The following is a 576,716-nucleotide window of genomic DNA, read 5'->3' as shown; positions in this document are numbered from 1 at the left end:
TGTAACACTGGTATTCAGGGTCCCTGCTGTGGGCCTTGCTTCGGAATTTCTCGCTCCACCTGATTAAAATCGTCAAGGTTTGGCCCTGAGTTAGAAAAATGGCTCTCAGCAGTGCTGTCAAAGTCAACAGGATAAAAACGGACCCTTTTCCCTCTAGCCTCCTCCATAGCTGCCATTAGCACGACTACCCCGCTCCTGAGGTCAGGCCACAGCTGGCTATTAAGAACAAGCCAAAAGAAGGAGCGGGGAGGAGGATGGTTATAAAAAAATCGAATCGGACTAGAAATGTTTTCTTGCTTTAAAAAAAAAAAAAAAAAAAAAGAGAGAAATCAATGCAAACAGTTTTAGTTGAGATCAACATTATACTGCAGCAGTGGGAATGTTGAACCAATATCCTCAGGTGAGTGAGTGAGAGCCAGCAAGTGAAATGTACTAGTAACAGAAAATGAAATGGACTGGTAAAAGAAAATGAAACTGACCGGTCTTGATTAAGTATTTACTCTCTGAACTTCACTCATCTTGGATAAGCTTCATAAATGGTGTAAAGTAAACCAGATTTCCTTAAGCTCTTTCATTTTTAATAATGGAAGGGATTTGCTATGCATGGCATTTTGCGTGTGTGTTAATATTTAATAGACGAGCTCCGTCTTGACAGCATCGTTTTAAGTACAGAAAGGATTCAGAGTTACGAGCCATGTAAGTGAAGGCAGAATAGGACCCTTAATAACCTATTCCCAGAAATTGCTTTTCCCATCACGGTGAGCTTTGAGCTACTGAAACATCTCTACTCATTATTGGGAACTGATATAAAAGCTGGTAAACTTTTATTGCAGACCTATTACAGCTTTACTTTAAAACACTCTCTTCTCCCTCCCCTTCCTAACACACAGCACCAAGGGATAGATTTAATATGCAGTTTGAGGCTTCTGTGGAAACTCGCACCTCCACAGCACAGCGGCCTGGTCTGATAACTTCAGGAATCCAGACTTCATCAATTCTCATTTGTCTGCTCTCTCCCCGCTCCTGCTGCTGACATTATTTTTGACTTTCCATGAGAACGGAGCCAGTGAGTCTCTCATTCCCAGTGAGGCCATATTTGCATGTTTGACAGGTCTCATGTTAAGGCAGGTGCCATAGTGGGGTTAAAGAGCAGAAGTTTGCTGTGTGTGTGGAAGTGGAAAGAAGGAGACCAAGGGAGAAAAAATGATTTATATAACAACACGCATTACAGGTCCTCAGTACGGTTTGAACTGCAGCTGATCAGAGAGAACTTAATGGAACCATATTCCGACAAGTCTGGTTCTGTTGAAATTGAAATGATTTTCAAAATTGGGTTGATTTGCAAAAATTTTGTTCTGAAGAAAAACCAAAAACAATCAAATGTTCTGACACTGTCAGAGTCCCATTTTGACATTTTTGAACAAAATGGGCAGATTTTATTTTTTCATTTTGGAACAACTTTTCAGTTTGAAATTTTTAAAATGTTGTTGTAATATAATATAGAAAATAAAGTCAAAATCAAAATGAAACCCTTTGATATGAAACAAATGTTGAATGTTAAAATTTTCCGTTTTCATTCTGATTTGGAATGAAACAGAACTTCTGTCCTTCACACAGCTCTGTTTTGCACCCTGGTGTTAAAAGCCGTTGTAAATAGCTGAACCAAGAAGCAATTTCTCAATATTTGTTCCTGCCAGTAAACCCCACCAGTAGACGGTGAAATTAAGTGCAAGGATTATGCATCCATTTATTTCCCTTTGACATCCAGTGGGATGCAAGTGGTGCATCGGCCTTCTTATAGTCCTTGACGCACTGGGGTGAATTTCACCCAGGAAGTCAATGCACAAGAACTGTGCACACGCTCAAAGCAAACTGATTTAAATTTAAATATTTAACATTTAGGAAAATAGTCTGTAGTATTTGGCCAGCTCTTGTTACTAGAAAGCCCTGTATTGTCATGGCTACAGATGCCTGCCCTCTGTGTTAAACAAGATAACAACCAATAATCCAATGCTATTTAACCTCTAGAGATGATGGCATGCTGGCCTAAACAATGAGCCCTCATGTTAAAGCAGAGGGATCAGAAGAGGCCAGTATAATTACTAGTCATGGGGAAAAAAAAGAAGTGATCCTACTTCTTCAAATGCCAAGTCACATGTATAATTAGCTGATAAACTAAAAATGAATAATTACCCAGCACATGAAAGACTCAGTGGAAGGGGAGATGTTAGTTTTGCTCAGTGTTTCCTCTCCTCTTTGGGAAGAGTATTATGTAAATGGTGCATCTGATTGAGATTCCGGTTGTTCTGTTTTGGATGCTGTGATGAGTGTCTGAGTTTCACCTCTGGCCTTGGGGTTCCCTGCTTTACACACCAGCCGATGAGCTTCGTGTCTCTGAGCAGATCGACATCTGTTGTAAATTTTTGTTATTTCGCATTGCCTGGGTCATATTCCCACACTTGGGTTCCGAGGCGTATGAATGAAAAGTCAGGCATTTTCCACCACTCTGGAGACATGGCACACACGTGATTTGATAAAGGGGAAACTGGCACTAGTGGCGTATGAATATCCACAAAATTAGAGTTCAGTTAGGTGACCTAAAGATTGGATGTTGATCCTCAGCTGGTGTAAACTGATCTGCTCTATTGAGTTCAGTGAAGTGATGCAATTCAGCAGTTCTTGAACTAGAGGAATGAAACAAAATAGAAAAGATCCCAAGCCTCCAGATTCAGATCTGGCTCCAAATAACCCTGAAGTTCAGGAGTGTTTAGGTCAGGCACCAACAGTAGAAAAGTATTAATGTACCTGAATATTTCAGATCCTTAATAAACTATTTGGTGTAAGTTTGGTGCTGCAAATGTTTAGAGGTCCTCTTCTGGTAGGTGGTTAATGTAATGATCTATTTGCTTGCGGTATATTCTTTAGTCACTGCCTGGTAAACAAGGAAGCTAGAACTCAAGCTTTGCAGAAGCCTCTTTGTATGCTCTGTAGCTGGTGGTTTTAAATGATTTTTTTAAGAAGTTCTATGATTCCATATATCATGACAGTTAATGAGGAGGCGGTGGTAATAAGAGGAGATGCTTAGATTTTCCAAACCAGTTCACCCATTCCTCACTGACTCTGGTTAATTTTTGAAACTTATAATTAAAATCTAAAAATAACACCTCAAGTTAAGTAATGTATGTTTTAAAAGTTGGAATATACACTCTGTGATTCATGAACACAGAACAGCACTGATCGTTCATACCATTAGGCTAACTTATAACTTATCTGTAGGAGATAGCATTGAGATGTGCTGCCAGTGAGTTTAGAATTTGCCTCTCTAGTAGGTATGTGCATAATTATTTACTTCATAGCCACAGTGCTTATTTCAAAGAATCCCACAGCATTGTACAAATTGAAATGTACAAACTAGAGCTGGTCTAAAAATGCCAATTATTTCCCCTAGAATTTTTTTTTAAAAATCCAGAACTTTGAACAACAAAAAAACATTAGCACAGCGAGAACTGAGAAATAGTCCGTTTTTGAAAACCGTTTTCAGTAAAAATTTTCAGTTTTCAAAAACATGAGAAACTTCACTAAAACCAGTTTTAGAAAATGAAATATTTGGCACTTTTCCGTTTCGTTTTATTTGTCTAAAAAACAAACTTTCAACCAAAATGAGAAACTTTCTGTGAAAACTTTGATTTGGATTGAAAAGCCACTCTTTGTCAAAATATCTTTTGGGGGAAAAATTTCAACCAGTTCTAGTACAAACATGGTTGTGTGGAAGACGGCAGTTTTTGTACAGCAGTGTTACACATTGGGTTAGGACAGGAAATGAAGAATACTTTATACAATTGAAACTGCAGGGGAATTTGTAGTTACTTAGACTCAATATTCTGGCCGAATTCCAATCAAACACTCCTACTCTTGCAAAAAATACTATGAGGTCTTTGATGACCGTCAGTGACCATGATTTTAGGTTTACATATTATTTGATGGACAGAACCTTCAGTGGAATTAATGCTCCCTACCAAAATGCTGGGGCATTGGTTCAGAGACAAAGGTCTCATCCTGAATCACTGGCACCACTGGATATAGTTCTGATCCTGCTTGTAAGATGTGACCGGATCACAGCACAAGCCAACATTGCTGTGAATATAATACGCTCCCTGGCAGGCACACTTTAAAGCCTATAAAATACAGTAAAATGAAATTCAATGTCTTCTCTGTGTGCTGCCTGGAATATTTTCATATGTAAAACATCACATGGTTCATAACTAGCCTTTATCCTCAGGGTGCCATCTCTCGACTGGCATTTGAGGCTCTTGCAGTACTTGGGCACAACATTCTTTGCATAAAGAACCCGCTGCCCCCAAACTTTCTATCCAGGCTCTATCTTGCTTCACGTATCATTACCGCAGGGGAAAAAAAGGGGGGAAATCTGAATTCACTGTTATGGGAGATGAGTTACAGCAGAAATCTCTAGTGCAAAACCATCTGCAATTTTTGGAGTGTGCCCAATTAAGACAGAGAAAATGCTCTGTTTTATTCACATGTAACTAAAGCACTAGTACTCAGTGTGGGAGAAGAAACGGTTGGGCTCCCTAAGGCTATGGATGTGGAAAGAAGGTTATAGTCCATTGCAGAGATGGCCAATCTGGGGATCAGATCCACAGATGGTATAAATTGCCTGAACTCCCTCTGCTTCAATGGAGCTACACCAATGAACGCCAGGTTCGGTTCCAGTTCTCCAAAGCCCATTTTAGTGCATTTCCTCACACCCATCGCCTTCTCTCTATGTCTCACTCTTGGAGGATTCACATCAACCAGGGTTAAGAGATCACTGGGCAAAAGTGATTATTCAGAGTGGCACAGAGCACCATAGAAGTGTTACTACAGTAAAGGCTTGTACTGGAGCTGTGCAAGAACTGGAATTTCCATTCAGTGAAAAACTTTGAGATTTCTAAATTTGTTTTCTTTCCAAATCAGAACCAAAAAGTTTTTTTCCCTGTGAAATAGATTTTTTGGGGGGAGGGTGAGGGGAGTTTCAGAATGTTCTGTTTTGATTAAAATCAAAATGTTTATCCATTTTGACTTTAAAGAAAACAATTCAAAAGGACAAGGAGTTTCAGAACAGAAAATTGAAATGTTCAATTCGGCTAACATTTGAAAAGGAAAATTCTGACTTTTTTCTGAAATGAAATTGTCAAAAATGACCTGTTCCACGGAAAGCTTTAAACAATTGTTGGGAATTTTCAACCAGCTCTAGTTTGCATGTTAGTCAATAGCTTTATTTTGTGCGACCTTGTGTCTCTCAACCAGGGGAGTCCAAATACTCAATGCTGCATTGGCCACTTGGTGGTAATCGGAAAGTCCCCAGACTAGGATATAAATGCACAACTTGTATCAACAAGAACAGACTTCAATAGTAAATATTTGTACAGATGAACCTAGATTTATGGGGCTGAAGCCTACGCCCATACCCAGCCATCCCTGGACTTTTGGGAAAGGTTGTTGCATGTACATCTGGGTCCAAACTTTGTGGCTGCTATAACTCGTTGTGAGGCCAAATGAAAACTCTGGGATCTGAATACGCCTCAAACCTTAAGGATGTTTTGGATCTGTATCTGCATTTTGCAGCACTGGTCCCATTTTGAGTTGTATCTCCACTTTGTAGATGACCACTGATTTGCAGAGGAGCAGATTCTTGAATCCGGCAGCCTAACCTAGTGCCCGAACCACTGTACCATCCTTCCCCCAGTGGTTCTTCCACCAATGGTGCACCAAGGATCTGATAGGGCTGATGTTTGTTAAACATCTGAAAGGAGGAGAATCAAAATGAGATGGCAAATTCTGGAGATGATGCAGGCACCCTGGCTTCTCCGCAGTACGCACTGAGTGATTAGTTTTAAATTGCTTCTACAATCCCAATATTTTCCATTTGGGAAGATCATGCCTCCCTGGACTTGCACAGGATGGGCAGTTGTGGCCAGGGCAGCGGAGAGGAGCAAAGGAAAAGGGTTGGGAAAGCTGCACAATCCTGGATCCGTTCTGACTCCACACTTCTGCTGTGAGTCAGGCACTGGGCAGCTTCTGGAAAACTATCAGCCCTGCAATGGTCTCTAGCACAGTCATACGGAGCTACGAACTCGGGGAGTAGGTCAACATGTGTCTCTGCGTTGCCAATGCACAGCTCGGTTACCACCACGGCATGTGTCCCAGCTCCACGGACATCTACGGATGCCATAGAAAGAAGTGTGAACCACAGTGCTAAGCACGTAGTGCAACTACGATGCCATTTGCTGAGCGAAAGCAGAGAGAGGAAGCTTTGCCATTAGGAGAGCCTGAGAGGGCTCTGTGCAGTGCATCACCCAGCAAGTTGGATGCGCAGATTGGATGAATCATTCTTCAGCAGCTGGTGTAAAAATATTTGACAGGGTTTACTGGTGTTCCAGTGAAAAAACAAGACAGGAACAATATGTAGAAGCCCAAAGACACAGAGCATCTCAAAGACTTGGAGCCTCTGACAGCGGCTGCTCCTGCAAATTCAGCTTCTCGATATCCCGTAAAGAAACGACAGAGTCCTTCCCTGGCTATGAATTACTCAGGCTTGGCGGTGTTGCTCACGTTGTCTTCTACCGTTTCCCGCTGCTTTACCCCACTACCTGGGTCCTGTTGTAAGAATCCAACGCCACCTCTTTCATCAGAACCCTGCCTGATTGCTTGCTTCAGCAAATGGTAGACCGTATGCTATAAAAGCACCATTGTGTGTGCAGTGATCTCACCTTCCACGGAAAAACCTCATGGGTGGGGCAGGGGAGGAGCAGCTAGTTTCCATATAGAATCCCTCCTGGAACACCTCTCCCCTTGTTGATTCGGGAGGTGAATGTCTACCAGGTGGAAGAAGCTGCGAGGACATTATCTCTGAAGCTGGAAGATCCACAGAGGTCTGTGAGAGGCCAGGAGAATCCATATGGAAGCTCTGTGCCTCTAATTGGCACCTTGGTCCTGGTAGCATAGGGTGACCTGATGTCCTGATATTATTGGGACCGTCCCAATATTAGGGGCTTTGTCTCATATAGGCAAAAATGTCCCGATTTTTCACACTTGCTATCTGGTCACCCTATGGTATCATGGCTCCAATAGAGCTGTGCTACCAGGGACTTCTCTTGCCACAACTGACCTCAGGGTGGGGGAGTGGAAAAGGCAACAGAGCTCTTGAGGGTATTATCTCTTCTGGGAAAGCCTTGCAGGGCAGGTGAGCTCTGTTCATCTGGGTAAGAAGAGCATGGGGTAGTAGAGATGGCTTAAAAAAAGGTACCAGCATGGGCCTCACTGAAGAAACAAGGAGAAATGCACCGGGATAATGGAGTTAGTAATAATTTGCTCTTATATCCTTTCATATGAGGTTTGCAAAGCGCTTGACAAACATCAATCAGCGCTCCCAAAAATCTCTGAGCTATAGGGCTTATTTTACAGATTGGGTGAAAAAAAAGAAAGTGCAGCATCAGGAAGGTTACTTGCTCAAGGTCACAGAGCAAGTAAGTGGCCAAGCTGGGAACAGAACTCAGGAACGCTGGTTCCTGGTTACGATGGAGGTTGTTAGTTCAAGACGCTTGACTCCTTTGGAAGTGTGATGAGCTAGGACTCTCCCCAGACAGCCAGCACTCCTGGGGTTCCAGCTTGGCAGCTCCAAGAGCTGTGGGGGAGGACCTAACCTTTTGGGGTTCATCTGAACTGAACCATTCCAAGTTTGCTTATCATGAAAGGCCTGATTCTACCACCCTTACTCACTGAGACATTTTGGGGTTCACTCAGGCCAGTAAGAGGTTAGATCACTGTCTGTCTTGTAATCCTGGGTGTCTTGTGGCCGTGCTGATTTGCTCCAGCGCTCTGACTGAAGCAATCCCCAAGCCTCATCTTGATTACTCCTTGTAGGCTAACCTTGGTACTATTCCAACCCTAACTTTTCCCAAAATTGTCCTGCTGCAGGAACCAGTCCCTCTCCCTGGATCCTCTCAGAGAAAGTGTTAGGTTGGCTGACTTTACAGAGGCAGTCAAACACTCCACTGTCATCTGTCTTGAAGCACACTTTGACTAAACTTACACAGCACTGGAGATCTCGAATGAAAGTAAAACAGGTTTATTAACAAAAGAGCAGGGATTAAGTGATACCAAGTAAAAGGATAAAGGCAGAGATGTTTACAAGTAAAGAAAAATGAAAACACGCATCTGAGAGTCTAAAACTTAATCTAGCAAGATACAGTCTTTGTTCAAGATGGTTTCTCTCACCCACAGCCTCCTTTCCAGACTTTACCAGGACCCATCACAGAGATCAGATCGTTTGTTTTCTTTGTCTGCTAAGACGAATGTAGTCTCTCTCCATTCCTTATATCCCCAAAGGGATGTCTTTGTCTGACAAGGATTCAGTCCCCTGTCTCTCTCTCTGGAGTGCAGAAACCATGCTAATTCTCCGTCTCTCGAGTTCAGATCAGGATAGCCCCCACGGGCTTAACGCAATAGGTTTGTTTACTGATAAGATGTAAATGGAAGTAAACCTATATTACTTTGTCCAGGACAGACCTATTTGTCACCTTTACCTAGGCTAGCCTGTCTGGTCTTAAACACGTTCTAATAACATCTTACAGAGGGTATCAGGGGGTAGCCGTGTTAGTCTGAATCTGTCAAAAGCAACAGAGGGTCCTGTGGCACCTTTGAGACTAACAGAAGTATTGGGAGCATAAGCTTTCGTGGGTAAGAACCTCACTTCTTCAGATGATTGATTACCAGTGTGTTATTAGCTTTCATCTGATACCTCACAAGGCATATTTTGTACAAATATTATTGCAGTAGTGTGTATAGACTGTGAATACGGGGTCCCACTCACATTGAGTAGTAACTTGCTCCATCAGTAGTCTCACTGATTTTTAGTGGGATTGTTTATAGAGTAATGAACCTTTCCAGTGTTGTAGCTATGTACTTATTGCATTGCTGCTCCTGTCCTATCATGGCACAAAGAAGTGAACCCTGTCAGTGGCATCTCCTTAGTCCAATCTCATCCAGATCCAGGCACAGTGGAGGCTGAGCCCTGATACAGGAAATGAAATCAGGGCTTGGTCTCGCACCATTGCACTGTCAATGTCTTGGAGTTTGCATCAACATTTGGCAGCCCTCTAAATAACACCTACGCGACCCCCTCCCCACACTGTTCATAGAGAAGCCCTGCTAAAATAGGACCCTGCGAAAGTGATGCTCATCACAGAAGCTGTGTCTGGATTAGTATTTAAAGGTATGCTGTTGGAAGATGTTGCCTAACTAGATCTAAAAGTCTAGTGCAGACCAAGTGCTAACATGCATGACACTGGTTGAGTTGAATCCTAAGCTTTAAATTGACCCACTTAGAATATGTTAAAATATATGGTGATCTAAAGAGACACGGGATGGCACCTCTAGGCTACTTGATCATGGCTGAGAATGTATGCATGTGTTAGCACATTTAAGAATAGCTAAGAGCTCAATGCACTTCTAACTTTGACTCCCATTTGCAACTAGGTTTCTTTCCTTCCAACCATTTTGATTACAGCATCTCTAACCCACTAGCAGTCTATTCTGGATTCACTTATGGAGTCTTCTACCACCAGGGAACCAATTCTGACTCCTGGGGAGAAGACCCATTAACATGGGACTATTTTAATATGGAGAAAATTAAGCAATTACTTCTATTTCTGTCATGGGATAAGAGGGAAGGTCCTCTCATGGATTGGTAACTGGTTAAAAGGTAGGAAACAGAGGGTAGGAATAAATGGTCAGTTTTCAGAATGGAGAGAGGTAAATAGTGGTGTTCCCCAGGGGTCTTGCGTTAAATAAAACTATGGACCTTCAAGGACTTCATTCTGGGACTATGATGTCAAGTCAAACCATAAGCAATGTAACAGTGAAGGAAATGAAGACTGGTAAAAAGCTGCTTAAGAAGACACTCAAAAGTCTGGATATTATGCATCTCAGTGAGTCAGTGTGGGTCAAGCCCTCGTGTAGATGAAAATGAGTTTAAGTGACTTTGCTAGGTAGTGACTTTCCCTACGTGAAGTTTGTCACATCACTTAACCTCTCTGTCTGTTTTTCCCCATTTGGAAAATGGAGGTCATCAATGTTGGCAAATTTCAGAGTAGCAGCCGTGTTAGTCTGTATCCGCAAAAAGAACAGGAGTGCCACAAGTACTCCTGTTCTTAATGTTGGCAAAGTGCTTTGATCCTTGAGGTGGAAAGTGCTATCCAGCTGTTTGTGCTCCTGATTCACTCATGTCATTCCCCTTCAGTCAGAGTTAGGCTGATGTGAGAGGAGAATCAGGACCACAGAGTTTCTTACCCTACTTTCTATTTGTGAATAGCACAAAACCACAGAGTAACTTATCTCGGTCAACAAAGGCCTTGTAAGAACGCTGATCACATTTGAGTTGGTAACAAAACTCCACTTGTCTTCAAACGTGAAGGATCAAACCTTGATGGAGTAGATGAGTGTATTGTTATAAGTCATTCATAGATTTCAAGGCCAGAGGGGACTGCTGTGATCATATGGTCTGACCTCCTGTATAACACAGGACATAGAACTTCCCCAGAATAATTCCTAGAGCAGAGCTTTTAGAAGAACGTCCAGTCTTGATTTAAAATTGCTGGTACTGGAGAATCCTGGGTAAGTCATTCCAATGGTTAATTAGGCTCACCATTAAAAATGTACACCTTATTTCCAGTCTGAATTTGTCCTGATTGTGAAGGCATGGGCAGAGCGATGGGGTGGAGGAGAGATGAAAGAGGAAGCCTCCCAGGGCCGGCGCTTCCACTAGGCGACCCTAGGCGGTCGCCTGGGGCAGCAGGATTTGGGGGGCAGCATTTTGCCATCCTCGGTGGAAATTCAGCGGCAGGGGTCCTTCTGCTCTGCGTCTTCGGGGCGCTTCGGTGGCGGGTCCTTCACTCGCTCTGGGACCCGCTGCCGAAGCGCTCCGAAGAAGCGGAGTGGAAGGACCCCCGCCGCCGAATGCTCTGAGGAGGAGCGCTGCCACCTAGGGTGGCAAAAACCCTGGCGCAGCTCCTGAAGCCTCCAATTTTATCTCCCTGGATCAAATACTAGATTCACTCCATTCTTTATTGTTAAGAGAAAACCTTAAGAGTTTGATTGGAAAAAAGTGGCTTCTCAGCGCACGTGGAGAGGATGAGGCTGTGTGTCCTGAAAAGGGTCAGGAGCGTGTGGGAGCCGATGGCACTGTAGGAGGAATCTGGATGGAAATATAAACTGCCTGGAGAGAAATGTCAGGGTACTGAAGAGTGCAGCATGTCTGAAGTAGCTAGGACAGGCCTGGCTGAGTATTCTGATCAGGGGCTGATTCCGGTCTCTATTATGCTGGTGTAACTCCATTGATTTGAGTGGAGTAACTACTTATTTATGAGACCAAAATTGGGTCCCAAAGGCCTGGCCTTTTGCAGACTGCTGCAGCTGTCTGTGCAGACTGAGAGAGAGGGAGGATTTCTTCCCATTCTTGCCTCTGCTTAGCTGGTTTCTACAGCATGTGTTTGAGTGTACTTCATAGGCTCTGTGCCGCTGCAGCTCATTTTCTTACTGGAAGAAAATCCAGTTGCGCTTCTTTGTTTCCCACTCCCTTCTCTGTCTGGATATAGTCATGCAGGGAAACTTTATCTGAGCTTGGTCTGCAGTTGCCATAATTAATTCCCCTTATAACTCCTTCCCCAGCTCTGGGATCTCGGTGCCAGCAGTAAGTGAAAGATCACCTGTGAGGATTAAAGTCCTCATAAAACCAGAATGATTTCCTGTCAGCCCAAACTAGGCTGTCTTTTAAAATGAGGCCCCCCGAGGAGAGCAAGCTGAGAGCTCTGAGGTGTTTGATTAATCTAATCCAATGCCTCGGTCACGGAATATGAATCTTTGTACACGTTCCTATGGAGGAACTAGCAACAGATCATGCAATGCATCATGTCTGTAGGCTCTGCTGTTTGCTAACCCAGCATTTTACTGATAAGGGTCTTCACTGCCTGACCTCCTGAGAGGCACAAACTGGGCATGTATGCACGGCATCAAGAGCTACGCAACAGAAGATTCAAGCTGAAGTAGGAACTTTCTCATTTCGGCATTGCAACAGAATGGCATTTGCACTACAAGAAAAGCCCTGGGAAAGAGCTGAGCTAAGTTGCCTCAAGACTGGCAGCTTGCAAAAATAATTAAATTTAAACTTTTTTATATACTTCCCTGCAAGGTTTTAGCAGTTTCTTCCCAGGTTATTTCCTACCTATGTATTGGCACCGAGAAAGATCGTTGTGAGCCAGTTCGGCCTGAAATCCTGCACTTGCCAGTCATTTGACTGCAGAAGCGGGACGGGGGCCATCTTGGAAATGTTTCCTTTGTGGGGCGGAGATACAGCTTTAAAAATGACTGGGAACATTTTTTGTTGTAGTTGCACACACACATTATTGGGCCATAGAATTACATAACAGAGCTAGTCAGAAATGGGTTGAAAAAACAGTGTTTGTTGACAATGAAAAATGTTTGAAAAAGGAAAAAAATTTTGGCTGAAATCTGAAAAAGTCATTTTTTTCTGTAACAAAAAACAATGTTTTTTTTGTGTGGAGAAAATCACTTGTTTGCTGTGAAACTTTTCATTTAGTCAAAAACCCAGTTTTTTATGTAGCCCCCTCCTGGGGCACCCCAATCCCAAGAGTGGATGAAGTCATAGAATCATAGAATATCAGGGTTGGAAGGGACCTCAGGAGGTATCTAGTCCAACCCCCTGCTCAAAGCAGGCCCAATCCCCAACTAAATCAAATCAAATCAAATCAAATCAAATCAAACAAAGTCCCTTGTTCTTCCCCCCTGAGGGACTCTCCAATAGGATTGCCAACTTTCTGATTGCAGAAAACCAAACATCCTTGCCCTGCCCCATCCCTTCCCCGAGGCCCTACCCCACACTACCCTGAGGCCCCACCCCTCGCTCACTCCATCCCTCCTCCCTCCATCACTCACTCATTTTCAACAGGCTGGGGCAGGGGGTTGGGGTGTGGGAGGGGGTGAGGGCTCTGGCTGGGGGTGCAGGCTGTGGGGTGGGGCTGGGGATGAGGGATTTGGGGTGCGGGAGGGGGTGAGGGCTCTGGCTGGGGTTGCGGGCTCTGGGTTGGGGCTCGGGATGAGGGATTTGGAGTGCAGGAGGGGGTGCGGGGTGTGGGCTCTGGGTGGGAGTTTGGGTGCAGGAGGTAGCTGAGGGCTCAGGTAAAGGGTTGGGGTGTGAGAGGGGGTGTGGGCACTGGGGTGGGGCTGGGGATGAGGGATTTGGAGTGCAGGGGGGGGTGCAGGCTCTGGGAGGGAGTTTGGGTGCAGGAGGTAGCTGAGGGCTGGGGTAGAGGGTTGGGGTGTGGGAGGGGGTGTGGGCACGGGGGTGGGTCTGGGGATGAGGGATTTGGAGTGCAGGAGGGGGTGCAGGATGCAGAGTCTGGGAGGGAGTTTGGGTGCAGGAGGGGGTGCGGGCTCTAGGCAGTGCTTACCTCAGGCGACTCCCGGAAGCAGCGACATTTCCCTGTGAACCCTAGGGACAGGGGCAGCCAAGGAGGCTCCACGCACTGCCCGTGCCTGCCGGCACTGTCCCTGCAGCTCCCACTGGCTGCCATTCCCAGCCAATGGGAGCTGCAGAGCCAGCGCATGAGGCAGGGACAGCGCATGGGGCATCCCTGGCTGCTCCTGTGCCTCTGGGCCGCAGGGAGGTGCCAGCCACTTACAGGAACCACGCGGAACCAGGGCAGGCGGGGAGCCTGCCCTAGCCCCGTTGCACCGCCAACCTGACTTTTAACGGCCTGGTCAGCACCAGGGTCCCTTTTCGACTGGGCATTCCGGTCGAAAACCGGACGCCTGGCAACCCTGTTCTTCAACCTCCCTTAGAACTAGTGGGGCCTAGGTCAGTCTCAGGCCCTATAGTCTGGAGAGCCAAAGATGGCTCCTTTTGCTGCTGAGGAGAGCAACCCCTCAACCTCCTTCCCCTCAGGCGCTGTCTCCCTGGCCCAGTGGTTCCACTGATGGAGCCCCTCTGGAGCCAGCCCAGCATGTCAGTCAAGTTCCTGGGTATGTCCCTCAAGAACAGGCAGGAAGGCAGTCTTGGGGGCAGTTACCATCTTTGCTTGAGTGATGCTTCCTGGGGGAGCTGCATCTCTGGTGCCTCAAGCTGGTAAGGGCTACCCCCCCCCATCCAAAAAGCTTTGACTGAAAATCTTCAAGCAGCTTCATTACGCAACTTTGCTGTGACCCTTGTCAGTGGGTGGTGAGACTTTGACCTATGAAATAGCCAGTGAGCAGAATAGTGGGGGAGTGGAAAATTGGTGGTAAAGGTCTTTGCCCTGGGTCTTTGGGGTTGTCTGAATTAAAGCATAAAAGACAGGCAGGTTTTTTTCTAGTGACTTGGAACCAGCCGTTTCTACATTTAAAAGAAAATTTAATATCCCCATGGCCTGCTCTGTGTATTGATTCACTCAATTAATAATGGTCCATGTGGTATGTTTCTATTTTAATAGTGCGGCCTGTTTATTTTGACATTTAAAGGGCTGGACGATGCTCACAAAACACAGACCAGACCAGTCTAAAGTCAGTTATTCATACACAGAACTTTTGTTTTTCTTCCAGTTACTTACTGCTTCCACCGAGCATCCTTTAAAACTCCCTTTCCTTCCCCTCCTCTTTCAGAGTATCTTAGCCAGTGAACTATGTCTAGACTTTCTTAGCTGATGAGACCCGCACAAAACTGGCACTAGCTGCTGGGGGAGAAGAGACATTTTTCAAAGCACTGACATCAAATCCCAGACTTCAAATGAAGCAAAACAAAACAAAAATCGCTTGGTTTTGACACTTTGCAGATGTCCCTCTTGCCAACAGGTGGCTTATTCTCAGTCACCTTCAGTGATGTGGTTCCTCCCCTGTGGCTATGGTGAAGGCTGTTGGGGGGGAAGATGGGCCCCTGAATTTTCTCTGCATCTAAGGAGTTTGGAGTTTGAACTAAAAATTTAGAAGGGAATAATCAAGTGTTTGGTGCTTTGTGTTGCTGCTGACAGAGAGAGCCTGGTTAAAGCCCAGGACTCAGAGTCTAGGCTGCCAGGTGTTGCTGTCTTGCCAGGTGATCTTGGCCCAGCCACATTGTGCCTCAGTTTACTTAACTGTAAAATGGAGCTAATGCCTGCCAACCAAAGAGTCAGATTATGAACCCCTAACTCCCATTGGTGAGCAGTTACTCACATGAATAGTCCCTGTGAATTGCCTGGCACTTCATGAACTAGTCAGTTCATTACAATACTACAGAGAACAGTCCTGAATTATCAGAGGTAACGACTAGATGACCTAATAGGTTGTTTCTAGCTGGAATCTTCAAAATAGTCCAAAACTGCCCAACTCCCATGATTTTTGGCACCTAAATACCTTAGGCTCCTTTGAAAATCCCAGCCTACATGACCTAATAGGCCATTTTTATCATTCTCTAATGTGTTCCCCCTTCTTTTAAATAAACCAGACTCCATCAGATAGAAATGAAATGTGTGTGTAACTTGCACACAAAGGAGACTTGACCACCAGTGACTTAATTAAATATCTTCCTTGAGTGATAGAACCTCATTTATAAAATTACTTTGTTTCTTTTATTACTCTTGGCATGAAAATGCAGATATATGGGGAGACCCAGACAGAATATTTTGTATGTGAGGAGGGATATTTTATGCTTATTTTTTAGTTGTTTGTATGTTTCGTATTGGCCTACATATAGTGTTACCTCTTCTTGGCCTTAGCAGTCAGCCAATGAATGTTTGCAGTCTTGTGGATTGTTTCTGTTAGGAGAAATTGATGATAGTCAGTTGTTTCTTTGATACAATCCTGTTTATGTACGAAGAATTCACACTAAGTCCTGCTTCCTTGAATGCAATAGAAATCAAAAGACAGGAGGCAGTTTCTTTACTCACAATTCCAAGCCTCTTTCCAGCCACCATTCTGCCCAAAAAGTGCTCTCTTGGCCGTCTATCAGAGCCACGTCACCGGTGTTTCTCTTGCTGTCTCCTTGGCTTTTTGCTTCTTTCACTGTCTGCTCTTTAGCTGGCTTAGGCATTGTCTCTCTCTCACACACTAAAATAAAAAATTAATGCCCAATCTATAGTCTTTGGGCTGTGGCTTCCATTGTTTCAGCTATCACTAAAGACAGGCACTTAATTGTTCCCTCATTTAGCCTGAATGGAAGATGGCTAGCATACCCAACAGCTTCAACGAAGTGGTATGATTGCCCACAGATCACAGACAAGCTTTCTTGGGCCACCCAACCAATGAGTAATTATATATATTTGGGCCCTGGCATATAGAAAGTGTAGCTTTTTCTGAAAGTTTTATTTAGGTACTAAATCAAAAGTACTTCTTCTCCCCCACCCCCAACTAAGAATATAGTTCGTCTCTTCCATTTTCACTGTATTCCTCTCTCTTATAGAAATGCACTGAATAATACATGGTCCCCAGCGGAATGCAAGAAAGGCAGAGCTTTGTTGTCATACGAACTGCCAAGGATTCCTGAGAGTAAATTATACAGTGAGGGCCAGAGACATAGGGAACTGTTTGGCTGATTTCTGGCAGTTTGCTCAGGAAAGCAATAAACTTTGGACATATTAAAACTCTTCTCACCTCCCTTCCCCTCTTCTTTAAATGGATAATCTTCCTACAGCTGGTGGAAGACAGCCTTCTAAAAAGGAAGGGGCTTGCAGTTTTAACATAAGGAACAGGCTAGTGTGTGTTTACCACTGCCCTCTACTCGATAGTTTTAGAACTGCGTGACTGTGTCTCATATAAAGGAGATTCCCTCATACCTCAAATGCTAGGGATTAGTGCTTTTGGAAAGGGAGGATCTGAATTCTGTCCTTACTGCTGTTGGGAAGTTCATAGCAGCATTGTAGCGTGGTGAAGAATATGGAGGCCTTAACTGCTCACAGACGTCTTTGAACTGTGTCCTCAGCTGGTGTAGCTCCATGGAAGTCAATGGAGCTATGGTGATCTACACCAGCTGAGGATCTAGCCCAAATATGTCTGCAGGGACAGTAGTGCCCAGGAAGCATTTATAACATGGGAACTCCCCACAAAAGCCCCAAAGCTGCTTTACTAGTGATCTCCAGGTTACATAACGCAATTAAGAAGAAACCCTGCACGTCTTATGATGACGGCGCCAATATAAGGAACCACCTTTCTGCTCTCAGGACGTTCCATTCAGCCCCTCTCCAAAGGAGACAACTCTCTGCAGCATAATTGGCCTATTTCAAGGCTTGCATGACCTTCCCTTGAGGAAGGTTTCACCTTTTCTCATCTGAGCATGTGCGAGAGCAACCCTCTAGGCCACAAGGAGGAGATCTTAGGGCAGCAAATTCCCTGCCACCTTCAGAAGACAGTAAATCAAGTAGCTCTGGAGCAATGAGAGAGTATCATATTGGAAATCCTTCAATTATTAACAGGCTTGCTGTTGTTAGGAGTTAAAGTGGACTTTTTTCCTCTAATACGACATTCTTCACATGGGGATTTTTTTTTTAATGGCAGTGATAGAAAGGCTTCAAAGAGAAGATGGAAGTTTGATGAATATTCTATGCGTCAGCAATGAAATATTTGGTCTAATTGAGAAGATCTGTGATAAATAAGTAAGTGGCAAGGGCACAGGGAAATCCAGGGCAGTGTTGTTTCCACTCAGCTGGTATTGCTAAGAAAGAAAGGCCAACCTGTCTCAAGTGACTGAAATCAGCCGTGATACTGACTGAGGTTAATGAAAGGATATTGGACACTGGACAGGTGTCGGTATCTGTCACATCCCCAACAGCGTAGGGCCTAATCCTGGGAGAAAATAAACACCTCTTGCATTATAAATGAGTGCCTTCACTTGCCATTGACTTCAGTGGGAAGTGATTATAGAATGTCAGGGACCTCAGGAGGTCATCTTGTCCAACCCCCTGCTCAAAGCAGGACCAATCCCCAGACAGTTTTTTGCCCCAAATGGCCCCCTTAAGGATTGAACTCACAACCCTGGGTTTAGCAGGCTAATGCTCAAACCACTGAGCTATCCCCCAGGTGCTTGCTAGTTAATAGCTCATTTTCCATTACAGAGAAGGGGGAGTGTGGTCTTTTAGTTGCGGATCCTGCTCAGCGTAGAAGGAATAGAGTCTAGAACAGAGCATCTCCTGGACGCTATTCTTATGTAGCTTCTGCTTCTCACTTGCTTTGTGGCTAAGTAGCTAAGCGATGGAACTGTTTTCATTCATGACTTACTGGATTTAATTGATTTAACTTTCCAGGGATCTCAATGCACTTTACACCCATTAATTGCCTCTCCCAGCCCTGCGAGGTACATAAATGTTGTCGTGTACAGGACAAAAATCCTGAATTGTCTGAAAACTATCATGCCTATATAGTCATCTGGTTTTGATCGTTGACCTCATCAGAGGCCAGGAACCAATTAAATGACATTAACCAATGAAATGGCATTTTACAAACCAGTGCATCCTAGGAATGCTCCCAGAAGACTACAGAAATAGTTTTTTGTAATTTTAGTCCAACTCCTTAATCAAAAAGTTCGAACAAATCCTAATAGGGATTAAAACAATAGGGTGGCATAGAAATAATCAATTCTAAATACCCATGGGATTTAATAGAGAATGAAATTATCCCTATTGTGTTTTTAATTTTTTTTTTGCTATCCTGTAGAATTTACTGTAACACTGTATCTCTGCTCCAGAATTCGAGAGAGAGGATTTCATTCTCTGTTACATTCAGTCACACTTTGTGTTGAGATTCTACTGATAAACAGTTTATAAATCATATATGTTTTAGTAAAATGGTTATCAAATTGTTAGCGTCTGTCAGATCAATAGTCTATAACCATGTTTATAGCCATGTTTCATACCTTCTACTGATGTGTTTATATGGTACCCATCTATAACACCTACCACACATGTCTGTAATGTGCTGATAACATCCATTAATCATTTATTAACCCTTTATAGATTACTTATACATGGAGCCTTGATATTTAATCATTTAAGGTTCTTTAGAGTAAATTCTGTACAACATTATTGCCTTTAATCCTAGTTCAAAGGGATACTAACAGTTGTGAAATTGCTGGCCACAAAGGAGAGATTCTGAGGTTTTCCTAATGAAGAATTTTTGGTGTGCATGCAGCAATACATGAAACGATTTCAGTGACCACAACATTATGCCTTTATGTACATGTTCCTTTTTCAATATTTATTTCATGGGCCTAACTTATGTATATGTGCCCCCCCCCCACTTACTGCAGTAATACATTTATGCTCACAATAGCCCTGCGAGGCAGGGTATTATCCCCACTGCACAGATGGGGAGCTGAGGCACACAGAAACTAAGTGACATGCTTAGGAACACTGTGACAGAGCAGGGACCAGATCTCCCAAGTCCTATGGTAGTGCCCTAATCACTGGATCTTCCCTCCTCTCTAATGCCCTTTGGTACTTGTGCAAACAATTAATATTGGCTTCTTATCGCCATTTTGCAGCTAGGAGAAACTGAGCACACAGCGGCAAAGTGATTTGCCCAAGATCACACAGAAAGTCGGTGGCAGAGCTGATATGACACCCTACAAGCACTGAGACTAGTCAGTGGAAACTTCTCAGCGTAGGTATTACCTTTCCTGGTTAGTTGCATGTAGTAGGATGCGTGAATAGCTGCTTGTTGTGAGCATATTACATGTCTACCTATCTGTCTGCATTACACCCAGCCCTCTCCTTTAACCACTGTCAAGAGACACTACAAATTGTTCGTCTGATCTACCCTGACAGCTGCCCTATTTTGAGGGCAACATTTTGAAAACCAGGCTGTAAATTCATGCCTGCAATTCTGCAAACACTATCAGAAACAATAAGAGTGTGATGTCTGTCTGTCTGTTTTTTTCGACTCACTAATCAGGCAGCTTGACATTAACATTCAGGTTGTGCACATTATGGTGCATGTCAAATTGGAGCTGGAAATCCAGGTCCCGATCAGGAGCTCAGAGACCAACTTGAGGCATCTTTGAACACTTCCCTGCCCCAAGCATTCTTACCTTTACAAAACACATTCCTTGCATTTTTTAAATGAACTAGCTAGTGGGCATGTATAGATACCACTGCCCTCTACTGGATGGAATGAGAACTGCTCAACTGTGTCATAGTCCCTATACTACTAAAAACAAGAAAAGATTCTCCTTTAGCTTGAGTGGTAGAGGCCTGCACTTGTACAGCAAGGCTGTCAGAGTCTACTCTCTGTGGTCACTGTGAAGGCATAAGTGGCTGCAATGTGCATGCTACAGATGTGTTACAGTATTTTTTTTTTAACTGAAACCCCATACGCACACGTATGATGTGATGACATGAAAGTCAGCACTGGTTGTGGTACAGGTAGGTGAGTATGCAGGTGGGTTTCTCTGGGTGGTGAGTTGATTTTGAATTCAGCACTGAAGAATAGCTCCGTTTAGCAAAACAAAACTCATGGTGGTGGCGCTTTAAGGTAAGAGCTAAAAAATGCGACAGCTATCAAAGCAGGTTAATGGTAGGGCCCACCAGCCTTGACAGAACCATTTTTTACATTGTGCTCTCCAGCAACCAGACTCCCGGGGGTTCCTCATTATTGTACCATGATGATCCTTTTTATCCCAGCAGCAATCGCACCAGACGGCAACTGGTTCTGTTCTGAAAACAAAGTCGCAGGTAAAGGAGGGTGGGGAACGTGAGGCAATGTGTTTGATATGCTCGAGAGCTAGTCTCAGAATCTTCCCTTTGGATGTGAGAAGGTTTATTGATGATTTGCGAGTGGGGAAGCAACGCTCCAACAGTGTGGGCTGTGACACTGAACCCTTCTCACGCTGTATTTTCTCCTGAAGGCCAATGCTTCGCCTCATTCTTGCTTTTAGTTTAATGTTCTCATGGACCCTGGGTTTGTTGCTGGTTCCACCAGCTGCGATGCTCCTGCCGTCCCATTGCACTAAGAAATCTCTCCTTAGTGAAACGCAATATATTGATCCCTTGTTGATTTCCCAACTAGTTGCAAAGCTTGTTTTCTTTGCCCTTATGATGACATTTCACTTTTCCCAACATTCATTAACTGGACAGATACGGGCTGGGCTTTTGCATTCTCTGCTCCCTTCATCTGCAAAGCTTCTGTGTAGGAAATGCCATTCGCTTGTCCAAGGTCTGGGGGAGTCTGCAGAGGGTATCAATGCAGCTCCTTCACCTGTCAGATAGGACACTGCCATTCCTCACTCAGGAGCTAAACAGCTCTGCTGGCTATGTCAGTGGGATGAAGTTTCACATCTGGGCAGCACAGAACATGACCAATGGGCTGATACAACTGAGTTCAAGTGTGTATAGAAGAACGGGACTTTAAGTGAGATCTGAAGAATATCTGCATTGCTTTCTGAGTGCGGTGATACTTGTCCAGGTAAGTATTCTTGCTTGAACCTTTGGGAGGTGCTCATGTTATAGTGATGGGCAGCATTGTAAAAACCTTCTCCTTCACCACATGCAACCATACCACTACCACCAAGATGGCTCCGTGCTTGGACAAGATCCACTCATGGGGTTTCATTGTTCTGTGTAGTGCTTATGGCTGATAGCTCATCAGCCTAGCCTTGTATTGATACAGTGCTTAATGAAAGGTTTAGTTGGAGGAGCGGGGAGAAATGAACCAGTTTGCCTATGATATCCTGGATCATGAGTTTGGTGAGGTAAAATTCATTTATCTGGGATTCCTCCCAGCCAGCAGGATTTCCACTCATCCAACTTCTGTTGCTTTTTTTACCTACATGTGCAATTGCTCTTTTCTTTTAGGTTCTATTATTAGCTGCTCTGAGGATTAGGGATGGTATTTGTGTTTAAAAAAAAAGAAAGAAATCCAAGCAGCGGAATGGCAACACGATCCTCCTTGTAGAGCAGAGAGAGTTGGCAAGCTGGTTTTGCTTTCCTGGCACATATGGTTCTCCTGCCTGCCACAGGCCCGTGCTCTGCCTAGAAACAACAATACCACTCCTGCTAAGCACTCTGATGTGACCCAGGGGTCCAATTGGAAGTGATACACTAGCATATCTGATGCCACTCTTGAGCTGGTGACATAACTTTTCTGCATGATATGGCCCTTATTTCTGGACCTTGCCATGGCTGCTTTGTGCTGCCATGCTCCCGATCTGCCTGCTGCATCTTAACAGCCAGATCTGTTTATATACTAGACTCCCTCCTTATTATTCTGCATACAAATATCTGCTGTGCTATTGTTTTGTTTTTCCTTCTTTGGTTCATTTTACGAACCGCATACTGCAAAGCGTTCAGTGGAAAAGCTCCTTTAATCTTGCCTTGGTGGAAAATAAAATGGATTTAATCCCAGTGAGGAGCAGCTCCAACCACATCTGATTAGTCCTGGACCTTTATATTGTGGCCCAACATGGACACAACAGAGAATTAACAATCCCTCTCGGTGGCAAACCATTACGGTTGTGTCCTGGGGCTGCAATACTCAATGGCTCCATGTATGAGTGGGCATGGTGGTCACCGGCCAGCTTCTTGCTCTTTCAGAAATACCGGCCTCTAAGGGTATGGCTACACTCACTGTGACGTGTAGCACGCCTAGCTAGCCCAGTGTACATGGTGAGGCTCGGCTTAGGTGGATAGAGTACAGTAGAGTACCCTTACACGCCTACAGCCCAAGGATATATACGCTACACAGCTCTCTACACGCCCAAGCAGTGCTTCCCGTGTCTACACTGCTGTTTTTAGCAGGGTAGTGTCTCATTGCCTCCCGGCTGCTGGAGCTCTTCCCTGCCATGTGTAGCTACACACCGCAGTGTGGCTGCAGCCCGCTCTTCACCACAGCCTGTAGCTACGTGTATCCTACACACAGCCCCAAGTGAAGACGAGGCCTAAAAGGTATCTCAGCAGCTTTGCTAGTCCAGCCAACAGAGGGAACCTACAGCTACTGAAGCAGCTAGTCTGACACAGTTTGTAGTAGAGATCGGTGGGGGTGCAGGCAGACCCAAACAGCTCCCAATATGGACAGAAGCGCAAGCAGGCAGCAGCCAAGGCAAGGCTCTTCGTCAAGAATTGCTACAGCTCCTCCATCAAAGTACCCTTCAGCCCAATGGTTGCTGATCCAATGCAGTGAAGTCAATGGGAGTCTTTCGACTGACTTTACTGGAGCCGGATAGATTGAGTCCCATTGATAGTTCTGGATGCTGCATAGCTAAAACCCGACACTTTGAGATTTGGGTATGCTGGCCCTTTAAGGCAGGCTACTGCAGTCAGATCAAGCCCAGACTGTTGCATTCTGGGAGTTGTAGTTCCAAGCAGGATTGAACTGTAGTCTGAAAGCAATAGCTCTGGAAAACTTCCAATGAGCTCGACACTTATAAGGCCTTCATCAATAGAGCTGGTTGTGAAAAATTCCAACAACTCAACTGAGTCCCAGACCAGTATCTGATCCACTAGACCCTCCTTCCTACTCCTAATAGTAATAGTCTCACTCCTATACTGGGACTTGCAGTATACTGGGTAGGCTGCCATCCTTCAGAGATGTTAAGCAAGATCTCCTTTTGTGCATCTCTATAAGCTTTCTCAGTGGATGCAGAAGCTTCCCAGGGATGTCTGGAAATAAGCATCTGACTTAGTTTCTGGTGTTTGTGTTGGATGTATCATGGCTGTTATTAATCCGCTGTACACACTCACTGCAAGCATCTAATACATTGCGCTACAAGATACGTTGAGTATGAAATGTGCTAAATATACCCAAATTATCTTAGGGTCATCATGGTCCCATGTCTGGCTACCCCATAGGAATGGGTAAACCATTTGGGGGTAAAATAACAAGCTGGAACTTAGCTCAAATGAAACTTCTGACAAGTGCTCAGTAACTTTTATTCTGCTGTAATTCACTGTCCCCTATGCCTCTCTTCTTCTAGGTCCTATTCAGAACAGAATTTGTAAGTGCTTAAATACCTACAAGCGGCTCTTGTAGGATGATATTTCTCCACTTGTTCTCAGTAAAGCATTTTCTTGTGATTCTTCCAACACAGTTTTGCAGACACAAGATGTTTGAATAAACACTCAAATGTTCTGTTGCCTGCTCAAACCAGTCCTTCAAACCGCAGTTCTGATCTTGCTCCAGTTGAAAGCCGTGGGATTCTTGCTACAAAGGTTCACTCAGTGCTACTAATGAGCTCACGTCTGATCACTGCTTTCCCTCTTTTCCCCACCCTTGTCTTCACTTGAACCTTTTTGGCTCTACTTAATATTAGAATAAATCCTAACATTTTTGCTTGCCTTTGGGGAAGTACTGAGAAATCTTGAACCAGATCAGCAAACATCTGCCTTCCTCTACCCTCTTACCAGCCCTATTTCCTCTACAGTGGATGGAGATCAACAAGATGTGGAGAGTGTGTGTGTGGAGGGGGGAGAGGCGCACATATGAGACTTGGACATAAAGCTGTTGTCAAAAGTAGAATGGGAAAGTCACTGGAAACCTTCATAGATGGATCTGACGAGAAGGCTGCTAAGCAGGTCACTTTCACCAATACAGCATTTAAGAAATCAATGCAACATTGACACGCCCATGGCCCAGTCAACCAGTATTGATCCACTAATGACGTGCTGTTCAATAATCCTTTCGCATTACAACATGATGGTTTCTAGATGTGATCGATTGCAGCTTTTGCAGGGATGCGCAAAACAACACCAACAAAAAATCATCGAAATTGCCCTGCGCAAACTTGGTTTTCTAAGGCAGCAGTGATTTCGGCAGCAGTGGTCGAGTTTTGCAGCAAGCTAATGTCTTGGTGTGTCTGTGAAAATGGATGCACAATGCCTACAGAAAATGCCTCCCTGATCTTGATGCTGACTCGCGCATCGGATCCTCTCTGGTAAGGAGTTAGGGGAAGAAGCTAAGAGTGAAGCTAGGAAAGACCTAGGGGCCTGTCATTAGTGGGAGTCTGTTCATTTACTTCAAAGGGCTTTAGGAGCAATTCTGGTTCATACAGAAGGAGAAACCTGCAGCTTCATCCAATTTCTAGAGTTTATTCCTCATCCCCAATCTAGCGTTTCATTTGTCATTAACTGGTACGTGCATATTAGGAAAACTAATACTCCAATAGCTGCATGTTGGGAAATCTCATTCTCCGGGATCTGAGGTCTAATGAGAAGAGAGCCTTCCACACATGGCTTCCTTGCAAGACATCCTGTTAACACACACATTGCCTGGCCCTCTCAGGTGGTTCAGATCTGAGGTAGAAACAAGTCTGTGAAACCAGCTAGTAAAGTATCAGTGTAATGACCAACTGTTTTCAATCGAGTGATTTTGCTGTAGTCAGAATCTCTTGACCAAAGGTATCCAGTTGTGGATCCCCCTGTGTCTAGTGGAATTAAAGAGCCAAATTTAGGATTTTTTTTATATATAAAATTCTTCAAAACAAACAGAAATGGAAATGTTTCATTTTGAGTTAAAAATTCATTGTCAACAGGGTTTGTTTTGTTTAAATATTTAAACATTTGCCTACAGTACCGGAATTACAAACAGCATTGTGCTAGTGCATCAAGTCCAAAGCGAAACAGACTGGAAATCGAAATCTAGATTAGCTACAATTTATTAACCTGCCCACGGGTAAGTGGGTGTAAATCGCCCACCAACATGTAGGGAAGGAGGGGTTGTAATGGGAAATGCAGCCAACATGAGGATTTAAGATGAAGGGGTTTTGTGGTCTTGCTTTATTATTACTGCTGGCCACTCTGTGTGTAACTTGCACCCTCCTAATGATGTCTAGAGCTAGCGCTCTCCAGTGCAACGCCTCTGATCTTGGACAGGAAACCCATCCAGTTCCACTCTCCAAGTGTGACAGCCGCCATTTTGAATGACACACCAGAGACTGAACTGGGGACTTGCAGAGCTTAACTCATGAGCTGCCACCACTGGAGCCAAAATTCTTTAGCTGCTGTGGTGACACATTCATATTCTCTGTGGCTCGGGCATGAAATGGAACCTGTAACACATGCTCATCCATGGGCTACACAAACTAAGTGAAGAGCAACAGGAAAGTGACCAGCACAAATGGGGGGCAAAGACCATTCCATTTTTACAAACACGATTTTTTGTTTTAAATAAGCCACGGAGGAAAAGAAAATATTTTTTTCAACTGTCCCCCTTTACAGAACCGTATGCTGGAGGAAAACGAAGATTGCCTTGGCCCAGGAAATCAAATGGAATGAGGAAAAATAACCTGGAGTGGATTTCTGTACCCATCAGCAGCGGACCTTAGCTCTGCTTCTGGTGGAGCCTCTTCTCACCCTTCCCTTGTTCCACCGTTCATTCTTCTCCTTCCCAGATCTTTTTGCTGCTACCTCGGAGTGTGATGTGTGTGCCTTTATGTGACGCCCTCCTGAAAACCACTTGCAGTAGCTTCTCATGAGGTGACTGGCTCTTTCTCACTTCTTTTCCTCTCCTTCCCAGCGTGCTAACTAAACACGAACACAAGGGAGCACCAAAGAGTTTCCTATTACTTTGAAGAGAAAAAAAAATACGTAAAGTTGATCAGTGACTGGTGAGCCTGAAGCAGCAACAAGAGCAAACCAAACGCCAGTCCAAAAGCAGCCCTTGTGTCTGAGTGGAGAATAGAAGTGCTGAGTTTGATCATCTAAGTCCATTTTTTCATTTCCACACAACTCCTGCTCTTGGAAGCCCCGGCCTGACTCTGACCTCACTCCCACCTGCCGTGAAAGCCTGATTCAAAGCCCATTGCTATCAATAGGTGTCTCTGCTTTGGTTCAGGCCCAAAGTCAGGAGTGACTCTGTTTGTGTGAGTGAGAGAACTGGGCCTCTAAAATGGACAGGGAGGAAAGGAGAGAGCAAGGTGTCCGGTGCTACTGGAACACTGGAGGAAGCAAGCTGTGTGGCGTTCGTCATGCTCTTAAATGTGGCCTGCAGATAATTTGTAACACTCCACCATGGAAACTAAACCTTTAAAAGTGTCGGTGAAAACTTCTCCTGCCACTAGCCAGCTGAACTGATCTAGGGACAGGCATATGAAGCAATCACCTCGCTTGTTTCCAAGTCTTTGTGCTTTACAAGTGGCTTCTAAAAACTGGGCATGTACCCTTCTTTAGGTTGGATAAAGAGGGTCTGAAATATGTCAGGTGGAGCAGAAGGGGAAGGGTTCTCTTTCTTTAGTAAAAGCGGGTGGTTGGCTCTTTTTGCTTCACTTTTACCTTAGAAATATCAGGAATATCAAGTCTGGATGTCCCGGTTTTGCTGAAGAGACCATTTGGGTGTATTGGAGAAAGTGCATTGGGAATGCTCACCCACTACTTGAAGGGAGAGGGGGTTAAAATTTTTAGCAAAGACTTCATTTATCCAAAATGTCAATTAGTCATTGGAGCAAAATAGGGGAGTATAAGTTCTTTAATGAGTATAAGTTCATTAATTGTTATGAAGGGCTCAGCTGATAATGGGCCATATAAGTACCTAGCTAACACTGACCAAAACAAATAGTTGTATGCAATGTGAACATAAGAACGGCCATATTGGGTCAGACCAAAGGTCCATCCAGCCCAGTATCCTGTCTTCCGACAGTGACCAATGCCAGGTGCCCCAGAGGGAATGAACAGAACGGAATCATCAAGTGATCCATCCCTGCCACTGGTATATAAGGGCAGTCAGCAGCGAACCAGCTGAGCGGCGAACAGCAGAGGCTAACAGCGGGAGTTTGCCTGGGAGCTGTCCGAGAGGAGGTACGCTAAGTGCTGCATTAGGGGGGCTGTGTTGGTGAGTATCTGAGTGTCTGCTGCTGGGACAGTTGGTCAGTTTGACCGTGTGCTTGATTGCTTGCTTGTTTGTTTGAAAAATGTGAATTGGGAGTGCTTTGTTCCAGCTGGGCCTTGAGTGGGCCTGACTGGTATATAAGGGCAGTCAGCAGCGAACCAGCTGAGCGGCGAACAGCAGAGGCTAACAGCGGGAGTTTGCCTGGGAGCTGTCCGAGAGGAGGTACGCTAAGTGCTGCATTAGGGGGGCTGTGTTGGTGAGTATCTGAGTGTCTGCTGCTGGGACAGTTGGTCAGTTTGACCGTGTGCTTGATTGCTTGCTTGTTTGTTTGAAAAGTGTGAATTGGGAGTGCTTTGTTCCAGCTGGGCCTTGAGTGGGCCTGACTGGTATATAAGGGCAGTCAGCAGCGAACCAGCTGAGCGGCGAACAGCAGAGGCTAACAGCGGGAGTTTGCCTGGGAGTTCGCCTAGGGAGAGCGCACTGAGGCTTTCATCTGCAGGTTTCTCCGAGTCGTTCCTGCAACAGTTGAGGAAGTTCTTAAGAGGACGGTGATATGGAAGGTGAGCGATCAGCTGTTGTAACCTGCACAGGTTGTGCCATGTTTGTCTTTCTTCCGCAGGACAGAAGCGACTTTGTCTGCACAAAGTGCAAGCTGGTCTCCATATTGGAGGAGAAGGTTCGAGGGCTGGAGAAACAAGTATCAACTCTGCGTTGCATAAGGGAAAATGAAGATTTCCTGGACAGACGTCAGGAGATGCTTCTACGGCCACAATGTTCTGAAGATTCAGAGCAGGCGCAGCAGGGACAGAAGGATTGTGAGGAGGTTTGGCAGCATGTGACCTCCAGAAGAAGAAAGAGGAGCGTCCATGCACCAGCAATGGAGATACAGGTGAGGAATCGTTTCCATGTTCTCTCTACAGGTGCTAATGCGGAGAGTGGACTAGATGGCCCATCTGAGGGAAGGGAGCAGAAGGAGACTCCACCGATTGGAAGGCAAAAGATGCACTGTCCTAGGGATGGGGGTTCCACGACCACCACTCCCAAGAGGAGGAGGAGGGTGGTGGTGGTCGGGGACTCCCTCCTCAGGGGGACTGAGTCATCTATCTGCCGCCCTGACCGGGAAAACCGAGAGGTCTGCTGCTTGCCAGGAGCTAGGATACACGATGTGACGGAGAGACTGCCGAGACTCATCAAGCCCTCGGATCGCTACCCCTTCCTGCTTCTCCACGTGGGCACCAATGATACTGCCAAGAATGACCTTGAGCGGATCACTGCAGACTACGTGGCTCTGGGAAGAAGGATAAAGGAGTTTGAGGCGCAAGTGGTGTTCTCGTCCATCCTCCCTGTGCAAGGAAAAGGCCGGGGTAGAGACCGTCGAATCGTGGAAGTCAACGAATGGCTACGCAGGTGGTGTCGGAGAGAAGGCTTTGGATTCTTCGACCATGGGATGGTGTTCCAAGAAGAAGGAGTGCTAGGCAGAGACGGGCTCCACCTAACGAAGAGAGGGAAGAGCATCTTCGCCAGCAGGCTGGCTAACCTAGTGAGGAGGGCTTTAAACTAGGTTCACCGGGGGAAGGAGACCAAAGCCCTGAGGTAAGTGGGGAAATGGGATCCTGGGAGGAAGCACAAGCAGGAGAGCGCAAGAGGGGAGGACTCCTGTCTCATGCTGAGAAAGAGGGACGATCGTTGAGTTATCTTAAGTGCCTATACACAAATGCAAGAAGCCTGGGAAACAAGCAGGGAGAACTGGAAGTCCTGGCACAGTCAGGGAACTATGATGTGATTGGAATAACAGAGACTTGGTGGGATAACTCACATGACTGGAGTACGGTCATGGATGGATATAAACTGTTCAGGAAGGACAGGCAGGGCAGAAAAGGTGGGGGAGTTGCGTTGTATGTAAGAAAGGAGTATGACTGCTCAGAGCTCCGGTATGATACTGCAGAAAAACCTGAGAGTCTCTGGATAAAGTTGAGAAGTGTGAGCAACAAGGGTGATGTCGTGGTTGGAGTCTGCTATAGACCACCAGACCAGGGGGATGAGGTGGACGAGGCTTTCTTCTGGCAACTAGCAGAAGTTGCTAGATCACAGGCCCTGGTTCTCATGGGAGACTTTAATCACCCTGATATCTGCTGGGAGAGCAATACAGCGGTGCACAGGCAATCCAGGAAATTTTTGGAAAGTGTAGGGGACAATTTCCTGGTGCAAGTGCTGGAGGAACCAACTAGGGGCAAAGCTTTTCTTGACCTGCTGCTCACAAACAGGGAAGAACTAGTAGGGGAAGCAAAAGTGGATGGGAACCTGGGAGGCAGTGACCATGAGATGGTCGAGTTCAGGATCCTGACACAAGGAAGAAAGGAGAGCAGCAGAATACGGACCCTGGACTTCAGAAAAGCAGACTTTGACTCCCTCAGGGAACAGATGGGCAGGATCCCCTGGGAGAATAACATGAAGGGCAAAGGGGTCCAGGAGAGCTGGCTGTATTTTAAAGAATCCTTATTGAGGTTGCAGGAACAAACCATCCCGATGTGTAGAAAGAATAGTAAATATGGCAGGCGACCAGCTTGGCTAAACAGTGAAATCCTTGCTGATCTTAAACGCAAAAAAGAGGCTTATAAGGAGTGGAAGATTGGACAAATGACCAGGGAGGAGTATAAAAATATTGCTCAGGCGTGCAGGAGTGAAATCAGGAAGGCCAAATCACACTTGGAGTTGCAGTTAGCAAGAGATGTTAAGAGTAACAAGAAGGGTTTCTTCAGGTATGTTAGCAACAAGAAGAAAATCAAGGAAAGTGTGGGCCCCTTACTGAATGAAGGAGGCAACCTAGTGACCGAGGATGTGGAAAAAGCTAATGTACTCAATGATTTTTTTGCCTCTGTCTTCACGCACAAGGTCAGCTCCCAGATTGCTGCACTGGGCAGTACAGCATGGGGAGAAGGTGACCAACCCTCTGTGGAGAAAGAAGTGGTTCGGGACTATTTAGAAAAACTGGACGTGCACAAGTCCATGGGGCCGGATGCGCTGCATCCGAGGGTGCTAAAGGAGTTGGCGGGTGAGATTGCAGAGCCATTAGCCATTATTTTTGAAAACTCATGGCGATCGGGGGAGGTCCCAGATGACTGGAAAAAGGCTAATGTAGTGCCCATCTTTAAAAAAGGGAAGAAGGAGGATCCGGGGAACTACAGGCCAGTCAGCCTCACCTCAGTCCCTGGAAAAATCATGGAGCAGGTCCTCAAGGAATCAATTATGAAACATTTAGAGGAGAGGAAAGTGATCAGGAACAGTCAGCATGGATTCACGAAGGGGAAGTCGTGCCTGACTAACCTAATTGCCTTCTATGATGAGATAACTGGCTCTGTGGATGAGGGGAAAGCAGTGGATGTGTTATTTCTTGACTTTAGCAAAGCTTTTGATACTGTCTCCCACAGTATTCTTGCCACCAAGTTAAAGAAGTATGGGCTGGATGAATGGACTGTAAGGTGGATAGAAAGCTGGCTAGATCGTCGGGCTCAACGGGTAGTGATCAATGGCTCCATGTCTAGTTGGCAGCCGGTTTCAAGTGGAGTGCCCCAAGGGTCGGTCCTGGGGCCGGTTTTGTTTAATATCTTTATTAATGATCTGGAGGATGGTGTGGACTGCACTCTCAGCAAGTTTGCAGATGACACTAAACTAGGAGGCGTGGTAGATACACTAGAGGGTAGGGATCGGATACAGAGGGACCTAGACAAATTAGAGGATTGGGCAGAAAAAAACCTGATGAGGTTCAACAAGGACAAGTGCAGAGTCCTGCACTTAGGACGGAAGAATCCCATGCACTGCTACAGACTAGGGACCGAATGGCTAGGTAGCAGTTCTGCTGAAAAGGACCTAGGGGTCACAGTGGACGAGAAGCTGGATATGAGTCAACAGTGTGCTCTTGTTGCCAAGAAGGCTAACGGCATTTTGGGCTGTATAAGTAGGGGCATTGCCAGCAGATCGAGGAACGTGATCGTTCCCCTTTATTCGACATTGGTGAGGCCTCATCTGGAATACTGTGTCCAGTTTTGGTCCCCACACTACAAGAAGGATGTGGAAAAATTGGAAAGAGTCCAGCGGAGGGCAACAAAAATGATTAGGGGTCTGGAGCACATGACTTATGAGGAGAGGCTGAGAGAACTGGGATTGTTTAGTCTCCAGAAGAGAAGAATGAGGGGGGATTTGATAGCAGCCTTCAACTACCTGAAGGGGGGTTCCAAAGAGGATGGAGCTCGGCTGTTCTCAGTGGTGGCAGATGACAGAACAAGGAGCAATGGTCTCAAGTTGCAGTGGGGGAGGTCCAGGTTGGATATCAGGAAAAACTATTTCACTAGGAGGGTGGTGAAACACTGGAATGCGTTACCTAGGGAGGTGGTGGAGTCTCCTTCCTTGGAGGTTTTTAAGGCCCGGCTTGACAAAGCCCTGGCTGGGATGATTTAGCTGGGAATTGGTCCTGCTTTGAGCAGGGGGTTGGACTAGATGACCTCTTGAGGTCCCTTCCAACTCTGATATTCTATGATTCTATGATTCTATGATTCTATGCCACCCATTCCCAGCTTCTGGCAAACAGAGGGTAGGGACACCATCCTTGCCCATCCTGGCTAATAGCCATTGATGGACATATCCTCCATGAATTTATCTACTTCTTTTTTGAACCCTGCTATAGTCTTGACCTTCACAACATCCTCTGGCAAGGAGTTCCACAGGTTAACTGTGCGTTGTGTGAAAAAATACTTCCTTTATTTGTTTTAAACCTGCTGCCTATTAATTTCATTTGGTGGCCCCTAGTTCTTGTGTTATGAGAAGGAGTAAATAACTCTGCCTTATTTACTTTCTCCGCACCAGTCATGATTTTATAGACCTCTATCTTATCCCCACTTAGTCGTCTCTGTTCCTAGCTGAAAAGTCCCAGTCGTATCTAATCTCTCCGCAGCCGTTCCATACCCCAATCATTTTTGTTGCCCTTTTCTGAAACTTTTCCAATTCTAATGTATCTTTTTTGAGATGAGGCGACCACATCTGTATGCAGTATTCAAGATGTGGGCGTACCACGGATTTATATAGAGGCAATATGTTATTTTCTGTCTTATTATCTATCCCGTTCTTAATGATTCCCAACATTCTGTTCGCTTTTTTGAGTGCCGCTGCACATTGAGTGGATGTTTTCAGAGAACTAACCACAATGACTCCAAGGTCTTTCTTGAGTGGTAACAGCTAATTTAGATCCCATCATTTTATATGTATAGTTGGGATTATGTTTTCCAATGTGCATTACTTTGCATTTATCAACATTGAATTTCATCTGTCATTTTGTTGCTGTCACCCAGTTTTGAGAAATCCTCTTGTAGCCAGGGCCGACTCCAGGCCCCAGGCAACCAAGCACGTGCTTGGGGCGGCACCTGGTAAGGGGCGGCCAATCTTGGGGTGGCGGGGGGCAGCGCAGCACGGGGGAGTTCCGGCGGCGCAGTGCTCAGCGGAGGGTGTTCGGTGGCGCGGTGCTCAGCGGGGGGTGTTTGGCGGTGCTCACACAAGGGGCTTCAGCAGTGCAGCGCTCGGCGGGGGGGCGGAGGTGTTCCATGGCGCTCGGCGGGGGTTTTGGCGGCGCGGCGCTCCGCGGGGGGCGGGGGGTGTTCGGCAGTGTGGCGCAGGGGCGGGGGCTGTTCGGCGGCGCGGCGCTCGGTGGGGTGCGAGGGGTGTTCAGCAGTGCAACAGGGGCTGTTCAGCAGTGCGGCAGGGGGCGGGGGCTGTTCGGCAGCGCTCCGCTCGGCGGGGGATGTTCGGCGGCGCACCGCGTGGGGGGGTTCAGCAGCGTGGCGGGGGGTGTTCGGCAGCGTGGCGGGGGGCGGTGGTTGTTCAGTGGCGCGGCGCTCGGTGGGGGGTGGGTCCAGCGGTGCGGCACTCGGTTAGGGGGGGTGTTACGGCGGGGCGGCGCTTTTTTTTGCTGCTTGGGGCGGCAAAAAAAGCCCTGCTTGTAGCTCTTCGCAGTCTGCCTGGGTCTTAACTATCTTTAGTAATTTTGTATCATCTGCACATTTTCCCACCTAACTGTTTACCCCTTTTTCCAGATCATTTATGAATATGTTGAATGGTACTGGTCCCAGTACAGACCCCTGGGGAACACCACTATTTACCTCTCTCCATTCTGAAAACTGACCATTTATTCCCACCCTTTGTTTCCTGTCTTTTAACCAGTTACCAATCCATGAGAGAACCTTCCCTCTTATCCCATGACTGCTTACCTTGCTTAAGAGCCTTTGATGAGGGACCTTGTCAAAGGCTTTCTGAAAATCTAAATACACTATATCCACTGGATCACCCTTGTTCACATGCTTGTTGACCCCCTCAAAGAATTCTAGTAGATTGGGTGAGGCATGATTTCCCTTTACAAAAACCATGCTGACTATTCCCCAACAAATTATAGTCATCTATGTGTCTGACAATTTTGTTCTTTACTATAGTTTCAACCAGTTTCCCCGGTACTGAAGTCAGGCTTACCGGCCTGTAATTGCCGGGGTCACCTCTGGAGCCCATTTTAAAAATTGTGACTTGAAAACAAATCTGCCCCGTCTCAGTTGCTCAGCTTTCACTCTTGTGATGTCATTTCCTTAGATCTTTAGTGATCATAGAATCATCCAGGGTAGACAAGACCTAACTTCTAACGTATTTTTTTTTTAAAGCAGAGGAAAATGTTACTTTTTTCTACATAGGTTGTTATACTGCCCTCATCAGCATAGTATCGGGAGAGCATTAAGTGATATGACTAGTATCTGCCAGTTCATAGGCTTTGTTTATCCATCATAAATAAGAAGAAAAGGGCTCCAGACCATTTCCTCCTCCCTGCTCCCCATTTCCGATCAGCTTTAAGACTCTTTTCAGAGTAACAGCCGTGTTAGTCTGTATCCGCAAAAAGAAGAACAGGAGTACTTGTGGCACCTTAGAGACTAACAAATTTATTAGAGCATAAGCTTTCGTGGACTACAGCCCACTTCTTCGGATGCATATAGAATGGAACATATAATGAGGAGATATATATACACACATACAGAGAGCATAAACAGGTGGGAGTTGTCTTACCAACTCTGAGAGGCCAATTAATTAAGAAAAAAAAAAAAAAAAAAAAACTTTTGAAGTGATAATCAAGCTAGCCGAGTACAGACAGTGTGATAAGAAGTGTGAGAGTACTTACAAGGGGAGATAGTCAACGTTTGTAATGGCTCAGCCATTCCCAGTCCTTATTCAAACCGGAGTTGATTGTGTCTAGTTTGCATATCAATTCTAGCTCTGCAGTCTCTCTTTGGAGTCTGTTTTTGAAGTTTTTCTGTTGTAATATAGCCACCCGCAGGTCTGTCACTGAATGACCAGACAGGTTAAAGTGTTCTCCCACTGGTTTTTGAGTATTTTGATTCCTGATGTCAGATTTGTGTCCATTAATTCTTTTGCGTAGAGACTGTCCGGTTTGGCCAATGTACATGGCAGAGGGGCATTGCTGGCACATGATGGCATAGATCACATTGGTAGATGTGCAGGTGAACGAGCCCCTGATGGTATGGCTGATGTGATTAGGTCCTATGATGATGTCACTTGAATAGATATGTGGACAGAGTTGGCATCGGGGTTTGTTACAAGGATAGGTTCCTGGGTTAGTGGTTTTGTTCAGTGATGTGTGGTTGCTGGTGAGTATTTGCTTTAGGTTGGGGGGTTGTCTGTAAGCGAGGACAGGTCTGTCTCCCAAGATCTGTGAGAGTAAAGGATCATCTTTCAGGATAGGTTGTAGATCTCTGATGATGCGCTGGAGAGGTTTTAGTTGGGGGCTGAAGGTGACAGCTAGTGGTGTTCTGTTATTTTCTTTGTTGGGCCTGTCTTGTAGGAGGTGACTTCTGGGTACTCGTCTGGCTCTGTCAATCTGTTTTTTCACTTCAGCAGGTGGGTATTGTAGTTTTAAGAATGCTTGATAGAGATCTTGTAGGTGCTTGTCTCTATCCGAGGGATTGGAGCAAATGCGGTTATATCTTAGAGCTTGGCTGTAGACAATGGATCGTGTGGTGTGTCCTGGATGGAAGCTGGAGGCATGTAGGTAAGTGTAGCGGTCAGTAGGTTTCCGGTATAGGGTGGTATTGATGTGACCATCGCTTATTAGCACAGTAGTGTCCAGGAAATGGACCGCTTGTGTGGATTGATCTAGGCTGAGGTTGATGGTGGGATGGAAATTATTGAAATCATGGTGAAATTCCTCAAGGGCTTCTTTTCCATGGGTCCAGATGATGAAGATGTCATCAATGTAGCGCAAGTAGAGTAGGGGCGTTAGGGGACGAGAGCTAAGGAAGCGTTGTTCTAAGTCAGCCATAAAAATGTTGGCATATTGTGGGGCCATGCGGGTACCCATAGCAGTGCCGCTGACTTGAAGGTATATATTGTCCCCAAATGTGAAATAGTTGTGGGTGAGGACAAAATCACAAAGTTCAGCCACCAGGTTAGCTGTGACATTATCAGGGATACTGTTCCTGATAGCTTGTAGTCCATCTTTGTGTGGAATATTGGTGTAGAGGGCTTCTACGTCCATAGTGGCCAGGATGGTGTTTTCTGGAAGATCACCGATGGATTGTAGTTTCCTCAGGAAGTCAGTGGTGTCTCGAAGATAGCTGGGAGTGCTGGTAGCGTAGGGTCTTAGGACAGAGTCTACATAACCAGACAAGCCTGATGTTAGGGTGCCAATGCCTGAGATGATGGGGCGTCCAGGATATCCAGGTTTATGGATCTTGGGTAGCAAATAGAATACCCCTGGTCGGGGTTCTAGGCATGTGTCTGTACGGATTTGTTCCTGTGCTTTGTCAGGGAGTTTTTTTAGCAGATGGTGTAGTTTCTTTAGGTAATCCTCAGTGGGATCAGAGGATAATGGCCTGTAGAATGTGGTGTTAGAGAGCTGTCTAGCAGCCTCCTGGTCATATTCCAATTTATTCATGATGACGACAGCACCTCCTTTGTCAGCCTTTTTGATTATGATGTCAGGGTTGTTTCTGAGGCTGTAGATGGCGTTGTGTTCAGCATGGCTGAGGTTATGTGGCAAGTGATGTTGCTTTTCCACAATTTCAGCCTTTGCATGTCGACGGAAGCAATCTATGTAGAAATCCAGTCTGTTGTTTCGACCGTCCGGAGGAGTCCATGCAGAATCCTTTTTTTTGTAGTGCTGGTAGGGAGGATTCTGTGGGTTAGTATGCTGTTCAGAGGTATGTTGGAAATATTCTTTGAGTCGGAGACGTCGAAAGTAGGATTCTAGGTCACCGCAGAACTGTATCATATTCATGGGTCTGGAGGGACAAAAGGAGAGGCCCCGAGATAGGACAGACTCTTCTGCTGGGCTAAGAGTATAGCTGGAAAGATTAACAATATTGCTGGGTGGGTTAAGGGAACTACTGTTGTGGCTGCTTGTGGCATGTAGCAGTTTAGATAGTTTAGTGTCCTTTTTCCTTTGTAGAGAGGCAAAGTTTGTCTTGTAAATGGCTTGTCTAGTTTTTGTAAAGTCTATCCATGAGGAAGTTTGTGTGGAAGGTTGGTTTCTTATGAGAGTATCCAGTTCTGAGAGCTCATTCTTAATCTTTCCCTGTTTGCTGTGTGTCATGTTTGGTAAATGGAGCCTTGGTATCTGGTTGTTTTCGTACAGACATCTGAGGGCTTTGGAGTGGTGCACCTATATTAATATTGTTCTTTGTTACTACACTGCCCCTTATGTCAACATGGCTTTTTTTTAACTAGCAAGTCCTTTGTGACCAAGCCCTTGTTGCAGATGGTTACACCTGCAAGGCTGATGTAATGTCAGTAGCAAATCTGTAGCCATGTTAAATGTCATGCTTATCATTCACGCTGCACACCAAGGCCTCTTAAAACATCCTAGCAACAATAGAGTAGGAAATCAGTTCTCTCTGCTCCGAAGGCCCCAGCCTGCTCTCACTTGAACACAAGGAGAACCAGCAGAAAGCCTAGAGCCATGATCATCATTCCATCCAATAGAGGGCGGTAGTGCACATACACACTAATAACATGTTCAGCACAACACATCGCTGTGTCCGTACACATTCCAGTTTATGAAAGCAGCACGCTTGGGTATGCTAGAACGGTTTATGTTTCAAACTCAGGTTAGTGAATAGGCTCCCTGGACTTCGTTTTCCACTGCCTGATTTATAACAGCTAGGACCTGGCCTTCAAAATGTAATTCTTTACTGCTTTGCCCCTTCTGTAGGCATTTACCCCTCAGCAAAAGGTATGTCAATCACTGCCATGCTACACCTCCTTTTCTCAGGGGTAACCGCCTACAGAAGGGGCAAAGCCCTGGAAAACCGCACCGGGTCCTCAGCTGGTATAAATGGGGATCGTTCCACTGATTTAATCGCTTTACAGCAATAGAGGATCTGGTCCAGACTCTATGAAGAGTATAATGCTAATACTGCCTCGATACTAGATTTCCACATGTAATGTCTGTGCAAGAAACAGGGACAGGGATTAAAGAATGGAAACAGGACTAATGTTTTAATCCCTCCCCTAACCGCACGGTCTGTTTCCACAATGGCACAGACGGAAGCCTAGGCAGCTATGGAACTCTGCAGAGTGAAAGAGCTGCCCCAAACCACAAGTATTTACATATTTCTGGTGCTTCATCACACAGCCAAGTGTAGCCCTCGTGTGCCAAAACTACTTATCAGTTGCTTAGGACTGTGACTGTTTCATCTTTTCTGTGAGATTAGCCAGGGAACTTTCTCGGGGCCTGATCCCGTTTCCCGTAGTGTCAGTAGCAAAAATCCCATTGAGTGCAATGGCAGAGGGTCAGATCTATAGAGAGGAAAACTTTGTCTTTCAAAAATTCAGCATTGGGGGGGGGGGGGGGGAGGAGGGGAGGGAAACCCCTGTGTGGGCCGTAAAAGCCTCACAAAAAAGTCAAGAGGGTTGTAATAATCAGAGTCCTGCTATAAAAGAAGATCGGGAAACCTACCAAAACCAAACCCTTAAAGACAAATGAATGAAAATCCTGAACTCCATCTCTTTTATCTCTGGGAGCAGGGCTACCTACATTGCAATGACTCCAGGCCCACAGTCAGTCTGGCGGCTGGTGTGGTGGAGGTTGGTGACTCTCTTCCGTGACATCGGTCAGTGCAAGGACCTTGCAGGGCTCAGCCTCTGCCTCTTAAAGTACACGTCCGGATGCTAAGGCCTGGATGGTATACTGTACTCCACTACCTACTGCATTGCATTGTGGGGGGAGTGCAACAATCCACAGTTCCTGCAGGTGGTGCTGCGTGGTCGTGCAGTGCACTGGGTGTACCCCAAAAGGCTAACTCGTGTGGATGTGCTGCAACGGTGCGATTCTCTAGTGCACCTGCTAGCTTGATATTCTTTACCTGGGATTTAAAGGCTGGCTTCAAATGTCTGCTCCATGTAGCAGCACCCAGCGGCTGGCCACATTCCTGTGGTCAGATCCCATTCTGGAGGAGCATCAAGGCAGGTGTGAGCTTCAAGAGCCCTTAATTTGCAGAGACATGTGAGTACGGCATTATAGCACACATGGCAATGCTGTAGGCACTTACGGGTTTGAGTTGGACCCCTGCTCTGGACTAAGATGAATCCACCTCTTCAGCTCCTGCCACAGTCAGCACATGTGACATGGGTGTGTCACATAGGTTGACGTCACTGTGGCTGCTACATCTGATTATGGTGATTTGGTGATGGCAGTGGTCACGGTGAGGCTTCGTTGGTGTTAGCGTGTAACTCATGAGTATTCATTGGGGCACGCTGTTGCATATTTTGTTATGCATCGCTGGACTAATTTGTCTAAGCAACACATACGGTGCAGCAACACCCGGGCAAGACTCCAGTACTGCGAAACTGCCTTCATGGGAACGTGGCTGCTAGAACTGCAGCTCCCCCAAAGCATCCCAGCCCATCCTGTCCTGAGGGAGGCCACATACACTGATCCATGCAAAAGAAAGCGGCTGTTTTAGGCAGTGCAGACTGGTGGACCTGATAACCAGGCTGGGACAAAAAGATGGACACACCCAGTTCAGTTTGTAGCCCTTTCCTCAGTGGGCTCTGTTTATTCTTACACACATGCTGAGGCCCTCCTTGATATCCCCCTATCTGGGAGTTTTCAGGCCCAGTCACTAGTTCAGGGGTGGCCAACCTGTGGCTCCGGAGCCACCTGCGGCTCTTCCGACGTTAATATGCGGCTCCTTGTACAGGCACCGACTCTGGGGCTGGAGCTACAGGCACCAACTTTCCAATGTGCCGGGGGGTGCTCACTGCTCAACCCCTGGCTCTGCCACAGGCCCTGCCCCCACTCCACCCCTCCCCGCCCCCTCCCCTGAGCCTGCAGTGCCTCACTCCTTCCCCCCCAGAGCCTCCTGCATGCCACAAAACAGCTTATCAGGAGGTGTGGGGAGGGAGGGGGAGGCGCTGATCGGTGGGGTTGCTGGTGGGTGGGAGGCGCTGGGGGAGGGGGGGAAGTGGTACATTGGTAAATTCTGCCTCCTTCTCAGGCTCAGATTGGCCACCCCTGTCCTAGGTGCTATCCAGCTGTGATTCCCAGTACCGGCCACTGGGCTCTGCTCCAGAACAGGGCTGGCTGCTGCCTGGCTCCCTGGCCCTTAAAGGGGCAGACCCCTATTAAAGCCAGCTTAGAGCAGTACAAACTGTGTAGGCAGCCGGGTGGCTGGCAGTGAGCTTCAGAGAGGCAATTACCTTGGCATAGATTTTTTTTTCTCACTTACCTGGCATTGTATCACTGTACTTAGTGTCCTGCCAATCCGTCTTCCTGGTTCTGTTGTTCAAGGGCCCTCCAGCTATCACTCTGCCGCTATCTGTATTGACCCATTCTTAAAATTTATCGAGGCTTAGGAGACATTTTAATATGAATACAGTGTAACTTTTAGCCTTGTAGGAATACTCGTCTAGCGCTTCAGGCTTTATATTTCTCACTGAGCACTTCCTCATGCCATCAGCCAGAGGTGTGGAAGGCAATGTGTTGTATGAATGATGATACATCAGTTCTTCTTATGCCACTGGAAGGTAGACTGGCCTGGAAATGGGATCTCTTTCAAGGATGACTTACCTTGTATGCAGTCACGGCACTTCTAGATGGAGGCATTGAAGCCTAAACACTCTCTATCCTGTTCATTTTTCACCTAATGCGTGAGGTAGAAGAGAGAGGGTGCATATGGGCCAGGTAGGTCATGCATACATTAGAATAGGCTGTGGAGTAAGATTTGTCTACCAGAAGTACAAAGCAACTGCTCTAATCTCCAGAGCAACAATTTGATCCACATGGAGAATTTATCTCTTGAAGCGTGCAGAACTGATTCCTAGCTAACTGGCACCATGGTGAAGAAGACTGAAATAATCATGCGTTTAGTTTCTCATGGTGAGTGATTTTTCTGACCATCATGGCATGGTAAATTACTTGTAATTAAATAGTAAATGCTAAAGAACTTCTAGGCTTTTTGTGTCATGTCTCTTTGAGCAGCACTAGACTTGCTAGTGGTCCCTCTGTCCATTAGGCAGTTGTTGCTATGAGATTCAAAAACGTGCAGGTCACTCGGTGAGTGCAGCACTGGGGTCGGGGGTGGGGAAGAAATACATCTTTCAATGCACAGGCTAAGCCCTAGTCTGCACTAGAGAATTACTGTGGTAGAACTACATCACTCAGAGGTGGGAATAATCCACATCCCCGAGTGACATAGTTATATTGATCTCTGTGCAGGTGTAGACAGTGCTATGGCAGAAGGAGATCTTCTCCCACTGATGTAGCTACTGCCTCTTGCAGAGATGGATTAACTACACTGATGGGAGAACTCTTGTGCGTTGGCATAGAGCATCTTTATTAACGCCCTACATCAGCACCACTCGCTGGTGCAGCTGTGCCGATGCAGGGTTTTAAGTGTACACCTGCCCTAAGAAAACCCAGCAGTGTTCAGAGCACAGATATCTTGGGACTGGTCATGATACTATCTATATAGGAGTAATTGTTCTCCCTAAGTGCATCCTTATTTAAAGGAAAAAAGCTACAACTATATGCACAAACAGGTTTCCACACAGTTTGAGTTCCAGCTGTGTCTTCTTTGTTAACCAGTCTGGAAAACAGAGCCATCTAGTGGCTGAATAATATACTCCATGTAAACCATTAAAATCACCAGGAAGCCTAGCTGCTAGAATTCTAAATATTGCAAAATGGTAATTATGGAATTAAGAAGGAGGAGGGAGTAATAACTGGTTGCACTTTGTGCTTAGGCCAACTCTTGAAAATGATCTAGCTGAATGTTTCTGTTCATGGTGTTAGGACAGAAGTTGGACATGCTAATTCCCTTGGTTATTAACAGAATAGGTTAATAGGTTTCATATGTAAGGGAACAATGGGGCAAATCTATCGGTGTATTTCTAACATGCCCATAGCTGTGATATCTGAAAGTCAGGTATGATGTGGTGCGTACACTGAATCCAAACATCATAGAAACACAACAGCTCTTTGTTAAATGAGCTTCCTGCAGTGTAATGCCATCGCATGGGTTGAGAGCAGCAGGGATTAAACTTCGGGCCTCAACACGAGCCGATATTGCCTGAGCCAGAAGGCCCAGGTCTGTTACGTAAGGCGGAGCAGGCCCACGAACCTCTATATGTGACCCAACCACCCCTAGAGGTGCTGTGTGGAGTAGGTGTGGGGGTTATACTAGCCCAGTGGCTCCTCACTAAATGAGCGGCCTGCAAGTTACATGCACAGGGTTGTTTTCCGTCCCCTTTACACAGGGTGCAAATGCAATGACGCATCGAGCCCAGGGGTTATTGCAACGGAGGGGATAAAAGCAATCCTATGCTTTGCTGCATATGCCTTGAAATTGCATCAGTCCTCGCAGGCCCAGGTATGTGAAAGCACCAGCGAAGTGGCTGGGTAGCAGATTTAATCCTCGCCTCACCTGCTCCGACGAGAGGCTTGTCACTGAGCTTCTCAATCAGAGTTGATCAATGAGGTAATTGGCAGCCTCTCAAGCAAAAGAAGGAGCTAATGAGTAAACAGCCATGCGGCGGGGCCTTTCCTATTCCAGGCCTGCGGGAATGTCACGCAGGAGCAGCAGCGCAGGATATTAGCGCAGGTAATAGACACTCAGCAGCAAAGCTCGCACCAGCAGGTCTGATGGCATTTGCTGCTTGAGGCTGTTTGGGGAGAGACAGGGCTCGGAAGTGTCAGCACTGCAATCGGGATGTGTGATTGCAGGTGAGTGGCCAGCCTGTGTAACTACCTAGATCAAAGGCAGCTTGGATTTGGCTCCCTGTGCTGCAGTGATGCCTCCCAAATGCAGTGTAGACGTACCTGTTTCGTGTGAGACCGCTCTTGGCCGGGAGACCTTCAGATGAATACTCAAGCTTCTGGTGTAAGCTCTTCTGGCAGCTTCCTCCATCGCTTTGCTATTTGTTTGTGTGCTTAGGCAGCAACATTTCCAGCAAAAATACAGGCTACGGCCCATCGCCTTGAGCCATTCCAGTTTGTGAACTGAATGATAGCTGTATTCATTCTGAGGCTGGGGACAGGGAAGTCTCCCCTGTGTGTGGAAACCTCCCACAGGAGGCAGGAAATGGAGCGTCTGGGCACAGGTGTGAGGTTCTGCAGGGCCAAGACTCGAACGCCGATCTGTGGGATGGCTGACGCCTCCATGCTGCTCCCCGAGATAAACATCCCAGGAAGTATTACCTCAGAAGGCTGGACAGACAACTGCCGTTGATTGGTCCAGGCACCCTATTGAAGCGCAGGAGCTGGTCTAGGAAGTGTCTGTCCAATGAGGTGGCCTCCCCTGATAGCTGTAGTGATAGACCTGTGTCTTGGCTGGCTTTTGGACTCCCGACCCTGGCTTGGACCCTCGTTTTCCATCGTTGAACTTGGACTCCCGGTTCCAACCCCCGGCTTCATCTCTGGCATCGGCTTTGACCCCTGACTTTGATATTGGGACTCTGTCTCTGGCTGGGGACCCTGGCTTGGCCCCTGACCCCTGGCTCCATTCCTGCGCCCTGGCATCAGTACCAGGACTCTGACCCTGGTCCTGAATTCAGGCTACTGCTTATAGGCTCCAGCCCCAGTTCTGACTCCCGACCGAGGCCCCTCAACTCTGGCAGTGGTCCCGACCACTGGGACTGACCATCCAAGCATGACAATGGGGTTCCCTTTGGAAAGGAGGTGAGGTTTGCCCTCCCCTGCCCCTGGTACAGCGGGGCGAGTCATCTCTCTAGGACACTGGATATCCCCTAAGATCCATGGAGGTGAAATGTCCCCACCCTCTCCTTCCCTGTGGCAGCATTGCTACTGTGCACCCCAGGGGGAAGCTGTTGGGTATCTGTGCAGTCTGGAGGGGAGGGCTGTGCAGAGAGTGACTGCTCCTCAGATTCGTGCCATTTACCAATTACCAACCCTGGACCCTTGGCATGGTAGCAGAGGAACTTCTGCGGTCCCCAAAGGAAGGGGAGAGGGAGGCCTAGGGTGGGAATGACATTCCCCCAGTGCAGATGCACCTATTTTGAGTCCCCACAGACGTGAAAGGGGCTGGAGTGCAGTGGGACCCGGAAGCGTATGTTTATGATCAAAGCAATTTCTTGCAAAGAGACTTAATAGAGATGGGTGAAGCGGATGTGTTGGAGGTTTGTTTCAGATAAGCACCCAAAGTTCAAAAGTGCTTGTGTCTGCAAAAAAGCAGAAGGGGGGGTGGGGATGGAAACAGTAGGCATGGACAAACCAGTTTGGGTAAGATGAACATTCCTCCACCTTCCACCCAGTCTCGGAGTCTGGCTTAATACAGAGAGCCTGATTCCACGGTCCTGATACTCAGTAATCCCTTAGCTGAGGGTGGAAATCTTGGATGCAGTGGGACTTCCAGTTACGCCCACACTGTTTGGGAGGGTTAGAAAATTCCAGGTAACTGCTTCATTTTGCATTGTCTTTCTTTGAAAAGCCTCTGAACTTCTGGGTCACAGCTTGGGCTGGAAGAAGAAGGGTGACGATTCCATCAGAGGCCGCTGTCGTGCTCAGAAAAGAAGTAGGACATACTAGGAAGCTGATGGGCCAGCCTTATCTTGTGATATTTCCCTCCCTGTTTTGCAGGCACAAGAGCTTGTGAATTTTGGGTGCTTATCCCAAATGAACCTTCACCACATGAACTTCGCCCATCGCTAGCTGGTCTCTGGGAGAAATAGCTTTGATCATAAATACCATTGTACTCTGTCCCCAATATCATAGGTTCCATTGGACTCTATGGGTATATGTACATGTGCTGCAGTCACATACCTTAGCTCTCCTTCCACGGTACATGGCCTCAACTGCACTGATACTAGAATTGTAGAATCATAGAACTGGAAGGGACCTCGAGAGGTCATCTAGTCCAGTCCCCTGCACTCATGGCAGGACTAAGTATTATCTAGACCATTCCTGACAGGTGTTTGTCTAACCTGCTCTTAAAAATCTCCGGTGATGGAGATTCCACAACCTCCCTAGGCAACTTATTCGAGTGACAGATAGGAAGTTTTTCCTAATGTCCAACCTAAACCTCCCTTGCTGCAATTTAAGCCCATTGCTTCCTGTCCTATCCTCAGAGGTTAACTAGAACAATTTTTCTCCCTCCTCCTTGTAACAACCATTTATGTACTTGAAAACTGATACCATGTCCCCTCTCAGCCTTCTCTTCTCCAGATTAAACAAACCCAAATTTTTCAATCTTCCCTCACAGGTCATGTCTTCCAGACCTTTAATTATTTTTGTTGCTCTTCTCTGGACTTCCTCCAATTTGTCCAGATCTTTCCTGAAATGTGGTGCCCAGAACAAGACACAATACTCCAGTTGAGGCTTAATCAGCGCGGAGTAGAGAGGAAAAATTACTTCTCGTGTCTTGCTTACCACATTTACTACAACTATTCAGTGCTTATGGGTCTGTCTGCGTGATTGCGCCACAGGGTAGATTCAACAGTAGTGCCTGATTTTACCTTCTTCTCAAGAAGCAAGAGGGTCGGTACCTGTGGGGAACTACCGGGCCAGATCTTCAGCTGGAATAATTCAGCAGAGCTCCACTGGCTTCAACTGATTTACAGCAAGTGAGGATCTGTCTCATCGTGTCCCTTGTCTCCCCCTCAAGCTGCATTTATGGCTCTCCAGGTATCCTTGAGTGCTTGACAGCATTTTCAGATGTAATTTAGTCTCTGAGGCCACCTGCGTTCCCTGTCAATCTCTTCAGTGTTCACCACCCTCCTTCCACCCTGCCCCTTCCCTCCCACCCCTGCCTTTCTATAGAACACAGATAACATGCTGCTGTGGCCAAAAAAAGGAGCTTGCAGTTCTTAGGTGCCTGTCACCATAGCACCTCACACATAGCTGCGAGATGACTCAGATGCCATAACTCAGGCTGGGATGTGTCACCCATGAATTATGACATTTTTGAGTGCAAAGCCGTGGGGTTTTGAAGACAAGACGGGAATGGGGGGCAGGAGAGGAGAGGGGGAGGATATAGGGGAAAGAGAGAGAGAAAAGGAGGGGGTGGAGTGAATTTTCCAGCACTGAATCCTTCCTTAAAGTTAAAGAAATGAATTAGGGAAACGCAGTGGTGATGCCATATTGGGCCATACATTGCAATGTATTCCAGCACCAATCTTTTTGTCATAAAAGGAAGCATGGTCCAGTGGTTAGGGTGCTAGTCTGTGACTTGAGAGACCCAAGTTCAATTGTCTGCTTTGCTGTAGATGCCCTATGTGAGTCTGGGCAGTCATAATCTCATGATGGTATTAGTAAGAGGGTTAGTACTGTTGGCCTGGTCAAATTTCACTCCCTGGAGTAGCGTAAAGTTCCCCTCCACAATTTCAGTAGGGGGTATGTTCTAAACAGTTGTTGCATTCTACCCCAGAGGCAGCTGAATGTCTGACTTTTTTGGTATGGTTAAGTGCGATGGGCTCCTTTTAGATGAAGGAGGCTTATATAAAAGAATAAAGGGCTTTCTATTTAGATAGAACAAAGGATGGTCTTCCTTCGGTACACCACTAAGCGTATATTTGGTGCTTAATGAATAGATAACAATGCTGAACATTTCCTGAACATGCATGTCAGACTAGTGCAGAGACACGGGAAACGAGTTTGAATTATGCAGTCGCTTAGGGGAAAGGCACCTCCTTTTGATACTTCCTGGACTGGAGTTGCATGAAATGGGCACAGCTTCGACACATATTTATACTGGGGTTTTAGCCAGGGTTTAGCTATATCATTGGGTGTGCACCAGTGCAAAGCCCGGCTGAAGATACTTTGCAGAGGCATAAAAAGTTTCCCCTTGTCTGAGGAGGAGTTTGCACAGACCTAGCTAGATCAGTAGGCAAAAATGAATGGGAAGCTGGGAGATTCTGCACCAGAACAGAGCAGTCTGTTCTGTGACGGTGATGCTTCAAGGGCAGAGCCTTGCAGCCCCTACCGCCTCCTGCTAATGCCAGCTCCAGCATAACAATGGCGGGAGACATTTTTCAGAAGAATGTCAACTCCATTACAGCCAGAGAGGGCCTTTATGGGCCAAGAAAGGTCGAGGTGGAGATAAATATTTGAGGAGAGAGATGAGCTGTCTAAATTCATGAACGTAAGGAAAAATGTATTGAGTTTCCCTGCGGCAATGTACCAGGATCACTGTAGAGTCTTGATTTCTCGTAAACTTCCCCTGACTTCCCGCTTGTTGTGAGAAGTTCTTTCTGGTTCATTTTGCTCTAGGAAAGAAAGGGTGGGGCTCCCCCCCCTCAACACACTCCGTTTGCCATGGGTGCAGGCCAGGGACAGGAAATGGGGAACCTCAGTCCTTCCCAATTTCTGTGTTAAAGGGTTATACTCTGTTAATAATAATATATGGCAATATATCTATCTCCTAGAACTGGAAGGGACCTTGAAAGGTCATTGAGTCCAGCCCCCTGCCTTCACTAGGCAGACCAAGTACCAATTTTGCCCCAGATCCCTAAATGGCCCCCTCAAGGATTGAGTTCATAACGCTGGGTATAGCAGGCCAATGCTCAAACCACTGAGCTATCTCTCCCCTGTTAATTCAGCATTAGACCAGGGGGAACCTGGAAGTCAGCAGACTAGGGGCCTGATTCTTCACTGAGAATCATCTCTATTTGGTCTAACAGTCTGGGTCCAAACTCATTTGAATTCTCAATGGGTATTTGGTTTCATCATGTTTGTGTGATGGCTACCATCTTGGTTAACACACCAAGGATTGAACCAGGAACCTTCAGAGCAAAAAGCATGAGTTGCTAGCGCTGGCGCTAAAGAGCAAGTGCTGGAGCTAAGGGCTGTAACAGTCTCTTTGGGTCAAAGTAGACATAAAGGAAGATCCATCCACCCGAAAGTGACTTAGATGGCCAGTCATGCCCCATAGATCACAAATAGTCTAAGCAAACAATTCATGAACAACCCAGAGGGTGAAATTGTCTCTGCATGAACTCCTTGAAAAGCTACAAATAGTGAAGACATTAGCAAATATCAGTCCACTCATGACTGAGGGGAAGAAAGGTGTTCTACTCAACCGGTTTTAGTGTTGGCTGTGTAAAGTTTTTTTTATTTATAGGAACTTTCAAAATAATTACAGTAGTGCCTAGAGACCAGTTGGGATTGAGCTCCCAGTGTGCAAGGCACTGTACTGAAAGGCCAATAGACAGGCCCTGCCTTGAAGAGCTTACCATCTAAATAGCTAGGACAAACCGGGGGAAAAGGAATAGAACATAAAAGCAGAATTCTGTCTTGATGTTACCTTAATGGATCTGTAACTTGTCCTGTGTCTCCAGGTGATGGGGAGGAATTTACTTCATAAATAAAACCACTGTTTGGAAAATGATCTTCAAAATGGCCTTACCTGTGTTACTAATAACACCTGAGTTCATTTCAAAATGAACCTTAAAAGAACCCCTTCCTTTGTGCCACTGATGCTGGTTCCCTTCTGGGTTTCTCAGCTTAGATCCAGACATGTCAAACCCGTGGGGAAAAAAAATGCAGAAATTGGGCTTGTTTTTTGCTTAATTGGCTTGTGAGTTGCTTGTTGGCTAATTTTTGGCTTGTAGCGTTGCTTCTTTTTTTTCATCGACTCCCAGCAAGCAGGGATAAGGGGGGCAAGGGAGGGGGAGAGTCAGGGGTGCACTGCGGGCCCACCACAGTCCTAGACTGCATGCTGGGGGGATCTAGTCATATAGAGCGTTGGGGTTCTTAGGGATTGGATTGTTATGGCCTTGTTTTGAAATGGGATTCGCTTGATTTTTGGCTTATTGTGAAAGTCGGGGTGCTCATTTACCGCGTGAAAGTTGGCAACTGTGCTTAGATCAGCTTGTCTTAAAGTGTGGGGTTTGACCCCTTAGTGGGAGGATGCCTGGACAGACCTCCCAATCATTCTTCAGAGTTTCAGCTTTCATTTTAAAAAATAAAAATGGTAAGGCTTTGTCTGCACCCAAAAATTGTACTGCTTTTAACAATAGCAGTATAGTTAAAGAGGTACAGCCCTGCAGTGTGGATGCAGTTATGCTGGTAAAAAAGGTGGTTTAGATACCAGTAGGGAAGGCGAATAAACTGTACTGGTGTAAGTCAGTCTAGATAACTTGCATCCAAGTGTTGTGAAGGAGCTTGCTAAAGACCTCTCTGGACTGTTAATATTGACTTCCAGGAAGTCAGGGAAAACTGGGGAAGTTCCAGAGGACTGGAAGAAAGTTAATGTTGTGTCAACATTTTAAAAGGGTAAACAAGATGACCTGGGTAATTATAGGCCTGTCAGCCTGACATCAATCCTTGGCACAGTGGAATGGCTGACATGGGACTTGATTAATAAAGAATTAAAGGAGGGAAATATAATTAATGCCAATCAGTGTGGGTTTATGGAAAATAGATCTTATCTTTTTTTGACGAGATTACAAGTTTGGTTGATAAAGGTTATTGATGTAATACACTTCTGTAAGGCATTTGACTGCATGCCGTTTTGATTAAGAAACTAGAATGATACAAAATCAACATGGCATCCATTAAATGGATTAAAAAACTGCTGATAGGTCTCAAAATGTAATTGTAAACTGAGAATCATCACTGCGTGAGTGTTTCTAGTGGGATCCCACAGGGACCAGTTCTTGGCCCTACATGATTTAACATTTGTATCAATTACCTGGAAGACATCATAAAATTATTACGTATGAAGTTGGCAGATGATACAAAGATTGGGGGAGTGGTAAGTAATGAAGAGGACAGGTCACTTATAGATAGGGATCTGGATCTCTTGGCAAGTTGTGCACAAGCAAACATGCGTTTTTAAATGGCCAAATGTAAAGTCATACATCTAGAAGCAAAGACTGCAGGCCATACTTACAGGACAGGGAACTCTATCCTGGGAAGCAGTGACTCTGAAAGGGACATGGGGGTTGAGGTCGATAATCAGCTGAACATGACCTCCAGTGTAATGCTGTGGTCAAAAGGGTTAATGTGATCCTTGGAGAATCTTGAGTAAGTAGAAAGCAACAGAGGGTCCTGTGGCACCTTTAAGACTAGCAGAAGTATTGGGAGCATAAGCTTTCGTGGGTAAGAACCTCACTTCTTCAGATGCTGGAATACTGTGTCCTGGTCTTGTGTCCACAATTCAAGAAGGATGTTCATAGATTCATAGACTCTAGGATTGGAAGGGACCTCGAGAGGTCATCAAGTCCAGTCCCCTGACCTCATGGCAGGACCAGATACTGTCTAGACATGGAGATAACATGGAGAGAAGACAGGAGAATGATTAAAGGATTGGAAAACATGCATTACAATGAAAGACTAAAAGAGCTCATGCGGCCTAATTTAACAAAGACCAGGTTAAGGGGTGACTTGATCACAGATAATAATGGGGAACCAATATTTAACAATGGGCTCTTCAATCTAGCAGACAAAGGTATAAAAAGATCAAATATCTGGAAATTGAAGCTGGACAAATTCAGAAATAAGGCACACATTTTTAACAGAAAGGGTAATTAACCATTGAACAATTGTACCAGGAGTTGTGGTGGCGTCTTCATCCCTGGGATTTTTAAAGAAGATTGGATGTTTTTCTAAAAGATACACTCTTGTTCAAACAGGAATTAATTCAAGTAAGCCCTATAGCCCATCACAGACTCCAAGGCCAGAAGGGACCATTGTGATCATCTAGTCTGACGTCCTGTATAACACAGGCCATAGAACTTCTCCAAAACAATTCCTAGAAGTCAGAGTAGGCGGTCAGACTGGGTGATCGCAATGGTCCCTTCTGGCCTTATAATCTATGGCCTTGGCTACACTTGCAGCTGTACAGCGCTGTGAGGTAAACCTGTCTTTGTATAGCTGAGTAGGGAAAAGCGCTGCAGTCTGTCCACACCGACAGCTGCCAGCGCAGTGGTGTGGCCACACTTGTAACATTTGCAGCTGTGTTGGGAGCGGTGCATTATGGACAGCTATCCCAGCATTCATGTGGCTGCAACGTGCTTTTCAAAACGGGGGGGTGGGGTGGCTTGTGACAAGGAGTGTCGGGAGAGAGAGAGTGCTCTTTGGAGCATGTCAGCTCTCTATTTTGCAAGTTCCAAACTCCCGGCCCCTTGCTCATTCATTTACTCACTCAAAGCAAGCTGCAAACTGTTTGCTTTTCTCTGCGGTTTGAGCTTTGAAACCGGCACTTCCGCATTCCTGCAGCCGGTCACAACAATGGAGAGGATTGGCCACTTGACAAGGTGCTTAGTACAGCGCTGCAAGCGTTTACACTCACACCTGTGAGTCGTAGCCACTCCGCTGCAGCTGTTATTCCTCTCGGAGATGTGGAGTACCTGCAGCGGTGTACCCAGGGAGATACAGCGCTGCAAGTGCCCTGCCAGTGTGGACGGGGAGTGAGTTACAGCGCTGGGGGAGGCTTTATAGCGCTGTAACTTGCAAGTGTAGCCAAGACTTGAGTCTCTAGTTGTTGTGGTTGCAAAGAAAAACTTAAAAATGTGATTAAAGTGCCGCTGATGCAGTGTTGTGTGTCTGAGTTTGCAGAGAGCCTGAAACAATAGCACTGAGGTGTGAACTGACTTGACTCATTCCTTTCAGTGCATGCCATAAAAATACCAATGGTGATACTTTAAATTGCAACGTGGTTAACTCTTGCATTGCTCATCCAAGCATGTAACAAAGGAGAGGACATATCATGAAGATCTGCACAATGGATTCTGAGTGACTAATCATTCTGGGTAGGCCTTTAACAACACATGGTGGATGTTGCTGGAGTATGGGGTTGGTTTCTTCTTCCAGGTTGGGGGCATGGGGGCGGGGGGGGGACGACCCTCAACTTTCAACATTAGGAAAACACTGGCTTAGCTGTTCAAAGGATGGCCGTGACTCAGCAAACGCTTACTCACAAGGAGTTCCACAGGACTACACGGATGGGTAAAGTTACTCACTTGTGGGAGTGTTTGCAGATTCAGGGCCTCGACTGGTCAATCTCACGTCCGTTGATTACCTCTGTCTGTCTGACTCCCCTGCACTAAAGCAGGTTTAAATTATTTTTAATTCATTCTCATTAACATTTACGTATGGTATTAAACCATGGTAGTGGTGGGTTTTGTTTTAAAAAGAGAATGGATTGAGACTGCAACTCTGGCTTGTTTTCTGCCTGGCGGGGCTTGGCGAAAGAGAGACTCAGACTGTATCCCCTCTGATTCCCCTGCCGCCAGTGGATTCAAAAAATAAGGAGCTCTAATTTTCTAAGTACCCAGCAGTTGAATTTCACAGAATCAGTCGCAGACACCTGGAAGAAAATGTTAGACGCTGCCAGCATCACTAATTTGGCTCCTTACATTTGCAGACGGCTCATCCTCCTAATTTATCCGTGTGTGTGTCACCCACTAGGAATGGCTTGCCTGTGGAAGATTGCCCATCTGGCTCCATTTGTCACACCACACAGTAGCTTGACAAATGCCAACCAGATGGAAGATTCTGCCCGGAGGTTCACACTTCACTGGTGAATCATGCAGCTGAAAGCTGTGATGCTCTTGCAACATCCATGGGCGGAAGTGGTGCGAGCCCCAGAGGAGCCCATGTATAGGGCACCCGCTAGTTCAGCTGTTGGCTTCCTTTAAGGGAAATTGCAGGGTTGTTTTGATACATTCCCTCGACCACCATTCAAGTCCTTTTCCCAGGGGCGAGGGATGAGGATGGCCCCTCAAGTCAGAGAATGATACTAGGAGGTCACACGTCACTGCTCGGAGATGAGTGCAGAACTCTGCCTGCAGGGCCAACAGCACCATTAGCCGATTGTAGAACCTGGAACAGTAAATGAGCTATGAGTTCCTCCCTCTGTCCACTGCAGGATTGTCCCTTGCATGATCGACCAAATGTTTTGTGGCATCTACTCTGGAAGTGGCAGAGCCACGTCTCCTGGATGATTTATCTGGAAGGCTATTCTAGATTTGCAACCTCCAGGTTAGGCATTTCCTTTTTGCATCCCATCACTCCTCACTTTGCCTTCTGAAGCCACGGGCCACTGCCTTCCCCTCTTCCCTTGATGTTTCTTACAGTGGTTTGGCTCGTCTAGCCTGAACCCCAAAGTGCAGAAGTCAAATCTCAAAGGGGAAATAGTTTTTCTAAGAACAGAAGGGATTGGTATGATCAACTACTCAGACCTCCTGAATAGACTTTCACTAGGGGAAGGAATTATTCTCCTCCACTATGTAAGTAAAACAGTCCACCCTACAGCTGGGGAGGCAGCTAGGCCTAGTGGATAACACACTGGTCTTAGCCACAGAAGTCCTAGGTTCTGTTCTTGGCTCTGTTGCTGGGTGAGCTTGAGCAAGTCACTGTTCTGCGCCTCAGTTTCCCCATGTGTAAAATGGGGATAAATTACTTCTGTCCTTGGTAAAGGGATTTGTGGTCTAGCAATAACAAATGCTATGTAAGAGCTAGGTATTCTACATGGATGCTCACTGGAGTGGCTGTTTATTTACTTGATACAGCTTACCGGAGTTACCTTAGCAAAGCCATAGATCTGTTCTTCCTTCACGCCTGTCCCTACTGCTGGAAGAAATGGATGGACCTTTTTTTTCTTAAGAATGGTTGTTCTCAGCTCATGATAAAATTCACACCATGCAGGTGGAAGGCTCCAACACACACAAATGGTCAGGACTCTTGAAATGTCCTGAACAGGAATGAGTTAACATACTGAATAACCACAACTGGGCCCATGATTTACTGATTACCTCTTGCCACGTGTTTAAGCCCTCGGCTAATCCTGCATTATCTGTGGGATGCTGTAAGTGCACACAGTGCTTTCCAAACACACACACAGGGTCTCTGGTTGCAGGAGCTTATGGTCTATCTGGGTGGGCAAATGGAATATGCAGATAAACAAGTCACGCACACGCTGGTGGCTAAATAATGCTAGGCTTTATCAAAGGAGTGGATTCTTAGGAGGAGGGCAGAGCAGCGTGTGTGATGGATCAGCTTTGAGAGGCTGTTTATGGAGAGAGGACAGCATGAAGCAAAAAGAGGAAGGGATGGCTGCGGGGAGATGTAGACAGGAGTGAAACGGTGGAGTTTGTTGGAAGGCAATGGCAGAGAGCTTGAACTTGGTGTGGAAGGAGACAAGCTACTACCAAAGGGATTTGGGGAGGGATGCGATGTGGGGTCTGACCTGCACCAGAGGAAGATTTTGTGCTAGTCTACACTAGAAGCACTGCAGCAGCGCTGCTGCACCGACACACCTTTGTTGCAGTAGCACAACTGGTGAAGACACGCTCTGGTTGAGTGCTGTCCCGTCGGCATAATAACACCACGTCTGTGAGAGGCCATAGCTGTGTCGGCGGGAGAAACTCTCCCGCCAACGCAGCGCTGTCCACCCTGGTGCTTACGTCACTGTAACTTAAATCACTCCGGGGGGGTGGCTTGTTCACACCCGTGGGTGACGTAAGTTATACTGACCTAACCTGTAGTGTAGACAAGCCCTTAGAGAACCAAACAATATACACAGTCTGATAGTTGAAAAGCACCCAGGAAATCTGGCCCTTCGTTTGCAAGTCATCTCTCACTTCCCCTTCTAGGAGTACCACAGAGTTATAAACCTTGCTCCCCACTGAATTAAAAAATCTGTCAGGACTCAGGGGTTAATTTAAATATAGCCTTCCTCTTCCCTTGGCTCATGCCATAGTGACACTGCAAAGAACTGGTTGATGCAGACAGGCCTTTATTACAAGGAAACGGATAGCCAGTCAATGGGCTTTTCTTGTAGTGCAAATTAAAAAAAAAAAAATGTCTTGCAGCAGTTGCTGGAGAAAATTGACACTGCCGGGTAATTTTTCCCCATATTGTGTCTTGTAAATGCAATAAAAACTTTTAAGAATAAGTCATATTTATAGCCAAGTTACCTTACATGCAGCTCTCCGTTCCTGTGCAGTGATCTGAGTCTAGCCCAGCCGCGAAGACAATAACTAGTCTTGTGAAGAGTTCACATACTTTTAAACATAAGAAGCCGCCCGTATGCAAAAAGCATCTTGACTGTTGTACTAGCGCTGATTGAAATTGTTTTGCTGAAAAGTGTTTTTGACCAAAATAAACGAGCTTTTTTGACTAAAAGGAGAAAAGTTGTGGAAGTTTTGTGTTGGTCAACAGTTTTTAGCTTTTCAACAAAAGTTCGAGTCAAGTTTTTGTTTCATTTTGAAAAACTTTGTTTCGGTCTTTTGGTTTTTACTTGTAAGGTTTGGGGAGTTGCATTTTCCCAGTTTCAATTATTTTTCTTACTGGAATAAGTGGAAATAAGCGAGAGAAAGTGTGTGTGTGTGGGGGGGGGGGGGAAACAATCTTCACAAAATTAGAAAAATAGATAGATACATTTTCAAACAAACAAAAATATCTGAAACATTTTATTTTCAAAAGTTTGGGTTTAATTTTGAGTTTTTATGAAATACACAAACAAAACCATGACACATTTTGAAGAAAAATAAAAAATGTTTCATTTGAAATGTTTTTTGTTGAAAATGGAATTATGTTTTTCAACCAACCCTAGTTATTGTTAAAAATAATATAAAAAGCGGGGAAAAAAGGGCACAGCTTCTCAAACTGTACAGTATATTGGTACAACCATGCCAGCAAAGTGCTCGTACAGGGCTGCATACAAAGTTTTGCCGGCCTAGCTGTGTTGGTTGGGGTATGAAAAATATCACACCCTTGTCTGACATAGCTAAGCCGGCAAGCCCTGCCCTGCCATGTAGATACACCTATACCAGCAGAGCCCTCAAGTGGAGAGACAGTTTATACAGGCATAAAAACTCTTGCTGGTGCAATTTGTTGTTCAGGGGGGTGATTTAATTATACTGACAAAAGTCTCCTCATGCTGGTATAAGATGCATCTCCACTGGGGCCTCTACCAGTAGAGCTGTATCCTCAAAGCCTTTCTGGTGTAGACTAGCCCCTAGTGTAGACATGGCCCTAGTATGGATGTAGTTAGGTTGGATTAAAGGTGCTTTATGTTGGTGTATCTTATTCCCCAGGCTTTCTGGGAATAAGCTGTACTGCTGTAAGTTCCTTTATGTCCACAGATGGAGGGGAGGGGGTGTTAAACTGCTTTCGCTATGCCAGTAGCATTAAAACCGAGCAATTGTGTGCAGACAAGGCCTAAGGAGCTGAAATTCCATTGACTTTCAATGAGACTTAGGGCCCTGCTCCACGAAGGGATTTGGCATCTAAGTCCCAATTTTAGGCACTACTGTGATCCACAAAGCACCACTCAGCTGCTGTCTAACCCTGTAGGTGCCTAAATTCACTCGGGGCCTACATTTTCCTTGTAAAAGTCCCCCAGCTGTTTGAGTTTCTGCCTCTGGTCATGTGCACTGCTGCCCCAGGCAGGCACCCCAGTGCCAATCTCTTCCCTAAGCTCCAGCAGAACCCTCCATCTGGGGGAAGATGGGGGGGCCTGATCCTGCAGATGTGGTCTGAGCATGCCTAACTCCCTACAAAATGGCTGGGGGCAGTGGCAGCCTCCCTTATACTCTTTGGTGCAGTGATTAGGATTTTCATTTGGGGGTGGGAAGACCCCAGTTCAATTTCCCATTGGGCCTGCTGAGGAGAAGGGATCTGAACAGGGGTCTCCTATCTCTCGGGAATGTGCCCTAACCATCGGACCGCGCTGTATTCTGACAGGTCGCTTTCTCAATCTCCCTTGTTGAAGCCGTTCCACTTTAATGAACTATTAATTGGGTCGGTGGTAGTGTGGGACTAACTCTATTGCCCTGTGGTGAGGGCATTCACCTGAGTTTTTTATTTTTATTTATTGGGGTTAGTTCCAAAGAAGTATATCCATAGCTCTACACGCCGGCAGAGTCTGTTTCCCAGTGTTCCCTTCCCGGCTCTGACACCGCAGAGCCTGTACCCCGCGTCCCCCTTCCCGGCGCCTCGCCTGTGTCCCTGTTCCCTGTTCCCTATTCCCCATTCTCCCTATTCCCACCTCCTCCTCCTTAGCAGGCCCAAATATACTGCAATGCCCACCCACAGTACCAGCCCTTACAACTTAGGGTCATGTTCCATTTTGGGTCTGGGGTCTTCATCCCACCCCTTTTGTACTCCATGGGAGGTGTAAGGAGTGAGGTTGTGCTGCGGTCAGGGATGGGCATTTCCTTGGTCTTTGTGTTTTATACCTCCACCCCCAAACCCCTTTGCCCCTCCCGACTGGTTGCTTGACTTTGGGATTGAGGCAATCTTAGTGTGTGCTCTCGAGTAACACTTTATCTGCTCTTATCTTTTCCCATTGTACTAACAAATCCAGCTGACTAGTCAGTAGCAACATCACAGTGTCGTTGTCCCTTGTTTACACATTTACACATAAGAGTATCAAAAAGTCAACCCCAAAATTCTATCCTGGGCTAACAAACAGACCTATATACTAACACAGAGCACCTGGGTTCTGTTCCTTGGCTTACCACTGACCTGCTGTGTAACCTTGGGCAAGTCATTCCACCTTTGTTTTGCCTCTTACCCTTTGTCATCTCTGTTTCATTTGTAAGCTTTTCGGGGCAGGACTGTCTCTCACTATGTGTTTGCACAGCACCTGGCCCAGTGGGGCCCCCGTTGTGATTTCCAGATGCTACTGAAATACTAACAGTAATAATTATTTGCCTAACGGCGCGGTGACTATATCTGTACTGGAAGGAGTCTCTCTCTCTCTCTCTTTTTAATTTGACTTCTTCTTTCCCACAGCCAATAAGAAAATCCAGCATGTAACCCCCGCAATTTGAGGAAGGGGCCCAATTTTCTAAATCAAATGATCTCCTCTCCTCCCCACCTTCAAAGAGCAGAGTCCCATGATTTAGCCTGAAGGATAGGAGCCAGATGAACTCAGCCAGCACTAAAGAGGGACAGCAGTGAATGAAGGTCTTTTGTAGAAGGGAGAGGCACCAGGATGTGGTCACAACTTGGCTTTTTTTTTTTTTTAAACAGAAATAAAAATCCGGCTGGAGCCTGGTTTGATTTCATGGGGGTTGGCTTTTTGGGAGGCTGTGGTTCTGCTCAGAGAGGATGATCTCTTCGTTTTTTCTCCTGCTGACTTTGGCCCAGAATAGAATAAGTATCATCCAATGAGACTATAGGCAAATCGCTTCTCCTTCCGACCATGGCCTAATTCTCCTCTTCTATCCACGTGGGGAATGGTTCACCGGTTGTGCAGTCATTTATACCACTGAGTGGAAAACGCTACTCGATCAGAAGAGTGGCATGTCACACTTACTTTGCACTGGGGTCAATGAATACACAAGGTGCAGAGCAAGAGAGAATCAGTCCCTGAGTTCTACACCAGTGTAACTCCCTTGATTTCACAGATCTTCCCTGATCTTCACCACTGTCTGTGAGATGAGAGGGTGTCTTCTCAGCTTGCAGAATTCACTGGGGTGGGACATTGGGGGTGGGGGTAACACTGCGGCTGGACATCAAATGGTTGCACCCTTCTACAACCCAGGGTATTTATAATCAGGCAGGCTAACACAGGGGGAATCTGGTGTTAGCTGATTGTCACGGAGACATGAAGAAATATTCTCTTCCATATACAACATTGCACAACTGATTTGCTGCATTACGAGAGGGGGCTCATCATCTTCTAACGCATCTAGCATTGGCCATTACTAGGGGCAAGGTAGTGACGTTGATGGCCCAACTCTCTGATTGCACATGGCAAATCCCATGCTCCTGTGATGCCAATGAGGAGAGACCCTGACCCTGGTAGCATCCGAAGTTCTTTCTGTCTCTGCCCAGCTCGTCAATCCATCGAGCGATGTCTCTCACGCCCGAAGGGCCTTCACTGAGCTACTGCTGTGGTACAGTACCCATGTGTTTCATCTACTGCTCGTAATAGCTGCCTGCTTCTGCAAGATCTCTTCGTCTGGGATGTGCTGGCCAGGCTGGTAGCTGGGCCTCAGGCTGTTCTGGTATTCAGCTCTAGTGAAGGGAGAGAAGAGTAGATATTCCATCATGTTCCCTCCATCCCTGAGCTGTCTTAAAGTGGCACTACTTTCCTGAAAGCCTACACGTATTTTAGCTTTGCAGCAAATTGGACTCTCCAGACAAGCTCCCTAGCAGTCAGCCTCTATTCTATACCTTTACAAGGAGAGCACCCCGAGGAATTTGAAGCACTGAAGGGCCTGCAAGCCCCATGAAAAGAAATGCTGGTTTCACATGTTGGTTTTGTGAAATGCGTTGCACAGCAGTGGTGGCGCATGAGATCGCTGTTGGATGGAAGCTGGTATAACAGAGGATGGACATGGAAAGTGGCGTCACTTTCAGCTGGTGTGCAAAAGGAGCTTAACGTGCCCATCACTGAGGCGGGAGGGGTCAGATAAGCTTTATCTTGAACCCTCCAGTTGATGACTTTTCCTTATTTACCTTCCCCTCCGCTAAGCTCACTCCTTCCTAGCCTACCATACAAGCTAGCCTTGTCTTGCTGGATCCAGATTCTGAACTCACGCTGGTGTACATCTTGGATAATTGCCAGTGGGGAGACTTTTTGCAGGGGTAACTCCATTGATGCCCCCCCAGGGAGTTACCTGTTACACTGGCGTGGGTGAGTCATAAACTGGAATGGAATATCATTAGCTTTAGAACTTCCACGGGCAGAGGCTGGGCCAAATTCTCCTTTGTTACGTGGGTGTAAATGTGGAGTAATTCCATTGGATTTACACCTGTATAACTGAGATCGGAATCTGACCTGGTGTGCTATGTCTCTTACAGACACATGCTGAGGTCCTAACTTGGAAGGGAGAGTACCGCCTATGAAAAAAACAGCACCACTTTGTGCAGCTTCAGGATTTTCCTTACTGGTTTCCTATCTGTGTTTCCCATCTGAGCTCTGAGGAGATCAGACAGGGGGTGGTTCTCCGGGTGCCTGATGTGTGCATATATCTAACACACACTGACGATAGTCCAGAAATGGCTGATTTCCATATTAGATTCCAGCAATAGCAATCAAGGAAGAGAAGGGAGCTTCTGTAGGGATAAATGACCAACAGGGAGAGGATGATGGAGCGCGACACAGAAAAAGACAGTTAAGTTTCAGGCTCGTCATTAATTTGCACCTAATGCCTTCCACCTCAATCCTGATTACTTATATACACTTGAAAGAGCTTTGTGGCACTGTGTGGTTTGACATTATCCATCCCCGTGTGGACCCGACGTTCAAAGCGAATCATTCCCCCTTCCCATGCGCCAGTGGATCTGTGCTGTTTAATTCATGATTGGAATACCTCTTGCCGCTTATATCTTTGCAAGATCATGAAAAGTGGCCCCTTTGTAAATTGCAAATGCCTTTGTCACATCTATTTTAAAATATGCACCATAAATTTTATGAAGCGTGTAAATATATATATATAGGCAAATCAGTCTTATTCTGCTCTGAAACAGGCTTTATGAGGCTGCACGGATTACAATCTATGCTGTATTTAGCAGTCGGTGCTATATTTAAGGCTTATCTTTTAATTTTTTTTATAGAAACAGGAACGTGTGTGTGTGTGTGTATACACACTCACATAAAAGTCAGTGCTTTCAGCTATTATTCATAAGGCTGGAATTTCAATGGACTATGCCAATCTAATATGTCCGGGCTGCTTGACAGCCCATTTCATATTAAATATGGTACATTTAAAAATGTCATCGTTTTACACAACTGAGGATCTGTTTGATGAATGTGTTTTCTAGGGAGTGTTTAAATACTTGAATTGGTTGAGAAAAGTCCACTAATACTTAATGGGGCGTGACAGTGCCCTTTGTGCCTCGGCATGGCTCTGATGTGGAATGTCATCTGATCTGGGAGACATAAAGGGGTATATTTTTAACATTACAGGGGAATAAAATGTAAACGAATTAGTTGAACAGATTCCCTTCACACTACTGTAAATGCAGTGTTTTCTTTTCAGGTCAGCAAACTTTATGAGAACCTTGTCATCTCTCTGTCTCCAACGAAACATGCGCCTTTTCCCCAAACGCTGAGAAACAGTTTTTCCTCACTGATCTTGTTTAAAAAAAAAAAATCCAAATCCCCTTGAGAAACAATTTTGTGTGTGGTTGAGGGATGGAGGAAGGAAATAGGGGGCAGATTTAGAAGAATGTGACTTAAAAGGACAGGAGTTAATCAGAGTTCATGTGCAAGCCATAGCTAGTCAAAAAAGCATCACTGTTCTTTCTAGGTGAATTAATGTCTTCCATATAATTCAACTGCCTTGGTTTTTTCAAAGGGGTTTTTGGAACTCATGCCTTGCTATGACTAATAATCTGCGTAGCATCTTTTCTGCCAATAGCATTGAGAAAAGCAATGCAGGGTGAAATAATGCAATTAAAGACTCAGACTGGGATATTCTAAAGCCCTTTGGTCTTAATCTAACTCAGTTCTCACTGATGTCTATGTGTGGGTGGTCAAGGTGGGTGACGTAATATATTTTATTGGACCAACTTCTACTTTGACAGTTGTTTTGGGTTTCTTGCATGATTTCCAGGTAGGTTTTTTTTTCTTCCAGTGTGCGGGAACATTGTCAATTTCTTGATGAGATGGTCCCTTCTGGAATACCTGGAGTACCAAGACTATAACAGGGTTCAAAAAAGATAAATTCATGGAGGATAGGTCCATCAGTGGCTATTAGCCACGATGGGCAGGAGTGGTGTCCCTAGCCTCTGTTTGCCAGAAGCTGGGAATGAGCGACAGGGGATGGATCACTTGATGATTCCCTGTTCTGTTCATTCCCTCTGGGGCACCTGGCATTGACCACTGTCGGTAGACAGGATACTGGGCTAGATGGATCTTTGGTCTGACCCAGTATGCTCCTTAACATCGAGGGCACGAGCCAAGATTTCCTCCACCCCAGCATGGGTTTGAAATGCGTTACTGCTGTGTATTTTGTTCTTTTATAAATACAAATCTCCAAGGGGCTGGTTCTTTTATCTCCTCCCTTATCAATTAAAGTTATTTCAGACCACACTATTCTCATTAGATTCAGAGAATCAATATCTCGATCTATCATAAACAGTTTAAGATTAATACAGGGGAGGCGAACTTTCTTGGTTCTGACTTTAGTACCCTGCAATTTGATTTAGCGTGGATATTATTTCCCAATGGAGAAGGAAGTTGTTTACCTTGGAAATATCATAAGTGATGGAATATTGAGAATCGATCAATCATTGCCGGGGTGTGTTTGCATGGACACATCACTGAGATGCAGGGATTACAAAATGCAACATTCAGATGGAGTTGGTTCAAGAAGCATTCTGTTTAAGCCCCAGCAGCTAATGAAGAGATATCCCAGCCATATCAATTGCCCTCATGAGAAGGTGGGTGAAGGAGTGGAGGGGCTATCCTGCTTTTGTCTTTAAAATATACCTCTACCTCGATATAACGCTGTCCTCAGAAGCCAAAAAATCTTACCGTGTTATAGGTGAAACGGCGTTATATCAAACTTGCTTTGATCCACCGGAGTGCGCAGCCCCGCCCCCCCGGAGCACTGCTTTACCGCGTTATATCCGAATTTGTGTTCTATCGGGTCGCGTTATATTGGGGGAGAGGTGTATGATATTACAGTCAGAGAAATTGGTGTGTAAAAATGGCACCTTCTTACTGATTGTTTTCTCAGTGACTGGTGTAACTTAGATGCAGCTCCTTTGATTCCTGGAGAATTACTTTGACTGTACCCTGTTGTCTCTGAGAGCGGAACTTGGCTTAATATGTCTTCTGGATTGATTTGCTTACATTGATGACTAGTACAAACCTATGAACGATTTAAATTTATTTGGCCTTTAATGGAGACCATTATTTGGCCTGCTCATGTTAAGGGCTTTAGGATTAGCTCTTAAATTTGTACCCTTTAAGTCTCTGATGCAGTTACAAACTTAGTGTGCTGGCTTGCCATGAAGGCCTTTCACCTGTGTCGCAAACAGCTGGTCAGAAAACGTCGCTCCTCCCTCCACCAATGGAAAATCTCGACTTTTGTGGAAAACTTTTTCTTTTTGTCCAAAACTTGAAAAATGCTCATTATTTTGACTACATTTTTCAGTTTTAAGATGTTTTAGTTTTCCAACCAAAAAAAAAGGGAAAATTGAGGAAAGCAGATACCTTCTGTGCACATTTTTATTTGGTCCAAAACCTGACTTTCTGTTGGGGAGGCGTCACCTTATTACCCTAGTGTGGAGGGTCTGATTGCAGGGATGCATTTGGTCACAGGAGGTACAAGTTTTGATGGCTCACTTTTGGACCAGGCCTAGTTACCAATGTGATGAAGGTGCAACTGGCCTGCATAACCAAATGGAAAATGACAAGACAAAGCAAGCTGTAAAACTTCTCTTTCTACCCACCATAACCCTGGAGCCCCTTCACATCACCCGTACCCCACAAGCAGAAGCCAGTCAAGCCCAAGGCAGGAGATAAGCTGTGATTAGCTGTAAAGATGAGATGACAGCCACTGTGATCCGGTTAAGCTTTGAAGGTGATATGCAAACACCTAATAATGTATAAACAAATGCAGGGACCTCACTGAACTTACACTGGGGAAATGAATTGTGTCTGTCTCTGCTCGGGTTATAATGGGTGGGGAAGAGGATGCAAGGACAATTCACTTCCTTGTGGGGCAGTCACAACCTGGGGCATCAGAGCTGCTGTCCCATGTTTAGCGCCAGCAGCAGCACAAGTCCCCAAGAAAGCTGGTCTGGTCAGCCAGAATTCCTCCTTACTGTCGGCCATAACGGTTTCTTTCCTGTCCGAGAGCTCGGTGCTTCCTAGATATGAAGCTGTTTGATTTTCCTTTCTCTTCCTAGGGTGAAGGTGTCTGGGGCAAAGCTTTTCTAGCTGAATTTGCATTTGAATCTACTCTTGGCAAAGCGTTCTGTGGGAAGGCTCCTTTCCTCTGGACAGCTCTAACGCCACATCCCCGAGGTCTGAAACGGCCTGAATTTCTTGTCCCTTTTATGCATGCTGCAAAGTCAGTCTGGGAGTGAGCCTTGGCAAAGGGCTGAGGCAGATGAGGGCAGGGTTGGTTTGGTGTAATGTCCGTGTGATAAATGCGGGGTGGTAAGATGGCAGGAAGAGGTGCTGCTGCTTTGCTCGATTTTCACTCTGTGTCTCCTGTGTGCTTGTGTCTCTAAATGTGTGTCCAGGGGACCTGGAGCTGTGAATGGGAGCCTGTTGCGGTGGAGTTTGTGTGAAATTGAATCTGAAATACATAATCTTTCCTCCTGGTACTCACGCTGAGACTGAGTGTATTGATGTTCATGCATCAAATCCACTCCCCTAGGAGGTGGACGCGGGAGGAAGCCAATGGCAGTTTTGCCGGAGCAAGTACTCTTGGATCAGGGCATAACTGCTTGATGGAGGTTCCTCTGCAGCATCGTGAATGGGCTGCTACTGGTGTCAGGACATTAGATTAGAGGGAGCCTGCCCTATTATGGCAATTCTCCCACCGGTCGCTCTTTCTGTCTGTAATTCCACACTCCCGAGGAAGGTAGGAGGCCTGATTCTTTGTTGCCCTGCTCCTTGTGCAGTCATTTATGCCACAGCCCAGTGAGTGGGAAATGCTCCCCAGCCAGAATGGTGGCATTTTGTATCCACTTTGCAGGGGCATAACTAAATTGACAATGAGCAGGTTCAATGGGGAATCAGGAACTCTGGCCCTTTGATTTCAATGGGAGTTGATGGTGCCAAGCCCTTTAAAGGAGGGCCCCAGTAGCTTGCAGGGTCAGGCCCTCTTATTAGCAAGCACGCTAGTAAAACAGCAGCCGTTTCCACGGCTGCTTTAAGGAGATGTTGATGAGGAGGTTATTGATTATGTATCCTCCTGAGCAGCCCCTGTCATGGGTTGATATTCAGAACTACATTAATGCTAGTCCTGGAGAACTTTGTGTCCTGCAGTTCTGGCAAGAAAGAGCTCAATGCACCAGGCAAGATGAGACAGGTTGTGGAAGACTAAGAACATAAGAATGGCCATACTAGGTCAGAGCCATGGTTCATCTAGCCCAGTTTCCTGTCTTCCGACAGTGGCTGGTGCCAGATGCTTCCGAGGGAGTGAACAGAACAGCGCACTTTATCAAGTGATCCACTTTGTCGTCCAGACCCAGCTTCCAGCAGTCAGAGGTTTAGGGACACCCAGAGAATAGGGTTGCATCCCTGACCATCTTGGCTAATAGCCACTGATGGACCTATCCTCCATGATCTTACCTCATTTATTTTTTAACCCAGTTATACTTTTGGCCTTCACATCTCCTGGCAATGAGTTCCAGGGGTTGACTGTGCATTATGTGAAGATGTATTTTCTAGTGTTTGCTTTAAACCTGCTGCCTATTAATTTCACTGGGTGAATTCAAAGGAATGAAGATGCAGGACCAAGAATGAACGAGTGGCCTTTGCCCACCTTTGGAAGCTTGCAGGTGCCTCTTCTGAAGTGGGGAGTAGAATAGGTTGATAAGGAGCCACTCGCTCTTGAATACCTAGTTCAAATGCAGTCCTGGATGGCGGTGGATGAAAAGTCCTGAACATCTGATAGCTGTTTGGTGTAATGAATGGAAGGAGTTGGTGGGTCTTAGTGTGGTGGATGGGTGTCAGCATCACAAAAAATAATCACACAGACGCATGGGAGTGTCTTCAGTAGCTGGAGCTTTGAGGGTCAGGACTCTTGGTTTATATTCTTGGCTCTGCCACTGACTAACTGCCCTTCTCCAAAATCACCATTTGGAGTGATGGGTTTTCATTCATTCATGCTTGTGAAGCACTTTGAGATCCCCTGGAAGGCATGAGATAAGTGCAATGGAGGGCAACTAGCTCCCGTGTCGACTGCTTCAGCTGAGAAACCAGGGACTGAATGATCATGGAGACTGACCTACCCTCTGTTGGGGATCAGGAATAAAGTAAAGTAGTGGGCTTCCTGTGTGAGAAATCTGCACTCCGGAGGCATACGCTTTGTCTGTTTTGTGGGTAATTATTTAAAAAAAGTCAGTCTCCAAGGCTGTAACTCGGGCAACTAAATTTGATGAGTGACGGCTACTGGTAGAAATGATCTCAATAAATAAATACAAAACTGATTAAAGAACCAGATTTTAAACTCTCAAGTAAAGGTTACATTCACTAGCCTCAATGCAAATGATATTCAGTTTGCAAGATATTGCACCAGTCTGAGGTTCCTCTATGGACTTCATAGGAAAAAGGACATCCAGGCATCTTGGTGCTGCTCTGCAAGATGGCCACTAATAAATGCATTCATATGCCAGTCGTGTGCACTGGAAATTAGAACAGGAAAGAGGAGACTTGACAGACTGAAATCTTCATCGTGTTTAATTAAGTCTTCCTGTGGGACACAAGCTTCTGCTGAAAATTCAAAGCACACCCCGAGCTGTCTTGTTATTTAGTATTTAAGTTGGAATAGTGCTGAAAGGTCACAAGCAGGTTGGGCCCCGTTGTGCTAGGGGCTGTACAAACATAACAAATGACTGTCCCTGCCCCTAAGAGTTCTTGCCAACCATTCCAGTAAAATCCCTTTTGTTTCATCCATCCAAGTTTAATGAACAGCATTGGGAAAAAAAACCCTGACCTTGTGGATCAGATTACAAGCCTCCCTCAGTTTTACTTACTGTATCTTTATGAGTACAGGGAGCTGCTCTCTCTGGCCCCAGTTCAGCAAAGCACTTATGAAAATGCTTAACTTACATGTGTGCTTAAGGTTTACTGGTTTCAGTACTTAAAGGTAAGCACTTGCTTGAACGCTGTTCTGAATAACGTTGATTCTAAGAATTGGCGCCTCTATTTTCCATGGGATATTGAGGCATTACTGAGGAGAAACCTCTTCCAACATATGATCAGAATTTAATTCTAAACTGTATCCCATTCCACGTCATGTTCCTAAGAATCATTACTGCACCTTGATGGTCTGTGAATAGAGCATTGGTCTGCATTAGTCTTAACAATCATAGTAAACTTGGATGAATTTATGGGGTTCAGATGTGACCCCCTTTGAGAGGTCCTCAAAGCATGTCGCTCCAAAACTGCAGCCAAGACCTGGTGTTATGACTCTCAAATAGTTCCTCGGGAGTTCAGGAGGTTGGCATGGGCTCTGCATGAGGCAATGTTCAGGTGTTTGCCTACCCTCTCCACATCCACATCTCCAACTTCCACTTGGTCATACTGTCACCAGTCTTTGCTACCCCCGCTCTCACTCGACTTACAATATCCCTGTGTTTTCATTTGAGGTCAGTGACCGGAGGGAGTTATTCTCAAGGAACCAGGTTCTCCAAGGTCATCGGCATTTCCCACCATTTTGTTATTCTGTAGCCTGGCATTGATATTGTGAGGTAAGGGATTTTCAGAGGCAAAACTCTTTATGGACTTCAGCCTCTTAGGTGGTGGAATGAGTCTATGCAGTGGATGTCTTAGATCATGCACCTGTTTTTGTCTCTCCTTTTTATGGAAGGCATCCAGCCTCACAGATAGTGCTGCAGTCCCCTGAGACACTACAGTGACAGCGGGGGAGTCAGTTTCAAAGTCCCTGTGATGATCCTACAAGACTGATTGAGTTCGATATCAATTTTGTGTACCTGGTTTAAGCATGCCCATACTGGGGCACAGTACTCTGCAGTTGAGTAACACAGGGCGAGACTTGTTTTTTGGGGGCCAGCTCCCCATTTTGTGTAGACCAACTTCTGGAGTACACATTTCCTGGAGTTCCGTTCCTTTTTCATCTTCTTGATGTGCTCTTTGAATGTCAGCGTTTGTTCTAATGTGACCCAAGGTGCACCGGATGTTTAGAGTGCTCAAGAAGTGTGCCATCCCACGATACGTGGAGTTTTTGCTTGGCCTGATGGTGTTTGAGGTGGAAGGTGCACACTTGTGTCTTCCTAGAATTGGCATTCAGGAACCATGTGTGATAGTATTTTCCAAGTACACGCGGGAGCCAGTTAAAACGCACTCAGTGTCCTCAAATCTTTCTGACTGAGTGGCAATGTAAAGATCATCTGCATAAATGAATCTGCACATTGGGAAATCCTGGATGATCATTCATGCAGATATTAAACAGCAAGAGCGATAGCACTGACCCTTGGGGCAATCCATTCTGTTGGATGTGCCAGTGCCTTTTCTGACCATCCATCTCAACAAAGAAATGTTGATTCTCGAGCAGGGAGGAGATAACCCGGGCCATCTTTCTATTTCTCAAAATTCTTGCCAATTTCAGTAGAAGTGCATTATGGTTCACCGCGATGTAAGCAACCAACAGATCAACAAATGCAGCCCTTGTCATTTTGCAGGTTTCAAAGCCATCTTTAAGGGGTGAAAGTGGCGGGAGAAGTTACTGCTTGCGAAAAGTCCTAGCCTATTGGATTGGGATTGGTGTGGAGAGATAGGCAGGGGCGGCTCCAGGCACCAGCGCAGCAAGCATGTGCCTGGGGCGGCAAGCCGTGGGGGGCGGCCTCCGGTCGCTGTGAGGGCGGCAGGCAGGCGGCTTTCGGCGGCATGCCTGCGGGAGGTCCACTGGTCCCGCGGCTTCAGCGGCAATTTGGCGGCGGGGACGCTGATGGCGCGGCACGGCGGACCTCCCACAGGCATGCTGCCGAATCCGCATGACCAGCGGATCGCCCGCATGCACGCCGCTGAAAGCCGCCTGCCTGCCGTGCTTGGAGCGGCAAAAAACATAGAGCCGCCCCTGAGTATAGGGTCGTATGGAGAGAACCAGAGAGGGATAGGAAACTAGAGAACCCGGGATAATTCCTACTGCTTTGAGTAGGAGTCCCAGGAGTCAGTGGGTGCCGCCTAGAGAGACTCTGTGCCACATACATGACTGGACAAAGGAACAGAAAAAAGTCACAAAGTTTCAGAGAATCCCTTCTCGCTGCCCATCCATCCAGCTTCCTCCTTCTGGACTGGTGGGTGGCCATCTTGACTATCTCCACTCCGGCCTCACCAAGGCCCCCAGCTGCCGCTCCGGCTCCAGCCTCAGCCACTTGCTCTCGGCCCGGCTCCTGGCCACAGCTCCACTGCCTGCCACAGCCCCTGGCGCCCAGCTCTGACCGTTGCCCCACGCCCAGCGGCAGCCCCAGCTGCACCACTGGTCCTAACCCCGACCACGGACTTTGGCCCCAACCGTGGCCTTGCTCACAGCCCCGGCTCCCGATTATGGCTCCCGGGGACGCTCGGACCCAGTAAGGGGGAACATGAACAAAAACGTTTGGGGACCACCGCTCTATCCAGAGTGGCAGTGTCCTGTTTTCCTTCCATTATTTGTATTCTGTTCAGAGTGTTTTCTGCTGCCTGCCACACACTTACTGCTTTATCCAAAGTGAAATCCACGTCTTCCAATCATTTGTTTCGCAGCTTTGGATCTCTGACTCCAGTTACAATTTGATTGCTTAGAACTGAATATGTTAACTGCCCTTAGCTGCAGGTTTGGCTCATCAGCGTCAGCTATGTTAGGAATTCTTCAAAGGACTCGCCTTCCTTTTGTCTTCTAAGGTGAAAATTATACCTCTCAAACGTTTCACTCTTCTTAGGTGTGCAGTACCCTCCAAATTTCTGCAAAATTGTATCATAACTTGCTCTTTCTACCTGATTTAGCTGCATGCTATTACAGACATCCACTGCCTCAAGTCCTGCAAGGTTTAAGAAGATTGCTATTTTCTGCTGGTCTTTCTCACCAAAGCCAGCTGCTTGCATATCTATCTAATCTATCAAAACTCTGTGTGAAACTCTTCCAGGAGTTTGCTGGAGGAGTGACGAAGCTTCCTAAAAGTGTGTGTGGGGGGAGCCATGAGCACCTGAATCATGGCCCTGCCCTGTCCCTTCCCCCCGAGGCCCTGCCCTCGTGCCTCCTCTTCCCCTGAGGTCCCGCTCCCATGCTGCCTCTTCCTCCCCAAAACCCCACCTCCCGTTCGCTCCTTTCCATCCCCAATACCCCCTTGTTGCTTACCCTTACGGCCAGTAAAAGGCTGCAGGGCATAGCCTTCCCACTTTCAAGAGTGATGGGGCCATGGCCTCCTGCCCTCCCCCCCCCCCCCCCCGTGTTTTGGTGCCTCTGGTCTGCTGCATTACCTGAGAGTTTCGACTGTTTGGGGGCTTTTAGTTGCTCCATCTCCAAGATGACTCCTCTACTCCTTCACCACAGTCCTCTTTGCTCTGTCCTCACTTCTACCTCACTCTGGTACCATGTGTTGTCTTGTGGATTGATAAGGAGGAGGCACAGTCAAGACTCTTAGCAGTAAGGCTGTAGTAGAACTAAAAGAGAGTAACGTAAGACAAAGGCGAGCCATGGAGGATCGGTCCATCAATGGCTGTTAGCCAGGATGGGCAGGGATGGTGTCCCTAGCCTCTGTTTGCCAGAAGCTGGGAATAGGCAACAGGTGATGGTTCACTTAATGATTCCCTGTTCTGTTCATTCCCTCTGGGGCACCTGGCATTGGCCACTGTCAGAAGTCAGGATACTGGGCTAGATGGACCTTTGGTCTGACCCGGTATAGCCATTCTTATGTTCTTATGTGCTCCTGGCAGTGCAACTGGCTTCTGGACTGCTTCCAGCTGGCTCTTCCTAGACCAATCCCCTTCTCTTTAATATGTTCTCTGCTCTTAAAGGCACAGTACATACTCCTAACAAGGAGGACTGGCTCCTTACACACCTACATGTAATGAGGAAAAAAATCTGCCATGATCATGTGGGACTTCAGTTAGAGTGACTTATGCTGGTGGTCTCATGCTGTGATCTCATAATAAAACATCCTTAGAATTTCTAAATATTATAGATGACAGTTTGCTAACTCAAAAAGTGTAGCAACCAACCAGGGGAATTCTATATCAGACCTTGCCTTGACAGATAGAGAGAAACTGATCACAGAACGAAAAATTAATGGTAACGTAGGCACAAGTGATCATGACGTGATCACATTTATAATGTGCAAAAGAACAAAGCCCAAACCACTACTACATATAGTTGATGTTTTAAAAGGGTCAATTTCACAAAGCTGAAAACAATTATGAGCCAGATCAGCTGGGAGGAAAAATGTAATAGAAAAATGTGAATGATAATTGGGTTTAGTTTAAGAACATTTTACTAGATGCCAGTGCCGTAACTAGGCATTTTAGTCTTTGGGGTGAGCAAGTATATTTGTGCCCTTTACTAGAGCCCTGCGTGGGAATACTTTTAAAATGTGTTTAATCCCATTCCTATCCCACCCCGTAATACCCACTCTCACCTGCTCCCACATTGTTTGTAGAATATTTATTCCACTTCTTCTATTATGGCAGCAGGTGCTTGGGACCCACAGGAGCTGCAGGACTCTATCCCCTGCCGGTTCTTTTCATCTAGTTCGGGTGTCCCCGATTCAAGAAGGATGTTGATAAATGCAGAGGGTTCAGAGAAGAGCCACGAGACTGATTGCAGGATTAGAAAGTCTGCCTCCTAGTGATACTCAAAGAGCTCAATCGATTTAGCTCAACAAAGAGACAGTTACAGCGTGATTTGATTACAGGCTGTAAGTACCTACATGGGGAACAACTATTCAATAATCGGCTCTTCAATCTAGCAGAGAAAGATACAACATAGTCCGATGGCTGGAAATTGAAGCTAGACAAATTCAGACTGGAAATAAAATGTACATTTTTAATAGAGTAATTAATGACTGGAACAACTTGCAGAGTAACAGCCGTGTTAGTCTGTATCCACAAAAAGAAGAACAGGAGTACTTGTGGCACCTTAGAGACTAACAAATTTATTAGAGCATAAGCTTTCGTGGACTACAGCCCACTTCTTCGAATATGCATATGCATCCGAAGAAGTGGGCTGTAGTCCACGAAAGCTTATGCTCTAATAAATTTGTTAGTCTCTAAGGTGCCACAAGTACTCCTGTTCTTCTTTTTGTGGAACAACTTGGAGTCTCCATCATTGACCATTTTTAAATCAAGATTGGATTTTTTCTAAAAGATCTGCTCTAGAAGTTATTTTGGGGAAGTTCTATGGTCTGCGTTACACAGCAAGTTGGAAGATGATCACAATTGTCTCTTCTGCCTTGGAATCTGTCGAATAGAAGGAGTTAGTTCTCCACGGCTCATTCAGGCTAGAGCTGGTCAACATTTTTAGCTTGACATTTTTTTCTGATGAAATTTTTTAAAATTAAGAAAAAATTGTGCAAGGAGAGATTGTTGTGACAAAGCGCCCGTTTTTTGGAATTTTCCAGTTTTTCACCCAACCTAGAGATTTTAGTTTTTCAGAATACCAAACTTCTGTTTTTAAGCCCTTTCTCACTATTTATTTTCTTTAATCTTTCTGCAACTGCTACAGTAGAATGACTGAGAGCCTCATTTCTGCCCTCCCTCCAGCCCTTTTTCATTGTCACTTTTGCTGTGGCTTCCCATTGCAAAAGATGGGGAAGTTTTAAATAGGCTTGGTGTAGCAAAACCCTGGGCAGCATTCAGATGAATGGCAAAAATGATAGAAAATGTGTGAGGGAGTGGGGTGGGGGGTGAGAGAGAAGAGGAAGGAGAAGGGGAACAACAAACACCCCTCCCCCTCCAACATTAAAATGTTCAATTTTGTTCAGTTGGAAATTTTTCAAGAAAAGTTTTTTTGAAAAATTTCAGAAAATCAAAAATGGTTGCATTTCAGAGCAAAAAGGGCTTCCATGGTTTTCCCCCCCCAAAACTGTTCCCCCACAGGCACCGACTTTCCAAAGTGCCGGGGGGTGCTCGACTCCCAGCTCTGCCCCAGGCCGTGCCCCCACTCCACCCCTTCCTCCAAGGCCCCACCCCTGTCCTGCCTCTTCCTCCCCCACTCCACCCCCGCCCTGCCTCTTCCCACCCAGTTCTGCCCCATCTCCTGAGCGTGCTGCATCCTCGCTCTGCCCCCCTGCCCCCAGAACCTCCTGCCTGCGTGCTGCAAAACAGCTGATCACAGCAGGCAGGAGGCACTGGGAGGGAGGGGGAGACGCTGATCTGCAGGGCCCGCCGGTGGGTGGGAGGCCTTGGCGGGATGGGGGGAGAGCTGATAGGAGGGCTGATGGAGGGCTCAGCACCCACCATTTTCCCCTCGTGGGTGCTCCAGCCCCAGAGCATCCCAGGAATCGGCCCCTATGTGTTCCTCGCCCCCCTGCATGCTTGGCACCTCTGCTGGGCGTGCCATGCACAATGCAAGTTAGGGCTGTTTGTTTGTGGGCCTGGTCACTTGACCACTATGAACTGGGCTGGGATCAGGCACAATAACACTGAGCACTTCCCTACAAAGGAAAAATGAGAGCGCATTTCATAGTAATAGTCGAGCTATGATTGCTGTAAGGAGTAGTGGATTGGACTTTTACTGTGAAGTACATGATCATACAAAGGGGGCTTATAAAATGGGAACAGCTAACGTTCTTTACAAACATTGCACAATACACCTGTGAGGTAGTTAAGTAGCATTGTCCCCATTTTACAGATGAGGAACTGAGTCTTAGAGTGGCTCAGTGACTTGCCCCACTTCACATGGGAAGTCTGTGGCAGCGCCGAGGAAGATGTGAAGTGGTTTGCTCAAAGTTATAGCAGGAATTGTCAGAGCTGGGATCAGACCTGTGGAGTTGTTGCATCCCAGTGCTACGTTCAGACCACAGCCAGTCATCACCTGGTCATACTAACCTCCTTTGGCTATTATCAACCTGATCTGGATTTGACCCACTGATCTGAGAGGGAAAGGCCCTGTCTTCCAGTACTGATCCCCTGAGCCATATGCTCCCCTTTACCTTGTTTGTCTGATTTTATCTTTTTTTCCTTTCCTACATGCTGTGTTTTGGCAGCCATCAGTTTATTGCTCTAGATCGGGGTGGACAAACTTTTTGGCCCGAGGGCCACATCGGGGTTGTGAAACAGTATGGAAGGCCGGGCAGGGAAGGCTGTGCCTCCCCAAACAGCCTGCCCCCACCACCACCTCCCACTTCCCACCCCCTGAGTGCCCCCCTCAGAACCCCTGATCCATCCTGCTCCTTGTCCCCTGACCGCTTCTTCCCGGGACCCAACCGCCCCCCAGGATCCCATCCCCTATCCAAGCCCCCTCCCTGTACCCTAATCACTCCCTCCCGGGACCCCCTGCCCCTAATGGCCCCCCTGGGATCCTACCCCCTATTTCCCCCCCCCGGCCCCTTTCGGAATGCGGCCCTGCGAACATGGGTGAAGGACGCAAGAGGAGCAGGGGCAGCCGCGCAGCCGGAGAGAAGCGGCAGTTTCCCCTTCAAAGCGCCGCTTCTCTCCGGCCGGCTGCGCAGCCGCCCGATGCTCCTCCTGAGTCCACAGGTGCGAGCTGAGGCGGTGGGGGAGGAGGGACAGCAGGGGAGGGGCCGGAGCCGGCCGGGAGCTATGGGGCCGGGCAGGACGGCCCCGCGGGCCGTAGTTTGCCCACCCCTGTTCTAGATCTCCATTTACTCTGCAGTGACGCCGACGTTTTGTTCTGTTTGACTCCGCACGGAACTGCAGCCCCTTTGAAGAGCTGCCGTCTATTTACAGAGGCTGAGTGGTTTCCCTTTGTTTTCTCCTGCAGCAGGCATGTCCCGGCCAAATCATTTATTAATGGTGAGGGTAGCTGCGGGTGCCGTAGAACATCAGCGCCTCTAAGCCCTGCTGCAAGGAGTCAGGGTAATTAATAACAACCAAGTGGGGGAACCTGCTTTGCATTAATGTAATGTAGCCCAGGAATGATGGTCTGTTTGAACTATGGAAATAGGTGGGTCAGCCCTGTCCCCTCTACACACTGGTAAACGTGTGTGGCAGTTTCCTTAGACAATTAAGCAATTGTGGCCTTTCAAAGAGAGATCCTCCTTCATTTTCCCTCTTAGCTTGCGGATGTAGTACATGTACCTTGTGGTTAATCAATGCAAACTGTATTACGATGCATTATTGCAGTAACCGAGTACAGTACAGGAAGAATGTTCAGCCATTGCTGAATGCTTTAAAAGCTCAAGGATTTTTACATAGCAGGCATATTATGTGTTTTAGATTTCACTTTCCCTTATTTTAACCCTTTGGGACAGTCATCAGGCCACCTACTAGAAGTAAAATGACGATGAGCCTGATTGATCTATAAAAGAAAATGAAAAGAGCTTAGAAAAGAAATGACAAATCATGAATGGCGTGGAGAAAGCGAATAGGAAAATGTTATTTGCCCCTTTACAATACACAAGAACGGGGGGTCACCCAATGAAATTAATAGGCAGCAGGTTTAAAAAAACGTAAGGAAGTACTTCTTCACACAACGCACAGTCAAACTGTGGAACTCGTTGCCAGAGGATGTTGTGAAGGCCGAAAGTATAACTGGGTTCAAAAAAAATTTAGCTAAGTTCATGGGGGATCGGTATAGCAATGGCTGTTAGCCCAAGATGGTCAGGGACACAACTCCATACACAATGTGGCCCTAAACCATCAACTGCCAGAAGTTGGGACTGGACGACAGAGGATGTACCCCTTGAAATTGCCCTGTTCTGTTCATTCCCTCTGAAGCATCTGGCTGCTGTCAGAAAACAGGATAATGGGTTAGATGGACCATTTTGGTCTGAGCCAATATGGCCGTTCTTATTGCTAGTACCTGTTAGGAAATATTAATCCTTTCAATTTTCTTGTATATTAAACTTATTTACATATGAACTGTTCTCCCCAAATCTTCATGGTATTAGCAAAGGGTGTGTTTGAATTCTAAGGCCCAGAGTGTTGGGTTTTAACCTGTGAGTGACCTGTGTTCAGAAACTTTATGTAATTCAAATATTGAACTTACTTCATTATGACTGGTGCCTTCAAGTCTGTGGGAGTGTTGCTGTCCAGGGAAAAGAACCTTCAACCTAGTAAAAGTATAAACAAAGCTGGGTGATTGATAAGGAATATGTGCTATGACAGATGTTTTCTGTAATGGACTGGGTGGTCAATAAGGGGTAATTGTTAGTGCAGATGATTCTGTAAGGAATGAAACAAATAATAATGACCGGATTAAAATTCCCTTTAGTTTATTGATCATGTAAACTAAAGATGCCATAAAAGAAATTCCATCAGTAATGAGGTAAAAGGAAAATATCAAAACAGGATATACAGTGAAATTAATCGTGCAGAAGTATTTTTCTTTCCAAGAAGTGGTTTTCTTGGTCTCATACCCCATAAAAAGACAGAGGTTTTGGGACTTAGATCGGGAGTGCAAACTGCTGGCGTCTCACAGGCTACAGAAAAGAGAGAGACAGCAGCCAGCTCTTTACCTTACACCAAGGATGGTAATGCATTTATTCTTTTTGTATTCCATGTAGTGCTGTACTAATCTCTGATTGATAGTCTTTGATTCAATAATTCTATTTGACAATCTCAAATAGTTATTAAATTCAAACACACAATATTATGTTCCTACATACACAGCACTGAGCTGGAATCTAGGTAGCTGGAATAAAGCAGGAAGAGAGATTTAGAAACACAAAAATTTAACAAAATACAACTAAGGGCCAATCTACACTACAAAATGAAGTCGATTTAAGTTACATCAGCCTACAGCCACTGCAGTAATTACATCGGTTTTGTGTGTCCACGCTATGCTTGTGTTGGTGGTGCGCATCCTTGCACCGATTAAACTGTTAGTGTGGGGCGCTGATAGCTTCTCTTAGAATAGGTGGGAGTTTGCTCATTCTTGGCCACATTAAACATATTCGGTAATCTAGTATTAAAGTTTCAGAGAACTATTTTTAAAATTCAGTTGGGAATCCATCTGCGCCAGGCATCTTGCCAACCTTCATATCTTTTATAGCCCGAGTCAGTTCTGCGATTTCTAAAGGGGCATCTAAAAGTGCCTTCTGAGAGTCAGAGATCTATGGTAGAGACAATCCACGAAAAAAGTTATCTAGGCCATCTTTACTGATTCCTTCTTCAGCTAAAGATAGATTTGGAATAAAGCTGTTGCAATTGTTTATTAATATCCAACTGTGTTGTATATACTTTATTGCTTCTATGACACACAGCAGCAATCTTATTTCTGTTAGCCTTTTGCTTAAGTCTCTGTGCCAATAGCTTGCCAACTCTCTCGCCAGATTCCCAGTCATTGTACTTTATTCTGTTTGAAGCACACTCAGCCTTTTGGGACAGAAGTTTGTTGATTTCATATCTGAGATTGATGAGAGTTCTGAGTTCCTCTGGGGAGGGGACAGAAGCATAGTCTACCTCCAAGGTCTTAAATTCTTTCACAAGGGTATCAATTCTAGGTTCTCTCTATTTCTTTGTAAAGCTGGCATAAGAGATGATACGGCCTCTGATGAAGGCTTTAAAGGATTCTCAAAGTGTGGCAGCTGATGAAGCAGTGGGGGCATTTGTTCTTTAACAAAATCCTAACTCCTGCTGGATAGAGTTAATAATGATGTACCAAACAGCAGAGAAGTATTTAATCTCCACATTTTAGTTGGGGGAGCATACTCTGTGGGCCTAAAAATATATGTATAGGTGCATGGTCAGAGATAACAATAGTATCAATATTACAATCACTGACAGAACTGATCAAGTGTTGTGACACTAAGAAATAGTCCGATCTAGGGGTGCTGGAGGTGCTTCCGCACCCCCTGGCTTGAAGTGGATTCCATTATATACTGGGTTTATAGTTTGGTACAATAGCTCTCAGCACCTCTGCTCTACAAATTGTTTCAGCACCGCTGGTCAAATCTTAAATATATTGAATGAGCTGCAGAAAAAAACCCTATAGTCTCTGGGCGTAGGATTACCCAGTCTTCACGCATCTTGTAAATCTAGATCAGCTGTGTGTGTGTGGAGGAGACGCTTTCTCAAGGACAGGGTCTAGAGATTTCTTAAAGTCTCCAGACATAGGGTGGTGTCCCATGTCATTTACACTCATTACAAATTTGGGATCATTCTGATTTGGCCTGTAGAGGTTGGCAAAGATGATTATAGAATTGCCAGTTTCAGCCTGGAAGACAATAAATCTGCCCTGTCAGACCTTGTGCTCAGAATATTCACATTCAACTTTTTATGTATTAGTATGGTACCGCCCCTCCCTTTAGAATTAAAGCTGCTAGAAATTGAAAAGCCTTCTCAATCTCTATTCACTTTACAAGCTTCAAGGTCTATCAGATGTGTTTCCTGGAAAATCGCAATGTCAATGTTCTTTCTTTTAAGCATGGAGTATCTATTTTTTTCTTTTAATAGGGTTATTAAGACTCTTTCAATTCCAGGAGACACATTTAATTATCGGAGCCATCATTGTTAAACAACACCGGATAAAATATAAAGTTGCTTTGTGAATAAATGAGAAATAGCTAATTTTCCTGAGCAGCATGCAGTTCTTGCATATCTAAGCAGCAAAAGTTGTATAAGCCAGCGATAGTGTGTTGCTTCCCAGTGTGTATCCTACAGGAGTGAGAAGGAAATTCTCATCACGGGACGGTACGAGGAGAGGGGCAGAAAGAGGAATTAAATAAGTGATAAAACAGGGGAAGGAGCCCCCTCCTGCACCCAAACTTCCTCCCAGAGCTTTCACCCCACATCCCCTCCTGGACCCCAACCCCCTGCCTCAGGCTCAGCTCAGAGCCCCCTCCCACACCCCTCGACCCCAGCTCAGAGCCCCCACCCCCTCCTGTACTCCAACCCCCAGGCTCAGCTCAGAGCCCCCTCCCACACCCCTCGACCCCAGCTCAGAGCCCCCACCCCCTCCTGTACTCCAACCCCCAGGCTCAGCCCAGAGCCCCCTCCCACACCCTAAAACACTTGACCCCAACCCAGAGCCTGCACCCCCTCCCGCACCCCAACCTCCTGCCCCAGCCCGGTGAAAGGGGCGAGGCAAGGGTGTTTGAGTTTGTGTGATTAGACAGTTGGCAACCTGAGTCCATAAGGAAGCATCATCGAATAAAGCAATGAGATAAACATTACTACTTGAAAGAGTTTACGTTGATGCTCCTTTACCATGAATTCAATCGGAAATAAATGGATGATAATCTTTTAACCTTTCAATCCCAATGAGAGAGAGAGAGAGAGAGAGGGAAACAAACAAAAACAAAAGGAACTAACATATCCTGATCAGCTAGCACCCATCAACTTGTTTAGAGCAGCCATGTCAGATCTTAGAGAGCATTACATAAAAGCCATATGGTTGGATCATTCCATAAGTGTGTCCTCTTGCAAGGGAGGAGTTTACAGATTTTTGAGGTATGTTTCTGACTCCGGCAGGGAACTGAATGATAATATCTTCTGACCATTCTTAATATGAAGCATTTGCTGGGTATTTAATAAAATACTCCAAGTCTATCTTCCTGGCCAATTGCTTTGCTTGGTTGCAACCTCATTGCAACCACATGACAGGCATAATCTTAAAAGCAGTATTTTAATAGCTGGGTCTCCCCATAACTGCTCCTTCTTTCTCTCTGGACTTCTGCAGAATAAGCTCCTTAGGTGGTAAACTTCACAATCAAGGCTCTCTAGGCTGAACTCCTGCGGCTGGGTGTGGGGGCAAGGGCCTGGGGTGCCCGTTCTATATCAAAACAAAAATCTACTGGCAGATCCAACAATGTAGCAGTTTAGGGACAAATTCAGAGGGTTTCCCATTCTCTGTTCCCTCAGGGATATCCACAATCCCAATGTTACATTGTCAAGGTGGCCACCTTTCTAATTGCTAGTAACTGGACCCCAAACCTACACCCCTGCCCCATCTCTTCCCTCAAGGCCCCACCCCCTGACCTGCCTCTTCCCCCCTCAAGGCCCTGCCCTTGCTCTACCTCTTCCCTTGAGGCCCCGCCCCTTCTCCATATCTTTCCCCCAAGGCCCCGCCCCATCACTCACTCCTCTCCCCTTCTCCCTCTGTCACTTGCCGCATTGTCTCAAGGAGCCTGCCTGCAGGTAGGAGGTGGCCCCGGCTGAATTGGTGCTGGCACAGGTTAATGACCTGATGCCTCGTCTCACCCAGTGGTAACTGGACTTTTGGTTTGGGTATCATTTAGGGTTGCCAGGTCCCCTTTTCAACCAGACTTTCCGGTCAAAAACCAGGCACCTGGCAAGCCTAAATGGCACCCGGTCACAGAAGCCAAAAAACCAGACTGTCTGGGTCCTTATCATCATGAGTGGCTTTCTAGATCAATTAGCTTGGTCTTAATAGTCTTGCTATTAAGGGGGGGAGGGATCGCTCAGTGGTTTGAGCGTTGGTCTGCTAAACCCAGGGTTGTGAGTTCAATCCTTGAGGGGGCCACTTAGGGATCTGAGGCAAAATCAGTACTTGGTCCTGCTAGCGAAGGCAGGGGGCTGGACTCGATGACCTTTCAAGGTCCCTTCCAGTTCTAGGAGATAGGATATCTCCATTTATTTAATTTATATCATTACAGTTTTTCATAACCTGTACTTTGTTTTCTTTGAAATCATCTTCCGACTCAGAAATTCTGTGTTCTGCTTCACCCGGCCATCAGGGTAGAGCTTGTAGTGAGCTCTGAATCTCAATCATGGTGGTCTGTAGGATGGGAACTGTAGATTTAATGTCAACAGTATCTATGACCACCTGATGTAGTACAGCCATCAGCTGTGTTCCATCAGGCTCAAGCACCATTTTGTTGTAGGTGGGGGAGGCAGATCTTCTCTGTTTTATTGATGGTTTCAGATTTGGAGAATAAGTTGTGAGCTAGAGGGCAACGGGGGGCAGAGGGGGTTCAGTAATCAGCTGCAATATTTCTTGGTGTTGGATGGTGGGGTTTATGGGACAATGTTTGAGGTTTCCCCATGGGCCTCTCCAGAGCTCAAGCAATCTGCATCCATCTTAGTAGCAGCGCTCTCCGGTGTCCGTGTTGCCACAAAAAAGCTGTGTCAAAAAATTCCCGACCCGCTCTACTAGGTAGTTGGTGTGGGAAGAGTTTCCTCTAGAATTGTTTGAAAACCATTTGTGTTTCGGCTTTAATTAAACCAGACCTCAGTGAGGAGCCTGTCTGAGACTTTATTGGTTTTGTTGCCATCGAATCTGACCCCAGGAGCAACGGGGATTATCAGGGTTGAGCAGGGCACGTGTCTCCTGCCTCTGGTCAGCAGCCAGTTGGTAGGTTTTTTTAATTAATTCTTTTTCTTTTCTTTCTCCCCAGTAAACATGCTCCCCTCTGCTCTAACTGACAGCTACAAAGTCCTGACCTGCTGGAGTGCAACGTGTCTTTTCTGTGGGGCTATTCCTAACATCCAGAAGAGAAATAACTTGAGGTGAAAGTCTTAAAAGGCTGTGTTTACTGTAGGAGACAAAACAGCCCAGAGCAGAGGCAAGCTGAGTGCGGTCTCTTGGCAAACTCCACCGTCACAGGCAGGGGTCCCAGCTGGATGTGTTTCTTTCTAATTTACTAAGAAATTCTGCTTTCACAGAGAAACGTTGCTTTGAGTTTAGCTACACCGGAGACTAGGAAACAAAACATGTTGCTGTTTCCCTTTTACACCCACCTTAGGTTGTGTGGGGGCAAGGGAAAGACTTTCTTTGGTGGGGATAATGAGGTGGAGAAAGTGGATAAGGATTTGGAGCCGCGTAAATCCTTTACTCGCTTGTATTGAGGTGTTTCAGTGGCCACAGCAGCTCCATCCTCTCAAAACCACCTCTCTGGTTGTGCCCGGGGGCTGTGGGCTGGAAAACTGCAGCTCATGGTTTTTTTTTCTTCCTTTCCTGTCTTTGGCTCCTTTTCTCTCTTTCTACGGTGGTGTCTTGTTGCCTTGCAGGTGGATCAGAGGAGAGGTTCTCTGCGATCTGTGGGTCACCAGCGTTCCACTTTAAGGTCAGAAGGGACTATCATGATCATCTAGTCTGACCTCCTGCACATCATAGGCAACAGAGTCTCACCCACCCACCTCTGGCTGAGTTACTGAGGTCCTCAGATCATGGTTTAAAGACTGCAAGTTACAGAGAATTCACATTTATACTAGTTTAAACCTGCAAGTGACCCCTGCCCCAGGCTGCAGAGAAGGTGAACCCCGCCCAGGGTCTCTGCCCATCTGACCTGGGGGGAAATTCCTTCCTGAGCCCAAACATGGCGATGAGTTAGACCAGGGCTGGCCCTAGGGAAAATGGAACCCTGAGTGAATTTGTATTTTGGTACCTCTGGCCCCCATGAGGACGGCACTCTCCCCATTGACCCGGGCTCCCCGGGCTCCCCAGGCTCCCCACCCCACTTTGCTCCAACCTCTGCACTGTGCCCCTTGTGCCTCTAATCCCTAAAACCCAACCCCTGCACTCCCTCCTGCACCTCTAACCCCTGCACTCCAACCCCACACCCCCTCCTGCACCTCTAACCCCCAGGTCCCTCTCCTGCACCCCAACCCTGCACCCCTAGCCCCTGCACCTCCCTCCTGTGCCCACCTGGGGAAACTGACCTGGATGCATGGAGCAGCTGGCAATGCTGCTCGCTCCCCCCTTCGAACGCTGCTCCTCCCCCCTCAGGGGGCCGTGAGAGGAGAAGCAAGGAGCGACATCCGGGCTCCCTGCATCTGGGTCACTTTCCCCACCTGGGCTGCATAAGGGGAGTGCAGCAGAGCAGAGCTCCTGCTGCTCGCCTCACAGCACAGCCCAGGGGAAAGTGACCTGGATGCAGGGAGCACTTGGTGCTGCTCCTTGCTCCCCCCTAGGGGGCCTGGAGGAATGTTGGGGTGTGTGTGAGCAGTATCTGAGTCACCACTTGTCCTCCCACCCCATTTTCCTCCACCCAGAGAAATCTGGGCGCTCCCCCGTGCAGTGCTCTCTGGCCAGCCGGGAGTAGTTTCTCACTCTACACTGGCAGTGCGCCCCTCGGCGTTCCTGCACAGCGCCCCCCTTGACCATAGTGCCCCAAGGCGGTCGCCCGGGTGGTCTACCCCTAAGGCTGGTCCTGAATTAAACCCTGAGCATGTGGGCAAGACCCACTAGGCAGATACCTGGGAAAGAATTCTTTGTAGTAACTCAGAGTCCCATCTAGTGTCCCATCACCGGTCATTGGGGAATTTTGCTACTGGCAGTCACCGATGGGCCACGTACCGTCATAGGCAGTCCCATCATACCATCCCCTCCATAAATGTATTAAGCTCATCTTGAAGCCAGTTAAGTTTTTTGCCCCCACTGATCCCCTTGGAAGGCTATTCCAGAGCTTCACTCCTTGGATGGCTAGAAACCTTTGCCTAATTTCAAGCCTAAACTTGTTGATGGCCAGTTTATATCCATTTATTTTTGTGTCCACATAGGCGCTTAACTTAAATAACTCCTCTCCCTCCCGGGTATTTATCCCTCTGATATATTTATAGAGAGCAATCATATCTCCACTCAGCCTTCTTTTGATTAGGCTAAACAAGCCAAGCTCTTTGATTCTCCTCTCATAAGACAGGTTTTCCATTCCTCACATCATCCTAGTAGCCCTTCTCTGCATCTGTTCCAGTTTGAATTCATCCTTCTTAAACATGGGAGAGCAGAACTGCACACAGTATTCCAGCTGAGGTCTCACCAGTGCCCTGCATAATGGTACTAACACTTCCCTGTCTCTACTGGAAATAATTGGTCTGATGCATCCTAGGATTGCATTAGCCTTTTTTCACGGCTGCATCACATTGATGGCTCATAATCATTCTGTGATCAACCAATACAGTGAGGGCTTTCTCCTCCTCTGTCACTCCAACAGATAAATCCCCAGCTTATAGCAAAAATTCTTGTTGTTAGTCCCTTAATGCATGACCATGCACTTTGCACTATTAAATTCCATCCAATTTCTAATACTCCAGTTTACAAGGTCACCCAGATCTTCTCGTATGATATTCCTGTCTTCCTCCATATTGGCAATACTTCCCAACTTTGTGTCATCCACAGATTTTATTAGCACACTCCTACTTTTTGTGCCAAGATCAGTAATAAAAATGTTAAATAAGATTGACCCCAAGACCGATCCCTGAGGAACTCCACTAGTAGCCTCCCTCTAGCCTGACAGTTCACCTCTCAGTGTGACCTGTTGTAGTCTCCCCTTTAACCAGTTCCCTATCCACCTTTCAATTCTCTTATCAATCCCCACCTTCTCCAATTTAACTAATACTTTCCCATGTGGAACTGTATAAAATACCTTACTGAAGTTCAGGTAGATTAGATCTACTGCATTGCCTTTGTCTAAAAAATCAGTTACCTTCTCAAAGAAGGAGATCAGATTGGTCTGGCATGATCTACCTTTTGTAAAACCATGTTGTATCTTATCCCAGTTACCATTCACCTCTATGTCCTTAACTACTTTCTCTTTCAAAATTTGTTCCAAGAGCTTGCATAAAATTGAGGTCAAACTAACAGGCCTGTAGTTTCCCAAATCATGTTTTCTCTCTTTTTTTAAAAATAGGAACTATTTTAGCAATTCTCCAATCATAGGGTACGACCCCTGAGTTTACAGCTTCATTCAAAATCCTTGCTATTTGGATATGCTATTTCCTTTAATATTCTTGGATGGAGATTATCTGGGCCGCCCGATTTAGTCCTATTAAGATATTTGAGTTTGACTTCCAAGTCAACTGTGGTACCACATCCGACTTCCAAATCAGATATGGTAATTTCTGTCTCCATATCCTTGTTTCCATTAGCCACCCTGCCACTACTCCTAAGTTCTTCATTAGCCTCATTTAAAACTGAGGCAAAGTATTTGTTTAGGTACTGGGCCATGCCTAGATAATCTTTAATCTCCACCCCATCCTCAGTGTTTAGGAGTCCCACTTCTTCTTTCTTTGTTTTCTCCATATTTGTATGGCTAGAGAACCTTTTACTATTGGTTGTAATTCCCTTTGCAAGGTCCAACTCGGCTTGGCTTTTGGCCTTTCTCACTTTATCCCTTGTAGGCTTTCTGCTTTCTATTAATCACCTGTTTGAGATGTCAAGCTTGGTCTGCAACCCTTCCCTATGAATTTTTTCCCCCTTGCTTGGGATTGCAACTTCGACTTTAAGTAACTCCAAGCCTCCTCCACATTCAAATTCTTGAGTTCTTCAGTCCAGTCCACGTCCCTAACTAATTCCCTTCATTTTTTTAAGTTCGCGCTTTTGAAATCAAGGATCCTGGTTGCAGATCTAGTTTTGTTTATCCTTCCATTTAGTTTAAACTGAAATAGCTCATGATCACGCGAACCAAGGTTGTCCTCTACAACCAGTTCTTTTATGAGGTCCTCACTACTCACTGATACCAAATCTAAAATGGCATCACCTCTTGTTGCTTCAGCAACTATTTTGGTGAAGAAATCTGTCAACTATTCCATCCAGGAAAATCTGGGCACTACTGTTATTAGTAGCACTTGTCCTCCAGTCCATTTCTGGGAGGTTAAAGTCTCCCATAATTACACAATTCCCAGTAGTATTTATTTCTTTTAAAATATGAAAGAGATCTCTATCCATATCCAAATTGGATCCTGGTAGTCTGTCGCACACTCCATGCACTATCCCGGGAGAACCTCTAGTAGCTTTTTTCCCCAAAGTGATTTTGGCCCAAAAAGACTGTCTTATCCATTCCGTCACTTCTAATTTCTTTACAGTCTACCTCATTATTGATATACAGAGCTACTCCACCACCTTTGTCTTTATTTCTGTCTTTCCTGAACCGTACATACCCTTCAATACTGTACTCCAGTCATGACTACTATTCCACCGTGTTTCTGTTATTGTTATAATATCTTGTCGGTAGCTGTGAAGTTGCATTAAAAGACAGCTAAAATGACATTACCTTCCTCCTAGGACTTTGCCATATAAGCACTGACTGTGCTTGCCACAGAGCTGTTGTGTGATGGTGAATGGGAGGGGAGGTGGACCTCTGAGACTATCCATGAAAATGTGGTCCACATTATGAATACATTTAAGGCCATGCCGGATACATAGATTTTTCAAGCCAGAAGGAGCTAATATGATCATCTACTCTGATCTTCTGCATAACACAGGCCATTAAACCTCACCTAGTTAATTCTGTATCAAGCCCATAACTTCTGGTTGAGTTAGAGTATCTTTTTTAGACAGAGACATCCAGTCTTGATATAAGGACTTCAAGTGATGAAGTGAACACAGAGCGCTGCCTATGGGTGAGAATCGATATTGTTTGCTAGAGCTGCTGAGAGAAGGTGAGTTTGGAGAGGCAGGTTCTTCATTTCACTCTGAAGGTACAGGGCTTCCTGGCCATTCAGATGTCAAATGAAAATCTCTCCCATCTCCCTTTTGTTTTCCATTCTCCATTAAAGTTATCTTAGATGGGCATAGCAAAATATTGCCCTTGTGCCAATCACGTATGCTAACTGTTCCTCAGAGACTGATGTGTTTAGTGACTGCCACGGTCTGGTACGTACTTAAGACCTGATTCTGCCGTGCTGAGCAATCTTCTATTCAGACTCTTTAATTGGGTGGGTCTATCACCATTGCATCTGAGCACATTCTTGGCATATGTCACATGTGGTTCTCTCTTTCTCCCCAGAGGAATAAATCGTGAGGTTTGTTCCTTTTAAAAATATTTAAGATTGTCTGGGTTCTTTTATGACAGGCAGGTTGAAGAAGTGCACTTAGCATTGAAGGTGCTGAGGTTTTGGATGGTCCTCAGCTCCTAGGGGAGTTCGTTCCACAGTCTGGGACCGGCTCCCGAGAAAGTTCTAGCTCCTGCCCCGATGAATTTTACCCTGGAGATGGGCTGTGCCACAATCCTTTTCCTGAGGGTCGAGTGATCTTTTAGGTACACTTTGGCTCTACCATTGAGCACCTTGAAGATGAGGACTGAAACCTTGAATGTGACTCTCTGTTCTATGGGGAAGCAGTGTAATGAGCGGAGCACTGGTTTCACGAGCTCGGATTCACTAGAACTTCCTGCATAGTACGGAACTGCTGCCCTATGTCAGAGTAGCAGAATCTGGCTTTAAGTGATCAGAAACATGAAGGTGATTTAACAGAACATGATGCATTTACTAAACCACTCAGTCTCATTCCCACAGTCAGCTACGAGCGGATCCCTTGAATGTCCCGCTTTTAACGTTAAATTATCCATAAAATGATACAGTCAACCTAAATACTACAGAAGTGCTTCACTCCCAGCGTTAAATGAAAATCCATACTAGATATGCACAGTTCAAAAGTACGAGCTTTACACACTTTCAGCTCTGTGGAGAGGGCAGTCCAAACCCGAAGACTGCAGTAGCACCTTGGGGGAATTAGAGTCATTTACTACTTTGAATGAATGACCCTGCCCGTATGAGTCAGACTTTCCTGTTTATGCAATCTGATTTTTCTCCAGAGGGAGCATTTCATTACTTGTCATGTTCCTGGATATTATAAATTTTAAGCCATGATTACGTCTCTCTCCATTATACCTGGCACAGTTGGTGCCAACTTTTCAAAGGAGCTCTGCTCCCGTTTAGGAACCTAAATACGGCTTGGATCTTCGAACACTCAGAACCCAACTGGTGACCCTCAAGGCTAAGTTTACAAAAACATGGTGAGCGCTTGAAAATTTGACCCCTTGCTTTGGGTTCCTAACTAGGAGCTGAGTTTTCTTTCTAATAAACAAAAACAAAGAAACAAATAATCTGGCCCCAATTGTTGGGGCTGAATATTTGAAAATATCTGGCCTTTGAGCATGGGCTGTGCTCTGTGAAGCAGAGGGGCAGATATAATCCTTTCTCCAGACATCTTACAGTCCAAATATATGCGGCTGCTTCTATTGAAGAAATGGCAAAACTTTTAATGGCCTTATTGGAGTAGAATCTGACCCTACTTCAGACACAAGCAATACAGGGCAGTCACGGAATATGCTTGATTAGGGCTAGGTCATGAAGCAGCGTAGGTGTCTCTTTATTTATTACTTACTTTAAACCGGGGAGGCATCATTCGAACCTTCCTTTCCTCTCCTGAAATTCCCCTCCCCAGAAAACAAAAACCTGCAACTTTTTTCAGGATTTCCTTAATGGAACTCAGATGCCACTTGTGTATAGGCATGTTCCACTGTCATGAATTGCCTTCCGGAACACACACACACTTAGAAATCTGTGTCGGTGCCTGTTGCCACAGCATCTGGGAGCCTTACAACACTAAGCGATCAATTAAAAATCAACGTGGTCTAACAGAATCTTAACACCAGCTCCTGCTTCTTTGAATGGATATTTGCAGCCGGTTAGGGATTAAACCATGTTATAATGGATTAGTCCAGAGATTAAATCAGATTGGAATGGATATTGGGTAGGTTTATTCAGTTTCTATTCTTGGAAATATATTAGGACAAATCTATGGCTGTCTAAGCACTTCATAGTTTCAACGCTATGCACTATGGCCACTCGGAACTTCAAACAGCAGCAGGGTTAGAATCCAGATACTCTTGCTTCTAAAGCAAAGGTCTGCCACTTGCGCTAACAGAGACTCTTTCATAGCACTAAGTAGTACGGAAGTACAAAATTAAGCAGTTCTCAATCAATCCAGTAGAGGGCAATGTCACACACATACACTCATAGAATCATAGAATATCAGGGTTGGAAGGGACCTCAGGAGGTCATCTAGTCCAACCCTCTGCTCAAAGCAGGACCAATCCCCAACTAAATCATCCCAGCCAGGGCTTTGTCAAGCCTGACCTTAAAAACCTCTAAGGAAGGAGATTCTACCACCTCCCTAGGTAACCCATACCAATGCTTCACCACCCTCCTAGTGAAAAAGTTTTTCCTAATATCCAACCTAAACCTCCCCCACTGCAACTTGAGACCATTACTCCTTGTTCTGTCATCAGGTACCACTGAGAACAGTCTAGATCCATCCTCTTTGGAACCCCCTTTCAGGTAGTTGAAAGCAGCTATCAAATCCTCCCTTGTTCATGCGCTACTTTTTCTTTCACTCTCACGATGGAGTTGTTATTATTATGCTCTTCTTCAGAGTTAAGGGATTAGGGAGTTGACAAAGAGGTTCTGTATAGTCACAAGGTCCTCAATAGAGCATCCCTGTGTCAGTGTGTGTGATTTAACAATGGCAGAAGAGACACTAGAGACCAGATTTTCTTTTGAAAGTCTTATCTGGGTGCCTAAATGGGACTTGAGCTCTCTTGAAACTCTACCCTGGTGAGAGCTAACCACTTGAAAAATCAGGCTCTGAGCTCTGAAAATCTAGTCTTATGTGAGCTCTGGCTTCTATTTAATGAACCTAACTGGGGCTTGAGCGGTAACTGAGAATGGTTACCAGAGCTGGGAGAATATAAAAAAAAAAAAAAAAAAAAAAAAAGGATTTGAGCATTTATTTGAATGAAAACCACAGATTCACCTTGACAGTGTTCACATCCCATTTAATTCATGTCTCACAACATTTGTACAAGGAACATTTTAATCTGCAAGGATGCTCCTAGACGGTGAAGATCTCTTGGATACTTGAGAAAATGCCTTTTCACAAGGTTTTGTGTCAGAATCATCTACCTGTCTCAGGTTCTGAACACCTTTCCCTCCTGTTTATGAACGCTTGTCATCAAGCAGCTGGGCCCAGATCTTCAAAGGTATTTAGGCACCCAACGCCCATTCATTTCGATGGGAATTAGGTGCCTAAATACCTTTGAACATCTGGGCCTATGTGACTAAGTCATGGGCCCATGTCAGACCAGTCACGACATGAATAAGGAATAGATTTCATGACTATTTTATTTAACAATTTGAAATGATGAGCAAGTGTGTAATAAATTAAATCAGAATCCGTTCCTGGATAATTCTCGAACGGGGTAAAAGGGATGATCTCTGTGCTGTAAGTAGCTAACCAAGCTCTAATGGTGGCTTCTGAAAGTTCTGTTCATAGTCTCTGAGAGGAAGACGTTTATGTTGACAGAGGTACTTAATTTAGTGCAGAATGCTTAGGAAGCAGAGAGGAAGAAGCAACCATTGGCCCAAAGGAATTTGCAAAATGCCTGATCTGTGTCCCTATTTCAGGGTGTTAGCCCCATTTCCCTTTGCGGTGGTGATGGTTCCCTGCATTCTTCCTTTTCTGTTTGGAGCTAATATGAGTGACACAGTTAATTTCTACCAGAAACGGGAGGAATGGTACTGTGGAGAACAGGAAAATTCACACAACTGTGTGTACCACAAGGAATAGGCTGCTAATATACTACTCACCCACTGCATCTGGAAATGATCGATTGATTTTTTTTTAAGAGCTCCTTCTCCTGCTGTAGCATCTTTTGAGATATCACATTTCTCTGTGTGTAGAGAGTGTATAGATATGTGATCCCACAATTACAATGTCCTGTGTGCTTATATATAAATTCCATCTAAGGCACCTATCGCTTTGGTATCTCTCTGCTCCCCCTCACATAAAATGTCAGCCCCTAAACATTTTGGCACTGAGCTTTCAAACCTAATAGAACCCAAACCAAAAATAACATGGTTGATATATATATATATATATGTTATTTTTGGTTTGGGTTCTATTATCATATATATATGAAGGGTTAAAATCCATGTGTATTGTATATAACAACCTGGTATATGGATTGTGCCAGCTCTTTTCCAGACCCGAAGTCCAGAGTTGGTCAAGAGACCAGAGGCCTAGCAGATAGTGATTAGCTAAGTTATTAGCAGAATAAACAAGATAACATCGCCTTTGCTAAGATATGCTTGGTCAGTAGAAATGCCAGATGTTGAAGCAATAACTGAATAATTATGTTTCATCCAATGTTTCAAATTGAACAAAGAATCCCTGTTCCTATTGTAACAACAAGGAGTCTGGTGGCACCTATGCATCTGAAGAAGTGAGGTTTTTACCCACGAAAGCTTATGCCCAAATAAATCTGTTAATCTTTAAGGTGCCACCAGACTCCTTGTTGTTTTTGTAGATACAGACTAACACGGCTACCCCGTGATACTTGTTCCTATTGTGTTTCTCCTGTAGGGAAACAGTCTTCCCACATATCCAACCTTGAGTTATGAAAAAATGGCACATGTCAGTATAAGATACGGCATCCTTCCACCTCCCTTCCCAGGGACCAATACCCTGCCTTGAGACACACAGAAGACAATCTGTATTATCATATCCTTTCATTGTTTCTTTGCTTTAACCCCTAGGAATGTACCTGTTGGACAATCAAAGGAGTTGCTCCATTCCTATGGACCCCAAATCAGAATTCAACACATATATATTTTATGCTAATAACATTTTATCAAAGTATTAATTAAATGTGAACTTGCTAACTTGAGACCATGGGCGGAGACATTATGTAACCTTTTAACCATTGACTAATGCGCTATCTTGTCTTGCCGCAAAACTTATCCAGGGGTGTGGAACTGCCTACCCCGTCACCTTCCCCCGCCCATGGAAAATCTATATATTCTATTGTAATCAATTGACTGACAGTGTTTCTGAGCCTAATAAGCCAGGTGACACTCCGCCAGCGCTGTGTGTAATAAACTCCTGTGCTTGACCTCTACGCGGTGTGGATTTATGTCCTTCAATATATACATGTTTGGAGAGTTGTTGTTTCCAAGTGCTCTGGCTGACAGCAGGGAGTCTTAATAGGTAGTGGATACAACTGTCAATTTCACCCATCCCTCGTGAGTTTCTCTCTTCACCCCGGTGGCCAGTTCCAGAGGCTAGAGAGTGGCAACAGTGAAATAATCTCATTAGAGTTGCCAGGTTTCCTCTTCGTCCACAAGTTACACGGCTCCGGCAGAGAAGTATTGTATTCAGAGAGACGAGGTGGCTCCAACAACACTGCAAACAGGGAAATCCTCAGTCACGGAGCCTTTCCTTCCTTGCTCCCAGTAGAGGTATTTTGCTACCCTGTCCAAGAGGAGTCGCTGTGTTACACAACTGCTAGGAGAATTAGGGAATCGTGTCGTGTGATTGTAACCAGCAGAGGCACTGGGCAGATTCTCATGGTGTGTGTGTAGGTCTGTGGGTGTGTGGGGAGGTCTGGGGGCAGGGTGTGTCTCTCTCTGTGGTGAACTCTCTATTAATGCACCACGCTTGGTTTCCTTGGCAGGGAGGCTATACCATTATATATAATATTTTAACATGACTTGCACTGCAGTTCAGCAAACCCCTCTCACGTCCCTTTCCCCTTCCTTGCCCGCGGATGGCACAGTCCTACAGCCCCATGGGCAGGAGCCAGACCTTAATGTGTCTCTTTTTCTATTGCAAAAGTTGATGGTTCTCTCCCTCCACCATCCCCCCGCAGGCCGGAGTAGTTCTCCTGGAAATTGCAAAGCAAGGGGGGAAAGCGACCCCCGCCACCCACAGCTTCAAAGCCTGAGGGTTTGTCTACACTGCAGTTAGACACCGGTGGCTAGGCACCGCAGCGTCCAGACCAGTTGCTTGGCTTCCATCCATGTCCCTTTCCTGGAGACCCCCAAATCCACCTCACCAGATCCTTCTTCCTCCCCAGATTCACCCTCCCCCCATTCCCTCCTTTCCTCTCAGCCCCTTCCACGCTCCTGTTTGACTCCAGATGTCAGATCATCAGAAGAAAACTGTTGAATTCTCCTCCATGCGGCGGGACAGCGGCTGCCGGCCGGGCGCGCCCCTGCCCGGTGTACGTAGGCAGACAGCGGCGGAATGAGGAATAATCTAGCCCAGGATGAAAAGAGAAGAGGGGTGGCCACATGAAGGCTCCGAGCTGCAGCGGGATGCAGTGATTGCTTACCCCAAAACGGATTGACACCGTCCTTGTAAATAAAGAGAAAAGGGGGGATCCGGGAAGAAATCCGGATGGAAAGTGTCCACCTGTCTTTGGAGTCCATCGTTTTCTTAATTGCTCCAAGCGGACCTGGCTTCCGTCCTGGAGACATGTGAATGTGACAATAGTGACCCTCAAATGCGTGTGGCCAGCTGAGAAATCCCTCCCTCGGCTTCCCTTCCCACCACACTCACGCAGCAGACCAGCCGGTCCCACCCACCCCTGCAACCTGAGCTAACTTGGAGATGGGGGAAACGAAAACCTACCCCTCCAACAGACCCCAAAGACTCACCCGTTGCCCAGTTTGCGAGGTTGCTGCCGCAAACGATCGCTTTGCATTTCAGGAGGGAGACACAGAAAGTGGGGGTGTCCTGGCTACGGGGAGATTTTGTCCCCCCTACCCCCTCTCCGACACAAGCCTAGGGAAATGCGACTATGGGCTTTCTGTGGGTCTTTTCCTCTCTGAACAAAACAATTCCCTTCCCTGCTACACCGGCCGCCCCAGTATTTCAGCCGTAACGCTGGTTTCTCTTCCCAAAGCTATTTCTGATTTACACAGACACGTCCGTACGTTTGTTTCTCAAGAAATACCGGCTCGCTCTCCCACTGACACCTCAGAAGAGCTACTGGGAGGCTGATCTTCGTGTCCACACACAGGTGGTTTGGTACGCACACCTGGGCACACGCAGACACAGATATTTTGTTTCACACTCGATTGTATGGCAGGAGAAATACTTGGGTTGATCTTCCTGTGGCTTTTTCTTACACACACACAGAGGTTTGGAGAAATACTAAACTGGGGTGATTCTCCGGCAGATGTGTTGCGTTGTGCCCCCAAGGTATTCTGTTGTATAGTTCTCCATAGGTAGACTGACAGACTCTCTCTGTGTGTGTGTGTGTGTGTCTGTCGGTCTATCTATGGAAAAAATACTGGGTGATCTTTCTGTAACTATTTTGTGTGTATCGATGGTATAGAGATTGACATGCGTCAGGAGCCATATGGATTGATCGTTCTATAGCTATGTTGTGTTGTGCTGGTACATAGATCCGCTCGCTCTCTGTCTGCCCCTGTGTCCCTATGGCTGTCTGCGGAGAGGTATTGGGTGATCCTTCTATAACATTGTTGTGTGTATATCTGTGTGTACACACAAAATAGCCAAGGAAGGAAATCCCAGCATTTCTCCTGACCTGTGAGTGTCTCTCTCTCTCTCTCTCTCTCTCTCTCTCTCTCTCTCTCTCTCACACACACACACACACACACACACGTCAGGAGAACGGGTAGGCGATCCTTCTCTAGCTATTTTATTCCAGGCGTCCCACCACTATTCTGGGTCGTCCCCCCTCATTCCAGTGGAAACGCAGCGGCGTGGTTGGTGAATTGCTAGTATATTTCAGCCGCGGCACTTGGCTAGGTCGCCTCGGCTCCTCCCCCGTGTGGTGTAACCCTCTCACTTGATCAAATCCTTGAACGTGAACAGTTTCACTGAAAAGCACTTTTCAAAAAAAAAAAAAAAAAAAAAATCCCACCAACAGTAAAGAACAGATCCAACTACCGGGGAGAGAGTTGGGTTTTTTTTTTTCCTTCTTCCTCCTGGTCACCGTCTCCGAGGCTGAGAAGGGGAAAGAGAGGAGCCTTTACAAATACTACTGCTGCTAACCCGGCCCCCCTCCCCTTAAGAAACCCCCCCAAACTCCCCAACTCCGTCGGCCAGGCATGGAGAGGGGGACTGGCTGGTCCCCAGCCTGCTACATCGCTCTGCTCGCCTGGACATGGCTTTTGCTCTCCCCTTGGTGTTTCACCGGCGCTGAAATAACTTGCAGACCCTGCTCATCTTCCTCGCCGGCGTCTTCTTCGCCCTCCTCGCGGGCCAAACAGCAGCAGGAGCCGCCGCCGCCGCCGCCGCCTCGGGGACCGTTCCGCTGGCCGGGAAGCAGGGACGTGGGGTTCGCCAGGGAAGAAGCCCTCCAGGAGGAGCAGCCCGGCGGAGGATGGGGGGTCGGGGACGAGGACGAAGAGGAGGAGGCGCTGGTTGTGGTGCTGGAAGAGGACCGGGGCTGGGGAAGGGTCCGGCCGGCTGCGGGAGCGGTGGAGGGGACGTGGGGCGCTGGGGAAGCTCGCAGGAGCGGGGCGAAGGGGGATGGCTGGGCTGGGGAGGCGCACGGGAAATCTCCGTCTAGACAGCGCTTGGGGATGGCGAAGGGGAGCGGAGCAGCAGCCGCCCATGGCCTGGAGGAGATGCTGCTGCCGCCCGGAGATGCCCAGGAGGCAGGCGGCTTGCTGGGCAAAGTGACTAGCTCCCACCCCCTGCTGCCCAGGGCGAGGAGGAGCAGCGGGGCCCCTGGCCACGGCCAGGCAGGAGGGGGCAGCCCTTGGACGGACGGACAGAAAGTGACCCGGACTCAAGCCAAAGGCTCCAAAGAGGAAGGGAAAGTGACCAAGATGCGCGGAGGCGAGGAGCTGAAACTGACCAGCACCACTTTCGCCCTGACCGGGGACTCGGCCCACAACCAAGCCATGGTACACTGGTCGGGGCACAACAGCAGCGTGAGTACTGGTGGCCTCGGGAGCGATGCGGTGCTGGGGCGGGGACGGCGCTCGGATAATCCGGCTTTGCTCCGGTTACCGGGGTTCGGGCGCGTTCCGGGGCTGCTGCCTCTTTCGCACCAGGGGGTGGGGAGAAAAGAGAGAAACCCAGTGTTCGTCCTGTATAGACAGCACCGAATCTGAGCTCTGGGAAGTTACACCGGAGGGTTTGTTTGAACCCAATTTCCCTCCCCTCTCCATAGGGAGGAGAGAGAGACGCCTCCTTGCTTGGCTTCCCCTGCATCTGTCCAATTGATTCTGCTTCTGCTGTTTCTCTTTATATATATAATATGTACCTGGGAATGCTTCAGTGGGTCTGGGCTGGAAAACGAATGATGGGCAGGGGTGCTCTGCCTGTGAGAGGCAAAGCCGCTCATATTCATTCATTCAGCAGTAAAAACCCACACTGCTTAATGGGTTTGAAAGAGGGGCAAAGAAGGTGAAGCACAATAAAAAAAATCAATTGCATATAATGCCTTTCCCCCTAAGTCAATAAACGACCAATTTAAAAATTAGTTGAGGCACCACACCAGGGAAAGTTTGTGCTGGAGACTTGCTGGGCCCGGTTTGTGTCAAAAGGGGGCGCTCTTGAAAAGCATTTGTGTCCAGCGTCTGCCTGCTGGAGAGAGCGGTGAAAGGAACATTGTTATGTTAGCAACTGCTACCCTATCTAGCTCCATGCTTTATAATACTCCCAGGACAGCCATAAGGGAATTTCAATTTTATTTTAACCTGATATAAGACATACTATTTCCACTGCGCCATAAAGCCTGAAAGCAGGCATAATTTAAAGGGGTCAAGAAACCCTTATATAGGGTGACAATGTGCCCATTATTCTGATTATTACAGCTAGTCACTGCCTTGAAAATACCTCTTTTACTGTTTTGCCTATATTGGAAATGTGCACAAGGCAATTAGAAGTATAAAGTGGAATGTCCAGATCTGAAAATGATATTACACCTGGGGTTGAATGATCATATGGGGCCTGCCTATCCAGCCAGCATACAATTCAGCCATCTCGCTATGCTTTTCTGAATGGAAGTTTTATCTCGTTGTTATTTATTTTTACTGACCTAATCATGCTGACAGCTATTTAGATGTTACCTAGATTTATTCAGTTTTTAAAGGTAGCTGTGTTTGCTAGACATGAATGCCACAAGCACTTAAGATGAAAATGAACGTTCATTGAAAGCTGCAGATGGTATCTTTTAGCATTACGTTGCCTGTAGGTTTCTTTAAAAATGTATGGAGGAACGTAGTGAAAAAAATCAGCCTATAAGCCCCGTTTCTCGATTTCATTTCAGTGCTGAATTGAAGGAGGATCAGCAAAAGGAGCTAGCGTATGGATTCCATAGTTATTTGTAATTCGGATTAAACTAGCAAAGGGAACTCAGTCTCCAGGCATTGTGGAAATAAAGGTTTTTTCAAGGTGGATTTCAGACAGGGATTTTAAAAATCTCCTTTGCGTAGATCTTTCTTTTGTAGAAATGTGTCATTTAAATAAGCAGCTTTATTTATGTTTTAACTTCAGGTCACCGACAAGGCTAATAAATTAAAGACTGTCAGATGGTTCAGGGCTTTTCACTAAGGTTTTGCCTCTGTCATGACACTGCACATGGAAACCTTTTGGCTACTTTTGTGGCTGTATTTACTGAAGGGAGTAACTGAGTGGTATTTGTGGGAGTGACAAGCAAACATGCTAATAAATAATGGTGTTCTCGCTCCATGGTTTGTCAAATGAGAGGTTTGGTACTTAGAGAGTCAGTTTTCTTTACTGTCCCTTTTGGAGAATACACACTGTAGTTTGTCATTCATTATTATTTGTTTTTTAAGGCAGTGTATTGTGCGAGTCTACGGGGAAAGTTAAATGCTTGAACTTGACGTTGTATGGAGGTACTTTCATGTATTATCAGGGAGAGGCAGATGCAGTCCTGCGTTTACCCAATTTTCCAGTTGGTCTGAATCTGGTACAAAGAGGTCGAGCAATTTGCCCACGGTCACACAATGAACCAGTGGTTTGGCTGAGATTAGGGCTAAGGGTTATGATATCTCTGACCACCAAGACTACAATGCAGCCTAACCTAAAACCGTGAATCACGTATTTTCTTAACTGGCAGTAGAAGTAGAGCTGCAGGAAAGGAAATTAGAAATACATGGAGGATATTAACTCATGTCCCGGCATTATACTGGAAGTCTTGGGGCAGTGAGGAGGGCATATGTATATGATTCAGTTCTCAGTCTACCAAAGCAATGAGTAGGGAAGTGGGATATACTTTCCCCATCTTGTTCTCCTTTGCATTGATTGAAAGTCTGCTCTCTCTTGCCTAGGATAGTGGGCTTTTTTTAAACTATCAGTAAAGATTTGTTTAGTGAAACAGCAAGTTTCCAAGCAAACACTTGTGGTGGGAGGTTCTTAAAACCCTGATTGATTTTCAGAGAAAAAAAGAAAAGACTGTAATAAAAAAGATCAGGATCTTGGTTGGGAATATAAATGAATCTCAATCCCCTTCTCAAAAGAGAGACCTGCCCATTCAATGCATTGTGTTACTCAGGATTTTGATAATCCACTTCATATTAAAAAAAAAAAAAAAAAAAAGGGAGAGAATTTCAGTTTCACTGAAAAAAATCAAACTCCCAAGAGTCAAACTTTTGCTGTCTGTATTTTTGCATAGGAAGAGTGGCCTTGAGATAGAAGCAAAGGGCTGGGAGTCAGGAGAGCTGGGTTTTGTTCTTGCCCCTGCCTCGTGTGACCTTAGACGGGATTATTAACCTTTCTCTGACTCATCTTCCCGGGTCACGCTACTTACCCCCCCACAAAAGGGTGTTGTGGAGCAGAATTCATTTCTGTTTATAAAACACAGAGATCCTCGGATGGCAATTGCTGTGGAAATGCAAAATATTATTGATGCAAGGGGCGGTTGCAGACTCTCTATGCACATCCATTAAGAGTGGCTTGGCGTGACATAAGCGACTGAACTTGAAAAAGAGAGGATTTTGGACATGAGGCAGACATTTCTATCGGTAAATTGGGTTACCCTAGAGAACAATTTATTGAGAGAGGTTACTGAGGCTGCCTCACGGTAGGGATGAATAATGCGGCTGTAGACCAGAAGAAAAGGCTCATTGGAAAGGCTTTTGGAAACTCAGGAGAAATGTTGCTAAAATCTGTTGGGATCGTTTTTGGAAAATCCACAGGCTTTTTATTTTAAAGCGAATCCGCTGGGAACATACACCGGACACAAATATGCTGTTAGTTGAGTATTTGTATCCTTTAAACTTGTTATGTCACCCAATCTTTTCTCTCTCTTTTTTTTTTAACTATTTCCCATCTGCCTGAGAGTTTTCATTGCTCCAGACAGTTTCCACTGCCCACAAACTTCCTCCTACCTGTGGAAATCACTTTATCTGCTGGATTTTTCTAACTCTCCTTGCCCCACCCAAAGTTCTATCCTGGGGAGCTAAACTATTCCATAGAAAGTTTGATGATTTGAGTCTTTAAACCTTGCCACCTTGGTTCTATAGAAGAGCCTTTCAGATTAATCCAACCAGCCATGCTGGATAAAATAAACCTCAATGGATGTCTCTCCTTAAATTATCACAATTGAAATAGTTGCTGGGACTTCCCCCACTAGGTTTCAGAGTTAACACCTACTTTTAGATGAATGTGGCAGTTTACACCTCCTTTAGAGTTACTCTTTCATTCTGTTTGCAGACTGACAAAGACTGCATTGCAGTGGTTCATGTTCAGAAGGGGTTTTCTTCACAAACAGAAGAATTGGAAACTTAATATTTTAAAGTATTTTTTTTCCAGAAAACATTACAAATAGCAATTATCCATAGAGAGACCCAGACTTCATGCTATAGCACAAAATATAGCTGTGCTTACTGGTAGCAGGCCCTGTTTCAGGGGTTAGTGTAGCGGAAACTACTGCAAGGGGTTGGAGTAAATGGTCCAGAAGTCCTTTTAATTCTTTATTTTCTCTGGCTCATGTAGAGGCAAGTCCCACACAAAGATCTGGAGGCAGGGGGAGAACAGACCCCTTTGGATGATGTGGATACACAGAAGCACCAGAATTCTTTCCCTCTCCTTGTGCAAATGAGGCCTCCTGATCAGTGGGCTGACAAATGACCCCAGCGAATGGAAAGTGGTGTAAGAACTTGCACTGCTGTCAGCTCGTAGTCGGGAGTGACTCAAACAAATGCCTTTGGCAATAATCTGATGAGATCGCCGAGCTGCTAACATACAAATTGTTTGTCATCGAGATATTGCTCACCTTCACAATGGTGAATTACAAGCGGGGGAGCTGTAATATGTGCCAGGTGGCTTTTAATTAAGGTGCCTAACAATGCATTATGTGGTGGGGAGAACATGAGAGGGAATTATTTATAATTCCAAATGGATAGCTCTGTTGAGAAAGGATTTTTAGTCAGGAAACGCAGGCGTTGGCTAGCAAGCATGCATGACTGCTGGAGTGCTCCATTCTCAAATATTGACTTCTAACATGCAAGATAGTGACGGAGTGACCAGATTAATTGTATTGCACTTGGGAGATATTTTAATGGCTGTGCTAACCAGACTGGTTTTCCAAATAGTTTTTGGCTATAGATGGTAGTCTCATCACCGCTGGATTCAGCTTCTGTGTCACAATATCTTAATGCATTTCCCTTCTCTACCATGCCTAATCATGACGTCTGGCACTAAAACCATTCTCTGGGACGTTGCCAGAAAAAAAATAAGTTTTTAATTAATATTTCAAGGGGGGGGGGAGGGTGGAAAAATAAAAATGGAAAGCTGACACAGGGAGGTTTTTGAGGTTTGTGTTGTGTTGCCAGGGCATGAGAAAAGATCCTGAGGATACTTCCTTCCAATTACTTATCTCCAGGCTGGTTTCATTGAAAAATTGGATTGATATCTCATGGAAAGAAACGTTAAGGGGTTTGCTGCTGCATGCCTTATGTGCTGCCTCCAAACCTGCTCAAGACTGCAGATACTCTTGCCCCACAACCCTGCTTAAAGTCACAGGCCACAGCTGCTATCACAGCCCGTGATTGAAGAATGAACCGGTCATTTTCAGTTTTCTGGTTGCAGTCAGTTTCAGGGTATAGCCCAAAAGTTTTGGGTGCCCAAGGAATGTAGGATGGAGACTATGGTTTGTACCCAAGATTTTGCAGTGATTTAAATGGAAACCAAACCAACTGTGTGTTTAAGGAGAAGAGTCATCTACTTGCAAGAAAAGATGCCGTGAAAGTTGGTTTAAATTGGGTAGAGAATGGATGATAGGCAGGGGAGTTCTCTCCAGCCAGTGAGGTGGAGATAGGTATGTCCCGTATTCTAGGCAACAGGAAAATAAACCAGATCAAGTGACCAGGATTATAAATGGATTAGTAGGTAGAGATTTTGGGTAATAATACAGCAGTAACATCTGGGAAGTGTTGAAGTCTAATGATTAGAATGCAGCACTGGGAGCAAAGCATCCTGAGTTCTAATCCTGACTCTACCCAGTTACTTATTGTGTGACTTTGAGTAAATTACATGGGACCCAATCTGCCAGTCAGTGGGCGATTTGCAGGATCAGGCTATGTAAGCCCTTTGTGCCTCAGTTGACTCATCTGTAAAATGGGGGATAGAAGTGTCTGTTGTAAAGGGAGGTAGATCTGGATTAGGTTTGGGTTTGAGGCCAAGCTAGAGTTTGGATTCTGGTATGGGGATGGTAAGATGACAAGAAAGTGTGTAAGGATCTTAAACCGATACCAGGCCAGTTCTGGTTTTAGATCTAAGCCCAAGTTGTAGAGGCAGGTTGGGCTCTGGTCAGGTTTAAAATGAATCGGGTTTGGGTTTAAGGATGCAGGTTAGGCCTGCCCTGAGTTGTCAGGATTAGTTAACGCGCAGTGATTTGTGAGTTGGAAAGCAGTACGGGTCAAATCCCTAGAAGATCCACAGTGTGGCAGATGCAGCTCCGTTGAAGTCGTTGGAGCTAGGTCAATTTACACCGTCTGAGGATCTGGCCTGGGATATTTCATAGCAGTGGAGCTGAAGGTGAGGGAGGGAACCTGAGGATCATTGAAGGCTATGGAGCCGAGTTCTGCAGCGGCTTTCTCCGCAGGGGTTCCTGGGTGGGCAGGGGAAGGGGACACATGGCCAGTGGGTTTGTGAACTTTCCAGATCTACTGGATTGCAACTCCACAGATGGGTTGAATGCAAGAGGATGTATCAGTAGTAGTAGCTGCAGTCAAATTGTACCGGTGTCCTGTGCCCTATATTGGGGGTAGGGAATGATTCTATTCCCTTCCAAGCACAGCACATGCCTTTAACTTTAGCTTTGTTTGAGAGATGAGAATTTGGCCCTACGTTATTAATTCCTTAGAGCCCCGATCCTGCGAGTGCTGAGTGTGCTCAACTCCCATGTCAGGTAACCAGCTGACGTACAGCACCGGGAGGGTGTATGGCCTTCTCCCGTTTTACTCCTCTTCCCTGCCCAGGATCTCTCTTCCAATATGCCCCCATCCCACCAGAGCTGACTCTGACTTTCACAAAGTCCAAATCGCCACTCGAGGTCCAAAACTGACAGCTGGTTTAGCATCATCTGGCATAGCTTCCCTGTCGCTGACACAGATCAACCAAATAACAATTGGATGCCTCCGAGAGATGATTTTAATAAAAAGAAAATCCCCTCACAGTAGTTTGATTTTGTTTTGCTTTATGGCTTTAGTCTTGTAAAACCAAACAGCGCAATTGAGAAGAAAAACACATACAAAGAACCTGTACAAAGAGGATATGATTATATAAATGTGATTTTAAAATAATTCTTGTCCATGTTATAACAGTACCCTATACTATTTTACTTGTCATGATTTTATCTGATTGTTTACTTTTTCAGCTTGGATGTTAAAACTAGCCCAAACTAGTCAGTCTCACTTTTAGTTTATAGTCCCTTTCACTTTCTGGTTCTCCTGCAGTGTCACAATGGGGTCGTGTGTGGGATCATAGCATGTCAGGGCCCTGTTTTAACATTTGAGTTTAAAGGTTTGATAGCATCCCTTTAATAAAATACTGAACCACACTTTACCTTAACGCACTAGTCTACTAGGGAATAATGAAATTATAGTGGCTTGATCAGCGAACTGGGAACCAGGTCTAACTGGGATCCAATGCAGGCACTGACTTTGAATCTGGGATTTTCTAAACTATTCCAGGGATATAAGTACCCAAATCCTAACTCCCTTAGGGTCTTTTGAAAATCCCAGCCTGTTTTTCTGCTTCAGTTTCCCCATCTAGAAAAAGGGGATATTAATATTACATTCAGGGATAATGTGAGGATTAATTAATTGGCTAATGTTTGTAACACAGGTCCAAAGGGCGCTGTGGGTGCTAAATATCATTATGATGAATAGTTCACACTACAGTTAGGGGCAATTCCCAGTTTAATAGGCCGACAAACTGCCAGAATACAAAGGAAATAAAAAAAGGCGGAAGTTAAATAATTGCAGCATTGTAATTGTTTATTCTAAAACGGCTGAGGACATGATACTTCTCCCATTGAAATCAATTGGAGCATGATCCTGGTAGTGTGACCAGATGTCCTGATTTTATAGGGACAGTCCCGATTTTTGGGTCTTTTTCTTATATAGGCTCCTATTACCCCCAACCCCCTGTCCTGATTTTTCACACTTGATGTCTGGCCACCCTAGATTCTGGTCAGTAACATCCAAAGATTGTTGTGGGTGTTTTCTTCTTTATCCCTTGATATGAAACAGAAACACCAGCCGGACAGATCTGAAAAGCATCACGGGACCTCGTTGCCCAAAATAGCAGTGTTCTTAATTAGCTCTAACATGACCCCATATAACCTCGGGGCAAAAGCTTTGGAAATGAGAGCTCTCGGGTTCTGCAGATTGCAAACACATCCAGTGCAGAGTCTAACACTAGAGGGAGTGTGGACGTTTAATAAAATACAGTGAAATGCTGCACAAATGGGGAGGGGGACGTAGGGGGCTGTAAAATACATTATGGAAGATGGATGTTGCTAAAATATTAATACTGGAAATTCACTTGGCATCGTTGACTCAGTGCAACTCCAGCTGTAAGAGGTTTCCTTTACACAGGGAGGTGAATAGTCTTAGCACACGCCATAATCAAGTGCTTTGTGCTCCCATCTCGGACCCATTCTGCGGTTGCGTCTGCTCTCTTTTCCCCTTTGGTTTCTCTTTAATTACTGCCAGTGCCTGAAGATAGGATCTTGGTTGCTTGGGAGGCTCATCTGCTACTGCTGACCACAACCCTCACCTCCAGCCTGAACCCTCTGCCTGCAAAATCCTTAGCATCTCCACAGCAGCCTGTGATTGGATTGGAAAAGGGATGCGGTTAACTCTTGGAGCACTGGAGGCAAATCTCCCAGGCCTAGACTGGGGCAGTGAAGTCAGCTCATCGTCACGCCTTAGTCCTTTCATGCCAGCCTGTAACCCTCCTCCCCCTGCTATCAATCAAGTGAGGACCCTCTGACCCCCATACTCTCCTGGCTCCCTGAAATTTACTCCTTTGTCTCTTCCCGCAGGCAGAAAGATTCTTAACCTTCACCCTCGCTTCTTTGCAGAGTGTCACTGCTGGCCACCTCCTCTTCACTTCCCATCATCACTCCTGGTCTAGCCCCTCTTCTGTGCAAGTGTGACCCACTGGTGAGTGTGTGTTATAGGTCTGCCTCTGGGCCTGGTCCACACAGCCTAGGAGTCAGGGGACTTCAGCTCACACTGTTGCTCCTCGTGCGTTTAGCTCTGGAGGACTCTGGTTCAATCCCCAGTGTGCTGGCCAAGATGGGGTTGTCACACAAGCCTCTCTCATGTCTGTAGCATCTGCTCCCCCTTCCCTCTGAGGCAGGTCAATGCTGGCAGCAGCATGTCAAGTACGGATTCTGCCCACCCCCCCCAGCACAGGTATAAATAGCAGCGTAGATGGTGAGGCACTGCGTAGGTCCATAGGATATGCACCTTACACGGCTCTCTACGCACCCAAGCGGCGCATCTCCCAGCCACACCGCTATTTTTAGCGGTGTAGTGTCCCGCTGCTTCCCTGCTGCCGGAGCCTTTCACCACCATTGGGAGAGACCCCAGCTGCTCCTGCTGCCAGAGCCTTTCCCTGCCACGTGCAATTACCCTCAGCAGTGTGGACACAGCTGGCCTTTCGCTGTGGCATGTAGCTACACATCCCCTACCTGCCATTGCCAGTGTAGACCAGGCCAGGGTGGGCGTTGGGATGGGATCAAGGACTAAGACAGGAGTTAATCACATCCACTTAAAACTGCAGAGGGAATCCAGGTAGGCAGAAGCTCATTACCCCATTGTAGTTCAACCAGGGGAATAATGCCACTAACTCAGGCTGGCCTTGTGGTTAAGACACTGGTGGGGGCATTGGGAGATCTGGCTTCAATTCTAGTCTCTTGGTGGTTCAGCTCCCCCTCTGTAAAATGATGAAAATTCCCTCCCTTACAGGGCTGTTACCAGGCTGAAATGAATTCGTTTCATATTGTTTGTAAAGCAACGTGAGCGTGTCAGCTGGAAGGGGCTGTATGAATATAAAGCATTTTTGTGTTACTCTTGGAAACAGTGCGGCACGATCGCTAATGCTCCTAAACGGTGGAGCCCTTGGAACATCTCTTGGCCTAAGGGAAAAGAAAGCGATGGGTGGAACTGACCACTTGACATGAGCTGTGTCTGAAGGCAGGATAGAGCAGGGCTTTAAGCAAGAGCGAAAGCACTGAGGAGCCATCGTCATTTGCACCCATCCTTGCCACATGCACCAAAGGGGTTTTTGTGGGGCTCCTTGAACGCAAAGATAAATACTTAAAGGCACCCTTCACAACCTCTATTGCAGGGGTGAGGTCCCTTTGAACCAGTGCCTGGTTGGTCTTGGCTGCCAGTCCAGCACTTTAGAGGTGATGGAAAATACTGTAGTAATAAAATTTAGCTCTTGTATGGCCCTTTTCATCCTCAGATCTCAAAACTCTTTACAAACGAAAGTCAGTAGCATTTCCCCCATTTTACAGGTGGGGAAACTGAGGCACACAATGGCAAAGTGACTTGCCCAAGCCTCACCTAGCGGGCCAATGGCAGAGCCAGCAACAGAACCCAGGTCTCTCACACCAGTTCCTTACCCACTGGCCCTCACTACTTCCTAAAAATATATAGTTTATTCTAATACAGTTTCAAACTCACTCAAGTGTTGAGCTTGTGTTCCACTTAACAAGAGATTGCGTGAAAAAGGGAGAAGGAAGGAGGGGAAAACTAGGATGAAAAGTGGAACCAAGAGTGGGCAGAATAAGACTGTACTAGAAAGTTGCACTGCTTCAGCTAAAATAATTTTAAAATTGATCTACTTAAATTGGTGCAAACCCCTGACTTAAAACTGATTTAAGTGCATCCGCGACAGAGGCTGGCATCCTTTCAACTAAATCACTTTTCAAATTAAGTTTGTTAAATGGGTGCAATTTTCTGCAATGGATTGTGCACCCCACCCAAGGCCTGAAGGGGTTAAGGTGGCCAGGTGGGCCAATTAGCTCGCCTGGACTGCACCTGGAGGATGAGCCAGGGAGCAAGGACTAATTAGAGATGAGGCTTAGGTGGACAGGAACAGGAGAGGTTTGTATGAAGGTCAGTAGCTGAGAGTAGCTAAGGGCTTCAGAGAATGAGGCTGCAGTTATACTCAGGATGAGAGAAGACAAAAGAGCCCAGGGATACAGCAATAAGGTTTAGGATGGTTTAGATCTTGGCTCCTGATTAGAGGGTTCCCGAGCTGGAACCTGGAGTAGAGGTCCCACCTGGGTTCCCCTACCAGCTGCTGGTGAAGTTGCACCATTGTGGCAGTGAATGAGAAGACTGCCTGAGACCACTGGTAAAGAAAAACTTTGATACCCCAGAAGGGGAGGAATACAGGACCTGACTGGAGGGCCAAGGAGCGGTTGAGTTCGGAGAGAATGATGGAGGTCAACCACAGGAAGAGCTCCAGGCTACCGGCCCAAGCTGAGCCTCTGCTGGTTTCGGGGGAGAAGGGGGTGGAGTGTGGATGGGGCCACGGTCCAGGTTTGGGGAGGCTTAACCTCCCCTGCCCTGTTATACTCACCACCCATGCCGGTGACACTCTTATTCTGATTAACTTAAGTCACTTCTGAAGGGATTTAAGCCAACCCAAAGAAGCCACTTTGGTTCTGAAATAAGAGTGTTCACACATGGAGTTATACCAGTATAACTAGAACAGTTTAACGATACCAGTCTAATAATACCAGTCTAACTGGGAAAACTTTCCTGGGTAGATAAGTCCATAGTTTCAGAAGAGCTCAGATGCTGGGTGTTGAACTCTTGTAAAAGTGTGGCCAGAAGTGTCACGGTAGGAGCTGCTGAGCTGTTCTGAAACTCTCTCCCCCCATAACGTTCACCCAGCCTCCGAAGGATTAAAATAAATAAAAAATTAAAAGACCAGCATGGAGCAGGACCCAGTTGACTTGATTGTTTTCAATGCTGTATTTTCATCAGCCTTCAGTGGCAACTCTGCTGCATTAATCAAGTCACTATAGCTGCCAATGTCACACTTTCAATTTTCATGGACCATGGATCTCTTTGTTCCGGGCCCCAGATTTACTCTGGTCCATCTTAATTAATTGAAGATTGTCCTTGTTGTTCGTTCTTGTGTTGACACAAGTGGAGAAACCGGCCTTTTCAGGTGGTGCGGAGGGTGATGTTTTGGTGACTCTTCCCTCTGTACTTGATTTAACTTAATGTTTCCTGAAGGCCAGAGGGAAAAATACAAAAATCAGGTGCGAGGAACAGCATATTAATTAAACTTCACAGGAAAGGGGGGGATGGGAGGATGAATAAAGCCTTGAGAAATACTACCTCACATCCTAGACCATGGTTGAAATCTTTTGCCAATGGATGGCTATTTGGGCCTCTTGTAAGATGAGTTGGGAGATCTTAGTTATTTTCCTCAGTGATAAGGGTTGATGTGGAAGTAGCCACCACTGCACATGGTGGCTAATTGGCACTGTTGTTGGCAGTCTCCGCAGAGAGGCGGGAGCCTGCGTGAGTTGTGGAGACTTACCTACGCTCCTATTGGCAGCGGTAGTTACTCTGTGGCAGGGTTGAGGAGGTAGAGGTGAGGTGAAGTGTGTGTGTGTGAAGCTTGCACGGCTTGTTGCCTCTGCTGTACCTGCTCCATGGATTAACTGACACCCGCCATCTCCAAGGCTGCATGTTCCCCCCTGTTTTAAGGTTTTCTGTAGCACACGTTGCCATTAGAAGTTAAGCAGCTTATCAGCAATAAAGTCACTGTGTGTGTGTGTGTGTGTGTGTGTATTTTAAAAATGTGTAGAAATCCATTATAAAATATATGGCTGGATCTAGGCTATATAATAGCGATGGATAGTGGGCTAAATTTTACCCCTAGTTATACCCATGCAGCTGAGAAGAGTCTGGTCCTTATGTCTCTCTGGTTCTTCTAGCTCCTTGGCTAACTCACTTAAATTTCAGCCAATGGGAATACAATATGCAGGTGAACCAAGGAAGATGACAGAAATGAGGGGAGGAGAGGGAGCAAAGAGGGTAGAGAAGTGCAAAATAATTGGTGGTTAGCTGGGGTCTGATGCCACAGCCCTTGCTCATGTAAGCCAAAGGCATTGCCTGGGGATGGCCAGTGGGATCAGGTCTCTGGACAGCATTGGTATTTAGGGCTATAAGTAGAAGGAAATAAAGAACTGTAAGCTCTTTGGGGCAGGGATTGTCATTTTCTTTATATGGGGAAATCTTAAATGCTACTGAATTACAAAAAATCTGAGGCAGTGCTAGCCCCATTGCGGGCCCCAAGAGGAATATTCCCCGCACACATAATAAAAAGTGAAGAGGGGGCCCCCTTGAGCTGCTTGGAGCCCTAAGCAATGGTTTAGTGTGCGTACACCTAGCACCGGCTCTGCAAATATTAATCCCATGTAACCGTGGAGATTCTTGTTCACATGCATTGAGTATGGAAGCAGCAAATTACCAGCGACACTGTGCAGTTCCCCCCCCCACTCTCTCACGGACCAAAGATCAGAGAGATCTGTTAGGATCAGATAGCTGGGATCCTTCCTGTGATGGGTTACCCCCCACTCTGGGGTGCCACCTGATATAGGGGGTACCACTGAGCCCGCCTGTTCCATGAGCCTGGACTCCCCAGTGCTGTCCTGCTGAGCCAGGCCCTCAAACCTCCTCAAGCACACACAGGTAAGGACACACCCAACTGCAGAAACACACAGACACTGAAATCAGCTCTTCATGGGAAGACTCAGCTAAGGAAATACCCAGTACTCGAGTGCACCTCCCCCCCTCCCCTGAAGTGCAACCCCCAAATTGTTTTGTCTTGTGCTGCACAGAGAACTGTGCAGCGTAAGCTCATGAAATTCGCTCCCTCCCTCAATGTGGAGGAAGATACGCACAGCTTTTTGCCCCCCAGTTATGAATTCAAGAAACTGGTTTTAGAGAGAACCAAGTTTATTAGCTACAAGGGACAGATTTTAAGTGAATATAAGGGATAGCAAACAGATTACCTAGCAAATGAAACAAACTCGTAAGCTAAGCTTAATATACTAAAGAGGTGGTCATCATAACTAGAAATTTCTTACTCTAAATGTTGTTTTAGGCAGATTGCAGAGGTTCTTGAAGGCAAGCTGCTCTTGCTTGCAGCTGAAAACTCCAGGTATTTCTTTCACAGGCCAGACCCCTTCCCAGCCTGGGTTCAGTCCTCCCCCCGCCCGCCCCACTTTGTCTTTGTTTGCTAGGTGTTCCTAGCAGTCAGCCTGGGTGGGGATTCAGTGAAGAACGACTGCTCATTATGCCACTTCCCTGCCTTAAATAGGTTTTACATATGGTGGGAATCCTTTGTTTTCCAGTGTGGTTCCTCCCCCCCCAGTGGAAAAATACTGGTTTTCTATCACATGATCCTGCAGTCTCAAAGCAGCCATGAGTCAAAGGCCATTTGTAGCATCCCAGGAAAGTGGGACATTAGCATCTTCAAAGACCTATTGTTCTCCCTGATGGTCTTGACTTGTCCCCAGCTAGCCAGCCAGACTGATTGCGTTCTGTCTGGTGGGTGTTCCCCATGTGCAAACACATTTTGTAATACAGATGTATAGTCAATATTCCTAACTTTACATACTAAAAGATACATGCATACAAATAGGATAATCATATTCAGCAAATCAGTACTTTTCCAGGGATATCTCACATGCCTCATCTTGCACAAAACCTATCCTAGTCATGCTATAATCCCCTATTATAACAATATTTGTATGAAGAATATGGGGTGTAGCGTCACACTTCCCCTCTGGTATTTTCTGTTTCTCTGATATCGGGGTGTGCCTGAGTCTCCGCTGGGCAGGATGCCAGTCAAGTTTGCTCATTTTCTCCTTGGTGGGCACCGGACCTGGGCAGTTTCCCTCCCGCAAGCTCTCGGTGGATTGGGAATTCTCACGGACAGGCAGTGGTGGCTGTGAGGAAGCCCATGGAGATTTCAGGTTAATTATTTATTTAAACAGTCTCCCTCCGGGGTGATGCTTGAGCTTGACTTGTGCTGGTTCATTTTCCTTGAGCACTTGGGCTTTGCCAGCTCCTGCCGGGGGTGAGGAAGGGACTAGGTAGGAAATGATGAATGTATCTAATCAGAGAAATTCGAAATCAAACCAATCCCAACCCCAAATCAAGGTGGCGACAACCACCAGGAAATCCGATGTCCGTGTTCCTAGGTAACATTTCACATTGGTTGCTTGAGCACCTGGAGTCGAATCCCAGCCAGGAGCCGAGGGGGAGGGATGTGACTGTGGGGTGAGCAGTGCTGGAGTCTGGGGCATGCTCCGTTCAGGAGAGCTCTCACATGGTGGTATTGTTCGGAGAATTCTATCCTACTTATTTAGATCAATGGAGTTGAACGAGTCACCTGTACCTGCCAGGCCGCATAAATTCCTGCCGGATTAACTAAAGCTTTAGACCGCTGGTTAAGTAATCGATCCTGCCATGAACTGAAGAGAGAGGGGAAATGGATGCCAGCACATCTGCATTTCCCTTTAAAGGGATGCTGTCAGGCTGAGACTCACGGGCCAGAATCCAGTGTCACTTGTAATGATTTTGACCTGGTGTTGCTCCACTCGGTCCCGATTCACACTGGTGTAAGTGGTATCCTAATGACTCACCATATGTCATCCAAATAATTTCCCCTCCTTGCCACTAATAGCACATTAGGTTTGCAAGAGTGATCATATTTTAAAAGCCCTTTTTACTTTGCACTGTTCATACTATTTAGGGTTGGTTTTTTTTTTTTTTTTGCATTTCACTAATAATGAGCCTTGGACACTGCAACTAGACCGGTCCATTTCACTGCCACATTGCATCCACTAGCAGAATGCTACTGTGGTTGGGTTCAACTTAAAACCAGAGAAGGAAGGTTTCTATTCTGCTCTCCTCTTCCGTTCAGCCCCATTCCTCAAAAATGTCTAATAAACATTTTTTTTAAAAGTGTTGTCACAGGTCAATTTGCACCTTAGGTCTCTCACCAAAGACCACGCATGAAGTCAATGCTGTAATAAACTAAGTAAAGGCTTATTAACCAGGAAAAAGATGAGTTATTTACAAGGTTAAAACAGATAAACATACACTCCCAAATGAGTTGCAGTCTTGTGTTTCAGATGGTGATAAAGCTTCTGAAATGTACCAGCTCTATTCTCCTGCTTCTGTTTAGGAATGTTTGCCTCAGAGTCCAAACAGCATAAAAAGACCCCAAATCCTTCTCATCAGGGATTTTTATCCTCACCTCCCTAGAGTCCAAGCCGATGGGGCAAGCCTTCTGCATGTAACTTCTTTGTGGGTGGGTGTGGGGAGCAACTGACAAAGTCTGTGTTTCACATTTGAATTCAATAGCCCTTCCTGATGGGCAGGAGATAATACCTTCTGTAGCATCCAGCATCTTGCATTTGCTGAAGTTTTGGGTTTTTTTCCTCCTGTTTGAGTCAAATAGATTCAGAACAAACATTTTACAGCTACAGAGCAAACACTTATGTATTACCTTTCTAGCATGGGATACAGATAGTATAAGTAGGATTAATACATAGAATCTCAGGACTGGAAGGGACCTCAAGAGGTCATCTAGTCTAGTCCCCAGCACTCTGCAGCATGTGTGCGCCATTCCTACAAGCATTCCATAGGGGAAAGGCCCTATTTGGACACAGACTGGCTAACCTAGTAAGGAGGGCTTTAAACTAGGTTCGACGGGGACAGGTAAGCAAAGCCCACAGGTAAGTGGGGAACATGGAGACCTGGGAGATGGGTCGGAAACAAGAGGGAGTGTGGGCTATATTAGCAGAGAGAAAGGAGGGTCAGGACAAAACTGGGAGGCAAGATCAAACCAGTATCTTAGATGCCTATATACAAATGCGAGAAGTATGGGTAATAAGCAGGAAGAACTGGAAGTGCTAATAAATAAATACAACTATGACATTGTTGGCATCACTGAAACTTGGTGGTGGGATAATACACATGATTGGAATGTTGGTGTGGATGGGTACAGCTTGCTCAGGAAGGATAAACAGGGAAAAAGGGAGGAGGTGTTGCCTTATATATTAAAAATGTACACACTTGGACTGAGGTGGAGATGGACATAGGCAACGGAAGTGTTGAGAGTCTCTGGGTTAGGCTAAAAGGGGTAAAAAACAAGGGTGATGTCATGCTAGGAGTCTACTACAGGCCACCTAACCAGGTGGAAGAGGTGGATGAGGCTTTTTTAAACAACTAACAAAATCATCCCAAACTCAAGATTTGGTGGTGATGGGGGACTTCAACTATCCGGATATATGTTGGGAAAATAACACAGCGGGGCACAGACTATCCAACAAGTTCTTGGACTGCATTGCAGACAACTTTTTATTTCAGAAGGGTGAAAAAGCTACTAGGGGGGAAGCTGTTCTAGACTTGATTTTAACAAATAGGGAGGAACTCGTTGAGAATTTGAAAGTAGAAGGCAGCTTGGGTGAAAGTGATCATGAAATCATAGTTTGCAATTCTAAGGAAGGGTAGAAGGGTGAACAGCAAAATAGAGACAATGGATTTCAGGAAGGTGGATTTTGGTAAGCTCAGAGAGCTGATAGGTTAGATCCCATGGGAATCAAGACTGAGCGGAAAAACAACTGAGGAGAGTTGGCAGTTTTTCAAAGGGACACTATTAAGGGCCCAAAAGCAAGCTATTCTGCTGGTTAGGAAAGATAGAAAATGTGGCAAAAGACCACCTTGGCTTAACCATGAGATCTTGCATGATCTAAAAAATGAAAAGGAGTCATATAAAAAATGGAAACTAGGACAGATTACAAAGATGAATATAGGCAAACAACACAGGAATGCAGGGGCAAGATTAGAAAGGCAAAGGCACAAAATGAGCTCAAACTAGCTACAGGAATAAAGGGAAACAAGAAGACTTTTTTTATCAATACATTAGAAGCAAGGGGAAGACTAAAGACAGGGTAGGCCCACTGCTCAGTGAAGAGGGAGAAACAGTAACAGGAAACTTGGAAATGGCAGAGATGCTTAATGACTTCTTTGTTTCGGTCTTCACCGAGAAGTCTGAAGGAATGCCTAACATAGTGAATGCTAATGGGAAGGGAGTAGGTTTAGCAGATAAAATAAAAAAAGAACAAGTTAAAAACTACTTAGAAAAGTTATATGCCTGCAAGTCACCAGGGCCTGATGAAATGCATCCTAGAATACTCAAGGAGCTAATAGAGGAGGTATCTGAGCCTCTAGCTATTATCTTTGGAAAATCATGGGAGACGGGAGAGATTCCAGAAGACTGGAAAAGGGCAAATATAGTGCCCATCTATAAAAAGGGAAATAAAAACAACCCAGGAAACTACAGACCAGTTAGTTTAACTTCTGTACCAGGGAAGATAATGGAGCAAGTAATTAAGGAAATCATCTGCAAACACTTGGAAGGTGGTAAGGTGATAGAGAACAGCCAGCATGGATTTGTGAAGAACAAATCATGTCAAACCAATCTGATAGCTTTCTTTGATAGGATAACGAGTCTTGTGGATAAGGGAGAAGCTGTGGATGTGGTATACCTAGACTTTAGTAAGGCATTTGATATGGTCTCGCATGATATTCTTATCGATAAACTAGGCAAATACAATTTAGATGGGGCTACTATAAGGTGGGTGCATAACTGGCTGGATAACCGTACTCAGAGAGTTGTTGTTAATGGTTCCCAATCCTGCTGGAAAGGCATAACAAGTGAGGTTCTGCAGGGGTTTGTTTTGGGACCGACTCTGTTCAATATCTTCATTAACGACTTAGATATTGGCATAGAAAGTACGCTTATTAAGTTTGCAGATGATACCAAACTGGGAGGGATTGCAACTGCTTTGGAGGACAGGGTCATAATTCAAAACGATCTGGACAAATTGGAGAAATGGTCTGAGGTAAACAGGATGAAGTTTAACAAAGACAAATGCAAAGTGCTCCACTTAGGAAGAAAAAAATCAGTTTCACACATACAGAATGGGAAGAGACTCTCTAGGAAGGAATACGGCAGAAAGGGATCTAGGGGTTATAGTGGACCACAAGCTAAATATGAGTCAACGGTGTGATGCTGTTGCAAAAAAAGCAAACATGATTCTGGGATGTATTAACAGGTGTGTTGTGAGCGAGACATGAAGTCATTCTTCCGCTCTACTCTGCTCTGGTTAGGCCTCAGCTGGAGTACTGTGTCCAGTTCTGGGCACCGCATTTCAAGAAAGATGTGGAGAAATTGGAGAGGGTCCAGAGAAGAGCAACAAGAATGATTAAAGATCTTGAGAACATGACCTATGAAGGAAGGCTGAAAGAACTGGGTTTGTTTAGTTTGGAAAAGAGAAGACTGAGAGGGGACATGATAGCAGTTTTCAGGTATCTAAAAGGGTGTCATAAGGAGGAGGGAGAAAACTTGTTCACCTTAGCCTCTAAGGATAGAACCAGAAACAATGGGCTTAAACTGCAGCAAGGGAGGTCTAGGTTGGACATTAGGAAAAAGTTCCTAACTGTCAGGGTGGTTAAACACTGGAATAAATTGCCTAGGGAGGTTGTGGAATCTCCATCTCTGGAGATATTTAAGAGTAGGTTAGATAAATGTCTATCAGGGATGGTCTAGACAGTATTTGGTCCTGCCATGCAGGCAGGGGACTGGACTCGATGACCTCTCGAGGTCCCTTCCAGTCCTAGAATCTATGAATACCGGATGGAGTGCCGCCCCTTTCTATTGGCCACCCCAGGCACCTGCTTCCTTCTCCGGCCCTGCTCCAGACACTCCTAGGTTCACAGGGAGGTGTTCTTGAGGATGCCTTCTTTGCTCACCAGATGCCTAATAGGAAATCAGAGTATTATTCCCGGAGTTCTAAAAAAAGTAGGCAGTTTACTGTAGCAAATCATTCATGTTGGCCTTGAGCTGAGGCTGTTAACTAACACAGATATACTATTGCTAATGGTGGATTTCTTAGAGCAGAGGATGGGGAAAGCGCTGTCTCAGAATTTCTGTTTAGCACCCTCACTGTTCTATACATTGGGATAATTGTTCTGAAGCACTAAAGGTGCTGATGGGCCAGGGCTTGCCTTGCAAATTATTTGGAGTTCGTTCTTCGTTGTGAAACTGCAGCACCTGTGCTATCTCCTCAGTGTTGTCCTAGAAAATTTGCCTAGACAGAGCCATAATTTGATGAAGCCAAGATCCAGGAGCTTGGTTGTGATCTGGCTGACTCCAGGGTAAACCCGGAATAATTCCTCCAGTCAGTGACAATGAAAAGCTGGTGAGATCAAACTCAGACCCTAGAGTCTTTTTCAAGCATGCTACATGGCTCAGGCAGGCTGGGGATGAATGAGGTGCTCCCCAAGGATAGGTTGCTGGTTGAATCTGTGTTTCATAGTAGGTAGAGCTGATTAGAAAACCATTTTTCATCCCACAAAAAATTGAGATTTAAAAAAAAAATCAACCTAAAATTGAGCCAAAATATCTAAATTTTGAAAGGTTTCCTTTGTGAGATGAAATTCCAAAACAAAACTAATGCAGAACATTTCATTCTGATTTTTTTAACCCTTTCTTTGTTAAACTTTGTATATAACAAATTGAAATGAAAAGTTGTTTCGAAATGGAAAATCAAAAGCCTCTTTCCAGATGTCTTTCAAACAGAATGTAGTCAAAATTGATATGGTTTTGTGGGAAAAAAATTTCATTTTGTCAGAACGGCATTTTCATATGAAACTGTTTTGACAGATTTTTTTCAAACCGCTCTAAAAGTAGGCAAGAGTCAGAAAAAATACATTGGTAATTAACCTAGGGTGACCAGATAGCAAGTGTGAACAATCGGGACTGGCAGGGGGTAATAGTTGCCTATATAAGACAAAGTCACTAATATCAGGACATCTGGTCACTTTAAATTAACCATAATAAACATCACAGACTACTGAGGTGCCTGGTACACCAGCAAACTGTCTCCTGAAAGGGACTTGGCAACCCAAGGAGACAGCAATTATTTAAACAGCATTCAGAGTTCTGAGAACTGTCCAGACAGCGTGGAAGGCAAAAATGGCTCTTGGGCCTCCCTTTATGCTGTCATCAAAACCTGACCTATGAGGAAAGCTTAAAAAACTGGGCATGTTTAGTCTTGAGAAAAGAAACCTGAGTGGGGTGGGGGTAGGGGTGGGTGTGGGGGAAACAAATCTTCAAACATGTTAAGGGCTGTTATAAAGAGCCATGTCCACTGAAGGTAGGACAAGAAGTAATCGGCTTAATCTGCAGCAAGGGAGAGCGAGGTTAGGTATTACAAAAAAAAACTTTCTAACTATAAGGATAGTTAAAGGTGGGATCAGGTTACCTAGGGAGGTGGTGGAATCTCTGTCACTGAAGTTTTTAAAGAACAGGTTAGACAAACGCCTGTCAGGGATGGTTTAGGTTTATTTGGTCCTGCCTCACCGCAGGGGGATGGAGTAGATGACCTCTTGAGGTCCCTTGCAGCCCTGCATCTCTATGATGGTCTGAGTCTATGATGCTGACTGGTGCTGTCCAGTGGCTTCCTTGGCTCTGAACAACATCTTGTTTGCTGGGGTTTGACTGCAGCACTGTCTGGCTCTGGCCATAGCTCGGCTGGTAGGACACTCCTTTCCCAACCCCAGCCCAACTACCCATCTACTTGCTTCCCTGAGCAGCAAATCCCGCTCCTGCTGCGCCTCTGAATGCTGACCAAAGCCCATGGAATTCAATGGGAGTTTCTCCATTGAGTTCAATGGGCTTTGATCCTGACTGGATTTAGGATCCTTGGCTACTGAGTGGGACTGAGTTGGGGTGAGTGCAGTACACGGAGATCCCTGGCTAGAGGGTGCTGTTAAGGTAGGTGTATTATTGTGAATCCCAGTTAATTCTTCTCTTTCCTGTTTAAGTAGCCCTACTTTTTGCTACTGCTCGTCATAGAGGGCCTGATCCAAAGTCCAGTTAAATCTGTGGGAGTCTTTACATTGACTTCAGTGAGTTTTGGATCCAGGCCCATATAGTTTCATTATAATTTATTCTATTACAGGTATATATGTTAATATAGGAAGTACACATGCAAATGCAGCCTGCACAATAAAACACACAATAGAGTACATCACTACATGGTGATGGCCTTGCTCCCAAATGAGTCCGTTATCAAGTCTCGTGCTTCAGAGTCTACGCTGATCAGTGGGTGGTGGTGGTGGGGGGTGGGGGGTGGGGGTGTCAGGAAATATAATTTTTCTACTGTTGATGGTGGTGGTGGGGCACTTGAAATGCATATTTGGCTAGGTACTCAAGAGCTGGGGGAATGGACAGGGAATCTATTCCTTATCCCTACCATAGACTTCCCTGTGTGACAGCGAATGAGTCCATTCATCACTCTGTGCCTCAGTTTCCTTGTCTGTATAATGGGGATGAAAATGTTTACATACTCTTATTTCAGGGCACTGAGATCTGTGGGAAGAAAGCAATATATAGGGCCTGATGCAGGCCACAAATTAGCAATATCATGCATGCTTAGCATTAAGTACATGAGTTCTCATTGACATCAATGGATCTGTTTATACACTTAAAATTAGGCATGTACTTAAGTACTAGACCTGGGCAAAAATTGCCAAATTATTTTTTTTTTGCAAGAAATGTTGAAAATGTTTCAGTTTTTATGAAAAGCCAAAACTAACCATTGAAAAGTACTTGGGTTTTCAAAAATGGTTTTCAGTTTAATTTTTTTTTTCTGTAAAAATGTTCAGGGTTTGAAAAGTGAAATTTTAAAACACGTAAACAGACTATTTTTTTAGCAAAATTCAGTTTTTCCCTTTGAAATTGGAAAATTTTGATTAAAACAAATTCTGTTATATTTTGCTCAAAGCCATTTTCACCCCAAAATAAAGTTTCAGTGAAAAACTGTCAACCAGTTGTGTTAAATAACCTCGCTAAAATGGGGCTGGACAGTCCTTTGAAATCTGGGGGAGTCCTACCATTGTCTTCAACGGGCATTGGATCACTGTGCTTGGCCTGGTACGTACAGAGGAGGCAGTGTGGCATAGTGGATAGCACACTGGCCTGGGCTACAGGAGATCTGGGTTCTATTTCTGCCTTGGTGAGTGACTTGCTGGGTGACCTAGGGCAAGTCACTTGACCTCCTTATGCCTTAGTTTCCCTATCTGTAAAATGGGGTGTCATGGTGCAGTTGGCCCACCTGTAAGGTGAGTCAGGGCCCCATCTACACATGATGGGCTTCTTTAAGGAGAATGAACCCATCTTGGCCCACCTGTAAGTAATTAACTGCCTAGGTGGCTGTTTGGCAGTTAACTAATTAAAGAGCACCTGGGTCCAATAAAAGGTTCCCAGAGCTCAGCGGAGAATGCTCCTAGAGAGAGGAGGTTTCTCAGGGAAAGAGCCCATGAGAAACACAGCAGGAGAATTTCTATGAAGGACCTTGCTGGGATAGTATGCACATCTTTATCTGGGGATAATGCTGGTTACCTCCTGATGGGAAAACACTCTATAAGAAGTAGGTGTTGATGTTACATGTTGTACTAAGATGCTTTTTCTTTGTCATCCTTCTGTGGCGAATCAGGAGTTGTCCCCTGTTGGAGGCAGGCAATGCTGTGATCTGTTCTTTGATCCTACATTCCTAATCTTTCCCCAGGTCTTGTCTACGCAGCATAACAAAATTCTGAATGTCCCCAGCCAGCCAGTGGCTACTCAGTCAGTCCACAGGGATTTGTGGTCCAATAGCTGCTACATAAACATTACAGTGAGAACTCAATTTCTGATACAATATTTAAAGTGTAATTTAATCTCAAACATGGGCAAAGTGCAGGACTGGGGAATTTTTTTGGAGGGGGGGTCCTCTCTGGTTATTTAAAATGAATTAGTTCTGATGAAATATTTAGCTTTTAAACAACAAATTGAATATATGGTGAATTGCATTTTATTTATTAATGGCTTTGCAAGGAGATTTGCAGGGAGTTCTGCAGAAGTGTGTTGTGTTGTGCTATTGCAGAATGTAGTAACGATTGTAATATTGTGATGAATTATTAATAGGCGCTGTGCCTGCAGGAGTACATAGGTGACAGATTTCAAAATTGCTTTTTGTTTTGGGAGGGGAATGTGGTGTTCTTTCAGGATTTGGGGTTTCTTGTGTTTTTTTGGGGGCGGGGGTTAAAGCAAGGACAAAATAAGTGCAGGCAACCTGACATTTTTTTCCATTTGCCTTCTCTCCCCCCCCCCCCCCCCCCAAAATATGTCTAAAACAATTAAAAGGGGCTGCTTGCCTCAATACTATTCCTCTTCCTCTACTGCAGCTAAATCTGATTGCAAAACAAGAGTAGTTAATACTCTGATGGAGCAGTTCCCCTCTCCCCCATGCTAGGGTTGCCAACCCTCCTGGATTGTTCTGGAGTCTAAAAAGTGTCATGTGATGCAACATCCAGACAAAATTGGCAACCCTCCTCCTGCCTCCACAATCCTCTATCTTCCTTGCTCAGTGGTGAGGCTGCTATGATGTTATAAAGAGGTTGTGTGTATTTTCTGTGCTGCTGTGTGTGCACTCCGTTCTGTGATGTAGTAGCATAGTGGTACAGTATAGGTGAGCAGAGACTACAGCTAATTAAACAAAACAATGCTTGTTTTGTTATTACCTTGTGCTCCTGCAGCTGACCTCCCCTGTGGCTTCCTGTCATCAAAATAGATTTGGGGCTTCCTGGGAGAAGGACTGTCTTTTTACTACTATTTTTTTTGACCCGTGTGAAACCTAATGGGACCCAGACCCCACATTGGGAACCCTTGGTTGCTACTGGGAGCAGAAGTCCGATCACTCAGGTCATTTAGAGATAGACACCAGCTATATTGTAGGAACAATTCTGAACTCTTTGTGGGAAAGGGCAAGGTTGCCTTAATTCTATGAGCTGGAACTTGGATGTTAGTAAACTGGAGTGGGCTCAGAGAAGAGCCACAAGAATGATTCAAGGATTAGACAACCTGCCTTAGAGTGATAGACTCGGGAAGCTCAATCTATTGACAAAGAGGTCAAGGGATGACTTAGTTACAGTCTACTAATATCTACATTGAGGAATGCATTATTAAATATTTATCCTCCATCTAGCAGAGATAGGTATAACACTGGCCAATGGCTAGACTAATTCAGTCTGGAAATAATGCATGAGCTTTTAACAGCGAAAGTAATTAACCAGTGGAACAATTTATCGAGGTTTGTGATGGATTGTCCATCGCTGACAACTTCTAAACCTAGACTGGTTGTTTACAAGATCTTCTCTAGGAATTATTTGGGGGAAGTCCTTTGGCCTGTGTTATACAGGAGGTCAGACCAGATGATCACAACAGTGCCTTCTGGCCTGGAAATCTCAGAATCTGTGATTCTGATGCTATTACTCACCATGAAAGTACCTTACTCTGAAAGGTCTGACTGAATTTGATGGGACCACTTGTGGAGTAAGGTGCTATTCACCATGAGTAAAAGGTATCCGAATCTGGTCCTGTGATTCCAGTATTAAAACTTAGTCACATCCTCAGGAGGAACATTATTATGATTGATTTGATTGATTTTTGTATTCCTGGCCACCTACAGGCCCAGTGGTGGACCAGGACCCAATTGTGCTCGGTGCTGTATAAACACAGAACAAAAAGTCCCTGCCCCAGGGGGCTTACAACAGCACTGCCTCCGCCTCCCCCATTCACGGCTGTATGACGCAGGTGTGTAAGTTTCGGGGAAAGGCAGGTGTGGTGACATGCCTCCCTTTTAGCAGGAAAGAAGTAATAAGAGGGATGCAGTGGCCTCAAAAGGCATCTGAGACCTCAAAACACTGTGAAGCACTTGGGAAGGGCGGGGGGATCAAGATGGGCCAACTCTTGCTCTGATTTGCACTGGTGAAAATTTGGAATGACTCCATTGATCTTAGCAGGATTTCAGAGGGGCAGCTGGGAGATTTTTTGGCCCTACATCCCATCTTTGCTGGTGGCAACTCTTGTTTCTAGGTTTTTCCCTAGTCCAGACTCCCCCAGCACAGGAGGGAAGGACTAGATGACTTCTTGTGGTCCCTTCCCTATATTCTACCATTTGTTTCTTAGGATTTAACCTGCTCGCTCTGTGCTAGGTCACCCGAATCCACTAGGGGCCCAACATTGTCAGCCTGAGTGGGGAAAGATGCTCGGACGTAACCAAGACTGGTGCCAGAGCAAAACCGTAAGGTGGGGCGAGGCCTCATGGTACGATGGCACCTCAATGAATTGCCCTGTGGTGTGCAGAGCAGTGGGTGGATGACCTTGCAGGGAGTATGAGCTAGGGCAGAGTGTGTCCTATGGGGTGGAATTTTCTCCTTTGGTCTGTCCCTAAAGGCAGTGGGAGTTGTAGTGAGTTTCTCATCGTCTCTCAGGATCAGGCCCTTAGTTCCCAATTATGCCTCCTCCCCCCGTTGCCTTCCACGACTGTGGTTGGTCCCAACCCACAGGAACCAGCAGGGTTCTGCTGTATACTGGGGGGGGGGGGAGATCCCTTGTGCCTGGTAAAACTCTGCTCTTGGTGGAGCAGTGGGGTGCAGCTCTATGGAAGGTGGTAAGGTGGTACAGACAGGGGGCGGGGCTGGAGCCTCCCCCACTACACGTACCTGGGTGCAGGTACTTGGGCCATAAGGTTTACTCCAGGCCTAAGGGTTAGATGCCGTGATGAAGGTTGCCAGGGGAAACCCAGACAGGCTGGAGCAGCAGCTGTAGAGAAGCTTACTCCAGCTCTGTGGACCAGGAGGGAGGGCAACTCACTGCTTTGCTTTTGCTCCGCCCCCCAGAGCCTTGCTGAGTTAGTGTGGCTGGGCTCAGTGAAGAACAGAGCCACCCACCTACTCTGTGGTGGTTCCCTCCTGGAGCCTGTTGCACCTGTGTACTGCAGCCTGCACTAGGTTCGTCCCTAGGTTCAATCCCAGGGGTTGGATTTGAGGGGCATTAGCTCCTGGTAACCTCAGAGGCTGCCAGTCTCCTGTGCCCCATCCTGGTGGCTGAGATCAGCTAGGGTTTTGGGAGGGTGATGTGTCTGGTTTTGCTTTCTATTCATTCATTATTGTACCTGAATACACTCTATAATTGTACCGAAACACCACCCACCTAAATAATAAATGCAGCAGGTAGAGATTGTCAGCCAAATTCTGACAGGTGCATCCTGTTCTTGTCCCCTTGAAACCCAGGCTACAAGCCCTATGTGAGAGAGGTGCTGCCAGGGGGGAAATCTAGAGATGAGGGTGGGGTTGTGTCCGAGCTCTGAGCCAGACCCGCAATGCAGATTTTCTGCTTCTGGCTGGGGGCTGTGTGCCTGTGGGGGAGGATGCCAGCACAGAGAAATGCTACTTTCACAACCAGTGAGTGTGCCCATCAGGAGGTGGCTCTGACACTTTCCCTACACAGGAGTAAGGAAAATAACAATATTTAAAAAACAATTAAAACATGACCCCCAAAATTGCATGCTACAGTCTCTTATGGACTCAGTCAAGACCCTGTGATCTTTGTTCATTCTAAATAATTCTATAGAGCTGTCCACGGAGCCTCACCACACTGCTCAGAGCTAGGCTGGTGCTAGTCTCCCTCCCATTTTAAAGAAAGGGAAACTGAGGCATGAGAGACTCTGCAGCTACGTTTTCCAAAGTAGCCAGTGATTTGGGCAGCTACAACTTTTGGGTGCTCAACTTGAACTGAGCCCCTGTGACTCTCATTGCCTGGAGCTGGAGTTGTGGGACCCTAAGTGTCTCAAATTGGGCACCTTAATAATAATAATTAATAATAAAAAAGGTCACCCAAAGTCAGTGACCAATTGTGGCCTACGTAGCTTGTCCAGGAAGCTTGGGGCAGAGTGGGAGCTAGAACCTGCAATCTCCTGGGGACATCATCTCGGTCACCAGACCAGGGTTTTGGAATGCCCAAAGGGCCTGTCCCTAGAGAATCCATCTCCAATTTTACACGGAGCCCCATGCATACTGGGATGGGACTTTAGGCGCTTAGGCGGGACTAGGCAAATGTTCATGCAATGCATATGTGAGATCAGTAAAGGTCAGCTACTTCTCTTGCTGTCGCATCTCAGAGCCTTGATCTAAGGTGTTCCCTAGGGCGCATGAGAACCAGCTCTTCTGATGCCCAGGTCTGCACCCTCCCAACAAGACCACCCATGTGAATGGCTAATGCAGAGGTAAAGCAATACTAAGGGGAAAAAGTATCTTTTGATTCCAGTGATTCCTTTCCCCCCAACCCTTTCAAATGAAGTAGTAAGCTTACGAGAAACCCCCTTATTCTTGATTTGTCGTCTCCGTACAGGATGGTGGCAGTGGGTGAGCTATTGACTCTCCCCTCAGTCATCTAATAGGGTGACCAGTTAGAAAATGTGAAAAATCAGGACGGGGGTGGGGGGCAATAGGAGCCTATATAAGAAAAATTCCCAAATATCGGGGCTGTCCCTATAAAATCGGGACATCTGGTCACTCTAGTCATCTAATGACCTTGCTCTGAAGCCCACAATTAATTCACTTGTCCAATTACCCTCTTGCTTTCTAGTAGGCCTTCTCTGGGTTGCCAGGCAACTGGGAAAGGATTGCTAGGTGTGCATATTTGTTATTAGCAACCAGTGTGTTTTTGTTTTCTTCTGCCTGCTCCTTTCCTACTTTGGGTTGATAGTCTCAATTTTAAAATTAACTAAAGTCCAAAGAGTCTCTTCTGATTCCCCCTCTCCCCCCCCCCCCCCCCCCCCGGTGTTTGAGATGGGCACTAGGATGCAGGAAATGTTTGGATGCACACCCATGCTGCCTGATAAATTAAGATCCCTATAAGGATGACTCAGTAGGAAGGAAAAAGCATCATCAGAGTGTCTTGGGCAAGGGCTAAAAATCTCGAAACAGGCTTCTAGTGGAGGATCTCGGAATGGGAAGGATTTAACTGGGGGCGAATGCAATTGATCTTTTGGGGGGGGGGTGAAGTCCCTAATGCAATCACAAAACCATCTAGATAACAGGGTGAGTGGGCCTTATTCTGATCCCCTGTACTCTAGATGTAAATCAGGAGTAACTGTTGAAAGCAATGGAGTTACACTGGGGTGACCCTAGGGTAGGAGAGGACAGAATTGGATCTTCGCAGTGTGTGAATAAATCTTGGGAAAGGATAATGATCACTAATTCCTTTCCCTTCATTTCAGGTTTGAAAAAGGAAAGCAAGAACATCCCTTCTCCTGACCTTTGGGCATATAGATCCTAAACTGGTAGGGAGCGGGTTTTAGACTAGCTTTGGAACTGGCCCTGTATCTGTACCCAGCTATAGCAATAATTATAGTAAAGCTACAGTTGAAACCTGTTCAGGTTGGAGTGACTCCTCAGTCGTCCGCCTCCTTCCCCTGCAGATAACCTTATTCCATGTAATCTGGATGAAAATAAATCCTTGGCCCAATCCTCCTGATTAAACCCAAACTACCTTGTCCCCTGTCCAAAATTCAGCAGGAAATAGAGCTAATCTACAGAGAGCTAACATTTGATAGTCTGGAAAAAGAGGCTTAAAAGGGTATAGTTTCCTGTGCCAGCCCCAAGACGTGCCTTGCTATATGTATGTCCCATACATTGTGCTGGAAAGATGACATTGCATACTCGGAGCACTATACAAGCATTCATTTATTCAGCTCCTCTGGGAGGGCATTATATTGACCCTGTCATGGTCTGTGGAATCACAGGTCTTCTGAAACAGGAGGCACTTGTAAAGAAACACAGCTACAGACACAAACAATGAGGCTTCCACATAGCTTGAGTTCCAGCTCACTCTACTTTGTTTACCAAGGGCCATGCTCTGGAACTGTGGACAGCATACAGAGACCTCTAGTGGCTAAATAACACATTGCAATTAAGCACATTATTACAGTCCCCCATTTGCAGGCAGGGAAGCTGTGACAAAGGTTAAGCCCAACATTTTCAAATCTGGGTGCCTAAGGTTAGCTTAACTAGGCGCTGCAGCTCCTAATTACTGTAGTGGGAGTTTTGCCTGAGCAAAGCCTGTGGTCCTATGTTAGATTTACGTATGCAGGAGCCTTCCCCTTCCTGATGAGCCCGCACCTGAGTTATCTTAGTCAAGCAGTGACCGCTTCATCCAATTCTGGTGATGCCACAGCTTATTGCATTGGTGATGCTGGTGAGACTAAATTGTGGTGTCACTGGGAGACTGAGCAGGACCGAGAAGGGCCTGTGATGTTGAGCCCTGAATCAGGACTTTTCCAAAGGTTTTCCACTCTACAGCTTTCAAGAGACCGAGTTTCCAGAGTTGAACCTGCAACCTCTTGTGCTTAACAATGAGAATCCAGGTAAGTGTTTTCCCCAGCCAGCAAATGGCCCTCTGCTTGCTCTTTCGTATGGGCTGTGTGTTGCATACAATTTCATCCCAAATGGATACGTTTTCTGAGACCATTGGGCTCCCAGAAGCTCTTACATTTCTGAGCCACAGGCCCAGTGGGAAATTGAGACCGTGCTTGCGGGTCTGACACGTGAACTGCACGCAGTCCCCAGGAGCGTTAGCTGGCTTCCTTAGCTTGGGAAACATACAGAATTCAGGAGCACTCTGGGGCAACTCCAGAGCCTGTTGGGGATGGCAGGATTGGTCAGAGAGCAATTGGGTGTTGCAGGCTTGCTACTTTGTGACCCTTTCCAGATGAATTCGGAGACTGAGGTTATTCCAGATCTGACTTCCTCACTAGTTCATTAGTTAGCACCTTCCACCTGGGACAGATTTCTCAGTTACAGGCAAATCCCAGTGTAGTGGTTCCTAGCAGGCCCCCAGAGAATGCAGTTGGAGTTACTTGCACTTCGTGGGAATGAAGCACCTTAATATCTCTTCCCCCCCCCCCCCTCCTCCCCCCCCAGCAGCTTGAAAGAAACGTGCTAATAATAAATGAAGCCTGCAAGAATGGAACCTGAATCCCAAATGCATAGAGATTAAAGTTTGCCCTCTTGTTCATTGCGGTGTGTGTATCGTATCCTGGTGGCTACTACACGCAGACCACAGCTGTTGATAGGGTTTGAACTGGCAGCCTTCAGCTCCTTACTCAACAGAGCAGCTCCACTAGCTGTTAATTAGCAGTAGGCTGTTGTAGTCGCTGGGATCAACCCTCAGGGGGCGACATGATCACAAGTGCCATTTCAAGGTACTACTTTAGCAGCCTTGCTACCATGAAATGAAATGAACAACTAGGGCTGTGCAGAAATAGGGAATGTTTTCCATGAAATTTCATGAAGAAAAATTTCCAGCTTCCTTCAGAGCTCTCTGGTTTCTCCAGAATTGTGCTTTTCACAGACAGGCGAGGGACAGTTTGGAACGTTCCATTTCATGGTGCAAAGTGATCTGTGCCACCGGAGAATTTCGAGTTTCAATAAAGCCCGGGAGTCCCCTGAGACAAGGCCAAGCTTTGAATGGAACGGCTGTGTTTTCAATCCCAAATGGGTCGTGGTTTTGAGTGAACCTGCGCCAGTCTGAGGAAATTAAAATGAAATGCAGAAATCTCCATTTTTTTGAGGCTTTGGGATTTCATTACACATTTCATGGCCCTGTTGGCTGTGCTCCTACACCACAGTGATGGGCACAGGATAAGAACCTAGACCCTCTACCACTGCCATTGCCCAAGTCTGAGTCATGCTTTTCTCTGGCTATTGGAAAGTAAAGGATTATGAAACAACATGGTATTTCTTTTCTAAGTGAGTGATTCCACAGCTTCCGGTTGTAGCTGCTTCTGTGCAAATGGCCCCGCACTATCAGGAACTATAAACTTTTTTTTTTTGTCGGTGATGAAAATCCCACCTGTTTTACTTGCCTCCTGGGAAAAAGTGTAATGTTAGCTATGCTGCTGGAAATCTGGAGTAAACCCCCTGATATCAACTGTGTTGCTCCTGATTTACGTGGTGTCCCTGAGAACTGTGGGTCTGCGGGACAGCAGGGTGCTCGGCCTCGCCAAAGAAATGGGAACTGGCTGGAAATTCTTGCTTTACATTTTGAGCTGTGCCTGTCTCCACTCCCAGATGGAGCAAGGGGGAGGGGAGAACAGTAGGGAATGAGACCTGTTCCATTGAAGAAAATCGCTTGAAGAAAATCGAATCTTTTATTTAACCTTTAGGTCTTGGCTTAGACAGCCCCGCTCTTGTAGTGAAAGCACAAAGGGAAAACAGCTTTATCTCCTCTTGGATGAGCCGCTGAGGGGAATCTTGAATTGTTCGGAAATGCAGTTTGTGTCCGTTCACTGTCCACTTCTCTTCCTCTGCCTGCCGGGTTCCAGTCAAGGGGAACGAGGCTGTCTGGAAGCTGCAGCTGGAGGTGAGGGGAGTAGGTAGCAAAGGATCCAAGTGCAGGTTTACTTAAAGAGCTGATGGGAATAAACCCCAGCTATCATCCCGCCTGCTAGATACTGTGTAGTCATTTCTTGGGCTGGTGCAGCTGCTGTCACCTGGGGACTCATGCGGTGGCTTGTCAGTCTGTTTGGAAGGAGGATTTCTGAGGGATGGTGGGATTAGTCCTTTAGAATCCTAGAATATCAGGGTTGGAAGGGACCTCAGGAGGTCATCTAGTCCAACCCCCTGCTCAAAGCAGGACCAATCCCCAACTAAATCATCCCAGCCAGGGCTTTGTCAAGCCAGGCCTTAAAAACCTCTAGGTTGCTGGTTCAAATCCAGCTGCAGGGGCGACATAGTTCCCTTAGGTTTATTATTCCTTCTTAGAGGCTCTGAGGCTCACTACCTGGGTCTCTAAAGCCCTTTATACAATTAATCTGCTGCCCTCTCACCCCCATGACCAAGTATCCGCTGCCCCCAGTGCTTGGCAGGAGAGTGTGTCCAAACTGGAAGGATGGTATAGTGGTTACGGAGTTAGCTTGGACGTTAGGAGAAATGGGTTTAACTCCTGGCTCTGCCACATACACCTTCTGTGAACTTGGGCTAGTCACTTAGCTTCTCTGTGCCTCAGTTCCTCATGGGAATAATTCTTCCATGCCTCACAGGTTGATGAAAGATATTGAGGCATTCACATATAAGAGTAACTGGGGTGCATGGAGAAATACACAGGAAAATGGGAAGATGGAGGGGAAAAAGTGCAACTTGCCATCCAACCTAGATGCAGAGGTAAGAGCTCTTGGAAAGACCATGTTAGACCTGGGCAAAGTTTTGTTCCCCCCACTCCCCTCCTGGATCTTTTTAAAGTGAAAAATGTGGATTTGCATTTTGTGAATTCGTATCTGTTCTGCCAAATTGTTTTGGCTGAAAAAAAATTTAAAAACATTCTGACACTTTCAAAATGAAATGCTTTGATTTCTTTTTTTCGGGTTAAGGCAGCTTTTTGTTTTCAAATGTCGAACTTCATTTAAAAGAAGAAGAAAAAAGTGGTCAAAACTGAAATGAAAAGTTTTGATTTTTGTCAAAACAACGTTTTGTTTGACCCAAAAAGATTTCATTTAACTTTTTGATTTGCCAAAAAGTTTCATTTTTGGTTCAATCTGAGATGCCTTTTTTCCATTTTTTTTCCGAAACGGACGGTGAACTGAAATATCCATTATTGGCGCAGCTGTAGGACATTACCTACTCCTTAGCAATGGCTACTAGGGGCTTATGGGAAGTGGAGCCTGGCTCCTTTTTGGAGGCTGGCTTTCAGAAGGGGGCTATCTGTTGCATGATACCTGAGTTCTGGCACAGCCCCTGTGCTTTTGACCATTTGCAAAGGAGCAATAGATTCATAGATTATAGGACTGGAAGGGACCTTGAGAGGTCATCGAGTCCAGTCCCCTGCCCGCATGACAGGACCAAATACTGTCTAGACCATCTCTGATAGACATTTATCTAACCTACTCTTAAATATCTCCAGAGATGGAGATTCCACAACCTCCCTAGGCAATTTATTCCAGTGTTTAACCACCCTGACAGTTAAGAACTTTTTCCTAATGTCCAACCTAGACCTCCCTTGCTGCAGTTTAAGCCCATTGCTTCTGGTTCTATCCTTAGAGGCTAAGGTGAACAAGTTTTCTCCCTCCTCCTTATGACACCCTTTTAGATACCTGAAAACTGCTATCATGTCCCCTCTGTCTTCTCTTTTCCAAACTAAACAAACCCATTTCCTTCAGCCTTCCTTCATAGGTCATGGTCTCAAGACCTTTAATCATTCTTGTTGCTCTTCTCTGGACCCTTTCCAATTTCTCCACATCTTTCTTGAAATGCGGTGCCCAGAACTGGACACAATACTCCAGCTGAGGCCTAACCAGAGCAGAGTAGAGCGGAAGAATGACTTCTCGTGTCTTGCTCACAACACACCTGTTAATACATCCCAGAATCATGTTTGCTTTTTTTGCAACAGCATCACACTGTTGACTCATATTTAGCTTGTGGTCCACTATAATCCCTAGATCCCTTTCTGCCGTACTCCTTCCTAGACAGTCTCTTCCCATTCTGTATGTGTGAAACTGATTTTTTTCTTCCTAAGTGGAGCACTTTGCATTTGTCTTTGTTAAACTTCATCCTGTTTAACTCAGACCATTTCTCCAATTTGTCCAGATCATTTTGAATTATGACCCTGTCCTCCAAAGCAGTTGCAATCCCTCCCAGTTTGGAGGGATAATTGCAAGGTTGCTTTGAAAAACTGAAATTGAAGGAGTAGGTGGCGTTTGCTCACTGGCTACCCAGCTGCACTCAAGTTGTGGAGAGGATGCCAGGCTCTCTGTGCTGGGAGAAATGGCTTTCATAGCCAACTGGAGAATACAGCAATGGGGTGTGTGTGTGTGTGTGTGTGTGTGTGTGTGTGTGTGGGGTGGGGGGGTTCCCAGCAGAGTGCAAGGAGCAGCATTGCAGAATGGGCCGTTTGAATCCTTTTATAGAGGACTTTATCTGTCTCTAGCCAACAGAGTATCAGGATGAATGGGCAGCATGCCGTGCTCCTAGGGTTGGAAAAGATGCATCAAGGAACATGATGCAGCAGCAGCTGAATGGTTGTGACCCTGTATGTTTGTACAGCACCTGACACAATGGGACACAACCTTGGTTTTGGGGCCTCTAGGCGCTACCGCAATATAAACGATGATGAGAGTATTTCTTTCCCCTCTCCCCTTTGTGAGTTGGAGCCACTCATTTGCTGAAGGGGCTGGTGTTTTCACGGTGCTTTTATCTATCTCTGACCTGTCTAATAGACATCTCTAAGCGAGCATTACCACAGAGCCTGGGAGCTTGCTTTGCTTGACTATCAATAACGAACGAATCCTGCAATTCATACTCTAGTTCCTACTCAAAGATACCCCTGTCAGCTTGGAGTTGGCTAGAGGGAGCACCTAAGAAAGGACACTTGAATTTGACCCATTAACTCTACATGGGTGGAGGCACTGAGATGAAAATGATTTGCCCAAGGTCACGCAGCAAGTCGGTGGCGGAGTGGAATTCTCCTGATTGCCAGTCCTATGCTCTAACCTGTGATTATGTTGTAGGAGGTCCCATGCTGGGGCTGAGGGGAGGGCTTTATAAATACAGTGATCATCATATTAACTATATTAAAAGCAAGATGGCCTTGCTATTCGGGTACGTGCAGTGCTCAGGGTCTGAAAGCTACCCTTCCCCACCCGCTCTGGCTTCAGGCACAGGCATCCTTGCCTTGCTATCTGGGAACTCTTGGGAAGGTGGTGTATTAAGGTTGAGAAGATTCATAGATTCATAGATACACTGACAGGAGCTGAGGGACTGGCTGGATCCCGTGTCCTCTGTGCAGCTCCTGCTTGGCGTGAGGCCTTTCTGTAGCATTCAAACGGCGCCCTCTCTTGGCTGAAACAAACCCAGCCCAAGTCTTCACGGCAAATCCATCCCAAAGCTGAACTGCTGCACATGGAGAAGTTGGGTTGTAAGTTTTCCTCTCTAACTAGTCGGTCCGCCTCTGCAGTTCTGCTCATGGGCAGGGTAGGTCATGCTCTCAATTCCCTGGAAGTTGGATCTACAGGACCTCTATTGTTGGCAAGGGGCGGGGTGGAATTGTCAGAGGCATCAGTTCTATGGCAAAGAATCGCAACTGAGTTTTCAGCAAAATATTGGAATATTTTAACTTTGAAATGCTGCCCCAGGGGCTTGTGAGCATCGTAGTTTAGTTACCTTATGCTCCCATTCTTCTCTATAGCCCGGGCTTCCTAGTCGGGTTACATCTCCCACAATGCACCACAGTCTCCCCTTTCAGGTACGGGAAGCAGTGCCTCATGACTGTCCCCAGGCTGTAGTGCATCCTGGGAGAAGTCCAGCTGATGAGTCTGGCCCATAGAGGAGAGTGGGAGTACGAGGCAGCTGAACTACAACTCCCATGGGACACTGCAGTGACGTTTCTGAACAGGATACTTGTATTGTCCAAAACCCAGAAACGTTTCAAATATTCAGATTTTTGATAGAGAAGTGTCTGCACTCTGCATAAAACTTCAACTGATCACAAAAAAACTTTGTTTAGTGGAGAAGCCAGAAAACCTGTGAACAGCCCTCTGTACCAGTTTCATTCCACTAACAAAGTGATGCCCTCTTCTAACTTGAAAGCAGATGAAAGAGATGGAGTAACAGTAGCCCTGATTGTCGCCAATGTGCACCTGCTACTGGGACTTGATGCGTCCTACCTGGTCCTAATTCCATGTCCAAGATAGCAGCTTGCCTGGAAAGACAGCTCTATGCCATGAAGACCAGTGACCGTGGCACTGAGTTCGAGAATTTCCACCCAGCCAACAGTACGGAAGTGCTGATTAATCCTTGGGGAATGGCGTCTTTGTCCATCTCTGAAACACGCCGTGGCTGGGAATCCCATCCAGCAGCCTTCATCTGTAAACTCATCTGGGTGGTTAATCTTATCCTTGCTGCCAAGAGACCCCACCATTTTAATCACCAAATGGAAACATGCAATTACAATGAAACACACTAATGCAAAACTGTGCGGATGCATGCAGATGGATTGGGGCACACTTTTTGAGAGAGGGGCACTGTATCTAGATCAACTTCACCCTTTTTACTATCACAATATAGCATATTTGTACTGCTTTGTACTGTGAAGTTTTTCTTCCTATACATAGGAAGAAAATCTTAATACAAAGCAGCACAACATAGTTTTTAACGTGATAACAATAACTGTGGGAGTGCACCTGTATTGCCATGGGGAGGGTGTGTATATGTGTGTTTGAGAATGGGAAGCAATAAATAGGCTTATTTAAAATATCTAAATTTAAATCCAATTAACAAATCTGGTCTAAAATCAAAGGCTCCTGTTTGGACCATCTTCTCTGGTCACTTCTAATTGCCCCTCCTCTGAAGCTGGGTGATGGTTTTGTGATGCTTATCTGGTACTTGTTCGTGGTTTTTTTACACTGTCAGATCCGGACACCTTTTCCATTTGCTGGGAAATGGATTGTTCTTATCCGTGCAAGAGGCTCTAAATCCCTAAATCCCTAAATCCCTGTTTATTAAAAATATAAATAAGGGTGACAGGTCGGTGTCTCTCCCCCCGCACCCCGCCTGCATTCTCATAGTAGACTTAGGAGCTGTGCATTTACCAGCTGATTGATAGAGGCATCGCTGAGTTCATTTGCAGTTTCTAAAGAACAGCTCATTTGTGTGTGCTTGTGTGTACATTTAATATATATATTTAAAAATACACATGGGGCACGAATGGATTAATGAACAAATGGTACTCGTTAGTCAGTGTTTAGGAACCTCGGCTCCAAATGTGTAAACACAGAGGTTGGAGAAGGGTTCAATGTGAACAGTAAATCTGAAAATATGACCAAGGATCAGGGAGTGACACCCCACATCTGATCTAATGTGCTAGGGAAATGAAGTATCCCGTTTCAGTGATGTCAACCTGCTATGAGTTATGTTGAAGGTAATTTAATAGAATTGCAAAGGGATCTCTAAATACATGCGCACTTCGGTGCAGGAAAACGTGAGCTCATGCAGAAAAGTCACTTGTATAAAGCCAGGGCTCCTTTGACTAAAGCCAACGTTCAATCTCTGAGCTGGGCGAATCCTGCACAATGACTCTTATGAGTATTTACTGAAATGAGTTTGCCTGGGCTGTGCTTATGCCCCCTTTGTGTTCCATTTTTAAGATTGTCACTGGCTTAATCATTCATAGAGAACACATTTCAATCAGGAGTGCAAATATTTCTTTGGGAAATCAATTTTTAAATCCATGCCCACAAGTATTTTCACCCAGGTTGCTTCATTAGAGTTGGTGGGGAAAGAAGAAAAATAAGTCCTTTTTTTATGGAAATATTTTCTTTTTAATCCTTTCCAAAATAGACGTTTGAAAATGAATTTTTGGGTCTACTTATTTACATGGTGTTTTTAATACAAATCAAAATATGTTGAAATTATACATTTTGATAAAAACGTCATGGAAACTTTGGGGGAGGGGGAAATGATGTGGGAAAATGGGCATCTTTGGACAAAAAAATTATGTCAAATTTTGACCAACTGTAATGCTTCTCCAGTTAAGGAATAGAAAGAATGTCATGTGACTTATATGTACAGCTGGTTGGGGGAAAAAAATTTCAAACTTTTTTGGTATAAAATCACCTTTTCAACAAAATGGAAACCCTGGTGGAAAAATTCAAATTTTGTCAAATGACTTAAGTTTCAAACCAATTTTTTTGAAAAACAAAAACTAATTGCTTTGATTTCGGGTTGCTGAAAACCAAAGAAAATTTTGTGTGTGTCATTTCAGTGAACCTTCCCCCAAAAAATTCAACCAAAAATGTTGATGCAAATGGAAAAAGGAAATATTAGTGGAAATTTTTCATGGAGGGGAAATAATAATTTCCGAACCAACTCCACTTGTAAATAAATACGGCCATTCACAGCTAAGGAAGAATTTTAATTTCAAGTACCAGGTGTTGAATGTTTGCAGTGAATCATTTGCAATGCAGTTAATTTTTAGTGTCATTTTCAAATCATAAATGTAATAGAGGAAGCTGAGACCTGCTCAGAAGCATTTCCCAGACAGAGGCCACACTTATCCAATACATTATTTGTTGCAAATTTACTCCGTTCTAGTTAGCAGCGTCTCCTACAGTGGTGGTGGTGGTGGAGATTGCCATTCAATAGATATTTTAAAAATATTAATGTTGCTGGGCCTGTCATCTCACATGGGCTTTAGGCCAGTAAGTGTGGTTTGAAGTCTTTTGACTTCAGTGGAATCCCTCCTGACTTATACCAGTGAGAGAGGAAAATGCTTTTTAAGCAAAGCAAGTAGTTTTAAGTGTAACTAAACCTCTCGTTTCAAGGTACGAGGTGGTCGCCTCTGAGGATCAGGAAAGAATTTCCACACTTTCAGTCACCCCAACATCTGATGCCTGTGTAATACTACAGAATTGGCTAGAGACAACATGGAAGGATTTTGCCCTAGTCAATGGGGCATGTCTACACTGCACATTAAGCCCTGGTTTGTGGAGTTGGTGTTTCTCAACACATCCTTGAGTGTCCACACTGAATTGTAAATCTGGGTTTTTAATTTCAGGATCTGAGTTGCAGCAGGATTCAGGTTCTGACCCACCCCCAAATAGGGATCCTCGGACCCATGCCCTTAGTGCTTGCTGACCTGAGTCTGACTGACTGTGTGAATGGAAGGGGTGCTTGAGCTCAAACCTGACTCAGAGCCCAGGCTTAATATGCAGTGTAGACATACGGTGACTGCTGTAGGAGGGAAAGGAAGGTGAATGGTTTTACAGTTAAGGCTCTAGACTGGGACCTGGGTGTTTTTGGGTTTGATACTCAGCTCTGCCATGGACTCCCTGTGGTGGCCTTGTGCAAGTCACTTGATCTTTTTGTGCCTCAATTTCACATCTGTAAAGTGGAAATAATCTTTTTTTTCTCCCCACATTTGTGTCTGGGGCCCCCAAACAGATGGCGCACAAGAGAACAGTGAGATGGTTATGAACAGTCTCATGCCCTTGTCTGGTCTGTTTACACTGTGAGCTCTTTGGGTCAGCAACCATCTCTTGCTATGTGTAGCTCCAGTGCCTAGGACAATGGAGCCTCTCGGCACTCCCAGAAGCATTCATACCAGCCTAGAGAGAGCTGCAGTCTGACTCTGCTTGATAACTGCTGTGTCCTTAGCACTGCTTTCAAGTCTTCCGTTGGCGCACTTCCTTTTGAGAGCCATTAAAATGCTTTGAACATCAGTTTCCTGAGAGAATGTGTCTGAAAATCTGACCTTTAACCAAAACTGCATGATAAAAATATTACTGAAGGCAGGGGGGAAACAATGGTAAATGCAGGGAACGGCGACCCCAGTGGTGCATATCTCAGAGTCTCTAATCTGAAAGATAAAAGCAAACTGTTCAGGGCCATGTGGGGTTCCATGTGACCAGCTCAATCTAACGTAGCACGCTGGGCTTGCAATGAGAAACTTTCCCAAGGCAAAGCATATGGGCTCTGACTGATCCGGCTGATACCGATGACACAGCCAGACTGGAGCAGAGCTAATGTCCATCTTGTCTAGGCTCTAGGAATGGCCAGCACCAGAGTCTTCAGAGGAAGGTGTAACAACCCCACCATGGGATAATATGCCCCCCTACCCCCCAATCAGGTCTCCTCCTGATCTCTCATAGAGATTGTCTTAAGACCTGAAGCATGCGGTTTAATAGTCCTGGCAAAACACACATCAGAACTACAATTTTGTCAGACACTTTTATTAAAAAAGCTCCTGGCAGAGGTGCAGGGGGCGGGGGGAAGAAGTGACTGAAAGGGGAGAAGGGGGGGGGGGGGCTCAAAGGAGGATGGGTTGGAGAGCAATCCACCTGCCCGGTAACGGCAGCTGTTCTGCAGGGCTGGGCCTGGCTTCTACTCCAGGCGTTGTGACCTGGCCCACGTGGTTGCAGTGCCACTCGGGTTTGGCACATCCACCGCTCCACAGATAGAGAGTTGGCCCTCCATCTCCAGTGGGGTGGATGTGCCAGACCTGAGTGGCACTGCAACCACGTGGGCCAGGTCACAACGCCTGGAGTAGAAGCCAGGCCCAGCCCTGCAGGGCAAGAGCTGCTGCAGTCATAGAATGTCAGGGTTGGAAGGGACCTCAGGAGGTCATCTAGTCCAACCCCCTGCTCAAAGCAGGACTAATCCGAAGACAGATTTTTTTTGCCCCAGATCCCTAAATGGCCTCCTCAAGGATTGAGCTCACAACCCTGGATTTAGCAGGCCAATGCTCAAACCACTGAGCTATCCCTCCCGCAGAGTCTGTGGACATCATTCAAATTCACAATTACCCCGACCTCTTTACCAAAATCGTAGCCTTATTTATTAATTATAGCTCTGCATCTACTTTCAGACTAGTGTAGGATATTCTTTATTAATGGCCAACTTACTGTTTTCCTCCCAAAGGACTGTCCTGTTCTGCATCCTGTGGGCCATGTGGAACCCCATTGATGAATTTGGCCCAGTGTCTGTGTTTTTCTTGTGTTCTATCATCTTACATTGTTTTTTGAAGGGACCATTGTGCTCATCTCATCTGAGCTCCTACATAGCACAGGCCAGAGAATCTCCTCCAGTGGATTCTGTAGTGGCGGGAATTAACCTTCTATGTGGAAAAAGAGAACACTATCCATCTTGGTAACTCATGGTTGAACTAGGGCATATCTTGGAAGTGTTATTGTGGGATGCAGAACTTTATTTGGAATATATCCCCCAGTTAATACCTTGCAATTGCAGAGGTCTTTGGTACTGGTGGTGTGTTGATCTCCCACTGGTCTCTACCCAAAGCATTCAACTGTTTAGTTTCCTGGGGACTGAAAAGTTTCAGTCCAACTCAAGTCATTGGGGCCCAAGTAGGGGTGGGGTGAAATTAATGGCATGTGTTCTAGAAAAGGTCAGACTAATGGTCCCTTCTGGCTTTAAAAATCTGACATAATGGATACAAAGGCGTAGGACACACAGACATTGGTTCCAACAGATTATGGCATTTCAAAATGGTGGCACCAGTATAAATAATGATTGGACAGTTGATTTGGGTGCACAGGTGAACTGAAAGGATTGTGGCTGTGAGAAGAATCCCATAGAAGTCAATGAGAGTTTGTCCGCTAACTGTACTTGGAGCAGGATTTAACATCCTCTCACTGTAAAATCTAATCCCTTCACAAGATCTAGAGCAGGGGTCTCAAACTCAATTTACCTTAAGGCCAGTGCCAGTCCTCAAATCCTCCTAGCAGGCCAATGTCACTCATGCCCCCCAACCCCCCCCCCACCTGCCTGCCTGAAGCTCTGGGAGGGAGTTTGGGGGCAGGAGGGGCTGTGTGAGGAAGGGGTGGGGTGCAGGCTATGGGGGGGTGAGGTGCTTACCTGGGGCTCCAAGGCGTGGCAGGCCTCCACGCCCTGCTGCCCCCAACCACCGCCCCTACAGCTTCCCATTGCCCGCAGGGGCACTTGGGGCGGGAGCAGCGTGCGGAGGCACAGCCTCGCCCCGGGGCCACAGGGAGGGGCCGGCCAACGCATGGAGCAAGCAGGCAGATGCCGCTCAGCTCCGTTGCGCTGTCAGGGCCCCGGGCCATTGTAAATCACCTGGCGGGGAGGGGAGTGCCCAGGGGCAGCAGGTGGGGCCAAGGGAGAGACCCGGCCCCAAAACTGCTGGAGCCCCACGGGCCACATTAGGGGAGGTTCACAAGTCACAGGTGGCCCACAGGCCAGGAGTTTGAGACCCTTGATCTAGAGCCTTTTCCAGCTCATGGAAGCTTTCTTTTGAGGTAGCGATATTCTACTTCTATTGCTATAACTCTTTAAATTCAAGTTCAGGATGCTGAGGCATTTTCGCCAGATTTATAATCCTGAAATCAGCTGTGTTTGACAGTCGGGGCACTTGAGTGACTTTATTGCATGACTATCCTGTAAAGATTCAGGTGTGACTTTAAGTATTGTGTAACTATTATGGAGCACCCTGACATTCAAATCCGGACTGGTGTGCTACTGGGACAGGTGCTGGATATGCTCATAGTGGGAGGCAGCCTTGTGGCTTTGCAAGTTATGGAAAGTAAATGCGAATTCCAGCTCTTTAGCCATTTGGAGGTTTTTAATATTTTTTTTGGGGGGGGGGAGCAGGGGGGAGTGTTGTCAACACAGACTTTTTTGCTGCTCTTGTCAACACAAATTTCCAACAGACTCCTACGCACGTGCATGGTTGAAATCTCTAGGGCCTGTTTTGCAGGGAATCCAGTCTGTGGGAAGAACAGCACAGAGCAGGCAGGCAGTCGTTTGGACCTCAGTCACCCTCTTAAATACAACAAAAATGTACTCAGAGTAAAACCTTGAATCTATTAATGTCAAACCCAGGTTGCAGAATCCTGACCACTGATTGTGCCCGTACTTGAGGGCTCTTTTCTCTGGCTCTACACTAGGGATGAGCTGGAATTGGACACGCTGATTCTGTACACTCCAATCCTGGAACGGGGAGAGGAAGATGCTAGAGGAAGAGAAGGATGATTTTGTACTGAAGTAGTCGGATTGGTGCCACAAACTGCATGTATGAATTGGGGCAAGTCACTTAGGCAGAGAGATTGTTTTCCATTTGTAAAATGGAACTAATAATGCTGCTGGTCTCCTCCCTTTGGCTGTTTTGTCTGATTGGATCATAAACTCTTCGGGACAGGGAACATCTCTTACTATGTGTATGTACAATGCCTAGCACCATGGGGCCCTGGTCTCAATTGCAGTGCGACCTTAATACAAGTAGATGGAAATGAAGATCCTGGTTCAGAACCAGCTTTGTGCCCTGAGATGCAGAGAGAGTAAACAAGAGCAATGGCATTTGAGCACTGGTGACTGGATGGGCATTCAAAGGAAGCTGTAGATTACTTAGGGGGGGTCATGTTTTTCATTCCCATGGGGGAAGAAGCTCGGTGAAAGCAATTACACTTATGTTCTCATCAACAGTTTTCTTCCAAAGGTTTTTATCAAATAAACTGTCCCCCTCCTCCCCCCCGCCAGTTTTCAGCAACTTTTTTTTCTTTTAACACAAACCCAAAACATTGAAATTGGACATTTCCCATGGAAATTGGTTTTGACAAAATGGCGCTTTTCATCAGGGAAAACAATTTTTTTTTTTAATGGAAAAACATTGGCCAACTCTGCCAGTTCCCCAGTGGTTGCTGCACTCTTTATATTAATAATCTTGTGGTAGCACATCAGAGCCCTAGTCATGGACCCAGGATTCTGTTGCGCTAGGCTCTGTACAAACACACAATGAACAGCTGGTCTTTGCCCCAAAGAGCTGACAGTTGAATTCTATACCACATGAGCAATAAGACACCCTGCAAATATCCCCTGGAGCAGAGAGCCCTCTGGAGCCATTCCCACCGCAGTCAGAGGTCACAGTGTGCCAAGGTGGATGCATGGGGAGAGCTGCCGTGAAGACGTTAGACAGCATAGTTTATTCCTGCCGTAGTGGGCCATGTTCACAAGCAATTGAACCCTTCGTCTCTGAGCCGCTGGGTGTTGGAGAACATGTTGATTAGTAGCAGGCAAAAATAGCTGTGTAGGAGGTTGAAGTTGAGATGCTGTCTTACGCAGGCAGAGAGAAAATAGTAACTTTGATTTATCCACATGCTCACAGGCAATGCTGGGGAATTCCTTGGGGACTTGGGAGCTCAGCAGGAGGCCTTGGGTGTTTTTTGCTTATTTCTTGGAAGAGGCTTTGGGATAATCCATGAAACCTATTTTCAGAGCTAAGTCACTGGCTCTGGTGCACCGCCCTATGGTTCTCTCCTCTAGTCTCACCATGGTGCCAGGGGCTCGCCTACCTTTTGCTGGCCCTAGAACTCTTGCTAACTGGGATTTCTGCCTCCCAGAGATGCACTGATTTATGTTTTTTTTTCTAGTGGATTCCCCACTTTGTTCAGATTGTGTATAGCACACGCAGTGCTACCTGCTGCCCCCACTCTGTCCTTATATGGATCCCTGGCCCTGCAGGATAAGTCAGCAAAGATGAACCATCCCTTTCTGAAGGGGTAAGGACAGTGCCATGAGCAGAGGGTTCCCTTCTCCATGGGGATCTGAGTGGCAAAACGGGGGCCCAAGGAGCCTGGGTGTTTCTAACCAAATGCTTACAGCCCTCATTCAGAAAGGTGTGTAGGTACATGCCTGGTGTTAAGCACGGGAGAAATCCTATTGACTTCCCTGGGGCTATTGATGTGCTTAAGTACCTGGATGAACTGGTGCCTAAACCACTAAATGACCCCTTCCAGCATTGCTCTTATTTCTGCGCTTCCAGCAGAGCGGTTCATTCTAGCACCAGGACACTGGCCCCCTGGCACGCTGCAAAGCCATAGCCTCACCCCTTGTCCGAGGCCAGGCTCCCAGAGCTCCTGGGTCCGGTCTTCTCCAGTCCCCACTGCTTGTTTATACCCAGGAGCTTCATTTCATTTTTTTTATACCTGTCACTCATCACTTTGGAAACAGCCAAACCTTGTCCTTAGCAGATACGGTCATTCTTGCCTTTTGATCCGGGTCACGGTGCAGTCAGTCACTAGGCTTCCAGGAGCCTGAACCCCCAATTGCTTTTACTGGAATGCATTGATTCTGCCCTAGAAATCAACTGAGCTTGGAAGTGTTGTGGGCCAGATTCTGAAGGCAGTGACACCGGGGTAAATCCGGAGTCACTCCACTGGAGGTTCCAATGTCACACAGCTCAGAATCTGGCCACGGAACATGGAACCTCTTTCCCCCCCAACCCCAAAACTCACCAGGGGCAGGAGGGGAGTGATTTGATAGTACAGCTCAGACCGTCAGCTGTGGTCCAGGGTCAGTGATTGCTAATTCCATCTGAATTCTGACTTTTCCCTTGTACATCTTGGTAGGAGATGACAAATGAAGACAGATCTGCCTTCACCCCTGTGTTTGCCTAACTAAGGCATTTGGGTACAGAACCAGGAGAGAGAAGTGGGATTTTATCAAAGCAACGTTATGCAGTCCATGTATATTTCAACACCCTCTTTTATTTATTTTATTTTTTCTTTCTTCCCTTTTGTTGGTGAAATTAACTACCTCTCGGCAATTTAGTGGCTCAGCAGGGTTAGTGCTTTCTAGCCTTCCACCTCTGCGGAGACTAACTCGGCTGAAATTCCAGTGCAACGGTTGTAAGTAAAGCTGAGTTTGGTGGTGGTTCATCCTACTGCCGTTATGGAGAGAAGTTTGTCCAGAGGGACAAAGCCATTAAACAATCTGATCGAGATTTCCTTGTCAGGAAGAGCAAGGGCCAGTAATCAAATGTAATGGTGAATCCAAAGTACCAGGGGATGAAGAGAAGCATGTTGTGGTCATGACTGTATTCATGGGTCATTGCTGGGGATAGAGCCTGGGACCTCCCGTGCTAAAATGTGATTCTCTCTGGCACATGAGCTGAAGGGATAATTCATCTTGCTGCTAGTAGTAGTAGTCCGTTATCTTTTGTGGACCTGCCACTAGCGAGGGGACCTGCAGCACACGCTGAACAGTATTCAGGTGGAGTGAAGGGTGTTGGTTTGGGACAGGAGACTGCCAGGTTGTGAGGTAGGGTCTGTCGGGGGATGGAAGGGCAGAATGTTGGTGGATCTGGGGCTCCGTTTGCCTTAAATGGACAGGGAATAGTGCACATTAGGTTTAAGAGCTCTGTCTTGTGGGTGCTGAGCGCCTCCAATTCCCACTGACTGCAATGGGCTTTGAGGGCACTCGGCGCTTTGGAGGAGCGTTCAGTACCTTGTGGGGGGAGTCCCACATGTCCTGGAAGAACATGACCGTGAGTGGAAGAAGGATGTCTTGGTGGTTGGGGCACTAGCCTAGGACTTGGGTCCAAGTCCTTGCTTTCCTTTGGGAGCTTGGGCAAGTCACATAGCCTCTCTGTGCCTCAGTTCCCCATCTGTGCAATGGGGCTAATAGCTCTGCCCTGCCACACAGGGCTGTTGTGAGGACAAATCCCTTAAAGACGGTGAAGTGCTCAGAGAATGCAGTGATGAGAGGCCACAGGCACCTTAACTCAGGACTTGTCTGCAGCAGGGGCCTGATTCTGAAAGGTGCTGAACCCCTGGCAAGTCAATCAGTTGAGCAGCATTCAGGATCGGGGCATAAGCCTGTGTCCAAATAGAGTTTATCAATCCCTTGCTGCTATTCGCACTGAAATAACGTGCCCCCTCCCACCATAATCTGACTATTAGAGCAGAGGATGAACAGCTGCAGTGCACAGACCGCGGGTCTGAAAACATTCAGTGACTTCCTGGGGAAATGCCCACTGAGCATTAAACAAAATCCTGGAAATGTCTCTGTCTGTAGCATATCTGATGGCCTGTCACCTTGTGGTCTAGACTGCACAGAAGCAGCACTTGCGCATATATATATTTTATTGTGGCATGACTTTAACTCTTCAGCTGTTGTCCTGCAGTAAAAGTTCAGAGCTGACTTCAGTTGGGTTGCATTGGCGTAAGTCAGGGCAGAATTTGGCTCTCTAAAGCCGCACCCCTGAAGGTATGTCTCCATAGCAATTAAACACCTGTGGCTGGCCCAGGTCAGCTGACTCCGGTTTGGGCTGCAGGGCTGTAAAATTGCTGGTGGGGCTCCAGCCCGAGTCTGAATGTCTACACAGCAATTTTTAGCCCCATAAGCCTGAGTCAGCTGACCTGGGCCATCCCCGGGTCTGTTGTTCCAGTGTAGACATACCCTTATAGGTCAGAGATCAAAGACATTAACTGATGTCACTTGTCTGCTGCTGCTCTATTTGTTTAAATAGCTTTTAACACCCTGGACTATGCATGAAGCTGGAACAGGAAGTGTGCAGGGGAAGGCGCTTTAAGAGTTAATCCTCTAGGTCTCCCTGTATCCAGCAGTAGTGCAGACTAACTGTATCACCTTCAAGAATTTAAGTCTGTGTTCCCACCACGTGTGCTTCTCTGCTCTTCCTTCTCCAGCCTGCATCACAACCGGACTGGAGCAGGTCAATGGATGAAGGTCACTTGGTGATAGAATCCCATATAGAATCCCATATCACACTTGATGCATTTCCCCCGTTGGGATTAACAGTCCAAGGTGTGCTGAAATTCCATGATTTCCTGCTAGGTTTCAGCATGCGCCCTTCTAGTTACTCGAGTCTTGAAACCATGCATTGTGCTGTTATGTTCATTTCCCCCACATTATGAAATCCTTTTGAGGTAGTTTGCTGGAACCAGTATAGGCTGAAAGTCTCATCTGACATCAAGCTTGGAAGAGCCATACATTTACTCTGAGAAAAATGCACTTTCAAGCTTTCTCCAGGTTTGATCACCAGGGGAAGGAATAATTACGGGTATCTCTGTATCCTTTTTTGTTGTTGTTTCTGCAGCAGATAAGGAAAACTGTCTTCTTTAAGCAAATAGCAAAATTCCACTTTCTAGTGAGCATCAAGTTGGTTCTGTTTCTGAAGGCTGGGTGTTCTCTGAACCAGTGATGGGTGAACCTCTGCACATTCACAGGATCCAGTAGGATTTGGCAGAGCTAGATCCAAAAGTTTGGATGCTGCTTTAAGCAGCTGTGGTCCCAGAAATCCAGCTGGATGTTAAATGGTAAACGGCATCCTAACACGCTCGGAGAACTCTTGCCCTGATGGGAAAACATAAGGCCAGATTCTCAGTTGGGGTAAATCTGCATCGCTTCATTGAAGTCGGTGGAGATAGGCTAACATAAATCAGCTTTAAAAAATGGGGGGAGGGATAGCTCAGTGGTTTGAGCATTGGCCTGCTAAACCCAGGGTTGTGAGTTCAATCCTTGACAAGGCTGCTTAGGGATCTGGGGCAAAAACCATACTTGGTCCTGCTAGTGAAGGCAGGGGGCTGGACTCAACTCAGTGACATTTCAGGGTCCCTTCCAGTTCTATGAGGAAAGGTATATCTCCATACATTATTATTTATTATAGCAGAGGACTGGCACCTGTGCACAGAGTTGGAGAATCTCATGGTATATCTGATCCCAGCTGCAAATAGAGACTTGCAAAGTTTAACTGACTTGTTCTCATTCTCAAAAAACCAAACCTCTTTTGGTTATGATTAGTTCCTAGTGTTATATGAATTGCTTCTCTCAGCCCTACTCTGAGTGCAGGATCCTTGGGTTCTGGGCTTGGCCAGCAGATGGGTCTGTTTGGAGTAGTGAGTCAAAGGCACGCTGCAGCAAAAGTGCTGATTGCTGTGGGATAGCTGCCTGCTGGGTGGGTGGGGCTGCTGCCATTGGGAGAAGGATGGTGGAGCAGAAGGCCAGGAACTAATGGGCCTGAGAGCTGGACTGTGAGGAAGACGCTAGAATTGGAGAGCGCACCTGAAACATTGATGGGTTTAGGCCCCCTTCATCTTAATTTCTTTACTTGAGACCCAAAGAAGAGCTCGGTGTCGCTCAAAAGCTTCTCTCTTTCACCAGCAGAAGTTGGTTCAATACAAGATATTACCTCACTCAACGTGCCTCATTACTTGAGAAGCATCTTTCTCTGGCCGGCTTAAGGGATCGAAAATGGGAGCCAAAGTCTTTCATCTTGGAGTCGCTAGTTCAAATCTAGCCTAAATCTCTAGCGACTGAAAATAGTCCCTAACATGGGATCCATTGACTGCCTCATATCTAGTGTTCCACGTTGTCAGCTTTTACCAATTTCACCAATAAACTACCAGTTGTGTTTTGTTTGTTTTTTTTAATCAAAGGGGTTTGGTTTTTACTAATTTACACCCATTTATCAATTGACTCAATATTTTTTCGGGTACTTATTTTTGTTCAACACTAACGCGTACGTGATTGTGTCCTGAAGCTCTGAGATTGAAGCAGTTGTATAGTGTAAAACACAGAACTCACAAATACGGTGGAGGTCGGAAAACCGAACAACATTAATATCGCCCTATGATTGGCTCACAAGGAGATGCTGCCCACCTATTTCGCGTCTATCTAGTGTGGTGCTGAATTTAAACAATGCGTCCTCGACAGATGAAGGTCGACAAGGCAAACATGGGGCGAAAACACAAATTTATGCCTGAATACCAACAAGAAAACCGGTGCTTAGAAATTTTGAAGAAAAGACAGGAGTGAAGAGGATGCATTGTGCTGCACGTACTGCAGCATTGAGGTCAGCGCTCGCGCTGACAGAATAAAGGAGCATGTCGAAAGCAAATGACACAAGGAGCTTAAAGAAGGAAGTGAGGATAAACAGTCAATATCGGGAGCTTTCACCAGGGCTTTAACCACAGTGATGACACAGCACAATTGTGTCAATGAATTTGTGTATGCTCTTTGTTTCGCTGGACAACCGCTGTTAATTGCAGAGGGGCCTACTCGTGACTTGTGCAACAATCCCGTCCAGCAGCAAAACCCCTTCCTAATTCAGTCAGCCTCACTCGTAAGTATCTGAAAGAAAATGACAATGCTTTAGTATCTATACTGATGGAACAAATTGCTGGAAATGTGGTGTCTAGTTTTTTTTTTGATGAGTTTCCTGATGCTTTGGACCGTCTGATTCTTGGCCTTTTGTTTTTTGATTTCAAGCTAATAAACCCGCTTTGTTTTGTGCTGATGTGACATTCATCCCCTCTGCTGACAGCCCTTTCGTCGACGCAGCAATAACCAACATGTTTGAAATGTACGAACTCGCTTGGAAAGATGTGGCCACAACTAACACCGATTCTGCTTCCTATGTGGCTAAGTTTGCACATGAGAATCAGAAACTGGAGCTGCTACGTATTGCCTGTCCTGCTCATCTTAAAGACGTGAAATCTTGCTTCATTGGATTCGGAGCTGTTTTCAAGCCTGCAAACAAGTTGAAGTCTTTGTTTTGCACAGTGCCAGACAAGTGCGGAGCTGACTGCTGATTACCTAGCCCTGTTGTGCCACATCGGTGGATGAGCTTGTACTTCGCTTCCTGTCACATAAATAACACGTGGAGTGTGCTAATGCGCCTCCTAGATCATCCTGAGTTCACTGGTTCTAAAGCAGAAAGTCTGAAGAGACTGTCAAATAACCCAAATGACCGCCTGATTCTACACACCAAGGTAATGTTCATTATTGAAAACTTAGAGTCACTGTGTGACACAGAAAACACTGGAGTCTTCTCCAGCTGCTGCCAACACATTTGTCAATAGAGATGTTTACTGGGTCCTGACACCCAAAATCCCAGCTGAATTGAACACACAAGCCGCAGTAGAAACATACGGCAAGAAAACCCAGCTGTTTCCGGAAATCTTTCCGACCCCAGAACACGAGAGGAACCCCCCCCCAAAAATTCAAAATCCTTAACACCATGCGAGAAATAGGAGACTACTGTGGCCCATAATCTGAACCCCAAAGTGTTTGGTGCCGAAGATTCTTTTTGGCATCTCCTCCAGGTGTTGCACTCTTTCCTCGAGGTGCATTTTGCAGCAGACTCCGACCGTTATGCCAGAGTGTTTCAACCATTTACCACTAAAAATGAAATTCCAAATCTGAATGAAAGGGGAATTTACTATTTACATGAACATTCCTAACCCTGACAATGTGAAACTGAATGTGCCGGCTTTTTGGAACAGTCCTCAAGACACCTCCAAACTTGAGCACAGCGGCACGGTGAGCTTTTGAGTGTATCCCCTGGATCTATTGATGCAGAACGCTTATTTTCAAAGTTGGACTAGCTCCAAGATAGCAAGAGGCTCAATATGAGTGAGGATACTTTGAAGAAAATTATGCGAGTGTCTGCAAAGCAGGATTTCGGGAAAAATTACTCTCAGAGAGACGAAAAATCTTTTTGTACATAAAAGTTATAATTATACTGTAATACAATGTGTATATTATGAAACTGTGTTTTCCCCAATTTTTTTAACCTGATTTTTTTTTTTTTTTCATTCTGGTTTTAATGTATGGAAAATAAACACCGATTTAAAAAAAAAAAAAAAAAAAACACAAATAAAAATTGAAAATGTGGACTACTACCATATCAAATGGTCTCGTTCCACTTTCTAGTGCGCACCACCAAACATACCTCTTGATGGTGGGCAGAGAATTGAAGGACTGATTGGACTGTGAGGGGCTGAACTGCCTACCCCATCAGACCTGCTCTGCTCACCACTGGTGAGACACATGGGGTGATGCTCTGCAGGGAGGATGGGGGGGAGGAGGAAGACGCAGCTTGTCTTGCCGCTCTGTGCATAGAGGCCTTCGTTCTCCGGGGCTGTAGATCCCAGTATTAAAGCAGCATGGCTAGTTTGATCAAATGCTTTTTTTTCCTGAAGGAAAAAACCCAATGCCTTCCCCTTCTCCAAGCTGTTTGTGAAATTTACCCACCTCTTCCCACTCCGAGTTCTCCTGCTGGCAGCATCTGCTTTGTTTCCCAGCTCCAGCGGAGCTGCAGGTAGAACGTAGTCCAACAAGCATCTTAATTTCCCCTGTGATGAACAAATTAATTTTGTTGCAACTCTTTAGTGTTTTTATGGAGAGATGAAATGTGGCTGAACCTGTTTGACAGGCAGGATCAAGTCCAAGCCATAAATGTGGCACAGAACTGGGTCTGGGATGGCTCTGCCTCCTGGGTAACTTGCCAGGCTAAAGCACTGTGTGAATGGTGTGGCCTAGGAAATGGCTTTCTTGGGATATGAGCATCCCATCCACGTTATGAACCGTGTACAAAGTGAAGGTGTGCAAAAGAATAGGCTATAATGTGGTTAGCATGGCAAAGTGGGACAAACCTAGGACTTGTCCTTCCGGGATAGGGGAGGTGGATTCTGGGTGCTATAAGCTAGTGCGCTGGCTTTCTAGGAAAGAGAGTTTTGTGATTCTCTCCATAGTTGTATTCCCAGCCTGTTTTGTGCTGGTCACTGAAAGCGGTCAGTGGTGCACACTGCATTTGCTACCCAGGGGTTATTTTTATGCACAGTGGCTAGGACAGGAATTATTTTTACCTGCCTTTCCTCGTAAGGCACCCCATTGCCCCTGTGACAAACTGAGAGGTGGGAACAGAATAAGGCTGTTCAATCCCACTCCCGGCCCTTGGAGAAATGCTCTCCCATTGTAGAATAACTACACTACTGTAGCTCTGGCCTGATCCAGTTTATATCTAGGTGCCCTGTATCTTGTTATAAAGGCCCACTGCCCTGTGTTGGCACTGAAAGGAAGAGACAGCTGTCCAAAAGTCAGATATTATGGGGACGGGCACCATTATAATGTCATAGATAGGGTCCGTTTTTGTGCGCTGGACTGCAGAGCTGGTCATGCAAGGGTTGTTTCAGCAGAGCCCAGCGTCCATCCTTCCTATCCAACCCCCACCCCCATCTAAATATTTGTATAGCCCACATCACCGTAGCATTGGCCTGCTTCTCTGAGATGAAAGAAAATGTGCTAAATGCTGAGGGGCCTCACCCAGGGCTCAGATGTCCATTCCAGGGGGAGAGTTTGGTAGGTCCTCTTCTTCTACGCCAGCCCGTTCCATGGCTCTTGCTGGGGTGGCCCCTCCCCTCCCCCAGCCGTGTGTGTGTGTGTGTGTGTGTGTGTGTGAGAATGATCTAAACCCTTGTCTGCCTGTGCGATTTAGTCCCTGTGCCAGGATGCCTTTGATATACAGGGCTGTGATGTCAGTTCATTATTCTGATGCATCTGTCTCGCTGCAGTTTGAAGATTGATTCTCCGAGGCACTAATCTTATTTTCCTGGTTTTTCAAAATGTTCCTTAATTGCTCTATTTAAGGCGTTGCTGTCCAGCCAGGTTCTATCACTCTCCTAAAGGCTAGTGGCAGCCTGACCATGTGACCCTGTTGCTGCTGCAATTAAAAATAGCAAAATTTGCAGAATGCAGCTGTATTTTTTTTTTTTTTTTTTCATCTTGCAGGTAACGAGTCGTACATGTTGTTAACGCTGTAACAAATCGGTGGCCATCTATGATTGTCATTACATCATGCACCGCTGTGACTCCATTGCAACCACAGGGATCAAATGGCTGTAAAAAGGAGAGGTGCCTGCTGCTTGAACTAATGAAAGATCGCCGGAGTCCATGTAACAGCTAGGATTGCCAACCCTCAGGATTGTCCTGGAGTCTCCAGGAATTAAAGATTATGTCATGTGATGAAACCTTCAGGAATACATCCAATCAAAATTGGCAACCCTAGTAACAACCCTGTCTCCCCACCGGAGTGGTTCTGATTCCATCTAGTGGAGGGCAGTGACACACATACATCCTAGCCAGATTATTCTAATAGTTTCCCAGGGATGAGATAATTTGCTTAGGGTATGTCTACACTACCCGCCAGATCGGTGGGTAGTGATCAAACTATTGGGGATTGATGTATCACGTCTCATCTAGATGCAATACGTCGATCCCCGAATGCGCTCCCGTCGACTCCGCTTCCGCCTCTCGCCCTGGTGGAGTTCCGGAGTCGATGGGGGAGCGGCGGCCATCGATCCCACTCCGCGAGGACCCAAAGTAAGTCGATCTAAGATACGTCGACTTCAGCTACGCTATTCTCATAGCTGAAGTTGCATATCTTAGATTGATTTCCCACCCCCAGTGTAGACCATGCCTTAGTTCCAGATAGGCAAAGAATTTGTCTAAATCGGGGAGATTGAGGTTTTATTTTCATTAGGAAAAGAGATGTGTTCCTAATTCGAGTTAGCTAACTCAGGGTAGTCAAGATAAAGCGGAGAGCTGGGAAGACTTTAGCTGAGATCAGACATTAACTGGCTGAGTAGGCATGGGAAGAAGCTGTCCTTAGCAAAACTGTGATTCCTCTTCGCCTTTGGGATGTGATAGACCTGCAGTCTGCTGAAACTTCTCCTAGAGGCTATGGAACCAAACAGGTTCACAATTAAAGCTACAGAAAATCTCTCCCAGAGAGCCTTTTGGCCTGGAATTCCAAAAGCCGGATTATATATCTACATGTCTTACTGTTAAACTAACTGCCTGGAGGGGGTGAAGAATGCTGGAAGAACTTCATTTTAGGAACAATGCTTCTGCTGTCTCAAAAATGCTCTGTGTTTCTCTTAAGGAGAGAGACAAAGTGGCTGAGGGAGCACCTTTTATTGGATCAATTTCTGTTGGCGAAAGACACTTTCTTTTAATATCTTCTTACTTTAGTTACTGAGGACATGTGCATGAGAATGGGCTCTCTTGTTACTTAGGAGATTCAGCTCTTCCTTACTCCCCAGAGGACCAACAGCATCCCTGGTGTAACCATGCTGAAGACAGCTGAGTCTCCAAGGCTCTCAGTTGTGAGACATTTCACAAGCATGACGATCATTCCTTTAGTAAAAAAAAAAACGGTTGGGAGGGCAAAAATGAGGGGGATTTTTTTTTCCTGGGAAGTGTTATGAAATCCCTTATGAAGTTGCTGTTTATCCCAGTTGCACAAAGAGCTGGAAGATCAATGTAATAATAATAATTAGTCCTTATTGAGAACTTTCTGTTTATCTGAGGTACTTGTAATATGGCCTCCGTCACTGGAGTATCTGAACACTTTGGTCTTTAATGTATTCATCTGTGAAGAAGGGCACTGGTGGTGTTCCCATTTTACAGATGGGGAGCTGAAGCACATAGAGGCAAGTGACTTGTCCAGGTCACACATGGAGTCTGGGGTGACAGGAGGGGACAGGGAGTTGAGAGAACCTGCTCTTGATAGTTTCAAAGTGCTATAGAAATGTTAGACTCAGGACTGCCCATTAACTTCAGCAGGCTTTCAGCCAGGTCCACACCCCTCAGACTAGGGTGATCAGATGTCCCGATTTTATAAGGACAGTCCTGATATTTGGGGCTCTTTTTTTATATGGGCTCCTATTGCTCCCCCACCCCCGTCCTGACTTTTCACACTTGCTATCTGGTTACCCTACCTCCAACATCCAGGTGAGGTTGGGAGATCAGATCCCCACTTTGCAGCTGGTGAAACTGAGTCACGGAAGGAGTATGGGACTTGCCCAGCGTGTGAGTGGCAGACCTGGAATTAGAATGCATGAGTTCTGGCTGCACGTCCCAGGAGCAGCTCATTCGGTCACTCTGTCTGAGCTGCTGAGAAGCATTTAATTTAAAATAGGGGGTGGAAGAATCTGCAACAAATGGTCTCTCGTGCAGGGTCTGATCCAAAGCTGCCTGAAGTCAATGGAAATCTTTCCATTCGTGTCAATGGGCTGCGGATTGGGACTGTAGCACCCCGCCCCCCCCCAAGTGATGTAGTTAAAATGTATTGTAATACCTTCTGCGCTAGGGCTACCCAGGGGAAGGGACAGGAAAGCAGGCAGGCATTCCAACAGGAGCACAGGTTTTCCCAAGCATGTTTTGAGATTGCTGGTCTTGGTAAATTTGCTATGACCATTGAGCTCCTGTTTGCCAAACGACTGGTATTGACAGGAGCTTTGTTAACCGTGTCTTTCAATGGGATTAGTGATTTCTTAAAACCATAATGAGATGCTTATTCTTTGTGACTCATGTAGATTGCCTGGGATTTTGCAAATTCTACCCTCGCTCCTGCTCCACATACCCAAAGTCCCCCTCTCCTCCAACCTTTGCATTTGCTTTGCTTGGGTGCACAAGCTGCAGGGCAATCGAGAACCAGGCTTCAGACTTTTGGACCTGTATGATTCCAGGACTGAAGACCAAGTGGTCTTCAGGCAGTATAGACTTCCTGGTTCCGAACGTTGTACCAGGAGGAGGAGACAGCGTGGGACAGTGCAAGCTGAGCTTGGGTTTTCAAACTCTTGCAGTCTCTGCCAAGTGACTGCAATGGTGGTGAAAAGACTTTCGCCTAAGCTTCTCGGAGCTGAATGTTCTGGGCTTCTGTGATTCTCTCTCATTTTGGTTTCGCTGGGAAAAAGAACATGATGTTTTACTCAGATCCCTTCTCTTCTCCTCTCCTCTGATTTTTTTTTTATTTTTTGATCTCCCTTTATTCTCCACATACACACTTTAGTCAGGTCCATGCAGTGTTGGGAGGTCTCTCTCTCTCTTCTCCCCCCCCCCCAGGGCAAATTTGATGTTCCTTAGAATGAGAGGTTGAAAGTGCAGGTTTGAGCTGGGTATACTGCAATGACCCCTTTTGCCATTCCTGGACTAGCTCTCCCATAAGCAGAGACTCCCTGATCGGCGGGGGGGACTCTGATTCAGACAGATCTGAACACTGGGGACTAGAATGAGGTCACCACACTCCTTTCTCCTGTGCTCTAAGCAGCCTTTGAACCTAGATCTCTTGAGACGGACGTCGCTTTCAGCTAGGTAGGTGGTTAAATAGGGACTTAGGTGTCTAACTTTAGTTGTCTGCATTTGAAAATGCTGGCTTTCATGTACCAAATCACACCGCTTTCCTCTAGAAGATACCACTTGGGGTCATACCACCATCTCTCTTTCAAATATAGTCCATACTCCTTAATGGGATGAATAACCCCCACACCTTAATGGCACCGTATGATTTACAGCTTCCCTCCCACTATACTAAGCATGGGTTTAAAGAGAGGCTGGAGTCTCTGTTTTGGGTCTCCATACTAGATAGTTGTTGAGAATACCAATGACCTTCTCAGTGTATTCTTGGGCACATGCCAGTTCGGGACTAGAATTGATCACTCTTCATTACCCTGGCTCTTCATTTACACAACTGAGTTATATCCTTTATCAGGGAGGTAAGGCTGCGGGGCTAAATCATCCCTGTGCCATGGAGTGATGGCAGAAGAATGAGATCACTGAGATTGCACTCCACGACTTAATGGTTGTCTATTAGAGGACACGACGATCCCAGCTTCTCAGTGCATAGCGGGGAGGGGAGAGTCTTGAGGAAAATGAAAAACCTGAAGGGAAGTGACTCCATTATCTATGAGATGGGGGTGGAGATGGGAATGCTGATCTCTTGCTGGAACTAGTAGGCTAGAAAAGGGGCTCTCAACCATGGGTATTATCACCTGCAGATTGGTTTGGTCCCAGCTCAAATATCACATTTTGAACAAACCATGTGCAGTCAGAGCGATAAGGCTGTTGTACAAATTTGTACTATTCCGTATGGAGCAGAGAAGCCGGCTGTGTAGCATGCCCCAGATACTGATTTGAGGAGCCAATCATGTGAACTCTACTTGATGGCAGGAGGACGCTGTGTACGAAGCTCCTGGGGAACGGATGTTTACATAGCTACACTCTGCATAGTCTCAACAGCATGCACTGACCTGGAATGGCAGCAGCTAGGGACCTGAGCTAGTTCTTTAATGCTTGGGAAGATTCATTTGTTTTGCATATCACCGTTGCACGGCTGGGAAACCTTGGTCTTCAGTGCACACATTGCAACAAAGAGCCGGTCTTCTCCTTCCACCCAGCTTCCCCTTTGCAAAGGAAGAAATAAAAAGGATCATGTCAGCCGGCTGATAGGAAGAACTGTGTGTTTGAACAGCATCCATGTACAATCAACCAGGAGTGATCCTGGCATATCATTTCAAGAGGCACAAAGTCCTCTATGGGGAAACTTTGATTGTATCATGTTACACTTGTGATGCTATAGCCTCTGATTCGTCACTGTTTGTCCTGTCCTGCAGCCGATTTTCTGCCTTGCTGGGTGAATTCCACTGAGTTCCTGGTCTTAAAAATGTATGGGAGAAAAAAATGCTTATCCTGCAGAACAGGAGGAAATTTAAAGGGCTGGATGAAAATCTTTTGAGGAGCTCTAATATTTAAGCACCTTGGTAGTTCTAAGTGCCTCCTGCTATATGACTCTTCACTGTTGTGGATTGCTTGTGCTTTATCCAAGTTGATCACTTCTGTGTATCTTGCAATGTAAATCCACTGCGTGAAGGACATGACAACAGAATAAATTGTTTTGCATCATCACACCCCATTGCATTTGGAGATGAACTCAAGCCACAAAGTTCTTACCCAATCCTGAGCTTTCAACAAAACTTGGGGACATTGAGAATCCTGAGTTTTGGTCTGGGATCATCTCTACTCCTACTCGGTTGCATGTGGCTAATAATACTGCAGTCTTAGTGATGCATTCTGTGATGTTCTTGGCAAACCATGCAGTGATACAAGATTCCATAAGGGGAAAGAATTTTTTAAAAAGGAAAGTCAAGTTTATTTTCACACGGATCATCCCATCAAACTGCTTAGCTGGTGCATTCTGTAATTTTTCCATAATTCCCAGCAACTGGGGATATGCCGAGATTCGACTTCTTCTCGGCACCACAGTTGCCTGTTATAAAACATCAATTGAAGGAGAAAACTTTTTTTGTTTTCTTTTGAAGTCTAACTGTTTGAATTTGCCTGTTGCTGACTCAGAACTGGCCAAGAGCTGCTAGGATCTAAAGCACTAAACAAAAAGGGGGTTTTCCCACTGCTTTCAACTCATGCAGTTCTGGAGGGTGGCTGGTAGGAGCTGGGTTCTCCATCAGAAGCCATGCTGTTGTATGGTCACAGGCATTTACGCCAAGTGTTTGGTACTAGTGAAAATTGGTTTACAAAGAGTCTAGAAGTTATTCCTTGGGATTCAGGGCACCGTAGGTGGCATTTGTGAATGGCTGTTAAGCGAGCCTCAAAATTCTAATCGTCTGTTCCATTGTAGGACTGGCTTTCCCTAGGGCCTACGTTTACTTACAGTAGGAGTTGTTCTAAGCTTGCAGTCTATGGGCCAGATTCCAACGTCCATTACAAATGTGGCGTAGCTCCCTTGACTCCAATAGTTAGCCTGCATTGACACTAGGGTAATTTGTTTGAGTCTGCTCTTTTGTCTCCTTTGATGGAGGGGGAGTGAGCGGCTTTTTCCCCTGCCTTAGCTCCCATTGGTTCCTGGTGACCCAGGGATTTTGTTTTCACAGCAATGCACCACATGCCCCCTCATGACCCACTTCAGACTGCTGTCCAGCTGGCTGACTACCACAGTACTGGCTGGCTCAGAATGATGTGTCATGGGCCTTTGCACTGCCAACAGCTAAAATTGCCCACTCTGTTAAGTGGTCTCCTACAACATGAGAACTCCTTATGCTTAAAATTTGTCCCACATAGCACACCTACCTAGACTCTCTGGTTACCTTCTCCAGACTTGAGGAAGAGCTCTGTGAAGTTCGAAAGCTTGTCCCTCTCACCAACAGAAGTTGGTCCAGTGAAAGAAATTACCTCACCCACCTTGTCTCTCTCATGCTGGGACTGACACACCCACAACAACATGGCAACCAACAGCCTAAAGAGTCTGCTTTACTTCAAATGGTAGGGGACCTGGGCAGCTGGCTCAGGAACAATCAAGTTCTTTTCCTGCTGGCCATAAGAAGTTCCTTGGGGCTGGGGTATGCAGCATAGGCCTGACTGTAGTTAAATGCTTGCATTAAAATAGCCCCATGAAATTGGATCCATTTTGCATAACCTATTATTATGCTTGTTCGTAGATGTAGTATATTTGGCTGCAGACTACATTTTGTACTTGTGAATTATGGGAACCTTTAGCTATTTGGCTGGGGATTCACCTGGGATTTAAAAGCTTGCTATAAATATTGTGCCCAATAACGGGCGGTGTAGATGAATTATACAGGAAACGTAGGTCACTGCTGCCGTGTGTGAAGGTGTTAGCGTGAGTGGTTTTATTTCTCTTTCATTTCCTGGACAGGAGATTTTTTTTTTCTTTGCTTTTGCTTTGAGATCTGCAGTAATCCATGAAATATTCATTTTCCTCTGACAGGATTTATATTGGGGAGTAACAGGGATGTTTAAAGACTGTGTGCATCTACACTGCAATGAAAGCGCGGGGTTAGTGGAACTCGAGTTATACCCCGGGTTTGTTAACCTAGGGATTGAGCATCTATGCTCATTTGTAACCCCAGGTTAGGAATGGTTGAACCCTGGATCCGAACCTGGGGCATCAGTGTCTGTGGCCTGAGTCTAACCACCTGTATCCCAGACTTCTTAGCATCTTCCCAGGAGGAGATAATTTACAGATATGTGCTGATTGTTAAAATATACCTTATTTTGTTGTGAACTGGTGTGAGTGTGTGCTTATACAACAGGATGCCAGTGGGATGCTATTAGTTGATTCCCCTCTATGTATTTACAAACTTCTGTTCGAGGCATGTCAGGGTGTTTGCTACCTAAGGCGGGATGAGCTGTGACATTAGTCTTGGGGCATTCTGGGAAATCTCCTTCAGGATTCAAGTGGCAGACTTGTTCCTTTGTGATGTGATTTAAGAATCATTTGTTGCATTACAAGATGGCAGTGGCTGGTTGAGTCACATGACCGTTAATTAGGGGTTTCTTAAAAATGCAGAGGGAGACTTTAGCTCTGGCAGGTGGAGGGGAATTGTGGGTAATCTTTGTATAAAGAGGGTGGAGCTGAACAGCCAGGGTAGTTCAGTAGCACTCTGGCACTGCTGAAGGTAAGATAGAAATAGGCTGGAACCTGGATTCCATTGTGGTTTTAAGGTACAAGTTTCCCTGGTCTTTTATCTATTTAACCTTTTTTTTTTAAGATAAAGATCAGTTTTCATATACACCCTCCTTGGTTCTTCCTAGGCTCTCATAGTCATCTGCCCAGAAAACCTCTTCTGTTCCTTTACTGGAGCTAGCGTAGAGCCTTCGAGGACAGTGTAATTTATGGTCTTTCTAAAAGGCTTTCCCTTCTTGCTGAAGTAGAAATCATAATGAAGGGGAAAATACCATTAATAGACCCCCCCCCCCACCATGACTGAATGGGAGCAGCCAGTCTTAGCACTAATGACCTCAGGTCAGCCAAGGCTGATGGTAGCAGTGACAGTTCAGTTCTCTCCTCCACACACGGAGTCTGGGTTTGATGGCACGTTATGCCGGCTTTGTGGGATTATTACAATGCCTAGTGCATCTTCTGGGTGTTGATGAGTACAAAGCGATGCTCCCAGAGGATACTGGTGGCTTGAATGCAGCAGCTGCATTATCGCAGCCACCACTCTACCATCAATTTTTTTTCTCTTTCACACATACACTGCGCGTGAATGAAAATATATAGGTATATAAAATCAAATCTCTAGGAGTTCCCTGCTGGGAAATACAGAGAATATCTTTATCTGGTTTGTATATAAGTCACATCACCCAATTAAATTTCAAAAGACATCCAGTATTATGCAGGCCAGTATGTAGGAGTGGTCCTGCTAGATGGAAGCGAACGGAACAGAGAGGCATATCTCAAGCTGGAACTTGTATGGAACTTGCTGGCTATCGGTTCTCATGAGCTCCTGCAGTTTGCAAGTCAACTGGATGTGCACCTTTCTCAGAGGAACATATCCCAAACCTCTGTGAATCTGATTCCCAGTTTCACCTGGTTTTTGTGTTTGTGTAATGGGGTCAGCACCTGCCTCTCATGAGCACTCCCCCCAGCTGATGGTTTCTTCAGCGGGTCTTAAGTGACTCAGACCTCTGGGCAAGTCTCAGACACTGTCTGTAGGTAGAACAGAACTAACCCCTCCCGGGGGTATACAGTCTTTCCTTCACCCAGCCCTGGTATGGGACCATATCCCCAGGGCTTCCTCCCTACAGACAGTCTTCCTAGAGCCCTCCCCGGGCTCAATCCTTATTCAGTCCCAGCAGCCAGCCAGGATCTCTTCCTTAGCTCCCCCAGTCCCTGCCAACATTCAGCTGTCTGTGGTCCTGCTGCTCTTTCAGCCATCCAGGAACACAGTTCTCTCTTCTAGCTTCAGAAAGCAACTGACTGACTTTATCACTGTGGCTCCTTTTTATATGGCCCTCCTAGCCCCTGACTGGCTGCTCCCGCAGCCCTTCTGATTGGCTGTTTTTCCCTGAAGCCACTCTAGGTCGCTTGGAGGACTTCTCTTCTGCTCCTTTCTGGAATGGGGTCTAGCAGCACCTTGAAGCCTCCAACAGGGAGCCTCTGGGCCTAGTCCACCCCATCACCTGTTGAAAGCAGAAATGGGAAGGAGCAGCAAAATTTGAATCTGGATCAGAATTTCCCAGAGATGTTAGGATCTGAGGGTTTCTAATTAAGCCCATCTGATGGAGGAACTGAGACTGTCTTACCTACACGGTAGTGGCCCTGTTGCTCTTAGTCTCTTCCTGTGGTCAAAGAGTTGGTGGTTAGAGAGGAGAATCTGGGAAGCAGGACTCATTGGTCCTGTTTTAGGCTCTGCTGTTGATTTTGTTTGGCTGTGGCAAGTTGCTCGGGATGAAATGATCTTTTGTACAGAAGAGTCTGATGTAGCATAACCTGCGTAGCTTCATCTTTGATGCTATGGGCTCTATCTCCTGGGGTTCTGCTGTGTGTAAGCAGCTTTATTGCTACAAATTGCCTGCACAGATCACTAAGGACAAAAGAACCTTTAGGCTCTCTGACTCAGTTTGCCCATCTGTAAAATGGGTATCCTAACCACTACCTACCACACATAAGGTGTTTGTGGATAGAGCTGAACAACTAGTTCATAGCAATAAATTTACTCCACAAATTTAGCCTGCCTTTCAACTCGCATCTTGTTCATTAGCAGCTTGGGATTTTCTCAGATTCACTCGTTCTTTAAAATTATTCTCAGAATAATGTCTAAGGACAATTCTTGGTCTGCAAATGATTTTTGAGCCATTCAATATTGGAGCCATGCTGGTTAATTTTGATTGGATGCATAAATCACAAGGCTTTTTGTTCCTTGTTCCCTGATTGGATGATTATAGTTCTTTAGAACCCAGCTCCTCAAATTAAATTCAAATGACCTTTTTTCATGAATATTCTCTAATACTCTCTTGAAATGTGCTGTTTGTTAACTTCCTGCCACTAAACTGGTTTGCTGGAATATTTGCAGAAAGGGAACTCAAAGGTGAACAAATACACCAAGCAAATTCAGGGCCATATTTTCAGCTGGTGAAATATACACTAGCAGAGGGACCCTGGTCTTCAGATTATTTTTAACAGCCCTTCACAAAATTAGTTGAGATTTGTTCAGATCTAATTGTGAAGCTTAACGCATTCCTGTCTACACTTCTACGGCATTTTTCCATTTGAGGCTCTCAAATCAGTTTGCACAGTATTATTATGCTAAGCACTTGTGATGAATACTATAGAAACCGGAATATAGATGGGATGCCCTGTCTTTCATCACTAGAACATGCTCCAGTCTCTGATAGTGCTTTCATCTTCCAACCCTGGGTGGTGATTGTTTGCTTGCTTTTCCTCCATAACTGTCTCCATCTAGCTAATCTCTCCACCCTTCAGTGGGAACAGCCTTGCCCGCAAAGGTGGGTAAGCCATGTAGGTGCATTTTATTATTGGAAACACGTTCAGTCTGTGGACATTAATCAGTGGTAAATTAGAATGGAATTGATATATGCATATGACATGCACATTAATTTCAAACGTGTTTATTGTAATTAGTGCTATTACAATGAATGCCAAAGGAATCAGGAAATGATTAACCTCAATTAGGCTCTGTTACAGTTTGTTTAAAAAGTTCAGCTCAAAATTTAAAAAATCAAAATGTTAGGGGGTGATGGAGGTTTGAGGTGCTTGGCATTAGCAGCTCACTGAATATTGCCTCCAGAGCAGGGGTTCCTCAACTTTTTCATAGCTCGGACCGCAGCTGAATAGTGAGATTGTCTCCCATTGGGGATCGGATAACCGCTCTCACTACCACAGTGATTGCTGATATAGAAGGGGCTTGCTATTTATGTAAATAGGATATCTTTATTTATCTCCTAGAATTGGAAGGTCATTGAGTCCAGACCCTGCCTTCACTAGCAGGACCAAGTACTGATTTTGCCCCAGATCCCTAAGTGGCCTGCTCAAGGATTGAACTCACAACCCTGCATTTAGCAGTCCAATGCTCAAACCACTGAGCTATCCCTCCCCTCCATGTAGCCTCCGGACACTCAATATAGCACTCTGTCCCCCTCTGATGGTGGCTGGGCCACCTGTAGAGGTACATGAGCCTGCTGCAGCAATGGCTAGTGGCGGAGGTTCGTCTTAGCTCAGGCAGTAGAGGCTCGTGCTTTGATTCAGAGGTTTGCTTCCCCACGGCAGATATTTGTATCGCAGTAGCACCTACAGGCCTGAAGTAGGTTGAGGGCCTCCCGTGTGCTAGATGCTGCACGAACACATAGTGAGAGGAGATCCCAGCCTCTTGATAGGCCAGACAGACCAACGCGGCTGCCTCAGCGGCTCTGCCGCTACATCCTCTCTGCTGGGACTAATCTGTAATGTAATGAAAAAAGTCATTGCTCTCTATTGGGTAGGTAGAGGAAACTGAGCCTTCGGCTTGCCTCTGCCAGCAAACTGTACGGCTTTAACTGGGCCAGTAGAGTTAATAGAACCCTCCAAGGGTCGAGGCACTTATAATCGCCTTTATACTAGTGTAACTGCTTCTGCACTAGGTGTGTAACTACACAGGGGGGAAAACCCAGCCCTTGACCAACAGGATTGTAATAGCCAGGCATGAGACAAGGTGGGTGAGGTAATATCCTGGGACTGACTCCGCTACAAATACACTGGACAGACCATGGAAGAGACCAGCTTTTGAGCTTGCACAGAGCTCAAAAGAAGTTGGTGCAATAAAAGAGATTGCTTCACTCACCTTGTCTCACTAACATCCTGGGCCCAACACTGCTACAACACCACATAGCTCTTTTCATCAGTAAGTCTCAAAGCACTACACAAAGGAGGTTAGTACCATTATCCCTATTTTACAGATGGGGAAACTGGGCAAGTCACTTTACTATACTGGGCCTCAAAGTTGCACAGAAGGCCCGTGGCTGAGCCAGTAATAGAACCCAGGTCCCCTGAGTCCCCGGCTAGTGTGCTAGCTGCTAGGTACAATTGTGTGCATAGACCAAGCCTTGCTCAAGGGACAAGGAGAAGCAGTGAGGCTGTAGAGGAAAGATTTGCACTGGCGTGCACGCGTGTGCATGTTTCACCATGTGCATGGAGAGTTCTCCAGATAGCAGCTGGTCCCTGTTATTTAGCAAGGCAGCTGTCCGTTTTCCACTCTGTCCTTCCAAAGACCTCTCCCGGTGCATTTCCAAAAACGGTCGCCAATACATCCCCAAGTGCCCCTGTTCATGGATTTCCTAGCTGGTAGTGAGGAGGAGGAGGAGGAGGAGAAGGGTTTTATTTAGCAGACAGGATGAAAAAATAGAGTACTGAATAACTTATTCATAGATTCATAGATTCTAGGACTGGAAGGGACCTCGAGAGGTCATAGAGTCCAGTCCCCTGCCCGCATGGCAGGACCAAATACTGCCTAGACCATCCCTAATAGACATTTATCTAACCTACTCTTAAATATCTCCAGAGACGGAGATTCCACAACCTCCCTAGGCAATTTGTTCCAGTGTTTAACCACCCTGACAGTTAGGAACTTTTTCCTAATGTCCAACCTAGACCTCCCTTGCTGCAGTTTAAACCCATTGTTTCTGGTTCTATCCTTAGAGGCTAAGGTGAACAAGTTCTCTCCCTCCTCCTTATGACACCCTTTTATATACCTGAAAACTGCTATCATGTCCCCTCTCAGTCTTCTCTTTTCCAAACTAAACAAACCCAGTTCTTTCAGCCTTCCTTCATAGGTCATGTTCTCAAGACCTTTAATCATTCTTGTTGCTCTTCTTTGGACCCTTTCCAGTTTCTCCACATCTTTTTTAAAATGCGGTGCCCAGAACTGGACACAATACTTCTTGAGTGAGGCTTGTGAAATCCGTAATAACTGTACCCTGGGCTAATCAGCTCCTGATGATTTCCAAGCCCGCAGTTCATTTAGCCCAGGATGATGATGATCACGTGTAAGAAGGAAAGCCCCCTGAAGTTGTCATTTCAGCCGGCGCTCATATTAGGTGTGCTTACGCCATGCTCTCCTTTTCTCTGCTGTCCATTGAAAACAGTGGGGGGAGGGAGGGAAATGGACAAAAATACCCTGGATCTACAGTAGGTTGATTTCAAACCCTGGTGATTGTCTCTTGTGATCTCCTGCACACGCAAGCCATAGAATCTCACCCAGCAATTCCTGCATGCATCCCACCCAGTAGTGTTGGGCTAGTTAGTTAAAAACGCAGTAATTTTGCAGTGGCTTCAAGAGAGGTTGGTGTTTTCCTGATCTCGCAGTAGTGTGTCTCTGTCCCTGGGATACACCTTGGATCTTGCTGCGAGCTCGCGTGTTGCAAATATGCGTTGCGAACAGAGCAAAGTACACATCTGGCTTGGTGGTGAACACGACGGACTTGCTGAACGGGGTGGGTTTTCTAATGATGGAAGGTACTTGCACATAATGGGAGATCGATTACGAATAGCTTGTTAAATGTGCTGGGACTCCAAGCGTGAATGACCATATTCTGCTGTGGCAAAACAGTGAATATTCGAAATCCCCGTTCTCACATTAATCCTCCTCCATTTTTCATATCTTGCATATCAAGACATTTTTCTTCCCCAGTGAAGGGCTGTTCTCCCAGCTCAGCACTGAGACGCATGGTATCCTTTAACTGTTGGCTTTCTGGGTGGAACTGAGACCCACTCAACCCACCATCCAGGGGTCCCACTGTTTAGTCCTAATCCATCAGTGCAAAACAGCATTAAAGCTGCCCCAACTAAACTAGGGATTCCCTGAGTTTAGGAGGCAGTGGTACTTAGTGGGCATAGCTGTCTTTCTACCACCACCTCCCAGGGAATGCTGGGAAAGCAGGGGGCGTGGCTGGAGCATGCTGCCTCTGGGTGATTTCTAGCCCGGAGGAGAGTGCTTGAATGGCTGATAGGCGCTAACAGCCAGCTACCACAGGCTTCTGTATGAGGAAAGATTAATAAAACTGGGACTTTTCAGCTTGGAAAAGAAATGGCTAAGGGGAGATACGATTGAGGTCTATAAAATCATGACTGGTGTAGAGAAAGTAGATACGGAAGTGTTTACTACTTCTCCTAACACAAGAACTAGGGGTCACCAAATGAAATTAATAGGCAGCAGGTTTAAAACTAACAAAAGGAAGTATTTTTTCACACAATGCACAGTCACCCTGTGGAATTCCTTGCCAGAGGATGTTGTGATGGCCAAGACCATAACAGGTTCAAAAAAGAACTAGATAAATTCATGGAGGATAGGTCCATCAATGGCTATTAGCCAGGATGGACAGGATTGGTGTCCCTAGCCTCTGTTTCTCAGAAGCTGGGAATGAGCAACAGGGGGTGGCTCACTTGATGATTACCTGTTCTGTTCATTCCCTCTGGGGCATGTGGTACGGTCTACTGTCGGAAGACAGGATACTGGGCTAGATGGACCTTTGGTCTGACTCAGTAGGGCCATTCTTATGGTCAAGACACTCTATCTTGCTGGAGGAAGTGTGTAACACAGAGACTCTCAGTCCTGGGTACCCTGAGAACTGTCACAGCAACTACACCCGGATTGCACTCGTGACTCCTATTGTGATTGCAAAAATGGAGGTGCAACAGAGGAGCCCAGGCCTCAGCCCTTACGGCTGAGAGATGAGAAGAGGCCAGCAATACTGCTGCTGTCGCCCCTTTCATCTATAGATCTCAAAGTGCTTACAAAGGAAGGGATCCCCATTTTACAGAGGGACACTGAGGCATGGGGCATTGACTAGCTCAGTGTCACACAACTGGTCAGCGGCTGAGTCAGGAACAGAACCCATGTCGTCATGGTGGGAGGATGTGGCAAAGCTCACCCTCTGTTTTAGATGGTGGGGCTTGCATTGGAGAGGGGAGCACACAGGGCTGTCTGCAGCTTGCAACAGGCTCCCATTGCTGTGCTGTGTAAAATCTAAATAAAAAGAACATAGCTGCTTAATGCAAGATCTCTGTCTCTCCCAACTCCCAGTCCTGGGCCCAATCACTGGGTGGCAAGGGCTCCCAGCAAAAATTGCTTTGTGGCTTATAGTTTCCATCTTGGAAATAATAATGGCATCTTGCATGGTTCATAATTTTGCAGGCGGGAACCTGAAATTGTGTCTGATCTGCTTCTGCCAGACTTTTGTTAATGCCCTGGTGGGTAACCTCAGCTCTGTAACAGCTTTTTGTCATAAGGCTAATAAAGCGTGATAGGCAGGCTCACTGGGGCCAGTTGTTTTATAGCAGCCCAGATAATGCAGCCGTAGTTAATGTTCACGTTGGATATATGAAACCTGCTTTTTAAGGTTTAAATGGACATTGTCAACTACTTATTTATTGCTTTTAATTTCTTTCTTGCTCTCTGTAATAGGCTGGCGAGGGCTTGAAGAACATTTCTTTCCCTACTAAGTTTTGCTGTATTCTATATGGAAAAAGTTCTTTTTTTTTTTCCCTTTTCTTCACCTTTTTCCATTGTTTGTGTATTGTTGCTGTGTGTGGTTAAACAGCTTCCTTGTTCTATCCCAGAAGTAGCTGCACACCCACATTTTACTTGCTAACTTCAGGATCGAAGGAAAAAAATGGAATATTATTTTTTTCAGTTCACAAAGGAAATGTGCCAGACATTTCTGGATCCTAGAACTTTTAATGTATCCAGTACTCCTAGAACTTTAATAGGTTGGACTGTAAGTGGGATCAAAACCGCGTATAATGTGAACTGAAACTTTGTATTTAATGATCAGTGCCCTATATGATCTACATATGCTAGTTCTACATGCTGAAGAGAGATTTAAAATGCAGAAAATTATTTGGCTTCACTTTGATTTTTTTTTTTTTCTTTTTTGTCAGTTGCCAAAAGCATCAGTCTGGATTGTGAACTAACTGCCTAGTTCTCTTTATAATGGGAACGGAGTCTGAGTTATAGAAATGTAAATGAATGCATCAGAACCTAAGCTGATGGGACTGAACTGATTTAAATCAACTTTAAAAAAAAAACCACCTTTTCATTGCTGGGCTGAAAGCTTGTGAAACCAAGTTTCTGCCAAAGCAAATTATTTGACTCCAGTATAAAATCTTGGGGGTGGGGAGGAATAGGGCCTTACAATGGAAACGCTATGACTGGATTCTTCTCTCTGAGGAGGCTATGGGGAGCTGCTATAATTACATGAGTGTGGCTTCCGGTGTGCGTTTGTGTGGGTGAAAGACAGATTATGCATTGATTTGAATATTTCATCTCCGTGGAAAAGGAAGTGGGCGGGAAAGGAGTCTGAGTCAAACGCAAACCTCCTCAGAGGTGGGGGTGGGAGGATGCTCAATGTATTCAGCAACCCTCTTACCCTTAACGATCGTCCCTCTAGGTCTGGCTTGAGTCACGTTGACAGGGTCCGATGCTGCTGCTAATGCTATAGTTAGGGCCCTACCAAATTCATGGTCCATTTTGGTCGCTTTCATGGTCGTAGGATTTTAAAAATCCATTAATTTCATGATTTCCGAGATTTACATCCCAAATTTCACAGGCTTGTCACTGTATGGGTCTGGAGAGCAGCGGCCGCTGGCCGGAAGCCCAGCTCCGAAGGCGGAGCCGCTGCCAGCAGCAGCACAGAAGTAAGAATGGCATGGCATGGTATTGCCACCCTTGCTTCTACGCTGCTGCCTCCAGAACTGGACACTCATCCAGCAGCCACCACTCTTCGGGCACCCAGCTCGGAAGGCAGCACGGAAGTAAGGGTGGCAATACCACCCCCTCCCGCCCCACAATAACCTTGTGACCCCTCTGCGACCCCCTTTGGGTCAGGACCCCCAGTTTGAGAGGGGCTGGCTCTGCCCCGTAAAATCTGGATAGTTCGGGGTAAAAGTACGCAAAAGACCAGATTTCATGAGAGAGACCTGGTTTCACTGGTCAGTGGGTTGAGGACAGAGATTGACCGCTCTAGAAACCAGTCTCCGTCCACCAGCCCTAAATTCATTTAAACTTGTTCTTTAAAAGGAAAGAAAGCGATACAACATAGAACATGAGCTTTCCCGTCTAAAACCATACCGCAGCAATCTACAGATCTGTGCCCAGATGATACAGCAGTAATAGTGCTGTGGCAGCATTTGGGACTAATACAACACTTTCTTATTAATAGCTGAAGGTCATTTTATGTCTAAGATGCAAATAGCCTGGGTTGTTCCTCAGTGAATTAAGGTGCCACAAAAAATAGCGGTGTCAGCAGTTCCCCTAATTGAATAACGTGAGCATGTAACAGACCTGTCTCCTAATTAATAGGAACAAGGGGTTAGGCCTTTTGAAACTTCATTAAACTCTCTGCAGTAATTAGACAATTGTACCAAAGTGTATCTGCTGCTTTCATCGACTGGGCTGTTTCTAATTAGGTGCAGCACCTGGACAGATCTTGTTTACTAATCAGGCATGGGCTCAGGTCACTCCAGAGAAATCACTCCAGATGTGTTTGGCTTTTTTTCCCTCTTGAGATTGTTTCTGGCTCTTTCTTTTTAGAGACATGATTGATCTGGCTGTGGGCATCCGTGTCGACTCTGTTCATCTGACCTCTTCTTATATTGCAAAGTATTCAGAGGACCCTGTTTCAAGTTATTTGTACAATGGTGGTATTTGCACTACCAGATTAGGGCCCCATTGTTCTAGCTACACTGTATTACTGCATAGTAAGAGACCATCCCTGCCCTGGAGAGTTTACAATCTAGACAGATGAGACAAAGGGTGGGAAAGGAAATAGCAGCAGAGAAAGGTGAAGTGACTTGTCTGAGTTTACACAGCACATCCATGTCGGAGCTGGGAATTAAACCCAAGTCTCCTGATTCCCTACCCAATGCCCATTCCATGGGCATTCTAGCTTTCTCATATAGTTTAGTTTGGCTCTAGCCTGCTAACTGACTGTGCAAACTGCGCCTTCTTATTCAACACCGATGCTCCCCATATGTGACCTCTAGCCCTTTTCCTTTGCTGAGGAAATAGTTTTCACTCCTGTAAGAAAGCCCTGGCTAGGATGATTTTAGTTGGGGTTGGTCCTGCTTTGAGCAGGGGGATGGATTAGATGACTTCCTGAGGTCTCTTCCAACCCTAATCCTCTAGGCTTCTAAACCGCGCAGTGCTAATACGTGAGAAATTTTTCTCCCCTCAGAATTCAGAATGGCTTATTCTTGCCTACCTCCAGAAAACCAATGGCAAAATGATTCCTCTTAGGGTATGTCTACACTACACTGTAAATCCAGATTGGTGGGACCTGGACTTGTGGACTCCAAGGGGGTGCTTGAGCATTGTAATGTAAACCTGGGTTTTACAATTGCTGGACCCTGGTCTTACAGCCATGCTAACATGTCCATACTGCACTATGCAGACTTTCTGACTTGGCTTGAGCTGCGTTTATACTGCAAGATGACAGGGCTTGCACCCGAGTCACAGTGGGAGTCAGGCTTTAACCCCCACCTCCCGACCCCAGCTGGGTTGTAGGACCTGAGTGCTTGCTGAGCCAAGTCTGTCTGATTTGTACGTGGACAGAAGTGGGGCGTGGGCTCAAAGCTGAGTCGGAGCCGGGCTTAGTGTGCAGTCTAGTGCTACACTATGGGAACAGTTCAGTCTTGATTTGGATTGTAAACTCTTTGGGGGGGCAGGTACTGTTTGTTCTGTTTTTTGTACAGAGCCTGGTAGCATGGGCAGGGCCGCCCAGAGGATTCAGGGGGCCCGGGGTCTTTGGCGGCGGGGGGGCCCCCATCGCCAAATTGCCGCTGAAGACCCGGCGCTTCGGCGGGTCCCAGGGTGGAAGGACCCCCCGCCGCCAAATTTGCCGCCGAAGAACTGGAGCGGAAGAAGCTTCGGGGGCCCAGGCCCCACGAGAGTTTTCCGGGGCCCCCGGAGCAAGTGAAGGACCCCGCTCCAGGGCCCCCGAAAAACTCTCGTGGGGGCCCCTCTGGGATCTGGGGCAAATTGCCTCACTTGCCCCCCCCCCTCCCCTGGCAGCCCTGGCTCCTGGACCTTACGACGACCCAGTAACAACCCCATGAGCAGTGTTGCCTGAGGGTTAGAAGGCATAGCTCCTCTGCTGACCATTCATGGAGGGCCCTGGGAAACTGCCCTTGCCCAGCCCTGTCTGAGCTGCTAGACCTGGTCAGGAAATGGGATTTTTTTTTCCTCCCTGCCCCTCTGAAAAATATCTTGTTGACATTTTTCAAGTTTTTAGTTCAAAAGCTGAAAACCCAAACCCTAAATACCTCTGACTGTCACTTGCCAAAGTCTGATGAATCCGTTTTTGTTTCTCACTTTTGATGTAAACTGATGATTTTCAGAAACATTTCCCTTTAGGCCAAAAGCCATTTTCCATTGAAGCAAACGTTTCTGTGGGTAATTGCTAATCGGTTCCATTTTTGATCTGCGGAGGAGTAGGTGGAGCTGTGGCCCCTATGATCTTGCCCGCCCGTCAAGCAATGCTGGCCAGAACCCATTCCTTGATGCCAAATCATGTCTGTTCGTTATGCCCTACCTACTCTCTGGTGCACTATGCGGGGGGCAGCCATAACTGGGGCATAGCCTTGCCCCTTTGGAGATAGCCCTCTAACCTTGTCCAGGGCTGTGGCATCTCTTCCTCCCCTTCTATATCAGTGGATGGAAATTTCCTTGTGAAATTGCATTGGGCATTGGACCTGATTCTAGAAATCCTTCTCCCTTTGCTCACCCTGCCACAGCAGCACAAAGTAACTTGATCCGCAAGCGTTAGCATTGTGTTTATTAACATTAATGAAGATTTATTCCTTCCCTTTTAAATGAGGTGAATTCAGACCTGGCATTTCTCTCCAGCCTTGCCAACTGTGGTCTTAATGTTTCTTTCCCACACGCTGACATAATCCAGGTGGAGAACAGGAGCAGTGTGTGTGTGTGTGTGGTGGGGGCGGTGTGGGGAAGTGCAGAACAACTGTTAAATTACAGAAGGTGTGCTGGGACGCTGTAGCAGTCTTGTGGATGAGATCAGTGCTTAATGCTCACCCAGTTTAATTTACTGCTGTCGTCTGGAAAGGGACGAGAGATGAGAATAAAGGCACACGTGTGTGTCTGTGTCTCTATCCATCTAGAACAGCTGGAAAACAAATAGAGGCTTTGTAAGACTTGCATTGCCATAGATCATTATGTAGATACCCCAGTTACGTAAAATGAGGGACGCTGCTTACAGAGGCAGCTTGGTCTGGTGTGTGGGCTGTTTATCTGGGACTCGGGAGACGTGGATTCTAGCCCCATCTCTCTTACTGGTCTTCAGTGGCCTTAGGCAGATTGTTTCCCTTTCCTGTTTTATCAGATTGTAAATTCATGGAAGAGGCGGTGTATGTCCGCTCCCTAGCCCAATGGGGCCTTGGTCCCAACTGGGAACAGAAGGGTGCTTCTAACCCTGTAATAGTTAGAGCAGGAGACAGGATTCCTGGTGTTGCTACTGCCTTGATGTGAAACTTTTTGGATGTCTTATTTACCCGTTCCGGGCCTTTATTTACCGGCTTGTGCAATGGATATAACAGCGCGTAACTACTGGGCAGGGCTGATGTGGGCCTGACTTAATGTTTGGGATTGTGTGAAGGTGCGTAGAAGTGCAAAGTATTAAATAATTTTATTGACATGCGTAAACACCAAGGAGGGCGAGAAATAGCGTCTGCAGGGCTCGCCTCCCTGTTAAGAGAAAGGATGGTCCAGGGTTCCGTTCCCCCATTTGTGTGACCTTGGGCAAGTCATTTAGGTGCCTAACTCCCTTTAAAAATCTAGCCCTTTGGCTCTCTGTTGCCCATCTGTAAAACAGGAGGCTAATAGCATTCCTCTACCTCCCTGTAGTATTGAGATGCTCAGACACCTCCATAATGAGGCCATATCGGTGACTCAGGGCTCGTCTATATGACGACTTAGTGCACAGAAGCTGGGGTAGAAGTCTTCACCGCACTAGCCTACGACAATTGCTGTGTGGAGCCTGTTGCCCTGTGCTAAAGCGCACAACACAACTTTTATCACATGGCCGCAGGGTCTACGTACCAAGTTAGTGAACTGCACGTTCCCACAGTGGCTTGCAACACACTAGGTCTCTGTGCCGACAATCCCTCCACTAAATTAGCGTTTGCAGACTGGTTGTGATCATCGCTCACCTGGAAGAGTTGAATTCACTCGTGCTGCAAGAATGTTCGTTTTCCCCCTCTCTAATAAGAACTACTCTCCCTCTTCCCAATCAGCTGGGTGAAGTAACTCCAACAGCCATAGCTGCAGGAACTAGGAGTGCGGGGGGTGCTGCAGCACCCCCAGATTTTACGCAGGGCTCTGGTCTTGGCCCTGCATTTGGGCCCCGGGGCTCAGCTCCTTGTCCCGCACCCACCCCCAGCTGTGGCCCCGGCCACGGTCCTCTTTCTCTTGTCTGGTCCTCCTCTCCTGGAGACACGGCCCTGCTCCTGGCCTCAGCTCTGGGGGTGAGGTGCGGACAGGGGTAAGGGAGTGGCTTTCAGCACCCCCACTATTAAGTGTTCCAGCACCACTGCCAATAGCCACCTCCTTTGCAAGTAGCCAGCAAGTCAGTATCGGCGGAGACTAAGAAAAGGGTTTGATCATGGGCCCAGCACAGTTTGACTCTGTCTCTTAAGACTCCTCATGGCCCTTGTCAAACAAATACTAGTTTGAGTCTGAGATAAAATCCCTTGGGTTTTGTTGTTGTTGTTTATACTGAACTTCTCTGATGTGGACTTGAAGCTTTATTGTCAGCGGAATCTATTTCTTTTTCTTTTTAATCCTGATTCTCGGTTGGCTCTTTTCTTCTTTCTTTCTTTAATTTTCTTTCCTTCCTGTTTTGGGGACCTAGGGTTGGGAGTGTATTTTATTTTCAGTCTCTCTGATTTCTAAGGAGGTTTCTCAGTCTTAAATTATGTTGGTGTGAAGTCAGTGTAATAATTTGCTGCGAGAGAAGTCTGACTCTTGAATCAAATCTCTGTTGTGTGTCTGATTCCTCCATCTCTTGAATTCTTCTTGTTGAATATTGATGTTGGTGTCCGCACTATCGAGATGGATTGAACTTACAGGTTATATTAGCTCTTTATTTCAGATGCTTGGCTGTGGCTGTCTCATTTATTCCTGCAGCAATTGGAGCATCTGAAGTTTGAATTGTTGTATGACGGTATAGTTTGGAGAAACAGTTTCTCTGTATCACCAGCGACTGCTTCTTGGGAAAACTGGCTCTGGGGGCATACTAGAGGGCAGGCTAACCTGGATTGATCCTGTAAAGTGCAAAACACCTCCTGCGTTGCTGTACCCTCTTGCTGCCATGGAGTTAGAGGTGCTCAGCCCCTTGAAAAGATCCGAGGTTTAATTGTAAGTAATGCAGGGAGTAAATGTGGTTGAGCCACTTTAAGTAGCAGTCATCAAGTATGATCCTGTTGAAATCAAGGGGAGCTGGGCTATTGACTTCAGTCTGGGCCCAGTGCAACCCCCATTGAAGTCACTGGAGTCTCTCTCCAGATCAGAAATTCTATCCTAGGTGGGACGTGGTGTATAGACCCCCTTACTGGTGAAGGAGCAGCTCTGAGCTGAGGAGGCCCTGCCTTTCCACCCATGCCGAACAATGTTTGTTGGTGGCACAAAACTCTCTCTTCTGCAGTAGGCTGTGAGGAGCAGAAAAACTCCTTGGAAACGAAGAATGAAATCTGGGGAGAAAGTCTGTCCGGACACTGATAAAATAAATGCCCACCTCTGGTGCAACATCTCTCAATTTCTTTCTTAAAACAATGGACAGAGGGTTTCTTCCAACTGTGGGAGTGGAGCCTAGATAGTCTTTTTCCTTCTCTTCCCAGCCAGCCAGGTGGAAGATGACAAGTGAACAATGACAATATTATGCTTGCACTTTAATAGTCTCCAAGAAACTTGCAAGTAAGCTCAGGCAACACATGAAATATTCATGAATTCTCTCTCTCACTCTCTCTCTCATACAAATGGTTGAAAGCTTCCGTAGCTGGTCCTCAGGCTACATGAAGCATATGGCACCTACAGCTTTGCTGGTGGGGTTAACTTTGACTTTTTTTTTTTTTTTTTTTTTTTTAAGTCTTGTTTTCCTGGTCAGCGTTCGATCCTGTGTCTGCAGTGGCTGTTGCCTAGGTCTCAAACAGTAACCGTGCGCAGCGCATCCTCCTCATCTGAATGCAGAGTGAGTCTTTGATGTAAAGTCTCTTCCTTCCACCCTCCCAAAGTTGCAGGAAAGGCTGAGGTTTGCTGTGCTTCCCCCTAAGCGCCCAGGAGACCATAGGTAGAAATGAGTATTGCAACACTGGAGTCCTTGGAACTGAATATATCAAAGACCAGATTCTAAATTTCTTTGCAGCCCCATTGACTTCTAAACAGGAAGGGCTTCCATCCTTCTTGGAAAACAATATAGACTCATTGTCCATAACCCACGCTTACTTCCTTCTGGGGGATTGATAACTCAAAACAACACAAAGCCCATATATCTCTGCCTAATTTTTCTTCCTGTTGTATGCGGTGGTATTGTAGCCATGCTAATCCAAGATATTAGAGAGGTGGGTGAGGTAATCTTTTTTTTTTTTTTTTTTTTTTTTTTTTTTATGCACCCATTTCTGTTGGCACGCAAGACAAGCTTTCGAGCTTACACAGAGCCCTAGAAGTCATCCTGATCTCAGGTGTTTGATCTTCTAGAGCTCTGTATAAGCTTGAAAGCTTGTCTCTCCTGCCAATAGAAGTTGGTCCATTAAAAGAGATTACCTCATCCATCTTGTGTCCCTAACTTTTCTTCTCAGTTTTTCCTGCAGGACCTCCTCTGTCCCAGCCCCTGGCTGTTATTAACAAGATGCACCTGCTGCTGCAAGCCAGCAGTATTTGGCCATCCATATGTTAAGTTCAAACATATCCGAACAGATCAGGATGTTTTCATCAGAGGAAGCCTGCATCTCCCTGCAGGGTGTGGAAGAAGGGATGGCTAGACAAAGAGATCTACCGCTTGGAGGACAGAAAGTATAGGGGGAAAAGTGAGAACTGCCAAAAGCCAAGAACAGTTGGACCTTGCACAAGGAATTAAAACCAATCGTAATAGGTTCTTTAGCCATATAAATAAGAAAGGGGGGGGGAACAAGGAAAGAAGAGGTGGATCCATTAAACACTGATGATGGGGTGGAGATTAAACATAATCTAAATCTGGCCCAACACCTAAAGGATTACTTTGCCCAGTTATTAATAAGGGCAATGAGGAGTTTGGGTCGGGGTGGCTAATGGGAACAAGGATATGGAAGTAGAAATTACCACATCCGAGGTTGAAGCCAAACTCAAACAGCTTAGTGGAACCAAAACAGGGGGCCCAGGTAATCTCCATCCAAGAATATTAAAGGAAATTGCAAGAACAGCAAGGACTTTTTATGAATCCATAAACTTGGAGGTGGTATTCTGACTGGAGGATTTAAAATATGGTACCTCTATTTAAGAAAGGGGCAGGGTGGGGGGAATGATCCAGGAAACTACAGGCCAGTTAATTTGACCTTATTTGTATGCAAGGTCCTAAAACATATTTAGAAAGAGAGTAATTAAAGACATAATGCTAGACAGTAATTGGGATGAAATACAATATGGTTTTACAAAAGGGAGATCGTGGCAGACCAACCTGATCTAGTTCTTTGAGAAAATAACAGATTTTTTTTTTTTTTTTTTAGACAAAGGAAATATAGTAGATCTAATCTACCTGGATTTCAGTAAAACATTTGATACTGTTCCACATGGGAAATTATTAGTTAAATTGGAGACTATGGGGATTATTGTGAGAATTGAAAAGTGGATAAGAAACTAGTTAAAGGGGAGACTACAGTGGGTTATGCTGAAAGCTGAACTGCCAGGCTGGAGGGAAGTTACTACTGGAGTTCCCCAAGGCTCAGAGTCTTGGGACAAATCTTATTTAACACTTTCATTAATGAGCTTGGCACAAAAAGTGGGAGTATGCTAATCAAATTTGCAGATGACACACAATTGGGAGGTACTGCCAATAGGGAGGAGGACTGAAATATCATATAAGATGATTTGGATGACCTTGAATACTGGACTAATATAAATGGGATGACAATTAATAGTGCAAAGACATATGCTTAGTGACTAACAACAGTTTTTGCTGTAAGATGGGGACATCAGTTGGAAGCAACAGAAGATGAGAGGTCTGGGTGTACTGGTCAATGACAGGACAACTATGAGCTGCCAATGTGATAGGGCTGTGAAAAAGGCTAATGCAATCCTAGGATGTCTCAGGCCGGTTATTTCCAATAGAGAGAGAAGGAAGTGTTACCATTATACAAGGCACTGGTGGGACCTCAGCTGGAATACTGTGTGAAACTCTGGTCTCCCGTATTTAAGAAGGATGAATTCAAATGGAAACAGGTGCAGAGAAGGGCTAATAGGATGATCAGAGGAAAGAGAAGAGTCTCAAAGGGCTTGGCTTGTTTAGCTAAAGCAAATGAAGGCTGAAGGAAGACACAATTGCTCTCTCTAAGTACATCAGAAGGATAAATAGTTCCTCCATTTAAATTAAGAGCCAATAGTCACACAAGGACAAATGGCTATAAACTGGCCATCAATAAGTTTAGGCTTGAAATTAGAAAAACGTTCCTAACCATTAGAGAAGTGACGTTCTGGAACAGCCTTCCAAGGGGAGCTGTGGGGGCAAAAAGCCTAATTTGTTTTAAACTGAGCTTGTAAATTTATGGAGGGGATGGTATGAGGAGATTGTGTATAATGGCATGTGGCCCATCTGTGACCGCTCTTAGCAAATATCTCCAACGGCTGGTGGTGGGACACAAGCGGGGGAGGGCTCTGAGTTACTACAGAGAATTCTTTCTCCGGTGTCTGGCTGGTGGGTGTCACCCACATGCTCAGGGTCTAAGTGATCACCGTATTTGGAGTCGTGAAGGTTATTTTCTGCTAGTCAGATAGACAGAGACCCTGGAGGGGTTTCGCCTTCCTCTGCAGCCTGGGGTATAGGTCACATGCTAGTCTGAACGTGAATAAATGGTGGATTCTCTGTAACTTGCCGTCTTTAATTCAAGATTTGAGGACTTCAGTAACTCAGCTATAGGTTATGGCTCTATTACAGGAATGGATGAGGTTCTGTGGCCTGTGATGTGCAGGGGGTCAGACTAGATGATCATGATGCTCCCTTCTGAGTCGATGACCGGTGACTATTCAGTATGCACCTATTAGCCCTGCAGGGCTGACCCAGCTCAGGGAATGAACTGGGATTCTGGACCTTCCTATGTATCATCATCATCAGAATAGTTTATTAAATTCCAGTCAGCTTCACCTGTGGAAGCCCCCTGAACACCAGGGCTGCATGGTTTCCCCTGAGGGTATGTGTGGACAATGGGGTTACACAGATGCAAGCAAGGGCAGAATTTGGCCTTCATACCCCTCATTAATGATGATACGTGAGAAGGAAAGAAACCAGTTTGACTCTCCAATCCCAGGTGCAATTTGCAGACCTGGCAACTGGAAAACTTCCCACCCTTTTATTGTGAGCTGAACTGAGCAGATCAGAGACTCGCTGGGAGTCAATAAACATGGGACCTTAAAATCCTGTTTTAACAGTCACTTTTCAGGGTAGGACTTACTCCGGTTGCCCAAGAGTAACTGAGAGCAGAATTTGGCCAGACATGTTTAGCTTGCATAAATGGGGAATGAAGACTGCACAGGATGCTAAATTAGCATCTTGGTATTGCAATGTGAGCTGGTTACTGTATGTCTAATATTTGCTCCACTGTTCTCTACTGGATGGGATGTCAAATGTTCAAGTTTCCCTCTACTGGCTGTGTTTAACTAGCTCACTGGAACTAAGTAGAGCCTTTTGTCTTTGGAACCAGAGAGCCCGAGTGTTCTGTGTCCTGCATGTTGTGGGCTACTCTCGAGCTCCGGCGGTTGTCTGTTTGTAGGCCATCTTGTGTGTTTTGCTCTTTACACAACAAACATAGTATGAATAATGAGGGCCACCAGAGGGCGCACAAGCTGTTCATAGGGATACCACACAATTCCTCTAAACTACAAGCCTCAAATGGGGATGCTTTGTGCTGTGTGGTATGATATGTAGGTACAAGGATGTGCCATTCCATAAGTAAGTCAATAGGGGATGTGGCATTGTTGGTGGCACCACATGTCCTAGATGTTAAGCAAGGCACCTCCATGATATAACTGATTGTCCCCTACCTGGGAGTGAGAGGCCAAAGGTGGTTTATTATGCTGGATCTCCTGCAGGATAATGAGATGCATTAGCAGCTATTGCATGTACAAAGCCACTAATGCTGGTGAAACCTACCAGCCTGATGGCCCTGGAGGCTGAAGTCCCTGCTCTGACCATTAAGTGGATGCAGCACTTGGCAATGTGGCCATTGTGAATCCAATAGGTGATGGCTCCAGGTCAGCATGGGGTGAGATGGGAATTTAGCCCCCGGGGCCTATTCACTTCTTGGCTTTTCTGCTGGCCCTGCTAAGGCAGGGACCAGTTTTGGTGGACTCCCAGTGATGTGTTCATCTGTCCAGTAAAAAACAGACTGATCCCCACTGCTTCATTCCACTCTGGCCACCAAATGGCCTCCAGAGGGTGAGAGCTTTTGGTCACTGCCAACTAGGAGGTGAAAAGCTCCATATTCCCTTACCTGTCCTTTGAGCCATCGCTCTACCAACTTTGATTTTTCTACATCTCATTTTTTTCCATCATGTCCTTCCACCTCCACCCTTGTTTTCTCCTTGCATGCTTTTTTTGCCTCTAGATTTCATCATAAGAACCTTAAGAAATGGGGAAAGTCTAGGGATCCCTTTTTTAGTGCCTTTCTTGCAATGGCAACATTCTCAGAAAGGCGCCGGCTCAGTCTCCCACCCTGCCCTATCCGGGGTCAAGTAAAGGCTAGTAAACCTGAACTACCTGAAGAGAAACAAAGAATCGAGCAAAGTGTGGGGGAGGAAGGGAATGAGCATCCGATGGAATCCAACCAGTGCCGTGTTCCTGAGTGTGGAAGGCCAATGCAGCTAATTAATTGTAATGCATCTAATAAAGAGTTACACCTTTGGTCTCATTGCTGACATTTTTCGTGGGTGAGGGAACAGAGGAGCGGCTGCTGCTTATGAATATTCTAGGGGGGAAATCTCACTTGCAGTGGTTTGCAAATTCTCCTTAGGATTCACACTCTCAGCAGTTCTGGTGCTATATAGTCCCACATCTCTTATTAATCTCTGTCACTGTGATTGATCTCGGTGCGTGTGCCCACTCTCTACTACCATCCCACCTCTGGCATTTGCAGAGTGTTGGCAGTACAGCAGCTTGGAAGGAGCCGGTCTGTACTGGCAAGAGAGGATCACAGTGCAGAAGAAATATCCCTCTGTCCTGCATATGAAACCCAGTCTCCAGCTGGTCTGTGTCTCTCCACGCATTGGAAGAAGCGCCGTTAATAAGGGGGTGAAACTGTTTAGGATGCCCCAGGAGGCGCATAACTCAGAGCAGTGGGTGGAGATTTAAACAAAGGGATATTGAGGCTGAGTATTGGGAATGGTGAGAATCCTATTGGACAGTGCGATAGCTTCCGAAAGGAGCCATACAGAGCTCAGATGCCACGGTGATTGGAGCATTAATGCCTGTAGATGCCTCATCACTGGAGTCATTAAAATGGAACAGGAAAAAAGCACTTGACAATACAGTGTGATTCCTATATTGTCTATTAGTAGGGCCCTACCAAATTCACGGCCATGAAAAACGCATCAAGGACTGTGAAATCTGGTCTCCCCCTGTGAAATTTGGTCTTGTGTGTGCTTTTACCCTATACTATACTAACTAATACTATACAGATTTCACAGGGAGTTGTGGGGGGGAGGGAGGTCACAAGGTTATTTTAGGGGGGTTGTGGGATTGCCACCCTTACTTCTGCGCTGCCTTCAGGTCTGGGCAGCTGGAAAGCGGCATCTGTTAGAGCTGGGTGCCTGGCTGAAGGCAGCGCCCCGCCAGCAGCAGCACAGAAGTAAGGATGGCAATACCATACCATGCCACCCTTACTTCTGAGCTGCTGCTGCCAGCTCTGCTTTCAGAGCTGGGTTCCTGGCCAGCAGCCACCACTCTCCAGCTGCCCAGCTCTGAAGGCACCACGGGCGCTAGCAGTAGCGCAGAAGTAAGAGTAGCAATATCACAACCCCTGTTACAATAACCTTGCAACCATGACACAACTCCTTTATGACTCAGGACCCCTACAGTTACAAGACCGTGAAATTTCAGATTTAAATAGCTGAAATCATGACATTTACAATGTTTAAAAAATCCTATGACCGTGAAATTGACCAAAATGGACCGTGAATATAGGGCGCTATCTACGGTATTCGGTGTCTTCCATCCCAGACTTCTACCAGATGAGCTGGTTGAAATTGTTCATCTGAAATTCTTTTAGTAGAAAAATGCAGTTTCAGCAAACATTAAATGTTTCTCAAAGACAGCTTGATTTTGATTTTTTTTTTTTCCAATGAAAAATATTTTCGAAACACAAATTTCCATTTGAAATGTAAAGAGAGGTTTTTTTGTGTTTTGGTTTTCAAATGAAAACTTATTTAATCAACTTCTGTTTGGTGGAAGAGACAAGTTTTTGAGCTACACAGCTCTTTTTCAGGCTTTTCTCCAGACCCGAAGAAGTGCTCTGTATAGCTAGATAACTTCTCTTCCACTAAGTGAAGTTGGTCCAATAAAAGATACTATTTCACCCACCTTATGTGTCTCAGAGCCTGGGGCCGACATGGCTACAACTCTGCAAAACAATTTTTATTTAGAAACTTTAATAATTTTTTCTGTGAAATTTCAAACGAAATTCTTTTAATCAAATATTTTTTTGCAGCAATAACATTGGATTTTTTTTTTAACCAGGTCTTTTGTTTAGTGACCTAGTCAATGACTCCATAATTCATCTTCTAAGCCATCTGGTCACCCTAGGACTTGAACTCCCAACAGACACAGTTCTCTGTGTTTGAACCCACCTGACCAAATTCTGCTGTGAGGACCACTGGTATTTAAACCAGAGTAATTTGACTGAAGTGGATAGTAAATCCATTGCAAATCTTGAATAGTTCTAACAGAATTTGACATACTATAGAGTGACAGGGTGGGGGGATGAATTGTAACTTTCAAGGAATGCATTCCTCACACTCTCTCTCTGTCAATTTCTGGTGGTTTCTTTAATTTCATGCATGGTTCCGCTCCAGGAAAAAGCAAAGGAACTGAATGCAGCGATTGACTAGTAGTGGCTATTTTGCTTGTGTTGAAGACTCCGGTGCTTTATTGTTACAGAATCTGATTATCCAGACATGAGTCATTAATCCTCTGACAAGATTGCCATCCCTCGGAATATGTGTTTTTGCACTCAGCGTGCTGTTACTCATGTTTCAAAGTAAACCATTGCCTGTTAGTGATTTTCATAGTAGTGTGAAGGAGGCACGGGGGAGGGAACTCACTATTCATTAGCTTAAATAGTATTCCTTTGTGATGAGCACAGTTCATTAGGGTTGTTCTTGACAGGTCTTAAGTTTGGTTAAGTGTGTGTAATTACAGGGATCACTTTCCTTGTTGGTGGGCAATCGTGGGGGTGGGTGATGGGGCGCAGACAAGCACATTGTACAAAGGAAAGCAGGGCAGTACATCACACCAGGCTAACTCTAGGTCCAACAATAAAGCAGCGATCGAGATGCCGAGCAGATCGTGTCAGAAGTCGCTGAGTGGAGTCAGTGTCCTTTATTTTTTTAGAAGGGATCTGGTTCTGTTTTAAGACATAAGCTGCAAGAGGATGCATTCAAAGTTGCACTTCTGTGGTTCAGAACATTAACATTACTCTGGGTGGGTGGGTGACGTGGATGAGCCGTCTGCAGCAGTGACTGGAGGAAGAATTCACTCCTGCCACCAGAGCTTGCCTCTGGCATGCCGTGCGTCATCTCCGCCACAAAGCATCGACTCCAGTGGTGGGAGAAGTGGCTTGTAGCGTTCCCGCAGTCCATTGTGAGTGCCCAGGGGAAAACCTGTGATGGGATTAGAGCAGTCCTCTCCCACCGCCTTGGCGCCAAGCTTGACGAGAGGCCAAGAGGGTGAATGAATCTGATGATCTCATCCCTCCAGATGGCCATCTTCCTATATTGCACATCGCCAACTGGTGCAGCAGGAGCTGCAGCAGGCCAAGACTAATGGACGTTGGCAGAACCGAGAGTTGGGGAAACTTGCGTACACCGTAAGGAGCGTGTGCAGATTTAAAACAAAAGTCTTGTTCTGTAGCCCCCATCTTCCAAGCGTTGGCTCTAGTGGGATCTCCTGGGTGCTCGGCACTTCTGAAAAATCAGGCAAAGGCGTATAAATATGGGTCCAAGAGCCTAGCACCAGGCTCTCACTTTTAAATTTTTTTGGCCAAGATCCCATAGGAAGCCAGTGGCCAGGAATAGAAGCTAGGGAGCCCTAGCTGACGATCTCTCCTTCTCTAGAGGAGAACTAGATTTCCCAGCACAGATCTGAGAAAGTGTTGCAATCTTTAACTGCCTCCCAATTTCGTGGACCCCCCCCTCCCCCGCACATGTACCCTTCACTAGGGGTCCGGTTCCAGCCCATCCACATAGGTTCTAGCAGCCTGACTTGGAGAGCTTCTGTAAAGCCCTAAGAACCTTCTTCCTGTGGCTGGTGAGTTAAATTCTAATGGAGAGGGTAAGAAGCTAGTTGTTCCTCCATCCCCTTCTTATCCATTCAAGTACATTCAAGTACAGGTGAAAGGAATTTGCCATTCATAAGAAATGTTGGAGTCGACCATAATTCAAGTATGTGCCTCGGCCTCTTCCAAGAGGAATTGGAGTGCAAAAGGGGGTCTGTTGTCTAACTGGAAGCACTCAGCGTTATAATTGGCTCTCTAGCCGATCCAACCTGGGAAGGCGGACACAGTTTGTGGGAGGGTGGGTGCGTGCTGCTCGGGGAAGGTCATGCCACGTAATGTGGGTAGGTGATGGTTTTAGCGACTGTGCACACAGAATCCGGAGTGATTTAATAAGGTGAGAGCAATCTTGCTGTGCCATCTTTCAGGGTAAATCATGACAGCTAGTTTGAGTTCTTCATTCTCCTCCCCTCCCTAACATTTTTTTATCACTGCCTACACCCTTAGCAGGGAGTGAGAGCCGGCATTCAGCAAGAGATCCTGACCTGGCTGTCTTGGTGGAGGTGGGTAGTAGTTGCAATTGGAGCTCAGTCTGAGTTAATGGTGTATGAAACCAGAGGTTAGGCAGCTTGCTGGCTTGGATCCTCCTTTAGATAGGGCTGGGGAATGCTCCACGGTCAGGTTCTTAGCTTGGCATGTTTGGCTGCAGCCTCATGAGCTCTCTATGGACTTGAATTTCCATCTTGTTCGGTCTCTAGATGGCGCCCACATCACCACAGTCCATCTTGAATGGGTTTTACCCTCACAACACCTCTGAGGCCAGCATGTACTATCCCCATTTTATAGGTGGGGGCCCTAGGGACAGGGTAAGGTAAGCGACTTGCTCCAGGTCACACGGAATCTGAGCTGCAACTGAACACAGGTCTCTCAGGACTCACAAGGCCAGTGTCCTATCCCCTACCAACCTTCCTCCTGCCTCTGGCCCGGCCAGGGAAAACTGCAGCCGCTCAGAGTATTCCCATAGTAGCAATTGTCTCTCATCTAGCGCCTTCCATCCGTAGATCTCAAAGCTCTTGACAAGAGCTGGCCTATGTCGTTCTGCCCATATTACAGCTGGGAAAGCTGTGGAGCAGACAGGGGCGGTCCGCTGGTCCCGCGGATTCGGCGGCATGCCTGTGGGAGGTCCGCCAGTGCCCCGCCGCCGAAGCCGCGGGACCGGTGGACCTCCCGCAGGCATGCCGCTGAAAGCCGCCTGTCTGCCGCCCTCATAGCGACCAGCAGGCCACCCCGCAGGGCTTGTCGCCCCAGGCACACGCTTGCTGCCCTGGTACCTGGAGCTGCCCCTGGGAGCAGAGCACTTAACAGATGCCCAGTGGGTCAGTGGCAGAATGGAAGCAGACCCCAGGTCACTCAGCCTGGTCTATTGGTCTGGGCAGAGCAAGCTGCCCTGCAATAGCACAGCGGAGCTGATATTGTAGCAATGTTCAGCATTGGTTTAATGTGTTCAAATGGGGCGGAGCGTTCTACCTCTGCCATTCTAAGGCCCGGGAGAGTCTTGGAGATGCTAGGGGCCATCCAGCTGGTTGAGTTGACCCCTGTACTCTGACACCTCTGTGGCTGGAAGGAGACTTTATGCTCTGCCGTTACTGGCTAACCTGACACCAGGACTTCACTGACTCTGTATTCAAAGGGAAAATGTAGTTACTATTTGGCATCTGCCCAATACAGAGTGGGATTATCACATCCCTGACTTCTGGATATGAAGTGGGGCAGAGTTTATATCTCTTAGGTCCTTTATATAGACCCCATTGTATCCTAGCACTGCGTCATCTTTAATGTATTTATCACCACAATGCCCCTATGAGGCAGGGCAGTGCTCTTAGCTCCATTGTACAGATGGGGGAACTGAGGCACAGAGATTGTCTACGTGGCGAAACACCCCCCCCCCCCAGCAGCAAGTCTCAGAGCCTGGGTTTACAGACTTGGGCCCATGCTATGGAGCTAAAAATTGCTATGTAGATGCTCGGGCACTGAAGCCTGGGAAGGGGAATTGGTTTCAAAGCCCCAGCTCCAGCCCAAATGGGAAGTTCTACATAGCTATTTTCAGTGCCAAAGCATGAGCCCTGCAAGCTCGAGTCTATAGACCTGGCTCTGAGCCTCACTGACGTGAGGTATTCTGCAGCGTAGACGTACCTGGAGAGGCTGGATGACTTGTCCATATTCACAGAGAGCCTGTGACAGAGCAGGGAATTAAGGGTATAAGAACATACAACGGGATGGGATCACCTAGGTCATTAAGACTGGTCACTTGCTCTCAGCTCAGGTCTCCTGAGTCCTAAGCTAGCATCCTAACCAGGGGCCCATCCTTCCTCCTTTGGGCATTAATTTCAGAGGAAACATCTTATGTCAGGAGCTCAAACCTGGCTAAGTTCCCCCATGTCCAAGAGTTTGGTGTTTTTTTTTCTTTTTGAGCACATAATGCAAACCTGACAAATACTGGCCAGTTTCAGCGAGACTGGTAATCCGGTGCCCCCGATGGGGGAGTTGATGTCAAGAGTCAGGACTGCGCTACTATGGAAGAGCAATGTGTGTGTGTGTGTGTGTGGGGGGGGGCCCTCTGGACTAAAACAGGATGGGGACAGAAATCTGAAGTGGTATGGGCAGCCCTGGAGTGGAACAGCAGGGAGCGCTAGAGAGCTGCATGAAGAAGCAGACACCACGTACCCTCTGCTGGTCTCTAGTTGGGGTGATTAATTTGCACATGGATTAAATAATTTACTCACAATTTTATTTTTTAAAAAGAGCCAATTAATTGCTTAATTTCCCCTTGCCTGGCTCCACTGTTGCTTCAGGGCACAGCAGGGAGGTTGGGTTTAAAGGAAATTTCTGCTTTCCTTGCTATTCCTAGGGAATTAAGGGCCTGTATAGCAGTTAAATCAACATTTTAGCTGTAGCTTTCAATAGTCTCTCAGTATTAGCATTGATAATAGATAGCCAGGCTAATTAAAAGCAAAATTATCAAAGTGTGTTTGAAGTGCCCTTAGGTAATTCAGTGCAACTTTGTTGGATTACAGCTAAGAAAACAAAACTTGATCTTCTGAGGAGCAAAATCAGGCTATAAGGAAGTGGGGGAGAAAGAAATAATGGAAATACATGCAAAAAAAAATGGCTAGGGACAGAGCATTAACTGTACTAGTTCATTGTACTGGTCCTTGAAATCCAGTATCCTGCCTGTGGCACTAATCAACAGAGACGGTGTAACTTCAACCCAGTAATCCCCTTTACTGGTTGTGTAGTGCTGTTCGTGGTGGGAAGGGATAGAGACTTTTCTGACTCTTGTGGAAATTAGCTCACACCCTGAAGCATGAGATTTGATTACCCTTATCTTAGCAACTGCAAATATTTATTGGCAATAAAATTACCCAGCTCTTTTTAAAGCCTCCTCTTGTTATAAATTTACCAGCCATTAATTTCATGGGGGTCATTTTGTTCCATGACCTCATCAAAAGGAGGGACTGTTCTATTGCCATTAGAATATTCAGGAGCAAATCTATGCTTCTGATAGCAAGCTAGGTTTGAATTTCAAAACTTTGCACTACTGAGCACCTAAGCTGCATGAGCAGTTGCCGTGATTGTGTGTGCAAAAGTGAGCACTTGTATACACAAAGGACCAGTTAGATGCCTACCTAGCCATTTGCACATGCAATTGCCTTGCTTGTGCATGAAGCCATAGTCATGGCATGCACAAATTAAGCACACACATGTGCACTCAGCTTTGAAAATCAGGCCCTTCAAATCTCTCACCAGTTGGAGCAACAGCCTTCTGGAAATCAGTTCCCAGTGGATTCCACCAATTAAGGAGGGTCAGGCTAATTCTTGCATGGGAGGATACTGAGGAAATCCCAAGGTGTGAGAGGAAGAGGTGCTGGTGTTTTAGTAGGTGGGACTGTCATAGTTCAGGGCAGCTGCATCCATATTCCCCTCAGACCTGTGCTGAGTGGATTATTTCCAGGCTGCACTGGTCCCTGCCTTTCCCAGCACAGCCAGGTTGCCCAAAGACTCCTGCTAGTTTTCTCTTCAGAGACTGAGAAGAGTGATTGTCAATGGTTATAAGGTACCCTGGTGCACTTCCTGTGCAAGCTTAGTTTGTTCCTAAGATAAAAAGCATGAGAGAGAGAGAGAGAGATACTATTAAAAACAATAAAAGAACCTACACACACACTAAGAAGCTTGCTAGAATTAACCCCTCTCCCTCATGGGCACTGGCAGGAGCAGTCCTTCAAATCCTCACCCAAGTGGGGTTCCTTGTGGTCACACATTCATCACAGCTTCAGTTCACAACAAGCACCATGTTTTAATCCATCCTTTATACAGTTCAGGGGTCTTTGATCTTGAGTTTCCAGGAGCAAGTAATTGGTAGACAATAGGTTTTCTTCCCCAGAGCATAGCTTTGAACAGGGAGGGATAGCTCAGTGGTTTGAGCATTGGCCTGCTAAACCCAGGGTTGTGAGTTCCCTCCTTGAGGGGGCCACTTAGGGATCTTGGGCAATATCAGTACTTGGTCCTGCTAGTGAAGGCAGGGGGCTGGACTCGATGACCTTTCAGGGTCCCTTCCAGTTCTAGGAGATGGGATATCTCCATTCCAAGTGGGTCATTTGCATTCCCCGGGTATTATCTAGGTCATCCATTTCACAGGTATTGCTCCAAAAAGTTAATTGACCATCCCAAAATTGCAGGTCAGTCAGTCTCCTAGAGAAGGTACATGCAAACACTTCCACAAAACCCATCCAGTTACATTTTTAATACAATGGACCCCGAAGACCCAAATGGTAATGCCACAATGTTCATCTTAATCCCAAAAGCCCTGTATAGGACATTGTTGGTCCGTCACACAGATACCTTTCTGAGTCAGCAGTGAAGGGTGCTGCTGGCCTGCATCTTTTGGGTTTGACTTTAAACTGAGGCCCTGACCACTTGTGTAAAATCCATTCTTCAGTCACGCCTTCCCATCACAGAAAAACTGGAGGAACTAAGAAATAAACAAGGTCCAGACCCTGCTGACTCTAGGGAAGAGAAAGCTGAATAAATCTTTGTGTGTGTTCCTTAGGGGCACCCAGGTGCAAATGTGAAGAGTGCTGCATGAAAACCTAGCTAGACAGGTGATCATTAAAGAGATGCTGGCATTGACTAGTGGGGCTCTTAGCGCTGGTGTTCTGGCCAGGTTCCAACATGGGCCTGTCTAAATTGCCTCTACAGTCTCAATTGGGTGTAGTATTTTTCACTCCCTGTTTTGTAGGAATGCTGGGCTCTGTTATACAGCTGCCACAGGTCACCCTAGAGATGGCTGCGTTTCAGTGGTGGATGAATTGAACCCCCGTGTATTGTTTGCGCATCAATTTGAGTTTATAAAATGCTCAGGATGAAAGATATGTCGATATCACATTGTTTCCAAAAGTTAATTCACTTTCTTTTCAGTCAAGGGTTGCTTTGCACATCTATGGGGGATGCAAACTGTCCAGGCCTGGAACCAGTGTAAAGATTTAGCTAGGAAATGCAAATGCAAGCCACAGAGAAGAAGGGTCTTTTGGTTAAGGCATTGGACTGGGTTATAAGAGATCTGAGTTCAATTTCTGGCCCTGCTACAGACTTCCTGTGTAACTGTGGGCTAGTCCCTTAGGGCATGTCTACATGGGGAAGTTACTCTGGAATAAGGTAGGGTGTGGATTCTGGGTACATCTACACTACAGTGGGGAGTCGATTTAAGATATGCAAATTCAGCTACGTGAATAGCGTAGCTGAATTCGACATATTGCAGCTGACTTACCCCGTTGTGAGGACGGCGGCAAAATCGACTTCTGCCGCTTTTTGTCGGCGGCGCTTACTACCACCTCTGCTGGTGGAGTTAGAGCGCCGATTCGGGGATCGATTGTCGCGTCCCGACGGGACGCGATAAATCGATCCCCGAGAGGTCGATTTCTACCCGCCGATTCAGGCGGGTAGTATAGACCAGACCTTAAAGTGCTAGAGCTATCGCAGAATACAAGTGTCCACAGAGGGAGTTATTCCAGAATAGCTATGCTGGTCAATTTCTCCTCAGTCTCTTTCTGTGCCTTAAAATCCCACCTCCCAAATGGGAATAACGAAGCTCCCGTTGTCTTCTCTTTTCTGTTTACATTGTAAGCTCTTCAGGGCAGGGTCTTGCTATGTGTGTCTATAGGACCTAGCCCAGGGAGGTCTTGATCTTGGTTGAGGCCTTGAGCTGCTATTGCAACAAGGCAAATAACAATAAGCTCCAGCGTCCCTGCTCTCACTGCTGGGCTGTCGCGATAGGGGTCAGCCCGAGCCACTGAAGGGGCAATAACAAGAACATGCTCCGGTCCTTCCCGGTGTATAGCAGAGCGACCCTACACGGACTTTCTCTAGTTAAGGCCGGTGTTTGTTTACAAAAAGAATTGAGCAAATAAAAAGGCCCAGAAACCACATAAACGTCATATCCAAAAGGGAGCAGGAAGAAAATTAAAGTTTCTGAGAATCCCTCCCAGCTACCGATCTATTGCTCCTCTGCAAAAATTGTGCAATTGATCTGCCAGTACTGGCAACGTGTTTTTCCTCGCATTGTGCTCTCTGAGGGGATGGCTTACCGGACTCCATTAAAGCCAGCACTGGAGACCAAATAGCAACTGAGGCGCACCGTCTTCAACTCTGGGGCTTTCTTTGCTAGCAGGAAGCAAGAGCTGCATTTGCAATGCTGTGCAAGGAGCTGCAAGCTGCCGACTCTTACGGAGTAAGGGTCCTGGGAATGCAGCACATGAAGCAACATGGATTCGGTTGGCGGTTCGGGGCTCAGTCCTTCCTGCAGCTGAGTATTCCCCAACTTCCATCTACTGCCTGGGCATCTTGCAGGCTTGGACCCTCCACAGAGCGGGAGATTGAACGAGGTCTGACCTAAAACGTTTCTCTTGCCTTGCTCACAAGGGCCTGACGTTCTGCACTGCTACGGGCGCCGGGCCCAGTGATGTCTGTTGTTCAGTGCGGCATAATGAGGCGAGATCCGTCAGGTGATGGTTCCGCGAAATGTCCGGACTGGAAATGGACTGATATACCTGGCTGTCTAACTAATTCCAGAAAGGAGCACCTGAGTTAGGGCTGCCATGTTTAAAAAAGCATTTACCAACCATTACCGCTCAATGGGACCTGGGCTTAAAGGCCTCCCTGCTCTGCCGCTGACTTCCTGGGTCTCCTTGGAAAATTCACTTGGCCAGGATGTTCAAAGGGGCCTAAGGGAGCTAGGCACTCAAATGCAATCAACATTCAGAAGGAGTTGGGCACCTAAACCCCATAGGCTCCTTTGATAATGCCAGTGGTGGGAAACTAAGCACAGAAGGACTATCTGTAAAACAGGGACTCTAATACTTTCATACCTCTCAGGGCTCTTGTGAGTATAAGTGCATACAAACGTGGCAGGGGTCAGAGGTGATGGTGAATGGGGATGGTACATGTGCCTCGATACATACTATCTGAGAGATCACACCGTCATCCTATACTTGGAAATAGCTGCACTTTCTCAGCCATTAGTGTGTGGTAACCAGTCACCCGTGAAGCATGTTCATGCACAAACGGAATTGCACGCATGCGTGCGAACAAAGTACGAGCTTGCCCAGTTACTTTTTTGCACATCCATGTGTAGTATGGACGCCAGGGTAGGTGCCAATTTTTGACATCATGGCCCATAGTGTCAATAAAGATTTCAGCATCACAAGCCTGAAAATCACGTGATATCCCCCCCCCTGGGGTTTTGCTTGACATTCTTGCCATATAATTCACAGTAGTCAGTTTCATGTGACATTAAACTGGCGCTTGGTGCTTCCTGCATTTGTCATCAGCTCAGTTTACTTGCTTGCCAAGTTACTAAGAATTGCTTTTAAAAGCCCACATGAACAGGCACTTTTGCCTACACGACCCCCTCACTGTCCTTATGCTGGCAAAGTGGGGGAGGGCTGAATCACCTGCAAGGTCATCTCTCAAAACTTGTAGTGTAGGAGGTGATCTCAATATCATCATGACTCAAGGCTGGAGAAACCTTTCTGGATGAGCCTTGAAATGAAGGCAGTGGTTCTTTTTTTATCTTCTTTATTCAGCACCCAACCCTTCTCCTGTTCCTTCCTTGTAAGGTTATGTGAAAAAGCAACTCTTACGTAGCTCACTGCACATGAGGGCCCGGCTGGGTATCACACAAACATGCCAGTCGCTTGGCTGCTGCTGCCCCTGATTTGGGAGGGTGGAGTTTGCCAGGGGAGCTTGGGGAGATGCTCCCTTTAAAATAAATAAATAATAGATCTTTGTCTTTGCTCTGAACCAAATCATTTAGTATTCCGACTGGAGTAGTAAATTTAGAACTAAATCCTGCTCGCGCTCAGCTGCAGGGCCGGCTCCAGGCACCAGCGCAGCAAGCAGGTGCTTGGGGCGGCCACGGAAAGGGGCGGCACGTCTGGCTGTTCGGCGGCAGGTCCCTCAGTCCCTCTTGGGGGGAAGGACTTGCCGCCGAATTGCCGCCGAAGAATGAAGCGGTGGCGGTAGAGCCGAGGTGCCTCCAATCGCGTTTTTTTTTTTTTTTTTTAATTATTTTTTTTTTCCCGCCGCTTGGGGCGGCAAAAATGCTGGAGCCATCCCTGCTCAGCAGGTTACATAGAGTAGAAGTTACGCAGCTTCAGCTACGTGAATAACGTAGCTGATGTCGGCGTACTTAGATTGACTTACTGTGGTCTCTTCACTGCGGTGAGTCGACTGCTGTCGCTCCCCCCGTCGACTCCGCCTGCACCTCTCGTGGCGCTGGAGTACAGGAGTCGACGGGAGAGTGCTCGGGGGTCGACTTATCGCATCTAAACTAGACATCATAAATCGATCCCCGCTGGATCGATTGTTGCCCGCCAATCTGGCGGGTAGTGTAGACATACCCTTAGTGGCACTCCTCTGTGTGCTTGATTCCTAGGGGATAGGACTTGTTGCAGCGTTCTCCTAGAGGTTTAGCTCATGCTGTAGCAGCTAATGCCATTGGCTCTGGAGGTCCCTGGCTCCATCTCTGAGGCATCCGCTAAGATGGTGGCCATTGCAATTACTCCTGCAAGGTGGTCTACTGAAATCAGTTCAACTACTCCATGGGTGAAAGTCCTCAGAGTGCAGATGGCTAGCCCCAAGGCCTGACACGCGGCTTAAGCCCTATCTTAAGGACTTAAGTGGGACTGAGACCTTGTACTGGCTCTCTGCACAGGGCTGAGTGAGGGTGGGAGGATGATCCTTCCAGCTGGATCTGAAAGAATGCTTTACCGACTTCATGCAGAGAAAGCAGTGCTAGCAACCAGTTCTGATCCAGCTCCCCTGTGCAAAGCAAGGACTTTAACGGATGCAGGGCCGGCTCCAGGCACCAGCTTGGCAAGCAGGTGCTTGGGGCGGCTGCTCGGGAGAGGGGCAGCACGTCCAGCTATTTGGCGGCAATTCGGCGGACTGTCCCTCACTCCCGCTCGGAGCGAAGGACCTTCCGCCGAATTGCCATCGTGATCGTGGCTCTTTTTTTTTTTTTTTTTTATTTTTTGGCTGCTTGAGGCAGCCAAAACCCTAGAGCCGGCCCTGAACGGATGCCTCTCACTTCCACTGCAATGTGACTCTTATCATTATGAATTAGTAATGAAGTTATTATTACTTTACTTTGACCTTTGGAGACCATCTCTGCTAGGGTCTGAGTTTGATTCGTCCCTTGGGAGGGGGGTTGCTGCATTAGCACAACTTTTTAAAATGCAGCGGTCTCTAGGGTGGAATGTGGCAGCTGTTACGTGGCAGCATTAAACAGCAGGCTTCAAACTCTAGGGCAAAATGTGTCTATGGGTGGGAATGCTCGGGATGTAGAGAACAGGTGGCTGAACCTCTCATGTTCCTAGGCATCCATCACACCCAAATCATCAGCACCATGTCATGCAATTGGCACCCTTGATGCCACTCTCAACAGAACGCAGGGACTGTGGAAACTGAACTACCATCTATGAACGGATAAGGGATCTAGGTCTAGATCTGTTGCCTCCAGGTCAGGGTTGAGATACATGGAGACAGAAGGACAAGTTGCATTGATGCTGCATATTCTCTGGCTAGAGGACCAGGATGGTGTATTTAGCAGCTATGGGCTAAGTGGTCAATAATGGTTAATGTCTAAAAACTGTTGACTCTCTGCTGAGAGGATTCATTGCACCAATGAATGGAACAAAGCTAACTTTATTTGTTTCAGAATGAGGCAGATCCTAGAACGTACTGCAGGATATGGCAGTATAAAATAGGATTGTGAAGGGCCATGATAACAGAATAGCTTTGAAAGGCCCCTGTTTCTGTCTGTCAGATCTGCCTATCGACTGTTGCCACACTGAATCAATAATGCCATTCTCCGAGCACTTACATGCATTGCTGTTGTTCCATTTGCCGCAATCCCTGTAAGGCAGCAATGTAAACCTTCTGAAACTCGCCGCCGTAATAACTCATGTCATAAATCCATGGTGAAAACCGTTTTACGGTCTTTGCGACACCGCGAAATCAAGACCCGAGAGCTCCCTTGCAATGGGAGCAAACAACTTCAGAGCTCACAAGCACTGTGCCCTTTGGCCTGATAGGCTTGCTTTGATTGCAGCAGAGAAACGTGACCGTTCTGAAGGATAACTTTTCATCCGTGTCCTGATACAACTGAAGGCTAGTCATTATGGTGGGGTCCAAGTAGGAGTAAACCCAGACTTCTTCCTAAGTAGCAATGGATAATGAGGGCATTCCTGATCTGCATCTCAATGTTAAAGGAGCCAACGATGGTTTAGAAGAGCCTGAAAAAAAAAATATATATTTTTTTTCCCATCCTGCCAACACTACCCCAGCGGGTTCCATTTGGAAGCCCCCAATGAACTTATGAGTTTCCTTTGGTCAAGTGAGGCCAATCATCTTTATCATTGTCAAGGCGAATCCCAAAGGGACGTAGTCTCCTTGCAGATTGAGTGAGTGACTGATATCTAGCTGGGGCCTTAAGGTGGTCTGGCTGGATGTTTAGCCTGTGTCCGTCACTGGCAGTCTTATTGTGCCACTGAAGTTTTTGGTGGCATTCCTTGGTAGACGTGCTTCCTAGTTCCTTGGTCTTCCATCATAATATGTTCCACCCAAGAAGGACCTATGCTGATCTTCCAAAAAACATCCTCCGGCTGGGGGACAGGTGCTCAGACGCCAATGTGAAGCTTCATTAGAAGTACCTGGATGGATCAGCTTCATGACCTGCCTGAGTTTTAGTTGGCATCCGCAGATGCCTCCCTCACTCCTGCCCCAAGGGGAAGGCTTTTTAGCAGCCTTGTGCAGTACGTAGTGGTTGCTAGAGATTGAGGTGAGTTGGGTGAAGACTGGTGGGAAAATGAGTTCAGAGGGAATTGCATTGAATTCTGTATCAAATCTGGTTGAACTGGGTGAAACTCCTGTCCGTGACCTTTCATGTCATTGAGGTTTTGCTCACGTGGATGTTCGGGGTGGAGGGAAGCTCCTGTTTACACTGAGACCTGTTTTAGTGCTAAAAGAAGTGCTTCTGCAGTTATGTTAGACAAGTCCTCTCCTTGAGTGGTTAGGACAAAGCTTGTGACCTCGGAGATGTGGGTTCCATTCCCTGTTCTGCCACAGACTTCCTATGTAACCCTAGGCAAGTCACATAGCCCTTCTGTGCCATAGTTCCCCATCTTTACAATGGGGATAACAGCACTGCCCTGCCTCACAGGGGTGTTGTGAGGATGAATACACTAAAGATTGTGAGGTGCTCAGGTATGATGGCAATGGGGTCCATGCACGTGTAACCCCTTTGGGGTTTAGAGAGCATGGCCCCTTTAAATCTCTTCCCTAAGCGGGGCGGGGGAGCGGTGAGAAAGGAGGGTGTGGCTCTGGAGAACCAGGGAGAAGGGCTGCAGCCCGCAGGCCCTCGCAAAGTGAAGCAGCAGAGAACTTGCCTGAAGCCTGGGAAGGACAGGGCCGATCGGGGACACCCCAGGACAGGCGCCAGGAGGAGCACTGTGCCAGGGAGGAATCGCCCCAGAAGGACAGGCCGGAGCTGGACCCAGTATCACGGCTGCCCAGAGCTGCATGGGGCTGTGAGTACTGGGGCTTGGGACTCTGCATTGGGGACAAGGAGGGAGGCTGTAGCTAGTTAAGTGGGGAGGTGCTCGCTCTGTGTGGCTTTGCAGGGAGCAGCAGAAGAGGGCCCCAGAGGGGTTTGTTGGGGAAAGTTCACTGGTGCCAAAGATGACCAGGAGCACCCAAGACTCGCCACTGGACTGGAACTTTGCTCAGGACTCCTGAACTCTGTGTGCAGACACATTGCTCAGTATCTGCCCTTCCAGACTGTGCTACCACCAGGCCCGTGGGGCATCGGTTTGGATGTAACCCTGTTCTACTGCTCCCCCTATATTACCCCTTGTTGTTTTTCTCCTCTCATTCCTCTGTAAATAAATATTTGCCTTTCTTATATCCATTGTACTTTTCTGTTGTGTGTGTGTTCACTCTGGGGGGTTTGGAACAGGTGCCCCTGGGATGGAAGGGATTTTTCCTGCTGCATTCCTGCGCGCGCCTTCTCTTGGCCAGAACTGCCTGCAGAGCAGACTCCATCTTTGCCACGAGGGCACTAAAGTTACACATGTAACTTAGAGAGAGAGGAATATATAAGTGACTGTGGTAGGAGGCCGTAGGAGTCCACGCATGGAGCCAGAATATAATGCCCTTGTGGAAAGATAAGGTATAAAATTCCCAGCACATACTGATCTCCTAGAGCAAATCTAAGCTCAGTGACTTGTCTAGGCCATCACCCGGTTTATAACATTCGCAGTCATCCAGTCAGGAAATAGAAACACCACCATATGGCTTGAGGAGACCCTGCATGTTGTTCGAATATTCACAACCAGCAGTTCGTGAGCAGCACGGAGGCTGAAATTGGGTGGCACGAAACAGCCATCAAATAAATTCAAATGACTGCCACAGCTGTGGGGGAAGCAGCCATCTCCACAGAGGTGCTTCTCCCGGAGCTGAGCACGCTATGGGTCTGAGGGAGAAGCAGCTAGTTGGGTCCCCACCCAGAAGTGAAGAATATTTAGACCTTCCGGGATGTGGGAAGCTAGCTTGCTCCTTCGTGCCGAATGTCTTTGGAACTGTAGTAGGAACTGGTCTACAGTGGGCGTAACTCAGTGCGTCTCCTTTGGAGTCAGTGGAGGAGCTGTGCTGATTCATGCCGGCTGACTTTTTGGCCCAACATTTGATGTGATGCCTATCAGACTGAGGTCTCGTTTTCACACGTGCGGGAGATCCCAGTAACGTGACTCACTGATCTCTCTTGAGGAACAACAGCCTCAGTACACCTCGTCTGATCGCAGCCCAAGCGTGGAAAGAGCCAGAGCTCAGCCATCTTTACTTTCTTAGCACTGTATGGGTCTAAGCTCTTCTTCTCTATTGGCATCTGATTAGAGCGAGTGTGACCTATACAAGAGTGACTCCAGGAATGTCGAGTTCTCTCCGTGCTGGCTAATGCAGTTAGGGCAAGCGCTGAGGCACATCACTATTAGAATTATGAATGATTTAAAAAGACAGGCACATCATTAACATGTCATTCATCACGGTCGAGTTTGACGGGAGTGTTAACCTCAGTCGTGCTGCTGTTTGCTGCCGGGTGGAGGAAGGTTTGGGGACAGAGGCAAGTGATCGGGGAATTGGCGGGCTTCGCTTAGGGAAAACAGGCTTGGAACTGAACAAAGCTAGGAGCAGCACAGGAGAACTTGGCACTGGAGTAATTGTAGGATGAGTGGCACGCATGCTGAACCAAGAAGGCAGAGGAAGGGCATCCGGAGAATTTGTGAGCAAGCCTGTTTATTGTTACATATGTTACTGAAACAGTCTCAGTTTTCAGAGGGTGTCCTGAGATCTACAGAAGCAGAAAGAGGAAGGAAGGAAGGAGAAGCAAGGTAGGATGATGATCAAGGCTGGCTCCAGGCACCAGCCTACCAAGCATGTGCTTGGGGCGGCACCTGGAGGGGGGCGGCGCTCACCTGGGGAGAGCGGGGCCGCGGCTGGGCTCGCCGCCCTCCCCCTGGTGTTCCCGCCGCCCTCCCCCTGGTGTTCCCGCCGGTCGGGGAGAGTGGGGCCCTGGCCGGGCTTTCCGCCCGGGCTCGCCGCCCTCCTCCCGGCGCTCCAGCCAGTCGGGGAAAGCGGGGCCCCGGCCGGGCTCTCCACCCTCCTCCCGGCTCTCCGGCCGGCCGGGGAGAGCGGAGCCGCAGCTGGGCTCGGCGCCCTCCCCTGCCGCACTCCCCGCCGGGGGGCAGGGGGCGGCGGGAGTCTTTTTTTGCCTGGGGCGGCAAAAAAGCCAGAGCCGGCCCTGAGGATGATAAACTAGATACCTCTCTCCCCACCCTGCCCTTTACTTCACTAGAACTACATTTTCTTCTCCAAACAAACCAGGTTATGACTGTCGTAAATGCAGAGCTCCAACCATGGAGTGTTTTTGGTCTTTGTCTAATTATTAGACATCTGCCTCCGATGTGCAGTTTGGCTGTGGGGTGGTTCTTATGATAGATACCAAGGTCTGATTTCTAGAGGAGCTGAGCAGCCATCAACCTGAGCTTGAAGTGGACAGGAGCTGCATGGCTCAGCATAGCTGAACAACCCAGGCTCTTATTACTTCGTGCGTGCAACATCGTTGAGGAGTCCTGCTAAATGGACGTAAGATGTGCTATGAATCCACCGTCCCTATCCCCACCATGAGGATAAAGGCTTTGGAACAAGGTGCCTTTTCATAAGCACTGCAGGCCACCAATGGGGACGGTCAGCACTGGGGTTTACCCTGGTCTCACTGTGTCACGTAAATGCTTTTCTTTTCTAGACATCTCTTTATATGGCCCCCATCACCATAGTGTCTGGGTACCTCCCGGTCCTTAATGGATTTATCTGCAGCACCGCTGTGAGGCAGGCCAGTGCTATCATCCCCATTGTACAGATGGGGAACTAAGGCACAGAGAGGACGAAAGCCCAGATTTTTAAAGGTATTTAGGTGCCTACAGGCATCTAGGCCCAGAGCCTCAAAGGTATTTAGAAAGTTAGGTGCCTAAATACCTTTGGGGATCTGGGCCCTAGGGGGTTTGGAAACCAGTCTCTGTGGGTTAGGTACCTAGCTCCAATTGAAATCAGTGGGTATTAGGTGATTTTGAACCAAATCCCACTAGACATCTTGAGGCTTCTGAATACCTTGTGAACATCTGGTCCGAGTGACTTGCCCAAGGTCACAAGTGGCGGAGCTGGGTATTGACCTACCCCTACTGCCTTACTCACTGGACCATCCTTCCTCTTGTCTGTAGAGCGGGTGAGCGTGGATGTTCAATACAAAAATCTGTAGGATATGGAAACTAGAACATGTGGCTGAAGAGTAAAACAAATGTAATGTGCAATCAAAATAAATATCACATGGGCTTCTACTGCATGGATTGTATTGCTCAGTTACATATATAATTAAATCACAACTCATTTAAATTATGTAAATGAAGCTGTCACAGAATCCATGGGCCTCGCCATAGAATTTGGTCTATCTTGTTTCAGAATATATGGGGGTTCTTGCTTGCAAAGTGTGCTGTTGTTTTAAATAATCTGCATGTCTGATCTCTCCTGGATCTAATATTGCCAACCCGGAGCATTCAAAAATAATGAGATTGGTTTAAGTAATGAGATTTTAAAAATACTTATAAATATGGGGTTCTCTTTATTTACTTGCTGGATTTTTAACCTCCTGGGTTCTTCTTTGCAGCCATGAAGTCTGGAAACCTCCTTTTAATAAAAAATAAAACAAAAAAACAAACACCCCCCCCCCCAATTCTTACATGATCACATGAGTCCAGGAGCTGGGGCTTTGCTACCCCCTCCCCAGATATTACAAGACCCCTGATAAAATTGCAAGAGTTGGCAGCACTGTAAATCCATGTTCCTGTACCAACGACAGTTAAGCCTAAAGCTTTTCCAAAGATGGATTATTTTAACTGCTAGAAGGAATGTTGAGTTGCCAGGATGCTGAGTGTGTGAGGAATACGGAAAGGGAAAGAGACGTTTAACAAATGGAAGGACTCTAATACAGATCACTAATGCTAGAAACAAATGGGAGCTCTAGAGTCTGAGTAGGACTCGCCAGGAAAATCTTTCCTCATTCTGGGCAAATTTTAAACTGCTGACCCAAGACAATCCGATGTCTTGAGTATGGCTGAACATTTCAGTCAAGGAAACTAATGCTCTCCAAATCCCTGAAACGTATTAAGGTGGAATATATATTTATCCTTTACAGAGGAATGGAGGGGAGTTAGTCTAGTAGAGGCAGGCATCTGGAAGAAAAGGGCTTTATTTTTCCTTTCTGCTTTAAGAAGGACAGTGAGATGAAGACTGACACACCTGTTAATCAGGAGCCCCCACTTTATCTAGGGGGGAAAACAAACCAACCCAGAAGTGCCTTCAGAATCCAGCTAATTGTGAAGACCGTGGCAGAGTCCTCAGCATTCAGTCCCTGCACCTCCACTCTCAGTGCAACTCCAGTCAGGAGCCTGTAGGACAGCTGGGGCCAGTTGCCCTCTGAATCATGGGCATTTCTCCATTTCATAATCTGGATCTGAAGATTCCGATGCTGGTTAAATTCCATAATAGGCAGAGAATCTGCCTTTGTTTCCTTAATCTACTGCATGGTATTCTTCACGAGCAGGCATTGCCACCGTTCTGCTTGTTACCTTGCTAGCCCTGGAGTTGCACAAACTCTCTTGCTGTGAAAAGCCAGGAGCTTTCCTGGGCCACCTAGTTCTTAAACATTATTATTCTTTCTCTCTCTCTCCATAAAGTGAAGCATGCACAGATGCTCATAAATCAGGAAGGTTTCAGATGAGCTCATTTTCTGTTACGATCCTTTGTCATCACAGTCCTGACAGCTCAGGAGTGTCACACGCAGGGTACTAATTGTACACACTCCTGGTGAAATCCTGGCCCCATTTAAGTCCGTGGGAGATTTGTCGTGGACTCCAACAGAACTAAGAGTTAAAACAGTGTTGTTGAAAAGGTCTGGATGGCTTGCTTTTGTCTATGCAATGGCACCCTGGCCATATTACTGTGCTGTGGACTGGGAAGAAGTTGGCCCCAACATTTCCTGTAGAAGGGGAATCTGCCATTGCTTGTATTGCTAGATTAATGGTCGCTTTGCACTGGTAGACCTGCCTAAAGTAGCTTCAAAGTGGTGGTGAGGACTCTGTGAGCTTGAACAGGTTACTTCACCTCCCTGTGCCTCCATTTCCTCACCTGTGAAATGGGGATGATGCTGAGTTCCTTTACAAGGCACTTTTTGATGTATGGACAGAAAGCGCTATGTGAGAGGTGGTACGATTGTCATGGGCCGATGGTTCTAAAGTTCCCTAAGTTTCTGATTTAGTTGGGGATTGGTCCTGCTTTGAGCAGAGGGTTGATGACCTCCTGAGGTTCCTTCCAATCGTGATATTCTATGATTCTAAGTGAAGGTGCAGCATATAAGCCACTCAGAGGCAACAGGCATACAGAGAAGCCACCTTGATTTATTTCTTTAACCTACTGCCTGGTATTCCTGCTGCACAGGCATTGTTGTATACTCTGCCAGCCATGGCTCTGCTCCAAAAACTGCTCTCGCTGTCAAAAGCCAGGCGCTTTCCCAGGGACGCTGGTTCTTAAACTCATTGTGATTTCTCCCTTTCCATAAAGTGAAGCAAGAACTTAAAAACGGCCATACTGGGTTAGACCAATGGCCCGTCTAGCCCAGTATCTGTCTTCCAACAGTGACCAGTGCCAGATACTTCAGAGGGAATGAACAGAACAGGGCAATTATCAAGTGATCCATCCCCTGTCATCCAATCCTAGCTTCTGGCAGTCAGAGGATTAGGGTATGTCTACACTGCAGTTAGACATCTGTGGTTGGCTTGTGTTTGCTTGAGCTGTGGGGCTGTTTAATTGTGGTGTAGATCAGTGGTCCTTAATCTTTTTTTCATGTATGGACCTTTTAAAGAATTTTGAATGGAGGTGTGGCCCTTTTGGAAGTCTTCCCCTAGGGGTCCACCAACCACTCTACTATGGGAACAACAACCTTTCGCGGGTCCCTTAGACACAGTCTGCAGGCCCCCAGGGGTCTACAGACCACAGGTTGAGAATCGCTGGTGTAAATGTTCTGGCTCAGGCTTTAGCCCAACCTCTGGGACCCTCCCACTTTGCAGCCTAGAGCCCAGGCTTGGGCCTGAGCCTGGCCACCAACATTGTAGCTAAACAGCCCCGCAGTCCGAGCCCTGTGAGCCCAAGTCAGCTGGCACAGGCCAGCTGTGGATTTTTAATTGCAGTGTAGACATACTCTGTGGGGTCACCCAGAGCATGGGGTTGCATCCCTGACCATCTTTGTTTATAGCCATTGATGGACCCATCCGCCATGAATGTACCTAATTCTTTTTTGAACCCAGTTATTCTTTTGGCCTTCACGGCATCCTGTGGCGATGAGTTCCACGGGTTGACTGTGCGTTGTGTGAAGAAGTACTGCCTTTTGTTTGTTTTAAACCTGCTGTCTATTAAGCAAAGATTTTTATAAACCAGGAAAGATTCAGAGGAGCTCCTTTTCTGTTACAAGCTTTTTCCAATCAGCCAGGACAGCAAAGCAGTGTCACACACACTGAATTTAGCATATTCATGTGATACCAAAATATTGGAGTCTTGGGGTCTGTATTTACTAATACAGTCTAATGCACCCTCAGTCCCCACCTGGGCTGAGACTTGATTACTGTCATTTAGACTAAGTACAAATTCAAGTGGCTACCGACACACCATGCATTACATATTAGATTTGTAGTGGTTACTAAAACTGGGCAAAATTTTTTGACTGAAACTTTTCCTGGCAAAAAATGCAGATTCTGCATATAGAAGCATTTTATGGCTACCTGTCAATTTTTGCCATTTTGTTTTGCTTGCAGGAAAAAAAAATCTGAAAAAATTGAAATGGTTTTTATTTCAACATTTTCATAATGAAACATTTTGTTTTTCCAATTCGAAACAACTTTTCCTTTTGAAATGTCCATCAATTTTTTTTAAGATTAAAAGCACTCAAAATCAAACCAGCGTGTTTGTGTTCAACCCGAAACAAAAGTTTAGGTCAACCCCAAATTATTTTTTTCTTTTTGATTTGCCAAAACATGTGTTTTGGTTTGACCTGAAACAATTTTATTTATTGTTTTTCCAGAATTGGCAGCGAAGCGAAAAAATCCATTATTTGTTCAGCACTAGTTACAGTTATTTGTGTTTATTGTTGCTCTGGGCCCCAGTACTAGGAGCTGCACAGACATAGTGAAAGACCATCCTTGCTTTGAAGAGCTTACAGTCTAAATAGAAAAGACAGACAATATATCATCATCTCAGTTTTACAGAGCATAGAAAGTGATTTGCCCAAGGTCACGTAGTGGGTCAGTGGCACAACTGGGCAAATAACCCCAGGTCTCTGACTCCCAGGCTACTGGCCAATCCACTAGTCTACACTTCACCATGGACTCTTGCAGTAAATGAAATTGGAGAATGTCAGGTCTTTTGTTACATGCGAAAGATTCAGCTGTGCTTTTTCTGTCAAACTATCCAGCAAGGGAGGAAAATGTGGCAGCCTCGCCTATTCTCACTCAGTCGGTGTGTCTGTTATAAAGAGTGGCTGCATTCTCGTTTGTGACTGTAAAAATCTCATCCTGCTTGTCATCTCTCTACCAGACACCCATCTCTCTGGACCCACCATCAACTTAAGTTAGTGTACTTCTTATTTTCCCTCCCCAGCCTTCCCCCATTTCCCTATTGCAGCTGACAATGCTGTCATCCTTCCTCACTCTGGACTGTGATCTGGGGTTAACCTAGACTCCTTCCTTGCCCTTGACCCATGCACTCAAACCATGTCCAAGGTTTGCCATTTCTTCCTGCACAACATCTAGGAGCTGTCTGTTTTCTTTCCATCCCTCATTGGTGCCTGGCTCAGCTGCTAAAACTTCCTCTTCCTGGCCTCACATCATCTCCCTCCATCCTGCTCCAGTCTGTACGAACATTATTCTCCTTGCCTATCACTCCAATCATCTCGCCATCGCTCTGAAATGATCCACTGGCTCTCCTATGGCATCACATTCATGCTGCTTTTCACTACTTTCAATGCCCTACATAGCTCTGCATCGCCATACTTGTCTTGTCCTGGTCTTGCCTGCCACCTCACTGACTCCATTAATACTACCAGCCACATCCATCCAGTGGTCAGCTTCTCCCATGATTGTCTCCATGGTTCTGTGCTATCCCCGCAGCATGCTATGACCTCCCTGAGCTCATCCACAAAACCTGTACCCTTTCCCTAAGACCCTCTTTTGCTGTAGTGACTTTGTGAATGTAGATGATCTTATCTGGTCAGTGTATGGCCAAGTACCGCCTTGTATGTTCTACATCTCTCCCAACCTCCACCCGTCCTTAGATTGCAATCTCCCTAGTACAAGGATTGTCCCTTCTTGTGTGCTGGGTGTTTCACATACAGACAAGGAGCACTACCACAAACTACAAGCTAAACAAGCGGTGACCTTAGTGACATCCATTAAATTTGACACATCCAATCTGATGCACTAAACCAAACATTTTCTCCCTAGTAGTCGGGACTACAAAATCAATCTTTGATCTGATCAGAAAGTTGTGTTCTTCCTGCTCATTACTTTACATCATCCCCAGGAATAAAGATTCTGCAACGAAACAAATTCTGTTGATGATGCACAAAGGAGAATAGAATCCAGTTTGCTTTTCTATGGCTATCTTGGTTCTGCAAGGTCTAATGGGAGTAAAGATTTAAGTCTCCATTCTTGGAAAGACTTAAATGAAAGCAGTGGAGTTCCTTCAGATTTACACTGATGTATCAGAGAGCAGATTGTAGCCCTTTATCTATGAAGGAAAAGGAAGAGTCGACAAGTAAAGAGTCTATCGTAAATGTTTGTAGTGGTGTAGACGTGTTTTGTTCCAGGATATGAGAGAGACCGGTTAGATAAGGTAATAACTTTTATTGGACCAACTTCTTTTGGTGTCCCTTCCACCAACAGAAGTTGGTGTAATAAAAGAGATTACTTCACTTACCTTATCGTCTTAAATGACCCACTTAACTGACCCATCCACATCTTCTATTTCTTGCCTTCTCTCCTGTCCCCGTTCACCTTTATATAACATGGATGAGATCTTCAGCTGGTATAAATACATGTGGTCCACGGAGCCCAATGGAAAATGTGTGGTTTTAATGAAATGGGCATTGGACTGGGAATCAGGAGATGTGGGTTCTCTTCTGAGCTCTGACCACCAATATAAACTTGGGCAAATTGTTTATCTTCTCAGCTTTTATCAGTCTCATCTATTTAGATGGGAGGCACCGACTGTCTTTCACTGCTTGTGCATACAGCCCCTAACACAATGGGCTCTCCGTCTCAATTGGGTCCTTTAGATGTAATACAAGTGATAGATAACAGTGCGTTTGATTTGTGCCAGCTGAGGATCTTGCCTGTGTTTTCAGCTCTGATAAGGTCAGTCTTTAACTTTAAAAAGGACTCTGTACAAGGTAAAAACAAGCTGGCTGATCAGAGGCAGAAGTGGTTGCTAGACCATCTCTTCCTCCATCCTTTGCCTCTGGGGAAGATACAACACAAGGAAGAAAAAGAGAGAAATCACAGAATTACTCTTGCATATGTAATAACAGGTTGCATTTTTTTCAGGCTTGTCACAATTATGGATTTATATGATGCCATTTCCTAGGTTCATTATAACCTTTTTCGTGAAAAGTAGGTACCTTTTGTCAAGACTTTAATGCCACCCGTATCCCGGAAAAAGATAACTGCAAACTACTCCTTTTAACGTCTTAATTTTTTTCCTGCCCCCTTCTCCCAGATTCTGTAATTCCATCAGCATGACTTTCCTCTCCATGGCCAGGGCTTGCCAGCCCAGGGGCGTGTGTGAATGGATAGCTAGTCCAGAAAATAAAACACAATGCAACTGTTGTGGTGCCGCTTCTTCCATACAGATGAATCCTAAAGTGCCTGATTACACTGGATTGTCTTCCCCAAAGGCAGATACTTAGAATCCAAGGGTCTGATTCCGTGCCCACTGGAGTCCAGGGAAAGACACTCCATTGAATAAAATCCTGGCCCCACTGACGTCAATGACAAGGCACCCGTTGGCTTCGGTGGGGTTAGGATGTCCCCTTATGGCTTTGGTGGGCATGGAATCAGGCCCTTTGGAAGTCAGAGGGAGTTTTGATTATTTAGGGACTGCAGAGACAACAAGGGGACATGGCACACAGGGAAGCAAAGTTGAAGGGAGGCTAATCCATATGTCTGCACGGGAACAAAACCTGGTTTTCTTGTTCGTTTTATTTGAATTTATTTGCTAAGCCACCTGCGTTTTGATAATGCCAAAGCATTTTCTCGGGTAACTTCATTATGAATAAGGTACTTGAGGGAGGAGGTTTGGCAGGTGGGAGTTGAGAAGAGATGCCCCAGACATAGGGGGAGCAATAGAAATTGGACAGGGCAGGAAGGATCAAGTTTTCATTCAAGTCACTGCGTGCATTTCTTCCAACCTCCGCGGGAGCTGGACCATGCCAAAGAGGCATCCAGAATTCCAAGATCAGTAGGTTGGGTTTTCCAAATGAGCCTAAGGGAGCTAGATGTCCAAATGTCATTGAAATAAAATAGGAGTTGGGTGCCTCACTCCCTTGTGTGCCTTGGATTATCCCAACCATTGGGCCTAAGGTGTGACAGAGAGCCCCCACGCAGGAGGAGCAAATGCCAGTTCTACAGGAGAGTTTTTGTGGAAAACCAAATTTGAGGCAACCTTAGAGCAGCTGAGTTGGATGGTCTTAGATCATTTCCCAGAGGATAGGTATACATATGGCAGAACACATCCCCATAGTTGACACGAGTGAATTATGCTCTATCCCCTGGTGATTGGTCCCTCTAGGCTGGGATGATGCATATTGGCAGGGCTGGATGTTGAGGTAAGTTGCCCACGCGTTGCGTGCGTGTGTTCTGATGGCAACCAGACGGTTCAGTCTCTATGGTTGTCAGCCGTTTACTTTTCATGTGCTCCACGTACAAACACAGAAAAATGAAGAATAGCAGCAATAAAAATAGAAGTGGTTGGAGATGTGTCATTTCTGGATCACCAAGGAGACTTTTGCATTGTGGTGTGCATCTGACTAGCCTAAGCTACCCAGAAATGAAAAGTCATGTACAGGAACTTGTGCTATATCATGGAATTTATCGTGGCAAATGACAGTAAGAACCAGAACCTGTCTGGTGAGTTACTGTGTCGCCTTCATTTATGGGGATAAATTGACTACATTATGATCCCCATAAATTGCATTTATTCCCCACCAATTTGTTAGGTGCCGTATATCAGAAAGCCCTGACTTCTCTGCTAATGACAGAATTGCCTCAACCCAATCCTAGATGTGAAGCGGACATGGCTCATTGGACCAGTTTCACCTTTTTCTCTGCTTATTGCCTTGCTCACCCTCTCATGGGCCCCAGCCCCGTTCTTACAGGGGTGGTTTTTGGCCAACTTTCAACCTTTTGTTTCCTGCTGCTGGTCCCCTTGCGTTGTCCTCTCTTCTGCTCTGGAAGAGCATCCGACACTGGAAGCTGTGATTCCCGCCCTCCACCCCACACTATCAGAATGCCCAGTTCAGGTCACCCACAAACCTATTTACTGCTCACTAAGATCTAGCTAATTACTGTCTTGAGGACAAGAATATGCTCCGGGGCAGAGGCGAGGGGAGAAATGTGGGGCTCAGCTCTGCTCTCAGCCACCCCAATGCAACCCCAGTAGTAACAGCCCTACATTGAGTGGTGTTGCTCTGGATTTAAAAAAAATGAGAACAGACTTTGGCTCATTTCTTTGGATTAAACTCAGGACCGGCATCAGTCCAGCCTCTTTGTATTAGGGATGGGTCAGAAGCAGAACCTCAGATCCTAATAGCCCTGAGCACTGTTACGTATGGCTTGGCCCCTCTGTATTATAGTCTCAGTGGGCTTAATTTCCCCCTTCCTTATAGCAGCTTCATATGGGATGCAGCTAGTGGAGTTATTCCTGATTGACACCTGTGTAACTTACAGCAGAATCGGGCCCAGTTCAGTGGCTCTCACTTCCCTTTTGAGGTGGATTTTTCTTTTTCTGCCCCTGACTCCAGTGGTGTATTCTTTTGTCTTAACTCAGAGGTTCTCTGCACCCCCTCCCCACACATTCACTCTAGGAACCACATTGTAAGAGATCCTTTCAGGGAACCACCTTGTTTCCCAGCACCCCAAAACCCCTATGTTGTGTTGTGCAGACCTCCAGGAAGAGCTCTGTGCACTAACTCTTAATGAATCTCTGCTCCAAACCTTTCCTCTTTCACTCCCATTGTGCTGTCCTTCAGCACGTCCCTGCTCTTTCTTAATAACCTCCCTTGTGCACTGGGGACAACGGGTTTTGTAGGTGCAAAGGGCTTCAGAGAAGCAAATCCCCAGATGCCTATTACAAACCAAGATGAACCTCCAAACCTGTTGATGTTCACCCATTGCTGGTTGCACTAATCATGGAGTTTTTTTTCCAATGCCAGGTGCATTTGCTCAAATATGCCAGTGGCATCCCGATTTGCGGCACTGTGCATGTGGGTGTCAGCTCTTGATTCCTTCAATCCTTCCCTTCACGCTTGATCAAGTAACAAGAGTCTGCGTGGTCATTTGTGACTTATTTCTGACACACAGGCATGTAGGCTTTAGAGACAGACGTGCCGTATAGTTCTGGCAGATAAGCGCTGGTCTCCATTTCACGGCTTTTCTTTAAGTAACAACCCCGCCGCTTTCACAGAGCCATACGTATTTATAGGTGTGTGTCCTCAGCCTTTCCCCGGAATACACAAATCTCTTTCACGACTGGGCACCTCTAAATCAGTGTCGCTAACACTGATGATTGTATTTTTACACTTCATTCCATGACAAAGTTAATTTCTAGAGGGTAACACTGAGACGACAGTGATTACATCTGTACTTCAAACTCTGGGAAGAATGAGGAGGAAAACAGGCTCAGGTGGGCTGAGCAGGGAGAGCTGCAGTGCAAATTGGAACAAGGGTCCCTTTTCCAAAGGCATGGGGAGCCAGGAATCACTATTGTGTGAGGCTGCAGGGTAAGGCTACATCAGCGTGCAGAAATGGGAGAGCTCCCTTTATTTCTGAGGGGCAGGGCTGAGCTGTGGAGCAGAGCCCAAGCGGAAGCCGGTTGTTCAGTGACAATAAACGGACCCCAACACTCACTCTGAGCAGAGATCTGAGGGATGAGACCAGATGGGATTGTGATATCTGACACAGCAACCTCACTGTACTGGTGGTTAGTTCCTTTTGGAGCAGGATAATTCCTATAACCCCAAAGGTGAGCAGCTGGGGTTCCCACCCTGCTCTCGCCACAATATGCTCCGTCAGCGTACAGTCCAAATTTAGGCCCAGATCCTCAAAGGTATCTAGGCACCTGCCGTCTATTGAAATCAGTGGGAGTCAGGTGCCTAATACTGTCCGGGATCTGGGCCGGAGCTCTTTCCTGGGGTTTAGTTTTAGCGGAAGTTGAAATAACAATAACACAATCTAATAGCCTCAACGCTCTGCCCAGACTGGTGTTCCCAAGGTTTCCCTGAAAAGCCCTCTTTATTCTAGACCCTAGCTCCCATCTCCCTTATATCCTGGTGAGGTTCATAGATTCCAAGGCCAGAAGGGGCCATTGTGATCATCTGGTCTGACCTCCTGTATAATGCAGGCCAGAGAACTTTCCTAGAATATAACTTTTAGAAAAACATCCAATCTTGATTTAAAAATTATCCATGATGGAGAATCTACCATGACCCTTGGTAAATTGTTCCAATGGCTAATTACTCTTACTGTGAAAAATGTACGCCTTATTTCCAGTTTGAATTTGTCTAGCGTCAACTTCCAACCATTTATACCTTTCTTTGCTAGATTGAAGAGCTCTCTATTATCAAATATTTGTTTCCCATGTAGGTACTTGTAGACAGTGCTCAAGTCACCCCTTTACCGTCTTTGTTAAACTGAAGGAGCTCAATTTATTTAGCTTATCACTATAAGGCACATTTTCTAATCCTTTAATCCTTCTCTTGGCTCTTCTCTGAACCCTCTCCAACGTATCAGCATCTTTCTTGAATTGGAGACACCAGAACTGGACATGGTATTCCAGCATCAGTTGCATCAATGCCAAATACAGAGGTAAAATGACCTCACTACTCCTACTCAAGATACCCCTATTTATGTCTACAAGGATTGCATTCACCCTTTTGGCCACAGCATTGCCATATTCAGCTGATTATCCACCACGATCCCCAAATCTTTTTCAGAGTCACTGCTTCTCAGGGTAGATCCCCCATCCTATAAGGATGGCCTGCATTCTTTGTTCCTAGATGTATATGTTTACCTTTAGCTATATTAAAACACATATTGTTTGCTCGTGCCCAGTTTACCAAGCAATCCACATGGCTATGAATCAGTGACCTGTCTTAATTATTTACCACTTCCCCAATTTTTGTGTAATATGAAAACAATCAGTGATAATTATATGTTTTCTTCCAGGTCATTGAGAAAAATGTTAAATAGCGTGGAATCAATCCCTGTGGGACCCACTAGAAACATCTGTTTGATGATTCCCCATTTACAATTAGATTGAGACCTATCAGCCTTTTAATTCATTTTATGTGGGCCATGTTAATTTTGTACTGTTGTAAATTTCTAATCAAAATGTCATGCGGTACCAATTCAATGCCTTACAGAAATCTCCATATATTACATCAACCCTATAACCTTTACTAACCAAACCTGTAATCTCATGAAAAAAGATGTCAAGTTAGTATGATGGTGTGACGTTATCTGATTAAAATATGACCATATAGATCATTGTTGCAACCACTGTTATATATTTGCAACAAATCTTGTACAAAATGTGGCATGTAGGATGTCTATGAAAAGGTTATGATTGGTTATGATTATGCTATCTGTATGCATTTATCATATTTGGTATTTGAAGTTGTGAATAATGGCTCTGTACCTGGCTTTCAAATGTTTGCTCCTGGGGTAATGCCCACAAGGAAACAGTTTTTATGACTTTTTTGTTAGGCAGTGTGGTGAAACAGAAGATTACTTTTGTTGCTGGTTTAGTATATCTTATGGAAGAATAACCACCAGTTTTGGGTTGTGTTTTCCCTGTTTCTCAGCAGTTTGTCCTGAGTTTGGCATTCTCAGTAGTGGCCCATGGAGGCACGGTTAGAGATGGTATCCATTTTCCATAAACCCATGTTGATTGACATTAATAATAGTACCCTCCTTTATTAATAAAGTTCCATATCAGCCACTCCATTATCTTGCCTGGGATTGATGTTAGACTGACAGGCCTATAATTACTTGGGTCATTACATTTGCCCTTTTACATTATTGGCACAATATTAGCTTTCTTCCAGTCTTCTGGAACTTCCCCAGCGTTCCAAGACTTCCTGAAAATCAACATTAATGGTCAGCCTGCTCTTTTAAAACTCTTGGATACAAGTTATCCAGACCTGCAGATTTAACAATACCTACCTTTCGTGGCTGCTTTTTAACATCCTCCTGAAATATGAATAGAATGGAAACCGTGTTAACAAGCCGCACCTGACACAAGTCAACCAAATGTATTCAGCAGCTTTGTTCAGGATTCTTGCATCTACTAACCGTGTGAGTTAACAGAAGAGCCCGTCTTTCCACTTCAAAGGCGATCCCGCATGGCATGCCCATCGTATTAAGAGCTCGGGTTGGGTCTTGTGGCACAGCTGACTTTGTGCCCCCACTTGTAATGTTGGAGCTGTGTGAGCTACATGAATGGCCACCCTCTATTCCATTCCCTTCTTTTTATGCAAACATTTGAAAACGGCAAGCTCTTCGGTGCCAGATGTTGCATTCCCAAAGAGACAGCACCAGAGCAAGAGGGGCAGTGAAGCACTGTGCAGCTCTGATTATTTACATACAGACTGATGGAATGGGCTTGATTTGACTCTCGAAAGCTAAGTAATTTAGTTTATTCCACCGTGATGAAGATCCTGTTCCCCATGCATTATTCAGTCAGGTTAATCTGTCCATGTCCTCTGCAAAAACAACACGCACACAAATCAGTGTGTTCTGTTTCTAGAGACCGAGTCAGTTCCCTGGTCTGTGGTAGAGGGGGTGTAATTGCACTGAGGTGTCGAGCCTGTGTGCCAGTTAATGTGTGTGTTTTGGTAGGGAAGCACAATCTTGGCCCCTCTCTGATCCTGACAAAGGAAGCCCCTCAGATTTAATTGGGAACATGGGCTGCTGCGTCAGACCGGCCGTCTATCATCGATTCATTCTACCAAGGTGGTGGGGCTTTGGGAACAAAGAGGAACTGCAGGATCTGCACTGCCTGCCCATTGGTCTCCAGGTGGAGTTTAAAGTGTTGGCCAGTTGTGTGATCAATTGTTCTCCATGTCCACTGATGGTAGAACAAGAAAAGAGGGCTAAATCTTCAGCAAGGGAGACTTAGGTTAGGTATTAGGAGAAACTTTCTCTCTCTTAGGCTAGGTCTACACTACCCGCCTGAATCGGCGGGTAGAAATCGACCTCTCGGGGATCGATTTATCGCGTCCCGTGGGGACGCGACAATCGATCCCTGAATTGGCGCTCTTACTCCACCAGCGGAGGTGGGAGTAAGCGCCGTTGACAGAAAGCCGCAGAAGTCTATTTTGCCGCCGTCCTCACAGCGGGGTAAGTCGGCTGCGATACGTCGAATTCAGCTACACTATTCACGTAGCTGAATTTGCATATCTTAAATCGACTCCCCCCTGTAGTGTAGATGTAGCCTTAGGGTGGTTAAGCTTGGGAATATGCTGGTTGGACAAACACCTGTCAAGGGAGAAACAGGTCAAGTGGATCACGTTATGATCAGCTTTATCCCTTGGGTGGCTTTGCCATTAGTCATTATTCCTGCCCCTTTGTTGCTGGATGAAAAATGTGCTCCTTGGTGGTGGTGATGAGATTACATGATGATGGCTATGCTCAAAATGGCCTTTTGCCATTACAGGACATATCTGTAGCATATCACCGCAAAGGGAGGTGAAATAAAGACCCTAAGCAATTTCTATCCCTGCAAAGGGCCCAGCAGTTTTCGGTTTTAAGATTGCACAGTGAGGGGGGTTAATTTTCTGCCAGTTTCATTAAGCTCCTGGTCTCAGGCACAGATTCATTTTGGACTATTTATTGTTCTTGTTGCCGTCTTTGTCATTGGAATGGGATATCAGCATGTTAATGCCTCATCTAATCGGTGAATGATGGCCGTGTGCTGTCATTCTTTGACACTTTCAGTGCTCTGTAATTTCATTATCTGGCCATTCTTCCTTTTCCCTGCAGTGTAGTGCCCCTGACATGGCAGTTGTCATCTCTAATGTCTTTTCCTGCTACTGCCCCCAAAGAATTTCCTCCGTAGTTATTGGTGGTTCGTCTTTCCCAGAAGGAAAGGAGTCAGGTCAAAAAGAACTTTCTTCATGGTCTTTCTAGTAGCAAAATAATCTCTCACTTCTATATAGTAATTTTTCTTCCAAAGGGAATCTTATAAACCCATACTGGATCGAGTAGCATCCTGGAAGTGAAGTCACTTCTGGGGTGGAGCACAGTTAGTTTGGCTGTTGTTCACGGGGTCTCCTTATTTGTTGTGTGTATTTGGATGCCTGTAGCTTATACAAGAAAAAGTTCACAAAATCCCAAATTTTCAGACTATAGCATGAAACTTCATATTAGAAAATGTGTTTAGCATTCTTTCTCCTATTTAAAAAAAATCCCGTCTAGCCACGGAACAGAAACAATACCATATGATTTTTCTCACACACTCTGAATAATGCATAGCTGAAGTGAGCAGTATGTCAGTAAATGATTGTCTGAAAGTCTGTTCACATAACTATTTGGCAAATACTTACGCATGTTGGAGACATTAGTAGAAATCAGGATCCGTTCGCAACTGGCAAGAGGGTGTTGTTTAGTGGTTAGGTCTGGCAGCCAGGCTTTCCTGAGTTCTAATCCCAGGTCTAACTCACTGGATGTGTGGTGTTTTAAGAAGTTGCTTTACCTCTCCCTGCCTCTGTTTCCCCACTTATAAAATGTGGGTAACCCTATTTACTGACCCAATACGTATGTGCTACCGATGTATTAGCTAACATTTGTGGCATTCTTCTGAGGGTTGGCAGTGCTAAAGGTTGCCAATATAGCTGCTATAAACAGTTGTAATTACTTATTGAGGGAGGCAGTGTGGCTTATTGGATAGTGCACTGCACTGGGACTCAGGAGATGTGTTCCATTCCTGGCTCTGTCACTAGCCTGATAAGTCACTTCCCCTCTCTGTGCCTCAGTTTCCACATCTGTGAAATGAAGACGATCATACTGATCTTGTTTGTAAAGCAGTTAGAGATCTAGTGATGAAAAGCGTGGCACAAGAGGAAGCTATTGTTCTTCTGATTATTATTTACAGCGGTAGCACCAAGGGACAGCACCTAGAGAACTGGGCCCCATTGTGCTAGCAGATGTACATACACCTGTCCTGGAATCTTGCTCTTATTGTGGGTTGCATTGTTTCCCTCTATATGGGTCTGGCACGTGCCTGCAAATCTCCCAGTCCCCTTCCTCCCTCTGCACGCATATATGAGCTCTCCTTGCACGCAAGCTGATTTCAGCAGCTCCAAGGGGCTAATACAGCAAGTGGAGTTTTAATAAACTAAACATAGCTTGGCATCCAAAGCTGTGTCTGGCATGCTGTGTATCAAGGGTGTTTAACAACATAGGCTGGGCTTGGAAACATTGTCCCTGGAGGGCACGCTCGGGATGGTGTCACTGCGGGATGCCATAGAAACAAAGGCTAAATGTATTACTGCTCATTGCCTCTAGTTCTGTTTGTCTCTGTCTCGAGCCGAATGAAAGTCAATCAACGCGGAATCCGCCTGCTTCCACGAGCTGCATCTTAATGCTCCAGTTTCAAAGGGTCCGTGGGAACGGAGCAGTTTTTCATTGCTGGCTTCTCTGACGCACCCTGGCATCTCTGCTTCGTTAGGGACGGTTCTGTTCTTTTTGGGCCATTTGGGTACATTTAGCTCTATGATGGCATTTAAAAGACGGACCCTACTGTTTTATTTTTAAAGCACAAAACAATATAAAATATGTAATGGTCCCATTGTGGCACCAATCAATGGGACAGATCCTCCACTCCTAGCTCAGGCAAAACTCCCACGGGCCTCAACTCCCCTTCTACGCCTTGCCAACCTTTCCGTTCTGCCTGTGATGAATAGCTGATACCTCAGATGAGAGAGACAAACTATTGGCTACTTGCAGATTGTGTTGACTGGGTTTCTTGGACACCTTACTCTCCTAAGATTCAGGTGTTGTGTAAGCACTGCATTCAAAGGGAGACTCTTATCTCTCATGGAGTTGTTGGGGGCTCACTGAAGTTATAGGCTTACTCAAAGCCTAGCCCAGCTGTGGTCTTCTCTGCCTAGTAACCACCTCCAAACACACCTGTTTGGCTTTTCCTGATTTGCTCCCTGGAAACAAAGGTACCAAGAAAGCCGGGTTCCCTCTTAGAGCAGGAGTATGTTATACCCAGAGTTGACTTTTAATTTTTGGCTCCACTTCCATCTGGCTGAGATGGATCTCTCCATTTATATCCAGCGGCTCAGTGTGGACCAGACTGACCACGGTACCGCATTTAGGAGACAGGGAGTCACAAATACATGTGCATCTAGGTGGAGTTTAGTTGATCAACCACATCCTGATGCTTCAGTGCAAATACAGGCCAGAGAGATGTTCTTCTTTTGATGAGGCCTTCGCTACTGGAAACTGAGACACTGACATTTGGAAAAGCTTTCTCTAGTCACAGGTGGCTCTTGCGGAAGCTGTCGTTACACTTAAAAAATCCCTCCGACACAATAAGAATCTGGCTGGAAGAATTGGTTTGGATAAAAAAAGAATCCACCCAAAACTTTTCTGAGGTTTTTACAAAGTTTGGTGAATTGTTTTTGGTTTGTCCTTTTCTCCGTTTTTTGTTGGCTCTCTGCTCCCTTGGGTTGACCAGGAGCTGAAGTACTAAAATAACGATAGAGGCTTATTCCCCGCCTGGCCAGATCCATGAGCTAGCAGAAATTCCGTCCAAGCATCGGTCTTCAGCCTACAGCTATCTTCCCATTGCCCCTCATCCTACGGATGGCTCCAGCTGAGCTGCTACATCCAGCAAGGATGGGAGAAGAGCAGAGGAACCGCTTCCGCTCCCACGGCTTCTCCTTGCCAGCAATGTGATTACCAACTTCAGCTCCTCTAGCTACTCTGAGAAAGAGGGGAAGAAGATGATCCTGTGGTTAAGGCATAGTCCTGGGAGCCAGGAAATCTGTCTGCGATTCCTGGCTCCACCATTGATTTCCTGTGGGACCTTGAGTATGTTGCTTAAGTGCTCAGTGCCTCAGTTTCCCTATTTGTGAATTCTGTCCCCCCTAGTAATTCCTTCACCCAGCGATCTTGTGAGGCTTAATTAAGCCAGGTATTATTGTGCACCTACTATATTGTGTCAAATGCTGGGCACTGCGTCGCTGAGAAGATACAAACTGTAGGGAGTTCAGGGGCGAGCAGCAGAAATGCACGGGGGGTGGGGAAGTGTGATTTAATGAGGAGATAGTTGAAGAGCTAAATATATATCAGGCCAAGTACTTGTAAGGGGACGTGGGGACAGACATCTAAGAATATCTGAGGGCTGCAAACGCCGTTGATGGAAGAGATGGTCTGTTGTGATCCTTGGGTGTATTGCTATTTAGAGTCCCATTTGAATGAAACTAAGAAAGGGGGCATTTAGACTGAACAGCCGGAGAAACATCCGGCGAGTACGACTGTGTTAGGCTCTGAGTAGACTTGAGGGAATTGGTGGGAGCCACATCACTCAGGCCTTTGAAAGCTAGTTTAGGAGCTGTCCTCTAGGGAACAATCCAGCATTTTAGGGGGGAGGGATAGCTCAGTGGTTTGCGCATTGGCCTGCTAAACCCAGGGTTGTGAGTTCCTTCCTTGAGGGAGCCATTTAGGGAACTGGGGTAAAAATCTGTCTGGGGATTGGCCCTGCTTTGAGCAGGGGGTTGGACAAGATGACCTCCTGAGGTCTCTTCCAATTCTATGATTTTAAGGGTGAGCTAATAGGCCTTTTGCATCTCTAATATCTATTGTGCTGCGAGGATGAAGATAATGATGATGATTAAAAAGCTGTGGCAAGCAACTGGTCAGCTCTTTGCCAAGTCCCTGTAATTCACAAGTGTTGCGCATGGACTGTGGTTTGCTTAGCACTGCTGTCCGTGTATTTTAAATTGTTCCGTAGTGCTCAGCCAATAACATTACGGGTTTATGATGTTCATGGGGATTTCTCATTTAATCATATCCGCCTCGCGTATTGAATGCGAATGCTAAGCGCTTGATCTAAAAATATCACACGTCCTTCTGGTGCTGTAGCACTCTTGGTTTGAGTTGTTGTTTTTTTTTCTTTACATTAATAATGTAAATCCAGTGTTCTTGAATGTGAAGCACTCGTGACCCCTGCAAGAGTTGGTGTAGCTGTTAAGGGTCTGTCTGCGCTGGAGCTGGATGGAGTCATTTCCAGCTCATGTAGACATACCTGTGCTAGCTCTGACTAGCTAGCACACTAAATATAGAAATGTAGACTCAGTGTGTGAGTGGCAGGAGGGGCTAGCCAGCCGGAGTATGATCCCATCTGAAACCCTGGACGCATACGCAGGGCGGCTAGCCCCTAACACAGCTCCGGCTGCAATTCTGTTTTGTAGCACCCTAGCTCAATCAAAGCTTCAGTAGCTTCCGGGAGATAGAGGCAATTCCGGGAGACTCCCGGTGAAAGCGGGAGGGTTGGCAACCCTACGTGTCAGTCATGGACAGAAGCTTTTGTCTGGCAGCTGTTTCTCTGGATTCCTGGTCAGGTACATCATTTGGGCTGGTCAGACCCCTCTCCTTCACTGGTCCTTCTCAGACCAAACACAACTGGATGGGCCATCTCATCTCATTGTGCGGGTGCTGTGCAGCGTAGTTGATTTTTAGGATCAGGTAAAAAGCCCAGGTGGGGATAGAGGGTGAGGGGATGGAGAGAGACACATAAGGGAAGGGAAGACAGAGCAGGCTCTGACAAGTATCAGGCTGGTGCAGTGCTGATGGTCAAGTGTCCCCACTGGATATCACAGTAAAATTCCTTCTTCTGCAGCTGTGGTGGTGGTGCAAGTTCCTCTTTTCTCCACCAAGCCTCTTTTTAAGGGACCCACCCCTGTTGTTGTTTTTTTGCCCACCAGCTAAGCCTAACGTCCAACACACCAATTTTGGTTCATTGATTTCTGATCCCCTACTCCTCTTGTTTACCCATCATAACCTTAACACAATCCTTGAGCAGCATTGGTAGGCCCTCTCTGTTTTAAATTAATTCAGTCTGTTGGTCTCCTTCTTAAATCTTTTCTTAAACCATTTTACGTAACCATTGTGACAATTCATGAAGCTTGACCCACTTTCCACGGGTTAGTCTCATGATTAAAGTAGCGTGCTAGGCTTCAATTATTGCAACGGGGATCTGTAATTATTGTGTTAGACTCATGTTGCGGTTCGGGTGCTTGCTGGAGCCTGTTTATGATGACTTGTGTTGATTCTATTTTTAAGAGTTTGTGAGGTGTTGGGGGTTCTCTTATGCAGTTACTCTAGATCCCCATACAACAATAAATAACAGTTCTTTGGCCGACCCAGTGAGAACCTGCTGATTTAAAGGGGCTCAGATAAAGGGTTCCGCCTTTGGCTTCACTCTAACGAGAACCAATCAGCTTGGTATTCCTCACACCCCAGGAGAGGAGAGTTTTATGCAACAGCTAAGGAACACGATGGCAACACTGGTATTTGAATGCACGGTTTAGCTGATTTCAGCTGCAGACTGTAGGAACGTCTTTGTGTCTGTAGTCGTTTATGTCTCCCGCCCCCCAAGTACATCCACTGTCACCCAGCTCTGAGGGCAGAGCAGAGAGCAGTAGCTGATGCTTCCCTGGGGCTGACAGCCGGAGCCCCACCACCTCCAGGTGAGGGAAGGACAGCCTGGGCTGCCTCCCAGTGAAGGAATGGCAGGTGTGGGCAGGAGACCTGAAGCCTGGGCGGTGGGGCTCCAGCTGTCCCTTTTATCTCCACCTTCCGGGTTTGCACAGCCCCTCTGCAGTAGCCTGGGACTGACAGCCAGAGCTCTCTTTTTTTTTTTTTTAAGCAGCACACTACTTGTACCTCCCTTGATACATTCCCACACCTCCCTGGGGAGATGTGCCTTATAGTTTGAGAACTTCTGCTTTAGAGGGATCCCGCCTGATTAGGCCTGGGGCACGCTCGGGGGAGAGCCGGAGGTCTGGGTTGCCACTGCCCGTCCTGTACCTGTTCTGTGGCTAAAGACAAGGCTTTGGCCTATGAGGCATGGGGGTGCCTTTCCTTCCTCAGGGCCAAGTTGACTTTAAAAAGGGAGCTGCTATTTGCTCCCTTTATCCATTGATTTCCATTTCATTTTGGCCAAGCCACCCATGTTGCTATGTCACCTCTGTGCAACCATTAAAGCAGATTGTAAGGCATTGGATGACTCGAGGGGTGGCTTGTGCTAGAGACCGATCTCCTGGGAGCTTTCATGAGAGGCGGGGTTATTCCTACTGATAGCCGGACATCAAAAGCTTTGGAGGTTCAATAAAGCACCCCAACTTGTAGACTCTGAATGGCCCCCGGTGGCGTTGAGTTGGAACTCAGCTTTCTTGGTCGTTCAGTTCCCAGAGGGCACCGAGATATGCTGTAGGAGGAACTAAGGCTATGTCTACACTAGAGACCTCACAGCACCATAGCTGTACTGATGTAGGTGTGCCGCTGAACGATCTGCCATGTAGCCGCTCTATGCCAATGGGAGAGAGCTCTCCCGTTGACATAATTAAACCGCACCCAAGGAGCAGTGGTAGCTCTCGCACCGACATAGCGCTGGGCATGCTAGCACTTATGCTGGGGAAATTTATGTCGCTTAGGGGTGTGTAGACATGGCCTTAGTAAAGCAAGGAACTTCCCACTAGGAGACCGTTTTCTAATTCTCTGCTTAAGCACCTGGAATTTTTCTGCTCACACGACGTGATGTGAGAAGTTGTATTGAACCCTCATCGCCAGACAAGTCTTGTAACCTAGGTCTGTTCCTACAGCCATCTGTACTGACCTGGAGATAACCACTCTTTCTATCCAGTCCAGGCTCCTTTGAACAAGAATTGCAGACCCAGCAGATACAGACTACATTTTCATTTCAAATCCAGTGCCACCCTTATGCTTCCCCACTCATGACACCTCACCGTGCATTGTGCAGCTTCGATGGAGGACTCCCAGAAGCTAGGAAGTCTGTATTGCACTGGATTATATTAGGCAATAAAATACCTGCTCCAGAGATTTGGTGGTGGTGGCTGAAGTGGATGGAGAGCCCTGCTGTGGTGGCTGGTGATTGGGGAAAGGAGATTTCATCCTTGGAAGTTTGTGTCCATCACAAGCCCTTCAGAAAACAGACCGCAGGGTTCCCTTTGCAAACTCAGCCTTGTAGACTACTCACCCCTTTAGTGTAAGGCATAGGGTGATAAACTAGTTTGGGTCCTATAGAGAACCTGGAGCAGTGACTAGCCTGTGGTTTTTATCAAAAAGTTGGTTGGAGGGTGAAATTCAGCCAAAGAAAGAATCTGTTTGGTCTGGGGAAAGGGTTGTGCTTCAAGATGCTCCGTATTAGAAATAAGAACGTGAGAGTTGCCATACGGGATCACACAGTGGTTTATTGTGGTTTATCCTGTCTTTGACAGTGTACCAGTGCTTTAGGGAGAATGTACAGAATGGCAATTATGGAGTGATCCACTCCTGACCCGTAGCGTAGCTAGTGGGGTGCAGGGGAAGCAGCCGCTTCCCCCAGCACATTTTTGAAAAGCGGCGCCTTAGGGGTTACCTTGTATGGCACCAGCGGGTGGGGCCTGCTCCTCTCTGAAGGGCAGCACGGCCGGAGGAGCCATGGGGGCGTGGGGGGGGGGGGGGACGGGCGCATCCGGAGGAGCACGCCAGGCGGCCAGGTAGAGAGCAGGGGATGGGCTGCGCTGCTGGGCCCGTTCGGGTCCGGAGCACTCGGGCCAGGCCGGGGGGAGCATGTGCGGTGGCGGGGGACCGGGGGGAGTATGTGCGGCAGCGGGGCTGGGCTGGGCGCGTGCCACCCGGCAATAGGGGGCCGGGCTGGCAGGAGAAGCGGCGAGGGGAGAGGAGGCTGGGTGCCTTGGCAGCAGGCTTGAGGGAAAGGCTCTGTTTGGCTGGGCTCAGTGTGGTAACAGCCCGGCTGCTGGAGCGGGGCGAGGAGCGCAGCCGGGCTTGGGCAGGCGGGTAGCCGCTTGCTGCTCAGCCTGCCGAGCTGCGAGCCCCGTCCCGGCGGGCACCGGGCACCGGCAACAGAGGGGCGGGGGAAGAGCTGGCCAGGGACAATGGCAGGAGGGATGAGATGGGGGGGTGGGGGGGAGAGGAGCTGGGTGGGCACGGAGCAGCCAGAGGAGGAGTCAAGGGGGGCGTGGCCGGAGGAGGAGTCAAAGGGGGCGTGGCCAGAGGAGGAGCCAAGGGGGGTGCCTTTTTTATGTTTGCTCCCCCTGCTCTTAAAACCTGGCTACGCCAGTCCTGACTCCTGGTAGTCAGAGGTTTAGGGTTGCCCCAAGCATAGGGTGGCATCCCTGACCCTCCTGGCTAATAGCCATTGATGGACCTATCTTCCATGAGCTTATCCGATTCTTGTTTGAACCCAGTTATACTTTTGACCATCCCAGGGCAATGAGTTCCACAGCTAATTGTGTGTCTATGAACCAGTACTCCCTTTTGTTTGTATTAACCTGCTGCCTATTCATTTCATTGGGTAACCCCTGTTTTTTGCATTGTGTGGAAGGGTAAATAATACTTTGTTCCACATCATTTGTGATTTTATAGGCCTCAGCCACACCCTCCCTTAGACCCTTCGCCCGCTGCTCGCTATTTCCACTGGAATCTAGAACAACAATTGCAGTAACCCTTCGTGCGAGCCTGTATGGTGCCTTAGAAATGCCAGATTAGGTGAGCTACAGTAGTGAGGGGATGTTGTCTTTTGATAGCAACTTTCTCTACAGATCTGGGCAAGGTATATGGATATATCCATGGCTTGGAAACGGTGGATAACAAATGCCCGTAGCCTCCTCTGAGTTTGATTCCTGCCTCTCGCTCTCACAGCTATTTTCATCAGCATTGTTATCCTGGTCAGGGAGGTTGCTGCCTTTCTATGTTGGTGTCTCCAAGACACCTGCCTGTGAACTGCAACTTATGGCTATTAGCAGCATCTCTTGTGCCCAGCTGTTCATTACCCATGCTGCTAATGGGCAGGAGACGGGTGAAGCTACCAGGGCTTCTATCAGTTTTAATAGGAAGCAGGTAAGACTCTGCTTAGCCAGTATGCTTCCCCGCAACTCATCTTGCTGCACATCCATTCCCTTGTGTGCTATCTAGAGAAAGCTAATTGTTTGGGGGATTCTGTCTGGAACATAAGAGTTGCCGGGACAGGTCAACGTGGTCAATCTCCTCCTGTATCCCGTCTCCAGCAGCAAACAGCATCAGATGCTTTAGAGGAAGATGCAAGAAACCACACTGCAGGCAGATGTGGGCTAATATGCCCTTCTATGGCATATTAGTATGCAGTATGGCATAAGTTGCAGTTCACAGGCAGGTGTCTATGGGGGTCTCCCAATAGTTAGAGGTTGGTTTAAGCCCTGAGGCATGAGGGTTTATATTGCTTCCAAAGGCTTTTGTTTGTTTTTTTGCTATTAGAACTCTGGATAGTCTCATTGCTCATCTAAATGCGCACGCTTGTTTGGCGTCTGGCTGAGAGCTTGGCCTCAGAGGTACATTGCCAGATTGTGCATCCAAATTGCCAAAATTAGGCCCTTAAATAAAACCATGTGACTTATTCCCAGCCAGACCCCCTCACCGACAACCCTGTCCCATCCGGGTTTACGCACCTTTGATAGCGAATCGTTTGCCTTGTGCATCTCCAGGGTCTCTGATGTGCCCTGGCTGATTTCTTGCTTCAAATCTGGCACCCTCTTGGCAGGTTTCCTGTTAATGGCACTGGTGTGTATCTCACAGCTGTGATGGAGAAGCTCCTGGAGCTGGGGAATCCATATGGTGCCAGGACTTAACCAACTCCACCCGCGCTTCATGTTTGAAAGCTAGTGTGCCCAAGGCCATGGAGGGGTTATCTGAGGGTCGGCATGGGAGGGATGGAGAAAAGGCCCCATGGTGAGTGATCCAGCTCTTGGGTAGGGTGACCGTATTTCCCAAAGGGAAAACGGGACACCATGTGGGGCTGGCCTGAGTCCTCCCGCACCCCTGCACAGGGCCACTCGCCCGAGTCCCCACTCCCGCTGTGAGGCTGGGGTCGCTGGTCTCTGGATCCCTGCCTGCCCCCCACTTGAGCCCTGCCTCCCTCTCTGCAAGAGGCTAGCACTGCAGCTCGCCCCCTCTGTACTGCACCCCACTTTTTTGACAAAAGTGGGCATTTGTCCCCTTTGTTCTTGCCGTCTAATCAAATTGGCAGGACCAAATGGGACAAATACCCACTTTTGCCAAAAAAGTTGGCATGGCCAGGACAGGGCTTAAAAAAGGGACTGTCCTGGCCAAAACGGGATGTCTGGTCACCCTACACTTGGGGTAAAAGTTTAAATGATGGGAGCTGGCTTGTTTATTTCTCTAGGATGGGACACTGTGAAGCTGAAGCAGGGACTGGACTGGGTTTTGCACATCACAAGGGCCTTTCATACTCAAGAACTTTATAAGCCTTGATTGAATCCAGGAGGTAGGTGGTATCCCAGTGTTACAGATTGGGAAGCAGAGAGGTGAAAGTCAGGCAGCTGGTTTACTGGTAGAGCCAGAAATGGAACCCAGGAGTCCTGAATCCCCATCACCCTCTTTAACCCTTAGACTACACTACCTCCTTTGCCAACAACACATTGCTGTTCCATAGCAGAACATGGACAGGTGAGCTTCTAGGTGGCACCATGATTCTTTGCTTTTTGAAGGACAAAGACGAGATCCACTGGGTGGGAAAGCAATTCTGCAGGTGCCTCTTCACTGCCCAGGTCATGTCGCCCATGGCTGCAGGCTGCTGGCCATTTCCTCAACGTACGTCAGATGTGGGTGTGTCAGCCTTTTGGGCTTTCTGTCTTTGCTGTTCTTGATCAGCCTGTGTGGTACGTACCTGCAGTCCTGAGAATGTACTAGGTGCTGCTGAGTCTTCCAGGTACGTCCAGGAAATGTGGTCCTTCTGTGCTGCCGACGGGCCTGCGCACACCACAACCATTCATCATTTCGCCACCTTGAGCCTAGGCAATGGCAACGGCGTTGGAGCAGACGTGAGGGAGGGCCGGCAGTAAAGGGGTTAAAGGGGAGATGGATTGTTCACTTTCTAGACCGCTTCCACCTGTCTGCCTGGAGAGCAGCTGCTTTGATTCTGGACCCCTGACAGCTCTGAGCTGGCCATCCTCTCCCTTTTCGATGCAAAAAGTGTTGTTGGTATGCATGGAGTTTGCTGATTTAGCTGTCAGTGCAGGTTTCCATTAGAGATAATGAGACAAGACGGTGCCCTGTGTCTGCCCTCACTACTGTATGCTTACCATGGAGAACTGAGCTGCTAATTGCTAGCAAATTTCGGATGCATCCTAACAGCTGGCTTTCAGGGAGGGCTAGCTGGGCTCTAGTGGGTTAAGCTGAGGCTTGCTAATGAGGAGACCTGGGTTCTAGTCCTGCCTGCTGGTGATTTGATCTCTTCCTTCATCTTCTACTCTGTAAACTGGGAGTGATGACAGTTCCCTAGTTTCGTAAAGTTCTATAGAATGTGTGGATGGAAGACTACGCAAGCATCATGTACTTCTAGGAGATAATGGGTTCTTGTCTCTAAAATATAAACATTCGTGTTTTTTAAATGTCCTGTGGAATCTGGTCATGCCTGGGGCAGGGCCGGCTCCAGGCACCAGCTTGTCAAGCAGGTGCTTGGGGCGGCCACTCTGGAGAGGGGCGGCAGGTCCAACTATTCGGTGGCAATTCAGCGGACGGTCCCTCACTCCCGCTCGGAGCGAAGGACCTCCCGCCGAATTGCCGCCGCAGATCGCGATCGCGGCTTTTTTTTTTTTTTTTTTTTTTTGTGCTGCTTGGGGCGGCAAAAACCCTGGAGCGGGCCCTGGCCTGAGAATCTGCAAATCCTATCACCTGGGGCGTGGGCAGTGGTCCTGCAGCACCAGAGATCAAGGAGTTCACGTGATCTTCTTCTCAGTGCCTCACTTTGTGAGCTTAGTCTTCAAATCCAGCCTGGATGCCTGCCTGGAAGATATGCTTCAGTGCGGGACAAGCTGCCAGGCTCAGTACAAGGGTCATTGGGTGAAATTCTATGGCCCGTGTTATACAAGTGGGCAGAACAGATGAGCTAACGGTACCTCCTGGCCTTAAACCCATGACTCTATTTTTTTAAAGGCAGTTTGGCTATAGTGAAAGGTACTAGCCTATTTTCTAAGTGGGTTTGGTCAGTGGAGCCAGCTTGCCATCCCTGGGGACTGAAAACCTGCCCTTCTCCAGAGAGCAGGCATTCTCTTCCCCCAGACCACTCCATGCCAATTGGCTCATCCAGACCATTGGACTTTCTCTTGCAGGGTGAACTGTGTGGCCAAATCCTTACATCTGTGTGGAGTCCTGTCCATGCTAGTGGATGAAAGAGGCCACCCATGTAGGTCCTGGCACAGCAAAACACGTCAGCAGGTGCCTACGCCCATCTTTATTCAACACCTGCTTTTAGGTTCAGCACGTGTTTGAGTCCCAGTGGGACTTAGGCCCATTCTTAAAGTTAAGTACATGCTTGAGTGCTTTGCTGAATGAGGATGGACTTAGGCACTTGCTTAAAGTTAAGCCTGTGCTTATGCTCTTTGCTGAATTGAACCAATGAATTGCTTTGCAAGATCAGGGTCTATTAGGTCTGGGTGAAAGTAATATTAAACACTTACCAGTATGGGGGCCTGGCTCCGGGACCCCAGAAGGGGCGGGGCCTCGGGCAGAAGGGGCGGGGCTGGCGGTCAGTCTCCCCCAGCCAGCCCATCTGGGCTGCCTGGCCCGTGCTGCCTGGGGCTCTGGTGGCAATTTAAAAGGGCCCGGGGCTCCGGCCGCTGCTGCGGTGCAACGGTGGCAGCCGGCAATCCCGGGTCCTTTTAAATCGCTGGCCCTGTGGAAGCTGCACTCTTTCTCCCCCCCCCCCCCCCCGTTGGCTGCGTATGGACCGGTACTGGCATCTTGCCGGTATGCCATACTGGTACGTACTGTCTGACTTTCACCCCTGTCTCCAGTGCTTTCAGGCTTGAGCAGGTCTGCAATAATGGGGCGAGGGCTTCGTTTATAACGGGGAAAGGATAAAAATTAATTCAACCTGGAGCAGGTGCTGAAAAGGGCTACTGGGGTGATCAGGGAAACAGAGAGCCTACCCTAGAGAGGAGACTAAAAGAGCTTGACTTGGTTAGCTTAGTAAAATGAGCATTGAGAGGGGATCTGATTGCTCCTGGGAGGGGGAGGTAAACACCAGGGAGGGAGAAGAGCTATTTAAGCTAAAGAACAATGTTGACATAAGATCGAATAGGGATAAACTGGTGATGAATGAAATCAGGCTGGAAACTAGAAGAAGGCTTCTAACCATCAGAGGAGTGAGGTTCTGGCACAGCCTCCCAACAGGCATAATGGGGGGGCAAACAATCTAACTAGTTCGAAAATGGAGCTTGTTAAGTTTATGAATGGAATTATACGATGTGTTTGCCTGTTGCACCCAGGGACTGGTCTCAATGATTCAGGAGGTTCCATCCACTCCTACGTTCCTATGACCCTACTGCTCCTTTGAACCAGCCTAGCTGGGACCATAAGGCTGTAGGACAGCGGTGAATCTGGCTCCCCGTCATTTGACTTTATCCAGTGATGTTGCTTCTCCAGTGTCCCTTTCTGTAATCCGCGTGCGTAGCGTGGGAGCCTGTACTTCTGAATTTCCTGACTTTTACGACTTTGAAAGTCTCAGCCATAATGTTGCATTAATGCAGATTGGAATCCAACTGCCTCTGTTTTTTTCACCATTTTTTTTTTAAGTAACAGCATACTTAAGTCTGTAAGAAAAATTGCCCTTGACAGCTTTAACTGTGCTACTCCACATCTCCCGGCATAGACATTAACACAAGATATTTTCAAAGTGGGGAAAAATGTATGTTTCTTCTTACTGAGCTTAGAAACTGATGAATGAATTTTGCTCAAATTTACCCTCTCCCACCCAAAATGCAACTTTGGGCTGAGACCAAAATCTATCATTTTATTGCACAAAAAAATGTCATTTTTCCTGAGAAAATGGTGTATTTCCTTCTGAGGACAAATTTATGAAAGCATGTCTTTCACACAAGGTCAGATTTGCATGTAGTTATGCAAGTATCTTCCCCCCCCCCCTTTCCTTTAGCAAGTACTCAAGTAAAAAATTGGTCGTTCTGTACAGTGTCTAGTAATTTCTGGCAGACAACATCCAGCCAGAACCTCTGCCAGTAAACTGTACTGTCTCTGTCCTTCCAGAAGCACCGCTTGCTTGTCCCCTGAGGAACTGGTAATTGGATGCTTTAGAAAGGAGAGGAAAGATGGGGTACTGGTTTGGATGCTAGTCTGGCACTTGAGGAGACCCACATTCAGTTCTGTGGTCAACCACTGAGACTCTGGTCAAGTCACTTGGGTTGTGTCGACACTTGGAGCTGGTGTAACACCAACCGACCCCGGTCGTCGTCGGGCGGGATCAAACCTGGGACTTCTGGAGCTAAATGCGCGAGCCTCTACTGCATGAGCTAAAAGTCATATGGCTATTAGCTAAGGCTGTTGCAGACTCCTTCATCTCTTTAAATGATCTCAGTGCCACTAGCTGGGACAGAGCACCACACCTAGGAGGTATGTGGCTTACACTAGCTCAATGAGTAGTGTCGTCATGGTGGCATGGGCAATGGAGATCAGTGTCATGAGCTAGCTGCCGTGAGTACAAATTCTCTGGATCCCGTGGGAATATACTCAGGGCAACCAGCCTTAACTGCCACTGCCTGTGCTACCGTAGCTAAACTATAAGGGGGTAAGGAGTCCAGGAGAGCTGGCTGTATTTTAAAGAAGACTTACTGAGGGCACAGGAACAAACCATCCCGATGTGCAGAAAGAATAGCAAATATGGCCGGCGACCAGCTTGGTTTAACAGTGAAATCTTTGAGCTTAAACTCAAAAAGGAAGCTTACAAAAAGTGGAAATTTGGACAGATGACTAGGGAGGAGTATAAAAATATTGCTAGAACATGCAGGGGTGTAATCAGGAAGGCCAAGGCACAATTGGAATTGCAGCTAGCAAGAGATGTGAAGGGTAACAAGAAGGGGTTCTGCAGGTGTGTTAGCAACAAGGTGGTGGTCAGGGAAAGTGTGGGACCCTTACTGAATGGGGGATGCAACATAGGGACAGATGATGTGGAAAAAGCAGAAGTACTCAATGCTTTTTTTTGCCTCGGTCTTCACAGACAAGAGCAGGTCCCAGACTGCTGAGCTGGGCAACACAGCATGGGGAGTAGGTGAGCAGCCCTCAGTGGTGAAAGAAAAGGTTGACTATTTAGAAAAGCTGGACATACACAAGTCCATGGGTCCAGATCTAATGCATCCGAGGGTGCTGAGGGAGTTGGCTGATGTGATTGAAGAGCCTTTGGCCATCATCTTTGAAAATTTGTGGCGATTGGGGGAGATCCTGGACGATTGAAAAAAAGGCAAATATAGTACCCATACTTAAAAAAGGGATAAAAGCGAACCTGGGGAACTACAGACCGGTCAGCCTCACTTCAGTCCCTGGCAAAAGCATGGTGCAAGTCCTCAAGGAATCCATTTTGAAGCACTTGGAGGAGAGGAAGGTGATCAGGAACAGTCAACATGGATTCACCAAGGGCAAGTCATGCCTGACCAACCTGATTGCCTTCTATGATGAGATAACTGGCTCTGGATATGGGGAAAGCGGTGGATGTAATCTATCTTGACTTTAGCAAAGCTTTTGATACGGTCTCTCACAGTATCCTTGCCAGCAAGTTAAAAAAGTATGGATTGGATGAATGGACTATAAGGTGGATAGAAAGCTGGCTAGATTGTCAGGCTCAATGGGTAGTGATCAATGTCTAGTTGGCAGCTGGTATCAAGCGGAGTGCCCCAGGGATCAGCCTTGGGGTCGGTTTTGTTCAACATCTTTATTAATGATCTGGATGATGGGATGGATTGCACCCTCAGCAAGTTTGCAGATGACACTAAGCTGGGGGTAGAGGTAGATATGATGGAGGGTAGGCATAGGGTCCAGAGTGACCTAGACAAATTGGAGGATTGGGCCAAAAAAAATCTGATGAGGTTCAACAAGACAAGTGCAGAGTTCTGCACTTAGGAAGGAAGAATCCCATGCACTGCTACAGGCTGGGGACCGACTGGCCAAGCAGCAGTTCTGCAGAAAAGGACCTGGGGATTACAGTGGACAAGAAGCTGGATACGAGTCAGCAGTGTGCCCTTGTTGCCAAGAAGGCCAACAGCATATTGGGCTGTATTAGTAGGAGCATTCTCAGGAGATCGAGGGAAGTGATTATTCCCCTCTATTTGGCACTGGTGAGGCCACACCTGGAGTATTGCATCCAGTTTTGGTCCCCTGACTACAGAAGGGATGTGAACAAATTGGAGAGAGTCCAGCGGAGGGCAACAAAAGTGATTAGGGGGCTGGAGCACATGACTTATGAGGAGAGGCTGAGGGCACTGGGGTTATTTAGTCTGCAGAAGAGAATCAGGAGCGGGGATTTGATAGCAGCCTTCAACTACCTGAAGGGGGGTTCCAAAGAGGATGGAGCTCGGCTGTTCTCAGTGGTGGCAGATGACAGAACAAGGAGCAGTGGTCTCAAGTTGCAGTGGGGAAGGTTTAGGTTGGATATTAGGAAACACTTTCAGTAGGAGGTTGGTAAAGCACTGGAATGGGTTACCTAGGGAGGTGGTGGAATCTCCTTCCTTAGAGGTTTTTAAGGGCCAGCTTGACAAAGCCCTGGCTGGGATGATTTAGTTGGTGTTGGCCCTGCTTTGAGCAGGGGGTTGGACTCTTCCAACCCTGATATGCTATGATTCTACTCTTTTTAGCACATTTGCTTGAATGTGCCAGTATGACACTCGAGTTGAGAATCGCACCCCGGGCTCCAAGTGTAGACATGGCCTTAGTCTTTCTGTGCCTTAGATCCCCATCTTAAAAGGGAGATAATGCCTACTTCACAATGGTGTGTTGTGAGGAAAAATACATTAAAGACTAAGGCACTCAATACTATGGCAATGGGGTCGTATAGATACAACTGAGAGTGGAAACTGAGATATGTTTAACCAGGCAGTCAAAACAAGTGTAAGTGTTTATTTCCAACAGGTACATCTCTTCTTTCTTCATAACCTCTGTGAATGCCCAACTCTGACTGGCTCTGGCGGAAGGATAATGATACTTCCTTAGTATAACATTTTGCTTTTATATGTCTTCACAAACATGAATTAATATCCCTGTGGGTGTGTAAGCTGAGGCACACAGTGAGTCTGTGTCACAGCAGGTAATAGAAGCCAGGAGCCCCAATTCCCACGCCTCTACTCTAGTTGTCAGACGTTTACCCAGATTGCTTTTCTGAAAAATGTGACTCCTCCATATCTCACATTGCACTTCTTGCCATTAAATGCAGGACTCTGCTTTCGGGGGAGGATAATAAAGATGAGTTTCACGTCTTTTTGGATGATGAATTACAATGCAGCTATTCCGCTCTGTCCTACTGGGGTAGCAGTGATATAGTGCTACCTGGACAAAGCGAAGCCCCGGACAATGCGGGGACACCATTTGTACATGCTCTACTCACTGCCACTGGCTTGAGCAGTTAACCAGAGAGCGACTGGAGAAGCACAATGACTTTTTAAAATATAAATAGGCTTCTCATTTCATGCTTGACAGTGACTGGAGCATTAACAAACCCCCCTGAGAGCTGGATTTCAATCTCTGGCTTTCAGGTTACATTCACATTTTCGTCTGTGACGATCGTCATCGCTTGGAGTTGGTGTGGGAGTACCCGAGGCGTTCGCTGTTTAATTTAACCCCCGATTGTTTAAGCACCTTTTCTGTTGGATGAGGCAAGGGAGCAACCAAGCAAAAAGCAGCTGAAATCATATATGTGGTACTTGATTTTTTTGTAGCAGGATGTTTTTTTGGTCGAAAGACTTTGGTGTTGGCTGAGTCACCGAAGTTACTTAAATGAATCAGGCCTAAAATTATTACTGTCCTATCCACGCCTCTCATTTGGTCCTACTGCTGGAGATGATTCAGTGGTGAGTAGGAACAGTTCTTTTAAATTAAATAGCTCTCCTCAGTTGTGATATCTAACTGAGATCTGCTCAGATGCTAGCAACCATACAAAGTACTGAGAAGGACAACAAACATTATTAAGGATATGGAACAACTTTCATATGAGGAGAGATTAAAATGATTGGGACTGGTCAATTTAGAAAAGAGACCACTAAGGCGGGGAAGGGTCATGATAGAGGTCTATAAAATCATGACTGGTGTGGAGAAAGTGAATAGGGAAGTGTTATTTACCTCTTTATGCAACAGAAGAACCCAGGGTCACCCAATTAAATTAATATGCAGCGGGTTTAATACAAACATAAGGAAGTACTTCTACACACAACACACTGTCAACCTGTGGAACTCGTTGCCATGGGATATTGTGAAGGCCCAAAATATAACCAAATTAGATAAATTCTAAAAAAGAATTCGATAAGTTCCTGGATGACAGGTCCATCAATGGCTTTTAGTCAAGATGGTCAGAAATGCAACCCCATGCTCTGGGTGTCCCTAAGACTCTGACTACCAGTTGCTGGGACTGGATGACTGGGGATGGATCACTTGAAAATTGATCACTGTTCATTCCTTCTGAAGAATCTGGCACTGGCCACTGTCTGAAGATAGGATCCTGGACTAGATGGACCATTGTGTTGGGGCTGACCGCAAATTACCTTGGGCTGATGTTACTGAATGGTTTTGCGGGAGCTAGCAGTGAACTGGCTTTGACCAGCCGAGCTGGCTTTTAGCCACTTGGCTGGATAAACAAGTGAAGAGATAAGGAAGGCCTGAGACTGTGAAGTGTGGGGCTAGAAAACAGCTCTGTTTCCTGCCAGAGCCTGCTTGTGGGTGAATATGCCCCCCCCCCAGAAGGAGGTGATGATTAAAAGCCGCCATGAGAATTGCTTTAGACGAACAGTCTCACCTGCGGACCCTGGCCTTGTGGGTGCCCAGGAATTCCCCACGCTGGAACAGCGCCTGCTACGAGCCCTCAAGGGCAAGGCAGGAGGGGCATACATTGATTCTTGCTTGCCTGGTTGGTTGGTTGCTAGAGAGTACGTATTTAGTAATGCGTGAAGGCTTGGAGGCTTATAATTTGGCAATAAATACTTATGCACCTGGCGTGGCTTCACTGAGTGTATCTGAGCCCTCCCCTTGGGACTGACACATTGGTCTGACCCAATATGGCCATTCTCTGTTATGTAATACAGAGGCCTTCTTTTAAAATCTGAGTTATGATGTCAGTTGTACACCAGTGGCCCAATGGCTATCTCCATCCAATTTGATAGAGATGTGTGAGTTGAGTATTGCAACATCTTTCTTTGTGGCTTCAAGTCCCAGCTGTCAAAGTGCTAGAATGTGCCCAATCAGACTCTCTGCCTCTCTCTCATGTATAGAGAACTGCAACTGACAAAGTGTGTGTAGTGTCCCCCTCTAGTGGCTGGCCTATTAGGTAATAGCCTACTTTTGCTGTCAGCTAATGGAGTTGCTCCTTATAGCTCAAGTGCTTTCAGAGCTGAAGGTCCTGGGCTCAAACCTTGCTGATAACCCTTGCAGGAGGTCATTGTAAAAGTGGCACCCAACATAACATTAGACCTCGGGCACTCAGAATGAGCACCTTATAACATCCTGTGTGTTGTCCTGCTCTAGTGGCCGATCAATTAGAGGATAACAACCTACTAATTGCTAATAGTGTTAGGTGCAGATTTTTAAAGGTTGTTAGGCTCCTAGAGATGTGGACAGGCATTCAGTGGAATTTACAAAATCAATCAGTCAGTGGGAGAGAGATGCTTGGCCTGCTTAGATGCATTTATAAATCCCCACTAGATGTCTATCTGCATTTTTAGGCATCTAAATACCTTTGAAAATCCAGACTTCGTTTTTTTAGTTCAACCTGTAAATGCCCCTGCTTGTTGGGTCTGAACCAATGCCCAATCGAATCAATGGAAGTCTTTGCATTGACTTCAGTGGACTTGGAGTCAGGCCCTTTAGTGCTAAAGACCCAGGTTTCCCACCAGGCTGATGTCCCATATGGGGGTAAGTTGCCCAATCTCATCAGCCATATCTCAGAATATGTTTCCAAATTGCCCTCTTTGGTTTTCAGTCCCTCCCTGGACTTGCTCCAGCCTGCATCACACATCTGACCTTTCCTTCTGCTCCCACTACCTCTGCTTACCTAGCACTGGTCTCTTCTCCGTGGCTTCACACAGTGCAGTCACTGTAAGTGGCAGAATATTCTCTGAACATAAGAAGGGTCACACTGGATCAGACCAATGGTCCATCTAGCTCCGTATTCTGTCTTCCATCAGTGGCTGGTGCCAGATGCTTCAAAGGGAACGAACAGAACAGGGCAATTATCAAGTGATCCATCTCCTGTTGTCTGGTCCCTGGCCGTCCGAGGCTTCAGGAGCCTTCTTGTGTGTCTCTGCCTCATCAGCTCTCCATTTCACGTCCAATCTCGTCTGAGAACGGCCCTTCTTTCTGCCGCCTCTACCTCTCTCTGCTGCTGTTCATTATTTAACTCGGTAATTGTGTTATTTATAGTAACATTGTAAAAGCATTTGGGGAGACTTCTTCATAATAGATGTTATGAAAAAATAAAACGGAATGGCATTGTGCAGCACAGCTGGTGCCTGCAGACTGTGGCTGATGTTAATTTGAGCCTCCAGAGAGCTGTAAATAGGCCCCTAATCCAAATTGCATGAAGGATGTGTTTTCTGTGCTGATCCCAGCTTTTCCACAGATGAGTTTTGCTGTTGAGGTAAAGAGCTGCTTAGAAATACACGGGGCTGGTTTCCCCCAAGGTGCTCGGGACAGATCAGGGAATAAACACTGGGACATTTGAACAAAGCTGCCACGTTATTCAAAACTGGAGCTTGAAGTAGTCCTTACTCTGGCTAACCTCCCCGTGAGCAGGTGGCATCCAATGTTGCTCCTAACAGAGTCCTGCCACCCACCCACCCACCCAAAGTAGGGATCCAAACTGTCCCCTTCCTGGGGTTTCCTTTATTGTTAACTTAAACAACAACAGACATCAACTTGCTGCCAGAGTTTGCCTGTTTTCGGGTTGCTGCTGTGTGCAGGAACCCTCTGATCCTGCCCCTAGTTCCTTCTGCTCCAGATGGAAACACTCAAACCCATTCAAGTACTGAACTGGAGTTAACAGAACATGTCTGTTCTGGCTGCTGGCATGAATAAGTGCAAGAATGTGTAAATTTTATGCAGGGACCCAGCACCTAACAATCTGTTACATTCCCATTTAAATTGCCGAGAATTTTGTCTGAGTAAGGATGCCAGGATTTGGTTCCATACTTTAGTGTGTGGGGACAGAACAGGTTCGAAGTGATGCTGTTGTGAAAAACAGAGAGCCCCATTCTTTCCCCTTTCTCTTTCACGCCCTCTTTCTGAGGAAAGGTCACATTTTGGAGATGTTGAGGAGGAGGGGACCATAAAATCTGGTAAGTCTCTGGATGTGAGAACCCAGAGAGAGAGAGGAATCCGAGGATGACTCTTGGGTTGAGAGTATGGATGACAGGGAATATGATGACAGTGAAGGACGGGGTAGTTGAAAGTTTTGAGCATGTTGAGCTTGAGCTGATTGTGAGGCACCCAAAAAGAGCTGTCAGAAATACAATAGGCCGGGTGTGGAGAAGTACTTGAGTTTTGAGTAGTCAGTGCAGAGATGGTAACTGAAGCCGCAAAAATGCATGAGGCCACCAAAGAGAAAGTATAGAGCTAGTGTGAATTTTTCATTTAAAACATTTTTTGACAAAAAATGGCTTTTGCGTCAAAATGGAGATTTCCATGGGCCATGTCCAATTTTGAGAAAAAGAAATTTGGGTTTTCATCCATTGAACAAATGAAAAACATGTTCTGTGTTTGGCTGAAATGTTTAGGTTCTCAGTTGCCAAAAATATGATGGGGGGGGGGGGAAGGTTTTTCTTTTTTGATGACACCCAACTTTTCTGTTTTCATATGTATTTTTCATGGGAACCAAAAGCATTGCCTAACCAGATCTAATGCAAAGATGGAAGAGGAGACCAAGGGCTGAGTTCTGTGAGATTCCTGCAGATAGCAAAGGCCGCAGAAAGAACTATTGAGGGAAATGCTGAAAGAGCAGTCACAAAGACAGAAAGAAAATCATCGGAGGAAGAAGATGTTGAAGGGAGAATGACTAGTGGGTGATGGAAGGCACAGGAGAGGAAGAGGATGGAGTATAAACTCAACAACTCAGCTAGGAAGAGGGCACTGGCTTCCTTGGTGGTTCTAGTGAAGTAGATTTTTTTTCTTCGTTTTTTAAAAGACCTAAACTGACTTAGATCAGGACGATTAGGACTTACTTCTAGAGCTGAGCCAAACTCAGTGTTTCTATCTCATTGGAAGTTCTGATATTTAGACATTTGTTTTCATCTCAAATTGGGATGAAAAGTTGAAACACCAAATCATTTTTGCATCACGAAAAGTTCAGAAAAATTTCTATTCAGCAATGTCAAAACACTTTTTGTTTTGATTCGCTAAAGTGAATTGAAACATTTTGCTTTGAATTAGTTTCACATTGCACTGCATATATTTATGATGCCATGGTACCTCTTGGGAATTTTAGTTCAGCTGCTCATGCCCTCATTCCTCTGTATGGGACAGGCTCCCTGATCAGACTACATCTCCCATGATGCACCATGTGGCTCAGTCAAAGGGGAGACCACAGTGGATCATGGATGATGTAGTCCAATTAAGGAGCCCCGCCCATGGAGAGGATGTGGGTATGAAACATTCAAATTACAATTTCCATGAAGCATTGTGGCACCATAGGCAAATACTATTCAATGTTGAACTGATTTGAAACAAAATCTTTGTTTACTTGAACATAATGAAATATTTCAATTCAGTTCTAAACTATCCAGAATAAAATATTTTGCTTAGATTTTCCTGCCAGAAAGCGATTTTTTGAAAAATCAATTTAGCAGAAACTACATATTTTCATCGAAAAATCACTTAGATGGAAAATTCCCAACAAGCTTTAGTTACTGCTCTGAAATGAGGCTGGTCTTCAGACCCTTACTTGCCCTGGCAGTTCATCACATCTCAAGTATCAGAGGGGTAGCCGTGTTAGTCTGGATCTGTAAAAAGCAACAGAGGGTCCTGTGGCACCTTTAAGACTAACAGATGTATTGGAGCATAAGCTTTCGTCGGATGCATGTACATCTCAAGTGCCGCTCGCTCTCTTGCCTTGTATCAACCATTTTTCTTTTTAATGAGAGCTCTACTCTGAGGCTTATGCCCCCAAACTTTGAGTTCAGCACGTCTCCTGGCTCAGGTCCTAGCGCTGGGAACTGTTAAATTACCCTTCGAGCTGGGATGTGGTTCCACAGAGTGAAACTGCGGCACAAGCTCTGCCTGCTTGCACAGAGTATTGAAAGATAATTGGAATGAGGGCCCTTTTTCTTTTCCTGTCAGGTTTCCTGCTCGAACTTAGGGAGTGAGATACATATCATAGCTTTAGGAAGAAGAAAAAGAAGTAAAAAAAAAAAAAAAAAGAATTAAGTTGCTCAAGACTTTGGCCATGATATCTTAGCAGAGGGGAAGGATTGGGAGATATGATCCAGTGTGGGTTGTTGAATCAATAAAAATAAATTATGAGTTCTTTGCCATCGCCTCCTATAATACATGACAGAGGACCCTTAAATCATATCTCCACCCGGCAGTAGAGATTGTATTTATGTTTAACTGAGTTACACAAAGATAAAGTGCGGGCTTTGGTTATTTTAAGCTGCCTGGATGTCTTTTCTTGTGGGAATGCTTGTTTGCTCGCAGCAGGGCCATCTAGAAGCGAAGATACTATGGGGAAAAATCATGCCTTGTCAGAGGAATGGCTTAGATAACCTAATAGGTCTTTTCCATCGCTGACTTCTGTGATTTGTGCTACTTGTGAGCTGTTGTGTTTTCTTCCCCCCCAGTGTGTTTGTTTATATTGGCTTGGGATCCTTCTCAACTGTCCCCCATGTTTTGCTGCTAGCTTTAAAAGACTGATTAATACACCGTGTCTTACCCTGACTCATGCCCAACAATTAGAATAATATTTAGCTTTTATGGAGTGCTTTTCATCCAGAGGGACGCCAAAATGCTTTACAAACCAACCTACCAGCTATGCTCAGGGATCCAGCCCAGCCTCTGGGGTATTAACACAGCAGCTCATTAATGGTGGGCATCAGCAGCGATTTGAAGCTACAGGGCGGTAGGCAGGATATACTTCTGAAATTTGATCAGGATACCAGGATGAATTAATTCATTCTTCTCGCAAATAATGCTATGGACCCTTTAATGACTAGAACAGGGGTATGCAACCTATGGCACGCGAGCTGATTTTTAGTGGCACTCTCACTGCCCGGGTCCTGGCCACCGGTCCGGGGGGCTCTGCATTTTAATTTAATTTTAAATGAAGCTTCTTAAACATTTTAAAAACCTTATTTACTTTACATACAACAATAGTTTAGTTATATATTATAGACCTATAGAAAGAGACCTTCTAAAAACGTTAAAATGTATTACTGGCACCCGAAACCTTAAATCAGAGTGAATAAATGAAGACTCGGCACACCGCTTCTGAAAGGTTGCCAACCCCTGGACTAGAAAGAACCAGGGCCTCTTCCCCCTCGCCCCCCCCAATATCCAGCCCCAAAGATAGCATAGTGCATCCTCACATCATGCAGGAGCAAATATCCTACCTCAGCAGCAGGCATGGGTGACCTTCCTACTAGCTCTGTTTACTGACCCTTTAATGTTTTGGCTTTTGGGCCGTACTCCAATAGCCAAATGTCTTCTGGGTTGCTTCTGCCTTGCAGCATTAAGGGCTGGTGGGAGGAGGGTTTCCCAGTCCTGCTGCTGCAGAATTGATGGAGGACAGGCTGTTTTGCTCTCTGCGGACACTTAGTGGTGCATTGGGGAAGCGCTGGCCGACGACACCAGTCTCCAGTGAATAATGACAGGGAGATAGGGCCAGTGAACTGCTCACTGAAGGTGAAGGAGCGGGCCAGGTAAGCCCACTGCGAGGTGAAGAGGGCCGCTGGCCATTCACAAAAACACTGAGAGGTGGAAAAGGCCACAGGATACTCCTGTACAGAGAGGGGTGCTCTGGGTAAGTGGAGGGGAGCTCCAGATCAGATGGGCAAGAGGAGTCCAGAGTAGGAAGGGGGCAGCTGAGGGTGATATTCAGAATTGGATGGGGAGGGGGGGGTCTGTGGTGGGGTGTGCACCCTGGTGGGGTGAATGAGGGCCCGAGAGTCCAATTAGATTACCCAGTGCCACCTGTGAGCAGAAGGGCCAGGCTCCGGTGGCAAACCCAGAAACAGGCAAGGGAAGAGAGAGAGGCTGGTAGGAAGGAGCCCAGCCAAACAGGGATGGGGACTGAGCAGACCTGAACTGCTGCTTATAGGGTCCCTGGGCCAGAACCTGGTGTAGCCTGTCAGCCACTGGTATAGGGGCACAGAGCCCTGAGATGGGGCTGAACATTGTAAGGAGAAGGCATTTGGACAATTGTCCTGTTGGACTTTGTACCCCTGGCAGGGGTGGACTAAATGGGGACCTGGCGGGAGGTTGCCAGAAGAGACTGTCACAGAGAAAGCAGAGAGCGGAAGGGTCACCCAGTGTCATAAGAGCTACTTTCCCAGATCTAGGCATGAGGAGGGGCACCAGCAGTGAGCGGGGAACGCCATTACAGAGTCTGACTATTCAGACTTCAGACTCTGACTCTTGGCCAGTCATCACTGACTAGGGTTACCATACGTCCTCTTTTTCCCGGACATGTCCGGCTTTTCGGCAGTCAAACTCCCGTCCGGGGGGAATTGTCAAAAAGCCGAACATGTCTGGGAAAATGGCGGCTCTGCTCCTCCCCGACTCTTCGGCTCTGTTTAAGAGCCGGGCTGTCCGAGCGCTACCGGCTTCGGGCAGCCCCCGTGCCTCTGGACCCTGCGCCACCGGAGCCCGGGAGGGGAAGTGCCCGGCTGGGGGCGCAGGGTCTGGAGGCATAAAGCCCGAGCGCTACCGGCTTCACGGTTTGCTGGGCAGCCTCCAGACCCGGGCTCCAGCTGCGCTGGGGAAGCGCTGGCTGGGGGCGCAGGGTCTGGGGGCTGCCCGGCAAACCCTGAAGCCGGTAGCACTGGGGCAGCCCTTTCCCCCTGGCTGGGAGTGGAAGGGAGGAGGGGGCGGAGTTAGGGCGGGGAAGGGGTGGGGTTGGCGCGGGGCTAGGGGGTGGGGAAATGGGCGGGGCCAGGGCCCATTGAGGGTCCTCTTTTTTTATTTATGAGATATGGTAATCCTATCACTGACCAGGTCTGGCCTTGCCTCACCTTTGTAATCCCAAACCCCTGTTGGTGCATCCGCAGGCCGAGTGATATGGAGGAGCGTTCTCACGGTATCCTTCTGTCTAGGAGAAATGGAAAGGGTTTATGCTCTTTAGCATCAAGATATTAGTAGCAGAAAAAGACCCCCAAATGGTTGCATAGCTTCCACAAACCTAGCCATGGTATTGGAACCGGAGTAAACAGGAAAGCCAGAGACATCTTGCTAAGGAGGCAACAAAGCCAGCTATCACACTCTGCTGTAATGAACCAGATACTGTGCACCTCTAGTCTGGGCTAGGGAGAATCACAGCGGTTTTCACTGTGTGAATGACTCTGTGTACAGCTAACAGAGTAACATAAGAGGCCTGTGCTTCCGAAGCAGGAGAATCTGACTTCTCTGCCCATCCTGTGGTGAATTTCTAAGGGCCTATGACATCCAGCCATCAGGACCACTGTCAGGTCCCCAAGGCATAAGTAATGGTTTCATAATGATTATTATTTAACATTTATATTGCATTAGAGCCTAAAGGCTACAACCAGGTCATGGCCCGCTTGTGCTAGGCATGGGACAAACACCTAATAAATGACAGTCCCAAAGAGCTTACAGAATGAAAGGTGACAGAGCATTTCACCTCTGGGTCACCAGCCCTGGTCAAAAGTGACTGCAGTTATGACTATTAGGGTGTTTAGCTTATAGGACAAGAGCAAATAGGTCAGTGAAGTTGAGACGGTCCACATCAGAGTTGCGCTAGCTAATACTGGTGTTGTCTGCATACAGGGCCTGGATGGATAGACCTGACGGGTGCCCTAGAGGTGGGAATAGATGTGTAAAAACCTTGCTGTGCACCTGTCCTGTGGATGCAGATGGGGACTGCACTCCCCAGAGTTGGAGCTTTTCAGGAGCAGTTTAAAAATCAATCCCTCTCTCTCTCAATCTCTGTGTTTACAACAGCAAATTTTGCTAGTTTGTTCTGCGTTTCAGAAACTGGAATTTCAAGCTACGTTTTCCACCCAGAAGTCTCCATTGTTAGTGAAAAGACTCCCATTGGCTTCAGTGGGCTTTGGATCCGGCTCCAAGTACTTATTCCACTACTTGTTTGGCATTAAAAGGGATAAAACAAAACAAAATAACATGGCTATTTTCCAACCAAAAAATGAAAAGAAGCAAGGCCAAAGAGGATTAAAAGAGGGCCTTTTTCTTCAGTTCTTTTATTAGTTTTTGTTTTGATGACACATTTGACCGTTTCAGCAATTTGGTGATCACAGGGTCTCTTGAGCATATTTAGCTATTGGGTCTGATCTCTAGACTCGTTTCTTTCATTTTCAGAGGTTTCTTTTGTCAGCCCTGCCTGAAGCCATGTACTGATTTTTTTTTTTTTTCTTACTTTTTTAAAACATGTATATAGGACCAGATCCTCTGCGACTGTAGATTGGCTTGGTCCACTGGAGCCACGGTGATTTACACCAGGAAAGGAACTGGCCCTCAGATGTTATCAGTCCTTTTCGTTCTTCTGAAATGAAACACCTCAACCAATAGCGTTCTCAGATATCAGCTGCTTCGAGTCGGCTCACCAAAGCCAGTGAGCAAGGACTGGTTTGTGGTGAGAGCACTGGGTTGGTGTTTTGAGAGATTCAGTTTCTCTTTCCAGTTGTGCCCAGACTTGCTGTGTTACTCTAAGCAAATTGTGACTTAATCTTTCTTCGCCTCATTTTTCCTCTCAGGAAAACAAGGCTATTTCTTGTCTTTAGTGCAAGCAATCAAACAGCCTGGGACTGCATCAGTCCATTTTCGTTGGCTCTCAGAAACACCAGCATTGGTCTCCCCTCAATTGCAGAAGATCCCTGGAGAGCACTGCCTGTTGGTCCATGTTTTTTCATCAGCCTTTGTGCTTACCCATCAGTGCAGCCGCTTTCATCAGAGTCCGGGAAATGCAAATGACAATAGTGGACAAGCTTTCCTCGCCTAGCATTGAGAGTAAAGGTTACAAATGTTATGGAAAACGAGTATTTAGCTTGGAAATGGAAAAAAAATGTACCCCAGCATTTAAGAGTGCAAGAGGGAGAGCTCTCATTTTTCATAGCTAAAGCTATCCCTTCTCTCTCTCTCTCTTTTTTTTAGAACAAGGCATTGCCTGCACAACACGCCTTCCTTTGCTCCTTATTAATTACACTCTGCAAATATGTGGACAGGGCTACTGATGAGCTATGTTAATCTCTCTGCTGATAAAGCCGATTGTTGAGGATAGGGATGAATTGCATGCTGCGGATCAAGGCTGTCTTCTCCGCTTCGCTACCTAAAGTGATCACGCATCTCTCTCTAGTGAGGATGTCTCCTTGATACAGGAGAGTAACTGCCTTTGACTTGACACTTCTCAGTTGTTCTGAGGTTCTTTATCAAGCTACTGAAGGAATCAAATGCATTTACACTGTAATTCGTTGGAACCAAGGAGCATCTATGTGGGGGTATATGCAAAGCACTTCGCCAATTTAGAGGTGGCAAGATCTGGTGGAAGGTTTAATGAACTAAAGTAATTTTTCCTTCATAGTAAAATTTGATGGCCAGGAGAGGTTCTTACGCCCCCGAAGGTGCTCAGGGGCTCGTGTGCCCTTCCGTGATTTATGTTTTCAAGGATTCCTAATATTTCTTAAATACAATAGGAATTCCCCTGTGCTTGGTGTTTTCCATATGGACCAAAACTGAGGCAGCTATGGCAGATCTAGGTCCATTTCCAGGTTCTTTCTCTGTGGGTTCTTTTCCTTTTTGGTCAAAGTAAAAGCTACCAGATCGACTAGTCTTGGAGACTGAAAGCCTCTATCTCGAGGAGAAGGTACATTATGCTTGCCAAGTATGCAGCAGTGCAAGCTACCTCATGCTGTCCCTGCTGTCCTCATGCTTTCACTCTGACCCAGAGGAGCCACCTCTAGTAAACAGAAGAGGATTACAGTCCCCATTGCTTGGCTTGTCTGTTGGGACTGTCAACAGAGGGGGCTGATTCTTAGGCCTGGCCTACACTTAAAAGTTAGGTTGACCTAGCTATGTCTCCCAGGACTGTGAAAAATTTTGTGACCTGAGCTCTGTAGTTAGGTCGACATAATCCCTACTGGAGATGCAGCTAGGTTGATGGAAGGATTCTTCCGTCAACCAAGCTATCACCTCTCAGAGAGGTAGATTAACTGCATTGATGGAAAAACTCTTTGGATCAGGAACTGTCCTTTTGTTCTGTGTTTGCACAACGGGGTCCTGGTCCATGACTGGGGCTACTAGATGCTACTGTACTACAGATCATTAACAATAGTGGTAGGAGGTTTTGTGATGTGGGTGGTTGCTAGAGCAGGCTGGGAATTTTTTCTTCAAAAATGATTTTTCAACAGATAATGCAGTTTCTGGGGAAAAATTGATTTTGCTGGATTTTTTTCAATTTTTCCATTAGGAACACCAAAATGAACTATTTCACTTCAGATCATTTAATTTTGAGTCAATTCGATGTTAAACGGCATTTTCACATGAGGTTGCATTGCCTCATGGGAATTGTAGTTTGGCTGTCTCGTGTCCCTGTTCTGTCCTATAGGCTGGGCTCCCTGGCTGGACTACAATCTCCTATGATGCAATGTGGTTTCCCCTCTGAATGAGCTGCATGGTGCCTCATGGGAGTCACATGACTAGGGGGCATCATGGGAAATTACTTTGGCCACAGAGCTCATCCCCCAGGGGAGAATAGGGGCATCAAGTAAATGATCCGCAACACCCAGTTCAATAAACAGAAATGAAACCTTTCAATTCAGGCATATAAAATTTTTTCATTTTGATTGAAAATGCCAGAATGAAACGTCTCGCCATTTCCGACCCAATATTCCTTGGAGAATTGTGTTTGGTGAACCATTTTGCTATTTCAACTTTTCATCCAAAAAAATAATAATTTCAATATCAACACTTTGCTCAGGATGGAAATTCCCATTTTCGCTCAGCTCCAACACTTACCCGGTAGCGAATGGATTGAGTGTGCCAACTCCATCTTGCATAGGGCACCAAACATCCTTTGGTCACCGTGCTCTCCAGATGAGGAAGGATGGAGGCAGCCTGGTAACTGTGGGCTGCACCACTGTGCTGGAGACCCTGGTGGAAATTCTCTCTGTTGCCTTCTGCTTCTCAGGTTGTTGGGGACTGTTGAGTCTGGTGTTGGGGTAGTACATGGAATCCCCCCCAAAGCAGAGTTGGAAATGCCTTGTTGCCAAACGGTAACTTTTCAGCTTGGAAAAGCGATGACTAAGGGGGGATGTGATGGAGGTCTCTAAAATCATGCTTGATTTTGAGAAAGTAAATAAGGAAGTATACTCCTTCTCCTAACACAAGAACTAGGGGTCACCAAATGAAATTAACAGGCATCAGGTTTAAAACAAACAAAAGGAAGTATTTTTTCACATAATGCAGTCAACCTGTGGAACTCCTCGCCAGAGGACGTTGTGAAGGCCAAGCCTATAACAGGGTTCAAAAAAAGCACTAGGTAAGTTCATGGAGGATAGGTCCATCAATGGCTATTAGCCAGGATAGGCAGGGATGGTGTCCCTAGCCTCTGTTTGCCAGAAGCTGGGAATGGGCGACAGGGGATGGATCACTTGATGATTACCTGTTCTGTAAATTCCCTCTGGGGCACCTGGTAGTGGCCACTGTCAGAAGACAGGATACTGGGCTAGATGGACCTTTGGTCTGACCCGGTATGGCTGTTCTTATGGTAACTTTCCTGGCAAACAAGTAATTTCAGAAATGTGTTGTCCAACCCTCTTTGCCTAGGACGGTGGTGGCTGTGCAAAGTCTTAAACAGGCCCTGAAGTCTCTTGTAGATAACTGCTAAGTACCATGCCATTTAAAAGCCTGTCTGAAAACAAACTTGTACCTTGGCTGTTTCTTTCAGTCTGTGATGTATGTCTTGGCTGTATATATGACATTGCTTTGGTAGTTACATTTGCTCCCTTAGTATCACAAGGCAGTGTCATGAAGAAAGGGACTTTCACAGCTTTATTCACAATGGTTTGTATGTTAAGACTCCCTGCGATCCTCCCTGGTTTTTAAACTCCCCAACCTATTGTACGTGTTACACATATTGACTCTGACTCTGACTCTGAAATGGCTTGTTTCATAAGCGAGAGCTGCGTTTTGTGCTGGCAGGAGCCACTCCGTTTGCGGTCGTAATACGAGCGTGCCTCGAGCATTGTGTGTGTGTGTGTGTGTGTGCGCGCGTTTGTGATTTGTATGTGTGATATGTCGTAGGGACTCTATTGTATATCACTAATGCCTCAAGCAACTCGTGTTATTTTCTAGGACCCTATGTGAGGTTTAGCTGCTAGGGGATGCTTACATTTCTGCTTTGCTCTCATTTTCAGCATGGTTTCCAGACCGTAAAGGCAGTAGTAGGGCTGGATTCTGCTTTGTTACGCTGGTGTCAATCCAGAATAGCTCCACCAAAGTTGATGGCTTTACTCCAGATTTAAACCAGGATGGCAGAGCTGGATTTAGCCCATTAGTGCATAGCCAGCATTGGCCTAGTATTTGCAAGTTTTGCTAATGATAAATTACATACTGTAAGGTACAATTACAATAAGCATAAAACCCAGCAAGAGCTGGGTAAGGAACCGAGTCCTTACAGAGAGAGTATGAACACAGCATCCATTTGAAATTACAGGGGAAATTAAATGGGCAGAATGTAATTACCCTGTTGGAATCTGTCCAGAATGCTGGGGCTCAATATATCTCCTACATCTAAGATCTGATCCAGCTCCCATTGTCTTCAGTAGAAGCTGGATTGGGTTCCTAAAGTGGAAAACAAGTGCCATGTCACTATAAGAAAAACCAAACCTTCGAGTGGCTTTACGTCCCAGGAGAAAGATCGCCCTTCCAGTACCACAGCGCCCCCTAGCTCTGTGTGGGGCATTGATTCAGGAGTCAGAGGGAAGAGCGCCATCTCCTGTGTGACTAATGGCACTGCCCTTTAAGGGCTCTCATCTAAGTACCCAAGGTGCTGCTTCTCAGATCTGACAAGAGCATTGCCCCAGAGCAATGGGAAGCATTATAAAAATAAGCCACTCAAACCGGGGTATCCTTGAGAAAGTGGGAATCCAACCCCATTGCATCCATCACCCAGCATGTAATGATGGATAGTGGGATGTTAATCAGGAAAGGCAAACTGTTGCAGCAGCCAGGTGACGGGGTCGCCATTTCTTGCTGATAGTTCCTCACCTTGTGCGGAAAGCTGTGTAGAAGCTTTTAATTTTATAGCATGAAGGTATTTTTCTTATTTCCCTACTGAGTCACATTGATTTATGGAGTGACCTAACCTGACTCAAATCTGTCCAGCATCTGCTCCTTCACATTCCCCGCCAGAAGCTGCTTAACTTCTGTCGCGCCCCCACTCCCCCCTTGAGTTCTACCCTGGAGGAAATAATGGAGCCAAACAAGAGCAAGAGAGAGCACAGTAACCACGGTATAAAGATGAATGAATGCTTGAAACAGACATCCCATCCATTAACCTAGGCAGAAGCATGTGCCCCAGGGTCTCTTACAGTTCCCATAGATCTCTTCCCTGTGATATGCTGTCAATAAGACGGTACTGCAACCTGGGGTTTGTGACAGTGATTAACACATTTGCACTTTTCCCTTCAGCCTTCAACTCCTTGCCCCAGGTGGCTGTTAAGCAGGGTCAGGCCAAATTAAGGGCCTGGCCCTGCAAATGCCATGGAGTGTAGTGCTTGCTACTGTGAGCAGAGCTGGGCAACATTTTTCCAATGAAAAGCCTTTTTATTAGGGGAAAAAATGGTCTCTTTTTTGAAAATGAAAATGCAAAAGGCTGACTATTTCTCTGAATTTTGCTCGACATTTTATCTAGAAATTTTTTTTCATTTGCCAGAAACCTAAATATTTTCATTTTTTAAAAAATTGCCAAAAATATTTGAAAAAGGGCCTGTTTTGAGCCCTGGAAAATGTGGAAACAAGGGTGAGATTTCAAAATTTTGCAAAATTGGGGAAAAAAAATCAGTAGGGCATGGGATCTACACTGTCACTTCAGTCAATCTGACTTATGTCGCTCAGGGGAGTGAAAAAGCCCCCTCCCCTAAGCGACGCACATTTTGCGCTATCCACACAGGCACTTTATCGGTGGGAGATGGTCTCCCGCTGACATGGCTTCCACCTCTCATTAAGGTGGAATAATTATGCCGATGGGAGCACGCTCTCCTGTCCGCACAGAGCGTCTTTACCAGCTGCGCTACAGCGGGACAGCTGCGCCGATGTAGCTCTGTACTGTAGACTTGCCCCTGAGGGGTCCCATTAACTTCAGTTGGATGAATCCCATGGTAACCATGTTAGGCCGCAAAGCCTAGATTTGTAAAGGTATTTAGGCATTGCTCTGCTCAGCTTTAACACCTACAAGATTTAAGAGCTTAAGACTTGGTCTACACCTAAACCTTAGGACGGCATAGCTATGCCACCCAGGTCTATGAACATATCACACTCCTGAGACATAGTTAAACCAGCATAAACCCCAGGGTAGAAGCCTCTGGTTGGCGGAAAAATTCTTCTGTCAACATGGCTACCATCTCTACCTGGACTATACAGCGTTGCCTTTTAAATTAGTTAAGTGTTGCCATGGTGATCCAAGCAATGCCTAGATACCTTTCATAATCTGGTGTTGGCAGGAGTGTCCTATCTGTAGAGCTACGTGTGCGGGGAAAGAAGTGGGAGAAAGAGTAGTTATTGGCACTCTGTGAGTAATGTTATGTGGAGGTCTTATGGGAGGGGGCCGGGTACACCTGGCATAATATCTCTAGGTGTGCTAAGGGGTTTGAGCTCACCAGCAACCCCTGTTATACCTTTTAACTTCCAGCACAGCTGACCAAGGCCCTGATTTAGCCAGGTACTTAAGCATGTGCTTAACTTTAAGCATGCTTCTCTTCCAGAGAAGAGCAACAAAAATAATTAAAGGTCTAGAAAACATGACCTATGGTGGAAGATTGAAAAAATTGGGTTTGTTCAGTCTGGAGAAGAGAAGATTGAGAGGGGACATAACAGTTCTCAAGTACGTAAAAGGTTGTTACAAGGAGGGGGGAGAAAAATTGTTGTTCTTAACCTCTGAGGCTAGGATAAGAAGCAATGGGCTTAAATTGCAGCAAGGGAGGTTTAGGTTGGACATTAGGAAAAACTTCCTATCTGTCACTGGAAAAAATTGCCTAGGGAGGTTGTGGAATCTCCATCACCGGAGATTTTTAAGAGCAGGTTAGACAAACACCTGTCAGGGATGGTTGGATAATACTTAGTCCTGCCATGAGTGCAGGGGACTGGACTAGATGACCTCCCAAGGTCCCTTCCAGTCCTGTGATTCTATGCAAGTCCCATTGACTTTAATGGGACTTGCGTACTGACTATAAAAGGGAGTGAAACAAAATCTTAGCTTGAATTTTGGCATGTTCAAAATCTGAATCTGCATTTTGTGCTTTGAACACGTCTGCTAAAGGTAAATAGTCCTGGAAATTGCTCGGGGTTATGGCCGTCCCATTTTCCCAATGGTTGGAATAAAGCCTTGGCTATGTTTCTTTTATGAATGGTTCAGGTAATGTTTCTTTACCTGAAATGCTGAAGTTTTGCCCATCATTGATTGTGAAGCCCTTTGTATGCAAGCAAGGCAAATTTTGACCCCAGTCCAGCCGTTTGATCCTAGTTGGGAGTGTGAACTCTTACGCCTTGGGAAAGTCTCATAAAAAATAAAGGAGCTCAGCATGGGTGCGCAGACTGGTTCAGGGCCTGGGCATGAATCCTCTCTCCATTTATCTTCGCTGAGTCTGAGGACTTTCATTGTCAAGTGCTTTGGGGAATAAAGAGAGGAATAGTTGAGTGTGGTTTCTGGTTGGGCTACTTAGATAACAAGGACCATCTCGTTCCATCCCTGACCTTGAATAACTACAGCTGTAGAGAAGCCAGCTAACAATGTTAAAGGAATTCCTGTTGGCATGTTTTATTTCAAATGCAAAACATCCCAAGGATTAAAATAAATGTTACTAGTTACATGGATGCATTGAGCTAATGATTTTCTTTTTACTTACCTGATCCTATAATACCCCAACTTTAATGGATAAATGCTAAGCTCTCCTTTGGGTGATTTCAGATGCATTATATACATAGTTACAAAATCTTAAAGGAAGATTCTTTTCTTTCTTTCTTCCCTGCAGGTGATTCTCATTCTAACAAAGCTCTACGACTTCAACTTGGGGAGCGTTACTGAAAGCTCGCTGTGGAGGTAAGTGGATTATAGAAATCACAGTGAATGGCAGGGAGCGGTTTGCTAGGCCTCATGTTATATGGGCTGCTGAGACCCAGAGAACCTGAACTGGTTGATCTGGGAAAGGTGGGGGAAATCAGAATGAGCTTGTGAGCTGCTGTGGTAAAACAGTCTTTGTTTGTGAGCTCACTAATTCTACGCCAGTAAGAGGTGGATGGACAGGTGGTGTTCCGGTTAAGATACCTGACTGGGACCTAAGAGATCTGGATGTCGGTCCTACCTCTGCCATATGTTCGCCGGGGGCCTTCACACACATGGCTGAACCTCAGTTACCCATCTGTTAAATGGGGACAATAATCCCCCCCCTTTTTTTTTGGCTGCGTTATCTTATTTAGATCACTAACTCTTCAGGGCAGGGATTGTCTCTTACTCTGCATGTGTACAGCGCCTAGCACAATGGGGGCTGATCTGAGCTAGGAGCTCTAGGCACTGCTGTAATGCAAATAATAAAGATGCGCAGAAGAAAAGTCTGTTAGAGAGAGGACATTGGGGAATGACATTTAAAAAAAAAAAAAAAAAAAGAAAAGAAAACCCAACTCAGACTAGTAAAACTTTGATGGCAGGCAGACTGGTCTTGGCTAAGTGAGAGAGCCCACTTAACTCTTGCATACAGCTGTTGTATTATTATTTGTCTTACCATCGGAGCCCTAGACATGGATCCGGGCCACACTGTGCTAGGAACTGTACAGACACAAAACGAAAAGGTGGTCCCTGACCCAACGAGCTTTCCCCTTGCATCCAATCCTATCCTGTATTTCTCATATAGTGGCCCAAATCCTGGACCCACGGATACTTACAGCAAAACTTCCACTGAGTCCATCAGGAGTAGGATTTGGCTCAGGAATACTTGTTACAGCTGGAGAACTTTTATTTGCAAAGCATGTTTACAATACAAACCGCTAACTAACCATCCCAACCAATCCTCTGCCAGGCAGGTAGGTGGTATCACAATTCGGCACATAGGTGGAGGTGAGCAGAGGTGTGTCTGAAGTCACACACGGGAATCGGTATCCGAGCCGGAATTAGAATCAGGAGTTCCTGGCTCAGCTCACACGTCCCAGGTGTTGTTCCATTACTGACTTGGATACATTAGCCAATATACAGTGAGTTTACTGCCTTTGGTTGTGATTTGTTTCTTCTACGGCCATTTAATGACCGTGTTTTATGCAAGCATTTGAATTCTCTTTTCTCAACAGATTCAAATTGCAGAGACTGGGCTACAATCCTGCTACGAAATTACAGGGGGATTTAAATAGGCACACAATATATTTCGGCTCATGGAACTACAACTTGGATGTTTTATATATATGCCATGTACAAATCGGTGTAGGTGAGTGGGTGTGTATGTGTCACACACAATTATAAGTGTGTGTTAATACACACACACACACACACACACACACACACACACACGCTTACAGACAGCATATAAATACGTGTGCCGTTTTTCAATGGTATACACCGTACAGGGCAAAAGAAATTTTCAAGGCCCGGACTATACTTCACTGTTATACCTAGTTTAGTGCGTTTATTGTTAACTTGCAACAAGAATTATTAGTAACGCTACCAGTCAGTCTATGGTAACTCTCTGTTACTGGATGTGTCACTTCTGCGCAGACTCTGTTGCCCTTCTTCCCACCCAGCCTTTTTGACGTCTTTGTTCTCCTATTAACTTTAAAGTCACTTTTGCAAGATGGTTTCAGGAGCATTACCGGATGGGGGCTAACCTTGCGGCAGAGTCAGTTAATGCATTAGGAGTTAATTGTTCATAATAGCTCTTGAAACTTCTTGACTTGCCTGGCACTCTAAAGCCTAATTGCACTATACCATGGTAATCTGCAGATGTATAAATAATCATGAAACTAAGAGGGAACACAGCCGTTTTCACTTACCTCGTACTTTTCAGGGTCTTTAAGCCTTGAAAACTTTTGCCTTGCACCTAACAAGTACAAATGACACAGTAATTATACTTTAAGCATAATTACCACGCAATCTGCTCTGCATAAATAATGTAACGAGCCAGCAAATCCTGTCTTAATGCCAAGAAATTGCAGCCGCATTTGAGCTGTGTGAAAAGGTGATAGTGACATTCCTCTTGGCGAGTTTTTTTTTTTTTCCAGAGAGGAAGGTGGGGATTAGCCATCAGCTCAAACTAAATGTTTCCAAGTAGGTCTTACAGCTCATAAAGAAGATATGCTAAAAACGTAGACTGCTTCGTGAAACCCATTTTAGTATTGTCCTGGACAGTCCGTCTAGTTTGCGGCAGAGATTACAGAGGGGTTAAATTATGACATGGAGTGGGTTCTTGTGGCTAGATCAGGGTTGGGCAAACTTTTTGGCCCGAGGGCCACATCTGGGTATGGAAATTATATGACGAGCCATGAATGCTCACAAAATTGGGGTTGGAGTGAAGAAGGGGGGTGAGGGCTCTGTCTGGGGGTGCAGGCTCTAGGGTGGGGCCAGAAATGAGGAGTTCAGGGTGTGGGAGGGGGCTCCAGTCTGGGGGTTAGGGTGCAGGGGGCGGAGGGGGGTGAGGGTTCCGGCTGGAGGTGCAGGCTCTGGGGTGGGGCTGGTGATGAGGGATTTGGGGTGTAAGAGGATGCTCAAGTCTGGGACCGAGGGATTCGGAGGGCAGTAGGGGGATCAGGGATGGGGCAGGGGGTTGGGGCACAGAATGGGGTCAGGAGTGCAGGTGCCAGGCGGCGCTTACCTCAAGCAGCTCCCGGAAGCAGCGGCATGTCCCCCCCTCCGGCTCCTACATGGAGGCGCGGCCAGGTGGTTCTGCACGCTGCCCCATCTGCAGGCGCCACCCTGGAGCTCCCATTGGCCACAGTTCCCAGCCAATGGGAGCTGTGGGGGAGGCGCTTGGGGCAGGGGCAGCGCGCTGAGCCCCTGGTTGTTCCTAAACATTGGAGTTGGTGGAGGGACATGCTGCTGCTGCTTCCGGGAGCTGCAGAACTCGCGCGCAGAGCGGGTGTGGCCCCCGACCCCACTCAGCTCGAGGGGCAGATTAAATTGGCTGGCGGGCCGGATGTGGCCTGCAGGCATAGTTTGCCCATCCCTGGGCTAGATCAAGGGATTAGGAGTCAGGATGCCTGGGTTCTGTTCCAAGTTCTGGTCAGGAGTGAACTCTAGTGGTTAGAGCAGGGGACGGAGTCAAGACTCCTGGATTCTAATCCCAGTTGATTTGCCTGATGATCTTGGGTAAGCCCCTGTGCCTCAGTTTCCTCATCTGAAAAATGCAGAATAAAAAGGTTTCATTAAGGCTTGTAGAGTGTTTTGAGTTCCTCTCATGGAAGGTGTTACAGAAATGCATAATCTTTATTAATAATTGCATATTCAGTAGTAAGAATAAGCTGAGAAATACTCACATACATCATGACTTCTGAGCTCCTACGAGTTTAAAATAATCATCACAAGAATGTACAGGGCTCCTGGATTTTTTTCTGTTTTCTGGGGTTAAGGCATGTTCTTGCAACTACACAATAGTTCTGCTCTCCTAAACAATAGCACTTCTTGATCCTGGCTCTGAATAGTGGGTCGGTTTCCAGAAGGACTCTTATGGCAGACAGCAGTAAACCATGTACTAAAGCTTCAGAGGAGGTGAGAATAGGAAGCCATGCAATATTGTCTCCCAATATGGGCTTCATCCTTCATTCTTCATGCACCAGAAACTGCCACTGAATTCTCTCTTGGTCCTTGGGAGTCTAAAATGGGAGGCTGCTTTTAATGGAAAAACTGCACTGCAATAGAAAAGCTATTCTAAACCCTGAATCTAAATACAAAGACAAGTAAATCAATAGGAAAATGTCCTGAGTGTAATTAAAAAAAGAAGAAGAAAGCATTAACAGTCCGTTTGGATGCTGCTCTGCTAACTGTCTGATGTCAGTTAAGTCAGAGCAAATGCTACTCAGCATTCAAATGAAGGAATGGAGGCATTGCTGAAGCCTTGTAAATGTTTTTATTTTTATATTGGGAATATTGTGGTGTGGCTTTTTTTTTTTTTCTTAAGTTTTATCCATTTTAGCAATGGAGAAGGGAGATGAAAGGGGTCAGGTCAGGTCCTGGGAGGACACTGCTGGGGGTGGTGTGATGCTCCTCATTCACCCTGCAATGGCTGATCCTGTCCCATGAGGCCAGGCCCGGGCCCAGGCCCCTGCTCTAGTTGTTGTGATCTAGCACGTGGGGTTGCAACACCACTGAGTTTTGGCCTGGCTGCTTCCCCATCATGATGACATACGGGCGCGAGGCCAAATTTGAGTGAGTGGTACTGTGACCCTGTATGCCAGGTTACAATGCCACTAACTCAGATTTGGCCTGGTCTTTCCTACCCCCTCCCCACATCATGATGGAGGGATGGCCAAACCTGAGCAACACTGTGCCCCTGTGTGCTAGGCTGTACCACCCAGAGTGAGGAGCCGGGCCTAGCCGCGTGGGACAGAAGCCACCGGAGCTGCTGCTGCAGGGTGAGGGTTTTTTAAAATGTTGTTTTATATGTTGTTTCTGATTTTACGGTATATTATATTGTATTTGTGAAAAACTCAGGGCTCTTGGCCTTGCTTGTAACAGATTGGTCTAGGGGTCCCTTACTCCGATATCTGGTTCTCTGGCCAGTACCAGTTACTTCAGAGGAAGGTACAAGAAAACACCCCCATGAACCCTAACCCTTTCAGGACTGGTCTACATTAGAAAATTAGATCGACGCAGCAATGTTGCTGAAGGGTGTGAAAAAATCCACCCCCCCGAGCAACACCGTTAAGCCAGCGAAGTCCCCGTGTAGATAGGCTAGGTCGATAGGAGAATTCTTCCTTTGACATAGCCACTGCCTCTTGGAGAGGTGGATAACTTATGTTGAGAACCCCTCCCTTGGCATAGGTAGTGTCCACACTGAAACATGACAGCAGCGTTTCAAGCACAGGCGCGGACTTTCTAAAGTGCTGGGGGGTGCTTGACTGCCAACTCTGCCCCCACTCCACCTCTTCCTCCAAGGCCCCACCCCTGCCTCTTCCTTCCCTGACTCCACCCCTGCCCTGCCTCTTCCCACTCCTCCCCTGAGCACGCCGCGTCCTCGCTCCTCTCCCCTCCTTTCCAGCCTCCTGCATGCCGCGAAACAGCTGATTGCGGTGGGTGGGAGGCGTGGGATGGGAGAGGGAGGCGTTGATTTGTGGGGCCCGCCGGTGGATGGGAGGCGCTGGGGTGTTGGGGGGGAGCTGATAGGGGGGCTGCCGGTGGGTGCTCAGCAACCCACCATTTTTTTTCCCCAGGGGTGCTCCAGCCCCAGAGCACCCACGCAGTTGGCGCCTATAATTTCAAGTGTGGCCAACCACTAAGTTAGTGGTTGGCTGATGTCCTGAAGCCTGGGGGTTTCTATCACTTACAGGCCATGAGCTAGGGGTGTGATTCCCCTGCCTGTGTATACATACTCACCCTAGCTCTCCTTGAGCTAGCATGAATATAAATACTAGTGTAGCCATGGTACTGTCAGCTACCATGGCTACACTGCTATGTATAGTCACGCTAGCTCAAGGAAAGTTAGCATGAGTAAGTGTTCGTGAGCTGGAGAATCACACCCTACCTTATAATGCAGACATAGCCATAGATGCAAACGCGGAAGTTCTTATTATCTAGATAAACAGAGTGGTTTAAAAAAAAAATTCTGTGAAAACTGTATTTTGCCAAACATCTTTTTTTCCTTTTTCTTTTTTCTTTTTTTATAACCATATGTTCTCTGGTGGGGGGAAAAAAGGTTTTGCTTTCCATTGACTTTTTTTTTATTGTTTTTTTTTCATAAAAAAACTCAAAAAATGTAATCCAAAAAATTTATTCTGAAATGCTGCTGTAGAACCTCATGTTCCCATTCTCCTTTATGGGCCAGGCTGCTAGTCAGACTTCAGCTCCCATGATGCACTGTGGCCATGCCACTGCCAGGATGCACCACCTCCCCTTGGTAGAGGAGGAAACAGTGGTGATGGGAGATGGAGTCCAATCAGGGAGCCTGGCCCATAGAGGAGTATGGAAGCATGAAGTGCTTGAACTACAACACCCATGGAGCATTGCAGCTACTTTTCATAATCAAAATATTTTGGTTTTCTGTTTCTCTTTCGAAATTTGGACTTTTCTGTTGAGGGTAGGGAGAATCTGACTACAGGTCTTTCGCATCTTAGGCGCATTTAACATGCGCGATTTCAGCTTTACACGGTCGGAAAGAAAAAAAAAAAGAGAAAAATAACCATTTAAATACTGTTTCTGTAGTGCGGGTGATTCCACCCGCCATTACACTCAATGTAATTTTGACTATACGCGATTTTTGCTTTAGACGCTGACTGCGGAACGTAACCCCAGCATAAGATGAGACAGACCTGTAGTGGTTGATTTATATCTTTAAGCCTGGTGGTTCATAGCACTTCACTTCTAGTTTTTCCCCCCATCTAGTACAAAAGGGGAAGTTCAGATTATCTATATGAATGTCTTTTTTTGTTAATCTTGGCCTTAGATATATCCACAGGTTAACTATGTATTATGGAAAAAAGAAATCCTTTCATCAGTTTAAAGTCTGTTGCCTTTGTTTCACTGCATATACCCTTGTTCTTGTATTCAGAGATTGGGTAAACAGGCTCACCTGATTCCATTAGTTATATTCTATAACTCTATCATGACCCTTTTTTTTATTTGTCTCCTCTCTCAACTAAACACTCCCAGTCTTTCTCGTTCTTCTTTATATAGAAGCTTCTAATCTTCTAGCCATATTAATTGCTCATTTATGGTCCTGTTCCGTTTCTGCTAGACTATTTTTGAGATAGGGTGACTAGAAGTGAACATAACATTCCAGATGAGGGTGTACCATGGCCATGATAATATTTTCAGTATTTGATATCCCATTCTTTATACAGCCTCCCTTTTTTTTGTCTACCGCTATGGATTGAACAGATATTTCTATTGAGCTTGCTATAATATCAGCCATGTCTCTTTTTCTGAATTGTTACTTAATGTAGAACCTAGGAGTTATTTGTACTGTGGTAGACAAAAAGTTTACAATCCAAATATAAGACAAGAGACATCAGTGTGACACAAGAACAGAGAACAGACATGGGAATCACAAGGTAGCATTGAGATATTTATGATCGGCATGATAAGCAGTGACCACAACCTCCTGGCTTTTATTAAGCAAGAGGGAGTAGCTCAGATTATTAGGTCCTCCTGGAGTTCTTCACATCCTTCTTTGGTCATGATTAATATAAATAATGTTGTCCCTTTGGCCCATGTAGTTAGCTTGTATTTTGGGCTTTGTAGAGTTATTTCCATTAGGAGGAGAAATTGATGATACAAGTTGGGTATATTCTTTGGTATAACCTTGTTTGTTTACAAAAAAAGTCCACAAAATGCTATTTCCATGAACACATTAGAAACGAACAGCAGCTTTCTTGCTCAGAAATCCTCACGTCTACATAAGAATGGCCATACTGGGTCAGACCAATGGTCCATCTAGCCCAATATCCTATCTTCCGACAGTGGCTGGTGCCAGATGCTTCAGGGGGAGTGAGCAGAACATGGCAATTAATCCAGTAATCCATCCCCTGTCATCCTGTCCCAGTTTCACACAGTCAGAGGTTTAGGAACACCCAGAGCATAGAGGTGCATCCCTGACCATCTTGGCAAATAGCCATTGATGGACCTATCCTCCATGAACTCATTTAATTCTTTTTTGAACCCAGTTATACTTTTGGACTTCTCAGCATCCCCTAGCAATGAGATCTACAGGTGACTACATTGGGTGAAGTACTTCCTTTTGTTTGTTTTAAACCCATTAATTATATTGGGTGACCCCTGGTTCTTGTGTTCCATGAAGGGGTAAATAACACGTCCTTATTCACTTTCTCCACACCATTTGTGATTTTATTGACCTCAATCATACCCCTTTCAGTCATCTCTTTTTTGCAAACTCAACAGTCTTAGTCTTTTTAATCCCTCCTCATATGGAAGCTGTTCCATACCCTCTAATAATTTTGGTTGCCCTTCTCTGTATTTTTTCCAATTCTAATGTATCTTTTATTGATATGGGGTGACCAGAACTGTGCACAATATTCAAGGTGTGGGCATACCATGGACGTATACAGTGGCATTATGATGTTTTCTGTCTTGTTATCTATCCCTTTCCTAATGGTTCCTAACATTCTGTTTAGCATGTTTGACTTCTGCTGCACATTGGGCAGGTGTTTTCAGAGAACTATCTACTACCTCTTTCTTGAGTGGTATCCGCTAATTTAGACCCCATCGTTTTGTATGTGTAGTGGGGATTATGTTTTCTAAGGTGCATTAGTTGCACTTATCAACATTGAATCTCATCTGCCATTTTTTTTTTTTTTTTTTTTGCCCAGTCACCCAGTTTTGTGAGATCCCTTTGTAACTCTTTGCAGTCTGCTTTGGACTTAGAGTGTCTACCACTCTGGTGAGCTTTGTGCCCAAGAAGCCCTGTCTGTCTGCTTATTCTCAGGATCATGCTCACAACTGGTTCTCCAGGCTTTCTGTCCCTTAATGCACAAAGGCTAATTTAAAAGTAGGGTCGTCATAGCTACGTGGTCATGGGAGTGAAAAACCCACCTCCATGCCCAACATAGCTATGCTGACCTAATCCCCCTGTGTGGATGCTGCAGTGTTGATGGAAGAATGTAGGTGTAGGCTGTGTCTACACTACCAGGTTATGCCAGCATAGCTATGGCAATGTAACTATACCAGTATAGTCTCCATAGTCTAGAAGCCTACAGGCTATAAAACCAATAAACAGGAAACATTCAGCCCTCCTGGCTTAGCTCTGACCTGCCAAGCCTCTTGGGCAGTTCTTCCATTGTTTGTATCTCTTTTTACCACAGCAAGGGGCTTAACTAGGGTGACCAAACATCCCGTTAAAATCGGGACCGTCCCGATATTTAGGTGTTTGTCCCGATATTTCGCTCCGCCGTTGTTGTTTTTTCTCTGCGGGCGGACCCCCCCCCCATGTGTCCCGATATTTTCTTCCTCTCATCTGGTCACCGTAGGCTTAACTGTTCCTTCCATTGAGTCTAAAAGAGAGTGCACGGCACATTCATTGGTTTTTAGCAAGATCTGTGATTGTCTTTGACTCATAGGGGCCTCCCGGTGAATGGCAGCCATTAGGTCCTTTCAGAATAAGAGTAATTTTGTTTCTTCTGCAAATGTTGCCATCTCACTGCTCACACCCTTTTCCAGATCATTAATAAATACATTAAACACACAGCTTGATTTCAGTAGGACTGCTTGCAAGGGGTCCTAAAGCGAGCTGGCACATTGGGAATAAGAGTCCAGGGATCAGGAAGCTGATCACATGATTGCCACCTAATCCCTGGATTTTCATTCCTATTATCTGGGAGGTAGATTAAACTTGACCCAGGTGAGGCTGAGCCCCCAGCTCCCTTAAAGGGCCAGCTGTCCTTGTGGCAGTAAGGTGCTACGTAGCTCGTGTAACGGTGGCAGAATTGGGCCTTAATATAAACTGCGGAAAAAGATGGATCTTAATCTCTCTCCCTCTTTTGAACTATGAAGTATAGCACATAAAGCTTACATATTTCTGACTACAATATTTCAGTTTTGCTTTAATTTGCTGTATTGAAATGAAACTTGTGGACTGCAGTCATGACAAGATTATAATAACGCCAGGGGATGTAATGGGTTATACTTTTTTATTATCAAACTCATAATATATATTACGTTGCCACATTCCAACACACATTGTTTTCCAGAGGATTATATTCACGCCTCAAATAATGCGGCTTCATCCATGTTTAAGAACGATGAACTCAGACTGGAACAGATGCAGAAAAGCGCCACTAGGATGATCAGCGGACTGGAGAGCCTACCGCACAAGAGGAGACTTAAGGAGCTTGGCTTGTTTAGCCTAACAGAACAATGGATGAGGGGAGATATGGTTTCTCTCTATAAATGCTTCAGTGGGATAAATACCAGGGAGGGAGAAGAGATATTTAAGTTAAGGGTCAACGTTGGGACCAGAGCAAATGGATATAAATTAGCCATCGATACATCTAGGCTTGAAATTAAATTAACAATCAGAGGAACAAAATTGTGGAACAGCGCTCCAAAGGGAGTAGTGGGGGCAAAAAACCTAACTTGTTGTAAGACTGAGCTTGACTAGTTTATTTGGGGGATGGTATGATGAAATTTCCTACAATGGCATATGGCCCATCCGTGACTCTGTTATTAAATATCTCCAACAGCCGGAGATGGAAAACTAGATGGAGAGGGTTTTGAGTGACTTCAGAGAATTTTTTCCATGGCGTCTTGCTGGTGGGTCTCATCCACATGCTCAGGGTCTAACTCATCGCCATATTTGGGATCAGAAGGAATTTTCCCCAGGTCAGACTGGCAGGGACCCTAGAATTTTTTTGCCTTCCTCTGCAGCATGGGTCACTTGCTGGTTTGAATTAGAGTAAATGGTGGATTCTCTGTAACTTGCAGTTTTAAATCAAGATTTGAGGACTTTAGTAACTCAGCCAGAAGTTAGGGGCCTAGTACAAGAGTGAGGGTCTATGGCCTGCAATGTGCAGGAGGTCAGACTAGATGATCATGATGGTCCCTTCTGGTTTTAAAGTCTATGAGTTGCCTTCTGGCAGCCAGTTCATCAAAGAGTTCTAATACTGCTACTAGCCAACTGGGGTCCTCTTGTAGTTCTAGTAGTTCAAAATCTGGTTTTGGAACAAAGCATCAAGTTCTATTCCCCATGCTACATGTGGGCAGTTTTTACGTGATGACCATTAGCATCTGTGTTTATTCGACCATGGATTTGTTACAGTATGCATCAGAAATTTGATTCCTCGTCAAGAAGATGGAGCGGAAGGGGACAGCTGCACCAGCAAAGATTGGAGAGATGGGTGCTGAGTATCGCACTAGGGAACAGACCAGCTGGGTGAAAGCTCTAACCAAGAGGATGGGCATTTGGAGGACTGTGAGGACTTGATCACTGCTGTCTCCCTTCAAAGCCCCCATCACCTTTCTACACCGTAGTGCTAACCTCTCACATCTGGGTAAAGATTGCATACTTGTAAAGTAATTTGACTCTCAGCTTCTTCTGAGATCTCTCTTTCCTCATCCGACTGGCTATCTTTGGCTGAGACCTATTGACCCAAGAAGTGTAGTGCTATATCTTATGAGTCCACAGGTTTATGCCAGAGCGAAGATCTGTTAGACCACCCAATCCATCTCCTTGTCATGGTTCTATACAAGACAATTTCTCATGCTTTCGCCAGTCTAGTTTGAGTCTCAAGAGATGGAAGTTCTACCACTTTTCTAGGCAGACTATGCCACAGGCTACACAGCACATCCCACTCTCCTGGCATTCAGCCTCAATATTTCTTTTCTCCATTTTGTACTATTACTCCTACTTACAACCTACCCCCTGTTATGTGCCATGCCAAATATTTCCTCTACCTCCTTGGTGTTAACATCTGGGAAGCTTTGAAGGATGTTCTCCTACCCCACTTTGTATCCCCATCTTCTACCCATGATGCATGTAATTAGCTCTTTTGCTGTTTCCTTGTAAGTCAATGCTATGGAAAAATCCTATCCTACGTAAAGTCATGCTTTATATTAAGGTTCTGTTTATAAAGAGTTAATAAGTGATGAATAGATGTTTTACTAAATGGTTCATCGATTATGATAGAGTCCAACAGGTCAATAGGTTGCTTATAACTATCCATAACATATGCCAGTCCCGTCTATAACATGCTTATAATAGCTATGAATCATTTATTAACCCTTTGTATGCTGCGTATAAATGGAACCTTAATATAAAGTGTGACCAAATTTAATAGGAAACCTTTCTATGGGTTTTTGGAACCATCCTATTGAATGTAATAGGGAATTCTATTGCTATGTAAAATTCTAAAGGATGGTTAAAAATGTCTATAGACATGTAGCATGGGCTAGTGGACAGATCATTCATTCAGCTAGGAGCCAGGAAACCTGGATTCTATTCCCAGCTCTGCCACTGCTGTCACTTGGGAAAGTCAGTTTCTTCCTGCATGCCTCTGTTTCCCTCCCACCATTCGTCTGTCTTGCCTATTTAGTTTGCATACTTTTGGGGGCAGGGCCCAGCTCAGACTATTTGTGAATACAGCATCTAGCACAAGGGGGCCCAATTTTGTGTTGGGGCCTCTAGGGCAATGCTTCTCAAAGCCGGTCTGCCGCTTGTGCTGGGAAAGCCCTTGGCGGGCCGGGCTGGTTTGTTTACCTGCCACATCCGCAGGTTCGGCCAATCGCGGCTCCCATTGGCCATGGTTCACTGTTACAGGCCAATGGGGGCTGTGGGAAGCGGTGTGGGCCAAGGGATGTGCTGGCTGCCCTTCCCGCAACCCCCATTGGCCTGGAGCGGCGAACCGCGACCAATGGGAGCCGTGATCAGCCGAACCTGCAGACGCGGCAGGTAAACAAACCGGCCCGGCCCACCAGGGGCTTTCCCTGAACAAGCGGTGAACCGGCTTTGAGAAGCACTGCTCTAGATAATACTGAAATACAAGTAATAATAATAAGAAAAATTGCATTTTCAGTTGTATTCTCTAAGATTAAGAAAGATTTCTATGGAAGTCTATTGGTTCCCGCCCTATGACAGTCTGTAAGGGAACAGGCAGGTTCATACCGATCCTCTCTGGGGCTTCCTTCTTTCAGCAAGCAATAAGGCTAATGTTGTGTCACGGCTGGATGGAGGGGCACAATGACACAGTGCAAACTCAGCAGTTGTTTTATCACTCAAGAAAAGGTGACCCAGTGGACATGCTAATTAGATCATTCCCAGCTGCATGTTGTAAAATGCTGGCACACAGACCCGCGTTCCAGCACTGGCCTCCTTCCTCTGTTAGGCTGTCTCAGCCGTCCCGTTCCAGGAAACTTGTTTGTCTTCCGCAAGTCAGGCTGCCGGCTGGTCCATTTGTTTTGTCGCCTAATTGTTCTATCAATGACCTTTCCACGGGATGGTGGTTTTATAAAACATGGACCTTTTGGATTTATTAATATTTTGTTTGCCAAGAAAGCCCCGAGACTAATTGCCGAGACTTCCCAGAAGATATTAGTTTACAAATTTTAATGACACTCATGATTTATTAATGTGCTTCCCTTTGCATCTGCTCATCTCTATTCCTTGGTGGAATTCCTGCTGAATCCAAGCGAATTAATAAAAACAAAACTGCGGATTGTAATGGCATTTTAGCTAGGCTGTTAATTAAAAGCTTTCCGCTCCTATTCACTCTGCTTTTTTTCATATCTGTTAGTCTCTGATGGGTCTGGGCTGAAAGCAAGTTCTGCATCAGACTCTCAATATAGTAAGGGTATGTGTGGTGGGTTCCCCGGGGTGCAACCTGGAACTGGGATACCGCTGACATATTAACCTGGGCTCCCTCTCACACTGTGATGCTGTGACAAGCTGCAAACCCCTCCGTGTCCTGCGCTCACACAGCCATCCACAGGCAGGGACACACCCAGCTGATTACATGAATGCTTTCGCCAGCCACGCATGAACCAACGATAGAGAGGCTGCAGCAATTCCCCCCACTTCCCCAGCCTAGAACACCAGAGCTGTTCCATCTTGCTCTGGTCAGAACCCTCACCAGAGTAAGTTTATCACCCAGTCCAACCCTCCCTCAATGTGGAGAGCACATGCACCACCCCTTGTTCCTGAGCAGATATCCCTTGCACTTCAAGCAACACATTGTTTTAGATTAAAAACTATATAACAGATTTATTAACTGCAGAAAGATAGATTTTAAGTGATTATAAGTAGTAAGCGTACAGATCAAAGTTGGTTACCTAAGAAATAAAAAGTAAAATCACAGTCTGAGGTCCACAGACTAGACAGGATGTGGATTAAGCGGCGTCTCCCCCTGCTAGACAATACAGGCAGGTCACAGATCTTCCATACATAAGCTAGAAATCCCTTCCGCCTGGGTCCACCTCCCCAGTTCAGTCTTTGTCCTCTGGACGTACTTCCAGGTGTTGAGTTGTGAAGGGAGTGAGGCCAAATGATGATGTCACTTCCCTCTTTAATAGCGTCTTTCAGCTTGATAGAAAGATCTTTTGCTGTGATGTGAGCCAAACAGTCTCCATTGTGTATGTGCTCTCTCTGAGACGTTTCCATTGTATATGGTTCCTGGGATGATCCTTGTGAGTGTGTATATTCCCCTTAATGGGCCATCAACGCTGTCTGGCCTCTCCATTGTTGTACCTGAAATGCTTGTTGTGGGTGTTTCCAACTTCACAACATATTTCAGTAACACGCATGTAGCAATTCAGCTATATTTATTTTAGAAGGTTCAAAACACCCACAAATGAAACAAAAAAATGGAAAAAATTCACTTTGCATCAAAATACACCCCAAAGTGAAATGAAACAAAAGCCTGAAAAAGTTCATTTTTGTTTTGATTTTTTTCCCTTTCATGTTGGGATTATTTGGATCCTAAATTAATTTGTTTTTTGATTATTCATTTGGTGGAAAAAAAACTGGAAAAAAAATCAGTTTGGTTTGAAACTAATCAATTTCCCCCCCCACCTTCTCCCCCAGATGTAGTGAGTTGGGGGCAGAACTGGAAAATCAGTTATTCACTCAGCTATATTTTAAAGGTCCAGAATGGCATTGTTATCCCTGTTTTACAGCTAGGAAAGTGGAAGGCCAGAGCTTTTAAACCATGCTATGAAATGTACTATATTTAATGCCGTGTTCTGTATTTGTTAATCGACTCTAGCATAGGTGCTCTTGGTTATAACTTCACAACTCCCAAAGAGGTCACGGAGAGCCCCTTGTGGCTATCTAAATTTCGACTTGGTCCCCAGAACTTCCCAACATTTTGGCAAAAGATGGTGTATTTTGAGGCATCCCATCCCCTCTGAATTTCCCTTGCCAGATATCTCAGGTACAGCATGTGTGTAGTGCTTTGTCTGCTTGTTTCTGAAAAGAAGCAGCAAGATGGCATTCAGAAGAGAATTTGCAGCCAAGAACCTGCTGTTGCAGATCCTTTGGGTGTTGCTACTGTTGCTGTTTCAGCAGAGCTGCATCTGTTCACAGGAATTGGCTAGCCCATCTCTTTTTTTTTATCCTTTGGAACGGTAATTCATTGCTGCCTTTAGAGCGCTCTGCTTCGAGTTGTCTCATCTTACCCGATAATTAGAGCTGAATAGAGACTGCAAAACTTTCTGCAAATAGACACATTTTAAGATGAATTTGTTTTGACCATGCTGATGTCCTTTGTGTGCAGTGGAGTTTCACCAGCATTAGTGTTTGCAGAGAGTGCATGGCAAAGGTGTATGTACAAGTATCAGAGGGGTAGCCGTTTTAGTCTGAATCTGTAAAAAGCAACAGAGGGTCCTGTGGCACCTTTGAGACTAACAGAAGTATTGGGAGCATAAGCTTTCGTGGGTAAGAAGTTAGTCTCAAAGGTGCCACAGGACCCTCTGTTGCTATGTACAAGTAGTTATGCAAATCCCATGTTAAATTTACATACACAAATGTCCAGGAAGGGAGTGCCTGTAGAGTGTAAATAATATGTGACTTATCTGAACAATCCCAACTAAAGACAGCTTGATCAAGTGAATCTTTAGTTACTGGAGCCACATCTGGGGTGGAAAGTGACTTCGTAACAGCACACAGCAATGCTGTGCAACTTAGAATGGGGAGTAAAGAAGAATTCCTTGGAGGAAAAATATTGTATCCAACTGAAACAGCAAGAGGAATTTAGAGAGGCAGAATAAATACATGTTCTCAGAAAGCATTTATGCATGGACTGGTAGAACTGTTGTGTATAAATGCATCACAAATTGTGGTTACATATGTACAGATACCACAGTTGTCTGAATACAGGAGTGTCACGTGTAATGGAACTATGGCAGTAACTCCATTAGGTGTGTGTAAGTAGCAGGTTCTTATCCTCACTTGGCTCAGTCACTGGAAAGAGATAGGTTATGCTGATGGGCAGGGGAAAGTACTTTGAAGAGTTTGCATCTACGGTGCCCTGTCCTTCGGTTTGAGATACACACCCACACTTGGTCAATTCAGTTCGTACTTGAGGAGTGTTCCTGAATTTCTCACTGGCTGTAAGCTCTCACATAGCAGCATCTGCAAATAACACTTTCTGCCATCTCTGGTCAGACAGGCGACTCCATCCCATCCTCATGGATGATGACCTGGTCTTGGTTATACGTATTTTGGTAACCTCCCATTTGGCTTATAACAATGCAGCATCCATGGCCATGAAGCCATCAGCTCTTGGGGAAATTCTAGTTAATACACAACACTAGCATTTCTCCTCAGCAGCACAGGCTATTGGCAACACATCATACCTTGTCTACTCCCACCACTGGCTTCCCATAGGATATTGAGTCATGGAAAAGGCCTCTGTCCTTATCTTCAAGGGGCTTAATAGTCTGCACTGATGGTATCTTAAAGGAGTCTAAAGGACTCGTATGGGTACTGTGATCAGCAGTTCTGCTCCTCAGGCATAATGGAGCCGTTTACTGGAAGGCTAAAGCTCGTCTGTGCAGGAGGCAGAGCTTTCTCTGGGGCTGGGCTGAGACACTGGAACAAACTCCCCCAGGAACTCAGGAGTCATCACAAAACCCAGTACCTTCCGCTCAAAGTGCACTTCCTGACTCTTCCTTCTCTAATATAGATATACACTGGGTACATAAACAAACCCTTACCACAACGAAACGCTGCTGAGAACACACTGCTTCCCCTGGGAAAAGGCTCAAAGGCAGAGAATTAGCCACACCTGACCGAGATCAGTCACGTTGCTCAGTGTACAACTGGGAGCCTCTCAGATGCTATGGTAATGAGGGTGGTACACAAAGTTCTATAGCCTAGAATAGACCACACACGCTAAGCCAGTATACTGGAGACAGATTTGTAAATAACACTGCTCTTTAAGAATATGTTATTGCATTTCCTCATGTGGCTTCTTATTTGTCTGGTTTGGTTACTCTATCTGGGCAGGGTTTTCTTCTGACACCCATCACCAGACTGTATGTGCAGATAGACCAAGACTCTATATACTACCTAGGGCACCAAATACCATGGCAACAAGCCCTAAATTCCATGGCCGTGTTAAACTTAATTCTACGGTGTCCATTTTAAGGACCAAATGCGTCACTGTACACAGAAGTCTTCCAGGAGGTACATCAACTCTTCTAGATGTTGACCTAATTTTACAAAAGGCTACATAAAAAGCACTAGCGAAGTCAGTGCAAGCTAAAATTTCATATAGACAATGACTTGTTTATACTGCTCTATATACTATACACTGAAACGTAAGTACAATGTTATATTCCAATTGATTTATTTTATAATTCTATGGTAACCGTGAGAAAGTCAGCAATTTTTCAGTAATAATGCGCTGTGACACTTCTAAAAATGTTTGTCTGATTTTGTAAGCAATAAGTTAAGTGAGGTGAAAGTTGGGGATACGCAAGACAAATCAGACTCCTGAAAGGGGGACAGTAGTCTGGAAAGGTTGAGAGCCACTGCCAGCCGCATCAAACTGTTCAACTTATGGTGTCAGTTAGGAAGACGTCCAATCGTGATTTAAAGACTGAATGATAGAGAATATCCTGTGTCCCATGGCAATCTGTTCCAGTGGTTAATTATCTTCACTCACTCATCATAAAATAGCCTTCTTTCTCATCCTTCTATCCCCTCACAAACACATACCTATATGGCTTGTTGCTGGAAATGAGAATTGACATAAATTTCATGAACCAGGATTAGGGTAATAAAATTAATGCCAATCAACAGGGGGTTATGAAAAATGGATCTTGTCAACCTCCTTGATATCTATTTTTTTAATGAGATTACAAGTCTTGTTGATAAACTGCTTCATAGTTTCACAGAGTTTAGGGAGAGAAGGAACCATTAGATCATCTAGTATAACACAGGCCATTAAATTTCACCCAGATACCTCTGTATTGAGATAAATTAAAGCAGTTCAATCCTCAGGAGTCTAAACTTTTATGTGCCACAAGCAGATAATGGGAGAGACTGAGATGATCAGAGTCTGGAGCCCCTGCAATGGTAGGTAATTGATTAGATATGTCTGGATGGTCCCAGAAGGCCATCTACACCCCATGCTGCAGAGGAAGGAGGAGGGTCCTGCTAATCTGACCTGGGGAAAATTCCTCCCTAACCCAAAATCCGGTCTCAGTATGATATACCTCAACTTCTGTAACACATTTGACTTGGTATCACACAACATATTGCTTAAGAAACTAGACATATATAAATTCAACATGCCACATATTAAATATTATATAAATTAAAAACTGCCTGTTATGATTTTAACCACCTAGAAATGACATAGCTAGATTTTAATAGCGGGGAATCTAAGAAGATCTTTTAATGTTAATGCATGGGGCTCTGAAATCCAGTACAAATACAATTCAAGGCCTTATTGTGTATAGTGGGCACCCTAAAATGTATTACAGAAGTAAATAAAACAGTTACAAAGCTAAAATGAAATATATTAGCAGTGGAAGAGACATTAAGACGTACAGGCAAAGGGAAAAGGGAGCCGTGTTCAGAACTAATCAGTATGGTGGGGAGATCCAAGCACAATGTTCCAGACAATAGGGGGAGCAGAGAAGAAGGATCTTATGCCAAAAATTGGCCTTAAGCATGCATTTAAAATGCGGCATTTTGGTTCTTGGCTTATAAAGCTGCTCACTTTCCTCTTGCCAGGTCCCTGCACTCCCAGAAAAAACAACCGACTCCTACTCTGAAACCTATATAAATCTATTACTCTCGGCAGCTTTCAGACTCCCAGTTCATGCAAATGTTGAGAGGCAAACACATGAGGTTTGCGACTTTTGATCCTGTTCCCACTGACAACAATAGAATTTTTGCCATTAACTTCAGTGGGGCAGGATTAGGCAATGAAGGAGGGAGGCAGGATGTTTTGGTCACTGGATTTTCATGAGCGCTGTGGCTCCTTATTTTGGGATAAGGGATCTGATCTTGCCCTGTTGAAGTCAGCTGGAGACTTGCCATCCATTTCATCAGCGGCAAGATTGGATATTTTCTTTGCTGCGCTCGTGCAATTTGCTGAGGACCTGGTCCTCAAGGTGCTAAGGGCCCTCAACTGCAGCTGGCATCAAGAGGAGCTGAGAGCACTCAACACGGCTCCTGACTGTGTCATAGCGTGCTCTTCCCTAGTGCTTTCCATTGGAGTGCTTTACAGCCATTAATGAACCTGTGTGTGGGGAAGCCACTGTGGAGTTGGTCAGTGTTATCTCTGATTTTACAGAAGGGAAAACAGATACAGAGGGGTTAAATATCTTCTGTAAGATGCTACAGAGGTTCTCAGATACTATGGTGATGATGGAGGCCAATTTAAGTACAGGTTTAAGAAACCTGTCATTAAGTACATAGGCAGTCAGATTAAGGTCAGCCAAGTACATAGGCAGGCAGATTAAAGTCAGCAGAGTTAAGAAGAGAGACAAGGCCTCCTGAGTCTCTGTCCTTTTGGACAGTTCTCCCATTCTTATAGAGTCCTTGAGAGAGAGATAGAGAGAGAGAGAGAGAGAGAGAGAGAGAGACACACACACACACACACACACACACACACACACACACACACACACACACACACACACACACACACACACACACACACACGTCTTAGTCAAGATTTATTCCATTGCTCAACTCTGTGCTATCAACTCCTTCCTTGACAGTCTTTATGCAAATCCTTTTAATGCCATTGAGGGGAAAGAGAGAGAAGAGATTCTATTTCCTTTTGTAATCAGCTGAATTGCAGTTACAATTAGAGGCTTAATGGGTGTTGGGGATTGCCTTGTAAGTTATCATGCAGGCAGCAAACCTGCCTGTACTCTAGCAATGTCGTATTTGGGCAATCCAGCCAAGAATCCCTCTGTTTGCTACATGAACAAGGGGAAAGGTGAGCTGGTTCTAGGGGTGACACACATGTGCTGACATTACCATCACTTGTGGTCAAGACTGGATATCTTCCTAAAAGCTGTGAAATAGCTCACACAGATTTTATGGGCTTGATGCAAAAACTAAATGAGGTTCTCTGGCCTATGTTATGCAAGAGGTCAGATAGATGATAGTGAGGGATAATATGGATATTGCATATAGATAGTGAAGGATCATCTGTTGTGACCTACATAGGATGTGCCATGTTTGTCTTTCTCCCAGAGGATAGAAGCAACTTTTTCTGTACCAAGTGCAAGCTGGTCTCCATACTGGAAGAAAAGGTTAAAGGACTAGAGCCCCAAGTAACAACCCTGCATTGCATCAGAGAAAATGAAGACTTCCTGGATAGGAGTCAGGATTTGGTACTGAGGGCACAGCATGCCTAAGAATTGGAGAGGGAAGTGCAGGGGGGACTGAAAACACGGAAGAAATTTGGCAGCATGTGTCCTTGAGGAGGAGAACCAATATACCCCCAACACAGATGGAGGCAAGCAACCACTTTCAGGCTCTCTGCACAAATACTACTGCTGAGAATACCTTGGAAGGGTCATCTGAGGGAAGGGATCAGAAGGAGACCCCATTGACCGGAAGGCATGGCATGCATTGTCCTAGGGATGGGGGTACCCCGACCACCAGTCCCAAGAGAAGGAGAAGGGTGGTGGTGGTCGGGGACTACCTCTGAGGAGGCAGAGTCATATATCTGCCATCCAGACTGGAAATCCCAAGAAGTGTGCTTGCCTGGAGCTAGAATTCAAGACATGACTGAGAGTCTGTCAAGACTCATCAAGTTCTCAGACCACTACCCCTCCCTACTTATCCACATGGGCACCAACGATACTGTCAAGAATGAACTTGAGCGGATCACTGCAGATGGTGTCTCTGGGAAGAAGGATAAAAGAGTTTGGGGTGCCAGTGGGGTTCTCGTCCATCCTCCCTGTTGAAGGAAATGGCCCGGGCAGGGATCATCAAGTCATGGAAGTAAATGCAACTCTATGCAGGTGGTATCAGTGAGAGGGCTTTGGCATCGTCAACAATGAGGAAAATTCCAGGAAAGAGGATTACTGTGCTGGGATGGGCTCCATCTACCAAATACTGGGCAGAGAATCTTTGGACATAGTCTGGCTAACGTGATAAGGAAAGTTTTAAAGTAGATCCTGTGGGGAATGGTGACAAAAATCTGGCCAATGCGCATCTAGGCTCAAATAACGAAGACAAGGGAAAAGGGGCTCATTTCTTGAGAAGGGTCTAGAAATCACTTCATTAAAAAGGCAAGAAGAAAAGCAACGGGGCAGTCTGCAAAATATCTTCCAAGCCTGTATACAAATGCAAGGAGTATGGGAAACAAGCAGGATGAACCGGAAGTCATGGTTGATGAAGAAAATTATGACTTAATTGGCATCATAGAGACTTCGTGGGACAACTGCCATGATTGGAGTACCAGCATTGAGGGATATATCTTGAAAAGGATAGGTTTGGGGGAAAAAGGAGGAGGTGTTGGGCTGTATGTATATCAAGAGTGTATACACTTGCTCCGAGGTCCAAGAGGAAGTGAGCAACAGACCGACTGAGAGTTTCTGGGTCAGGATACCAAAGGAAAAGAACAATAGCAATGTTATGGTGAGGGAAATCAGCAAATCCAAATCAGGAAAAGGAAGTGGATGAGTCATTCTACAGGTAGGTAACAAGATTAGCTAACACATACGAGCTAGTATTAATGGGGAATTTTAACAGAATATACCTGGACTTCAGCAAGACTTTTGACACAGTCCCACATGACATTCTGATAAGCTGGAGAAATGCCAGCTCGGTGGAACTACCATAATTGGTTAAACAAGCCTAAACAAAGAATAACTATTAATGTAATGATGTCAGATTGGAGGGAGGTCTCAAATGGAGTTCCACAGGGATCTGTTCTGGTTCCGATGGTGTTTAACATCTTTATTAATGACCTGGATGAAGGTAGAGAGAGCCTACTGATCCAGTTTGCAGATGACACAAAGCTAAGGGGATTGCCAATACTTTAGAGGATAGAGCTAAAATTCAGAGGGATCTTGATAAATTGGAGAACTGGGTTATAGACAACAAAATTCAGAGTAACAGCCGTGTTAGTCTGTATCCGCAAAAAGAAGAACAGGAGTACTTGTGGCACCTTAGAGACTAACAAATTTATTAGAGCATAAGCTTTCGTGGACTACAGCCCACTTCTATGCATCCGAAGAAGTGGGCTGTAGTCCACGAAAGCTTATGCTCTAATAAATTTGTTAGTCTCTAAGGTGCCACAAGTACTCCTGTTCTTCTTTTTGCAGACAACAAAATGAAATTCAGCAAAGACAAATTTAAGGTATTAAATTTAGGGAAGAAAAACCATATGCACAAATACAGAAGGGGGGGAAAACTGGAAGTTGTGGTGTACCACAGCCTCAATATGAGTCAGCAATGTGCTGCTGTTGCAAAAAGAGCAAATGCAATTTTAGGTTGCATTAACAGAGGCATGCCATGCTGGTCAGAGGAGATGGTAGTATTGCTCTACTCAGTTAGGCCTCAACCGGAGTACTGTGTCCAATTTTGGTCACCAATGTATAGAAAGGATGTAGAAAAACTGGAAAGGATCCAGAGGTGAGCTACAAAGATGACCAAAGGGATGGAATGCAAGCCATATGAGCAAAGGCTGAAGGAACTGGGTATGTTTAGTTTGGAAAAGGGAAGACTAAAGTGGGGGGATATGATAGTAGTCTTCAGATACTTGAAAGACTGGTATAAAAAGATGGAAAAAGGTTGTTCTCTTTTGCCACAGAGGGCAGGACAAGATGCAATGGGTTCAAACTGCAGCATAGCAGATTTAGATTAAATTTTAGGAAAAACTTCTTAACTGTAAGAATAGTAGGACAATGGAACAGACTGCCTAGGGAGGTTGTAAAAGCTTCTTCACTGGAGGTTTTCAAAAGGAGGTTGGATAGCCATCTGTCTTGGATGGTTTAGACACAACAAATCCTGCATCTTGGCAATGAGTGGAACCAGATGACCCTTGCGGTGCCTTCTGATCCTATAATTCTATGACCATGGTGGTTTATTCTGTTCTTCAGATCTATGAGTCTATGAACTTTCAGTGAGGTGCGCCTATGAAAATATTTAGATATCTGTTCCCATATTACAAACAGGAACATAGGGATTTGTAAGGCATTTGACTTTGTACCACACTACATTTTGATTAAGAGGCTAGAATTATAAAAATCAATGTGACAGCTTTTATGGATTCAAAACTGGCTAACGGATAGGTCTAAAAATGTAATTGTTAAAAGGGGAATCTCCATCGAGTGAGTGTTTCTAGTGAGGTCCTTCAGGGTTTGATTCTTGGCCTTACGCTATTTAATATTTTTATCAGTGACCTGGAAGAAAACATAAAATCATTACTGATTCAATATGTGGATCATAAAAACGTTGGGGGAGTGTTAAATAATGAAGAGGACAGATCTTTGACCCAGAGCTGATGATTGGTTGCAAGCAAACAATATGTGATTTAATACAGCCAAATGTAAAGTCAAAGGTAAAAAGAATGAAGGCCATACTTACAGACTGGGGGGCTCTATCCTGGGAAACAGTGACCCTGAACATGAGTTGGGGGTCATGGTGATTAATCAGCTGAACGTGAGCTTATAGTGTAACACTGTGGCCGAAAGGGCTAATAGGATTCTCCGATGTGTAAACTGGGGAATCTCAGGTAGGAGTAGAGCGGTTATTTTACCTCTGTTTTTGACACTGGTGTGACCATTGCTGAAGTACTGTGTCCAGTTCTGATATCTGCAATTCAAGAAAGATTAATTGGGGCGGGATACCGAAAAGAGCCATGAGAATGACTAAAGGATTGGAATGCCTCAGAGCATAGATGCAAGAAGCTCAATCTATTTAGCTTATCAAAGAGAAGGGTAAGGAAGGAGTTGGTCAGAGTCTAAAAGTACCTTCATGGGGAACAGAAATTCGATAATAGAGGGCTCTTCAATCCAGCAGACAAAGGTGCAACCTGATCCAATGGCTAGAAGTTGAAGCTAGACAAATTCAGACTGGAAATAAGGTCCAAATTTTTAAATGTCAGTGTAATTAACCACTGGAACAATTTGACAAGGAGTGTGGTAGATTCTACATCACTGGACACTTTAAAATCAAGATTAGATGTTTTTCTGAAATATGTTCTCTAGTTCAAACAGGAATTAATACAGGGAAGTCCTATGGCCTGTGTTGTACAGGGGGTCAGACTAGATGATCAGAATGGTCCTTTCTGGCTCTATAATCTATAAATCCATTAATTTTTGAGGTTTTTTTTTTTTTTTTTTTTTTGCTGTCTGTGTGGGCTGGCTCCACTGCCTGGTCCTTCAGTCTCTTGATATTGACTTTACAGTGTAGGATGCTGAAAACAAAATTCCACACTGAGCTGCAGAAAAATGCCCTATTCTAGAGCCATCTAAGGAGGGGGCTAATTGAGATGAATGGTGTGCTATTATTTCGGGCTGTCTGCAGACTCAGGCACTCAGCCCTTTATTGGTTTACACTGCCATAAGATTTAGAAAGGTATTTTTAAAAATGAGTCAAAGCAGAGATTCTGGTGCACAATTCTGTGGCAACAGGGGAATTCTATAGAAAATTCCATGGAATAACCAGGGGCCCTGACCAGGGCTATGGCTCATAGACTATATGATTATTTGTTTTGTGAGAGAGACAGTCCTTTTTTTTCCTCCTCCCTCCCAATTAGGCTGGGCCTGAAATTGTAAAACTTGGTTGCTTTGTTCAGTAGAATCTACGGCTTTAACATGGATTATGTCTGCTTACATTTGTGTTTTATTACGTTGTGGTTATTTTTTTTCCTGAAGTGCACTGCCATTTTATAACGGCCATAAATAATATGGAGAATGGAGAAATTTTTTTTAAATCCTTCCATCTTTTTCTCATCCTGGTCTCTCTGTCGTTTTCTCTGCAGTACGTTCCTTAGCGCTCCTAATGAAGTTAATAACTGAAGAACTTCAAATGGTCACTTCTCCAAATGATATTTACACACAGCTTGTATTCCCCCAGCTTTGAAGGTAGCCCTTGACTTATTTATCTGCCAGATATTCCCCTCTGCAAAATACGGCGGGCTGTCCTTTTTGAATGTGTTCCTAACTAAGAGGGGAAAAAAAGAAGCAAACTAGCTCCCATAAAATGCCCAGCTAATAGGAGGATAATACATTTTTACGTTCAGGATGCCTGCTTGTGTATAAAGATTGTAAAGACTAGCACAGCTCTTTTATAGGCAGGCTATCACAGCTTGTTTCTGGGCCTTTGACGACCAATTACTTTGCAGAACAGCCTCTGTATATGTGAGCCGTTATTATCACCCAAACATTCCTGATGTTTGCAGCCGCCAGGCCTGAATGCTGCCGAGTGATCCCAGCAGAAGTTGAGAGTGCTGCGTACCCTACAGGATTGGGCAGTCGTAGATGTGAAGCTGCTAAGTAATAACGTAAGAATAAGGAATTAGAATAATTGTATGAATACTGCATGTTCTGTGGTTGGGGAGATAGTCACTATATAGCTGTATTGGGTTATTAGACTTTCCGTATGACTATCTAGCTTGATACGGGACTGCTGGAGGAACAAGGAGGAAAGCAACACAATGATTCTAGGTAAACAGCCCGCCAAATGTGGGACGATTACAAGATAGTGGCCCAGCTGCTACCGGTGAGGATGCTACTTCCAGGCTCCAGCCTGAAGTCAGACAGCTGTTTAGCCACGGCCAGGAACCCGGAGAGCAAAGGAACACTGAATGGTTCCAAAACTCTCAGGGGTTGTTGGGGGAAGACCAGACTGACATGGGGCACAGATATGGGTCGTGTAAAAAGGTCTAAACAGTTAGGGCCTTCCCCAGCTCTCGGGAAAGATTTGAATGTGTATAGACTGTTTTATTGTTTGAAGATCATTTTCTCGGAAATGCCTTAGTTCTAAATAAGAAAATTTACTTGATGAAGGCTATGAAGCTGGGGGAGGGATAGCTCAGTGGTTTGAGCATTGGCCTGCTAAACCTAGGGTTGTGAGTTCAATCCTTGAGGGGGGCACTTAGGGATCTGTGGCAAAAATCTGACTGGGAATTGGTCCTCCTTTGAGCAGGGGGTTGGACTAGATGACCTCCTGAGGTCCCTTCCTACCCTGATATTCTATGATCTGGTCTCTGGAGACTCCTTGCTCCCAAAAGGAAGAGACCAGAAGGTACTGACCCTCATGCAGGCCTGCTGATATGACTGCAGTTGGTATATAGGGGATTGCAGCCGAGGGCCTGCTCTGAGAGTGGGAGAATCACATGATTCCACCCCAAGAAAGGTGATGGTTTGAGGCCTGGGACCAGGAAGGTGCAGTTAGCCTGGTAACTGTGACATGGGCATCAAGCAAATATTTCAGAAGCCATACACTGCTAGTCTGCTCTCTTTCTACAAGCACTACACTTCTAGAATGCCTTGTATAGTACACTGCGAGGACCGTGCACTGGTGCTTTTTGTCTTTCCCTCCATATACTTCCAGCTGCAGGATGGCTAAGGTGAGACAGGCTCTACCAGTGAAATTTAATGTTTAAGCTACAATGGTTTATTGCCATACAGTAGTTAAAGCTACACAGTAAGCTACAGTAGACCAGGTTACATCATTCAGCATGCCTCCAGGAGCCTAGAGAATAAATATCCCAGGAAACATTAATGTACCATCACAGGGGTGGCCAACCTGTGGCTAGGGTTACCATACGTCTGTATTTCCCGGACATGTCTTTGGTTTTTGGTTCTCAAATCCCCTACTGGGAGGAATTTCCAAAAAGCCGAACGTGTCTGGGGAAAATAGGGAGGCATGGTAAGCCTAGCCGGTGGGTGCTCAAGCCCCCCGCCCCCATTCCAACCCCTTCCCCAAATCCCCGGCCCCGCCGCCTCCCCCAGGCATGCTGCATTTCCCCTCCATCCCCCTCCCTCCCAGGCTTGCTGCGAATCAGCTGTTTCCGCGGCAAGCCTGGGAGGGAGGGGGGAGAAGCAGAGTGGCGGCGGTGCGCTCAGCAGTGGAGGCGGAGGCAGAGCGGAGGTGAGCTGGGGTGGGGGAGGGCGCAGCGGGGAGCTGCTGGTGGGTGCTCTCTACCCACCAATTTTTCCCCGTGGGTGCTCTGGAGAACCCACGGAGTCGGTGCCTATGCCCACACCCCCTGCCCTGCCTCCAGCCAGTCCCACACCCCCTACTTGCAGCCAGCCCCTGCCTTCATCCAGCCCCTGCCATGTCCCCTGCCTTCAGCCAGCCCCGCACCCCCTGCCTCCAGCTAGCCCTGCCCCATGCTCCTGTCTGCAGCCAGCCCCACGTCCACACTGGTGCCCTGCAGTTCCCAGGGCAGTAACCTTGCACACCTGCTTCAATGACGGGGGCAGGGAGCAGCTGGGACCCACACATGTGAAACGGAGCTCATTTCTAGTTCAGGCCCATCTTTTTAAAAAAGAACTTTAGGTAGGGTTAACATACGTCCGTATTTTCTTGGACATGTCAGGCTTTTTGGTTCTTAAATCGCCGTCTGGGAGGAATTTTTCAATTTTCAATTTTAAAAATTCCTCCCGGGAAAATACAGACAGATGGTAACCCTATTTAAATATCTAAAAACATCTGGGAGGGCAGCTGCAACAGTGAAGGTTCCCCCCGCCCCAACCCCCGTGGAGTGTCCTCTTTTTTGAATGTTCAAATATGGTATCTCTGCCTGTGGCTCCGGAGTTAATATGCGGCTCCTTGTACCAGCACCGACGCCGGGGCTGGAGTTACAGACACTAACTTTCCAATGTGCCGGGGGGGTGCTCACTGCTCAACCCCCTGCTCTGCCCCAGGCCCTGCCCCCACTCCACTCCTTCCTGTCCCCTCCCCTGAGCCTGCCATGCCCTTGCTCCCCTCCCCCCAGAGCCTCCTGCATGCCACGAAACAGCTGATCGGGAGGTGTGGGGAGGGAAGGGGAGGCCCTGATCGGCGGGGCTGCCGGTGGGTGGGAGGCGTGGGGGGGGGGAAGCTAATGGGGGAGGGGAGAGCTGCTGACGTATTTCTGTGGCTCTTTGGCAATGTACATTGGTCAATTCTGGCTCCTTCTCAGGCTCAGGTTGGCCACCCCTGTACTATTGGTTCTATCGGCTATAGCCAGCAAATGAAAAGTCATGCCTACGGGGAATACAAACTAAAGTTTACACAGCAAAGCCAGCCTTGCACACATTCGTGCACACCGCATGCACAGTGTCAGCTATGTGCAAATGAGCCATGCATGGAAAACATAGCCCGATTGGACTCAAAGTACTGCAACAGTGCACCCCATCGTAAACTTCAGAAGAGCGAGAATACGTCTGAAAAATGCACCGTGTCACTGAGGTGACAATAGGCCCGAGTCAGAGTGGACATTGGGCACTTCGCTCTCCCTCTGCTACCCAATGCCATGCTTCAGCCGTCTGGAATATGTCGACCTCTTCTCTGTTCCGCTCCAGAGCCTGGCTGAGGGGGGTATATTGTGAGAGGACCCCCAGCTGAAGGTACATACTCACTTTCATTTCGGCATTGGCGGAAAGGGCTATTGGAACTCCTTTCTCTTCCAGAATTACTAGGTGCAATCTCGCAGCTCTCACGGTGAGCAACACCACTCCCCAGCTGAGACATTGTACCAGCGCAGGGAGTGAAAGATGAAAAAGTCTTTGCCGCTTGGGCTTCCTTTGTGCTACCCTTTGCACAGCCTTAGTGCGAGGCTGGTTGCTTCTTGCTCTGGGTGACGGAAGCCATTACTAATACTGCAGCAAGGAGTGGTGGGGCCTCTTACCTTTATAAATGACATTCATAAAGGCTGATAACTGGAGTGAGCTCTGGCAGTTACTAATTAGCCCCATTATGCAATCAGCTCACACTCTGGCAGCATTAGGCGTACTTAATCAGCCAATTACCACTGAGCTCAGAAAGTGCTGCTCTAAAGTTAGCATAAGGTGCCTTTGCAAGGGTAGGCTTGAGAAGACAATGGTGGCCATTGTTTCCAGGAGCCAGCGTCCAGCTCTTGATCACAATGGAGGGATGCTACATGTAATGCTACAAAATTGCTGTTGAAGCAGTGACTTAAATTTGGTCTTGACTGAAAGCCCTGTCCCCCTTTTCCGAACGAATAGCTTCTCCCAGGTGCACAGCTGTAATTCATCTGACAACGAGCTTCTGTGGTGTTTTATTGACACACTAAGTCGCTGAAACATGAGGAAACGTCTAAGGCAAAGACTGGCTTTGAGAAGCACGTTAACGTAATGGCCCCATTGAATCCCAGTTAATATGGCAGTTTGATACTTCCCAATGGACAGCTGCAGGGGTAGGCATTTATTTTATTTTATTTTTCATTCCTTGCATAGAATCGGAGATCAACAACTCACAATGTAAGCAAGCCACAAGCAAGTCATGGGTATGGAGGGTTACCGCTGGAGGTGGTGGTGATGTAAATGTGATGAGTAGCTTCCACTAACTTTAGAATCTCATACAATCACTCTCCACTGCCTTGAACCTTGGACATTCCCAGCAGTGCAAAGTGGGTGTAAATCCCTGTTATTCCTGATGGGGAACTTTTGGTTTGCTCTGCACTTGCCTTTGCAGCTGTTTAAACGATGGCACAAAGTTACTTACGCCTGGTCCACACTAAGCCCCCAGTTCGAACTAAGATACGCAACTTCAGCTATGTGAATAACGTAGCTGAAGTCAAAGTATCTTAGTTCGAACTTAAAGGTACTTACCGCGGGTCCACACGCGGCAGGCAGGCTCCCCCGTCGACTCCGCCTACTCCTCTCGCAGAGCAGGATTACCGGCGTCGACAGCGAGCACCTCCGGGATCGATTTATCGCATCTAGACAAGACGTGATAAATCGATCCCAGAAGATCGATTGCTGGCTGCCGAACCAGCGGGTAAGTATAGACGTACCCTTAGTTGGTGGTGTTCCTGCTTTGAGCAGGGGGTTGGACTAGATGACCTCTCAAGGTCTCTTCCAACCCTAATGTTCTATGATTCAACGGAGAATCAGGATTAGAGTCTCTTATGCTCAAGTGAACGCCGTTAAACCCACTGATGCCTACTTTTCGAAATGAGACTGAGCTGGGATAGCTAACGAATCTGGGAGCTGGTAGAAGGTGTAACTTACACCTTGCATGTGCCTGGTAGCTGCTTTTCCTGTTGCAGTCCTCTCCTCTAGCCTGTTAACGACTGGTTCACGCCTCCATAAATTCCTTTAAAATCAAATTCAGAGATGATATGTTAGGAGTGTGTGTGTGTGAGAGAGAATGGGAATGTTTTCACTTGCACATTGAAAAGTGAGCATCAGCCCACACGATTGTGAGAAAATCTAAGGAAGTCTGTGTTTATACCCATTGGAGGGGCCCGAAGACTGTGAATTGCCCCCTCTTAGATCCCTATAGAATTTGGCCTGCTCTCTCCAGCCATCAAGTGTGAGGATGAATGAAGCACCATGATTATTTTGTTACTTTTTTTAATCTCGCTTTCCTTCCTGCTGCTTATTTTTGGGAGCGAATTACTGATGGGGGTATTATGCTGAAAATGATCAGATAAGGATCCCAAAACCTGGATGCTTCCAAATGCGTCTTTGCCTCTGTGCAATGGAGAGCAGACTTTTTCTGCCGACTGCAGCTAGAAATACATTGATAGTATTTCTGTCCACGTGTTTGTACCTCTGCTGTTGGCTGGAATCTGCAAGCAGAGAGGATCCCAGGAAAAAGAAATGTTATAAGGTCAACTTTGGCCCCAACTCACTGCAAAACTTTGGGCCAGTAGATCTGTTTCCATTAAAAAAGGTACTTGCCTTCATTCCCTGTCCCTAATGCAGCTGGCTACAGGAGTAGCTTATATGCACTGGGATCCAGGCTTAGGCACAAGCCCAAATTTTTTTCCTCTGCTCCCCTGAAATTTAGCTGTGAAAGCACATGCAGCCTGGCCCCATGATGCTGCAAATGGACACCCCGACTCTGAGCAATGTAGCCTCTTGGTGCGTGGTGGGAATGCAGACAGGGCTGCATGTATTTTTCATGTTAATCCCTTTGGACCTGCAGATCTATATTGTGCACGTTTTCGTACGTGTTCATCAGCGGGCTGAGCCAAAGCATCTTTTTGTTGACTTCCATGAGCTTAGGATCAGGCCCTTGGGTGACAGTCTAGAGAATGCTGGTATTGTAAGGTTAATGCCCTAGTATCTGATGCCCACCAATGAGCAGGCTGGATAAGGTACAGCTGAGCTCGAAATGGCAAACAAAGCTATTTAGAGGATCTTGGCAGGACTCGCACACAGCAAATTATTGCAACTTGGAAGGGAGAAGAGAGAGAGGATGCCATTGAGTTGTATACAAGTCTGAGGAGTTGTATACAAGTCTGGTCAAATATGGTGATGGGAGTGATTTTCTTGGAGACATCTCATATGGGCCATAGCTGGCAATTATTATTAAATATAAATATTTATAGGCTAATAGTTCTGAGTCTACAACAGTAAACTGTTTAGTCAAATGAAAAGTTTTATATTTTATTTATTTAAATTATAATTTTAAACTCAGGTGGCATTGTGTTTTGAGTTCTGTTTTAGTTCTGCAGCAAACCACATTGAATTCCATTAATCTACTGAATACTTTTTTCCACGTCTTTCCGGCCACCAAAATAAACCCCGATATTTACCCAGAAAAATTAATAGTGTTTTGCACGGATTGTCATCTCTTTTTGTTGTTGCAGTAGTAAACACTGATAAATTCCCGAGAAAAATTAAATAAAATAAAAACTGAAAACGAAGGGCCCTACCTGTCATCTAGCAGGCCAGCCGAACGCTGAAGATGGGACAGCACAGCTGTCTCCATGTTTGATGCTGACTATGGAAGTTGAGCACCTCCTGAGAGTTAATGAATACTCTCTATTGAGGATACTCATTACCTTGCTGGTTGAGGCCCTGTCTTACATCTTTTTGGTTTATGCATGTTAGTACATTATGCAAATGAGATGTAGAAGCCAACTTGGTAACTGATTGTGCTGCGTGCAGCAGCATAACAAGTGTTAACCTGAGACTGGGTTCATGTTATCTCTGGAGTGTATTAGCTCCATTTAGAGCCCATCAGCAAACATCTGGTATTGCAGAAATGCGCTTTCCATTTGATAGAACGGATGAGTCTAATGGCTTGAGTGTGTGAAATATGGTCATCTGACATTTCTGACCTATTTCCGGGCTAACTATGATACTGCGTAGGGCAGAAGTAAGCCCGCTGATGTCAGAACAGTGCAAGAAACATGCTGATGTCAGAGCTGCTGATTTAAGGCCAGCATCTTGTTAACTGAGCCACTCTTGGGGATAACAAGGGTGAGTATGAAATTTAGCCAGTCCAGAGCAGTTCGGCGTTCTGGGGTTTAGTTTCTTTGGGACGCAAAAAGCTCTGCTAAGATCAGAACTCCAACCAAAACTCTGTGTTTTTATGTAAACAATAGACCATGAAATATTTGACAGTGAAGCATAAACAGAATGGAAAAAGGGAGGGGATGGTGTGGGGCCAGAATGTGGTTTTAATTAGCCCACGTTGTTGAGAGGTGGAGGGGTTATGCTGCAATGGGAAAACTTGGGGTGTCCTGGTTGACTAGAATATAATACGTCTATAAGCACTAATAAAATGATAAAAGTGTGTGGCTTTAGGTACCTGCATGTAAACTAGGCAAATGTCACAATGGGACAAGGTTTAGAGAAGCAGTTTCTTGACACCTGTTGCAGGAATGCTTTTTGGAACAGTTGGTTTAGAGAATCCAAGAAGTGAGGCTACTGTCAGTTTAATCCTAGTTAACACACGGGATTTGGTTCAAGAAGCAACTGTAGATGAGCCATTGAATAATAATGAACTGATCCCACAATGGCAATTCCTGTGTTCCTGTTTGCAATAGAGGAACAGAGGTTTAAATCCTCTAAACATCCTGTTTAAAGGCCAGAAGGGACCATTGTGATCATCTAGTCTGACCTCCTATGTAACATAGACCAGAGAGCCTCACTCATTCTGTGCATCGAGCACAGAACATCTGTTTGAACTACTGCATATCATTTATAAAGATATCCCATCCTGACTTAAAGAGTGCAAGTGATGGTAATGTCAGCAATTTTTGCTAGAATTGACTCATCTTTCAAATCACCCATGTACCAGAGGAATTCTTGGCTGGATTAGCTGAATACGACATTGCTAGAGTACAAGCAGGTTTGTACTCTGAAATCATAGGACTGGAAGGGACATCACAAGGTCATCTAGTCCAGTCCCCTGCATTCAAGGCAGGACTAAGTATTATCAGACCATCCCTGACAGGTGTTTGTTTAACTTGCTCTTAAAAATCTCCAATGATGGAGATTCTACAACCTCCCTAGGCAATTTATTCCAGTGCTTAACCCCTCTGACAGTTAGGAAGTTTTTCCTAATGTCCAATCTAAACCTCCCTTTCTGCAACTTAAGCCCATTGCTTCTTGTCCTATCCTCAGAGGGTAAGAAGAACAATTTTTCTCCCTCCTCTTGGTAACAACCTTTTATGTACTTGAAAACTGTTATCATGTTCCTTCTGTCTTCTCTTCTCCAGACTAAACAAACCCAATTTTTTCAATCTTCCCTCATAGGTCCTGTTTTCTAGACCTTTAATCATTTTTGTCGCTCTTCTCTGGACTCTCTCCAATTTGTCCATATCTTTCCTGAAATGTGGTGCCCAGAACTGGACACAGTACTTCAGTTGGGGCCTAATCAGCACAGAGTAGACTGGAAGAATTACTTCTCATGTCTTGCTTACAACACTCCTGCTAATACATCCCAGAAGGATGTTTGCTTTTTTTGAAACAGCGTTACACTGTTGACACATATTTAGCTTGTGATCCACTATGAGCCCCAGATCCCTTTCCACACTGTTCCTTCCTAGGCAGTCATTTCCCATTTTGTATGTGTGCAACTGATCGTTTCTTCCGAAGTGGAGTACTTTGCATTAGTCTTTATTGAATTTCATCCTATTTACTTCAGACCATTTCTCCACTTTGTCCAGATGATTTTGAATTTTAATCCTATCCTCCAAAGCACTTGTAACCCTCCCATCTTGGTATCATCTGCAAACTTTATAAGTGTACTCTGTATGCCATTATCGAAATCATTGATGAATATATTGAACAGGACCAGACCCAGAACTGATTCCTGTGGGACCTCGCTCATTATGTCCTTCCAACATGATTGTTAACCACTGATAACTACTCTCTGGGAATGGTTTTCCAACCAGTTTTGCACCCACCTTATAGTAGCTTCATCTAGGTTGCATTTTCCTAGTTTGTTTATGAGAAGGTCATATGAGACAGTATCAAAAGCTTTACTGAAATCAAGATATACCACGTCCTGTCCCCCTACCCACAAGGCTGGTTACCCTGTCAAAGAAAGCTATCAGGTTGGTTTGGCACGATTTGTTTTTGACAAATCCATGCTGAGTGTTACTTATCACCCTATTATCTTCTAGATGTTTGCAAATTGATTGCTTAATTATTTGCTCCATTATCTTTCCAGGTACAGAAGTTAAGCTGATTGGTCCCTCCCAAACTCCACGGTTTGCGGTCCCCTGTTCGCTAGCTGTGCATGATAATTTGCAAGACAATCCCTAACACCCACTAAGTCTCTCATTGCAGCTGCAATTCAGCTGATTGTAAAAGGAAGCCTAGACTCTCTTCTCTCTCCATTTTATCTCTTTCCCCTCAATGGCATTAAAAACATTTGCGTAAAGAATGTCAAAGAAGGAGCTGATAGCACAGAGTTGAAGGATGGAATAAATCTTGACTGGGTCTCTTTTTCTGGGCTTCTCTCCCTCTCTAAAGGACCCCACAAAATTGTCCAACAGGACTGAGAATCAGGAGGCCCCATCCCTCTTCTTCCCTCTGCCACAAATTTCTTGGCTGACATTAGTCTGCATGTCTATGTATTTAAGAGGATCTGAGGTCCTCAGTAGTACCAATAGAAGACACTTAACCGCTCTGTATCTGTTTCCCCATCTGTACATCATAGATAACAACACTGACCAACTTCACAGTGGCTTCCCTACACACGGTTCCTTAATGTCTATACAGCACTCCTATGGCAGGCACAAGGAAAGAGCACGCTATTCTGAAATCAGAAGTTGTGCTGTGTGCTCTCAGCTCCTGTCGATGTCTGCTGAAGTTGAGGGAATTCATCACCGTGAGAACCAGATCCTCAGAGAGTTGCATGAGTGCAGCAATGAGAAGGTGCTTTTTTGCTGCTGGTGAAATGGATGGCAAATCTCCGACTGACTTCAGCGGGGTAGGATCAGGCCTAGAGGTGCTGCAGTGTTCATTAAAATCCAGTGACCAGAATGGCCCCCAATCATCCTTCATTGCCTAATCCTGGCTCAGTGATGTTAATGGGAAAAAATCTCATTGTCTTTAGTGGGAGCAGGATCAACATTCACAAACCTCTTGTGTTTGCCCTTGGGTGAACGGGGAGTCTGCAAACTGCGGAGAGCAATAGATTTACATGGGAGACAGTTGTTGTGCAGAGACCAGGCAGCTGCATAAGCCAAGAACCAAAATACCACATTTTAAATGTATGCTCAAGGCCAATCTTGCCGCTTTTGGCACAAGACCCTTCTTTGCTGTTCCTACTGTCTGGAGCAGCCTGCATGTGTATCCTGACCTTATTGATTAGTTCTGAAAACTGCTCTCTTCTCCCTTTGTCTGTAGGTCTTAATGTCTTTTTCCCAGGTATTATATTTTATTTTAGTTTTGTAACAGTTTTATTTTGCTTCTGTAATGCATTTTAGGGTACAGCTGGTACCCTAAAATGCTGCCCACAATACACAATAAGGTATTTGGATTGTATTTGTACTGAATTGTAAACCCCCTGCCCCAAAGCATTAAGATGAAAAGACCACCTTTAATTCACCGCTGTTAAAAACTGGTTATGTCATTTTTTGGGTTTTAAAATCCAACTCCCATATATTACTTCCAGTACCAGACTCTCTCTCTCTCCTTCTGTCTCTGTCTCTCAGTAGAGCATTTACAAGTGTTTTTATTGGCTTCTGTCTGCCTAGCAACATTTTGCTGCAAGTAGTTTAAAAAATGGTCTGCTGTCATAAACCCAAAGCTGTAGTAACTCTTGCAACTTTTAGTTATCCTTCCTCAGAGTTCCCTTTAGAACGGAAAAGCTACCCAACGTAATAAAAATAAAGACTTAGTGCTATGAAATATGTTTATATTCTGCAAACATCTCTATTCTGCATGAACCTTTTTTTATTAAGTAAATGTAAGAGGTCGTAGAATATCAGGGTTGGAAAGAACCTCAGGAGGTCATCTAGTCCAACCCCCTGCTCAAAGCAGGACCAATCTCCAACTAAATCATCCCAGCTATGGCTTTGTCAAGCCGGGCCTTAAAAACCTCTAAGAAAAGAGATTCCACCATCTCCCTAGGTAACCCATTCCAGTGCTTCACCATCCTCCCAGTGCAAAAGTTTTTCCTAATATCCAACCTAAACCTCTCCCACTGCAACTTGAGACCATTACTCCTTGTTCTGTCATCTGGTACCACTGAGAACAGTCTAGATCCATCCTCTTTGGAACCCCCCTTCAGGTAGTTGAAAGCAGCTATCAAATCCCCCCTCATTCTTCTCTTCTGCAGACTAAATAATCCCAGTTCCCTCAGCCTCTCCTCATAAGTCATGTGCTCCAGCCCCCTAATCATCTTTGTTGCCCTCCGCTGGACTCTTTTTCCAATTTTTCAACATCCTTCTTGTAGTGTGGAGCCCAAAACTGGACACGGTACTGTAGATGAAGCCTCACCAATGCTGAATAGAGGGAAATGATCACATCCCTCGATCTGCTGGCAATGCCCCTACTTATACAGCCCAAAATGCCATTAGCCTTCTTGGCAACAAGGGCACACTGTTGACTCACTGATTTCCATTTAGTTCATTGAAATAATGGTGAAATTTTGGTATTATGTGTGTATGTTAGTGCTCCTGCCACATGAGCTAGCTTTGATGTTGTGGGTTAGCATCTCTAGGTTGCACATCAGGGAATGTTCCAGAGAAGGTTATAATTAGACAAGTTACTACATAAATATAGCCTTTTCCCTGCATATGCCTGCTCTCTTTGTGCTAAAAAAAAGTCAAATTTGTCTTGTCCAGTTCTGGTTCACTCAAGTAATTGGGCTTCCACCACATCCCGTGGGAGAGAATTCCATGGTCTAATCATAAGAGTGAGTTGACCAGCAGAATTTCCATCTTGCAGGAAATTCTGATATTTCAAAACTCGTTTTCATCCTGAATGATGACAAAAAGTTGAAATACCACAATTTTTTTCACAATAGGGAACGTTCTCAAAATGTTTTGCTTTGGAAGTGTTGAAATGTTCCGTAGTTTTAATTGGAATGTTTTGTTTTCACATTGGTGGATCTAAAAGTTTCGTTTTGGGTCTATGCAACATCAATTTGTGTCCCCCTGAGCTCTTGCAGTGCCTCATGGGAGCTGTGGTTTGGTGCCTCCTGCTCCCATTCTCCTCTGTCATTGGGCTTCCTGGCTGGACTACAACTGACATGATAAGAACGTAAGAACAGCCATACTGGGTCAGACCAGTGGTCCATCTACCACAGAATCCTGACAGTGACCAGTGCCAGCTGCTTCAGAAGGAGTGACCAGAACAGGGCAGGCGTGGGTGTACCGTGGATCTATATAGTGGCATTATGATATTTTCTGTCTTCTTATCTATCCCTTTCCTAATGATTCCTAACTTTCTGATAGCTTTTTTTGACTGCTGCTGCACATTGAGCAGACGTTTTCAGAAAACTGTGCACAATGACTCCAAGGTCTCTTTCTTGAGTGGTAACAGCTAATTTAGAACCCATCATTTTGCATGTATAGTTGGGTTTGTTTTCCAATGTGCATTACTTTGTATTTATCAGCACTGAATTTCATCTGCCTTTTTTTTTTTTTTTTGCCCAGTCATCCAGTTTTATAAGATCCTTTTGTAACTTCTTGTAGTCTGCTTTGGACTTAACTATTTTGAGTAGTTTTGAATCATCTACAAACTTTGCCATCTCACTGTTTACCCCTTTTTCCAGATCATTGAGGAATACGTTGAACAGCTTTGGTCCCAGTACAGATCTGTGGGGGACCCAGCCATTTACCTCTCTCCATTCTGAAAACTGACCATTTACTGCTACACTTTGCTTCCTATCTTTTAATCAGTTACTGATCCATGAAAGGACCTTCCCTCTTATCCCATGACTGCTTACTTTGCTTAACAGCCTTTGATGAGGGAAAGTTCAAATACACTATATCCACTGTATCACCCTTGGCCACATTCGTTGACACCCTCAAATAATTTTACATTATGATAGTTCAACCAGAGGGGAGACCACTATGCATCCTGGGAGATGTAGTCCAGCCAGGGAGCCCATCCGGTAGAGAAGGATGGGGGCCTGAGGCACAGTAACTTATCTCCCATGAGGCATTGTGGCAGTTCAACTGGATTAATGTCAGACTAATCCAAACTGAAATGTTTAGTTTTAGTTTGACAAACCAAAGTATCTTCTCTTTGGGACACACTGACCTGAAATGAAATAAGGAGAGATATGATTGAGGTCTATAAAATCATGACTGGTGTAGAGAAAGTAGATAAGGAAGTGTTTACTACTTCTCATAACACAAGAACTAGGGGGTCATCAAATGAAATTAATAGGCAGCAGGTTTAAAACTAACAAAAGGAAGTATTTCTTCACACAATGCACAGTCAACCTGTGGAACTCCTTGCCAGAGGATGTTGTGAAGGCCAAGACAATAACAGGGATCAAAAAAGAACTAGATAAATTCATAGAGGATAGGTCCATCAGTGGCTATTAGCCACGATGGGCAGGAGTGGTGTCCCTAGCCTCTGTTTGCCAGAAGCTGGGAATGAGCAACAGGGGATGGCTCACTTGATGTTTACCTGTTCTGTTCATTCCCTCTGGGGCACCTGGCATTGGCCACTGTCAGAAGATAGGATACTGGGCTAGATGGACCCTTGGTCTGACCCAGTAGGGCCATTCTTATGTTCTTATATATTTTCCCAATGGAAAATAAAAAAATAATAATTCATTAAAATCTAAATTTTCTTGTTGAAAATTTGATTTAGTAGGAACTACATTTTCCATTGGAAAAAATATTTTGACAGACATTTTCTGACCAGCTCTACTAATAATACTCCAAGGTATTAAAGTGAACACAGTGTTCAATCAAACTTTCCAGCATCTGGATTTATCTCCTTTGGAGGCCAATCGGAGCCTTTCTGATCTCAGTAGGAGTGAATCACACCCTTAGACCTTTCATATACCTGTAGGCTATTATTCCATCTCTTTACTCATTGTTTTTGCCAAATATGCACTCAGTTCTTTTACTTTTTCCACACAAATTCCCCCTTCCTTCCCAATGCATAATCATTTTTGTTGCTGTTCTTTAATTTCCCTCTAACTTGTTGACACCTTCCTGGTACAGAGGTACCGAGAACTAAACACGGTGGCCCTCTGTAAATTGGGAATAACTCTACTGAAGTCACTTCAGATTGCTAACCTGATGTAACTAAGATCAGAATCAGAGTCAGTCTTCTAGATGTGATTTCACTAGTGCCTACTAAAGAGGCCCTCTATAAAATATAAATACAATTTGCTTTTAAGATTTACTTGCTTAAGAACTTGCCTGTTAAGCGAAGGGTAGAGTGGCAGAGACTTCCAAGGTACAAATTGTGGCTTAAATGTTTTCAATTTACTTTGTGCTAAAAAAATGATAACCTAGATCTTGAGGGGGCCTCTTGTGGAAGTAGGTGACCTCTGCTACCTTACATCACAGAGAGGTTGTATCCATCATGAAAAGAAGTAATTCTATTAGCAGTTCTTGTATCGTTTCTGACAATGTATTTAAAGAAGGTTAAATGGAGATTTGAGTTGCCAGCATGTTTTTCTCCCTTTTGATTTCATTTTTTTTTGGTTAGGATACAGGTGTCCTGTCAAATATTACCACCAGTCTATTGAAACATTCAGGAACAATGAATGTAGGCCATACTTATAGGATGGAGGGGGACTCTATACTGGGAAATAGTGACTCTGAATAAGATTTGGGGGTCATGGTGGGTAATCAGCTGAACATGCGCTCCCAGTGTGACGTTGCAGCTAATGCAATCCTGGGAAGCATAAACAGGGGAATCTCAAGTAGGAGTAGAGAGATTATTTTACTTCTGTATTTGGCACTGCCATCACCACTGCTGGAATCCTGTGTCCAGTTCTCATGCCTACAACTCAAGAAAGAAGTTGCTAAATTGGAGAAGGTTCAGAGAAGAGCCATGAGAATGACTAATTAAAAGACATGCCTATTGGTGATAGATTCAAGGAACTCAATCGATTTTAGCTTAACAAAGAAAAGGTTAAGGGGTGACTTGATTAGTCTATCGGTACCTACATGGGGAACAAATACTTAATAATGGGCTCTTCCATCTATCAGAGAAAGGTATAACACAATCCACTGGCTGGAAGATGAAGCTAGACAAATTCAGACTGGAAATAAGGCATACATTTTTACAGTGAGAGTAAGTAACCATTGGAACAACTTACCAAGGGTCATGGTGGATTCTCCATCACTGACTATTTTTAAATCAAGATGGGAAGTTTTCTAAAAGATCTGCTCTAGGAATTATTTTGGGGACATTCTCTGGCCTGTGCTATACAGGGGATCAGATCAGATTATCACAGTGGTCCCTTCTGGCCTTTTAAATCTATGAAACTGTAGACTACGTTCTCACTGATCTGTGCTTTTTCTCAGTCACTGATTTCTGTGTGATATTATAATAGTCCAGATCCTGCTTCTGTTTGAAGATCCAATGGCGTGGAGTCTGCCATTGATTGTAAGAGCAAGCCCATCATGAAAATAGTCTGCATCTCCGTAGGGCAATTCATCCATGGATCTCAGATGCCCTGTATGCACACTTTTGAATTAACCCCATGAGGTAGATACGTGTTTCTTCCTCTATTCTATATATGGTTGGGAAACTGAGACCCAAAGAAGTTAAGACCCAGATTCTGAAAATTTTCCACTAATTCTGGGTTGCCTTAAATTTTGGTGTCTCCATCTATCTATAAAGTTGGACAATCAAGTCTGAAGCACCTAAAATGAGTAGACATTTTAAAATTTGAGCCTAAGTGTCCACACATTATAGTAGAAATATGCTGTTTGCCTTTGCAGGTCACCAGCACAACCAGAAATACAAGCCAGGATTTCTATACTTTGGTTTTCTCATTGGTAACATAGCAATCATAATGTTCACTTGCCTTTGCAAAGCTCTGTTTGATCATTGTACGCAAAGTATTCTGTAAGTGCCAAAGTACTATATTATTACTTCAAGCATCAAAGCTCTGTTATTAGCAAGACTTCTCCATGCTCGTGTTTTTTTCTGGATAGAGTCTTTAAACATTGAGCTGGTCAAAGTCTTTGTTGCAAATAATTCATTAATTGGGCTAGGCCTTCATTCTATTTGTGAATTGTCCGCAAACCGATCATGATTTCTACTTGTTTTGTTTTTAATATACAATTGCACAACAAAGAGTTTTCACAAAAGAGCCTGGGGATTTTTCAGCACTGTCAATGGCGAGTGCTCCTTTGAATGTGATTGATAGTCAGAGGTTTGCCCTCAAGCTGCACGATCGGTCACTTTAGTCACATGGTGCGCTTTTGGACAACCTCAGTGCTCAAGAGGCGTGCTTAAAGGTGCTGTTGGGGCATTGAATCGCTCCTGGAGTGGGGGACGTGCATTTTAAGAAGAGAGATATTTCAGGAGATAAACAAGCCTAGGAAATCTGAGGACAGTTTGATTGCATTTTTTCAAAGCTGAAGGGAGGCTGGAGACCTGCTTCCCATTAAATTTAATTGGGCATCCAAATTACTTAGGTGGCTTTGAAAATCTCAACCTTTAAATCTTTTTCTTTCCTCTTTAGCACAAGAAAGAGCTTTATACTTAGCTACACACAGACTCCAAATTAAACAATAACTGGGTTCCTTCTTGACTGAGAGACAGACAGATATAAACCAGCGTTATTGGCTATCTAGCAGATTTTGCAGTCAATTTCCCCTTGTCATATTCACACCTGTAGTTGTGTGTACATAACAGGAGGCCAGGTGAGTCCTTGTCACACTAATATTCTCATTTGCAAACCAAGACATCTGTGTTCTCATAAATATAGGCTCCTAAGCAGACGTTCACGCTAATGTCTTACAAATATCTGCGGAAAGGCAACTAGAACGGGCCTCACCAGAGAAAACAGAAACAAGGAATTTCACAAGCATGTTCGCAAATCATTTCCTTCACTATTCATTTGGCTCCAGACCTCAGATGAGGGATCGCCCTTCTGTAAAACTTGATTGACTTCAAGGATTAGGGCAAGAATTGCTCTTGCTAAAACTCCCTCAGTATTTGCTAGGCATATAGACGTGCCATGTTGCAAATGCTTTGACCTGTGGCGGAGTGACCACCTATCCTGTATTTTAAGAGATGTCCCTTATTTGGCGTATAACGCCCCACCCAAAATGGAGCTACTGAGTAGCACTGGCTCAGATAAAATGTATGGTCCAAATCTTCAGCTCCAGCTCTTAGACTCATAGACTCATAGACTTTAAGGTCAGAAGGGACCATTATGATCATCTGGTCTGACCCCCTGCATGATGCAGGCTGCAAGACCCTTCCCTGGACTCTGCCGTTGAAGTCCCCAATCCTGTGTTTTAGTGACTTCTGTGAGGCGTGGAAGGCACAAAGATTGGCTTTACTCTTCCTCCATCGTGGGGCTGCCTGGCTGGTGCCCCTTAGAGGTCTATGATGTGCTGGCTACCATAGCACCAATGGGACCGTGCCAGCAGCCAATACACAGCTGGACATGCCAGCTCCTCCGTTACCAGCTGGGGAGAGGGGGACGGGGAGACATAGGACCTGCTACATACCTGCTACCACAGAGGGGATTTCTATGTGGGGATTCTCCAGGGATCTGGTTAAATTGGCTCTGTGGATGCTTTGTGTTGTCAGAGTAGCATGTAGAAGCCAGAGTAGTCTTTTGTTTTCTTGAAATCCAGGCGGCCTCTCCAATCTGTAGGTATGTGGGGCCTGGGTTTGCATGTCATGCTTTTCCAGACACAAAAGCCACCCGGATATTTTCAGTGGGACATTTAGATTAAGGAAGAGTACAAGAAGAAAGAACAAAAGTAATGCCTCCATGAGAAAGGGCAGTGTGCACTGCCGCTGACAACTAAATAGCTGCCATATCTGCAAACAGGCCGTGCTCTTAGGAGTTTAGCAGGGAGGTGCACAGAAACAAAGGCGTCTCATTGTCCTTGCTGTATCTACCACTCCTCAGATCTATGCTCTATCAGCCAACGATCAGCCAAGCCCATATGGCGACGCTGTTAAGAGGGAATAAGGGGCGCTGACGTGTGGCAATCGCCGGTCCAATTTTTTCCCCAACAGCTGTTTTCATCCTGACTTTGGACGCTGCGGATGGCAGATTTCCACGGACAGATCTGGCACGCATCCCCTTTTGCTTCAGCATCAGTTTTTCTTCCTTGAAATAATCCTTATTTGGACAAAATGTAAGCTGTCATTGAAGCCACGTTCTGCCTCTCTCAAGAACATTACTATTTTAAAGGACACACAATGCTCAAAACAGCGTCCCCCCCCCCCCTTTTTTTTTTTTGCTATTGCACAAACTTTGCACTGCCTCCAAATTCCCATTTGCCTTTGCACAAATGCTGTGTCTTGCCAACCCATGCAGGTGAACCTTTAAATGTGAATTGCTTGGGAGATAAATGAGGATCAGTTGCTATATTTAATTATGCAGTCTTCTGTAATGTGTCTAGAATAGGCATTCATCTTGTGGATAGTAATTATTCTTAGCATGCCCATCTGAGCAAGATTATGCTTCGGTAATTGGTTTTGAATCCTAGATTCATTTTATTTTAGCAACCCTTTCTTTAATCCTTTCTATCAATGTTTGGGGATTGAAGGAGAGATGGGCCGGCGATTGAAACCGAGCTCAAGGTTTTTTGTTTTTTCCCCCGTTAGGATGCTGTCAAGCCTGCGTGGAGGGCTTCAGGGGTGTGGATGGCTGGTGAGTGGAGAGGATGACAACAGCAGTTACGATATCATTCTTTATTCACATTGCTCTTGAGCATGTCTAGCCAACGCGGGAGTGAAAATGTCGGCAGCTGATCTCGGCTTGCGCTCTGACTCTTGCTAGCGTTGGAAGCTGGGAGAATGTCAACCAAAGCTCTGTGTAGAGACCCGGTCTTGGGAAATCGCTTGAGTTGCACATCTCTCTCTTGTGCTTTTCCCCCCCCCTTTTCTGTCCTATCTTTTGCTCCAGAAGGGAATCTTATTAAATATGAATCATTCTGTATAGCAATTTCTGCAAAGGTTAATTACTAGAAGGTCCTCTCCTCTTGTTATATGGGGAGACTGAAGTGGAGAGGCTGAGGGTGAAATTGCTGCTGGGCCCTGGCGAGAGCACCAGCCAGGGACAATACCTACCTAAGCAGGAGGAGGGGAGTTCATTTAGTTGCTACAACATTGTGGGGTTGGGCTCTGTGTGCATGAACGGAGCCATTTGCAGGGCACAACCACCATGACCTTTATAGGTCCTCCATTGCCTATGCGCTGTGCTACATGTTCTTGAGCACCGTTTTCTGGCCCGCTGTTTATTAGCTAACTAGATACAGACATCTGTTTTGTAGAGCACTCCTGTAACAATAGACTTCCCCCTCACACTTTGGTGTGGGGTCAGCTCTGTGGGTCTGCTTGGAAGGGCAAGTGGGTGTCCCCTCTCTACTCCCTCTGGGCAGTCTAGCAGCAGTAGCCGCACTAAACTCCAGCGATCCGGGTGCTGGGGGAACTCATTTCCAGCTCTCCTGTGAGAAGAAGGCCTATCACTTCCTTGTCTACTTCATGACCCTGGGCACAATCTGGACAAGTTTCTAGGCTGAATGTGGGAAAAAAAACAAAGAAGAAAAAATAATTATAATCTGCCAGCGCAGCTGGCTCCTAGAGATCAGCAACTCTTCCTCTCACATCAGCTCTGATTATTTTCTGCTGCCTGTATTCAGGTGCCCCACTGGTCAGTGTGTGATAGTTAAAAGCAGAGGACTGGAAGGGACCTCCTTGCTCATGACCAGTTTATCCCCATTTGTTCTAGTACCTACATTGTCCTTTGGCTTAAACCGCTCTTCTTCCTCCCTGGTGTTTACACAGCTGCTGCCAGTGCTACTGCAAAAAAGCAAACATCGTTCTGGGATGTATTAGCCGGAGTATTGTGAGCAAGACACGAGAAGTAATTCTTTCGCTCTACTCCGTGCTGATTAGACCTCAACTGGAGTATTGCATCCAGTTCTGGGTGCCACATTTCAGAAAAGAGAAGAGCAACAAAAATAATTAAAGCTCTAGAAAACATGACCTATGAGGGAAGATTGAAAAAATTGGGTTTGTTTAGTCTGGAGAAGCGAAGACTGAGAGGGGACATAATAGTTTTCAAGTATGTAAAAGGTTGTTACAAGGAGGAGGGAAAAGAATTGTTCTCTGAGGGTAGGACAAGAAGCAATGGGCTTAAATTGTAGCAAGGGAGATTTAGGTTGGATATTAGGAAAAACTTCCTAACTGTCAGGATGGTTAAGCACTGGAATAAATTGCCTAGGGAGGTTGTGGAATCTCCATCATTGGAGATTTTTAAGAGCAGGTTGGACAAACACCTGTCAGAAATGGTCTAGATAATACTTAGTCCTGCCATGAGTGCAGGGGACTGGACTAGATGACCTCTCAAGGTCCCTTCCAGTTCTATGTTTCTATGAAAAGTTATGGCTGCCAGGGATTATATTCCATTTGCAGACAGAAATTTCATAATTGAACTCTCTCTCACACCCCCAGCCCCACCCTCACCAGCAACTATGTGAAGAAAAGAGGGAGGTTAACAATAAATGCTTTCTGAGCTGCAGAGGAAACGAAGATGCATATCTGCCCCTGAACTTTGCTGGACATGATGGAAGAGGATGGTCATGAAGCCAGGAACATAGGGGAAAGACTGTTGGCTTACTAGATAACCATAGAACAATGCAACATTGGAAGGATTTGAATAAAAATGCGTGATTTTGCTGCCATTGGCAGGGTAGAGCTCAAAAGCAGGTCATGTTATCTTTGACCTGGGGAGATCTATCTCATGAAACCCTCGATGTACTAGTAGCTTCTGCAGAGATGCCAAACTTAATAATATTGAGATATACCAATCTCATAGAGCTGGAAGGGACCTTGAAAGGTCATTGTGTCCAGTCCCCTGCCTTCACAACAGGACCATGTACTGTCCTCACCCCCCCATCCCTAAATTGCCCCCTCAAGGATTGAATTCCCAGCCCTGGGTTTAGGAGGCCAATGCTCAAACCATTGAGTTATCCCTCCCCTCAGCTCCTGGAGACTGAAATGGAAATGGCCCCATTCAGAACAAGGCCAAGACATGATGGTGGGATGGGGCGGGAAAGTTTTTCCACTGCTGCTGCCTATGCTATATTGAGTCGGGGGGTGGGGGTGGGGTGGGGGGCCCAGAGTAGTGAGCTGGGCACTGGTCACCAGTTCACTTCAATCTCAGTTGAGTTAAATGTGTGTGGCCTGAGTAAATGTGAACGGCCTCTGCACGGGAAGCTTGGGGTGATGGTGGTGGAGGAATCCTCCCCTCCAGCCTTGGAAAGCTGTAGTAATTCCTGCATTAGCCGCACCCCTGTCCCTGCACAGATATTAACCATTAAGTCCTTGGGGTAGACGGGCCCCTCATGGAGCACAGATTCTCAGCACTGAACAGTGCAGGACTCCCTGCAGTCTGCACTACCCCTACACAGAGGAACAAATACAGATCATTACAAAATGGTGACAGTTGACATGGGGCCCCGCTGAGAAGCCAGCCAAGCGCCAAGCCTCGCCTCTCTGACGAGGTGTTGTCCCAACATGTGAGATGGGTTGGTGGATCTCTGTCAAGTTGCCACTCCCAAGATGTCCCTGTCCCAAAAAACCTCTAGTGCAATTGGCCCTAAATGCCAGTTTTCCCTTGCTGGTAGTCTCGGCACGGAGGGTGAGGAGTGAATGGGTCTGACATCCACTGAGGAGGGGTCTTGTGGTGTGGGTTGGGGCAGCTGGGGGGCAGCTTGTTCATCCTGTTTTATAACAGCAAGGTATGGCTGGTCTGGTGGATAGGGTACGAGCCTGGCATATTGAAGACCCTAGTTCAATTCCTTGCTCAGACTCTCTGGGCAAATCCTTAGCATCTATGTGCCTCAGTTTCATGGCTAACTGCTCTTCCTTGTTTCACAGCATAATGTGCAACTAAACACATTAAAGGAGTGTGAGGTGCTCAGGTAACGGGCTAATTTATATAGATGTGGGTACGTTAAGGCGTTCCTCAAACTGGTATCCAAACTTTCCTGAAAAATTTGAAAACAATCAATCCTCTTTCAGAAAAACTCAGCCCTAAAGAGTCCATGACTTGCTTGTGGTCCTCGGTATAAAAAGCAACCTGGTGGGTCCATATCTCTTATCTAGGGTCCCCACCACAGGCACAGCAAAACCCCTCTGGGCTAATGTTGTGCTTTAGACCGTGGTTCTGTCTGGGGTGGAATTGCAGGCAGTCCTTGAAGCAGAAGGATCTGATGGATTCTGGTGATAAGACTGCCAAATGGGCGATTTCACTCATTTAAACTTAAGGTAAAACAAACAAAAACCCAAATCGTCCTTCTGAAAAACTTCAGAAATGGTGCTGATAAAGACTGAGGAAACGTCGCAACTTCCTGCGGTTTGAAGTTTACTCCAGAGGCTCTGACATTTCCTCTGTTCCCCTGCTGCCTACTAGAAATTAAAAAGGCAACTAGATCCCAGAGACTCTCTCCTGTAGCCGGCGGGGATCACGATGTTCTGCTTTCTCGGCATCTGTGCCACAGTATTGACAACGCTTCTCGTGGCTCAGAGCTGCAGTGGTTGTGATGGCTGCCTATGCAATGGGAGAACACTCAGGTCCGAGCAGACAGAGTAGTTGTAGTTGTGTTGGTCCCAGGATATTAGACCTGAAGAAGAGCTCTGTCTGGCTCAAAAGCTTGGCTTTATTTTTTTGGACCAACTTCTGTTGGGGAGAGAGATGAGCTTTTGAGCCACACAGAGCTCTTCTTCGGGTCTAATATCCTGGGACCAACACGGCTACAAGTACTCTGTCGAAGCCCAGGTCCCACTTGACAAAGTTCCAGCCGCTCGTTTCCCACTGTCCACCAAAAGTCATTTGCTGGGAACAAGCTTTGGTTCACTACTATTCTGGACTGGATGTGAACTGTCAACCTCCAGGAGCAGTCAAATAAGCCCTGTCCCACTACTGACCCCCATTTCAACTTCCTCTTACTAGCAGTGAATTGAGTCCCAGCAGCAGGAGCAATCCCAAATCCCTGGGGATCTCCAGAAATCCCGAAAAGAACTGTGGAACCCAGGGCTACATGTGGGGCTGGGAAGCACCGGTTCTTCCAAGGCAGACATCTTTTTGCTTCTGTGCCTTATTCAATTGCCTTCCTGACCCCCACAGGTGATTGATTTGGCAAATACCCTCTAAGGCCAGGGAGCAGTTAATAACAGTGCCATGGGGAGAAGGCCAGAGGTGAAGGCTGGCATATGCCTCCATGTGCTGGCAGGGTTATTTATTTTTGCTTTTCCATCAAGTCTTTTGTCCACCTGCAGCTGGACCTCTCTGATTGACTGGCTCCCACTGGTGTTAGCAACTGTGGTGTGTGCTTGGGGAGGTGGAGGGCATTGAGCGGAGGCCCAAGCTATATGCAAATTTCATCCTGCTTTGCTGCATCCCTGATGCACCATTAGACCTAAACACAGGGCCAGATGAACCGGTTCTGGCCCTGTGTGCTGTAGGTGGTGGTGGACGTTCAGGCAGTGCAAAAAGCCTATGCTCCCTTGGGGCTTCTTCTGGGGAGATTCCACCAGCGAAAGTTCCAGAAGCTGCTGAGGGCGGGTGTGATGAAATCAACCTATTCCACTCCCAGCCACACTCCCTGACAGGCCCCTTCACCCCCGCATCAGCACTACCCACTTTTGGGTCAGCACCAACCTCCATGGCCGTAGAGAGAGGTCACGACTGCTTCGTGCTGCTGCAACCTCTTCCCCTGGTGTCCTTTCCATGCCGGTGCATCTCTAGCAAAGGCTTACCCCAGGGTGGATTTAGCTCAAGGCATTCGGAATAGTTTTAAACGTCCCATAGAGCAGTGATGAGGGCTAGGCGTGGTCCAGGCACTGCGTTTTGGATGCAGTAGTTGCGCCCTCAGCGTTTACCGAAGAGCGATCTTTCATTTTTATGATGATTGTGGCATCTCTCTAATTTCCGCTGCACCACGCACTCAATCCATAATTATAAAATATGCAACTAGCCCTTGGCTTCATTATGTTCCCTGAGTGCGAGAACAGCTCTGTGTTTTTATTAATTGAACTTTTATACAAGCTAACAGATTGCCATAAAGGAAAACAGAATTTTTCAACCAGCACCGCTAATGGCGGTATTGCAGCAAAGGCCCCGTGGTATCTGTTGAACAATAACTACCACTCCTGTGCCACTTGCAGTTTTTAATTGAATTTCTATCCCATGGATATCATGTTGAAGCTATTCATCTGCTTCACTAAGTCTTCTGATATGAAACAAGTTCTTCCAAGTTGTAATTGTAATACAAATATTGCTCGATGGCTGATTTGCATTAGAAATTCGCAGCCGTGGTGGGGTTAACACTGTGTGGGAAGCTTTACCTTGTGTATACATGAGCAAAGGAATCCTTGCAAGTGTGCCATGCTTATCTGGACTGCGTTTTTTCCCTCCCCTTTTTCCTGTGTATGTGGGAAGATGGGTCTTGCTCATGCGACTCAGGAGAGGACAGTGCATTGAGGGTGCAATGTGTCTGAGTGTGATCTGGATGAATGGGGCGATACCGGTGACAACTGTGCATGGTGACACATCAGGACCCTCAGACCTCAATTCCCCAAGGGAGTGACTCTTGAGGGCACGTCTACATTACAGATGACACAGTGACACAGCTGCTGTAGCGTCATAGTATATAGATGCTTCCTACAATGACAGAAATGGGTTTTCTGTTGATGTCGTTAAGCCATCTCTCTGAGAGGTGGTAGCTAGGTTAATGGAGGAATTCTTGCATTGACCTAACCGTACTTACACTGGGGGTTAGGTTTACCTAACTGCAGCATTCAGGGTGCAAATTTTTCACAGACCTGAGCGATGTAGCTAGGCCGATCTAATTTTTCAGGGTAGGCCAGGCCTCAATCTGCAGCGCTGAGAAAAGGGCTCTCATTCCATGATATCCCACCCAAGAGTTTATCCAGTGCTGGTGCAAAATCAAGAGTGTGTGTGGAAGGAGATGGTGCGGTCTAATGGTTAGAGCAGGGCACAGGGAGTCAGGATTTCTGGCTTCTGTTCCCAGCTGTAATAATATTTGCCTCTCTCCCAGGCAGATTGGGAGTCTTAGTGAATTAATGTCTGTAAGGTGCTTTCAGCTCCTTTCAGGAAAGGGGCTTGGTAAGTGAGAGGCTGGTATAGGAAATTTAACAGGGAACTTCCTCCCTTTCAGACATTTGTTTTCTGGAAACATGAACATGCGAAATTAAAGGAGAACAGTTTACACCCTTTACTTTATCTGAGTGAAGTATTGGGTGGTCAGTTACCCTAGGCTGCTTGGTTGCCTTCAATACAACTCAAGGCAATGGAGCTGTCACCCGAGAGCCGTAGACATGTTAGCAGTCACTATTGTTTCTGCTCTCTGATGGCAGGGCCGATACTCATTAAATAGGAGGATAGTGACTGATGGGTTCTGTGGTTGGTGCGCAAAGCGGCTTGCTCTCAGGATGATACGGGGGGGGGGTAGGAAGAGCAGCTGCTTTCTAAACCTCCTTGCAAACAAAAGCCCATTTGCGGTTATGTCCATCGGCAGACGGGACAGCAGTTTGGAATCAATACAACTGCTCCTCAACATTGTCTTACAGGGTAGTCTTAGGGGTGAGGCACTGGCCTGGCACTCAGGAGCTCTGGGTTCATTTCCCAGGTCTGCCATAGGCTCCCAGTGTGACCTGGGGCAAGTCATCTAGGCCCAGGTTGTTAAAGGTATTTAAGGTGTTGCTGCGCTCAGTGTTGCAGTGCCTGATTCAGAAGTGTTGTTTCAAGGCTGAGTGCAGCAACACCTGATTTAGGAGCCGAAGTCTCCTTTTCCAAAGGGATTTAGGTACTTAGGCGCCTATCTCCTATTGACAGTCAGTGGGATTTAGGATTAATCCCTTTTGGAAATTAAACTAAGGCTCCTAGATCAGATAGGCCTTGAGATGCTGAACACAGCAATGTCTAAATACATTTCAAAATCTGGGCCTTAGCCTTTCTGTGCCTCAACTTCTTACCTGTAATAAATGGGGCTAATAACACTTCCTTTCCTCCACCTTCGCCTCGCTTCCTCAAGGCAGAGATGGTCTCTTATTCTGTGTTCTTCCAGCACCCAGTGCAGCGGGGCTCCGATCTCGACTAGGCCCGAGGAGGTATATTCTACAGAGCCTGCAGCAGTGAGCCTTGCAGCCCAGGTCGACAGACGCTAGATCTCAGAAAATAACTCTGTAGACAGCACTTAGGAGCTGTACCTCGGGCTGGAGCTCAGGCTCTGAAGCCTAGGGCAGGGGATGGGTTTCAGAGTCCCAGCCATAACGTTAAAGCACTGTCTACACCAGGGGTAGGCAACCTATGGCACCAGTACTGAAGGCGGCACACGAGCTGATTTTCAGTGGCACTCACGCTGCCCGGGTCCTGGCCACCGGTCCGGGGGGCTCTGCATTTTAATGTAATTTTAAATTAAGCTTCTTAAATATTTTAAAAACCTTATTTACTTTACATACAACAATAGTTTAGTTCTATATTATAGACTTATAGAAAGAGACCTTCTAAAAACATTCAGATGTATGACTGGCATGTGAAACCTTAAATTAGAGTGAATAAATGAAGACTTGGCACACCACTTCTGAAAGGTTGCCGACCCCTGGCTACACAGTGATTTTTACAGTGCTAGCCCAAGTCTGTTGACCGAGCTGGGAGGCTAGTTGCTCTGGGCTGCGGAGACATAGCCGTCGGCTTTGCTGTAATACAAATGGTAGGACACACTACTTGAGCAGTTTTTGTTCATTTTAGTGATGAGATGCCAGGAGCGGATGCATTCAGTGAACCCACTGTGAATCAGGGGCAAAATACTGGCATTGCTCTCACTGCGCAGATGAGGGCAGAACTCGTCTGGGTTGGAAGTTCTTACGGGCAGGGGCCTTGGCTATAAGTTCTGAACCTGTCACTGGTCTTGTACAAATACATACCGATGGTGCTAAGTTGGCTTTTAGAGGATCAGTCAAAAGTTCCCAGGATCTTGGAGTCCAACAGGTTACTTCACTTCATTAATACGGGAGCAAGTTCTTCCAGGATCCTGGCCACATCCAGCGTGCCGGACAATATGCAACTATGTTTCGGGGACTATAAATCCTGAATTATAATAATTATTATCCAGGCACAGGTACAAATGGGGTCAGGACCAAGGAGATGTATAGCATGGACTCTTTTTAGAAGACGCTGTAGGTATAAATTCTGCTAACAATGTTTAGACCGTCTCAGCTGTATGGTAACTATTCTGCGGTGCTTTAGAATACACCCTCGGCGTGGGAAAGGCCAAAGCGGACACCGGACGTTTTGCATCGATGAGTCAGGGGAATAACTCGATCCATTTGATGCATGAAGCTGCAGCCATCTGGGCTAACCCAGTAGCTCAATGAAATATTCCAACAGAGTAAGCTGCTGCAGGGAGCGCTCTTATTTATAGCTTTCTATTCTGGTGTCTGCGTCTGACGCTGTTTACCTGTGATGGTCAGGGGGAAATCACAGCCCGGTGATCCTTGCCTGCTCTGATGGCTTTTAGTCACTCCCCATCAATGGGATATGCAGGTAGTCTTTAAGAGCACGTTAAGAAATCACTTTGGGGGACTGTCTGGAAGCCACATTATGGAGAACTCTGTCTCTTTATCTTCCGTGTAAGGTTGCAACATGGATATTAGGCAGTGACAGCAATTATTGATGGTGTCATTAAGGTTGAGATCCCATTTCCAGCAATCCATTTTTAAAAAAAATTTTTTTTTTGGCTGCAGGGATGCCGATAAGTGGTGGCACAATGGGATTACAAAAGCAACATGTTTATCGTTTGCCCTCATGCAGGGGGGAAGAGGGGAAGGGAGATTAATACGTGAAATTCTTGAAAATACCGTGTGCTTTGAGTTATTAATGTGTAATCGCTGCAAAAGAATGACTTGTAGGGAAAACCCATCATTATTTATTTGCTCCGTCTTCAACGTCAGTTATGCAGTCAAGCCCAAGAGAAGAAATAACTTTTTCAGATAACACTCTAGCACGCATTTAGTGTGCGCTTAAGAAGACAGCTGTTATTTCACCACACTGATTAGTACAAACACGTTGTTTGAAGTTTAGCAGCTGTGTAATAGACATGTAAACATTTCGTAATATCTCTTCTCCTTCTCTTTGTCTGTACACACAGCACTTCGATTGCAATACCTATTTTATTGATCAATAATTGTAGCGCACTAATATGCAAGTGCCCCTTCATGTTTGAATCTCGCACCTCCGGGAGAGGGACCTTTTTAAAGCATTCCTGGGAAAGACGCTTTTGATTGCACGGAGCTTTAGTTTGTGATAGGAAGGCTGATGTTTGATTGACCCGGTGGAAAATTTAACTTGGTGATTAAAATCAGCCACAGAGACGAAATCCAGAGGGGCTGGAGGTGGAGGGTGAAGTGGGACTATCAGGGGGAAGGGATAGCTCAGTAGTTTGTGCATTGGCCTGCTAAACCCAGGGTTATGCATTCAATCCTTGAGGGGGACACTTAGGGATCTGGGGAAAAATCAGTACTTGGTCCTGCTAGTGAAGGCAGGGGGCTGGACTCAATGACCTTTCAAGGTCCCTTCCAGTTCCAGGAGATAGGATATCTTTATTTATTTATAAAAGCTGAGAGGTCACACTGTCAATACTGTTAACAGACTCTCTACAGTTTTCATGGGTTGGTACCTCAGCTGGTTTAAGTTAATGGAGTTCTTTTGTGTCACCGATTTACACAAGCTGAAGATCTAGCCCAGTGACCAAAACTGCTTGTGCTTTGTTTGCTATTTCTGAATAACTGGAGCTAAAGTGACATTAGTACTCGACTGGCAGCCTTGAAGGCCTTAGTTATTCCACCAAACTGGCCAAAGGTAGCAGCAGCCGTGTAAGCTTTCTCCGGGGAGTGCATCAGGATTCCTCCACCCAGACCTCTCTGCCAGCATTCTTGAGGAGGTGAATGGTGTTTTTCGTGGCTCATTCAGTCGTGGGCTTCTCTGGAGAGGCTGACAATAAGGCTCAGGGCTGGGCTGGCTATTGTGATGTGGATACACGGCCACACGGCGCTGGACTGAGACGGATGCTTTGTCTTGTGAAAGCCACTGGACAGCTGTCAGGCGGAAATAACGTTCGATGACCAGCGACCTGAAGAAATGCCACATGTTGCTCAAAGAAGCAACTGAAATCGTTCCTCACTGGGGCGCAGGCTGCAAAAAGGACACCGCAGTTTCTGAAGACAAGACTTCGGCTCTGAGAATGGACCTAGGGGTGGTAGCAGGCAGCAAATTAGATCAGAGTTTGCAGTGTCATCTGGGAGGCAGAAAAGGGCCAGGGCAATGGTGGGCTCTCTGTGAAGCTATACAGAAACACAGCTGTCACCACGTCACCAGCAGGCGGCGGGGAGGCTCACTGCTTTCCTGTGGCAGAACCCCTGGGGGAGGGGAGAGATGCCTGCCCTTCATTTAGGGTCAACGCGCCTGCCGGTGCAGTTACCCTACTGGTTCAGGGAGGTGAAATCTGCTTCCTGGAGTACGGTATGTGAACAAGCCACGGGCAGTGCATAACGGACAGAACACAGGTTTAAAGGGCCAGTATGCAGGGATCCTCACCTTCTGGGTGCCCACGCAGCTGCCCTACAGCCACTGTTCCAGCCACCCAGGAAGAGGAACATGCATTGCCTGTTGCATCCTCTCCCCCACCATTTGTGGCCCAGTGCATCTGCTGTGTGCGTGGACCCATTGGGCAGCCCTGCTTTCCCCTCCCCCTCCGCGCTGAGCCATGGAAACCCAATGCTCCCTCTCTAGGTGGTCTATATTGCGTTGACTTCCCTGTGCATCTTTTGTCCCTACTACATCCACTGAGTGGGTGTGGGATTGGGCTGAGAAAGTTTCCCCGGTCTTGCGCTCTTCCTCTTACCTCTGATCAGTAACACCTCCATCTCTAGGTAGGTTCCTTAGAAGGTATTGCAGTGTGCAATTCCTTCCCTCTCCTGGCACGTCTGCCCTTCATTTTCTCCTCAGTCCTCAACCCAGCCCGCGGGGTGAACACATGAAAAGCAAGGCATCCTGCAGCACCACACCTTGCATTGAGTGACAGAGAGGCCCCAGGCAATGGCACGAGGCTCATCTACTTGCTCTGCAATCCAGCCTGAAGAAGAAGGAAAAGTCATTCCCTGCATTTGAAAGCTCACTTAAAAAATGAAACTCGTGCCTTCTGGTAAGACAGGTAAAGAGGAGAAGGAAATGGATGAGCTGTCACTTTTTTCCTAATGAATCAAAGGTCTTTGCATCCCGCTTGCAAAGGGATGGTCGGCCGACCTCCTGATGCAGGCACTACTCCATGGTTCTTAATGGCGCCCTGCGGGAGCCTAGCAAGACGCTTCATACAGTCTCCTTGTCTTGATTGCTTACGATGGACTGGGCTGGATGGGGTAAATTAAAATGTTCCTTCTTTTTCACGCAGAGTAAAATCAGTGGGGGAACTTGACTTGTCTCTGTGTTAAACCTGTCAAGAGGCTGTGACCGAATCATGCTGGGTTGAAATAAGATTAAACAGCTATTTCAGGAAAGGTACTAATTTTTAAACTTGCTATCCAGTGAGGGTGCTGCCACAACCAAATGATACTATTAATTATTCTATTTCAGTAGCACCCAGATGTCCCAAGCGAGATTAAGTTAGGTGTGGTACACACTCCTAGTAAGAGAGACCCTCCACCAAAAGTCTAAAGAGACCACGTAGACAAAGGCTCGACTTGTGCAAAGATTCTCAGGTTTTAAGACTGCAAGAGACTATTACGACCATGTAGTCTGACCTCCAACATAAAAGTGGCCAGAGAATCTCCCCAAGGGATTCCTGTCCATACCTCAGGGTTGAGTTAGAGTCCTGAGTAGTCTTGTTGGCCTGAATGGTACTACTCACATGCTGAAAATTAAGCACATGCATAAATCTTTGCAGCACTGGGGCTAAAGGGTTGGAGCAGTGGAGAATGATTACATCCATTGTATTGGTGGGGAATTGAGACAAAAAGTAGATTAAGGGATTTGCCAGAGGTCACACACAGGAAGTCTGTGGCAAAGCCAGGGATTTAACCCAGGTCCCTGGGTCCCGTATTTTAAATACAAGACCATTCCTTTTCTCAGTAACCCTCCCCATCCCCATGTTGAGGAAGGTACATTTTACAAGTGGGTAAATTGAGGCATGTAATAACTAGTTCAAGATCACAAAGGGAGTCAGTGGCAGAGTTAGGAAGAATACCCTGATATTTTGGATCACAGTCAACCTGTTCCAACCACTGTCCCTACACTGTCCTTCCCTAAAGAAGAGGTAAATATGGACACTATATGCTTCTCACAGGTATTGATTTCTGGAAACTCCATATAGTATTACACATTCATAGATTCATACTGTTTCCAGAAGGGACCATTGTGGTCATCTAGTCTGACTTCTGTGACAGAGGCCATAGAATTTCCAAAATAATTCCTACAGCAGATCTTTTCGAAAAACATCCAATCTTGATTTTAAATTGTCAGTGATGGAGAATCCACCATAACCTCTGGTACGTTGTTCCAATGATTAATTACACTCACTCTAAAAAATTACACCCTTATTTCTAGTCTACATCTGTCTAGCTTCAGCTTGCAGTCATTGGGTCGTGTTATACCTTTGTCAGCAAGATTGAAGAGCCCGTTATTAAATATTTGTTTCCCATGTAGATATGTATATACTGTACTCAAGTAACCCACCTACCTTCTCTTTGTTAGACTCAAAGAGCTCAGTCTATTTAGCTTATCACTATACATCAGGTCTTCTAATCCTTTAATCATTCTTGTGACTCTTCTCTGAATCGTCTATTCTTCAATTTATCAACATCCTTCTTGAATTGTGGACACCAGAACTGGATACAGGATTCCAGCAACGGTCGCCCCAGTGACAAATACAGAGATAAAATAACCTCTCTACCCCTACTTGAGATTCCCCTATTATTAAAGGATCACATTAGCCTTTTTAGCCACAGCACCACACTGGGAGCTCATGTTCAGATTGATTATCCATTAACCCCCCCAAATCTATTTCAAAATCATAGCATCCCCCATTGTGTAAGAGATTTACATTTAGCCGTATTACCACACATATTGTTTGCTTGAGTCCAGTTTACCAAGCAATCCAGATAGCTATGAATCAGTGACCTGTGCTCTTCATTATTTACCCCCCCCCCCAATTTTTGTGTCATCAGCCAATTTCATCAGTGATGGCTTTGTTTTTTCCAGGTCATTGATCAATAGCGTAGGGATAAGAACAGATCCCGGTGGACCCCACTAGAAACCCACCTGTCATGATGGTTCCCTATTGACAGTTAAATTCGGAGACCTATCTGTTAGCCACCTTTTAACCCATTTAAGGTGTGCCATGTTAATTTTATGTTTCTAGTTTTTTAATCAAAAGGTCTTGCAATAGTCTTGCAATACCAAGTCAAATGCCTTACAGAAGTCTAGTACATCAATGCTATGACCTTTATCAACCAACTTGTCATATCATCAAAAAAGATATCAAGTTAGTTTGCTAGGATTTATTTTCCATAAACCCATATTGACTGGCACTGATTATATTACACTCCTTTAATTCTTTATTAATCAAGTCCCATATTAGTTACTCCATTATCTTGCCTGGGATCTATGTCATCCCGTTTACTCTTTTTAAATATTGGCACTACATTCGTTTTCTTCCAATCTTCTGGAACTTCCATGTTCCAAGACTTATTGAAACTCACCATTAATAGTACAGTGAGCTCTACAGCCTACATTTTTAAAACTTTTGGGATGCAGGTTATCTGGACCTGCTCATCTAAAAAGTTTGAATTCTGTTTAAAATCATCCTAAGCTAAAATGGAAAAAATGTTATCATCTGTTTTTCCCAAATACAGAACAGAAATATTTATTAAACATTTCTACCTTTTCTGCATTATTATTGATAATGCTATGGTTTCCATCTAGTAATGGAATCTTTTTGTTCCTAATATACTTTAAAAAAAATTCTTCTTTTCCTTACCTCTGCTGGCCATAGATTTTTTCTTGTGTCCCTTTGCTTCACTTATCACTTTTCTTCAATCACTAGCTTTTGATATATAGACAGTACTATCAACTTTCCTTTTCTTCCATTTATTTATTTTTTGTAGCTGCCTTCACTTCCCCTCTAAACCAGGTCAAGTTTTTTGTAACCAATATGGCCTTTTTTCTCGGTTGTGGGATTGTGGTTTTTCCCTGGTGTTGGTGGTCTATAGCAGATCCCAACTAATATCCCACCTTTTGCTTTATCTGTTAGGACATTGATCTGTAAGCATTCCAGATCACTTTCTTCTGCATTGTCTGAGGCTCAGAAAAAGGTAATGGCATTTTTGACACAGAGTGCCACCTCTTTTACCCTTGAGCCTTCTTAAATGGGTTATCACCATTGATTTTAAAATTCCAGTCATGGGCGTCATGTCGTCCCAGGTTTCAGTAATACCAACTTGATCAAATTTATACTCATAATGAGCAATTCCAACTCCTCTTGTTTCTTACCCACGCACCTAGCTTTGTGGATAGGCAGTTAAAGAATTTCTTCTTTTCAAGTCCTTTTGGTTCCTTGATTAATTTTGTTCTTGGCATCTCAATTTTTTTTTTAAATGGTGATATCCTATCTCCTAGAACTGGAATGGACCTTGAAAGGTCATTGTGTCCATCCCCCTGCCTTCACTAGCAGGACCCAGTACTGATTTTGCCCCAGATCCCTAATTGGCCCCCTCAAGGATTGAACTCACAACCCTAGGTTTAGCAGCTCAAACCACTGAGCTATCCCTCCCACCTTTTTGTGCTGAGTGCTCATATTTTCCTTCCTCCCCTTGTGTTATTAGTTTAAACGCCTCCTGACTATTCTAACCAGTCTATCCTCAAGAAGATTGATCCCGCTTCTGCTGAGCTGGGGCATGACTAAATAAATGGAGATATCCCATCTCCTAGAACTGGAAGGGACCTTGAAAGGTCATTGAGTCCAGCCCCCTGCCTTCACTAGTAGGACCAAATACTGATTTTGCCCCAGATCCTTAATTGGCCCCCTCAAGGATTGAACTCACAACCCTGGGTTTAGCAGGCCAATGCTCAAACCACTGAGCTATCCCTCCCCCGCTAAGAAGAGGAATTGTTTGTAGTTACACTAGCTAGCCTAAAAAATTCCCGGGTTATCGGCCCTCGTGCTTCAGGGAGTGACAGGGAGTCATTTCTCCCCATAGTGTGTCATTGTCGTTAATTCTGGGAGTTTTAAACCCTCTCCTCCGGTACCTAGGATTGACCACTGCTGGAGACAGGATATCAGGCTGTTCCAGTCTAGCATTTCCTGTCCTGGTGCTACGAAGGGCTGGTCCACACTAACCCCTCAGTTCGAACTAAGATACGCAACTTCAGCTTCGTGAATAACGTCGCTGAAGTCGAAGTATCTTAGTTCGAAATACAAGGTACTTCCCACGGATCCAGACGCAGCAGGCAGGCTCCCCCGTCGACTGCGCGTACTCCTCTCGCGGAGCAGGAGTACCGGCGTCGACGGCGAGCACTTCCGGGATCGATTTATCGCGTCTAGACAAGACGCGATAAATCGATCCCAGAAGATTGATTGCTTGCAGCCGAACCAGTGGGTAAGTATAGACCTACCCTAAGCCTCGGCTTCCCTCCCTAATGAGCAGGGATAGGCTCTACACATCCTTATGTGCCTCTTGTGATTCCTTCATTACAATGACTCGTCTCCAGCTATCTCCTTGGGGACCCTCCTAAGCCTGACTGACTTTTCAAGCTGTTCCCGCTTATTGATCTTCTGTCTGGGGGGAAAAAAATCCAACAGGTTTATTCTCCCGGCTGAGGCATTTTGTGTTAGATGATTCTCCGAGTGCTGTGTGTGAAAGATGACAGGGAAAGCTTTACAAGAGGGAAATTCAGTCTAAGATAACTCTGCCTGAAGCTCCCATGGCGGGGTAGATAGACACACTGGGTCCCAAGCTTCCATGACAGGATAGATGGACACATGCTGTTCAGCAGTAATTGCAACTGGTGACTCTGAGGGATTCAGAGTTGGGCCAATTTTATACATATGTTTTTTCGTACCAAAACAGGTCTTTTGCCAGATACTCTGTTTCACTGGGAAAACGTTGTGTGAAAAATTGATGAATTGCACCCTTCTCGGGACTACCCCTGGCCTGGGATGTATCCATGGGTGTTCACAGCTCCAGATTCAAAAGTTGGGCCTCCCCCTTCACTTGCCGACTTAAACTTCTGCAATGTTTTATATGTTTTTCAAAACGTTCACAAAGTCCTGACTGTCCCTTGTGAATGTAGGACTCTCTGCAAACTCGTGTTGCCCCAGGGTGGAATGGGACAGAAACTCAGCTGGCGTGAATTGCAATAGCTTCACTGATGCCAGTCCCTTGAATTCGGTGGAGCTACGCTGACTTCAATCAACTGGAGAGATGGGTCTTTATTGTTAGTTGTATCATAGAGGCCTCAACTGGATCAGGGCCTAGTTGTGCTAGGAGATGTACATAAATGGAGTAAAAGAGGGTTCCTGCCCCAGAAAGCTAATAATCTAAATAGATTATGATCCCCATTTTACAGATGGGGAACTGAGGTACAGAGAGATGAAAAGACTCTCCCAAAGTCTGTGATACGTATGTCCGTGTCAGTCTCCTGATGAGCATCAAAAACTTGGGTGACAAAATACCTCATCCTTCCCTCATCCTGGGGCCTGGCCCTAATACCTAACCTCATTTCTAATGTTCCTATCTCCAGGCTATTCAGATCAGCAGGGGCAGCTCACCAGCATCTAGAAGAAACTCAGGTCCAAGTTGTATGGCCAATGAGCCACAGTCACATGGTACAAGTCTCTAGCATCCTCCTCATCAAAGCTACTTCTGCCATGGACACTAATTGACACCCACTAGCAGCCTCAGCCGGGAAGCCAAGGTTTGAATGAACTATCTTCTCCAGCTGGTGATCTCTTCAGGTCCGTAGCACATTGCCAGGGCACCTTGCACTGCTGTTGCTTGGGTTCTACCTGTCCTGGGGATAAATGGAGGTCTCTACCTTCCAGGGTGGTGATTGTAGCATGTTTCACCAGCACTAAACTTCCTTGTCTGGCTATTTCTCAGTTCTGAACCTCCAGAATGCCCGAGGTGGTGCCTACTGCTATGCCCTTATCACTCCTTTCTCAGCCCCATTTTAAGGGAGTTTGGATTTAGATACCGTTTATCTGAGGGCCTTTCATTAGTGCTACAAAAGATTCTCCTTCCATGACCACATTTAAAGCAATTCTCTCACACCAAAATATTTCAGATGTAAATGGTAAATTGGCTAAGGGACTCATTGGAGGGGAGGGATAGCTCAGTGATTTGAGCATTGACTTGCTAAACCCAGGATTGTGAGCCCAATCCTTGAGGGGGCCACTGGGGAATCTGGGGCAAAATCAGTACTTGGTCCTGCTAGTGAAGGCAGGGGACTGGACTTGACTTGATTTGATGACCTTTCAAGGTCCCTTCCAGTTCTAGGAGATGGGATATCTCCATTTATTATTAGCATTTTCAAAAATAGTAATAAAAAGAGGGGGGGAAAGCCCTTGGAGGGACACTGTTTCTAATTAATAACCTAATTAATATCTGATTGATTAATAGAGGGTTGTCATGAACATTTCCTTTTATCCTTCAGGGTTATTCGATTATAAAGCATCCTCTAGAACAAATATCCTGAGTGTGCCATCAGGTCACCTATGTGCTGAAATCAATAGTGTGTTTGGAATCAAGTCACTAACGCTGTCTGCCAAGGATGCCTAGACACATGCCCTCAAAAATTAAAACCCATCCGAATTGCAAGGAGCATAAACATATCAACCCTTTAAAACCAAATAGAGAGGGAGTGAGTAATGACGAAGTGTCGTTGTTCATAGTTCATATCTAAGTAATAACAATAGTGTCCAGAAAAAAAGGAGGAGAGGATCCTACCATAATAGCAATAGGATCTGGAACTTCCTAGCTCTAGGTTTTTGGTTCAAATGCCCCATGCCACCGGTATAAAGAGAATGACAGTCATTACCATCTAGCAGTGTTTCTGTGGCCAGTGGGAAATGAGCGGATATCTCCGGTGTTGTCTGAGTGAGAATTTGCACTGATTACAGCCATCCAGGGATGGATCATTTCATGGTTCCATGTTCCGTTCATTCCCTCTGAAACACTTGGCATTGGCCACTGTCGGTAGACAGGAGACTGGGCTAGATGGACCATTGGTCTGACCCAGTCTGGCCCTTCTTATGTTCTTATCCATGGGGCTGCACAGGCTCAAAGCCCTAGTGTAGTCAGAGCAGACTGCTGTGAGAGAGCACAGCTGCAGCATGCAGAGGATTCAGGCAGGGTGTAAGCTCCACTGATGCATGGGGCAGCCTTGCTTGGCCACACTAGGGATTTGCAGCTGGTCACCAATGGCTGTCGTGGGGCAAATGCCCAGTGAGGATAAGGTCTCAGTCCGGCTCCTAATCGAACAGCCTAATGGGGCCAAATGGTGCTACCCAGCACTCGCTGGCAGGCTCAGCAGAGAAGCCAAAGCCAAATCTCTTGTGCCCTAACATTGGGCACCGTGTTGCTCGTACTGCTCTGATTGTCCATTGGGAGGAGAAGAGTGAGGGAAGATAGCACTGCCCCTGTTCTTGTCCGAAATGCTCTAGTTTCCTACTCGCCTGTGTTGGAGTGTGAGTCTCAGATTTTCTTCCCATATTTCCTCCTCTTCTGTCCCCCTTCACTCTTGGGGGAATTTCTCTCTCTCCTCAGCATCTGCTCTCTATCCTCTTCTCTGTGAACATATCAAGGTGACAAATTTATTTCATCCCTTTGTGGTGCCTCCCTCCCCAGTAATAAATTTCCTTTGCCGTCTCTTCAAGGCCCCATTGTCTCCTTCTTTTAATTACTCCTGCTGCTTGCGCACCGAGCCATTTCCATGGTGTTTGCCATGAACCTCTGTGCACTCTACCTTCCATCCCCCACCTCCAGCTTTCCTTCCGGTTTGTTTTACACTCTCAGCACTGTCAGATCAATTCAGTTTTATAACCTGGCGGGTTCTCTCGCTCTTTACTGAACAATGCAGGGAAAATAAGTTGCTCTCTCTTTAGTAGCCATCTTGGCTGGAGGTGTTTTTCCTGGGACATACTGATTTCCCTCCCCCGCCCCGTCCCCCGTCTCCCAACCTTGGTTACTTCATGTGCCTCCTGGTGAAGTCTTTCGTAGGGGTGGAAGGTCAAAGGAGCTTAGAACCCAGGCTCTCATGTGTACGCTGTACTGAGAGGCAGTGTGGCCTAGTGGATATGGCGATAGATTGAGAGTCTGGAGACCTTAACTCTAATCCAAATTCTGTCACTAACCGGTTGTGTGACACTAGGAGAATCACTTTGCTTCTGTCTGCCTTTGATTACACCTAAACTCTTTGGGGGTAAGGACCGTCTCTTACCATCTGTGCATACAGCGCCTAGCACAATGGAGTCCTGATCTCAGTTGTGGCCTCTAGATGCTACAATAATGCATTGGAATCATTTTTATCTCTTGCATTCAAGCACACTTCCAGCACATTGCTTGGCATGGAGACTAATTTTAAGTGTAACATATTTACCGACGTTAGAGCATCAGTAAATTCCAAGGAAGGACGATCTTGTGTTAACACTCAGCACTGGGAGTCAGGGGACCTGAGTTTCTCTGCCTCGCTTTACCACAGCGCAACCTTGGGTAAGTCACTTAGAGCCAGATTTTTAAAGACATTTACACACCTAAAGATGAAGAAAGATGCTTAACCTGCATTGAGATCAATGGGAGTTACATACCTAGGCATTTTTCAAAACCTCACAAGGCACCCATCTTTCACCTTAGACTCCTAAATATCTTTTTAAATCCAGCCCTTAATCTTTCAGTGCCTCAGTTTCCCCATGTGTAAAATGGGTGTATACCATCACCTACCTCTCAGGGGTGGTATGAGGCTTATTTAATTTATGTTTGTAGAGTGGATTGATAACCTTGGATGGGAAGGGTATGTATTTACTGTCATGACTTTATTTTCTCAAAGTAGCACATAGAGCAAAACCGTGACATCAGAAAAATACCTTCATGCAAAATTCTACCAAAAAGATCACTTGGAAAGCTGGCACCACTCCGTTCCTATGGACCTCTCTGACATCCTTATCTCTGTTCTGTAGACCGTAGGTGGCATAAAGATAAACCTGAGTGTAATGGAGAGAAACGTCTCCACTGGCTCCTGCTTTGGTCACAACCAGTGAACAGCATCGAACTCTTAGGAAGAGCTAGAGCGTCACCTGTATTCTTCGCTGCCTCCGGCTTGGGTCATTTTCCAGATGTTGGCTTACTGCAGATGAATGAAAGCCTGGAGATATTCTTCTGGCAGGATATACACAGACTCCAGGTGGTCACGGTTTGCTCTTAAGCATCAGCAACAGCTTCTGTAAAAGTTAAACCACACTAGTACTGGAGCCAGGCTGAAGCTTCCTAGCTCAGACCCAGGTCTGGATTCAAACTTTCCTCAAGATCGGATGCGTTTAGAGCTGGAGTTTCAGTTCATGCCCACCTCCGCTTCAGATGGGACGAGAGAAATGTGGCAGTTCCTTTTCTGGGACATGGCTGAGCACAGCTTCTGAGCCACTTACAGAGGGTGGGTCCAAAGCCATTCAGGCTGCCCATTGCTGAGGGACCTTCTGAATAATTAAATCACCGGATTTATCCAGAGGGTCCCCTATTTTCCCAGAGGACAAATAGAGGTGGGCTGGTACAAGCGACACTGCTTAACCCTGGCCTGCAGAGATCGCTTCTCAGGGTCAGACTCCTTGCTAAGTTGATCAAACGAAGGTTGCCAATTAGTGCCCGCTGTGATGTGGACAGCTGTCTAAAGGGAACAGAATTGTGACCACAGAGACCTGTTGTATTAATTTTGGGGAAATAAATGGGCTAAAGGTGTTAACATACTACTGTCCCTGTCCAGCATTAACCAATGTTTAACAGGGTTTGGGGCTTGGTATGCAGAGACGTCAGACTGCTTAGCACCAGGGCAAACACACCATTAAAAATCCTTTTAACCTTCTATTAAAGATACAGAAAAGAAGGAAAATAGTTAAAGCATTTGAAATGTAAAATATTAAGTCAGGCTTCCATTTTAACAACCTCCTTCATCCCCTTTCCCTTTAGCTAGAGAGAGTTTTGAGAAGGGACTCCTCCCCCCCCCCCCCCCCCCCGTTGTTTGACAGTCTCTTAGAGGGTATCAAAGATGATAACAACTGGCCTTTTGGAGAAGAGAATAAGTTAGTTATGATGGGCTGGAGATGTCGTTGCTGCTGTTAAAGTCCTAAGTTCCCTCTAAGCTGCATGGCCGCACAGCAGGCTATCAAGGGCCACGCAGGCACGCAGCTGCAGGGGCCTGGACTGGAGAGGGGAGAGGTAGGGGGCATGCAGGGCTGCGGCGGGGAGAAGCGCCTCTCCCCCAGCCCCGGGCTGCTGTGGCGAGAGAGGGCTGGAGGGAGTCCGTTTTTTCTCTCTCTCTCTCTCTCTCTCTCTCTCTCTCTCTGCCACAACCCCGGGGCAGCCTGCACCCCAAGCCCCTCATCCCCAGCCCCATGCCACAGCCAGAGTCCTCACCTCTCTGCACCCCAACCCTCTTCCCCAGCCCTGAGCCCCCTCCCACACCCCAAACTCCTCATCCCCAGCCCCACCCCAGAGCCTGCACCCTGAGCCAGAGCCCTCACCCCCTCCTGCACCCCAACCCTCTTCCCCAACCCTGAGTCCCCCTCCCACACCTCAAAACACTCATCCCCAGCCCCACCCCGGAGCCCACACCCCTGCCAGAGCCCTCACCCCCCCACGCCCTAATCCTCTGCCCCAACCCTGAGCCCCCTCCCACACGCCGAATCCCTTGGCCCCACCCCCGCCACGCAGCACCTCCATATTGGTGCACATAACAAAATTCATTCCGCACGTGGATGTAAAAAATGAGAGGGAACATTGTCCAGTCTTAAAGTCCAGTCTTATTAGGAAAAGCCCAGTTGTTCGATAGTCTCTTAGATGGTACCAAAGACAGTAATAACTGTCATTCCAGATGGAGTTTGGGACCCAGCTGGAGCCGGTAGAGGTGGTGAGGGATGGTGGTGGTGAGGTTATCTGGGTTTCTCTCTCTGCCCCATTCTGATCAGGTCACCTCTCAGCATCGGGATAATGCAGGTCGGGGTCCCAGCAAAGAGCGGGGCTGGCAGCCATGATGGTGAAGCGCACTCCAGTAGCCTCTGTCTGTTCTTCTTCTTTGTTCTTTCATTTCCCCACAAAAGCTCATTCTTTCAGGACCCAAAGAGGGAGACATGGGTTGAATAATTGTCCATCAATTAGACTTAATATCTGACATACCAATCTTGGCTCATTAAATTCCAGCTCCACATATCCTGTTTTTTAACAAAGTATAATTTCAACAGAGTCCTTGAATCATATATTTGGCCTTTTTGTTTAGACTAATTTAGAGTTATTCCACCTCCCTTTTGTACCTTTTCCCATCAACATTTGTTGTTATAGGTTATTATGCCATTTTTTTGAACTTTTACATATTTTTTACAGTTGAGTTTGCAGTTCGGGTACATTTGTTGGCCCAGTTGTCACAACCGACCCCGAAGAACCATCGAACAGAACAAATTTTGGTCGCTGCTAGTTTGTGGTAGGGCTTTAATCATTACCCTAGTGGTAGAAGGCTCTGTATCCTATTGCCAATCCCATGAGCCATCTAGTCTCCTTGCAAAGATTCAGACTGAAGGAGCACAGAGGATACCTTTGCTGTCAAAAAAAACCAAACCCCAGAACAAAACAAAAACCCAGTGCTCCCAGACGGCTCATATCTTCTTCAGTTTGAACTATGAATCATAATGACTAATACACAATGACAGCCAGTTTTGCCTTGCCCATCTCCGCTGCGCTGTATAAATTGAAGCTTATCAGCAGAGGTCATCTTTAAGTCTTGCAAACCTTTGGTGATTGAAGCTGTCATTAAGGGAAAAAAATTGCTTTGGTATCATGAGCCGGTTCCTTAGGAGGAACTTTTGCAGGGTTTTGTTTGGAGACCATGCACATTAAAGTGGAAAAAGTTAAATCAATGGAATTGAGGACAAATAAGAGCTCCCCAAAAGGCTTAAAGGTGACCTATTTGTTTTTTGACATTAGAAATTCAGGTCTTGCTCACCCTGGAAAGTATTATGAGATCTGGTAGAATTGTGATATCCGAGATACCAAGGAAGTGAGACTGGATGAATCGAGAGGGAAATTGGTTTTATTCAGACAGTTAGACTCGCTGACTTTTTTTGGATAACACCTATTTCGCTAAAATGCTTTGGGGGAAAGCTCTCCCTGCTAGGGAGTTGGCTCCATGTACCTGCTGCAGCTAAGAGCTGAAAAAGCTCCCATTACACATGACTGGGTCATCCAAGAAGTCATCCAACAGAAGGAGGAGAGGCAACATGTGGCATCCTTGATATTTTGAAGTGGGGAAAAGAACTCCCAGGCCCCAGTGGGTGCAGGGGATTCATAGGTTCCAAGGCCAGAAGGGACCAATGGGATCATCTAGTCTGACCTCCTGCATATCACAGGCCATAGAACTTCCCTAAGATAATTCCTAGAGCAGAGCTTTTAGAAAACCATCCAATCTTGATTTTAAAATGGTCAGTGATGGAGAATCCACCACAGCCCTAGGTAAACTGTTCCAATAGTTAATTACTCTCGCTGTTAAAAGTTTACGCCTTATTTCCAGTCTGAAATTGTCTAGCTTCAACTTCCAGCCATTGGATCGTGTTTTATCTTTTTCTACTAGATTGAAGGGCCCGTTATTAAATATTTGTTCCCCTTGGAGATACGGGTAGACTGTGCCTTCTCTTTGTTAAGGTAACTAGATTGAGCTCTTTGAATCTATGACAGCAAGGCATGTTTTCTAATGCTTTAATCATTCTTGTGGTTCTTCTCTGACCCCTCTCCAATTTATCAACATCCTTCTTGAATTGTGGGCATCAGAACTGGACACAGGATTCCAGCAGCGGTCAGACGAGTGCCAAATACAGAGGTAAAATAACCTCTCTTTTCGTACTTGAGATTCCCCTGTTTGTTCATCCTAGGATGGCAGTAACTCTTTTGGCCACATTGGGAGCTCATGTTCAGCTGATTATCCACCACAACCCCAAATCACTGCTTCCCAGGATAGAGTCCTCCATCCCATAAGTATGGCCTGCATTCTTTGTTCCTAGATATATACGTTTACAATTAGCTGTATTAAAAGGGTTTGTTTGTGCCCAGTTTCCCTAATGGTCCAGACTGGCCTGAATCAGTGACATGTTCTCTTGATTATTTACCACTCCCCCAATTTGTGTGTCACCTGCACAGGGAGGCTCAGCAGCACATCACTGGACACATTGGAACATCAGAGGAACAAACCAAGGGGCATCAAGGACAAAGCGGAGTGAACCATTGCACTCCACAACCCAAAGTGGCCTGGGTCCTGTTGACTGCCAAGTCACAGAGCATTGACTGGGACTTGGAACAAATTCTCTCCCCTGCAGTAACAGTGGCCCAGAGGGCTTGAGCACTGGTAACTGTGCAATATCTGAATTGTGGAGGGTGAAATTCACCTCTGGGCAGTGGAGCAGCATAAGGAATGTGCACCTCTCAGATCCCAAGTGCAGGGGGAAATATCACCAGGGTAGGACAAGTAGAGTGCCAATAGCCCACAGCCGCTGTGGAAATAAGCTGTGAGAGAGAGCAGGAGGGACATACAAGAGGTGGTGGGAACACAACAGCATTGTGAAATGGGGCAGTGGGTCAGCTGTCTAACACGCCAGGTTCTGTGCGTTTACTCTTCATCTTAAATGCACAGGTATGCGTGCCAGTTACATGCAGCCCTCCGCGTCTCAGCCTCCCCAGCTGGGTGGGAAGCTGGTGACTCTCACAGAGGGTTTCTATGACTTGTAAGTCTGGAGCAACGTTTCCATCCCTCATGCTCTCTGAAATTAAGGCCTGGCCTACGCTCTGGTATAACCCCGATTCAGCCACTGAAGACCAGCAATGGGTGCAAACCATTGCTGATCCCTGTGTACAGACAAGAGACAGCAGGGTTTGCATTGCTCCTGCTCCTCTCCGTGCTTAGGGGGCCATGGTGGTGTAGCTACAGGGATTGCAGGGCCACTGATGGGTGAACTGGGGCTATCCCTGAATGTCGGTGTCCAGTTGTGCAGGGATCGCCGCACATTTCACCATGTCCCCAGACATTCTTTCATCTCCGACAGAGACAGAGGCACATTCAGAGGGGACAGTAAGCGAAGGGGAGACAGAAAATGCACACGCGCACTGTGACTCACCCCGCGGGAGAGAGAAGACCTCTGTTTACAGGGAGACTCAGACACACGCACACTCCCAGCTAAACAAGTCGCAGAGTTTGCAGGAATTCCATCCCCAAGGGGCTGATCCATATTTTATTGCCTGTTTCCTCAGCCGAATGGTTCAAGATGCAAACAAACAAAACCCCTCCATTTTCCTTTTCTCTCCCTGCCAGAGCATGGGCGGGGCAGGGTGGCAGACTGGGCTGATGGGACAGCTCTGCTGACAAGAGTCAGCTGGCGTAACTTTGTCCTTTCTGAAGATAGGCTCCTTCCTGGCTGTCCCAGGTGGGTCGTTGTCTGCTCCAATATTCTCTCCCTCGCTCTCCCGCTCTCTCTTGCCACCTCCGTTTCATTTCCCCAGGATGAGTGCTTGTTATTGCAATATTAGAAGGTGCTGGCTCAGGCCCATTTGTCTGTAGGGTTTGTGAGGAAGCCCACGCTCATATAAATGTGGGAATTGGATTGATTTCCTTAGGTGCTCGTTACATTGAGTTACGACTGGGCTTGCCAGAGGGAACTTTCTCACTCCATATTAGGTCCACAAGCCCTGCTCTAATACAGTTTGGGAGCAGGTGCATCATGGTTTAAATGCTTAATAGCTTGTCAGGGCAGTTGAATTAAGCAGGTAATTTTCTCTCCTGCATTTTGACTACCATATGGGTTACAGGAGAATCCACAAGCTCCAAATAAGTGACTTACCTTATAAATCTGCTTTTTCCAGGGGGAGTAAACAGGTTTCAGTGCCATTGTAGCTTCAAGGAAAGTTGATTGATTTGAATAGAAGGCTCATATGTCTCCCTCGGACTGGATCGATGCAATCGTTGTCCCTAGAAACCAGTCGATATTCTTCCTTCAATGTAATTTGTTTCGGCCATACAGATGGCATAGGGCATGGTGTATACAAGGGTGAATGTAGGGTTACCAAATGTCCGTATTTTCCCGGACATGTCTAGCATTTTAGTAGTTAATCGCCGTCTGGGAGGACTTTTTAAATATATAAAAATGTCTGGAAAATACGGACGTATGATAACCCTACCCACTGCCTCCCTCTCCTCTTGGGGTGTCAGCTCGCTGCAGCCTGCGGATTGCAACCCCCCCTCCTCCCACAGTGCTGCTGCAACCCCACGGCTAGGAGCGGTGACCTCGCTGCAGCCAGCTGCGGGTGGGGGGGACCCGCGGCCACTTCTCCCTCCTCCGAGCATCCCCCGAAGCCCTGGCAGAGCTTCAGTCTCCCCACTCCGCCCCGGCCGTGCAAGGAGCGCCCCCGCCAGTGGTCTGTGCAGCAGGGCCTGCCTCCCCCTCCCCTGCTGAGCTGCTGCCCAGGGGGGGTCCCAGCTCAGGGGAAAGTTTCTCGGTGCGCGGCAGCGCCTCCCACAGCCGCCCGGCCTGAGCTGCTGCAGCACGTCTCTGCTGTAGCCCGGCCAGAGAGGGAGCCCGCGGCTGGGATGCAGCCTCGCAGGTGGGAGCGCGTTGGGGCTGGGATGCCCAGCTCAGGGGCAGGCCCGGAGCCCGAAGCAAGTTTCCGCCCCCGCCCGGCTCTGGCTGTGCAGGGGAAGCGCCTGGCTGGGGGCGCACGTGCTGGAGAGCGGTGGGACCCGGGAAAGTTGGAGCCCAGGGAGGAGGCGGCTGCTTTGGGTGGCTGGGAGGGAGGGGGAATGTGGCGCACTCAGGGGAGGAGGCGGGGCCAGGGTGGTGATTTGGGGAAGGGGTTGGAATGTGGGGGGGGGGAAGGGGTGGAGTTGGGGTGGGGAAAGGGTTGGCATGGGGGCAGAATTGGGGGCCCCTGTGGCGTGTCCTCTTTTTTCAGTGTTCAAATATGGTGACCTTAGTGAATGAACACATTGTACTTTGCATTAAAGCAACACAAGGGTTTGTATTGAACAAGTCAATTATTTTTATGTAGGTGTAACGCCAACAGACCCCGGTAGTCAGCGGGCAGAATCGAATTTGGGATCTCTGGAGCTTAGTGCATGAGCCTCTACCGCCTGAGCTAAAAGCCAACTAGCTTTTAGTGAAGGCTGTAGAGCAGACATATTTTATCTGTCTCGCTTTTAAGTGGTCTAGATGGGACAGAACACCACACCCAGAAGGTGTGTGGGTTACATAGGCTTTCCATAATACAGCAATGAGAGTCTGTTGGAGCTGCCCCCTGCACGCCAGACCCCATCTTGCAAAATGGAGGCTGACCTTTGATCTCGTCAGGCCCCTCTCCCCATCCTTATATGACAATGACAGCTACTCCACACAGAATAGTCTGTCTGTCTTAGGGTTTTGTATTGCTGCTCGTCATCGTAGTATCTGAGTGTCTTCCATATAAAATAGGTTAATCAGAGCCTAATGGACTCCATCGAGACCCCTCTGGCCTTTCCCTCTTTGGAGGTTATATAAATCTCTGCTTTGGTAGCATATCTCAACCAGAACTGTAGCATGCAGATGTGCGAGGGCCTGTTTATCTTTCTTCTCTCTTACCTGGTGCACCGTTTTGCTTTGTCGCTGGTGATCTCCCAAAAGCTTTGTGTTGAGAGAGGATAAACTGGCCACAGTGGTGCAAACTGATGATGAGGTGTTCTGAGCAGACATGCCAAACCTGCGAAAAAAATGCAGAAATTGGGTTTGTTTTGGGCTTAATTAGTTTGAGAGTTGTTCGTTGGCTAGTTTTTGGTTTGTAGCTTGTTGGGCTTGTAGCTTGTTGCTTCTTTTTTTTATCAGCTCCGGGCAAGAGGATAAGGAGGGGAGAGAGTCGGGGTGCACAGTGGGCCCACAACAGTCCCAGACTGCTCGCAGGAGGGATCTAGTAACATAGAGTGTTGGGGTTCATAGGGATTGGCTTGTTTTGAAATGGGATTCGTTTGATTTTTGGCTTATTGTGAAAGCCGGGGTGCTTATTTACCACGTGAAAGTTGGAAACTGTGATCTGAGAAGAGCTGGCTTTGGCAATTTTACAATACTAACAAAAATCATATTGGGTTGAAATGAAAATGATTTTTTTTTAATTAATCACATTGAAAATTTGAAAAAAATTGCATTTCAGGTCAAACCAAATCTTTTGTTATGACAAAATCAAAATGTTTCTTTTAGATTTGGAGCTTTTTACTCTTTTTTTTTTTTAAATAAAATTAAAGGCAATTTTGAACCAAAAAAGTCAATTCAAACAAAAAAAAGATCAAAATATTTTCTTTTGAAAATGTTGAAACTGGCTGTTTTGATTTTTTTTTTTGGCATTTTTTATTTTCAAAATGAAAAACGTGTCAAAATGTACACATCTGTTGAACATTCCCATGTCACTGAATCAGAATTTTTCTCAGGAAAAAAAAAAAGTAGTGTGGGAAATTTTTCCTCACGGCGCTAGTTGTGAGATTAGTGAGCGGGAATGTACAGGAGAATGGTCTTTTTGACCTTTTACTGAAAGCCTGTGTCTTTCCTCTCATCGTCACAACTTCTAATCATATCATTGGTATTCATCATATTTATTTTATCACAATGTCAGTACAGTTATTTTCACATATCAACTAATTAATCCTGAATATAATTCTTTGTCGTATGCAATAATATTTAAGTAGCTATTGCTAATATTTAAGTATTATTGCTATTAGTTGTGGCTATAGTCAATTTGCAGATCAGTAAACTGAGTCACAGGAGTTGAGAACCCAAGAATCCTGACTCTCAGTCGCTTGTGCTGGAGCCACTAGATTCACCATCTCCTCCACCTCCTGTTTCTACAATTGGAGTAAACAAAATCAGTGGCCATGTGGCCCTTTAAAGGCAACGCATTAATGAGGTCAGTGGAATGTATCCCATTTTGACTGTCTTTGGTCATTAGCTCAGCTATCCCTTGTGACATGTATACAGTAAAAGCACCTCTGGATGTGGACCTCTGGGCACTGGATGGTCTTTGAACCGTGGAAGTTGGAAATGGAGGTATCAGAGTATAGCCACTGAGGGCTAGATTCCTGAAGGGACTGAGGCGGCTAAGTCCAGCATTCACAATACCCTCCCTCCCACCACTCAGCTGCTGCTTAGCCCTGGAGGTGCCTATGTAGCCTTTGGGTCCTGATCTGGTAGGCCTGCTCAGAGCACACCTACACTGCACGGAAAAGGAAGAGCTGGCCCTCTGGATAAACTTCAGCTCAATGCGGTGGTTAGGGCAGTCTCTTGGGAGGTACAAGTTCAAATCCTTTCTCCCCATCGGGTGTGGGGAATTGAACCTGGTTCTCCCACATGCCAGGGGGGTGCCCTGGCTGGATTAAGGGTTATTAAGGCTGTTTCATGCTGCTAACTTTTCCCATGTGTTGCCTGGGGGCCTGATTCAGGGCTGTGAATTTTACTAGGGCACTGGGATCATAAAATCCGTTCACTGCGATGCTGAGGGGGTAGCTCATCGGCCTCCTTGGTGAAGCTAACCCTGAGTGATCATAAGCACATGCGATCCCATTAAATTGCTTATGGAGTCTGGGGCTGCACAGGTGACTAGCCAGTAGCTGTGAGAGTACAGCCTAGTGGTTAAAGGTGGAGTCAGCGCTCTCCTTTTGTTCCCAGCTTCACCATTTGCTGTGTGATCTTGGGCAAGTTATTTGGGCCAAAATGTTTAGACTTGGGTGCCCAACGTTAGACACCTTACTCGTTCTAGTCCCCTAAATAAGTGGGTTGGTTTCCAGGAAAAGAGGCTGGTAGCTATAGGGATTCAGCACCTCTCAATATAGGCCTCCTATTCAGGTGGCTAGATATGCATTTAGATGTGTAACTTTAGACACCCTAGTTTGAAACATTTGGCCTTCACCGCTCCAATGCCTCAGTTTCTTCATCTGTAAAATGGGGATAATGTTCCCCGATGCAGCCACTGGGACTTTGTGAGTCTGAATGGATTAATTCTGGTCAAATGCTTCAGGATCTCTTGACAGAAGATGTTACGGAAGTTCAGAGTATTACTGTGATGTCCTTTGAGACTTTCTGCAAAGCCGTTGTTGGCCATCACTGAAATACAGAGAGCCCAAGGAAAGCTAAAGAAATAATGATCATACTTCCTCTCTACCTATCCTTTGAAAGGGCAAGTCAAGTGACTGATAGTGGGCTAATGAGAAAGGGTCATTAGGACATCTTTACAAGTGCAAAGTGTTTTGGGAGATCTGCAAGTGATGATGGGAACAAAACCAAACTGGCCCTGTGGGAATATTAAACTACTATTTGTATTCTATTTGAACACTGATTGAAACTGATTTGAACACTGATTGAAATTAGTGATTTCTTCCATTGTCAGGTTTTCACGACATGATATATTGTATCTTTCCCTTGTATAATCGTGGATCTGGCTTGTTCAGAGCTTCAGCACTGCTGGTGGGGGCTAGACCAAAGAGATACATCAGTGTTCATCCTATTTCCATTTCAAAGCATTTAGCATAGGTTGAAGATTTCTTCCCCAGTGAATGTGCATGTACTGGGTGCCCCATACAGCTGAGCTAATTGCTCTTGGATTATTCAGTTTTATCCATCAGACTACTTTAGTTTCAGCATTTTCTGAGAGCCAGAAGTCAGCCAGCTACTTCAGTGATGATCTGGGTATTGATACCTAGATAGATTTAGTACAGATAAGCTCAAGCCATACAAACTGGAATCTGATTAAGCTTCCAAACATCTCATGATCTGTGGGTGTTCAAGTTATGGGGGTTGGTTTTGCTCATTTTAAGATGGGACCAACTAACAAAAATTGGGAACAGAGGCATGATGAGATGTCCTAGCCCCATTGGTAACAATAACTGGGCTTCCCACCTTATGGATTCCACCATTGATTTGCTCTGGAGCCTGGCCCCAGACATCTTGTTTTGTTGCTTTGCAGTGGACAACACCAACGTTGGACTTTTTCAGTGTGATGCTGGGGTGCATTATTCACACTGACGCAGTAAAAAAGGCAGGCTGAGGACAGACTGTGGAATCAATCAGACTCTACAGACAATTGGCAGGGAGTCTGTAGCAGCTGTATCATACTCTTTAGGGGAGCAATGCTATTCACTTTGGCATTGGGAGAGGTGCATGGCCCATTCCTGCAGCAGATGCGTAGGGATCAGAGTATTGATCACAGCACCCCCTGACACTTCAAAACCAGAACCAGTGACACTGAAATTATGATAACGAACACCTGTGTTACAGCTGGTATCAGAGGAGCGTACATCTAGCAAGTGCATTGCATTCCTAAATATTTTCTATTCAAATATATAAGGAGGAGGATGAAGGGAAAAAGGGGGGAGGAAAGGGACAGGAGAACATCCCAAGGCCACCAATCCTCATGCTTCAGGGCATAGACTGAGCAGTGATCACCATAAAGGGTCAGGAGACAATTTCTTCCCAGGCCATTAATTTTGCACAGTTAGGTGCATAGTGAGGATTTTACATCCTCCCCTGAAGCATCTGGCATTGGCCACTGTTGGAGACAGGATAGCAGACTACATGGACATTAGTTTTTTGTGTGTGGGGGGGGGAGGGGTGAAAACACAGAGACGCAACAAACAAGGGGAATGGATTCTAAATACCTCCAGAGAGGAGGAGGAGAAAGCTGCAGAAACCCCTTTGTGACGGAAGCAGTGCTTTTTGCCAGTCATGAATGGGCAGTGTCGCCCCCAGATCATCTGCTGTCTCTTGTGGGATCTGCCTGAATCTCTCTACCTAATGCAGAAAAATAAAACCCCTGGCACAGATCCGCACGGGGGCGACAGAGTTTTAGAGATGGCAGTATGGATACATTTGATTTAGACATGAACTCAGTTGCTATGATGTGGATATGGACTTTGATCCCGATCTCTTGGGGGGGAGGGGGGGAAATGTGTTCAAGGTTTTTGTTGTGGACTCATCTGTTCTATTTGTTTTAAATACATGGCATACAGGAGTGCCTGGGGTGCTGCATGGGATCAGGGGATCATTCTTAGGTACCTACAAACAGCCCTGATCCTCCATTGAAAACCACCTGGGTGCACCTGGAATCAGTGGGGCTCTGCCTGGGCACAGGGGTTTGCCCGTGTGATTCTCAGTGCAGAATGGGGAACAGAAGATGTAGACACAGTCTCTGTCCCAAAGGGCTCAAGGTCTTTCTCCTCCCCTTTCCATCCTCTCCCTGGAATGAAACCTCAGGTTTAGGAACAAGAATGTGCAGCCTCAGGCATCTGTTCATATGCTAATTTTCCTCCCCAACGTTTGAATAACCGTCGATTTTCTTTTTGTCTCTTCTTCCCTGCAGGTCAACGGACTATGGCACTACCTATGAAAAGCTAAATGACAAAGTGGGCCTGAAGACTGTGCTGAGCTACCTTTATGTCAGTCCTACGAACAAGAGGAAGGTAAGGGAGAGCCATTGATCTGGTAGCCATAGAAACAAAATTACCATGCTCGCTTCATTTTAAAAAAGAATTCTGATCCTGAAGCAAACTCCAGCAGTAAATCATGAGGCACTCAAGGACGTGAATCTGGCCTAATTGACACTGGTGTAACTCCGTGAAGTTCAGTGGAATTACTCTTGATTTACACAGCGGTAATACAGATCAGAATCAAGCCCTTAATCTCAGGCAGAACATGTCTAGTTTGTTGTTAGAGAAATGAGGGAGGTAAATTGACTTGTTGCTGACTGTTCTACCTGCAAATAAGCTGAATTCACACAAATGTTTATGAGACGCTTGACTCTGCTGATTTCAACTAATCCACCTTTCCTTGCCTTATTATCAGCCACTTAGTATTGGAAACACCAGGTAAAAGACATCCCTTCCTTGCATTCAATGCTGCTTCCTTTTATGTTTCATAGAATCATAGAATATCAGGGTTGGAAGGGACCTCAGGAGGTCATCTAGTCCAACCCCCTGCTCAAAGCAGGACCAATTCCCAACTAAATCATCCCAGCCAGGGCTTTGTCAAGCCGGGCCTTAAAAACCTCCAAGGAAGGAGACTCCACCACCTCCCTAGGGAACCCATTCCAGTGTTTCACCACCCTCCTAGTGAAATAGTGTTTCCTAATATCCAACCTGGATTTCCTTAATTTAGCAAAAGAGTTGGAGGAAAAGCTGTAACTGACCCCTGTGGCTGGTGACGTCACGTCAGAGGGCTGATATGCGTGTGTGTGGAGCTGTGGGCCGGGACCCAAGCTTTGAGTGGAACTTGTGGGAGAGAACATGATGTCACAGCTTTCAAGCCTTCTGCCCAGGCTTCCCACATGAGGCAATTAGAGCTGCAGCTGACTCACAGAACACAGACCGAGCGTGACAACGGAGTGCTTTTGGATTTGAAGTCCTCATTGTGGTGGTTCAAGGACCTAGCAGAGCCCTGGCACTTTCAGCTGCCCCTGGAAGTCAGGCCAAGATTGCTGGAGCTAAATGCTTGAATCAGTACTGCACATTAGGCAGGCTCGGAGACGATTACATTTGATCATTTTCAAACTGCCTATCTCATGTCTCTCTAGATAGCTTTCCAGAGTTGTATTTTGCTGCTATTATTATTTACTATTGTTTTTCCATCACTGGTCAGGCCACAGAGGTTTCAGGACTGATGTTTATTTCTCTGTCTGCAATCTTTTTGGGCGGGCACATTTCTATAGCAATCAGCCAGAACTACCCGTACCCATATGTAGAGGGCAGCTTTTTTATTTTTTTTCAAAGCAGAGGCTGAATTCTTGTGACAATTGTCTTCACCTGGTCAATGTTCTGAGTGAAATGGGACAAAGTTGTTTGCATTTTGCTGTACAGATTTTGTCACTGCTTGCCCCCACAAGGTCCCAGCTGTTGTCCTCGGAGGAGTGGTTTTTTGAGAGTCCAAAGGCAAGTCAGAAAGATGACAACTGGCCTCATTAAGTATCAGAGGGGTAGCCGTGTTAGTCTGAATCTGTAAAAAGCAACAGAGGGTCCTGTGGCACCTTTAAGACTAACAGAAGTATTGGGAGCATAAGCTTTCGTGGGTAAGAACCTCACTTCTTGCATCTGAAGAAGTGAGGTTCTTACCCACGAAAGCTTATGCTCCCAATACTTCTGTTAGTCTTAAAGGTGCCACAGGACCCTCTGTGGCCTCATTAATAGACTTTATTCAACTGATTGTAATTGAAAGCACACAAGCATCAGATAGAGTTGATTCAAAACTGGTTGGTGAGATCTAGTGCACAGGATTGATATGGAGACAGTCTGTTGGTGCTGGATGAAGTTCTCCGGCTTGTGCCATACAGCAGCTCAGACTAGAGGATCACAATGATCTCTTCTGGCCTTAAAAGCTATAGCTCTATGAAGCAAGCTGGAGAGCTGATTCCGGTTCATTCTGTTTCCAGAGCAACTTCACCCACCTAAGATCTGAAGCAAGATATCAGGTTGCAGATACAGTACACTTTGCTTATTAGCAACCACTTGTTTCCCAGCAAAATGGTGCCATTATCTGGCAGTTTCCAGGATGCGGATGGCTTTGTTTTCAGGTTCATGCATACATGTACTCGTGCAAAGCAACGATAATTGTAGAAGCTGAGGTACTGTTTATTCCATTTCTGCTTGATACAATGTTGAAAAATAAAATGGAAAAAAAGGCACGATCAAAACCTGCCATAATTGTTGCACTGTAACGAGCAGAGCAAATGTAGATCTTAGCCTGCTGTGCTGTATGTCGTTAGAGTGGACGCTCCGCCTGTGCGACACGGAGTGCAGCAGCGTACAAATTGACGATAGTGTTTGTATATAAAAAGCCATCCTGGCCGTCACATTGCTGCTTGTCGTCTCGGGTTGTGCTGATCGCGTGATCCTGTGAAGTGGTAACGCTATTCTTAATGCACCAAACAACGGATCTTGAGACACCCAACTTCTCAGCTACTCACGTTTGCTTAGCGCCTGGCCCTCCAGAGCCCTAACTTTGTCGGCGAGAGATGGTCAACGTTTTTGGAAGCCATGATGTGCAACAGAAGTACTTGGCTGCACAGGTTCGGAGCCAGCAAATTGATTACAGGTAGGACCTGTCTTCTAATAAAGTTAACAGGCAGCCTGGCATGCCTGTTGCCAATATCCATATCCCATTAATATCAAAGTCCATGGGACAGGATCATTTGCTGGCAAAATGTTGCTAGTAAGCAAAAGTTGTTAATACTGGGTTGCTATTAAGCAGAATCTACTGTATTACATCATCAGAGTTATCTCCTTGGCTAATCACAGCCTTGGGATACACCGTTTCCTAACAACTTCGGAAACCCTTCTGGATTTACAGCTTAGTCCAGGAGTGGCCAGCCTGAGAAGGAGTCAGAATTTACCAATGAACATTACCAAAGAGCCACAGTAATATGTCAGCAACCCCCCATCCGCTACCCCCCTTCGGCCCCCAGTGCCTCCCGCCCATCGGCAGCCCCACCAATCGGCGCCTCCCCCTCCCTCCCTCCCTCCCCATGCCTCCGTCCACCACAATCAGCTGTTTTGCAGTGTGCAGGAGGCTCTGGTGGGGAGGGGGAGGAGCAAGGGCATGGCAGGCTCAGGGGAAGGAGCAGGGGCCTTGGGGGAAGGGGTGGAGCGGTGGCAGGACCTGGGCCTGAGCAGGGGGTTGAGCAGTGAGCACCCCACAGCACGTTGGAAAGTTGGCATCTGTAGCTCCACTTTGGAGTCAGCACCTATACAAAGAGCTGCATACTAACCTCTGAAGAGCCGCATGCGGCTCCGGAGCCACGGGTTGGCCACCCCTGGTAGTTCTACCCCACCGTCCAATATGTGTACTCACTCCTTGCCGCTTCAACTGCAGCCGGTCCTAAATGGTCGCGCATTGTTGCTGCACACGGTTAAACGCTGCGTTGTGTCAACCCCAAATTGGCTCCACGTCAGTGGAAGACAAAGTGATTTCTATGTGCAGAATTTGTGAAGTGCTTTGAGCACCTCCGTTGCTGCATTAGATTGTCTTGGATTTGTCATTTCCCAGGATCACGTCACCGTGAGCCACCCTCCCCTTTGCGTTGTCTAAGGATGAGAGAGAGATGGATGCATGTTACAGGAAGCAGTCCCACGTACTTAGACTGTAAACTTTTCTGGGCAGGGAGTATTTCTGTTGTTGTTAAATGTTCATACGATACCTAGCACAATGGCGAACTTGTCTCTGACTGGAGCCACTAGGCACTACTGCAATATGAAAACACAACCTTAACCATTTGAGCTATAGGCAGTGACTTCCCATGTGCATTGGATGTAAATCTTACAACCTCTTTGTTTACCTGTCACAAGAGGGCAACATGAACTCTCTCTGCATTCCCAGGTGAAATGTTTTTACAGTGTGTATCAGTTTCTCCCTGAGTTTGAACCTCCCAGGTTGTCGGTCAGACTCAGAGATGCTCACACTTTCTGTCGATTGATTAGCTTGCACACTGCTGCTAACGCTGTCTGCTCATTAGTGCTTAGACGATTAACAGTTACTTGGAGGAGGAGAACCCTGTTACATCCATCCATTCCTAATTGATTTACTAGGGAGAAGGATAATCACTTCTCCGCTGCCCTGTAGAACTGGAGTGGGAATTACCTGTCAGATTCCTTTGAAGCCTAAAAATACTTCTGTGCAATGGCTAAATAGGAATTATGCACTCAGCTGAATGCCAGGTGTATAAACATCATTTACCTGAATCGGCAACGTATCCCTGGGCTTAATTAAAGTACAAGGCAAGAAGATTGACCCCCCCCCTTTATTTTAAAGCAGAGCTCTTGTCCCCAGTTTTGGGGAGCATTATGGCAAGTTATTGAATTCAGTTGCATTCTTCCATAGTGTCTAGAGCTGTTATGTTGACAGGTCATTAGGAGGTGCTGGTCTCCTAATATCAGGCTGCCCCCATCTCCCATAATAATGATTAATATTATCAATACTTTGCAACTACATGGCACCTTTTAACCTCTCAGAGTTTTACATGCTGTAATGAATTATGCTTTCTATCTATCCATCCATCCATTAGGATTGGATGCCTTTTTGGGGTGGAGTGGGGAAACATTTCGTTAGTCAAACACAAGTTATGGGGCTCAGTACAGGAGTAATTGGATGGAACTCTCTGGCCTGTGCTATCCAGGCGATCAGACCAGATGGTGCAACGGTCTTTCCCGCCCTTAAAAATCTATCTATCTATCCTAGGATTTTATCCTGCCACCCGTCACCATAACATCTCAGTGCCTTCCACGTAAAACCAATTGCAAAGTCCCTAATGAACTTCATGGGGTCCTTGGCCCTTCTCTCCTTTCAGGGTAAAGAGCATAAGAATGGCCATACTGGGTCAGACCAAAGGTCCATCCAGCCCAGTAGCCTGTCTTCCGGCAGTGGCAATGCCAGGTGCCCCAAAGGGAGTGAACCCAACAGGTAATGATCATGTGATCTCTCTCCTGCCATCCATCTCCACCCTCTGACAAACAGAGGTTAGGGACACCATTCCTTACCCATCGTGGTTAATAGCCATTAATGGACTTAACCTCCATGACTTTATCCAGTTCTCTTTTAAACCCTGTTATAGTCCTAGCCTTCACAACCTCCTCAGGCAAGGAGTTCCACAAGTTGACTGTGTGCTGTGTGAAGAAGAACTTCCTTTTATTTGTTTTAAACCTGCTGCCCATTAATTTCATTTGGTGGCCCCTAGTTCTTATATTATGGGACCAAGTAAATAACTTTTCCTTATTTACTTTCTTCACATCACTCATGATTTTATACACCTCTATCATATCCCCCCTTAGTCTCCTCTTTTCCAAGCGGAAAAGTCCTAGCCTCTTTAATCTCTCCTCATATGGGACCCGTTCCAAACCCCTAATCATTTTAGTTGCCCTTCTCTGAACCTTTTCTAAAACATCTGCTTGGGGTAGGAATTTTTGGTTTTAATTTTTAATTATTTATATATTTATTAATTTCCTTTTGTTTAGGTTGATTCACTTCAGGGGCATTCAGCTGACTGGGTTTTTTGGGGTGGAGGGGAGTGCCAAAGTTGCGAGCATCATTCTTGTGTTGGAAAGGCCTTTCTGAAGAGGAAGGTTTTGCAGTATTTCCTAAGGACAGTCAGACTCTGGATTCGCCTCTTGTCCTTTGCAAGTTCGTACCATAGGGAGCTCCCTGACTGAGAATGCTTTGTCTCAAGTTCTTACCTGCTTTGTGACCTGCATTGTCCAAGAATAACATTTTCTTCTAGAACTGGTTGAACAATTGCGAATATTTTTCACTACCAAAAAAAAAAGCGTATAGAAATTTCGAATTCTCAGATAATTTCAGCCAACTCTGCTTTGCAGCCATGTAGCATTTTTCATCCGTAAAGCTCAAAGGTAAGTAAATATTATCTCCATTTTGCAAGTAGGGAAACTGAGGCACAGAGAGGGGAAATGACTTGCCCAAGGTCACAAGTGGGTAAGGCCCAATTCCTCAAAGCTATTAAGGCATCTGACTCCCATTGATTTCAGTGGGAGTTAGGCTATGATCCTCAAAGGTATTTAGACACCTAAATGTACAACAGATGGTGCCAGCAGGAGCTGGTGTGGAAGGAAGAATGATCAAGCACTTACGTATCTTAGAAACACTTGAGTCCTATTCCTGGCTCTGTCATTGACTCAAAATGTAGCAACTAAATGGCTAGTAGCCCTTGGCTCAGAATGTGATAAATAATTCCTGGTGTCACTGTGAATTAGGGACTTGGCTTCTCTTCCTCAGTTTTCCTCATCGGTAAAATGGTGAATAGTGATCCTTACTGTACCTAATTGACTGGAGGAGTGTGGGAATTAACTTACTGGTGTTTGCTCAATGGTCCGTAACTGTTTAAACACTCCACATTTGCTGCTCTCCAGTGATTGCTGTATCGGGGTGTTTCTAAGTAGAGGAAGATACTCTATATTCATTTGTCTGTTGCTGTTAATCTCTAAATGGTGCCCTCTGCAATTGTATACCTAAATTGTATTCACAGAAGCCTAAACGTAGGCACAGAGAGGTTAAGTGACTTTCCCAAGGCCCTGGATCCACTGCCACCTTACAGCATTGTCTACTGTACACTCACCTGAGTGTGTGATCTTGGCCGCACTCAGGTAAGAGTACAGTAGACACTGCCTCAGTTTTCCAATCTGTAAATTTAGAACAGTCTTGTTTTACAGCTCGGTAATCGAAGGCACCAGAGGGGTTAAGTGACTTGCTCAAGTCTCTACACTCAGTCACTGGCAATCAGGTTAGAATCCATGAGCTCCCTGCTCTGTCTACTAGACCACAGTGCTGCTTGCTGCTATGTCTCGTGCTTCAAAGGAGTGGGAGCAGTGTTTTGGGGGGACGTTTTCTAGAAACTGAAATGGGTATTTGGAAAATACACCCTATGATTGCTTAGTAGTGTCGCCGACGGGCAGGCAGCACGTGTTAAATAAAACTAGAGCATAGAGGTTGTGGTCTGAGCACAGGCCTGGAAGCCAGGAGCTACTGAATTCTAATCCCACCTTGAGCAATGACGCTCTCTTTGCCTCACCAATGAAGTGGGAATACTGCTACTTATCCTGCTTGGAGAGGAGTTGTGGGGATGGATTGATACATGTTTTTATCGTGCTTTGAAGCTGAGAAATGATATCAGCAATTGGTTGGTCTGCATGCACCGCTGCCCTCTCCTGGCTGGAGTCAGAACGGCTTGACTGTTGTATTATAGTCCCTGCATTGGTAGGAACTCAGGCGATTTCTCCGTTTGCTCAAGTGGTGGGGTTCTGTGCATTTGCAATGAGATCTGTTCCTTTTGTCCCCATGGAATTCCAGGTGGTCATGATGCGCGGCCCATGGACAGCTGTGAAGTCCTCAGTAGCTATGTTTTTCTTATATAATTATTATTTCCAATCATGATGGGAAGCCAAAGTGCCTGTTGCTGTGAGATTTCCACCCCCGTTAAGAGGTTGTAATTAGCAGAGCGTATTCTAGGATGCATCCTTCACTCCAATACATACACCCACCCAGTTATTTGCATGAGAGCCCACAATAGGGGGCATCTGGCTCAGCATCAATTACATACAGGTTGAAATGGGCCTTATGACTCTCTGATAATTTTCCGAGAGACTCGAGAATCATCTTACAGAAGCCTTTGCTGCAGATGAATATGATTCAAAGGAAAAACAGGCTAGCACCGTGAAAAAGCAAAGGTTTTCCTCCAAATAGGCATTGCCTTCCTTGGATTTTCTGTTCCATGGATCCATCCGTAGGGATATGGCAAAAGGTTGCTCGGTGCTCTGCAGGTATTCTCTGATGGGCAGCAGGAATGCCAGTTTTCTGTTGATCTTTTTTGTGTGCGATGCATTCTGGGCTGTAGTTACACATTATTATAGGCTGATACTTACTGCAGTGTGGGAACAGGAGTTGCAGTTGTTTGCTCTTTTGAATACAATTTTTTCCCGGTGCATTGCTAGTTGTGTTACAGCTGTTGCATCTGAGCCAGAGACAGGGCCAGACCCTTAGCTGGAGTAAACTGGAATAGCTCTGATGACTTCAGTGGAGTTCCATCACTTTATGCCAGCTGCTCTTTTATGTCCATGTGGCAGAATTAAGGGCTGGGGTGCAGGGGGTTTGTGGCTGGGGCAATTGTTGTTGGAAAGTAGAAATGAATGGGGAGGAGCAAGATGAATTGGTCTGTGCTGGGGCAGAATTGTTGTGGAGTTTAGAATTCAATGATCTGTTTCCAAGTAAAAATTTGACTTTTTTTTTTATTTTAAACCAGGCATTTTTGGCAGCTTGCAGGGATTTTCCTTGTGTGCGGATCTACAGCTAGTGTTAGAGACTGTCGTAAGGCTGAGTATTGAGACGCATTTATGTGTAAGCGAGAACACGCACAAGGAAGGAGTGGAGGGATTCAAACTCCGTTGTTATGTGGATGGGCATAAAAGGAGGGATGGACGGCAAGGAACATTTCAACAAATTGCTTGGGTTGTAGCTAGGGAATCCCCCCGGCTGTGTGGAAATTTAACTCCTAATAGGCATCCTTACTGATTGGCACTGAAGCTATCATTCAGCTCTTGGCTTTCGCCCCTCTTGGGGGTATCAGAGGAGTTCCTCATTGTGGTGCATTATGGGAGATAGTCTGTCCAGAAAACCCAGCACACAGGGGAGAGTGGGAGCCTAGGGTACCTGAACTACAACTCCCATAAGGCACCCGGGTGCCATTTTGAATCAAAATACTTTGGGTTTTCAAGTTTTCCTTTTTTCAACAAAATACGATTTCCCCTGGAAAGCAGACCGTTCTGAGAGATTCCCCTTAGTTGAAAACCCAGTTTTCCACTGAAAAAGCTGAGGTGGAAAACTTTCCACCAGCGCTGACCCTTGGGCTTCAGCTGAGATTGGATAGAGGGAGAAATGAAAAAGTAAAAAACAAACCAACCATAGATATTGTTCAGATAAAAAGTGAATAAACCCGAGGTCCTGATTACTCGGGGCCATTTAATATTCCACTGCACCCTACTAAAAGTGGGAGTGATAATCCTAGTGTTCTGGCTGGATTCCACTGCCTCCTTGCAGTTTCAATTGGACACAGCTCTTGTCTGAAGTTGTTGCATAGTGTTGCTCTTGGCTCTGTCCTGAGGATTTAAGTGGCACATGGGCCTTGCACAGCACTCTGCACCCTGGGAAATTTCACCTGCAGAAATTATTCAGCTGCGAAGATCAAAATGGGGGTTGTCCCAAAGTGATCCTTATAACAGAACTCCAGTGTGAGAGAGAGTGATATTAAGCCCCTCTAGCAAAGTAACCCGCAGCACTGGGGCAGTAGAGAAAAAGAGAACCTCTCTCCTGCTCCTGTAAATGTCGGGTCCCACAGCCGCATCAGATCAGACCCCGAAATGTTTATTTATATTTAGGAAGACATAAGCCCAGAAAGTAATCACTGGCTAAAAGCCCGTAGGCTGTTTTTTTTAACCCATCTCTGAAACGCAGCCTCTCGGGCGGAATAAGGTATGTTTTTTAATAGCTAGCACACAGCAACATTGAATACAGCAGTTTAGGGTAATCAGTGAGGCAGAATACTGTTACTGTATGTGATGAAAACTTCAGAAAAAAATTTAAGGAGGTGGAATAAATGGGTACCCAATTGGGATTTGTCCAGGGCTAACAACTCTCCTCTTTCAGCAATGGCAGGAGACCTTAAATGACAGAGAGCTGGACCTCAGTTTTATTGCTCATTACATTCTTACATCATAAGCTCTTTGGAGCAGGCCCCATCTTTCTGTTGGTGCATGTACAGCCCCTAGCACAGCGGGGTTCCGGATCGCTGACTGGAGCATCTAGGTGTGACTGCCATACAAATCATAAACAATAACATCACACTTTTGCTTCTGAATCTTGGCTTTGGTCTCCCACTCTGTCCCCAATGCAAATTCCATGGGCTGCCTTATTTCCTCTCCCCCCGCCCCCAGCGTCCTAGCTGGTTGATAGGAGGCCAAGGCTGCGGTTCCAAACGCGGGCTCTGTGCTCGCTAACCCAACCCGCAGTTTGCTGCCATCCATTGCCAGCGCGCCCGTTAGTCATTTATGATCTGTTCGTTTTTCTGACATTTGCCTCCCGAGCAGTTGGTGGGGAGCTGAGTTCTGCAGAATCCTAAAGCCATTTGGCAGATGGAAGGTTTCTTTGGACCCTTTTTTCGTATTATATTGACACTGTGATAAACCCGTGTGTGCCGTGAACTGACATGCGCTGTTGTGATCTTGAAGAGAACGTATTTATAACAGCAAGGCAATGGGTAAGTTAGAGCCACAGGGAAGGAATAATAGAACCATTTCTTTCACTGACTTTTATTTCTAATCTTTTCCTTTGGCCCAGTGAAATCTATTTACTGAATGGCCGGTGGCTGTGCAGCCACCACGGAAGGGAGGTTGCATTACCTGGGATCCAAATTGAGTTTTCGTCCTCCCTCTGTGCACTCGTTCGCTGCACCCATTACTCTCCTTGGAACGTTCCTTTGTGAGGCAGTGCTCGGAAAAAAGTGCGTATCCAGTGAGAGCCTCCAATGGGGAGAGTCTGTCCTTTGTTGTAGGATTGAAATCGTAGCTTTAATACGGTCAGCTGAGTGAAACACCCTCCTTTATCGTTATAATGTTGGTTCCTAGAAGCCCTGACTGTGATCAGGGCCCCCTTGTGCATTGTCTGAATGGACCCTGTTGCCGTGCGCTAAAAGTTCCCCAGTATGTATTGCTCTGCTCCTGTCTCAACGCAGGTTGGATCAAAGTACACCATGGAAGCTTTGATACATGGCAGCAAGGTCCACCTGGCCGGGTAGTGCATGACAGGCTGGTGCAGGGTAGTTTTACACCCCAGCTTGCCTCGCACTAATTCTTTGTTAAGACAAGCCCCAAGGTTGGGAAGGAAGGAAGCGGTGTTACCCTCCCTTTATAGATGGGGAACTGAGGAAAGAGAAACGAAGTGACGTGCCACAGGTCACATAAGGAGTCTGTGGCAGAGCTGGGAATTAAACTCAGGTGTGTTGAGCCTTAACCACAAGAACATCCTTCTTTCTTCAAGTGTTGGTCTCTTAAGGTCCAACCCTGCAAACACTTAAGCATGCGACTCGCTTTACTGAGTAGGTCCCTTTGAAATTACTCTCCTAACAAGAGTTACATAGGCTATGGCTACATTAAACTGAGAGACGTTAGGTAGGTCGATAGAAAAATTTTTCCAGCAACCTAGCACCGTGTCCACTGGGGTAAGGTTGGCTTAACTATGTCGCTCAGGGGTGTGGATTTTTCATACCACTGAGTGATGTAGCTGAGTTCACCTAATGATTTAGTGTAAACCTGGTCTTATATGCTTGAGGAACGAGGCCCTGAGGCTCTTTGGCAATGTCATTGTAAAGTAGAAGCTGGAGCAAGGAACTGGAAGGAATCCAGGACTCCTGAGTTCTCGTCTCAGCCTCTTGCTTTGTGAGTTTGGGCAAGTCACTTTCAGCCCAGATCCTCACAGGGAAGTTAGGTGCCTAAATCCCTTTTGGATCTGGGCCATCACTCTCTCTGCCTCAGTTTGACCCTCTAGAAACAGGAGATATAACATCTCTTTCTGACCGGGATGTTGGTAGCCTTAATTCTTCAGAGTTTGTAAAATGCATTGAGATCCTCATATGCAAGCTGCTGTGTAAAGACAAAGCAGTCGTTATTAGAACTCTCTTAAAATATGGACATAATTTTAGTACGCCTTAACTCGCTTTGTTTTTGTTATGTTATATTAATGAATGCTTTCATCATATATATATATATATATATATATATATATATATATATATATATATATATATATATATATATATATATATCATATTTTTTGTAAATTAAGCCTTGGAGATTAAATTCATTAATGGTTGTAAAGCTCTTTTGAGATCCTTGGCTGGAAGGCATACACAACCAATAAAAAAGTACTAATAATATTTTAGAAATACTAAGCATTGTTTATTATTATTGAAAGAACATCTGTTTTTCTGTGTCTCATCTGTTCTATTTTATTCCATCACTGTGGTTTCTGGGCACCTTCTTAACTCGTGGTCTCTGGCATCCTTTCTCTCTCTAAGGCAGATTTTAATTTTGTTGCCATTTACTCCCTATCCTGCACTGAGCGCTGTGAAGGTGGATCCCTGCCCCTGAGAGGTCTCCCGTTGGCTTCAATCATCCTATACACCCGCCTGGGCACGATTCACACAGCTCTCAGTGCAGGATTGGGACCCAAGTTAATGTGACACCTTAACCCCAAATTTCCATCCTCCCCAAACTGGTCATTAAGAACATAAGAACGGCCATATTGGGTCAGACCAAAGGTCCATCAAGCCCAGTATCCTGTCCTCTGACAGTGGCCAATGTCAGGTACCCCAAAGGGAATGAATAGAACAGGGAATCATCAAGTGATCCATGCCCTGTCACCCAATCCCAGCTTCTGGTACACTGAGGCTAGGGACACCATTCCTGCCCATGCTGGCTAATAGCCATTGACGGACCTATCCTCCATGAATCTATCTAGTTCCCTTTTGAACCCCGTTCTAGTATTGGCCTTCACAACACCCTCTGGTAAGGAGTTCCAGAGGTTGACAATGCGTTGCATGAAAAAATACTTTCTTGTGTTTGTTTTAAACTTTCTACCTATTAATTTAATTTGGTGGCCCCTTGTTCTTGTATTATGAGAAGGAGTAAATAACACTTCCTAATTTACTTTCTCTATACCACTCATGATTTTATAGACCTCTGTCCTATCCCCCTTAGTCGCCTCTTTTCCAAGCTGAAAAGTCCCAGTCTTATTAATCTCTCCTCATACGGAAGCTGTTCTATACCCCTAATAATTTTTGAACTGTTTCTGAACCTTTTCCAACTCCAATATATCTTTTTTGAGATGGGGCGACCACATCTGCACGCAGTATTCAAGGTGTGGGCGTACCATGGATTTATATAGAGGCAATATGATATATTCTGTCTTCTTATCTATTCCTTTCTTGATTATTCCCAACATTCTGTTCGCTTTTTTGACTGCCGCTGCACATTGAGTAGATGATTTCAGAGAACTCTCCACAATGACTCCAAGATCTTTTTCTTGAGTGGTAACAGCTAATTTAGACCCCATCATTGTATATGTATAGTTAGGATTATGTTTTCCAGTGTGCATTACTTTGCATTTATCAACATTAAATTTCATCTGCCATTTTGTTGCTAGGTCTCCCAGTTTTGTGAGATCCTTTTGTAGCTCTTCACAGTCTTCCTGGGACTTAACTATCTTGAGTAGTTTTGTATCCTCTGCAAATTTTGCCAACTCACTGATTACCCCTTTTTCCAGATCGTTCATGAATATGTTAAATAGGACTGGTCCCAGTATAGACCCCTTGGGGACACCACTATTTATCTCTCTCCATTCTGAAAACTGACCACTTATTCCTACCCTTTGTTTCCTATCTTTTAACCCGTTACCAGTCCATGAGAGGGATCTTCCCTCTTATCCCATGACTGCTTACTTTGCTTAAGAGCCTTTGGTGAGGGATCTTGTCAAAGACTTTCTGAAAATCTAAATACAGTATATCCACTGGATCTCCTTTGTCCGCAAGCTTGTTGACCCCCGCAAAGAATTCTAGTAGATTGGTGAGGCATGATTTCCCTTTACAAAAACCATGTTGAGTATTTCCCAACAAATTATGTTCATCTATGTGTCTGACAATTTTGTTCTTTACGATAGTTTCAACCAGTTTGCCCGGTACTGAAGTGAGGCTTACTGTCCTTTAGTTGCCAGGGTCACCTCTAGAGCCTTTTTAAAAATTGGTGTCACATTAGCTATCCTCCAGTCATTTGGTACAGAAGCTGATTTAAATCATAGGTTACAGATGACCTGCAATTAGTAGTCCTGCAATTTCACATTTCAGTTCCTTCAGAACTCTTGGGTGAATACCATCAGGTCCTGGAGATTTATTACTGTTTAGTTTATCAATTTGTTCCAAAACCTCTTCTAATGACACATTGTAACCCCAGAGCTGTGAGTGGTGCTGGAGTGAGGTATTATTTGGAGTACGTTAAACATGGAAAAACACAGATTCTTGTAGCATCTTACTTTGAAAGAACAAACAATATTTAAAAAGTCAGTCACTTATCTCTTTTGTATTTATTTTTAAACATAATTAACAAAACTCTCACATATGGTACCCTGTAAAAGGGGGAGTTGAAAAAGCAGATATATATATGCTTTTTCAGTTCCCTCTTTTACATGGTGCCGTGTGTATGTATATATATATATATACATTGTCTCTCTCTCTATATATATAGCAAGAGATTTTGTATCTAGAGAGAGAGAGAAGAAGTGTGTGTTTGCAGGTACATACACAGAATTACATTAAAAGAACTTTATGGTTGCAAAGTGAAGCCCTCAGTAGTTAGGAAAAGCCAGAAATAAGGTTGTTGGTACAACCTTAATTCAGCCTCCTTGTGCATTATGATAATCTTTAATTACATGATCACATACTATTTTTCCACAGGACCCCTGCCTCATTCAGTGCACAGGATGGGGGTGCTCACTGAATGAGCAGCTATTCAATATTTTTTTCTTATCCACTTTGTTCAATTTGTGCCCCAGATAAGATGACCAGACAGCAAGTGTGAAAAATCTGGACAGTGGGTGGGGTGTAATAGGAGCCTATATAAGAAAAAGACCCAAAAATCGGGACTGTCCCTATAAAATCGGGACATCTGGTCACCCTAGCCCCAGACCTTATTTACTGTACACTATTCAAGAACATAATGGCCATACTGGGTCAGACTAATGGTCCATTTAGCCCAGTATCCTGTCTGATGACAGTGGGCAATGCCAGGTGCTTCAGAGGGAATGAACAGAACAGACAATCATCAAGTGATCCATCCCCTGTCGCTCATTCCCAGCTTCTGGCAAACAGATGCTAGGCCCACTCAGGGCTTGTTTTCATTATCACGGTAAGTCGACCTAAGTTACTCTACTCCAGCTATGTGAATAACTTAGCTGGAATCAATGTAGCTTAGGATGGGCAAATTATCCTGGTGTCTTCACAATGCTGAGTCAATGGGAGACACTCTCCAGTCGACTTCCCTTACTCTTCTTGGAGAGCTGGAGTACCGAGGTCAACCAGAGAGCGCTATGCCATCAATCTAGTGGGTCTTCACTAGACCCACTAAATCGATCCCTGCTGGATCTCCCTGGTAGTGGAGACAAGCCCTCGGTACACATGTGTCCACATGGTGTTGCACCCTTGCCCATCCTGGCTAATAGCCATTGATGGTCCTATCCTCCATGAACTTATCTAGTTCTTTTTTGAACCCTGTTATAGTCTTGGCCTTCACAACATCCCTTGGCAAAGAGTTCCACAGGTTGACTGTGCGTCATGTGAAGAAATATTTCCTTTTATTTGTTTTAAACCTGCTGTCTATTAATTTCATTTGATGACCCCTAGTTCTTGTGTGAAGGAGTAAATATTTCTTCATTCTCTTTCTCTACACCAATCATGATTTTATAGACCTCTATCACATCCTCTTTTAGTTTTTTCTTTTCCACGATGAAAAATCTCAGTCTTTTTAATCTCTCCTCGTATAGAAGCTGTTCCATACTCCTACTCATTTTAGTTTCCCTTTTCTGAACCTTTTCCAATTCCAATATATATATATTTTTTTTGAGATGGGGCGACCAGATCGGCACACAGTATTCAAGAAGTGGGCGTACTATGGATTTATATAGAGGCATTATGATACTTTCTCCCTTGTTATCTATCCCTTCCCTAATGGTTCCTAACACTGTTAGCTTTTTTGACTGCTGCTGCACATTGAGTGGATGTTTTCAGAGAACTCTCCACAATGACTTCAAGATCTCTTTCTTGAATGGTAACAGCTAATTTAGACTCTATAATTTTGAATGTATAGTTGGGATTATGTTTTCCAATGTGCACTGCTTTGCATTTATCAACATTGAATTTCATCTGACATTTTTTTGCCCAGTCACTTAGTTTTGTGAGATCCCTTTGTAACTCTTCACAGTCTGCTTCGGATTTCACTACCTTGAGTAATTTTGTATTGTCTGCAAATGCTGCCAATTCACTTTTAACCCTTTTTTCCAGATCATTTCTGGGTATGTTGAACAACTCTGGTTCCAGTAAAGATAACTGGGGGACTATTTACCTCTCTCCATTTTAAACACTGACCATTTATTCCTACCCTTTGTTTCTTGTCTTTTAACCAGTTACTGACCCATGAGAGGACCTTCCCTCTTATCCCATGATAGCTTACTTTGCTTAAGAGACTTTGATGAGGGACCTTGTCAAAGGCTTTCTGAAAGTCCAAGTACATTATGTCTACTGGATCACCCTTGTCCACATGTTTGTTGACCCCTTAAAGAATTGTAGTAGATTGGTGAGGCATGATTTCCCTTTAAAAAAATGTTGACTCTTCCTCAACAAATCATGTTTGTCTATGTGCCTGATAATTTTGTTCTTTATTATAATTTCAACCAATTTGCATGGTACTGAAGTTATGCTTACTGGCCCATAATTTTCAGGATAACCTCTGAAGCCTTTTTAAAAAATTGGTATCATATTAGCTATCCTCCCATCATCTGGTATAGAAGCTGATTTAAATGATAGGTTACATACCACAGTTAGTAATTCTGCAATTTCACATTTGAGTTCCTTCAATACTCTTGGGTGAATCCCATCTGCTCCTGGTAATTTATTAGTGTTTAATTTATCAATTTGTTCCAAAACCTCCTATAATGACACCTCAGTCTTGGACAGTTCATCAGATTTGTCACCTAAAAAGAATGTCTGAGGTGTGGGAATCTCCCTCGCATCCTCTGCAGTGAAGACTGAAGCAAAGAATTCATTTAGTTTCTCTGCAATGGCGCTATCTTCCTTGAGTACGCCTTTAGCACCTCAATCATCCAGTGGCCCCACTAGCCCAAACCCTGCTGTGAAGACAGAATTATTAATTTCTTCATAGGCACTTCTGTGGAATTCATTATTTTTGCATCCAAATGCTTTACTGACCTTAATGAAGTTACTTGTGTAACACTCCTTTGAGATGAGATGATAGGATCCACATTATACAGATGAGGAACAAATGCCCAGAGAGATTCTGTTCAAAAGTGTCCTCTAATCTTCGGTGCCCAAGTTGAGGTGTCTAGGACCTGGTTTAAATTTTTGGAGTACGTAGCATTTTATGCCACTTTGGGTTCAAAGCACAGCTGCACAACAACAGACTTTAGTTGCAGCTGTGAGTGCTGAGTCCTGCAGGCTCAAGTTTGGTACCCAGAAAATGAGGAACACAAAATTAATAACCACCTCTGAAAAGCCTGATATAAGTGACTTGCCCAGAATCACATGGGAACTCTGTGGCAAAGGTGGGGTAGAATCCAGTTTCACAGGGTAGCATTCAACTACATTAACCAGGAGACCATCCTTTCTCTTCCTGCCATCCTCTGTCTTAGTCACTATGTGCTTTCAAACTTCTGCAACAAGTGAGGCAGGGGATCCTACAGGCAGCCACATTTACTAGACAGCCCTGACTTTGATGTGTACAAAATTGATAAGGGAAGCTAAAGACATTAGGGAAAACGCCATGGCTGGCAGGACTAAGGACAATGAGGAGTTTAAGTCTATGAGAAGCAAAAGAAATTCTAGAAAAGGTATAGTCCCATTATTAGATGGAAATGGTAAAAAAATTTTAATAACGATGCAGAAAAGGCAGAAGTGTTCAGTAAGTATTTCTGTTCTATATTTGGAAAAGAGTAGGATAATGTGGTTGTATTACATGAGAATGTTGAAGTACTTTCCAGTCCAATAGTAACCATGTAGGATGTTAAACAAGCTGGTATGTATAAACATTTTAAAATCAGTAGGCCTAAATAACTTGCACCAAGGGTCCTAAAAGAGCTGGCTGAGGACTTTTCTGGCCTACTGATATTCATTTTTAATAAATCTTGGAAGTGCTAGAGATTGGCAAAGTGCAGGTGACACAAACACACCAGGAGCTCTTACTGCAAAAGAATCACCAGTTTAGCGGCAAAAATTAAATACCTGATGAGCTATTTTGGGGGTGTGAGTGGTGCACAGGGGTGGATTTCGCCCCAAGTGCAGAGGGGCCTGGTTTAGGGCCCAATCCTGCAACCACTTACACACCTGAGTAACTTGACGTCAGAGGGACAACTCTTGATAGCCAATCCCAAATGGGTCACCCCCGGGTTGGAGAGGCAGAGGAGTGTGATGGTTCTTGCTGTTGTGTTCGAGATAGCCAATGATACAGCATTTGTGACTGTCGCATTGGAGCACTTCATAGTCATTCATGGATTTTCATCCTCTCAACACGCCTGTGAGGTAGGTATTTATTGTTAGCAAATTGTCGGCTCGTTGCTGAGCACGTGTTACCAGCCAGTCAGAGGCACCAGAATCCCTCCAGCTCAGGCAAGAGAAGAACTGCTAAAGATCAGAGGGCCCCTGGCTCAGAGCTGGCTGTGGAGAAAAGGCTTAGCAGCTGGGACTGAAAGGCCGAGAGCTGGGCTGGGAAGCAGCCTGCCCTGGCAAGCGTGCCAGTGGTAGTCGCAGCAGGTGGAGTCTTGGGAGTGGCCAGCCCCCAGAGGGGCCACATGGACGGGTCAGACCAAGATGGCTGCAAGGCTTGCACTCTGGCCTCAGGACCCCCACCTTCATGCTGCCATGCAGGACTGGCCGTCGGAGCTGCGCTGGGCCCTGTGTCTGCTGGGTTTCTCTCTCTTATTTTGGAGCTGTTGCAGCCATTGGGCCTGGGGCAACTGCACTGCATATTCCTGGCATATTCTCAGGGCCTAGGTCAATTGACTTGGTCTGGTTTATGCCTTGGCCTTTTACCAGTCTCCTGGGAGTACCCCATTGTGCTAGACCCCAAGGATTCCCACTGTTCTGCAAGGTAGACCCCTGGCCTCCAACACTCCAAAGCTGGGCCTTTGGGCTTCAGCAGGCCCTGTCTCTGTCCATGGTTCCCTGCAGCTAGTCCAGCCAAGCCAGACTCCTTCAAGAGACCTTTTCCCTCCTTCAAGGTGCAGAGCTCGTCAGTAAATATCCGCAGTGATACCAAGCAGCCTTTTCAAAAACCCATAGCCAACTGGAAAGCCCTTAGAGTAACGCTGTGAAGCAGAGGTTAAGACCATTCATTGTGGCCGAAGCCAGAACTCCTCCAAGCTGGTCTGCTCTAGAATCCATCCTTGGCTCTCTCTTTCTCTGTCCCTTTGCCTCTGAGCCCCAAGTGACCGCTCTGGGAGTCCAGTTCTTAACGCAGCCCCCAACATCTTCCATCCTTGTTGTCCAGGCACAGCCCTGCTGCGTCCACCCGTTCCGCTGCCTCTGCAGCTAGGTAGAGAGACAAGGCAGGTGAGGTGATATCTTTTATTGAACCATTTCTGTGAGGGAGAGAGAGAAGCTTTTGAGCCACACAGAGCTCTCTTTCCCATCTGCACCTAGGTGTTAATCTTCGTTTCTTGGGGTTCCCGTTGTCTCTGTAGGGTTTTCCATTCAAATGTGTTGATTCCAGCCCAGCTTTTGATGTCTCATTAACACACCCCAGATGGCTACCTGATCCATACACACCTAATGGCTCCTGCTCTATTCCAGGAGAAACACTTTAACCCCTCTGCCTCTGGTGCATCACAATGCAAAGTGTGATGGGCAGAGGCATATTGTTCATAAAACTCTTGGAGAAACTTCCCACGTTCATTGCATGAGTCAGGAACGCAGCAACTTGATGCTTAGTCTGGCCGTTGCTTTGATGATTGGGGTGGGCCAGCGCTGCCTTGATTGTGGCTTAAGAGTTATCATGGTTACATTAACAAAGCTGAAATGCCAGTAAATATCAGTGTGGATGTGCTTTATTACCCAGCCCATCAGTGGGGTCTAACTCAGAGGCAAATTCTTAATGCAGGGCCGGTTTAGAAGATTTCCTTCCCCCAGCCCTTCTGTTTCCCCCTGAAATGCAGCTTTCTCCTTTACTGCTTCAGCTCCAATACTATATTAATTTATGAAGTATGAAAAATGAGGTAGTTTTGAATTAACCAGGAGGGGAAGCGGTGCTTTGCAGTCAGCAGAATAATCAATCAATAATAACGAGTCAGCATGTTCTGTTATTAAAAAGGAGGAAAAAAAATAATAGATGGGGTGGAGAGCGGCTCTAGGAACAGGGATGTCGGTCCTTGGGGGATTGGAGCACGATTGTGCCCTAGATTTCTGGAGATTGAAATTAATACACTAGGGCACAATTATGTTTCTTAAAAAAAACCCAACCCCAAACTATCTTTCCATTTAATTCTTTTTCAGAAACAATGCAATAAACCAAAGAAACTCAGCACTGTTCATATGGAAAATTCTCATCTTTAATGAAACACATTCACTCTTGCTAGATGTCCCCGTGGAAGTAACTAAAAGTGCTTAGTGTAGCAAAGACTGCAGCATAAGGGAGGAGAATGGCACTGGGAGGATAAGGCACTGGGCTGGGATTCAGGAGGTCTGGACTATGTCCCCCATCTCTGACACAGGCTTCCTGTGTGAATTTGAGCAATTTGCTTATTCTCTGTGCCTCGGTTCCCCCTCTTTAAAATGCAGGCAGAGCTTTGTATGTCGGGGCAGGGAATGTTTCTTACCATTTGTATAAACCGAGTCAAGCACAGTGGGTCCTGGATCCCAGCAGGGTCCTCTCAGAGTTAAATTGATAGCTACAGCAATATTAATAAAGGGGCAGTGTGTCTTAAAGAGCTGTCACTAAGCAATTTATGCACACTTGACAAGCTATTCCCCTACCAGCTCACCTGTGCGCCTGCCACCTTTTAAAGATGCAGCTGCAGTCCTTTTACATCAGCACGGCTATGATCAGCCCTTTAATGTTAGAAAATGCTCTATCCCAGCATGCACAGGGTCTCCTGGAAAACCTGAGATGGATGTGTTGGGGGCAGGCTCTATTTGATTTTGTTCCAAAGTGCTGGTTTGAATCTCAGAAAAGAACCTTTCCAGGACTTAGAAACCTGCACGGTTTCTTTGTGCACTCGTCAGAGCTTCGTGAGCACCATCCATCTTGAACTGCCCCGCTCCTCTGTACACAAACAGACATTACTGCATCCAGAGGAGGATAAAGATTAGGTTACAAGCGATGCGTGGATAGAGCCAGGAGAAACGTGGCTCTGATTTTCTGATTGAACCGTAGCATTAGCATTATTGCCAGCTTTCATGCTCCTCCCTGGCGGAGCGGAGATTGGTGCTGCCATTTGCACTGGGTTTCACACCCCGGTCATGGTTACCGTCCCCTTTATGACCAAAAAAAAAATGTATCTAACCATTTTTGGCTCCTGCTACTGACACTGGCCGCGATCATCCACTGGGAACCCGAGAAACAGCCGAAGCAGGGCACCCAACCTGACAACGCAGTTGAGCGCGGAGAGCTGGCGTGGTGGGAGTTGAAGGATGGATGGAAACAATGAGGGGATGAGGAGAGGTGAAGAGCTGGGGATTTGGGAGGAGGTTGAAAGGTGCAGGTAGATCACCAGCTTTGTGTTTACGACGCACAGGCAGCGTCACTTCCATTTGCAAGAGCCCTTGTTTGGGGGAAACAACAAAAAAGACGCACATACTACAGGGTATGTCTAGACCAGTGGCCCCCAAGCAGTGGGGCAAGCACCCCTCTGTGTATGGGGGGGCGAGTATGGTGGGCCCAGGCCAGCCCCCACGAGGGGCCGGGAGGGAGCGCCTCCCAGCCTTGCTCTGCCCCAGCCATGGCCCTGGCTCCCAGCCCCATGCCCACCCCCAGCCTTTGCCCCTGGCCACAGCTCTGTTCCCGTCCCTGTCCCCAGATCCGCCCCTAGCTGTGTCTCCTTACCTCTGTCCATGCCCCCCCACACACCTAGGATCAGTGGCCCCGCTCCCAGCCCTGGCTCCCGGGAGGGGTGTGTGGACAGGCGTAAGGGTGGGCGTGACCCTGAAAAGTTTGGGGACCAGTGCCTTGGGTGGGCTTGTACGTGGGTGGCTAGCCTGTTCTGCAGCCCATGCCGCAACGTAGACATACGCCTGGGGTTCTTCATTAGTGGCGGAAGAGAGTGCAGTGACTAGGAGTGATGCTCTGTACCTCGGGAGAACACCCAGCACTCCCATGTTCATCCTTGTAAAATGATGGTGTGGTATCCAACACAAAGTTTGTCATGTCAGCTGTCTTCGGAAGGCTCATGATGCCTTGAGCATTGTTGTTACAGTGATGTTATAGTAATGTTGTAGGTTATAATTTCATGTATGTCGTTATGAGGCCGCAAATGTATCCTCCTGGCTTAAAATAAGCCCAGGCAAAAACTCTCCAAGAGCAGAGAGACAGTTCACACCTCATCAGGGCATGTGTGGGACAAACCTGGCCCAGCCTCAGAGGAACAAAGGACACTGACTTAGGCAGCAACAAAAGAATCTGTTGGATTCTCAAGGGAGTCACCCCCCTTCCCTTGGTCAGTTTGGGACTGCGATGAGGTAATGCTCACCTGACTCTGAAAGTGTGTGTGTGGGGGGGAGGGCACGAAGCCAAGAGGGAAGAAAGGACATGATAAAAAGGAGAGACATATGCCATGCTCTCTCTCTCTCTTCCACCTACATCTACAGACACCATACCAAGTGATTGAAATGCTGATCAAAGGGGAGAGCCTGGCTGAAAAGCAACCAGCCAGCCCGTGGTGAGAAGCATCTACGTTTGTAAGGGCATTGAAAGTGTTAAGTTCAGCTTAAAATGCGTTTTGCTTTTATTTCATTTGATCAAATCTGACTTATGCTTTGACTTATAATCACTTAAAATATATTTTTATAGTTAATAAATCTGTTTGTTTGTTCTACCTGAAACAATGCATTTGTTTTGAAGCATGTCAAAGATTCCCCTTGGGAGAACAAGCCTGGTACATATCAATGTCTTTGTTAAATTGACGAACTGATATAAGCTTGCAGCGTCCAGCGGGCATAACTGGACACTGCAAGACGGAGGTTCCTGGGGTTGTGTCTGGGACCGGAGATATTGGCTAGTGTCATTTGGTTGCACAATCCAAGGAGCAGCTTACATGCCAGAGGCTGTGCGTGAACAGCCCGGGAGTGGGGGTTCTCCCAGCAGAGCAGGGTAAGGCTGGCTCCCAGGGTCAAGGATTGGAGTGACCTAGCAGATCACCGGTCCAGATAACAGCAGAGGGGAATGTCACACCAGGGCTTGGTTCATGCACATCTGGGAGCTCCTGCAAAACCATTCACTTGGGACTGAGGCTTTACAGGATCCACTGTGACCCCCTCCTTCCGACCCACTACCCCTAATCTGCCCCTACACCAGGTAGGGTAGGTGGGCTCAGTTCCCTTGGGAGTAGCTGGGAGGAATATCTCCAGAAATGGGTTGTGTTTGTGGAGGGAGCTAAGGGACTCTGACCCCATGACCCTCCTGGCCCCTTTATGTGCCTCCAGAGGCTCCCCTTCCTCCACCACATTCTTGTCTTTGCCTAGAAGGCCTTCACCATTTTGCCTAACCTGGCTCTCAGATCTGCTAACCCACTGAGCTATCTAACTCCCCTCCCCTCACCTTCACTCTTCCAATGAGGCCAGCGAAAGCTGGTCAGATGCTTTCCATCAAAATGGAGATTTTCACATGGAGGAAAACAAAGACATTTTCATTTTCGTCACCATTTTTCACAGGGGGGAAAATATTTCCTGACCCGTTCTAGTGCCAGTCCCGTTTGCGTGCCTGTCTTCTCCTCCTTCCAACATCATGGTACTTTCCCCCAGGCCGTCCCCTCTTGTAGGGCGTCAGACTCACCCTTGCGGCACCTCCTGCTGGTCTCTCAGGGAATTAGCTCGATTTCCAGCCCGGAGCTCCCTCTGTAGGCTGGTGATCCAACTGCCACTTGGCCCCCCATGTCCCTCCCAGACCCGGCGCCCTGTTATCTGGGGTGCTGCCCCCTGGCTGTAACCCCTCAGACTTAGGGTCTCCCCTCCTCAGGGAACCCCCACCCACTATCCCCACCTCACCTCAGTACTGCCAGTCATCATCTAGCCCCACGCCCTGGGGCAGACTGCAGTAGCAGCCTACTCATCACTGGCAAGGTTGGGTTTGGACCTACTGCCTTTGCCTACCCCTGGCTACCCCTCTGTAGCCCCAGTACCTGTTCTGGCCTTTATCAAGGCCTGCAGTTCTCCAGGCTGGAGCTCCCCAGCTCCTCTAGCCTTTCCCCAGCCCTGCTCCACTCTAGGTACCTTTCTTAGCTTCTAAGTAGCCAGGCCCTTCTCCCTCAACAAGCAGAGGGAGACTCTCTCTCTGCCCCTGGCTTCTCTGCCTTTATCGGGCCAGCTGAGTCTGTTTGGGGCGTGGCCCCAGCTGCAGCCACTTCCCCCAATCAGCCCAGCCTAAAAACTGCTTTCTCCAGTCACAACTCCCTCCAGGGCTGTTTTTAACTCCTCTGGACTGGAGCGGGGTGACCACCCCGCTACACCTCTGCATAGGGGGAAACACCACCTCACCATTTTTAAAGCTGCCATCTCCCTTCAGACCTCTCTCTACTGTCATCCCTCCAGATCACTCTCCTCCGGCTCCGGGTAGGCAAGTGGTGAGCTAGGATGTCTGCTTTTCTGCTGACCTCTCTTTGTTTTATTGCTGTCGTTACCTTCTCCTCCTAATCCATCCCTACCCCATTGATCAGTTCTATCTGCTTAGACTGTGAGCTCTCCGACTTAGGGATGGCATGTTACTTGTTTCCGAGTAGCAGCAAAAAGCACAAGAGTACTTGTGGCACCTTAGAGACTAACAAATTTATTTGAGCATAAGCTTTCGTGGGCTACAGCCTCCGTGTTGCATCCGATGAAGCGGGCTGTAGCTCACGAAAGCTTATGCTCAAATAAATTTGTTAGTCTCTAAGGTGCCACAAGTACTCCTGTTCATGTTACTTGTGTGTACAGGGCCTACCATAACAGGGCCCTGATCTTTGACTGGGGAATATTAGGCATTACTGTAATGTAAATAATTAATAAACAGGATTTCCAGTTAAACAGCAGGAGTTGGGGGCTGCCACATTTCCCCGTGAAAGAAAAATAAAATGAAGAAAGGCATCAATCTTATGGTTGGCTTGGGTTTTTGTCAGTGCAAAGCTATTTCTTTTCCACTCCATGTAGCACGACTACATGAAGAGTCAGCAAGTAAAACAGTGCTGGTTGCCTCCCTGGGGTTGTGGTGTGTGAATTGGGCCAGGTTGTAGCCAATTCAGAAGCCGAGAGCATTGATGCAAGCTAGCCTTCTCCTGGCCCATCAGTTCCTGAGTGCCTGCAGTGAAGTCAAGAGCCTGTGTTTATGGATTCACAGCCTGCTGCTTCTGAGCAGATACGCAATACCACAAACTTTGTGCTGCAACCTTGGTGAGGGATAAGATGGAATGGGAGGCCACGCCCCTCATTTTCAACACTGATATCTTCTATAACGAGCAACCGGGGCAGGGCTGGCAGGGCTGCCCAGAGGATTCAGGGGGCCTGGGGCAAAGCAATTTCGGGGACCCCTTCCATAAAAAAAAGTTGCAATACTATAGAATGCTATATTCTCATGGGGGCCCCTGCAGGGCCCGGGGCCTGGGGCAAATTGCCCCACTTGCCCCCCCATCTGTGCGGCCCTGAGGGCTGGGGGCGGTACAGCCGCATGGGAGGAGCTGCCGGCACGGGGCGCAGGCTCCTGGAGTGGCAGCCTCACGTTCTGCTCCTTTCGCTGCTGTGGTTCCCGGGAGAGCCCTGTGGTTCAATGGATACAGATTTCTATCCATAGATATCCGCATTCGCGGATATACATTTATGTCCATGCAAGGCTCTAACTGTCAGGGTTAAGCGTGTTCATGTAAATAGCAAATCCCCCTTTCGGATCTGAAATTTCATTTTTACTGGCAAATGGTTGAAACAATCTGGCATAACAGTCGTAGTCTGCTGAAAAAATCACCTTGAGGAAGGGTGCCATACCTGGATGACATTCCAAAAAGAATCTTCGGCACCAAACATTTTGAGATTCCGATTACAGGCCACAGTAGTCTCCTATTCCTCGCTGAGCATTGTGATGAAAGTTTTGAATGCTCTTTTGATTGTCTTGTGTTCCGGGGTCAGAAGGAGTTTTGGAAACAGCTGGGTTTTCTCACCACATGTTTCTCCTGCAGCTTTTGTGCTCTGTTCAGCAGAGATTTTGGGTGTCAGGGTCCAGTAAACGTCTCTATAGGCAAACGTGTTGGCAGCAGCTGGAGAAAACTCCAGTGTTTTCTGTGGGTCACACAGTGACTCCAAGTTTTTAACAATGGACATTTCCTTGGTGCGTAGAATCAGGCGGTCATTTGGGTTATTTACCAATCTCTTCAGAGTTTAGAACCAACAAACCCGGAGATGCATTAGCACAGTCCACACATTATTTACATCGGGGGTTCTCAACCTTTTTCTTTCTGAGATCCCCTCTCCACAGTCTATAAAACTCCGGGGCCTGGCAGGGAGGGGGGACTTGGGGCTCTGGGCCAGGGGTGGGACCCTTGGGCATAGTTTGACTTCTATTTTGGGGGGCCAAGGGCTGGCGGGGTCCAGAGAGGAAGCACCACCTACACTCCCTGACTGACCTCAACAGGTCACCCAGCCTGTCTGGGTTGTGGGGGAGGACAACCAGAAAATATAACTGAAAGGGGGGATTCTGAAAACCGCTCAGGGTGCAGGGAGGGGGTAGCTAGTGGCTGTGTCCGAGCAGAAGGGAGCTCAAGGTGCAGGGAAAGGGGTAGCTAGCGGCAGTGTGCCGGGAGGGCTCTCCCTATGGTGGCTGCTCTCCCTCCGGTGGCTGCTCCCCGAGGGCTCTGCCGGCCCCAAAGCCGGGTCCCTGGCCGGGCAGCTCAGACCGGCTACGTGAGCTGTCAAAGGGGGCTGGGAGCTGAGGAGCAGCTGCAACCCCGGGCACCAGCAGCAGACGGGGAATGCCAGGGCTGCCCACTCCATGGCATTACCAGCCAGAGGAGCAGCTGCCCCGCACTGCCTGGCTCCGGCTTCCCCTTCGTCTATGACCTGGCCAAAGGGTGGGGCCTGAGGAGGCTGGGGGAGAGGAGGAGGTGGGGGTGGAGCTGCCTCCACTCTGGGTAAGGCACTGCAGTTGTGGGGGAAACACCCTTGTTCCCCCTCAACACTGCTCATGAGCTCAGGGCTTCTGCCTGTGTCGGGGCTTCAGCACCGCTGCTCCCAGCTTCAGCGGGGAGTGGGGGGACGCCAGGGCTTGGGACTCCCAGCTTCAGCCCTGCGGGGAGGCTGGGGGCTCCGAGTTTCAGCTGCAGGGCTCCATGGCCCCCCTGAAAGGGCTTGCAGACCCCCAGGGGGCTGCGGATCCCTGGTTGAGAACCACTGATTTACATGACTGGCAGCAGAGTACAAGCTCCTCCACCGACGTGGCACGACAGGGCTAGGTAATCCGCAGTTGGCTCTGCACTTGTTTTGCACAGTGTGAGACAAAGCCTGCAACTTGTTCGCAGGCTTGAAAACGGCCTCAAATCCAACGATGCAAGATTTCACGTCTTTCATTTCTTCCGTAGCAGTCGCTGCTGACAGTGCAATGTTAATCAGATGAGCAGGACAGGCAATACGTAGCAGCTCCAGTTTCTGATTGAGTTTAATCTCCCGTGCAAACTTAGCCAAGTAGGAAGCGGAATCTGTGTTAGTTGTGGCCACATCTTCCCAAGCGAGTTGGTACATCTCAAACATGTCGGTTATTGCTGCGTCGACAAAAGGGCTGTCAGCAGAGGGGATGAATGTCACATCAGCACAAAACAATGCGGGTTTATTCGCTTTGAAATCAAAAATTGAAAAACGAAAAAGAAGCAGACAGTCCAAAGCAGTAGAAGACTTGTCAAAAATCAGACTAGACACCACATTTCCATCAATTCGTTCCGTCAGTTTAGATACTAAAGCATCGTCATTTACTTTCAGATACTTACGAGTGAGACTGTCTGAATTAGGAAGGGGTTTTGCTGCTGGACGGGATTGCCGCACAAAGTCACGAGTAGGCCTCTCTGCAATTAACAGCGGTTGTCCGGCGAAACAGAGAGCATACACAAATTCATTGACACTGTTGTACTGTGTCATCTCTGTGGTTAAAGCCCTGGTGAAAGCTCCCGATATTGACTGTTTATCCTGAAGCTCACTTTCTTCTTTAAGCTCCTTGTGTCATTTGCTTTCGACATGCTCCTTTATTCTGTCAGCGCGAGTGCTGATCTCAATGCTGCAGTACTTGTAGCACAATGCATCTCTTCACTCCTGTCTTTACTTTACTTCAGATTTTCTAAGCACTGATTTTCTTGCTGGTATTCAGGCATAGGTTTGCGTTTTCGCCCCATGTTTGCCTTATCTTTATCTATGGAGGATTGATCATTTCACTTCAGCACCGCACTAAACAGACGCAAAGAAATAGGTGGCCAGCGTCTCATTGTGAGCCAATCATAGTGAGATATTAATGTTGTTTGATTTTCTGACTTCCGCCAAGTTTGTGTTCTGTGTTTTACACTATGCGACTGCTTCAATGTCAGAGCTTCAGGACACAACAATTGCGTAAAGTGTTGAGTTTAAAAAAAATAAGTACCTGAAAAAATATTGAGTAGATTGGTAAATGGGCGTAAATTAGTAAAAATCGAACTCCTTTAATTAAAAAAAACCTGGTAATTTATTGGTGAAAATCGGTAAAAACTGAAAATGTGGAAAACTAAGAGTATGTCATAACAAAATGGCAGAACTGGACAATATTTTCACATGAAAAAGGTGTTTTTTGGTTTAAAAAAAGGTATTTTTGCCAGAAATAAAACTTCTTGTGAAAAATTGTGGACACTATTTAAGTTTTCCTTTGTTTGTGAAATTTTCTCCCATGCTTTTTAAAATGAAATTTGTCTAAATCACTTTCTAAATTTTTCCTTTACCAAAAATCCAGTTTCAGCAAGAAAATTTACTTTTCAATAAACAAAACAATTGGGAAACAATGTCCATTAAAATTTGACTACAAATTATCACCCAAATTTGACAAAAAATGGAATGTGGGTCTAGAGAAATCTAATCTGTTTTGAAAATGTTTATGAAATAATTTTCCAAGTTGCTCTATAACATAGCCCCTACTTCAGTGTTGAAGAATAAACATAAAGACACCACAATGGTGTGACTAATGGAGGAAAGAGAACATTATCAAAATCCAAAAATTCTCTTTCTGTGCACGTGTCCCTTATTAATTAAACAATGCAAGAATTGGAGAAACAGAAAACATGTGATGTATTCATATAGGCAGAATTGTATCTGGTTGGCTTTCAGGGTTTCACATCCAAAATCAGTAGATTTTGGACTCTAGCCAATATATAATTTGTTAGTACACTGGAATATGGTAGAGATGTGGTGGGATTACAGTAATGGACTCAAAGTTAGGTTTCTTATGTCCTATTCTCAATGCTGTCATTGACTCTTTCTGTGACCTTGGTCAAGTCACTTAACTTACTTTCTGTCTCTCCGATTTACCTATCTGTAAAAAAAATTGGGTTTCATATTTACCTCACTAGGATGTTGCGTCACCTAACTGACTTTGACAATGTCAGGTCAAGATTGGTTTAAAACGAAGATTGGGTTAAAAAGATTTTACAAGTTTAATAGAAATGTTTCCAACCAAAACATAACCGCATCCTGTTAATTCTCGAGAGGAAGATGGCTAAGGCACTAGCCTAGAATGCAGGAGACCTGTGTTTGACCCTCCGCTCCATCACAGGCTTGCTGCGTGACCTTGGGCACGTCTTGTAGGCCCAGATCCGCAAAGATACTTCGGTGCTTAACTACCATTGACTTCAGATGGAGTTAGGTGCCGAAATACCTTTGACAATGTGAGTCTTAGCCACTCCGTGCCTCAGTTCCTTATCTGTGATATGGCGATAATAGCACTTCCCTACTACTGCACAGTGGTGACAGCGCAAGCATAAAAACATCCAAGCTTGGGAGGCACTAAGATAATAGCCCTAGACACTTATATGGCATCTATGTCTATGCAGCAGCTGGGAGGGTGTTTCCCAGCATGGGTAGACAGACACATTCTAGCTCTGTTCAGGCCAGTGTTCTATAGCAGTGTGGCTCAGGCTATCCACCCAAGTTCGCACCCAGAGGATCAGGTGGGATTGCACTTGGGAGGCTAGCTTGCCCTGCCGCGTCCACTCTGTTGCCTCTTAGCCTGAGCAGAATGAGCGTGTGTCTCTGCCCGTATTGGGAGACGTGCCCGAAGACAGATAGGTTCTAATAATCGGTGACCATAGATGTCTCTTACGACTGTTTATGTTCCCTCTCCAAACGGAATAAAATGCAAAAAGGAAATAAACAGTGAAAAGCATGAAGGTATTTACAGATTTATTGAGGTTTAATAGTCTCTGGGATGACCCGTAATGCAATTTTTATTATCTTAAAATATATCCATGTAATGGTTGTGAAACATTATGCAATCCTCAAATGAAATACTCTACTGTATATGAGCCCCATCTTACAGACACTTACACCCAGGAGTAGTTTTATTCACACAAATAGCTTTGACTTTAATGGAGCAACTAGCATGAGTAAAGTTATTCACATGCGTAAGTGTTTGCAAGATCCAGATCTATAACCACAGAAGTTTTGTTATATAAATGGTGTTTTCAATGTACCTTCCCATCCATGAATTTTAGTGCACGTAGGCTTTGCTTACCCCATAGCACTATTTTCTACAATCTTCTCTGCTTACCTTGGTAAGTTACTGCAACAATGATAATTGCTCTCGTGTTCTATGGAGAATAGTACAAATGTGCATTGATTCAAATAATATACATGTTATAACTACAAATGCTACCTATTCCCTTATACCCACAGCATGGAAACAATGCTACTGTTATAGAAGGCTGGTGATTCTGCATTATGCAAAACCATATTTGGGATTTTACAGCAATTAAGGCTTCTGCATGTAAAAGCACAGAGAGTGAAAAAAGAACCCCGCTGATCTAGCTTGCGCAAAGCACCAGTCTACAGATCAAGGCAAAACATTGATGAGAAACATTACAAACCTCTTCTTCTGGCTAGTGCCCAGTTACACGTAATCACACGTGGTTGTTTAAGTATCACTCACTTGCTAAAGCGCAAGCCCATTCCGTGAGGTTAGCCATTCCTGGGCATCTCACTGCTGAGATCAGGGGAAACCTGTCATCCACAGGGCTTTCAGAGGAGACACATTCAATGACACAAAACATCTCGCAACTAAAAGAATAAGCTGGATGACAGTGCTTTTGAAAAAGCTCATCCTCTGAGCTGGGACCAGGGGAGACGTGTCACCTGGAAACCACTTTTGGAAAATGTAAATGTATGTCTTTATACAGCGCTTCCTGCAGTGGTTTTACTGTATCACTAGTTCAGCGCTAAATGATTTGATGCTAAACGGAAAAGTAAAAAGAACGGTCTAGCGTTGGTCTTTCTAGATTTTCAGCTCTCCCCGTCTGACTTAACGGCTGCTTCCCATTGATTAGAAGGGGTCTCTGAGCAGGAATGAGGGTGTGCACATGCTAATTTGTATGCAAGAGCTGGCCCGGCTTGGAGACAACAAGCATCAAAGTCTGCCCAAAACTTGAACTAAATCTTTTCTTTCTTTTCTTTTGGATGAATTGATTTTCATTTTCTCTGCTCTTCCTAGTTCAGCAAAGACCAGAAGTGCTGAAATAGCAGAATCTAGACTGTATGTGTGGTATTTGGAGGCTGATGCTAATGTCATGAAATTCCAACCCAGTTTCATACACAGTAGAGGGCTAGGGATGTTAGATTGCTCATTTAAATGGAATCTCTGAACATCTTTGAGTTCTGACATCTGCACTTTCCAGTCAGTCTCTCACTCTGCACTCAGAAGGGATTTCTGAACTTTTGGGTCATGCTATAGTGGAGAAGAAACTGGACTCAGGGATTCTTTAGTGAGGCTGCTGGACACAAACAGACCCTGTGATTCTCGCTGGCTCTCTAGCTCCCACATCCAAACATAACCTGTGCTGCATAATGTCATCCACAGGGTCTCCCTCTATATCCTGACCGGGCCTCAGCACAGTCATGGAAGGGGCTGTTGAGATACACTACAGCAGGGGTCGGCAACCTTTCGGAAGTGGTGTGCCGAGTCTTCATTTATTCACTCTAATTTAAGGTTTCACGTGCCGGTCATACATTTTAATGTTTTTTAGAAGGTCTCTCTCTATAACTCTATAATATAGAACAAAACTATTGTTGTATATAAAGTAAATAAGCTTTTTAATATGTTAAAGAAGCTTCATTTAAAATGCAGAGTCCCCCAGACCGGTGGCCAGGACCCGGGCAGTGTGAGTGCCACTGAAATCAGCTCATATGCCGCCTTCGGCACGAGTGCCATAGGTTGCCTACCCCTGCATTAAGCAACAGGCCGTCATCCCCAGCAACCAGTGCACCAGTTTCTAGAGAGGACCTGCCTAATACAACCAGTCACCATGTACAGCCTTTCTGGATTGTGAAAAGGGACTTTGTCTGTGGAGAAGAAGGATCCCCATTTCTAAGCACCCCAGAACAGAATGACCACTAATGGTCGGGGAAAAAAGAGAAGAAAGATCAAGTTGTAGCATGAAAGTTCCTTTCTATGATGTTCTATGAACACATGGAGAAAATTCCTATTTGTCACTATTCATTTTCATCCCTCCACCTGAAAATGAATAGTGACAAATAGGAATTTTCCCCATGTGTTCATAGAACATCATAGAAAGGAATTTTAATTAATATCAAATGAGAGCAATTCATGTTGGGTAGGATCTGTTATGTGGCTAGCAGTAAAAAGGTTTTACAACCAATCACATGCCCGGCGCCAATAAGTCACTCTTTGCCAGGTCAGATACATGCTTCTTGGATGACTTCCATCCCCACCGGCACCTGAAATTTAACAAGCAAATGCTTGCTGTGCCTTGTAATTAAACAGGAAAAGTACACGTGTCCAGTACCAAGAAGACAAGATAAAGCAGGGAGACATGTCGTTCTGACCTGCTTAACAATAAAACAATACCAAAGGTTTCTGGTTTGCAACATGTCTAGTTTGACTCCTTTCTCCAATTGTTTATATTGTACAATTCAGATCTAGTGTGGAATTTAGCTTCATGGAAAGGTTGGAAGAGGGACCTGGAATCCCTTGGGTCTATTCCTGCCTCTGATCTCACATAAACCACTGAATTGTAATGCCTCAGTTTCCCCATCTGCATAAAGGAGGTATCATGCCTTCCATGAGGGGCCAGCTTTCTCACTTGGTCCAAACTAGCTTTGATTTGCTGATCTTCAGGGCATGCCACACGGTGCATCTGTGTGCCTGCGCTGCTGCAGAGGGTTGGGTTTAATGGGGTTTTGCCAGGCGTTCGATCTGCTGGGTGTGTGAGGTTTGTGTTGTGTGGGCTGCTTCATTTTGATTCTTTTTTTAATTTATGGTACGGGCGCCAGGCGCCTCAGACAACCCTATTGCTTCTGTACACATCTAAACAAATAACCAGAAAGAAAATGGAGATCACCATGGTGACCTACTTTACAGGGGTATTGCAAGGCTTAATTCAACATGTGAATGGGAACAATGGTTGTGCTGTTGGATGGACTCCTAGCCATGGATAATGGGAAGGCAGCCATCTTTGTTTGACTAGCCTTGAATGAGTTCTCCTCAGACAAGTAACAGGATTAGGGGGGAAAGCATTGAGATGGTATCACTCCTTCTCCTGAAACCATTCCCACAGAAGAGTGATGGGCGATGGCTCTTTTGCCAGCAAACCTTTCACCCCTGGAATCCCAAAAGGCTCTGCCCACTGCTCCATCCTATTGAATATCTGCACAAAACAAATGAAAATTGAGCTGCCATGATCTCAGATGCGACCCAACTCTGGGTAACACATGCTAGGAGAACATGGGTCTTTGTCCCTATCCAGTGGTTGGGCCTTATAAGAGGTTTATGGCCATAGGACAAAGGGAGGTGTCCTAGGGTGACTGGCCCCTTTAAGAGGGAGCGGAGTCTGGTGCTTTTGTGATTGATTATCCGGTGCCCACTTGGGCTTAAGGGAAGGCACCTGGGCCTTATAAAGGGGGAGACAGCCGCTGGGGAAGGAAGGCTACTCACTGACCTCTCTCAACTCAGGGAGGTAAGGGTGCTGGTAGTGGGAGCAGTGGCAGAGGCTGCAGAGAGCAGGAGTCCCTGAGTAACCGGGGCAGGGCCAGGAGAGCAGCAGAAGGGATTTGTTTGTATCAAGAGCGAGAGCAAGAGAGCTGAAGGAGGCTGAGCGCCTGGTGGGCGAAGAGTGGACTGGACAGCAGTGCTCCAGGCCTGCTGAGGGTGCCAGAGCTGAGTATGAACTTGGATGCTTTGGTGACAGAATTTACTTTGGGACTTTTGAGGATTGTTTTGAACTGTTTGTTATTCAGCCAGCCCTGGGCATGAAGTGGCATTAACCTGGAGAAAGCTTGTGTGGGTGCCGGGAGAGAAGGGGAAACCGAGATAGGTCTCTGCAGAGCCATGGTTGGCACCAGGGGTGTGCCTATAGGGTAGGCAGGCCCATTTACCAGGGAGGTCTGGGGCGGACACACAACGGCTATCGCACTGGGCCAGTGTTCCCCTCTCTCATATGTTGAAGCACCTTAATTGCCACAGGGAAGATGTGGAGACCGGATAATAGGCAGTTACCCCAGGAGTGTGAACAGCAGGGGTTGCTCTCACCACTCCCCCCCGGATAGAACTGCTTACCCAAGCCTAGGAAAGGAGAGTGGGTGTGTGTACGGCTCCCTTTTGCCGTTAGCATAGGAGGAGAGCCGTGCACTCTGCCTGAAGCCCCTTATTGAAGCCCCCGATTGTGAAGGGCTTCAAGCTTAGGCTGTGGTGTGAGACCCGTTGGGGCAGATACACTTCGGGTAGGGCACTGAGCCCCAGAGCTTTGTGATCCTGCAGAGTTTGCTGGTTTATATGCTGGTGTGTAATTAAAACAAAAAGTCTGCATGGAAAGGAGGTTCTGGTGAGAGGTTCGTCTGGAGTCCCAAATGGGTTTTGAGAGGCTTGTTTGGTTGTTTCTTCATGGTTCGTATAGCGTGGCCCCTCGCTGAAGCATCGGAAACTGGTTACACAGTGTTTCATTGCTCAATTTGTACGTGTGTCTGTCCCATTTTTCATTATTCAGTAATAAATACAGTGGTGAAAGTCACCTTTAACACTTAAAGATTGCTTGGATTTTATGGGATTGTATCGAAGTGAGTGCCAAGGTATAAAAGCCTTACGGTTGAGGTACTTTTATAACACATGCTCCATAAAACCTTATAAAGTGAGTGCAGTGCACTTCATCCTTTCAGGTTACAGTGTTCTAGTTCTCAGAGCTAGTGATCTGATGCTATTCTCATTAATTAAATCTGTTATTAATGGTAATTTTCAAGCCATAAGAAGTGAAGTTACAAGAAGCTAGACTAGCGTAGGTCCAGAATCATTAGCTCTCAGGAAACCTCAGGAGATCTGTACCAGGAGATTGATGTCCACAAGTTGTTGGGGGAAATCCCTGTCTCAACTTTAAGGAGGATATTGTGCCCGAGAAATTGGGCTGGGGCTGTCTCATGCTAAAGAAAATAGCATCACAAATTTCAATAATGCTTCATCTAGGAACATAGGACTGGAAAAGACTTCCTGGATCGCTGAGTTTAGTGCCAAGCTATTGAAGGCCACCTCATCATATAATCCCATCCATAAATGTATCCGGCTCTGTCTTCCAACGATTTAGGTTGTTTGCCTCCACTATTCCTGCTGGGAGGCTGCTCCGGAACCTCATTCCTCCGATGGTTAGAAACCTCCTAATTTCCAGCCTAAATTTATTCACAACCAATTTATATTTATTTGTTCCGGTGCCAACATAGTCCTTTAGCTTTAGCTCTTCTCCCTCCCTGGTGTTTACCCTTCTGACTTGCAAAATCCCCACTCTTATTACCTCTAGATTGCTGCTTGGAATCCAGCCCAGGTTAGTAGCTGTTACTAGCTGAAGGCTGTCCTATTTGACGGCCTATGTCAAATCGGTTTGAGAGCCTCAGTATACTTCCCAGAAGACAGGGGTCCACATCACAGAACACATCGCTATGGTTGTTATCCTCAGAGAAGAGGCAAAGACTGAATGGACATAGAAACAGAATTTTCCAAAATACCTTCTCACCCTTTCCTAGTCCGGATTGGGATACACTGCCAGGGGTACAAGAGAAGGTTTACTGGCCCTTTACCTGACCTGGGATAAACAGCACTTTGGTGCAATGCAGCCTTTTTCACAAGCACCATGCGGGTCTTCTTTGGAAAGTGATCTTGTCACTACGGTGCTTTCTTACTGTGTGTATTCAGCATCAGATCTGCTGATTTTAGGGATGAAAGTGAGCTTTTGCTCCTTTATTCTCCCATTACTCCTGCAGGAATCTATTTCTTCTTGGATATCTTCAGTAGATGTTTTAACTAAGGGCTGGTCTCAACACGGAAGTTGCACCAGCTTGAGTGAAGGTGTGCTTTTACATGGTGCAAAAAGCCTGTGCGGATTTTCTCAGATCAATTTAAAAAGCTGGTTTCTATTGATGTAGCTTGTGTGGGTAAATTTACAGACCTGTTTTAACTAAATTGGTTTTTAAGTAGAACTGATTCAAAAATTTTGGACTGATACGACCTTAGCTGCAATGTGTTACATCTGTGCAAACCCTATTGAAGGCAGTAGGGCTGCAGAGGTATCACATGATCCAAAGACAGTAAGGTTGCTACGGTATAACTGAATGGATGATGATGGAGGAAAAGGAAGGGAAGAACTGGTTGGAAAACCCACATTTTCAATAGAATAATCGTCATTTGAAATGTTTTGGTTGAAAAATATTGATTTTCCTGTCAGAGGTTTTGAAGTGATGAGAACTTAAAAATTTTGGTTTGAATCAACATTTTGAAAGAAAAACAACATTTTTTGTATTGCTTTGACTTAAAACGTTGTTTCATTCTGGTTTGTTTTGGTTTCTATAAACGTAAATTATCTTTAATGTTGCAATGAAACTAATCTTTGGTTTGAATTAACGTGTTGACACTAAGCCCTGGTCTACACTACGAGTTTAGGTTGAATTTAGCAGCGTTAGATCGATTTAACCCTGCACCCGTCCACACGAAGCCATTTTTGTCGACTTAAAGGGCTCTTAAAATTGATTTCTGTACTCCTCCCCGACGAGAGGATTAGCGCTGAAATCGACCTTGCAGCCTCGGCAGCGCTGTGAAGCGCGAGTGTAGTCGCGCCGCCAGCACTGTGAGAGCTCTCTCGCAGCGCTGCAAGTACTCCACCTCTCCGAGGGGAATAGCTTGCAGCGCTGCGAGTGAGCGTGCAGCGCTGCAGGCGCTGATTACACTGGTGCTTTACAGCGCTGCACTCACTGCGCTCGGGGGGGTGTTTTTTCACACCCCTGAGCGCAGCGAGTGCAGCGCTGTGAATTGCCAGTGTAGCCAAGGCCTCAGATGCACTGTCCAGGTAGTCAGGAAAAGCCCCGCGAACATCATTTGATCTTGTTTTTTTTTAAACTGAGAAGCTGAAACAAAACTGCATTTTAAGCCAAAATTAAACAAAACTTTCAATTGGAATGGACATTTCCCCATTTTCACCTTAGATAAAACCGTTTTTTTTTTCCAGCAGGAAAACTATCTGCATGAAAAATTCCAGCAACTCCAGAAAGAGCCAGGCTTGACTTTGAGCCTGAAGGTCTAGCAGGTAGAAAATCATCTTTTCACTAGTAAGATGAGCATATCTGATATGGAAATATCAGAGGCAATAAACAGGGTGCCATTTTTACAGTCATTTCTCAAGACAAACCTCGTTTTTAATCTCAAACCAGTGCAATGTACTGCTAATGATGACGTTACTGACATTATGCCATTATCCCTTCTTTAGCTCAGCAGGTTTGGAAGGTTTGTTGAGTTTTTTTTTTTTTTTTTTTTTCCCCAACAACACTTTATGTTCTTTATGTTGGGAAATAAAAGTGAGGCTGGAGATTCTGAAATAGACACAGTTCATGAAAAGCATATTACAAGTGATCAGGAAAATCAGAAGGCTGTAAATAAGAGTTTAGCGCCATGTATTTATTTCTGGGAACAAAAGGCATGCATTTTGAGCGTGGCTTCTTTATTCATTTACTAGGATGCTTCCTGCTAATGTGGTGCTATTGCTGGAGATATTGCACCTGTAAAACTTCTCGATGCCCATTTAAAGAGATGCGGTCTTATAATTTACAATCAAAATGTATGTTTGGATGGGAAATAAAATAAAAGGGCTTCACGAAACCTGATATTAATAAAAATGCCTTTTATGGCAGGTTGTTTCAATTTCAGACAAAAGCCATTTTAAGCAAAGATTCCACTGGGTGCAAAGCAGACTCATTGCCTTCTGTTGGGGAAGGAGAGCCAGGTGAGGAAGGGAGGATAAAGCTTTCAGTTCGAATGCTCTGCTGTGCGATTAGTGACACAGATAATACAGTTTAAGAGAGATACGGAGCTGGATTGATGTGCAGGGCAGGTGAAAGGGAGCCACAGTTTGGCACTTCCATGCGCTGAGGGTTCCATCCTGCACCATGGAAGGTGATGGCAGCCAAAGGGGACTCCGAATGCTAGGTGTAGTGGAGTATTAGTGAAAGCCACACTAATGCCGGGTGACACTTTGTCCCCCTCTAGTGGGTAGCGCTTGTAAAGAAGTTTAAGAGTCTCCCACTGCAGCTAGGCTTTTAGCTCAAGTGTTAGGGGCTTGTGCTTTCAGACCCTCAGCTCTGTAGGTTCCAGTCCCGCCTAGGGGTATTGTTACATTAGCATCATCAGTGGCACTCAATATATTTCAGTGGCCCTGGTGACATGATGTGTCTGCTTCCCACTTCCAAGCCCACGCTGGCTCAGGAGGGAGATTCCCAGGCTCGCCCTTTTAAAAGGTGAAGCAGCTGTAGCTTCCCCCATTGCCCATGGAGGCATTTGGCCCTGCTCCATCCTCCAGGCCAGGTGTGGAGTGCCTCCGTGCTTCCCACCCAAGCCAGCGGTTACTTTCAACAATATAGCCCCTGGGTTCGGTTTTTGTTGCCGACCTGAGGATTTAGCCCTACGACTCCCATTAACTTCTGTAGAAGTTGTGCGGTTAACTCTCCTGATGGGCTCTGAAAATCTCAGCCCAGGGGCATGAGCCCAACATTGCCCTTGGAAGGGATCCCGTGGGCCCGGATGAGACTCCCCATTCTCTGGTTCCTGCTCTGAAAGCCCCAGCCTTTCTCATCCGGTGTTTATGCAGAGATGCTCTGAACAGAATAATCACACCCACCCACAGCTCCAGTTTTGGCTGGCTTTATTCACGAGCTCTCCAGGCTTGTAAACAAGCACTGCCATCCAAAATGAACCAGGCAGTTAGGACTTGACTGTCTTCCAGATCTGTTGGAGTGTTACGTGGGTGAAATTCACACTGGGCCCAGGGCCAGCACAGGACCTTGTACAGTATCTGAAGCCTAGCTTAACCCCTGAATGGGACTCTTGAATTTCACCCATATAGGATCATGCAGCTAATGGGGTTCACAAGAGAGGACACCCTCCATACCGGTAACCTCTGTGCTTATTGTACCTGCCTTCCTGCTGCAGCCCCAAGCTTCATTCAGGTTTCTGTTTAGACCAGGTCTTCGCCGTTCAGGCGTAGATGAGCGTTGGAGCTGCAGCGTCGGGAGGAATGCCGTGTCGTCGCCGTCCTCGGCTCAAGTACGTTTTCAAGGACTTCCCCTTCGCAGTAATCAACTCCCCCCGTCCAGTCCCATTTCCAAACCACAGAAGGCACACAAATATATACTCCAGAATGCAGCAAGGTGAAATGTAATTTCCTCTTTAATAAAGGCTGCCATTTAATCTAGTATTATAGAAAATGATTAGATCTTAAAAACCTATAAATTACATTTGACAACTCGCTGGTGCTCCTCGGCGGTTCCTTCTAGCAATTATAAATGGCAACCCCAGGAACTGGCAGAAGCGCTCGTTTCTGGCTGGAGTTTGTTTATTGGCTCTTAATGAAAAGCGATTAATCTAAATCGCTAGTGGGGCGGATCCTTTGTCAGGGCCCCATAATGAGAAGTGGCAGTTTTGCCCTTTGACAAATGTGCTGCGATTTCCCGCTAACAAAAGTGTTTTTATTTGGTGGGGTTTTTTTCCAGTGGAAAAATAGTAATAAAATAAACCCCAAATCACCCACTGGCTGTTTCCTCCTTATCAGCCCCCCGTCCCCAGATAAAGCCCCACCAAACTGAACTGGTCCCAGCTGCAAAAACACAGAACGGCCTTTTATTTCCTACCGTTTTCACACTTCCTATTTCTTCCGAGCTGCTTTGTTTGCAGCCAGTGTTGCGCGGAATGATGGATTATAATGACGATACCCTGGGTAGTAATATTGATACTTCTGTGCGATCCCCACCCCTTTTTGATAGAAAGGATGATCTCGTCTTTTGCAGGAGCAGGAGGGTGAAGGAGGGAAGAAAACGGCCCTTAGCAAGGCCAGCTCTCAGCAGTCTCTCTTGCAGCCCTTATTTTCCTCCTCTTTTTCACTAAGGTTGCCGGTTAAGTTTCCACACTTGGGCGGATTTGTTATTTGACACAACGGCCCCTGTTGCAAGACACGGGGTGCTCAGAGCATTGGTTTGTACCTCCTTCAATGTAAGCAAACCGTCTTTGCTCCGCTGCTGACTATTAAGTGCTGGCAATGTGCTTGAGGCTGTACAATTGAAGATGGTCTCTGACCCAAAGAGCTTGGAGTGGAGGAGGCTCTGGGTAGGCAGGGTGCACTGGGAAGCCCAGAAGAGGAGAAGAGTCTTTGGATGGTTTACGTGTATAGTTCACTTCTCGTGGGAGGAAGTGAGACTTCAGATGGGACGTGAATGTGGAGACAGTGGCGATTTGGGATCTCATCCAAACAAACTGAAGATAAGAGTCTTTGACATCAGTGGGCATTGGATTGTTGAAGCATTGGATAAGGAGGGCTTTTGGTGTGTGACCCAGTGGGGTAGTGGATATGATCTTGTCTCCTCTAGTACTTGTCCCAGTGACCGTACTTACCCATACTGAACATGTCTCCTTCAGCTTAAGTGGTAGGAGGCTATGTGTTTTGTATTGAAGGTCCAAGGTTTAAACCCCCCTGATGACTATAGAGCATCTGTGCTTAGGGAGACATGGTTTGTAATTTTGTGCTGGGCCATTTTGCACTCCAGACATTTTCCTTTTTCTAAGATGACGTGGTTTGCATGAAAACGCAGGAGCGTTTGAGATTGTGCATGTTTTGAGACAGCATTTGATTTGTCTCCAGACAAAATCTCAAACACTGGTGTTTTCATGAGGAAGGAAGGAAGGAAGGAAGGAATGCGATCTTGTCACCTGCCAATGAGTGACAATGGTCTCATTTTTATTATCTTCGATGTGGCAGGGAGATGAAGGAGCTTGCTCAAGCCAGCACAGTGAGCCAGGGGTAGAGTTACCACTCCTGAGACACTCCACAATGGGGTAGGGAAAAGGGGATGCAAGGAATACACTGGCCACAAATAATCCTTCAGTATGTTCCCAGTGTTCAGGTGCGACCTACGAACTGTCGGGAACGGAAAGAGTGGAACTAGGACTTGAGCCGAGGGTGAATGCACAGAATTCTTTTCCTTGTTCCTCCCACATTCTGTTTTCCTGATCCAAAGTCCATTGATATCAGAAGAAAGAGTCCCACTGATCTCCCTAGAACTTTGGGGTTTATGCTACGGCAAAGCCCGTCTTAATATCTCCATTGTGGCTTTGGCTATTCTGGTTATGCCATTATGATAATGTTGCTATATGTGCAGTCATGGCAAAGGCATATGCAAATCAAATGCAAAATTATACCGTTCTGCAGCCCTGGCCCCCGTGAATAGCCCCATTGACATCACTGTGACCGCACACATAAGTAACAGGATCAGGACCCCTGTGCATCCTGCTGCATGTCTACCATGTTGAAAAATCTGATTCAGACAATATCTAGCTGCCCTGAACTTTCTATCTAGAGAGCTCAGGACAAGACTTTGCTAGTAAACTTTTAATATATGGTGTCAAGTATCAGGGGTTGTTTTAATATATGGCTTTCTTAGCTTGGTAACCTTTAGTGACATCATTGTGGAAAATCTCTTTATTCCCCAAGTATCCTGCCTTTAAATGTAAGGTCCACCTGGAGTATCTTGCTCTCTTACCATTCTGCAGATGCAAGCAAATGTTACTAATGCACACTACAAATGTCTTTCTTACACATGCAATACCCTTTGAATGCAAATAGGTATAGCTGGGAGCACAGAACTTCCCAGCTGAAGCTATACGTGATAGCGAAAGCTTTTTTTAAAATGGGAAATAAACACAAAGCCTTTCTTGTCCAGAGGAAATGAGGCATATGTTTTAATTTGATTAGAAAGGGGAAAAATCCAAGATTAAGAGTCTGACTTGTTCCTTTTCCTGGTTGGTGGCCTCACGTTCTTGAGCTTCCATTACCAATTTACTGATGTCTTCTGTTAGCCAGCTGTCCATGGTGGCAAGAGGATTGCTGTACTAAGTACCCTTCTGTTGCCAGCAAAGTGCCAGTAGGTAAAGATTGCTTTATGATGTTGTGCAAGTAGAATATTCTTCTGTGGATACCAAAAGAGACGTGCCATGAACGGTCAACAGCATCTCAGGATAGTGGATTTCTGAGCTTGGTAAGGGACTTTTCTGCAGAGAACTTGTTTTCCCTTCAAGCTGGTTGATGATGGATAGTTTTAAAAATTGCCTTTAAAATGGAAACTTTCAGATTAAAAATCATATACTTATTTAAAAACAACCATCACCCTTCCACAGAAAAGTCCTTTCCTCTGTTAATCAGAATTGGTTAATTAAATCAGAATGAATTTAAAAAAATAGTTTAATTCTAATCATTTTTCCCGATGGCCCCCTTTCTGCATCTCACTGAGCTCTGTGCCAGGGAAAGGCACGCTATGCAATTACACTTCTGAGTTCGAGTCAGTTTCACTTCATGTTTCAGGTGGGATTTATTGCGTGTTTAAAATTAAAGGCCTGCTCAAGTGCTATGCTTGATTGGGGCCTAATGCGGATTCTTGTCATTCTTTCTAATGGAACTTGTATGATTAAATGGTAGCAGGTTAGGTGTTCGTCTGTGCCCCTAAATAGTCTTGTATTGTTTAACTTGGGAAAGCTTTCTAGAGCAATGTTTATATGGAGACACTATACAGAACAAGTATCAGGAGGTAGCCGTGTTAGTCTGTATCCACAAAAACAACAAGGAGTCCGGTGGCACCTTAAAGACTAACAGATTTATTTGGGCATAAGCTTTTGTGGTGAAAAAACCTCACTTCTTCAGATGCATGGAGTGAAAATTACAGATGCAGGCATTATATAGTGACCACTATATATATATATATGGTCACTATATAATGCCTGCATCTGTAATTTTCACTCCATGCATCTGAAGAAGTGGGGTTTTTACCCACAAAAGCTTATGCCCAAATAAATTGGTTAGTCTTTAAGGTGCCACAGGACTCCTTGTTGTTTTTATACAGAACAAAGTTGTATTGAATCTCAGATCTGCAGCTAAGAGGTGGATCCTAAATTTTATTTCCAATGGAAAAGCAAGTAGTGTTCGTTTGAATCAGCTACTGTATCAATAACCTGCTGTGTTTAGCATATCTGTAGTTTAAGTCCCCACTGTTTGTTTTATTTCATTGTATTGACATTTGCTGTAATGTGATTTGTTTTTCTCAAGATGTTAATAAGATGGCAAGCTGAGTTACGGTTTTCCAATGAGTTTTCTTGGTAACTTTGACATAGGGAATGGTAAAAGATAATATAAAAGAAAGACATTTTATGATACTGGTCTTACTTTCTAATTAAAATCAGAGGCATGAATTATCCCCCTACTTGCAAAAATTGAACAATTTCATTTTCCTGCACTGGGGAAAAATGGTTCCGTTAAATGTTATGTGACCAATCACTGTAGTATGGATGGTAAGTATGACGCACGCACAAACTGGTGCCTAAATTCCGACCGCACGGCTGACACGGACAGCCAGGCTGGGAAATCTCCCCTTTCCAATGGCATAAAACTTCCACTTCTAGCTCAGCAAGGTAGCAAGATATGGGACCTTAAATCCAAATGCTGCCCATCTTGGATCTTGAGACTGTACATTTGAAGAGAGAATTTGACATTTGGGGAGAAAGTGGGGGACACTTCTCTGGCAAGTTGGAAACAAATAAACCTGGTGGCTGTTTGAAGCGACTCAGAGGTTTGGGATATTGGAAGTAGTCCTGCTAGAGATGGATTAGTGGGCAAAGAGCAGGTGAGGGAGTCAGTAGTCCACGATAAACTTCAAGACTGTTATAGACTATATATGTCCCATGGTTCTGTGATTTATTCTGTTTTCTCTATATACCTGGGGTGTGTGTGTGTGTGTGTGTGTGTGTGTGTGTGTGTGTGTGTGTGTGAAATATAGTGTGATGTGGTATAATGGTCTTGTCAGCTGGAGTTTGAAATGACCAGAGTCGTCCTAGGTGATGAAGTTATAAGTAAGCTATACAGATCATCTCCAGTGAGTGCCAGTGAATCTTTTATAGCCCATCTCAGCGTTAGATATTCTGTATATGCCATATATGTGACATTAACTACAGCTGGTCAAAACATTTTCATTGGGGAAAAAAAATTCAACCAACATTGGCTTTTGGATCAAAACAAAACTGTTCATTTTGGTCAAAATTTTCCATTTTTTTTTTTAACAAAAACCCTAGGGAATCTTGATGAGCTGTTTGCAGGCTAAGGCTGATATTGAAATGCTGAGCAGTTACTGATTTCATCTTATTTAAGGCAGTGCTGACAGTTCATTCTTATAGAAATATGTTTCAGGTGACATGGATTCTGACTTTCCCATTAACCCTGTTCTGTTTCCTTCTCCCTCTCTCTCAATTGTCCTTTTAGATAATGCTCCTGGGCGACCCGGAGATTGAGAGCAGCATATTGATTAGCTCTGACGAAGGGGCCACGTATCAAAAGTACCGGCTGAACTTTTACATCCAGAGCCTGTTGTTCCACCCCAAGCAGGAGGACTGGATTCTGGCATACAGTCTCGATCAGAAGGTGACCAACTCATTTCAGATTCAAGTGATTATTTCCCAGAGTCCGGTGACAGAGACATTGTCAAGAAGAACAACCACATATTTAGCAAGTGACTGTAGCGGGGCAGTCACCCCGCTCTGGCCCTGAAGGGGTTAAAACAGCCCTGGGAAAGGGCTGCCCCGGGGAGCCAATAGGCTAGACTGCAGTTTGCCCCAATGAGCGGGGGCTAGATGATGACTGGCAGTAGCCACTGAGGCAAGGTGGGTGAGAGGGTTGGGGGCTCCCCTGGGATGGGAGACCCACACTGTGGGTTACTGCTGGGGGCAGAACCCAGAGGAAAAGGAGCACCGGGGTCTGGGAGGGACGCGGGGACCCTAAGGCAGGCGAGGCACCGGACTGCCAAGGGTGCTCCGGGCTGGACAAGAGCTAATTCCCCAGATAACCAGCAGGAGGCGCCGCACCAGTGAGTCTTCGCTATGCTACAGTGACTATGTGGCACCATTAAACTCAGCAGACCTGCTTTCTGGGTTGATTTGGAGACAGATCTGCTGACTTCAGTGACATTGTTCAGTTTTTGCTGCGTTAGCCTTTCAGAGCCAAAAGAAAGGCAGCAAAGTTGGATTCTGTTCCTCCTCGGGCATCCTCAACTGAATCACTTGCTAAATTCCAGCCAGTTACTCCTATGCAAACCCAGCAAAGGCAGTAGTGTTGCTCTGTTCTTATTGAGAACATAATTTGGCATGTGGAAGCTTTATGAATGGTGCCGATAAGAGAGATGGAAGGAATCCTAGAGCCAGATTTGATATGATGGGCTAAAGATCTAGCCACTTATTTAGGGGCCTAAACAGTTCCTGAGCTCTCCTGAAAATCTGGCATTTGGAGCCCAAATTGCGTTTGCAAGGGCTGGGTTTTTTTTTTTTTTGGGGGGGGGGGAAGGGGAATTCTTTCCGTTAGGAAACCAAACACATTTGATCTGGCAATCACTCAGATGCAATACATTGAAACCCCATTATGCCGTTCTTACAGTCAGTGTTCAGCGTGGAACTACAATGAAAACAAAACCTTTACCTTTGCTACCATCAATGTCTAACGATAGATTGTTGAAATGGAAAGAACTTTAAAGATCCACTTTATTTTCCCCTCCTTATGGCATTTGATTTTTACCATTCACTCATCTGCTGTGCAGTTCACTATGCTGGTTTGTTTCAGTTCCTGGGTTCCTGTGTTATGGGGCAATACTACCTAGATACTGGGCCCAAGCTATTCGGCAGCACTTCTTTTCAAATACTGGTGCGTCAGCTCTTTCTAGTCTCTTCCTCCCCATCAGCTTGCCCTGGGAGCTATTTAGTATACCCGGTAATAAGTCACATACGTACCACAGCAGCACCTTCAAACAGTAACTAGAACATAACCTTTATATCCCCCTGTTAGCAGAATGCTATGGCAGTTGCCAGGTGTATGTTGTTACTCCTCTGACTGGCCTGAGTGACATTTACAGGCTCAAAGCCATTGTAAATAGACTTCTTTCATCGTACCAGGGGGTTATTGTGTGGTAGACTTAGCCAAATGTCAAATATCTCATGAGCTCAGATGTTCAACGTAACCAGAAACGTCGAAGTTGGATTGAAAGACCAATAGACTCGTTTGATGTCGCTGAATGGTTTGATGCCGCTTTTAAGCTGGAGGTAAAGGTTTTTAAACGGCGCTTCTTTTTCGCACAGACACAGCCTGTTAAGAAAGAGACAGCTGATGAGGTACGGGGGATGGGATAAACTGAATTTAATGTGTCAGGCATGTGTCTTCAAGGAGGCTCGACTATGACACCAGGGAAACATTTGCTTCTTGGTTCACACAGGGGGCCCTTTGTGCTGCACCAGCAGGGTAAAGGGGCTCAAAGTAGGTGAAAAAGGCCCTCTAGAATATACTCTGTGCATGGGGCTTTTCCAGCTGATGTAGAACTGGCATACGGGCATCTCGGCTCTCACCGCCTCCCTTAAGTGGTGTGGTCAGAGTGTACAGCTCCACAGTTTTCTCTGCTTCCCACGGCCCCACCAGGAGCCGCTGGAAGCTGAATGTGGGTTAGAGCATTCCTGAGGTTGCTCTAATTTACCCCAGGGGCTGAGCAGATCTCTGCACAGCCCCAGAATACAAGTAGTGTAAAGCTGACTAAATGACACTTCCCCCCCATCCCCGACCTCCCAGCTTGCCCCAAATTCAGGAGAGGCGTAACTGAGAATCAGGCTCTGTGTATATGCAAGATATACGGCGCATACTGTTCCACTTGGGGGCATTTTGCTTAGTGTAACGCATTAGGAATTATAGCACTGAGCACCGAGGGCTTTTCTTAATCAGAAAGCGGATCTTTGGAGGAGGCACTGTTCCCCGGTGCTCTTTCTTGTTGACAACTTGGCATAAACTAGCCTGGTGATGGAGAGTTGTCAAATCTACTAAGCCTTGTACGGGCATCTCGCCAAGGAGGCTGCTAATGGCCAGAACTGAATTTTCAGCTACCGTGTGCGCAATTTTCACCTCTTTATGTGTAAAGATTGACTTGCACAGAACAATATATATATACAGTTGGAGGTTTGAAATGCAAGAGTCATCTGGGCAGTTGATGGTTGTGTAGTTGGAATCAGATTAAAGATTGAGGGCCAGGTAAACCAGGGGAGCTATGCCAGTTTACACCTGCTGAAGAGCTGACCCAGCAAACATGCACTACCTTTCTTTAAGGAAAAATGAAAGTGGATCCAATTAGACTAGGCAAACTTCATAAGCCAGATTCTCCCAAGCTGGCACAGGGACATGTGCATTACTCCTTCTTGAGCCAGTTTGGTCCCCTGCATCCTAGGCCATGGTTGACTCAGGTTGGTATTACTGCATAAGAATTTTCTTCTGGGGAAAGGTAGCTTTAAATTGCCGTCAGGACACCAGGGGAGCCTGGCTGGCAGATTCTGCTCAGTGCATTCCCCATCAGCCCTGGCCCTGCCTTCTTCCTGGCCAGCAATGCCTGAAATTTTAGCCAGGGTTGCCTCTTATGGGCTCCACCGTGGATGGGAGGTTGCGCTTGCTGCCTCCACCTTTCTGCAGCAGAATTTCTGCTGCGAATCTCTGTGGGCCTGATCCAACTCCACTTACAGTCAGTGGAAAGACCCTGATGGAATGCATTGGCCCTAAAACTGCAGAAGCTGCCATAGACTTGGGGCGGAATCCGATCCCTTGGATGTGAACTTCCTCTAATTTCTGCATGCAGTGCGGGCTGTGGGAATGGGATCATGCATTTGGTTGAGACTAATGATTTTGGTTCTGTGAATTTGGTCCAGGCCCATCTTTAGTGAAAATACAGTTATATAATCCAAGAGAAGAACAGGAGTACTTGTGGCACCTTAGAGACTAACAAATTTATTAGAGCATAAGCTTTCGTGGACTACAGCCCACTTCTTCGGATATGCATCCGAAGAAGTGGGCTGTAGTCCACGAAAGCTTATGCTCTAATAAATTTGTTAGTCTCTAAGGTGCCACAAGTACTCCTGTTCTTCTTTTTGCGGATACAGACTAACACGGCTGTTACTCTATAATCCAAGAGAGGAGTTAACCACCCAGGGAGAAACCCAGATTACTTTTCATGGAATGTACAGCACACACTGTATATGAAATAGACGTATGGCAATCTTAAAAACAAAGGGCATTTGCAGATGGTCCCATTGTTATGATATTTAAAGGGAATTTCTCAAGTTACTAAAAATCAGAGATTTGATTATCTAACATATATTACTATCCGCTGGGGAAATTTTTCCCTGATTATTTGAGAGAAATAGTTAAGATGTCTTTATTTCTTAACGCGTTTATTCCAGTAACTATGAAATCTACCACATCTTGGTTTAAAAAACGTTTAAAAAGAGCCCCAAATTGGGTAGTGATAGGGAAAAATAACATCAAGTTCTCCAGTGCTCTCCCTGGCATCAGTGCAGCAGCAGCAAACAGTCAGATCGTACTCTGAGGGTATGTCTATACTGCAAATAGACGCCTGTGGCTGGCCCATGCCAGCTGACTTGGGCTCGAGGATCTTGGGCTAAGAGGTTGTTTAACTGTGGTGTAGATGTTCAGACTCAGCTGCAGCCCAAGTTGTGGGACCCTCCCATCCTGCAGGGTCCTAGAGCTCCAGCCCTTGCCCATATGTCTACACTGCAATGAAACAACCTCTTAGCCCTGGTCTACACTAGGGGGAGGCTTGATCTAAGTTACGCAGCTTCAGCTATGTGAATAACGTAGCTGAAGTCGACGTACTTAGACCTACTCACCGCGGTGTCTTCACTAGGGTGAGTCGACTGCTGCTGCTCCCCCATCGACTCTGCCTGTGCCTCTCGCCAAGCTGGAGTACAGGAGTCGACGGGAGAGCGCTCGGGGATTGATTTAGTGTGTCTAGACTAGACATGATAAATCAATCCCTGCTGGATCGATCGCTGCCCGTCGATCCGGCCGGTAGTGAAGACATACCCTTAGCCTGAGACTGAATCGTCTGGCATGGGCCAGCTGCGGGTGTCTAACTGCAGTGTAGATACCTGTGTCCAGTGCTGATATCATTAACGATACAAGTGGACAGGCACTGACGGGATACTATGGGGATGCACGCTATGGAAAACCCCAAGATGGAAGGAACCTCCTCCGTCCCAACAAATAAAACAACAACAAAAATCTGAGGCTAATTCCAACAAAGTGAGGAAAGCTTCCCACTAAATCTTCCAAAGAATGAAAGGAAATTGGCGTTCAGCTGTTGACTGCAACAGGAATAGGACTGGACCCCAAATCAGGTGGCAAGGAATCTGGACTTCTTTAGGGCAAAAATTTTGCCACACCTTTGTGTGGAGGTGCTGGGGGCAAGGAGCCTCCCGCCCACGAGGAAAGGTTGGAAGAACAGGGCGCCTTTAGGCTAGAGAAGAGAAGGCTGGGGGAGGGACATATTAACAGTTTTCAAATGTGTACAAAGTTGTTATAAAGAGGATAGTAATCAATTGTTCTCTGTGTCCACTGAGGATAGGAGAAGAAGGAATTGGCTTAGTTTGGAGCAAGGGAGATTTAGGTTGGGTATTAGGAACAACTTTCTAATGCTCAGGATAGGGACGCTCTGGAACAGGTTACTTTAGGGAGCTGTGGAATCCCCATTTTTAAGAACAGGTTAGACTAACACCAGCCAGAGAGAGTCTAGATTTACTGGGTCCTACCTCGGCGCAGGTGAATGGACTAAATGACCTCTCAAAATCCCTTCCAGTCCTACGTTTCTGTGATTCTAAGTGCAAATCCCATGCAATAACCAGGAACAATCACAGTGCCTGGACTCAGTCCCTGCCTCTTCCTTACACCCCCATGGTGTAAATTGCATCGAGAGAGCCAGGGAGGAGGTGGGATGATAGCTAACCAGGCCCACTGCACTAGCCCGGTTTGTGGCCCAGGCATGCATTGTGGAGTAGCCAAATGAGGGTGCAGGTTGCAAACACCTCCGGTGTGCGAGGAAAGAGAGGTGGTTTGTGCCTTCCCCAAGGCCTCCATCTGGGTGCTGCAGGATCAGTCTGATAGCAGCCTTCAACTACCTGAAGGGGGGTTCCATAGAGGATGGAGCTCAGCTGTTCTCAGTGGTGGCAGATGACAGAACAAGGAGCAATGGTCTCAAGTTGCAGTGGGGGAGGTCTAGGTTGGATATTAGGAAACACTATTTCACTAGGAGGGTGGTGAAGCACTGGAATGGGTTACCTAGGGAGGTGGTGGAATCTCCTTCCTTAGAGGTTTTTAAGGCCCGGCTTGACAAAGCCCTGGCTGGGATGATTTAGTTGGTGTTAGTCCTGCTTTGAGCAGGGGGTTGGACTAGATGACCTCCTGAGGTCTCTTCCAACCCCAATGTTCTATGATTGTATGATTCTATGATCACAAACCAGTTTATCAGGTTCAAATACGCAACCTGATCCTGGGTGAGCTTGGTCTATATTGAACATCTGGTCTTTGTGCTGGTTGCTCATCTCTTACAGTTATCCAGGGACCCTTTGCTTTAAAGGCACGAGGGCTGGTGGACTGGTGAGCTTGTTGTTAACATGCATCCTCTGCTGTGAATATTCATCTGTAGCTAATAAAACAAGGAAGCCACGGATAAGAAGTCGGTGATCTGTTGCACATACAGGGGGGCAGGGGAACCTACACTCTCAGTTTGAGTCCTTAATCCTCAACCCTCTCTCTAGGCTGTCAAAGCGTGTTTGACCTTTGCAGGTTTATTTGCAATGACTGCGTATCAATGGCAGATTAAAGATGCATTAGATGGTCATTGGAAAACAAACCCAATATATGCAATTTGACTCCCAGCAGCAGGAGCTGCAAAGGGGAGATTTAATCCAACTGCTTAGAACTGGGCACATGTAAATGAGTCTGCAAATTCCATTTCAACTGTGATTTTTTTAAACCCCATTCAGATTAATATTTTATTTTATTAATTTTCTTTCGGCTTAACATAAGAACAAGCTGCTGGACACTGGCTCTGAGAATCTTTGACTATTAGCGGTAAATATGCCCAATGGCCTGTGATGGGATGTTAGATGGGGTGGGATCTGAGTTACTACAGAGAATTCTTTCCAGGGTGCTGGCTGGTGAGTCTTGCCCACATGCTCAGGGTTTAGCTGATGGCCATATTTGGGGTCAGAAGGAATTTTCCCCCAGGGCAGATTGGCAGAGGCCCTGGGGGGTTTTCGCTTTCCTCTGCAGTGTGGGGCATGGGTCACTTGCTGGAGGATTCTCTGCACCTTGAAGTCTTTAAATCATCATTTGAGGACTTCAGTAACTCGGACATAGGTTAGGGGTTTGTTACATGAGTGGGTGGGTGAGATTCTTTGGCCTGCGTTGTGCAGGAGGTCGGACTAAACGATCATAATGGTCCCTTCTGACCTTAAAGTCTATGATTCTATAACCCTGACAATGAGTCAGTGACAAATCCAAAAATGTAGTACAATCATCTAAGCCCTCTACCAAGCAGAAGTTTCAATCCAATATTAACACCCCCTTAGGACAGTCTGTATCTCAGTCCCCCTCCAAGGACCAGATGAAACAACAGGCATCGTGACCCAGGTCTTCAAAGGGATTTGATTTCAATGGGAGTTAAGCATGTGTTGATAAATTGTATATGCAGTTGCCTGACTACTCTTTGGTTTGTTATGAAAGAAACCTAATAACCAATGTCAGTCAGCTTTATTGCTAAAAGGCAATAATAATATAGTTCAGGCAAAAGGTTCAATATGATAAAGTTTGCAGACGATACCAAGCTGGGAGGGGTTGCCAGTGCTTTGGAGGATAGGATTAAAATTCAAAATGATCTGGACAAACTGGAGAAATGGTCTGAAGTAAATAGGATGAAATTCAATAAGGACAAATAAAAAGTACTCCACTTAAGAAGGAACAATCAGCTACATACATACAAAATGGGAAATGACTGCCTAGGAAGGAGTACTGAGGAAAGGGATCGGGGGGTCATAGTGGATCACAAGCTAAATATGAGTCAACAGTGTAACGCGGTTGCAAAAAAAGCAAACATCATTCTGGGATGTATTAGCAGGAGAGTTGTAAGCAAGACACGAGAAGTAATTCTTCCGCTCTACTCTGTGCTGATTAGGCCTCAACTGGAGTATTGTGTCCAGTTCTGGGTGCCACATTTCAGGAAAGATGTGGACAAATTGGAGAAACTCCAGAGAAGAGCAACAAAATCGATTAAAGGTCTAGAAAACTTGACCTCTGAGGGAAGATTGGAAAAAATTGGGTTTGTTTAGTCTGGAGAAGAGAAGACTGAGAGGGCACATGATAACAGTTTTCAAGTACATAAAAGGTTGTTACAAGGAGGAGGGAGAAAAATTGTTCTTCTTAACCTCTGAGGATAGGACAAGAAGCAATGGGCTTAAATTGCAGCAAGGGCGGTTTAGGTTGGACATTATGAAAAAGTTCTAACTGTCAGGGTGGGTAAGCACTGGAATAAATTGCCCAGGGAGGTTGTGGAATCTCCATCATTGGAGATTTTTAAGAGCAGGTTGGACAAACACCTGTCAGGAATGGTCTAGATAATACTTAGTCCTGCCTTGAGTGCAGGGGAGTGGACTAGATGACCTCTCAAGGACCCTTCCAGTTCTATGATACCAGTCTCCGGGAAGCCATCTTGTGCAGCATTGTTACGTTCACCGTACGCAGAATGTGTGTTCCCAAAGTCACACCTCTAAAACCATCTTTTTTATCCTATCTGTTCACCAGGTACTGTGCATGCCAGTTGAAACTAGATTCAACCAGTCCGCTTTCTATCTTATCTGGTACCATGGTGTGCTTCTCATCTTTGGTCTGAACACATGCAGTCCAGGTACCAAGGGATGTGTCGGGCCTAGGCTTGTACCAGGGTAGAACATTCAAATATCTTGTCCTTTTCCTTTGGAACATTCCAGTATTAGTCTGTGAGAGTAACTCCCTACCTGCTGCTATGGTAAAGCAGTCGTATGTCCTGATCTCGACAGATTTCCTAACGACTTAAGCCAAAGCTTACTTCAGCTATTTGACATGGGTGGACACAATTGTCGGGAGAGAATAGTATATTCAGTTAACATAACTTCCCAATACTTATATTAATACTGTGGCTAGCATATATGTATTGGCTAACACACAGGGGGAAGGGATAGCTCAGTGGTTTGAGCATTGGCCTGCTAAACCCAGGGTTGTGAGTTGAATTCTTGAAGGGGCCATTTAGGGATCTGGAGCAAAAATCTGTCAGGGATGGTACTTGGTCCTGCTGTGAAGGCAGGGGACTGGACTCGATGACCTTTCAAGGTCCCTTCCAGTTCTATGAGATAGGTATATCTCCACATCTAAATACATCTGAGGAACTGGGCCAATGGCCCCAGCGGTCTGTGGGCTATATTATCCCTTCTAGCCCAGAATAAGGGGCAGTGTACAGAGGCTCCAACCCACAAGGAGCCCAGGGAAGTAATTGTGTCTTTAAGAAGACACGGTTCCTTTCCTCCCACCGCTTGCTCCCAAGGCATTGCAGTTTGCCACTGGCCCCTCCTTATAGCCAATTGCTACCCTCTGCCACTGGTTCAGCTGTGCTGACTAATGCAGTCCGTGGGGCTGAGTCAAGGCACCTACCGTTACTATTTAGTGTTTATTAACTCTGTGTTCTATTGTAGCACCGAGGTCCCCAGGGTACAAGGCGCTGTGCAAACACAGACTAGAAAAACAGTCCGGCACCAAAGATCGTACAGTCTAAGAGTACATACATAGACACTGCAGCTGGAGGGGTAACGTCCAGCGTGGGGGGACGTACACGCGCTGGCTTGGATTGAGCAGAGCGCTGAAAATGGCAGTGTCACTGCGGCAGAACGGGCTAGCCAACTGAGTACTAGCTTAGCCTAGGCTGCTGTGGTTACACTGCTGTTTTTAGCTTGCTAACTGGATCAAAGTTCCGCATGCTGGAAAATACACCTCCAGCTCCAGTGTAGGCAGACCCTATGTATGTCCCCTGTGTGGCGAGGGGGAAGCACTGAGCTTGCAGCCCCCAATCTCTCCCCATGGCCCTGTAAGGAAGCAGGGAGAGACACTTAAAATATTTCAAATCATAATTGTTAGAAAAAGAAACTGTAAACATAGGAGGTCCTCACATACCCCAGTGATGAGCCTGACAGGAAAAGCTGGAAGGAGAAGCAGATGATAAATAGATAGTTAGAATGGTTCAATAACAGCCCATCTCAAATTCACCTGCTACCACATTATTAATGTGAGAGAATTCTATAAATAAAGCGCTCTGTAATCAAGGGCTGCTGCTTCCACAGGCCTTAATCTTCATCATGGAGCAAAACAACAAAGTGGGTATCTTCATATCCTCACGTACGAGCAGCTCAATTAGGTGATCAAGCTAATACACTACCGTGTCATCAAGATGCACCTGGCAGTCAATATCAAACTCAGTTAGGAGTTCTCCGTAACCTCAGAGCAGAAGGGACCTACGATCCACAAGTCTAATGCAGCGCATGTTAGGATCTTGGCTCCTGACCGGGCTGAATTCATTTAAAAGGACAGCGGTACAGTGCGATACTTTTAAAAAGCTACACACAAAGTCACCTGAGTGTGAACAAGACCCCCCCCCCCAGCCCCTTACGTCAGCAGTGCAGCTCTAGGGGTGTTCAGGAGACAGAAGGCTGCCCTGTGGGGCAAAGTAGCAGTTGAAGTCAAACTCATTTCATGATAATTAGTTGTGCGTGTTGTTTAGTTAATGAGAAAAATAAGAAGCTTTCTCTGCCGCTGCCTGGATCCCAACAGTGGAATCATTGATTGTATGGTGGGGTGAGCGAACTCATGGGGAAACAAGTGTTCATTCTTTTGTCATTCATCTCGATAATGTTGGAGTCCCGTGAGAAATAGTGTGTGGAGAGATGGTATGCACCTGGGCTCGTTTTAATCATAGTTCGTGGACATCCACAGGACCATTGTACTCTTGCTTCCTGACCTTACAGATAAATAGTCTAGTCTTGCCTAGGTCAAGGTTTATACTACGCCCATCACCCATAGCATCTGAGCATCATCCAGAGAAGACAAATAAACCACATCCTCTGCACTCTTCTCACCCTTCCCAATCTCAAGGATGGCAGTAGCATCCATTGTCAGTAGTACCTTCCTCATGAACGATTGCTGGAGCCATTTGGAACTTGGGTCAATGGAAGTGGTTGGTGTTTTGTTCCCTCCGGAGAAGGAAATACTGGTGCAAGTCAGTGTAGTTCCGCTTACTTCCACAGAGCTAAGTCAGTTTATTCCAGCTGAAGATCTGGCCCCTCGATTTTATTTTAAATCCTTGGCTATCAGTTGTCTCCAGAACTCTGGCATCAGAAGGGACGGAGCACACGCTTCTTTTGATGGTGACCACTTCCATTCAGACAAAGAGCCATGCGGGGTCAGATTGAGTCAGTGCTCATTGGGCTGGCCTATCAGCCCTGCTCTGGTGCCCCCATTATATTTTGCAATGTCAGTCTGTGAACTTTCATTTTAAACACTTGAAGGCCAATATTTTTAGATGTGGATTACCACAGTGAGTACCTAGAATTAGGCACTTAAAACCATATAAAAATGGCCTAATTTTAAAGGTGCTACATGCCCATTGCTTCCCTGGAAGTTGACAATCTTCTCCTCTCAATCTGCGCCTATTTTTGTGGCTTTCCCCTATGTTGCTACACAGTATACCTTGTGTCTAAATTTAGGGCCCAGTCCAACTCCCATTGATGTCAATAGGAAGGCATAGTTAAGTTAAAGGCATCTTAAAAGGGAAAGGTTTCAGAGTAGAAGCCGTGTTAGTCTGTATCCACAAAAAGAACAGGAGTACTTGTGGCACCTTAGATTTGTTAGTCTCTAAGGTGCCACAAGTACTCCTGTTCTTTTTAAAAGGGAAAGTTAATGAGTCTACGAGAAACTTAAGAGTGCAGTCCTATCTCAGATTATCCAGGGGGGTCTTCACAAAATGTGGGCAGCGACAGATGGTTTGTATTTAAACAGGATCATCACAGCTAGATGGTTGTGTTTGGAGAACACCCGGATAGGTAGGGAAGTGGATTAGAATCATGTCATCTGTAAAGTTCTGCAGGCCTCTGGGAAGTCTGGCAGATGAAGAAAATGGTATGGAAGAGTGTGTCGGGTAAGGGGAGAAAACACATCTCGCTGCTAGAGTTTCTACGTTTATGTATGAGGGAGAAAAAGTAGGTATTAGCTGTCAAGGGGGAAAATGGAGGAGATGTATTGACTTTCAGCCTCCTTAATCAATCCTGTAGTCCCCATCCTGTCTAGAGTAAAATAACATATGCACATTTCACTGCTAAGAGGAACAGTGAGAACTGCTCGAGGTTTAAATGATAACACCTCGAGACCCCAGCCAGGATCAGGGCCCCATTGTTCTAGATGCTGTACCTAGTAAGAAGTAGCTCTGGCCCTAGAGAGCTTACAGTCAAAACTGACAAAAAGTAGTGTCATCCCCACAGTACAAATGAGGTGTGGAAGCACAGAGACATTAAGTGATCTACCCCAGGCTGCAGGGGAAAGCTGTGTTAAATCCAGGAATTGATCCCAGATAGGAGTTGAATTCCTCTGCCTTAACTGCAAGACTATCCTTCCTCTCTATGTGTTGTACTCTTCTGAGAACATCGTGTTCTGTGACAACAATGTGTGTCTTTGGCTGCACATGCTACTTGCCACCAGCTCTTCCGGGGCTTAGCCCACGGAGTTAATAAAACAGACAAACCAAACTGTTAGCTGTGTAAGAAGAAACCCCAGAGATCCAGAATATTTAAAGGCAACTTACCGAAGCCTCTTCTTCAATACAGTAATCAAGTGAGGATTTGAAATCCCCTAACTTCATTTACAAATCATGAATATCTATCAGGCCCTTTAAATGAAAGGACGAGTAAAACATATATAATGTTTGTCTTCTTTTTAATGAATTGAACAATTTATCAAGAGTTCCCCCCTTTAAACTAAAGCCATATGCAAATATAGGGAAATCAAGACCCTACATTTCTTTTGTGGCATGATGAATATTTTTATAATCCTAATTAGCACCAGTCATTTACTCTAGCAATTTTCCCCAATCTAGCCAATTTGAAATTAAAATAGATGCCTTGATTACAAAACTCATTAGGAAAGAAGCACCCTTCTCACTAACCAGTTCATTTAGAATGCACAATCTGAATGAAGTGTGAGGCACTTGTGTTGTCAATTGCCATAAGTGAAGTGAGTCTTAATTGTTAGCATTGTGGAGTATTTGTCTTGCCGCATGTTTCATTGCAGTTTAATATATCATTCATTATGTGTAACAAAAGCAACTTTTAAATAGTTTAATTAAGCGGAGTTGGTGCACTGGTAATTTTTATCAAGTCGAATGTCACAATTGTTTGCATTTGAAGCACTGATGGATATTAATGTTGGGACGAAGAACGATGACTCTGCATTTATCTTTCTGATTACGGTTAGGGTGGCAGTTCAAATAGGAGATGAGAAATTAAATTACACAACACTGACTCAACTGTAGAAGTGCCCTGATGCATTTTGCCCTGGCAAATAGCGAGGTTCAGGCTGGGTGATAGTTCGTGATTGAAAACTAAAGTAGCTGACTGTGAAACTTGAATGAGATAGAAGATACTTTCTTTCCTACTGCTTATTTATTTATTTATTATGTAGCACCTTGATCAGCAGGTTTTTGTTTTGTAAAGGGCAACGTAGAGGTTTATCCAATGTAACTCATTTAAGACTTAACCACCCTCAGCCACTAACAGTTAATTAGTTAGTTAAACATGTTCCATGAAGTTCTTTTCCACCAGTGGTTGGAGTGGAGATACCAGTTTATCCATGGACTGGAATAAATGATTCCCAGTGGCTGGTTTATTTGGTGCCCAGATTTGATGGTGACGGGCATATTACAAGTACGATAGAAAGCAACAGAAGGAGGGAAGGGATGAGCTCCAGGAGGGTTCCCAGATGTCTGGAGCTGTGGAAAACAGATCATTTGGGCGCTGGTCCTAATGTGATCAGCGCAACACAGACGGCGCAAAAGGCCCCAGGTTGCTGTCAGAGTGCCCTGGAGGGATAGCCATTCCTGACTCTAGTGAACAGCTCAACCGCTGTGTGTGAATAAATATCACCGGGGTTAAATGTCTCATCCCAGTGGTGTTTTCCAGCAACCGTAATGGTCTGTTTGTTCCTTGCTTTCTTGTAAGCAGGATTCTGCTGAGTTAGAAGAACGTTTATAATCCCCAACACAATTCATCCCCTAAGCAGATGGGTCAGTTTCCAGGCTGCTTCCGGGTTACAAAATGAATCCCAAATGTCTGCTGCCCCCTCTTGTTTTATTTTCTTTTTCATTGTCCGGCTCATTGGCTTCCAAGCTCTGTACTAAGTCTTGCTTGGTCTGATGGCACCATTGACTGTGTCCTCTGAAACCCGCCGTGCAATGTTACACACACGGTCACCTTCACCGCAGTGAGGAAGAGCACAGTTCAGCTGCTGACTCTGCTCTGTGGTGCCCATCAATGCTGACCGCTCGGCGTTTCAGAGGCTTTTGCCCTGGCTGCTGGCATTCAACGGACTTGACTCGGTGTTAGGGTTTAGAAATCTGCTGATTGATCATCACTGGCCCAAATGGAACAAAGAACAGGATTAATCCTGCAAATTTACCAGCCACTGCAGGGCCGGGGCAGGAGAAAGGGAGAGTGTTACAGTAAATGTGTAACTAAAAATCGTATTCATTGTCATAGAAACTTGTCATCAAATTGCCCTGCCTATACAATACAATATTCACTATCGGTGGGGTAATCCTGCTCTTGATTCAGCTAACCAGTTAAGCACAGGCTTAATTTTAAGCCCAAGTTTAAGTGCTCTGCTGAATCAGGGCATTAAACGGATCCAGTCCTGTGCTTCAGGGTGCAAAGTGATCAATACGGACAAGAACGACAGAAAAGAACCTCCCCTCCTATCCTCTTCCTCCTCTCTCCACTCACGGTATTGCACTGCCAGGCCCTGCTCCTGCAAACATGTTACTCGCATGCGTAATGGGAGAAAAGCATGTGCAGAACGGTTTTCAGGATTGGGGCTTTAGAGAGTTCCACAGGAGGCTTTTTTGATTCTTTCTCTGAAGCATCAGGCTTTAGGCACAGCCAGCAGGAAGACGTACCCCCTGACATCTGAAAGCTATAACCAAGGACATACAGGAATAGAGGGAGGCCCCATTTAATTCAATTGGTCCAAGAGAGCTTTTTGGAGGGATGCAGGGAGAAATTGCCTTGTGCTTTGCTAAAACATAGGGCCAGGTTTTCAAAAGGGCTTAGCCGCCAGCATCATTCAGATGGGGGCTGCTGGGGGCTGAGCTCTTGTGAAGATCTGCCCCAGGGGGACCACCTTTCCTGAATAATAACGGCTGGTGTTCATTAACATTTGCAGCTCACTTTGGAAATCTAAAACCCTACTGTATAGGACCACTGCACGTTTATTCTGCATATGGCAGCAGGCCCGTTCTATACAGCAATGCCTTAATCCCATCAAAGATGATTGAATAGAAGACCGGTGGCTTTGATGCGGGCATTTCTGGAAGGTAGACCGTCACCTGAAAGAGATTAATGAGAAAAGAGATCACGCACACACACTCACATTAAACCACAAGAAGCCAAGCAGTTTCCTAGCTATATTAATCAAACACCTTAAAACAATTAAAATGCTAGCAGGGATGACTTGTACACCTGGAACACACTTGAGCACTCAAGATCCAATAAAGCAGAAATATTTCTTAAGAGAATGCATTTTCCAGGGGTCAGATGAAGCCTATTCAGCAATACAAATGGCAAAGATCTTTAAATATATGCCGTTTCCATATAACCATTTCTATAACTCTTCCACCCCAAAGACTTCCAAAGCACTTTACAGGCTTTTGCCATAATCCGGCAATCGGATCCATATGGGCCACCTCCTGTGCCCATGTGGAGGCAAATGGATTTCAGCGAGGCTCCATTATCATTCGAGTAGCATCTAGAGGCTCAGTTGTGGTAGGAGCACTATAAGTGCAAAGTACTACACTTAGGCATGAATAATCAACTGCACACATGGGAAATGCGTGCCTAGGAAGGAGTACTGCAGAAAAGAATCTGGGGATTATAATGGATCACAAATTAAAGATGAGTCAACAGTGTAATACTGTTGCAAAAAAAGTGAACATCATTCTGGTTAGCAGGAGTGTTGTAAGCAAGACATGGGAAGCAATTCTTCCACTCAACTCAGCATTGATAAGGCCTCAACTGGAGTAGTGTGTCCAGTTCTGGGCACCAAACTTTGGGAAAGATGTGGACAAATTGCAGAAAGTCCAGAGGAGAGCAACAAAAATGATGAAAGGTCTAGAGAACATGACCTACAAGGAAAGATCCAAAAAATTGGGTTTGTTTAATCTGGCGAAGAGAAGACTGAGAGGGAACATGATAACAGTCTACAAGTACGCAACAGGTTGTTATAAAGAGGAGTGTGATAAATTGTTCTCCTTATCCATTGAAGACAGGACAAGAAATAATGGGCTTATATTTCAGCAAGGAAGAGTCAGGTTAGACATTAGGAAAAACTTCCTGTCAGGGTAGTTAAGCATTGGAATAAATAGCCTAGGGAGGTTTTGGAATCTCTGTCATTGGAAGTTTTTAAGAGCAGGTTGGACAAACACTGTCAGGGATGGTCTAGCTAATACTTAGTCCTGCCTTAGTGCAGGGGACTGGACTAGATGACCTGTGAAGGTTCCTTCCAGTCCTACATTTTTTTATTTCTATGATACATAGTCCATGCCCCAAAGAACTTACAGTCTAAATAGACAAGACAAACAAAGGGTGTGATAGGAATAGAGGCCCAGAAAGGAGAAGTAATTTGCTCAAAGTCACACAGTAGGCTATTGGCAGAACCTGGGATTTTACTCAGATATCTAGACTCCTAGTATAGTTTCCTAACCACTAGGCCATATTGCCTCCCAGAAGTTCACTTGTGCACACCATATTGCAGGATCTTCAGCCACAAGTACACTTCTTTCCCATCTACTCTGTCAATCTCGTATGTTCAGTTTAAGGAACTTCCACCGGGGTCAATGGAAATTGCACTTGTGGTTCTAATGCAGAATATGTTCTATCGATGAATATTGCAGTTAGAAAATTGCAATGTGTGTATATTGTAGGGATGTGGAACATTGTGAAACTCCTGTGACTTTTGTTGCAGGTGGCTGCAAGATCTTGTTGTTTTGTGAAATGAAATTTTTTCATTGAAAACCGGTATTTGGCGTGTTTGTGTTGCAAATCCACCTTTGCACGCAAATAGGTCTATTTTTGCTCTTTTGGGTTCTATTCAGGTAATTCCTATGTCCAATGGTCCTTGCTCCCATGAAGGAAGTTATGGCAGCCCAATAAACCCTGTTCTAATCTAACAGCACACCCAAGCTAATGTACAAAAGACACATGGTGCCAGATGTCCAGCTGCTATAAATTGGTGTAGCTTCATCTTGCAGAAAACTAATGTTAATATCAGCATCTGTATGGAACCCTGCCCCTTTATATGAGACTGTATGTAAATTAATCTCCATCCTGCTTTAATTCCGATTCATCTCTTCCATAGGAATGCACATGGAGCTAGAGCAGAGCAGGAAATGGGTTTCCCTTCCTGTGAACATTTTTGAGATATCAATAATTTTTCCTGCCTAAAAATCAGGATGAAAAGATGAAATCTCGACAATTTTTGTGAACCAAAAATCTAAAAAAAAAAAAAAAAAATCCGTTTGGGATAATCAGAATATTATGTTTCGATAATCTCAGCATGTTTTGTTCCAGTTTTGACCACCTGTCTTTTTCATTTTGTTAATAGTATAATTAAAATACTAAATACAAGGTCATTTTAAACCTGAACTTCACAATGTTTTGTTTTGAAAATGTCAACACATAACGACTTTGAATCTTTTTTTAAAAAATAAATTCAAGTGACAAATTTGCCAAACCAATCCTTCCCCCTCCTCCCCAAAGGATTTTCATGTATCAGCATTTTCCAATGAAAACGTGTTTGGTTGAATAATTCCTGACTAGCTCTACTTCGGCAGGGCTAATACACCTGTTTGTAGGATTAGGGCCTGATAAAGCAGCACTCTGCTGTCTACACCAGGCACCCTGCTGCTGGGGTGACAGAAACATTTACCCATCCAAGAAAGATGTGTGTAAATCAGAGGGTTACACGACGTCTGAGTTTACAGCCCTAAAGCCACCAAATTTCCCTTGCAGTCGTTCAGAGTAAAACCTCAGTTAATACTTTTGTGGCAGTTCAAAGACGTTCTTCCAGTGCAATAACATTCTCTGGGTTTGCATTCAGCTGATTTTTAGAGGGCTGTGGACAGTTGTAAGATGAACGTCAGGGCATGGCGCAGTAAGCGTTCAGCACATCCGAACTGTCGTGGGCGTGCAGAAAACGAGAAGCTGCAGAAGCCACAGTGATTCTGAGGGAAGAGCTTATTTACAACAGGGACAACTTTAAAAAATCACTAAGAACTTCCTTTGAGTGCTCGGTAAAATCCGTATTTTTTTTTTATAGCAAAGGGAGGGACTTTTGGGGGAGCTGATTCTCCACTGTCCTGTACCTTGTGCAGTCATTTCCAGCTGTGCAAGGTGGGCACAATATGTCCCCGTCCTGATCTAGGGTGAGCACCTTTTCAAAATGCAAAAACAGGACATATGCAGGAGCCCCGCCCAGCTCTGTGGCCCTGCCCCCTGCTCCTCCTCTTCTCCCTGAGGCCCTGCCCCCTGGCCAGGCTGGAAGCCAGAGTTGGGCAGTGGAGAGCTGCCCAGGGAACTCGGGCTGTTGTGGGAAGCCCTGGACCCCCACACCTGCCCTGGGCGGGAAGCAGGGGTGCTCAAGAGCAGACCCTGTCCCTTGTCCTTGCTTCCCAGGGTGTACCGCCCAGGGCAGGTGGAGGGTCCAGGACTTGGGGGCTCCCCACAGCAGCCCGGGCACTCCACAGTGGCCCAGGCTCCCTGGTGGTTCTTACGACTGCCCGGCTTCTGGCCTGGACAGGGGTGGGGCCTTGGGGGGATGAAGAGGAACAGGGGGCAGGGCCTCATGGTGGTGTGGGGGAAGGTCCACTTCTGCCCCCCACCAAGAAGAGGCTGGCACCAACCCTGAGCCTCAGGCAGGAGCAGAACAGTACTGCAGGGAATCCGGGACAAATGCTGTCCTGGAGTCATTAGCCCCGGGACCGGAACTTGAAATGTACATTTCAGGACTATCCCGCCCAATTAGGGATGGGTGGTCACCCTATCCTGATCTGATAGTATTTACACGTACTGGGCACAGGCGTAGATGACAACCATCAGTAAAGAATCCTAACACTGGTCTCCTCTAGTAACACTGCATCCAATATGTCTCTCTTCTCCCAGTTGGTGGAATCACAGCAGTGTCACAAGAAGTTTCTATCGATGATCAGGACTCTGGTCCTACAGACATTCAACTCTTAGAATCTTTCTTTTTCAGTCATTTTTGTCTTTCTCTCAATTCCCTCTGAACTGGCATAATAGGGCATTGGCATGGGACCAGCTCCATAGCTCAGATATATGAGTAAGTCCATGGGAGTTGCACATATCTATGTAAAGGCAGAATTTGGCAAGACTGACCACTCCCAAATTAGCCCCAGCACTCCCTGTGAAACATAATAGACAAGATCTCTCCTGGCAGTATGACCAGACCTCCTTATTCTCTCTGTGCTGCCTTCTCTTTTAACACCTACATACTATAGCAGCGTCATGGACGCTGATTAACTTCAGCCAGCGAGGGTTACATTATATTGGGTTGGGTGACATAGTCTATAATAGTCCTTGCCAGAGACGTTGTGTAGGGTTTGGGGTTAGAAATTGGATTTGATGGAGCAGACCAGTTTAAATTTAGACACCCCAGTCACGCGCACAGAATAAATGCCTGGAGGGACGCAGTGCGAGCTTAGATAGGAACCTCATTTTTCTTGCACGATCTGCATGTTCGAGATTGACTTTGAAGGTGTGACATCCCATTGTTTGGTCGCAGGGAACTGCTGATGGATGGATCCAAGATGACAGTGTAAATGGTGTGTAGAGGTAGCCCAAGGGGATCCTGGAAAGAAGCTAGTTTCTCAGCTGGTGATTTTTCCGGCGATGATGCCTCCGTGCAGTGACAGTTCCGGCTCCAGCTGTCAACCTAAATTGTTTCTGATAGTGTCTGGCCCTTGCAGCCTTCCACTGCTCATTTGGGTTCCTTGTGTAAACACCGCTTACAAGGGGTGGGGTGGCGGTGTCAATCTCCGGTGCATAGTTGGTATCTGGTAGTCAGAATCATTATAAAAATGTGCGACACGTATGAGGATAACACCAACTCTTGCTCTCCGGGATACTAGTCAGTGGGCAGGGCTTAGGAAACGACATCTTCACTAGCTTTCCCAGAGCTGCATATCCATCCTAAATGTGAGCTCTGGCCTGGCTTTGCACGTGTGTGCGCATGAGAGACTATATGTAGACAAGATGTTTGCCTTCCATAGGTATCTATCATCATGGATTGCCAAGGAATCTAGCGAAGGGGATATTTGGTTGAGTTTACTGATTGAATTGCCCCATTTGGAGGGTAAATAAGGACTGTAATAAGGAGAGCTTTGGAGAACCTCTCTTTCAGTTTGTATAGTCCCTGCTAGAGACCGGACTCATCCTGGGACAAAGGGAGAATTTGAGCTGAAGAAGCCAGCTTGCTTTGGAGAGTGGACCAGTCCATTGAATCCAGATTTTGGGGAGGAAAGGGGGTCTCTCTAATCTTTAGCTTCTCTGATGTTATAGCAAGGTTAAGATACAAGACTAAAGGAATGCATTTTAGAAGATGGTGCCAGGGCTATTTTTTCAGAGCCAATCACTGCAGCTGATATAAAGACCCATTTTCATCAGTTTCATGGGAAGTCAAATAGTTGATTAATTAGCCAAGGGGCCTTAATTCCTTTTTTTACTATCTTCACTAAGTACAAACAAAGTTATTTCACTAGCACAAACTGCATCCTGGCAAATCCGCCTGGTCTATCTTGGCTAGCACAAGACTCCCATTAACGTCAAGGGGCCTTGGATCTGGTCCTTAAAACTGCGGATTCAGTTCCTGGCCTCTGCCTCAGATGCTAATCACCATTCTGATTGCGTACAGGAACCATAAGGGGTCACAATAGCCCAAGAAGAATTCCTTCCAATGCAAGAGCTGTGCAGCGGACATGTCTCCACACTGCTCCCCAGGGCCGGTGCAAGGAAGTTTCGCGCCCTAGGCGAAACTTCCACCTTGCGCCTCCCCCCAGCCCTGTGGCAGCTCCTCGCCCCCCCTCCACCCTCAGGCACCCCCCCCCGCAACAACTCCCCCCCCCGCCCTGAGGCACTCCCGCGGCAGCTCCCCACCCCCCTGGCCCGGGGAGCCGTGCGGCACGTCCCCACCCCAGCTCACCTCTGCTCCGCCTCCTCCCGAGCATGCCGCCCCCCTCTAATTCTTCTCCCAGGCTTGTGGCGCCAAACAGCTGATTGGCGCCGCAAGCCTGGGAGGCGGGAGAAGTGGAGCGGCGACCGCGCGCTCGGGGTGGAACGCTGTAAAAAAAAAAATTGGGGGCACCGCTTTTTGGCACCCCCAAAACTTGGCACCCTAGGCAACCACCTAGTTCGCCTTAATGGTAGCACCGGCCCTGCTGCTCCCTCACCCCATCAGCCCCCAGTGTAGGGATGTTTAGACGTCTGAGGGGGTTTGGCCATAGTACTAAGTGTTACGGCTCGTAAGCAGCTGCTGCCATAAGTAAGTGTATCTACCCAGCAGGCAGATTCAGAGTGATTTAAATGTGACCAAGAGCTGCCATTGCCCTCCCTCCTTCTGGGTTGCTCCTTTTGTATTGCACCTCTTAGAAGGCACAGCTGAGAATTTGTCTCTTTGTCCCCAGGGAGCACATCATGGAGAAATTGCAAAATGCGTATGAAAATCGCACCTATCCTGGATAGTCTTGAACAGTCATTGAAAGTAGAGATGGGAAAGGTCCTTTGCCCCTACTTCCTCACCAGCGCAACGTTATTCTGTGGGGCACAGTCTCCACTGCGTTGTCAATGGCAGTTTAAATCGGCTCCAAAAATGGGGCAGGGGAGACAACTCTGCAGTCTAATAGATTTTACCATTTGGATTATTTTCCTGGTGTTTGCCAAAAAAGTTTCTTCCTCTTAATTGTATCCCATTACGTCTAATTGTGCACCTTAAACACTTCTTCCCCTCCCTTGGTGTTTATACCTGTCACATACTTGGAGACATGGGTAGCTCCCTGTAATTCTCCAGGGCCACGTTCTAGACATTCAGCACTTAGACTCTCTCATCCTGGGTCATTTTTATTGTCTCTATGAATTGCCTCCAAATTGGCATAATCTCTCTGGCACCGAGATGCCCAGAACTCAGCACTGCATTCTAGGCATGGCCAGACACCCAAAGGTAGGCAGTGTGACCTGGTGGTGGGAGCAAGAGTCTGCACTAGTGGTTAGAGTCGAATCAGAGGGAAGAACTAGAGGCTTGGTCAGGAGGCAAACTAAGGGCTAGGGCCAGGAGTCAGGAGCCAGAACAGAACCCCAGGGTGGTGCTGGAGTGGGGGTCAGGAGACAAGCCAGTGGTTACAGGCAGGAGTTAGGACTCAGGAGCTCAGAGGGAGGGACTAGGGCTGGAGCGGAGCAGGTAAAGGGTGGAGCAAGCGATGGACAGGAAGCAGGTCTGGCACAGCAGCGGGCATGGAATGCATTGAGCAGCCCCTGTGGCTACAGGGCTGACAAGGTGATCACTTGGCCCGTCTGTCCAGCCAGGGAGCACGGTCACATAGTGCAGGTGTATTGGGCCCAGCTGAGCTCATTGGCTTGCAAGGCATCTGAGCCAGGAGGCAGCTGAATTCCTGACAGACGTGCGCATCTTCCCCTTGCCACTGAGTGTCAAGCATGCAAATGAAAGAGGAATGTCACTGTAGCGGGGTGGTCACCCACTCCTGCCCTGAAGGGCTTGAAATCAGCCCTGGGAGAGGGCTGAGGCTGCGAGAGGGCTGCTGCTGGGGAAAGCAGCAAGCCTTGTCTGATTTGGGAAACAGTCACAGCTGCGGCCATGCCCCAGTCGGACCGTAGCTGGCCTTATAAAAGCCAGGAGCTGAAGGACTCTCTCTCTAGCTCTTGAGGGAGAAGGGCCTGGCTGCCTGGGAGCTGACGACGATACCTAGAGTGGAGCAGGGCTGGGGAAAGGCTAGAGGAGCTGGGGAGCTCCAGCCTGGGGAACCCCCAGGCTGCAGGCCTTGATAAAGGCGAGAACAGGTACTGGGGCTACAGAGGGGTAGCCAGGGGTAGGCAAAGGCAGCAGGTCCAAACCCAACCTTGCCAGTGATGAGTAGGCTGCTACTGCAGTCTGCCCCAGGGCGTGGGGCTAGATGATGACTGGCAGTAGCCTTATACTGAGGCGAGGTGGGGATAGGGGGTTGAGGGTTCCCCTGGGAGGGGAGACCCAGAGACTGGGGGGGTACTGCCACAGCTCCCAAGGGAAAGGGGCACCGGGGTCCAGGAGGGACACGGGGGCCAGTGACAGGCGAGACACCGGCAGACAGAGGGCGCTCTGGAGGCTGGCGAGCTAATTCCCTGGACGTCCAGCAGGAGGTGCCGCGCCGGTGAGTCACCGCATTGCTACAGTCACCCTTTCCTGAATGCATTTTTGCTCTCAAACCTCTCAGTCTACGACCTGCTAACATCTCCGAGCAAAGCCAAGTCCTGGAGGTTTTTCATGGCTTTCTCTGGTACTGTGTATGATGAGAGATGGAAAAGGTCTCTTCTACCAAGAAAGGCGTGTGTGTGTGTGTATGCAGGGAGGGGCGGGGTATGGAGCAGGGTACGTTGGGGTGGCGATGTGTACTCAAAGCTCCCCAAAACAGCAGCAAGTACGTGGAATGTACAAATTCACCGGTGCACCTGTGTATAAGGTGCAGCCCATTCTCAGACAGCCTGCTAAGAGGATGCCTTTGCTTGCTCACTCGTCCTCAAGAGGTGACAAGAGCTAAGTCTGATACAATCCCAACCAAATTCTCCTCTTAAGCAAGATGCTTCTCCAACTGCAGGGCAGACCCTGCTGCATCATCTGCCAGTGTGCAATACACATGCTAAGTTGGATCAGTTCATCCCCTAAATAACTCATCTTAGAACCCGAACACCCCTCCGTAGCATCCCCACCATAGACGTTGTGGAGTGGACATGTGGAATCCCTGGTGGCCTTGGCCACAACCCCTTGCAGGCCAGCAAATACACAGTCTCCATGCTGTGCTGCTCACAAAGGAGGCTTCTTGGCAGAGGGGAGGTTTTGACGGCTTTGAGCCCCTACAACACCCCTCCCCCCACTACATTTTCCAGTCCCCATGGGCCGGTTCAGGCCGGGCGAACCTCAGCCCAGCAGCGGTTACCCTGCTGATGATCCCACCAGTGGAGTGAAAAATGGTGTGGTATTTCCCAAGCAATGCTGCTGTAGCTTTACATTCCACTCCGGCTAATGCGTGAGCTCACCCTGCTCTGCTCCATCCAGACCTACTCTCAATAAACATGAGGAATGGCTCTATAATGGTAACCAATGCACCCAGATGCTCACACTTTAATTAAAGGAATACATCATACAATAAAGCACATTTAAATGGAAAAATCTTCCCATTAGATATATAGTTTCTATTTCTTTCCTGTCTTTGTTAAACTTTTGGATGTTTAAACAGGAGAGGGCAATGGAGGGAGGCGAGAGGGGGCAGATCCCAAAGGGAAATATTAGGGCCCTTCTGCCTGGCTTGGAGAGCTTGCGTTTTTTTGGCAGGCTGATGAACACCGTGGCCCATTCAGATGCACCCTCTGAGTCACTGGAACTGATTATCAAAGCCCTTGTCCCAAACTCTGCCTGCTGATCATTTAAACTGGGAAGAGCTGGTTGGGGAGAGAAGAATTGGCAGCCTTCAAAGACGTGCTGATTATGGAGAAAGAGAAACTGAAGCAGTTGCTGTGGGAGATAGCAGCATTACACAGCCCTTTGCTAGGTGTAACTGGATGTGTTGTTCCAGGAGTTTTGGCCTGTCAAAGGGTGAAGTTTTACTAGCAATTGTTTTTACTTCCCTTTCTCCTGGATCCTTGATCTGGAAAACTCCACGTCCTGCTATCTCTCTCTGTATTCTGGATCCCTGACGTTCTGTGCACTGCCCCCTCACTCACTGTTCTCAACCCCTGACATTCTGTGTGCTGTCAACTCATTTCCTGTTCTAGATTCTGGATCTCAGAAGCTCTTTGCTGGTTTGACACCTGTTCTGGATGTGCGAAGCTCTGTGTGGTGTTGCCTGCAGCTGGAATTACTCCGTGTTGCTGGGCTTTGCTCACGTCAGCGATGGAAATCACCTTGCTTTATCTTTTCTTGTCCTTTGTTGGCCTTGTCTTGCCACCGTCATCAGGGAATTTGTGAGATTCTTTTCTCTCTCAAACAACCCTCCTGGAAACTGGGGCAGGGCCTCCATAAACATCTGCTGAAATATGTTCACTTTTTCCTCTATAGACATTGTCATGCAGTAATGATCCTGCTATGAATACCCAGCATCCAGTTGTCTCCAAATGCTCGAGGAGGTAAAGGATTTGGTACTTTCTGTCACTGAAGACCTGAAGAATGAGATGGGATGAACATACCCATCTCCCATGCTGCAATCTGCTAGATGGACTGGGAGTCATTCTGGAGAAATATAGAGGCACAAGTTTTGTGTGTGGTATGAAATGTCTTGCACCAGTTAGTGCCAGTGAGGAATGGGCATATCAATTATGGCAAAGTAGGAGCAGCGTCTAATCTAAAGCTTTCCCCACAACTCAAAATGGCCCAAAACTTTTATAATGACAACTTAAAAATTCAACTACATTCGTTTGGTTGTTGATGGGTCTGGGTTCTTTGTTGTTGTTGTTTTGTTTTCCGTGCAATCTCTGGTTTCAAACAGAAATAAAAGCAGCGGAATATCATTGAGAGAGGCTTGTTTTGTGGTCTCTCTCAGTGGTATATACGTGGCCCCTTTTACCACAGCGCCTCAATTGTTAAGGTATTTATTGTCACAACACCCCTGTGAGCTGGAGCACTGCTATTATCCACTTTATTGATGAGGAACCAAGCCACAAGAGAGGCTAAATGACTTGCTCAAGATCACATGGAAAACTTGCAGTAGATCACGGAGTTGAACCCAGATCACCTGAGTACCATGCTAGTGCCCTAACCACTGAACCATTCTGCCTTTCTTTAGTAAACCCCCCTTGATCAGGACCAAGAAATACCGGAAACCCTGGGCGATTTCCAGTCCAAATTTCAATGCCAAAAGGCTCAGATAAGCTTTGGAGAAGTGTCCAGATGTTTGGATTGTCATCTGAACAGAACGATTGAAATATTTAAGGTTCTCCCTTGACTAGTTTTGTTGACCCTATGTGAGTGTGTGTATGTGTGGGTACGTATGTGATGCACGTCATCCTTTTCTGTCACACAGCGATGGTGCTAATGGTGAATTCTCCCTGGATGGGAGTCAGTGGAATGTCTACACTGCAATCAGAGGTGTGACTACAGCACCTGTAGATGTACAAGAACTAGCTTTGATCTATAATAGTAGCAGTGAAACCACAGCAGCACAGACTGTACAAGCCTTCCTGGGACATTGGGTATGTACTTGAGTGGCTAGCTCTAGCGACATGCTGCAGTCCCACCTCTGATTGCAGTGTAGACGTGCCCTGAATCCGACAAAGAGTTTTGGGTTTTTTTGCTTTGGGAATGGGAGCAGCAGCCCCAATTGTTGTGGAAGGCTATGCGGCCGTCTGATTCTTGCAGAATACACCTTCGGTGCTGTACCGCAGGGGGATAACAACGTGTCTGCTGAAGCTGAAAGACCCTCTCAAATGCACTTACATTGATCAGACTTGTGGAATCAGAAAAGCCTGACTTTCATTGGGATGGTGAGATGTTAAATACGGGTTTTCATGCGACTGGACACAACGGTATCGCCCTTAAATTTGTGATTGCTTCAGAGCAAACACCTACCCCTGCTAAACTGGGCTGCAGTGGTTCTTGACTTTTTCCATATTCTTACCCACCCCATGTTACAACAGAAAAAAAGGTTCAGGGCCCCCACTCCTGTCCGGCTATAAGGCAAGGGAGAATGGTTGCACCTGCAACCTCTTGGGCCTGTTCATGACACTCTAAGCCTCGGGGGCGGCAGTGAGGGGTCCAGTGAGAGCTCATGGTGTAGGGAAAGGCTGCATGGAACACAGCAGCTACGTGGAAGGTTCCTGGGCCAAACTGCTGGTGTAAGGAAAGACTGCAAAGGGTCACCTGGGGGAATGCTCTGTTTATCCATCCATCTCCACATAGGATTTTCTGTAGCACACATCACCGTAGCATTGTAACTTTGATGTCACTGCAGGATTCAGACAGAGCGAGGGACTTGGTGAGGCTAGATCTCTTCTTCCAACAAAAATGGATCCATTGTAGAAAGACAAAGACATTACAATCGAGTCAGGAGAAACACAGCAGATTTCTGGCTGGGTGTAATACTCAGTCCCAGTTAGTGTTAGGAGATATTGAAGTGTGCGAGCATTTGTATGAACATTTCCTGAATCCACATGAGGTTCACCATCCATTCTTCCTGCCCCTGCCTCCTGACCAGGTGTTGCTTTGAATTTTCAGGTTCAAACAAACTCCAAAAAGCGTGCGCACACACACACACACACACACACACACACACACACACACACACACACACACACACACACACACACACACACACACACACCTGTTTCAAACCAAAACTCCCAAGAGAAACTTGACTTCAATGCATAACCTTAAACCACTCCCTTTTCCCTGTAAAGTCGACCTGGGTTTGATCCCTGCAGTTTAAATATGGAACAAACTCCCCTAAAGTTCTGGTCAGGGTGTCAGGGATGTTCTAAGGCTTCAGGCTTTAACAGAGATTGGGCCAGAGCTGTTGAGTTCAGAGCTGGATTTAGATCAAAACGTCCTCCCCCAAGTTAGGGATATTTAAATCATTGCTTTTTAAGGCAAGAAGAGACCATTAGATCATCAAGCCTGACCTCCTGTATAACGCAGGACATAGAATTTCATCCACTTGTTCCATCTGTGCCTATCTTTGCTCAGAAAGTTTGTAAAACCCTTTTCAGCAAAGAGACTCTGACTCTCAAGCATGTAACAAACCCAGGAAGTAGGTGGCAATCCAACATGATCTAGTCTGTACAAACCTTCTCTCTCCTTTGAAAGTCCCTTCCTAAGGCAAGATGGCTGCTCTGTGATAAGGGGAGACAACTTTGGCTATAACAAAGGCTCTTGACATTGTCCTTAATCAACTGAAAAACAATTCAAAGTGGAGCAAGAAATTGGTCCACTTGTTTTCAACACAGTTACTAGTTTTTTTTAATCATTCCTGTAAACAAAGACCATAAGTAGGACACCTGTAGATTTGCTTATTCTCAGCTCTCAGCTCTGCCAGCTGCTGTCACAAGAATCCCTTGGCTTGGATTCTTTGGAAGGAGGATTATTGATGGGCTTTGTTTATTGTTAAAGCAGGGAAGCCAGTCGAAGAAGCTCTATCTAAACAGTAATTTCCAGTGCCAATGAAGCTAGAGAAGATATTCGCGAAGCTGGGAGCTTTCATCTTGCTCCTCCCCGGGTCAGGAGGCATGTTAAAATTTCAGATCTAGAATCAACAAGGCAGGGTAGTGTGAACAAATATTTCCATGAGTGGGACTGGAAGGAACATGCCTGGACAATATGCTCATCTGTGAGACAATAATCAGCTGCTACTGCTTGGAAGAAGGTTGGTCTATGCTATCCAGGCCTCAGTGTCCCTTCTGACTCGCCAATGAATGTTCACATACATGTGCTTTGGGTAACATTCCCTCTCTTAAGGGGCTAGTTTATTAAGACCCAGTGAGAGAGAAACAGCTCGCTTGGCCCTCTCAGGTGCGAGCAGATCTCTCCCTAAGCAGCAAGGTTTCAATTCCTTCCCTCTTCCCTTCTCTGCTTAGTCCTTTCTGTCCCTGGGTCACAGGAGCTTCCGTCTGGGAGGGGAACACTGCTGGTATCGGAAATGCAGGAAAGAGAGAAAAGGATTTCTTTGGAAGCTGACAAGGATGGTAAACTAGCAGTGGATTCTAGGGTGACCGGATGTCCCGATTTTATAGGGACAGTCCCAATTTTTGGGTCTTTTTCTTATATAGGCTCCTATTACCCCCCACCCCCTGAACCGATTTTTCACACTTGCTGTCTGGTCACCCTAGTGGATTCAGTGGCTGGGGAATTGCAGGGAACAGGAAAACCAGTCTCTAGGAAGCAATCCTGCATTGGCAGGGGATGAGATAGATATTATGTTATAACCACATGGTAGAAATCAAAGATGGAAAAAGAAACCCAGTTGGTTCATTACAGCCATTCACCTACTAGAGCACAGTTATTTCCTGCAGTATATTTTGCTATGTTTTACCCAGTCCTAAATTTCTTGCCTAATGGAGACTTTAATAGAGCTTTTCTATGTCTAGTTTTTATGAGGAAAAAAATCACTCTGCCTTTGCCGTGGATAGAGCAGGGAACTTCCATTTAGACTAGAGTTCTAAGACACTGCAAAATGCTTCTATTGTGGTATCCAACAGGTACATCTGCCTTTCACGGAAGCTCCTCTCTGTCATCTCCTGAACCCTTTTCATTGCGATTTGAATTTATCATGCGATGCTCCTTTCCCTCCCCCGACGCCATGTTGCCTCCTGCAGTTACATTACACAGATGTCTGTACTCTGTGTTCTCACACTTAAAAAGTGTTTGTGATTTTTTGATTCTCATTAAAGTTGGGTTTTCAGCTGCTCTCCAGGGATGGACTTTACAGTGCATTAGCAGACAGCCTCAGTCCCTCCCCTTTCCTAACTTCATCCTTTTAGCTATTAACACAGAAACAGGTGAAACTTTTGCAAGTTTCCAAGGAAAGGCAAGGGAAAGCTCCAAGGAAAGGTTGACCTCTTTTCTTCATCAGAAATTGAAACTTTGGTTAAAAAAACAAAACAAAAAAATCACACCAAACCCCTACATTTTGATCCCCCCCACCACCACCAGTTCTGGCTATGAATGAGTTAGTTTGTTTTTGTGTTATTCTGAGATTTTCTCCACTATATCCAGACAGCACTCCCTGGGTTGATGCAGATATTATGGGGGAGCTTCGCAGTGGAAAACAAGTATTTTCACTTGCCTAGATTTCCTTGAATTTCAGTGTTTGTCTGTTGAAAAGAGACATTAGGCGATCAAGAGGTGGAATGCTACATTGGTGAGATCCGCAGAATTATTATGTAGACTTGGGAAATCATATCATTATGATCTGTAAACGGGGATAGTAGTACTGTTCCTTGTAGGGGACTAAGAGTTCTTGGATAGAACAGGGAATAGAAGTGCAAAGTACTGCTAAATGCTGAACTTTGGCCTCTGTTGTCCTTTGCTTGGGGACACTCTCTTCATCTCATGCTATTTGGTTGAAAGGGGACTGTAGAAGTGCATCTCCAGGCATCAATCTCAAAGGATTCTCCCTTGGTACGCCCTATCTAAGATGACTCCATACTTATGGCTTTTGTTTTCCATTGCTCTGTCTCACCTCCTAATTTGTAGGAAAATTAAGTATAGTTGTATTAATTTAGATGGAATATATGTGCTAAAGGTGTTAACATAACCCAGTCACTGTCCAGCATTAAACAGTGTTAAACAAGGTCTGGGATCTGGTATACGGAGTCCTCAGCCTGCTTAGTACCATGGTAAACACACTATAAAATTCATGCCAAAGGTTAGAAATGTATGGATTGAAACACATTAAAGGAAAAGAATCAAAATGAGGCAAAGAGCATTGAAACTGAAATTGATTGTGCAAAACAAGCGTTATCAAAGTCCCTTTTTGGATGCAGTGAATATTGGTTAACGTCTCTTATTCAATGAAACAGTCCTTCTCGGTGGGGAAGAAAGGGTTAGTTCTGGTGTTCAATTCTGAATCGGGAATGATAGTCACTTTCCTGCTTTAGACAAAACAGACAGGCACAGAAGAGAGGTAATAAAGATGGGGGAAATATGACTTTTGTTGATGTTCTCAGGACACGGACACAGGGTGACTGGTCAGTCACAGATGGATGCTTTGTGCTGACTAGTCAGCCACGCTAAGTGCTGCTCTGGACCCTGGCTCACCTCGCTGGTCCAGAGACGACATCTGGTTGGTCTGGTCAGGTTCCTTCTCCTTTACTGATTCTTCTGAGGCTAGCTAGAGCTGGATGGGCCATCTCATCTCAACATGTGCAGTACAGTTGATTTCAGGATTAGGTGAAGAGCTGAGAGAGAGAAGGAGAATAGCAGGGGAAGACTGAGCCGGTGTCATGTTGGGGTCCTTGCTGGTGCAGTGTGTCTCAAGTGTCTCTGTAACAGTGACAGACCCTGGTGGTCCGTGAGCAGGATCAAACCTGGGACTTTTGGAGCTAAATGCATGAGCCTCTGCTGCAGGAGCTAAAAGCCATATGGCCCTTAGCTAAGGCGTTAGAGCAAACTCATTAATATCTCTCTCTCCCTCTCAGTGATCTCGGTGCCACTTGAGGGGACAGAACACCACACTCAGGCGGTGTGTGGGTTACATCTCTACTGGAGCATCAAACTCTGGTGTCACGGCAACAGTCCTTCTGTTGCTCTCGCAGTGCTGGTAAACTTTTTTTTTTTTCTTTTCAAAGTCTCTTTTTTAAGGGGCCCAAAAAGGTGATGGGATCCATCCTCCTGTTATTTTGTCTGCCAATTAGCCCTAATTTCTGACATACCAATTTCGGTTCACTTGGTTTCTGATTCTTTACTTCTCTTATTTACTGCTCATGACCTTTCTATTCAAATTAATTCAGTCTTTCTGTCTCGCCTCATATCCTCTCTTAAACAGTTTTATATAACAAACCATTGTGACAATCCATGAACCTTTACCCATTTTGTTACCAGTTAGGCTAACAATTAAAGTAGGCCTTCTAGGCCTCAGTTATTAAAACATGATCCAAAATTTGTTTTACACCGTCTCAGTATCATGATACCAATGGCATCGCATTATGGCATAATTACTTTGCCAGAGGTGGACAGAGTCAGAAAATGGCAGCCCCTAATGCTATCACGAGCAAAGCTAGAGAACTCAAACCCGCATCTTAATGGGACCCGCTGCACCATCACTTGCAGTCGGAACACCACTGCAGCATAAGGTTCAAAAATAGTAGCAAAAAAAATAATTGTTCCAGTCTTTTCATTATCAGCAAAGAGGTCGTCCCTCTTCTATCTTTATCCCCAGCCTCCGTTACTCTCTCCCTTGCTCTGATGTTATTTGTAAAGCCGACACCTTCTAGAAAGAGCCCACTGGACTGATATGAACTCAGCTTTCTGCTATCAGCTGATTGTATTTACATCTAGTGGGAAGCCTAATTATGTGTATAATACATAAATTATTACTTTAAGTGCACGTAGTCCTGCTGTTCTTGCATGCTTTATCTGATATCAGGCTTTGCCAGATCTGATTGTGCTCCAGGGTTGGCAGCTGCTCAGAACTCTTTTGAATGGATTCTCTCCAGATGTTTGTGCTGGCCACTTCATCACCTGGTTTCCTACTAAGAAAGAACATCTGATTTTATTTGGAAATGTATTCTTCCCGCGTGCTTGGGGTTTCTGGCCCTGATTCTACCCTTGTGTTTGGGCAAGAATGCCTACATATACCATAGCGATCTTTCTTCCCACATCCTGTGTGTTTAGTACGATGCTGAAAACTCCACTCCTATCCATGCATTTCTAATGCACCTCTTACTGTGATGAACAAGGTAAAGTGCATCCAAGCCATGGCTGCTTTTCTTTTCTTTCCTCCATCTTCAGTTACATCTGCAGCCTCCATTTTGATATTCTGCCCTGCTCCTCCTCCCGGCACACAAAGAACATATGTGTCTATATGGGAAGGAGGCACTTATGCAGGTAAACGTTTTTTTTTCTTCTCATCATTCACTCTCCCACCCTCTCTCCAGGAGAAGAATTTCAAAAGTGTCTGAGCATCCCACTTCCACTCTGATGCGGGTGGGCACATTATGAACAAAATCAGCTTCTCGTAATTTTGCGTGATTTAATGGGGGGGGGGGGACACAAAACAAAAAGGAAACGACTTGGGCCCTGAAACGTTAAATTGTGATGGTGACATTTTTCACGTGGAATTTGGCTGGAGGAAAACAGCAATCCCTCCTTCCTTTGAAACGGCGGACATGGTTATTTACAGATCACTGCCAGTGTGCACCGTGTGCTCCAGAACACAGAGGATAAAGCCCCCTTGTCGTGGGGTTCACTCACCGCAGGTGGAGCCACCTCCTGGCCGCTCTGGGAATTATCCCCTGCACCCTCCTCTTGTGGCCTCTTCACCTGTCCTGTCTCGCCCTGTGGCCCCACTTGCTCCAGGAGTTTCAGCTTCCTTTTTTGTGACTTGGCCTTTCGACGAGGCCACTATTGTCCTCCCCTTCCATGGTATCATAGTCTCTCAGGGCAAACTGTCCCAGGCAGTCTGCTCTCCACTGCCTGGTCTGTGCCACTTCCCCAGTGGCTGGTAGGGGAACCAGGGCCCACCTTCTACTTGGGTTCCAGCTCAGGGACCCTCTACACAGCAGCCAAGGTCTTATCCCTTGCTGCTTTTCTCCTGAGTCTTTCCTACCTTTTTGGCTCTCCCCCTTCTCTGGGTATGCCAGCCAAAACTCCCTCTTCCCAGGGAGCAGAATACCTGTCTAATTGTTGGTATACCAAATATACTTACTTGAGTTGAATTGGTACCGGATGAGTAAATTGACACCAGCTGAGGAGGTGGCCCGCTGAGGGGACACATTGTCTGACACAGAACATTTAGCACAGAATTGCTGGGATGATGTAGTTGGGGATTGGTCCTGCTTTGAGCAGGGGGTTGGACTAGATGACCTCCTGAGGTCCCTTCCAACCCTGAGATTCTATGATTTATTCTACACTGATGAAGTGAGTATTCACCCACGAAAGCTTATGCTCCAATATGTATGTTAGTCTGTAAGGTGCCACAGGACTCTTTGTCGCATTCTACGCTGGGTTGCTCTGCTGTTTATGAAATGCAGCACCATACAGTCGGGGTCGGTAGGTGTGATGTGTCCAGTACTGGGATTTCTGCGTGTGAAGTGTCGTCCTGCTAGGTGTGACTACACTGTGAGTCGAGGAACAATTTTTATTTATTTATTTATTTAGCATTCAGCTCCCATTTTAGGCACCTAAAGGAAATGGTCAGATTTTTCCAATGTGTTCAGCACCCTTCAGCCCCTGTTGTTCTCAATGGGATCTGCTGAGTTGCTCTGAAAATGCGGCTACTTCATTTAGGTTCCCCAATGGTGGCTGCTTGGTGCTGAGTTGGTTTGTTTTTAAAATCTGGGCCTTAGATCACATGACTAGGAGTCAGGACTCCTGCCTTCTGTTTCAGGGTCTCATCCTGAGTCACTGTGGGACCTTGGTCAAGTCATTTAACCTCTCTGAACCCCTGTGTCAGGTGATCAAAACCAGTATGTAAAACTGGGAGAATGACACTGCCCTACCTCACAAAGGTCCAGTTCAGAGAACCAGGTAGACACGTGCTCAAGTCTATCCCTATTCAACAAAGTACTTAAAGTTCAGCATGGGCCTGAACAGGGTTGGTTGGATGGATGGATGGGGGCTCAGTGGCAGGTAAGTGCCTAAATAGCGTTGGGCATCTGCGCCACGATGCTTTGAGGTTTAATCATTGTCTGTAAAATGACCCGAGCTCTTTGGATGAAAGGGGAGGTGTAAGTGCCAACTGTTATTAGTTATTAAAGGGACGTGGGAGAATTTATTTATATATATATATATATATATATAAAAATAAAAGTTTGCACCAAACAGACCTGATTTTCTTTTTTTACCCTGTATAAAACCTCAGGGCAAATTATTCTCTATTGTAGTCGCCACTTAATTGGTCATCGCTTCTAAAGTGCACCTCTGATCTCCCAAAACAAGGTGAACAGAAGACACAGGCCTGCGTGATTTTTTTTTAGGCTTGCAAAAACCTTTATTTTATTGCGTTTTATTCAGTAATTCAACATTAACCTTTATATTTGTGTCAATAAATAATGGCACACAAGCTGTGAGGAAGCGAAGTGGGCCAAAGAGACCTTTCAGTGGCTTGCTGTGTCTCTTCCACTACTAGACAGTCCCTCGTCTCAATGATTTACTCTTGGTTAACATTCATAGTGGACCCTAAACATAAAGAGAGAAGTAAATAAACCAAAGAGCCCCAAATGAATACTATCCTTCTTATCTCTTATCTGAAGCTGCCTAAAGGCTACAAATTCAATTTAATCCTTCTACCATCAGTCAATCTGAGATCTAATTCAAAGGAGAGAAAAACGTACACAGCAGCTGGTCTGTGGCTCTTGACTTGATAGACAGACAGAAGCTCTTTGAATGAGTCACTGTAGGGCAGATGAGTAGTTCAAATGAGAGGTGCTTTTTGCCACCGAGCTGTCCATAGCCATGCTGTTGTGGACTTGTGAAAGAAAAGAAGTGCTTGTGGACAAAAAGGAAAAGAGAGACTTCAAGGAAATCAATGCGTTTTTCAAATCTCCAGAGGTGCCAACTTCCTGAGTTCCTGGGGGATGCTCGACTCACATTCCGCCCCAGGCTCTGTCCCCACTCGACGCCTTCCCTCAACCCCCCCATGCTCCGCCCTGCCTTTTCCCACCCCAATGCCTCCCCCCACACACTTTTAGGGACCTTCTGCCGCTCCTGCATATTACTTATCTTCACAGTCATACATAACAATGACTATCAACAATTCTGTCCTACGCATCACAGGATGCAATTCCTTCCACTATGAAGCTGGACCTGCCTCCGGTCCACAAATCCAATTACTCAAAAACAGAGCTCAAACAAAACCTTAACTCCAACCATATAATTTTTCTATTGAGGATCTACAATTTTCAAATTACCAATATATAGTCTCTCTATCTCTGTAATATCTCCCTCTTCTGCCTGTCATACAAACAGCTCCCTAACACTTCTTATCCATGCACACATTCTCTATAATCAAAGTTCAACATAATTGTGTTCTAGTCAAACAGAATTTATTATTTTCTCCCTGTTCAAAACAGTCTGCTATTTCTTATGTGTCTACTTTACACTAAAGCTAATAGATAATTCTTAAAATCAGATGTATTTCCTACAAACCTGAGTAATTTAAGGCTGGAGTAAAGCTTGCCTGTGTTCTGTAAGTTTTAAGTAATTGGATGGTGGGTGTTTGTAGACTTGTATAGAAAGGAAATAGATTGTGATGATGGGTAGGATATTTATAAAACTAGCCTACATCTGGCATTTAGTCTAGAGCTAGATGGAACCTTTGGACTACAACTCAGCCATTTATTAGCTAGGGGGAACCCAAGGGAAGGATAGCTCAGTGGATTGAGCATTGACTTGCTAAACCCAGGGTTGTGAGTTCAATCCTTGAGGGGGCTTTTTAGGGATCTGGGGCAAAAATCTGTCAGGGATTGGTCCTGCTTTGAGCACAGGGTTGGACTATGGACTAGGTGGCCTTCTGTGGTCCCTTTCAACCTTGATATTCTCTGAAACATTAGACTGCAAGTTTAAATTTAAAAAAGGAGCCATTGTTAGCTAGGGTTACCATATTTCAGCAAGCAAAAAAGAGGACGGGAGGAGCCCCGCCCCTGCCCCTCCCACTTCCCGCCTCCCCAGAACCCCCAACCCTCCCCCCGTTCCTTGTCCCCTGACTGCCCCCTCCTGGGACCCCTGCCCCTAATTGCCCCCCAGGACTCCACCCCCTATCTAAGCCTCCCTGCCTCTTGTCCCCTGACTGCCCCAACCCTTATCCACCCCCCCACCCCCAGACAGACCCCTGGGACTCCCACGCCCCATCCAACCACTCCCCACCCCCTGACAGCCCCCCCCAGAACTCCCAACCCATCTAAACCCCTCTGCTCCCTGTCCCCTGACTGCTCCGATCCCTCTCCCCACTCCTGCCCCCTGACAGCCCCCCCAGAACTCCCAGCCCCCCATCCCCCCGCTCCTTGTCCCCTGACTGCCCCCTCCTGGGACCCCTGCTCCTAACTGCCCTCCAGAACCCCACCCCTACCTAAGGCTCCCTGTGCCTTGTCCCCTAACTGCCCCCTCCTGAGACCCCCCCCAACTGCCCCCCAGGACCCTACCCCCTACCTGTACCCTGACTGCCCAAAACTTTCTCCACTCCCCCCAAAAAGCCCCCCCCGTTTCTTGACTGCCCCCTCCAGAACCTCCCTGCCCCTTCTCCTGCCCCCTGGCCCCCTTACCCTGCTGCTCAGAACAGGGTGTTGGGCTCTGTGCGAGCCGGACACGTGGCTGTGCTCCCCAGCACAACAAAACCCGGTCCCTGGCCCTGCACAGTGCTGCCGGACCGGGACACTGGGCTGCAGGAGGAGGAGCTGCCGGCTCAGAATGCAGGGCGGATCCGGCTCCTCTACAGCTGCTCCGGAGTCCAGCCCGGGACTTCCCTGCAGCCCTCCCAGCCGCTCGCTCTGCTCTGCCAGGGAGGGGGGAAATCCCGGACATTGTGAGTGATTTACAAATTCCCCCCGGACGCTATTTTTAGCACAAAAAGGAGGACATGTCCGGGTAAATCCGGACCAATGGTAACCCTATTGTTAGCTGCCTATACTACTGAATAGATTGACTTCTAGTTTTTCTGAAGATGTAGGCCCTGCCCTAAGAGTTGTAAATATGGGGCTATTACACATTGCATTTCATACATAAGGAAAGGATTTAATTCCTACCTATATGCAGCTCACAATGTGACTTCAGCTATAGTTGCTACCTATGCCTCCATAGTTGAGCTATCTAATCTATTTTTAATCTAATTTAATTTTAGGAATGTATATGTAATCAGTCACCATAGTATTTCAGACTGTATAAAAAAAAGTATATTGCTCCGTACAAGAGTTTGCCGGGGCTCGGCCCTCTCCGGGGCAGCGGGGCGCCACACCGGCTTACTACACACTGGTGAGTTGGGGAAACTTGTCCGGCTGTGGGTCTCCCTCGGCAGCTCTTGCTGTAGGTAGAAGAACACGGTAAGCCTGGCCCTGCTCAGGGCGGGCAATGAGACTGTGTCAGGAGCTCAGGCCCTGAGTCAGGGCTGAGCAATAACAGTAGACCCAAGCCTCAAAAGGCCTGGGAGAAGGGGGGACTGCCACCCATGGGTTGGGGGACAGGGGGGACGCAGGCCCTCCCACTCCACTGCGTCCCAGCCCGGGGCCCTAGCAGCGGCAGACGGCCCGCTGCGTAGTCAGTGGGGATCCTGGCCGCAACACACTGACATGGGCTCTGGCAGTGCAGCAGCCAGACTGGGGTCGGATAGCGGGCGCAGGGCAGGCCCGGCCAGTCCTGGTGGCTGCCTTGGGCCGTAGGGTCTTCCTAGTCATGAGCTAGGCTGGAGACGTCTGGTCTCTCCGGTGGCTGGGGCCTGACTGAGTTGTGAGGGCGAGCTTTTATACTTCCGGGTCGCCACCTGACCTTCTGAGGGACGGGTTCAGAGCTCCCTAGCTCCGCCCACTCCGGCCTCCAAATGGGCTCTTCCCCCTCTGGGGCGGCGGGAAGCCATGCCTCCTCACTACATACTCCATATAAAAATAAATGGGCTTTTCACCCTCCTAACCTGACCCTGAGGAATAGGCAAAATCCAGCTAGAAATCTTTAAAGAATAGGCATTTTGGGGTGAGATTTCAGATGCTTTCTGTAGGCTGAAAAACCCATGGGAACCGCCTGCTTTTTGGTATTGCAATACGAGTGAGTGTGCTGACAGCTGAAATCAGGAAGCACAGAGATGTGTGAAGAGGGTGTTGGGGAGGTTAAAGGGGGGAAGTAAGTTAACACTGGTTTTGAATCTCAAAGGTAAAATTTGAGAGGCAGGCATAGTGTCTTAACTTGTCGCAGGCAGTGTGATTAATAGAATCATAGAAATATAGGACTGGAAGGGACCTTGATAGATCATCTATCTAGTGCCCCCTGCACTGAGGCAGGACTAAGTATTTGTTAGACCATCCCTGACTAACCTGTTTTTAGAAACCTTCAACAACTGCAACCTCCCTAGGTAATTTGTTCCAGGGCTTAACTACCCTGACAGTCAGGATGTTTTTCCTAATGTTTAACCTAAATCGCCTTTGCTGCAATTTAAGCCCATTACTTCTTGTCCTGTCCTCAGCTGTTAAGGAGAACAATTTATCACCCTCCTTTTTATAACAATCTTTTGTGCACTTGAAGACTGTTATCATGTCTCCCATCAGTCTTCTCTTCTCCAGAATAAACAAACACCATTTTTTTCAATATTTCCTCGTAGATCATGTTTTCTAAACCGTCAATCATTTTTGTTGCTCTCCAATTTGTCCACTTTCTTGAAGTGTGGTGCCCAGAACTGGACACGGTACTGCAGTTGAGGCCTTATCAGTGCTGAGTAGAGTGGAAGAATTACATCTTGTATGTTGCTAACAACGCTCCTGCTAATACATCCCAGAATGATGTTCTCTTTTGTTTGCAACTGTATTACATTGTTGACTCATATTTAGTTTGTGATCCACTGTAAACCCCAGATCCTTTTCTGCAATACTCCTTAGTTAATGATGTAGCCCTGCATTATCAATCTAGCTATACTGTGACCTCGGGGAGCTCGGAGATGATTTTAATCCCCGATAGGGCAACAATCACTTCCCTTTTCCTGCTATTTATACTCTTGTTCATTTCTTTTTGTCTTTCAGATGTATAGCTCTATGGATTTTGGAAGACGCTGGCAGCTAATGCATGAGCGGATCACTCCAAACAGGTTTTACTGGTGAGTGGTCCATCAAGCTCCTCTTGTGTTGTGCAGACAATATGGCATGTTTATGTTTATCATACACCAAAGAAGGCTCTGAGGGGCCCAGGGATCTAGAATTATTGCTGTTCTGCCAAACCCAGGTATTCAAAATTCATGAGTTTGGTCCCCAAAATCCTGAGATTGATTTAGGAGTTTCTTTAAAAAAAGTTTGGAGTTTTTAATGCATCTTCTGGTGTCATAGCCTTTGCATGGGGGAAGGAAAGAGTGGCAAGAAAGCTTTTTTTCCACTCAGAGGCAGCAGTATCCCAGTGATGATAAACTTTCCAAGAGAACAAATTAGGTTGTTCGCACAGTGGGCAAGATTTGAACCACCTTATTGTAATGCCAGGGTCAAGGATATTGAAACCCTGCAATATAATAACTCCTCTTGGCTGTTGGAGTTCTTTTTTATTATGCTGCAAGCTGTGATTGTTGTTCTGAGCTTGTAAGCTGTGTGGGGGGAAGAAAAGAAATGAAAGGAACACACTGAAACTTGGGAAGCGTGCGGGTTTTTTTTTTTATTACTACGTGGAGTGGGTAGAACACGAATATATAGGATCTTGTAAATTTCAGAGGAACATACGCTGCTGCTCTTTGTGTTCCACCGGGGGGTAAAAAGCTAAGTCATCAGATTGTGTTACTTGAAGCTTCCAGGAGACGTGAAGTAACAGCAACAAAGAGATGCCTACGTTAGTCCTTAGAAGGAGTTGCGAATTTGGGCTCCTCCGAATCTTTTATTAACGGCTCGGATAAGCCTCTTGCATCAAATGGTGAAATCTTCAGCAGCTTTGTCAAGATACCACTTGACTTGTAGCAGCACTTTCAACTGTCCAGAGCCACCGCACATTTGCAGTACTATAACCTGCCGTTTTGTAGAATGAATCACCCTAACCCAGAGAGTCTGGCCTATTGCGTTAGAAAGGACTAGATTTTGATACCCTTACTTATGTAATAGCAATTTATCATACGTGTTGTCTCATTGAATTGATTAGCACAACTCGGGAAGGAAGGTGGTCCTCAGCATGAGGAAAGGTATCCACATATGACCTCCATATGTCCTTATGGCTTTAAAGCCTTTAATGTCTCAGGACCCCAATGGGGCTAAAAATGGGAGCTGGTAGCAATGGGAAGCAGAGTTCCCCATATTCCATTGGGGCCGTATCCCTGGAGCAGCCCGAGATAATCACCTTTAAATCTGTGGCACTTTTAGGTAAAGAGAGACTATTTGAGTTCAGTTTTATAAGTTGTCATGGCTTCTTCTAAGCCTTGTTCAGTTGAATTCATGGTAACTAAGGCACCTGCCTTTCCAGGTGGAGGGATACAAAAAAACCATTCCCACATCATGTTTTGTACACTGTAAAATGTCGGGGAAATAGTTTCTTCAGTAAAACATGTGATTTATACAGTACTAAGTAATCCCATCCCTAATCAGCTAAGCACTTCAAGTCAATGGGACTTAAACCTGTGCTTAAAAGCAAGTGCCCGCTTAAATGCTATGTTGAATTGGGGCCTTAGTACCAAAAAGGGGGCGAGGGCAGGTTGTCCAATGGTTGTCCACTAGCTTAGGACTTGGGAGACCTGGCTTCAAGTCTGTGCATGACCACAGCCTTCCTGTGTGACCTCGGGCTAGTCACTTAGCCTCTCTGGGCCTTCGTTTTCCATCTGCACAATGGGGCCAACAGCTCTGCCCTGACTCACAGGGATTTTGCGAGATAAAAATTCATTAGAGGCTGTGTGGTGCTCAAACACTACAATAATGGGGCCCTACTGGGACATCAGAAAGACTAAAAACAAACCAGTCAGTAAAGGGTTAAGAGAAGTTTCAGTGGATTATAAATTCCTTCATCTTGTTGGCAAGTAAATCCCTAAAAGAGGGAATTCCATAAGGTATCCTGCATTTACTGGCTGGTCAGCTGAACAACTACATATTGTTTTCCCATCCACCTGTCTCTGGAGGGCCTGTTTATATTTTCAGAGCACACACACAGCAATAAATGCTCTGTGCGGAAGGCACAGTCTATGTCAGAAGTAGCAAACTTTCTCGGCACTGCCCCAGCATTTGCTTCCCCTGTGGACCCATTTGTTTCTACCACTCTCCACCTTGGGGAGCAGCAAGGAATAGGAGGCAGTTGATGGGGATCCCCTCCCCCCCCCTTTCACCTGTCATATTTAGTTATTTGCCACCCTCCCTCTGTTCTGCGGTCTTAAGAGATGCCATCAAATAATTTGGGCGAAACTGTCAAATTGGAACCAGGAACAGCCGGAAGAGGGGGGGAGTTAGCATTGGATTTAGCAGGTGCAGCATTTCCGATGGACACAGGGAGATTTGAAGCACTGAGAAGGTCAATACCAGGAACGCGCCCAGTCTGTAAAGGACACTGAAGTGTACACTAATTACAAAGGAGCTGAATGGAAAACGCCAGCAGGGAAGTGGGGGAGGGATAGGGCGAGGAGGAAAATAGGACACGCGTCTCTCTTTGCAGAGCAACGTTTCAGATCTCGCTTATCTTAGATTTTGCTTTGTTTTTAACAAGCAGTAGGGGAAACGATATTGAATTTATAACAAATGGTGCTAAAGGCACCGGCTGTTTTGCTCATTCTCCCTCTGTCAGATTTTACTTTCTCTTCTTTCTGTGGCACTAAAACAAATCACTAGCCATCTTGGAACTTTGTGGTTGTTGCTCACACACCGCACCCCACAGACATTTTTAACTCCACAGCAGGGGTGAAACTGGCCCCTGCCACTTGAGCTAAAGGAGAATCTCTGGGCAGTGTAGGGTCTGTGACACACAGATGAGCAGTTCTGAGCCCATCCAGCAGAGGGCAGCAGTGCCCAAATACACAGGCCAGCTCACTGTGGTGTTAACATGGCCTTTGGGGGTGAGAAGTGGTGAATTGTGGTTGGCCAGCGGCTGTGCTAAGGTACCCGAGATTGGAAGTTCATGGTTGTTTGAGACAAACGCCCGAGAGTGTGGATGCTTGTCCGATGGTCTCATGAGAACTGGCTTTATTGTGAGATTTTCAGTCCTTGTTTTGCTTGTGGTGAGGCAGAAACAGTGGCAAGGGCCCTTTTGGCCGTATTTCTGAGCTTCTATCCCGGGTCCATCAGGAAGATGCTGACTGAGTTGTATGAATAAGGAAGACAATTTGAGCGGGGCGAATGCTTCTAAAATTTATGATCTGGGTTCAGATCTAGAAATAAGCAAATGTCTGTGGATCACTTCTCAGTTCTCTCTGTAGTGGCTAATGGGGAGTGGAAATGCCCCAGCTCCAATGAGGACAGCCCTGGGACTGTGTCAGTTTTATCGTCCAATGAGGGCCTATTGGACATACCAAAGGTGAGCTTTACTTGGCATCCCTGATCCGTTAGCCAGCAATAAAATGATCATTTAAAAATTGTGTGTCTCTTGCAAACCCACTAATCGCTAACTACCAGATGGTGTCATTATATAGTGCTGGGAAAACATCACTTGAGTTTTTACAGCCAATTCTAGCGTTAAGAAAACATAGTTTTATAAATGTCAATTGACTATTAAATAACCCTGCATTAGACATTTCTGAGTTAAAATAACTTTGTCCTCATGCTACATGATAAAAGGAATAATTCCATCCCTGCATTTATGCATAGTATGGCTGTGTTTCCATCACAGGACAGGTGCTATCATAAATCTGAAGTGCTGGGTTCAAGCCACCAGAACCCTAATGTGAAATGTTTAGCCTGAGTTGTCCTTAGTTTCTGTAAAGGTAGCTCTGGGTTTGGGGAGATATTTTTAACTCTACCTGCATTTATTGTGATGTTTCCTTAACAGCACCTGGCATGCACTGAGAGGGATGGTCTAGGTCAGGGGTGGCCAGCCTGAGAAGGAGCCAGAATTTACCAATGTGCATTGCTGAAGAGCCACCGTAATACGTCAGCTCCCCCCGTCCAGCCCCCAGCTCCTCTCCCTCCCCGTGATCAGCTGTTTTGCTTGTGCAGGAGGCTCTGGGGGGATAGGGGGAAGGAGGGAGGGCACAGCACATTCGGGGGAAGGGGCGGAGGCTTTGGGGGAAGGGGTGGAGTGGGGGCAGGGCCTGGGGCAGACCCGGGGGTTGAGCAGTGAGCACCCCCAGCACATTGGAAAGTTGGTGTCTGCAGCTCCAGCCCCGGAGTCGGTGCCTGTGCAAGGAGCTGCATATTAACCTCTGAAGAGCCGCACGTGGCTCCGGAGCCACAGGTTGGCCACTCCTGGTCTAGGTATACTTAATCCTGCTTCATGGGGGCGGGGAATCAAACCAATGTATCCTGACTGTTAATTCTCTTGCTGTGCCGTAGTCATCACAGAGCAAACTTTGCCTCCCCGTCTCTAGTATATATGATATACAGTATAGACAGCATAGCCAATACTCTTGCATTATTGTGGTCAGATGTTTATGATGGTGCCTGGCATATTTGGAGTAACCTTGGAGGGAGATTTATTTTCTATTTTCCTTTTGGCCATACGCATTTTTTCACAGACTTGACATTTTCCTCCTCCTGCTCCCTCCCTCCGCCGACTTGTAAGGGTTGTCCGGGGTAAAGTGTGATAGGATTAAAACATTGATATCACTGAGTCAGATGTGAGCAGGCTGGGAATCGGTGGACATCTGCGTTTATTGGTGGGAGGCGTGCCCGCATTAATCATCTGCCATATAGCCAAACATAGGAAGAGAGAGACTCTTTCTAGGAAAGCTTGGGATGGGGTAGAAGCCGTAGGGCAGATCCTCCAGAAGGTGTAAATTGGCATTGCTCCATCAATGCGGCTATGCCAGTTTATACCAGCTGAGGAGCTGCTCCCTGTTTACGTAGGGTCTAGACTGTCGGGGCATGTGACTGCTGTAATGATGAATCAGCACTTGAGGGAGAAAGAACACAAGAGAATTCGAAGCTTCTCTGAAAAGGAAACAACTTCACTTTTTGTGTCTGAGAAACCATCCAGGGGCTGCTGTGGAGAGACCGCTTGGAAATGAACATCAAGTTGTCAGTTTCAGTTAAGATTATGTCTTTGCTACATTTCCCATTTTGCAAATGTGATCCAGGGTTTTATAACCAGTTTGGCCCAGGGCAGAATCTTGGCAGAAATAGTTTCATCTGGGAAGCCTGCAAAAAAACAAACAAAACAAAAAAACCTCTCTCCCTCCCTCCACCCAAAACAAACCAAAAACCAGCCACCAACCCACAACAACTCAACAACACTGGTTGGATAATACACCAAAGTTGTTTGCAGTTTATGTAAGGGCTAAAAACAAAGATGTTTGCTGGTTTCTCGTGCATTTTTATCCTCTCAGATGAATAACAGCTTCAATTTATAAAAGTAACATAAGAACCTAAGAATAAAAGGAATTTAGTATGTGAGTTAGTCGCTAACAGTTCAAGCTTTCAGTAGTTAGTCGCTAACAGTTCAAGCTCTCAAGTACTGAAAAAGTACTTAAAGGTTTTTGTTGCATGAATATGTAGTTTTATGACGTTCTTCTTAAATGCATTATGCCAGGTCTCTGGGATAAATATTGTGTGTTTTAAATCCCATTTAGAACTTTTTTTCACAAAGTCTCATGTACTCCACGCTGTTTTCAGAAGTACTATAGGTTTCTTGTTTTAAAGCTGTTCTATCAAAGAAAGCAGAATGGCCACAAGAAACAAGTGTGATTGCTAGGGGAAATACATTTAAATAAGTCTCCATGGTACAAATCATATGTAATTCCTAAAAGGAACACGGGATGACAATATGGTATCAGCCCTGTGGTCCATTTCCTCCAATATCCTGTCTCCAAAAATGGCTAGTGCCAGCTACTTTAGAGGAAGATGCAAGAAAACTCGAAGTGGGCAATTTTGGAATAACTTTCCTATAAGGAAATTGTCTTCCTAAATCCTCCCTTATGTCTTGAAGCATGAGCGTTTATATCCCTTCTATCAAATCAATACTAACATAACTCTGGATGGTCTCATCCATATAGATAGCCAATCCTTGGTTTATAATTTGGCTAAACTCTTGATTGAGGTAAATCATGGCATTGAGTTCCACAGGCTGATAGTCTGCAGTGTGGTGGGTGGGGATGGGAAATATTTCCTTTTATTGGTTTTAAATTTGCTGCCTTCAGTTGAATGACCCAAGTTCTACCCTGGCTAAGAATTACGGTCCCAGAAATGCACTACCTTCTGATATCTGTTAAGGGACTTCATGCTCCTGGGGCCAGGTTCTGCTCCGATTCACCCCCGGGGTAATCTAGAGTAACTCTGCTCACCCACAGAAGATCCTCTCTGTGTGGACACCCATGTGCCTGAAAACAGAAGGCCTGATGAGCCTGCCCTGTGGGAAGACCCTGGGGAGGAAATCGCCAAGGGGTTCTCCTTGGGAGAGATCGGACAATGCAGGCCCAAAAGCCCCAGGGACTCTCCTGTCTGCAGCTGCCGCACCGGGAGAGGCAGCTCACTGCCCTAGAGGGAGCCTTTCTGCCCGGAGCCATGCGGGAGCAGTGGCAGGCTGATGTATGCCCCTCCCCCTGCCAATCCTTTTCCCAAGGTAGCTCTGTAGACCACAGAGTGTGTGGTCAGAGGTAAATATTGGCATGGAGGCAGCTTGTACATGAGAGACAGCGATTTGGCTGTGGAGGGTCCCAGGGTAATCTTTGGTGATATTTGTAGTAGGCGGCATGGAGAGCCAACCCTCTTTAATTAATACATTGATTAATGCATCTGCCTCAGGCAGATGGGGATCATCAGAGCTTGACAGAGCAAACCAAAGGCCGTTCTGATGGCGTGTCTACAGCGGCACAGTCCACACCTGCCATTGGGTGGCAAGATCTAGGCTTATTCCTTGTTTTGTCTGATTTAGCTTTTCTTTACTCTGCACCGCACTCCGTTAATTGCTCTGTTTCTGAGTCCAAGTGGTCCAAGCGTATCCCACTACTCTTGTTTGATGGATGACCTCATTGAGCTTGGCTCTGCACAGGCAAAGGGGGACACATATCAGCTGAAGCCTGGGAGCATAGATTCTGAGCAGGAGACAGGAGGCAATCTAGAAACACACAGGCCAGCTGGCCCCATGGAGACCGGGCCCAAAGCGGTGGCTTTGGTGTGTTTCTCATACGTGTCATTGTGTGGTAGGTTTACGGCCAAGATTTTCAAAAATGGAATCTAAAGAGAGTCTCCTAAATGCCCCTTTAAGCTCCTAAATAAGGGCTTGTCTACACGGTGCCTTTGCACTAGAAGGGAGTAGATTTTAGTGCACAGTAGTGTATTGTGCACTAGCTGGTGCATGTAGACCTTGCTGATGCACGTTAAAAGTTCTCTAGTGCATATTAATGTAGTCCCATTTCAAACAGTTCTCCATTAGCACGCACTGGGGAACTTTTAATTCACGCCAGCAAGGTCCACATGAGTCAGTGTGCAACATGCTGGGAGCACTAGAATTTAACTTCTCTAGTGCAGACAAACGCACTGTGTAGACAAGCCCTGAGTGGGCCGATTTTCACGAGTGGTGAACACCATGTAGCTTTCAGTTGACTTTTGGGGGAGTTCTTGGCTGCTCAACTCTTTTCATTTGTTTTAGGGGTAGAATTTTCATAAGTGCGCAGTGTTGCTCCAACTGTCCCCATTGGTAAAACTCTCAATTTCAATGGGAGCAGATCTAGGCTGCTATCGAGAACTTTTGAACATCCAACATAAAATAAGGATTTAGAGTTCTAACGGTAGGCTCCTGTTTTTGGAAATCTTGGCTTACTTTTCACTGGAACTGGGCAAACACTGCCGCCGCCAACCCCATCCCAGAACACGTGCTTAGATTTGTAAACAAATTCCCTTCTCGGTGTGCTCCTGGCAATTCTTTTCCTTGCAGAAGTTCTGGCCTGATAGCTTTGTTACACTCATTTTGCATTGGGGTAAATGACTACACAAGAAGCAAGGCGATGGAGAATCGGCCCTTAATAAGCAGAATATGTAAATACTCCCAGAGGTGATTTTAGGTTGAAATCAGAGCCTCGGTCATAACCACAAGCCATGGCTCTTCTTGCGGTGTTTCCAGTTTGACTACAATTAGGAAGTAGCCAGAATATCACAAGAGACATTTCCCGTGTGAGATTTCTAGACCAAGAAGGTTCAGATAGATTTTGATTAGCTTTTCTGAACTTACTGAAGCCTTTGGAAGTTTGCCCATCACTAAGTTAGACAACAGTTCTTCTATTTAACAGACTGAGTTGGACCCATGCTGTGTAGTAAGCAGTCTCTTATCAGGGCCAAACAGACAAGATGTTCCTAAACTCATTTAGATGCGATCCATTTGTGTCACTCAGTAACGGCCATGAAAGATAAGGAGATCCTTCTTTATGAATTCTGCCTGTTGGAAATTAACAAACTCTCTAAAATGACAATTCATCAGAAGCGATATGTGGCAGAATTCATTCTCTGCAAGAGAAGAAATTGAAACTCCCATCCTTTCGTTCCCTTGGTATTCCCCAGAGCCTCCTCTATAGAATGAGCTTAGTTTAATCCTGCCATCGTTAAGTGTAGCCTGCATGAAACTACATGAAAACTTAAGATGAGTAAGGAGTATCCTATTAGCTACACTGCAGGTTCCTTTAAGTAATGTAGGTTAGATGAGTTTCCTTCAATTATTCCCCTTAGCAGGTTGTTATTTAGAACAAGGTGGGGAAGCCAGTGGCTTTTGCTATTGTGCCTGCATGATTGTACAGCAGTAATTGGATTAGCAGATGGTGGATCATCAGAGCTATTTAATTATACCATAGAAGCTGTAGTATGGGTAGGAGATAATGAGCCATGGGTTTATAGGCAGTAGGCAGACATGTGCCCTGGATGGCTTGGGTTATGTTCAGAGGTGAAGCTGAATGCGTGTAACTGCGTTTAAGGGAATCTGTAGCATGGAACCAAAGACCTGCTTCTGACAAGGTTCATGACCTAGGCTTGTAGGCAGTTTGGATAAGCTGTAATCATGGCACTGAGCTCCCCAACTCATACGCCAGGGGCCTGCCGAGGTGGGAAGGATGGCTTAGTGGATAGGGTATTAGTCTAGGACTCCAGCAGACCTGGGTTCAACTCTTAGCTTAACTGTAGACTCCTTGTATGACGTTGGGCAAGGTAAAACTCCCCTAGACTTTAGCGGACCTTTCATCTATGTTGTGCTTCCGTTCCCCATTTGTACGTGACTGGGATAATACTTCACATGGGTGGTGTGTTGATAAAGTCAGTTAATGGTTGTGAGATCCTACATTAACAAGGGCCATGTAAGCTCCTAGATAGAATGGACAGACTACACTGTAATTAAAAACCCACATCTGGACATGCCAGCTGGGTTTGGGCCAAGGGGCTGTTTAACTGCAGTATAGACATTCATATTCAGGCTAGAGCCTGGACTCTAGTTCCTTGGGAGGGTCCCAGAGCTCGGGCTGCAGCCCGAGCCCAAATATCTACTCCACAGTTAAACAACCCTGAGTCAGCTGGCACGGGCAAGTGGTGGGTGTCTAATTGCAGTGTAGACATAGCCCCAGTCTGCTTTTCTCTCCGCCCAGGGTGCTCTGCAGCCCCACAAATCCGGTGTGTGTCATCTGTTACTCTCCTTGCACCTACCCAGGCTGTAGTGCGATGTCCTCTGTCTTGGCTTGAGACGCACTGGATGAAGCTTGCTTGTAGGCTTAGTAACACTTCTCCTGAACTAGTCTGCAGGTGAGGTTACTACTGAATGCTGACAGGTGATTTCCCTCAGCTCTCTGTCCAAGCAGCTGCTGGCCTCCAAAGAATGCCGGCCTCTGCCAGCCATGAAGAACTGGGGAGTGTGTCTTTGAGCTCAGATCCTCGGGCATGGTGGGTTGCCGACTGCTGGACTTCCCAGCTGGCCCCTCACACAGCCTAAATCAATATCTTTTCCACCGCTCGCTTGCACAGCAACTACGTACACAGGTGCATTTATGCCTTGCGTCTCTCCTCCAGCAAGCTCCTTGCTCCCATCATTGTCCATCTCAGGAAGAGATGGCTCACGGGAGGTTGTGCATATTTCCATCCCAGGTCCATCACTGATATTTGGGGGTTCATCTCCTGCCTTGACTGATCAACCTTCTTGCTGTAGGATGTGTGATGCTTTGCAACTCCCTCTAGTAACATTTACTTTTACCAATCAGTGATGCACTGATTAGCTGTTCTTCGGAAGAGACGCTGTCTGTGCTGCTCCCTCTTCACTGCCAGAATCCTTTTTGTTTGTTTACTGCTCCTTTGCCTTTCCTCTTAAGGCTGTCAGGACAAATGAGTGTCTCACTCTTAACTTGGCATAAACTGGTAATTGAGCGTGATTTGGGGCAAGGAGACACATTGATGCATTTACACTTTCTAGCCCATCTTGCAGCAGAGTAGTTTATTCTCTCTCTTTCGCTTGGTTGCTGGTTAAAGGTCTAAACAATGAAATAATCTATTGTTCTCTTCAGGTTAGTGGCTGAAGCTCAAAGAAACAGCCACCAGAAGAGATGAGTCACAAATCTGGCTTCACATTGCCTCGCTCTGAAATGCATAAATTGAAGTGCGAATTAATTTCCAGCTAGTTAGACATTGTCCCAGGGTGATTCTTTGTGATATTCTGCACCAGGGAATGTGGCAAGCCATCCTTCCTTAATTAATACAATGTACAGCGCTTTATCGGCTTATCTTGCAACGTCATCCTATACATTCCATCTGTGCCAAGTGGCATGCTGACATCCCCTCTTTGGACAATTGAAGCTTTATTTTTATTCCTATACCACGGCACTAATTTATTAAATGATGTTCCCACTCTAAAGCTTTTCAGAGACACCCCGCTCTGTCTTGGATTCTGTTAGTAGCTGGATCAGTGAGCCTTAGCGTATCAGCCATGCCCTATTTGCAATCAGAAAATGTTCCTACAAATGAAGGGAATTAAACACACAGGCAAGGGAGCATCTTTAGATGACTGTAGTCTAAAGTGCAATGGATCCAATTTGGAATGCTTCGTGCCAAGCTACAAACCCTGTTGTAGTCAATGAGCTTTCCAAATATTCCTTTGCATGGACATAGGGTGACCAGATGTCCCGATTTTATAGGGACAGTCCCGATTTTTGGGTGTTTTTCTTATATAGGTTCCTATTACCCCCCACCCCCACCCCGATTTTTCACACTTGCTGTCTGGTCACCCTACATGGAGAGAAACTAGAGGCTGAGTTGAATCCCTGAATGTAGAGTGAGGACGTATTGAATTATAGTTATCTACTTAGAGCACACAACATTTGCTGCACTGTTCTAAACTGTTCTGAAACAAGGGTTGCTTATGGTTCCCGAATAGCCAGGGTAGTAATTCTACAGCAATTCCATTTCTACAAGGCCTTTCAAATGAGGATTCCCAAGAGCTTTCCGGTCATTAACTAACTGGGCCTCATAACAGTACATTAAGCATTATCCTCGTTTTAGTGATGGACCAGCTGAGCCACAGAGAGGTGGCCTACAGCTACAGTCCCTCAATAAATCCATGCTGTGGCTGGTAATAGATCCAAAAAATCTGGGCTGGAGCTCTGCTGTTGACTGCAAGGTAAAGTTGGTTGAAAAATGGTATTTTCTCCAAAAAAAAAAAAAAATAAATAAATATATATATATATATATATATATATATATTTCTGTTTTCTTTGAAATTTTCCATGGAAATGTCCAGTTTTTCTATGAAATAAAACACATTTTTGTTCAATTTTGAAATGGTTTAGTTTGTTTGTCTGTTTCATTTTGGTTTCCAGCAATCCAAAACCCCCCTCAGTTTATGTTGTTTGGGGTTTTTCCCCCAAAGGGAGAGAAAAGGGGCTGGAGGAGAAATGAAGAATGAAAAGCATTCATTTTCATTGTTCAAAACTTGAACTGAAACCAACATTTTTATGTCTTGAAAATTTAGAAGGAAACAAAAATTTCCTGGAAAAATTCCCCTTTTCTTCCTCCAGCCTGAGCCTGAATGTCTCCACCCCATGTAAACATCCCCGTAGCCTGGGCCAGCCAGGGGTTTTTAATTGCAGTGTAGATATACCTTAAATTAAATTAATAGAGATCTCCCAGACCTGGAAGGGACCTTGAAGGTCATTGAGTTGAGTCCTGTCCCCTGCCTTCACCAGCAGGACCAAGTACTGATTTTGCCCTAGATCCTGAAGTGGCCTGCTCAAGGATTGAACTCACAACCATGAGTTTAGCAGGCCAATGCTCAAACCACTGAGCTATCCCTCCCCCTGACCCTTCTCAGGCTTCCTTGTTCTAGTGGATGAATCCATCTGGGTTGGCTTTTAAATGACCCCTGTCCAACCGCTCCCTCAACAACTAGGAGCAGCAGACCAAATGGGAGTGAAAGAACAGATTAGCTTGTCCATAAAGTAAGCGGCAGTATTCTGAATTCACACAGGAAGCAGATCTGTCCATTAAGAGTTTGCCATGTTCCCTTAGCACTAGAGCTCATAGAAAAATGAACATTTTTGACAAAAAGGGTCACATTTTTCACAAAAAGCTTTGTTAAAAATTGCCCATTTTTTGGCCAAATATAGAGGTGGTCAGAAAACTTTGATTTTTAGAATTTTTTCAAGGAAAAAGTGACAGTTTTTTTACAAAAATCTTTATCTATCTGTGACTGTCATCCATCACTGTAATGTCAGAGGCCCAGGCCCTCAAATGTATTTAAGCTTCTAACTCCCCATGAAAGCAATTGGAGTTGGGTGCCTTCGAGGATCTGGACTGAGCGGTTTCCATGCAAAATTGAAGTGCAATAGCGAAGTCCCTAGTGGACTTTTTATTAGCTCTCATCATAGTTTTAAAATGCTCATGTGTTTGCAGTTCTTACTCCTCACCTGCAATCATCTCAGTCAGTACTACAGCTGGGAAACTGAGGCTACATCTACAAACCTGGTCCTTTAAAATACTTCCTGTGTTGGAGGAAGGGATTTTTCCACTTCCTGTTTTACAAGAACTCAGTGATATCCATCAGAATTCACCCAGCAGGTTAAGAAATATAAATGCAATGTAGGGCAGGAGGAAGTTGAAAGGGTGAAGACTGTAATCTATCCCAATGACTGCAGTTGGGAAATAAGCAGCAGGAGCAGATGAATCATTATGAATATTTTCATGCGGTTTCTTAGTCCCCTAATAATAAAGAATTAGGAAACTGAGGAAAAACACATCAGCAGATTTGTTTGGTAAGAACACTTCTCACAGATTGCTTCGAATCGTCTCCAGTCCTTTAAATTGCTGTTTAGTTCCTGTGAAGTACAGTGCCTTTTTCATTAATGCTATGGGGAGCGAAAAACCCAGATTCCTTAGAAGCTTTAAACAAGCGAGCTTGTGTTGGCTCTGTTCAGAAGTGAAAAAATGAGCTGAGTGTAGACACCTGACAACTTCCTGCCTTATCTTGCAGATTTACCGTCCTAGTGATAACTCCTGCAGACGTCCAAAATAGTAGAGTCTTAGAAATTAGAGCTTGAAGAAAACTATAAATCCATTCCCTGGAGACGAATGCAAGATAGTTCCTTACAGCATGTTCCCCTTTGCTTTTTTTCAAGCTTGATTTGAAATGCGCCAAGTAATGGGGCTTCTGCCATATCCTTTGGGAGACCATCGCACAGTCTCACACTGTTAAGAGAATGTCTCCTGTTATTCAGCCCCAGAGGGCAATGTCCTATTTTCTATAGCCTAGATCCTGTTATAGATCTGACTGAAGTTAATACTAGCAAAACATACAGAGGGTCCAATTTGCCGTTGCCTTGCCACGTACAAAGTTATTTGCACTTATGCAAAACATGCTACTAAATCAAAATGGTGGCACCGCACATCCACTGTGCCGATGTGTAAATGGTGACCTAAGGTGGTGTGGAGAAAGAGGCCCAGTTTGCGTTAGGGTTGCATGTATAGTTCACCAGCTGGCCAGCAGTAAGATCCGTATAGTCTAACATAGCAGCGTGCTGAGCTGCTCCACCCATGTCAGACTGTGTCCGTGTGTCTGGTCCGTATCTTGGTCGGATTAGACACACACGCTATCTGCCTTGTACCACCTGTAAAGACCTGAGTGTTTACTCACTTCTGGGGCAGGCTATTATTAAAATTTCAGCAAACGAATTGCCAACATCCATTAATTTGATTGGGATTGACTAAAAAAATGGGATGTGTTTCTCCCCTCCCCCTGCACATTATTGCACTATAAATGTGCGTTCTTTTTCTTTCTAGTCCTAATCTACTGCAAAACATCCTTCTGAGTAGTCCACGCCCATTCCTCCTGGCTCTTTCCGTTATCGGTGATTAGTTCCTCCACTCTGACATCTCAGCCTACAATGGCTGGGTTTTTAAGGCTGCCTCTTGTTGAAGTCTCATTCCCATTTTCGCAATTTATTTCTTTTTAGACTAGTGCTGTGCCAAGGAACCCTGATGGTTTGGATACCAGGTAGGTAACTGGCAAAACTCTCGTCTGGCACCTGATTCCTAAGCAGGTGGGTCACTGAGGTTTGCTGGCCAGGGCCCCAGTTCCAAGCGCTCATGGCCTGATTTATAGAACTGATGCAAACCGAGGTGAAGTTTGTTTTTGACTCCTGATGAGTTTCTGCTGACCCTGAGGGTATGTCTACACTACGAAATTAGTTCGAATTTATAGAAGCCGGTTTTATTGAAATCGGTTGTATACAGCCGATTGTGTATGTCCACACAATAAAATGCTCTAGGTGCTCTAGTCGGCAGACCGCGTCCACAGTACGAGGCTAGCGTCGACTTCCGGAGCATTGCACTATGGGTAGCTATCCCACAGCTATCCCACAGTTCCCGCAGTCTCCGCCGCCCCTTGGAATTCTGGGTTGAGATCCCAATGCCCGGATGATGCAAAACAGTGTCGCGGGCGGTTCTGGGTACATGTCGTCAGGCCCCTCCCTCCCCCGTCACAGCAACGGCAGACAATAGATTCGCGCCCTTTTATCTGGGTTAGTTACCTGGGTTACCTGTGCAGACAACATGGAGCCCGCTCAGCACAGCTGAGCTCACCGTCACCATATATCCTCTTGGTGCCGGCAGACGTGGGACTGCATTGCTACACAGCAGCAGCTGCTAACTGCCTTTTGGCGGTAGACGGTGCAGTAGACTGGTAGCCTTCATCGGCGATCTGGGTGCTGGCAGCCGTGGGGCTTGCCTTTTGGCAGTAAATGGTGTATTATGACTGTTAGCCGGCCTATTACAAGTCGGGTCATCGCACATTAGCAGAGTCTTCCCTGAGCAGCAGCTCGTGCAATAGGCCTGAAGACCATCGTCATACACCGCCCCGTATTTGCTGCCAAGCACCCAGAAAGATGCCGAGGGCTATCAGTCACGCTGCACCGTCGTCTTAAGATGTAAAAAATAGATTTTCTCTGTATTCATTTGCTTCCCCCTCCCTCCGTCAAATCAACGGCCTGCTAAACCCAGGGTTTTCAGTTTAATCTTTGGGGGGGACCAGTCTGTGACAGTTGTTTGTGTCTCTCCCTGATGCACAGCCACCGTTCTTTATTTTAATTCCCTGTGCCTGTACGCCATGTCGTCACTCGGCCCCCCTCCCTCCTTCCCCTAGGCCGTCAGATACTACGTTTGCGCCACAGCTCGAGCCGCGAAGCGGTTCACGCCTTTTCTTTGAATTCTGGGTTGAGATCCCAATGCCCGGATGATGCAAAACAGTGTCGCGGGCGGTTCTGGGTACATGTCGTCAGGCCCCTCCCTCCCCCGTCACAGCAACGGCAGACAATAGATTCGCGCCTTTTTACCTGGGTTACCTGGGTTACCTGTGCAGACAACATGGAGCCCGCTCAGCACAGCTGAGCTCACCGTCACCATATGTCCTCTGGGTGCCGGCAGACGTGGGACTGCATTGCTACACAGCAGCAGCTGCTAACTGCCTTTTGGCAGTAGACGGTGTAGCATGAGTGATAGCCGTGGGGCTGGCAGCCGTAGGGCTGCATTGCACCAGCCCCTTCCAGGCGATGGTATATTATGACTGGTACCCGTCGTCGTCGTACTGGAGTGGCTGTCAATCATGGCCACCTGGGCAGACATGCTACTGTCTCGATGATGACGGTTACCAGTCATAATGTACTATTTTCTGCCAATTGCCCAATATTGTCTGCTAAGCACCCAGAAGAGGCCGAGGGCGATGCTGGGTGCTGGCGGACGTGGGGCTGGCAGACATGGGGCTGCATTGCTACACAGCAGCAGCCCCTTGCCTTTTGGCAGATGATGGTATATTATGATTGGTACCCATCATCATCATACTGGTATGGCTGTCACTCATGCTGCAGCGTCGGCTGCCACCTTAAGATGTAAAAAATAGATTTATTCTGTGTTCATTTGCTTCCCCTTCCTCCGTGAAATCAACGGCCTGCTAAGCCCAGGGTTTCCAGTTTAATCTTTGGGGGGACCATTCTGTGTGACAGTTGTTTGTGTTTCTCCCTGTTCCTGTACCTGTACGCCATGTCGTCACTTGGCCCTCCCTCCCTCCCTCCCTCCCTCCCGCCCTCCTTCTCCTGGTCCATCAGATACTACTTTCGCGCCTTTTTTCTGACCAGGCGCCATAGCTAGCACTGGGATCATGGAGCCCGCTCAGATCACCGCGGCAATTATGAGCACTATGAACACCACGCGCATTGTCCTGGAGTATATGCAGAGCCAGAACATGCCAAGGCGAAACCCGGACCAGGCGAGGAGGCGATTGCAGCACGGCGACGAGAGTGATGAGGAAATTGACATGGCCATAGACCTCTCACAAGGCACAGGCCCCAGCAATGTGGAAATCATGGTGTCACTGGGGCAGGTTGATACCGTGGAACGCCGATTCTGGGCCCGGGAAACAAGCACAGACTGGTGGGATCGCATCGTGCTGCAGGTATGGGACGATTCCCAGTGGCTGCGAAACTTTCGCATGCGTAAGGCCACTTTCATGGAACTTTGTGACTTGCTTTCCCCTGCCCTGAAGCGCCAGAATACCAAGATGAGAGCAGCCCTCACAGTTGAGAAGCGAGTGGCGATAGCCCTGTGGAAGCTTGCAACGCCAGACAGCTACCGGTCAGTCGGGAATCAATTTGGAGTGGGCAAATCTACGGTGGGGGCTGCTGTGATCCAATTTGCCAGGGCAATGAAAGACCTGGTGATAGCAAGGGTAGTGACTCTGGGCAACGTGCAGTCAATAGTGGATGGTTTTGCTGAAATGGGATTCCCAAACTGTGGCGGGGCCATAGACGGAACCCATATCCCTATCTTGTCACCGGAGCACCAAGCCACCGACTACGTAAACCGCAAGGGGTACTTTTCAATGCTGCTGCAAGCCCTGGTGGATCACAAGGGACGTTTCACCAACATCAACGTGGGATGGCCGGGAAAGGTACATGATGCTCGCGTCTTCAGGAACTCTGCTCTGTTTCGAAAGCTGGAGGAAGGGACTTTCTTCCCGGACCAGAAAGTGACCATTGGGGATGTTGAAATGCCTATCGTGATCCTTGGGGACCCAGCCTACCCCTTAATGCCATGGCTCATGAAGCCGTACACAGGCAGCCTGGACAGGAGTCAGGACCTGTTCAACTACAGGCTGAGCAAGTGCCGAATGGTGGTGGAATGTGCATTTGGACGTTTAAAAGCGCGCTGGCGCAGCTTACTGACTCGCTCAGACCTCAGCGAAAAGAATATCCCTATTGTTATTGCTGCTTGCTGTGCGCTCCACAATATCTGTGAGAGTAAGGGGGAGACCTTTATGGCGGGGTGGGAGGTTGAGGCAACTCGCCTGGCCGCTGATTACGCGCAGCCAGACACCAGGGCGGTTAGAGGAGCACAGCAGGGCGCGGTGCGCATCAGAGAAGCTTTGAAAACGAGTTTTGTGACTGGCCAGGCTACTGTGTGAAACTTCTGTTTGTTTCTCCTTGATGAACCCTCCAACCCCCCCCCCCCCCGACCCGGTTCACTCTACTTCCCTGTAAACCAACCACCCCACCCCACCCTCCCCTCCCCCTTGCAGAGGCAATAAAGTCATTGTTTTTTCACATTCATGCATTCTTTATTAGTTCCTTACAGAGGTAGGGGGATAATTGCCAAGGTAGCCTGGGATGGGTGGGGGAGGAGGGATGGAAAAGGACACACTGCATTTTAAAACTTTAACTCTTATTGAAGGCCAGCCTTCTGATGCTTTGGCGATCATCTGGGGTGGAGTGACTGGGTGGACGGAGGCCCCCCCACCGTGTTCTTGGGCGTCTGGGTGAGGAGGCTATGGAACTTGGGGAGGAGGGCTGTTGGTTACACAGGGGCTGTAGCGGCGGTCTCTGCTCCTGCTGCCTTTCCTGCAACTCAACCATACGCTCGAGCATATCACTTTGATGCTCCAGCAGACGGAGCATTGCCTCTTGCCGTCTGTCTGCAAGCTGACGCCACCTATCGTCTTCAGCCCGCCACTTGCTCTGTTCTTCCCGCGATTCAGCCCGCCACCTCTCCTCTCGTTCATATTGGGCTTTTCTCATCTCCGTCATTGACTGCCTCCACGCATTCTGCTGTGCTCTATCAGCCTGGGCGGACATCTGCAGCTCCGTGAACATCTCGTCCCTCGTCTTACGTTTTCTCTTTCTAATGTTCACGAGCCTCTGCGAAGGAGAAACATTTGCAGCTGGTGGAGGAGAAGGGAGAGGTGGTTAAAAAGGACACATTTTAGGGAACAATGGGTACACTCTTTCATTACAAGGTCGCATATTTCGGCTTGCAGGCAGCCATCGTAGGCCACAGTGTTTTGGCTTTTTTAACCTTCTTAACATGCGGGAAAGGTTGCAAACAGCAGCGCATTTCCCATATCAAGGATGAATTGGGTTGTCCATTTAAAATGGGGTTTCAATGTAAAAGGAGGGGGCTGCGGTTTCCCGGTTAACATGCGGCACAAACACAAGTAAACCACCCCCCCCCACACACACACACACGATTCTCTGGGATGATCACTTCACCCCTCCCCCCCACCGCGTGGTTAACAGCGGGGAACATTTCTGGTCAGAAGAGCAGGAACGGGCGCCTCTGAATGTCCCCCTTAATAAAATCACCCCATTTCAACCAGGAGAGCTTTCTGGAGATGTCCCTGGAGGATTTCCGCCCCATCCCCATACACGTTAACAGACTTGCTTGCTTTTTTTTTGTAATGTTTACAAATATTTACAAAGTTACACTCACCAGAGGTCTCCTGTGTGCCCTGAGGGTCTTGGGTGAGTTCGGGGGTTACTGGTTCCAGGTCCAGGGTCACAAACATATCCTGGCTGTTGGGGAAACCGGTTTCTCCGCTTCCTTGCTGCTGTGAGCTACCTACAGTACCTCCATCGTCATCTTCCTCGTTCCCCGAACCGTCTTCCCTGTGTGTTTCTCCAGTGAGAGAGTCATAGCACACGGTTGGGGTAGTGGTGGCTGCACCCCCTAGGATCGCATGCAGCTCCGCGTAGTAGCGGCAAGTTTGCGGCTCTGCCCCGGACCTTCCGTTTGCTTCTCTGGCTTTGTGGTAGGCTTGCCTTAGCTCCTTAATTTTCACGCGGCACTGCTGTGTGTCCCTGTTATGGCCTCGGTCCTTCATGGCCTTGGAGATCTTTTCTAATACTTTTCCATTTCTTTTACTGCTACGGAGTTCAGCTATCACTGCTTCATCTCCCCATATGGCGAGCAGATCTCGTACCTCCCGTTCGGTCCATGCTGGAGCTCTTTTGCGATCCTGGGAGGACTCCATGACGGTTACCTGTGCTGATGAGCTCTGCGTGGTCACCTGTGCTCTCCACGCTGGGCAAACAGGAAATGAAATTCAAACCTTCGCGGGTCTTTTCCTGTCTACCTGGTCAGTGCATCTGAGTTGAGAGCGCTGTCCAGAGCGGTCACAATGAAGCACTGTGGGATAGCTCCCGGAGGCCAATAACATCGAATTCCGTCCACACTACCCCAATTCCGACCCGCAAAGGCCGGTTTTATCGCTAATCCCCTCGTCGGAGGTGGTGTAAAGAAACCGGTTTAAAGGGCCCTTTAATTCGAAAGAAAGGGCCTCGTTGTGTGGACGTGTCCAGGCTTAATTCGGTTTAACGCTGCTAAAGTCGACCTAAACCCGTAGTGTAGACCAGGCCTGAGATACCAATGAAACTTAAGGGCAGAGCGGACTCCCAGAGACTGCAGCCAGAGGAAATATTCACGCAAACCCCTGCCCGGTGAAAGTGGAGAAATTTGTGCTGCTCTGTGTTAGATCTTTCCTGGTGGATTCAAAAGTGGAAAGGGCATCATTCCAATCTCTCTTCCTCCTCCTTCCATTTGTCTGTGTGACCTACCTTTTAGCTGCCTCTGTGGCTTCCTACCTGAGAAAACATTCTCTGTTGTGACCCTTTTCAGTTAGCTAGCAGGCAAAATAAAGACGATGGGAGGTTGACCTTAAAGAAATTCACCTTGAGCGTCTAAACCCAAAGTTTGCCAGCCAGTGACAAATCCTTTAGCATCTCTGAGTGTTGTGGAACACCTGCGTACAAGGCCCTCTCATGGCATTTTGTGACATGACACATCTGCAGAATAATAACTTTGAAAAGTTTTGGGTTCAGAATGTGGCCGTGTGCTCACCTGACTGGTTAGCCCAACCCCACCGACTACCTAACAGTGTTCTGTGTGCTGCAACTGTAGGAGACCAATGAGGAACTGGATTTCCCACCTGCTTCATTCTCCACCATTAGCAGATGCTGTCCTCTTCTGGAGTCCAGAAGGTATTAGCTATGCGCATGGTTGCTCAACAAAATGTCTCCAAATCTTATTAGTATGGCCAGCGATATAGTAGCTGCACTGTAGCACTGGAAATTGATGAGTCTTGGGTTCTGTTTTTGACTCTGACTCCTTGTATCACTCTAGATAGATCCCTTAGCCCTATGTGCCTCACATCTGTAAAATGGGTATAATGATACATTCCACATTAATCACTTTCATGGCATTTTGCTTGACGGGCATGTGGCCTTTTAAATAGATATAGGCCAAGAAGGCAAGTTCTCCTCAGGCACATTTGAGGATTTGGTCCTCTGTTTCTTTGTTCCGTGTGTCATCTATATGACTCGTTTCCCATTCTGGTCTCAGCCATGTTGTACGTGCTCTGAGCACGGTTCATTTGGAAGCTTCTTGGGAGCAGAAGTTTAGAGAAAAGTGTGAAACGAAGAGGTTTAATGGCCGTGGCCCACCCTCGCTCCCTGTCCCTTCAGGTCAGGGTTGAAATGTTAGCAAATAACCTAGTAAATGTGCATCCAAGCACAGTGCTCTGCCCTCTAGATACAGCTAGGGAGATGGCTTCGGGTACTATCAGTCCTTCAGCCGTCAAGAACACTTAATTCATTACCCAAAGGAAACTGCAGGCGAGTGAAGACGCTGGAGCGCCAAGAGCTGTCAGGGCTGAAAAGAAAAAAAAGCAACCGCCATGTCCCTTCTAATGGGATTTTAAGTCAGTTTGAGTTATTAATTGGCTAATAATCCTGCGCCAACTGCAATACTAGCTGTGGGCTCCCAGTTCTGAAGCCTGTGTCTGCAGCGGTCAGGAATGTGACCTTTACCATCACTCCTGGCTGCCGCCTCTTTCCCCCGCTCTTTCTCAGATGGGTTGCGATAAATGAGCAAAGCAGCGTAGGATGACTGGCCCTGGTGGAAGTGCCCTTCTGGGGTTATAGGGCGTGCGGGCATTGCTGGTTCTTCACCTGTGGCACCAATTCTCTGTGTGCACAAGGCATGGACCGGAGCTGTGCCTAGAGCAGGATGTGGAAACGCTTGCCAGGAATACAAAGGTGGGATGCACTATAATTCTTCCAAGCCAGACACATGCTTTTGAGTTTAATTAACTCCTCCTCCTCCTCTCTGTATACATCTGAAAGGCAGAAGGCCATTGGCTCACGAGCATTGGAAACACTGCCTTGTGGGTCACGCCAGGTTCCATGGAACTACACGGGTAGAAGGTAGGTCAGGGGATATGCAAGACTGTCTTGGCTCTAGTTCACCAGCCCAAGTATGACAGAGAGAAAAGAAATGGACAATAAGAGAAACAAATAGCTGCCTGCAGATGCTTGTGATGTGGCACTTCTTTCATTGCCAGACCCATGATAGTAAATCCTCTCCCTCAGACAGACCAGGGCATGGGAGGGGAGTGGGGGAGCCATTTGATACATGCCAACAACGGAAAATGTTGTGATGAACTGGCTAGGGGTATTTGTGGGGGGTTGTATGGGGGGTTGTGTGTGAGAGAGGGTCTACTGCTCCCTACTGAGTGGAATTAGAACTGCTTGGTGGTGGGTCCTAGGTACTACGTTGTTCTCCGCTCGTGGCAATTCCCATCTTGTCAGGAGCTAGTATTTTCAGAGCCGGAGGATGTGGATTCTATCTCTGCTGTGTCCGTGGAATTCTGAGTGTCCAAGCTACACAGCATGGGTGGCAACTGCCGAGCTCAAGAGTCCATGGGTTTGTGACAAATTTGTTACATTGTTGGCTTAAAACTTTTCCAAAAACGGAGTGGAGTCCATTCTGTGGAAATACCAGTACTCATGAACTGGCAGCACTGCAGAGCTGTAACAGCTGTCTTGCCATTGGGAACATACACAGGGAAAACAGAGAAATGGTATTGACTCTGTAAACTTTTGCTGCCATCAGCGGTTTTGAGGCAAGAGGAAGACTTGGGTTCGGGGTGGGCGGATAAGGATGATGTATGCCTGGATTTCCCACGGGAGCGCGGCTTTCCTATTCAGTTTTTCTTACCCTCTTGCAGACACTGGGGGGGGGTCTCACAATTTCTGGGTTGCCTGACGTTGCTTCGGGAGCGTTTGAGTTTGAAGCATGGCGTTAAAGGAATGGATGCATAATTAGGAGCTGTGGTACCTACTGCTCTTTTTTGTTGTTCTGAATAGAACCATCAGAGATGTCAAAGCTAATTAAGGAAACAACTAGATCCCATACAATAGCAAATCCAGGGGAGACTGGTATGTTTCAGAAGACTTGTTCTTCTCCGGCACAAGTATAATTTGCATTATCAATCCGCTCAGGGCGCTCCCCGGCTGTTGTGGGTATCATCAGTGTTACGTTTTAGGAATGATCAGATTCTACTAATTCAGGTTTTATCCTTTTAAAATACATAACTTTCTAGCGAGCCTGCAGAAATCAGTCCTCTGTTTTCTGTGTAGAGATCAGAGTCATTGGGTTAGCCGGCCCTTTAAAGGGGTGGGGCTCAGCTGCACCTGGGTCAGGCTTAGCCCACCTCCCCAGGTGAAGGGAATGAGTCATGTGGTGGTGGTTGGAGACTCAGAACCAAGCCTGTTGGGAGTAAGGGAGGGCAGCCTGAGTTCACTCAGGGAATGTCTCAGAGGAGTAGGAGGCCGCTGTGAACAGAGACTCTGTTCTTAGCTCTCAGGCAGAGGGCCTGGAGAATTTAGCAGCCAGGTAAGAAGGCTGGAGTTCAGAGAGGAGGCCAGCCGGGAAGCAGGAAGGTGACAGCTCTCCAGACCTCCCAGGCAGATGGCCAGGGAGAGTGACCCGCAGGGCACAGGAAGCTGTTGGGTCAGAAGCTCTGATAAAGGATTGTTAGCCTGAAGGAAGATCTATTATTAAAGGGAAACTGAGGCAGGGCCTGATGCCAGATAAGGTAAATGCTTCTGCAATCACTAACACCTTGGGTAAAGGTGTGATGCACAGGTATATTGGGAAGAGCATTACCTCTATTTCCTGGCCATAGTGACATGCCATAGAGAAGGGTTACAGAAGCTTGCTACCCTCTGCCATGTGATGCGGGGCTGCATTCACTGACTCCTGCTACAGGAGCTTTTGACCTCCATGCCCCAGATAAAATTTAAGAGGTTATTGCAAATCGATGTGAAATTACCGCTTGACTGGTATATAGCACAATCGTCCGCTCTTGGGGCCAGACCCTCAGCTACTGTAACTCAGCATAGCGCCGCTGAAGTAAACGGAGAGGCGAAAGTCTTACACCAGCTGAGGATCCGGCCCTTCGTTGTCTAGAGGCGTTCGAGTCTTGGGCCCTTCCCTGTGTGAAGTATAGGCTTTGATATAATGGGTCAGAATGAAGGTCCATGCAGGTGGGTGCCCTGGCCTCCAGCGGTAGCCAGCATCCTCCTGCCTCAAGGAAGGCAAGGGAACCCTAAGGCACGGAACCAATTGTGCGTGCTTTGCAGGCCAGAGGAAGGTCCTCTCTGACCTCTGTGGTGATCAGCGCACACTCCAAAGGATGAGAGATGATCACCCTTTTCTTAGACTCCCAACCCTTGTGCCATCGCTGTTACACTTCTGTTTTTAGCGGAGTAGCTCAGTCGGAGGTAGCGCGGGGGAGTCTCCCTAAGCTGGGAACGACGCCGTCCAGCTCCTGTGCAGACAGACCCAGCGTGGTCACTGCCGCTTGCAGCTTATGTAGAGTCTTCATGTGTTCAATCTACCTATGCTCCAAGGTGGCCTGTTATAATGGGGCGATGGCAGCTGCCTTGGCATTACCCGCCCTCTCCACAGCTTTTAATCTCACCGGTCGCCTTCTCTTTCCTTCTCTTCCCCAGGTCCGTAACGGGTTTGGATAAGGAGCCTGACCTTGTGCACATGGAAGCCCGGACAGCTGATGGACGTGAGTGCTTGAGCCCTCTGCTGATAATAAGTGTCATTATCAATTACGGTATATGAATAACATAGGGGAAAATTCACCGGCATCATGCTGGATGGCTTCTTTGCGTCTGCAGAGTGCCACAAAGCAGCTGGACTGTGTCGGTAAATCTGGCTCATAATGGATAACAACATGTTACAAATTGCTTATAATCCTACTTGTCTTTGAGAACTGGATCCCCATATAAATTCACAAAGGAACCTTCCTCCCTCCCCCCCGCCCGCGCACGCGCGCGCACACACACACACACACACACACACACACAGAGTGTATCTTTCCTGTTTATGCAGTACATGGTGGTCACACACACACACACACACACACAGAGTGTATCTTTCCTGTTTATGCAGTACATGGTGGTGGTGGGCACTTCCTTCCCAGCCTCAGCAGCCGCACTGCTGGCACTCTTACTTAAATAGGAAAACAATAATCACTTACTCCTGTCATTGAAATGCAGCCAGCTACTTCTGGGGTGGACCGGATTCACGAGGAATTAATTGCTAACCAGGTGGATAGGATGTTTTGCAAACAAGTAAGGTTCCATTTCCATAGCATTTTTCTTTCGTAAGGATTTCCCAAATGCTTTACAAAACATGTCCCGGAATCACCGTGCTGCAATGCAACCACCTCTGGGGTGGAGCTTGGCAGCTGCTTAACAGCTTAGTGCAATGCTATGCAACAGTAGAATGTTGTGTCCCTTTGGCAGTGTGTGTGGGGGGTATTAGAAATGCAGACTGTATAGGAAGGAGTGTACTACTCCTTTTAGGGACAGCCAGGAGCTCGCAAGCGAAACAGCTTGGGTGTAATCAAAGAGGCTCCATGCGGTGCCCTAGGACTGGTGTGTTTAAACTGGAGCAGGAAGTTGGACTGGGGACTAGACACTGTGTAGGCTATAATGGGCTATCCCAGGCTCCAGAGACTAGCCAGACCACGCTTCGAGACTTTGTTTGTGAACTTTAGGTCTGGGAGCCCTGAATCAGAGTCCTGAGTGAGGGCTTCATGAACTCGTGTTACGTTGCTCCATTCCTGACACTTTGCTAAAGAGGACAGACTTTTTGTTAGTTTGGTTTTGGCTTCCTCTGGTCCAGATACTTTTATAGTCAACTTACTGACACCTCAACTGGGGAAATGACAATGGACATACCAGCAGTGCCCCAGGCCACAAGGGGGCACGTGGGGACAGCACACACCTTTTACAGCAATTACCGTGGGGTGGTGGATGCGGAATTCAGCCCCTGAGGTTCACTCAGAGAAGGTTCCTCTGGAAGTGGTCGATTTGGGCAGGTTTTTTGGGGGGGAAGTGGGGGTTACATTTTGTTGGATGCAGACCCTGTTACGTTTGAATGTGCTACACTACGGGCCTCCTGCTGTTTAAATCCAGTGTGATTTCCTTTAAGCGCCACTTCTTCTGAGACCTTCCGCTGGCGTCGCTCTGCCCTTCAGCAGGGAGATCGGTACCATCCCCTTCTGAATAAATCACCAGGCAATAAAAGCTCCACATCAACAATACAGTAAAATGGGGCAGCAGGCTGGTGACGCAGCCAGGTTCTCTCTTGTGCATTTTCTATTGCACACACAGATAGAAGTGTGTGTTTGGGGCGGGGATCAAACTGCTGATGGAGCCTGGATTCAAACTCACTCTAAGCTTGCTCACCCAGCTATGTGGACACTGTGTGTTGGGGAAGTAGGTGTCCTCGTGTCTCTGTTGCGTTGTGTTGTAGACTGAACTCTTCCTCCAGGTCTTGCTTGCTTTATTTGTACTGTAGAAATTCAGCATTTTGAGCTTGGCCGTCGATGTACCGAATACTCTCCAGCGAGACAGGCTTGAACAGCAGAGCCAGCAAAATGCAATCCGCAGTCCCCAAGGACTGCAGGCGTTATCAGGAGATAATGGGTTATGATGGGAGTTCTTCCCGTGGGTCCCAGTGGGGGATGGTGCGTAAGGCTATCCAAAGCCGCGTTCTCCCTCGGCAGAGCCCGCTACAAAGGCGGATGTGTTGTTATAAGTGCGATTTTTAACGTTCGCTTATGTGTTTAATAGCCATTGACTTCCCAGTGACGGCACTCCAGGGAAACAATACAATCCCCATCTAGAGTACTTGGCAGAGCCCCTGCTGGTGTGAGCTGGCTTAGCTCCACTTATCCTGGAATTTCTGGGGGACATTCCCTATCCAGCTGGATGCAGAAGGCAGGTTAGGTGATCCCAGTGTTCCCTTCTGCGAAGACAGTGGAGCTACACTGATTTGCACCAGGTGCCGATCCGATGCTAGAGCTACAACCGAGTGAGTGAAAATAGAGTTGTGTCCTGACCCATCTACAGCCTGGTTAAATGTGTAATGTGGACTGGAGTGGTTGTAGGAACGTGGCTAAGATCTCCTGCATTCTGCCCATGGAAATGAGACATGGGACGTCTGCTGAGGACAGTGTTATGATGGAGATGAGAGATATAGGGTCTGTCTATGTTTCTGCCACTGATCTGCTGTGTGACCTGGGTCAAGACATCTTCCTGCTCTTTCCCCTCCCACCTTTTGTCTCTCTTATCTATGTAAAGCAGGGGCAGGCAAACTTTTTGGCCCGAGGGCCACATCGGGTTTCATAAATTGTATGGAGGGCCAGTTAGGGGAGGGGGTTGTGGCCCGGCCCCCCCACCTCCTATCTCCCCCCCCCCCCCAGGACTCCTGCCTCACCCAAGCCCCCCTGTTTCCTGACAGCCCCTCTGGGACCCCTGCCCCATCCACACACCCCCGCTCCCTGTCCCCTGACTGCCCCCAGACCCCCGCCGCCCCATCCAACCCCCCCTCCTTCCTGACTGCCCCCCGGGACCCCTGCCCCCATTCAACCCCGTTTCTCCCCTGACCGCCATCCACACACCCGCCCCCTGACCACCACCCCGAACTCCCTTGCCCTCTATCCAACCCTCCCTGCTCCCTTACCGCGCTGCCTGGAGCACCGGTGGCTGGCAGCGCTACAGCCATGCTGCCTAGCTGGAGCCAGGCCACGCCACCGCCGCGCAGCACAGAGCACCGGGTCAGGCCGGGCTCTGCAGCTGCGCTGCCCCAGGAGCTCACAGCCCCGTCACCCACAGCATTGTGCCAGCGGCACAGTGAGCGAGCTGAGGCTGCAGGGGTGGGGGGAACGGAAAGCAGGGGAGGGGCCGGGGGCTAGCCTCCCAGGCCAGGAGCTCAGGGGCCGGTCAGGACAGTCCCCTGGGCTGGATGTGGACCGTGGGCCGTAGTTTGCCCACCTCTGATGTAAAGCGTCAGACCTGTGAGACAGGAATTGTCCAGCCTCTGTAAATGTTGATGAGGTTCTGTGAATGATGGGCCTGGTTGACTCCAAGCCTTTCCACCTCTAGAGCACTGTGCAAGAACGCTTTCTCTGGGGAGGACATTGTATAGCTTCTTGTAGATGCAGAGTGGGTCAGGGATCCTCTTCTGAGAGACAAACCCATAGGAGATATTATGTGTATTACCATAGTACCCAGGCGTCCAAGTCCTGGATCGGGATCTCTTTGTGCCAGGCGCTGTACAAACACAGACTGAAAAGGCAGTCCCTGCCCCAAGAAACTTAAGCAGGGTGAGGGGATGAGTTTTGGTGAGATCTCCTTGCTGTACTTCTGTGTAGAGCACCCCAGTTCTGCTAGACAGACTCCTTGATGAAATCAGGGCCTGATGAAATTCATGCTAGGGTAGGTGTGGAACAAGCTGAAACAATCTCAGAACCATTAGCAATTAGCATGGAGGACGGGTGAGGTCGCAGAGAACTGGGAAAGGGCAAACATGGTACCTATCTTAAAAATGGGGGAACAAAGAGGACCCAGGGAATTATAGACCAGCCCATCTAACTTTGTACCAGGAAAGATACTGGAACAAATTATTAAACAATCAATTTGTAAGCACCTCGAGGATAATAGGATTATAAATAAGAGCCAACATGGAATTGTCAAGAACTAATCGTGCCAAAGAATCCTAATTTTCTTCTTTGGCATGAGCTACTGGTCTAGTGGGTAGGGGGAAGAAGTGAACTTGATATATCTTGATTTCACTCAGGCTTTTCACATAATCCCACATGACGTTCTTATAAGCAAACTAGGAAAATGTGGTCTAGATGAAATGACTGTGAGGTGGGTGCAGATGTGTTTGAAAAACCCTGCTCAGAGAGTAGTTGTCAATGGTTTGCTGTTAAACTGGGGGGGATGTACACCTCTACCCCGATAACACGAATTCAGATATAACGCGGTAAAGCAGTGCTCCGGGGGTGGGGCTGTGCACTCCGGCGGATCAAAGCAAGTTCGATATAATGCGGTTTCACCTATAACGCGGTAAGATTTTTTGGCTCCCAAAGGCAGCGTTATATTGGGGTAGAGGTGTATTTACTGGGATCCTGCAGGGGTCTGTCCTTGGTCTAGCGCTATTCGGTATTTTCATTCATGACTTGGTAAATGGAGTGGAGAGTATGTGTATGAAATTTGCCAATTACATTAAATTGGGTGGGGTTTGTTAGCACTTTGGAGACAGGATTAGAATTCAGAGCGGCTTGGCAAATTGGAGAATTGGTCATCAAGATTGAATTCAATAAAGACACGTGCAAAGTACTACACACAGGAAGGAAGAATCAAATGCACAGCTACAAAATGGGGAATAAGTGGCTGGGCGGCAGCGCTGCTGAAAAGGATCTGGGGGTCATAGAATCATAGAATATCAGGGTTGGAAGAGACCTCAGGAGATCATCTAGTCCAACCCCCTGCTCAAAGCAGGACCAACCCCAGTAAATCATCCCAGCCAGGGCTTTGTCAAACCTGACCTTAAAAACCTCTAAGGAAGGAAATTCCACCACCTCCCTAGGTAATCCATTCCAGTGCTTCACCATCCTCCTAGTGAAAAAGTTCTTCCTAATATCCAACCTAAACCTCCCCCACTGCAACTTGAGACCATTACTCCTTGTTCTGTCATCTGCCACCACTGAGAACAGTCTAGATCCATCCTCTTTGGAACCCCCTTTCAGGTAGTTGAATGCAGCTATCAAATCCCACCTCATTCTTCTCTTCTGCAGACTAAACAATCCCAGTTCCCTCAGCCTCTTCTCATAAGTCATGTGCTCCAGCCCCCTAATCATCTTCGTTGCTCTCCGGTGGACTGTCTCCAATTTTTCCACATCCTTCTTGTAATGTGGGGCCCAAAACTGGACAGAGTATTCCAGATGAGGCCTCACCAATGTCGAATAGAGGGGAATGACCATGTCCCTCAATGTGCTGGCAATGCTACTACTTATACGGCCCAAAATGCCGTTTGCCTTCTTGGCAACAAGGGCACACTGTTGACTCATATCCAGCTTCTCGTCCACTGTAACCCCTAGGTCCTTTTCTGCAGAACTGCTGCCTAGCCACTCGGTCCCTAGTCTGTAGCAGTGCATGGGTGATCACAAACTGAATATGAGTCAACAATGCGATTGTGCTGCGGTGTCCACTCCACACAAGCCCTGACCGGGTTCATGGGGGCCAGAAGGGGCCAATTAACCTTATATGCGGCACCTGGAGGGAAGCCAGGGATTGGTAAATACTAATGGCAGATGAAGCCCAGCTGGGGGAAGAATTGGGGTAGGAGTATAAGACAGGAAGTGAGAGCAGGAAGAGGCTGCAGGGAGCGGGTCTGCAGTCAGTCCCTAGAGAAAAAGAGCATTGGCCGGGGACAAAGAGGAAGAGTGGGAAAGAGCTAAGGGAAGAGTGGGCCCTGGGGTCCTGCCCTGAGCTATGGAGTCTTACAAAAGGCTGAGAGGGGTGAAGTAGCCACAGGGAGCAGAGGATGCTCCAGTGGTAAAACCCAGAAATAGGCAAAGAGATAGAGGGGTGTGGTAGGAAGGAGCTCAGAGAAACAGCAAGAAGGTCTGAGACTGAGCAGACCTAGGCTGCTAGCCATAGGGTCTCTGGGGTTGAACCTGGAGTAGCTGGTGGGGCTGGGTTCCCTTAGCAGCCACTGGCAAGGTTGCACAGGACCTGGAGTTGGAACCAAAGATTGCCTGAGATCACATACGGACAGCTTGTCCAGTGAAGGTAAATGGTGGCCTGGCTGGAGGCCAAGGGACCAGAAGAAAGACTATCACAGAGCAAGCAATAGGCAGCAAGGGGCACCCGATGCAGCAAGAGCTATGTTTTCAGACCTAGACACGAGGTGGGGCACTAGCAGAGAATGAGACCCCTGTTACAATTATATGGTTGCAAAAAAGGGCTAATATCATTCTGGGTGTATTAACACGAGTGGGGCAACCAGGCAGCACACAAGGGCAGGTCTGCTGCACCAGCCTTGAAGAGGATGCAGTATACTTCCCTCTGTGTCCAGCCAAGTCTTCTGTCTCCTCGGGAGAGCCATATCCTTGACCTCCCCGGGCCCCTCTCTTCCCTCAAGAAGTGCTCAGTCTCAGAGGGAGCAGGGACTCAGATCTTCATTGGGATGCTAGTTATCCCCAGTATAGAGGCATAGAGAGAGAGAGAGAGGGTCCAGCCCTTGCTTTGCAAGGTCTGGCCCATTATTCTGGCAATGGCCCTGCTGAGCTAATGGGGCCCTGCTGGGGAAATGTATTGTGGGTGCATTGCCTACATTCAAAAAAGCAGGGACCAGTCAGCTGTCCCAATAGCATAAGGGTTTCTAACCAGCTGCCGGAGTACAGTGCATGGTGGCACTTTGTAGACCCCGCACAGACTATTCAGTGCTGCCCCTGTGGGCTCCCCTTTCTGGTGGGCTGGCTTTGGACTGGTAATATCTTCTTTAGTGCAGCAAGTCGTCTGCCTTCCAGTAAGGTGCAGACAGTGACTGGCGTGGGTGGGGGCCTGAGATAGATGCAGACAGTAAGGTGCTGATGGGGCTTTTCCAAAATGTGCCAGGACTGGGGATAAACTGGGTTCACAAGTCTCTGAACAGAGTCGTCAGGATGTCTAACTAAAGCTACCCGAGGGGAGCTCTGGGGCCTTTTGAGAAGGACTCTGCTTTCTTTCTCACTTCCTATTCTCGCAAGGGCAAGACTGACTCTTCTCTTCCTTTTTCCTTTCGATTTGCAGTGGAAGTCATTAGGAGCCTTGATGTCAAGTATCTCTCGTGACTGATGTTCACCTGCCATGTGGGTCTGACCTTTTCAGCTTTCTGTGCATTGACAGGTTCGATTGCTCATCCCTCCCGTCAGAGAGGGACCCACCTACTGGAGAAAGATCTCCAGTGTCTCTCTTCCTGTTTATTTCTCTTGCAATCCTCTAAGCATCTTCTAGGCTGCCAGCGCAAGAAGCGGTGAGGCAGGACTCCCTCCCTAGCTCTGCCACTGGCTCAGGGGAAATCGCTTCACTTCTGTCAAATGGGGTGAAAACATACCCATTTCCCAAATGTGTAATTAATGTCTGTGAAGTGCTTTGAGATCCTCCATTGTAATGTAACCCTTCTGCCAGGCCAAGTTGATAGCAGAAAGGGCCGGGTTCAGTACATAGGGGTCCCTTCCCAACAGCGTGACACAGAACCAGCTCGAGCCCCCACCCAGTGACCTGGGAAAATCTTACACAAACCCCTAGGCGCCTCGAAGAGGCAATATTTCCCCTCTCGCAAGCACAGAGCCTCGGTGTAGCAGAAAATGTTTAATAACATGAGGTAAACGACATAGCATTAAATTGGGAAAACACCACAACTAGAGTTCATAGACCAAACCAGGAGCGAAGACCCACCCCAGCAAATTGGGCCGTGTACTCTCCCGTTGGTTCTTGAAACCAGCGACCCAAGAATCACCAAAGTCCCAAAAGTCCACCGATCCCAAAGTCTCTTGGGTCCAGCAACCCAAGAATCACAAAAGTCCCAAAAGTCCGACAACCCCCCAAAGTCTCTGTCCCTGATCAGTGCAGCCCCAGAGTTCAAAGGGGGGGGGTGAGCAGGGTGTTAAGGGGCACCTTACGTGATCCGAGGCCAACCGGATGCTTCTCCGTGGGGTTCCACTGCAGCCTTACCACGAACTGCTCCGCTCCACCCGCAGTCCCACTCCTGCCGTCCCACGAACTGCTCTGGCAGCTGCTCCGCTCCGCTCACCGACCTGTGAGCCGGGCCGCTCCGCTCCGCTCACCGACCCGTGAGCCGGGCCGCTCCGCACTGCTCCGCTCACCGACATGTGAGCCGCGCCGCTCCGCTCACCGACCTGTGAGCCGCGCCGCTCCGCTCCGCTCCGCTCCAGCTGTCCCTTGGGCCGCTCCCACAAGGCTCTGCTCGCTGCTCCTCCAGCCGCTCCGCTCACCGACCTGTGAGCCGCTCCACTCGCCCCCACTAAGCTAAGTTAGCTTAGCAATATAGCTTCAGGCTCCCCCACTAGTTAACACAGCCTCAGTGATTTCAGCTCTTAAATAGCTTTAGCTCTTTTGTGATTTCGCTCTTAGTGATTTCAGCTCTTAGTGATTTCAGCTAGTAGTAGGGGAGCCCCAGTGCTGGTGCACTATTGGCCCAAAGTGAACTCAGCTCAGCAGTCTGTAACTAGACTCCTAAGGGAATCAAAGTTAGCTCTGACATTCAACAGTGGAGAGAGGAGGAGGTGCAATTGGTGTTTCAGGCCCGCAATTGGTGTTTCGGACCCACACCACCAGGTACCAATACCTGCCCCCAACCTCTCTCAATTCACTGGGTTTTGTAACCCATGCCCCTTGACAAGCAAATGCTACTTAGGTAATGGTGAATGACTCACTCAGTCCTTCTGTCATACACCAGTTCCACTGGCCTTGATTCACAGAACCAGGGTAACAAAACTTTATTCTTCCTGCCCCAATAACAGAGAAACTGGGGATCCCACACCAGCCAAAGTAACCACTTTGAGTTGCTGTTGTTTCATGCCAGGCGAGTGGGTGTGCCTATGCAAACAAGATCAGCCCCTGGAGTTCTTTTCCACACTCGCCATAATTCACCACCAGATGTCAGGGTAGAGCTCGTCCTGACTCTGCTTACAGTAAGATGCTACATATGATTAGCAGGCATTTACAAGGAGTCCTGCTATCCTGTACCCATAAGGTGGATGGGTTCTCTGGAATCCTAAGTAGGGAAAGTTGGTAGGAGAATTTTTTCACAAGATCATGAAAATAGAAAATGCAAGGCTGTCGCAATCCCTCCAAGCCACTAGGTGTCCACGTTGCTTCACACACAAATGAGCTGAGACAGTAGCACTGTGGTGCATTATAAAGTCCACGTACATTTTAAGACAGCCCAAATCCTTGTTTGGCTCAGTCTTCCAGTTGGGGCTGCTTGAAACATTTTTTTTGCAATGTTATTTGCAGCTGTAGTTCTTGTGTTCCATTTGTAATGAGATGTATCCCCTAGAGCAACGACGTAACCAAACCAGACCCCAGGGGTTAACCTCCTGTTAACACAAGCACATCACAACTAATGATGGCCAAATCTTTAAAGGTTCTGTGATATAGTTTGGGCACAAGCACCCGTATGTGTGTCCAAATATCTCCTAGCCTCTTGGCTTTGCAAAACTAGACTGGAAATCTCCTGAGATTTGTGTATTTCCTACCTCCAGCCTTTCTCAGGGCCTCAGCCCTTCTATCGGATTTGCAAGCTGTGTAATCAGTGGGCCAGATCTTCAGCGGGTGTAAATCAGCATTTCTCCGTTGAGAACAATGCAGATTTATCCCAGCTGATGATCTTGCCCTGTTGGTACCCAAGTGGGTGTTCATCCATCTGGCCAGACTGTATGGCCAAGTCTGCATGAGCTGCAAGCGCACAGGACAAGAAAAGGTTCGGTGTCTCAACTGTCCTTTCTGGTTCTTGTCGCAGCCCTCGAACAAGCCTGTTTATTAACCTCGTTTAAAATGAACGGCTAGAGATAAGTCTCAATCCAAACCACAGCGGCAGAGACTAAGGGGATGTCTGCACTGCCGGTGTGGGGTCTGACTGCAGCTCGAGCTAGCTCGGGTGCCGGAGCACTGAAGCTGCAGCAGCGTGGGTTTCAGTGTGAACTAGTGCCACGAGTGATTACCCAGGGTTCCAGGTGAGCTTGTACCGTCCCGGTTGCCATGGCTGTACTGCTCTGGAACCTGAGCTAGCCGGATTCAAGCCAGCTCAGGACTATCTACTCGAGTTGCAGTCATGCCCCGAGATTGCAGTATTGACATGCCCTTAGACAAAGTCCAGAGCCAGATTTTGCAGATCAGGACCCACCTCTGTGATCTGTGCCAGTTCTCCTCCTCTCTCTGGTTGCAACAAAAGCACCAGCTGCAAGCAGGCAGCAGGATTTAGCACAGTGTCAGACCAGAGTGTGGCAAACCTTCCCCAAGCCATTCAACCTTCCATTGACTTCCGATCCTTCCTTCTCCCTGACAGGAGGGCTGGCCCCCTCCAGGCTGCCTTCCTCCCTGCTTGCCCCCAGAAAGCCTCCCAAGCTTGCCTTGAAGGGAGGGTTGAGAACCAGTTGCATGGACAGGCCTTCTGGCAGCATGGAGTCAGTTTGGAGAGGTATTCTGTCAGACTAGAGATGGGACTCGCCAAGTCCCCAAGCTGCTGGAAACCTTTTGAACCCTTTCACCCCCAGGTTTACAGTTTGACCTTCCACCAACCCTGTCCGACTGTATTTACATTTCATGCGCTTTCTGATACAGAGGTGAGCCCAGTCTGCAAATATCCCCAGAAATAGAGGGGTGAGCAAAGCAGGCATGTGCCCAGGCCCCAAACCCAGAGATCAGAGGGTCAAAACCATCCTCAGATAGCTCCAGACTCCTCCTTTTGCCCAACAGTGTAGTGGTTCATGCTCTGCCCTGCTAGGTGGGATACCCAGGTTGGAGTCCTACTCCCGGACTCTTTGGCTTGTGGTAGGCAGGAGGTTAGCCTACACCATTATAATGGTCCCTTCTGGCCTTGGCGTTCTTGGATTCTGGACTTCCCCAAAGTCTGCGCATGTTCAGATCTGAGCTTTTAATTCGGGTGTGTCTTTAATCTGATCCTTTTGCATTGCGAAATACCTGTTTCCTGCCTTATTGCAGTGGATTCCATCATTTAACCTCCTGCTTGAATGGGGCTATTCCTTAGTATAGCCAGTCACGTTTAATCCTCAATATTCAGTAAATTATCTTTTCATTTCCTGTCAGACCCTGGGCTAGACTGTCTGCCCCAGGAAGGGAGACAAGCTCATTATTGTATCCAGAGTCTGTCAGGTTTGAAGATTTGTTTTATTTCATCTACTTCATTGCGTTAAATAAAACTAAATAAGAAACAAAACGGAACATAGGCAGGGGGGGGGGGGGGGGGAAACCCTGCCTTTCTGTAAATGTTAAGCATTTGTATAAATTTGTATAAATTTGATTACTAGTGTAACACACTCGAAATGACACATTTCCCAGTAGGCAGAAAGCTGGTTGTCATGTCAACACTTGAGCTGTCCCCCCTCTCTTCCTTCTGTTGTGTGACTTACCATCAGCAAATAACCCAGTGTGTGGGGGGATAAGAATATCCAACCGACTGTGTGGGTGAATGTACTGTGGCAAAGGGCTTCTAAAAATACCACCCTAGACGCATTCCCATGGCTCTTCCCGGGCTCGGTGCAGAAAAGATCTGCAGAGAGGCGTGCCATGCAGGCTGGGATGTTGCCATCTGTGGGTGACATAACGCTATATGTATCTTAGAAGGTTGTTTTTATCCACCTGTGTTGGGGTGTGCACTGCACACCAGCCCTGATAGGGTTAACGAGGGCCTGAGAGGCCAATTAGGTTACCTGGCATCAACTACAAGAGGGCCAGGTTCATTAAGAGTGAAGCCCAGCTGGGAAGGCCTGGGCCAACACTATAAAGCCAGGAGGCTGAAAGCAAGAAGGGGGCTTCAGGAGAAGGAGGGCACAGTCGTTCCCTGGGGTGAGGATGGTTGTCAGGGACAAAGAGGAAGTCCAGGGGAAGGGTAAGCCCTGAGATTGTGCTCTGGAGTAAGGAGTCTGGCAAGAGCCTAGGCCAGAGAGAAGTAGCCATGGGGAGTAGAATAGGCTTCTGTGGTAAACCCAGAAACAGGCATGTTACCAGAAAAGAGACACATGCAGAGAGCAGGGACCTTGTTACAATTAGTGGGGAAATGCGGGCAGACTATCCCTCCCAGACACAAGGGGAAGATGGGGTCGTTCAGGTAAGAAAATGGAACCACAGTGTGTGGAACCCTTCAGGTCTATACTCCCAAGCTGGCATGTGGAGGGGCAGACATGGTTACCTGAGCTCCCTGGGGAGCTCCAGGGGCTGTGGAGGCAGTCCTCCAGCAACGTTTGGAGACCCAACCAAGGCAGATGGAGGAGCAAGCTGAGCTGAGAAGGTAGCTGGCGATCTTGGTGAGGCAACAGAGGTAGCTCATAGAGATCCTGAGAAAGGAAACCACCAGGGGTGAGAGGAAGAAGGGGAGGAAAAGGTATACAGGGGCCAGGAGACCAGAGGCACAGCCTAGGGTATGTTTTGCCTGTGGTCCACAATGGCACATAAGAAGAGCATACCCTTGTATGAACTGTGAGGAGAAGGTTATCCCGGGAGAGGTGGGGCTAGACAGAAGGATGCAGAAGCATAGCCTACTGACAAGGCAAGGGTGAGGGTTTGTTTTGGGTGTTGAGAAGCTGGCCATACAAAAAGACACTACCCTCTCAGGATATTGTAGGGTAGCAAAGGGGAAGCCGTGGGTCCCAGTGATGTAGAAAAAAATGAGCGTGTGTCCTGTATCTGGAGTATGCAGGAGGCAGGCAAAGTAGAAGTGGTGGTGGTGACCGTGGACGTTGCAGACATTGAATCCACGCACTTGGTAGGGGGTGCACAGAGTTAAAAGATTAGGAGGGAGAAGAACCAGCCAGAAACAGGGAGCAAGCACAGACCCCGCTGGAAAGGATGCTGTGGGATGTGCTGGAGCAAGCAAAAAGAATTCAGGAGACGCTAAGTAGCTGCAGAACTGGGCTTGTGAGCAGCTGTAGAGGATCAGGAGTTCCTGGAGGAGAAGAACCGGGACGGTATGGAAGAATAGGGCCGACTGTTGCTCAGGCTAGGTAGCCTGGAGAAGGCCCAGCTCCAGCAACTCCAGGGCGGAAGGTATCTATGCCCACATGAGGGACAGTCTTGAGCTGGAGGGTGTGTGCTGGGGTGTGCACCCTACTCCAGTCCTGCTAGAGTGAGGGCTTGAGAGGCCAGTTAGATTACCAGGCATCACCTGTGAGTGGGAGGGCCAGGGTTCATTAAGAATGAAGCCCAGCTGGAGAAGGGCTATAAAGCCAGGAGACGGAAAGCCGAAAGGGGGCTGTAGTCACTCCCTGGGATAACATAGGTCATCAAGGAGAAGAAGGAAGTCCAGCGGGAGAGTAAGCCCTGAGATCCGGCCCTGGATTTAAGGGGTCTAGCAAGAGACTAAGAGCGGGTGATGTAGCCATGGGGAGTAGAGTAGAGGCTTCTGTGGTAAACCCAGAAACAAGCACATTACCAAAAGAGACACTAGAGATAGCTCAGTGGTTTGATCAGTGGCCTCCTAAAGCCAGGGTTGTGAGTTCAATCCTTGAGGGGGCCAGTTAGTGAACTGGGACAAAATCAGTACTTGGTCCTGCTAGTGAAGGCAGGGGGCTGGACTTGATGACCTTTCAGTGTCCTTTCCAGCCCTATGAGATAGGTACCTCATACAAGAAGATCTGGAGGACCTTGAAAGAAGGGAGCTCGTAGTGTTGCTAAAGCTAATTTTCCAGATCTAGACAGGAGGAAGCACACATTGCTGTAGTGGAAATGTACCGCTGCATGCTTTATTACTGTAAAGTTCTTAGTACTGGGACTGGAGTGAGTGGGATAGATTCTGTTACCCTTTATTTATCAGTGGCACTGCCCAGAACTAACAGTGTGTTTTCCATTGCACTTAAGTTCCCGGTACAACTGCTCAGAACCAGCATTGTAGTCTTGGCCACCTTGAAATTCTTAGTACCTCTGCCCCAAACCCATGCTAGAGCCTCTTACTCTGAAGTCTCCAGTGATATTTGCCAAAACGAACCTCTACTAGAGGAGTCTCTGCTAACTTCAGGGTCCATTTCTCATCTTTTGTAGGCAACACTTCATTATATTCTCCCTTTCATTTCCCAGGGACTCCTTTCCTTCCTGCCAGAGGCTTTCAGTAGAGCTAGGGTGACCAGATGTCCCAATTTTGGGGGGCTTTTTCTTATATAGGCTCCTATTACCCCTCACCCCCGTTCTGATTTTTCACACTTGCTGTCTGGTCACCCTAGTGGAGCTGTGCTAGAGAACCTGGAACTTTGCAAAACCTGGCCAGTCTTGGGCTTGAGTATGGAAACACAATTAGCTACGTTTAATAGAAACATGAATGGGGTCCCAAGAATCTTCCATCGAAACACAGAGCAAAACCTTTGGCTGACTCTGGAGAGGCCCAGACTCCGAGGCTGGCAGCAGGCTTTCAGGGCCAAAAGATCCTATCTATGTGCAATACTTGGAGCTTAAACCGATGTGATGGTTTTATATTAGCTTCCCTTTTGCCGTTTTGGGTTCTAGGCAGCTGGACTTTCCAAATTAATCTCAAGGGCTGTGAAGTGGCTTCACGTGGTGTGAACCAAAACCATGGCATCTTGTTCACCTCACTTCTTGGAAACTCTCTATTTTCTCATATTTTAAGTGTCCTTGCTTTTTGTAGATAAGTCTACAAGTACTTGACACTCAAGGGCACAGAAAACTTCCTCTGTCTAGAAGAAATGTGCCATCATGGCAGGTGTCCTCCCAGTGCTGTTTTCATTTTGTCCCTCAACTGGGAAGCAGTGTAAAGGCCAGCGTTCCCGGTTTGGTCCCTGGCAGGGGTGCAGGGGTGCTGAAATTTAATTTTTATCATGGGGGTGCTGATGATGGAAACCATGTATTTGGTGTTTGTTGTTACTACTTCAAGCCAGGGGGTGTGGCAGCACCCCTAGTGCCAGCACCCCTGGCTGGCTACGTGACTGTCAAGTTTACTTACGTGGCTGGTGCAATTTTTGCTTTGTAAAACCCTCTGTGCTGCTCCGAGTACAAGGACGCTGTGTATAATCACATTCTGTCCTCTCCGATACATGCCCATTTAGACACACAGGACCTAAATAACACTGTGCCTTTCTAGGACACTTTCTAGCCAAGGATCTCAAAGCATACTAAAGAATTCAGCCTCATCTCTCTCCCTGCTTGGTCACTTTTTTACATGTTGAGAAACGGAAGCAAAAAGAGGTTAAGTGAATTACCCAAAGTGACACAAAGATAAGAACAGCCATATTGGGTCAGACCATGGTCCATCTAGCTCAGTATCCTGTCTTCTGACAGTGGCCAGTGCCAGATCCTTCAGAGGGAATGAACAGAACAGGGCAATTCTGAGTGCTCCATCCCCTGTAGTCCAGTCCCAGCTTCTGGCAGGTGGATGTTTAGGGACACGGGGTTGCATCCATGACCATCTTTGCTAATAGCCATTGATGGATCTATCCTCCATGAACTTATCTAGTTCTTTTTTGAAGTGTTACTTTTGGCCTTCACAATATCCCATTGCAAGAGTTTCCACAGGTTGACTGTGTGTTGTGTGGAGAAGGACTTCCTTATGTTTGTTTTAAACCTGCTGCCTATTAATTTCATTGGGTGACCCCTCGTTCTTGTGGTTATGTGAAGGGGTAAATAACACTTCCCTAATCTCACTTTCACTTTCTCCACGCTGTTCATGATTTTGTAGACCCCCCCCCCTTAACTATCTCTCTAACAGTCCCAGTCTTTTTAATCTCTCCTCATATGGAAGTTGTTCCATACCCCTAATCACGTGTTGCCCTTCTCTGTACCCTTCTGTCAGAATCTTGAAGAAAAACCCCCATCTCCCAGTCTAGTTACTTCAACATGAGACCATCCTTCCTTTCAACCACATGCTTCCACAGACGAAGAATCTCATTCTGTCCCAGCCGCAATTTCTCTTTTAGACTATACATAATAACACAATAGCACATAACTAATAGCTAAAAGCACAACAACCTATAGCAGTACCCTGGAGAAGGCTAATCTCCATCTGGCTTGTACCCTGATGCAGCCATTTTGTTTCGATTACCTGTTGAGTTCCATTTCTCCTTTGGTCAAAATTGCAATGACTTTGCACAACTCACTTTGCAGGGCAGTCCCGTATTACAGGTGGCACATCGGTGAGAGAGCCATGGTGCTGCATTAATGCAGCCAGCTTCCAAGGGAGTCATTGGTCTGAGCCTATTGACGGGCAGGCCCATTCCCAGCAGCAGCTCCAATGAAAGGTTAGCAAGTTTGTTTTTTCCTCATGTGCTCTGGATTGCTGAACGCCTCAATCAACAAAGTTGTGGTGCTTTTTTGAGCATCTCTGCACAGCAGCATTTTCCACTGACTTGAGCAAGCATTTAGATCTTGGAATGTGGATACAGTTCCTGCGTCCAAGATGAAAACCCTTCTTGTCTGACCTCACATTCCTTTCTTTTCCCTCCCCTTCCCCTCCCCTCCCAAGCTTAGCTGGTAAATGTGATCTTCAGGGGCGAAAGCAGAGCTGTCAAGGGATCAGAGTAATTGCTTGTGTGGCCTGGAAGGCTTACTACAGCATTAATCATTACCTAATTTCTTTTTTCCTTTTCCATTGCACTGGCTGGCCTGTGCCTGACTACTAATGGCTAGGGGCCATCACCGTAGTTCTCCACAGCGACCCTAGGGAAAAACAGGTGGCTTATGAGGAGCTTTCCTCTTGAAGCCTTGCTGTCAAGGAAGGGACTGTGGCCTCCTGTCCTATATTTCCAGTTCTGCTGCTTGACCTGCTGTGCAACCTTGGACCGGGCCTCAGTTTCCCCATGTGACACACTGATGTAATATACTTACCCACGTCATGAGGGTGTTGGGAGGCTTAATGTCTATGAAAAGTATTGAGGTAATAGAAAGTAGGCAGAGCACCACTGACCGGACCACATCATTGCCTTGTCTTAATTGATTGATCCAGTTCCACTTGCATCAAGTTTAAGACTCTTGTCCATAACTACCATGCCTTGCATGGCTCCATACTGACTTGCCTACATCTTGGGTCAGTCTCTTATTTTTTATTAAGGAGGATTATTAGGAGGGAGTTAGGGTGCGGGAGGGCGCTCAGGGTGGGGTGCGGGGTCTAGGAGGGAGTTAGGGTGCGGGAGGGTGCTCAGGGTGGGGGTGTGGGGTCTGGGAGGGAGTTAGGGTGCAGGGGGGCGCTCAGGGTGAGGGTGCGGGGTCTGGGAGGGAGTTAGGGTGCGGGGGGGCGCTCAGGGTGGGGGTGCAGGAGGAAGCTCATGGCTGGGGCAGGCAGGAGGTGCAGAGCACTTACCTGGGGCAGTTCCTGTTTGGTGCAGGGGGTGTGCAGGTGGGTCTGCGCAGCGCAGCACCACTCCCATGGCCGCGATTCTGGGCAGGCAGGGACACCCAGAACGCGGGGGCTGCAGGGCCCTGGGCTAAGGGGGCCCCGGGCCCTGGCCTGCAGCTCTAAAGCCCCTTTCGGAATGTGACCCTGCGAGCACGGGTTAGACTCATAGACTCATAGACTTTAAGGTCAGAAGGGACCATTATGATCATCTGGTCTGACCCCCTGCATGCTGCAGGCCGCAAGACCCTTCCCTGGACTCTACCGTTGAAGTCCCCAATCCTGTGTTTTAGTGACTTCAATCGGCTGAGACCCTCCTGCTAGTGATCCCTGCCCCATGCTGCGGAGGAAGGCGAAAAACCTCCAGAGGCTCAGCCAATCTACCCTGGAGGAAAATTCCTTCCCGACCCCAAATATGGCGATCAGTAATACCCCGAGCATATAGGCAAGAGTCTCTAGCCTGACCCTTGTTGGCCATTATGCTGTTCATGTACCATTGCTTGGTTTTCCTTGGCTCCTATGTTTTATCATTAAACCATTCCCTCCATAAACTTATCCAACTTAATCTTAAAACCAGACAGGTCCGTCGCCCCCACCGTTTCCCTCGGAAGGCCGTTCCAATATTTCACCCCTCTGATGGTCAGAAACCTTCGTCTAATTTCAAGCCTAAACTTCCCCCCGGCCAGTTTGTATCCATTCGTTCTCGTGTCCACATTAGTACTAAGCTGGAATAATTCCTCTCCCTCCCTTGTATTAACCCCTCTGATATATTTAAAGATAGCAATCATATCCCCCCTCAGCCTTCACTTTGTCAGACTAAACAACCCAAGCTCCTCTAATCTCTTTTCATACGACAGGTTTTCCATTCCTCTGATCATCTTAGTCGCCCTTCTCTGCACCCGTTCCAGTTTGAGTTCATCTTTTTTAAACATTGGAGACCAGAACTGCACACAGTACTCCAAATGAGGTCTCACCAGCGCCTTATACAACGGAAGCAGGACCTCCCTATCTCTACTAGATATACCTCGCCTAATACATCCCAAGACCGCATTGGCTTTTTTCACCGCCACGTCACATTGTCGACTCATAGTCATCCTGCGGTCCACAAGGACCCCTAGGTCCTTCTCCTCTTCCGTTACTTCTAACCAATGCGTCCCCATCTTGTAACTAAAATTGTTATTATTCGTCCCCAAGTGCATAACCTTACACTTTTTACTATTAAATTTCATCCTATTTCTAATACTCCAATTCACAAGCTCATTCAAGTCTCCCTGCAGAGTATCCCTATCCTCCTCCGAGTTTGCAACTCCTCCCACCTTCGTATCATCCGCAAACTTTATCAGCCCACTCTTGCAATCGGTCCCGAGGTCAGTTATAAATAGATTAAATAAGATGGGTCCCAAAACCGAACCTTGAGGCACTCCACTAGTAACCTCCCTCCAACCCGACAATTCACCCTTTAATACGACCCGCTGCATTCTCCCCATTAACCAATTCCCTATCCACCTCTGGATTTTCATATCAATCCCCATGTTTTTCATTTTAACCAATAGTTCCTCATGGGGTACTGTATCAAACGCTTTACTGAAATCCAGGTATATTAGGTCCACCGCATTTCCCTTATCTAATAAGTCCGTTACTTTCTCAAAGAAGGAGATCAGATTCGTTTGGCACGATCTGCCCTTCGTAAAACCATGCTGTAATTTATCGCATTTGCCATTAACTTCAAGGTCCTCAACTAGTTTCTCTTTCAGAATCTTCTCCAGCACCTTGCACACTACTGATGTTAAACTAACAGGCCTATAGTTACCCGGGTCACTTTTTTTCCCTTTCTTGAAAATAGGAACCACATTGGCTATTCTCCAGTCTAACGGGACTACCCCCGAGTTTACAGATTCATTAAATATAGTCGCTAATGGGCCTGCTATTTCCCGCGCCAATTCCTTCAATATTCTCGGATGAAGATCGTCCGGTCCACCCGACTTAGTCCCATTAAGGCGTTCTAGTTTTGTTTCTACCTCGGATGCGGTAATCCCCCATCCCGTATGCCCCTCTGTAACGGTGCTAGTATCCCTAATACCTTCATTGGCCTCATTAAACACCGATGCAAAATATTCATTGAGATATTGCGCCATGCCTAGATTATCTTTAATCTCCTCTCCAGCTATAGTCCTCAGCGGTCCCACTTCTTCTTTCTTTGCTTTCTTCCTATTTGAAGGGGAAAGCACTGCTTCTCTCTGGCCGCTGGCTGCACGGCTGTCCCTGCTCCTCCACGGGCCGGAGGACTCAGGGCCACATTCCGAAAGGGGCTTTAGAGCTGCAGGCCAGGCCCCCGGGGCCCCCTTAGCCCAGGGCCCTGCAGCCCCTAATGTTACCCTGGGTTCTTTCAACCCAAAGCTCTTGGTAACTTTTACTCTGTGCGAGGAGGTGTCAGGAAATAAATCAGGGGAGACACGCCCGTCCAACCGATAGATGGCTGGCACAAACAGGACAACACAAAAGTGCTTTCACTTAAAGCTAAACTTTACTTAGACTTAAGCACTTACACACTTCCGCAACAAGATTAGTAAAACACCCCCAACCCTTGATAATTACCAAAGCTGAATGTGGCTCTCGAGTGGCACAGTAGCAACCCGTCTGCCAGTGGGGAACACAAGATGCATCCAGAGGGAGAGACCAGTCCCGAAGCGTCCCCCAGAGGAGTCCCACTATCTCAAGCTTTCCCCCTTTATTTATACATTAGTAATAGAATGACATGTCCCTTAAAGAAACCTTGTCAAGCAAGCAGTTCCAATGGGCAAGCAAGAGACTCCTTCTGATTATTGATTAACCAGGTGTGGGTTTTTCCAGCGCTTGCAGTCTTGAGACCCCAATAGACATTCCTGGGGCACATCCTGCTCTTTTAAAATGCATGTATCAGCAACTTGAACACAATTCTTATCAGGAAGGACGTGGGGTCAAGCTGCCCTTTCTGTGGCACCCAAAACCCCCTCCCCTCCTGCCTTGGTCAAGCTGAGATTGCTGAATGGCCAATTTACAGCTTGCTGACTAGGCCGCTTTTAACACTAAGCCATAGAGGTTTCAGGCACTTTACTGGTTTGCCAAAATCTCCCCGTACACTAAAGCCCCTGCGTTCCGAGTGGCCTTGCCTGCTGTGGGGGGCAGCTTCCCCGCTCGCTTGCTCCCTCCCTCCTCTGGCTGCCCCCCCTTTTTTTTCCCCTCTGGCAGTGCTCCTCCTACCACGCCCCCCAATGGATCATCTTGCGCACCCCCTGGGGTGCGTGCACCCCACTTTGGAGACCACTGTTCTAGACTGTAAGCTCTGTGATCTGCGCTAGCTGTCGATTAACTTCTGGAGGAAGTTGTAAGGTTTATCATGACCAAACCCGATATCGATTGGCTGCTGGCTTTCTCTCTCTCTGTGGGATACCACAAAAGCTGGGGTCAGCCAAGAGGCTTGAGCTAATGACTTCCTGGGTTGAACAGAAGGTGGCAGCGCATTTTGTATGAGAGGCTAGACCCTGGAACTGATTTCCTTCCTCAGCCATCACAGGCCAGATCTGCTGACATTCGGGGTACGCTGCAAGGCTCATCTATCTCCCCAGGGCTCGGATGATTTGGGGAGAGGTTATGAGTGAGTCTGAATAGGCGTATGTAGTGGATAGAAGGAGAGCAGTCTGGGTGGGTGGGAAATCTTTTTCTATGCCTTGGGGGCCTAATGAATTTTTGATGTGTTTATAAGGAGTACACAGAGTTTAGACCCTGGATAGAAGTGGGTGCAGTGGTTTACATACGGGGGTGGATTTTCTTCCTGACCTAATCAGGTGATCATCTGATGCCCTGAAGCATGAGGATGGCAAACACATTTAACTTTAACATCCAGGATACTGTAGCCCAGGCTGACATTTCCATTCTGTGCCCTTCTTTTGAGCTGCTTATTATGTTTTTGGACCATGAGCTCCTGGGCAGGAATTTCTCATGTGTGCCTATGCTCCTATTACAGACGCCCACTATATAACCTGTCGGATCCAGGAGTGCTCGGAGACTACCAGAAGCGGACCGTTTTTGCGCTCCATCGACACCAACTCACTTGTTGTCCAGGATGAATATGTCTTTATTCAGGTACATTGACACAATATCTGAGGGGAGTGGGTGCGTGGTGTGGCAGGCTGGGGCTAGGTAGATCCTGGGCTATACAGCATGTTTTCTTCTTCCTGGAGGGAGGAAGGATGGTTTAGAGGTAAGGCATGGGACTGGAAGTCAGAAGGCCTGGGAACAATACCTCACTGCCACAGATTTACTGCATGGCCTTGGGTAAGTTGACTGATCTCTCAGTGCTTTAGCTTCCTTATCTGATATGATGATTCTTACCCACCTTACAGGGCAGATTGTAATTCCCCAAATGGAAGGTGCAGACTGTTGTTATGGTTGTCTGGAAAATGCCACGGAGCACCTGTTAGCAAACTATGATAGAGAGGGCAGGGAAGCAGTGTCCGGTGAAGACAATGTTGAGTGAGCAGCCATTGAGGCAAATAGAAGAGTTGACCAGACTTGACAGTCAAACAAGGAGGCAGAGAGCTAATGGGTCAGACAGGAGATCAGCTTGGAAGGCAAAGTGACTGGAGAGGAAGGCAGGGGGATTTGGGAAGAGAGGAAGATATAAGGCTGAATCAAAGGGAAAGAAGGTTGGGAGAGGTGGGGGCGTGGATGACCACCCTGTGGATGGGGAGGGGAGAACCCGAAGGAGGAGACTGCCCAAGAAGGCGAGGGGCTGGATGGAACAGCCCAACCGCTCCCCAGCCTGTCCCATGGGGACAAACCAAGGGGGAGGGGGTGAGAGAATGGCCACCCTATGAGAAAGCAGCTGCAGAGGAAGTTTCATCCAGGTGGAGACCAGGATCCAGGTTTTTGTGAAGGGGAGAGGACTGAGCAATGAAGACCTTGAGGATGGTGGTGATCTTAGAGTCACAGAGTTCAAAGCCAAAAGGGACGACCAGATCATCTGGCTGATCTCCAGTATAACGCAGGTCTTCATCGCCACGCAGCCACTCCCACACCCATGCCACCAACCAGGATTCCATAGTACTACAGCCCTCGGGAGGCTAAATTATCGTGTGCCACAAGCAGAGAACAGGAGGTACCCAGGTGCACCAGCGCCCGAGAGCCCTGCAATGGCAGAGAAATGATTTGGTGAGAGATGGGCCCAGATGATCCAAGCAAGTTTTGACAGAGATGAAGCTGATGTTTTGGGTGGAGGGATGGGGGTAGGATAACAAAGAAACAGACTTGGCCCTTCAAGAGCTCTCTCTTTTTGCAGAGCGGGTGGGCTTTTTGTTCTTTTGTTTTCTTTAAAATTATGCAAAATCGCTTCTTCTATTGGGGAAAAAAAAAGAGCTTTTCCAAGTGATTGTTTAACTGGGGAGATCACTAGCTCAGTGCCGGAGGCAGGGTAGAGCTCCTTTGATGTAATTAGCACTTCTGCCTCTAGAAAATATACTAGCGAATCTTAATAACCTATGTGTCTGCAATTGGAGACACCCATAGATCTTTTGGTAAACATCTACTGTACACCAGACCTCTGAGACAGCCTGCATTAAACTGGCTTTTTATATCGGCAGTCTAGAGCGTTCCCAGGCTCCTGTGTCCCTTTCTGGCTTACAGCACATCTGATAAGAGTTTATCATTCCATAGCTCTCAATGGCACTAGAACGAGGCCTGGGATGTTGAACTCTTTGTATGGGTAATGGGGAACCCTGCATGGTGTGAGCATTTGTCTGCCTTAAATTGGCAACTGCTGGAAATGGAGCGCTTGGGGCTCAAATTAATAGTCACTAATTACTCCAAGTAAAAATATTTGGCAACACTTTAAATGAGGTGTCTTAAATGTACTTCGCTCTGCATTTCATTTAGACTTAATTGGCAGATTTTTTTTTATATTATTTTGAACGTTAAATAACTTACAAATTACCATTTAAGAACGTGTTGAGCTTTAACAGCTGCATTAGAGATATGTGCGCAGGCCTTGATTCTGATCTCACTCTATGCCCAGAATGAATCAGGAGATATAGATATAGATGTCCGCTGATGTATACAACTATCTAGATATCCACCATTGTATATCCAGTGTAACTGAGTTCATCATTAGGCTAGCGAGGTCAGATCCTCAGCAGGAGTAAAGTTGTGTGGCTCAGTTTACCTCCAAACGAAGCTAACAAGATGTTAGGGTGCATAATATGGAAAATGTTATGATGAGTGGCTTGCCCTCCTCTGGAATGCTGCGTGCAGTCAGTGACCACCTTAAAAAGATATTGCAGAATTCGAAGAGGTGCAGAGGAGGGTGAATGAGAATGATTAGAGGTTTTGAAAATTATAATATGAAGAGAGATTGAAATGATGGGGATTGTTTAGTGTGGCAAGAAGATGAATAAGAGAGGACACAGTAAACGTATATTATGATGGACTCAATTAAAGAAGGAGTGGCCACATTCCAGTTGTCATTCATATGAATGATAATACTAGATAATACTTAGACCCACCATGAGTGCAGGGGACTGGACTAGATAACCTCTCGAGGTCCCTTCCAGTCCTATGATTCTATGAATTAAACTCATCACACACTGAATAGCTATCAGATTGATCTGTTATTTCTAAGGTGCCTAGCGTAGTCCTATCTGAGCTTGGACAATAATACATAAGTTATATACTTAAGACAAAATCCCACCCTCAGTTACACCTGTCAAATTTCATTTAAATTAATGAGTTTACTGTGCTGTTGCCAAAGCCGTAACTGGGTTTGTATTGTATCACTGCAACATCATCTAAAAATTGCCCTTTGCAAAAAAAAAAAAAAGCCATTTGCAAAAATAACCCCAAAATATATTATTTTAATATGCTTTCGAATAACTACTTTCAAGGGGGTCTGTGAGTCATTCAGCTGCAATATCTCCATTAAAATCAGTGTCGTTTTTTCCACTACATTTTCATCAAGTAGAGAATGCCTATAGTTTTCTCTGTAGCTGTAGTGCACGGCCCATCCTGCCTGTGTCTACTTGTGACCAAAATGGTTTCACTTTCTGAATCTAGCCTTGGAGATGATCCACAGACGCCTATCAGATTTGGATTGCTGTTAATTACTTGAGTTGTTGCTCTATTCTCCTGGGTAAAGCTTACATTGTAAACTCTTTGGGTGGGGACAGTCTTTTTGTTATACCTGTGCATAGTGCCTAGCAGAATGGGGCCCTGATCCCTGTTTCAGATCTCTGGGGATTTTCGCATTACAGAGCTGGTTGGAAATGTGTTTTCTTTCCAGGGAAACATTTTGAAGGTAGCTATTCATTTTCCCCTCAATTTTTCAGAGACTTTTTCAGGTGATCAGGAACCAAAGTTTTCAAAAACTGAAACATTTGTTTTTTCAGTAAAGCCCGAAAAGACTTTAAAATGGAGATTTTTCTCATGACAATTTCCACTTGGCTAAAGAGGTATTTTTGCCCCTTCTACTCCCTCCCCCAAAAAACCCTCATTGAAAAATTACCTACCAGCTATAAAAACAATAATAATCAAGTGCTCTGGGATGTGTAGCATGAAGATTCTAGTTTTCCTTGATGTTCTCCTAGCGTATCAGATGTTCTGCTAGTTTAGCTCATCATCTAGTTAATACCCCTGTGCTCCCACATCTATCAATATCTGCAGAGGTCCGGAGGGAGGGTGGGGCTATTCAGAACTTTGGACCAGAACTCGGCCATTCTCTTTGAACCATGAGCACTGAAGGACAGAGATGGGGCGAGGCAATTGCATGCTAATTGCGTCGTTTTAGGATGGTAGGGCGTGGTGTGGGTTGGATAGCCCCAAACACAATGCAGGCTAACATGGTCTGAACTCTGGTTTAGAAAGGGTTCTACAGGGCAGCAGAGTAAGGAAATTGGTGGGTGTTCTTCTGGATTAGAAACTAGAGATGAGTCCATACCAAATCCTCAGATCCAACCCTTTCTGAACCTTGGGGAAGCTTGGCTCCTTATTTGAACTTTGTGGCTGGTGGCCGTTCTCTCCAGTGGGCCAAACCAACCCTTTGGAGTTGAACACCCTCCACCGCGGGAAGAACTTGGATCTGAATGTGGTAGCAACCCTCCTGCCTCAATCTTCGATCAGTAGGGATCGCTATTTGCCTCAGGATCCGCTTCATTTCCACTTCAAATTGGAAGCTCCCTGCACCATTAACCAAAGGGACACATGATGGGGAGTAATAAATAATCATTATCCCAGCCTTTTTAAAGAGCTGGACCATAGACTCCCTTTCCTCCTGCAGCCATGTGGCATATTTATTCAGCTGCTTAGGAGCATGTAGGATGTGATTCTAATGAGAGCTGTGTGGCTAGCCCAGAAGTGCACAGACACTGGCTAGTTAACCGTTGTTAATATCTATCACTCTGTCTCTCTTGCCATTCCTCCTCATATCCGGCCACCTTCTATTGTATTCCATTTGTTGTTCAGTTTCCTGGGCACCTTTAAAACTGGGCTTTTCTCTCTCGACTCTGGTTTCCCCCAAATCAAGTGATTCTCTGATCGGTGGCTGCTCTGAGCACCTGACCTGTGTTCAGCGACTCCCTCCAATCAATCACTGTTGCTGTGACAGCAGCGCGACTTGAGAACCGCTGCTGTATTGCCTGCTCTGGTTGCAGATGATGATGATAAGGGAGTTAGACAGAGATGTTAAGGGCAGGGGGCAGTTTGACTATGGCTGGCATTCTTCCTGATTCAGACGGTGTCTGTGGTATTATCATGTGCGAGCAGGGAGCAGTCGCTTTGTCATTAGCAGCCTGGAGGTTCGGTGCTGTGAGAGCAAACTGCTCTGACAACTGATTTCTTCTGAGGACTGGATTCTGGGTGGAATGTGGGAAATTTAGGGCAAAATTCTCCTCCACTGTCTGCACTACCAGTCATTTGTCTAGAAGGATGGTGCTTAGGGTCCTAGCCTAGGATTTGAGAGACCTGGGTTCATTTCTCTGCTCTGCCATACAGGGGCGGCTCTAGATTTTTTGCTGCCCCAAGCACGGCAGGCAGGCTGCCTTTGGCAGCGCGCCTGCGGGAGGTCCCCAGTCCCATGGATTCGGTGGCATGCCTGCAGGAGGTCCACCAGTCCCACGGCTTCTGCGTACCCGCCGCCGAATTGCCGCCGAATCCGCGGGACCGGCGGACCTCCCGCATGCAAGCCGCCGAAAGCTGCCTGACTGCCGCCCTCGCAGGGACTGGCAGGCCGCCCCCCGCAGCTTGCCGCCCCAAGCACGTGCTTGGAGCGCTGGTGCCTGGAGCTGCCGCTGCTGCCGCATAAGATCAGCTATGCTGGGTCAGACCAAAGGTCCACCTAGCCCAGTATCTAAGTCTTCTGAGAGTGGTCAATGCCAGGTGCTTCAGAGAGAATGAATAAAACAGGTAATCATCAAGTGATCCATCCCCTGTCGTCCATTCCCATCTTATGGCAAACAGGCTAGTGACACCATCCCTGCCCATACTTCCTGTGTGACCTTGGGAAAGTCACTTAGTCTCTCTCTGGGGCACTATAAGCATAAATCCGATAAAAAAGATTGTGAAGACCTGAACTCATTTTGCATGCAAAAGACCTGACTCACTTCAAATAGTTACTTCTATTGGTATCAGTGAGAGCAGTTAGCCCTAGAAATTCCACAGCCGAAATTCCACGGAATTATTCCTGCCCCCAAATGAATGTGGCTTATGCATTGTGGGACCTCTGATAGCTCCTTCTGGCATAAATATTGGCTTTTTAATGACTACCCGCATAGGAATCAAATTAATAGAGCTGGTCACAAACTTTCAGTTGAAATGTTTTTTCACTGGAAAAGGGCTTGTTTGAGTAAATGGAAATTTTAGTGAAAAATTCCAATGTTTGTCCAAAATTTGGGGGTTTCTATTGAAAACCAAAACATTTTTGTTCGTCAGGTGTACAATGAAAACCTAAAAAATGTGGACGCTCTTCCAACAAAAACAAAAAGAATGCACATTGAAACTTTTTCATGAGGGGAAAATGATTATTTCCCAACTAGCTCTATAAATTTAACATCTCAAAAAATAACTAATAAAAATGGCCTATTAATATCATGGTGTGTCTTACAGGCTCTGACTTCAATTCAGGAAAGCACTTCATCACATGACTTCAACAGGACTTAAGCGTGTGCTTCAAGTTAAGCCTGTGCTTAATACTCTCCTAAATAGGCATGCTTTTCTGAATCTAAGCCAGTGGTATCAGGTGAGCAGATGTTGGTCCCACAATTGGCACAGGCTGCACCTGTTATGTGGCTACTTGATGTCCTCTCCTAGGACTGTCAATGTAACAACTTCAACAAGCAACAAATTCACTTGGAGACAAACAGGACTTGCCTTCCACCTAGGGGAGAGAGGGATTTTTTTTTACCATGAAATCTCACAGCAATGAAACTAGATGGGATGGGGAGTTAAACTTTTGATTTCCCCAGCTTGGATCATTCTCTCTATTTTCATGGAAGTTAAATACACCATGTTCGAATAGATATCTTTTTTCCTCCATTTTTTTTTAACTGGGAGACAAAACGTCTTAACAGAAATCAATCCACACAATTTATTTTTAACTTCTCCCTCCTTAGCTGGGATTGATTTTTATCTTCGCAATCAATAGCAGAGAGAGCGGCTTGGTGGGACAATGGTGTTCTCTTTGACTTATCAGGTCTGGTCCTTGAGATTTCTATTGAAGAAATTATGAAAAACTGATTGTGAAACTAATAGGATGAAGACTTTTAAATGATGAACATGATTACACCTGTTTTACTGGTGAATAATGCCTGCCAGAGCTGATCTTCTGCTACTCCCATTTAAAATACAAAACGAAGCTCTGATGGGGGGAGACAAGAATCCTGGTCTACACTGGGGCGGGGGGGTGTTGATCTAAGTTACGCAACTTCAGCTACGTGAATAACGTAGCTGAAGTCTATGTACGTAGACCTACTCACCACGGTGTCTTTACTGTGGTGAGTCGACTGCTGCCGCTCCCCCGTTGACTCTGCCTGCGCCTCTCGCCGCAGTGGAGTACAGGAGTTAACAGGAGAGCACACGGGGGTCAATTTATCGCGTCTAGACTAGACACGATAAATCGACCCCCGCTGGATCGATCGCTGCCCACCGATCCGGCGGGTAGTGTAGACATACCCCGAGAGACGAGAGAGAGTGCTAGTTAAAACCCTTTGTAAGGCAGTGCCATAAAGGAATAGGAGCAATGAGTAGTTAGGTGCTTTCCTATTTGCTGACACGTCTACTTCCCCCGTTCCTGGCACTGTTTCATCTGTACCATGGCAAATATTATTGAATTTAGAACTCAAAGCTCAACAGCTGTTGGTAAAAATTGATTAACTTTTTCTTTTTTTTTTTTTGGTCTTTTATTTTGTTTCTAGGGGGCTTTTTATTCCATAGTTTTTTATTTCTCTCTTTCTCCCCTTGACACGTTGTCTGCGACCTCAACTGCATTTGCAGCAGGAGATGTAAAGTCCTTGGCAGACTGAAAAATGTTTCCTCTGAAAATCCTTCAAAAGGAAATTTAATGTGTACAATCGTGTGCATTTCCAGTCGGTTTGTGTGCAGGGAAATTGCACGGTTTCCAGGCGTAACGCTGCCTGTGCTGTCGGTTTGATATCTTAGGTGTAATTGTGTGCACGTTTACTACACGAGTTGTCATTAAAAAAGTCAAGTATTTCACCTCTCTCTACTGCATAGCTGTATCTGAGCTCCACAGTATATTTTATTCAAAGCAGAGAGGACAGCATCTCGGGTAATGTGACTGTGTGCTATTTCAGTTACCTGATTGATTGCTGACTTCAGTAGGAGGGTGCTCAGAACCTAGCAGCATTAAGCCTTTATGGGTCTACACTATAAAATCGTAGAAGATTAGGGTTGGAAGAGACCTCAGGAGGTCATCTAGTCCAACCCCCTGCTCAAAGCAGGACCAACCCCAACTAACACATCCCAGCCAGGGCTTTGTCAAGCCGGGCCTTAAAATCCTAGATAGATACATAGATAACGTACAGCGCATATAGATGCCTACATACCATGAAAACACAATTCCATACTAAACCAGTCAACATAGCAGCCTGTAGGCTTAATATGGCATGATCCTACTATGCTAAATTCCCAAATATAATTCAGAGAATGCTGTGGCATTTTCCCACTGCTTCTGAGCTGTGGGCTTCTGCCCTCTCATTATAGTGTAGTTTCATTACTGGGAAGAGCTGGCTCCCTGTTATCAGAAAGCGAAGGGATCCGCTGAAGGCAATAATTCTTGGTAAACAGGTGTCTAGTGCCCTATTCTGAACTACTATCCAAAGAATGACTGACAGAAGGGAGCTGGGAGTTTAGTTTTATAATATAGTAGTTGTCCCCATTCACTGCACTGGAGAAAAAGGAAAGAGGAAAAAGTTGGGGCATAGGAAACTACCCCATTTTGGCTGGTAAAATAGTAGTTTTGTTTTATGTTTAGTCAGAGGAATAGTACCTTAGACACAAATCCTCAAAGCTATTTCATTGCCTAACTCCCAGTGAAATCCTAAATACCTTTGAGGATCTCCTGCTTAGCCCACTGGCCAATGCCAATGCCGTGTTTGTACTAGGTTCTCTGTCTTTCCGAACACACCATCTGTTGGTCACTTCAGTCCCGCTTTTCTGCTAGACACGTCCCTTCCCCATTATCGCGAACCATTCAGCTCCATGATCTGTGCAGAGGGGAGGCCAGAGTGTAGAGTAGGGGGGCTGTCCTGTCATGACTGGGATGGGGGAGGCCTGGCTTAGCAGATAAGACCAGGGGTCAGGCGTAGTGGTCAAAGTAGGAGTCAGGAGTCGAGTCAGGGATCAGGAATCAAGCCACGGGTGAAAGCGGAGTCAAGTCAGGAATCGGAGCCAGGGAACGAGTGCAGGGTCTGTTGCAGTAACAGGCCAAGTACTTCCAGGTTGCCCAGATAGCTTCCTGGAATTCCCTCCATGCTTAAATAGTGTGCTGGGGCCAATCACAGTTTTTGGGGGGTGCTGTCAATCGGATCTTCTGTGGTTGGCACTTCCTGTGGTGCTTCGTCCCCCCACAGGGTTTATAGGGGATGGATCGCAGGTCTGCGGTGGCTGCGGGTTGGCAGTGTGGAAGCGTCAGTCATTTAGAGCCCTGCAGGCCTGGGATCTAATCCTCCAGCTTCTTACATGCCCTAAGCTTAGGAAACAGCTTTAGCAATGCTGTGTGACTGCTTCTTTGCCTGTGCTATGCCCAGCTCCAACCACTGCTTGGCTACTAGCACGTGTGTTCCTTCAGCATTTCTTCAAATTATCTGAGCATCGGGAAGAGGATAGACCCCCTTTAGAACAGTGATTACAAGCCAGCTTGGAGCTATGAACCTCATGTTGTTGTAGAACACTACTTGTGACCACAAAGAGGGGTGGCTACTAAAGACTACAGTTCCCAGTAACAAGGCTGTTGAGAACAAAATAAAGCAATGCATGCTGGGATCTGTAGTCTTTGAGGGCCACTTCTGGCTACTTGAATCATAGTGAAAATTTGGATACTGGGACCTGACTACCAGGCCTCTATATTAAAACCAAAGGCAGCTGCATTTTTTTTCCCAGTCCCTTTGCTCCTGTCAAATGGCCTGTGTAATTTTTGGTTAAGCAAAGTTTCTTCTGCCTTAGGCTTAAAAAAAAAAAAAAGATGAAAAGGCATTTCCTTCAATATAGCATTCGGGTGCAGGAGTCGAGCGTTGTTCTTTTCACACCACAGAAAATTCAGAACTGATTGGATTCCATAGTAATTCTTGCATAATTCTGTTTACTTGCTTGAAATAGAGGCTATGGAACTGTCAAGTGAGTAATGATGTGTGATGGGCCAGCATATGTAATTTCTTCTTTCTATGGAAGTTTCCCATGTTCTCATGCGGCTACCAAAATAAATAAAACCAAGATCAAACCAACCCTTCTCTGGAAACACAAGTGAGAACAGATTTGAAGAGGAGGTAGAGCCAGACCTGGAAAGGGGAAGAGAGAACACAACTCAGGAAAGACTGAGGTGTTTAATAGCAAACACATTTTGTCGAAGGAATCCTTTCCACTGGCCAACATCACAATTAAACCTGTAAAATAGAAATCCAGAAAATTATATTAATGAGTCAGTCATTAGCAAAGGAGAAGGAAAAAGACATACCTGGCTAATTCTGTGCTGAGCACGACTGATGACCATAGAGCAAATAACTGGGTGACATTCATCATAAAAAGCAGTGTTGGCGGAAACAGCTATAATAATCTCCTGGATTTACAGTGCCAGCAAGTTTGTTTCTAGGAAAAGGAAAAGTTCACCAGAATAAATTAAAATAAACCATGCTGGAAGGGCATAACGAGTGGAGTCCCGCAGGGATCAGTTCTGGGTCCGGTTCTGTTCAATATTTTCATCAATGATTTAGATCATGGCAGAGAGTACACTTATAAAGTTTGCAGATGATACCAAGCTGGGAGGGCTGCAAGTGCTTTGGAGGATAGGATTAAAAATTCAAAATGATCAGGACAAACTGGAGAAATGGTCTGAAGTAAATAGGATGAAATTCAATAAGGATAAATGCAAAGTACTCCACTGAGGAAGGAACAATCAGTTGCACACCTACAAAATGGGAAATGACTGTCTAGGAAGGAGAACTGCGGAAAGGGATCTGGGAGTCCTAGTGGATCACAAGCTTAATATGAGTCCACAGTGTAACGCTGTTGCAGAAAAAGTGAACATCATTCTGGGATGTATTAGCAGGAGTATTGTAAGCAAGACACGAGAAGTAATTCTTCCGCTCTACTCCGCGCTGATTAGGCCTCAACTGGAGTAATGGGTCCAGTTCTGGGCGCCACATTTCAGGAAAGATGTGGACAAATTGGAGAGAGTCCTGAGAAGAGCAACACAAATGATTAAAGGTCTAGAAAACATGACCTATGAGGGAAGATTGAAAAAATTGGGTTTGTTTAGACTGGAGAAGAGAAGACTGAGAGGGGACATAATAACAGTTTTCAAGTATTTAAAAGGTTGTTACAAGGAGGAGGAAGACAATTTGTTTTTCTTAACCTCTGAGGATAGGACAAGAAGCAATGGCTTAAGCAAGGGAGGTTTAGGTTGGACATTAGGAAAAAATTCCTGTCAGAGTGGTTAAGCACTGGAATAAATTGCCTAGGGAGGTGTGGAATCTCTATCATTGGAGATTTTTAAGAACAGGTTGGACAAACACCTGTCAGGGATGGTCTAGATAATACTTAGTCCTGCCACAAGTGCAGGGGCCTGAACTAGACGACTTCTCAAGGTCCCTTCCAATTCTATGATTCTATGAAAAGGGGCCACCCTAAATTCATTCCCTACCACAGCGATTACCAGACTTCATGAATGCTGATAATTTTTGGGGACTCTATTAGCATGGGTATAAATCATGCAAAAATCAGGTCCCAGCTGAGATAAGCTTTATATAGCTCTTGCTGGTGGAGATAGCGGGAGACTTCCCATTCGCTGGCTTTGTAGGGCTGCTACCTGCAGACCACAGTAGGCCCTAGTTCAAGTTTTCGCCAAAGTGAAGCACCAGATACAAAATTCAAAAGGAGTCTAGCTAATGCAGAGGGACCTATCCTAGTTGTACAAGCCCCAGTTTTGCATCTGTTCATCAGTTACTGTGGCAGATACCCTAGTGAATAATTATTTTTATATTTTGCATCTGCATAGCATTGATCTGAAGACCTTAAAGTGCTCACAAGCACTGATTGAGTCTCACAACCTCCCTGTGAGGGACATACATATTGTTATCCTCATTTCAAAACACCTTAGTTACTTGCTTATATGGTGTTACAGCTATTCAGAAGAGCTGGGAATTGAACTCAGGAATCCTGACTAGTGATCCCCTTGTCTTTGAGTGCATTCATTCCCTTTGTTCTGTGCGCCATGGTAACTAGCTGGTGATGTAATCCTGGGCCAGACCCTCAGCTGGCGTAACTTGATTTACATCAATGGGACTCTGCTGATTTACACCAGCTGGGGATCTGGCTCATGCAATAGAAGGCAACAACACGAGAAAGGATAGGAGGAGAAAGTCTAGTGTGGCCTGGGGAATAATGAGAATGACTGTATTAGGTTGGCTCTATGTAGTTGATACAAGAGGAGCTTATAGTTAGTATAGGTCTTAATTTTGGTTTTAAAATACAAATTGAGAGTTGAGTGGCCACCCACCCTGTTTTCTCCAGGGTAACCCTTGTTGTGATGGGGTGACGGCCAGGCAGCAAGGTTGTCCTCCTGAAATAACCCTCATGGCGCTTGCACCGTCATCACATCAGGAGGTTATGGCCTGGAGATGTTACTTGGCCACTCTTGAGTTTATCTTGAATGACCAGTGACTCTTACTGAATCTACCAATGACTTTGTGACCTTGGGGAATTCATAAAGTTTACCCAGAAGGGACAAAGACTGTCTAGTCTGGCCTTCTGTATTTCCCAGGCCATTAAACACCAGCCAGTCACCCCCATACCAAACCCAACAACCAGAATTAGACCAACGTATCCCCAGGAGATTAAACTATTAAGTGCTACAGGCAGACAACAGGTGCCACCAAGGTGCACTCATGCCCACGTCACTTTACTGCTCTGTGTCTGTGTTTACCCTCCCATCTTGTCTGTGTCTTGTCTCTCATTATGTGTTTGCACAGTGATCATTCTTTTGTCTTGGTTGGGGCCTTTAGGTACGAGGCTATTATTAATAATAACAACAAACACTTAAAGGAGAGAATTCTACTTGGCTGTGTTTTGCTGTATTTCCAATGGTTTTTCTTTTCTCCTCTTAAGTTGTCAATGGAAAAGCCTCGTCCTCGTCAGATAACCAATTCACGATGCATGCAACCAGTATTACCAGGACCTTTGAGTGGCAGGGCCTCTAGGGGAAAATGCCCCCATCTATAGATGATATCATTGCTGAGATTATAATTGATGCTATAGCAATATACTATTTAAGCCCATTCGGAAATATCACTGCCAGATATGAAGAAAAATTACTTGTGGGAGAATCTATGTCCTTTCTGTTTGCTTACTGGAAACTTAAAAAGCCAGTAAATCATGTTTTGTGTAATAAAAGGGGTGTTGTGTATTGTATTATCTAAAAATCTGTACGCTTGCCAAAGCATCCGAGAATGGAAATTGCACCGGTCTGAGATGTGGCATCGGCAGCCCTGGACCAATGCCAAAAAGAACCTTCCCCGGAAGACTGAGGGATTAATGACAGTATAAAATCCAATCTCTCACAAATGATCAGGGGCTAGGAACGAATGTAACATATGATTGGAAAGCTGAGAATCTTGCTTCTTCATCAGTGTATGGCATTTATACCTAGCCTTGACAGGTAGTGAGCATTCAGTCCATAAGATCACATCATTCTGATTACTTTCATCTCTCTCCCCCGCCCCCCACCGCCTTATCTCAAAGGCAATGTTATTTCCGAGAAACCACTATTTTAGCTATTGTGACAGACCCAGACCAGTGGGGTACAGGAGTCTGGTTGAGGGCAAATATACAGGTCACTGGATGAGTAGTTTTCTGTTCCTTGAGTGACCAGAAAAAGGGGCTGCACTAGAGTAATCAGGAACCTGCTAGAACCAGTTAAGGCAGGCAGGATAATTAGGACACCTGGAGCCAATTAAGAAGAAGCTGCTAGAATCAAATTAAGGCAGGCTAATCAGGGCACCTGGGTTTTAAAAGGAACTCACTTCAGTTTGTGGTGCGAGTGTGAGGAGCTGGGAGCAAGAGGCGCAAGGAGTTGAGAGTGAGAGAGTGAGTGTGTGCTGCTGGAGAACTGAGGTGCACAAGTGTTATCAGACACCAGGAGGAAGGTCCTGTGGTGAGAATAAGGAAGGTGTTTGGAGGAGGCCATGGGGAAGTAGCCCAGGGAGTTGTAGCTGTCATACAGCTGTTACAGGAGGCACTATAGACAGCTGCAGTCCACAGGGCCCTGGGCTGGAACCCGGAGTAGAGGGCGGGCCCGGGTGCCCCCCAAACCTCCCAATTGACCTGGACTGTGGGTTCTTCCAGAGGGGAAGGTCTCTGGTTTGTTCCCCAACCCACATGGTGAATCCCCGAGGCAAGAAAATCTGCCAATAAGCGCAGGACCCACCAAGATAGAGGAGGAACTTTGTCACATTATATAAAGCATCTGAGAGCTTTGAACTCAATTTTCAGATGGTAAAAGGATTGATGTGTCTTGTTTATTATTTGTATGATAGTCGTGCCCTCTGGCTGCACTGCAGATCACTCCAAGATCATGGAGCTATTCGGCTAGGCACGGCACAGTCTCACAGGATGGCTTCACTGCTGTCTGGAGGTGCCACTACAGCTCTGCCTGTCCAGGACGCTGGGTACATACTTGCTCAGTTAGGTCTCCATGTGCTGCCATCACACCTCCTGATTACAGTGTAGGCATGCCTATAATAAGACCTTGTCTACACTAAAACTTACTTTGGTATAACTTTCGTCACTCGGGGGTGAATAATCAACCCCCCTGAGCGACGTAAATTATACCAACCTAAACGCTCATGGGAGGTGGAGTCATTAACTCTAGAGGAGAGCTCTCTCCTGGAGACTTAGACCATCTTCACCAGAAGCACGCCCCTGGTGCAGCTGCCTCGATGCACTTGGACCATGGTAGCGGTTGTAGCGTAGATGTAGCCTTAGAAGAGAGTCCATGTCTCAAAGAGCTTACCGTGCAAATAGGCAAGAGCAGGCGGTATTACTACCTCCACTTTACCAGGGGAACTGAGGCACAGAGAGATTAAATGATATGCCCAAGGTCACCCAGGGAGTCCGTGGTAGAGAACCTGGATTATCTCCTTGGGCCCAGTCCTTCACTACCAAACTCTCCTGCCCCTCGTCCATGGCTGGCAGCATATCTGTTGTTAGAATCATGTCAGAACTGAAGTGTGGGGAAACGAGATGAAATTTGGAACAACGTGATTTTAATAAGTCAGATCTCAGGCCTTCCGGGTCTGGAAATGCTATACCAATGTTTGCAGCCCCAGTAGGCATTTCTGAGCTGAAAGACAAGTGACTGAGCCCTGCTGGGGAGTATCAGCATGGTGTGTATTCAAAGGGGTATTCGGTGTCTGTCTTTTGTCTTTATACAGGTGACTGCTGGTGGAAGAGCAAATTACTATGTGTCGTACAAAAGGGAACCCTTCGCTCAAATTAAATTGCCCAAATACTCACTACCAAAGGTAAATGAACCTGTTATCAACACAGTCTTGAGATGTGCAGCATCTTAAAAAGCACAGCGGAGGTGCTGTGGTTTGTTTGTGACATGGACCAGAGCTACAAGGGAATCCACTTCTGCTGATTGCCATTTGCTATGGTCACTCAGGTTTTGAGGATCGACCCAAAAGCTAGTCCCCCAAAAGTACATGCTGGTGTGTTTGCCCCTCACTTAGATTAATCGATGGGGCTTTGGGGAAAAAGAAACAGGTTGGGAACATTTTTTTGCCTTTCGGTGACACTTACAAAGGCCGGGAAGAATTCACCCATCTGCACTCGGAGAATGTTACAGCTAGTGGTGAGTGCAAGTTAGAGCCAATTATAACCTGATCTGCCTGCATCTAACACCTCTCACAGGTCTTGCTGTGTTCTCCCTAAGGTGGAGATTTTGTCTCTCGCACGTGCCTTATGAAGCTCTGTGTTTCATACCTAAGACATTTAGAAAGCATGACCCATGAGGAAAGGTTGAGAGAATGGGGTACATTTAGTCTTGCAAAGAGAAGTCTGAGGGGAAGCAGGATAACAGGTTTCAGACTTGTAACAGGTTGTTATAAAGAGGATGGTGATCAATTGTTTTCCATGTCCGCTGAAGGTATGGCAAGAAGTAATCAGCTTGATCTGCAGCAAGGGAGATTGAGGTGAGATATTAGGACAAACTTCCTAAAGCAACAAAGAGGAGAATAGCCTCCTCAGGGTGTAATAGGATTCTTCAGTGCACCATTTGCTGGGACGGGCTAACAGATTAGGAAATGCACTCTTGGTCCTGGGGCAGAAGGGGCACGTGCCTCATCTCAGCAGCAGCAGAGGATTAGCTCCTTGTCTTCCGCATACTGAATCTGAACAAACCCACACTGGACTCCAATTAGCTCCAACCACGGGGCGCTGTGTTTGGCCACCATCACCATGCAAAAATATTTTTTCATGGCCGTTCTTCAGTAGATTGGAACAGTTTTTGGAAACAGCTTTCACATCCAGTGGCAGTCCTATGTATTTTGCCACCCCAAGCACGGCAGTGAGGCAGCCTTCGGCAGCATGCCTGCGGGAGGTCAGCTGCTCCGGCGCCTTCGGCGTACCCGCAGCCGAATTGCCACCGAAACTGCCGAAGGCGCGGGACCAGTGGGACCAGCCTGACTGCCGCCCTCATGGCGACCGACAGTGCCCCCCCCCTCCTCGCGGCTTGCCGCCCCAGGCACATGCTTGGTGTGCTGGTGCCTGGAGCACCCCTGGTCACATCACTGGGATGCCCCATTAAAAACTGGGAACTATCCAGCTACATATCCTAGAGAAGCAGTGTCTATGCGGCCACTTTATGGATTGCCGTCAGAAGATGCCCCATGCTGATATGACAGGAGACGTGAGACAGTAGCTGCATCACTATCGATGTCCTTTATTGGCTGATGTTATCATGGATTGTTGGCCTCTGTGGAAAGGGGTGTGGGGCAGCCCTCTAGTTCTGAACTGATATGCTGTATAGAACCATGACTGCTTTTTGTCGTTTTAAAAATGGAAACTGCTTTTAGGCAAATTGTCAAAGCGAAGTCTTTTTAGAAGCATAAAGGAGCCTTGTTTACTCTGCCTTTAGTCGCCAGTACAATCATCTCTTGCAATAATAACTCTTCTGTCAGCTGTTGATTAATGAATCCTGCCAGAGATGGATATTTGTTAGGCTACCGTTATGGATAATGCAACATTTTCACTGCCACTGGTCAAATAGATGGAGTTGCTGGGGTGATTTGCTTTATTCTTACATTGCTTCATCAGTCCATTGCCGGAGTGAATTGAATACATTTTTAGGGTTCAAGGACTTTAAAACATTTGATATGAACCAGGCATCCTGATTCAAATCTTGCCCACATTGAGGTCAGTGGCAAAGCTCCCATCAATTTCACAGGAGCAAGCTCAGACCTGTTAGGGGCAGAGGCTCTGAAAACTTCCCCCCTCATGTCACCTTGAGGGGCTGTCTGAGGCTACCCTGTAACAGCCCTATCTAATCTTCCTAAACGATCCATTTAGGATAGCACAGAAGATTCAGTTGCCCAGTCATCCCATTTTCAGGGTGTGTCCACACTGCAGCTGCAGGTGTGATTGCAGTGTGGGTAGGCAAATCCATGCTAGTTTTAATCTAGCTAGCTCTGCTAGCAGTGAAGATACAGCAGCACGGTCCTCAGTGTGAGCAAATCAATGTGAATCCATAGGCAGGGCTCCGGGTGAATTTGTCCAGCCCCTCACTGACACCCATGCTGTTACGTCTTCCCTGCTCTTTTTCGCTGTGCTAGTTAGATTAAAGCTAGCACAGGTGTGCTGACTGGCATTGCACTCACGCATTTGACTACAGTGTAGACGTACACTCAGATAAATTACCTCATCGTCTCTCCCTCCTCTTTGGGCATTGGGTAAACACAGTGTGTTTGAGGACAAAGATAAAGTCCCACAATATCCGTGGATGAGCTGGTATTAAAAGTTCCCTGGCGCAGAAGTAGAAAAGGGAATTAATTGAGGTTCCTTGGGATCTTGGGGAATTCACTTCCCAGAGATTTAAAATAGATACATTAGGATCCCCCACTTTGCCAAAATGCCATTGGCAACACAAAAAACACCGTCACTACTAAGGGTTTGTCTAGACCACCAGTTGAGTTTGTGGCAAGCTGCTGTATAAACCTACAGCGCACTAGTGTGCCATGCCTTATCTGTCCCTGTGGACCCAGCTGCCATGCACTAGAATTTCCCTGGTTTACTTTAATTTGCCTGCTTTCAAATGGGAGTAGATCAGTGTGCACTAGGAAAATGTAGTGCATGATACCTGAGTCCACAGGGACAATCAGTGCATGGCACACTAATGCACTGTAGATTTGCCCCACACTGTTGGTTTAGATGAGCCCTGAGTGACCCCAACTTTGGCTGAGTTACCAGCGATGGCAAGGGTTAAATGGGCCTAGAGCCTGATCTGCCCTCTGAAATGTGGAAACATGCCCTCTCCAAGAGAATATTAAGCAACATCAGTGATGTTTGGAAAAATTCTTAGTATTAAACTAAAAGAGGGAGATTGGTGTTGGGCCATGAAGCCGTTCAGGTCTTGGCCACCAGCTGGAATCCAGCTCAGGTTGACAGGTGGCTGTTTGGTGGCCCACATGAAGTGAGCTAGTGGATTCCTAGGTTGGCAGTCTCAGGAGAGATGTGGTGGAGATTTGATCTCTTTCCATCCTCCTACAAGTGGTTCCCCTCCTGCTCAGGACTCAAGCCTATTGGCTTTTGTAGCGTGGGGGAAGCTAGCACTGCTGCTACTCTTGGTATACCTTATTCGGTGGACAAAGATAGGATTTCAGGCTACAGCTCATGAATCTTTCAGGCATGATAAAATTGACTTTCAAATTCATAAATAAAAAATGAAGCTGGCTGGAACTCCTTGAAGCTACTGAGAACAAGGACTGCAGAGACCCTTTACCCACCCGGTGGCCATTGAAAAAGCCCCAGCAAAGTCACGTTGGTGGTAATTTATTGGCTTGGTCTAACGGAAAATTGTTTAACGTCTTCTATAACTCATGCTCCTTCTCAACTCTTTCATAAGTCACAGTAATTACTATGTGTCCCAAAGGGCAAAGAAATATAGAGATTCACGGTAATAGACCTTTTGTCTTCCTCTAATAGGACATGCATATTATTAGCACGGATGAGAATCAGGTGTTTGCAGCCGTGCAGGAGTGGAACCAGAACGATACGTACAACCTTTATATATCTGACACCCGAGGGGTCTACTTCACGCTGGCCTTGGAGAATGTGAAGAGCAGCCGGGGACTGGAGGGAAACATCATCATTGACCTTTATGAGGTATGTAGTCAAGATCACCTTGTAGGACCACCCCTGCATAAGACAGGAGTCATCTGCCAGTACAGATGTGTGTATAAACCTCTTAGCATCCTTCCAGGAATTTGGGGAATATTGAACACATGTTCTGCCCTCCCTGTGCACTAAAATGGAGCTGGTCCCTGAAGAACTCAACGTTTTATGCTGGACCAGTGCATGCCGGGATAGGTGAAATGCATGCTGGGATAGATGTGGGCAGGGAATTTTGGGAGTTTGTTGCTTCCTCAATCATGTTATGTTGCAAATGAAGAAGAAAACCGTTTATTCATGTGAAGTACAAGGTTCATATTTCCCCCAGATTCTCTGTCCCATCAAGCACAGATTCATCATGAAAAATGAAAGGCTGTATTTTCATAAGCGCTCAGCCCTGGCCTAGCTTGAGCTCCCTTTGACTACAGTGGGAGCAGAGTTAGGCCAACACTGAGCATTTTGGGAAACCCTGCCCAAGAGGTTCTGAAATCTGACTTTAACTCAGGTTGGGCAGCAAGAGGCACTTTTCCGTTTAATCTTGTCAAATCACATTGTTATTTGTAGATGTTATTTCTATTATTATCTGCATTGTCTGTGACCAGGATCCCATTGTGCTAGGCCGGGACCCTCCCACTTTCTACTGGCAGAGGGGGTGGAGAGGAGCGAGTGGGAGGCGGGGTCTTGGGGGGAAGAGGCAACACAGGAGTGGAGTCTCCAGGGAAGAGGCAGTGGGGTCTTGGGGGAAGGGGCAGTGCGAGGGCGGGGCCTCTGGAGGAGTGGGTGGCATGAGGGCGGGGGCTCAGGGAGAAGGGGCGGGGTGGAGGCGGAGCCACGGGGGTGGTGCAGCATGGGGACAGGGCCACAGTCCGAGGCCCTGTGCCCCACACACACACTTTTAGGGCACTTCCGCTGCTCCTAGTGCTAGGTATAAACACACAACAAAAAGGTGATCTCTGCCCCCCAAAGCTGGCAGTCTAAGATGAGAGATGGCAGGTGGATACTGAGAGCATAAGGCAGCATTGCGAAGATGAGAGACAGAGGAGAGAGGGTTTAACAGGGTTTAAAAGAGAACTGGATAAAGCCATGGAGGTTAAGTCCATTAATGGCTATTAGCCAGGATGGGTAAGGAATGGTGTCCCTAGCCTCTGTTTGTCAGAGGATGGAGATGGAGGCAGGAGAGAGATCACTTGATCATTACCTGTTAGGTTCACTCCCTCTGGGGCATCTGGCATTGGCCACTGTCAGTAGACAGGATACTGGGCTGGATGGACCTTTGGTCTGACCCAGTGTGGCCGTTCTTATGCTTTTATGAGAGAATAAGGCAACAGTGCTGGCCAGTACGCTAAGCAGTGTCTCAATGCACCAGCTGCCTGGCCATTGTCAAGTTGTTGGTAAGCCTCACGACAAAGGATTGCAGCGGTGCCCAGAGGCTCCAATCAGAATAATTCCCCTTGGTACTCTGCGAGACAAGGGCTTGATCCTTCAGACGCTTGCACATGTGCCTAACTTTACTCTCTTGAGTAATCCCTGTGGACTGCCCACAGAAGTCCGGGTGCAGGAAAACACTTCAGCACGTATTTGAGCATTGCAACTTTGAGGGGATTTAAGCATGTCCTTAAAGTTAAGGATGTGCTTAAGCACCCTTGTGACTAGGGATGCTTTCCTGAATTGGAGCTAGAGAAAGGGACCACCTCATATGAGCAAAAGTGGCAAAATCTCAGGCTCTTAAATTACTGTCATTAAAAAAACAGATCCTGCATTCATCTGTTGAGGAAGAATTCCTCAGGAGATGAGAAAAATCCAGCGAGGAGTCTTTCAAGCAGCAATTTTGCATAGGATTTGATAGGATAGTATTGAATTCCCCTGTGGATTTTCAAAACAGGTCTCTATCTTTCATCAGATGATGTCAGCCGCTCTGCCAGGCAGTCGCTCTTGTAGGTTTCATTGAGATCTTTTACCTTTTGAGAGAGAGATTTCTCCTCATTCACCGAAGAGAGGCTGTTTATAAGGAATGCAGTCATCTGACTGCAGTGTAAATTACATTGCTGGACTACCTTCGCATTCCTGTTGGCGGAAAGTTCCTGGAGAGAGGTTTTTCTAAGAAGTCCTCCCCAAACAGCCTTGCCCTGTTTGCAGCCTGCGCACCGCATCTTGTGCAAGGCTGAGCCTACGGTCCCAATCTCGCTCTCAAAGATCCTTTCCCTGCTCACTATGGTCAGTATCACTGTGAGGCACGTTGGCAGCGCAGTGCGGGGAATCTTGCACCGCTGCTGGCTGTGCCGTAGCTGGCCTGTGAATACAGAGAGGACATTCGTTCCCAAGCCTGTCTTGGAACAAAACAAGAAGAATTGTTTCTTTTATATTGGAGGGGAATTCCAAAGCCTGGCCAGGTGCTGATGCGCGGAGGGTGGAGTGCTGCTGTTTTTATGTATTATTTGTATTGCCAGAGCACCCAGGAGACCCAGGAATGGACCACGAGCCCGTTGTGCTAGGTGCTGTACAAACACAGAACAAAGACAGTCCCTGCCCCCAAGGGGCTTACAAGCAAAGTAATGGAAGCCCGCTCCCAGGACACAGAACTAGCGGCTGGAATAGCCATTGTGTCTCCTTTCACAGGGCACATCTACATACCTAATGCTCTGTATGGGCTAGTGTAGACAAGGTGGCTTGACTCCAGCTAGCCCTGGTAACAATAGCAGTGAAGACTACACAGAGCAGGTTTCAGCATGGATAGTGTAAGCCCAGCACGGCCCTTGGGTATGTGCTGGACTCAGCTACGTTAGTTGGTGTGCAGCTTTTGCCATGTAGACATATCCTGTATAAGGGGCCCTGCAGGCTCCCCCAGCCATTAGTAGTGTGGTCTGGGAGTGTATTCCCCCTCGCACCAGTACATCTGCAGACATACCCACAGATCCCCAAGCCTGCTCATATTCCTCTGTAGCCTGCCCATCCTGCCACCCTCTCTGCTGCCATGCAGGGAGATCCAACAGAGGTGGGCAGCTTGAAAGGGGCGTGTACCTCCTGAGCATCCCTCACCCCGCCTTCCTCTTGCATACTGAGATTGCAGCAGTCCCTTAGCGGCCATGTCGACACCTTCCAGACTTGCCCTCATTAGAAATAATGCAATTGATTTTTTTCCCCCTGTTCTTCTAGTGGTAGCATGGCCTTTTTGCAGAGAGCTCGCCCTCCTGAGAGTCCCGGACGGAGCCTTATTCTTGCCTGTTCGCCCGATGTGGTTTTCCATCTCTCTCCATTTTTCCTAGGTAGCAGGGATCAAAGGCATATTCCTGGCTAATAAGAAGATAGAGGACCAGATAAAGACTTTCATCACCTACAACAAGGGCAGAGACTGGCGCTTGCTGCAGGCTCCAGACACCGATCTGAGAGGGGGTCCTCTACACTGCCAGCTGGTCAGTGGCAGAACTTTTCCAATATGGAATTGACAAACCATTCCGGGCTTCGTCCTTTAGCCCCCATGCAGGCAAAGCCCCTACTGAAGCCAGTGGCATTCTGGCCGGCATGAGGACTGCAGGATCAAATGCTCCGAAATGGAACCCCGTTTAGCAGCTGGATCCTCAACTGGTGTAAACTGACGTCGCTCCACTGCGGTCAGTGAACCCACATCGATTTGCACAAGCTGAGGATCTGGCCCAACGTATTTAAAAGGAATCGGGTCCCAATGTTTCCCTGTTTGTTTCCTGTCTGGTTTTGCACGACTGGGTACTGAGGAAGTTAAGTCAGTTTCTGTTCTCATAAATACATAGATTGTAAAGCCAGACAGGATCATGGTTATCCTGTTGTCTGACCTTCTGGATCACACAGGCTGGAGAATTTGAAATTTGAAAAGATCTGACAGGGAGCTGCATGAGACCACCATATTGATTTTAAAAAACAACAACAAAACCCAAGCGTGAACTCCCCTTCCCGTGATTCAGCAGAACTGTTCCTCTCTTGCATGCAATTCATTTCTTTTTTTGGAGTGGGGAGGAAATATATAACACAACATACACACTTTTCTGTGTGACTGAGACCTCTCGTGGCTAAGGGGGCCATTTTTAGAAGCATATTGGCATAACTAGCCAGCACTCAGAAGCTGATCGCTCACTCTTTCTCTGATCTTGGTTTTTGTGTATTAAAGATTATTCTCTCCACTTCCTCCCCTCGGCAGCCTTTTTGTTCCTTGCACCTGCATTTGCAAATCTCAGAGAATCCATACACATCAGGAAGTATCTCCAGCAAGGAGACGGCTCCCGGGCTTGTGGTGGCTACAGGTATCAATTTTGTCTGTGCTTTCCCCCTGTTCAGCCATACCTTACCTAGACTCCTTCAGGAGAGCTACTAAACTGTTGCTGCTTTTAGCTGTTCAGTGGTTTGCAATGACAAAGATTATCTTGGCTGGGTGGGGGGTAAGGATTAGTGATCTGAGGGAAGGTGAGGCTGACAAGGAACCATGAGGAATGTATTTTGTCACATAGCTGTGAAGTTTTTCAGGTGGGTATGGGCGTCCTGTATGTGACATGCATATGCCTGTTCATGTGTGGTGTGTATCTGTGCTCGTGTGATTGTGTAGATAGGACACCGGGCCTCAGACTTCTCTCATTTGCACCAGATTTACACTGATGCCACTCCATTGGCTTTAGAGGAGTTATTCTTCATTTACGCCCAAGTGAGCGAGAGGAGAATCAGGCTCGCCCGCTGGGCCAGATTTTTGGCTGGCATAAATGATTGGCCCCAGCAGAGGATCTGGCCCAGTGTAACCGAGAGGCTATTTTTATGAAGTTAGAGATTTGCAGTGACATTCTAGCTGTGCCGCACACTTAATGAACCACCTTGGCCCTGGACGGTGCATTCTGTGTGGTTGCTCTGGGCTGGTGCTTTGGCAGATTGCAAGGCTTTCATGACAGCCTGTTGGAATCTCGAATGCCACCGACTGGCCGACCCATTGTAATTCATCTGACAACCATCGCAGCCCCGTTTTGTTTTCATTTGCCTGCTCACAGTAGGTGGCCTAATCAGGATGGACGTAAGACTTGAAGCTCCCACAATGCTTAGCTCTGTGGGAACTGTTTGGGGGGTAACAAAGCGCTTTCGGAATGACTGTCACTGGGGAGAGCTTGCAAATGCAGTAGAAAAAGCTGCTGTGTAATCTCACACACATGCTAGCAGTTTAATGTACTTTTTTTTACCTAGGGACCCATAGCGGAACCCTCCCTCATGCTGGCTAATACTTACTCACTTGAGTAGTCCTGTTGCCTGTGATGGGATTACTCAGTGAGTAAGTGAGTAAAGGCCCATAGCAGTCCTACTACAGTGAATTGCAATATCTGTCCTTAATGTAGTTTAGTCCTAGTTGTTTCTGGCTGTTACACCCTGAGCAGGTTTTATGCAGTTAATTGTAGCTTTAGCTTGCAGTTGTTTCATTTTAGCACGTCATCAGTGTGAATTTGCACTGGGGTAAGCAGTGTGTCCTGCTCCCTCCCTCCCCGGCACTACAGACCACGGAGGTCGGTGGCTGCTTTCACAATTTGCTCCCACCTCTTTCTATCAAGGGCATTATTTTTCCTATTAATGGTAATACAAGGAAGTGTGTCTGGGCTCTTGTTTTACCCCCGGTGTTTCCCCTTCACCCCCCTGTTGGTGGGAGCTGGGGGCAGACGAGGGATGTGTATACCAGCTGTTGGATAAAATCAGAGTTCTATTGTACTCAAGCATTAGTCCAAATTCAAACTGAACAGACCTTTAGTTAGATTGGGTCAATCTATAAAATTCAGAATTTCATCTAAACACCCCAGTGTTCCAGGAAGTTCAGTTGCAGGATGCTGGTTCAGATCCATTTCTTCTTTCTTCGGTTTGTCTCCATTCTCGTGCACTTCTGTGCTTCTATATTCCAGCTGGCACTGGAAATTGAACCAAAATCCGGAGAGAGAGCATGCTCTTGCAGTATTTATGGCCTGGCTTTTAGCAAGGAAGGTACTCCATGTTTTGCAAAAGATCCTCTCCTCAAGATTTCTAGCTCAGTGTTCCAGATTGAAGAGGTTCAGGTTATTTGGGTTAAACATCCCAACTTTGCAAAGTTTATCCAAACTAAACTGTCAGGTGCTGGCAGCTCACAGCGAGTGTGTATAAACGGTCATGGCTCATACAGTTCTTAAAGTGGCCTTTATTCTTGACTACTGAACTCTCTAGGAAGCAGAGAAGATGCCAGAGGCAGCAAGAGAATGAGGTCGTAGGCAATGGTCTAGATTACTAGACAAGGAGTTTCTTTTCAAGCTGTCACTGCATGAGATGAAAGCTTCACTTGTATAACACTTAACCTTTAAAAGGCAGAGCCATCATTTCTGTGTTGCTGCCTTGTGCAATAAAAGGCTTAACCTGGTGGGAATTGGCACATCTGTTTCTGTTAAGCACGGTCAACAGCTGCACTGTATCAGCACAGACAATCCAGATTACCCATCACAAACTTAGCCTCATAGGTCTTGTCTTTGCTCTGCTTCCCTGGGAAAGCTCCCACTCTTTCACTACCACTGTGGCAGCTCCACCAGTAATAATAATGGTGGGAGCGCTAGCCTGGATATAAGATCATTGGTCTGACTCTTTAACAGAGAAGAGACACGTATCTTAAACTGCAGCAAGGGAGGTCTAGGTTGGACATTAGGAAAAAGTTCCTAACTGTCAGGGTGGTTAAACACTGGAATAAATTGCCTAGGGAGGTTGTGGAATCTCCATCTCTGGAGATATTTAAGAGTAGGTTAGATAAATGTCTATCAGAGATGGTCTAGACGGTATTTGGTCCTGCCATGCCGGCAGGGGACTGGGCTCGATGACCTCTCGAGGTCCCTTCCAGCCCTAGAATCTATGAATCAGCGTCTCTTTCCACGCTTGTCAGGACCAAGGGTCTGATCCAAATTGTATTGAAATCAATGGAAGTCTTTCAGTTGACTTCAGAGGTCCAAATGAGGCTAAAAGGGAGAAAGAAGGGATTCATGTATCAGGGCTATAGAGACAAAACTATCTGGAAATGGTAGTGATGGAGTTCCAGCAAGCAAGAACTCACTTCTCTTTGCTACCAGCCATAAACCCCAGTTGGACAATTGGTTTCCAGACCTCGAGGCTTAGAGATGAAAATGGCAATAGCAAAACGTGATTCACTATGGCAGTTCCTATAAAGAAGGTGTCTGAATGTCAAGCTTCAGGGCATAAGCCAACCTCTGACTCTTGGGGGTGAAGAGAAAACTTTGCCTATGGGCAAGTCAACCCAAAACTGCCTATTTCAGGGTTTCTTCTACTTTCAGTTGAAGCAGCTAGCACTGGCCACTCTTGGTGGTCACAGGACAGTGGAGGAGATCAGTGGTTCTCAAACTGGGTTGTGACACCGTTTTAATGGGCTCACCGGGGTGGCATTAGACTTGCTGGGGCGGAAGCTGAAGCCTGAGCCCCATTGCCCAGGGCTGAAGCCGAAGCCCCAATGCTTCCACCCTGGGTGATGGGGCTCAGGTTACAGACCCCTCCACCTGGAGACGAAGCTCTTGGGCATTGGCTTTGCCCCCTCACCCGAGGTGGTGGGGCTTGGGCTTTGGCAAGGCTTGGGTGGGCTCTGGCTTCCATCCCCGTTCCTGGGGTCGTGTAGTAATTTTTGTTGTCAGAAGGGGGTCACAGAGCAATGAAGTCTGAACGCCTGGAGCAGATGGACCAAAGGACTAAGGGAGTGTCGTAATTCCTGTGTTCCTAATACTGATACCAAAACCTTTTTTGAATCACCTCGTATCGGGCGCAACCCTGTTCCTCAGGTTTTATTTTTGGAAACAGGAGTGTCACAACAACTTGGCGAGTTATATAGTCTCTGATGCTGATGGGAGCTTGTCAAGATGCATCTGGGCTTTAATTCCTCATGTTCCATCATTAAATGTCAGGAGCGCAATTAACATTTTCATTAGTCTGTTTTTATTGTGCTCCTATTGAGTCTACAGATGTGTAGGAGTGAATCTTCCCTTCTTACTGTTTTTAGTGGAAAAATATTAGCTCCTTTAGAAAAAAAATCAGGAAAATTATGCCATAGTTTTAAAAATATCTTCTCTGTAGGGAGAGGGAATTTTATGGATCAGTGGATAAGGAATGTGCTGTGGAGTCTCATCCATTGGTTCAACCCCCAACAGTGTTCATATTGTCTGTGAGTCATTACCATTTGAGGGCCTTTCAGTGGTATATGTGACTGAGTTAGTTCCCTCAGTCTACTTTGTAGGGTACAGACACCCATGCTACAGAAACCCGACGGGCACAGACTAGCAATCTTCTTGGCAGGAAAGCCAGATAACTGTGTGGAGTCTGAACAGAAAGTTTATTCTGGAAGCTGGCTCCTCCAGGGTAATGGGAAGATAGGGTAACTTACACACTGCTACTTTGGACAAGAAGACTTCAGCCTCCAGGGCTATCAGGGTGGTAATCTCCATCAGCACTGAATTAACAAAATAAAAATGCGCACAGGCAAAACCTGTCCATTTCTGCTCACACTACAATGTGCCCAGTTTCTGATCAAGAAGAACAGTCACCGTTGTCTAAGACATTGCTGTGGTCTGATCATTATTACCTTTATTGCCAGCTCATTTGGTCCTGGGTCGTACTTTACATCCTAGCTCCACCAAGGTGTAGTTCATATCAGAAACAGGCCAACCCTTGACAGGGAGATATTGGTAATTTCACCATAAGCCTCATCTGTTAGGCTTCACCACAAGCCACTAGTGAACGCAGCAGGAGGTGCTATTTGCTAGGTGCTTATGAGATCAGTACGTTGGTCCCTTTGTTTTTTGGAAGAATCCTGCGGTGCACTCTGAGCCCACTGAAATCAACGGGAGTTTCACCATTGACTCCAATGGGACCAGGAGTTCACTCTTGAACTCCAGCTCTGATGAGGTGAAGGCAGTATGAATAATTTGATTTGGGTCATGTGCATTTGCCTTTTCACTTGAATTTGCATGAGAAATGGTGATAGGAAGAATTAAATGTTTCCATGTCAAAATACTGCAAACGCTAGGAGAATGCAGAGGCATGCTTTGGTGCAAAATTTTCAGAAAAATGACTGATTTGCATACACAGTTGTCACGATTGCAACCATGGAACACAATAGACATGCAGTTGTGTTTGTATTTTCCTGAAAATGTAGGCCTCAACATGGAGCAGTCCAGACATGTGTATCTCATGTTGTTGCAAATGCACAGTGTGTCACTTGGAGTAAAAGCAAACCAGTGAAGCAGTCTTTCTCAGCTATTTACTTTAAAACATTTTTACTATTTTACTGTTTGCAATGTTCTTCTATCTTAATCCTTCCACCTCCCTTCCATGGTGTTATATAATCCTGGAATTAAGACAACAAAAAACTTTGGTTAAACCAGTTATCCCTGATTTCCTGCAAAAATGTGATTTCCCTGCTCCTGCCACACAAGAACTTATGAAATCTACTTGTGTTTCAGGCAACGTTGGCTCTGAACTCTCATATACCGATATCAGCACGTTCATATCTTCTGATGCCGGAAACTCATGGAGACAGGTACAGTCATATGTGGGGAAAGGGAGCTGTGTGCCTTTTGCAAATCTTTCCAGCTGCTCTCTGGGCCTCAAATGGCTTGAAAAGCTCACACTATACCTGACTTGTTTCCAGATCTTCGAGGAAGAATACAATGTGTGGTATCTCGACTGGGGTGGGGCACTTGTGGCCATGAAGCACACATCAATGCCTATCCGGCATTTGTGGTAAGGCTGTTTCCCTTGCTTTGAGAATATTCGGGGGGGCGGGGGGGAGCGCTAAGCTGGAATTGTCCAAATTATAATTAAGATCTCTCAGTTCTGGAGTGGATCCTTCTTCCTCCTGCTGGTTGTGCAGTATAGGTACCCAGAACACTAAGGAGCAGATCAAATAAACTCTTGCTCAGAGCACTTTGTGGTGGCCCACAGAAGGCTGGGGAAATCACATGATTCTGGTCCTTCATTTTGTCACTACCTGCTTTCAACGGGCATTTAAGTTTGAGGCCTCCTGAGTTACACACTTTGGATCAGATTTTCTGACAAGTTTGGCTCTCCGTTAGGTAGCAAAGTAAATGACCAGATGTAAAAAAAAAAAAAAAAAAAAAAAAAAAGGAAACAAACATCATGTTGGGAGCTGAGCTCTTATGAACATTCTTCCCTGAGTGACATCCTGCGCAGCCTCGTTGATTACAATGGGTGTTGGTTGTAATGTCCATGTATAATTTGGCCAGCAGTTGCAGGGGATTACTCAAAAGGATACTTTTTTTATTGGTGTGGGTGTGTCAGCACTGGGGCCAGGAAGAGGGGTTTGTGGGTGATAGTAAAGAAGGCCAAGAGGATGGATAACATGTATGGGAGCAAGGGAGGGAAGGAAGGATTACCAGATGGTGGAGGAGCAAAGGGAGCAGGGACCAGATGGGACAAGGAGTTGGAGTGAAGAACAGAAGGAGACAGTGTGATTGACTTGATGCAAAAAGGACAACACATTCATCTCATGAACGACTGACAGAAATACAGAGATACTTTGCTAATGTTACTAACCCCATTAAAGATCCCGCTGCAGTTGCCAGAGAGAGAGAGATTGGTGAGCACAAATGGGATCGGGAGCTCAGGGTGGGTTTTGAGAAGATTGCTTTGTTCAAGATGTAGTTCTCCCTCAGAAGAAGTTTGAGAAGCCTGTGCACTAGAGACACCGCCCAAACCATCTCCTCCACCTACTGAACGTCAGGGGAGTGGGGATGTAGGTCTGAACTTCACAGTTGGCCCTCATGACTACAGGACTTGACGCTGTAACGGGCTGAGCTTCCTCTGCTCCCGCTGAGATTAACAGGTGTTCAAGGCGCTCAGCATCTCAGTGCGTGGAATCTACAGTGAGGCAAACCAGACTCCTAGTGCAGAACCTCCACCAGAATTTGGGTGAGCGGGATATGGTTCAGAACTTTAAAGCCGCCCTATTTTTTAACCAAGCGATGTGCATGACAAAGAGATGTCAGGGTTGATGTATTTTCAAGCCATGAGCCTGAATGTCTCCTTTTGAAGCTGGAGCCCTCCTGAACTTTTAATTGAACAAACATACAATAATTATATGCATTACACATTACAGAGTGCACTTGCTCTATGGATGTGTGGGGGCAGCAGGCTCAGTGCCTGCAGTAGACGAGTGGAATTGCTGACTGCTTTCTAAATTAGCATCACCTTCTATCTTGTATCTTGGGTGATGTCGGAGCATGGCTAATGGACTGACCTGCCCAACTTCTGAAGTTGTTACAGAAATTATCTTCAGAGCTGAGGTTCCTATTCTTCTGTGAATGAGACCCCTCTCTTCTGATCGCTGACAAGCACTCTCGTCTCCAGATGCAGCACAAGCAGAAGAGGAAATAGAGCTTTCGGTCAAATAAAAGAGGAAAGTAATGGTGTTTGGCCACAATAATGAGATGCTAAGGTCTCTCCCACTTGATTCATTAATACAGAGAATCCTTCAGTTAAGTAACATCCAGGCAGAAGCCAGGGGATTCAAGGCTCAAGCTAAGCCGTTGTCCTTCACACCATGATGTTTCAGGGATGCACCTTACAAGATCAGTGATGGTTGCCTCTTCACCTCAAAGCCTTACATCCTTCCTTGCCACAACCAGGCAAATGGCGCTATAATAACTTCCACTAGGGGTTTCCAGTGGGGTTTGAACCTTCTCCATCAAAGCACACAGTTCTACCACTTGAACTAAAGGAGTAACTCCATTAGCTTCGCAGCAGTAGCAGACTGTTATTGTCTCTGTGGGTTAGCCACAAGAGGTGGATGCAACACACACTTTACAAGCAAGTTACACTCCTATCACACAGAGAAAACAATATGCAGTGGGCTCAGATTCAATTCTGTTTTTTCTCTCTTCTTTCTGGCTAGTAACAAGCCAAATATTCTGAAGGGGCTAGAATTTTTCTAAGATCTTGTCAGCATAAGGACTAGGATGGTCCAGTGGGTTAAGCCGAAATCAACCCCCCCCAACCAGGTCCTAATCCAGGTTTTGCCGCCGATTCACTGTGTGACCACGAGCGAGTCATTTCACCTGGTTGTGCCTTGGTTTTCCCATTTGTGAAATGGGCACGCTGAACAACGCCCTGCTTTGTAATGCGCTGTAAGCGGCTGGAATACCTCATCAGCACCAAGCTGGTTGCAGCAAGCAAGGCCTGAACCAAACCCCTGTGAAGGCAGTGGAGTGCCACGTGGACGCAGGGCTCACTGCAGGATTGGGGCTGGAGCATTTGCATATGCTCATGGCCACTTAGAGGCCAGATTCTGACATGCTCGCTCACACTGGCCACGCTTTCCAAAAAGGGTGGTTTATAAAGGATTCCTAAGTGAGCGATTGCCGTTACAAGCCACTGGCAGGAGCAGCCTGTGTTCTAGAAGGTTCTAAGGACGCCAGTAGATGGTTCTAAGGGAGCCGGACAGGGGTAAGGGGGCTGAAGCTGGGGGCAGGTCTGGGGCTGGGGCTGGGGCCGGGAACAGAGCAGTGGCCAGGGGCTGAGGCTGGGGGCAGGGCCAGGAGCAGAGTCCCGGGTGCTGGGCTGGCAGCCGGGCCCCCTGGCACGGGGTTTGGAGCGGGGACCCCAGTAGTGGGCACCCCGGGTGTGAGGGTCAACAGCCGGGACTCCAGGAGCTGATCCAGCAGCCAGGATCCCGCGTGGGGGGCCAGGAGCGGAGTCTCATGTAAAACCTGGCCTCACAGCCCAAGTTCCCGAGCCTATGCTTCTGCCAATCATTTGTTAACCCCTTATAAATTCGTTAACCGCTTCCTAGACAGCATAACCCTCAAATTGAAAGGTGTCTCACTCCACGAGCGCTCCTAGTGACTTGCTGAGTGAGATGCTACTCAGCGAGAGAGACGCTATCAGATTCTGGCCCTAGGTTCCTGGGAGAAGAGCTGTGGAGGCTAAGGGACAATGCTGAGCAAATGGGGATGAACTGGCCATGAATAAATTTAATCTGGAAATTAGAAGACGGTTTCTAACCATTGGAGGAGTGAGGTTCTGGAACAGCCTCCCACCAGGAAGAGTGGTGGAAACAACCTCACTAATTTTAATCTGGAGTGTGATACCTGCATGACGTGGATGATATGCCAGGATCTGATGACCCAGGAAGTCCCTTCCAGTCCTGCGTTCCTAGGGCTATGTGTGTGGGCAAATATTTGATTTGTGCACGGATTCATCAAGGGAGCTTGGCGCACACGCTGTTTGGCTCGTGCAAGTGCCTGTGAATGTCTGGCCCACTCTATTGCCTAGGTATTTAGAGTTGTCGCTGACAAACTCTAACAGGTCCTTCCAAATTATACCTTTAGGGCTTTTGAACTTGCATCATCTTGACTCAGTAGGCACCTGCTACAAGAGAAGAGCCATCTTGATTAAAGTATACATGGAAATCTGTTAGTTCTCAAGCTGGGACGGCGTACAATAAGTTTCATCCCGGAGAAAAGAGGGTTTGATAATTGAAAAGCTGAGAGAACTTTAATGAAGCCTGCTGTTCCCCTGAAATTGAAATGCTAGTTAGATAAGCATGCAGACCGAACAGCATACAAATGCTTAGGGGTATGGGGAGATACATACATTTAAATAAATAGATTTCTGAAGGATAAACTCTTTGCATGCGATTCTCCCACAGCATTTTCTCTTTGGTCTGCACGCTTTCTCCTGTGCCAGATGGTGTTTTGTGTGCAGCTGCTGTTTTGTGTATCTGTAGCACTAAGGCAGTGGTCCCCAAACTTTTCAGGGTCATGCCTCCCCTTACTCCTGTCCGTGCCTCTGCCCCTCCCCCCCGGAGCCAGGGCTGGGAGTGGGCACACGGATGCCCCTTGGACAGGGGCAAGGGGTCTGAGGCTGGGGCCGCAGCTGGGGCCAGGGCTGTGGCTGGGGGAGGGACCAGAGTAGAGCTGGGAAGCGGAGCAGGGCTGGGTGGTGCTCCCTCCCTGCCCCCTGTGGAGGTTGTCCTGGGTCCACCATGCCCCCCAACCCCGAATGTTCCTCCGCATTCCCCTATGGGGCTGCGCCCCACAGTTTGGGGGCCACCGCGCTAAGGGGAAGATCTCAGTAATGTGCCCCGTGGGGGTAAATCCAGTCCATTCCTCTGCGTTTGCATAGGGTCCTGGTTTCACTGGGACCAGTGTGCTCCACGATGGGGAGCAGGAGCTGAGGAGCTCAAGAGGGGAGCTCTGCATACTGTGAGGCATGGTTCCCAGGGGTGAGGGGCTGGGCTGCGTGTAGGCCTCATCCCCAGCCTTTTGGAATCAATGGAAAGGCCCATTGCCTTTGGATCAGGTCCAATGGGCCATCTTCAGGGCAGGGATTTGGGATGTGGTGGGATTCAGCAGCCCTGGGCCTGAGTCCACTGCCGCCCTGCCTGTCAATGCAGCTGCACCGCCCCTACCATGATGGGATCCCGGCCTGTGACTGGGCTCCTAGGAGCGACTGAAGTACAAATCATTAATCATCTGCCCTGCTCCTCCCTGGCGTCAGTGGGGTGGAGTCTAACCCCTGCCAAACCCCTTCCACCAAACCCCGCAACTCAGGCAGAGCAGGAGCTGGGAGCTCTCCATATCCTCCTTCCTCATCTGTTGGAGATCCTGTGCTGGTTCCAGCGGGAGTTTGGCTGGATGTTGACAGGGCAACACGGGGTTTGACACTGTCCATTATGGACTGAAAAACCTAAACAGAGCATTTCACCCCCTCTCTATCTCAAATATTATATCCCCCTTCAAAATAATCGGTGTGATGTGATGGGTGCTCCTCTTTGCTGACGCTGGGATTTAAACCAGTGACCTCCTCTGCTAAGAGCTCCAGTCTGTACAGCAGGAGCTAAAAAGCCTGGCTCTGTAGATGAGACCCTTCTCCTCTATGCATTGGGCACCAAGGGACACAAATCTCATGCACTGACCAGTTGGTTACATCTGCCTGTCTTGAGAAGCATCAATTTACCCCTTAAAATGCTACTGTCTCAGCCCTGTGGGAATCAGAGTTCTGCAGAACAATCTCTTCCCAACCCAAGCCCCCACTGACCAGAGAATACGTTTCTCTTCTCTTTTGAAGTGAGAAACATTTCCTGTTGACCAGAGGAGAAATTGTGCCTCATTTGTCCCTTTGGTGGTGCCCATGGGGGGTTATCTGTCAGCTTTCACAGCTCAGGCACCTGCCGCAACTACGGAGAGAGAGCTCGGAAATGACCCAGCTGGAACGGGACCTGATCACTCAGGGGGCCAGTAAGCCCTTGTGTTCTCCTGTTTGTTGTTCTTTGCAGGCAGGATACTGGAATAACTCTCCAAGCAGACATCCTCCTGGAATCGTTATGTAAAGACTCCAGGAGCAAAGGAAAACTGTCTCATTTCCTGAATTGTTTGTAAACGGAACATCACCACACTACCCCATGCCACTCCGTGGCTCCAGCAGTTTGATATAGGCTACAGAGCCACTGACCTGCAGCGTCCCACGGCAGCCGTGACTGAATGTGATTGCTGTCCATGTTGGCTGTTGGTTGAAATTAGTTGGGCACATTCCATTTTCTAGTGGATAAAGGTCTGATTCTGTTCTCAAGTACTCCCATGCAGCCCCATGGACATGAGTGGAGTTGCGAGGATGTAGCAGAGAATTTGGTTCAGCATTTAGCCCGCTTCATCTGCCCATCTCAAAGCACATGGCTAATATTAATGAATTAAACCCTACAAAGGCAATGAAACGCTACACCACATTTGACACTGTGTATTTTCCCCTGCTGAAATTAATGTCGTGAACATAGACACGCACCTAGGGACTACATGTCCTGGCTTAGGTGTTATCAATACCGCCTGCAGTCTTGGGTCTGACCTGGTGATTCACATAGCAAACACAGGCCTGGGTTGCCAATTTTAGTTGGCTGTATTCCTGGATGTTTCCTCACAAGACACAATCTTTAATAAAAGATTAATATTTAATTCCTGGAGGCTCCAGGACAGTCCTGGGGGGTTGACAGCCCTAATGCAGGCCCTTAATGACTTTGATAATAATACTTGCTGCTTTGCTTCCTGAGGGCACTCTGAGAACATTAATTAATAACATGGGGAGATGGCAAAGATTGACGCTTGTTTATAAATCCAGCCGCTGTGGCTCGCAAGCCTTCGACGTTGTTTAATTGCCTGGGTAATGGTTACGGAGCCACGCGTTGACATTTATTTATTTTGTCCGTTTCAATTCCAGGGTGAGTTTCGATGAAGGAAGATCCTGGAGTAAATATGCCTTCACATCGACGCCGCTTTTTGTGGATGGGTCCCTTGTGGAGCCGGGCATAGAGACGCAGCTAATGACGTAAGTCCCAAACGAGCTGTGTCGGGATCGAGCGTACGGCGCTGCGGGTGTACGTCAGTCGCTTCAGCCCTCTGCCGGGGGCAACATCAGACCCGCTCCACTGTGTGTGAACATGTTACTCCGTAGAGCCGCCGAGAAGCTCTAATACAGCAGACCGGTCTCGGGTACCTTTTAGGATTTACAGAGCTTTTGGATTAGTTGTAGATTTTAAGGTCAGAAGGGACCATTAGCCCTCCAGCATAACACCGGCTAGAGAATAAACAGGCTGTAGAATGTTACAATAAGCTACTGGTGTTTAGAACTAAGCAATACGCACCCTCTTAGCTGACACACTGGGGATTGAAGCAGGGACCCCCAGAACTAAATGTAGGCATTGCTACAGCTTGAGCTAAAGAGCCAATCCTTCATAGCTGCTGGCTGTAATAACCACTTACATCTTCTGGACAGGCACAGAGAGTGACTTGAAACACACTCACCTGTGGGTTACAATTGCCCATAGACACAGAGGTAGTGGCTTCCAGTGACCGTTTCATTATCTGCTCTTCCTCCGGGGGCTGGGTGCCGCAAGAGGAAAGTCCGGCTCTGAGGAAGGGATCAGGTTCCCAGAGAGCAGTACAGTTAAGAGTGTACTAGTCAAACACTCTACACTTACTGTGATGGAGCTGTGTAGTGCTGCTTCAGGAGTGTTCCTGTGATGTGAGTAAGTGCCCTCCATTAATCACAACAGGAAGGAGATTATGCTGTTCATTGCAAACACAGAGGCCTCCTGTTGCCCTGGCTGTTCTGAATTTCACTTTCTAAGGGATCTGATTCTGCTGTCGCTGGCCCCTTTGACAGCAGTGTGACTGCACCCTGAGCAGTGGGGTTATCCTGATTTACACCCGTTCCAAGAGGGAGGCGGGTCGGGCCCACTATCTTTTGCTCTAGTCTCCATCATTCCTGTATGCTTGTATTTCAGGAAGGGGGAGGGTGGGTGTAGCTCACAGGTAGCGTTACTATTAATCGTCAATCTGGAGTGGAATACTAGACAGGAACGCCACCCATCTCTTGAGAAGTTTGGAGTCGGATAAGGGCTTTGGGAGTTGGGATGTGATTTCATTGGAATTGGATTTTGTGATTCATTGTGATACCTCTTCCAAAAATAATGCAGATACCTCAATCTTAGGCAGAGTGAAATAACCGTATTGTAGGGAGAGTGTTGGATAGAGAGCTTATGCAGTGTTGTGGTAGCCGAACGGGTCCCAAGGAATTAGATCTCTCTAGTACATAGAGCCTATCAATTTCTTACACAAGGGGCTGGAATCTAGCTGGAGCTGCCAAGTCTAGAATTCCCAGGGAGGGGACTGAATCTCTCAGCTGGCAGAAAGTCAGTAGAGCCAGCTTCTATGCTAACCACACCTCCTGTCTTGGCATACGGGGTGTGTCAGGGCTGGGGCCTTGGCAGCTTGAGAATGAGGAGGTGTCACTGGCTCCCTGACAGCCCTTCCTCCAATTCTCCTGTGCCAAAGGGAACTCATTGCAGGAGATGATCTAGCCCAGGGTATTCAATAAGGGGCTTGATTCTCTGTGTGCCAGACCTCCCCACATGCCCCCTATGCTGGGAAGGGCACCAGGCCCAGCAAACAGGAATAAATGCAGGGAAGGCCTATGGCTTGTGTTACCCAGGAGGTCAGTTTAGCTTATTACAATGGTCATGTCTAGCTTTATAATCGCTCAATCTCTGAATTACATTGTTGGTGATGGTGTCTCATAGTTTGTCCATCAGATAGTGATGGATGCACCTTCACAGAACTCTCTTTTGCTTCATAGGAATAACTGGGATTTTTGTGAGTTTCCATGAGAATTTGAAATTTTGATCAATGGAACATTTTGCCATCTTTGCAGGGAAACCCGCTTTTGTGGAGCGTGTGCATGTGCGCTGGTTTGTCATGTGCAAATACTACCTGAAAAGAGCAAAACACAATAAAAAGGAATGCGGGCAAATACTTAACATTTCATGAAGATGGGGTAAATGCCATTTTGGGGGTCGGCAGTATGTAGGCAGCTCTGAATGAAGGGCTGGATCCTAAGCTGTTCCCTCTGGGTAACCAATTCTGTTTACCACATTTTACTCAATGGGTCCTGGTCAATACAGTGGTTTCTCTGCATTGTTATATTGTGCATTGTTGTTATGCATCTGCTGTTTCCCAAATACAGTAATGGGTGACGCGGTTGCATTCACTCAAACCCATATGGACAGCCAGATCCTCCACTTGTGTCAACCAGTTCATCGGTATCTCCACTGCAGTCAATGGAGCTAACCCAGTTTACCCGAGCTAAGGATTCGGCCCAGGTCCAGTGCGGTTTCCTTTGAGATGAAACATGCTTTTCCAATCTAAGATTATTATTATTTATCCTTCCAGTATTTCCATGGAGAATGTAGGAAGCCAGTGCTGCTGGCCATTCAATGCCAACTTTACTGAGAACTGCTTTGTTTTCCTTTTGAAATCTTTACAGGCTTTTTTTTTTAAATTATTGAGGCCCGTATAATAATGTTCATAGGAGTTTATAAAAGCTGTAAAAGAAATGTTGCCCCTTGCTTGCCAGAAACGTGCATAGAAACTCCTACCCACACTTTCCCAGGTGCTGAATAGTAAAACAGCTCATTTATAACCTAGCTAGAAAATGGTTCTCATGCAGCTTTTCAAAGTATTTCCCTGAAAATGAATGGTAGAGAACTGATCCGTAAGGGCAGAGCCGGGTCATTCTGGGCTCATGGGGGCTCTGAGTCAGAAGAACTAAATGCCTTCATGAGGCTGCAGCTCTGTTGGCTGTGATCTGAGCCAGCGTAGGGCTCAATCCTGCAACGTGCTGCAGGCTGGTGGGGACCTGTGTGGCCATGCAGCGCTTCCACTGTTTCAGCATGCTTTGTAGGAGCATTAAGTACCAACATTTCCAGCAAGTACACTGCTGCTCCCTCCCTGCTTAGCTACAGATACGAGAAGGTGGTTCTGTTTACCTGGGAAAACCAATGAACAGATCCCATGCCGCCATCTTTTTTTCCAAGCACACACGGAAAATCTGGGGTGACGCAGGCATATTATGCAGGAACCCCGGGTTAAAATCTCAGCAGCACATCCCAGGATGTCATGGAGGGAGAGAAGATAGCAGAGAACAGTGGCAAGGTGTGATGGAGGCCCAGGTGAAGATGAAGCCTATAAAGGGACCATTCCCGGAGTACTGGATGGCTTGGGGCTATTGGTGCCTGCCATCTCTACTTCCAGACCTGAAACCAGCACAGGTGTCTGAAAGCTCGGAGGTGATACTGAATAGTTCCTGCCCTGTGGGCAATGTGAAATGGGTAGCTGCTCTTGGTTGCTTCCTAGTGGACAAGAACCCACAGCCGCAAATCCAGCACAGCTGATGCTAATTGGCCCTCTTGTTGCTGAAGGGGAAATGGGATCTCAGTGGGCGATGGAGATGGAAATACCCCCGAGGGTCTGTCTACATTGCAGCTGGGAGCCAGCCTCCCAGGCTGGGTAGGCAGACCCATCCTGGTGGGACTCAAGCTAGTATGCTAAAAATAGCAGAACATCTCAGGCCCTAGGAGGTCGGGTGGGCTTGAGAGCCTGAGCTCCAGCCCTGATTGCAGTGGAGGTTAGGAGCCGTTGAGAATCTGAGCCAAACGTCCTGAAAAAGCCTTTTATGACGACGTAGGCAGTGGTGTTGTAACCATGTTGGTCCCAGGATGTTAGAGAGACCAGGTGGGTGAGGGAATATCTTTGATTGGACACCTCTCACCAACAGCCTTTGATCCAATAAAAGATATTTCCTCACCCACCTGGTCTGTCTCTTATGAAGATGTTCAGCCATTGCTGCTAGTAAGCCGAGGAGAGAACTAAAAAGGGAGAGGGAATCCAGGGGAAAGGAGCGCTGGTTCTAGACGTCTACCCTAGATCTGTAGAAGGGAAAATGGGATTGACAGCTTCCAGCATACAATTTAGTGAAGGGGAAATGTGTGTGTGGGCTTGCAGGCTTAGGGAACTCTGAACTCTGCTATTACACCCGGGGGGTGTAGAGCTGATCCACCAGGCAGATTGCCATAAGCTCTCAAGTCTCATAAAAATGCCATTATTCTGGGGGGAGAATGCACTGTATAGATTGGTGGATTGTCTCAAAATCCTATTTGTCCAACTTGTGGTGGTGTTATCCAAAAACAGCTCTGGGTTTTTTTCCCCTTAGTCTAGTTTTATCCTGCCATGAAGTTTTCCTTCCTATCTTATTTGGAGTCTGCTTTATAATTGCATTATCTGTTTGAAATGCAACTGGCTTTATTATGGGCGGTGGACTAGTTTCTAAAGTGGGTTTTACCGGCAATATTATGACGTCTGTCCTTCCGATTCACTGCACAATCCTGTGGTTATGAAACTATGAAAACTGCAGCAGGCAACTGTGGACTGCTTTGAGAGCATAATGGAAAATACAGCTGAAGCCTTCAAGAGGAGAGAAGCAAAGGTCTTTAACTTAAAATGTATCGATATCTGGACTCCTGTTTAGCTAGCTGATGAGGAATCAAAATGAGCCGTGAGAAAACAGAGAAGTCATCTTGGAATGAAAGAAAGGGAAACAAACAAAAAATCCTGCATCGAGATTATATAACTTGGCTGGAGAACAAAGACCAAAAATAAGAATATTGAGTGAGGGAAGCAAAGATTTTTTTTGAGATGTTAGCCTTTATCATAGTGAGCCAAGCCACCGGCTCATCTGATCTGGTTTCAAACCACCTCTGTACTGGAGGCTTCAGTGGAAAATGAGCATCCCACTAATACTAATTGTCAATTTTATGCCATGCTAGAAAATGAGTGTGTGTCTGGGGATTCCTATTCTATCCCTGTTCCTGGTCAGCCTATACCTGGAACCATAACATTTGATTGGCTGTATCATTTTTTAGCTTTCATGACCACAAATGTTACTAATGGTCATTAATTTAACCAGTATCTTTTCTTACCCCCATCTTTTTTCTCCTCCAGCAGCTGTATAATTGTTAAGCCTGTGGCTTGCTGCGTGAATTCAGCTAGTTAGACTGAAAGAGCATTGTATTGATACTCTTAGGAATCATTAAAAAGGGGATAGAGAATAAGACGGAGAATATATTATTGCCCTTATATAAATCAATGGTATGCCCACATCTTGAATACTGCATACAGATGTGGTCTCCTCATCTCAAAAAAGATATACTGGCACTAGAAAAGGTTCAGAGAAGGGCAACTAAAATGATTAGGGGTTTGGAAAGGGTCCCATATGAGGGATATGATAGAGGTATATAAAATTATGAGTGATGTGGAGAAAGTAGATAAGGAAAAGTTATTTACTTATTCCCATAATACAAGAACTAGGGGTCACCAAATGAAATTAATAGGCAGCAGGTTTAAAACAAATAAAAGGAAGTTCTTCTTCACACAGCGCACAGTCAACTTGTGGCACTCCTTGCCTGAGGAGGTTGTGAAGGCTAGGACTATAACAGGGTTTAAAAGAGAACTGGATAAATTCATGGAGGTTAAGTCCATTAATGGCTATTAACCACGATGGGTAAGGAATGGTGTCCCTAGCCTCTGTTTGTCAGAGGGTGGGGATGGATGGCAGGAGAGAGATCACTTGATCATTACCTGTTAGGTTCACTCCCTCTGGGGCACCTGGCATTGGCCGCTGTCGGAAGACAGGATACTGGGCTAGATGGACCTTTGGGCTGACCCAGAACGGCCGTTCTTATGTATGTTCTTATGTTCTTATGATGATGCCAGTGGTGCATGCGGCCCTTCTAGATTGTTTGAATAGGCTAATCAGGTGAGCACAACCTCTGCTTCTGAAGTGACCATTCTCAAGCCCTAAAGCATTTATTGATTGTGTCTCAGGAAAGGAGAGAAGGAAAGAGGGTGTCTGTGACCCTACATGAGTTCCTTGAGAACTTGACAACCACCCAGCAGAGGGCCCTGGGCCCTGCAGCATGTCCCAGTGCACCTGTTCTGGCCCTTTAAGGGTGGGAGCTGTAGTTGCTTGTTCCTAATCATGTGCCCTGCAGGAAAATCATATATAATTATCCCTACCTCTTCTACTGCATTTATCATCGGTAGATCTCAAAACACTTCACAAAGGAGGTGAGGTGCATGAGCCCTATTTTACAGGTGGGGAAACTGAGGCACGGAGCAGTGAAATGATTTGCCCAAGGTCAGCCCCTGGCGGAGCTGGGAATAGAACGCAGGTCTACCTGAATCCCAGGCTAGTGTTTAGACACTTGGCTTCCTGACACGTTAGGCACAGAATTAAAGAGGGGAGGTTTAGGGAAGGGAAGCTCACTGCACCTGTCAAGCAAGAAGGCCTGAGGGGAAGGGGCCTGAGTGGAGGAGGGCTGTGAAGTCCTTGTGAAGAGGAGCTAGGCCAGGCCCTGCAGGGGCGGCAAAGACAGTTCTGAGTTGTGTTGTTCTCAATCATTGTTTCCAAGTGGCTAAAGAAAAACAAAGGAACTGGAACGTTGTCAGGAGGATGATTTCACTTCCCCCCAGTTGGTGGGTCTGGCCACCAGCGTCCACTGTCTGCTTCAGCAGGGCCTGTCCCTGTGCAGTACTGGGTGCGGTATGCCCCGAACTCTCAGCTGAGCGTTTGTGGGGTGTTAGCCCCTCTGAGGAGAGTGCTCAGCAGTGCTTTGCAGGGCACAAGTTCACCCCGTGCATGCCAGCTGGCAGTCGGTCCATTGCCCAGCAGCGCTCACTGGCAGTACCCAAGCCCTCCGCAGCAGGCACCATCTTTTTCTTGCAGGTTGCACAGGATGTAGCATGAAGAGGGCCTAATCCCTAATAGAAACCCCTGGGTACTACCGCAATACAAATAATAATAATGATTTATGCCTGTTCGATGGCCTGTGTGAGATGCATAGTGAAAGGGTCTCAGACCAGTGCCGTCCCCCACAAGACATGTGGGGAGGGATAGCTTAGTGGTTTGAGCCTTGGCCTGCTAAACCCAGGGTTGTGAGCTCAATCCTTGAGGGGGCCATTTAGGGTTTTGGGGATTTAGTTGAGGATTGGTCCTGCTTTGAGCAGGGGGTTGGACTAGATGATCTCCTGAGGTCCCTTCCACCCCTGATAGTCTATGACACTGGCAGAGAGTCACTGAAGAGACAATAAGGGAAGAGTGGGCTAAAGAGATTGAGTTGCACTACTTTCCCCGTGGACAGTGCCTGCAGACTCAGTTGTGGTGTGGCATGGGGAAACTCCCGCTGCTGCTGTATATGCAGTACCTGTTCTGGGGAAGAAAGGGGACTTGGGTCTTCAAAGCTGTCAGGCCAGCTGCCTTTCACGAGCACCACAAAGGAAAAAAGAAAGAAAGTGCTTCTGAAAACCAGCATTAAAAATTCACACTCCCTGTTTCTCGCGCTCCCTTTCATGTGTCTGGGATCTCTTTTGAAGCAATTGTCATGTAAAGCGGTTTGGAAACATCAGAAATATTTTTTTAAAAAAATCGGATTTCAAAAGCCTGGCTTTGTTGTTCAGTAAACTCGTATTTTGATCCCGCTTAATTTTTTTTGTCCCCCCCTCCCCTTTCGCATGCGGAGCCGTGCGACTAATCCATAAATCCAGCTCGAGCCGAAGAGCCACCTCATCATTGTGTTCTGCAGATTACTTGCTCATTGCACTTGGCGTCACTCGCTAACTCGAGGACCGCATCTCACTGTATAATTGGCAGGGTTCCCGCTCTCATGCCAGCATTGTAAAGAACGTGCCCATTCACTGGATGAGTAAATATGTGGCTATTTTTTAAAGACCATAGCATGGGTGAAAGGGGAGAGACTGACAGCACTGGGCACATGGATCTTCTCTGTCATCCCAGAAACTCTATGGCATTGGAAGGTGGGACTTCCCCTCTCACTCCATCACCTCCACCATACCCCACTTCTGACCTACAGGGGTAGTGGTGTCCCCCTCCAAGAACATTTGGTCAAGCGCTGTATGTGGAGCTTGCCAATAAGGAAGCCATCTTGTTATTTGTAGAGTGGCAGATCCTAAAGGCCCCAGCCAATATCAGTGCCTGACTTTACTATACACAGGGGCCTACCAAATTCACGGCCATGAAAAACGCATCACGGACTGTGAAATCTGGTCTTTTGTGTGCTTTTACCCTAGACTGTACAGATTTCACCGGGGAGATCAGTGTTTCTCAAATTGAGGGGCTGGACCCAAAAGGGAGTTGCAGGGAGGTCATAAGGTTATTTTAGGGGAATCATGGTATTGCCAACCTTACTTCTGCGCTGCCTTCAGAGCTGGGCGGCCGGAGAGCGGCGGCTGTTGTCCAGGTGCCCAGTTCTGAAGGCAGCCTCTCGTCAGCAACAGCGCAGAAGTAAAGAAGCTGCCACTCACAAGCTGCCCAGCTCTGAAGGCAGCGTAGCTGCCAGCAGCAGCACAGAAGTAAAAAAATAAAATAAAATATGGAGATATACCTATCTCATAGAACTGGAAGGGACCCCAAAAGGTCATCAAGTCCAGCCCCCTGCCTTCACTAGCAGGACCAAGTACTAATTTTGCCCCAGATCCCTAAGTGGCCCCCTCAAGCATTGAACTCACAACCCTGGGCTTAGTAGGCCAATGCTCAAACCACTGAGCTATCCCTCCCCTCGAAGTGTAGTAGTACCGCAGCCCCCACTACAATGCCCTTGCAACCCCCCTGCCTCCACAACTCCTTTTTGGGTCAGGACCCCGACAATTACAACATGGTGAAATTTCAGATGTGAATAGCTGAAATAATGAAATTTACTACTTTTAAAATCCTCTGACCATGAAATTGACCAAAATGGACCCTGAATTTGGTAGGGCCCTAATTATACATATTAAGGGATAGTCACTGCCCCAACGAGTGTACAAACTAAACAGATAAGACAGCCAAAGGAAGGCATATCCCTTCTGACCGGTGAGAAACTGGGGGATTAAGTGGCTTGATGCAGGGAGTTTGGGGTGGAGCTGAGATTTGAACTTTGAGCCCCCTAGGGCTAGGCCGGTGGCTTACTCGCAAGCCCAGCCAAGTTGTAATAAGGGTCTATTTGTGATATAGTCTGTGAATCCCAGTGTTTGCCAACAGCTTTTAATGACTGACATTCCAGAACTTATGCCGCCACTACCTGTGTCCAGAAGAGTTACCCAGTCTAAGCAGAGGGTGGGTGTGTTGTCTCAAAAGGACATCGCAAGGTAGTTTGTGCTCTTTTAATTTCATTTCCTTCTGGTGTAAATAACTGCGGGGAAAATAATGCTGAGACCATTTTTCCCCGGTTCTGCCTCCCTCCTTTGCTATTCCAGGCTTGGTGCTTATGACAGCATTTTGGTGAAGACAAACTGCTGAATAACTCACTTTAAGAGAGAGCACACGTGGCTATAGTGATGGGCCCAAATTCAAACGCGATCCAAACACCTTCCCTGGGTTTTGTGGGGTTTGGAAGCTGCACCCAGGTCCCGATTTTTGTAGCCAACCCTTTGTAATGGGCTAAACCAAAACCCTGGATCTGTATAGTTCTGAAATCCAGATTGGCTGGCACTGGTCTGTCTCTAATAGAAAGGATTAGCTGGAGCTGACCAACCTATTTTATATCCATGAAAACGGGGTTTAAGTTGTCAGACTGTTCTTGACACAAGTTGGTGGAGCTGTGCTGATCTACTCCAGCAGAGGATCTGGCCCCATTCCTTTCTGAATGGACCATATATTTGATTGGGTAAAAAATGGTTTCTGTCTTCTTACCCCTTCCAGATCTTGTCTCCCCCTTCCCAAAGATGATTGCCATTTCTTCTCATCCTTTCCCACCCGCAGAGAGAAGCGCAGGCAGTCTTGACTTTTGTCATCCAGTTGCCCCGAAGCAGCCGTTTCTGACCCAACGGTCAGGTGAAATGAACTGAATTAAAAGCTTCAAAGTGGCTTTTAAAGACCCTATTTATTGTTTGGAGAAGAATTATAGAGTGTTTTTCATCGGCGATTGCCTTCCTTTAAACTGTCATCCTTCATCTTTTATATTTCCTTTCCAGTCTCTCGCTGCCTGCATCATCTTGCCAATCATTAGATAATATCACTCGGGCTCCTCTTCCACTCTCCCTAATTGCTGGTCTATGTCTCTCTCAATTAGGTTCTGGTTCTTTTGTCTCACTCTCATTCTATCCAGTTTCTATGTAACCGGTGACCTCCTTTCACCCCAATTCCATCTAAACCCTAATAAAAAACAATCAGAAGGTTACACGGCCCATTTGCTTGTCTTCAAAGTCATAATTTATGTTTAATTCATGGGGAACGGCTCGGCTTTGACTCTCCATTCATAGCCGCTAACCCCACTGGCTCAGTTTGCAATTGTTCCGCCGTTGTTTGCATGTGTTGAGCCCTAAATGCTAAGCCTGCGTTCGGGAGCCAGTGCCCCTTTGCTGCAGCCTTTTTAGGCACACCGGGTCAAGATTTTGTAGCAGGAACACACATTGCATTCTGGGTGCGGTTGTTGGTGTTTTGATTTATTTGCTCAGAAGTCATTGGGCTCGTTTCAGGGGTAACTGGGGGAAATTCTCTGGCATGTGCTATGCAGGAGGTCAGACTAGGTGACCTAATGGTCTCTTCTGGCCTTAAAATCTATTAAAAGTCTATCTGCGCATTACAGAGGATCTCCTACCTCCTTCCATAGGTGGTGGGGATCCACATATATTTCTGTTGAGACTATGCTACAGAGACATCTTTAGTGAAAGGGCTGGAACCGGCATTGCAGTGGTTAGAAGACTGGATTGGGAGACACTTCGACTGCTTGGTTCCAACCCGTGTGAAGCTGCTGACTCCTTGGGTAGCACTGACCCTCTTCCCCTCTCTGCCCCATTTCACCCATCTTGGAAATGGAAACGATAATACTTGTGTAACTCACAAGGATGCTGCAGTGCTTAATTAACTCTCAGGAAGAACTTTGAAATCGATGCTGCAGAAGTGAACGTTGTTATTATTTTATGTCAAATTTGAGTTGATGTTCACACAATTACAGTGGATTTTACATCCAGTGAATTTTGATCGACAAGACATAGGACACTCCTTACTGTTTGCTAATAGGGGAGAATGTGTCCACATGCCACTAGGTTTTTCTTCCAAGCTGCAAAACCAATACTCTCTGACCCTTCCATTAAATACCAGTGGCTGGGCCACCCAAGTTGTAGGAGGCATTGCTTCAGAGACATGCCTAAGGCTTTGTGAACGCCATTCTACAAATTAAGATGGAGTCACTCATCCATTGTTTATTTATGTATGTATTTAATATTCGCTGTTTATAATCGTGTTTCCACCTTTGGAACCTGAAGGTAAAATAGGTTCCCGTATCGATAAATGTCTCACAGTGTTGTGCGGACACATTCACATTGCTTGAGTAGGGTGTGTGATGGATTGGACCCCCCTTCTGGGATTCCATCTGATGTACTGGGGTTTCACTGAGCCCGCCTGCTCCACTAGCCTGGATTCCCGTTCCCTGTTTTGCTGAATTAGGCCATGGTTTAAAGACTTCAAGTTACAGAGAATTCGCCATTTACACTAGTTTAAACCTGCAAGTGACCCATGCCCCATGCTGCAGAGAAAGGCGAAAGCCCCCCAGCGTCTCTGCCAGTCTAACCTGGAGGAAAATTCCTTCCCGACCCCAAATATGGCAGTCAGTTAGACCCTGAGCACGTGAGCAAGACCCACCAGCCAGACACCTGGGAAAGAATTCTCTTTTGTAACTCAGAGCCCTCCCCCGCTAGAGTCCCATCCCCAGCAGCAATGGACCCAGACTGTTACCACTAAATCCTTTTGCCTAGGGAACTCATTGGCTGTGACGTTGTTAGAACTTTTTCTCACTTACCAAGCTGGGGTGGGCTTTGAATCGATGGAGGGCAAAACCTTGGTGTTCCATAACCCCCAAGCCATCCGAATCCCTGGCCCGATCCACCACTACTAATTATTGCCACCCAACAAACATGAAACTCCATCGTCAATTAAAACAAGGAGGGAGAGGAAATGCGATTCTCCGGACTGCTAGATTATTGTACAACATGAAAGAGCGCTGTAATAATTTCCTGCAAGGTCGTCTGGTCAATTCATACTGCATTTGTAAGTTGTTGTGTATTTAAAAAAATTAATGAAAGATTTAATTATAGTAGTGTCGCCACTGACCTTTTCCGAAATGACTTCATCGTAAATCTGCAGGCGTTTCAGAACTGTTTTCTAGGTTTCTAATAATTTGCTCGCAAATTAATGACATTCAGCCCCGCAATAAAAGCATAACCTAATTTCTGTAACAGAAGGGATTGGGATGGGATTTGTGGTTCCTTAGCAATCGCTTAATTGAGAGCTGAGAATGATGGTGGCTGAGTCGACCCTCTTGTGTTCGCTGGGAATCCACACGAATTTTAACTGTTTACTTTGAGGAAGGAAAACTAAATCTGTCATGTCTATGGACAGTAAATTATCGTTTTATGGCCCAGAGTGGAGAATACTTGTTAAAGTGTACTTAGTCTGAAAAGTGCCTCTGTCTGAATGCCATCTGGGCTCCCGTATTTATTGCTTCTCAATGACATCCAGATAAGACCTGCTCAGATGGGAAATCTAAAGATGGCTTTTCATATTGACTTTCCAAAGTAGGCTCTTGAAAACCAAGCGCTCCTCTTTCATCTTCTTCCAACCCAGCTAGCAATTAAGGTGCTACAGTTACATCCTGATTGACAATGTTATTGGGGATGTGTGAGACAGAATGAAGAGTTCACCTTGTTCTGCTTTATCGGTATTGCCTCTAGACAGTTAGCAATAGTTAGGGGGAAAAAACAAACAAAAAACAAATTCCCTAATTTAGTGAGTAAAGTAACCAGCTACGAGACAGACACACTCATGGAGCTGCTCTGTTGAATGGAAAGGGGCAGGTAACTCAGGCCTTGTCTACTAGGTCGACATAAGGCATCTTATGTCAACCTAATTATGTCGGTGTCTACACCACAGCCTTACTCCCACCAATGTAAGTGCCCTGCTACAGCAACATAATAACTGCACCCTCTCGAGAGGCGTAGGGCTTATGTCCAGGTAGACACTGTGTTACTTACATTGGCTGTTGGTTGTCATTCTTGTCAATTTCACGGCTCCCTGCTGGAGCCGTGAAATTGACAAGAAAGGCTGGTAGGCTTCCTGCTGTGAACCCCAGGCCAGGCTCATAGCTAAGGCTGTCATCCCGGGATGGGAGCGGGGTAGGGGCTTCAGCTAGAGCTGGGCTGCTGCCCAGCCTCCTCACTGGGAACCTGGCAGCCACCCAGACTCCAGCAGTGAAACTCCCCGCCAGGAACCCAGGGGACAGCGGGGAGCCGAGAGCTGGGGGGGCAGCCAGGCTCCCAGCATGGAGCTGAGAGCCCGGGCTTTCAGCCCCCCACACAGCTCCTCATGAGTTGGTAGAAACGCTCTTGGTGAGGACATGCACCGCCAACAGAAGGAGGCGTAGCGTGGACCTGAACCATCGTAGTAACTGCTGTGGCTGTAATTCGACCTAACATAGGTTGACTTAAGTTTGTAGTGTAGACGTGCCCTCTGTGTACAGACTCCCAAGCCAGAGACAGAAAAATAACCCCCCAGCTACGTCTCTTCATATCCTTTCCTCAGGCCTTGCTTTATTTCCAAAAATACAAACTCAGAACAATGACAAATCAATTCCAATGACTGGGGCCTTTCCAATGTCAGACAACTGGGAGAGGAGAGGACATGCCCCTTCCTTAATGATAACCTCCCATTCACCTCTGACCACCTTCCTTTCATAACCCCACTTAGATCAGCCACAGGATAGACAGGTACCTGGTAACCCATTACACACCAGAGCACCTTTAAACCTTGTCCCAGTGCCGTGGTTGCTTTCCTGGCCATAACCACACTTTAAAATAAATGCTTAGCCTTTCTGATCCCAAATTGAGTTATTTTATGAACCCACTACAGAACCTCATGCTCTGGAGTATCTAGTAGGGGTGGTCACCTCCTGCATCCCCTGCCAGGGCAGGGACGGTTCCCTACAATGTTCTCTTGAGCCTACTTTCACACGTCCCACTTGGATGGGGCTTTCCCCATTTCCCTTGGGAATGTATTCTTTTGATAGTCTCCTACAATTCCTTGTCCTGAATTACTCTAAAAGTAGTTCATACCTTCTGTCTTCAAATGAATCACAGAAATGTAGGGCTGGATTGGACTTCGAGAGGTCAACTAGTCCATCCCCCCATGCTGAGACAGGACCACTTGTACCTAGAAATGCAGCCTTCACGAAGTTAATGGGTTTGTACATCAGAAAAGGGCTATAAGTATCTTGGTGGGACATAAAATTGTATTGCCAGAGTGGAGATACAACAGCTTTTCTTGCCTACTTGCAGCTCTTCACATCGAAGGCTGGATCGTGATAGTTTATCAGCATTAAGAAGCTTTTTCTTAAAAAAAAAACCAAAACACGTCTTATAAAAATCAGGTGACCCAGAACCATGTCAGCAGCACAGAGGGAAACATCCCTTACCGTTCATATTGCTCTAATTACATTTAGTGTAGTATTGTTTCCTTCTAAATTATAACAATTATATACAGAGATCTTCTTTGAAATCATTTAATTAAAGAGTAGCTAACGCTTTGTGCTTATGGAATGCTAATATATTCCCTTCCACTTAGGAAACCTTGTTTTTTCCATTAATTGTCATTACCATGCAAGCATTTCAATGTTTTTCTTTTTGTTCAAAAAGCAAGTGGCTCTGGTGAGTTTCGTTGCTGATGAAAGGCCAACGCAGCCTTCTGCTTTCCCTGCTGTGTAGTCCGCTAATGTTAGTGCAGAGGGAGACCCCAGTGGCTCATCTTGAAACCGCTCTTACGCCCCTGTTCTGGCCGGTCGCTATTTCTTGGTTTCTCTAGCCGTGTTGTCTGTTGGGTTCAAGCAAGTGTTTATTGCTCTGTTGATGATGTTGTAGCATCCTATCCACCCGGCTACCTCCTTTCATGCCAATCTCATTACAGGTTGTGAGGGACAGGCCTGGATTCATCTGGAAGCTGCCTCTTGCTCATTAGGGTGTCATGTCATGTCCTTATTTTCTTCCCATAGGAATTTATTTGGCGGTGACTCCCCCTCCCTTGCTCCTTCCTGGCAGGGTCACCGGGGCAGCTTGGAAGGAAAATTCTAAGCACAGGACAACTCCCACTTATAGGCCAGATGATTGGCGACTCCCAAGAACTAACACAAGCATACAATATAGTCAAGAGAGTAATTGTAGTAAATGGGAAATCAATATAACAGAACAAGGTAAAACACTATGTTCAGGGTCACCAGTGCCCATGCTGAGAATACCCATGACATTCCCCAGTCACGTGACCTGATGTATCACGAGACAAATGTCCTGTCCTACTGTTTCGTAGTGGCCCTGGATGACCTATGACAATGTATCTCCTGTAGCAGGTGCCTGGGTTCAATCCGGCCCAAAAGACGTGCATGTTGGATAAGATGGTAAGTCCCTCTACAGGTTAACTGGGCAGTAGGTAATAAAATCAACAAACCCTTATTCCCTGGCTTGAGGACACAGTTCAGGGAATAGTCAATTTCCCTGACTGTCTAACTAAAAGATGGTGCACTCACCGCTCCACGAATGATCCACAGGTTCAGAGATGAATCCAGACTCCTCCACAATTGCACAGGGGCTGGCAGTTGCAGTTGGCAGGTGTTCTCTTCACACAGGAATCAGGCGGCTTCTGTTCCCAAGATTTCCCCTCTCAAGATGCAGGGATCAGGTGCAGATTATACTAACTATTCTGAAAATCCTAACTCCTGATCTCCTACCCTAGAGCTCAGATCCAATCGCAGCAGGTGGGCAGGCCTGGACTAGCAGCAGGAGCAGTACATGCCTCGTGGCAACTGATTTTATCAAGGGAGCTGAAAGACTAACTCAGCCAGGCTGGGCACGGAGTTTTCCCAACAAAACTCTATAAACTGGGAGTTACCTGGAAGAGGGAAAGGAAGAAGTTTAGGGATATTGCTACCATGTTCCCAGGGGCCAGTTGTCAGGGAGACCCTGCATGCAGGCCTGGGACTTGCCCCCAGCAAGCCCTCATAGGTGCTGACTTCTAATTTTCCCCCGGGGGTGCTCAACCCCGCTTTGCCTCAGGCCCTGCGCCCACCCTGCCTCTTCCCGCCCCCACTCCACCCCCATCCCTGGACCACTCCACCCCTTCCTCCACCATCCCTGCCCCGCCTCTTCACAAGATGCAGGGATCAGGTGCAGAATATACTAACTATCCTGAAAATCGTAACTCCCGATCTCCTTGAGTCCAGTTCCCAGTAATTCTTTTCTATGAGTGCTCCAGCCCTGTTTTTTTCAGAATGGCTTTTTCCCTCTCACAGTGCTCTCGGGCTTTTGCTTGTCAATCACTTGACTTTAACCACCTCCTTTCCCTCCGACACTGCTCCTCCTCTGAGCAGGCATCTTCCTGTCACGCCCCTGAGCTATGGGGGCCCTCGCACTCGAAATAATGGCTCTCCTCTCTCTCCCCCCATTTGTTGCCTAGCAGCCTCTGAGTAGGGTGACCAGATAGCAAGGGTGAAAAATCGGGACAGGGTGTGGGAAGTAATTGACATCTATATAAGACAAAGCCCCAAATATCGGGACTGTCCCTATAAAATCGGGACATCTGGTCACCCTGCCTCTGAGCCTGCCCTTGGTCCCCCTTCCTGTTGAGGGCAGCGTGCCGCTCCCTGAGTTACTAGCACACAGAGACCCAGGATCCAAGGTAAGCTCCTTGCGGAGTGGGGGCACAGTTCAATGAAATAGACACCCCGGGCCAGTCCCTCAGCTGGTGTAAATCAGCATCGCTTTGTGGGCGTCAATGGGACTAGGCCTCGTTATACCGCCTGAGAGGCTGGCTCACTAAACGGAGTGACATTTCCATCGTCTAACCCTCCTTCGCCCTTGTTTAAATCACCCGTATCGAATCCGGCAGGACCCAGGTTTAGAGGAAAAGCGACACAGGGATTCAGTAGAATAACTTAGCCACGAGCGAAGCCCATACACAGAACGCGGTTACTGAATGCGGAGCCGGTGGGTATGAAGCTGCTGCTGCCGGAGCTGCTGAGTGTTGCCATGCATGGGCGTGAACCTGGTTTTACAGCAGCCAGTCGGGGAAATAAAACTAACCCGCTGGGTGCCAAAAAGCAGTCAGCTCAGAAAGGTTTGAGTTCCCCAGAGCCGAGGGGCTCCCCCACCTGCCTCGGTCTCAGGCTGTGCCTGGCTCTAGCACACGTCACCAAAACGGATGTGAATGAGGGGAGATCGTTGCCCCACGTTCCTCGAGAGTCCACACCGGTCTGCAGAACCGAGCCGGTGGGAGTAGGAATGCACCATCCAAAGGGCAGGTACAGCACACACACTTGCCCTGCGTGTCGAGGTACTGGGGGAGGGATTGTATAACTCCAATGGCGCAGTCCCTTCCAAAGCTGCCCCCGGGGCAGTGCAGCCCCTGTAATAGGGGTCTCCGTCCCTCTCTGGCCCTTCACCATCTGTGCCACCGCTCCCTACATTTGCATTTCCACAGCACTGTAAGCTTGCATAATACCTTGCAGGCAGAGGAGAGGCAAAGCCATGAGCTTTTAGGAGTTTACAATCTAGGGTAAGAGGAGGCAGAGCAAGGGATGGTGGCAAACACTGGAGAGGTTGGGATGAGGGTTACAGCCATAAGGTTACAATGCTATGTAGGTTAGGAATGTTTGTGTCTTGTGGGTTGCATTCTCTTGATCTTTGTTTTTCTTCCCCTCTCACTGTGAGACTTGCAAATCATCTTGCAATCCCCCCTCTTTTTTGTATATAAAAGAATTTTAAACCCCCCTAAGCTCATGAATAGCCTGGTTGAATTTTAGGTTGGTGAAGGGTGTGGTGTGTTGGAAAAATACTTCCCTCTCCTTCCTATCAACCCTCTAGCTAAGGCGATACAGTGACACCTGCTTCTAGTTGAATGTTGGAAATGATGTAGGTTTAACAAATCATATCTATATGTATTTAAAAACCTCAGTTAAAGAATTATTTTTGTTGAGTTCTAAGATTTTTTTCTTCTTCATCTGAGACTCTCAGCTTTGAGGAGAACAAGCTGCGCATATTGGCTTGTTCTGACGATGCGTTGATTTGTTCCATCGCCTTTATTTCATTTTCTTTTCCCGCCCCTCTGTGAGACTGTAGCTTTGTTTACGGCTTTTAAAGTGGTCAACTGATGTCTGTGCCCCCGTCTCCCTGCACCACGCACCCCGTTGGAAATATGGCTCCAGCCGGTTGAAAAGCCGCTTCTTATGGAGAAAAGAACCGTTGGCGTGAGGAATAAGAAGTAGTTGCTTGATTGAAAAGCAGGTTCCCTGCAGCTAGCTGAATGATTCCAGATGAATGGAGCCTTTTGTGTAGATACCTGATGTTATTTATTAATTAAAGGCGGTTTTGTTGTGAGTTGTTTCTTTGTAAAAGACCTGAGCTTCTGCCAAGTAAACTCTCTTAGTGTTTATCACACAGGAGGGCAGCACGGAATGTTTAGCATCGAGACGGTTGGCCTCACATTGGCCCTGAACTTGGAAACACTTAGGCATGTGCGTGATTTTATGGGTATCAGGAAGGATGGCCCTGTGGGGAAGGTGCTGCTTTGAATTCATGCCAGCCCACAGACGTCTGGTATTGCCTCGGGCAAAACGCTTAGTCTGGGGTTTAATGTTCATTGGCCTGCCTGACAATCCCAGCTCTTACGTCTCTGTGCCTCAGTCCCCAATCCTGTGCTGTATCCCATTGTCTGTCCTGTCTATCTAGAATGCACGCTCTCCTGCTCCTACTATGTGCCTGGGCCTGCATAGCATCTGGCACAAACAGGCCCCAGTGTTGGTCGGGCCCTCAAGCAACACGTCCACTAGCTTGGGGGCGCATCATGAACGAGACATCTCCGTACTTACTTGGCCAGATCCGCCATAGACGTGGGTCACTGAATCATTGGTAATGATCAGACTGCTCCTAAGAACTGCCACAAAAGGAAGTTCCTTCCCTGCGGTGGAAAACGATGGTCACATGACATGACCTTGCTCCAGAGAAGTTGAACCAATTAGGAGATGGTAGTTTGCAGTCTTTGCAGGCCCTCGTCTTGCATCATGTTTACCAAGCCCGACTGCCAGAAGCTGGAAATGAGCGACAGGGGATGGATCACTTGATGTTTTCCCTGTTCTGTTCATTCCCTCTGGGGCGCCTGGCAATAGCCACTGTCAGAAGACCGGATACTGGGCTGGATGGACCATTAGTCTGATCCGGTATGGCCCTTCCTATGTTCTAAGCACCTCCATCATGTTGGTCTCTATTTTCATTTCATTCTTTGCTGCATAGTGATTTTTTTAACATTTGAGTTCTCTGTCCTTTTTGTACAATCAGAATATTTAACACCAGTGAGAACATGGCGTCTCAGAAAGGACCGGATCCTATAAATACATGTATAACTGTATTCACCTGAGTAATTCCACTGGCTTTAATGGGGCTACTCCTTACTATAATTATATGTATGACAGGAGTGTCTAAAAGCCACAGCTAACATCAGGACCCCATTGTGCCAGGTGCTATGCAGACATACAGGAGTATGTCCATTGTGTATCCATTGCACTCTAATAAGGCAGGATATACAAAAGGACAGAGAACAGGATACCACGTACAAGCAGATGATTGGAAGCTGAGGCAAAGGAAGGTAAAGGCTCAGGGTTCAAAAAAGAACTACATAAATCCATGGAGGATGGATCCATCAATGGCTATTAACCAGGGATGGTGTTCGTAGCCCTTGTTTGCCAGAAGCTATGAATGAGCAACAGCGGATGGATCACTTGATGATTTACTTGTTCTGTTCATTCCCTCTGGGGCACTTGGCATTGGCCACTGTCGGAAGACAGGATACTGGGCTAGATGGAACTTTGGTCTGACCCAGTATGGCCATTCTTATGTTCTTTTCTTGTAATACGTTCTGGGATTTTGTGTTGGTTTCCACCCTTGGTTCACTTTTGTATGGAGGCTCCGTATTTCCATGGCTGACTGTGTGTATGCCTTTCTCTCTTTTCCAATGCTCAGAATTTTTGGCCACTTCAGTCTCCGCTCTGAATGGCAGCTGGTCAAAGTGGACTACAAATCCATCTTCAGCAGGAGGTGCAACAAAGAAGACTACCAGACCTGGCACCTGCACAATCAGGTACTATTGACTCCCTACGCAGTCTTTTATGGGGCACAACGCTGCCTTTCAAGCTCAGAGTGTTTGTGGGTAGGAGCCTGTCACGTTCTTTAGAGAGGGAAGGATCTAGCATTCATCACATCAGTGAGGCGGTTCTGACCTATAGATATCACATATTTTAAATAGTTCCTCCTGCTGCTTTTCCAGAATGGCATTAAATCTCGGTTAGACTCAACTTGTGCTTTGGAATGCATGGAGAGCACAGTGAAACGCACTGAGCCGGGTTCTTATTTGCACTAAGGTCCCTTTCCACCACTCTGGCAGTATAATAGGGGCCTGTAATGTAATGTACTCCCATGTTGAGAGGCCCCCTTACACTGCCAGAGAAGTATAAAGAGGCCTTAATATAAACAGGAATCTGGCCCAGTTAGATAAACTAACCTAAAATCATAGGATCAGTCACTAGGGAGACGCCAACAGGGGAATTCTGTCAGCTGATAGTTGTGAACTCAGGAAAAAGGGTAAAGGACTCCAGCCCCAGGCCAGTGTACTTTTAAACGTGTAACAGTGTTTAGAAGTTGCATTCCACTAGCATGTGCTGTTCCTCATTGCTGATTTAAAGTAAGGTCTTGGAGTTAAATCATAAGAGTGCTGGAGTCTATTTCTGGCTCCACCACTCACGCAGGCAAGTCATTTCCCGTCTCTGTGCCTCCGTTTCCCCATCTGTAAAATGGATATAAAGTATCTACTTATCGCACAGAAGTTTGGAAAACTCTCGGGAGCCCTTTGCTTGAAGAAGACAGAGAAGACCAAATTATTAGTTTATTATATGTCTATAAACTTTCTCTTCTGTAATCACCTGGCTTATTATCACATTAGGGTCATTTGGGGCCTTGGGAAGCCAATGGGAGTTAATGCAGTCCTGTCCTTCGGGGAGTTGTTTGTAGGGTTGGGGCCCTTGGCAAAACAACCACACTGGGATGTCACAGTCTTTTCCATGGTGATGAAGTGACATTACAAACATTGAAACTGGGACGTCACTGAATGCAATCAGCAAGAGAAGATGCATTAGAAAAGAGTGTCACAGAACCTGGAATATATTAGGTGGATAGAGCCATGACACCGAACAAATAAAACTAATGTAAAATGAAGCAAGGGGAAAGTACCTAGCTGGGCAAACTGTTTGGACCCCTTTTAGTCCCTCTCAGGTGCACCTCAGGTTTCACTCTCTTCATCCTACCTTTCTTAGACTGCGTCTCTGGGCTGCCCCTCATCCCCTTGCCTTCTTACCAGCCGCCTTAACATGACAGGGCCAACTGTGTTTGGTACCTGGAAGCCCTTTTCCTCTGGGTTCCTGTGACAGCATCTGATCAAAGTGTCTCAAACCCAGCTTCTTCCAAACAAAGCATTATGTATTCACCCAAAGGAACACAGCATGCAGCGCAAAGGGAGAAGCCAGAGAGAGTCTATGTGCGTGGGTCTGACCTACGCTGCAGTCTTCCCATGCAAATTCTTGTAAGTTCCATGACTTGGGAGAGATGGCTGGCTTGCTGCAGTTTCTGTATCTTTCTGCCTGAGCCTCATCTCCAGGAATAGCTTCCTTTAATTTAACTCTGTGCAGTCAGGCAGGATAATATCAAACAGGTAAAACATGATCTGTATAAAAAGTAATGCATATAACTCCCTTGTTCTTCATACCATGGGATCATCTTGGCAATCAGTAATCATGAGAAAGATAAGGAATGTAATTGTGCATTTTGGTTTCGGTTGGTTTGTTTTGGGTTTTTTTTTTGTTTTTGTTTTTTTTTTGGCTCATACAAATTATTTCAACCTAAGAGAAAAGACGATTGATGGTAATTCACCTAAACAATCTGTATCTGGTCGAACTTCCCGTCAAACTTCCTCCCGTAGTGCTTTAGAAAACCTAGGTATTAATCCCCTACACAGCGCTTGAAGAAAATGACCGAATGCTACAAGGCAGTAAGGGGTAGTGGGAAGAGGAGAAGTCAGGACTCCTGGGTTCTACTTTGAGCTTTGTCGCTGACTCTGTGCTTGACCTTAGACGATGCACTCGATAATGCATGACTTTTGCCATCTGCAAAACAGAAATAATCGTTCCGTTTCAATAACGGGCAAGGCACAAGGGGGCGGTTGGTGGGAGAGTTTGATGAAGTTAGTGTAGGGGGAGGTTTATGAAGCTGTAAATGGGAGTTAGGAACCTGGGAGACTTGATTTGAAGTTTGTACAGAGGAGGTTTTTAAAGGTGTAAATGGGAATTAAGCACTAGCCCCTCCTGACTTTCAAAGAGCGCTTAACTGCCCTTTGTGCCTTTGGAAATCATCCCCCAAGATGCTTTGATATCCTGCTGTATAGTAATAGTGGTTGGGCAAAGACTAGAAATCCTCCATGTTCTTCTCCTCTTTCTAATCTGCGATGATTCCGCTGCCGAAGGGTGAGCCTTGCGTCATGGGAGAGAGGAAGATCTATAAGAAACGCAAGCCTGGAGCCCAGTGTGCCCTGGGTCGAGACTACTCCAGAACCGTTGTATCAGAACCTTGTGTCTGTGCCGAATGGGACTTCGAGTGGTAAGTATTCTGGCTCATTAGAACGAGTGTTCCTGCTGCTGATGGTTCTGTGCCTGTTCCGAACCAGCTGGCTCGATGTATATGGAATTCCAAGGGTGGGCTGTACAGGGCTAAGGGACATTTTTTTTGCAGCTAATTCTAACGAAGGACTGCAAGAGTTGTACCTTGAAGGGAGAGCTTCCCCTCCAAAGGGTGCCCCTATAGGGAAGGAATTTCAGCCTCACTTGACTTCTGTAGCCTCTTGAGGCTGCATCGTGCAAAACAGGGCAATGATTTTCATTTTAGCCTGGGAAACTGTTATTGCTTTTCAGCAAGACTTTATTAAGAAATGTCACCAGCAAAAGCCAAATCGGCTTCTTTCACCCCCACCCCACCCCCATGCAGTGTGGGCCTGTCAGAAGTCACAGGCTGCTTTGCATAAATACTGATGTTTTGAGGTAATGGCATCGTAAATTCCAAACTGCTCTGAGGGTTTTTTTTAAAACCCTGATGTTGCTCTTACATTTGGGGAAAGTGTCTGTGTCTGGGATTTCTGCAGGAGGATGCTAAGGGGTGACTAACCACAGCTGATTCTCAAAAGGGTGGGGGTACACACAAGGTTTGGGGGGGCATGTACAAACACCCAGCAGTTCAGATGAATACCTGAACTACCTGCACCTCTTGGGCAGCTAAACTGGGCTGGGAATGCAACCAGAAGAGGTTGTCTTGGGAAGATGTTTTCATTTCCTGCTTCCATTTAAGTAGGCAGGACCAAATCCTTAGCTGGTGAAAATCCACCTCAATTCACTGATGACTTCTTAGGCTGGATTCCATTGCGGCCTCCTGCATGACATCTGTGGAGCTATGCCACCAGTATACAGTAGCTGAGGATCTGATCCACAGGTTTTTTTCAAGACTTCCTGATACAGCCTTGGCTGGGACCTGGACAAGCACCAGGTGCAACCAAAATGAGAAAAAACCGTGAAGAAAGATAGCTGCCTTTTTTCTGAATATCAGTGGTGGTTGGTCTGAGCAAAGGTTCAGGGACATCAGGTAGAATTTTTTTCATTTTTGCGGAACCCATTGTTCATTTATTCCTAACGCAGCAATGAAATCTCAGACCCTTCTGGATTATCCCAGGAGATGTGGCACATTTGGATGCTGGTCTCACCCTTAACGAGAAAAGCTAACATTTTGCAATAAGCACCGAACCTCCCTGCACCATTTACCCATACCACATCATTTGCTTCTGCCACTGTACTCAGCCTATCACTGATCTCCACAGATGCTTTTGTGTGTGTCTGGTTGGTTACTGCTTTGGAGCGTTCCTGCTTTCTCATTCCAGAGGTCAGCCTGGTGTAATTTTAAGGCTGAAGTGCAAAGCTACTCTAGTTTAATTGGCCTTAAAATGCAGTTGTACCTTGGAGAGTGACTGTAAAAATGGCACCTTCTTACTCAATAGACCCGCTTCCTGTATCTATTCAGTATCATTTCCACCTACCTTACACACTAAAATAAGATCTATAGCGGAGACAGCTGGATTAACCGTCAACAAAATCCTTAACTGGTTTCTGAGTGCTGAATCTTCATTAATAGCGATGCACGGGCCAGAAAGAACCAGCTGAAATTCCAATCCTAGGTTGAGTTTGCAGGGCTGACAGTTACGGGGGGGTGTGTGTGGGGGGGGAAACGAAGCAAAGAGTTTCAACAGTGACTAGTGATTGGGGCACCTCCATTTTGGATGCCCAACCGGAGATATTTTAAAGGGGCCTGGTTTTCATGGTTTTCACTTTCTGAAAAACATGACCCTTCCAGACATCTCAAGTTGGGCACCCAAAGTCACCAGTCCGTTTTGGAAATCTTGGCCAATCCATATTTTACATGTAAGCTGAAGAGATCTGCTTGGGAGTCATTGAGGGGCAAGACGCATGGAACTCCACCTTGTCCTTATGACCTAGTCACTATTCATGGCAAGACCACAGTTATAGATGAAAGCACATGGGTTCGCTAACCCTGTGTGAAGCATGGGGATAGATACAATGAGGACGTAGCTGTGGCTACGGACACTTGCAGACACACTCGGACATAATCATTTTAAAAATCAAACTCTTGCCTTGTGTAGAAGCAATGGAACTGAGAAGTGTTATTAAAATACGTGCTGGTATTTTTCCCCCCTGGTACTTTATTTACTCTGTCAAGAAAGGAAAGGCAGAGAAGCAGCTGGACTTGATTATTTCCCTAACTTATGGAAACCCTGGGGCTTGCAAGAGGGACGGTGGGCAGCATGTGAGATTTTAATATACAATTACCAGAAGTTAATGAACGAGCCCACAGCCTTTGGGGCATACAGCAATGTTGTCTTTAATTTTATTAAATATTTATGCAGCTCTTTTCTTCTTTTGGGCAAAGAACGGCTCCTCCTGAACATTTTTAATTACGCAGTCACTGCCAGGCATTCTTTGCTGTGCCAGGCTGACCCTCTGAGAATGATTAAATGGAACGTTGCGACAAAGAGCATTAGGGAATTTCTCAACCTTTTTATGCAGCTCGGAAATCTCTGTCCTCCAAAGAATACTGGCAACAGTGAGGCTGCACAGTGAATTCATCTTGCTGAAACCCTTCTCTGAAGCTTTCCGTTCAGACTCCGGCATGCTCGTGGATAAAACCAAGAGCATCGTAGGGCACGTGGAGCTTTCGTAACGTCTGTGGTTCCCATAGCGTTGGAGTTTGTTGGCTTGTTGTGAGATGAACTTCGTGATCATTTTTTTAATTCTTCCTCTTTATCTATAAATCCCCACGTTAGCTCCAGCTAGCCAAAGAGCGGGGCTCAGAGGATTTGATCCAAAGCCCACCAAAACTAATGAAAAAACTCCCGTTGACTTCTTTGCGCTTCTGATCAGCCTTGTGACTTCATCACGGGGAGGACAACTGGGTGTGAGCTGGGTGTGTTTCCATCCCCTAAAGGTTCAGGGAAGGATCGGTGCGCTGGATTCCTCTCCCCCTGAATGACAGTAAAGGTATGTCTGCACTGCAGCTGGGAGTGAGCTTCCCAGCCCAGGTAGACAGATTCACTGTAGCAGGGCTCAAGGTAGCATGGTAAAAATAGCAGTGTGGATGTGGCTGCTCTCAAGCCAGTCACCAGAGTTGAAGCTCGCCCGACCCCCCAGAGTCTGAGCTCTGGTGGTACGTTCCCAGCTGCAGGGAAGACATGCCTTCTATTGCGTAACCATTAGACTACTAGGGCAGTTCCACTGTTTGTTGTAAGTGTTCTTTTGGACAGGCATCAGTCATGTCCTTGTTTGCTTGTTAGCCCTGTCACTGTTCAGGCATGCTGTTCATCTGCTAATCATTCAAGATTGGCTCCTGGCACTTTGTGTTTTGTGCGACGCTTCCCTGTCGCGAATGTGGCGAGATCCCGGAACGTGGTTTGGTTCATGGAACCAAAGGAAATGCAAAAAATTAAGTGGATACAGGTTTAGTTAAGCTAGAAGTGAATCAGATTTTCTTCCTCTCTTGTCACCACATGGAACAAAAAATCTTCCAAAGTTCTGCAATGCTTGCTGGTCGGCAAAACTTTCTGGGGCTGCATTCTTCCCCATTCTGTAGCATAGCCCATCAAATGGGTCTCCCATCCTTCCAGTTTCAGTGTTCAATGCTGCTTAGCGTAGTGTTAGTCTCCCTAATTTGGGCACTCACTGGGGTCCCGTTCAGCAAAGCACTTAATCATGTGTTTAAATCCATTCCAATATTCTTAATGTCCAACAAAGTCAGTGGGGCTTAAGCGTGTGTGTTGCTGAATTTGGATGGACTTAAGCATGCATTTAAAGTTAAGCATCTATTTAAGAGCTTTGCTGAATCATTTACTCTGGTTTTACTTCGCCGTGAGTCAAGACTCCTTCTGATACCCTGGGAGTTTTGATCAAGAATGGACACAGTGAAATCCAAGTCCAGGTTTGGATACTTATTGATGGACTAGAAGGCAGGATGAGTAGAAAGAACAGCCCTTCTGTTTCCCCCATGGCTTGTCAAAACCCCTGCATTTTCTCTTCCACTATCGTCATTAAAAATAAAGCTTGATTTTTCAGGAAAAAGAAGTTAGCTCAAATTTCCCAGCCAGCTCTAGTAAATAGGTGATTCCCAAAGATTGTGGGTACCCATGGCACATAGAATCTTAGAACTTGTAGGGCTGGAAGGGACCTCAAGAGGTCATCTAGTCCATCCCAATGCACTAGGGCACAATTAACTAGACCTGGACCATCCTGGACAAGTGCTTGTCTGACCTGTTCTTAACCACCAATATTGGGGATTCCACAGCCTCTTTAGATAAACTGTTCCAGTGCTTAATTATTATGATCTGATGCTCCTCATTACCTTTCTGTTTCCATAGTGACTATGGCTATGAAAGGCACAGTAACAACCAGTGCATGCCAGCTTTCTGGTTCAACCCGTCCTCCTTGCCAAAAGACTGCAGTCTCGGCCAGAGCTACCTGAACAGCACTGGGTAAGTAAGTCCAGCTGGCTCTCGCTTTTGGTGACCTTGTGGTATTTACGGTAAGTCTGGCCCCATTAACGTTATCTCTACTCTGCCTGGCGGGTTTCCAGCCTTATTTGCGAGTTGCTTTTTTGCAGCCTCGTCTATATGGAATTGTGCCTCATTCCTCAGACACTGAGAGAAGTCCATTAACGTAAGTGACATGTAGATATTGCATTGCTCTCAAGTGATATATGATCCTGGGAGCCCACACTTCATGCCACCACTGCTGCAAAATTAAAGTACGAATCAAAATATCCATCTCAGCAGCTGCTGAACATGTAAATGGACACGCTCAGGGTATTTTCCGTGATTTTTCATATAATTTGTTTCTCTCTTACTGTTCTTATTTATAACAACTCTTTAGGAAGCTTGGATTTATGCTGTGCGTCCTTACCCAGTTTTTCCCGCCTTCACCCTGTGTATTTAGTAGTTTGTTATTGTAGGGTTCCCATAGCACTGGGTCTGCACATACTGGTTTGTTACTGTGACATTCCTCATATTCTTAAGCTGCATGTGCTTTGAGGGCTGACGCAGGGTGGCTCATGAGTACCAGGCTCTGCCCACTGGTTTCTTTTGATAGGGTGCCTCCGGAATGTTGGGCTCCAAACCCGGGTTTGTTTTGATAGGGTTACTCTGGAATGATGGGCTGGTGATGCTGGTTTGTTTTGGTAGGGTTGTTCCGGAACGTTGGGCTGCAGATGCTGGTTTGTTTTGGTAGAGTTGTTACAGAACACTGTACTGCAGACACTGGTTTGTTTTGGTAGGGTCGCTCCAGAACACTGGGCTGCAGAGGCTGGTTTGTTTTGGTAGGGTTGTTCTGGAACGCTGGGCTGCAGACGCTGGTTTGTTTTGGTAGGGTTGTTCCAGAACGTTGGGTTGCAGACGCTGGTTTGTTTTGGTAGGGTTGCTCCGGAACACTGGGCTGCAGAGGCTGGTTTGTTTTGGTAGGCTCACTCCAGATCACTGGGCTGCAGACGCTGGTTTGTTTTGGTAGGGTCACTCCGGAATAGTGGGCTGCAGGCACTGGTTTGTTTTGGTAGGGTCACTCCGGAACGTTGGGCTGCAGACGCTGGTTTGTTTTGGTAGGGTCACTCCCGAATAGTGGGCTGCAGACACTGGTTTGTCATTTTAACATTCTTTGTGTGCCTCAGAAGATGTCTACTTGGAGGTCTGCTGTAGGGTTGCTCATGAGTGCCATGCCCTGCTCACCAATTTGCTCACAAATGCTGGCTGTTTACTGAAGGGTTGCCAATGAAAGTTGGGCTACTCTAAGGCCGTGTTCACGGGCCTTAGGAAACCACTCCACGGTGAAAGATTGTCATTAAAGTGGTCTGGCTGCAGCCGGGGGAGCCCCTGACAGCAGGGCCGCACTGGAGTGGGGAAGAGCCGCTGAAATCCTGTTCACCTTCCCCAGTTCTGCGAGGCAATGACTAGGAGGGTTAATCTCCTGGAACAAGGCAACAACTTGCCAAGTGTCCTCACAGGCAGCTAATCTCTTTGCTTTGCTTCTGAATGGAGCCAAGAGAAACCTGCTCCTTGAATCATTTAAAACTGAGCTGGACAAAACTCCTGCCAAATCATTCAGGGTGCCTTGGAGCAGAATAGGAGCAGACACAGTGTAACGAAAGCATAATGAAATGCCAGAATGCAGGAGACAGGGAGACGGAACAGGGAGCTGAATGGGCCTTCTCCAGCTTTCAGAGTGGTATGTAGCGAATCGGCTCAACAATATGAAACTGTTCTCACCGGGGAAGCCAGGGTCCCCGGAGAAGGCTGGATTGTGATTTGATTGGCTTCTGCGGATTAATAAAGCCTTTGAGTTTCTTTGATTTGAGGGGAGCATGTGGGCTGTCAGCCTGGGGCAGCTCTTTGAAATGCATACGTTACAAAAATAAAACCAACTCTCCCGAGCCCCACCTGAATTGTCCATGTTTCGCAGGTATCGGAGGATTGTGTCTAACAATTGCACGGATGGGCTGCGGGAAAAATACGTGGCCAAAGCGGAGCAGTGCCCCGGCAAAGCCCCGCGTGGGCTGCATGTTCTCACCACCGACGGCAAGCTGCTTGCCCAGCAAGGGCACAACACCACCTTCATCATCCTTATGGAAGAGGTAGGTCTCTGGGCTTGTTGGACCACTGAAGTGCGGGCTGCCCCCTTCCTTTCATTTACTGGCTTCATTAGGAGAATGGCATTCAGGTGGCCAAACTTGAAGCCTTTCACAGAAGGTGGGTGGAATGACGAACGTCCCAATGCAGGGAGGGCTGCAAAGCTCTACTAGTTATCATGAAAAGGTGTCTGCTGGCTGGAGCAGCCTCGGGGCTGTCTAGCCCAAGCCTGTAGAAAGACACGCCAGGATAGGGCATAATCGTAGAGGAAGATTTTCAGACACACAAAGAGCGGTGAGATGCCCGAATCTCATTGGTTTTCAATGGGAATTGGGCTCCTTACTTCTGTACGCCTCTTTGAAAATCCAGCCATCATCTGTTTCAGGTGGGCATAGAAATCCAGCTGAGACCATTCCACTTCTCTTCCTTCTTCTGAAACACTAGCCCAGTTTGAGGTTAGTACAGATGGCACCAGACAATACTTCTGTCTGTCACGGTCATAAGGAAGTCCCAGGTCAGAGTGATGCTGGTACTCCCCTCCTAGACCCCTGCACTCTTGAGACAAGCCCTGAATAAGGAAGTATACCTCTGGCTAGCAGCTGTTCCCCTCTGATACTACAAGGAGTGATGATGGCCATGTATTGTATTGCGGTAGTGCCCAAGAGCCTTAGTCGTGGACCATAGTTCTAGGTGCTGGGCAATGGACAATGCTAGCTTAGGTCTCGCTACACAGTTCTGCAGCGGGTAGTGGATTCTGTGGCCAACCCCACATCCGCTGGATAAGGGCATTTCCCGGGGCCTTGACAGCAGTTGCAATAAAAGGACCTTTTGCCTGATGGCCTCCATTGAGGATCCTGGAGATATAATTGACCATGTTGCAAAAATCCCCGTTGTGGTTTCAACTACCTAGTTCCCTGTCTGATGGTCTCAGCTTAGAGGGCAATGGCTGAATGGAGCACAAGAGGTTCAGCTATTCTCTCTCCCGTAGAGGGGCTCCCTGGAGATCAGAGTTGAGGACGCAATGGAGAAATCTGTATCTGGGTGGGTTTCACTGCCACTGCTCATGATCTGTGGCCAAGTAAGAGGGGGCAGGGCCAGAGATCACTGCCCCGTAGCCAGTCCCCATCAGTAGAACAGCCCCTAAGGGGCTGGCCTTTGGGATCAGGAGAGCTTGATGTGCGACTTAGCACCACTTTCACCTCCCTCGTTCAGATGCACCCAGGGGGAGCTTGATGTGGCTGAAGATTATGCTCGAGCGATCCAGTCCCCAGGGCACTCAGAGTGGCATCTGGAACCACCATGTTGCCATGAGCCGCTGGCACATGATTTATCAGGATCTCTTGGAAATCACAGACCTTTGCTCTGATCCCCTTTGTCAACCTCCCAGGGATAATCGATTGCTGTGGCTTGCCCCCAATACCTCTCTGTATTCAGCAAGGAGGCCTTCGTTGGGGTGCGTTTGTCCAGAAAACTTCACCACCAGGCAGTGGATTGACACAAAGCCTTGACAGGTCACCGATTCATGGCACGCTCGCAGGACGATTTTTAAAGGCATGTGTAAGGACATTAGGCACCCAAATCCCACGGAAATGGTATTTGGGGGCCTAAATCCATCAGGCTTCTTTAAAAATTCCAGCTTGTCTCCATTTTGGACACTGCCATTTTGTGGATACCTTTAATAAAACATAATTTCCTAGTTAAAAATCTCCCGGCAGACATTGAATGCGCACGCAAGAAAGAAACATGGGCAATTATCAAATGCCTTCCCCATGTCACAATGACAGGGCAGATTGCGTAGATGGGATCAGAATATAAGTGTTAATCATCCTCGGTAAAAAGAAAGAGAGAATTTGAGAAATCAGGTTTACTTGGCGTTCTGTGTTCTGTTTGTTTATCTTTGTGCAGTTCACTCAGCTAAGACAAAAAAAAAATAGGTTGGTCAGCTTCACTGTCTGTTTCTGGTCTGTTTCAGTGGAGGTGTGTTTAGGTTTCCAAAGGACAGAGGGATGCTTTAATATTTTTAAAAGTGAAACTTTTGTCATTGATTTCTTTTAACCTAAATACCATGATTATGAATTATGTGCACTACAGTATCTTCTAAAGGCCCCAACCAAGATCAGGACCCATTGAGCCAGGCGCTGGACAAACACATAAAAAGAGACTACCCCAGCCCCAAAGTGTTCACAGTCTTCACAGAAAAGGCAGAGGAGGGATAGGAAGGGAAACAGTATTAGGGAAGTGAAATGATTTGCCCAAAGTCACTGGTTTAGTTGGGGATTGGCCCTGATTTAGTTGAGGGTTGGTCCTGCTTTGAGCAAGGGGTTGGACTAGATGACCTCTTGAGATCCCTTCCAACCCTGATATTCTATGATTCTATGGTGTCACTATGAGATCTGGGACCAGAAGCCATCTTCCCTGTCTCCCAGTTCAGTGCCCTAGCTATGGTATCATGCTGTCTTCTAATACTTTTCTAACCTGATGGTTTTTTTTAAGCATCCACATATTTTTCATTAAAAAAAATATAATGCAATGAAATGGTTCATTGTAACCAGTCTGCGATGACAGGGTCTCTTTGCATAGATTCATATTCCTCCTGCTTCTGCACAATGGGAATTTCTTGTCTACCTGGCTGATTCTTTTATCTGTTTAGATTTGACAAGGTATAAAGATTTGTAGAGACATTATTGAGTGGGAGTTCAGAAAAGAACAGACAATCTAAAAATTAGGACTCTAGTAGAAATTTATTAGGGAACTCGAGCGGAACAGCTGCAGACAAAGAATGATAAACAGACAGGAATAAGGTTGCAGGCAAGGTAGTTGAAGAGTTGTGTTGGCACAAGGTTTCAGGGATTGAAGGATCTGGTGAATAAACAGATAGGTTGGGTTAAGATATTGAAAAGGGATCAGATGATAACATTTTAGGCACAGGGCACTGGAGCTATCTATTGTTACTAGAGGTTGTCAAAATGTGTCCATTGAAACATTTTACTAATAAAAAATGGATTTTCAATTAAATGTAAATTTTTATGACAAAAATTCTGGTATGGAGAATTTTCCGTGGGAGTTTTTTTTTAGGTAAAATCAAAAAGTTTTAAACAAAAAAAATTCAGTTTTCGTGCTTTTTTGACACAAACCTGAAAACCGTAGGAAAAAAATTTCAGAGAAAACAAAGAAATTTTAATTTTCCTCAGCTCTGATTATTACAATACTTGAGGAAATATAGTAAAATCCCTGCTTCCCTCTAGTTTTCGTGCCAAAAGTACGTTTGACAGGGCTTTAAAAAATACTAATGCACCTGTGTGTGTGTGTGAGTGAGTGAGTGTGTGTGTGGTTGTGCATGTGTTAGTTATGTGCTTGGCTTCATAGTGTTATAACAGTGTGCCAGATCCTGAGATGGGATTAGTGTGTAGCTCCGTTCAAGTTGGTGGACAACGTAGGACGACGATCTGATCCAATGGCTCTGTGCTCAGTTACCAGTGACTTTTATTTTATCTATTTCTGGGTGTCCTGAACATGCTAGTATGAATGGCTGGACCTAAGCTCATCCATTAGGAGCTGAAGGTTGTGCCACATGTTCTTCCGAAAGATAATTTCCCCTAGATTTATGGTGGATCTTGGATTTGCTCCATGCATAGCGGGGTGTTAAAAGATCTCCATGCTGGTAATCCTACAATAAGCACATGGTGGTGGGTTTTATATATTGAAGGTATATATAGCTTTGTTCTGTTTTAATTAATGTAGTTCTGGATTGTGCAGTTAAGCAGTGGAGTAAGAAGGAATAAGAATACACTCTCACATGAGTTCCCTGGACCTAGGGTCCGGGCACACACAAATAAGCATAGGTCTGAGTCTCTTTATTGTTTTGCTGAAGTAGGTGGGAATGGAGTAAGTGAGCCCCTGGTTCCCCCTGCCACTCTGCGCCAGGGGGGAGCTCCGCCACTGAAATCAGCTCCCTAACATTGCAGCCTTCGCTCTGGTACTGCAAGGTGAGGACAAAGCCGCTCCACTGCAGGTTTTTATGGCTAGCGAACTGAAAAGACAAGAACAAGCCTGAGCAAATCTCAGGACGCTGCATATTTATTCCTAGATGGTAACAATATGTAAATCTAGAAAGGTATGGGTGGAAATCCTGGCCCAGTTGAAATCAGTGGGAGTTTGGTATTGATTTCAGCGAGGCCAAGATTTCATCCATTCGCTGCACCCTTGTGGGCTTCTGACAAATTGCCAGGGCAGCCGTGGGTTTGGAAAACTTTCCCAGCTGAGCTCCAATGGGGAAGAGCTGCCAAGGTATCTTATAGGTAACACCCATCTCCACCGGTTCCCGCTGCCCGTCAGCTGCCCCTTGCATTCCATTGACCGAGTTGCACGTGTTACGGCAGGCCATTACCACATTCCCACTGAGTTGTGTACAGGACCAAAGCTATAGAAAGTGCCTCTTGAATATATCTGGAGAGCAATGTTTTTATTCATTTGTAATGCCTCCACTTCATTTCCGCTTTAATTTATATTCATAAACCCATTGTACGTGGGGCCTTTCGATATTTCAAATACCAGTCCGCAGCTAAGGAAATGGGGAAAGGTGGATTAGCACTATCGCTGGCTCTGCATTAAAGAGCGAGGCCAGTAATTGGGTGGAAGGATCATCTGTTACTGTTTAGCTATTAGAAATCTGTTCCCTAATCTCCATATCAAAACCTTCTCTTTGTAGGAAGGAGAGGGGGGAAAAAACCAACAAACAAACCAAAAACCCGGCCACTAAGCAATGAGGAAAACAAAAAGAAAATGACATGGACGAGCATGGGACTCTAGAGATGGGTGATGGAGTTTTCACCCAGAGGTCACTAGGACTGAATCCAGACCAGCTCTGTTTTTTACCATATGTTCAGTGACCTCCCTATTAAATGAGTTTGTGGGCTCAGTGCAGGCCCTCAGAAATGTCCTGTAGCATTTAACGGGCCGTAGTGAATTCATAGATTCCCAGGTCAGAAGGGGACACTGCAATCATCTAGGTCAGAGGTGGGCAAACTATGGCCTGTGGGTCACATCCAACCCGCGGGACAATCCTGTCCAGCCCTTGAGCTCCCGCCCGTGGAGGCTAGCCGCCTGCTTTTCCCCTCCTCTCCCGCAGCCTCTGTGCACCGTGCAGCCAGAGCTCTGGGTGGCGGGGCTGGGAGCTCCTGCCGGGCAGCATGGCAGCGAGAGCCGCCGGCCTGCCCCAGTGCTCTAGACTGCGCGGTGGCGTGGCTGGCTTCCACCGGGCGATGTGGCTGCCAGTCCTGGTGATCTGAGTGGCATGGTAAGGGAGCAGGGAGCGGGAGGGTTGGATAAGGGGCAGGGGATCCTGGGAGGCAGTCAGGGGACAAGGTGCAGGGGGGATTGGATAGGCGTGGGAGTCCCGGGGGGCCTGTCAGGGAGCAGGGGTGTGGATAGGGGTCAGGGTTGTCAGGGGACAGGGAGTCGGGGGGGTTGGATAGGGGGTCGGGTTCTGGGGGGGCAGCTAGGGGTAGGGGGTCTCGGGAGGGGATGGGCAGGGGACAAGGAGCAGAGGGGTTGGATGGGTCGAGGGTTCTGAGGGGGGCAGTCAGGGGGCGGGAAGTGGGAGGGGGCGGATAGGGGGTGGGGGCCAGGCTGTCTGGGGAGGCACAGCCTTCCCTACCCAGCTCTCCATAGAGTTTTGGAACCCCGATATGGCCCTCAGGCCAAAAAGTTTGCCCACCCCTGATCTAGTCTGACCCGCTGTATAGTACAGGCCAGAGAACTTCCCCAGAATAATTCCTAGAGCTGAATCCAACCTTGATTCAAAACCTTCCTTTAGTAACCTTTCTATCCAATTTTTGAACTGTCCTGGAGAGTACAACAGAGCATTCTGTAGAGTGACCAGATGTCCCAATTTTATAGGGACAGTCCCAATTTTTGGGTCTTTTTCCTATATAGGCTCTTATTACCCCCCCATCCCGATTTTTCACATTTGCTGTCTGGTCACCCTAGCATTCTGCCCTTGCTAAAGAATTCTATAGGATGGTTAAAAAGCGTCTTATTCACCCTCTACTAACTCCTCTGGGTTTTATAGCACTCAGTTACATTTCTACAGAAGCCTGTTGGCTTCCTCCCTGTCAAATTCAATAGGACTTTTCCATGTTCCAAGAGAACAAAGGTGAAATGCGAGCCCCATTGAAGTCAACGATAAAACTCCCCTTTGACTTCAATGGGGCCAGGATTTCACTCAGGTGTTGTCCTCGCAAAAGCTACATGCATGCACAGCACCCTTGCTCTTAGTCCCAGCAGAGATGGAATGGTCCTGGCGGTTAAGTGATACAATCCCTATGGCTCAAGGCAGAGCTACATTGGCAGGGAAGACGCTAACACTGTCACTCTCTGTGCTGTGGAAGAGGAGATTCCACTCCCCAGCTATCAGTCCAGCTCTGACCGTCACTCCATAGAAGGACGTTGTAACGGTAGGGAAAGATTTGTCCCGGAGCCTGAGTGGTCATGCGGCTGTGTCATTGGCTTTGTCCACCTTTTGTCGTGTTTCCTAAGCCACTTTCCAGTTGATTGGCTGTGGCTTGTAAATTCAGGATGGCTTTTCATCTGGCCAGAAGGGCAGGCGGGCTGCTCCCTCTGCAGAGCTCTGCAGTGGATCAGGGGGAGAGAGGGGGTGTTAGGGATCAAACCTTTTTTGGTGGATGAGGACTAGGGAACTGGCTGTCTCCCTGATTCTCTGCTCCAGACTCAGTGCAGGTTAGCGCATCCTGACAGCTGCTCTAGTTTGCTTCAGGTAGTTATGGTCTCCAAAGGACCACTATCACCTCCAGCCAATGCTCCTCTCTGCCCCCAATGCACCCTGAGGGCTGCAGGGAGGGAGCCAGCCCTCTCAGCTTTAAGCCTGTTGGGGATGCTATCACCCTGGGGGGCATACCAAGCAGGGAAATATGTTCCATTCGTGCCACGTGACCTGCGCAGAGAGAGCAGACCAGAGCAGAGAATCTACCCCTAAATCTGGTTATTATTGTGGGAAGCTATCCCTGTTTTGCACAGCAAATGCAAAACGGTGCTTTTAATCACCTGGCCTCTTTGGGGTTTAATGCAGCCCTGCGAGTATGGTAGTTTATTCCAGTGAAGTCCGAGGGAGGGAGGCGGGTTGGAGAAGCATTAACTGGGTCTGAACTGCATGGTAGTTTCCCTCCACTAATTAGACCAGCATGTAGTGGATCTACATCATTAGCCTTGATCCTGACCCTGCACGTTATAGCACGTGGGAGTTTTGCTGTTGACTTGCGTGGGAGCAGGCTGTTCACAGCAGCTCACGAAAGCAAGTTAAACTCAGGAGCAGTGGTTGGTCTTGAGCTGGAATCTCTCTCCTCTCTCTGAATAGCTATAGAGGTAGAATCTGTTTGATTTCTGGACTGGAGCATCCCAAGGATGTACTCAAACATTCTCTCTCTTTTACCGACTTTCCCAATCCAAACTGGATGCGATTGGAATCCTTATCACCTTAAAGAAAGGATTTGGGCCGTAAGTGCTTATCTGCACAGAGAGCTACACAGATTTAATGTAAGCGGTGATTTTAAACTGACTTAGTTAAATGGGTGAAGAGCGCCATGTGGACGCTTTTATTTTGGTTTAAAGCAGGCTTATTTTGATTTAACCGATTGGAAACAAATTTAAAAATAAACCACTTTGGGGTCTGTCTTCACTGCAGTTAACTCGGGCGCTTACCTGGTGTTTTAGCCCAAACCTCCCTACCATCCACACAGCAAAACCTTTGACCTGGGTTTGTAGGTGCTCCAATTTCAGGCTAGCTCACGCAATTAAGGGCATAGGTTAGATCTCGGGCCCTGGTTTAACTGAGGCTGGAACCTGTCCACTTTGCAGCGAGGATGCCAGCTAGTGTCACTCAAGCGCTGACAGTCCTCCAATGCCCTCCCCACAATTCCCCCCAAAGGGCAGACAACTTCTCCCACAATTGACACAGTTGACTGGGAAAGAATCCTAGAGTATCTCAGCACAAAGAACCATGGGATATGCCTCCCCAGACCCACCCGGGCGAGTGTAGAAACAGTGAGGATGCAGTAACATGGGAAGGGCTTTGCTGTGACCGCACTCATGCCTGGGTTAAGATAAGCTGGCTTCTCAGAGCCAGGTGCTGATCACCTGGGTTAGCTGTTCAGGGACAGCATACCCCCTGAGACCAAACTAACAGTTTAACTGAACTGGTTTAAAACCTGATTTAAACGAAACCATTGCAGCTGCTGCAAGTAGAGAAGGCCTAAGACTCTGGGATTTCTTGTCTGCTGTTCACTCATTTGTACTCCCCCCTCTTCTTGTATGAAGTGCACTCCAGCAGCACCTGGAAGGCGCTCCTAGCTAATCCTTCAGCAGAGACGTAACCTGCCATCTACGCACCTCAACTGCCCCCAATATAGACACATATCAGGTGCCCCGTAAGCAGCACTGTAGTGGCGTTCTGCACCCTTGAACCACTGGATCAGGAGTGGGAGGATAACATCTGCTCACACCTCTTAATGCCCAGGTTGTTCTGGGCATTGCTGATATGTAACAGATCCGGAGCTGGCTCTGGCTGTGTCTGGGGGCATTGCAGCATTTGGCAGAGATCGTTTTGCCACGTGCCGGGGTTGTCTTCGCATTAACAAAGTGAAGCTGAGCAGCGGGATGGAGTGTAACATCAATCCCCCTTCTCAGCCAATGTCCTAACCGCAGTGCTCTCTGTTGCAGGGCGATCTCCAGAGGACAAACATCCAGCTGGATTTCGGAGACGGTATTGCCATGTCCTATGCTAATTTCAGCCCCATAGAGGAGGGCATCAGGCATGTGTATAAGAGCGCTGGGATCTTTCAGGTGACGGCCTACGCGGAAAACAGCCTGGGCTCCGACACTGCTGTCCTCTTCCTGCACGTGGTCTGTAAGTAGATGTCGGCGCTAAACTCTAGTTATGAAATTCTGGCTTCATTGAGGCCAATGGAAAAACTCCCATTTACTTCAGTGAGGCCAGTCACCCTAGGAAATGTCTCATCCCGGCCTGTATACATGGCTCAGAGCTCATGCATTCCCAGCCCTTTAAGTAGCATCCTGACCTGCAGGGTGAATTTCACTGCGTTCTTGTAAAAGAAGATGTTCCTTTCACACATGCAATGAGGGATTTAAAAGGGCCAGCTCTGTATGCAGGGGATAGATGAACATACTTCAGACCACATGAATCAATCCCTCAAAACACAGCTCAAACCTTTCCTTAGGGTTTGAAAAACTTCAGGTAGTTTTAGCTACTGTTTGTGATTATATTTCATTCTCATGTGCTGCCGCACTTTGTGGTTCTGGATAGCTCTGAAAAAGAGAAAACACCACAAGATTGGTTTATTCCATCAGTACCTCCAACGTAGCAGAAAATGCTACATAGCTCCCAAGTGAACCTGGTCTCACCAATCTTCCCATCAGTTTCTAGACCAAAGAAATGTGGACAGGCTTCTGGAGGAGCAATATAAATGCCCAGAAACACACATTGCCTTGGCTTGGCTTATTGCTGTTATGAAACAGATCCATAAAAATACACTGCAAGAAAAAATGAAATAATGTTACTACCTCTCATGACTTTATTGCAAATCTCATAATTAGAGCTGGTTGGAAATTTTCCATCAGAATGATTTTTCGACAGAAAATGTGGTTTCCACAAACTCAAAATGTTCCGTGGACAACATTTTTCGATTTTTCCATCAGGCAACTCAAAATGAAATACGTTGTTATGCGATCCTTCAACATGAGTTGAAACCTTTCAGTTTGTTAAACTGCACCAAAACATTTGGTTTCAAGTCAATTCAACATTTAACTGCATCAACGTAAGATGTGGTGCCTTTGGGAGTTGTAATTTGGGTGCTTTGTGCCTCCATTCTCTCCTGTGGACTCCTTGGCTGATCTGCATCTCCCATGATGCACCTCAGTCTCACGTCATTGAGCCATGTGGTGCATCATGGGCTATGTAGTCCACCCAGGGTGCCTGGCACTGAGGGAAGAATGAGGCAAAATCAATTGAATGCTGATAGTCTTCCAATGCCCTTCCCCACAATTCCTCCCAAAGGGCACACTAGTTCTCCCACAACTGACACTGTTGACTGAGAAGAAATCCTAGAGCCTCTCAGCACAAAGAACCATGGGATATGTCCCCCCCAGGCACACATGGGCGAGTGTAAAAACAGTGAGGATGCAGTAACATGAGTAGGGCTTTCTTGTGGGGCATGCTCACACCTGAGCTACACTATCCTGGCTGCTCACGCCCAGGTGCGGATCACTGGGGTTAGCCGTTCAGTGAAAATATACCTTCTGAGACCAAACTAACAGGGGTTCGCAACAGTTTAACTGAACTGGTTTAAAAACTGATTTAACAGATACAGCAGCAGATACAGTTTAAAGTTGAACTGACTCAAAACAAAACATTTCAACATTTCTGAATCAAAATTGTTTGGAACTTTTCATGTTAGAAAAAGTTTTGTTATTTTAATATGTCTCAATATGGGACAAAAACGAATATAGAAATATTGGACTTTTCAGTGGGACAGAAATGCTGATTTCAATGAATCTCTGCTCTTGATATTTCCTCTTTTCTGAAAGCCCCAGTTCCTAAGGTCATGTGACCATGTTAAACTCTCAGCTTTCATTTTGAAACCAAGTAAATTGCTAGGCCTCATGGCTTCAAGAAAAGCTTGAAAATGAGATCCAAGCAGATTCTAAAGGCTCAGAAATCAGAAGAAAAATAAAACAAACTCCAAATATATTATTCCTTTTTATGATCCTGATTTTGGGGTCTGTGACTCAAAATTTTTGAATGTTTGGGGTGGGCAATGCTGATTAAATATCGCAAAGCCGTTAGGCCTGGAACATTTTCTGGGGCATTAATAATACGTGAGTACTTATATAGTGCTTTTTCATATTTAATGTATTTGACAAACGTTAGCTATTTTATCCTCACAAATGCGAGTGAAGGAGGTAACTATCATTAACCCCATTTTATACATTGGAAAGCTGAGATCCAGAGTAGTTAAGTGAGTTTCTTAATGCCACAGAAGACAGTGAATGAGTGTAGAACCCAGGATAAGAATGCAGGAGATCGGAGCGTTCTCTCCTGTGCTTGGACCATTAGACCATCTAGTCTGAGAGATCCTGTTGCAGTCACTGCTATACCCTTTCATTCACATTCCTGACGGAAGTTCATGAAGCTCAACTATCTTCACCCTCAGCCTGCAAATACACTACCTCTCCCTCCATTTGCTGCGTTCCCCGAGGGGTACACTTGTCTAAAGTTTCCAGATGGCAAGACCCAGTGGAGAGGATCAGTTTAAAACTCCGAGCTAGGTGCGTGAAAGAGTAAAAATGTCCCTGGAATCTTGTATCATGCTTGTACTTCCCTCAAAATCAATCACAACTGCATTTAACATCCAGTTATTGGAGCATTAACTGCTCTTGGCTTCACCTTGGGCCATTAGCTAACAAAAGCAGTTGTTAGCCAGTAATAGCAACCCATTGCTCAGGGGTTATTTAATTTTATTGTTGGATTTGCTGTTCGATATTGAGATCCTAGAGCCGGGGACTCACATGGCCCTGTTGAGCCTCTTTGTCTTCTTCTCCCTTGTCCTCTGAGACCCCGTCACTGTCCCTTTAGACCTGTAGCTTGATCTAAAGATGATGTATTTAATTATATTGATTACTTAAGAATTCCCAGTTATCACTTTGAGGTTTGACAGGTGCTTGTCTCAAGATCAGGCCCAGTTTTATTAAAATTACTGTTCAATTGGGAACCCTGATATGCACAGTTGCAACCCTCACACTTTAGGAACCCTTCTGTACTTACAATAGTTTATTAATACCTTTAGCAAAGTCACAAACACTCTTGCCCAGCAAGGTAGGTAGAGACAATACAGAATGTACATCTGAACATCCATATACTCACGCTATCCCATGCAGAACAACCTGAAGGGTTAGCCATTATCTTCTCCATTACCATCACCTTCCTTCTCATCACCAGTGGGCATCATTCTGTCACCTCCCAAGGATTACATCTCTCTCTCCTCCTGCCCGCAGGCTGGGATAGAACTTTTTATAACTTGTTCCGCTGATACCACTATGTCTAATGCATATTCAGTAGCGATTTCTCCCCTCTTCCTTGTATTTCTTCACCCTACTAATGTTCGGGTGCCCTTCTCCTATAGGTCAGTATATTAATGATCTCAACTTATTATCATATACGTCAGGGGGTCTCGGGGCTCCAGCTGCCTGTGAGGGAGCGTAGGCAGAAGGGGTGGAGTTGGGGGCTAGCCTCCCCAAAGGGGGGCTCTACCCGCTGCCCATGCACCTGCCACTCACCTCCTCACCCCCCGCCCGCCTCCTGTGTCCCTCCTCACTCCCCCACCTTCCACTCGCCTCCTGCCTCCTCACCCCCCACCTGCTGCTCACCTCACCGCTCGCCTCCTCACTCCACCCCCGCTCAGGGTATACTGAGGCCTGGAACCCGTGTTCTCAGAGCATCTGAGAGACTGGGGCAACTCCTTCACTCCTAGAAAGCTAGTGCACGTGTCTGGTGTCTGGCTGCCTTGTTGTCCCCGTCAAAAGGAGATAACTGCAGCACCCAAGGTCACAGCCAAGCCTGGGGTCCCATTGTGTTAGGGGCTGTACATACACATAGTAGGAGTCAGTCCCTGCCCTGCAAAGAGTTTACAAGTCCAGTAGAAGAAGGGTTATCTTTCCCGTTGTAGAGAGGAGAAACTGAGGCAGAGAGATTTAGTGATTTTCCCAGAGTCACATGGGGAGTCTGTGGCAGAACTGGGAATCAGACCTGGCTCTACTTATCCCCAGGCCAAGAGTTATCCACACACCCACCTTTCCTCTCTAACAGTAGTGGTCCATCTGACTACCAGATCTGAACAGCACCAATAAGACATAATCAGCAACACGCTAGCATGCCTAGTGCATCTCAATGACCAATTTAAATTCAGTTCCCCACAAAAAAATAAAGCAAGAGGAGGGGGAAAAACAGATGGAGAAAAAGCTGAAGTTCCAACCGAAAATGTTAGCTTTTTCTCCATCTGTTTTTTTCTTTCTCTTGTTCTTTTTATTTCTGTGGCGAGGAACTGAATTCTCAATTGTCATGCACTGGGAGTGAGCTCTAGAGTTATTTCTGGTCATTTGCTGCTGCAACAAGATTTCCTGCCGCATCGTCACCTTTTCGACCATTCCAGAAGCAAGGGAGGTTATCGTTTAACCTCTCGGTTCGCTCTTCTTCTCAGAACTCTTACTGTAGAAAGATAAAGATGGCCCATAATTACCAAAAGTAGAGAAGAAAATACTACTAATGACACCTGACCCCGAAAAGTTCCCAGGTACAGCTCTAGATCAAAAAGGAGCAAGAAGTTTAGATGCTTGCCCAGACTTATTCAAACTTCTTTGCTCTGGAAATCTCATGAGACAAAGTGCTCTCAGAAGACTCTTATTAGTACCTGGCTTTGATCAGGTCATGAAGACCTCAAACATAAATGTTCTTAGAGCGTTTTGGTATTTCTGCTTCATGACGCAGTTAATACCAAGTTCGGAGGCTTGTCAAATATTATGAATATTAATCACTCCCTAGTTACATTTTCAAATTAGCATCTTTGTGCTTTCTGCCCCTTTGCACTTGGGAAAAGCTCCCCATAGATCTCTGCAAAGCTACCTCATTCTCATCCTTCAAATCCCTCCTTAAAACCATCCTTTGCTGTGCTGCCCACAAAAAACTCTGACCACTGCCTATCACGATGACCAGTACTGTATTATAGTTTCCTTGTCCTCCTATGTCTGTAGCCACCTTTACCTCTTGTCTTGTATTACATTGTAAGCTCTTTGGGGTGGGCCCATCTTTCTGTTCTGTTTGTACAGCGCCTAGCACAATGTGGTGTTGGACCATAACAGTGGCTATTGGGTACTACTGGAATACTATTATTAATAATATTGAAAACGATTGGGGCTTTGGGTTCAAATCACGAAGACAGAGGACTGTTTTCAGTTTAAAGAGTGGCTGGAGGATCCTTTCTGATGTGTCTTAGTGCTCAGATACAATGATGATGAACAACCATAGAAAACCCTAGCTGGACTGATTTTGCCGATCCGTGCTAGGTTTGTTTAATCAAGGGGGGAAATTTGTCCATCCAACATGGTTGGAGGGTTGGTAATGGGCCCTTTCACCTAGAGGACCCAGCTTAGCTGGTGAGATTGAAATCCATAGCTATCCGAGAGCTGTTTGGTGACCTGTGCATGGAGTTGGTGGGTTTCAGTTTGGTTCCTAGCAGACAGATGTCCACGTTACAAAAAGCATCATTCCAGCTGGCTCCAACAGGCCAAGGTTTGAATGGGCAGAGGCTCTAAATCACCCTGTAAAACCCTAACAGCTTGTGCATCCCAGCTCCAAGTCTGAGATACAGTGATGGGGCTGCATGGGGGAGGCTTGCACACCTACCTCCTATGATGCGACCCTATAAAAGCTCAACAAAAAATTGGAGTCTCCAGGGCTGTTAATCTGGTATCATCGTCGATCATTAAGTAAACTTCTAAGGGTTTGATTCTCTCCTCCATTGCACCAAATTCATGCTGGTGGAACTCCATTGACTTCAAAAAGGAGAGAATTTTGCTTTATGCCACTGTAGAACGTTGTGCAGGGAGGACTTACCGAGATGCCTGTAATGATGAGATCACCTCCCGCAGGTCCAGTGGAGCATGTCCATCTGAACGTACCCTTCGTTGCCATTAGGAATAAGGAAGTCAACCTTACCGCGGTGGTATGGCCAAGTCAATCGGGCACCCTTACCTACTTCTGGTGGTTTGGTAACAGCACCAAGGTACGGTCCCTTTTGATCATATTGTACTTACCTCAGTGGCTTGGCAGGGCAGAATATTGTTTGAGCAGCAATGAAAACACGCTGCTCTTTCTGAGTTTTTTTCCCCTGGATCTAAAAAGGTTTGTTCGTTATCTGAACTTTGCCCATTGTGATTTATTTTCCCCCTTGTGGTGGTGTTGCAGGAGTCATTACATTTTTGCCGCTGCTTATTATTGTGCTTGGCAGACCATTGTTATTACCTGAGTTTGCTTGCAACTTAACAAAATTATATACCACTATATACTGGATAATGCTGGGTTTCAACACAGCATTTAACAGCTGCTGGTGTTCAAGTAACCATTGGTGTTTCCATTATATACTAGTATACAGTGTATAATGCTCAATTCCAACACAGTACTTTAAAGCTGCTGGTGTTCAAATAACTATCGCTGTCTAGAAATTCAAGCAAGGCTCCCGGTGAATTGTTCCTGCCTGACCATGCCTATTGTTCAGGGCCATGAGCACATATTAAAGATAAAAGTGAAACCTCTCTTAAGCAAAGGGATTGGCAAAAATCAGTTGCCTACTACAAAGGATCTCTTTATGAAAAGTTGAAATGAATTCTACTGGAGATTTTGGAGATGTTTCTAAAGGAATAAGTGAGGAGACTGCCTACTGGAGATGCTCTTTAATGCAGGTTCCATTGTTTGAGAGACCCGTGGGCTACAGTTTCAGACACTGCCCTCCATTTATGCAGATGTAAATTGCAAAGAGAAGTAATGTGGCTGCAATTTTGTGAAGGTGGTTTTGATCAATGTCTTCATCCCTGATTCACATGTGCAATCAGGAACTAAGCCTATGTTTTCATGGCAAAAAAGGTGTGGTTTTTACTTTGAGATAGCTATCCTCCCCAACTGGGATTGATCTTGACTAACTACATCGAGGCAAGTGCTCAAGTTAGCTATCTTGATGTAAAAATACATCTATTTTTGCTGGGAAGACATAGCCTTAGACATCAAAGCAGTATAAATTGCAGGTGGAAAATTGTGCCTGCGGTCATTTGTGCCCGCAAAACTGGAGGTCATGTTAAGAATGGAGTATGAACATTTGAGCCTTTAAAAATAAGATAAGGATGGGAAAGTGGAGTTAAGTGGCTGAAGATCTCTTCTCAGCTCTAACAGTTCTGCAGTTTGTTTGCAGAGTCTCAGATCTGTAAGGGACTGGTTTCCAGTGGAATCCTGGGCCATGCAGTGTAACCTCGAACCCATGGACAGTATAGGCCGATATAGTTGCCATGGCGAGGGATGCGTTAGAAATGCATGGAGTAAAAATAGTTAATGCTAGTAATACAGCAAGGTGATTAGTCATCTGTCTAGTCTCATCAGATTCTGTTAACGACATTGGGGTTGGCTTTCTGAAGAAGGTGTCGTTTTGTGTCACTTTCACCTGTGTCAACCTGGGGATCCAGAATTGTCAGTAGACTTTAATCCATTGCCATGGACCAGTTGTTGCCTACGTCCTCACCCTGGAAGCAGGTTATGTTACAAATACACCCATGCCCCAGAGCTGTGTCCTGTGGCTTCGCAGCACTCGGCTTACGGATGGCATAGGGAATACAGAGATGCGGCACAGGCACGGGCACCCTCTCTCTCTCCCAAACTCTAGCGTGGGATAGTAAATTAGCTGGGCCCTCTGAATGCAGAGGGGTGACGTGGATAATTGCAGCCTTCACACGGCCCCTGTGTGTTTGTTTCGCTCTCACGCAACAACAGCTACAGGGGTAATAATAGGGTGTTACTGGGGGGAATGCAAACAACTGATCATGGTTGCACAGTGGATTTTCGCGTTCAGGGATCATGCATTTTCTGACTCTTCCTATGGAAATGGTGAATGTTTTACAAGGATGACTCTTTTTTTTTTCTCTGTGTCCTTGTACCAGGGTGGCTCGGCCATTAGGGGCTGGAGCTAGCCAATTCTGATGACAGAATGAGGCACACCTAGCAGAGATCAGGGCGATGGCCCTACAAAGAGCCCCAGGAGGATGTGATGGAGAGGGGAAGCTCAGGAGATTGTAGAGAGACTGCAGGGGGCGTGCAAGACTCCTGCAGGGCCGGAGTCAGCAGGGGGGAAGCCACCAGGCCTACGGAGAAGGACAGACTGCTGGCGGGAGGTTCTGGGGGGCAGCTGAGCCTATTACCATCCATTTCTTCCTGGGATCAGAGCTTGGGGCCCCTCTCTTCAGAAGGGGGAATCTCCCCCTCTGTAGCAGTATCCCCACCTCTTTAGCAACCTTTGCATGGGAAGGGGCTCTCAGGCGAGGGGTGCAGGAGGGAGAGGAGCATGGAGTTTAGCTCCTCTCTGCAGCACCAAGCCCTTCTAGCTCCAGGGATATTCAAGCTTGAGCACCATTCTCTGGATCCTCTCGTGGATACTACCAAGAGGGAGGCAGCCAATGGCAGCACAAGCCATTTTGCATTGCTGAGCCCATATGGCTCCCAGATATGGAAATCGCCACGTGCTCCAGAACTGCCTGGCGCAGCCCTTCGGCTCTGCTGCAGCACCGCGGCCATGCTGGCTCCGAGCTCCTGCTGCCCTCTCTGGGTAAAACACCTCCTGCCTGCAGGCTTTGCAGCCTCTGTCTCATTAGTGCTTGCGACTGCAGGGGTATGCTAATGTAACGCCGACAGACCCTGGTCGTCGGCAGGTGGGCTCGAACCTGGGACCTCATGAATTTAGTGCATGACCCTCTATAGAGGGAGGGATAGCTCAGTGGTTTGAGCATTGGCCTGCTAAAGCCAAGGTTGTGAGCGCAATCCTTGAGGGGGCTACTTAGGGATCTGGGGCAAAATCAGTACTTGGTCCTGCTAGTGAAGGCAGGGGGCTGGACTCCATGACCTTTCAAGGTCCCTTCCAGTTCTAGGAGATGGGATAGCTCCATTTTATTTTACTGTGTGAGCTACCAGCCAACTGGCTGTTAAGCAGACTCATTTTATCTCTCTCTGTAAGTGGTCTTGGTGCCACTAGATGGGACAGAACACCACACCCAGGAGGTGTGTGGGTTACACTAAGGCCTTGGCTACACTCGTGGATTCACAGCGCGGCCACGGCCGCGCTGTGAAGCGCGAGTGTAGTCGCGCCGCCAGCACTGTGAGAGCTCTCTCGCCGCACTGCAAGTACTCCACCTCTCCGAGGGGAATAGCTTGCAGCGCTGGGAGAGAGCGTGCAGCGCTGCAGGCACTGATTACACTGGTGCTTTACAGCGCTGCACTCACTGCGCTCGGGGGGGGGGTGTATTTTCACACCCCTGAGCGCAGCAAGTGCAGCGCTGTGAATTGCCAGTGTAGCCAAGGCCTTAGAGAGGGGGGTATTTTATACCTCCTTATACCAGCTGCTCCCTGTGGGGGTTGGGGGTGAAAGCCAAGGAAGGACAGGCCGCGCTACCCGGGGCTTCCGTTGGGACGTCACCAGAGGTCCAGAGACACCCCTGTGCTCACAAAGGCAGCTGAGAACTCGCACATCCCTTCCCTGCTCCGGCCACCTGCCATTCCGAGCTTCCTTCCACCGGAGAAGAGGGGAAGGTGTAGCCATTTCTGCCTCTGCAGCCACACACACACACACACACAGAGTAGTGAATTGCTGGTCTGCTGCGTTTGCACTATGACCAAAGGCCAGCTTGCTTGGATTAACACAGGTTCGGTTGCATAAATGTGTCCGGCTGTCTGATACGGTTGCGCAAATGAACCTTAAACGACTTGATTTAATTTAGAGTTAGTTCCCAGGCCTTGACGCTTGAATTAAATTGAAGGAATTGGCTGAATGTTAAAACTCCATGAAGCAGGTGAAACCAGCCTTAATAATACAACATCCAGCACAGGCACACACAAGAAAAAGGCAGTTTTGAAGACAACATTGGCTGTTGTTATTTTGGGATGGAATCATGGCCGGTAACGTGTAGGACAATTGCTAATGTTCCCTGTGGTTTAGAAGCACCCTGTTCTTCTGCGTCTATGTAGTGAGTGTATAGCTCACTAGGCATAAGCACTATAGGGCTAGTGTGACCAGACAAGTTCACTCATTCGGTCTCTGAGTCAGTGTTATTAGTCCCATTTTACAGATTGGGGAAACTGAGGCATGGAGGCAAAGCAGCCTGCCCAAGGTCACCAACTAGCAGAGCTGGGAGTAGAATGCAGGTCTCCTGTGCCTCACTACCGCACTCCATCCACTGCACTATCCTGGTTCCCTCGCAGGCAGGGCCGGCTCCAGGCACCAGCTTACCAAGCAGGTGCTTGGGGCAGCCACTTTGGAGAGGGGCGGCACGTCCAGCTGTTCGGCGGCAATTCGGCGGATGGTCCCTCACTCCTGCTCGGAGCGAAGGACCTTCCACCGAATTGCGGCCGCAGATCACGATCGCGGCTTTTTTTGTTTGTTTGTTTGTTTGGCTGCTTCGGGCAGCCAAAATCCTGGAGCCGGCCCTGCTCGCAGGGATGCTGTGATGATCCATCTGTTAATGTCAAGTCCTCAGAGACGACAGTGACGAAGGCCACAGTGCTACTGAGAAAGATAGGCAGAGTTAAACATCTAGCTTGAGTTAGGCATGATTGCCATAGCTTGGGTCTGGACTCTTTGGGGGAGGTATGGCATCCAAATTGGGGTGTTGAGGGGGGGAGTCCAACCTGGCTCCAAACTCTCGTTCAAGGCAATCTCTGTAAGAGCTGTGGGGCGGGAGGGAGGAATACTGCATTCTGCAACTATTGTCACTCCAGCTGTGGAGTTGCTCATTGTGCTCTACTTGAGTATAACTAGGAGGAAGGGGAAGCAGTTCAGGAAAAGGAACCTTTTAGGCTGAATGTCAGGAAGCATTTGCAATAGTCAGAGACGTACCTGGCCGCGGGAGAGTCTCCATAAGGGAAGTTTGGGAAGGGCCGTGACTTGAGTCCTGTATAAACGCAGAAAGCCCTGAGGAGCAGTGCTGTATTAGCTGGTGGTGGGATGGATAAAATGGCCCCAGAGGGCAGTTCCATCGTCATTTCTGTGAGTCCGAGACGATACTGTAACCCCAGTCCTAGAACGGGGTTCTGTCATCATTGCTTGTGTTTGCCTTTTGCAGCCCCTCATCACCCTAGAAAGCAGCGTCTCCTACACCTTCGCCACCGAGGGGACGAACACCATCACGGTGCAGGTCTCTGCTGGGAGTGCCCTCCTGCAGGACACGAAGGACATCGCCGTGCATGGTATGCTCCACCGACTGCAAGCAAAGCCCAAGCAGGGGGCAAGCGGAACCCAAGGGCCATTCAGAGTCCACCGGAAGAATGCAGGCAGGGGCTTCCCTATTGAATCTCAGTACGGGACAAGCCTGATTACCCAGGGACAGGGTCCCAGATTAGCAGGGCTTGACGTGTTTGGAGGATCCTCTGACTCCAGGGCCTGTTGGCCAACTCCCCAATTGCAGAGGAGACCAGAGAGCAGGTTTGATTGAGGGAGGATCCCAAGAGGGAGAGATTTGGCTAAAGCACATTAACAAAATCCATCTAGCAAAGCTCTTTAGTTAAATTGCAGTACCCCTTTCTCTGGGTCTGGGACTCCGCCCTGGACTCTGTTATTTCCCAGGTTACTGGGAACTTCAAAAAATCAAGGCACTGAGGTCCAGATCCTCTAACTCCCATTGTAATCAAGTGGGTATTTGACATCAATGGGAGTTAGGACCTTAATACCGTTGAGGATCTGGGCCTAGGACTTCACAGTAAGATACATAACTATGAGCTTTATAGCTCATGTCTGCACTGCATGGGAATCCACACAGCACTTAATGAACCTCCGCAGTTCCTGCCTGCACTGGGCACAATACAAATCCTGGACTGGATTCACAGCGGGGCCATTCCAGAGTCCTGGTCAGGAATATGGAGGGGTTACCCCCAGGACATCACAGCCTTCTCTCCCTGTGCCACCCTCTGTTTTCATTATCCAGTTCTCCCCAGCTAACGTCAGGAACAGGGCCCTGCTCCGATAGCAAGGTTTTGAAATATGTGCGCGTCAGATGATGGAGGTTGCATTGAATGTTTGTCTCATTCCAGTGATTACGTGTTAAATAAATGCTCATGTGGCTACTAGAAAGCTAGCTGTTGAGATTTAACAACCAGATAAATATGTATTTATCAACTGTGGAGCTGTGGAAATGCAGTGGATTTTAATAATCTGCTAACATGATTTAATAGCACACAGTTACTATTAGCCTATGTAAGTAAATCTGTATTTAATCAGCCTCGTTTCAGGTGTGGTCAGAGGCACTGTAAATTTCTGGGAAATCATTGTCTTTGGAACTGGGAAACAAGTTTCTTCAGGAGACGAATCCAACAGAGCTTGAATATGTGCTGAGTATCTGCAACCCACTGGGGAGAATATGTTAGAGGTGCCCCTCTGTGCCCAATACACAAAGGATCTTAGTCTTTGAGAGCAGTATCTAGCAAAGTGGAGCTCTTAAACTCAAGCTGTACTAGCTCATGTGTTTAGTGCTGGAGAGCTCCAGTTTGATCCCTGGTATGTGAGCCAAGGAGGAAGATGTCATATATGCACCTGCTGTCTGGTTTTGGATGGACAGTTGGAAATGCTACACTATTTGCATTGGTGAAGGGTGAAGCACTGGAGGCTGGGTTGAGTTCACTTTACAAAAGTCGGTTTCACTTTGGGCAGGTCTACACTTAAAAAGCTGCAGTGGCACAGCTGTAGCACTTTAGTGAAGATGCTGCTATGTCAGTAGGAGATGCCCTCCCGTCGGCAGAGCGCTGTCTACACCAGGGCTTAGGTCGGTATAACTGCATCTCTCGGGGGTGTGGATTTTTCACGCCCATGTGCAACGTAGTCATACCGAGGTTTGTAGTGGAGGCCTGACCTTTGTTTGCCTTTTAGTTTTTCTATCATGTGTGTTTTATTTAATAATGCTGCGGTACCTAAAAAGAAAGGACAGCACTTGCCATTAAAAGCATGACAAGACCTGTGGTTTTTATGGCAACATCTGTGGCATTCCTCACTGATGTTATTGTCAAGTTAATTTTACCTACATATTATAATACCTAGCTTTTTTATAGGCTTTGCATCTGTACATCTCAAAGCATTTTACAGAGAAGGTCAATATAATTGTCCCCATTTTACCAATGGGGAAACTGAGGCAAAGAACAGGGATGTGACTTGCCCAAGGTCACCCAGCAGTCCAGTGGCAGAGCAAGGAATACAATGCAGGTCTTCCAAGTCCCAATTCATGTCCGAGCCCCGAGACCACTCTGGGACATTATTATTGACATTTTTAATTTGTATTGTGGCAGTTCCTAGAGTTGCTGACCAGACCTCAGGGCTCCATGGTGCTCTCACAGTACACACATGAATCACAAAATGCCCCAGAAGTCCCTGCTTCAGAAAGAGTTTATGTTTAATGTTGTGCGCTTCACCTGGGTTCTGTATACTAATTATTGAAACCTCCAGACATCATAATGGCTCAAATCCATCCCACCCTCCATAAGAACTCTGGTCTGAAATGCCCAGAGTCAACAAGCCAACCTGGAAACCAAAACCTCAAAAGAAAAGAAAATAGCCCACTCAAAATTCACACTGAGGAATGCCTTGCAGCATGGCGAGTGGATCCTCCGACGCTGGCCCTCAGGGACACAAGGGACACTGACACAATCAGTGGTGGAAATCTGATTCCCTAACATACTGGAAGAGCTTGTGTTGTGTCCTCCAGCAATGGCTGGTCCTCTAGAGGATAACAACCTACTGCTGCTTCCACCTAATGGAGTTATCCCTTTAGCTCAAGTGGTAGACATCTAGGCTGTGATGATGCAGGCCCCAAGTCCAAACACATACAAGGAATCAGTACATTCTGCAACTGAGGGAGCTCTGCTGTTGGCTGTGGAAAGCCGAATTCAAGGCCTCAAAGGCTGAGACATCCCAGTGCATCTTGTCAGACTTTGTGGTGCTGCATTAGAATTACAGAGCCACATGACAGCAGAGTGAGGGAGACAGTAGGGGGTCGTGGGCCAGGAAGGAGCAATACACATTAGATGAGACTTGAAAAGAGAGGATGAGTCAGAGAGATACGGGGAGGCAGGTCCAGAGGCAGGTGCTTGTGCCAACGGGGGCGGAGGGGGCGTTACAGTGCAGGCTAGAGGACCTTTAAAAACTTTAAAAGTTTGGGTACTTTAAAAACAATTTGTCACTGAAACCAGCCTGGGACACCCCCACCCTAGCTATCAATTAATTAGGAAGTAATTTTGGAGCGTCTTGTGAATAGCCTTCCCTGGATTTGTGTGGCATTAGCACTATTGGTGTCTGATTTACTGGGGTATTAACCATTCCCGACAACGTGCCAGGAGAACAAACAGATAATGGCTGCTTTTGGAAAAAAGCATTCCTGACAGTCAGCGTTTGCTCTGTGGAGCACAGTGCATGACAAGTGCAAGCGAACAAACCCATTTTGAGGCTCTGGCTCCAAATTTCATCCTGACCCTGCTTTACTTACTGGGCGGCCGCTTTGCAAGTGGCAGGCCAGAAGGTTAGATGTTCAAACCGCAAACCCAAAGCACGACGAAGGGAGCATGTACTCCCCCCTCGTATCGCTTTCTTTACTCCTTTCTTTCCTTTTCCCTTTCCTCTGTAAAGTGCCATGGCATGCTACTGGAATGAAAGGCCCTTTATAAGTGCAGTGTGTTGTTTTGTCTGTGTATCTCTGTCCTGCAGTGTGAGGGTCTGTCTCTTTGGCTTTAAGATCCTTTGACAAAAGGAACTGTGGTCCTAATCCAAAACCAGGGATGACAATGGGAATCTTTTACTGACTTCCATGGGCATAGGATCAGGCCCTGTGTACTGTCCAAGTATTATTATTATTCTCTCTATATCCGCAGAGTATTTCCAGTCTCAGCTCTTGTCGTTTTCCCCTAATCTGGATTACCACAATCCTGACATCCCCGAGTGGAGACAAGATATTAGCAAAGTGATCAAGCGAGCTCTAGTGCAGGTGAGTGCCTGGTTCCCATTCTCCTTCCCCAACAATGGAAAGGCAATTAAAATGCAGAGAGTTTCATAGCGGAATAGCAAAAAAAAAAAAAAAAGAGAAAAGGATGGGAAAAACAGCCATAATGAAGCCATCGTTTTGGAGTTGTCACCAGCAGCCTGTTAATGCGCTGAGCCATTGTAAAACAAAACACATTAGGGGATTTGTACTCAACATAATTACTACTATTAACGTTTCTATAGCATTTTTCAACCTTAAGTATCCCAAAGCAGTTTACAAACCCAGTATATTTGTAAAGTGGCTAATAGAATAAGATATTCCTTATTTCCTGTCTATTGTATTAATTTAGGTGGGATATATGGGCCCAAAGAATCAAAGATGTTATCATAACCCAGACTCTGTCCACCATGAAACGGTTTTAAACAAGGTTCGGGGCTTCTCATACAGAGACCTCAAGCTGCTTGCCAAACACACCATTAAAAAGCCCTTTCACCTTTTATTGAAGATACAGAAAAGAAGGAAAAACAGTTAAACGTGAAGTATTAAATAAGGCTGTTATTTTAACAATGTCCCTGGCTCTCTTTCCCTTTAGTTGGAGGGAGTCTTTAGAAGGGGAAAAAAAACCCATGTCTGACAGTCTTTTAGATGGTATTAAAGAAGGTAGTAGCTGTCTTGTGGAGGAAAAAAGAAGATAGTTGAGATGGGTTGAAGCTGTTGTTAATGTCTAGGGTTACCATACCTCCGGATTTTCCCGGACATGTCTGGCTTTTTGGGCCTCAAATCCCCGTCCGGGAGGAAATCCCAAAAAGCCGGACATGTCCGGGAAAATAGGGAGGGAGGGCCCGGCGGTGCAGGGCCGGGGGCCGGCGGTGTGGGGCCAGGGTCGGCGGTGCTCGGCCGGAGGCCCGGGTCAGGCCGGGGCCAGCAGTGCTCGGCCGAGGCAGGGCCGGGAACGGGGACGGCGGTGCTCGGCCGGGGCCAGGGCCAGCAGTGCTCGGCTGGGGCCGGCGGTGCTCGGATGGGGCCGGGGCCGAGCTGGGCCAGGCTGGGGCTGGGCCTGCGGCTGGGGCCGGGGCCTGCGGTGCTCGGCCGGGGCCGGAGCCGGGGACGGGGACGGGGACGGCGGTGCGCGGCCGGGGCCAGGGCCAGCGGTGCTCGTCCAGGTATGGCGGTGCTCGGATGGGGCCAGGGACGGGGACGGCAGTGGTCAGCCAAGGGTGCTCGGCCGGGGGCCGAGCCGGGGCTGGGGGTGCTAGGCCGGGGGCCGGCGCCCCAGGGCCCGAGCCGAGCCGGGCGGGAGACGCCGGGGCCAGAGCCTCTTGGCCTGGGCCGGCCGGCCGCTGGAGGGAGCCGCCGGCCAGGGGGGCCGGACTGGGCCCGCCGCACCCCGCCCCAGGCCCAGCCCCAGCTTACCTGCTGCCTCCCTGTTTCAGGCTTCCCGCGAACATTTGGGGAGAGGGAGGGGGAGGGGGAGGAGCAGGAGGCGGCGCGTTCAGGGGAGGGGGCAGAGTTGGGGCGGGGACTTTGGGGAAGGGGCGGGGTTGGGCGGTGCTGGGGGCAGGGAAGGGGCGGAGTTGGGGCGGGGCCGGGGCCCCGTGGAGTGTCCTCCTTTTTTAAAATTAAAATATGGTAACCCTATTAATGTCTGATCCCGTTTCTAGAAGATAAAACAAGACAAACGCACAAAAGTGGGAGAGCAAAGAACACCAAAGATAGAAAATGCAGCTTCTGTCTCTGGTGTTGATTCTTACTTGCAAGCTCACTGCTGGAAAAACACAAGCCCAGCGCATGGTCTCGTCAGCCATTCTGAGACCTGGCAAACTTGTACCACCATCAGGCTGCTTAGGGCATGACTTTTAGCCGCCTCTTTCTGGTCACAAGCTTACAGCAGTGTTGCAAAATATGCACTCTTGGTGGGCTAAACCGGACTCTTATTAGCGAGAAGGAAGAAGGAGAGAGATAGGAAAGGGAAGAAATAAGGTAGGCAAGGAAAAGGACACATGGGGAGGTAGGGGCACATTTTAGGTGGCGTTTAGGATTCAGCTGGAGCGGGTGGAGGTGATCATCTGGGCCCCTCTCTCTGGCCTGGTCTGGTTAGGACGTCTCTCAGGATGATGAAGGCCCACGGTCCCCGGGGACAGTGGGGGTGGCAGCCATGATTGCAAAGCTTGCTCCCGGAGCCAATTTTTGAGGACACCAAAGGGAAGTGGTGAGTGGAATAGTCGCATCCCCTCATTATTTTTTCCACTTATTAGACCTAATTTCTGACATACCAATGTTGGTTCATTGATTCGTGGCTGAACACTTTTCGTGTTTACCAAGCATGATTTTAGCACAATCCTTGGGTTACATGAGTAGGCCTTTTAGTTCGGATTAATTCAGGCTACATCTACACTACAGGGCGGAGTCGATTTAAGATGCGCAAATTCAGCTACATGAATAGCGTAGCTGAATTCCACGTATCACAGCCGACTTACCCCGCTGTGAGGACGGCGGCAAAATCGACCTCTGCGGCTTCCCGTCGACGGCGCTTACTCCCACCTCCGCTGGTGGAGTAAGAGTGTCGATTTGGGGATCGATTGTCACGTCCCAATGGGATGCGATAAATCGATCCCCGGGAGGTCGATTTCTACCCGCCGATTCAGGCGGGTAGTGTAGACCCAGCCTCAGTCTGTCTTGCCTTTGCACCTGGTCCCCATAACATCTGTTGTTATAAGTTCTTGTGACACTTCATGAACTTACACTCACTTTTACAGCTGAGTTCGTAATTAGGGTAAATTGGTAGGCCCGGCTATCCCAGCAAGTCCCACTCAGTTGTATAGTGTCGCTATGTGCTGTTGTGTTCCACTCCATAGGACGCTGCATATCAGTGCTAGGTCAGAAGATCTAATCTAATCTATCTATCTGTATTGGAATGAGAGAGATGTCTTTTCATCTGATATTTAGCCTCCTGTGGAGTGGAGCACATATCAACACTACACAACCGTTTGAGACAGGAAGTGAAGAATATCTCATCCTATTAAGACAGCAGGATGGGGAGGGACTTTATTGAGACAGAGTGTAACTAACCCTCATTTGGATTTTACCAGGACATTCTGAGCGAACACTCATGAATTCTTGCAAAAACAACAAAAGTGGCATGGAATAATTAATGCTATCAGCCAGCCAGGGACTCTTTTTTTATGTCTCATCAGGTGATGGATCAAAGCAAAAATTCCTGATTGTGATGGGCTCGAAGCAAGAGAAACGTCGTGTACTTTTCCTTCACATTTATTTTCTGCTGTTCTTGGAAACAGAAAGTGTTTTTTTTTTTTACATTTTAACATTCCTATTTGCCGTTTCTCACAGGCAGCAAAACTATATGGAAAATTGGCAGTTGATGGAATTTCAGCAATTTAATTTTCACACTGTGAGAAAACGTGGTTCATTTGACGAAACAGGAACATTTTACCCCTTTACCAAATTCAGAGTCGCTTTGCAAAAAGAGACCGGCTGATTTTTTTCTGGTATTGCAAGCATCGGAAGGCGCAAAGCAAAATAGACATAATCTAAGAATACTTGTCTCTGTGTGTTATACCAATAGAATAAAAACCAGCAGGATCTTATTAAGAGGGATAAGGCAAAGATGCCACATTTATTGTAAATATAATGATAAAGCAAAAGATAAAAGTAAACAACCTTGTTTGACTACTTATTCCTATCACTACTTATTCCTTATACACACACATACACACACACACACACACACACACACACACACACATATATATAGATTCATTCACGCAGTTATTCATTCAAGTTCTGTATAGGTGTTATAGTTACCAGCCTAGAAGTTGCTCATGCCAAGTTACTGGCCAGGTATCTTGGTCATGAGGATGGAGCCGAGTCTGTGTCAGGTGCATCTGATGCTCCTGGAGGCTGTCAGCAGAACCAGAGACTCAAAATCCTCAATCTTGAGAGTCCATTCTTACAGGAATTAATTCCTATGTTAGTCTATGGGAGCTGTTTCATCCTGCTGTTGCTGACTCAATCAGCAGATGGCACATTCCTGGACACATTCCCGGTGGCTCCAAACTGTCCAAAGTTTGTGTTTCTCATCCTTCCAGGTGATGGGGTGAATCCCAGTTTACCCTCCGGGGCTTCTGGTGGTCCACTTGACACATTCTTCGGCCGATGGATACTCCCTTTCTAGGCTCGCACCTCCCTAACCATTCATGTACATCAAGCATTCATCAACATACATTCCATAACTTAACCATATTTTAATTTACTGTCTCCACCTCTTTCGGGGTGTGTGCTAATTCATTTGAGACTCCCAGCCCTTTAATCACAGAGGGTGGGGGTCTAGGAGCCGTTGCTGTTACAATGAAGTGAAAGTCACTTAAGGGCTTATAGCATTTGTTTACATTGTATCAATTACTTCAAGAACAAAGTCAATTAACTTGTTTGTAAGTTTTACACAGTAATAAAGTATCTTTCACAGGATAGATACAATCAATGGTTTCTACAGACAGTAGCTTACAAGTTTTAACAGAAGACCCAAGAGATTTTTGTACTTGGTGAAACTGTTGGATTTTAAAGTGTGGAGGACAAATTATTGGGGGGTCACTGTCACTTGGGGGAATCACTGTTAGTACCTTCTTTAATATCCCTACATGTGTCCTGTTGGGACCAAATATTCAGCTACAACCTCTGAGCTATGCTCATGCAACTACAAACGTGAGGGAGCAGCCAGCCGACACAACTAGACAGCCATCTGTGCATGAAAATTAGGCAGCTGGGTGACCAGAAACCTGATCTGTAGGTGCATAATGGGTTCAGACCCTCCTTTTCAGGTACCATCAGTTGTGTGTGCAGCAGTGGGTGTGGTGAAACAGGGCTGCTTGGATCTGGGTTTTTGAGTCAGCCTTTTATAAAGATAGGAGATGTGCAAAAATCTGGATATACTGTTGGTCTGTATTTAAACCTCGCAGAAGTTGGGTTCTTTGGATCCCTGGGTACGGTCAGGCCCATCCTTAGCTCTAAAGGTTAAAGAGGAGGAGTGGTTCTGTACAAGAGCTTCTGTAACAGGCCCTACTGAGTGGACATAGCAGCTCGCTAGAGCTACGTCGCCTCTAAGAGAACCTGAGCCTCCCAGACAATGGGTAGGAGCTCGCTGTTCCCCACTTAATTAGCTCTTCTGAAGGAAACAGAATGAAAGAACGGAGGGCAGGACCAAAAGGCACCGAGTGACCTTCTAATGCCACTGCTCACTCTCCTTCCTAGGTGACCGGTATCCTCGATGAGCAGATTTTGGTGGCGGTATTTCCTGGCCTGCCCACCTCCGCTGAGCTCTTCATACTACCCCACAAAAACACAACGGAGAGGAGGAAAGGCCATGAAGGCGATCTGGAGCAGGTAGCAGCACAGAAGGCAGCTAAGCTCAGAGAACACCTTGCATGGACACACACCACACACAGAGTGCTCCTGGGGCTTTTACATTTCTCTAAAAGAAGTGCTGCCATTCAGCTGCAGCTATTGGACGTGAGGCCTGTCCCACGTTCAGATAGGCCCTCGCCCAGATGGGGAGTCTATGCAGCATGGGAGACCACGTCGAGCGAGCTTGGGGAACTGGGCATGGAGACCCCTACATGTCTCATTAAGCAAGGCCATTTTAAAAAGAAAAAATAGGCTTTCCCAATGGCTTGTTGAGAGATGCAGAGGAAGCTAAGCTGCGTAACCTTTTTCATGCCATGGTCCATAGCGCCCCCAGTGGCGAGACCATGTTACAGTAGCGCCTCCCACCGGGCCCTACCCTCTCCATTGCGGCCTGAGGACAATACCCTACCCACCTGACAGTAATGGAAGGAGAGAGGGCTAAGCCATGAGATAACATACTGAGAGGCTCACTAAAAATAAATCAGGCTCTTCCGCTTGCGTATCACTGGTACGAGACCTCTTTATTCTGCAATAGCAATCAGCGCATGCCAACTATATTTGGAAGTTACAGCAGCCATCCATTTAGATAAATAGGTAATTACGGTGATGAATAGGGACTGCGATGTTCAGGCAAGAGGAGAGTTAGAAACAGCAGCGCCAGGCTGCGAAAGCTTTCACGCCAGGATTACTAAGTGATTAAATCAGCTCTTCAAAAGCACACAGAGTGAAATGCTGCAGCAGAAAGTGTTCTCCGGTGCACCACTGGTGTACGGGATATACCGCACAAGCTTCGTGGGAGGCATCCCACAGCTCGCTCGCTCTGCTGCAACTAGGCATTAAGAAACTTGGAGGACCACAGAGAATCTTTAGAAGCTCTTGTTACCTGCTGAGCAAAGTCATCCCTGTGAGATGACACTAGCCGATTGAAAGCCAGCCAGGTCGGTCTCGTAAGTGTGTAGCTCAGTGAGCCTAAGGAATGCAGGAAGGTGTGTTTGGAAAGCCGTGTGTGGGGATCCTCCTGACTTCGGTTGAATTTTGTCCTAGAGGGTAGGGCCACGTGCAGTGCCGCAGAGATCTCAGGTTTCTGTGAGTTCTGCTTCCATTGCAACACAATGATCTGTGCGCTGTGACACCGTCCCATGCTGGACTGCCTGCCCACAAGGAGCCTGCACTCTGCGGCCCCCCATCATTTGAGCAGAGGGAGTGGGTTGGGAGTTAAACAGCCTTCAGAACTAGATCCCACCCCTACTTTAACAGGAGCTGCAGGCCTGGAAACAGGGGGGAAAGGAGAGGCTCCAGGCTGGCCCACTGGTCTAGTGACCCATGGTCTGATCCAACCTCCATTGAGCTCAATTAGAAGGTTCCCAGTGACTCCATTGGGCACTGGATCAGGCCCCAAGAGTGTTGATTGGGAGAAAATGAGGGGGATCCCAAAGGATTTTCTTCCTACCCAAGTCTAGCTTTCTTGTGATATATAGGAGGGCAGATTAGATAATCTGGAGTTCCCTTCTGGTCTTAAACTCTGGGACTCTATGATTCTCGATTTCCCTTCCAGTAAAAACATCATAGCACACTCCTGGGGCCTTAAAATTCCACCTTTCCTGCTGGGAGAATCACATGGACCAATACTGAGTTCCTGCAAATGCCCCCCGCCACTCTCCCTGCTGCGGGACGGGTTAGGTTTTAGCCTTCGGAGACTGCATGCGTCCCAAGAGGTTCTGTGGTGCTGGTACTATTCTCCATTTTGACCCCACATATCTCTGATTGGTTCACCAGGTTGTTGAACTCCTCTTTAATGCTCTCAACCAGAACCTGGTCCAGTTTGAGCTGAAGCCTGGCGTCGAAGTCATCGCGTACGTCACTCAGTTAACGTTAGGTAAGTTTGGAGTCCCACGTAAGTTGTGCTTCCCCCATTACTTCTCACAGGAGCAGGGACACAGACCAGCACGCTACTGGCATATATATAGATGGACTTTGGGAAAAGAGGAGAGTTTCTCAGTCATTCAGGCTCTGGCAGAGGAAGAACAGAGGCTGGCAATTGCTGTGATGTGGGATCACGGGTTCAGGCCCACGTCTAATCAGAACCTCCAAAGAACTTCCCCTTCGTAACATATAACCCCCCTCCTTTAACTTGTTTCCTTCCTCAAAGCTTCCCACAATAAGCTGATACCCTCCCAGCCAAGGCGGGGCTAGATCAGCGAAACTCTCCCTCCTTGGCCGGAAGCGCGTTCGCATAACCTTTGAGGGGGGAGACGGTTTAAAGAAGAGGCATAAAACGTTGGAAGGGGGCTGTTCTTCAGAGGTGCCTGATCAGCTTCAGAGCTTGCTTCCAACAGCCCAACCCTCTCCCGTGACTCTAGGTAGCTCAGCTGAAGAAGAGAAAGAGCTGATTAAACCTCGCGTTAGGCAAATGGCTTGGTTAGGCGTTTGCTCCATTTCATGAAGAAACCCCACACTGAGATAAGAAGCTGAAGGGGCTCTAGGAATGGTTCCCTGGTCTTCGTGGTTAGACCCTGAATTTAACCTTCTGCAGGTGGTTCACTGGCCCTTGCCTTCCAATCTGACAACAGAGCATCTGCCTACCCTAGTTCTGTGTTTTTCTCCGACAATCTGAACCATTTACATCTGTCAGGGAAACACTGTAGTCCAGTGGATAGAACAGAGGCCTGGGGTCCTCCTGAGCTGTAATCTTAGCTCTGTCACAGACTCTCCGTACGACCATGGGCGGGTCACCTTGGCCAAAACTTTTGCACCCCTAACTGGACACCCTTCGGGTCTGAAGCACTCAACACCCACAACTTGAATCATAGCCAATGGGAGTTGGGGTGCTCTGTGCTTCTGAAAATCAGCCCCAAGGTATTTTCAGGTGGGGGCACAAAATCTGAGACATGCAAAGTCTGCTGCCGCTTTTTAAAATGTGAGAGGTAGTTGTTCCGTGCCTCAGTTTACCCACTTATAAAAATACCATCATTGTGAGGCTTAGTTAATTAATGCATTAATATCTGTAAAGTGTTTTGAGACACTCAGACGAAAGATCTTTTATAAGGCCCTGATCCCGAGCCCAGGGAAATCAGAGGGAGCATTTACACTGACTTCCATGGGCATTGGATCAAGCCCTTATTGCAAATTAGAGCTGGGTGAGGATGAAGCCCTTATTGCTAATTAGACCTGGGGGCACTGCGGAGGGGGAGAGAGACCAAGCCACTCAAGGATAGCCCATAGCCTCTGTGGTTAGGGGCACTCGCGTAGGGTGTGAGAGATTCAGGTTCCAGTCCCTGCTCTGCTTGATTCAGACCAGGGACATCAACCTGGGACTCCCAGGCCCCAGATGAGTGCTCCAACAGTTGGAGTCTCTCTCTTTGGCTTTGTCCAGAAATTCCATGTTGGACCTGAGACCCCCTTCCCAATGGAAGTTCCATCGAGGCTGATGCAGTCACGTGAAAAGTTTAGATTTCGATAAATCATCATTTTCCAACAAGAAAACGTTCCCCCCCAAAATTCCCAGCCGGTTCTATTCTCGCTATAACAGTCCTACACAGGTAGCTGCTGCTCTTTCAATGAACATGGAACTCAGGAGAGGGAAATCTCGGCATCTGGCGGAGGAACACGTGCCCTGAGAGTGACCCATCTCTACAAGTATCAGAGGGGTAGCCGTGTTAGTCTGAATCTGTAAAAAGCAACAGAGGGTCCTGTGGCACCTTTAAGACTAACAGAAGTATTGGGAGCATAAGCTTTCGTGGGTAAGAACCTCACTTCTTCAGATGCAAGTAATGCATCTCTACAAATTAGCCCTCATTAAGATTAAGCACTGGCTATCCATCTCCATCTTCACACAACGTCATCATGCGTCCCCTCCAATCCTCGGCAGTCCTGCAGCCCACTGTGCCGTGGCACTCTTAGCCAGAGATGAAAGGCCGGAGACCTTTTAGCTTTTGCTCTTGCTGACCATCCCTTGCAAGTACTTGGCCAGGTCCGATGTGCAATATCTCAGTGATCCCATTAAAGGAAATGGGGTTTCTGGTTCCCGTTGACTTTGTCCCATAGAATAACGGGATTCACATTCCTCATTCATGAAATGTTCAGAGAGCCAAGAACTGGCTTAGACCATGGCTTGTGACCTCTCTCCAAGCTACTGCCTTACGTGGCCATAGGTGGCAGTGGGCAGCCTGACACTGGTTAATTTAAGTCGTTGAGATTGCTTTTATTAGGAAGCAAATTCCTTCTCCGTGGTATAAACGTAAGGCTCCACAACAACAAAAAGCCCCTCTCAGACTGTTCCCTCTGGGGGAGACCCTGATGGTCAGGGGTGGACAGCCGGTTAGAATTAAAGTGTCAAATCTGTACCCAGATCCCCAAGTTCAGGATTCAGTATTTGTTATAAATACTGCAACTGAAAAATTCAGCTCCAGGTGAAGATTGCGGACAGCCTTCCAGCCTCCCACAATCTAGGGCTGTTTGGGTCTGAGCTTTTGCTCCAGATCCCTCCCTTTACAGCGTTTAGATTCAGGAGCTCCAGCCCTTTTCCAGGAATGAGAGTCTGAGCCGAGCTTTCCACAGGCTGGGTGCTTCCGTGAAAGTCAGTGGGAGTTCTGAGAACAGGATGCCGGCAGTATCAGCCCCTTCGATTGTAAGAATCAGGGCAGGGACCATGAGTGGCTTGGTCGGTGTAGACTCCTCCATGTCTACGGTGCTATATAAGCAATGGAGAGTTGTAATAATAAACCCGGATCAAATGTTCTTTGCAGGTCCAGGAAAGTTCATCTGCTACTTAAAATCATTTGCAAGAAGCTGGGATTAAACTCAGGAGTTCTCAGGCCCAGTCTTGCGCACTGACATCTAGGTCATGAGAATTCTGCCCCAGACCAGCTGTGGGAGCAGCTACCCACACAAGGCACTACGTACACTCTATTACAGTGCTTCTCAAAGTCAGGCCGCCGCTTGCTCAGGGAAAGCCCCTGGTGGTCTGGGCCGGTTCGTTTACCTGCCACGTCCGCAGGGTCGGCCGATCGTGGCTCCCACTGGCCACGGTTCGCCACTCCACGCCAATGGGGGCTGCGGGAAGGGCGGCCAGCACGTCCCTCGGCCCGCGCCACTTCCCGCAACCCCCATTGGCCTGGAGCGGCAAACCGCAGCCAGTAGGAGCCGCGATCAGCTGAACCTGCAGATGCTGCAGGTAAACGAACTGGCCTGGACCACCAGGGGCTTTCCCTGCACAAGCGGCAGACCGGCTTTGAGAAGCACTGCTCTATTATAAACCGCCCAAACCATATCAATAGAGGTGGGCCAGCGCTGCAAACTGCTGTGGAATTTGGGAAGCAGCAGGGGGCTGTTTGGTTGGAGGGGTTTTGCTCTGGGCTCATCTCCAGCATAAGCTAACACAATAATAACATCTCAGCACCAGTTTTATAGAATTACCCTTCAAAACCTTTATGCCTCTACTCCAGCCCCAGTGAAAGCTTCAAATGAAACAGCCCGAAGAGTTAACATGGGAGCAGTTAGTTTGTCTGAGCACAGCCTGCTTCTGCCTTGTTATCAGGAGCTGTTACAGGGCAGCACCAGCTCAAATAGGAGCTTCTCTTTCGAAGGCAGGGGAATTGATTTATCTCATACCAGCTGGATTTGCTCAAACAACATGTCCCACGCAGCAGAGATAGGAAAGTACGTGCTGCAAAGAGAGAACCAGGTTCGGCTGCCTGGTGCTGTCAAGGCTGATTCCCCACTTTGGCACTTCGAGTGCGGAAAGTGGGGACCCGCAAGGACACTAAAATTAATACTGGCCACTCCAGGCTTGTATTAAACTCCCAAGGTTACAGCTTTTCTCTGATCTTGGCTAGGTAGATGCTGCCACCACACAAATGCAAAACCCCTTGGAACTCAGGAAGGCGCACATGGGGTACCCTCAAGCCCTTTCACACACAGCTCCTCCAGGGAAAAGCTGAGAAAGGAAAACAAAGAAATCAGCTGTTACCACCAGCTAATTAAAAAAACGTGCACAAACCTCTTAGGACACCAAAAATCCAATCCTGTTCTTAAAAAATTTGATTACAAACAAAAAGAAAGAAAATACATCTGGCTCCTAGGCTTTTACTAGATTTAAAAATCCCACTTACAAAAATTAAACATCGAGAATAACCTTCTTGAGGTCCAGCGTAAAGGTTACAAGCAAAACAAAAGCATTGGGGTTAGCACAGAGAAGTCCACTAGCCATAAGAAATAAACAGAAATAAACCTAATCGCGTCTTCCTACACATTTTCTAATCTACTTGCGTATCTGGGTTTCCAGATAAGCAATCTCTAGGTATGATTCTGATGATTTTCACACCTGGCTTCAGCTTCTCACAGCATAACTGCTGCCCTGTTCCCTCTTCCCTGGAGAACAACAACAGACACAAAGGGAAAGTTTTTTCCCAGTTTTAAAAAGTTCTAGCCTTCCCATTGGCTCTTTTGGTCAGGTGCCCACTCCCTTCCTTTACCTGTGGACTGTTTAACCCTTTACAGGTAAAGCAAGTAGAGAACAGCTACTAACAGGGATTACATAGCTAACTGGCTGGCTCGGTGTCCATAAAAAGGAGCTACCCCCCCCCCCCCTTCATTTATCAAAGGTGCCCAGACCCCCTTGGTTAATGACTTCCCTATATAATTGTCTGCCTTTTCTCTTTGCAGCACCTCTCGTGGACTCCAGCACCGGGCACAGCAGTTCAGCAATGTTGATGTTGTTGTCTGTGGTCTTTGTCGGCTTGGCTGTTTTTTTAATCTACAAATTTAAAAGGTATGTTGAGACGCTATCCAGGGAGGCAGCTGTTTCCAAGGAAGCCTGGCAAAGGGATGCTGAAAATCCGGAGTTTAGAGCAGGAGAGCCGCGCTCCTTGGTATGGGGGTCTAGGATTGAATGACAGATGGGATTTGGGGCCAGAACCTCCTTTGACCTGTATAGTTCCCTTGTCTTCCGTGGAGCTGTGTCAGTTTCCATCAGCTGGAAATCCAGCCTCTTAGCTACAGTGCAGCTACCCTGATTTACGTCAGCAGAGTCTGTGATCCACTGCAGTCAGTGGTGCCCCACCTGTTTACCCCAGCTGAGAAGCTAGCCCTTGGCTTAGACTGATTTAGGATTCTCAGTAATGTAATTACCCTCCCCTGGCCAAAAAGATGAAATGTGCTTGTCTGCAAGGGCTGTGACAGACGCTGGACTTGCTGCCACATTTCCAGTAGGCCAGGCAGTCGAAGCTACTGCCAAGTGGACAATGACTTACCCAGGTACGAGGTGCACAGACAGTACATCCAAAATATGGCCGCCCATTAGGATTGCCGACCTGCAGTGTTCTGCTGTGATTGGACAGCTGGGACCTAGTGGCGTTTTCTTATCTTAGCGATGATGGACAATGATTTACATAACGGGGGGGTGGAAGGACAAAGGATAACCTGAGGTTTTGCCAGCTCAGTTCTGCACTGCTTTGCACTTTGCATTGGCGTTCACACTTACAAAAAGCAAGGGTCAAGCAAGCATCTCCCAAGGGGGTAGCGTTTTACAGCCGCTTTGCACAGGTGGAGGCACAGGAGAATCAGGCCCTTGATATTTGTTTCCTGTTGCTGCCTGGTCCCAGGAGATGAGCTTTGTCTCCACATGTTGCTCACCATAGTTAATCCCTGTATTCAGCCTGAATGCAATGTAGTCCCTCCCCTGCTGAGTGCTAGCATTAGAGTGCAGAAGCCCTCCCTTGAGCAGTGTACACATGATGTTGTGGGAGCCAGTGTTAATCACCCTCTGTTACTTCCACATCACGTCTGCCCTGCTCTCAAATCAACAGATGATTTTTTTTCCCCACGTAACTCACTGTGAATGCTCATTGGGACCTGAAAAATCAAGTTGTGTCTTGCATCAGCGCTAGAGATGGGCTTGAACCAGGACCCGAGTTTGAACAGCCCTCAGTATAGAGGGCCCGGGGCTGTTCAAAATCCAAATTCAGCGGATCATTCGGTATCCGTACATAACGTGGAACCTGCCACCATCTCCCACAGCTGTCGTGACCCGACAGGGGAGCTTGTCTGTGTCTGACACGCAGAGAACAGATACTTCCATGTTAAGTGCGAAGGTGCCAGAAACAGACTTTAATATAAACACCCCGTTCCCGAGCAGCAGTCAGGACATGCGTTGTGTCCATTATACTCTGCTGTCTCAAGTTATCAAAGAAAACTATGGGACAAGTGTGATTTGTTTGCTGAATGGCTGCCTAATAGGGATGCGTCTTAGGCAGATGGAGCTTCTTAGGGTAATCTTTGCACCCAGTAAGGTTCCTGCCGTGTTAAATGTGCTGCATGCCCAGATCCAGCCCCGCCGCTGTCTGTGCTGTACTGGAACTACAGATTAGATCTGATTTTTTGATTCCAGGCATGAACACGTTTTAAGCTTCTAACTCCCAAACCAGAGCCTTTCTCTCTGACTGTTCTTCGGCACCATGTAAGGCATTACTGGGTTGTAGACTGCCTGGGGTCTCGAGAGTGGAAAGCGGTCACTCAGAGGGGCCTGGACTATACGCTCCAAATTGAAATCAATATCGTTGTACTTATACAAAGGAAAAGCCGCTCGTTTCTGAGCTTTTTAAATTGGAACTGGCTGGTACCATTGCCTAAGGGCTTGATCCAAAGCCCACTGAAGTCAATGGGAATCGAGTGCTCTGATCCTACGTCCATTGAAGTGAGTGGGAAAGCTTCCATTGATTTCAGGAGAGTAGGATCAAGCCCTTTGTGCCCAGGTTTTTCCTCTGCTCAGATGCAGCGTTTCAGCCTCCTACGCTTGTCAAGTTGATAGCACAAAGCCACTTCGCTGTTCCTCTCTGCTCCCGCGCTGTGATGAAATGCAGCTTGCCAATGGAGTGCCGGCCCTGCTCCTGTGCATGGGATGCTATTCCAGGGACAGGAGGCGCAGTGAGATGACACCTCTGTCCTAGAATGTGGGCACCAGAGGCTGGACGTCTATCGAACCTTCCCCTCGGAGTGATGCAAAATCCCAAATCCTCCCTGGCCTGTGGCCCCACATGAGGCTTTCTGATCGAGTTGTGTCTGGGTGGTTAAATCAGAGCTTGTTAAACGGGTTCTAGGACTACGTTATTAGCTGCTTCGTCCAAACCAACACACACCGCTGCAAATGACAAAGGTTGGGATGAATCCGGAACCCCGAGTGCCGGGTCACGGAGCAGAAAACACGCTCAAACCCCAAGCCCGTTTCCTCTTTGGCTTAGAAATTAAAGCATGCAGCAGCTGTCGACGGAGAAATGGGCGTAAGGTAAATGCTCGTCTCCCACTTCCTCCGAGCTGTCGGTCCGTCGGCAGTGTGTACTTTTCTGATTCGCTAGAATCACTGTCTGAATACCGAGCTTCTGTTTAGAGAAGGGGGGAGCATGTTGCTGCATGAATTTTTAATTCTGCGAATGTATAGAATTGGCACGCCGCTGGCTTCCACGCAGCCTCCTTATTATGGGTCCGTAATTCATAGACTCAGCAGACGCGTTAGAGATCCCTGCTGCAACCTGTTCTCCCAGCTTGGAACCCTGGCTGTGAAAGGAGTGTGAGTATGTGGAGCTCACCCATTACAGGGATCAGAGAATCATAGGACTGGAAGGGACCTCGAGAGATCATCTAGTCTAGACCCCCAGACTCATGGCAGGACTGATTATTATCTAGACCATCCCTGACAGGTGTTTGTCTAACCTGCTCTTAAAATTTCCAATGATGGAGATTCCAAACCTCCCTCTGCAATTTATTCCAGTGCTTAACCCCCCTGATAGTTAGGAAGTCTTTCCTAATGTCCAACCTAAACCGCCCTTGCTGCAATTTAAGCCCATTGCTCCTTGTACTATCCTCAGAGGTTAAGGGGAATAATTTTTCTCCCTCCTCCTTGTAACAATCTTGTATGTAGGTGAAAACTGTTATCATGGCCCCTTTCAGCCTTCTCTTCTCCAGACTAAACAAACCCAATGTTTTCAATCTTCCCTCAGAAGTCATGTTTTCTAGACCTTTAATCATTTTTGTTGCTCTTCTCTGGAGTTTCTCCAATTTGTCCACATCTTTCCTGAAATGTGGCACCCAGAACTGGACACAATACTCCAGTTGAGGCTGTTTCAGCGCATCATTATTACTTCTCGTGTCTTGCTTACAACACTCCTGCTAATACATCCCAGAAGGATATTTGCTTTTTTTGCAACAGTGTTACACTGTTGACTCATATTTAGCTTGTGATCCACTATGAGCCCCAGATCCCTTTCCGCAGTACTCCTTCCTAGGCAGTCATTTCCCATTTTGTATGTGTGCAACTGATTGTTCCTTCCTAAGTGGAAGTACTTTGCATTTGTCCTTATTGAATTTCATCCTATTTACTTCAGACCATTTCTCCAGTTTGTCCAGATCATTTTGAATTATAATCTATCCTCCAAACCACTTGCAACCCTCCCAGCTTGGTATTGTCGGCAAACGTTATAAAAGTACTCTCTATGCCATTATCTAAATCATTGATGAAGATATTGAACAGACCCAGAACTGATCCCTCCCTGCGGGACCCAACTCGTTATGCCCTTCCAGAATGACTGTGAACCACTGATAACTACTCTCTGGGAAGGGTTTTCCAACCAGTTATGCACCCACCTTATAGTAACTCCATCTAGGTTGCATTTCCCTAGTTTGTTTATGAGAAGGTCATGCGAGACAGTATCAAAAGTTTTACTAAAGTCAAGATATACCACGTCTACTGCTTTCCCCCCATCCACAAGGCTTGTTAACCTGACAAAGAAAGCTATCGGGTTGGTTTGACATGATTTGTTCTTGACAAATCCATGCTGACTCTTACTTATCACCTTATTATCTTCTGGGTGTTTGCAAACTGATTGCTTCATTATTTGATCCATTATCTTTTTGGGTACTGAAGCTAAGCTGACTGGTCTGTGATTCCCTGGGTTGTCCTTTTCTTATAGATTGGCACTATATTTGCACCTTTGGGGGACTCTGAGGGCAGATGTATGATGGGATAATGCAGAGAGGTTGTTTGTGTGTGTGGATTTGTTTTCTCCCTGGTTCCCAGAGGCAGCTGGAGGCTTTGTTGCACGCGGCAGCAGAGAACTCTTTTACACACACACACACACACACACACACACACACACACACACACACACACACACACACACACACACACACACACACAAACTTTCCTACTGCTGCTTCCTTTGAAAACAGAGCTGAGGTTCCCTGGAGCTACATCTGGAGTGTTCTGGGCCCTTTGATCCTAACTGGAGTTTTCCTGTTCACTCTCAAACCTTGATTGGATGTTCAGGCCCCTTTCAGGGTCTCGTTCCCTTCACCCGATGGATAGAGCCTTCTCCTACCCCTTATCCATTGCTGGAGAGTTTTGCACCGTCTTCCTGGTGTTCTCTTCCCCTTCATCCCTTGCTGGACTTGTCTGCACCCTTACACCTGGTTGGGTCTATTCTATTCTTCCCCTGCCCTGCCCATTTACCCTGCTTGGTACATTCTTTGTCCATTATTATTGGCAGAAATTCTTGGGTATAGTTGGTGGCTGTTGTTTTATTCTCCAGACCCGAAGCTGTCACTGGTGGCAGTGGTGGGAATCTCTGGACTGTATTGGTTGGGAAAGCAGCCTCCAGAATACGAAGGGAATGTAAGCCATGCAGGGCTGTTTACCTGAGTCTGCAGACAGCCTAAAATAATAGCTCACAGGTGTGAGCCTCCCAATCATCTCCGCAAGGGGTGGACACCAAAGCCTCATGACGAGCATTGGCCTGTAAGCACCGTTAACTCTTCTGCTGCTGCTCAAGGCATGCAGTGAACAATCACAGAACTGTGATGTGTGGACTTTGCTGTAGAATAGAGACGCATTTTATATTTTTAAGTGATAGCCTCATGAGCCGAAGCTCACCTTTCCCTGCCAGGTGTTCGGTGAGCCCTGTTCCTTATCAGTGCGTACCCAGGCTGCGCAGAGTGGCTGCACTTAGCAGAGGTTTGCTCTTTTTCTCCCAAAAGAGATGGGGAAAGAGAGTGTGTGAGGGGCTTGGTCAACACTTGAAAGTTAGAGGCATGTGAGAAAGCCACACTCCTGACCGCCCTAGCTCTGCTGCCATGATCCCCAGTGCAGACGCAGCTACGTCAACAGGAGAGTACCACTAGTGGAAACCCTCCTGTTGGTGTAAGCTGTGTCTACTCTGCCGGGCTATGCCAAATCTCCATAGGGAAGACACACCCTGAGAGAGAGAGAGAGAGCGTGGGAATTCAAGAGGAGAACATGAACACTTTTCACTTCTCCTGAACATGACAAATATATCCTGATGTCTGCTGATAACAAAGAAATGTCAAGTTAACATGACAGCACCGGAGATTTGGAGCCAGAATCTCACGGGTGTAAATCAGCACAGATCTAGTGAGGCCAATAGGGCCGAGACAATTTACACCCGAGAGGATCTGGCTCGTTTGGGCACATTCGGCAGCAAAGAAGTTAACATCCAGAGGTGGCCCTTGACCGAGCCTCCTTTGAAGCCATCGGCTGTTGCTCTGCCTTATGCCTGGAGTGGCACGAATGGGGTCCTTTCAGAGGGGTGGGTTGTCTAAAAGCCAGCCCCCGGGAGGGAACTACACACAAACCCCACTAACAAGCTCTGGGATCCAAACGCTGTTCCTATGGTTCTGAAATGGCCAGCGCTTCTAGGGCTCCTCCACTCTTCAGGCAGGTCACTTATTTCTCCATGCTTCCCCATTCCTCACCTGCAAAAGGAGGATAATAAAACCGTTCTTCTGCCTTTTCCCTGTCTTATCCATTCTGATTAGTAGCTCTTTGGGACAAGGATCATTTCTTACTATACGTATGTGCAACACCTAGCAATGGAGCTTGGTTGAAGCCTCCAAGTGCTACCAGAATCCAAAGGATGATAATTCATTGGTCAATCACTAAAGAGCCAACATACTCTCCATACTACGTCACATCCTGCCAGGTGCTAAACACCCCTGAGAGGTGCTGGGTGCATTTAACTCCGATGGGAATCAGTGGGCATTTCCTTGGCACCTTGAAGGATCAGGCTCCATGACTCCAGCATACTTTCCCTATGCACAGAATAGTTCGTAGCCACAGTGTCTTGGTTACCACGCCGTGGGGGCTATTCCTGGTTTGGGCAGGGATGGTGTCCCTAACCTCTGTTTGCCAGAAGCTGGGAATGAGCGACAGGGGATAGATCACTTGATGATTCCCTGCTCTGTTCATTCTCTCTGGGGCACCTGGCACTGGCCACTGTCAGAAGACAGGATACCGGGCTAGATGGACTTTGGACTGACCCAGTATGGCCGTTCTTATGTTCTTAAGGTTTAACTGCTCTAATGAGCTCAGTTCTGCTATGCCAAAGGTCACCACCTGAAAAAGACCTCTTGCTTTGCTTTCCCGGCCAGGAAAATCCCGTGGGTTAACATCTACGCTCAAGTCCAGCACGACAAGGAACAGGAGATGATCGGTTCTGTCAGCCAAAGCGAAAGTGCCCCCAAGATCGCACTGACCGAGTTCACTGACCCTGAGGAGCTAATGGAGAAAGAACTGGATACGCGGGTTATAGGTAAGGCACGACTGCCTCTCGGCAAGCAGTGATCAACCTGGAGAGCACGCTGGCCCTGGAGATACTGGCAGAATCCAGGTCACCAGGGTTCAGGAAAGCTAATGGACAATGGCCTGGGTAGCAAAGGCACCTCAGGGTGTGAATGGGATGGGACACCTCGCTGCAGGGGCGTCCGTATTCACATGCACAGAGTTGAACTGATGGCCACATCTTGGGTCAGGAAGAATTTCCCCTCCAGAGTGGGGAGCTTGGGTTATGTTGCACTTTCCTCTGTTCTCGGCCTTTTCCATACTGGGATTCCCCCTTCCCGGCTAGCCGGGACCCCACTGCCATTTAGCAATGGGTGATGGCTTATTGGGGAGGGGTGTTGTGAGTCTCCCACATGTGTGTGATCTTGACTCCCATGATGTTGGGGTGGGGGATTCAGCCCAAGGCTGGGAACCCTAGAGCAAGCCCAGTTAGGTTCAGGCGGGCTTATCCCATGTGATCAGTTTCCTACTATTGCAAGAAGTGTGGGGTACGTCCCCCCACCGCCCACCGAATTCTCTCCCTAGGCTCGGACTGTGTCCTGCTGCACTGTGGCTCATCTGTACCCATTGCCCGTGGGCAAGAGGCGACAGACTGGGCTGTTTCCTGAGCTACCCCCTGACCCTTTTCTCCCTCTTGTCTTCGCAGGAAGCATCTCGACAATTGCTAACAGCGAAAGCACAAAGGAAATCCCCAACTGCACTAGTGTTTAATAGCGAGAATCCACTTGGTCTACAGCATTTCTGGCTTTTTATTTGTAATTATTATTATTATTGTTATAATTATTATTATTAAAAAAAGAAAATGATGCATCATTATCATCATTTGGGGGCGGGGCTGGGGAGAGGTGTTTTGTTTACCAGGGCCACATTCATAAACAGCAGGTAGATGTTCGGCGTTTGGAAAATTCCCATTGGCTAAACATAACGATTGTAGGCCGAGACTACAGGGCTAAGGGATTTGAGTGCCCGGTTTAAGTTAAAATGACTGGGAATCATGTGTTTAAATCTCCTAGGTGGATCTGAACACCTCAGCTGAACTGTTGCAGGCAAACGATCCACTTCCCGCCTCCACACCCCACAGTAAATGAACAGCCTAAGACACGGGTGTTGACTCTGCAACATGCGGAGTGCCCTCAGCTCCCAGTGACTTGCAGGTCTTAGCCGCATCAGGCCCACTCAATTGACTCTCCTTGTCCTTTGATGGGGAAACAAACCGAGTGATGTTAACCCTTTGGGCTCTGAAGCTGGCGAGCGGGATGCACAACTTTATGAATGAGGCTCCAACCTGTGCATGTGACTAGCGAGGATACCAATGGCATACTGTAGATAATTCCAGTGTAAATAACTTTTTATTTCTTGGGAAATAATTTAATGTTTAGTAAAAGAAAAGTTTTCAGAAAAACCCCACACCCCCACACAAACACACCAACCAGCCCACCAAGGACCCCATGTGAGTTCTTGTGCGACACATGGGTTCTGAATATATTCCAGTTGTCTGTCGTATTTAACTCTTTCAGCCCTCTCTATGTTACACGGTGGTGTTTCTTTTTGCATAACAGGAAGGATTTTTTTTAGGGGCGGAGGTGTTATTAAGAAGAGGGAACGAGGATTTCATAACACCCCTTAACAGTGTGCATTGGGTTTTCACCCCAGTCCTAGAGCTAAGCCACTGCCCGTAGACTTCCAGTGCAGAATCTGGTGTCACTGGGTCGAGAACATGACGGAAGTGAGGAGAAAGGATCTTGATCTCAATGATGGGCAAACCTCAAAGTAGGTTTGAACAGGCTTCCGAAAGCCGGGCCTGATCCTACAACCCCTGCTCGCAATGGGCCAGATTCTGATATCCTTATTCGCACTGAGGAGTACCTTTGAGTAGTCTCTCTGAAGTCACGCTCCGGAGGAAAGAGCACTTCCATGAGAGTAAAGGTATCGGAATGTGGCCTGACGCAATGCTGCGTGGAATTAGGGACCGTTTGGGGGAATAAGGGTTACAGGCTCAAGCCTGGTGCAAAGCTGAATCTACATTTTCTCCAAACCTCTTGAGAGTGCAAAACTGAGCTGGGGGTTCTCCTAGAAAGAGGCTTCCTTACCAGGCTTCCAGGACAGCTGCTTGCAGGCCTGGCTGGAAATGCTGCACGAACAACTTTTGATGGTTGGTGCTGCCTGGCCAAAACATGGCTTGAGGAAAGGCGGCATGAAAACAGGATCAGAGGATGGGAAGTTCTCTGCAGGTTTTAGAACCTTCTGACTCTTCGGTTCCGGTTCCGAACTGGGAGAGCGTTCCGAGCAGGAGGAAATGGGCCCAGTCCTGCCAGGGCCCAAAGGGAGCGGAGGAGAGTGCCTGGCTGGGGCACCTTTAGGAGATGCTCAGACTCTTGCAGGATTATACAAAGCAGAAATGGGCTCTAAGTCAACTCCAGCTCCAAGCCTCCCTGAAGTTGGGGTGTTTGGATACAGCGTTCCAGTTCGTCTCCAACGTACCCGCAGAGCTGAGCAGAAGGCTAAGATTTAAAGCACACTGGAAGTGTTACTAGCGTCACATGCTTGGGGTTCTGTTCATCAGATGAAAGGTGGTTCAAAGATCTTTGTGGGGAGAAAGGCTGGGAAGAGCCTCGTGCAACGAAAAAAGCAGCTGCTATTTCAAGATTCAATCAAACCAGGCAAATTTAGGGAAATGGCATTGTGTGAAACGTTAAAGCAAAACAACCTCAAACCACCGCTGCTCCCATTCTAATCCGCCACTTAACACGCTTGAGGTCCTTTCCATCAGTTTAAAAATAATTTCCCTCACCCCGTCACTTCTGCTCTAGTTCCTGATACAAACAGGAGACTGATGGCTGTGCTTTCCTCTCTGACCTTGTGTTTCCATCCATCACATGTGCATACGCTGGTTCTGTTACGGTATCCTTGCGACTGAAACCCCAAAGTGTTTTACAGTAATGGGCCAATCTGCTGATAATACTGTCACAGCAGGCCATTATTTTCAAATAGGTGTGTGTGTGTGTGTGTGTGTGTGTGTGTGTACCATTTGGCGGAGCTTTTGTGAGCGGCTGAGCAGAGAAATAGAACAATGGGCAAACCATTGTACCAAATTATTTTCACTTTGAACATTTTCAGAGAATTTTACAGGTTTTTTTTCCCAGTGAAATGAAATTTTTCATTTGGAATTGATTCAGTACAAAAAAAAATGAATGTGGGGTTCCTCTCCCCCCCACACTTCACCCTTTTCTGCCTTTTCCCCCTGCACATTGGGGTGGCGGGGAATCCTGAGAAGGGAGGGGAACCCACCAAAAATTAGTAGTTTTGGTATTGGGCAGTGCTGGAAAACAGGACCATTTTTGAATGATACAAAGATTTGGCACCAAAATCGCCGTATCGGTCACAAAGCCGTGTTTGTGTTGAGGGAAGGTTTCAAGCATCTCTAATCCTGAGCAAACCTCAGCTTCCGTGGGACTTAGTAGGAACCAGGGGGGTTGATCCAGAGCCTCCTGAAACCAATGGGAGTTTCTCCACGGACTTCAATGAGCCCTGAGACTGCATGCTCACGCGCTCCCTCTCTTAGAGTCCATCACCCAGTCGCTGGGAGGTGTAGTTCTCCGCTTGGGGAGACATGCACACGCTAGCTCTGCTCAAGCTAGCCCCTAAATATAGCAGCGTGGGCACAGCAGGGTGGCATGGCAGCTCAGGCTGGAAACCCAGATGGCAGAGCTAGCACATCTGGGGATTCACCTCCTCGCTGTGGTGTAGTTATAGCCTTAGTGGGGCTTGGCCCCCTCGCAGGATTAGGCCCTCGGTTCAGCCCGTCCCAAGTGCTTTTTATTAAAATAAAAGAACAAGGGGCAAGGAGCACTGAGCTATTTGAAGCCCTGTGGCCCATCTGGGCCATAATGCTGGCGGAAACTAGCAGTTCCATATCACCCTCCCTCACAGCTGCTGCGGAAGGGGGTGTGGCTGCAGTAAGGGGCGTGGCCAGAGCACACTTGTACGCCGGTAATCCCACCATCAGTTAAGCAGCCCTGAGGTAGCTCTAAATTGCTCCAGGAGCCCAACCAGCCACTGCTTAGTCCTGGGGACTGGGGAAGTGCAAAGGTGGCACAAATCCTCATGCTTCCCTTTGGCGCCTGCCTGTATCACCCTTGAGGAGCAAGGTCAGAACCTCCGGTTTCTTTTGAAGAGTTAAAAAAAAATCCCTCCTTTTATGTTGTAAGGATTAAATGAGGCAGACAATTGCAATACTTCTATTAAACACGGGAATACAAATGCATGTCATATATATATACATATATATAAATACTGTTCTTGGTTTTCTTGTTCCATTTGAATATTTCTACTGTAAAAAAGGCAGTGGTTTTGAAATTGTTGAAAATAAATGTATTTTTGTACATCAGAGCTACCCACGGCTGCTCTTTCCGTCCTCGTCCTTGTCATTCACCAGTGCAGCTCTGGCTGCTTCTGCTCTGATCCCTCTGCTGGAGCCTCCGGAGGGTTTGCTTGCCCTAGACCAGAGTTTCTAAATGGGTCGGTCGTCACCCCTGCAAGGGGGCAAGTTATGAGGCATTGAAAATGCCATTGCACTCCAAAGCAAAGAAAAAAATCTAGCCCTTAGCTGCACGCTCTCACCTATCCAGTTGGGTGCAAGTCTTAGTTTTTGGTTGAATGGCACCATATTGGAATGAGGCCCCTTTATATGCATCTGACTTGTTAACCGTAACCTCAGCAGGGTACTAGCGTGGCATGTAACGCCACATGGGAGCAGTGCTGTGTGTGTCCCTTGGGAGAAGAGGCCTTTAAATCAGTTAGGGTGGAAAAATATGAATTAAAAAAAAAAAAGTATCCTTCCCACAGTGGGGCAAGGAACCAGATCAGAACGCCCCCCAAAACCAGCCCTCCTCGCCAATTACTGATCTGCTTAATAGCCCACGCTGGGGGCCAGGCGGCTAACTTTCGTCCCCAGTGGGGCTGAGTCTTGGCTGTTGCTACTTACCTTCCGTATTTGCTGCTGCTATACCATTAGCAATGCTTTATTAAGCTAACTCTCCGTAAAGCAACATACTGCCCCGACAAAGGCTCTTTGTGGTATCCTGTCTGTGCCGTTGGTAAAGCTGCTTGGAAAATCTGAAATGACACATTTGCCCTTTGGAAAATAGCGCTGTGTTACCATCACATTTTTCCACGAGGAAAGATTAATTTCTAATATCGAGTTCTGCCTCAGTGCAGGGGGCTGGACTAGATGACCTATCGTGGTCCCTTACAGGCCTACATTTCTACGTTTCAGCTACTTGGCCATTGGGGAAAAAGCAAAATGAAATGTTTTGTTTGGGGATGCCCCAAATCAACTTAATGTTAATCTTTGCCTTATGGGTGCCTCCTGGGAGTTGTGGTTTCCACTCCCATGAGCCAGTACAGTGGTTCAGCCACAAATTGAGACCACAGTGCATCATGGGAGATAGAGAACAGGGCCCATAGCGGGGAGGCGGGGGAAGAGACCCAGAAATACAACTCTCATCAGGCAGCCCGGTTGCTCGTACAGAGCTATTGATGTGGACCGTAAAGCTTTTGCAAGTCCCAAACTCAAATTGTTGAGAACTTTTATTTTTGTGAAAAATTTTGATATTTCAAATTTCATCCCAATTTAGGGCAAAACCCAAATATCCAGATAGTTTCCGTGTAATAGAAATGCCGTGTGTTGGTCACTCCCAGGCGCCTCATTGATTTGGAAAAGGCGGAACCCCCAGACCCGCCATCCAGTTCACCATCTGCCTTTCAAACCAGAAGGACTCCGGTTATTAAGCACTATCAAAGCCCCATTCCACTGCTGACATATTAGTGTAATACAACATCTGAGAGCTATTCTCCTGTCATGTATCACGGGACTACATCAGCAGACTGGCAGCTGACAAGCACCCAAGTTTTAGTGAGGGATCGCAGTGGTGAAGTTTTCCGGCGCTGCTTTGCCTTTAAGGAGAGAGGTTGGTTTGGCAGGTGCAACACAAAGAAGCCAGCGCTGGAGAGCTGTCATTGAGCTTTCAAAGCCTTTAAATCTAGCTTATGTATGAGGTTGGCTGAGGTGTTATAATTAACAGGGCTGCCGATGCTTCCATCAGAAACCCGGGAGTAGGGGTGGAAGGGAGTTAGCCCTTCACTCAAGCGTATTCAGCTGCGATTTGGCACACAACTATAGGTGCAGGGTTTATGTGCGAGAGGCAGTGAATGTGCTCCTCTGAGATTTGCCAGTGTCCATTACAATCCTGCCCCATTTCAGATGCTTCATGGCGTGTAGGGCCAGCTACATTTTGAAAATGAAAGTGTGTAGGAGCCTATCAGAGAGGGGAAGGGGCAGGGTGTTGGCGGGGAGGGGAGAGGGGTTGCCCTTAGTAAATACAAAAGGATCTGATTCGCTGCTTGCTTATGCCAGTTGTACTTGTGCAACTTCGGGGAAAGTGACCCCTGATTTACACCAGCACGAGCGCCTCTGTGAGTAGTTTACATTCCCACTCCAAGGCAAGACTCACTCCCCTTTAGTGCTAGCTGGGCATGGCAAGAGGGGCAACATTTAGAGCAGTTTGTAACCAAACAAATTAAATCCAATAAAAACCAGGGTGAGGGGGAAAGACAGAGGTGACTGGTTATGAAAAAGACAAGAAACATTTTCACGTCCCATCCTTTTCAAACTGTCATGATAAATCTGTGTTGGCCACAAAAACCACAACGGCAACCTGTTCTGGCAACCCTGGAACCCGAAAGCAAAATTGATTCGCAACCAAAACGTGACACGGACCAGGTGCCTGCGGCGCAAAAGGCACAACGTGCTGTGACTCACCAGCACGCCCGGTGAAAAGGAAACGAGCACTTTATCATTAGCAATTATTCATCTTGAGGGCCCCATTTTACTGGCTACGTCACCCACAGCATGGAGAGCCTTTCCCAGCCTCACTGTCTCAGTACTATTCCCATCGCTTGCAATGAGCCTGGGTAGTGCTAGGAATACAGGTGAGGCCACTTTTTAACGACCTGATTCTTTACCTTGATAGTGTCTCTATAACTGATGGTCTACTGGTTCCAACAGCTCTGAACCCTATTCGAAGATGTTGCGGGACTTTCATCATCTTCACTTCCCTTCCTTGACTATGGGCCAAATTCCTGCTCTGACCATCACTTCTCCCTGCCCACCACTTGGGGGCGTAATGCAGGATTTGTCCCGATATTTAAAAAAAATAATGAAAAGGATGCAACCTCCCTCTGCCCCGAGATATTCGCTGGAATCCACTAATGCAAAGCTAGCCAGGGTTAAATCCATAGGCATTTCAGCACCTAGGGATGAGTTCAGGGGCAATGGGCATTCTGGGCATTTATGTCAGTCTCTGAGTGTTCATAGATGTGGGGATGGAGCTGAGAATGTATCTCAAGCGGCTCTTTCAGTGAGCAACATGTTAAATAACCACAGGGACTAATCCAATTAGCCAAGTGGACTGGTTTGGAAGAAATAGGAACTGCACTTTTTCCCGCTGACCCCCAGATTTGGGGATGGTCGCTCATGGCTGGTGCTGCGTTTGTCTTTAAGCATAGGGTTTGTTTAATTACTTGCGAGCAGAGCCGGGGTATGGGGCATTACCTGATCAGTTGGTAAAGCGCCAACAGTATTATAACCCACGTAGTCTCACTAGTGAGATCCTCCTTTTTCGTTCATAGTACGGCCTAGTGGATATAGCACTGGATTGGGACCCAGGGGGTCCTGTTCCTAGCTCTGCTACTATGCTGCTGGGTGAGTCACTGAACTACCCTGAGCCTCAGTGTCCCCATCTGTAAAATGGGGACTAATGTTACTCACCAGCTTGGCACTCTACAGATGACACATGCTGGATAAAGCGAACGAGCGCATTAGTATTATAATACCACTGACTAGCAGACGTTGGGAGCGTGCTCGGTGGCTGCACACATACAAATTGTGCGTTAAAAGATAAAAAGCCAGCAGGTGGTCCTCATGAATACACAGCGCACGTAGCCTGTGGGTGCCATGCCTTGCAAATGGCTGTCGTCGTACAGTATATCCCAGTCGTGAGCAAGAGCGTGGGACTAAGCCAGTCGAGACACTGACGCATAGAGCAGGGCTGTGTGCAAGTCGCCTGGCTCAGAACGCCTTGTGGGGCAGAACTAAAAGGCCCATGATGGCGTGGGTACATGCTAGCCTTGGTACGTGAGGCGGATTTCCCTTTTCTTCTGGTTCTTACCTAGGGGATGGGCTTCTCCCTCAGGCAGCAGACTGGGGTCACTGGGCTGACTCCCGAGGACGTAGATGCCACAGGGCCAGCCCTGCGGTTCGTATCAATCAGGGCAGCTCCCTTGGCAGCGATGGCCCTATGCCTGTTGACACTGGCTGAGAAGCGGATGTGTGGAAAACGCTCCCGTTATCAAAATGTAGCGGTTCTATTTCTTGGGGAGGGGGAGCCGCTTTCCCCTCCACCTTTCGAGTCATTAACGTGCCGCTTGCATTTTTATAGCCTATGACTACCAGCTACTTACACAATCACATGCACGCAGGGGGATGTGGCTAACTGGGCCCCATTGTTGGCTGGCGTAACACAAATCTTGCAGCAAAACACTGCATTTGGGACTGCAACGTGCTGCCCTGCCGGAGGGCGTGAACGCAGCACACGAAGCCAATGGGTCAGTGCCAGGTGCCTCATTAGCACCATGTTACAGCCAGCCCTGGCCCTACTCACCCATTAGCTTCCTGAGACACGGGGTTGGGGTCGAGGTTTAGTTAAATGCTCACAGCCAGGATCAATGGAGGTTGCTTTTGTAACTTGGGCTCAAATCCTTAAAGGTATTTAGCCAGCTACGTCCTGGTGATTTCAGTGGGAGTCCCGCACCAAAATCCCTTTAAGGGGCCAGGCCTCAGGGCTTCTTTACCCCATATCTTTTTCAGTGCACATTGCACACGACAAAGTAACCCTTTGTGCACCCTACAGGGGGCAAGGTAAACTCCCTGGGGAATAATACAACTAATCCTAAATTGTATTAGTCCCAGTTTTAATGGTAGGGCATCTGACACACAGTGTTACATTCTGTATAGCAACAGCTTAACTCCTCCAGTGCAGATTTTTAATTGCAGTCAGAATCAGCCATGAAAGCCTAGGTCCTCCCGGGTATATCGGGACTAAACTCCTACTGAAATCACTGGGAGTTAGGAGCCTAAATACCTCTGAGGCGCTGGGCTTAAGTGATTTGCCCAAAGTGCCAGCATTAGAATGTAGGGGCCTGAGCAACTTGTCAGTGGCTTGTGGGCTCAGATCATTGGAGTGCCACCTTCCCCACTACATACCTCTCATCAGCCCTTTCACTTCTATCCTAGCATGCTGGAACCTAAGATAACACTGACGTCCGCATGGAGGTGGCTGAGGCCAGGGTGTGTGGGCCAGGATCCAGATTTCAGGTAGGACAGGGTTTGGAACTGAGGCCAAGCCAGGGCTCGGATTTGGCTTAGCCGTTCTGGTATTATCCTGGCTCTTGTTTTTAAGCAGAATTAATGACTGCTCAAGAACAGCAGCTATAACGGTTTTTAAGGCTTGACAGCTGGTCAGCCAGTCAGCTCACTTAATTGGTTTCTTGCTCCCTCACCTTCCAAAGCTGGGCAGAGTCGTGACTTGCAAAGAAACACAAAAGGTGAAGATGTTTGGATCAAACCACCAGCAAGGAGTTTGGGTAGTTATCTGAACTGCTCCATCTGGACCAGAACGCAGGTTGTCTTGGAAGGTTTCCAGTACTGCAGAGTCCTCAGGAACCCGACTTTGCCACTTGGGCAAGTCACCGCTTTGTGCCTCGGTTTCTCCTCCTAGCCTGTTTATATAACACATCAGCTGTTTGGGGGCAGGGACAAGTGACTCCCGGAAGCAGCGGCATGACTCCTCTCTAGCTCCTACACGTAGGGGCAGCCAGGGGGCTCCGCTCTGCACACTGCCCCCACCCCAAGCACCACCTTTGCAGCTCCCATTGGCCAGGAACTGCAGCCAATGGGAGCTGCAGGGGCGGTGCCTGCGGATGGGGCAGCGTGCAGAGCCACCTGGCTGCACTGCCGCATAGGAGCTGGAGAAGGGACATGCCACTTCTTCTGGGAGCCGCTTGAGGTAAGCGCCGCCTGGAGCCTGCACCCAAACCTCTACCTCATCCCTGATCCCCCTCGTGCCCTCTGAACCCCTCAGTCCCATCCCAGAGCACCCTCCTACACCCCAAACCTCTCATTCCCAGCCCCACAGCCTGCACCCCCAGCCAGAGCCTGCCCTCCAACCCCCTGCCCCAGCCCATACCCCCCTCCCGTACCCTGAACTCCTCATTTCTGGCTCCGCCCGGAGCCTGCACCCATAGCCGGAGCCCTCACTGCCTCCCACACCCCAACCCCCAATTTCGTGAGTATTCATGGCCCGCCATATAAGTTCTAGTCCCAGATAAGGCCCTCGGCCCAAAAAGTTTGCCCACCCTGCTCTACAGCCTTCACTCAAAGCCAGTTGGCATTTAGCTCATGCAATAGAGGCTCATGCACTACGCTCCAGAGGCCCCAGGTTTGATCCTGCTTCCTAATGACTGGGGTCTGTCAGTGTTACACTAGCACCCCAAGGCCCTCACCCTTGCTCTGAGCCTGCATGCACTACGCTAACATTACTCAGTGCACATTCACAATGACCCTAACCCAATGGCGCTGTTGTTTTGGTGGCAAAGAAAAAAACATCGTTCTAGCCGCAGAAACTCCTTATTTCAACCCCGCCTCCAATTCCACCGCCCGGGGAAACAGCTGTATTTTTGGCAGGGGTGTGAATGTCGTGGCCTGCCTGTCACTCCACAAGTGTTCTCATGCCCCGGTCAGATGCTTAGAACAGCCATTCACAGCTGTATCTACTTCATCTACTTTCAGGGACCCATAGTCTTGGGGAGAGAGGCAATAGCAGGATCTCATATAGACTTATACATATAAGATGCTCAGCAGTGTAGACAGAGGTGGGAGTCGATGCTACTTTAAAGTATTCAGCACAGCTGGCCCAGAAGCCCCACCCCCTCACATTCACCTTTAACTTGCAATGCGGCTTTGCTGAACTGTTAGGGATGCAACCAAAGAATTCCTGCATTTCAACATTTGTTTCAGTCACTGTCTGTGCCGTGACAGGGCCCGGATTGCTAGTTTATGTTTACTCCTTCTGCTACCCTGCCACCGCCTCACTTCGTCTTTCAGTCTTGGTTAAGGGGAACATGACCATTGTGGCCTAGTAAATTAGCCAATTAAAACCCACGTCTCTTTGCTTCGCTTTTTCAGGCAGCTAGAAGGCTTCGCAATCACCCTCTTCTCATCTTGCGCTTTTTTATCTGGTGTGTGGCATGAAATAGAGCTCAAGGGAAAGGCCATGTAATTGTGACTGGCTTGTTCTGTCTCACTTTTAAACAGACACACACCGCTCCCTAAATGATGCCGGCTTGTTCAGTCACTGCTCACCTGATGACCTGGACAGGACTTGCCAACCCTCCGGGTTTGTCCTGGAGTCTCTGGGAATGAAAGATGATGTCATGGGATGACACCTCCAGGAATACAAAATGGGCAACCCTAGACCTGAACGGGATGGAGATAGGACTCAGTCAGTTGCACTGTCATCCTCCAGTGCTGATCTTCTTGGGGACATGTCCCACCAGAAGTTTGCTTCGGCCTGTGTGCTGATGGGGTAGAGCAGCTAGAAAAGACCTCGATGTATGTGCCCTGCTCTTCCTCCCTCTGGTGCAAATGAGAGGAGAACCTTGCCCAGAGAGCGTAAGGTACAAAGTTGCAAGCGTGGCCATTGCATTTGGTGCCCAACTTGAGAGACAACCCTTGGCCTGAGTTTCAGGGGTGCTGGAGGTCCACTGAGAACGCCAATACTCTGACTTGTCTCCCTCTCTGTATTTCTAAAGCATCCCCCCTCCCCCCGCCGCAAGACTCTAAGGCAATCGCCAGCCAGGAGCCAATTGCTACACCCACCGGCACCAGTGGAATGCTGTTATCTCTGACATCCCCGCTCCCAGCCAACGGTTGCTCTGGTGCTACTTCTCTGGTGCTGGGCCTCCTTTTAGTTATGCAATCCCATTTCCAGAGTGATCCCACCCCGCTGAATAGCACCACAGACAGAGACCTGTGGAGCCTGACCCCAGCCGGCTAGTGCGCAAGTTCGAAGGAGCTAGTTTCATACCCAAACTTGTTGTCAGCCCTTATGCAGTAACAGTAGTAATCTGTGCTCTTCACACACGCATGGGGTTGTAGGCAGGGGGGTGTTTGGGGCCAGGTAGCGCCGTTGAGCGGATGTAGCATGATCATAAGAGGCTCACTGAGTGGTGGGCCAGTTTTCCTTCCTAATGATCCTGTCTTGCAGCTGCCTCAGCTGAACAACCAGTGAATTCCTCAGCAAACACCACCCGCTCCTTTCACTGAAGCACTAACTACTCGCTGTGCCCTTCCTAACGCTCACAGCTCTATTATGATGGGTTGGGTTCTCCCCTGCTGTGCCTGAACCGTTCATTAAAAGGGCGGGCGGGATGGGGAATAAATTGATCTCCGTGAGGGGCATAGTTCTGTTTTACATGTTGCTCATTTTTGACAGTCCACCTCAGCTCCTTCACGCTTTAGGAGAACGCAGCCGCTGCTCACCAGGCCTCCCGTGACAGCAACAGAGAGACACCCGCCAGTGTGTGCATCACAAGATAAGCTCCCTCTGCTGTGCTTGTGCTGCTAAATTGGAAACCTCCCAGGGAGATTGGATGGCTTAATCAATTGGCAATGAGGCATAATACTTAGTCCTGCCATGAGTGCAGGGGACTGGACTAGATGACCTCTTGAGGTCCCTTCCAGTCCTATGATTCTATGATATTCACCTTTTACCTCCAAACCTGCGCATGTATCCCAGATCAGTTCAGACCGAATGTTCTCACTCTCTGAAACCTTTTGCAGAGTCTGTGTGAACTATATTGCTTGTCCCGCTCCAGTTCATTTTGGACATGCGCTTTCACCCTGCTTCTCCATTGCCCTGCACCGGGTGGAAGCATTAATGCCAGAGCAGAATGGTAACCACTTCTACTGGTGGTCATTTTCTGCTTAATCTATCAGCCCCCATAATCCTGCTGCCCTCCCAAGCCACCCAAGTTAGAGGAGATTTATCAGGGCGAGAGAGGGATTTGATTCAACACGCCTGAGTTTAGGAAAGTGCAGAGCCTGAACAATGTGGTTCGGATGTTACAGGCTTGGTTTTGACCAGGAAAAGTGCTGGCATCTAGACGGCGCTGAGCTAACGTGCTAGTTAAGCCAGATCTAAACTCAACCTTTTTCTAGTGTAGCTGCCACGTGACATCTCATGACTGGGACAGAGAGTCCTGTGGCACCTTTGAGACTAACAGAAGTATTGGGAACATAAGCTTTCGTGGGTAAGAACCTCACTTCTTCAGATGTCTTGCATCTGTGAGGTTCTTACCCACGAAAGCTTATGCTCCCAATACTTCTGTTAGTCTCAAAGGTGCCCCAGGACCCTCTGTTGCTTTTTACAGATTCAGACTAACACGGCTACCCCTCTGATACTCATGGCTGGGGTGAGTTAGTTGGTGCTGGTCCTGCTTTGAGCAGGAGATTGGACTAGATGACCTCCTGAGGTCTCTTCCCACCCTAATCTTCTACGATTCCATGGTGGGTTTGTGCCTAAGACGCGGTGAGCTCAACACTGAGCTATCTGCTGTTGCCCGGCGTCTCCACTGGGAAGAAGGCTGAGTTGAAGTCAAGCCGAAGGCACATGTATTATCTCCTCCAGCACTTCCTTCTACCACTTTTCCTAAGCCCAGCTCCTCAGGGGAGTTCTCTAGGCCAGTATTTTAGCATTCTTTTTTTTAAATGGCTTATGCTACTGAGCTTCCACCACATTCCTGGCAACACGTTGCCATAGTAACAGAGCTCAGCTTTTTCCTGATTTCCAGCCTAAAAAAAAAAAAAAATCCCTTTGCTCCACCTCACCCTTTTCTTCCTTCCGCCACCCTAAGCCATGGCTCTGCCTTCTACCTGTTTCATTTATTCCAATGTACCTTGAAAATGCAGCCACTTGCCTTGGTTGCACTTTTAGGCTGACATTCACCTCTTATATTCCATTTCTGGAATGTGTTTGCGTTTGGCTGCAGCCTAGAGATAAAATCCACCCTTGGTGATTTGACAGGACGGGAGGGGAGACACTACATGTTACTGGAACACAGAGAAGGGTCATATTTTGTAACCCAGCAGCACTGAATCGGAGTATTTGGAGATTTTATGGCCAGAAGGGACCATTAGATCCCCAGTCTGACCTCCTGTGTAACATAGGCTAGAGGTTTCAGAGGGGTAGCTGTGTTCGTCTGTATCAGCAAAAAGAACAGGAGGACTTGTGGCACCTTAGAGACTAACACATTTACTTGAGCATAAGCTTTCGTGGCTACAGCCCACTTCATCGGATGCATAGAATGGAAGATATAGTAGGAAAATATATATACACAGAGAACATGAAAAAATGGGTGTTGCCATACCAACTGTAACGAGAGTAATCAATTAAGGTGGGCTGTTATCAGCAGGAGAAAAAAAAACTTTTGTAGTGCTAATCAGGATGGCCCATTTCCAACAGTTGACAAGAAGGTGTGAGTAACAGTAGGGGGAAAAACAAGCATGGGGAAATAGGTTTTACTTTGTGTTATGACCCATCCACTCCCAGTCTTTATTCAAACCTAATTTAATCATAGACTTTAAGGTCAGAAGGGACCATTATGATCATCTAGTCTGACCTCCTGCACAACGCAGGCCACAGAATCTCACCCATCCACTCCTGTATCAAACCTGTGTCTGAGACATTGAAGTCCTCAAATCATGGTTTAAAGACTTCAAGATGCAGAGAATCTTTCAGCAAATGATCTGTGCCCCCCGCTGCAGAGGAAGGCGAAAAACCCCCAGGGCTTCTGCCAATCTGCCCTGGAGGAAAATTCCTTCCTGACCCCAAATATGGCGATCAGCTAAACCCTGAGCATGTGGGCAAGACTCACCAGCCAGCACCCAGGAAAGAATTCTCTGTAGTAACTTAGATCCCACCCCGTCTAACATCCCATCACAGGCCACTGGGCATATTTACCACTAAGAGT

General features: G+C 46.5%; 1 protein-coding gene across 1 annotated transcript; it reads left to right on the top strand.

The window, feature by feature from the left end:
* The first annotated feature begins 94,553 nt into the window (after positions 1-94,553).
* Positions 94,554-565,958, top strand: SORCS3 (sortilin related VPS10 domain containing receptor 3). The gene is made up of 27 exons (XM_054036301.1): positions 94,554-95,462; positions 245,594-245,661; positions 322,915-323,014; positions 368,142-368,300; positions 407,720-407,793; positions 432,361-432,425; positions 453,798-453,916; positions 468,976-469,065; positions 472,745-472,924; positions 476,194-476,340; positions 477,099-477,201; positions 482,395-482,471; positions 482,583-482,674; positions 489,161-489,268; positions 509,380-509,497; positions 511,928-512,061; positions 516,428-516,541; positions 518,514-518,685; positions 527,414-527,600; positions 533,414-533,547; positions 538,634-538,757; positions 542,418-542,530; positions 547,793-547,924; positions 549,722-549,821; positions 554,609-554,714; positions 561,380-561,540; positions 562,216-565,958. The coding sequence occupies exons 1-27, from the start codon at positions 94,632-94,634 to the stop codon at positions 562,278-562,280; spliced, it is 3,873 nt and encodes a 1,290-aa protein (XP_053892276.1). The 5' UTR covers positions 94,554-94,631; the 3' UTR covers positions 562,281-565,958.
* Positions 565,959-576,716: the final 10,758 nt, after the last annotated feature.

Source organism: Malaclemys terrapin, chromosome 7 (genome assembly GCF_027887155.1).
Source record: "Malaclemys terrapin pileata isolate rMalTer1 chromosome 7, rMalTer1.hap1, whole genome shotgun sequence".
Classification (NCBI taxonomy): Eukaryota; Metazoa; Chordata; order Testudines; family Emydidae; genus Malaclemys; species Malaclemys terrapin.
This window is presented reverse-complemented; position numbering and strand designations above follow the sequence as displayed.

Bases quoted from the DNA above. Each gene is read 5' to 3' on its own strand.
- SORCS3 (XM_054036301.1), top strand. From the start codon at position 94,632: ATGGAGAGGGGGACTGGCTGGTCCCCAGCCTGCTACATCGCTCTGCTC. The intron at 477,202-482,394 runs GTATCAATTTTG...CTTGTGTTTCAG, and splicing joins CGGGCTTGTGGTGGCTACAG to GCAACGTTGGCTCTGAACTC. The intron at 538,758-542,417 runs GTATGCTCCACC...CTATATCCGCAG, and splicing joins GAAGGACATCGCCGTGCATG to AGTATTTCCAGTCTCAGCTC.